Source organism: Cryptomeria japonica, chromosome 6 (genome assembly GCF_030272615.1).
Source record: "Cryptomeria japonica chromosome 6, Sugi_1.0, whole genome shotgun sequence".
NCBI classification, from domain to species: domain Eukaryota; kingdom Viridiplantae; phylum Streptophyta; class Pinopsida; order Cupressales; family Cupressaceae; genus Cryptomeria; species Cryptomeria japonica.
In genome coordinates this window covers 66731019-67307734 of record NC_081410.1, presented here as the reverse complement: position 1 = coordinate 67307734, position 576716 = coordinate 66731019, and positions in this window count along the sequence as shown.

The window sequence follows — 576716 nt, the reverse complement described above, 5'->3', positions numbered from 1 at the left end:
TTGATGCCATTCTCTTCACAATATTTGTTGAATTCATCGGAAGTGAATTCCCCTCCTTGATCAATTCTAAGGCATTTGATTCTTCTACCACTTTCCTTTTCTACCAATGCTTTGAAAGATTTGAACTTTCCAAAGGCTTCAGACTTGTCCTTCAAGAATGTGACCTACATCATTCTTGAGCAATCATCTGTAAGAATCATAAAAGACCTATCCCCCTGCACACTCCTAGTTTTCATAGGACCACACAAATCAGTATGCACAAGATCAAGTAGGTTGTCAACTGTGAAAGATTTACCTTTGAAGGTTGAGGAAGACATTTTCCTCCGTTGACATTCTTTGCACAAAGGATTTTCTGGTTTGCTCAACATCGGTAGTCCTCTAACTGCCTTGATCTTACTGGCCTTCACAATGTTATCAAAGTTTACATGGCAAAGTGTCCTATGCCATATCCAACTATCGTCAAACTTAGCCATAAGAGATGTACTTATATTTGCATTTAGTTGAAATAAGTTGTGTTTGGTTTGCATACCAGTGGCCATCAAATCACCATTCTTTCCTTTGATTTTGCACACTCCATTTTTGAATTCCAGAGTGAGTTCATTGTCATTCAGCTAGGAAACACTCAATAGATTGTGTCTAAGACCTTCCACCCAATACACATTGTTAGTACTTCTCTTTCCATTCAGAGAGATGGACCCTCTTCCTCTAACCATACATGGTGCATCATTACCAAAGCGAACCACGCCACCATCATATTCTTCCAAAGATAGAAACTTGGTCCGGTCACCAGTCATATGATGAGAACAACCACTATCAATAATCCACTCATTGGAATTATCAAAGTGGGAGACAAGAGCCTTCTTGTCTGACACATCTTCCTTTATTGCAACAAACAGAATATCTTCATTCTCTTCATCTTCCGATTCCTCATATGTGACACCTTCATCAACTGCAACAAAAAAGTTTCTCCAGTTTCCTCTTTTGAATTTCTTGAACCTCTCCGGTTTGTCCTTGTTGTCACCATTAGGACAGTTTATAGCAATATGTCCTATCTAGTTATAAGAAAAGCATTTAAAAGGGAGCTTACCTATGTATTTACAGGTTCCTTTAGGAAGTTTCCTGGCAAGAAGAGCTTCAAATTCCATCAGGATCTCCTCATCATCCATTTCTCTTCTTTGTCTTGGTTCACCACTAGTGCTTGCTTCTTTTCCTTTTCTGGATGATACAACAGAAGCTCTAAAAGTTGATTCAGTCTTTTGAACACTGCCATCAAAACTATTTAGCTCATAGGCTATAAACTTTGCAATGATTGAGTCTAGGGATACCTTAGTCTAGTCTATTGATCTCAACTCCTGAATAGTAGCAACCCTTATTGCATAGATTGGTAATAAGGATCTCAGAACTTTACCTACCATAGAGGAATATTACATTTTACCACCTGCACTCTTGTTACTCCAACAACAATTTTGATTCTTATTCCATACTGTTGAATGGTCTCACCTTCAACCATCCAAATATCTTCAAACTTCCCTCTAAGGCTTTCTTCCTTAGCTTGTTCTACATGCTCATCATCGCCATAGATATTCTCAAAAGTGTCCCATACTTCTTTGGGATTATCTTTATCCTAGACATCAATAAACTCAATGTCAGATAAGCTATTGATTAGGGCTTCCATGACTTGCCCATTCTCCTATATTTCTCTTTTTTGATCATCGGTGAGAGTACCGGTAGGAATAACAAAAGCATTCTCAACGTAGCTCCAGTGTTGAGCACCCATGCTTTTGATGTAAATCTTCATTCTATCCTTCCATATTTTGAAGTTATCTCTATTCAATTTTGGACCTTCCCTCTTCATCATTACAATAGGATCTTTCCCTCAAGCAGTTAAGCTTACAACATAGAGGACTTGGAGGATGCTCTTATAAAAATTGATAACTCAATGATGAATAATAAGTACCAAACCGGTACTAAGAAGGGGGGGTGAATCAGTACAGTCACAAAAATGTTTCCCAAATTGGTTTGACTACAAACACTACAAATGTTTGACAAACAGTAACACCAGTTTGAAACATAGTGCAACTGGTAAAGCTAAGAATGACTGTGACAAGCATTAACTGGTTAATCACTTAGCTTTCCACTCAGCTTAATACTACACTTCCATTTTACCCTTATGCATGAATAGGTAATCTATAATCAAAAATATAATAATAGCTAGCTCGGCATGATTTACCTTCAGACACAAATCACTTAAATCATCACATGAAAAATACTACACATGACACATAGGTTTTTCACGTGGAAACCCAACTGGGAAAAACCAAGGTGGGGATGAATACCCACAAGCTACTTTTGAACTCTTTAGAAGTCCGCTCTGTTAGGAGCCTAGTCTGGTTAAAGACTATTACAACAGGTTCTGCTAGGAACCGATCCTATACGAGATCACCCGGTTAAGGGATGGCTAAATACCTAGTTAAGGGTTAAACCCTATTTGAGGTTACCTTGTTAGAGGATTTCAATAACTCAATGACTTTGAGTCACCCTGTTAAAGGATTTACAGCAAGCTAGTTAAAGCTACCCGGTTAAGGGATTTTCCAACTATTGAAGTGGTTAAAGATCAACAGGTATTGCAATGATCTGGTAATAACACTCAATGCCTAATGCAGATCTGCTTAAGTTCCTTCCTTCTGTGCACACACTATGTAGGAATCATTCCTCTTATCTCATCTGGTCTGGAAAGAATCACATATCTCTACACTTAGATACACGCACACCATTTGCCAACAACCTCAACATGAAACACAACATTAACCTTATAGAACATAGATAGGTCGACAACATAAACCCTAAACCCTAAACACTTAGGTTGAGCAATTGATTGGTTCAATCCTGACAATTGAACACATTGCATTTGAATACAATGGTCTTGAACAGATCTCAAGATGTTCTCCATCATTCATTCTTCACCGCTTCATGGAGGTGATAATCCATCACGCATTTTCCACCATTTGCAAAGACTTCGCACATTCCCGAGGTAGATAGGATCAATCTCCTTCATGCAAGATCCTTCATGTGCACAAGGCTGACATGGCAACCTAATCTGATCTTGATTACAATGGTAGCTCATCACACAATGTTACCGGTTGAGTCACATAGGCTTGGAACACTTCAACCGGAAACCCTTAAGCTAAGAATACCAATCGGTAGTCATACCATATTAAGCCTTACTAGAAAAAATTCCATATGCGGGTTCACATTCCATCATACCGATTCACTTGGACAAACATACTGCTTCACCTATTTCTCATATACCAGTTATACCGCTATACCGGTTCTCTTTGCTAGCTGCTTAGCTTCAATATACCTATTCACTTCTTTGCAGATATACAAGTTCACCACATTATACCCATTCATTTTTCAGCATATTGCCGGTTCACTCTCCTGTATATTGACATCAATGACAACATAATATCATCATGTTAACATGCTCTGCATAAATGCCAACATCATCTGATTGTGGGTAAGGTTCCCACCGTGGTTTTTCCCCTTACTGGGTTTCCATGTCAAAATCTTTGTGTCACGTGTTGTGGATGTTGTTTCTCTTTCTGTTTCATACATTAAGTTATATCAGTACTTCTATAACTGTTAATCTATTTTACCGATGCTAAGTTTTAAGTTGGAATAATTGGTTTTGGGTTGTAATTTATTGACAACTGATTCACTCCCCCTCTTAGTTTTCCTTCTGGTTCCTAACATTCATATGTCACCTAGTAACTATCAAGTTTAGCAATCTTCACAGTAGGGTCACCTTCATTAAGAGTCTCCAACTTGTCCCATATCACCTTTTTAGATGATTTGTTAGTTAATACCATTATTTGTTGATCAGAGAGTACACACAAGACTACTTCTCTTTCTATACAATCATTCTCAAGCTCCTTATCCAAGTTTTCCAGAGGAGGATTTCCAAATGGTGGATTATGATGTGTAACACCATTCTCTATGATCTCCCAAATCTCCTAACCAAGACATCTCCGATGAGTCTCCATCCAAATCTTCCATACTCTATAATTTGTTCCATCAAGCCTAGGAATATCTCTCCAAAAGATAGCTACAGATGAACCAGATGAACTTGAACTATTAGTCGCCATAGGATCTTCCTCAAGCAATCAAGCTTCTGTAGAGAGGTCCACATCTCTGATACCATTTGTTAGACAATTCAAATAACTAGAAGACAATTGAGAGCGGTGGGGGGGGGGTGAATCAGTTGTCACCAGATTATCAGAACCTTAAGTAATTAAAAATTTAATACCAGAACCCAAAAGATCAATACCATAATGCATAAATGATAGAGAGGATAGTGTTGGGTGGTTGTTAAGTGGCTAGTATGTTTGCTAGGAAAAAGTTCCTTACTGTTTTCAAGGTGTAAACACCAAGGTCAGAGTGAAAATAGTTCAAAGGAAGTCTAACAACTCACCTTGCTCCACCTTCCTATGTCAAACTCTTCTTGGCTACTCGAAAGCTCCAACTCCCTAGTTTGATGACATCCTTTCAAGTGCTCAAAAACCATCTTATGAAGCCAAACTCACCAAATAGGTTGAATTAATGTTAGGTTAACCTGTTTCAACTTGTTTTATTGGATTTCATGCTTTTCTACCTTCACTTGCATACCCAATTTGACAAAAACTTGGTTTTAGGCCTAAAACGGGCTACTAGGCAATTAGCCCTCCATTAGGGGTTTTGTGCTCACCTTGTTCAAACGATGGACTTCTAGAACAAAAGCTTCACATTTTTGGATACCCTTTTGGGAATACTTGAAGATTCACAAAGTCTTAGGGTCTCTCAAGCCTTCTCCATGACTATCGCAAAAATAGGTGAGAAAGGAGGGTTTTGAAGGGTTTTGGAGGCAAGAATCAATTGGCAAAGTGTAAATCTTCAAATGGAACCATGAAACCTCATTACTACCATGTCTCAAACTATTTAGACCAAAATTAAGTAGTTATTCACCCTCAAAGGGTTGGAGAACAAGAATTTACAAAAATGCTCATAGGGAGTGAGCAACGTTGACAACTTTTAAAACTTGCCTTTTACAAGCACAACATTTGCGAACAAGAACCAATCACATCCAACATGTAAACATGCCTATCATTTAGAAAAAAGATAATCTTGTTAGCCTTGCATACAAGCATTACGCAATTACAAAAATCGATTATTTCACTGTTGCCCTTTTGTCTTTCACTGTTTTTTTTTAGTTCACTATGACCTGCAATTTCACTATTAGAACACTTCACAAAAGTCTGTTTTTGGTGCTCCTTAATAAGGCTTAGTCTTCAATGGCTTTTTGTCCTTCATACCTGTCATTTTGAAGGAGAAGAATACATATATAACCTCAAAGAAAATGTAAAACTCAGTCCTAGTTGACTGTGACAGCAAATTGGCATTCCAAATCTTGCCTCAAAGATCATTGATTGATCTTGGCAACTTCAAACTCTTAGATGACATCAAAATCTCTCCTTGTGCTTGTTTACAAGCAATTAGAAGGAGGTACAACAACCTTACAAGATCCAATGCATGATGGAGGGTAGGCTAATGAAAGGAAATTGACTCTAAAATAGTGACTCACTGTCTTTTACATTATTTTCACAAACTAAACTTGAAAACATTCTCCTCATGGCTTAGAAAGCCTCTTTTCCTTGGCATACAAACTTAATCATCAAGGCAAGTCTGTTCAACTTTTAAATGCACTTGCTATAGAAGAGGAAAGCATTAAATTTCTTCAAGACCCTAGCCAAATGGCACACTTGCCTAGGGCTCAATGGCCACAAAACTCCTTACACCTACATTCTTGGAAACAAAACATGTATTTACATAGACTACATGTTGACCAATTGGTTCTTGGGAAGCCATGAGCATTTTAGGACTCCAAGAAGCCAAGTGAAACTGTCAAATCCAATTAATTTTGCTACAAACTCAAAAATTGATAAAATCAGATGCCACCAAAGGGAAAAGTCTAGGAAAGCATATTAGAATTTGAAAATGCAAGAACAATATGGCCAAGTACAGCTGGTGTACGGACTACTATTCACATGGAGCCAAAAACTAGAGAAAAACCAAGTAAAAACTAATGCAAGTTTGCAAAATAGTTCTTAACTTTGAATGATCAACCCTTACAATAGTTAAAATAGGAGATTAAATACCTCTCCAAGTTGGTTAACCTCTTGTATAGATAGGTACATGTCCAAGGGAACTTAATTTTGACATTTTGCTGCCTTAATGACAACTTTTGGTGCCTAGAAAATGCAAGATTGACCTCTGAAACTAACCATCACCTAAAATACTTCTCATACCTAAAACCCAAGGATAAAACATGTCTAAAACGTTTTCAAAACAAAAACCACAATAAAAAACTCATTTTTCCATCGTTTTGCCAGGCAACACCAAACTAGCAACTTTGAGCAAAAAGATGAAAATAAAAACCAAAACCACACAATGAGTTCAAAACTCATCCAAACAACCTAGAAAAACTTCAAAAACATCCTAAAAAACTTTCCAACTTAAAACAAACAAAAATCAAACTTGTGATGAAAATGAAGTTGAGAATGAAGCTAGGTGCTCCTGCACCATACTCCCCCGGTGACAAAGAAGTCGTGTGACTCCTTTGGGCAGAAAAGAGAGAGGAATACCAGCCTTGGTGAAGTCACTTTTAGGTATCCAAGTGGCTTCAGAAGCTGGTTGATCTTTCCACTTGATCAAATGCTCAAGGTAGTCATGCTTTCTAGTCTTTTTGATGATTCTCGAATCAAGTACCTGTTCAGGAATGGGAGAAGAAGAAGAGGGGATAGATAGATCAGAAAGGGAATGTGCAATGTATGAAGTTCTCTGAGTCTCTTCTGGAGACTGCCCCTTGAAAGGTACCAAATCTGCAACATTAAAGATAGGAGACAAAGAAACATCAGCAGGTAAATCAATTTTCTAAGCATTTGGACCATACTTAGCCAAAATCATGCAAGGTCCAATTCTTCTCATTTGTAACTTGGTAGGAACTCCCTTTTGCAATATAGACTTGTTGAGATGTACCATCACAAAATCTCCAACTGAGAATTGGACATCCCTCTTTGAAGCATCCACCCTTGCCTTGACTCTTGTTGTGGTGTCCTGCAAAGACTGCTTAATCTGTTCATGTATCTCTTTTAGATATTGTACCATATCTTCTATTGTCCCACTAACATGTTGCAAGTTAGTCACATCATGTAACTCATAAACACATCTTGGATGCATACCATAAACAACCTGAAATGGACTCTTACCAGTGGATCTGTTTACACTGTCATTGTAGGAAAACTTTGCCTGTGGGATGAGTTGATCCCAGCTTTGTCCATACTCCTTGGTGAGACATCTAAGTAGATTACCCAATGTTCTATTCACCACCTTTGTTTGGCCATTTATCTATGGATGGTAAGATGAGCCAAAAGACAAGTTAGTACCCAATTTCTTCCACAAAGTCTTCCAAAAATGACCCAAAAACTTGACATCTCTATCTGATACAATGCTAGATGGCAAACCATGTATTTTGACAACTTCTTTAAAGAAAAGAAAAGCAATGTGACTAGCATCATTAGTAGTTTTGTAAGGTATAAAGTGAGCCATTTTACTAAGTCTATCAACAACCACAAAGATACTGTCATGCCCTATTTTTGTCCTTGGTAAACCTACAACAAAATCCATACTGATGCACTCCCATGGCCTAGAAGGAATGGGAAGTGGCTGATATAAACCAGCATTAGTGCTATGACCTTTGGCCTTTTGACATACCATGCACTGTTCAACATACCTCCAGACATCTCTCTACATCTTAGGCTAGTAATAAAAGCATTGAACCAACTCTAAGGTCTTATTGAGACCAAAATGGCCACTCAAACACCCATTGTGTTTCTCTTGAATGAGATTTTCTCTCATGGAACCTTTAGGAACACATAGCTATCCTCCCCTGAATAACAAACCATTCTGCAATGTATAGTCAGCATACTCACTATGAAAATGATTCTCAAAAGCAAGACAAACTTTATAAGTAGCAGCAAAATCATCATCATTGGGATATAAATCTTGAAAGCAATCAATCCCAATACTCTTTACTTGGACCTCCTGGATTGTCAACAATCTCCTACTTAAAGCATTAGCTACTTTGTTACATTGGCCTTTCTTGTGCTTAAGAGTAAATGTATATGCTTGTAGGTACTCTACCCATTTCACATGTCTATGGTTGAGTTTATCCTGAGAATTCAAGAAACTGACTACTTGGTTGTCTGTATACACAAAAAATTCCTTAGGAAGCAAATAATGCCTCCACTTCCTGAGTGCCTCCACCAATGCATATAATTATAAATCATAAGATGAATACTTTTTCTTTGCATCATTCAATTTTTCACTAAAGAAAGCAACTGGTCTATTATCCTGACTCAAGACTGCACCTACTGCAAGATGACTAGCATCACATTCTATGGTAAAGAGTTTATCAGAACTAGGAAGGATTAGCACTGGCTGTGTAGCAACTCTAGTTTTGAGTAAGTCGAACCCTTTATTGGCTACTTTGGTCCATTGAAACTTGACTTTATGACCACCTTTTATTGTATCTAACATGGGTGCACAAATCTCACTGAAACCTCTGATAAACTCCCTGTAAAACTGGGGTAGACCATGAAAACTGCTCATCAGATAATCTTTGCAAAAAAATAGCTAAGTGTTTCAAATGCTCCTCTTTAGTCTTACTAAAAATGAGTATATCATCTAAGTAGACTACCACAAACTTACTGAGGAAATCCTGCAATACTTCATTCATTAACCTCATAAAGGTACTGGGAGCATTAGAGAGTCCAAAAGGCATAACCAACCATTCATAAAGACCCTCATTTGTTTTGAAAGTAGCTTTCCACTCATCACCCTCTTTTATTCTTATCTGATGGTAACCACTTTTTAAGTCTATTTTGGAGAAATACCTCACACCCCCTAAACAATCCATCAAATCTTCTATCCTAGGAATAGGGAATCTGTATCTTATTGTGATCTTGTTGATAGCTCTGGAGTCTGTGCATAGTCTCCATGTGCCCCCTTTCTTAGGTGCTAACACAGTGGGTACTGCACAAGAACTTATACTCTTTCTTATTAATCCTTGATCCAATAACTCTTGAATTTGTCTAGCTACCTCTTTGTTTTGCTTAGGAGTCATCTTGTATGCTGCTTTGTTTGGTAAAGAATCTCCTGGTATAAAGTCAATTTGATGACTAATGGCTCTAGGAGGAGGTAATGTTGCTGGTTGTCCATCACTGATGATGCCCCTAAAGTTATCAAGAAGTTGCTGCACTTCTTGTGGGATCTCAACTTGTTTTTCTTTCTTATCCTCCTTAGGTTTCACTACAGGTGCATAACCAATCCCATCTCCCTCTTTCATTGTTTGGATGAACTCTTTTTCATTGACTAATAGCACTTTAAGTGCCTGTGGTTTGTTGTTCTTTGTCTCTTCACTAATGGACTGAATTTTGTAGACAATGCCATTCTTTTGAAAGAAATATGTGTTTTTTTCACCATCATGGTGTGCCCTTCTATCAAATTGCCAAGGTCTACCCAATAGTAGATGGCAAACATCCATGGGAAGGATGTCACAAAGTATCCTATCCTTGTATTCACCTATATTGAAGTCTACCCATGCTTGTTCATTCACTAGGACATGTTGACCCTTGTTTAACCAAGTTACCTTATAGGGTTCACTGTGCTTCATTCTATATAGGTTCAATTTGCTAACTGCCTCCTCTGAGATAATGTTATCTATGGAGCCTGAATCAATAACCACCTTACATACCTTGCCCAAGATTTTGCACTTTATCTTGAACAATGCTCTTCTTTGAGACACTTCACACTTATGAGGTTCTTGCATCAATACTCTCCTCATCATTAGAATTTCACCATCTTCGGGTGCTAGGTGCATTGCTGGTGTTCTTGTACTACTCCCTTCCTCTTGAACATAGTTCACTTTTTTTCACCTCCATGGGAAGAATTAGGCTTTTTAGGACACCTATAAGCAGGATGACCCAATTTTTGATAGTTGTAGCATTTCATTGTGGAGAAGTAAGACCCTCTACTTGGGCCACTATACCTACCCCTTCCTGGGTTGCTTGATCCCCTTCCCCTATAATTAGGTTTTCTCTGAGAATCCCTGCTTTGCTCTATAAGCTTAGATTCCCCTTGGGACCTTTGGTCTATGTGTCTTCCCCCAAAACTGCCTCGATGGCCTCAACCATCTCTACCTCTATTATGCTACTCTTGCTTCTTCCTACTCCTTTCCTCTACCTTGAGTGCAAGTTGATAGCACTTCTAGACTGTTGTAGGGCACAACAAACTTAACTCTTCCTGTATGTTCCATCTCAAGCCATTGAGATACCTAGCAACTTTGACATTCTCATCCTCTTGGATCTTTGACCTAAGGCATAGCTTCTAAAACTCCTTAGTGTAGGTGCTGACATCTAATTCTATTTGCCTAAGGTTTTGCCTTCTCCTATGGAGCTGTATTTCATAGTCCTCTGGAATGTAAGCCTCTCTGATCTTGGACATCATTCCCTTCCAAGTTGCTATGGGCCTTTTGCCCTCTTTCTCATGTTCATGTTGAATGAACTTCCACCATGTTAAGGCAACATCTCTCAACCTGGATTTAACCACCTTCACTTTTTGGGCCTCTGTCACACCATCACACTCAAAATGGTTCTCAAGCCCCTCAATCCACTCCATGACCACTTTTCGGTCCATTTTACCACTGAATATTGGGACTCCTTCTAGTGTTATCCCACTCATAGCCTTCAAGGCTTTCAAAAAGGGTTCATTCTCTATCACAGGGTTTGGTATAGGGGTCTCATCCTCTATAGCTAATAGCTTACCCTTACCTTATGTTCCCTCTATCTTATTGTTGGCTTCATCTGCCTTCACTTCTACTTCACCCAACTTCTGTTCTAAGAGGTCTAGCTTCACTCTGAGTAACCTATTTTCTTCTTCTTGGTCTTCCACTTTCTTTGCTAGTTCTGCATTTGTCACCATGGTTGCCAAATTGCTACTTCTTCCCAAGTGTAGCTTTACTCTGATACCACTATGATAGAGAGGATAGTGCTGGGTGGTTGTTAAGTGGCTAGTATGTTTGCTAGGAAAAAGTTCCTTACTATTTTCAAGGTGTAAACACCAAGGTCAGAGTGCAAATAGTTCAAAGGCAGTCTAACAACTCACCTTGCTCCACCTCCCTATGTCAAACTCTTCATGGCTACTCGAAAGCTCCAACTCCCTAGTTTGATGACATCCTTTCAAGTGCTCAAAAACCATCTTATGAAACCAAACTCACCAAATAGGTTGAATTAATGTTAGGTTGACCTATTTCAACTTGTTTTATTGGATTTCATGCTTTTCTACCTTCACTTGCATACCCGATTTGACAAAAACTTGGTTTTAGGCTTAAAACGGGCTACTAGGCAATTAACCCTCCATTAGGTGTTTTGTGCTCACCCTGTTCAAACGATGGACTTCCAGAACAAAAGCTTCACATTTTTGGATACCCTTTTGGGAATACTTGAAGATTCACAAAGTCTTAGGGTCTCTTAGGCCTTCTCCATGACTGTCCCAGAAAAGGGTGAAAAAGGAGGGTTTTGAAGTGTTTTGGAGGCAAGAATCAATTGGCAAATTGTAAATCTTCAAATGGAACCATGAAACCTCATTACTACCATGTCTCAAACTATTTAGACCAAAATTAAGTAGTTATGCACCCTCAAAGGGTTGGAGAACAAGAATTTACAAAAATGCTCATAAGGAGTGAGCAACATTGACAACTTTTAAAACTTGAAAACATTCTCCTCATGGCTTAGAAGGCCTCTTTGCCTTGGTATACAAACTTAATCATTAAGGCAAGTCTGTTCAACTTTTAAATACACTTGCTATAGAAGAGAAAAGCATTAAATTTCTTCAAGACCCTAGCCAAATGGCACACTTGCCTAGGGCTCAATGGCCACAAAACTCCTTACACCTACATTCTTGAAAACAAAACATGTATTTACATAGACTACAAGTTGAACAACTAGTTCTTAGGAAGCCATGAGCATTTTAGGACTCCAAGAAGCCAAGTTGGTCAAGCATCCTTGCCAATTCCTAAATAAGGTAGTGAAACTATCAAATCCAATTAATTTTGCTACAAACTCAAAACTTGATAAAATCAGATGCCACCAAAGGGAAAAGTTTAGGAAAGCATATTGGAATCTGAAAATGCAAGAACAGTAAGGCCAAGTATAGCTGGTGAATAGACTATTGTTCACATAGAAAAACTCATCCAAACAACCTAGAAAAACTTCAAAAACATCCTAAACAACTTTCCAACTTAAAACAAACAAAAATAAAACCTGTGATGAAAATGAAGCTGAGAATGAAGCTAGGTGCTCCTGCACCAATAAAACAAAAACCGAAATAGTAGATAAACCAATTAAGCATAAACAATAATCAGAGAATAAATATCATCCACATGACACCAAGATTTATACTTGGAAAACCCAGTAAAGGAAAAAACCATGGTGGGCCTACACTTGCAAGAAGGCCAACAACCTAGAGCACACTATTCATCACAAAAGGAATCTCAATCACTACATAGAAATCTAGACTACAATCCAGAGAAATGAATGAGCTGCAAAAATAACATCTCCTATCTCAATACTCGAGGACTAAATCCTCTTACATAAACCCAACTCGATCACCAATGATTGACCAAATCCTCTACTTGAATGAGTATTACATTATTCGCTCCTTAGATCCCATTTCCATGTTACTACTTATCAAATTGCCATTAGTTTCATATCCAAAGTCATACTATATATTCTAGTCGGTTAGTATTACCAAATCATGCAATTGGTACACACAGAGAAGTCAGTATGAACAGTCAAGTCGGTTACAGAAGAAAGCAGTCACAGAACGTAGTATTCACCGAGTTGTTTACCAAGTAATGTTTCATGGCTACTAAGTGGTAAAGTTATTTCACCAAGTTGATATTCACCGAGTGAAACATTTTACCATATACATTGAACTTGGACATGCACATGAAAATGTGTTACAAGATCGAGGCACATCTAAATGTTTTTGCATTGGAAATTGCATTAGGAGATTGTGTATGATTACAAGGTCAATCTAACCAATGAGATATTTTGTTTAGTCATTCATTCGAAGAATCTTTTTATAAGATCGAAGCAATGAATTAGATCACCGCTGTAAGAGATCTATTTATACAGCATGATTTTAGGGTTAGATAGAAGAGATGTGATAAGGTGTGTGTGTGCATGCATGAAGGAAGATTGTTACAGAGACACAAAGAGGTCACCGAGAAGGTTATCACTGAACAGTCAAAGAACAGAGTAAACAAAAGGGTTTACCGAGTTTCATTATGGGTTACCGAGGTATGCTTCAAGCCAGGTAATCTTATTCAGAGCACATAGAATCTACTTTAGCATTTCAGATGTAAAGTTGTAGATATTTGTAATGATTTTATTGTAATATTTTGAAGTTGTAAGAGAAACCTTTAACAGTGTAAAAGACTCTAACCAAGTCTATAAATTGTAAGTCCTTTAACCAGGTGCTACACTTGTATAGTGTTGTAAAATCCTTTAGTAAGGTAGATCTAACTGATCTTGATACTCCTAATAGGGTAAGCTATCAGAAATAGCTAAATGTAGCTCTAACCGAGCATTCTTTATTATTGCAGTAGTGAAGTTGTGGGTGCCATCCCCACCGCAGTTTTTCTCTCTAACCAAGAGTTTCTGCATGACCAAAATATATGTGTTATGGAGTGAATCATGTATGATTGTTATCTGTTGATTTTAGTTTTATTTTATGTTACTGCACTATTTTGTTTATGCATAACATTAAGGTTATTATCAAAGAAAAGTTTTGGAGTACTGATGCACCCCTCCCCTCTCAGTACATTAGCTTTCCATATTGGGCCTAACAATTGGTATCAGAGCTTGAATCTTAGAAAAGGGTTTAACTACCTAAAGAGAAAGATCTTAGCAATGGAAGGCTACAAACAATATCAGAGGATTATGCATCTTCAAGAAGAGCTGGAAAATGCAAATCAAGTGATTGCAGACATGCAGAGGTAAATGCAAAAATCTTTGAAAGTAAGGAGAAGATTATTTGATGACTTGCAGGACTCTCAAGAGCTAGTGGAACAAATCGAGATGTCATCTTAGAACAGTATATCTGAAGAGACTGAAGAAATGATTGGAATGTTGAAAGAAAAGAACAAAGCATTGGCTGATCAACTAAAAGCAATGAAAAGAGAACATGAACATTTCAGTACACAAATGACTGAAAATCTAGATGCATTAAGGATAGCTGAGGATAAAGCAAGAGATCTATAAAGAGAGAAACAACAACTTGAAGCTCTAGTATCTGATAAGGATGATGAAATCATAAGGTTAATTGGTATTCAACAAAATATGTCAGATCAACTAGGTTATGCACATCATGAAGCAATTTTGAAGAATGAAGAAAATCAATCATTGAAACTTGAAGTATTAAGGTTGACTGGTGAACTTGAAACAGAGAAGAAATCGAAAGAATCGTTGGAGAAAAGTTATGAAGCATCAAAGATGTTGGATGAGCAACTGAATACAAGAAGACTCTACAAAGATGGAGGACTCAGTTACAAAGGAAAAGAATCTACTGAGAAAGGAATTCATACTACTGAGAGAGGAGAATAATCAAAACAAGCTGGAAAAAGGAATAACATCAAAAGGAAGAAGCCTATTTGCTACTATTGTTGAAATCAAGGTCATACTACCAACATATGCTAGATCAGAAAAGGTAAGCAATCGAATATCTCTAAGTCCAATGGATATTGTTACAATTGCAATAAATATGGTCACATACCTAATCAATGTAGGACAAAGTCTATTAACAACTATCAAAAGGCAAAATTCAAAGGGTTTTGTAGAAACTGCAATAGATATGGACATAGTACCAAGAATTGCTTGTTTAAGCAAAAGAACTACATGAAGTATCCACATCGAGCAAACACTGGAGGTTACCAAACTCACACAGATCCTTACCGACAATATGCAGCAGTACCATGGGATTACAATACAAGGATATGGTGCGAATGTTGTGGAAGATATGGACATATAAGTGCCAACTATTTTATAAGATTTGGAATGAACAACCGGAGATCATGGAGAAATCTTGGTATTGCATGTTTTCATTGTCACAAAGCTGGACATTTAGCTGGAGATTGCAAAGATCAACTGAGAAGAGACACTAAAGAGATAAAAGAAAAATTCAAGATGATTTGGAAAAAGAAATAAATTATGTCTGATGAAGAAAGCACCTTACCTACCGAGTTAGGTGCACCTATTTCAAATTAGTCAAGGAAAGGTATGAAGGGACTACATTCTTTAAAAGTTAAATCATAACAGTTCCTATTCTATTATGTATAGAATTCAAAATCTACATAGTTAAGATGCAATTAGTTAGTTTATATACTATACAGGAAACCTGTCAAGTTGGTGTATATAGGAAACCTGTCAAGTCGGTTAATAAAGCAAAGTTGGGTACTCAGTGAAAAAAAAAAAAAGAGTAAAATTGGTAAAAGGTGAACCAAGTGCATTTAATATCTTGACCTAACTTGCACGGAGCTCGATAAGGTATTTTTGAGTACTTAAAAGTGTTTTTGCGGTCATTTTCATTCACCAAAGTTTTCGAGAAGTAGAGCAGAGTGAATCAAAGTGATCAAACTTCATTCAAAGAAAATTTCAAGGTATTTACATCAATATATTCACATTGTTAAGCTGGTTTTTGATGTAGTCAAATTGCTATTGTCTACCGAGTGTGAAGAATTAGTCATTTGGAAACCCTAAGGATAACTTGTAGAATATTACCTGAAATCTACCATGGTGCCCAAGATCCAAGACCGTGTAGTTGTCCAAAATGTGGAGAAGCCCTCACTGAAATATTCTCTAACTCCTAAAGTTGCCTTAGAACCGGATGTTAAAACTGCATTTTCACTCATCCCAGATTGAGTCTTGTTAGTGGAAGATGTTAGATTCTTTACCAAATGCCGTGTTGAGGAAATCAGTCATGTAGAGATTAGTGACACATATGATGAACTGTGCATTGATGGAAAACTAGATAGAAAATTTGAGCATATCAAAATCAAGGGACTAACTGAAGTCCTAGTCTATCCCCATGTATTCAAACCCCAGTGGGTTAAGTTTGTATTGAGCAGAGTACATGATGATTTCATGTGGCTACAAGAGCAACCGTTCAAGATCATGAAGGAAGTCATTCAATTGATCACTGGATATCCCATCTATGATCATGCTCGTGCACAGAAAATGATATCACAAAAGGAGATAATCAGTCTAACTAGAGTAGAATCTGATTACCAAGGACTGAAATTGAATAATGTCACTGATGCTAAACTAAAATTTGCAATCAAAGTTATTGGTTACTATTTCTTCCAATCTGCAAGGGAAAATAGTGTACCATGTGTTGCAATGGACTTGGTCTACAAAATAGTGAAGAAGGGAATGAAAGTAGACTTATGTGAAGTGCTACTAAAGAACTTGTTTGAGAACCTGAACACAATAAGGAAGCCAAAGAAGAACAACTCAGCAAACACACTAAAGTTCAGTTCACTACTTGTATGTATGTTTTTCTATTTTGAGAAGTTCTTTCCCTTAGTCGGTAAAGTAGTATGGGAGCTACACCGACCTATCACCCATCAAATCAATGACTACATCAAGAAGTTAGGAGATAACTTTAATGATATCATGGATGATTACTTCAGTAAATTCCAAGAGAAAATGCACAACAGGTACAGGATCCCACCACAGCTGGTTGAAAAATATAGGGACAATATATGTTTTGAAGTCGACACTGATTATAGCTATGTAAATGTTGTTGAACCGAGGACTCAATCGTTGCAACCAATGGGTTATGAGATTGATATGATATTACACAACAACAAATTGATGCCTATCTATCACTGCCAAGGCATGCAACTGAACTAAGGTATGGAACCTATGAAGAGGTGAAGGAGAAAGTAAAAATGAGCATTGTAGTACCTAAGGCTACAAGAAAAGCTACAAAGATGATAAAGGCTTTATCTAAGAAATTTGAAGAAGAATCCTCCTCTACACCTGTCAAAGGCAAGCTTGCCATTACCGAAGAGGAATTAGAAGCACAGGAGGCTACAATAACATTGAGCATAGAGTTGCCAAAGGGTAAAGTTCTGAAAAGAAAGAAACAGGACATCACAAAGGCCTTGCCGACTCCACCAACAAAGAGACCCAACACCAGAGCATCAGCTGCATCACTGAGTAAGAAACAAAAGACTGTTGATGCTCCTAAGGTAACCAAAACTTATAATAAATCTACTCGGAGACTCATTTTGGCAAAAGAGTCGGCTGTTACAGAGTCTGATGATGCAAAAAAATTCCAGATTGTGAAAAGCAAAAAGGTAAACATTCATAGTGTTGAAAATTTTTGTGCCAATCTTAAAGAATATGGTGGATTTGCAGGATTCAGATATGTTAAGTATTAGACTAGGAATAATGATGAGAAATGACAGATTGAAGAAGCTATCATATGTACAGTTCTGAAGTTTCGGTTAGCACCATTAGAACTAGCAAAGTCACTTCTGAGTGAACTCTACTCACACATTGATAACAGATGGAAATATGCAATGGATTCAGAGAGACAAATAAGAACAAGAAGTCTAGTCCATCTATTTCTTGACATGTCCATAGCTGAAATCAAGGAGCATCTGACCACATACAATTCTAAATTTCTTGTGAAACAAAGAGCCTTGAAATTGATGAATGGGCTATATATTTATGTGGAGAATGAGACTAAAGACAAGTGATAGGAGATATTCAAACAAAAGGATGTCGGTGAACAATATCAAATTGAAATTGTTGATGTCACCAAGCAAGATCCAGATCTCACCGAGCAAGGTCTAGACCCAGTTGACACTATACAAATTGATGAAGATGTAATGGATGAAGCAACACTAGAGTAGGAAATGATTGAAGGCACCACTTATGCAAAACTTGTCTCTAGTGAATCTATCTTAGAACAAGTTCAACCTTATCCACCGATGAAGCCACCAGTCTCAACCAAAGATCCCAAGGACACCAAGCAAGCTACCGAAGGCAACAAATCTGAAGCTGCAGGAGATACAGGTAACAAATCTGAAGTTGCAAGTGATACAACCAAAGATCAGACGTCTCAAGCACAGACAAGCACTGCAACTATTAAAACTGAGACCCCTAGCACCGAGCCAACCAAAGATACTACAATGACTAAAGGAACAAACCAAAGTGTTGCATCTACCACGCAACCTACCGAGGGTCAGCAAGCCTCACAAGCACTTGTCTTAGTGCCTCAGACCAAAGGAAAAGAAAAGAAGGTGAGAAAGCATGGTTTCAAATTTGACTTATCTAAACCAATCGTGTTGCCCAATGTAGACATTTCCAAATTGAAAGGGAAAACACTCACTAAATTCGGTGAACTATGCAAAGCAAAGGCCAAACAGGAGAAGCAATTGGCCATATAGAAAAAGAATAAAGTACTTCAGAAGGTTAGGACACTACTAACAGACATGCTACCATTAGCAACAGTGTTAGCTGATGCAGCCATCCATATTTAGTTGGATGAACTCCTTAATCAGATTGAAACATCTGGAGTTGATGCATCTGAGTACTTAAGCAAGCTCAAGGATAAAGAGCTTACAGCAAAAATGATAGAGGAAGTACAAAAATCAATTGTTGTTGGCAAGGTAAAACTTGTCAAATTCATTTTTGAGTTGTCCCCTCAACTCAAGCACATTCTTTATTTATTCTACAAATTGTGTACATTTTCTTTATTTATTAAAGATATCAAAAATAAAATTGATGCAATTGAGAAAGAGATCACTGATCTCTCATCTAAGTTGACCACTGAGCCTAATTCAGTTCAGAATTTTTACAAAAAGCTCCAACAACTCATGGCTCAATAGTTAGAACTAAGGAATGAAGAGCATAAAATTAGGATGGATATAATGAGCCTTCAAACATTATTCCTTCCTCATCTCTCATCAGTACAGGAACAACTCAACTGAGCTACACACTTATCAACTACACAAGAGCGAAGCACTCTTGATGGCTTGATATCACTATTATCTGATATTCAAGCACAAAACTCATTAATGGAAAGTGTCAAGGACTCACTCTCAGTCACCCTCACCAATGCCTGGACCAAGTATAAGATTATTTTTTATCAGTTACCGCCTCCGGATGGAAATTAAGTTTTTAATGTTTGTCAAAAAGGGGGAGTAATATTATGATACTACAAAGAGGAAAGGCCAACAAAGGGGGATTAATTCTACATTTGGAGAGTAATATAGTTTTGTTAACACAGTTTTGAGTACTGTATACAAGGGGAGTATACCGAGCAGAATATACAGAGCATTCAGAGCACACAAGTACAGAATAGAACTGAACATGCAAAATTCAGAGTTATGTACAGAGTAATGATAAGGAGAGTATATCTGCATATACTATTTTATTGACTATTGTATATATTGTCAAGTATAGTCATTTTGCAAGTATATAGTTTTTGAGTTATGACTTTGTAAGTAGTTTTTGTCAAACATCTCAACTAATGTCAAAAGGGGAGATTGTTACTACTTATCAAATTGCCATTAGTTTCATATCCAAAGTCATACTTTATATTCTAGTCGGTTAGTATTACCAAATCATGCAGTCGGTACACACAGAGAAGTCGGTATGAACAGTCTAGTCGGTTACAGAAGAAAGCAGTCACATAATGTAGTATTCACCGAGTTGTTTACCGAGTAATGTTTCATGGCTACCAAGTGGTAAAGTTAACTCACTGAGTTGATATTCACCGAGTGAAATTTTTTACCAGATACATTAAACTTGGACATGCACATGAAAATGTGTTACAAGATCGAGGCACATCTAACCATTTTTGCATTGGAAATTGCATTAGGAGATTGTGTATGATTACAAGGTCAATCTAACCAATGAGATATTTTGTTTAGTCATTCATTCAAAGAATCTTTTTATAAGATCGAAACAATGAATTAGATCACCGCTGTAAGAGATCTATTTATACAACATGATTTTAGGGTTAGATACAAGAGATGTGATAAGGTGTGTGTGTATGCATCAAGGAAGACTGTTATAGAGACATGGAGAGGTCACTGAGAAGGTTATCAGTGAACAGTCGAAGAACAGAGTAAACAAAAGGGTTTACTGAGTTTCATTATGGGTTACCGAGGTATGCTACAAGCTAGGTAATCTTATTCAAAGCACATAGAATCTGCTTTAGCATTTCAGATGTAAAGTTGCAGATATTTGTAATGATTTTATTGTAATATTTTGAAGTTGTAAGAGAAACCTTTAACGGGGTAAAAGACTCTAACCAAGTCTATAAATTGTAAATCCTTTAACTAGTTGCTCCACATGTATAGTGTTGTAAAATCCTTTAGTAAGGTAGATCTAACTGATCTTGATACTCCTAATAGGGTAAGCTATCCGAAATAGCTAAATGTAGCTCTAACCGAGCATTCTTTATTATTGCAGTAGTGAAGTTGTGGGTGCCATCCCCACCACAGTTTTTCTCTCTAACAAAGAGTTTCTACGTGACCAAAATATATGTGTTATGGAGTGAATCATGTATGATTGTTATCTGTTGATTTTAGATTTATTTTATGTTACTGCACTATTCTGTTTATGCATAACAATAAGGTTATTATCAAAGAAATTTTTTGGAGTACTAATTCACCCCTCCCCTCTCAGTACATTAGCTTTCGATATTGGGCCTAACATTCCATTCCTATATGTATGCCATGATCTACAATGAGATCTTATATCATATATATACAAACCCTCGACCACAAACAATAAGGTCGGCCACTAGACAATAAAACAATTACATAATTACAAAAAATGTCAACCAGAGACTAAAAAAATAATATCCAACCCATAAGACATCTTGGAAACATATCAAGAGGTCCAATCCACACATTACATTAAGTCAACTCATAACCTAGATAATACCGGGACCCAGTATAGGTCCATACACGCTAAAGAAACAATCCCAATCAACTAAGTCTCAAACATGATCACCATCAACATCCTAAATCTCCACTAGAGGTTGCACCAACACCACTTATGCATATCATCAAAGATATTCATCAAATATCTTCTGATGAAAACCTCATCGGAACAACAAACCAAGCTTACTAGCAAACAAGATAGCATCTGATCACTAGATCAAAACCAACTGACTGAATATGAACATGAATAAGACAATTCCATAACCCAAACATACTGAAGCATACCGAATCATGATGATCTAATCCAACTAGAAACCAAACAACCTATCGGGACCAAAAGGATACCGGTAAACAACCAAAACAACTAGTTTTGACATCAATGATAAAACATCAATGCAACACATGATCAATTCCTCCAAATGTCCAACAATAACCATGAGGGAATCATTATTAGGTCAACGTTCCTTATCTTGTGAGACCATTCAAACATTCCAACCTTCATTCTTCAATTCAATCACTCCTACTTCGGTTCAACCAACATTAGAGTCAGATCAACCTTATTTTTCTCTCAACTAAACATATTGAACATATCAATCACATGAACCCAACATTCAAACCCCTTTCTACCAAAAATCAAATCCCATTCGACCAAAATACAAATCAATCATATCTACCCACCATTTCATCATCCCCTGAATTCACACAAGAGCACTCCACACCATCTCTATCCAATAACAAAATATCCCAAGGTCTATCCATCATAGAAATCCAATCTAATCCAACTCATGATTTAGAGAGTCTCATTCAAAATCATTTCTCATCGGGCCAAAGTGTTGAAACCTTCCAAAAATATCCCATGCATATACAAACTTCTTCCCCATGTCAAGAGGATAATCCAAAATTAGAGGAAATGAGTCATAAAACAAATCAAGATCAAGAATAAGCCCTTCCATCCTATCCAGTTTTTTATCAAGACCCCACCTATCAAGAATCTTATGATGATCCCTTCATTATTTTCTAGTCCATTCATAATGATACCCTTTTATATCAAGAGAAAGATGTTCTTTCAAGTCCCATCCAACATCCACCTCCTAAGAAATATTAGGACATCCCTTCCATCCTTCCAAACAATCCTTTTCCAGGTCAACATCAAAGTATTCCTCCACCTTCATGTCTTAAGAAAGATCCCATTATTTCTCTAGATCCTGATCAAGATCCTTCCATCCCTTCATCTCCATGTCATAATCCTCCATGTTCCTCACAATATTTCCTCTTAAATAAACTTACCATTTCTCCTAGTTCCCCTCATGATCCCAGTCCCTGTACACAAGTTGTTCTTGAACCCCTTATCAATAAAATCACCAATCTAGATCATACTACAGAGAACAATTTATCAATGATTGTATGTGCACCATTTTCACATGCTAATGTGGTGGTAGAAACAATCATGGCACCAACTAATGAAATCAATACCCAAATTGTTCCATCATCTTCTTCAAGATCAAGCATAACACTCGCTAATGAGATCAATGCCTGGTTGGCTTCATCATCCTCTTCAAGTGTGTCAGTAGAAACAAGCATATAACCCATTCATGTTACAACTTTGATACTAGAATCTATTTGCCTCATACACCCACACTTTATAAATTAGGGGCAAGAAGTTTTACCACAACTAGATTGATTTGAAAATGATGAGGCTGTAGCTGAATTCATCATTGCTAGAGATGGATTTCCCTCTAATGGTCCACAAAATCCAAAAATTGAGGAAATCAACATTGGAGATGTCAAACATGTACATGTACACCCACTTGAGTCCTTATATCCTATTGAAAAACACAATTTTATCTGACTCTTCAAATAAAGACCAATGAACTATTTAAACAAAATTCATGCCAACCCAATAGCAACATCTGCCTTACAAGAAATTGCATCTAAGGGTTGGGTTAGTTTAAATTTAACTGCATTGCATATCTGCATTTCAAATTGCATAACATATAGCTACATATCATTGTTGCTTTCTCATATAGTTGCATCAATAAAACAAGATGATTGTTTGAGTCATTTAATTGTCTACACTGAAAGGATAGAAGGTGGTCTCATTTCCTAGATATTGGTACATGAAGTTCTAGGAAGTCTTAGGTCATTCATCTTCAATGTCACCTTGTGATTGAGATTTATCCATGGTTGTGTAGAGGTTTTACTATCGAGTCTTGTTACCAAAAATCTATCAATTACTATATCTCACATATTAATCAATAGCTCTAAGTCATTACAGATACCTAGTTGGTCATGTGGCTAGTGAAAAAACCAAAGTTCTACTTCAGTGCCACTGTAATTGTCATATCCAAGTGGGTTTCATTACTTACAAGTCAAGGCAAGAAAATAAAAGAAAAAAGTTCTAGCCAAAATCAATGTCAAAATATCAAGGCAAAAGAGAAAAGATATATAACTGAAATATCATGCAAAAATGTGCAGGAAAATCTTGACTATGGGAACATGAAAGTAACTCCATCAGGGCTATCAATGCCTACTGGCAATGGAGAAATATTTGAGAGATTATGGTGTATAACATTGTTGGATCCCTAAAAGCTTGCTGACAGCGAGGCTCTATCCACAATGCTTTTGAAGTCAGAATAACACACGTAGCTAGCCACATAGGATTCCAATGGTCTTTGATGGTTATAAGAGTCAAAGTAAATTCAAGTGCACACATAGGGGCAAAAGGAGATCAAAGTTTTAAGAATTGATGGAGAATTTTTTTGCCCCTCCATTCATAAATCTTGGTTACATAGTGTGTTAGGCTGGATGGGTTAAGGTTTTCTGAGAATGGATTGAACTCCTATCTCTGGAACGTTTCATACCTTTAATCTAGTTAGTGTATTTTAGAAAGAAAGACACACACAACCATCCTCGTTCGAATAAGAATTGCATCTTCATCTTGCATACTGCATTACCATAGGTCATGTCTAAATTTTGTTGGCATTACAATAGAAAGGAGATTGTTGGCATTTCAATAAGGATATTGAGAAGGTTGTTGGAGATTATTGATATAACTGAAGAAGGATGATTACTGTCTTAATAATATTATTTTGTCATTGATGTCAAGAAATTGATTTTCTGATTCAGTATGATGTTGCCATATCTTGAGAAGTATGTTTTGATGAGTATTAAGAGGTCAGTAAGTGACACAGAAATAATGTGATAATGAAGGGGAATAATAAGTTATTCAATGGGCAACTATTATTGAGTTAGAAAATGATGAGATCATGTTGTTTTGATTATTTTAATATCCTACATATGTTTTTGATTATAAGTTTAATACTATACTATGTCACTGAGAAAAGAATCTAGTCGGTAAACCCTAAGGTACCTAGTCGGTAAACCCTAAGGTTATTGATATCGGTTAAAGAAGGCAGAATGTCTACCGAGTGAAGTTCAGTATTAACCGAGTAACAACCGAGGCATAATAGATCACATTGGATGAATAAAAGCATTATTTAATGATGGATGCTAATGAACTGGAGATGCATAAATGATTGGTATGTCATGAAAGAAGTTTATTCAGGATCTACGACAATGGAAAATCAAGCAAAAGATCTACAACATAGATTGAACCGCAATAACCTAGCACAAGTTCCAAGGAAGGAATGCAAGTTCCAAGGCAAGGTAAAATGTTTTTCAGATCGAAGGATACATTGAACCTAGTCAAGTTTGATGATCTGATGGCTAAGATTGATCATGGGAAATGTGATCAAGGAGATGAAGCGGTTAGAAATTGTTTATAAATAAGAAATTGTTGATGAACAATGCATGTGGGCAAATGTATGCACAATGATGCTACAGTAATGTTTCCCGAGCACAAAAGCTTGAAGATCTGATTGAAGAACAGATTGAGAAGCCCAACAAGCCCAACAAGGGACAAGATAAGTCTTATGATAAGATTGTTTTGAGCACATAGAATCTGCTTTAGCATTTCAGATGTGAAGTTGAAGATATATTTTATTACTGTTATTTATTTTGTAAGTGATAGGAAATCTCTTAACCAAGTGGACCTAACAGTCTTATTTGTAAATCCTCTAGCAAGGTAACATTCTAAATGAGTGTTTGAAATATTTTCACAAGATCATTTCTAACAAAGTGCAAGACTCTAACAAGTCTGAGGGAAATCCCTTAGCTGGGTCACATCTAGAAATGTGTTTGTAATCTTTAACATGATTAGCTTTTAACCGAGCATACTCTAGAAGGGTATATTTCTTAGTGGGTCTGAAATCCCATAATGGTTTTTCCCTATTTGGGTTTCCACGTTAAATCTAGTGTTAAATGTGTTATGATGTTTTAAGTGTATCTGTTTATGAGTATTTAATGATTTACAGTAATAGTTGCATATCAGTAAAGGCTGCCAAGGTTGAATTTGTTGAATACATTGTATTGTGAAGTTTTTACGATTCACCCCCCCCTCTCATCTTAACTAACAATTAGTATCAGAGCTTTGGACTCTAGAAGAAAAGTTTAAAGGTACTTGAGGCAAAGATCCAAAGATTTATAAAAGGGATGCACCAAAGCTAAACAAGTCAAGTTTCTCCACATGGCGGAAAAGGATGAAGCTGCATTTATCAAGAATTGGAGAATATGCAACATATTATCTGGAGAATGATTACATAGCACCTAGCACCAACTTGATGACAATGGAAGAGATAAAGGCAAAGCAAGAACATATTCAAGCTATGATTGAAATAACATCTGCATTGACCGACTTAGAGTTTAATGATCTAGAAGGCTATAATGATAAAAAAGCAATGTGGACCAAGCTCATATATGTGTATGGTGGTGATGAACATGTTCAGAGAGCAAAAGTACATAGTCTAAGTGATAATACTGATACTTAATATAAGTATAGATCTAATAGCCAACAAGATGAGAGGGGGGGGTGAATCATACAAACTTAATCTTCCATAAAAACATCAGATTCAACCTCGGTAACATATACTTCAGTAATATAACCAAACTACTAAACATACAAACTCAAAAGCATATAAACATCATAAACCCAAATAGGGAAAAACCACAATGGGATTTTGGACCCACTAAGAAATATACTCTTCTAGAGTATGCTCAGTTAAAAGAAAATCCTGTTAAAGATTACAAACACATTGCTAGATGTGACCCGATTAAGGGATTTCCCTCAGATCTGTTAGGATCTTCACCTTGTTACAAGTGACCTTGTTAAAGGATTTCAAACAATCAATTAGAATGTCACCTTACTAGAGGGTTTTACAAATAAAACTATTAAGTCCACTCGGTTAAGAGATTTTCTGTCACTTTCACAAAATAACAGTAATAAAAATCTATCTGCAACTTCACATCTAAAATGCTAAAGCAGATTCTTATTTGCTCAATACAATCTAGACATAGAACTAATCTTGTCCATCTGTTGGGCTTCTATACTCTATTATTCACACAAGTCTTCAAGCTTCTATGCTCGGTAATCACTATGTAGCATCCCTGTGCATATACTTGTCTGCATACATTGTTTATCAACAGTTCCCTATTTATAAACAATTAGCTAATCACTTGATCTCCTTGATCACATTTCCCATGATCAATCATAGCCATCAGATCTTCATGCTTGACCAGGTTCAACACATCTTTCGATCTAAAAAATGTTTTACCTCACCTTGGAACTTGCATATACTTCTTGGAACTTGTGCTAGGGTATTGCAGTTCAATCTGAACTGTAGATCTTCCTGTCGATCTTCCATTGCCAGAGATTCTTAACAAACTTTATTTACAGCATACCAATCATTTAATTAGTTCCAGCTCATCAGCTTCCTTCATTAAATAATGCATATAAACATTTAATGCATTCTATTACATCTCGGTTACAACTCGGTAAATACTAAACTTCACTCGGTAGACATTTTGCCTTCATTAACCGATAGTGATAACCTTAGGGTTTACCGACTAGGTTCCTTAGGGTTTACCGACTAGGTTCTTTGCTCGGTAACATAGTATAGTATTAACCTTACAATTTACAACATATGTATGATGTCAAAATAATCTAAACATCATGATCTCATCATTGTCTGACGCGCTAATAGTTGCCCATTGAATACCTTATTCATCCCCTTATTAATCATATTCTTTCCTGTGTCTTTTACCGACATCTTTATACTCTTCAAATCATACTTCTCAAGATATGGCAACATCATACTAAATTAGAAAATCAATTTCTTGACATCAATGACAAAATAATAATATTAAGACAATAAACATCCTTAATTAGTTGTATCCATAATCATCAACAACCTTCTCAATATCCTTATTGAAATGCCAACAATCTTCCATTGTCTGTTATAATGCTAAATGCTAACAATCTCCCCCTTTGGCATTGATGGCAAAACCAATTGATTTGACCTTAAAAGATTTGGATTGTTGTGATTCTGAAATGCTGAAATTCTCTCTTGCTGTCATCAGACTTCTCCCCCATACATTAGACTTCTCTTCTTCTTTTTTGGTCTTCTTTCTAATCTTTAGTCTTCTCCCCTTTCTCAGTTTTCTCCCCCTTTGACAACAATGCCAAAAAGTAAAGAACTAAAATATAATTTCTTCCTGTATGAAGTGAATTCCTACTGTAATGTGTTAATTTAGTCTCAGTCAGAGCATTTTGTCTTCAATTCCTATTCCCTGTATTATTTCCTACATTATTTACTGTACACCTTTAGATAACATCCTAAAGTGTGTAAGTCAACATCAACTCCTAAAAGATATTTGATAGAGTCATCGGATTGAGTCAACCCCTAACTTACTTTTGAGATATTCAAAAGTGTCCCTAGGTAGTGGTTTGGTGAAGATATCTGCTATTTGTTCCTTTGTGCTAACATACTCCAACACCACTTTCTTCTCTTGAGATTCTTCTCTAAGATAATGATATTTGATAGAGATGTGCTTTGTCTTAGAGTGCATAACAGGATTTTTTGAAATGTGAATGGCACTAGTATTGTCACAGAGTATAGTTATTGGCTTGGTAACTTTCTCATTTATACCTTCCAACAGTTGTTTGATCCATGCAATGTAGGTACAATTCAATGCTGAAGCAATGTATTCAGCTTCTGCTATTGACTGTGAAACACATCCTTGTTTCTTGCTAAGCCAACTCACTAGTCTTTCTCCTAAAAAGAAAGCTCCTCCACTTGTGCTTTTTTTGTCATCAATGTTGCCTGCCCAATCAGCATCAGTATAAACTTTTAAATCAAAATCATTTCCTTTCTGATATACTAAGCCATAATCTTCAGTGGCTTTCAAGTATCTAAAAATTGTTTTGATTGCTGTCATGTGTGTTTCCTTAGGATCTGCAGAGAATCTTGCAACTATACCTACTACATGTGCTATGTCTAGTCTGCTGTGAACAACATATTGTAGCTTTCCAATCATGGATCGATAAAGTGTCTAATTAACAGATACAGATTCATCATTCTTTGATAATTTATAGTTGGTAGTCATAGGAGTACTTACTGGTTTTGAATCCTCCATTCCAAATTTCTTCAAGATTTCCTTTATGTACTTGGATTGAGTAATGAAAATCTCATTTTTCCTTTACAGTATCTATAAACCTATAAAATACTTTATCTCACTGATTAATGACGTCTCAAATTCTTTTCTCATTTCATTTCCAAAGTTCTTACATAGAGAGTCATTTCCACAAAATATAATATCATCACCAAATATGGCTGGGATCAGTATTCCATTTTCATCATTCTTCATGTACATATTGTTGTTCTCACTTGTCCTTATAAAACCAATCTTAATCAAATAAGAGTGGAATCTTTCATACCATGCTCTAGGTGCTTGTTTCAAACCATATAAAGCTTTGTTCAATTTACATACCTGATCTTTATTATTGTCTTCAACAAATCCTTCAGGTTGTTCAATAAAAACTTCTTCTTCTAATATTCCATTCAGAAATGCAGATTTGACATCCATTTGATATACCTTGAAGTTTTTGAAAGCAGCATATGCCAACAATGTTCTTACTCCTTCAAATCTAGCAACAGGTGCAAAAGTTTCACCATAATCAATTCCTTCCTCTTGAGCATAACCTTTGTAAACTAGTTTGGCTTTGTTTCGAATGACCTCTCCTTTTTCATTTAGCTTGTTTCTGAAAATCCACTTTGTACCAATTACATTTTTGTCCTTCAATCTTGGGATTAGTGTCCAAGTGTCATTCTTCTTGATTTGATCAATCTCTTATGTCATAGCATTTATCCAATCTTCACTGTTAAATGCCTCTTTCACTATTCTCAGTTCAAATTTAGATATCAGACATGTGTTATGTCTCAGTTTGTTCCTTGTCATCACTGGATCATCCTTACCTCCTATAATCTGACTTGGTGCAAGATGTCTTCTGACATACTTGGCTAATATAGGTTCGGTAGGCTCTGTATGATCTTCTTCATCACTCAGTAACTAGATATTCTCTTCATTTCTTCAACAATCTTCTTGGTAAGACTTGTCAGTTGAACATAGACAAATTCATCATAGTCTTTTGGTTCCTTGAAATTTCCTTCATCATTTCTTTCTACAAATTCATCAATTTTCACATTTGCACTTTCTACTATTTTGTTAGATGATTTGATTAGACATTTAAATGCTTTGCTTCTAGAAGAACAACCTAGAAATGTTCCTTCTTCACTCTTCTGATCAAACTTGCCATTTCTATCATCTTTGTGAGCATAGCATCTACTTCCAAAGATTTTAAAATAACTTACATTGGGTTTCTTACCATACCAGATTTCATATGGTGTCTTCAAAGTACCTTTCTTCAATTGTACTCAATTCAGGGTGTAAACTATTATGTTTATTGCTTCTCTCCAAAATGTTTGTGGCACTTTCTTTTCAATCATTAGTGTTCTAGCACAATCCACAATAGATCTATTTCTTCTCTCAGCTATTCCATTCTGCTGTGGAGTTATTGGTGCAAATACTTGTCTTTTAATACCATGATCATTGCAGAATAAGGTAAATTCATCAGATGTGAACTCTCCTCCTCTATCTGATCTAAGACATTTTAGTTGTCTTCCTGTTTCATTTTCTACTCTTGCCTTGTACCATTTAAACATTTGAAAAGCTTCTGATTTTTCTTTTAAAAACATTACCAATGTCATCCTTGAATAGTCATCCACACATAATATGAAATATTTATCACCATAATAACTTTGAACTTTCATAGGACCACAAAGATCAGTGTGCACAAGATCTAAAATTCCCTTAGAAGTGTAAGACTTACTTGTAAAGCTTGATCTTGTCATCTTACCCATCTGGCATCCTCGGCACATAGCATTCTCAGGTTTTTCAAGACTCGGTAGACCTCTAACTCAGTGCTTCTTACTTATTTTGATCAGATTATCAAAATTTACATGACAAAACCTTTTATGCCATAACCAGGTATCATCTATCTTTTCATACAAACACTTGTTCCGAGTTGAGTCAAGGTGAAATGTGTTACCTCTTGTTTGTGTCCCAGTAGCAACTAACTTTCCATTCTTGTCATGAACTTTGACAATTCCATTCTGAAATTCTATTCGGTAACCTGTGTTGTTTAGTTGTGCTACACTCAACAAATTATATTTCGAACCTTCAACCCAATTAACATCATTGCATCTTGCATTGTTAAGAGGTGTTATAGATCCTTTACCTTTTACCGGACATGGTGCATCATTACCAAATCTTACATAGCCTCCATCATAATATTCCAATATAACAAACTTGTGTTTATCTCCTGTCATATGATGTGAGCATCCACTATCTATGATCCAAGAATCATTAGTGTTTATGTGAGATATTAGGGATTTTTCTTCATACCTTTCTCCATCTGATCCATCTTTGATAGCCACATAAAATACTTCCTCTATATCAATTTCATCTAATTTATCATCCTTGCATGCCTCACCAGCTATTAAGCATGTCTTTCTATCTCTTCTTCTGAAGTCTTAGTGTCCTCTGTAATGATTATCTTTCTTTCTTTCATCTCGGTAATCTCTCTTTTCAGTAGAATCTTTGTCAGGATAGTTAGAAGCTATATGTCCTATTTTATCACAATTGAAACATTTCAAAGGAAGTTTTCCTTTATACTTACCTTTGCCTCTCGGTAACCTTCTGGCTAATAGTGCTTCAAACTCTTCTTGCTTTCTAATTTCCTCATACAATTTGTGTACTTCTTCCATGTTCTTATGAAATCTTTCACTTGCTCCACTGTGATCTCCTTTAGAGTACTTATACTTTCTTTCATTGTAATCATTAGATTCATCAAGATGAAAAGAACTAAATGCAGATTCAACTTTATTTACCAAAGCTCCACTATTATCAAAGTTACTTAACTCAAATGCATGTAGCTTACCAATAGTATCATCTAAAGAAACTAGCATATTAGGTATAGACCTCAATTCATTGATTGCAAAGACTCGAATTGCATAAGCTGGTAGAAGGGCTCTTAACAACTTACTTGTTATATCCTTTTCTTCAATAGTTCCACTTGCTCCATTGATTTGATTGACAAACTCCTTTAGTCTTGTACTGTACTGAGTTATGTTCTCACCTTCACTCATCCTCATGGACTCAAGTTGTCCTCTTAGACTATCTACTTTTTCTCTTTGAACATGTTCATCTCCTCCATGAACAGATATGAGCTTATCCCACATTGCCTTTGCATCATTGCAGCCTTCTAGGTCATTAAACTTTGAGTCGGTCAGTGCAAATGTTATTTCAATCATTGCTTGGATATGTTCTTGCTTTTCGTTTATCTCTTCCATTGTTAATGGATAGGTGCTCAGTGTAACATAATCATTCTCCAAATAGTATACAACATATTCTCCAACTCCTGATAGTTACAACTTCATCCTCTGTTGCCATGTAGAGAAACTTGACTTGTTCAGCTTCAGTGCATCCCTCTTATACATCTTTGGATCTTTAACTCAAGTGCCTTTAAACTTTTCTTTCGGAGTCCAAAGTTCTGATACCAATTGATAATATTGATACTTAATATAAGTATAGATCTAATAGCCAACAAGATGAGAGGGGAGGGGTGAATCATACAAACTTAACCTTCCATAAAAATATCAGATTTAACCTCGGTAACATATACTTCAATAATATAACCAAACTGTTAAACATACAAACTCAAAATCATGTAAACATCATAAACCTCATAACACCAAATTTAACGTGGAAACCCAAATAGGGAAAAACCACTGTGGGATTTCAGACCTACTAAGAAATATACTCTTCTAGAGTATGCTCAGTTAAAAGCAAATATCGTTAAAGATTACAAACACATTGCTAGATGTGACCCGGTTAAGGGATTTCCCTCAGATCTGCTAGGATCTTCACCTTGTTACAAGTGACCTTGTTAAAGGATTTCAAACACTCAATGAGAATGTCACCTTGCTAGAAGGTTTTACAAATAAGACTGTTAAGTCCACTCGGTTAAGAGATTTTCTGTCACTTTCATAAAATAACAGTAATAAAAATCTATCTGCAACATCACATCTAAAATGCTAAAGTAGATTCTTATTTGCTCAATACAATCTAGACATAGAACTAATCTTGTGCATCTGTTGGGCTTCATACTCTTTTATTCAAACAAGTCTTCAAGCTTTTGTGCTCGATAATCACTATGTAGCATCCCCGTGCATACACTTGCCTGCATACATTGTTTATCAACAGTTCCCTATTTATAAACAATTAGCTAACCGCTTAATCTCCTTGATCACATTTCCCATGATCAATCATAGCCATCAGATATTCATGCTTGACCAGGTTCAATGCATCTTTTGATCTGAAAAATGTTTTACCTCGCCTTGGAACTTGCATATATTTCTTGGAACTTGTGCTAGGGTATTGTAGTTCAATTTGAACTATAGATCTTCCTGCCAATCTTCCATTGCCATAGATTATTAACAAACTTTATTTATGGCATACCAATCATTTAATCAGTTCCAGCTCATCAACTTCCTTCATTAAATAATGCATGTAAACATTTAATGCATTCTATTACATCTTGGTTACAACTCGGTTACAACTTGGTAAATACTAAACTTCACTCAAGAGACATTCCGCCTTCATTAACTGATAGCGATAACCTTAGGGTTAACAGACTAGGTTCTTTGCTCGGTAACATAGTATAGTAATAACCTTACAATTTACAACATATGTATGATGTCAAAACAATCTAAACATCATGATCTCATCATTGTCTGATTCGGTAATAGTTGCCCATTGAATACCTTATTCATCCCCTTATTCATCATATTCTTTCCTGTGTCTTTTACCGACATCTTTATACTCTTCAAATCATACTTCTCAAGATATGGCAACATCATACTGAATTAGGAAATTAATTTTTTGACATCAATGATAAAATAATAATATTAAGACAGTAAACATCCTTAATCAGTTATATCCATAATCATCAACAACGTTCTCAATATCCTTATTGAAATGCCAACAATCTTCCATTGTCTGTTATAATGCACAATGCTAACACTAAGAGGTCAACTTGAATCCATGAGAATGAATGAAGGTGAGAACATAACCCAATACAGTACAAGGTTAAATGAAACTATCAATCAAATCAAAGGAGCAGGAGGAACTATTGAAGAAAAGGATGTAACAAGTAAGTTGCTTAGAACAATTCTACCTGCTTATGCCATTTGAGTCTCTGCAATCAATGAATTAAGGTCGATACCAAACATGCCAATCTCTTTGGATGCTACTATCGGTAAGCTACATGCATTTGAGTTAAGTAATTTTGATAATAGTGGGTCCTTGGTAAATAAAATTGAATCTGCATTCAATTCTTTTCATATTGGTGAATCTAATTATTACAATGATAGAATGTATAAGTATATTGAAGGAAATCACAGTGGAGCAAGTCAAAGATTTTGCAAAAACATGGAAGAGGTACACAAACTATATGAAGAAATCAAAAAGAAAGAAGAGTTTGAAGCATTATTAGCTAGAAGGTTACCGAGAAGCAAAGGTAAGTATAAAGGAACGTTACCTTTAAAATGTTTTAACTATGATAGAATAGGACATATGGCTTCTAACTATCTTGACAAAGAATCTAGTGAAAAGAGAGAATACCAAGATGACAAATAGAAAGACAACCAATATAGAGGACACCGAGACTTCAGAAGGAAAGATAGAAAGACATGTCTAGTAGCTGATGAGGAATCCAACAATGATAAATCTGATGGGACTGATACAGAGGAAGTTGTTTATGTGGCTATCAAAAATGGATCAGATGAAGAAAGATATGAAGAAAAAGCCCTAATATCTCACATAAATAAAAATGATTCTTGGATCATAGATAGTGGATGCTCACATCACATGACAGGTGATAAACACAAGTTTCTTAAATTAGAAGACTATGATGGAGGATATGTAAGATTTGGTAATGATGTACCATGTCCAGTGAAAGGTAAAGGATTTATAACACTTCTTGACAATGCTAAATGTGATGTATATTAGGTTGAAGGTTTGAAATACAATTTGTTGAGTGTAGCATAACTAAACAATACAGAATACCAAATAGAATTTCAGAAGGGAATTGTCAAAGTTCATGACAAGCATGGAAAGTTAGCTGCTACCGAGACACAAACAAGAGGTAACATATTTCACATTGACTCAACTCAGAATAAATGTTTTTATATGAAAAGATAGATGATACCTGGTTATGGCATAAAAGGTTTTGTCATGTAAATTTTGATAACTTGATCAAAATAAGTAAGAAGCACCAAGTAGGAGGTCTATTGAGCTTGGAAAAACCTGAGAATGCTATGTCCCAAGGATGCCAGATGGGTAAGATGACAAGATCAAGCTTTACAAGTAAGTCTTACACTTCTAAAGGAATTTTAGATCTAGTGCATACTGATCTCTATGGTCCTATGAAAGTTCAAAGTTATTATGTTGATAAATATTTCATATTATTTGTGGATGATTACTCAAGGATGATGTCAGTTATATTTTTAAAAGAAAAATCAGAAGCTTTTCAAATGGTTAAATGGTACAAGGCAAGAGTTGAAAATGAAACATGAAGACAACTGAAATGTCTTAGATTTGATAGAGGAGGAGAGTTCACTTCTGATGAATTTAACTTATTCTGCAATGATCATGGTATAAAAAGGCAAGTATCTGCACTGAGAACTCCACAACAAAATGGGATAGCTGAAAGAAGAAACATATCAATTGTAGATTGTGCCAGAACCCTGATGATAGAAAAGAGGGTACCTCAAACATTTTGGAGAGAAGCAATCAGCACTGCAGTTTACAACCTAAACCGAGTACAACTGAAGAAAGGTGTAATGCCCATACCCTAGTCGGACTTTTAAAACCCGTTTAACCTTGATTGAATTCCTAGGTGGCATTCTCGAATGGTAGATTAACCGATATGCAATGTGTAGTTTAGATAATATAAATAAACTGAGCATACTTATTATTGTGTTTTTGCATCGATTCTCGTGTAAATGCAATTGTTCCTAACCCTTGTGATAAATCTTGAGCTAACATCCTCATTGAATATGTATTTGTATATGCATGCTTGTATGAATTCATGGGTGCAGGAGATTGCAGGTACAACACCGCTTAGGGCAAGGTTCATCTCCATTGGAATTTGCAAGGTTGAGTAATGCTCTTTCATCTTTGAATTCGGATTTATTAGTCATATAACTCTCGTCTTGCCTTAGCCATGGTTAGGTGGGCATCGTGTGTGGATTCGTGGGGCTTGCATTTCATTGGGATGCGTGTCGAGAGACTTGGAGGACTTCCTCGATTTGCGTGCCTTGCGCGAGGTAAGTGAGGTTTGTTACCCTAAGTATTAAATTTAAAATTATGAGTAGGCGTACGCAATAGTGATATAGGAATTTAAATAGGTAGTTTCTTTTATATGATTAATCACTAATTTAAGAGATTGCTTTAAATTGTTATTGTAGCAAGCTTAAGGTATTTAACTGAGGTTAGTGTGCTCATTTACGCATTTGTAACTTTTATGCATTTGTAATTGAGAAATTTGAATAAACAAGACTCTTGCATTAGATTAGTCATTTATTTAAAAATGTCGCTTTATTAAGTTATAGCGAGTTAATTTAATAGTTAATTTTAATAACTACGATTTTAATAAATTATGCATTTTAGAAAGGAAAAATTTTAAAGTCGTTTGGGAGATAGTAATAAATTACTCATTTTCGCATTTTGGAAGGAAAGAGATAAATTATTATTATTTAAACGAAATTATTTCCTTTTTACTTGTATAGTTGACATAGTATAAAAAGATTGATTTTTAGAAAATTAAAATTTAATCAAAACGCCTTACCCGGTAAGTAGTCCCAAAATATAAATGTAGGCCTAAATCGATATTAAGAAATTAAAATTTAAAACTCAATAAGAAAAAGAAGCATTTTAATTTTAATAGGGGAAAACATATAAGATTAATAAATAATGGTAATGAATGACTTCCATTTGGGATTTTCAATCATTTTATTTTTAAAAATAAATACCTAATTTCGAAATTGAAATTAGGGCAAAAATTAGGGTTTTCTTTTTAATCTGGTTTGGTAAGCATTTTGGGGGCTTCTTGGCCTTTGGTCTTTTTTTGGAAAAAGATGGTTCTTGCAAGGGAGATTGGGGATTTTTGGAGAGGGATGAGGAATGAGAGCAGCTGATTTGGGAGCTCATCTTCATCAAAATCTCTTCCTGGAAAGCGTTTGGAGGTAAGAAATTTTAATCTCCCCTTTTGTTTATTGTTATGCCCTCCATGAAATGCTGGAAAAACAGAGAGGATTGCTACCCATGAATGTTTTTTTTAGATTTAATTTCCAGCTGGTTGGTTGCTAAGAGAAATCTGAAAATCTATTTTAGGACTGTAAAAAAAATGGGGTTTTATTTGTTTTTTCATTTTCATTTGGGGTGTTTTGTTCATGACATTCAAAAAAAATGCATATAAAAACTGCTGGAGAATGCTTCTTTCTTTCTGTCTCAGGCTGTGTGAGTGCACTGAGAATCTTGTTATCTCTTTTATTTTTTTTTTTAGACTGTATTTAAATGGCTGTAACAAATATATTTTAAAAAAAATTTAAACAAAAAAAAAGGGTTTAGTGCCCCCCACGGCAGTTGCTACCAGATGGTAGCGATCTGCTACCAAATGGTAGCAGCGCTACCTTTGCTAGCGCTCTGCTACCATTTGGTAGCAGCGCTACCAAAAGGTAGCTAGGCTGCCAAAGGTGGGGGAGGGCCCACGTGGATGTCCACGTGGGTACCCTCTCCCCTCTCTTTTTTTTGAAATTTAAAAAAAAAACAGTTATTTTATTTGTTATATTTAATTATTATTATTTTATTTTATATAATTTGTTTAAAAAAAAAAATTCAGTTTAATGGATTTTTAATTATTAAATGTTTATTATTTTATATAATATGTTTAGAAGAAAGAAAAAAGGGAGACATATGCATGTCACATAAAAAGAAGAATTCAGATTTATTTAGTGAACTAAAAAAAATTAGTATAAGGGATTTACTTCAAATTCTTTGATATTATTCAATTTTAAATTCAGTTCTTATACTATTAACCTTGGATTATAAATTAATATATTTGGACTTTAGGGAAGCAACATTAGTAAACCCATACTTGAATACAAGTTTTCCTTTAAATTTCATATTGGTTTCAGCATACTCAAGTTAACTCTTATTTTTTTTTACATGGTCTAAATAGTCATGGTGGACTAATACGAATTTTTGAATAAAAGTTAAATTATCAAATCCGTAAACTTGTTCGACATTAATGGTTAGACAGATATGGTAAACGAACACCTCTTCCGGATTATGCTTATGTAGGTTTAAATTTTCTATAATAGAATTTGGTTATGGAATGGCAAGACTTGTCATGATAGTGGATGGTTATAAGTCGGTTAAACCCCCTTAGTTAGGCTACCGTCCAGCAATGGAATCTAGTTTTGTTGTTTTCCTTTGGTTATAATTCAATTTGACCCGCTTTAAAAGGGATAACTGTGTAAAAATCAATCGAAATAGATGTTGAATAGTGTATGTGTTCGCCTAAAAGGCAAGATTGTAAAGACATGTAAATATGTAACCTTAACTATATTAAATACCAAAAAGGGTCTTGCAGTTGAGCAGACCCGGAGATGTAGCCCATCTTGGGTGAACTCCGAGATCATATTCTGTGTCATGCGATGTTTATAGCGTACTTTGTTTTGTGTTTTAAATTATCTTGAATGGTTGTATTCTTGCGAAATGTATGGTGTAAATTAAATGAATTCAAATTTAAATGGATAACATTTTTCATATGGATAAACATAGTTATTTAAATTCATAAAACATTGAGAATTATGAATATGGCATGGTATTTAAATATTGAAATTAAAGTGTAAAAAAAAAAAGTAAATTGGTTATGTAATTTAAATTGTAATAGTGACAGAAATCTCATTAGAATTACTTTATTGGATTAACTTGATATTAAGTATATAAATGAAATGAATGTAAAAAGGAAACAAAGATAAAATTATGTCACAATTCTTAAATTGAAATCTAAAAGATGAACATAATAGAAATATCTATCCTTTACCTTAGTAAACGAATCTCGCCATGTCAATTATGTTTCATTACATTGGTTAAATTTGTTAAGTTATTTCACGTTTTAATCTTAACAATAGTCCTCACCGGATTAATTTGTTAATCGTGTGGGCTCATTCAAATATTCATGTTGTATATTGAACGAAGATACTTAGTAATTTATGTTGTAATTTTGAATCAATAACCCTCCCCAGATTACTTCTATAACCGGGTGAACCCAACTAGAAAACCCATATGTTAATCTTTATAAAAGGAATCCCTCATGTTGCTAAGATTGAACTAGAATGGGAAATGACACGATAATTATGTTTCATTATATTGGGTATAGTGGATTGGTCAATTACGTTTAATCTTAACAAATCAACCTTACCGAAATTTAACTTGATAATTGGTGAAACTCAACTAGTCCACCCTAATTTTAACCCCAACAAATGGATTTCTTTATGATTGTTAAAGATGAACTGAAAAAGAAGGGATTCAATTAGTTGTTGATACATTAAATCTAATAAAAGAATCTCTCTCACATTATATTCATTTAACGATAAAAAAAAAAGTGATTTGCAACGAGATAATTGTAATTCAATCCTAATGGAAGAGCATCCCTTGGAATTTATACTTTAATCTTGAAATGTTAGATAATATCTTGCTATCTATATCTTGAAGTTAGAGAATGAACTCTTGTGGCCCAATTGCATTTTCAACGTAATGGTCCTAGCCATCTAGTAGTAATATTTTAAAACTTCAAATGACTCCTATGGCTACTCACATTTTATCTTTCTTTTAAGAGCTGCAACTCATTAGTTGGCTACGCATGAATTCAAATAAAGGGACCTCACTCTATTAATAGTAGACAATCCCTTAGGAACGAATTCTTCCAATTAACCATACCTTTTAATATTTAAAAAAAAAAAAAAACTATATATCAAATGTGAGTGAATACTTTAAAATCAAATGATGGGACCTTCGCTTTACAAATCGTAGTTTAATCCTAAACGATCGTATCTCATTAAGCACATTTATAGCATTAAAGGGATGATGTCAAGTGTGGATGGTTATTTTAAAACTCTAATGAATGAACTTTGTTATATTTAAAACGCTTGAACCTATTTGGAGACCTCCTAATGAAACTATGAATTAAAGTGCATTGAGTAATTAACCTCTTGATGGCCTCCTCACCAACCAAAGTAATTGAACGTTCCCTAAGGTCATAAGTTGTCAAAACATTGAATACATATTAATTCAAGATCTATGCATTCTCTCATAACTAAGATATCCAGATTAATGGATCTGATGACGCAAGTTGAGTTAGGTGTAAGGTTATGTAATCGCGTTAGGAAACTCCTTAGGATTGGCTGAGCCTTCCGCTGGGATATCTAAGTTGACAGATAATCTCCATTGCATTTTAATGTCGTGTCTAATAATGAATTGAGTTAACTTCAATTTATCTTAATATTGTAACCTTTTCATTAACACTCTTAATTATTATAAAAAAAAAAAAATTTTACTCTATTTGAGTGTTTTTAATTTAAACCCTTAGGGGTTTCCTGGCGGGGCATTACAAAAGGAACTTTGAAGACACCATATGAAATCTGGTATGATAAGAAACCCAATGCAAGTTATTTTAAAATATTTGGAAGTAGATGTTATGTTCACAAAGATGACAGAAATAGAAAGTTTGATCAAAAAAGCAAGGAAGGAACATTTCTTGGTTATTCTTCTAGAAGTAAACCATTTAAATGTCTGATCAAATCATCTAACAAAATAGTGGAAAGTGCAAATGTGAAAATTGATGAATTTGCAGAAAGAAATGATGAAGGAAATTCCAAAGAACTAGCAAATTATGAAGAATTTGTTTATGTTCAATCGAGAAGTCCTACCGAGAAAGTTTCTAAAAAAAATGAAGATAATATCTAGTTACCGAGTGATGAAGAAGATCATACAAAGCCTACCAAGCCCATATTAACCAAATATGTCAGAAGAAATCATGCATCAAGTCAGATTATAGGAGATAAGGATGATCCAGTGATGACAAGTGTCATGCCCAAACTTTTGGGCAAAAACACACACAACAAATTTTTTTTTGATACACTTAATTATATGCAAACGATGTTTAATTAGATGTGACAACTTAACAGGTTGTTCCAAGCAGAATCTTAAATTATAATAAAATGTTTTTCTAACATGAGCGATGAATAGAACAAAATTATCTAGAAGCCTTAGGTTTCTATAAAACTCCTATACGACAAAGTCAAGATATTCCTAACATATCAGTTTACGATAACTCCTATAATCAAACGGAACAAAAAGATTTTTAAAGGACAATAATAAATTCACATCGCATGTCCCATTTATTATAGTTGCAAGTTATAATTCTTAATTAGATCGACTTCTACTAAATAGGCATTGATATAATTACTTGATTCAATAATAATTACTTATCTCCTAAAAAGTTTCCTCCATCCATGTTAATACATCCTTCCTTTATAACTTGATTAAATCTTGTGACTATAAATTAATTATTAATATGATTTTTAACGTAACAATATTAATTAATCGAGCCATTGAAAAATTGAAGTGTCAAATGTTTAAAATGTTAATTGCTTTATTTAGTATAAGATTCCATCTAGGCTAAAAGAGTTTGTAAGATCAAGGTCTTGGACTTATTTTCGAATATATATAATTCCACCATGATATCCTCTTCCAAAGAAATTATTATAATCTCACCATTTAATAAATAAATAAATTGATTTGTGTAAAAATCTCTAAGTCAATTGACAAAGATAATATTAATCTCCAATAACCAATTAATTGCTTTTAGGAACTAAATAAATTAGTCCTAGCACTTAGATTATTAATGCCTATATTTTAATTTATCAATGATTAAAATGTGGTTAACTAGCTCAACTAAAGGGTCAATTAAATTTCACAATGTAAATTCCCTATAAAATTTAGGCTGGAATGGCTTAAATTTAGGCAAAACAAAGTAATAATCTCCTATGGCCAAAATAACTTACAAAGCCATTAAAATTCCCTAAAAGATTAAACTCCAAAATAATTAGAGTTTAAAACATCTTTTTAATTTTTTAAAATACACCCATATGTTTATTAAAAACATATATATAATATAAACACCTAATAAAATAATTAATCTACCATTTGGCCTATTCATTCAAATTTTTAACTCTCTCTCTATATATATAGATATTCACTTTATTATAAAATAACCATGAAAACCCTAACTAAAATATATTATAAAATGCCCCTTACATTTTATAATCTCTTCTTATTTCTTTCATGGTAACCTAACCCTAACCGGGTTAGGGTTTTTTTTTTTTTCTTACTATGCAGGGCTCAGGGGGAGCGACGGCCATGGAGGAGAACTGACACAGTGTTTGGGGAAGAGCTGTTAGGGTGCCGACGGTGGGCACCCCGGAACACTACTGTGGTTACCCACAGTGGTGGTCGACCGCTGCCCATTGTGGGTAAACACAGTGGCAGGCCGGTTGCCCTTCCACTGTGATTACCCACAATGGGAGGCCCCCCAAGCCGACCACTGTGGTTGCCCACAGTGACGGCCCCTGCACCGCCCACTGTGGGTAGCCACAGTGGCGGCTTGAGCTGTGCCATCCACTATGTATAAACACAGTGGGTTCAGCCCCGTAAACCCCACCCCCCTCTTGTTTAAATTTTTTTTTGTTTAAATATATATATATATATATATATTTATATATGTACATATATATATATATATTTATATATGTACATATATATATATATATTTATATGTGTGTGTATATATATATATGTTTATATATATATATATATATATATATATATACATACATATATATATATATATATATATATATATATATATATACATATATATATATATATATATATATATATATATATATATATATATTAGGTGCATAAGCTATCTAGGGCTGACTTTACTATGCAAATATACATTGTATATATTTTTTTTGAACTTTTAAACAGATTAATAAAAATTTTCAGATTTAGATCAATGTATTTTTTTTTTCTTTATTTTAAATTCCATGTTGCTAAAATTTGAGATAAACTATTTAACTATAGATTTATTTTCTGCAAATAAATAATTGACAGAATTCAATAAATTTAAACAACAACTATATAAATATGATATTATTTAAATTAGATAGACTATTTAACTTTAGATTTTAATTTCTGCAAATAAGTAAATGATAGAATTCAATAAATTTAAACAGCAACTATATAAATAGGATATTATTTAAATTTAACCTTAGAGATATGCACGTTTAATCTATTAAACCATGATTTGTACTTGGAAATAAATGATTAGGACTAAATGCTAAATTTTCCCTTACTAACATGCAAGATTACTACTTTTCCCACTTCCGTTATTCCAATATGCATAAGGAAAATAACTGAACTATTTTTCTTAGACATGACATGCATACAACAAATATATTTATTTTAGAATTATAGGAACTAAATCCAAAAATACAGTTTTTTTTTTTTGCAATAATAATCTAAGAGAATAATGCATTTCTTTATACATATTTAGCATACAATATAGTCAATATTACAAAATGTGTGAGATACCCATCTAGTCTCTCATTTCTATTAAATGACAACTTTAAGAAAAATAAATACATTTCTTTTTCCAATGAATACAACATATAGTTTTCTTATCTCATTACTGCAACTAAAATATAGCATCCCTTTTTCCTTATTCTTTTTTTGCAAATCAAGTAAAAACCAGCAACTCCTAGCTTGACCCATTTTTTTTTTCATTCCAAGCAACCTACAAATAAAACATAAGGCTTGACCATGGAGTACTCACCTCCCAGCCTAGGCTTACTAGAAGCAACCCTCAAGCTTGGAGAACCAAGGCCTAGACAGGTTACAGACATGCAAACATAACAAGCAAGGGAAAAACATATAGCAGACACTTTCCCAACCAAGGCTACACTCCATCACTAAATGTGATGATTTTACATGGGTGGTAGTGGACCAAGTACCCTGAGGAGACTGCAAAAATGGTAGATTACAATGCCACCTCATGGCAAACAAAGATATTTCACAAGTTCATTAACCCCACATTCCTTATGCCCCCCAAGGCATTCATGCCATACTTTTTCCCCTTATGACCCCCAAATGCACAAACCAGGTCATGCAACAAGGGTCACATATACACCCCTTGAGTTTTCTCTCATAATGAGAGTCTCTCACTTGAGGACTGTCAAACTTCTACCACCACAAGACCATCCTACTCTCCCAAGAGTAGGCGGCCTTGGTTACTCCCAAATCATAGGAAATGCATAAAAGAAAATAAAAGACAGATCACATAATAATAATTTTCACAAAAGAAAATACAAGAGAATTACTTTCTCATACAACCAAACTTTCCAACATAGACATGCAACGTAAAAAGCAAAGAGATGAACCAACCATCAATCTTCCCAAAGGTATGCTAGAACTAGTTTGAGGATGAACAACCCGAATCCACAATCCTCTCTTCTACACTTAGCCAAATTTTGAATCCAAAAACTAACTTTTCAAAATGCAAGATCTCCAAAAATGGAGAGTGGGTGATTACCCACAAAAACTCTCATTCTTGCCTAAGAAGACCTCAGTGAGAGTTCTCACAGGTTTCTAAAACTGAAAAAGGAAAAAGTATGAAAAAGTAAGAAAAAAATCAAAAAGGATCTCTCATCAAAAGGGAAGGTTATCTAACCTAAATGGCACCTTCTAATTTTGAATTTTCGCACATCTTAGAAAACCCACTTTTTGGGATGACTAAACAGTCACATGGGAGTAGACACATGCCTAAAAACACTCCTAACTCATAGGTATACCTTATGGGCTTTAGGAAGAACCTTTAAACTACCCCTAGGAGTCCATTTGACCCCTTATAAACCCCTCTAAAGTTAAATTTCGGGTCCAACCTGAGTTGACCACTCCAATGACTCTCTACCCAAGGAAATTTTAGAACCACATTCAAATGTTTGAAAAAGCTATAGTTGAACAACTCCCTTCAAGAGACAAGTCAAAATTCAAGACATAAATCAACACATGCGTCAAGTGACACAATAAAATATATTACAAAATTACACATAAAAATTGTCTCTTGTTGGATTTAAATAAATCAATAATAAAATTTAACACACATGCATCATTTATTATTACAAATAAAATATGATACATATGAGGTGTTGTCTCTCCAAATAGACAACCCTGGGCTTTACAAACGTACATAGGTCTAGGTTTGGTTCTCCATAAGATTTCCATTGTCACAAGGATAATTTTCCTGCGCATCTCAATTACACATTAGTAATTCCAAATAACCTCATATAATATTAAACACATGAATAAGAATACACATCAAACACTTTGCATAAAATTTACATTTAAACAAATCGATATATCTTATATCCAAATAAATCCACATAAGCAATTATCATAATCCCCATAATTTTGATCCATACATAAGACATGCATCCTATTACTATCATCATAGTAAAGTCCTGGAAAACCAATAATGACATACATCATCTCAAAGTTATCCTATTCTAGAATCACATAAAGTTATGTATCTATTAGTAAACGGATTTTGCCTTTCTTAAATATGATCAATTTCAAACTTTGTCACCTTCTTTTAAAGATAAGTGTTCAACTAAACAGTTGGGTAAGTGTTATATAGACCACTTCCCTCTGAATTTTTCATAGGTACAGCTCCCTATCTTAGTTATTTGGGGAATAATCTAATTAAGTTTTGATTGGTATGCTTTTCACCTGAAAGCATGTAAGGCTGCCTACTTCATTCTTGGATGAGAGGCCAATATTTCACACATATTTCAAAGAAAAAGAATTACCTTTCCAATTGATTCAACAAAAGGGATGGAAGTAACTGAAACAAAGTTCAGAAAACCATTTGAACAATTCAGATAAGAAAAGAATAGATAAGAGAAACCAAATCTATCTTCAAGTACAAATCTTTTTTTAACAAAACAAAACTCATAGGAAGGAGTACCAGAAAAATAATGATTTTCCGCACTAGAAAAGGTGATTACTGTTGTTTCATTAGATCAACATATGCAAAGATATGCAATCACATAGATTCAAAACCCGTAGATTTTCCTTCTCCCAAAAACAGTATGATCTCATATATATATATTTCATGTGACAAAGGCACAACAATAAATCTATAAATCCTTTTCTATTCCAGATTAGAAAGTCTAATCCCTCCTTCTACAAAATAGGACTTTTACAAAAAGGAGGAAAATGAAACCAAAAACACACTAAAATTCTTCACAAAATCTAACCCTTATTCTATCTATCTTCCTTTAATTTAGAACAGGGGAGGTCTCCCTAAAAACTCGACCTCCCCCAAAATAGTTATGAAACTAAGAAGTTATATTGGAATAGATGTTCCGAAGTCTTTGCATAAATATGAAAACTACAAAAACAAAAACGGAGCCTAGATCAATGCATTATGCCACTTTCCCATCACCATCTTCTTCTCTGCTTTCTTGGGCATCATGGGCGGTCGTGAGTTCCTGGATTATAGATTGGTTCAGAACCTTAATCGCATTGAGCTTTACCTTCGCCACTTCCTTCTTCCACCAGTTTTTTACCATCTTTTCAGCATGTTTTGGTAACTGATCATTACCAATAAAGGTCATGGACTCAATTCGAGCAACCTGTATTATATCCTCAGGAGTGAAATTACCCTTGGCTTTGATTTTCTCCATGTCTATTCGGAAAATTTTTATCGCATCCTACGTGTTCAGGCCACAAATTCCCAACTACCAATCATGGTCAGAGTTAACCACCTTGTTGTCATTAACAATACTGTATTGGAGATCTTGGAGTTCATACACAGAAGTCTTAGCATTAGAGATCACATATTTGAAGGTAAGAACCCGCCACATTATGGTCTTCTTCAGCATGAAGAGATGGCATTCATCTATGACCAATTTGATTGAATGCTTTGTCAGAAATTGGGTAACTCTATACTCTTCTATTTTCATGAACATTGACAAGAGGTTCTCCCATTTGTGTTTCGCTTTCACCCATGGCGAGATCTGATTTTGAACTTCTGTGATGAGGCTCTATATTTCATCACATAACTTCCATGAGTCAGTGATATACTTCTCTCCATCCTTGACTATTCCTTCAATCCATCTCTCCACGGCCTTTGCAACACTTTTGGCCTATTGAACCTGGCTCATTAACTTTTTATTTTCTAGTGAAGTCAGGTCAAAGTTCTCCGTAGCATGAGATATAGGGAGTGCCCCAAAACAACCAATGTTGTCAATGAATTGGGCAAGAATATTTATGTGTGCTTTAGCTCTCTCTTTTCCCGCCTGTCTTTCTCCAATCTGGTGAGCATTTTCTTTGCTGATACCTGGAAGAAATGATTGTCTGAGTCCCTACTCATGCTTCCCAACTCTACCTTAGTGATTTCAAAATCATCTGCACTAGCCGAATTGTTTTCATCCTTGGGCTTTTATGAGGCAATTTCAGCGCCCCATTTTCCGGTTCTTTCATCATTATCCAGACGAGCAACTATTTTGAACTTTTTCAGCTTGGGCCCCTTCTCAGTATATTTCATGACCACCTCCTGAATTAGAATAGTCACAAGAAGGAAATTCCTCTTTTTGTTTACCAAAGTGGTTAACCACTTGGGAGTTGCACTGGAACTTGTTGTTTCTTCGATGGCTTTGGAAGGTGGTGTCATAGCTATGATTACCATATGGGAGTCTAGGGCATTTGCAACATCGCTATCCAGGTCTTCAACTTCAAATATTTGAGTATCAAGAATCGTATCCTTCACCTTTGCATCCTTAGCATGATCCATCCTTCTCTAAGCAGCACTTCATGACTGGGTATGTCGAGGAGTACAGAAATCCAAAGCTGAATTAGACTTGTGTCTAACCTGAGGTGACTTTTTATCTTTACCTCCATGAATAGGCATAGAAGCATTATTAGAAAAATGCTTTGGTGAGCACAGAGGACCCTCATTACTTCTCGCAGAATTAGACTTGACACCTAATTTCACTGCTTTCCTCCTAGCAACCCACGCCGTGGTTCTCTCCAAAACTCCTTTGGTTCTTAGTTGTATATCATCTTCCTCTTCCTCATCCCAGTTAATTAAAGGCATCTCAATTTCTACATAGGCTAGTTATGAGGGTTCAAATAGTTCTAGATAGTCCTCTTGGAGCCCTTTAATGTCCAGCTTTACCTTAAGTGAAATAACTTGTTCTAATACCATCCTCATGTTTCCCCTTTTGAACACCTCGAGTTCATCAGTACAATCTTCCCTTAAGTCCTCTAACTGTGGCATTAGACCAAGACTTTGAGAAAAACCCCTATTATCGAAACCTTTTCTTCTGGGATACAGGGGAAAGTTGAAGTTCTTGAGATCTGCTCCAATGCTCAAGGTGTCCGACATTGAACTACAGGACAACACACCTAATTGGACAAGAAAATGACCCTCCCATTTATCCCTGGGTTGTGCCCTTTTAACCACAGAGGTCAGCTGCCTACATATCTCCGCTAAAACAAAGCAATCTGAACAATAATGAGGGAGTTTGAAGGGTTCTTCTTCAAAGCCGCCATTCTTATATAGCAGAAATGAGCAAACTGGATAAAGAAACTGCCAAACCTCCTTATCAATGCCTGCGCATCCTCAGAGATTCTTTTGGTTTTCATACTTTTCAATTCATAACACAAGTCACCCAGAAAAGCATTGTCTATGCTTCCAAAATCATGCAAGGCATTATTCTTTTGCAGCATGGGGTAGAAATCATACACGGGAACATCCTCCTCAGTGAGCTGTCTTGGTATTCCAACTAAATCCTTAACACACGCCAAATAGTATATAAGATACCGTGACATGAAGAACTTCTACTTAAATTGTTTAGAGATATGCAGTTGCTCCCTCATTGAATCGGCAATCAGTTCTGCCCAATCAAGGTATTTCTTCCCCTCTAGCACTAGCTACACATAGCAATAAATCTAGTTGTCAAAACTGTAGGCTTTTGTAGAGCCTCTGACTTGGTGCAACAAAAGCATGATATCGTGAATGTGTGGCAGCATGTGATTCTTATTGGGATTCTTGGGCAACCTAGAACCACTGCTTTGAGGAACCTTCAGCCAGTATTTTGCTACATTATTTTGGTGTTTAGTTCTGTCCGTGTTGAACTCAGTGATTGACTGAGCATGGGAAAAATTGGAGAACTAGTAATCATGTATCTTGAAGACAGAGGAAATTACTTCACGGTTTATATCAAGAAGGGTTTCACCATCATCTCTTCTAATGGTCTGAGAGACTGGATCATACCTAGCAATACATTCCCTAACCAATTTTGGGCACAAGATAGCTGTGGGAAAAGATGTTACCTCTATGAGACCGCTGTAATGCCCCGCCAGGAAACCCCTAAGGGTTTAAGTTAAAAACACTCAATTAGAGTGTAAATATTTTTTTTTTTAATAATAATAGTTAAGAGTATTACTGATTAGATTCAACGTTACGTTAATTTGGAGTTAACTAAGAACTTATATAACACAACGGAAGGCTAAATGATCCTAAGGAGTTTCCCAACGCGATTACATAACCTAACACCTAACTCAACTTGCGTCGATTGATCCAATAAGCTGGATAACTTAATTACAAGATAATGCATAAGACTTGAATATATATATGTTCAATGATATGACATCTTAGAATTTTAGGAAGCGTTCATTTACTTTGGGTGGTTAGGAGGCCATCGTGAGGTTATTTACTCATTGCACATTAACACCTAATTAATTTAAGAGGCCTTCCTTAAGGTTCAATGTGATAAATATAACGAAGTTCATACATTGGTTTAAGATAACCACCCACATTTGATATCTTTCTTAAATATTAAAAGTAGGGCTAATAAGATGAGATACATTCATTAAGGATTAAACTACAATTAATAGAGTGAGGTCCCTTCATTTGATTTCATGCATAGCCAACTAATGAGTTGTAGTTCTTTTATGAAAGATAAAATGTGAGCAGCCATAGAATTCAGTGAAGTTTTAATAATGCTAATAGATGGCTAAATTCATTAAGGTGAAAATGTATTAGGACACATGAGTGCATCCCTTAAGTTAAAATATAGTTAGCAAGATGATATTCATCATTTCAAAATTAGAATATAAGTTCATAGTGACGTTCTTCCATTAGGATTAAATTACAATTATCTTGTTGCATATCACTCTTTTTTTGGTTAAATTAAGTTAATTTGAAAAGGTACATTTACTAAGATTTAGATATAAACAACTATACAATTACTTCCCATTTTAGTTCATTTTTAGTGACCATAAGAGATTCTTTTATTAGGGTTATAATGATGGATCAATAGTTGAGTTCACCCAATTATCAAGTTAATTTGGTAGGGATTATTTGTTAAAGTTAAAACGTGAAATAACTAAACAAATTCATCCAATGTAGTGAAACATAATTAACATGGCGTTACTCATTTAAGAAGATAAAGGTACATACCTATATGATGTTCATCCTTTAGATTTCAACTTAGGAGTTTTAACATCAATTCTAACTTTGTTTCCCATAATCACTTGTTCAATTCACATGCTTAATAACAAGTTAATCCAATGATGTAACCTAGCAAGATTCTTCCCACTATTACTACTTTTAATTCACATTATCAAAATACTTTTCCATAATCTTAATTACAATCTTCCATGAACCTGATTACTACATTTGTCAAGATGAATAATTTTATGCTCTTTGATTTAAATTCATTAAATTCACACCATACACTTATACAAGATATCCACCATACATGATAACTTAAAGCATGAAACAAAGGAAGCTAAAACATCGCATAACACAGATATGATCTCGGAGTTCACCCCTAAAGGCCTACATCTCCGGGTCTGCTCAACTGCAAGACCCCTTTGGCATTTTAATATAGTTAGGAACTTACATAATCACATGACTTTTACATCTTTTCCACTAGGCGAATACAATAAATATACAAGAGACACCTTGGTCGAAATTTACATAATTGATCCCTTCTAAAGCGGATCCAACTGAACACTTCAAAGCAAATACAAGTTCTAATGACTGACGATACTCTGACTAGGGGCGTAATCCGGCTATGACCAACACAAATAACTAGATAACAGGGTCTGAAACAAATACATCAAGGTATGCCGCCACTCTAAACAAGGCAAATATGGAACTTAAACTTACACCCCTTTTTTTTTAAATTGATACGATATCAAATTTTACATGCATCCTACTAGCATATCATTGAAGTAATAACAAAATATACGAAGACAAATTTAGATTCATATTCCATAAAAAATTCTCATTAACATGTATTACCAAATGTTAACTAGAGTATAATTATTTCAAAGATCTCCAAATAAGACCATATTTAATCTCTTTTCCAAAGATTACTCCCCGATTATAATTGGTTCCCAAAATTAAATATTAACTAATATAAATCTAAAAATCCATGATTAACGAATACCCCCTTTCCTTTTATCCACAGATTTAAACATACGCAAACTTTGTATTTAACGTGTATATATATATATTGACATTTAAAATCTAATTTCAAAAAAAATTGGTCTTCCTACAATTATGTTACAACTTCTTTTAAACTTTCCCATGACATTTTTTTTTCTTTCATTTTGTAAATGTCAATATTATATATTATTTTTTTGTTTTAAACAACAACAAAAAACAATATATAAAAAAAAAGTTTTAAAACAAACTTTATTATTATTATTATTTTTTTTTAGGCAAACCCTAACCTTATCACGGAGGTCCCTGCGTCCCACAGTGTGGATGCAGGTTCTGCGAGCCACACTGTGGACGCAGGTCTTGCGGCCCACACTATGGACGCAGCCTGCGGCCCACAATGTGGTCGCAGGTCTGCGGGCTATAGCGGCACCGCGGGGAAGGGATGCGAGCTATGGCATGGGGGAAAAATGGGGGAGAGGGTGGTGGCGCGAGCCGAGCTTCGGCTCCTTCGCCCGCCAAACCCTAACCCCAAACACATATATATATATTTTTTTATTTTTATTTTTGTATACATTCTTGATCCGATTCACAGTCCAGTTCCAACCATAAAAATTTTTGAATAAAGATTTGACAAGGAACGAAATCCCCCATTATTGTATTATTATTTTTTTTTATTTTTTATTTTTTATTTCTTATTCACAGCCCCATTGATTTACCAGATTTTACTAAAAACTTCATTATGGGAAATATATTTCCTCATCAAGTTTAAAACCACAAAATCTATTAAGAACAAAAATTTTATTCAAGAATAACCAAGCTTAAAAGAAAACTAAACTAAACCTCAAAAACATTCATGAGAAATACCATTTTTTTTTTATTCAACAAATAAATAAAGGGTAGATTTGAATCCTACCTCATAACGCATTCCGGGCAAGGATTCTGATGAAGAGCTCCACCTGTAACTCCAAACAAATCCCCCATTTTTCCAACATTTCCCCCATCTCCTTTTTTTTCCAAAAACAAGCTCTCCAGAAAAGAACCCCCCAAAACATTTCAAAACTAGGTTAAATGAGAAACCCTATTTTTGCCCTAATTTTCAATTTCGAATTTAGGCATTTATTTATTTATTTTTTAAATAAAAGAAAATCCAAAATGGAAATCATTCTTTCCACTATTCAATACATCTTATTTGCTTTTCTAATTAAAATTAAAATGTTTGTATTTCTTGTTTAATTTTAATTCTAATTTCTCGATTCTCATTTAGGCCTACATTATATTTCGAAACTATTGACCAGGGTAAAGCATTTTTTTTTTTTGATTAATTTAAATTTCCAACAAAAATCAATCTTTTATACTAAATCAACTTTACAAGTAAAAAGAATAATTTTCTTTAAATAATAAAATTTTCCCTTCTCCCTTCCAAAATGCGAATGTGAATTAATTTATTTCTATTTCTCAAATGACCTTAAATTTTTCATTTCTAAAACGCATAACTCATTAAATTCATTATTATCAAATTTAACTGTTAAATTGACTCGCTATAACATAGTAAAGTGACCTTTTTAAATAAATGACTAATCAAATGAAAGAATCCTATTTATTCTAATTTCTCAAATTTTTAATGCGTAAACGAACACATTATTTCAATTTAAATGCTTTAAGCTTGCTACAATTGTAATTAAAGCGATCTCTTTTTAAATTAACGATTAATCATATAAAAGAAACTACCTATTTAAATTTCTATATCACTAATGTGTACGTCTACTCATTAAATTGAATTTAATACTTAGGATAACAAACTCCACTTACCCTGCGTAAGGCATGCAAATCGAGGAAGTCCACCAAATCACACGACATGCAATCCAATGAAAAGAAAGCCCCACGAACCACACACGATGCTCACCTAGCCATGGCTAAGGCAAGACGAGAGTTTTATGACCCCCAAATCCGAATTCTGAGGATGAAGGAGGTATACTCAACCCTGCAATTCCCAAAGAAGATGAACCTCGCCCTAGGCGGTGTTGTACCTACAATCTCCTACACCCATAAATTCATGCAAGCATACATATACATATACATATTCAATGAAGGCATTAGCTCGAGATTTATTACAAGAGTTAGGAAACAATTACATTTACACAAGAATCGATGCAAAAGCACAATAGCAGGTATGCACAATTATTTATATCATCTAAACTACACATTGCATCACGGTTAACCTACCTTTCAAGAATGCCACATAGGAAGTCAACCAAGGTCAAACGGGTTTTACAAGTCCGACTAGGGTATGGACATTACAACCGCTACTCAAAATCTGCACACCAAAAGAACCATCAATTCCCTTGAATACCCTTTCTTTTAGAACTTCAAGATATTCCCCTTTAAGGTCGGTATTGCTAACTATGGGCTCTGTACATGCTAGGCTACAAACATTCCCGAATAAGTTCAACGTGGACTTCATAATGCAAAGTGATAAGCCTTATTTTTTTGCAGCAACCCTTCTACAAGAGAAGAAATACAGGCAAAAATTACTGGAGAGAACAAGAAAGGGACTCACCTTCACAGTTGAGCAACTAGACAACTACCGGCGATTAATACTTCTATCCAGGAAAAATAACACCATGGCAGCAAGGAACAAATTTTTAGAGAATTAATCCTTCATACCTTATAGCGAGGGCTATGATACGGAACTATTAAGTGCAATAATTTCAATTGTTAGTTTGAGTGTGTTATATTTGTGGATTGGACATCGCACACATGCATTAAATGCATGGCGGTATTTTTGAAGTAACCGCCAGTTCCTGAAATGATTACTTACTTCAAAAAGCCAACAATTGACATCACTTAAGATATAGTTCACCTTCCTCATATTTGGCAATCAATGCACCATGAAATCATTTAACACACGACACCCATCAACATTGAACACATATGAACATCCTGAATAGACTTCATTGGGGTTCAAGTAGCTCAAGGTGTACGCTGCGCTCAAGGAAAATATTTGTGGAGAATATTAATTATACCAAGTTGCTAACCATTTGTGCTATGTTGAACATGTTGAACACATTTGAACCTTTTGAACTCAGTTCAATGAGTTCAACACCTGGAGAGAGATGATGTAACACGTTATTGAACAAGAAACCTTTAAAGAGCCGCTGGAAAACACTTAAAGAAAATGTTAGTATGAAAAATTCCCTGAACACCTAGGAACCCATGGAACCTAAATGAACCTATTGAACACGGTTCAAGATGGTTCAAAGTGTTCATACAGTTCAACCAATTACTAAAACTTGACATTTTTGATTGAAAGATGATTTACAAACGGACTAAGGGCTTGAACCAATATATTACAAGAAATACTAGGACTCCGAAAGGATTTCTAAAAAGGAATCTGTCCCTATTACAAAGGAAAAATGACACAGTAACATTGGCTCTGATTGTGGATTGTAGTTTACGAAGAAAAATGCAAAGAACTCTGAATCTCTGGTTTCACATGACCAAAGGCAAATAGGGGAATAAAGGAGACTCACACCTAAACAAACACTTGAAACAAAACACCTAATCTACTATATATAGAAATTCTTGACCACAGGACTCACAGTTTGTAAAGCTTGAGATCTTGCCCATTATAGGTATAGGGCATAAGCGTTCGATCAGAATAGCTTAGTCTAAAAGCATTTTGTTCCACCACTCCATAGATCCTGAATGGGCCTTTCCACAATGAGTCAAATTTACCATGCACACCCTTTTGTTCCTTTCATTTATCCCATAACAGTACCTCATCTCCTTTAAGGAAACCTCTTAGGTGAGCTCTCATGTCAAAAATCTTCTTCACCCTACTCTTATGTTTTGTAATTCTGTCCACTAACATCTCTCTTTCTTCTTCCAACTTAATTAGATACATAACCCTCTTTTCTAAAGCATTTTGAAAGAAAGAATCCTCCACTACTATCTGCAACTTGGCTACTGACAATTCCAATGGTAAAGAAAGTTTTGCGCCGATCCCATACACAAGCTCAAAAGGTGCCATTCCAATGGCTCTTTTAGGCATGATTCTATCTGCCCACAAAGCTTCATAAACCTCCTTATGCCAATTTCGAGCATTTTTGTCAACCAACTTTTTCATAATCGCTATTAGGTTCTTGTTGCTTGATTCTGCCAGTCCATTACCCTATGGAAAGTAATTAGAGGAATGTGAGAGAGTAATCTGATGTTTATAACAAAACATGGTTAATTCCTCAGAAGAGAAATACGATGCGTTATCTACAACAATCTTTTGAGGAACCCTGAAATGGACTAGGATGCAATCTTTGAGAAAGTTACACACAACCTCTGTGTTTGCCTTTTTAGTGGGAATGGCCTCCACCCACTTGGTAAAATAGTCAGTTGTTGTTAAAATATACATATGACCAACATTGGAATGAGGATTTATCAGCCCAATGAAATCAATTCCCCACTGTCTGAAAGGTTCATCAATTACCATAGGGCTTAAAGGTAGAGGAGCTAAATGTGGCTTCCCGGAAAAGAGTTGGCATTTCTCACATTGTTTAACATAAATATACGTATCTCAAAACATGCCAGGCCAATAAAAGGAATTCCTTAAAATTTTGAAAGCAGTGACCGAGGATGAGAAGTGTCCGCCATAGGCTTCACCATGATAGACTTCTAGAAGTTTTTCTTGTTGAGGCTTATCCACACACCTTAAGTATGTTCCATCCAAACCTTTTTTGTTACAAAACATCCTGCCAAATAACATACTTAGCGGCCTTTAACTTAAGATTCCTTTGTTCCTTTGCTGACAAATGACTTGGACAACTGCCATAAGTCAAATAATAGGCCACATCAGAGAACCAGGTATCTTGCAATCCAACAAAAAGAGTTAATGGTAATTCTGCTTCTGTTTCCATCTCATTTTCTGCTATTAACCTGCATAAGCCTTGTCCTTTGACTGTCTTTGTAGGGCGAATGTCTAGATCATATTCTTGGATTTTTGTTACCCAAGTTGCTCTTTTATTGAGTCCGACCTCTTGCTGAGTTAAAATGCTTTTCACTGCAGAGTCTAGAACAAAAACCAAGGAGTGAGCATGCAGAATGTAATATCAAAATTGTTTCACAGCCTTGACTACAGCAAAGGCGTGTTTCTCCAAGAGTGAATACTTAAGTTCATGCTTCTTGAGTGGAACACTCATGAACGCTATAGGTGCTTTGGCCCCAAATTCATCCATTTGCAACAATATTCGAGACATCGTATGGTCTGAGGCGTAGCAATATATAATGAAATTCTTTTTGAAATCCGGGTTGATGAGAGTTGGTGCATTAGCAACTGAACCCTTGATTCTTTAAAAATCTTCTTTGGCCTCTTAAGTCCATTTGAAAGGATGTTGTTCACTCAACAAGCTGATGATGTGTTTGGTAGTTTCTGCAAACTCTGGAATGAACCTCCTTAAGAAATTCACTTGACCAAAGAAAGACCTTACTCCAGTCCTATTTGAAGGTAAACTGAGACGTTGAATTGCATTAACTCTCTAGGATCAATCTTGACTCCTTCCTTTGAACCAATGTGTCCTAGTAATTTACCCTCCATGACATAGAAAACTAACTTCTTTGGGTTCAGGGAGATTCCATGCTCTCAACAATGCTACAGAACTGCCCTTAGATCCTTGAGATAGTTCTTCCTCTCTTTAGAAAACACAGTTAGGTCATCCAGGTAAACAACAATAATTTTGTCTCGAAAATCCTTAAAAGAGGAATCCATAGCCCTTTGAAAGGTCACTCCAGCATTTATTAAACCGAAAGGCATACGGTTATATGCAAATGTTCCCCATGGAGTGATGAATGTCATCTTGTGTTGTTCATGGTCTACAACACTAATTTCATTGTAACCAGAAAAACCATCTAACATCGACATCATCTCTGACCCTAATACTGTTTGCAGAATATGATCCATATTGGGTAAAGCGTAGTTGTCCTTAAGACTTGCCTGATTCAAATTGCGGAAATCCACACAAATATGAATCTCCCCATTCTTCTTCCTTACAAGCACAATGTTGGCTACCCAAGTAGAATGATGAATTGGATATATGATTCTGGCCTTAAGAATTTTATCAACCTCTTTAAAAATTGTATTTGCCATTATAGGATTGAAATTTCTCAATTTTTGTCTGAAGGGAGAGACGCCTGGCTTCAATAGAATCTGATGCTGAAAATGCCCATCTCTAAACTCCTTCAGATCATCGTAGGACCAAGCGAATACATCAATGTATTATTTCAGTATTGCGCCAAGTATTCATTTTTCCTCTGGAGAACAACACTTGCCAATTGTTACCTCTTTAGGGTTAGACTCATCGCCCAGATTTATTTTCTCACAACTTCCTTTCCCGTCATCCTTGGGGACTTTCTTTCCTATGAACGCATCATCCCAGGTGAAAAACCTCTCTAGAGTCACTAGCCCTTTCAGAATTTTCTTGCCTTTAAGCTGAATAAAACTATTTGTGGGATCAACATCCGGGTCTGGACTAAACTCCTTATAGTTATTTTCAGAACCTTCAAAATATGATTGGGAGAATGACTGAACACATTCCAGAAAGTCTTTGATCTAAGCATCTACATCAAATACTTTCCAATGATTTACATTATCAAGGACACTAGGCCAATAAATCATTTCAATCCTATATGAATTATCATTAAAGTCTGGATGCGATAACAAAAGAGAAGCTGAAACGGCCAATGAATCTACCCTACTATTTTGATCCCTTGGTATGGCTTCAATCGAGAAAGCATCAAAGAATTCTATCTCATCCCAAACCCTATTTCTATAATGTTTCAATCTGTCATTCTTAACTGTATAGACATTTCTCACTTGTCTGACAATCAACTCTGCATCACCTTTAACTTTGAGCAATTTGATACCTTTACATCTAGCCTCATTCAATCCTAATAATAATGCCTCATACTTCGCAATATTATTAGTATTCTTAAAATCCAACTAGAAAGAAAAAGGAAAAATGTTACCATTAGGTGACAGTAAAACTACCCCTGCTCCAGAGCCAAAGTTGGCGCAACTTCCATCGAATTCCATCTACCACAACCCGCCAAGTTCGTCAACTGCTTCTTCAGGTTCTCTTTTGCCAGGTGCAAGGATGAGATTGTTTTCGAACTCGCATTCTTGAAACAAAATCTGGGTTGTTGTTCTCAAATTCTGATTCCCTCTAACATCCCTGGTAATAAAATAATGAACTTTGTCTGTAGAAAGAGAAATCAAAGAGAAGGAAAACTTTAGAGCAACATATGACAAGGTTTTATGACCTTCTACACTTCAAACTTATAAAAGTTCAGGTGGGTATACCCTAGGTGAATTCTTTCACACTTTTAAACAAAACCCACAGTAACCATTGTCCCAAAAACTAGTGGATTTGATCACCTTAGAACTGACTGAAACAGAGAAATAAAACTTAAATTCATATTCAATATTGACTTACAAGATATGCAGAAGAAAATTACAACAGATATTAGTGCCTTATCCAGGCCACAGAGTCATCTAAGTTTCTACAATACTTCCACAATCAAATATCTTCACACATCCCGTCACCTTGGCTTCTATAAAACCCCACATATGCCTAACATACATAAGAATTAACCCTTAGAAAAACTAGATTGCATTCATCAAATTCAAAGTCTTCAACAAAGAATTTACTGATAGAAGTGTTTCATGCATATTTAATTTCCCTCCTAAAGAGAAAAGCTAAGAAACTCCCCTATTTAAGATTGCCTTGCAACCCATATTCAAATGAATAACCCTAGATTATTCAAATTGAAAATAGTAAATATTTGCAAACACATTTGAAGACAACACAAATTCTAGGATAAAAGTTGACAGTCTGTATATTGATATTATCTTAGAAAATATTACAAAAACATTTGGATGTTCTTCATGATTCTTGGAAAATAGCTCAGATTAATTTTTGCAACATTTCTTTACAATTCCTTGCGATCCCCTTACATTGGTCTTGGTATCCATTTATATAATCATGGATGCAAACAAGATTTAGACCATCTTTTTTAAAAAAGTTTGTTACAAAATACTATTTCACTCAAGAAGCAGTTACATGTCCTTTTCTGCTTCAACTACTTCTTCAGTTGGCAACTCCTTTGCAATATCCTCTAACAATTCAGGAGTGCCCTCTAATTGTTCTAGAATATGTTCTAACTATTCCAGAGCATCTTCTTCTTGAACCTCCACATCAGCCACCGCATACTTTTGGGACCATCCTTGGAAAACATCATCATTAGGCCGTGAGTGGCCAATAATATTTTTATTCAACTTTAACAACTTTTTCCAGGTGTTCCTCACTTTCCTTACCTTTGAATCCAAAAGCCCATAATGAGATTTGATCTTCTCTATTTCCTCAATTGTTTTAACAAACAAAGAGGTGTCATCTTTATTGATTATCTCATTTACCCTTAAGGATAAATTAGATCCTAACTCATCTAGCCATGCTTGTTTATCCTTTAACTGATTCTGGTTGACAAAACCTCTAGGGAACAATATTCTTTCTGATACAAATTAGCTTTCCTTTCCACATTAGCTCTTCCTTCAACCAACTTTGTCAATTCTTTTGCCAACTTACATGTAGACTTGATGGTGACATCAACCTCTGCCTCATCATATGGTGCACACATCAGTTCTAAGTCCACTTCCCTGAGCAACCATTTATTCAAAATAGGCTCTAAAATAGCCTTATCCTCATCCAACTCATTAAGAGTATCCAAAATTCTTTTCATATTGAGATATATTGTAGGAGCATCAACAGTGTCAGCAAAGCTTGAAATTGTTGCATTTATCTTCTCCTCATACTTGCTTGCAAATAAGGCCTGGGCCTATTTGAACTTTTCCATTTCATGTTGATAACTCTTAGCCGGTTGGAAAATAGAAGGCATAGGAGAAGGAGGGAATTCTATAATTGGGCTAGTAGGTGGGGGTCTTGTAGGAGAGGAAGTGATCATCAATGTTGAAGGCTCACCTTGATGATGTTGACTTGCCAATTGGCTCTGGAGTTTAGTGATGTTGTTGTCCCTATTGGCTATTCCTTCCTTAGCTTCATTATAAGCTTTTAAAATAGTCTCCAACTTCAATTGGAGAGTAACCTTTTCTTGGGATTCTTTCTCTACTACTACCACATTAAACTTTGTAGTTTCTAGAATAGTACTAGCTGCCTCCACCACTCCTGTGTCCTGAACCCTCTTGACAATCATTCCTCCAAGGAGGATAGAATATGAGGTATTTTTCTTCCTCCTGTTCTCATCTTTCTTTAATGACCATAGGACAAGAGCAACATTATCCTTGTTGAAGGTTACACCTTCCATTGGCTTTGTTTCTTTTCTTACTGCATCAAGGATCAATGCATCAGCTATGTCCCATTCAGGGAGAATTAACACACTAGCTTTATCCAACATATCCCTCCCTTTCTCAGGGGTGATTGCTTTGAACTCCTCCATCATTTCTTGTTTAACTTCTTCTTCTACTTGGGCTGCATCTTTGAGAGGCTTCTCATTTACCCTTTTCTCACATATGATCTTGAATTGATGAATGTTTGGTTTCCAAAGAAATTGTAGAAAAGCTCTTGATGTGACGAAGTTACTATTAGCTAGGAATTATTCACTAGCTTTCTTAATAGTAAGGTCCAATTCTTGGCCCTTTAACTCACCATCAGTTAAATCCATTTCAGCATTTGGTGGCTCTTTGGGCATCCCTTCTTGGGTCTCCTCATAAGCATAGGCAATCTCACCAAGACTTCCTAACTGCAATAATTGTTCAGCCACAACTTGGTCATCTCCAATGTGGATAGGAGACTTGGATGGGGAATATTGGGGCTCATTAGTTTCAATTTCTTTTTCCACTTTTTTCCTCTTAGGGGAATCCTGAATGTCTACAATATCTTCAATTTTCCTTTTCCCTTTAGAAGAGGAATTCTTGCCTATCACTAACATCATTACAGTGTACTTTGGTCTATTGAGCATGGAATAGTCACCTGGTGGGATTGCTTTAGCAAAAGTAGGCTTGGCCATGACCATCTTAACCTTATTAGGATCATTTTGAATTATGGCCTCCCTTTTTTCCTTTAGGGTCTGCATTACATCTTCAAAATAAAGAATCAGAAACTTTATTTTCTCCTCAAATGGTGTGAAGCTAGACAGAGGGTCATAGCTAGTGTCAAATTGATGAATAAAATCAAGGGCTTTCTTATATGCCACCCATTTCTCCTTCCTCAGTTCCTGCTCATCTAAGCTGAACTCATTTCTAATCAAATCCTCAAGAAACTAAAATTGATGAGGCCTACCTCTGCAAACTGCTCTTTTCCTGAACATGCCATTGAAGAAGTCCTCTGAGTCTACACATCTTGACACTACAATTGATAACCTATATGGTTTAAAGAAATTTTCAAAGAATCTCCATCCACCCTTAGTGATTACAAAATGGTGGGCCATGGTAATTGTTGGGAAAATAGTCCCTTTACCTCTGTTAGTCAACTCAGCTTCCTACACCCCTCCAATCTATCTTAGCACTTCTGCAATCCCTATTTTCAATGGGACCTGATAGGGTAGTAAATAAGGGGTGCCTCTAAATCCAAACACTTTGAAAACAATAGACATAGGGCACAAATAGATGTCTCCCCAATTGTGAGCAATCTTGATATCCTCTACAAACTCCTTAGGTCTAATAAATTCGAAAAGAGCTTTAGGGATTCAAGGGTTTTCCCTACATAAGAGGATCCTAATCATAGATACAAAGCATCTATTAAACCTCAGATAACTTGCATCCTCTCTATCCCATGATAAAATAGTACTCCACAATTGTACTGGCATTTTCTCATTATCCTTGACCTTAACTAGGTCCATCTCCTTTGCAAAGTAATTAGCACCATTGAACAGGAACATGTGCATTAACATAGAATACCATCCAAATGGCTTGTCAACTTTACCATTCTTGATTCCTACTAACCCTTTATGAATGACATCAGCAAGGTATGAAGCATAATCAAATGTAATGGCCAAAGAAGGATTCAAAATTTGGGCAATCATCAGCATATAATGGGTTGGCATATTCTTTTCAGCATCTTCCTCAAAGATCTGGCATAAGGCCCAATACATACCCTTAGCTCTTAGGGTGAATAAGTTAAGGGAGAAAGGTTCCATTGTGCTCGGGCCTACAACTCTCAACCCCCCTATCTTCACAAAGAACTCTCTTAATGGGCCATTCCTAAGATGCTCCCTCTATACATTGTAAATCTGGGCTAATGATTCAAAATCAATAGGCTCTAACAAATTAGAGGATTCATTGAGTTTGAAATATTTTTTGAACTCATCTTCATTGATTTCAATCAGGACTAACCTCTTTATGTTTCAGATGCACCTTGCCATAGAGTCATAATTCTATGCAATCAAAGTTAATAGGTCTGTATCCATAAAAACACCAAGGACCACAAGCTTTCCTACATCCTGTTCCCATATGCCATTCACAAGAGATGGGGAATTTCTTTTCCCAAAACCAACTTTGAAAAGTCCTAAGCCTGACATTCCTATTTTAGGGTTTCTCAACCAATTACCCTTATCATATAAGCCATCTCCAATTTTTAGACGAGGGTGTTTGGGTACTAGTTCTTTGATCTTAGCCCCAACATTAGTGGACATAGTTAATTGTTCTAAAAAATCATCACATATATTTCGTTCTTGGTAATCCACCTTCCCGGTGAATTCTCTTCTAGGTGCCATTTTGGACGAGCAACTACACCACCAACAACTAGCACAGACCTCTAACAAAGTAATCCACAAGGCACATATTTGAGAACAAACTAGAGTTATCAAGAAAAGCACAAAAACCCTGAGTATTCGCCTGAAGAAAATTGCTCTGCAACAATTCGCTCTGCAACAAACTTTGATGAAATGATATTAGCAATCAAGTTGATGCGGACTATAGAAGACAAGTTGGCATTTAAGTTTTTAAGGAATTAACTCCACATGCTTTGACTTTCTTTTCATAATTGAATTCACCAAATCGAATTCAAAACTGGCTCCAATGGGTCATGATTCCTCTAAGTCTTTCCTCTGTTTCACTCTTTCACTATTTTGCAGAGCATAAAACCCATGCTCTTTTCTTTCATGAAGCAACACTAGCTGTTGGATCACGGGAACTTGCATTGTCTTTACCTCTACTTAATCTCTTTGCTTAAGTTCTAGGCCCTACCATCTTTTCACCACTTTGCAATACTTAACAATCGAGCACTTCCCTTCTGCGAAGCTACGCCAAGCGTTAGATCTAACTCAAGTCACCTAGCCTTTAATTCTAACCGGGACCGTCAATATTTCTAACTTACCTCGCCTCCCCTTGAGGGTTAGCAATTTTTGCCATTTTGTAGAGGTTAATCTATGGGCATCTTCGGGCCACGAATCAATGAGAATCATTGGATCAATCTTGAAATGAATGCCTTTTAAGTGGGCCCTACACCCGGGAATCACTTACCCCACCTTTGCATTAGTAAATACATGCCACATGGCAATTGGCCATTAGCCATGGCAACCCACTTGGGTTCCATTCTAGATTTGCCATGTGCCATCATTTATTACTCCCACATAACCACCGGTTACACCTTGGCGGGCCCTTAACAATCCTTTAGAACTATATGTCACTTGACATGTCCCTATCAAGCTCCACAAAAGTAACAGCTATTTTTCCATGTCACACCTACGTGTGACTTCCACCTATCTTTCACGACTTTGCGAACACTAATCATCATTCAACTTACGACTACAAAATTAGGAGAACCATTGAATCAAAACAAAGATGAATGCCTTTTAAGTTCGTGCTTAACCCGCCCTTCGGGCCCACCAACCCTTTTCGAGATTTTGCGATGAGTAAACCACAAGCATCTCTTGGCCGCAAAACAATGTGGGCTGTCAATCTTGGCCTAACCTGATCATCTTTTAACTGAGGGGAAAGCCTTCATTGCTGAGTCCCACCAAACCTTTTCACAACTTCATGAAGAGTAAACCACCTTTACCTTGATCTCACAAAATCACGCTATCCATCCGATCAGATGGGACTTGACCGGTATTTAACTTTGGCTCAAACCTATGTGTTGGGTCCACCTTTCTGCCTTTTGCTACTTCACGATGAGTAAATTGTGAGCACTTTTAGGTCATGAATCAACGTGGACTGTCGGATCAATAGAAAGTTGTTTGATGCTTACAAGGCCCGACAGACATTTAGAAAAAGGCATTTTTAAAAGCGGAAATTAAAACATTTGAGGGGACCGCCTAGGCAAGTTGCAAGGGGGGGAACATTTTCACAACAAAGGGACTCATTACTTAAGTGAATAAAGTAATGCAGAAATAGAAACCAAAGGGTTTTTATCAGTCATTAAAGTGATTTAAAACCTAAACCCTAAACCCATTTGGACTTGAAACAGTCTTGAAGCAACAAGAACATACCAGACTCAAGAAACATTACAGACTTAGCCAATAATGGAAAAATCATACCCATTTTCAAATAGTGATAACATGGGCTTTAGGATTATCTAAAGGAAAGATAGTGTACTTATTTTTTGGCTCAAGTTCAAGCTTGATTTTCTATTTTCTAAGGGGAATAATAGCTTTAGACTAGTCCATCTTGATTTCACCTCCAAGGTCCTTACAAAAAGTTCTACTCAAGAGCATCCCATAACTTGTAGGAATATCAGCAACCAAGATAGTCAATTTTACTCTTTTATCAAGGCACGCTGCTAGCACTACCTGAATGTCCTTTACCTATCCAATAAGAGGAACCTATTTCCCATCCATTGAATAGCACCTCCCAAATGTTTTTGTGAGAATTAAACCGAAAGACATAGCAACGGATGAAGGAATTATGTTGTCTAATGCTCCTGAATCTATTATGCAATTGCTAAGTTTTTGACCATTCAGGAGGAGGGATATGTAGAAAGGTTCAGGTTTCAGAACCTCAATCTCAAGCCCATTTTCAGCATTATGAAAAGCACAGGGATCAGCCAAGTTAGCTGATGGGCATGAAACATATGAAGATTTTTTAGCAGCAATCAAATCACTATTCTCCACACATCTGTGCACCGAGGACTCCGAAGAAGAGTCTCATCTAATATACTTGACTAGCTTATCTAGTTCTTTCAGGTTCAATTTCAAATGCTCAGTAGTGGAAAGTTGAATAGTAGAAGCTTTACAAATTTCAATGATGTCAAAGGAGGAGGAAGAAAAAGAGCTATTTTTATCTTCATGATTCCTTTGCAAAATCCTAACTTCAGGAGTCTTTGAATGAGAGGGAAAGCTACTATTTGGGAGATCTTTACCTTTGAAATTACCTCTAGAAGGGTTCAGAAAAGGGGAAGACTGGGAAGTTCATTGATTCCTTGTAAGGATCGCACACACAGAATCTTCAAGGGTTGCCAAAATATTATTACCTCTTTCCGAATCCGACTCATATTCGAGGTAGAGTGATCCAGAGTCACCAGGTACCTCTTGAATTTTCTCTGCTTCAGTGAACTCACCTAATTCATCCTTTGTGTTTTGCATTTGAACATGTCTTATCATATCAAGAGAAGAACCACCATCATGGTCCGTGGTAAGATGAAATGAACACATAGCACCCTTGTCAAGGGAGCCTCTATTTGTAATCTTTATGGAGCAGCAGGTAATTGCAACGATCTCCCATAGTATTGATTTGGAGTTTTTATGCTTATATCTTGATAAGGTTGCAGATAGGAACTTCTGGGCTTTGGTATTTGCCTCTTCAAAGCAATCATATCATTGACGAGCTGTTGAACAACTAGGTCAGTGGAAGAGGTGGATGTCTGGGGTTGACCTTGAGGAGTTTGTACATCTTTTCTCAATTTCCCAGCTATTATTAGGTCATCTTCAAGTTGTATAGCTTCATTTTGCGCAGTCTCAAGATTAGCCGGCCTATTTCTTTTAAAGTGAAAACCTACATCAGGAGGCATGGAGTTTATGAAGAAACATTGTTGATTATCAGCGGTTGGTCTTTTGGCTAGAGGGATTTTATGGATTATCTTATTATACCTGGCTACATAATCCCTCATTGGCTCATGAATTTATTTTTTCATTTGTGTGAGTTGAGCTAGTATAGAGTGTTCATCATCAGCGCTCTTGAACCTTTTCTCAAAAGCGGTTTTCATTGTTTGCCATTTGGTTATGGATCCTGCTCGCAGATGGCTGAACCAATCTGCTATCCCTTCAGTAAGAGTTTGGGCAAAAAGCCTAATGGCCACATCTTCATATTGTATTGCCAGTATCCCAATGGCTACATTGAAGGAATTCAAGTGCTCTTCAACTGAGACTTTTCTGTCTCCATTATACTTAGGTAGGACATCCCTTGCCCCTTTTGGAAGTGGATTATGAGCTCCGAGAGAAAGAGGTCCAACAGCAGCTCCCCATGGCTGGGCCATAATGAACATAGGATAAATGGTTACTAGAGGAGGGGCTTGAACTCTAGTAAGCGTTAATGCTTGCCAAGGGTTTGAAGAGGAAGGTATAGGAGTAGTCCTGATAGGAGAGGCAGGTCTACTTTTAGCATTTCTTTTGGGAGTGAAATTTGTGGCAAATGACAACCCTTACAATTCTTCAAAACAATTATTAGTTATTCCGTCTCTCCTCTGTGATCTGGTATAAGGACGAGAATCCAATGTTGTTACCCCTAGGGTTCTCAGATCTTCAACAATTCTTTCAAGCCCAACAATATTCCTGTACCTTGGGAATCTATTTTAGACAAAGCAAGCCTGTGGTCATTGTTAATTTCAAGTACAACTCTTACACGCTCAAAGCATGCTGGTCTATTGAATGTTCTACTTGTTTTGTTCGATTCCCAGCAGAGTCGTCAAAAATCTGTTAGTGAACAGATTTTGCCTTCCTTAAATGTGATCAATTTCAAACTCTATCGCCTTCTTTTAAAGACAAGTGTTACACTAAATAGTTGGGTAAGTGTTATATAAACCACTTCCCTCTGAATTTTCCATAGGTACAGCTCCCTATCTTAGTTATTCGGGGAATAATCTAATTAAGTTTTGATTGGTATGCTTTTCACCTGAAAGCATGTAAGGCTGCCTACTTCAGTCTTGGATAAGAGGCCAATATTTCACACATATTTCAAAGAAAAAGAATTAACTTTCCAATTGATTCAACACAAGGGATGGAAGTAACTGAAACAAAGTTCAGAAAACCATTCGAACAATTGAGATAAGAAAAGAATAGATAAGAGAAACCAAATCTATCTTCAAGTACAAATATTTTTTTAACAAAACAAAACTCATAGGAAGGAGTATCAGAAAAATAATGATTTTCCGCACTAGAAAAGGTGATTACTATTGTTTCATTAGATCAACATATGCAAAGATATGAAATCACATAGATTCAAAACCAACAGATTTTCCTTCTCCCAAAAATAGTATGATCTCATATATATATATATATTTCATGTGACAAAGGCACAAAAATACATCTATAAATCCTTTTCTATTCCAGATTTTAAAGTCTGATCCCTCCTTCCACAAAATAGGACTTTTACAAAATAGAGGAAAATAAAACCAAAAACACACTAAAATTCTTCACAAAATCTCACCCTTATTCTATCTATCTTCCTTTAATTTATAGTCTTTAGAATAGGGGAGGTCTCCCTGAAAACTTGACCTCCCCCAAAATAGTTATGAAAGTAACAAGATATATTTGGAACAGATGTTCTGAAGTCTTTGCATAAACATGAAAACTATATAAACAAAAATGGAGCCTGGATCAATGCATTATGCTGCTTTCCCATCATCATCTTCTTCTCTTCTTTCATGGGCGTTGTGGGTGGTCATGAGTTCCTGGATTATAGATTGGTTTGGAAACTTAATTACATTGAGCTTTGCCTTCACCACTTCCTTGTTCCACTGGTGTTTTACCGTCTTTTTGGCATGTTTTGGTAACTAATCATTACCAATAAAGGTCATTGACTCAATCCGAGCAACCCACGTTATATCCTCAGGAGTGAAATTACCCTTGGCTTTGATTTTCTCCATGTATATTCAAAAAACTTTTATCACATCCTACGTGTTCAGCCCGCAAATTAACAATACTGCAATGGAGATCTTGGAGTTCATACATAGAAGTCTTAGCATCAGAGATCACATATTTGAAGGTAAGAACCCACCACATTATGGTCTTCTTTAGCATGAAGAGCTGGCATTCATCTATCACCAATTTGATTGAATGCTCTATCAGAAATTGGGTAACTCCATACTCTTCTATTTTTATGAACACTGACAAGACCTTCTCCCATTTGAGTGCCTCTTTCACCCATGGCGAGATCTAATTTTGAACTTCTACGATGAGGCTCTATATTTCATCGCATAACTTCTAGGAGTCAGTGATATACTTCTCTTCATCATTGACTATTCCTTCAATCCATCTCTCCACGGCCTCTACAATACTTTTGGCCTATTGAACCTGGCTCATTAACTTTTTCTTTTCTGGTGAATTCAGGTCAAAGTTCTCCATAGCATGAGATATAGAGAGTGCCCCAAAACAACCAATGTTGTCAATGAACTGGGCAAGAATATTTATGTGTCACTTTAGCTCTCTCTTTTCCTGCCTGTCTTTCTCCAATCTGGTGAGCATTTTCTTTGCCGATACCTGGAAGAAATGATTGTCTGAGTCCCTACTCATGTTTCCCAGCTCTACCTTAGTGATCTCAAAATCATCTGCATTGGCCTCCTTGTTTTCATCCTTGGGCTTCTATGAGGCAATTTCAATGACCCATTTTCTGGTTCTTTCATCATTATCCAGACAAGCAGTTGTTTTGAACTTTTTCGGCTTGGGCCCCTTCTCAGTATATTTCATGACCATCTCCTAAATTAGAATAGTCACAGGAAGGAAATTCTTCTTTTTGTTTACCGAAGTGGTTAACCACTTAGGAGTTGCACTGGAACTGGTTGTTCCTTCGATGTCTTTGGAAGGTGGTGTCATAGCTACGGTTACCGTATGGGAGTCCAGGGCATTTGCAACATCGCTATCTAGGTCTTCAACTTCAAATATTTGAGTATCAAGAATCGTATCCTTCACCTCTACATCCTTAGTGTGATCCATCCTTCTCTAAGAAGCACTTCGTGACCGGGTATGTCAATGAGTACAAAAATCCAAAGCTGAATTAGGCTTGTGTCTAACCTAAGGTGGCTTTTTATCTTTACCTACATGAATAGGCATAGAAGCATTATTAGAGAAATGCTTTGGTGAATGCAAAGGACCCTCATTACTTCTCATAGAATTAGACTTGACACCTAATTGCACTGCTTTCTTCCTAGCAACCCACACCGTGGTTCTCTCCAAAACTCCTTTGGTTCTTAGTTGTATATCATCTTCCTCTTCCTCGTCCCAATTAATTGAAGGAATCTCAGTTTTTGCGTAGGCTAAGTATCTGGGTTCAAACAGTTCTAGATAGTCCTCTTGGAGCCCTTTACTATCCAGCTTTACCTGAAGTGAAATAACTTGTTCTAATACCATCCTCATGTTTCCCCTTTTCAACACCTTGAGTTCATCAGTACAATCTTCCTAGAAGTCCTCTAACTATGGCATTGGGAGATATGGCATTAGACCAAGACTTCAAGAAAAACCCTCATTATCGAAACCTTTTCTTCGGGATATAGGGGAAAGTTGAAGTTCTTGAGATCTGCTCCAATGCTCAAGGTGTCCAACATTGAACTGCAGGACAACACACCTAATTGGATGGGAAAATGACCCTCCCATTTATCCCTAAGTTACACCTTTTTAACCATAGAGGTCAGCTGCCTACATATCTCCGCTAAAACAAAGCAATCTGAACAATAATGAGGGAGTTTGAAGGGTTCCTCTTCAAAGCCGCCAATTCTTATATAGCAAAAATAAGGAAACTGGATAAAGAAATTGCCAAACCTCCTTATCAATGTCTGTGCATCCTCAAAGATTCTTTTGGTTTTCATACTTTTCAATTCATAACACAAGTCACCCAGAAAAGCATTGTGTACCCTTTCGAAATCTTGCAAGGCATTATCCTTTTGCAGTATGGGGTAGAAATCATACACAGGAACATCCTCCTTAGTGAGTTGTCTTGGTATTCCAACTAAATCCTTAACACACGCCAAATAGTATACAAGATACGATGACATGAAGAAATTTTTCTTAAATTGTTTAGCCATACTCAGTTGCTCCCTTATTGAATCAGCAATCAGTTTTGCCCAATCAAGGTATTGCTTCCCCTCTAGCACTAGCTGCACATAGCAATAAATCCAGTTGCCGAAACTATAGTCTTCTATAGAGCCTCTGACTCGGTGCAACAAAAGCATGATATCGTGAATGTGAGGTAGCGTGTGGTTCTTATTGGGATTCTTGGGCAACCTGGAACCACCCATTTGAGGAACCTTCAGCCAATATTTTGCTACATTATTTTGGTGTCTGGTTCTATCCGCATTGAACTTGGTGATTGACTAAGCAGGGGAAAAATTGGAGAACTGGTAATCAGGTATCTTGAAGATAGAGGAAATTACTTCATGATTTATAGAAAGAAGGGTTTAACCATCATCTTTTCTAATGGTCTCAGAGACTAGATCATACCGAGCAATACATTCCCTAACCAATTCTGGGCACGGGATATCTGGCGGAAAAGCTACTGCCTCTATGAGACCACTACTCAAACTCTCCACACCAAAAGAACCATCAATTCCCTTGAATACCCTTTCTTTTAGAACTTCAAGATTTTCCACTTTAAGGTTGGTATCGCTAACTATGGGCTCTGTACATGCTAGGCTAAAAACATTCCCGAACAAGTGCAGTGCGGACTTCATAATGCAGAGTGATAAGCCTAATTTTTTTGCAGCAACGCTACTACGAGAGAAGAAATACAGGCAAAAATTACTGGAGAGAATGAGAAAGGGACTCACCTTCACAGTTGAGCAACCAAACGACTACCAACGATTAATACTTCTATCCAGGAAAAATAACACCGCAACAGCAAGGAACAAATTTTTAGAGAATTAATCCTTCATACCTTATAGTGAGGGAAATGATACAAAACTATTAAGTGCAATAATTCCAATTGTCAGTTTAAGTGTGTTAAATTTGTGGATTGGACATCACACTCATGCATTAAATGCATGGCAGCATTTTTGAAGTAACCGCCAGTTCTCAAAATGATTACTTACTTTGAAAAGCCAACAATTGACATCACTTAAGCTATGGTTCACCTTCCTCATATTTGGCAATCAATGCACCATCAAAACATTTAACCCGTGGGGCCCACCAACGTTGAACACATATGAACATCCTGAACAGACTTCATTGGGGTTCAAGTAGTTCAAGGTGTACGCTGCGCTCAGGGAAAATATTTGTGGACAATATTAATTATGCCAAGCTAATGACCACTTGTGCTATGTTGAACATGTTGAACACATTTGAACCTTTTGAACTCGTTTCAATGAGTTCAATGCTCAGAGAGAGATGATGTAACACGTTACCAAACAAGAAACCTTTAAAGAGCCGCTACAAAACACTTAAAGAAAATGTTAGTATGAAAAATTCCCTGAACACCTAGGAACTTGTGGAACCTTGTTCAAGATGGTTCAAAGTGTTCACAGAGTTCAACCAATTACTAAAACTCAACATTTTTGATTGAAAGACGATTTACAAATGGACTAAGGGCTTGAATCGAGGTATTACAAGAAAGACTAGGACTTTGAAAGGAATTTTATAAAGGAATCTGTCCCTATTACAAAGGAAAAATGATGTGGTAACAGTATCTATTACACATCAAAATGTACACGTCAAAGTGAAATGATTCCAGAACCTGGTTCAGTTACTTTTCTCACCAATCTATCCGTCTAACTTAGCCCATCCTATTGAATTTTCACATTTATTAGTAAGGTCAACCATGGTCAATTGAGTTAACTGTAGCTTGATTGGGGAGGGGCTCTACAACAAGGAACAAACTGAGACAAAACACATGTCTGATATCTGAATTTGAACTATGAATAGTAAAAGAGGCATTTAGTAATGAAGATTGGATAAATGCTATGACAGAAGAAATTGAACAAATCAATAAGAATGAAATATGGAAACTGGTCCCAAGACCGAAGGACAAAAATGTAATTGGTACAAAGTGGATTTTTAGAAACAAGCTAAATGAAAAAGGAGAGGTCATTCAGAATAAAGCAAGACTGGTTTGCAAAGGATGTGCTCAAGAAGAAGGAATTGATTATGGTGAGACTTTTGCACATGTGGCAAAACTTGAAGGAGTGAGAACATTGTTGGCATATGCTTCTTTCAAAAATTTCAAGGTATATCAAATGGATGTTAAATCTGCATTTTTGAATGGTATACTAGAAGAAGAAGTTTATATTGAACAACCTGAAGGATTTGTTGAAGACAAGAATAAAGATCAGGTATGTAAATTGAACAAAGCTTTATATGGTCTGAAATAAGCACCTAGAGCATGGTATGAGAGACTGCACTCTTATTTGATCAAGATTGGATTTATAAGGACAAGTGAAAACAACGACATTTACATGAAGAATGATGAAAACAATGGTATACTACTTTCAGCCATATTTGTTGATGATATTATTTTTTGTTGTAATGACTCCTTATGCAAGAACTTTGGAAATGAAATGTGCAAAGAATTTGAGATGTCATTATTCGGTGAGATAATGTATTTTATAGGTTTGCAGATACTTCAAATGAAAAATGAGATTTTCAATACTCAATCCAAGTATATAAAGGACATCTTGAAGAAATTTGGAATGGAGGATTCTAAACCTGTAAGCACTCCTATGACTACCAATTGTAAACTATCAAAGAGTGATGAAACTACATCTATTGATGAGACACTTTACCAATCTATGATTGGAAAGCTGCAATATGTGGTTCATAGCAGGCTAGATATAGCACATGCAGTAGGAATAGTTGCAAGATTTTATGCAGATCCCAAAGAAACTCATTTGATAACAATCAAGACAATTTTTCAGATACTTGAGAAGCATTGAAGATTATGGCTTAGTATATGAATAGAGGAATGATTTTGATTTAAAAGTTTATACTGATGCTGATTGGGCAGGAAACATTCATGACAGGAAAAGAACAAGTGGTGGAGCTTTCTTTTTGGGAGAAAGACTAGTAAGTTGTCTTAGCAAGAAACAAGGATGCATTTCACAATCAACAGCTGAAGCTAAATATGTCATTGCAACATTAAACTGTACCAATATAGCATGGATCAAAAAATTATTGGAAGGTATGAATGAGAAAGTTACCGAGCTAGTAACTATATTCTGTGATAATACTAGTGCCATTAACATTTCAAAGAATCTAGTAATGCACTCTAAGACAAAGCATATTTCTATAAAGTATCATTATCTCAGAGAAGAAGTTCAAGAGAAGAAAGTTGTGCTAGAATATATCAGTTCAAAGGAACAAATAGCAGATATTTTCACAAAGCCATTGCCAAGGGACACTTTTGAGTATCTCAAAAGTCAGTTAGGGGTCCTACCCCTATCTAGTACTCACTGACAGAGTTCAGTGAAAGAATCAATTCTATGAATCTAAAGGACAACTGTTTATGAGTTGATGCTTCTTTACACACTTTAGGAGGTTGCCCAAAGTTGTACAAAGAAAAAGTGATTGAAGACAAAGATTCTTTGACCGTGAATGAGACTACAAGGAAATTACTTCACAAAGGAAGAAATCATGAATCAGTTTTTTCTTTTTCTCATTGTTGTCAAAGGGGGAGAAGACTAATTTGTAAGGAACTAATAGAAGAAGCTGGGAGAAGACTAATGACAGAGGGAGAAAAGTTTAGGAGAAGGCTTAAACAACTCAAGGATAACAGGAGAAGTCTAAACAACAATCTGAATCCGAATCAGTTGGTATTGCCATTTAAAGTTGGTATTGCCATCAATGGCAAAGGGGGAGATTGTTGGCATTACAATAGAAAGGAGATTATTGGCATTTCAATAAGGATATTGAGAAGGTTGTTGGAGATTATTGATACAGTTGAAGAAGGATAATTACTGTCTTAATAATATTATTTTGTCATTGATGTCAAGAAATTAATTTTCTGATTTAGTATGATGTTGTGATATCTTAAGAAGTATGTTTTGATGAGTATTAAGAGGTTAGTAAGTGACACAAAAAGAATGTGATAATGAAGGGGAATAATAAGTTATTCAATGGGCAACTATTACCGAGTTAGATAATGATGAGATCATATTGTTTTGATTATTTTGATATCCTACATATGTTGTTGATTATAAGTTTAATATTGTACTATGTCACTGAGCAAAGAATCTAGTCGGTAAACCCTAAGGTACCTAGTTGGTAAACCCTAAGGTTATCGATATCAGTTAAAGAAGGCAGAATGTGTACCGAGTGAAGTTTAGTATTAAATTTGTAACAACTGAGGTATAATAGATCACATTGGATGAATAAAAGCATTATTTAATGAATGATGCTGATGAACTGGAGATGAATAAATAATTGGTATGTCACACAAGAAGTTTGTTGAGGATCTACAACAATGGAAAATCAAGAGGAAGATCTATAGCACAGAATGAACCACAATAACCTAGCACAAGTTCCAAGGAAGGAATGCAAGTTCCAAGGTAAGGTAAAACATTTTTCAGATCAAAGGATACATTGAACCTAGTCAAGTTTGATGATCTGATGGCTAAGATTGATCATGGGAAATGTGATCAAGGAGATTAAGTGGTTAGAAATTGTTGATGAACAATGTATGCGGGCAAATGTATGCCCAATGATGCTACAGTAATGTTTACCAAGCACAGAAGCTTGAAGATCTGATTGAAGCACAGATTGAGAAGCCCAGTAAGCCCAACATGGGACTAGATAAGTCTTATGACAAGAATATTTTGAGCACATAGAATCTGCTTTAGCATTTCAGATGTGAAGTTGCAGATATATTTTATTACTGTTATTTATTTTGTTAGTGACAAGAAATCTCTTAACTGAGTGGACCTAACAGTCTTATTTGTAAATCCTCTAGCAAGGTAAAATTCTAAATGAGTATTTGAAATCCTTTGATAAGGTCACTTCTAACAAAGTGCAAGAAAATACAAAGTGAAACTTTCTGAAACCAGACTAAAGAAGTTAAAAAAATACAACTTCACAGATCCCTATAACACTTGTTAGCAAAATATCTGTCACAAGAGAAGATTGTAGGAAAAAACACAATAATGGCTCTGAAGAAGAAGATTATCACTCAGAGAGGGAATCAATTAATGAAAAAGTACAATACAATCCTTATAAAAGGTTATTAGCAACCCTAAAGGTGTGCAACCCTAACTTTGTGCAACCCTAAAGGGATAATGTGTTTTTAATAATTAGAATAATTATTAAATACCTACAAAATTATTAAATGCTTAAGTTTAGCTCAAATGTAGAGGATAATAGACTAATAATTAAATAAAAAATAATTAGATAATACATGATAACTCTAACACCCCCCCTTAAGATGAACTTAGGGAGTAGCTAAAAAACTAAATGCATGAAGCAAAAAAAAATGTAACTACATGAGAAGGCAAAAACAAATTTGGGTCCCGGGAATAAGGCTTGATGAGGAACCCAAGCACAACCAAATCTCTATGAACCAGAGAAATAGAGAAAACCATGTGGGAAAAAAATCTACTCCAAAAAGAGATGGAAAAAGGAAGAGAAGGACTAAAAAAGCCTCCTAACAAGAATATTCCAAAAAGATAGGAACAAGAGAAGAGAAGAAGAATCACTGAAGCATGAAGAACTTGCTAACATTGTCAAAGAATAACTGTTGATATGAAGAACCTCTACTAAAATAGAAGATGATCAAGTAGAGAAGATTGTAATTTGCATGAGTGCCCTCAAATAACACTACTCGAATTAGATGACAAACAAAGGAAAATAACTGAACTTGAAGATACAGATGGCATAGAACACCAAAGCCTGAAGAGATGATGCAATGAACCAAGGAAGCATTAGAACAATAGGATAAACCCCCTCATAATGTAGACATGGGTGAGAGTTATGTACATTGAAAAGGATGACCAACAAGAATTGCATGATGAAGAATCAGGAACATCGAACGTGCAAAGAATGTACATAGTGTCATGGAAGGAACACTCACTTGACACACATCATGAGGCTAATGTCATGGAAGGAACACTCACATGAAAAAGGTAGATGTCAAACAAGGAAAACATCAACCCCCCCATGGCACTTTAGAATGTAGTGCATGTATAAAAAGTCACAAGATGTGCAATCCCATGTATACAATGCATAGTGGCACTTTATCTCAGTGCATTTGCATAAAGAAAATGCTTACAAAAAATAGTCTACAATGATCATAAGAGACATAAGGCTAGAAATATAGAAAGAACATCCAAATATGAGACATCCTACTCAAAGAAAGAGATCCCAGGACCTATAACATCCAAGATATTCACTAGAGTGCTGAAAAGAAAAAAACTGAATAAAATGTACTTAGAAGAATTTGGAAAGAAAACGCATATGGCTGGAAAGAACATAGAACAAGCTTTTCAATGATATAAAGTTTTAAAAAAATGGAGTTTGGATGCTCAAGTAATGTCTCCTAGAGTGCAAAAAGAAACTTCTAGCTTTGACAGAAAGAACCACCGTCAAAACAAAAAAATTAGAAGATGAAACCTCTAGATTTGAAGAGAGCTTGAAAATATCTTTTCGACGATATAAAGTATTTGAAAAAGTCCCTCCGTATGACCAAGTTACGGCCAAATGTAAAAAACCCCTCTTTTAGGGCATAAAGAGGGTATAAATAAAATAAAAATAATAAGCAATTAAATGAAGACACAAATCAACTAAGGCCACTGGATTTTGTCCTAGTCAGTCTTTATCTTTTTAGCAGTTGGCAATTAATCATGTTATTATGCTACTCAAGGATGTCCACAAGTGACTAGAGGAGCCATGATGGGCATGATCTTTTCATTTTGTTTGTTGTTTATGGTGTGAACCATTGAAGTTTTGGGGCAATAGTTTCAGTGGGTGTTTGTGATTGGTACGTTCATTCTGCAAGTATCCCATGAAGGATAATTATGCTTGTGACTACCACACATACCTCAACCCTTGGTGCTACATGTTTGTTTCTTGCAATGAGATATATATACATCTTGGTTCCTTATACCCTGATGTACTAAGCTTCATTGTTACATAATAAGGCTCAATGATGATAATGTGTTGCACTAAAAATAAAGGCAAAGAAGAGTATTCATCATGATCATTCACTATCATCATCAATCATATCAGTTTATTTCATCAGGATTGACTCGTGTATCATCATCAATCATATAATTTCATCATGTTGATTCTATTTCAAAGATCATTTTCTCATCTAACATATTTTACTCTCAATGAGTTCATTTCAATTTGTACTCACATCTTTCTAATCCCATCTCAAATCATTTCCTCAATCAATTATTCCTCACCTTCATCATATTTCATTATTCATCTAATTTTGATCTATCGTTTGTCTTATACAAGATATGATACAGGAGCACCAGAGTAGTTCAAACCAACATTTGGGTTTGATCCCAATGAGACATCAAGTTTGGTATTGGCCCAGTATTGGTATGTTCTTACCGGTTGGTTTTGTAGTGTATAGAGTGAAGATGAATTAGGTTCCAGGTGGTTTTTGTAACTTGCGGATCATTGAGCGATGTTGTTTTGGGTGTTGTTTGATGTTTCCGGAGGACCGCATGAATTTTTATGCATTTGAAGATGTTCTTTGTGATTTAGATTGACATGTTATCATTTACATGTTTCATCATGAACTGGTTGGTCTTTGCCCAACTTAATCAAGTTGTTAATACTTGCAGATGGTATAAAGGGAAATCTTAGAGATTCATTTTGGAGGACAAAGAGTAGAGAAGAAGAGATCGACTGAAGATGTAGTTTGTGGAGAGATTCTAGTCCGGGGGGGACTGAAGTATGGAGAGACTGAAGTATAGATCAGTGTAGAACATTGTAGACTATTAATAGAGGCTTATTTGTCAAGAAGAAGATTTGCAGACCTTAGATTTGTGTTGTATGGATTGTTTTGTAATCTTGGGCTGCAGTCCAACATGAGTAGCCACTGAAGGCACATGTAATTCATTAAATGGATATAGTAATTGATTTATCTTGTTACCAGTTATATCTTGTGTTTCTTATACTAGGTAAGTTTCTCTTTATTTATTTACTAGTTAGATCTTGTGTACTATTACGTGTTGTCGGTATCTTGCATGGTGTTTTGTGTTATTGGTTGCAAGGCAAGGATGTCCTTCACTGGATCTCCCTACCTTGACTACATCAATTGGTATCAGAGCTAGTTTGTGAACCTGTTGATCAAAGAAAACTTGGTTATGTACGAGTTTATTGAAAAGGAAGTTAAGTAAGCTTGTGGACTTGTTCATATTATTGAACGTGAGGTACTGCAAGGGTTGCAAGCAAACCGCTAAACCTAGAGCTTGAGCTTGAGGTAGTTAGTGGGTGGAAACTTGAATACATCCCCAAACTAAGGCAAGCTTCAAGGTGGACTGGTAGATCATCGATGAGAGGTAATCGAACCTATAGTCAAACCGCTGAACCACTGAGGCAGTTGAAAGTACCTACTGACAGATCATAGAACCAGATCAAGTGATGGGACCCACTTTTCAATTAACCTCAAGAGTCTGATGTAGGAGCACCTAAGTAGTTCAAACCAGCATTTGGATTTGATCCCGGTGACACATCGATTCCGATATTGGCTTGGTATTGGTATGTTCTTACCATTTGGTTTTGCAGTGTATGGGGTGAGATGAATCGGGTTGCCAGTGGCTTCTGTAACTTGTGGATCATTGAGCGATGTTGTTTTGGGTCTTGTCTGATGTTTTCAGAGGCCCACGTGAAGTTTAATGCATTTGAAGATGTTCTTGGTGATTTGAGTTGACATGTTATCATTTACACATTTCATTATGAACCGGTTGGTCTTTGGCCGATGTGAGGCCCTACCCCGACCCATCCTATCACTTCAGTTATTTTTATTTTGGAACTATTTTGGATGCTAGTTTTGACACACTATGGATATAAAACTTTTCATGGTCCCACGATTTTTGGTAACATTGATATATATGGATGCTTCATTTCTATGCCTTGTGGATTATAGAATATTATGTGATTCTAGATTTGGGTAATATTGAGATGATGCAGGTTATTATTTGAATTTCAGGATTTGATATAATGTTTGGAAAATGTTTGCATATATTGTAGATGGATCAAATTTTGAGGATTATGAGGAAATTGCTTTGAATTGTGACAAATTATATTTCATAATGTCAAGTCTTTGTAGAATGAATGTATTGTATTCTGATTTTGTGATTTTATATATTATATGAGGCTATTTGGGAAGTACTAATGTTTAAATTGAGATGTGCAGGAAAATATCCATGTGACCATGGAAATATTAGGGAGAATCAAGCCTAGGCCAATGTGCGTTAGTAAAACTAGGGGTTGTCTATTTGGAGAGACAACACCCCATATGTACTGTATTTTATTCGTAAATGTAAAATGTTGCATGAGTGTAATTTGTATTTATTTGATTGATTAAATTGTTTAAGGGACAATTGCCATGTGGTTATTGTGATGTGGAATTATTTTGTAGTGTCACTTGACACCTATGTAGTATGTTGTGTTGGCAATTGTCATGTCACCTTTTTGAAAGTTTTATTTTTGTTAATGGTTATATCCCCTAATTATCCTTGAAGGAACCAAGAAATCTAGGTTAGAGAGCCACAAGGAAGGTCAACTCAGAGTTGACCCGTAGGTTAACTTCAGGTGGACTTTCTGAAGGTCAAATCAACTCCTAGAGTCAATTTTAGAGCTTTTCTATTAGGCCTCATGGGGTACCTATGGGTGAAGGCCAAAATTGGCCATGTGTCTTTCCCTTAGGACTTGTTTAACCACCCAAAAAAGTGGTTTTCCCAAGATGGACGAATTCCATCTATAGGAGTGCCATCCTTGGAAGGAGAACCTTCTTGGAGATAGTAATCCCTCTTCCCCATTCCATTTCCCTTCTCTAGGCACCTAGGTTAGGGAGTGTGTAAGACCTAGGGAAGACCAACCCAATGGGAGATCTCTCACACTATCCAAGAGGTTGGAAGGAGTGAGAGAGGCCTTCTTAGGCTAAGAATGGAAGCTTAGTGAGCTAATCACCCACTCTCCACTTTTGGAGATTTTTGGAAAAATTTGGAAAAGAAAAACCAGTTTTAGAAATTTAGAGGAATTTTGGTGGCCAAGGATTTGCAGAAAGTTGTGTGGATTGGGCAGCTCATCTCCAACTAAGTTTAGCATACCTATTAGCAGAATAAGGTTGGTTGTTATCTCCTCTTGGTTTTGTTGTCTATGTTAGTTATGTTGTTTTGTTGAAGGAAAGAAATGCTTGTAAAGAAAGTGTGTATGTGAATTGTTGTTGAAGAAAATAATGTGTAGTTTCATTTCTATGTTTTTTTGTTTTGTGTTCTTGTTTTGGGAGTGTCCAAGATCTTCTACTCTTGGGAGAGTAGGATGATCTTGGGGTGGAAGAAGCATGACAGCCTTGGGTGAGAGGCTCTCCTTAAGGAGAGTGATCTCAAGGGTGTCCTTTGTGACCCTTGCTGCATAGCCTTGTGTATGCATTTGGGGGTCATAAGGGGAGAGAAATGGCTTTGAGCCTTTGGGGGGCATAAGGGGGTTGGGATGAATTCTGTTGAGTATTTTGAGTTGCCATGAGGTGGCTTATGTTATATTTTTTTTTGGCTGCAGTCTCCCCAATGGTACTTGGTCCACTTCCACCCGTAGATTGATCACCCCAAGTGTGGTGAAAGTGTAGCTTGGGATGGGAAAGTGTATGTGTTGTGTGCTTGCCCTATTGTTGTGTTGTATTGCCTGATTGTAACCCGTCTAGGTCTTGATTCTCCTAGCTTGGGGGTGGCTTCTGGTAAGCCTAGGCTGGGAGGTGAGCATCCCATGGTCACAGTCCTAAAACTTTACTTGCAGGTGGCTTGGGGGAAAAGACTAGGAGTTGCAGATTTTGTGTTGCAGACTTCTATTTCAGATTTCTGATTTTTATTTAAATGCAGAAAAGAAGAAAGAAATGTAACCTTATGATTTGTAGCAAAAAGAAAAAGGAAGAGAAAGTGCATATGTAAATATAGGGCTTAAAATGATTCTGTTTCTATTTAAATAAATGTAATTTTTATTTTCTGTGTAAAAATTAGAGAAAGATGACTGTTTAGATTTCCTACCCATTTTCTTATTTGGGTTATTGTAACTATCATTCTGGAAAAACAATGTAAATTTCATTTTATGTTTTGATGTCTATAGTGTTTGCTATAGTCTACATTTTAAATCTAGTCTATTCTCTTGTTATTTACTGCAATATTAAAGGAAAGAAAACAGAAAAAGAAAAATGCACTAGAATTCCTTATTTACTATTCACTAGTTTATTTACTGCATTAGTAAGGAAAAGAAAAAGAAATGCAGTAGGGTTATTATTTACTTGCAGAGTGTAAATTCTGTAATTTTATGACTGTTTTAAAAAAAAAAAAAAGAGTGAACTAGTATTGTTTTTTTTTATTTCTCACTATTTACTTGCATAGTTTAGATTTTGTTATTTTATGATTGTTAAAAGAAAACCAGAACTATTTTATTTCTGTAGCAAGTTTAAATAAAAGAAAGAAATAAATAGATCTATTCTAAATGCTGTTAGAAGACTTAAAATGGAATGTAGATGGTTAAAAACCTCAGATCAATATAAGGGTTTTTAACCCTATTACTTCAACATTTAGTCATATATATCTCTATATGTATATAAGTATATATATTGAAAATATATACCTATATAGATATAAAGTATATATACATATAAGCTTCCTGTAATGTGCATACCCCTGTAACAACAAAATAAAGGATGCATTTTGAACTTGTGCATCTCTGTTTCAAACATATAAAATATAATGTAGAATAAACCCTTTAATCATATATATATATATATATATATATATATATATATATATATATATATATATATATATATATATATATTCTGCAATCTAAAGTCATGCTCTGTGGATGCCTGTAGAAGAAAATATCTACATATTCATAAACGATACTATGCATATTATATATATATATATAATATACATAATATACATTGGAAATTCAAAAAAAAACTACATCTTATACCATTTTTATCAACCCACGAAACTTATTAAAAATGTTGCAAAAAAAAAGGGGAAGCAAAGTCACGCGGGCCACTGTGTGCAACACAGTGGACGGCCACGGCCGAACCACTGTGCTACACACAGTGGGCGGCGCCGAAGGGCACCGCACTGTGTGTAACACAGTGGGCGGTCGCGGCCGCCACTGTGCTACGCACAGTGAACGGCGCCCGCCACTGTGTGTATACACAGTGGGCGGCGGCTATGCCGTCCGCCACTGTGTGTACACACAGTGGGCGGTGCTGCCGCCACTGTGCGTATGCACAGCGGCGCCCGAAACCTTGCGAAAACCTCCGCCTCTCCCCGCATGAAACCCTCCGCCTCCGTACCTGCAGTTACATTTCAAAACAAAAAAAAAAGAAAGAAAGCAAAACAAAGAAAAAGGGGTAATATAAAACCCTAACCCATTCGGGTTAGGGTATAAAATGGTAAAGAGGAAATAAGGTAAGAGGTAAAATATAAAAAAAAGCAACCCTAACCCAATTTCGGGTTAGGGTTAGCATTTTAGGTAATTAGATATATATATATATAGGAGATTTAGATTTGAAACATTAAAATTGATTTTTAATCTATAATGAGGGTTAGAATTTAAGAATTTATAATGTGATTTTATATATATATATATATATATATATATATATATAAAAGGGAATTTAAATTGGAAATTTAAAGTTAGATTTTAGTATATAATTTGGGGTTAAGTTTATAATTGAAATATTATGGAATTTTGAACCCTGATTTTAATGTATATATTTGGGGACAAATTTAATAATTGGATTATTATGGGATTTTAGACTTTTGATAATAGGGGTTAATTTAATATTTGAATTATTATATGTCCTCATTCTTTAGAAATTTAATTTTAATTAATTCAAGGGGGTTAATAATAAAGGATTACTATAGTTGGATAAACTATACGTTTAACCCAGCAATATATTTAATTAATCAATGGACTTACCCCCCCCCATATCAATGGACGTTAGGAAAATTTATTTTAGGAACCTTAAGCCCTTGAGATCGATTTTTGGTCGGATTGAAAATTAATTGACAAAATCAAGGGGTTTAGGGAAAATCAGAATTGGCCTTAGCTTATTGTCGGTTTTAGTGAGCAAATGACATTGTAGTAAATTGAAACCCTCATCGGGTGGATGCGTATAATAAATTTTATATAAGCATCAAATAATCATTAGCAATATCATTATATGACCTGGAATGATTTAATACGTTAAGATAGCCAATTATCCCTTGGTTTAATTAGCGACAACTGGTCTTAGGTAATTGAGCTAGCTAACTAATCGGCAATGCAAATTAATCTTCACCAATCAAGTCACTCGCTCGAGTTGGTTATTTAACTTAACCTTAGTAAGTAAGTTAATTACATCCTAGATAAGACAAAACTTTAAATACAGTTGTTATGTATTAGGATTTATAGCGAGTTCATGACGTCAAAAAATAAAAATAAAAAAAATTCGTTGTTCCGTTTTTGTGCCCTAAAGTTTGGGCACGACAGCCGACTTGATCGAGTTGTTATTGCTTGCTGATAGTATTAAGGGAAATCTTAGAGATTTATTTTGGAGGATAGAGATCAAAGAAGAAGAGATCAAGCAAAGACATAGTTTCCAGAGCAATTCTAGTTTGGGGGACTGAAGTCCAAATCAGTGCAGAATAGTGCAGACTGTTACCAGAGGCTTATTTATCAAGCAGAAGATCTACAGATCTTAGATTTGTGTTGTATGGATTATTTTATAATCTTGGGATTGGGTCCAACATGAGTAGCCACTAAAGGCATATGTAATTCATTAAATGGATATATTGTTAGGATTCCCAAAGATACTAAGAGGGGGGGTGAATCAGTATCTAACCAGTAATAATAATTTCTTAACTTATAACATGAAAAGCATATTAAAATTGTGTATCGGTAAACCATAAATAATGCAGCAAATAAGAATAAAAACCACAACATGAAAAAAACACCGTAACACAATGTTTTAATGAGGAAACCCAGTGTGGGAAAAACCTTGGTGGGATTTGTGACCCACAATATTTACTTACCGGCCAATAAGGGAGTATTACTGATACAACAAGGGCCTGCACATGCAAGAAGGCCAAGTGCCTAGAGCTCACTGCTTAATTATAAAAGAATTCACACTGACTTAAAAAAATGGATTATACTAATCCAATGTCTTGTACTGCTTCAGATTAGCATTTGTTATGCCAGATTCAGTACCAATTTAAGCTCTTCTACATACGTAAACGCTTATCCAATAATTCACATATTAAGCCTACTACCTTTACATCATATTTTGCATCCCACCTCTTACAAAATAATCTACAATGATCTCATACATATATGAGTCATATTACAATCGACCATGGAGGCTTACAAAAGATTTTACAATTAATCACAAAATAAATTAATACAAAATTGTTGTTCGCCAGGGTGTCGGTGTTCTTCCTTTTTCGTGTCGGTGTTCTATATGTCGGTGTAGAGTCTGTCAGTGCCAGTGCCGGTGTCTGCATGTCAGTATCACATGATTGCAAGGTTTACATCAATGACAATACCTTCAATCACATACAATATCTCATTGGAGTGTGCATTTGCCAACAATCTCCCCCTTTGGCATTGATGGAAACACTCATGAGAAAAATTCAAGAATGTATCCAAAAATTGAAGTCCAAAAAAAATCTTGGAAAAAATTGTATGTCCAAAAATGTGTGCTCCCCCTGAGTAGATAATCTCTACTTCCTTCTGACCATTTTTCTCATCACACTACTTCCCCTTTGACATCAATGACAAAGGTTGTCATTCGCTGTCAATGGAGTCCTACATGGATTCTTGTAACCAGTGGGATACAATTTGAAAAATATCTGTCAAAATCAAGTTTAAACCATTTCTGAATGATTTGTTGTCTTTTAGTGCCTCTTGAGTTCTTTGCACTATACCAGTGAGTATGTGCATTTTCTCTTCCGCTGTCTTCAATCTGGGAACTAGAGCCTCAGATATTTCTTTTCTCAACGAAATGAGGTAATCTAGTTTGGGACCAAGTCTACATTTCAAGTCATTTTCTTTATCCTTTATTCTCTCTTTGTTCTTCTCAAATTGCTTGGTTTTCTCTTCTTGCTCTGCAATCTTCTTCTCTATCTCCAAAAATGAAACGGATGTACCTATCACATTGTCAGCAATATTGTTAATCTTGTCTTGTGCTTTGCTGATTTCCTTGTCTAGATCCTCTATTAGAATGTTTGTTTTACAAGTGTCTGTGTACAGTTTCTTGAAGTCAAGAATTACCTCTCCAAGTTCCGGTAATAATGTTTCCATTTTTTCTTTGTTCTTCTTTACAATTTCCTCAAATAATTTCTCCTTTTCTTTAATCATTCTCTCTTTAAATGTATCCTCATTTATTTTGTCAATAGTCAATATGTTGCCAGTGATGAACTTAGACAATGTGTCTAGTTGACCTAAAGAATCTTTGTTATCTACAATACACTTTGGTGCTATCAGTTTAAGAATGGGAATTGTATCATCAATAGCCTTATAGGCTTGTCATTGCACTCTGTGATCTTCTTTATTGAATCCAATAAGACCTCTATTACATTTGTACGTCTGAATTCTACCATAGAAGTAACAGATGTCTATCCAACTACCTTTACAATAGCCATGCTACCGGTTGTGGTAATCACTTTAATTGATTCAACCTCTGGTAGGTCAGTCTATGTTTGCATTTCTACAAACAAAGGTTTAGCCTTTTTAGTTTTGGCCGATGGCACTATTTTTGTCTGAACCTATGTCTCAACTTGTACCTGTTCCAGTTTCTCTATCTGTATCTTAGAAGGTTTCTCTGAGCTTTCAACTACTAGTTTCTTAGATGTATTCTCAGTTTGTACCTCTGTACTTTCCTTAGCCGGTTCTTTTGATGGTTTTTCAGTTGTATCTACCAGTTTCTTAGTGGTATCCTCTACTGGTTTCTCTGTAGGTTTTTCTATGCTTATCTCAACTTCTATAGCCAGTGACTCAATAGTCACATCAATCTTTTTGTCCTCAGTGGTTTCTCTGTCAACCACAACATTTACTTCTTGAGTATCAATATTTATAGTATACAAAACTTCAGACTCAGGATTAGTATCCTCTAGTGGAGTCTCCATAATCTTTGTGGCCAGTTGACTATCAGTAGTATCTATCAATGGAGTATCCAAAGGAGGTGGGGGTACATTATCAATTATTTTCAGGCTTGGAGGACCACCTACCTTACCTTTCCCCTTATCCCTGTCCTTTTGATATACTTTAATAGTCTTTGGTCTGAGTAATTCTTCTTGTTTTTCTTTTTCCACAAAGAATATATCCCATGCATCTATTGTTTCCTCAGAGACTTCATTTACTCTACCTGCCATCAGTGCTACATGCTGGTGAGTAGTGGAGAATACTATCCAGTTTGCTTCACTGATTAGTTTATCTATTTCATCAGGTGAGTTGACTAGATGTACTGTAAGTAATTTTCCAATCTTGATTTTCTTGTCCAGCTCAATGATAGCTAGCCTTCTAGCTTCTAATCTCCTATATAGATCATCTGGTATTTCATCAACAATTTGCATCACAAATTTCTTATAAATATCTAAGTGTAAGATGACACTATTTTCTATGCTTTCCTTGTCATCTGTTGATAGTGTGTTGTATATTTTGTTGATGTTCTTTAGTTTACCATCTTTAGTTATTTCACTCAAGAGTTTATCCAGTGGAGCAATATTTTATTTCACCTTCTTTTTCTTTGGAGTCATTTTCTTTACCGGAGGCCTAACTGCCTGTTGTTTTTGTCTGGTTCTCTTGGGTGTAGGTGAGGGTATCGGTGAAGGTTTTCTTTTCCTTTCTACCCTTTTAAATACTCTTGGCATATCACTCTCAAAAGAAGTTCCAACTGGTGAAAGATGAGTTTTAGGTTGAAGTGTTTCCAACCATCTTCTTTAATTGCTTTAGCCTGCCAGGTTCCTTTCCTTATTGTTGCTTCAAATTTCTTAACCCTTTTCCTAGACTGAATTCCACTTTCTATTATTTCACTATTTCCAAAAACTTTCTCAATAGGTTCCTTGGGTGCTTCAATGAGGGCTTTTGCATAATTTTCAATAATATTGTCATCTGTCTCATATCCCATTTTAGTTACCCAAATAGTTCTAGGGACAACAACCTCCATCTAGATTTCATCCTTCTTTATTACAAAATAGATTTCTTGCTGATATTTGTTCACAATAGCTTGTGATAGTCTTACTCTAGTTTTCAATTGAGCATTTAGTTCTTGAAAGTGTTCATTTAATTTTTTCTCCCGGTTTTCTCCCATATTGCTCAATAGATCCAATAGTTGTTTTCCTACCAGAATGTCAAAAGCAAAATCTCTTGCACCAATACTGGGTACTTGTTTAGTTATGTATAGCATCAGACAAATAAGTAGATTTCCAAATCTGAATGTTGCTTTCTTATCTCCTTTAATTTTCCCCAAATTATCTATCAATTCATCTTTGAGCCATTCACATACATCTATTCTTGCATTGTTGTTGACCATGTCATAAGCACTCTTAATACATAGGCTAGAAACTGAGTTCAACCTATTTGCATGTGTAGCTTTATAACCTAAGATAATACTAATAAATCTCACATTTATGTCCTTTACATCATTTACCCTTAGAGACCTTTTGTCGAATGTTGCACCGATTAAATCCATTACTGTGTTTGAGACTCTCTTTGTTTTGTCAGGTCTGCTACCGGTGGAAGGTAACCTTGTTACTACCTTAACAACTTCCTTTGTGATTTTATGAATTATATCCAACCAGAAGAATTCACCATGAACTCTTCTTAGCATAATCCTTATAATATCCTTGGGAAAATCCAAGACACTAAGGATTTCAATAAAACCTAGGGTTTCCACTATCTTATGTTCTAGCTTGATATTTCTAGATTCATCACAAATCACAGTGCTATACTTGTTTTTTATCTCATCATCACCTAATTCCTCTATATGATAATTTATATACATCCTAGGGTCTTCAGCATATACTACTCCCTTAGGAATTTGAGAAAATGCACCTATGCTATCATCTTTCTTCGCTATTTCAGGATCAAGTTTGAAAATGGGTCTAGGGCACTTAATTACTTCAACAATAGTAGGGTTTGCAATAAATTCAGGAGTGGATGAAGATGCCATGATTATAAATACCTCAATCTTCCTTTAGGATGAATGCTTTGATGAACTGCTTCACTTTTTTGCTAAGGATGCCTTCGCTCGGGAATTTTTGCGCTCTTGAAGGTTTGAATGCTCGGTGAATGAAAAATGAGCCAAAACACTTTCTTTATAATGTTATTTTCTCCAACTACCATATTTAATGCTCACCGGTTAAGTCACAACTTAACTCATCTGTCGGTATATAAGTAATTTCAACTTCTTACCATCAACTGAGGGAATAATAGCATGTTGTTCATTTTGTTGCTAAACCCCCAAGGATTTTCCTTCAGTTAGATGAAGAGTCTCCTGTCGGTGGAGTGATACTTTGTTCTACCGGTGGAGGGTTATTCCCTTGAACATTTTGATTTGACTTTCTGATCCATTGTTTTGAGAATTCTTGCTTTACCTCTTCAACCTTTTCTTTACCTTTCAAACTAGGATCTTTGTTATTTGCCAGTGGGGACTTGCTTCTACAAATTTTGCAACATGTCCAATTTTGTTACAAGCATAAAAAGTCACATTGTTTTTCTGAGTAGCTTTCCCATATCCTATGTCGGAATGTGTTCTGCATTGATTAGATAAGTGTCCAAATCTTCCACAAACATAACATCTTACATTCATTCTGCAATTTTCAAAGTTATGACCAACTTTGTTGCATTTAGAACATTGACCGGTGGGTGTATTAGTGTTCTGGTAATTTCTAGATCTACACTGATTTCCTCTATGACCATACTTGTTATAGTTAAAGCATTTCCCATTGAATTTGTAAGCATTTAGTTCTCTTACTGGTTTGCTATGATCATGATTATTTGCAGTACTGGAGCTTTCAATAGTTTCAAAGCCAAGGCCATTTGTATCACCATTAGATTTCTGATTCTTCAACATGTCACCAAGTTCTTTTGAACTTTTCTTGAATTTCTCCTTGTGTTGATTTGCAGTAGTCAGTTCATTCTCCAAGATTCCTTTCTATCTCATGAGTTTAGTTATGTCATTTTGTGTGTGCATTAGATCTGTCTTTAACATATCATTTTCATGATTGAGTCTTGTGTTTTCATTTCCAGCATCATTTAGTCTTCTAACAAAGTCTTCTTCATTCTTCTTTATGTCTTCAATTTCTTTACAAAATCTCATAGTCATATCTTGCATCTCATTCTTTGTTGTACTGATTTCTTGTCTTAGCTTGTTTACCAGATCATTAAGAGTTCTCTTTTCATCTTCCTCTTTCTGCATCTTCTCACAAAGTTCTCTTCTTTTATTCCTTGCTATAGTGTAATTTTCTTGAAGTGCTTGAATGGTATCCTGAGCAACCTTCAGATCATCCTCAAGTTTGATATTCTTCACCTTTTCTACATCATATTCTAAAAGAGTTGTTTCCAATTGCTTTCTCAAGTTTTCCATCTCTACCAGTGTCAAGATCTTCCTCAAGTTGTTAGGCTTCTCAAAATAGAGGACTAGGCTCTGATACCAATTGTTAGGATTCCCAAAGATACTGAGAGGTGGGGGGGGGGGTGAATCAGTATCTGACCGGTAATAATAATCTCTTAACTTATAACATAAAAAGCATATTAAAACTATGTACCAGTAAACCAGAAATAATGCAGCAAATAAGAATAACAACCACAACATGAAAAACAAACCATAACAAAATTTTTTAATGAGGAAACCTGGTGTGGTAAAAACCTCGATTGGATTTGTGAGCCACAATATTCACTTACTGGCCAATAAGGGAATATTACTGCTACAACAGGGGCCTACACATGCAGGAAGGCCAAGTGTCTAGAGCTCACTTCTCAATTACAAAAGAAGTCACACTGACTTACAAAAATGGATTATACTAATCCAATATCTTCTACTGCTTTAGATTAGCATCTGTTATGCCAGATTCAGTACCGGTTTAAGCTCTGATACATACATAAACCCTTATCCAATAATTCGCATATTAGGTTTGCTACCTTTACATCATATTTTGCATCCTACCTCTTACACAAAATCTACAATGATCTCATACATATATGAGTCATATTACAATCCGCCATGTTGGCTTACAAAATATTTTACAATTAATTACAAAATACATTAATACAAAACTGTTGTCGGCCAAGGTGTCGGTGTTCTTCCTTTTCGGTGTTGGCGTTCTGTATGTCGGTGTAGAGTTTGTCGATGCTGATGCCGGTGTCTGATTACTAGTATCACATGGTTGCAAGGTTGCCATCAATGACAATACCTTTAATCACATACAATATCTCATTGGAGTGTGCATTTGCCAACATATATTAATTGATTTATCTAGTTACCGGTTATATCTTGTGTTGCTTCAACCAATTAAGTTTCTCTTTATTTGTTTATGGGTTAGATCTTGTGTACTTTTACTAGTTGTTGGTATCTTGCATGGTGTTTTGTGTTATGGGTTGTAAGGTGGGGATGTCCTTCCTTGGATCTCCCTACCTTGACTACATCAATTAGTATCAGAGCTAGTTGTGAACTTGTTGATCAAAGAAGACCTGGTTATGTATGATTTGGTAGGAAAGGAAGTTGAGGTAGCTTGTGGAATTATTCTTCGTCGAACGTTGAGGCAGTGCAACACTTGCAAGCAGAATGCCAAACCTAGAGCTTGAGCTTAAGGAAGTTAGTCGATGGAGACTTGAACAAATCATTGAACCGAAGTAGGCTGTAGGGTGGACTAGTAGATCACTGAGGAGAAGCAGCCAGAACCTGTAGTTAGACCACCGAACCCCTGGGGTAGTTGCAAGTACCTACTGAAAAATCACCGAAATAGATCAAGTGATGGGACTCACTTTTCAATTAACCTCTAGAGTCTGATACAGGAGCACTAGAGTAGTTCAAACTAGCATTTGGATTTTATCCTAGTGAGACATAAATTCTGGTATTGGCGTGCTATTCATATGTTCTTACCAGTTGGTTTTGCAGTGTATGGAGCGAAGATGAATCAGGTGGTTTTCATAACTTGTGGATCATTGAGCTATATTGTTTTGGGCCTTGTCTGATGTTTCTAGAGGACCATGTGAATTTTTATGCATTTGAAGATGTTCTTGGTGATTTGGGCTCACATGTTATCATTTACACGTTTCATCATGAATTGGATGGTCTTTGGCCGACTTGATCAAGTTTTTATTGCTTGCAGATGGCATAAAGGGAAATCTTAGAGATTCATTTTGGAGGAAGAGATCGAAGAAGAAGAGATCAAGTGAAGCTATAGTTTTCAGAGAGATCCTAGTTCAGGGGGACTAAAGTGTAGAGGGATTGAAGTCCGTATCAGTGTAGAACAGTGCGGACTATTACCGAAGGCTTATTTGTCAAGCATAAGATCTGCAAATCTTAGATTTGTGTTGTATGGATTGGTTTGTAATCCTAGGCTATGGTCTAGCATGAGTAGCCACTGAAGGCATATGTAATTCATTAAATGAATATAGTAATTAATTTATTTGGTTACTCGATATATCTTGTGTTTCTTCTATCGGTTAAGTTTCTCTTTATCTATTTATCGGTTATATCTTGTGTACTATTATCGGTTGCCGATATCTTGCATGGTGTTTTGTGTTATGGGCTGCAAGGTGGGGATGTCCTTCATTGGATCTCCCTACCTTGACTGCATCAATTGGTTTCAAAGCTGGTTTGTGAACCTGTTGATTGAAGAAGACCTGGTTATGTACCGATTGGTTGGAAAGGAAGTTGACCCAACTTGTGGACTTGTTCAGATCACTGAACGTGAGGTAGTATAAGTCTTGCAAGCCGCCAAACCTAGAGCTTGAGCTTGAGGTAGTTAGTGGGTGGAGACTTGAACAGATCACCAAACCGAGGTAGCCTGTAGAGTGGACAAGTAGATCACCAAGGAGAGCCAACCGGAACCTATAGTCAGACCACTGAACCCCTGAGGCAATTGCAAGTACCTAATGACAATTCGCCGAACCAAATCAAGTGTGTTGGCATTTGCATTAATATTGCATTAATGATTTGTTATATTGTCATTGATGTCAATTAACCAGTAATGATTTTATTGTAATGTTGTTTTGTAACCGGTAGGAAGAGCTAGTGAAAAGAAACTGTAACCGGTAGGTAAGTTTGTGGAGTGAACTGGTATTTCTAAGTATTGGAGAGTTGAACCGGTAAACCCTACCTGTTGTTTTGATAAATCCTAACCGATTAAGTTGGGTGAACTGGTTATATTGGTTTATGATCTGATGATGAGCGGTAATAATTATGATATGTATTAATATTGTATAAAGAGAGTTTCAAAGTGGTTTTGGTGCGTTGAGGTAATGGTTTTTTGTCTTAGGAATGAGCAAGTATAATGCATGTATTGCAAAGCACCTGAAGTTACTAAGTTCAATGAATCGGTGATCAAGGAGCAGTTGAGGCTTTCTTGAATGATGTGTAGAGATTGTTATGTAATCCAATGGTCATATTTGAACCGACTTGTTTGCAATCTCGATGTGAATTAGGTTTTTGTTGTGTTATCGACCTAGTTGATTTGTTTATAAGGTCGATGAGTTGTTTAGTTTTAGTGTTGGCATAGTTGAATTGAGTGTGTGGTTTCCGAACCAGATGATGTATCTTCAGTTTGAGTAAAAGGTAGATAGGAGCATGCAAAGGATCTGAACAAGCAAGTGTAGTGTTATTCTAACAGATCAACAAACTCCTGTTGTTTTCTAACAATTACAACAAATTGAAATCCCCTAACCGGGTAAGCTCTAACAAGCTTGGTGTTATTCAAATCATCTAACAAGGTGATCCATTAGCTTGGATTCTAAATCCTTTACAAAGGCTACTCCTTAGAGGGTATTGCTTCTAAAAAGGCATTATAGTCAATCCCTTAACTGGGTGGTCCCTAATAGGATCTGTTCTTAACAAGACTTTTTGTAAAGCTTTAATAGGCTTGGCTCGTAATAGGGCAAACTTCACAAGAGTTCAAAATTCTTGTGAGTCTCATCTCACCATGGTTTTTCCCATTTGGGTTTCAACGTCAATAATATTGTATCAAGAGGTGAATGTTTTTGTGGTTATGTTTTATTATGGTTGATTTGCTTAACTACTTAATCCACTTTGATAAGTCATGATAACAAGAAGCAATATGAAATGAAGTTTTACTTATATCAGTAAAAGTATTTGGATGTTTGTATGTTACAAGTTGATTACAATTATCTGTTGTAACAGTCAACCGATTTAGCTGGACAATTTTATCTTGGTAGTGATATTGAATTGATAGTTCCAAGTTTACTTTGAGAGATTGATTTTGAGATTGGTGAAGTTTAATCAGTTTTTTATCTACTGATTCCCCCCCCTCTTGGTAGTTGACTGAATCCTTCCTCTTTAATCATACCATCAATTGGTATCTGAGCATCTTAGGTCCTCTAAGGTCTAAGCCTAACAACTTGAGGTAAAGATCTTTTAGATCATGATAAAGAAGGAAGGTCCTAAGTTTAATAGAGAGAACTATAGGATATGGAGTGATAGAATGAAAATTTATATAAAGTCTTGGAAATCAATACTGGGAACAGGTTAATGCTCAGTATGTTGCACCTACTAGGATTATGAATGATGATAAAAGAAAGAGAAACAAGAAAACAATCAAGCACTAGAGGCTATTATCAGTTCTTTATCTGATGTTGAATATGTTGATGTTCATGGTCTAGACACTACACCTGAGGTATGGAAGAAACTTGAAGAGATTTATAGCGGTGATGAACATGTGAAGATTTCCAAGGAAGAGAGTCTAAGAGGGAAGTTTGATGACATGCAAATTGATGAAGGTGAGATTATCCAATAGTATGGTCAGAGGATAAATGAGATAGTTGGTGAGATCAAGAGCATTGGTAGTGAAATGGATGCTGCCATAGTGGTTAGTAAGGTATTGAGAACCTTGCTACTGGTCTACGCTATCCAAGTTGTAGCCGTTCAGGAGCTGAAATCTATTGACAAAACCAAGGTAACCCTTGACTCCATGATTGGTAAGATTACTATTTTTTAATTAAATGGTTATGATGGTAGTATTCAAAAATTTGAATTAGCATTTGGAGCTTTTGTTTCAAACCCATCTATGAGAAAAGTAGAGATGTCAGTCACAGTTATGAATCTAGATCCAACAGAGAAGTTGATGATGAAGACAGTTTGGTTGAGCTTGAAGCATTGCTGGTCAAGGGGTTGCCCAAAGGTACCAACAAATATAGAGGTAAATTACCTTTGAAATTCTTTGCATGCAACAAGCTTGGACACATAGTTGCTAACTATCCTAATGGTGATAATGAGCACAAGTGAGACAAATTGAATAAGTACAAGGGAAAAGGCAAAAGAGATTGTCTTATTGTAGTTGATGGTGGTATCACTGATGAGGAATCTGATGGTGATGATAATGAAGACATTGTGGTTATAGCCATTAAATAAGAAACATCTGATCAGAAAGCTTTAGTTTCACGAATGGATAATTTTGATGATTGGATCATTGATAGTGGTTGTTCACATCACATGACCGGTGACTGGAGCAAATTTATTTCTTTGAAGGAATTTGATGGCGGAGTTGTAAGATTTGGTAATGACTCACCCTGCATGGTTAAAGGTAAGGGAACTATTTCTCTTAATGGAAAGAGCAATGCAAATGATGTCTACTGGGTTGAAGGTCTAAAGCACAATCTATTGAGTGTTGCCCAAATCAATGACAAAGGATATCCATTGGAGTTTAAAAATGGCATGTGCAAAATCTATGGCTACAAAGGTGAGCTAATTGAAACCAGAAAGTAGACTAAAGGTAACCTATTTCACCTGAATCCTAAAGTCAGCAACTATTTAATTGCTATAGTAGATGAAAGTTGGATTTGGCATAAGAGATTTTGTCATTTAAATTTTGATAAAATTGTTAAAGTGAGTAAGTCAAAGATAGTGAGAGGTTTTCCTCAATTGGACAAACTAGTTAATGCTCTATGTAAGGAATTTTAGTTGGGAAATATGACATCCTCAACTTTCAAGAGCAAGTCTTTTTCAGTAGTGCATCTATTAGATTTAGTTCATACAAACCTATGTGGACTAATAAGGACTAAAAGCATTCAAGGTGATAGATATTTCATGATCTTCTCTAATGATTACTCAAGGATGATGTGGGTCACATTCTTGAAGGATAAAACAAAGACATTTGGTAAGTTCAAGGCATTCAAGGCCTTAGCTAAAATGGAGAGTGGAAAGAAGATAAAATGCCTGAGGACAGATCAAGGTTAATAATTCACTTCTGAGGAATTCACTAGACATTGTGAAAAGAATGGTATCAAATGACATCTTTCTACACCAAGGACACCACAATAGAATGGTATTGTAGAGAGAAACAATCGATCATTTGTTGAAGTAGCTAGGACAATGTTGATACAAGGAGGTGTAGCGAAAACCTTTTCGAGAGAAGCTATCAGCATAACTGTCTACACAATGAACAATATTTTGGTAAAAAGAGGTAAGGACAAGACTCCTTATGAATACTGGTATGCTATATCACCTAATTTTGGTATTTTCAAGATATTTGGTAGTAAATGTTTTATTAAGAGAGGTGACTATGTTAGCAAGTTTGAAGCTAAAAGTGATGAAGGAATATTTCTTGGTTATTCCACCAAGAGTAAGGCCTACAAGTGTTTTAACAACTGGACATAGGGAATCATAGAGAGTGTTGATGTTTGAGTGGATGATTATCTTGAAGTCTCAAGTGAAACCAGTGTAGAGAAACAAGATGAAGACCCTTGCATTTTGTTTTTGGAACCAAAACCTATGAAACCTGAAACCGGTAAAGAAAATATTGATGTACTAGATCAACTGGAACAAGTAGATTCAGAAGAAGATGATGATAATGAATATGAATCTGAAGATAATGATCATGTTATTTCAGGGTATGTGAGACTCAATCACAATCCTGAGTAGATTATTGGAGATAAGGATGTTGGAGTGTTGACCAGAAGAAGAATTAAAGAGAATTCTTACATGATCTCCACTATTGAGCCTAGAACTACTAAGAAAGCATTTGGTGATAATCAATGGGTTAAAGCTATGGAGGAGGAGCTTGAACAAATTGAGAGGAACAAAACATGGACTCTATTACCTTGGCTAGTAAATAAAAATGTGATATGTACTAAGTGGGTTTTCAAGAACAAGTTGAATGAAGATGGTGTTGTAGTTCTCAACAAAGCTAAATTGGTTTGCAAAGGTTATGCACAAGAAGAAGGAGAAGATTATGGTGAGACTTTTACACCAGTGGCTAGAATGGAAGGTGTCATAACTTTACTGGATTTTGCAGCTCATAAAGGATTCAAATTATATCAGATGAATGTGAAATATACATTTTTGAATGGAATATTGGATGAGGAAGTATACATTGAGCAGCCAGATGGTTATGCTCTGATTGATGAGAAAGACATGGTATGTAAGTTGCATAAGGCATTGTATGGATTAAAGAAAGCACTGAGAGCATGGCATGAAAGGCTTCATTCAAACCTAATGAAGATAGGATTTCAAAGAACCAGTGATGATAGAAACATATATCTCAAATCTGAAGGAGATAAGATACTAGTTTGTGAAGTATTTGTAGATGATATAACATTTGGAGGGAATGATGACATGAGCAATGAATTTACAAATGAAATGAAAAGTGAGTTTAAAATGTCTCTAGTAGGAGAGATAAAAAAATTCATATGTTTGCAAATACAACAAATGAAGAGTGGTATGTTCATCACACACTCTAAGTATGTGAAAGAGATGTTAAAGACATTTGGCATGAGTGACTGTAAACTAGCTGGGACACCAATGGTTATAGGTTGTAACTTGTCTAAGGAAGATGAGGGAGCACCTGTTGATGAGAAAGAGTACAATTCAATGATTGGAAAATTGCACTATGTTATTCAAAACAAACTGGATATAACTCATGCAGTTGGTCTAGTTGCAAGATTTTAGAATAATCCAAAGGAAACACATTTTATAGAAACCAAGAGGATTTTTAGATATTTAAAAGTTAGTGTTAACGATGGATTATGGTATACATATGACGGAAACTTGGATTTGAAGGTGTACACAGATGAAGATTGGGCAGGTAATGTTGATGACTGGAAAAGCACAACCAATGGAGCATTCTTTCTTAAAGGAAGACTTGTTTCATGGAGTAGCAAAAAGTAGAGTTGTATTTCACAGTCTAAAGCTAACGCTGAGTATGTTGCAGCTTATATGAATTGTACCTATGCTAACGAGACGAGGCACATTTTAGAAGGTTTTAAGATGAAGTTTATAGAACCTGTAAAGATCTTATGTGACAATACTAGTGCCATAAATATTTCAAACAACTTTGTCTTGCATGCATGAACCAAGCACATTAAATTGAAGTATCATTTCTTGAGGGAAATAGTGCAAAGTAAAGATGTGATCTTAGAGCATGTTTCTACCAAGGAGCAACTTGCAAATATCTTTACTAAACTTCTGCCTATGACTAATTTTGAGTATCTTAGAAGTCAGGTAGGGGTTGTACCCCTTCATGAGGTAAATTAATCATGATGTAGATTACATTAGTCCCAGAGCTACTTACATGAATTTTACACTAGGATTGGTGTAGAAGTGGAGTTATTCCACAGGGGGAGCATCAAGTTGCAGGTTGTTGATGTTGCATAGTGAAGTTTTGCATTGCATGTTTTACTTTCACTTTGGCATTGTTGTCAAAGGTGGAGAAGAACTATGTGATTATTGTGAGTAGAATTGTATGATTGACAAAGGCAAGATGTACAACCAGCTAGTAACTAAAGACAAACTAAAGACAAGTTGAAGACAAGGAAAGTACATAGTAAAATGTAAACCAAGATTCCTATTCACAATCATAGCAATCAATAGAATTGACATTTGTATTGCCATCAATGCCAAAGGGGGATATTGTTGGCATTTGTATGAAGATTGCATTAATGATTTTGTAATGATGTTGTTGTAATGTTGTTTTGTAACTGGTAGGAAGAGCTAGTGGAAGGAAACTGTAACCGATAGGTAAGTTTGTGGAGTGAACCGGTATTCCTAAGTATTGGAGAGTTGAACTTGTAAACCCTACCTATTGTTTTGATAAACCCTAATCGATTAGGTTTGGTGAATTAGTTATATTGGTTTATGATTTGATGATGAATGGTAATGATTATGACATGAATGCATATTGTATGAAGAGATTTTCAAAGTGATTTTGGCACGTTGAGGTAACAATTTTTTTATCTTGGGAATGAACAAGTATACTGCATGTAATGCAAAACGCCTGATGAGTTACTAAGTTTGATGAAGCGGTGATTAAGGAGCAATTGAGGCTTTCTTGAATGATGTGTAGAGATTGCTATATAATCCAATGGTCATACTTGAACTGACTTGTTTGTAATCTCTATGTGAATTAGGTTTTTGTTCTGTTATTGACCTAGTTGATTTGTTTATAAGGTTGATGAGTTGTTTAGTTTTAGTGTTGGAAAAGTTGATTTAAGTGTGGTTGCTGAACTAGATGATGTATCTGTAGTTTGAGTAAAAGGTAGATATGAGCATGAAAAGGATCTAAACAAGCAAGTGTAGTTTGTATTCTAATAGATCAACAAACTCATGTTGCTTTCTAACAATTATAGAAGATTGAAATCCCCTAACCGAGTATGCTCTAACAAGCTTGTTGTTATTCAAATCCTCTAACAAGGTGATCCATTATCTTAGATTCTAAATCCTTTACAAAGGTTACTCCTCATAGGGTATTGCTTATAACAAGTCATTATAGTAAATCCCTTAACCAGGTGGTTCCTAACAAGATCTGTTCTTAACAAGACTTTTTGTAAAGCTTTAATAGGCTTGGATCCTAACAGGGTGAACTTTAGAAGAGTTCATAATTCTTGTGAGTCTCATCTCACTGTGGTTTTTCCCATTTTGGTTTCCATGTCAGAAATATTGTGTGAAGTGGTGAATATTTTTGTGGTTATGTTTTGTTATGATTGATTTGCTTAACTAATTAATCCACTTTGATAAGTCATGATAATCGACAACAATATGAAATGGAGTTTTACTTATATCAGTAAAAGTATTTGGATGTTTGTATGTTACAAGCTAATTATTATTATCTGTTGTAATAGTCAATCAGTTTAGCTTGATAGATTTATCTTGACAGTGATATTACATTGATAGTTCTAAGTTTACTTTGAGAGATTTATTTTGAGATTGGTGAAGTTTTATCAGTTTTTCTATCTATTGATTCACCCGCCCTCTCGGTAGTTGACCAGATCCTTGTTATTTCATCATACCATCAAAGTGATGGGACTCAATTTTCAATTAAACTCGAGGGTTTGATGCAAGAGCACTAGAGTAGTTCAAATTGACATTTAGATTTGATCCTAGTGAGACATTGATTATGGTATTGGTATGTTCTTACCAGTTGGTTTTACAGTGTATGGAGCGAAGATGAATCGGGTTGCGGGTGGTTTTGGTAAGTTGCATATCATTGAGCAATGTTGTTTTTGGCCTTGTCCAATATTTCTAGAGGACTGCATGAATTTTTATGCATTTGAAGATGTGATGTTATAAAGGGAAATCTTAGAGATTAATTTTGGAGGATAGAGATTGGAGAAGAAGAGATCAAGTGAAGATGTATTTTCTGGAGAGATTTTGGTTCGGGGGACCTGAAGTCCAAATCAGTGTAGAATAGTGGAGACTGTTACCGAAGGCTTATTTGTCGAGCAAAAGATTTGCGGATTTTAGATTTGTGTTGTATGGATTGTTTTGTAATCTTGGGCTGTGGTCTAGCTTGAGTAGTCACTGAAGGCATATGTGTAGACACCTAAAAATGTCTCATTAATTCTACACTAATTATTCATCTAATTAAATAATTCTTTAATTATTTGATTAAACTAACTATCTCTTCTAATCATCACCCTTCAACACTTCTAATTATTCTATTTCTATTCTCAAATCATTTTAATCATTTAAACCTATTTCAAATATTAATTAAATATTAAATAATTAATTAATTGTGATTTATTCCTTAGTTAAATACTCTTTATTATTTAATTAAGCTCATTTCTAATGTTTAAATAATTTTATTTAAGTTAATTAAATTATTCTTCCAAATCCCCAAATTCAAATTTAATATAATTCTATCTAATTTCAAATTCATGTTTCCCCAAATTCAAATTTCACTTCATTTCAATTAATTTCATTTCCTCCAAATTCACATTTCACCAAATCTGAATTTCAGTTAATTTCATGTGCATTTCAGCATTCAAATGACCAAATTCAAATTCAAATTGAAAATGAAAATCAAATTCAATTTCAAATTCCTACAACACATGCTAAATCAGAACTGATCGATCAACTCAGTTGTCTAAATAGTTAACTCGATTAACTCATCAATCATCCTTTTTAACTCATCAATTTAGTCTTCTAATCAATCAATTCAATCATCTCCCTAGTCTATTCAGTTCACTAATCCATCTATTCAGTTTTCTAATCCATCTATTCAGTTCACTCTCCAATCAATCTAGTTGACTACTCAATCAAATGAGTTAACAAATCAATCAACTCTATTAACCAATCAATCTAAATCAGTTGTCTCCCAATCAACACTTGAGTTTGAATCCTCACCTCCTTTGTGTTGAAAATCTATAAATTCAACCTCTTTGCTCAATTCATTCTAGAATCATAGTCTTCAAACAATTGTCTAATCTATGTAGGAATCCCAGTGCAATACCTGAGAGCCACCTACAAGCACAATTCAGAGAAGCACAATGGAAGCCACAATGCAGGATGAGGGAGTTTCATTTATTTGAATTGATTCTTATCTTGTGTTAATTTCTATTGTTTTATGTATGAAATTGCTTTGATAGTTAAGGATTTGGTTATTCATCCATATTTTGTATTTTTTCATTAATGATTTTTAAGCATGAAACATTTGGTGAACACGACACTCAAAGTACCTCTTTCAACCAAAATCTAATCTTTTTTGACCAAAATCAAGCCTCTTTCAACCAAAATCAAACTCCTTTCAACCAAAATCAAACCTCTTTCAACTAAAATCAAACCCCATTCAACTAAAGTCCAAATCAAATTTCACACCAACCCAACATTCAAACTCCTTTCAACCAAAATCAAATCTCTTTCAAACAAAGTCCAAGTCAAAACTCATTCAACTAAAATCAAACCTCTTTAAACCAAAATCATACTCCTTTCAACCAAAATCAAATCCTTTTCAACCAAAGTCCAAATTAACCACATCTATCCACCATTTCATCATCCCCTAAGGTTACACAAGACCAATGCACACTATCTTCATCCAATAGAACAATATCCCAAGGGCTATCCATAGCACAAATCCAATCTAATCCAGGTCATGATTCAAAGAGTCTCATCAAAGATCCTTTCTCATCAAGTCAAAAGGTTGAAACCTTCCAAGAATCTCCCATGAATATCCAAACTCCTTCCCCATGTCAGTAGGACAATCTAAAATTAGAAGAAATCAGTCATGAAATAAATCAAGATCAAGAACATACCTTTTCATGCTACCCAATTTTTGATAAAGACCCCACCTATCAAGAATCTTATGATGATCCCCTCATTATTTTCTATTCCACTCATAATAACACCCTTTTTTTGAAAGAGAAAGATGTTCTTTCAAGTACCATCAAGCATCCACCTCCTAAAAAAGATCCCATTATCATTTCTCCTATTCTCTCACATGATTCCAATATACAAGTTGTTCATAAACCCCTTATCAATGAAATCACCAGTCCAGATCATACTACACAGGACAACTTGTCAACAATTGTATGTGGGCCATCATCAAATGACAATGTGGTGACAAAAACAAGCATAGCACTAACTATTGAAATCAACACCCATATTGTTACATCATCTTCTTCAAGCACAAGCATAACACCAGCTAATGAAATCAACACCCAAATTGTTTCATCATGCTCTTCAAGTGCATCAATAAAAATAGGCATAGCACCCACTCATGTCACAACTTTGAAACCAAAATCTATTTTCCTCATACAACCACAATTTAAATACTAGGGGCAAGAAGATTTATCATAGCTGAATTGGTTTGAAAATAAGGAGGCTATAGCAAAAACTGTACATGAAAGACTCCTAGCTAAATATATTATTGAAATAGATAGGTTCATCCAACTCTTCAATCAAAGACCAATGAATTATCTACACAAAGTTCATACCAACTCAATAACAACATGCACCTAAAAAGATATTACATCTAAGGGTGGGTTCATTTCAATTTTCAATACTACATTTGCATATTTCTTTACTGCATTGCATATCTCCATTTTAGAGTGCATCATAGTTGCTTGCATATCATTATTGCTTTCTCATATAGTTGCATTTTTAAGTCAAGATGATTGTCTGAGTTATTCACTTGTCTGCATTGAAAGGAATGAAGGTTGTCTCATTTCCTAGATACTTGTTCATGAAGTCTTTAGGAGGCCTTTAGTCATTCATCTTCAACGTCACATTGTGATTAAGATTTATCCTTGGTTGGGTATAATTTTCACTATCAAGTCTTTTTACCCAAAATCTATCAATTGCTATATCTCACACATTAATCAAAAGCTCTAAGTCATTACAAGATACCTAGTTGATCATGTGGCTAGTGAAAAATCCAATATTTTTCTTTAGTGCCATTGTAATTGTCATACCCAAGTAGGTTTCATTACTTAAAAGTCAAGGCAAGAAAAAAAATGTGCTATGTCAATCTCAAGGAAAAACAAAAAAAATAATATATTACTGAAATATCATGCATACAAGTGCGACAAAAAAAAACGCTTGACTATGGGAACATGCAATTAACTCCATCAGGGCTATGGACACCTACTAGCAATGGAGCAATGTTTGAGAGACTACAGTGCATAACCTCGTTGGAGCCCTAAAAGCTTGCTGGTAGCAAGGCTCTATCCAGGTTGCGTTTGAAGTCAAAATAACTCATGTAGCTAGCCACATAGGATTCCAAGGGTCTTTGATGGTTATAAGAGTCAAAATGAACTCAATTGCACACACATGGGCAAAAGAAGATCAAAATTTCAAGAATTGATGGAGAATTTTTTCGTACCTCCATTCATAAATCTTGGTTGCATAGTGTGTTAGGTTGGATGGTCTAAGTCTTTTGAGAATGGATTAAACTCCTATCTCTGAAATGTTTCACATCTTTAATCGAATTAGTGCATTTTAGAATCAAAGATGCACACACTCATCCTTGTTCGGATAGGAACTGCATTTTTGTCATGCATCCTGCATTAGCATAACTCATATCAAAATTTCATTGTCTCCACCACAATATGCATCATCATGTTATCATCATAGGTCCGCATAATTGGGGGCATAAGTGAAAAAATTCTAAAAATCAGATAAAGTCCTGAAAAATTCAATCAAAAACATTTAGATAAAGTCTTGAAAAAATAAATCAAAAACATTCACAAAATGTCATTAAAAATAAAAAAATCATTGAATGTCATAAAAGAAATTAAAAAATCAAAGCAAGAAAGCATGGGCCATCCATCAAATCAAATCAACAACAAGCAAACTCTCAAAGTTTACAATCAAACTAATCACATGTCTTGTTAATCAATCAAACTCTATCAAACATCAACATGTCTTATAAAAGGAAGGGTACACTCGAAACTAGACAGATCGGTCTTATACGAGGTACTCACTCTTTGAAACTAGACATTCCTATCAATGATCACACAAATCAAAACAATGACATATATTAGTATGACTGCTGGATTTTGTCCAAGTTGGTCTTATCTTTATCAATTAATGGAAGGTCATGTTTCATCAATAATAAAAACATTTGAAAACCATAAAAATACTTTAAATATAAAAAAAATCAATCAAAAACAAACTAAAAATCCAAAACCATAAAAAACTTGCAATAAACATGTCTCACAAGAATCAAATATCCTAGCAGCTATCCAACAAATACTTTGCATGAAGTTAAACAAATGATAAAACTATCTTGTCAAAACAACTGCAATCAAGCTGATTGATTGTCTAATCTATCAAATCACTATCAAATTATCAACGTGATCAACATCTTGGCTTAAATAGAAGAGGATACACTCGAAACCAGATAGGTCATTCTTAAACAGGGTTCACAACTTTCTGAAACTAGACATTATCAAAATCACATCAAGCAATCACACAAAGACACAAATCAGTATGGCTACTGCATTTTGTTCTAGTTGGTTTTATCTTTATCAAATTGGTGAAGATCATGTTTCTAGCTACTCAAGGATGTCTAAAAAAGTGACTAGAGGAGTCATGATGGGCATGATTCTTTTCTTTGTTTGTTTTTTATGGTTTGAACCAATGAAGTTCTGGGGCAGTTGCTCTAGTGGGTGGCTGTGATAGGAGCATTCAGCTTGTGAATGCCACACATACCTTGACCACTAGCACAATTCCTAGAATGGAGGGTTCATTCCTTGTCTGCTACATGTTTGTTCTTTGCAATGAGATATCTATTCATCTTGGTTCCTCATACCCTGGTGTACAAAGCTTCATCATTACATAATAAGTCTCGATGATGAAAATGTATTGCATTATGAATAAAGACAAGAAGACTATTCTTCATCATCATATCATTTCATTTTTTTGATATCATCATGCTAATTGTATCAATCAAGATCATTCTCTCATCAAGCATCTTTTCTTGAATCAACCTTTTTCAATTCTTTCCAATCATTTTTTCATCTAACATGATCTCTCTCATCACTTAATTCCAATCTTCTCATCTATGATTCTATCATTTTATCATTTCAACTATTCTATCTATCAATCAATTATTCTGCATTATTCGTCATATTTTGATCTATCATTTGTCTTATACAGGATTAGTCCTTCCTAAAACTAGACGTGATCATCTATCTTTGTCTTATACAGGATGTATCCTTCTTGAAACCAAATGTTTTGATCATTTTGTCTTATACAGGATGTGTCGTTCCTCAAAACCAGACTTTATCTTTATCAGATCAATCCCATCAATCTTATCTACAAATAATTCTAGCCATTTCTTTTCTCCAATCAAATGCATTCATGTCATAAATTAATCAATCTTCATCGTTCATCTAACATTCTTCTTCTTTTGAGAGATCATGCATGTCTTCAATGCACAAACAATCTCTCGAGGGGGCATTATACCCTAGTGTCACTGGGGTATACTGGGGCAAAATTTTTCATTTTCTTTGAAACAACATCGTTCCAACATTGTCTCAAAGAGGGGCAAATGTAGACATCTAAAAATGTCACGTTAATTCTACACTAGTTATTTGTCTAATTAAGTAATTCTTTAATTATTTGATTAAACTAACTGTTTCTTCTAATCATCACCCTTCAACACTTCTAATTATTCTATTTCTATTCTCAAATCATTTTAATCAGTTAACCCTATTTCAAATATGAATTAAATATTAATTATTTAATTAATTGTGATTTATTCCCTAGTTAAATAATCTTTATTATTTAATTAAGCTCATTTCTAATGTTTAAATAATTTTATTTAAATTAATTAAATTATTCTTCCAAATCCCCAAATTCAAATTTAAAATAATTCCATCTAATTTCAAATTCATATTTCCTCAAATTCGAATTTCACTTTATTTCAATTAATTTCATTTCTTCCAAATTCACATTTCACCAAATCTGAATTTCAGTTAATTTCAAGTGCATTTCAGCATTCAAATGATGAAATTCAAATTCAAATTGAAAATGAAAATCAAATTCAATTTCAAATTCCTACAACACATGCTAAATCAAAATTGATTGATCAAATCAGTTGTCTAAACAATTAACTCAGTTAACTCATCAATCATCCTATTTAACTCAAAATCAGCTTTTTATGACTAATCTATCAATTTAGTCTTCTAATCCATCAATTTAGTCATCTCCCTAGTCTATTTAGTTCACCAATCCATCAATTCAGTCTTCTAATCCATCTATTCAGTTCACTCTCCAATCAATCTAGTTGACTACTCAATCAAATGAGTTAACAAATCAATCAACTTTGTTAACTGATCAATCTAAATTAGTTGTCTCCCAATCAACACTTGAGTTTGAATCCTCGCCTCCTTTGTGTTGAAAATTTATAAATTCAACCTCTTTGCTCAATTCATTCTAGAATCACAGTCTTCAAACAATTGTCTAATCTATGCAGGAATCCCAGTGCAATACTTGAGAGCCACCTACAAGCATAATTCAGAGAAGCACAATGTAAGCCACGATGCAGGATGAGGGAGTTTCATTTATTTGAATTTATTCTTATCTTGTGTTAATTTCTATTGGTTTATGCTTGAAATTGCTTTGATAGTTATGGATTTGGTGATTTGTCCTTATTTCCTATATCTACATGAATGGTTTTTAAGCATGAAATAATATGTAATTCATTAAATGGATATAGTAATTGATTTATCTAGTTATCTGTTATATCTTGTGTTGCTTCTACCAGTTAAGTTGATCTTTATCTATTTACCAGTTATATCTTCTGTACTATTATCGGTTGCTGGTATCTTGCATGGTGTTTTGTGTTATAGGCTACAAGGCAAGGATGTCCTTCATTGGATGTCCCTACCTTGACTGCATTAGGATATGTCCTTCCTGAAACCAGACATGATCATCTAGCATTTGTCTTATACAGGATGTATCCTTATTGAAACCAGATGTTTTAATCATCTTCATCTTATTTAGGATGTGTCCTTTCTGAAACTAGACTTTATCTTTATCAGATCAATCTTATCAATCAAATAAATCTGATCAATCATATCAATCTCATCAATTCCGATCAATCTAATCGATCATTCAATCAATCTACAAATCATTGTAACCATTTATTCTATGAAATCACACTCATTCATGTCATCAACTAACCATTCTTCCATGTCTCATATAACATTCTTCTTATTTCAAGACATCATTCATGCCTTTAATGCACAAAAAATCTCTCGAGGGGCATCCTACCTCCATTATTGAGGCATACTAGGGCATAATTTTTTTGTTTTTTTTGAAACAATGTCATCTCAACATTGTGTCAAATAGGGGCAAATGTAGATACCTAAAAATGTCTCATCAATCTTGCACTAATTATACATCTTATTAATTAAATAATTCTTTGATTATTTAATTAATCTAATTAATCTTATTCTTCTAAATTGATTCAATCATCACCCTTCAACACTATTAATCATTCAATTTTTATTCTTTAATAAATTAATTAACTAACCCTATCTCAAATATTAATTAAATATCATTTATTTAATTAATAACGATTAATTCCTTAGTTAAATAATCTTTATTATTTAAATAATTCTATTTCTAATATTTAAATAATTTCATTTAAATTATTAAAATTAATTAAGTTATTCCTCCAATTCCCCAAATTCGAATTTCAAATAATTCCATCTAATTTCATTTCTCTCAAATTCACAATTCCCCAAATGTGGATTTTAATTAATTTCATCTAATTCCAAATTATCAAATTAACTTTTCACTAAATCTGCTTTTCAATAAATTTTTGTTAATTTCATGTGCATTTCAACATTCAAAAAAATCCAAATTCAAATCCAAATTGAAAATGAAAATCAAATTCAACTTCAAAATCCTACAACACATGTTGAAATCATAACTGGTGCATCAAATCAGATAACTCAATAAACTTTCCAATCTCCTCTTTTCACTCCAAATCACCTTTTCTGAATAATCAATCAAATCAGTCATCTCCCCAATCAATCCAGTTAAGTGAGCAATCTATTCAGTCCACTATTCAACCTATCTAGTTTACTATTCAATTTTCGAGTTAACAAATCAATCAACTCTATTAACTGATCAATCTAAGTCAGTCATCTCTCAGTTAGGACTTGAGTTCAAAATCCCTCCCCATTGCTCATGAAAATCTATATAAGCAACATCAATTTCTCAAATCAAGCTAGATCACACTCTTCAAAACAAATGCCATCTTATGTAGGAAATTCTAGTGCAATACCTGAGAGCCACACTAGCGATGTGGAGAAGAACAATGGAAGCAATAATATGGAATAAGGAGTTTAATTATCTTAGATCTTCTATTTCTTGCATTTATTTCATTGACAGGTTTAAAATCAGCTTGATTATTTAAGGATCTGTGATCATCCTTATTTCCTACTTAGCTTAAATTTATGATTTCAAGCATAAAAACAACATTTAATGAGTCTTGCTCCCCATGTTGATGTTGAAGGTGCCAAATGTTGGATTCCCATTGGCTAATGGCTCCAAGGCATATTTTAATAAACCTTTACGATCCATGTGGATCATTCTTAACCATTGATCACAACAATGAAGCTCTAACAACTCCTTGACCATAGATCTCACATAGTATTCTAATAATTTTACTATAATAATCACATTAGTGTAATTTAAACTCTAAAAATTCTATAGTGATTTATTTTTAACCCAAATACTAGTATAATGGTATTGGCAATATGCTGAAAATTGTTAATGTGTTGTCATTGATGGCAACACTGAATGTGAAAAACATCCAAGTGCCAAGGAAGTTTGGGGAGATTATTGGCATTCCTTGGCACTTGAATTTTTTTCACATTTAGTGTTGCCATCAATGCCAAAGGGGGAGGTTGTTGGCAATATGCTAAAATTGTTTATGTGTTGTCATTGATGTCAACATTGTGCTCTGGTTGGATATGGTTATGTCCATATTGGCTATTGCTATAACGGTCGGTTCCTGTACCGGTTGGGCTTGGTTATCAGTGATTCTGATCCGGTATGATCAGATTGGTTGTTTTGGTTTTGGATTGTTATTAAAGATGGCTATATGCTTGTCACATTTATCCGGCTCATGATTTGGTGCTCTGGAAGCTATCGCTTATGTTCTGGATTATCGGTTGGCTTTATCGATTGGCAATATTCGATGTTTTGATTAAGTGATTTGGTTTGGCTTATTGAAATGGTTGTTAACATGCTGAAGGCATTCTTGATTGTGTCCTAATTGTTTGGTGGCTTCGTATTGGCTGGCGTGATTATTTGGTGATCCTAATTGGATCCTATTGGTTATTCTATGTTATTTACACTGAGGGATTATATCTACTCGTGAAACGTGTTGATATAGGTCTTAGCAGAATTTCTGGTGGATATAATTATTTGTGAATTTGAATTAGGTCCATGCTATGGAATGTGAATCATAATATTTGTCTGATGGTATCATGTGATGAAATTTTTGTAATTATGGTTTATTGGTTTAGGGTTTAGCCGCCCTTGTTATCAAGGTTGTTGGTCTATATTTATAGACGATATATTCATGTAATTCACAGAGGATGATATCAGTATGGTTATGTCTGCACTATCAGAGAGAGGTAATTGTGGGAACATAGATATATCATTTAGTGAAGGGTTGCAAAGATTTTGGTATTGCAGGTAGACATCTGTGCTTAATCAAAACTATATCAAGCATTAGGAGATGCTATTTTCATAGTTCAATTTCTCTAGATTGTAGTCCGATGTTTATGTAAGTCAGTGAGACTTCACTTTTGTGTTGAGCAGTGTGCTCTAGGCAGCTGGCTTGATTGTAAGTGCAATCCCCATTATAATTATTTCACATACTACTACAGAAGTATTATCTGACTATGGGTAGTGTTTCCCACCGTGGTTTTTCCCTTTATCGGGTTTTTCACATCAAAATATTGGTGTTGTGTAATATGTGCTTTCATGCTTTATCTTTCATTGTGTTGTTTATATTGTGCTCCAATAAATGGTTTATAATCTGCATTAATTATTTATATTTGTGGAAAACTGATTCACCCCCCTCTCAATTTTCCTCTGGTATCAAAGATTCTAACAATTTGTATCAAAGTGAGGTCCTCTCCGCAGAAGCTTAACCACTTGAGGAGATCTGATGGAATCAACTTCTACATTTAATCCCAACTGAAAGGAGAGTCCCAAATTTGATGGTACACATTACAAAATATGGAGGGAGCGAATGAATATTCATCTGAGATGTCTTGGAGATGAAGTTTGGGAGATAACAGAGAAAGGGTATGCACCATGATCCTAATTCTGGAACTCTGACACCTTATGGAAAATATAATAATGCTAATAATGATGTTAGAGAGAAAGAAGCTTTGTTAAGTGCCCTATCAGATGAGAAGCTGCTGAATGTCATAGAGTTGGAAAATGCAAAGCAGATCTGGTTGAAGCTTGAAACTCTGTAAGAAGGTGACCAAGTAGTAAAGATTGCAAAACTTGAAGGTTACTGGGTGAGATATGAAACTTTGAAGATGAAAGAAGATGAGAAGATAAGTTCTTTTATGGATAGATTGAATGAGATTGTCATGAGAATCAAATGTTGTGATGGAAATGTTAATGAGGATGAGGTTGTGTCAAAGATTCTGCGAGTTCTACCTTCGAATTACAAAATGAAGACTATTGCAATAAATGAACTTTGGACAATGTCAAATACCCCTGTTACCAGAGACACATTAGTTGGGAATTTGACTTCTTTTGAGATTGAAGAACTTGGAGACCAGAGTGCTACTAAAACTAAAACTACATTTAGAGCATCTATCTCTGGTAAGCAGAAGAAAGACTAGAAGGAGTTATATACTAAAGAATTGGAAGACATTGATAGATAATGTAGAGAGCTTGAAGAGTTGGAAGACTTTCCAGAAGAATCCCTAAAGGACTGGTTAGAAGTAAGTATGAAGGAAAAGTTCCTTTTAAATGTTTTTCATGCAATAAGATTGGTCATTTTGCTTCTAGATGTCCTGAAAGAGCTGCTCGGAATCAAGAAATTTTTATGAGGAATTATAAACCTAATCCAGGATATTAGAGTAGACCTAGATATAGAAGGAATAAGGATAAATAATGTTACTATGCTGGTGATAATGATTTTTCTATTACTAATGATGACGATGATGAACCTGTGAGTGGATCTGGTAATTGAAGCTCTGACAAAGATTGGGTCTTTATTTCTTTCAAGGATGATTCTCCAGAACCTGTCATTGATGCAAATCATACTGAGGAGAAGGCTCTAGTTGCTAAAATTGAAGAGAAGGATGAATGGGTTATAGATAGTTGTTGCTCACATCATATGATTGGCGATAAGAGGAAGTTCCTAACTCTGCAAGAATTTGATGGTGGACTAGTTAGATTTGGAGACAACAAGGCATGTAGGATCAAAGGCAAAGGATAAATAACCTTGAATGGAAAGACTAATACTGACAATGTTTATTATGTTGAAGGTTTGAAGCCTAATCTTTTGAGTGTAGGTTAGATGGTGGATAGAGGATTTCATTTATGATTCAAAGATGGAAAATGCAAGATTATCAATTGATCTAGTTTGGAAATTGCATCCGAAACTTAGACCAATGGAAATATCTTTCATTTGAACTCCAGTGAGAAAAATTGCTTGATTGCTCAGATTGATGAAAGTTGGATATGGCATAAGAGGAAGTGTCACGTGAATTTTGATTGCACAGTGAAGATCAGCTCAACACAGACTGTTAGAGATTTTCCCAAGATTATCAAGCCTCAAAATCTGATATGTAGAGAATGTCAAATGGGTAAGAAAGTTATAACTTCTTTTAGAAGCATACATGATAAATCTAATAAAATTCTAGATATTATTCAAACTAATTTGTGTGGACTGACAAGGAATAAAAGGTTTCAAGGTGATAGATACTTTATGTAGCTTATTGATAATTATTCTAGAATGATGTGGGTTGCATTTTTGAAAGAAAAATCAGAAGCTCTTGAGAAATTCAAAATTTTCAAAGCTATGGTTGAGACAGAAATAGGATTGAAGATAAAATGTTTAAGATCCAATCAAGGCGGTGAATTTACATCCTGTGAGTTCAACAACTTTTGTGAGAAGCATGGAATTAGAAGACAATTTTCTGCACCTAGAACTCCACAACAGAATGGAATAGTGGAAAGGAAGAATATAACTATCTTAGATGTTACAAGGTCAATGATGATGGAAGCCAAATTTCCTGATATCTATTGGAGAGAAGCTGCCAATATTGCGGTATACACTTTCAATAGAGTACACATAAAAGCTGATACCGGTAAGGCTCCTTATGAATTTGTTGGTAATTGAAACTCATTCGATTCATATGTTGTCATTGATGGAAACAAGATTCTATTGAAGGCATATACTGGTAGATACCGACACTTTGAGGCATACACCGACAGATACCAACATTGGAGTAATCAGGGTCATCACTGACACGGACATCCAACACTTCAGTGAAGCTGACATTATTCTAGGATTCGAAAGGTTTTATTTGTAAAATCATTTTGAAATTATTGTATAAGGCCGACATTGAATATCTTTTGTATTGTAAGCTGACATAAGGCATATTGTCTATAAAGGGTATATAAGTCAATCTGTTAGGTCATTTTGAGATATGAAAAAGGTAGAAGAACTATGTAATGCAAAGGATATGTATGTAGGTCGTTTGTATGCAAATGTTATATTATGCAATGATCAATAGATGGTTTGTACAACATTCTTGGTGGAAAGGAGATACTGGTAGAAGGGTTTAGGGTTTATGAACCAGTATAGAACAAAGCTATAACCGGAACTCTTTTTGGCATTGCGGATGCATTTTGTGAGTTCACCAGTACCATTTTATCTTAGCAGAAGCTTGCAGTCAGTGAAACTCTTTTGTGTTGAGCAGTGTGCTCTAGGTAGTGTGCCTTCTTGCATGTGCAGGCCCCAATGCTTACATCTTTCATATGACCAGTGAATTGATATTGTGGGTCACAAATCCCACCATGGTTTTTCCTCTTTGAGGTTTTCCATGTATAAATTTAGTGTGTTATGGTGTTCATTAATGTGGTTGGTTTATTTACTTCATGTTATATGTTTCTTCATTTACCAGTTTGTATGTGTATGTTATAAAAAGTTAAAATCTTGCATTATCAGCATAACAATGATTCACCCCCCTCTCAGTGTTATTGGATTCCAACATAATTATGGTTTGGTCACACTCCTACTCTCAGATATTTCATAATTTTTGGAAGTAAATGCTATATTAGAAGAGATGATGCATTAGAGAAATCTGATCCTAGATGTGATGAAGGAATATTTTTTGGTTATTCTACTAAGTGTTGCCATTGAATTTTCATTCATGTCAACTGATATTGCAGGCTATCAGTAGGATATGTCAACCTGGTATGAAGAAGATTGAACCAACATAAGGAACATTAACATGAAGGCTTGTCAACCAATATGGTGGAAGACAAAACCGGTATAAAGGCGTGGAAGACAAGTAGGTATTGAGACTATTAGAAACATCACTGGTAAGAGGTGATATGAAGTTATGTATTGGCATGCAAAATTGTAACTCGTATGAAGACTGGCTATTTGTTTGTTATAATGTATGTGATACAGAGGCAGAGTGACAAAGAGATCGCAAACTACTGGAGGTGAAGTTGAGCTACTAGTGTAGTGTATGTTGTTGGATAGCAGTAGGAGAAGGTTTTACCGGTAAGGGCTTGTGCCAGTATGAGTTTGTTAAATATTCAAGTTTAAAATGATCCCGTGTCAGTGAGCTGAGTATATGATGATGTAATGCCACATGAAGCTGAGGTGGCGAGCATGCAAAGGTCGGTGAATTTTGCATCAGCATGGTTGTTGGAGTAGTTGTCGATATTAAATGAAACAGACACAAATCAAAGATTGATAATAGATTGATGCGGCTCAAGAAAGAATAAATGATAGAGAAAGATCAGGGAGTTGTTGGTGCCTAGATTGAAGCAAGGAAATCAAATTGCAAGAGGACCTCGAGAAGGAAAAAACTGGATCATAAATGAGTCAACTGATTTCAAGGCCGAAAATCATGGTCGTGTTTTCTATTTTTGGCAAAACATACTTTGGATAGATGGAAAACACATGATGGATTATTCCTCCAATGTAGGTGCATGATCTAAGGCAGATCAGATCAGATTGGATTTAGATTTGGTTAGTAGAAGGAAACCCTAGCCACCCTTTGTTTGAATTATTTTTTGGTGAGAAAGCTTAAGTTTAAATATGGAGACCTAATACAGATAGTAGTGTTGCTAAAGGGTGAAGAAAAGCATGAAATTGTTGTCTGAGAGATGAAGAGATAAACACTTGAAGTGTTTATGAGTGAAGATTGTACCGGTCAGGAGAAGTAGGTTAAACTGGTGTAAGGAAAAAACCAATAGAGTGAGCATAGAATGCAAAGGTCACAAACTGAAAGAAGCGATACCTGATACAGAGTGACCAAGTATTATTTGAATTCAGCAGAACTGAGGGAGAGAAGATTAAGGAGAGTTAGAACTAGCAGAAAGGTTAAAGTTGTAGTGTGTGTTGAGTTGATACAAACCGATAAGATAGAAACTGATAGTGCAAAGCTTTGAAGGGTTGCAAAAATTCATTTGCAGCAAGGATCTCATTTGTATATCTGTTTTTCATATTGTTTACACTAAGTAGGTGCTTAGTGTAGGGGTTGTAGCTCCTTTAGGTTGTAGCCTATAAATTGTGTAGGGGTTCGTGCCCTAAAATTTGTAATCAGATCTTTTCATTGTGAGGTTGGTTTGGAGCAGAAGATCTCCAACATCTATTCTCATTAAGGTTTTTCCTACATTGGGTTTTCCTCATACATCTGGTGTTGTGTGTTGCATCTTCATGTGTGTTGTGTATTAATCTCTTAGATATTTCTCCTTCACACCTTGTTTGTATTTCTTTGGTAACCGATCTGCATTTTATTTATTTCATATTGAGTTGGTATAGCTCTGATTAGGTTAAAATTGTCTAAATCACTAATTCACCCCCCTCTCAGTGATCCATTGTGTCTAACAATTGGTATCAGAGCCTAGGTACCTTATTTTTTCAAAGTGTTCTCTAGCTTGGGTAGATCCTATTAAGTGTTCACAATGGCAAGAAATGAATCAGCCTCATCAAAATCCCCTATGTTTGATGGTGTCAGCTATGCCTTTTGGAGTAGAAGAATGCAAACCTATTTGTCCTCTCTAGGTTGTGATGTATGGATGTTGGTTGTGAATAGGTATACTATCCCTAATAATCCTCCTACTGATCGAGATGCTAAGAAGGAATATGAGAACAATGCTAAGGAAAATAATGCTATTCTTAGTGGGCTATCTGATAATGAGTTTCTTAAGGTCATGGACTGCTCATCTTCCAAAGAAAATTGGGATAAGTTGTAGAAAAATATTTGAAGGCAATGCTAAAGTCAAGGAAGCCAAGTTACAAACATTGAGAGCACAACTTGAGGGTTTGAGGATGAGAGATGAAGAGAAGATTTCTGACTATCTCCAAAGGATTGATGAAGTGACAAACACCATTAGAGGGCTTGGAGAAGAAATAAAAGATGAGGTGGTATAGAAGAAAGTACTTAGATCCCTTACACCTAAGTATGATACAAAGGTTTCTGCAATAGAAGATGAAAAAGATCTAAAAGTCTTTACAATGCATGAGTTGTATGGTTCGCTAAATGCTTATGAATTGATGACTACCAGTATTGAGGCTGTGAAGAAAGAAGCTACCTTCAAAACATCAAGAAAAGGAAAACAAGAGTCTGCTCATGATGGAACCGATGAAGACTCTGACGATATCATGGAAAACTTTGTCAAAATACTCAAGACGGGTTTAGGAAAATACAAAGGCAAACTGTCCCTTAAATGTTTTAACTATGGAAAGACTGGACATTTTTCTGCCAAATGTCCCTATAGTGATAAGAATGAAAATGATCAATCAAGTGGTAGCAGATCATATGGAAAGGACACGAAGAATGTCTATCGGTATGGTAGAAGAGGCAACCGAAAACATAACAGTCTTTACACATATGAAAATGATACCACATATGAGGAGAGTGTCTTAGATGACTATTATAGTCAAGATGATGTCAATGCAACCCTTTTCATGGCCCAAAAGGTTCCGGTACCTGAAGAAGGAGAAGAGGAAGAGAAAGAAGGAGAAGTAGATCTTGAAGTAGAGCTCATCAGTGCCTTGGAAGAGCTAAAGAAAACAAGAGATCTGAAGAAGTTGAAGAAGGTTGCAGTTGAAGAACAAGAGATGTTAGAGAAATCTCTTGAAGAGTCCAAGAAAACAATTACATATCTAAAAATTCAATTGGAAGAAGCCAAGAGGATTTGTGATGCTACTAGCATTGGTTTGAGTAAAATCAAGAAGGACCATCAGAACCTAGAAGAAGAAATTGTCAACCTCTGGAAGGAATTAGAGAAATGAAAGGAAGAAATGAAAGTGAGAAGCAAATATGAAGGCAACACCAAAGCTTTAGACAAGATGTTGAGAAAACTGAAGCAACCTAAGGATACTAGTGGCTTAGGATTTGAAGAGGGTCAAAGTTCAAATAGAAAAGACACATCCAGTAAGGAGATACTATTTACTTCTTCAAATGAAGGTGAAGAGAAGAAGACATTCATGGTAAGAAAAGATATTGGTAAGAAGACATATGTAGATGCTATTAAGAATCATCACACAAACTGGTATACATAATCAATGAATCGGAGACCATACTCAATGCACCAACATGTAGATCCAAGGAGAAATGCAAGAGATGATCATGAAGGATACACCAGAGATAGCAGCATGAAAGGAAGACTCTCGATGAGGCAGTCATTTGCAAGACCAAGACAATCTAACCGGTATGTTCCAAACTTTCATGGTTATTGTAATCAGTGTAATAAGTTTGATCATAGAATGAAGAGTGTAGTAAAATAAATGTAAATCCCAGTTTTGAGAGTAGAAACTCATTTTTTGCATTACAAGGTACAAATGTCACTTGCTACAATTGCAATGAGTTTGGTCATAAGAGTTATGAGTGTAGAAGAAGTGTGCATATGTCCTACAATAATGCTTTGGATACATCTTCCAATGCTAATGTAAAATGTTACAAGTGTCAAAATTTTGGTCACATAGCAAGAAATTGTAAGTAGAGAATTGGTGAACAAAAGAAAACAATACTAGATCAGAAGATAGAGACTAAACTGGAACACAAGATGACAGAGGAAGAGAAGAAAGAAGAGAAACATGTTTGGATAGAGAAGGAGATGAACAAGACATTGTCAAGCTTGATTGTGTAGACTGCTCTACATGTTAAAAGGAAGAATTTATGGGTTGTTGATAGTGGGTGATCAAATCACATCACTAGAGATAAGGAAAAGTTTATAAAGTGTTGGCATTTTTGATGTTTATGTTGTGATTGTCATTGATGGACACACACTTGTATTGAGATCCCCTTTATATGTATGAGCTTGTGCTCAACTGGTATTTGTTCCAACCGGTATGTTGTATACTAGTCTTTAGACTAGTGGTGATTTTGCAATATGTGTTTCCCGGTCTGAAGTGGCATGTTGACCCCAAGTGGTTCGTAGATCACAAGTGGTACAAGGGAGCAAAGCAGCACAACACATTCTTACCAGTCTTCATTTTTGTCAAACCGGCAATCGGTATTTTGTATGAATTGGTAATACTCTGTGATGAGTTACCAACTGGCATTTTGTGATGAGTTACCAATCCACTGATTGTTTGACGGTGCCGACACATTGGCGGTTCTTTTTGTGTCATGTTACTGAGTATGTCTAGATTCATTGAACCTAGGAAATTGTAATGTAATCCTATTAGACCAACATGAAATTAGATTCCTTTAAAAGGACATCATGTCTAGGGTTTTAAGTTGTTGCTGAAAGGGTTAATGTTGAGCTAGGGTTGAAGGTGGGAGTCCAGAATGATCTTATCTGAGAAGATCTAGTTGTAACTGTGTGAGAGAGAGAAGATTGAAGTAATGCTAGAATGCATTAGCTATGAGCAATACTAGATCTAACCAAGCAGTTTGTGCTATTAGATAGATCAAACACTTGTTGATTACTCACATCTTTGACAAGTCTGTAGCCCTTAACCGGGTAGGCCTCAAAGCCTTTGTAAATCCTCTAACAAGGTTGTTCACACATGTGAATCTAAAATCATCTAACAAGGTAGTCTTTAATCGGACTTATCTCCTAATAGAGATTGATATTTCTAACAGGATCTGTTCTGGTGAAGAACATTGTAAGACCTTAACCGGTCTGGTTTGTATTCTGCAGATAGTGACTTGTGAGTTCCATCTCACCGTGGTTTTTCCCAGTTGGGTTTCCACGTCAAATATCTTGTGTTATGGTTGTATTGCTTTTGTGGGTGAATGCTTTATTCACATTTTGGTTTGCATGTGTGGTAACTAGTTTGATTGTTAGACTGCTTTACTGGTTTATCTTTAGACTGTGTAAGTGTTTTAGTGCAAAAGTTTTTGGCATACTAATTCATCACCCCTCTTAGTATTCATCATAAAGCTTGATGATTGGAATGGTTGTTCTGTCTATTTTGGTGACAACTCCTCCATCATGATTAAAGGTTGTGGTACATTGAATATTGATGGAAATCTTAAGGCTCATGATGTGTACTATGTGGAAGGACTAAAGCATAATCTGCTAAGTGTAAGTCAGATGTGTAACAAAGGGTACAAGTTCACATTTGACTCTACCGGTTGTCAGATAAGAAAGCAGAGTATTGGTCAGGTTGTGGAAGAAGGATAGAGAACAAATTGTAATGTCTACAATCTGGTTGATGAAAGCTGGTTGTGGCACCAGAGGTTAGGTCATGTGAACTTTGACAACCTAGTGAAGATAATCAAGAACCGATATGTAAGAAACATTCCACAAATAACAAAACCAACAAGTACTTTGTGTGATAAATGTATCACAGGAAAGAAAATCAAAGTAAGTTGCAAAACAAAAGAGTACAATACCTCAAGACCTCTAAAATTAGTGCACACAGATTTGTGTGGGCCATCGAGGACAAGGGCTCTGACCGGTGAGAGATAATTCATGCTATTCATTGATTACTACTCAGGGATGACTTAGGTGATATTTTTATATGAAAAATCATAGGCATTTTAAAAATTCAATATTTTTAAAAGGATGGTTGAAAATGATAGTGGACACTGATTACAGTGTTTAAGATCAGACTGGGGTGTAGAATATTCTTCAAATGAGTTTATTGACTACTATGAGAAACATTGAATATAGAGACAATATTCAATAGCAAGAACACCACAATAGAATGGTGTGGCAGAAAGGAAGAATAGGACAGTAAAGGAAATGGCTAGAACAATGTTGAATAAAGCTAGCATACCGGATACCCACTTGAAGGAAGAAGTTCATACTACTATCTATACATTAAACCAGGTATAGCTAAGAGTGAACAATAGAATGAGTCCCTATGAGTTATGGTACAACAAGAAACCATCACCCAAGCATGTTAGAGTGTTTGGAAGTAAGTGCTTCATCAAGAGAGATGCTGATTGATTAGGAAGTTTTGATTCTAGAAGTGATGAAGGAATCTTCTTGGGTTACTCAACCAAGAGAAAAGCTTGCAAATGGTACAAAAATAATTTGAGAAAAATGGTTGATAGTATAAATGTGAGAATAGATGAAGACCTACATAAGAAAGAATTCGCATTGACACCCTATATTGATGTTCTAGATGATGAGCATGAATATCAATCTAACAGTGGACTAGTAGAGGAAGCACTAAGCAAGAACTCCAACTGGTATGTGCAGAAGAACCATCTAGATTAACAGATCATAGGAGATAAAAATGAAGGTGTGCAAACCAGAAGAAGACTAGCCCAAAATGATGAGCAGGTAAATTTTTGCCTCATGACAGAACTTGAACCCAAAACTTTTGATGAAGCTAACAAAAGTGAGAAATGGGTAGATGCCATGGATGAAGAGTTGAAACAAATTGAAAAGAATCAAACATGGGAACTTGTTCCTAGACTAGCAAACATGAATGCCATAGGTACCAAGTGGGTCTACCGAAATAAGATGAATGAGGAAGGCAAGATAATCCGACATAAAGAAAGGTTAGTCTGCGAAGGGTATGCTCAAGTGGAAGGTATTGACTTTGAAGAAACATTTGCATTGGTTGCTAGGTTAAAGGCAATGTTTTTATCTTTCTTTGCCTATAAAGGTCACAACATGTACCAAATGGATGTCAAATATGCTTTTTTGAATGGTAACCTTGAAGAACAACCAGAGGGTTATCTTTTACATGATGATGAAAGTTTTGTATGCCAGTTGAAGAAAGCCTTGTATGGCTTGAAGCAGGCTCCCAGAGCATGGTATTCCTAGTTGGATATATACTTGAAGGAGAAAGGATTCCACAAAGGGAATGCAAACATTAACCTATATGTCAAGGTAAATGGAGATCAAATGATTATAGTGGTTGAATATGTGGATGATATTACCTTTGGTGGAGACAAGGACATCATGTTCACAGAATTTGTAGATCAAATGAAGACAAATTTGAGATGTCCATGCTAGGCGAGTTGTCCTATTTTCTTGGTTTGCAGATCTCATAGTTGGAGAAAGGAATTTTCATCTCTCAAGCCAAGTATGCTAAAGATATGTTAAAGAAGTTTCAAATGGAGGACAAAAAACTTGTAAGTACTCCTATGGTTATCGGTTATAAGTTGAGAAAACTAGACGAGTCACCAAAAGTTGAGAAAATAGTGTATAGGTCTATAATTGGTAGTCTTTTATATCTAACAACATCTAGACCAAATATTGTACAAGTTGTTTGCATGGTAGCCAGATTCCAAGCTGCTCCTAATAAGTCTCACTTAAATGCAATCAGGAGAATCTTTAGGTATTTGCAAGGAAATATCAGTTATGGCCTATGGTATCCAAAGAAAGGAGACTTCTCTTTGTAGGCTTATACTGATGCAGATTGGGCAAGATGTATTGATGACCCAAAGAGAACAAGTGGTGGTGATTTCTACTTAGGAGACTAGTTAGTATCATGGCACAACAAGAAGAAAGACTCAGTGTCATTATCAACTGCTGAGGCCGAATATATAGTTGTTGCTACATGTTTCTCACAATTTTTATGGATGAAGCAGACATTGAAGGACATACAGGTGGTGATACCGGGTCCTATTCCAATCCGGTGTGATAACTCAAATGAAATCAACATCTCCAAGAATCAAGTAATGCACTCAAGAAAAAAAAAACATTACAATTAAGTATCACTTCTTGAGGGAGAAGGTAGCAGACAAGGAGGTCATTGTTGAATATGTTCCAACTGGTGAGTATATTTTTGACATATTTACCAAGCCACTTCCTTTGGGCCCATTTGATTACTTGAGACAAAAGATGGGAGTTGTCCCACCATCCAACATCACTTAAATGTGTAGGAGGATGTATGATTTAGGGGGATTCAATAATTGTTACTATCATATGACTCTTGAATCATGAAGCATGAACACAGGGGGAGAATGTGTCCTAACTAGATGTAGCTAAGGGAGAGATTATTGGTGTCAGAATAAAGTTCCCTTTTCCATTGTTGTCAAAGGGGAGAGAAACTGGAACAGATAATGTTGACATCAATGCCAAAGGGGGAGATTATTGGCATTGAGATGTCATTCATGTCAACTGGTATTGCAGGCTACCGATAGGGTATGTCAACCTGTTATGAAGAAGATTGAACTGACATAAGGAATATTAACATGAAGGCTTGTCAGCTGGTATGGTGGAAGACAAAACCAGCATAAAGGCATGGAAGACAAGTAGGTATTGAGACTATAAGTGACATCACCAGTAAGAGGTGATATGAAGTTGTGTGTTGGCATGTCAAATTATAACTTGTATGAAGGTTGGTTGTTTGTTTGTGATAATGTTTGTGATAGAGAGGCAGACTGACAAAGAGATCACAAACCACTAGAGGTGAAGTGACCTATTGTTGTATTGTATGCTACCAAATAGTAGCATGAGAAGGTTTTATCAGTAAGGGCTTGTGCCAGTATGAGTTTGTTAAATATTCAAGTTTAAACCGACCCTGTATTGGTGAGATGAGTGTATGCCGACATAATGCCACATGGAGCTGAGGTGGCGAGCATGCAGAGGTTAGTGAAGTTTACATCAACATGGTTGTTGCAGCAGTTGTCAATATTAAATGAAATAACTACAAATAATAGATCGATAATAGATTGATGGGGCTCGAGAAAGAATGAATGATAGAGAAAGATCAGGGAGTTTTGGGCACTTGGATCAAAGCAAGCAAATCAAATTGCAAGAGGACCTCAAGAAGGAAATAGCTGGATCATAAATGAGTTAACTGATTTCGAGGTCGGAAATCATGTTTGAGTTTTCTAGTTTTGGCAAAATATACTTGGGACAGATGGAAAACATGTGATGGATTATTCCTCCAATATAGGTGTATGATCCAAGTCGGATCAGATCAGATTGGATGCAGATTTGGTTGGTAGAAGGAAATCCTAGCCACCCTTTGTTTGAATTAATTTTTGGCAAGAAAGCTTAAGTGTAAATATGGCAACCTAAGACAGATAGTAGTGCTGCTGAAGGGTGAAGATAAGAGTGAAATTATTATCTGAGAGCCAAAGAGATAAACACTTGAAGTGTTTGTGAGTGAAGATTGTACTAGTAAGGAGAAGCAGGGTAAACCAGTGTAAGGAACAAACTGACAGAGTGAGCATAGAATGCAGAGGTGACAAACTGAAAGAAGTAGTACCTGTTACAAAGTGACCAAGTGTGATTTTAATTCAGCAAAACAGAGGGAGAGAAGATTAAGGAGAGTTAGAACTAGCAAAAAGACTAAAGTTGTAGTTTGTGTTGAGTTGATACAAACCGGTAAGATTGAAATCAGTAGTGCAAAGCTTTGAAGGGTTGCAAAACTTCATTTGCAGCAAGGATCTCAATTGTATATTTGAGTTTTTCATGCTGTTTACACTGAGTAGGTGCTTAGTGGAGGGGTTGTAGCTCCTTTATGTTATAGCCTATAAATTGTGTAGGGGTTGGTACTCCTTTGAGTTGGTGCTCATAAATCAGGGGTTGGTGCCCTAAAATTTGTAATCAAATCTTTTCAGTGTGAGGTTGGTTTGAAGTAGAAAATCTCCAACAACTATTCTCATTGAGGTTTTTCCCACATTGGGTTTTCCTTGTACATCTGGTGTTGTGTGTTTCTTCTTAATGTGTGAATTGTATTAATATTTAGATATTTCTCCTACACACCTTGTTTGCATTGCTTTGGTAACTGCTCTACATTTTGTTTATTTCAAATTGCACTTGTATATCTCTGATAAGTAAAAATTGTTTAAATCACTTATTCACCCCCCTCTCAGTGATCCATTGTGTCCAACACTAAGAGAAAAGAATATATATGTTATAACAAAAGACTGAATAGGATAATGGAAAACATAAATGTCAAAGTGGATGAGAAAGGTAATAATCAGATCAGATCATATGACTATGGGTCAGAAGATGATATTGTCATATTAGAACCGGTTGTACAAGAATCAGTTCAGAGCATTGATCCAGTTGCTCTGGTAACACCATAAAATTCCATAGTGATTGTTGATGAGAAGAAAGAGTCAGAAAGTCAAGATAACCCTAAGACTCCCAGGTATGTAAAGTTGAATCATTCTAAAGATCAAATCATTGCAGATAAAAGGAAAGGTGTGATGACAAGAAGAAGGTTAGCTACTGAAGAGGTATGTTTAATTTCTCAAATTGAACTGGAATATTTTATTGAAGCAAGTAAAGATGAGAATTGGATGAGAGATATGGTAGAAGAATTGAATCAGATAGAAAAGAATAAAACATGGGAATTGGCTCCTAAGCCTAAAGATAAAAATGTTATTGGAACCAAATGGGTTTTCAAGAATAAATTAAATGAGGAAGGTCAGGTTGTAAGAAACAAGGCTAGATTGGTTTGCAAAGGATATTTATAGGAAGGAGTTGACTATGATGAAACTTCTTCTCCGGTTGCTAGGATTGAAGCAGTAAGACTATTTATTGCCTACGCTGCACACAAGAACTACAAGGTATATCAGATGGATGTTAAATGTACATTTATGAATGGAGATCTTGAACAAGAAGTCTACATTGAGCAACCTGATGGATTTTCATTATCAGAGGAAAAGGACATGGTTTGTAGATTGAAGAAAGCTTTATATGGATTGAAACAAGCCCCTAGAGCATGGTATGCTAGATTAGATAAATATCTTTCAAAGCTTTGTTTTAGCAAAGGTAATGCTGATAGTAACCTATATTATAAGATTAAGCATGATGACATACTGATTATTGAAGTCTTTGTTGATGATAGCATTTTTGGAGGAGAAGAAAGTTTATGCATTAAATTTGTTGATGACATGAAGAATGAAATTGAAATGTCTATGATTGGAGAGATGAAATTTTTCTTAGGTTTGTAGATTACTTAAAATAATAATGGTATTTTCATTTCTCATACTAAGTATGTGAAGGAATTTCTTAAGAAATTTGGTCCTCAAAAATTCCAAACCTATTGGTACTCCTATGATAACCAGTTGCATTTTGTCTAAGGAAGATGAATTTGCTAGAGTGAACCCATCTAGATACAAATCAATGATTGGTGGATTGTTGTACTTAACTCAGACCACACTAGATATAATGAATGTTGTCTTCATTTCTTCTAGATTTCAGTATGATCCGAGATGAATTCATGATATTGTTAAAGAATATTCGTATATTTGGTAGGAACAACAAATTATGGGTTATGGTATCTAAAGGATGATGATTTTAGATTATGTGCCTATACAAACTAAGATTGGATAGGAGATGTTGATGACCAAGAGAGCACTATAGGTGGTGCATTCTTTCTTAGGAAGAAATTGGTTTCATGGCTTAGCAAGGAACAATCATGTACTTCATAATCTACTTGCTAAAGCTAAATATGTAGCTATTGCAACTAACTACACTCAGATCTTATGGATTAAGAAAATATTGAAGGATATAAGGGTAAGCTATGATAAGATTGTTGTTATTCATTATGATTGTAGAACACAAGATATCACTAAGAGGGGGAATAAATTAATCATTATAAACAATTTCAAACAATGTGTGCAACTGATAGGATAATGGAAACACTAGCAAGCAACTACACACAAGAGCACATCACATAACTCCAGATATATGAGGAAACTCCAATATGGGAAAATCCTTGGCAAGAAATGTTGTTGGAGATCTACTTCTCCAATCAAGCCTCATAATGAACTAATAGTTTTACAATGTTTAGGGCACCAACCCAAGGAGCACCAACCCCTGTTCTAATCTGAGCACCAACTCAAGGAGCACCAACCCCTAAACTAAGAACCCACTTAGTGAAATACAATGAGATATAAAACAATACAATGATAAGCACTTGTTACAAATGAGTTTTGTAACCCATGCAAATGATTCTCCCTATCGGTTAAACTCTTTTCTATCACACTGCTTCTCTTCTCTACCGGTCCTCTGTTGTTGATGTCTGAATCCTCTACAACTCAGTTTCTGCCTTGCCGGATCTTCTCTAAAACTCACTCTTCTCTTCTTTACTCTCTATTGCTATCTTACTATTTTCCATTTGGAGGAATTCATTATGTGTTGCATTGATATTTTATCATTGATGTCAACATTAGCTATTTTGGATTCTTTATCGACACCCTTTTGGTCTAGGTAGGTTGAGTAGTTTCTAGTTGGCTTGGATCCGACATGATCCAGTATGATTTGGTAATGGAATTTTTGTATCCATGATAATCATGCTCATATTCAGTAAGTAAGTTTCGGTTTGGTGATCGGATGCTATCCTGCTTCCTTGGAAGCTTGGCTTGTAGTTCCGACGAGGGTTTCACCAGCAGAGCTTTTGATGAAGACCTTTGATGATATGCATAAGTAGTATTGGTGCAGCTTCTAGTATGGATTCTGGATGTTGATGGTGATCATGTTCAAGACTTGGTGGATGGAGATCATTTCTTTACTATGTGGACCTATATTGGGTCTCGTTATTATCTAGATTATGGACTAGGTTAATGTAACGTGTGGATTGGACCTCTCGATGTGTTTCCGGGATGTCTTATGTGTTGAATATTATTTGTTTGGTCTAAGGATGACATGTTTTATAATTATGTAATTGGTTTATTGTCTTGTGGTCGACTTAATTATCTATGGTCGAGGGATTGTATATATACGATTTAAGATCTCATTGTAGATCATCATAGGTATATGGTCAAGGAATGGGATATGTGTATGTAATGTCCTAATAATGTAATATCATTCAGGCAGAGGATTTGGTCAATCATTGGAGATAAAATTGTGTTTATGTAAGAGGATTTAGTCCCATGGTATTGAGCTTAACCGGAATTGTACTTAGGCATAGGAGATGCTATCTGTGCAGTTTATTCCTTCTTCTGGATTGTAGTCTGGATTTCTATGTAGTTAGTGAGACTCCTTTTGTGATGAACAGTGTGATATAGGATGTTGGCCTTCCTACAAGTGTAGGCCCCTCAGTTCTAATTCACATACTTACTGCATAAGTATTATCTAACTGTGGGTAGGCTTCCCACCATGGTTTTTCCCTTTACTGTGTTTTCCATGTATAACTCTTGGTGTCATGTGGATGGTATTTATTCTCTGATTATTGTTTATGCTAAATTGGTTTAACTGCTATTCTGGTATTTGGTCTAAGCATTCTGGTATTAATGTTTTGGGTTTCAGTATTAAATTTTTAATTGCTAAATGTTCTGGTAATCTATGATAACTGATTCACCACCCCTATTAGTTGTCATTCAGTTAATTGAACTTTCTAACAATTGGTATCAGAGATTTGGTCCTCTCTGCAGAAAGATTAACTACTTGAGGAAGATCCTATGGTGACTAATATTTCAAGTTCATCCAGTTCATCTAGAGCTATCTTTCAAAGAGATATTCCTAGGATTGATGGAACAAATTACATAGTATGGAATATTCAGATGGAGACTCATCTAAGATGTCTCAGTAAGGAGATTTGGGAGATCACAAAGAATGGTGTTACACCTCATAATCCGACATCTATCAATCCTCCTCTGATGAACTTGGATAAGGAGTTTGAGAATGATTATAGAGCAAGAGAAGCCCTCTTGTGTGCACTTTCTGATCACAAATAATGGGATTAACTGACAAATCATCAAGAAAGGCTATATGGGATATGTTGGAGACTCTTAATGAAGGTGAACCTATAGTGAAGATTGCTAAAATTGATGGTTACTGAGTGAGATACGAAAACTTGAAGATTGAAGAAGATGAAAGGAGTACTACATTCATGGAGAGAGTAAATGAGATTGTTGTGATAATTCAACTTTGTGGTGGAACTCTGAGTGAAGATGAAATTGTTTCTAAAGTTCTGAGAGCCCTACCATTGGCTTACAAGATGAAGGCTACTTCTATTAGTGAATTGAGAACAATGGCTAATACATTTATCAATAGAGATACCTTGGTTGGTGTTGTTCTCAAAATCTGATTCACTTTAAAATCCTTATAGTGATATGATAACTCTGAATGTAGAAGAGAGATTAAAGAGAAGGAAACTTTCAGGACAACATATGACAAGGTTTGATTAACCTTCTACACTTTGAACTTATCCAAATTTCAGGTAGGTATACCTTTGTGAACTGAATTCACACTTTTAAAAGATAAATCCACAGCAAACCAGTCCAAAAACTAGTGGATCTTATCACCTTAAAATCAACTAAAACAAAGAAATGAAACTTGTATTCATGTTCAGTATTGACCTACAAGATATGTAATAGACAACCTTGAACTACACCAGAGCCTTATCCAAGGTCATAGAGTCATCTAAGTTCAAACAATACTTCCACAATCAAATATCTCTACATATCCCATCAGATTGGCTTCTGTAGCCCTATACATGCCTGATACATAAGAATTTATTCATACCAAACTAAACTGTGTTCATCAAAATTCAAAATATCCCACAAAGAATTTACTGGTAGAAATGATTCCTGCATATTTAATTCCCCTCCTGAAGAGAAAAGGTAAGAAGCATATCTACTAAAAGTTGCCTTACAACCCATATTCAAAAGGAATAACCTTGGATTACTCAGAATGAAACACTAAACATTTGTAAACATAATTAAAGACAACACAAAGTTTAAACTCAAAACCAATGGTCTGTGTATTGATATTTTTTTGAAAGTATTACAAAAACATTTGAATATTCTCCATCAAAACTTGAAAAAAGGCTTAGATAAATTTCTGCAGTGTTTTCTTACAATTCCTTGCGATCCCTTTTTTTTACTAGTCCTGGTATCCATTTATAACAATATGGATGCACACATAGCTTCGGACTTTCCTAGGAGAGTTTGTTACAATCATTACTTCTTAAGAAGAAGTTACAAAACCTTTTACAAATATGGTTACAAGTCTCTTTCAACATCCGCGACTTCTTCCTCTTGTTTTGTTGCAACATTTTCTAACTGCTCCACATCAAGCACTGCATATTTTCTTGTCCATTCCTGATACACCTCATCGGCAGGCCATGAGAAGTTAATTACTTTTGATTTTGTGTTGGCTAATCTTTTCCAAGAATTCCTCATTTTATTGACCTCTGAATTCAGAAAACCATAATGAGATTTGATTTTCTCAATCTCCTCAATTGTTTTGACAAATATGGAGGCATCCTCTGATTTAACAATTCCTTTTATTCTTAGTGACAATTTGGCTTCTAATTCCTTAAGCCATATTTGTTTGTCCTTTAATTGGGTTGGGCTAACAAAACCTCCTGCCAGTAATTCAAAAACTTGATCACTGTACTCTTTCTTGTACAAGTTGATATTTCTATCTGCATTATCCACTCCTTCTACCAACTTTACTAAATCCTTTTTCATCTCATTAGTGGATTTAATAATGGGGTCAACCCCTGCCTCATCATAGGATACACAAAACAATTCTATATCCTGCTCTCTCGGTCTCTATTTATCAAAAATAGGCATTAAAATAGCCTTGTCCCCATTTAACTCATTCCACATTTCCAAAATCTTACTCATGTTGTTATACATTAATGAAGACCCTATAGTGTCAACAAAACTTAAAATTGTAGCCTTTACTCTCTCTTCATATTTCTTTACATATAGGGCCTGAGCCTATTTTAAATTCTCCAACTCATGGGGAGTGATCTCAATCAACTGAAAACTAGAAGGTGCTGGAGATGGTGGGAATTCAATAATGGGGCTGGTAGGTGGAGGTCTTGTAGGAGAAGAGGACATCATCAATATTGAGGACTCACCTTGATGGTATTGTCCTCCCAACTAGCTATGTAGCTTGGTGATGATGCTATCTTTACCCTTTACTTCTTCCTTGGCACTGTTGTAAGCTTTTAAAATTGTCTCCAACTTAACTTGGAGATCTATCTTTTCCTTAGCCTCTCTTTTTGCTACTGCAACACTAAACTTTGCAATCTCTAGCACAGTGCTAGTAGCTTCCAATACCCCAGTGCTCTGCACTCTTTTCACTATCATTCCTCCAAGGTAACTTGACCCTAGGGTGTCCTTATTCCTCTTATTTTCATCTCTTTTAAGAGACCACATGACCAGTGCAACATTATCTTTGTTGAAAGTGACTCCCTCCATAGGTTTGGTCTCTTTTCTTACTACCTCTAAAACCAAGCATCTGCTATGTCCCATTCGGGGAGAATGAGTACCCCAGCTTGTGCTACCATGTCTCTTCCTTGCTTGGGAGTGATGGTCTTAAACTCATCAACCATTTCTTGCTTTATCTCTTCCTCCACCATAGCTGGATCCTTGTGGGGCTGCTCACCTTTCCTTTTTTCACACCTAGCATTAAATTTATCAATGTTTTGCTTCCACACAAATTGCATGGAAGCTCCTAATGTGACAAAGTTATTATCAGCCAATAAATCCTCACTGGCTTGCTTGATCTCAGGATCCCACTCTTGGCCTTTGAACTCATTAGTAGTGATGTTCATGTCAGCAGTAAGGGGTTCTTTTGGCATTCCCTCTTCCACTTCATCATATATGTATGCTATCTCTCCAAGACTGCCTAACTGTAACAGTTGCTTAGCTGCTACCTGTTCAACTCCTATATGAATGGGGGATTGAGATGGGGAATACAAGGGTTAATCAGAGTGTACTTCCTTTCCCACTCTTTGTTTCTTTGGGCTATCTTGAATGTCAATGACATCCTATATCTTCCTCTTCCCTTTTGAGGTAGAAGGCTCCCCTATTGTTGGCATCAACACACTGTAGTTGGACTTCTTATGTAACATGTAATCACCAGGAGGGATTGCTCTAGCAGATGTAGACCTATTTAGAACTAATCTTTCTTTCTCAGGGTTGTTCTTAATTACAACCTCCCTCTTTTCTTTCAATGTTTGCATCACATCCTCAAAACAAAGAATTAAGAATTTTATCTTCTCTTCAAAGGGGTGAAAGCTAGACAAAGGGTCATAGCTAGTGTCAAATTGGTGCACAAAGTCTAAAGCCTTGTTGTAGGCCACCCAATTTTCTTTTCTCAGCTCTTGCTCATCTAAATCAAACTCATTCCTAATGAGGTCTTCAGGAAACTGGAATTGGTGGGGTCTACCTCTACATACTGCCCTCTTTTTGAACATGTCATTGAAGAAATCTTCAGGGTCAACACATCGGGATACTGCAGTTGATAAGTGGTACGATTGAAGGAAATCTTCAAAATACTTCCAACCTCCTTTAATTATTACAAATTGATGTGCTACGGTAACTGTAGGGAAAATGGTCCCTTTACCTCTGCCTGTTAACTCTGCCTCTTGCACACTACCAATTTGCCCGAGGATCTCTGCAATTCCCACTTTAAGAGGGATCGAATAGGGAAACAAAAATGGAGTGCCTTTGAAGCCATATACTCTGAAAACTGTGGAGATAGGGTATAAGTAGATATCACCCCAATTGTGGATAATTTTAATATTCTTAGGAAACTCTTTTGGCCTAATGAATTCCAAAAGAACCTTAGGGACCCTTGGATTCTTTGAACAGATAAGAGTCCTAATCTTAGATGCAAAACACTTATCAAACTTTAAGAAGCTAGCATCTTCTCTATCCCATGATAGCACTGTACTCCATAACTGCACTGGCATCTTCTCTCCATCTTTCTCTTTCACAATATCTATTCCACTTGCAAAATAGTCACCACCCTTGAATAAAAATAAATGCATGAGGAGGGAGTACCATCCAAAAGGCCTATCCACTTTCTCATTCTTTATTCCTATCAAGCCTTCATGGATGGCATCAGTGATATAGGAAGCATAATCAAAGGTCACTACCAAAGAGGGATTCAAAATTTGAGCAATCATTAACATGTAATGAGTTGGCATATTTGCCTCAGCATATTCTCCTAAAATTTGGCAGAGTGACCAATATAATCCTTTGGCCCTAAGGGTGAACAAATTTAAAGAGAAAAGCTCCTCGATGTTGGGTCCTACAAATGTTAATCTGCCTATCTTCACAAAGAATTCTTTAAGAGGCCCATTTCTAAGGTGGTTCCTCTACACACTGTAAACCTGAGCTACTGATTTAAAATTAATAGGCTCTAAAAAAATGGTAAATTCACTAAGCCCAAAAGCATTTCTGAACTCCTCATTATTTTTTTCAATGAGGGTTTTCCCACTTATATCCTTAACACTTCTTGTGATTGGGTCATAGTTGTGTGCAATTTGAGTTAGGAGATCCACATCCATGAATACTCTAGGGACCACCAATTTGCCTACATCCAACTCCCAGATAATGTTCATTGGGGCTGGGGAATTTCTCATACCAAATCCAACCTTAAATAATCCCAACCTAGACAACCCAATTTGAGGGTCTCTTAGCCAGTTGCCCTTATCATACAATCCCTCTCCTATCTTTAAGTGAGGAGATCTTGGTAGTAATTCCTTTACCTTTGTTGCCACATTAGTTGACATTGTCAACTATTCTAGGAAATCATCACAGATAGCCCTCTCCTGGTAATTAACCTTTCCTGAGAATTCTCTTTTAGGTGCCATCATAAAAAATTATGCAAGAAATTTAATTACTAACCCCAACTATTCTGTAACAAATCAAAACCCCAATTAAAACACATTCTCAAGTAATTGCCAAGCAAGAGTACAAGAGAACCTATTTTTGGCTTGAAGAAATCCACTCTGCAATTGAAGAAATTTGCTCTGCAACTGAAGAAATTTTCTCTGCAACCACTTCTCTGTAACAATTTTTCAAAATGATGCCTTCATTCAATTGATGCAATATCATATATGGTAGTCAGGCTCTTAACTGCGACATTGATACTAAATGCTTCGGCCATCCTTTCATAATTGAATTCATAGAAGAATTCAAAAATTTCACTCCAATGGGTCATAACATGCTTGCATATTTTCTTTTCGCTCTTTCACCATTTCACAGACCTTAAAACACTAACACCTTACCTTCACGAATTCATGCAAATAGTTAGATCATATCAAACTTTTCTAATGCTTAATAACCTACTTGAATCCAATAGACGTGGGTCATCTGAGTCAGCTTTATCCACCTGGTGTCTAGTCATTTTTGAACTGACATGTCAACTTTTTATTCGCTGAAAGAAATCAACGAGATCCACCTCATCCTTGCCACATATATCTGCCAAGTCATTTCTTATCTTGCAGCATGACTCATCTTCTTGGACCCACCCTTTAGTCCTTAAATCCAATTCGCTGACCACTTGCTTGGAACGCCATGTCATTTCGCTATTTTGCAAATGCTATCTTTCGAGCATCTTTCTCCTGCGAAACTGCGCTAGTAGTTAGATCTTGAGGACCTGCGCATTTGTTATGCTTCTTATGAACCTCTTTTGCCCAGGCCAAAAAACCTTTCGCAGTTTCACAGAGCATAACATGTGAGCATCTATTAGCCGCAAAACAATGCGAGCCATCGATTTCTTTTAAACTTGATCGCCTTTTAGCCATGGAAAAGTCTTCACTGCTAGGTCCCGCCAAACCTTTTTGCCATTTCATGAAAGGTAATTTACTTTCTCATTTCAGCTACGAATCAACGCCAGCCATTAGATTCAAAGTGAGATGGAGTCTCGTTAAACTTGATCTAATGCACACAGTTGAACATGCTTTTTCCTTTCGCTATTTTGCATAGCTTAACACACCCGCAACTTTGCCTAACGAAATAGCAAAAGTCGTAGATTCATCTGAAAGTTGCATGACACTTACTAGACCCAACAACATTAGAAGGAAAAAGGCATAAGGCGTAAAATTTTTACAATTATTTAACGACTGCCTAGGTAAATAACAAGGGGGGACACTTCACATGACCCCAAGACCCATTACTTAAGTGAATAAAGTAACATAGGAATAGAAGCCAGAGGGTTTTAATCAGACATTTGAGCGATTAAAACTAAAAACCCTTAACCCTTAAAGACTTAACACAGATTTGAAGCAATTAATAGCACACCTGACTCAAAATTTCAAAAACCTAGCCAATCATGGGAAAAGAAAACCCATTTCTTAAATAGTGATAACAGTTGGGAAACTACTTTCTTTTGAGCACGAAAAATTTGGACCTTCTAGAGTTGTGAAGACTGAACCTGCTTTGCATGCATCTGCATTAGCAACCGGTAAGCAAGATTGGAAATATTTATATGTAAAGGAATTGGATGATATGAATAGAGAAGATGATGAGTTTGAGCAACTTGAAGCACTATTTTCTAGAAGAGTAACTAAAGGATTGATGAGAAGTAAGTATGAAGGAAAAGAACCTTTTAAATGTTTTGCATGTAATAAGATTGGTCATTTTGCATCTAGATGTCTTGAAAGGAATTCAAGATTTGAAGAGAGAGTTAGAAGATTATTTAAGCCTAACCCTGGATATTAGAACCAAGTATAAATATAGGAAAAACAAAGACAAATCATGCTACATAGCTTATGAGGAAGGCATTACTGATTCTGATGATGAATAGACAAAAGACTCTACTAGTGGTTTCGACAATGGGAAAGAATGAGTGTTCCTAGCTATCAAGGAAGATGTTATGATACTAGAAGAAAATGTTCCTAAAGAGAAGACACTTTCTGCTAAAATTGAAGACAAGGATGAATGGGTAATTGACAGTGGTTGTTCACATCATATGACTGGAGACAAAGGGAATTTTCTATCTTTGTAAGAATTTGATGGCGGTCTGGTTAGATTTGGAGATGACAAAGCATGTATGATGAAAGGGAAAGGAACTATATCATTGGATGGTAGGAACAATACTGATATTGTTTATAATGTTGAAGGTTTAAGGCATAACCTTTTGATTGTAGGAAAATTGGTGGATAAGGGATTTCAATTACAGTTCAAGGATGGAAAATTCAAAATCATTAACATATCTGGTTTGGAGATTGTATCAGAGCAAGGTTTCCAACACTAGGAACCTTTCTCCATTACGTTTCGCTTTAATTATCTAAATTAATTAAATATTTTCTTAAACGGAAAAAAAAAAAACAAAAAAAAACATAAATATATGAAAATTAAATTATTTAATTAATTGTTTATTTATTTTATTTCTTGTTTCCTCATAGGATGCCTCCGACTACGCGACAAGCTCGCAAGCGCGGAAGGGGTCCTAGGCGTACACGTATGGCACGCAAGGATGTTGCTAGGGAGGAACCGGTTCCAGAAGGGAACCCGGAAGCACCTCCCGAACCACCGGTTGACCCTAACCGAGACATCTTGCTAGCTCTTCAGAACTTGATCGGGATCGTGCAGGATAGGCTTCCAGCAGTGGACCGTCATGCAGACAATCAAAACTCAGGGAGTCATAGATCAGTGGATAGGGAACGGAGTAGGAGTCCACCTCCTAATTCCGTAGAGGGTGAGGCAGAGCATGAACCGGAGTCTGTTCACCTGCCCGAACCCCCTCCAATAGCAGCACCTATGTACTTTGAGAGAGCACGTCAGGAACCAGGAGACCTGATTTGAGAGGTTTTACGCCTCCAGCCGCCATCTTTTGGAGGCACTACTGACGGAGTAGAGGCTGAGGCATGGCTTTTAAGCCTAGATCGGTGCTTCGCATTGCGATCTTATGAAAGCAATCTGAAGGCACGCGTTGCAGTCCACCTTCTGAGATTGACAGCCTCCACATGGTGGAAGCAAGAGGAATTCAAGTGCGGACTCACTGCAGATACCATCACATGGGAAATCTTCACAGAGAGGTTCAGAGAGAGGTACTTGTCAGAGCATTTCCGGCAGCGTAGGATCGATGAGTTCCATGACCTCCAGCAGAAGGGTCTCACAGTGACCCAGTATGAGAGTAAGTTTATTGAGCTCCTACCTTATGTAGATTACCTGAAGGACGAGAAGCTACTCGTCAACCATTTTGTTAGGGGGCTTAATGCTGGGATAGCAGGACCAGTGAGGATGGCCGCTCCAGGGAGCCTTCGGGTTGCCGTAGAGAAGGCCCTTATAGCCGAGGAGATTCAGATCAGGCCACAGGAGACGAGGGATCGGTTCCAGAACCGAAACCCAGCTCCCCAGCCTTTCGGGTTTCAGAAACCCCATTGGAAAGGCAACCACAGAAATGTTTCGGGGTCCCATAAACCCCCTCCTCCACAGTAGTCATAGCAGAGTCAGAGACATAGACCACCTCAGGGACAGCAGGGCTCCAGGCCCAAACAGTGGCAGTCACAGGGTCCTAGGCGTGACCAGAGAGTACAGGGTACATACACACCCCCGGCACGGGCTCAGCAGTCCTCCAGGGGTGGGTACAGTGGTTCTAGCCGGACAGGTGGGCATCCTTTTACTAGGCCTCAGGGTGCACAGTTTCAGGCACGCGGTGCTTGCTTCACGTGTGGAGCCATGGGGCACATGGCGAGAGAGTGTCCACAGGGACAGATGACAGGGAATCAGAGGATGGCAACATCAGAGCCTACAGTTGGGGACATGGGCAAGGCCCATAGAGTCTTTGCAGCGGTTGACAACCGCCAGGCAGAGCACCAGGCCACAGTCATCGAGGCTGCAGGTAAGGTCAGAGGTAGTAGTATTTCTATATTATTTGACTCAGGAGCGACTGACTCCTTTATATCTCCATTGGTTGTGGAGCATTGTGGGCTAGTGGCAGTAAGGCAAAGTGTCAGCTGGGAAGTGGAGTTAGCTTCAGGGGCTAGAGTGTCAGTGGATTCAGAGGTTAGGGGATGTCCGCTCCAGATTGGTAATACCACCACCTTAGTAGACCTTAGAGTTACACCACTCGGATCTTATGGCGTCGTACTTGGCATGGATTGGCTTTACGCCCACAGAGACAAGATGGATTGTCGCTTGAAAAAGGTCGAGTGTGAGGATGATCATGGTGCTCCCATAGTAATCACTGGGATTCAGAGACCCGTGTCTCTTTGTATGATATCCGCTATGCAGCTTAAGCGGAGCATGCGAAAGGGATGCCAGTTGTTTGCTATCACAATCAGTGACTGAGAGGAAGAAAATGAGAAGGAGCCGTCCATAGATGATCACCCCATCCTCGAGGCATTTGCAGATGTGTTTCCTGATGAGCTACCTGGTATGCCGCCCAGCAGGGAGATTGACTTCCACATAGATTTGGTACCAGGAGCCGAGCCAGTTTCGAGAGCACCTTATAGGATGACCACTCATGAGCTTAATGAGCTCAAGATGCAGCTAGAGGAACCCTTAGAGAAGGGTCACATCCATCCTAGCATCTCTCCTTGGGGCGCACCAGTCATCTTCGTGAAGAAGAAAGATGGATCCCTTCGGTTATGCATGGATTATAGGCAACTGAATAAAGTAACCATCAAGAACCGCTATCCCTTACCGAGGATCGATGATTTGTTTGATTAGCTTCAGGGTGCCAAAGTGTTTTCCAAAATAGACCTGAAGTTAGGATATCACCAGTTGAGAATTGTGGAAAGTGATATCCACAAGACTGCGTTTCGCACCAGATATGGCCACTATGAGTTCATTGTGGTCCCATTCGGTCTTACGAATGCTCCAGCTGTATTCATGAGTCTCATGAATGGGGTATTCCGCACCTTCCTTGATCGATTTGTGATAGTGTTCCTCGATGACATATTGATCTATTCCCGAAATGAGCAGGAGCATGAGGAGCATTTGAGACAGGTTTTACAGTGTTTGAGGGACAACCAGTTGTTCGGCAGTTTGTCGAAGTGTGCTTTCTTTAGATCAGAGGTCAAGTACCTAGGGCATGTTATATCCGGTGATGGGATCTCAGTCGACCCATCAAAGATTAGAGCCATCATGGATTGGCCGGCACCTACCAATGTGACAGAAGTCAGAAGCTTCATGGGTTTAGCAGGATACTATAGACGTTTTGTGGAGGGATTTTCCAGAGTTGCACACCCCATCACATCCCTCCAGCGAAAAGGGAAGAAATTCGAGTGGACAGAGAAGTGTGAGAGGGCTTTTCAAGATCTAAAAAGGGCCCTCACTAGTGCACCTATCCTTATTGTGCCAGACCCCACGGTCGACTTCATGGTATGCACGGATGCTTCCTTAGATGGATTGGGAGCAGTTCTTATGCAGGAGGGTAGGGTTATAGCATACGAGTCTAGGAAACTTAAGACTCACGAGCTTAACTACCCTACGCACGACCTAGAGCTTGCGGCAGTTGTACATGCACTTGTGAGGTGGAGACACTTCCTTTTAGGTCATCACTTCGAGCTTCATTCGGACCATCAAAGTCTGCAGTATATCTTCACCCAGCCTAACCTTAATGCACGTCAGAGGAGATGGATGGAGTTCCTTTGTGAGTATGATTTTGATGTTCATTACATCAAAGGAAAGGAGAATGTGGTCGCTGATGCCCTAAGTAGGAGACGACATGAGGTTTACACCATATCCATGAGCACTGATTTGAGAGACCGTATTTTGCAGCGATTGCCAGAGGATGATTGGTATCTAGAGGTTTGTCAGAGGATCCGTAATCAGGAGACCCTGGAGGGGAAGTTTGTGGACTACTCTTTGGAGTCCGATGGTTTATTACGCCATAGAGGGCGCATTTATGTACCCTCTCCTGGGGGTTTGCGAGATTTCATTATAATGGAGGCTCATAGAGCTCCTTATGCAGCACATCCTGGGGTTAAGAAGATGCATGCTGACTTGAGGCAGTTATATCATTGGCCAGGAATGCGGTAGCTTATCGCTGAGTTAGTAGCCCGATGCCTTGAGTGTCAGAGAGTCAAGGCAGAGCACCGCCATCCAGGTGGGTTACTCCAGTCCCATGCTATACCAGAGTGGAAGTGGGATACTATATCCATGGACTTCATTATTGGTCTTCCTATGTCATCTCGTCGCCATGGTGCTATCTTGGTGACAGTTGACAAATTGACCAAAGTAGCCCACTTCTCACCAGTCCGGACTACCTTCACAGCTCTAGCAGTGGCACAGGTGTTCTTACGAGACATTGTTAGGCTTCATGGTGTCCCACGCAAGATTATCTCTGATAGGGATTCTCTCTTTACATCTTCCTTTTGGAAGGCATTACAGACAGCGTTGGGCACCAAGCTCAACTTTAGCACAGCCTATCATCCAGAGACAGATGGACAGACAGAGCGGGTTAACCAGGTGTTAGAGGATATGCTCCGCATGTACGTCATGGATCATCAGACCCGATGGGAGGAGTACCTGCATTTAGTAGAATTTGCCTATAATAATGGGCATCACACTTCTTGGGGGATGCCACCCTTTCAGGCTTTGTACGGCAGACCATGCAGGACACCTTTGAGTTGGGATCGTATTGAGGACAGAGTGGCCATAGGCCCTGAGTTGGTCTGGGATATGGAGCAGCAGGTAATTTTGATTAGACAGCGCCTTAGAGAGGCACAGGATAGGTAGAAGAAATATGCAGATGCAAAGAGGATAGACCGGAGTTACATGGTTGGGGACAGAGTTTTCCTGAGAGTGCGACCGCATAAGAGTCCAATCCGCTATGGAAAGGGTTCTAAGATCGCACCTCGCTTTGTCAGACCCTTTGAGATCCTTGAGAGGATAGGACTAGTTGCTTATCGCCTAGCTTTGCCACCTAGCCTGTCACGCATCCACGATGTGTTTCATGTGTCAGTTTTGAGAAAATATATCTATGATGAGTCTCATATTTTAGATTGGGATGCCTTGCAGGTGGAGTCAGACGGGCAGTTAGCCTTGGAGCCCATTGGCATTTTGGCTCGCTGGACGTTGGCCCTTCGAGGTCGAGAGCTGGACCAGGTTAGGGTCCAGTGGGATTGCTATGATGAGGTTACAGCTTCATGGGAGGATGCAGCACGTATGAGATCACAGTACCCTCATCTTTTTGATGAACTCCAGGAGGATGTTCATGCCTAGAGGGGGAGGGTGTGAGGCCCTACCCCGACCCATCCTATCTCTTCAGTTATTTTCATTTTGGAACTATTTTGGATGCTAGTTTTGACACACTATGGATATAGAACTTTTCATGATTCCATGATTTTTGGTAACATTGATATATATGGATGCTTCATTTCTATGCCTTGTGGATTATAGAATATTATATGATTCTAGATTAGGGTAATATTGTGATGATGCAGGTTATTATCTGAATTTCAGGATTTGATATAATGTTTGGAAAATGTTTGCATATATTGTAGATGGATCAAATTTTGAGGATTATGAGGAAATTGCTTTGAATTGTGACAAATTATATTTCATAATGTCAAGTCTTTGTAGAATGAATGTATTGTATTCTGATTTTGTGATTTTATATATTATATGAGGCTATTTGGGAAGTACTAATGTTTAAATTGAGATGTGCAGGAAAATATCCATGTGACCATGGAAATATTAGGGAGAATCAAGCCTAGGCCAATGTGCGTTAGTAAAACCAGGGGTTGTCTATTTGGAGAGACAACACCCCGTATGTACTGTATTTTATTCGTAAATATAAAATGTTGCATGAGTGTAACTTGTATTTAGTGGATTGATTAAATTGTTTAAGGGACAATTGCCATGTGGTTGTTGTGATGTGGAATTATTTTGTAGTGTCACTTGACACCTATGTAGTATGTTGTGTTGGCAATTGTCATGTCACCTTTTTTGAAAGTTTTATTTTTGTTAATGGATATATCCCCTAATTATCCTTGAAGGAACCAAGAAACCTAGGTTAGAGAGCCACAAGGAAGGTCAACTCAGAGTTGACCCGTAGGTTAACTTCAGGTGGACTTTCTGAAGGTTAAATCAACTCCTAGAGTCAATTTTAGAGCTTTTCTATTAGTCCTCATGGGGTACCTATGGGTGAAGGCCAAAATTGGCCATGTGTCTTTCCCTTAGGACTTGTTTAACCACCCAAAAAAGTGGTTTTCCCAAGATGGACGAATTCCATCTATAGGAGTGCCATCCTTGGAAGGAGAACCTTCTTGGAGATAGTAATCCCTCTTCCCCATTCCATTTCCCTTCTCTAGGCACCTAGGTTAGGGAGTGTGTAAGACCTAGGGAAGACCAACCCAATGGGAGATCTCTCACACTATCCAAGAGGTTGGAAGGAGTGAGAGAGGCCTTCTTAGGCTAAGAATGGAAGCTTAGTGAGCTAATCACCCACTCTCCACTTTTGGAGATTTTTGGAAAAATTTGGAAAGAAAAACCAGTTTTAGAAATTTAGAGGAATTTTGGTGGCCAAGGATTGCAGAAAGTTGTGTGGATTGGGCAGCTCATCTCCAACTAAGTTTAGCATACCTATTGGCAGAATAAGGTTGGTTGTTATCTCCTCTTGGTTTTGTTGTCTATGTTAGTTATGTTGTTTTGTTGAAGGAAAGAAATGCTTGTAAAGAAAGTGTGTATGTAAATTGTTGTTGAAGAAAATAATGTGTAGTTTCATTTCTATGTTTTTCTGTTTTGTGTTCTTGTTTTGGGAGTGTCCAAGATCTTCTACTCTTGGGAGAGTAGGATGATCTTGGGGTGGAAGAAGCATGACAGCCTTGGGTGAGAGGCTCTCCTTAAGGAGAGTGATCTCAAGGGTGTCCTTTGTGACCCTTGCTGCATAGCCTTATGTATGCATTTGGGGGTCATAAGGGGAGAGAAATGGCTTTGAGCCTTTGGGGGGCATAAGGTGGTTGGGATGAATTCTGTTGAGTATTTTGAGTTGCCATGAGGTGGCTTGTGTTATATTTTTTTGGCTGCAGTCTCCCCAATGGTACTTGGTCCACTTCCACCCGTAGATTGATCACCCCAAGTGTGGTGAAAGTGTAGCTTGGGATGGGAAAGTGTATGTGTTGTGTGCTTGCCCTATTGTTGTGTTGTATTGCCTGATTGTAACCCATCTAGGTCTTGATTCTCCTAGCTCGGGGGTGGCTTCTGGTAAGCCTAGGCTGGGAGGTGAGCATCCCATGGTCACAGTCCTAAAACTTTACTTGCAGGTGGCTTGGGGAAAAAGACTAGGAGTTGCAGATTTTGTGTTGCAGACTTCTATTTCAGATTCCTGATTTTTATTTAAATGCAGAAAAGAAGAAAGAAATGTAACCTTATGATTTGTAGCAAAAGAAAAAGGAAGAGAAAGTGCATATGTAAATATAGGGCTTAAAATGATTCTGTTTCTATTTAAATAAATGTAATTTTTATTTTCTGTGTAAAAATTAGAGAAAGATGACTGTTTAGATCCCCTACCCATTTTCTTATTTGGGCTATTGTAACTATCATTCTGGAAAAACAATGTAAATGTAATTCTTTTTATTATATTTTTATGTCTATTGTGTTTGCTGTAGTCTACATTTAAATCTGGTCTGTAACATGTTTATTTACTGCATTAGTAAGGAAAAGAAAAAGAAATGTAGTAGGGTTATTAATTACTTGCATAGCTTAAATTCTGTTAGTTTTATGACTGTTTTAAAAAAAAAAAGTGAACTAGTATTGTTTTTTTTTATTTCTCACTATTTACTTGCATAGTTTAGATTTTGTTATTTTATGACTGTAAAAAAAAAAGAAAACCAGAACTATTTTATTTCTGTAGCAAGTTTAAATAAAAGAAAGAAATAAATAGATCTATTCTAAGTGCTGTTAGAAGACTAAAAATGGAATGTAGATGGTTATAAACCTCAGATCAATATAAGGGTTTTTAACCCTATTACTTCAACATTTAGTCATATATATCTCTATATGTATATAAGTATATATATTGAAAATATATACCTATATAGATATAAAGTATATATACATATAAGCTTCCTGTAATGTGCATACCCCTGTAACAACAAAATAAAGGATGCATTTTGAACTTGTGCATCTCTGTTTCAAACATATAAAATATAATGCAGAATAAACCCTTTAATCATATATATATATATATATATATATATATATATATATATATATATATATATATATATATATATATATATATATATATATATATATGTATATATATATATATATATTCTCTGCAATCTAAAGTCATGCTCTGTGGATGCCTGTAGAAGAAAATATCTTCATATTTATAAATGATACTATGCATATTATATATATATATATATATATATATATATATAATATACATAATATACATTTGAAATTCAAAAAAAACTACATCTTATACCATTTTTATCAACCCACGAAATTTATTGAAAATATTGCAAAAAAAAAAAAAACAAAGTCACGCGGGCCACTGTGTGTAACACAGTGGACGGCCACGGCCGAACCACTATGCTACACACAGTGGGCGGCGCCGAAGGGCACCGCACTGTGTGTAACATAGTGGGCGGTCGCGGCCGCCACTGTGCTACGCACAGTGAACGACGCCCGCCACTGTGTGTATACACAGTGGGCGGCGGCTATGCCGTCCGCCACTGTGTGTACACACAGTGGGCGGCGCTGCCGCCACTATGCGTATGCACAGCGGCGCCCGAAACCCTGCGAAAAAAAAACCTCCGCCTCTCCCCGCATGAAACCCTCCGCCTCCGTACCTGCAGTTACATTTCAAAACAAAAAAAAAGAAAGAAAGCAAAACAAAGAAAAAGGGGTAATATAAAACCCTAACCCATTTGGGTTAGGGTATAAAATGGTAAAGAGGAAATAAGGTAAGAGGTAAAATATAAAAAAAAGCAACCCTAACCCAATTTCGGGTTAGGGTTAGCATTTTAGGTAATTAGATATATATATATATATATATATATATAGGAGATTTAGATTTGAAACATTAAAATTGATTTTTAATTTATAATGAGGGTTAGAATTTAAGAATTTATAATGTGATTTTATATATATATATATATATATATATATATATATATATAAAAGGGAATTTAAATTGGAAATTTAAAGTTAGATTTTAGTATATAATTTGGGGTTAAGTTTATAATTGAAATATTATGGAATTTTGAACCCTGATTTTAATGTATATATTTGGGGACAAATTTAATAATTGGATTATTATGGGATTTTAGACTTTTGATAATAGGGGTTAATTTAATATTTGAATTATTATATGTCCTCATTCTTTAGAAATTTAATTTTAATTAATTCAAGGGGGTTAATAATAAAGGATTACTATAGTTGGATAAACTATACGTTTAACCCAGCAATATATTTAATTAATCAATGGACTTACCCCCCCCATATCAATGGACGTTAGGAAAATTTATTTTAGGAACCTTAAGCCCTTGAGATCGATTTTTGGTCGGATTGAAAATTAATTGACAAAATCAAGGGGTTTAGGGAAAATCAGAATTGGCCTTAGCTTATTGTCGGTTTTAGTGGGCAAATGACATTGTAGTAAACTGAAACCCTCATCGGGTGGATGCGTATAATAAATTTTATATAAGCATCAAATAATCATTAGCAATATCATTATATGACCTGGAATGATTTAATACGTTAAGATAGCCAATTATCCCTTGGTTTAATTAGCGACAACTTGTCTTAGGTAATTGAGCTAGCTAACTAATCGGCAATGCAAATTAATCTTCACCAATCAAGTCACTCGCTCGAGTTGGTTATTTAACTTAACCTTAGTAAGTAAGTTAATTACATCCTAGATAAGACAAAACTTTAAATACAGTCGTTATGTATTAGGATTTATAGCGAGTTCATGACGTCAAAAAATTTTTCGTTGTTCCGTTTTTGTGCCCTAAAGTTTGGGCACGACAGATTGCGACTGGTACACAGAGAAAAAGTAATATATTTCATTTGAATTCTGGTAAGAAGACATGTTCGATTTCACAAATTGTTGAGATTTGGCTATGGCATCAGAGGGCATGTCATGTGATTTTTGATTACATTGTAAAGATCAGTTCAACTAAGGCTGTTAGAGATATACCTAAGCTTGTGAAGCCCTATAATCTGGTATGTACATAATGTCAAATGGGTAAATAGGTCAAAACCTCTTTTAGGAGTATACAAGATAAATATAATGATGTTGTTGATCTTATTCATACTAATTTGTGTGGCCCTGCTAGAGTTAAAAGTTTTCAAGGTGATAGATATTTCATGCTAATCATTGATGATTATTTTAGAATGTTGTGTGTTACTTTTCTAAGGGAGAAATCTAAGGCTTTTGAAAAGTTTAAAATATTTAAGGCTAAAGTGGAAAATGAGATAGGATTGAAGATTAAATGTTTGAGGTCAGATCATGGTGGATAATTCACATCTGGTGAGTTTAATAACTTTTTATAGAAGCATGGTATAAGGAGACAATTTTCTTCTCCACAGAGACCTCAGCAGAATGGAGTTGTGGAAAGGAAGAACATAACTATCTTGGATGCTACTAGAACAATGATGATGGAAGCTATTCTACCTGATACCTACTAGAGAGAATCTGTGAGCACAACGGTTTATAATTTCAATAAAGTACATATCAAAGGAAAAATCAGTAAGACACCTTATGAATTTTGGTTTGGGAATAGACCTATAGTTAAGTATTTTAGAATCTTTGGTAGTAAATTCTATATTGAGAGAGATGATATCATTAGAAAATTTGATCCGAGATGTGATGAAGGCATATTTTTTGGTTATTCTAATGAAAGAAAGGCATATAGATGTTATAACATTGATTACAGAGAATTGTGGAGAGTGGTAATGTCAAGGTGGATGAGTTGAATATAGGTCAAATCAAAGTTCATCAAAAGGAATTGATGATGGAAATGATTATATCTAAACCGATAGCATTTTTACTAGAATAGAGAGTTGAACAAGTTACTCCGGCAGTATCAGAAAATTCTACAGTAACTGAAGAACCGAGAAGAGGAATAGAGAGTGAGAAGACTCCTAGGCATGTGAGATTAAATCATTTAGAATATGAGATCATTGGGGATAAGAACAATAGAGTAATGACAAGAAGAAGACTAAAAACTAATGAGGTATGTTTAATTTCTCAAGTTGAACATGGAATTTGGTTGCCCATCCTAAAAATAAGAATGTTATTGGAACTAAATGGGTTTTTAGGAATAAGCTAAATGAGGATGGTCAGGTTGTAAGGAATAAGATGAGATTGGCTTGTAAAGGATATTCTCAGAAGGAAGGAATTGATTATGATGAGACATTTGCACCTGTAGCTATGATTGAAGCTGTAAGATTATTTCTTCCCTATGTTGCCCATAAAAACTACAAGGTTTATCAGATGGATGTTAAGTGTGCATTTTTGAATGGATATCTTGATGAGGAAGTTTATCTTGAGAAATCTAATGGTTTTTCACTATAAGATGATACAAACATGATTTGTAGGTTAAGAAAAGCTTTATATGGACTGAAATAGGCACCTAGAGCTTGATATGTAAGGTTGGGCACATATCTTTTGAAGCTTGCTTTTACTAAGGGTAATGCTGACATTAATTTATATTATAAGATCACTAATGATGATATATTGATTATTGAAGTATTTGTTGCTGACATTATTTTTGAAGGTGAAGATAAGTTGTGCATGAATTTCTCTAAAAATATGGAGAAGGAATTTGAAATGTCTATAATTGGTGAAATGAATTTTTTCTTAGGTTTTCAGATTACTCAGACTGACAAAGGTATTTTTATCTGTCAAACTAAGTATGCTATAGAATTGTTGTAGAAATTTTTTATGGGAGACTCTAAACTGGTAAGTACTCCTATGATTACAAGTGAGAAATTGATAAGGAAAGATGTTTCTACACTGGTAAATTCTACAAGATAAAAATTTATGATTGGAGGTCTTCTTTATTTGACTCAGACTAGGCCTGACATAATAAATGTTGTTTGCATTGAATCTAGGTTTCAAAGTGATCCTAGAGAAAATCATGAGAGTGCGGTGAAAAGGATTTTTAGATACTTGCAAGGCACATTGGAATATGGTTTGTGGTACCCTAAGGATGATGACTTTACTTTATGTGCATATACAGATGTTGAATGGGCTGGAGATGTTGATGACTAGAAAATTACTTGCATTGGAGCTTTCTGTTGGAAATATGCCTCTAATTCACTTGACCTTTGTTCATACTAATCGGGTTAACTCTGGCCGATGAACAGTGTGAAGAAAATCTGCAAGCTCTATCGACACTACCTTTATCGATGAACTTGACATAACAGAGCTTAGAGTAGCAGGTTTGGAGTCATCTCGAGGACCCAATGAAGTCATCTTTGGTCATCGGGGTAGCATCAGTTATTGGATGGATGAAAGGATAAAATGCGTGCAAGTTAGATCCAAATCCAACAGCTATCACTATACCATGATGAGAAGATGATCGTCAGTTAATCCTTGTGCCTTGGCGACCAAGTGGTGAGTCTTGGCAAGAGAGAACTCAAGCAAAGCTAACTGGTGAGCAAGTCCGGCATGATCGGATGACTGTCACTATACCGCATGATGGAGTTGCATGAAGTTTATCCTCCATGACTTGGTGACCAGCATGGGGCCCAACAAAGAAGAGCTTCATTCCAGGTGGTTAGTGAGGTCATGCTAAGGTGGTAGGGTAGGGACCCTAGAGAAAATCAAGGGGTGCCATGTGGTGGTGTGCAAAAAGATAGATCGAGTAGGTAAGGAAGATCGAACGATCAGGATAGCTGTTTGGTTGTCTTGACAATGACCTAATGGAATTGCCTTCTATGATTAGAGTATCATTAGAGATCGGGAGAACTAGTTGTTTACTACACCGATACCTGATAAGGTCACCTTCATCGATTGGGTTGATATCAGTGATCAGGTTGACAAGATGGAAGCTATGTTGATGGCTCGATCAAGTCGTTGTGGTGTCATCGGGAGATCAAAGAAATACATTTGTGGTCTTTCTGATGACCAATGGAGTAGGCTCAAATCAGAGTCCAAAAGCTAAACACTTGGACATTGAAGATGGTCTTGTCAGTGTATATGAATATGAACCAACCTGACTTCATGGTGCATGTGGTATATTATTTTTCTCATGAATGCAGACTGACGCAGATGGTTAGACTTCAAACCGCTGGTATAGTTACTTAGATGAACTATCAACAATCTGATATATGTAGCCATTGGATAAATATGGTGTGATTGATATCTAAGAGTTGATTGTAGTGTCTAGTTAGTGTGAATTTGAGAATGAATGCCTATAGTTGTAGATTGAAACTTTCTTGTAAATTCATTTACTAGAATAAAGTGTTTCAATTGTTGGTGGGTTTCTTTTTCCCGAAAGGGTTTTCCCATGTCATTCTTGGTGTTTTGTCTCTGTGTTGATTCTATATGTTATGTCTATGCTATTCTTAACGTTCTGTAAAAGTTTTAAACTACATTCTTGTATGATTTCCCTTGTTAAATGACATTAGGAAGGCGTTTCCACACTGTGCTTTCCTTACACGTCGTATCAGAGATTGGCCCATTTTGTTATCCTTGTTGGGTAGGGTTAGTTTTTTGTGTCAGTTCTATTTCAGTGTGAGTCTTGTAGAGTGTCTACTTGTTTGTTTTACAGGCTAAGATGGTGAGAACCTCAAGGTGCATAGACATGGAGAAATTTAATGGCTCTAGTTTTGAACTATGGAAACTCAAGATGGAAGACTTGTTGGTTGACCGTGTGAGGCCCTACCCTAAGCCGTCATAGAATTTCAGTTATTTTCATGTTGGACCTACTATTGATACTAAATTTTGATGCATTATGGACATAGATTTTATATGATCCATTGTTTGGATAACATTGATATGATTATGTCATTACTTTGATTTGTAGTACTTTGTTTTGATGCTAGAAAATAATGGATGCATGCTCTATAAACGATTTAATTCTATGATGATTATGATCATGCCATTTAGTAGATTATTTTATGTGGATGTTATTAGATAATTGGAAACTTGATTATTATAAATGAAATTGTATGCAATGTCTGAATTATATTCTTTCCATATGATAATATTATATGTGATTTTTGGAATTACTAATGTTCAAAGTGAGATGTGTAGGAAAATTATTCCATGTGACCATGGAAACCATTAGGAGAATCAAGCATAGACATATGTGTGTTTGTGAAGACAAGGGTTGTCTATTTGGAGAGATAACAACTCATTTGTAAATGTTCTTTAATTTGTAAATGTTATACTTAGATGTGTGTTTAATCTGTAAATTCTTTAATTTATAAATTCCAAAAATGGGACATTTGCCATGTGTATTTTAGTGATGTGTAATTCTTTTTGTGGTGTCACTTGACACATGTGTTGTAAGATGAGTTGGAAATGACATGTCCCTTTGGAGGAAATTTGTTTTACCAATGCATTTTTTTCAATTATCCTAGTATGGTCCCAAGAAAGTCTTGGATAGGGAGCCATTAGAAAGGTCAACTCAGGGTTGACCCATAGGTAAACTTTGCATGAGTTCTAGAGGGTTAAACTAACTCCTAGGGTTAAGTTGGGGGCATATTTAGTAGGCCATATGATGTACCTATGGATGAAGGCCAAATTCAGCCATGTGTCCACTCCCTAGCGACTGTTTAGTCACCCAAAAGTTGAGTTTTCCAAGTTGGCCGACTTTCAACTTTTGAGGAGCCTACCTAGGTTAGACAATCCTCCTCATGAGTGACATTTCTCTTTCCCAATCCTTTTACCATTTTGAGGTGCCTTGGCTAGAGAGTTTGTAAGGTGTTGGGAAGACGAACCAATTAACATCCCTCACCCTTCCCAAGAGGATTGGAAAGAGTGAGGAGTATCTTCTTAGGGAATAGGTTGGGAGGGAGAAGTTTGATGACCCACTCTCCATTTTGGAGACTTAGATTCTTGAGTAGTTTTTGTAAGTTTTTGGAAGGTTTTTGGCTAAGTCTTGAGGGGGAAATATAGTGGATTTGGGAAGCTCTTCTACAATATTCATCATCCTTTTGAAAAAATTGCTTGTTATAGTTGTTTTCATTGTTGATATCTTAATGTGTTAGGAAGATTGTTGAGTTCTTCCCTGTGTGATTCTTTTCTTTTGTTATTGTGATTCTTTTTTAGTTTTGTTTTGGGAGTTTTCAAGGCCAAACTCACCCTTGGGAGGGTAGAGTGGCCTTGGGGTGAAGGGTTGTTTCACAACCTATGAGTGTAGAGGCTCTCTTTGGAAGAGAGTGATTTACAAGGGGTTATGGGACCCTTGCTGCATAGTGTTTTGTTTATGCAATGGGGTCATAAGGGGAGTTTGTTGGCTTATATGCCTTGGGAGACATAAGGAATTGTTGGGACAAGTTTGGAACTTGTGGATGTGTTTATTTTGTAGCCTTGCAATGGCATTAGGGTCTCCCACTTGCAAAATTCTCCTCTAGGTATACAGTCCACCTTCACCCCACTTGAAAAGTCACATAAGTGACATTGTTTATCCTTGGGTTGGGAGTGATAATGTTGTTGTGAGTTTCCTTTCTTGTATGTGTATTAAATGTGGTATACCATCTAGCCTTGGTTCTCCTAGCTAGGGGGGTGGCTTCTTGTAAGCCTAGGTTGGGAGGTGAGCCTCCATGGTCACTACCTACAATTTTTTATTGTAGGTTTGCTTAGGAATATATTGGAAGGAAAATCTTTGAGTAGATCCTATTTTTATTTTGTATTAAGAAAGTAGATGCATTGGTAAGCCCTCATTTGGTAGAAATGAGAGGCTTGACTTTGTAACCTCCCTATTTTAGTGAATAAAATCAAGATGTAATAAACATATTTGTTTGATTAGTTTATTACAAGAAATAAATAGTAAAGAAGAATTTGAGTTATTTCATTAATTCTATTTACTACTTGTGAAAGATGAAAATAAACTTGCTTTCTGCTTTTATTTAATAGTAAAATGAAAACATGTTAAAAAGGAAAACTAGATGTAGCTTTGAGTTGTTTCATTTTGCTTTTATGTTATTCCCTAATAAAAAAAGAAATGAAATCATCTAAATGTTAGTAGTGCAGTTTTTAATAAAAGACGAGAAATGTTTATTTTTTTCTATAGTTAAACACCAAAACTTATTAGGCAACTTAGAAATGGTATTCAATCTTACAATGCATCTTGTTGTTATTAAACATATAGATTTTAGAAAGGTTTATATTGTAGTTGTAAATAAAATCATTTCTGCTAATTTTTCTATTTTGTAAATACATTTATTGCTATTACATTTTTTCTCAAATTTGGAAAATACATGTAGAAATGGAAAGTATTTTTGTAAATCTAGTTATAGTTAACTTAAAGCAAAAGGAGAAACTATATGTTGTTTAAAGGAAAACAAAAGCTATTCTATTATGTTATTTATGAAGATATGAAAAGAAACATATTTAAAACAAGAAATATATATATATATATAGTAATGACTATGCCTAATGTTAAAAAAAAAACTACATCTAACTGTTGTATTTATTCTACAATAAAATTAATAATACATATTCTGCATCAAAGTTGAAATATATAGATTTAATAAACTATAAGAAATCTGGAAATCAAGATAATGTTAATATATTCTAAGTATTCTGCTTTTTCCATATTAAAATCTTGAGAACAGTTTGCAAAAAAAAAAATACTCATGTATATATATGTACCCTTAAATATAGATTATAATGCTTGTTGTTAAAATCCAGGGATGAATATACTGATATATATATATTTTAATGTTTTATAAAAAAAAATAAAAAACAAAAACAAAAAATAATTAAAAAAAGAAAAACAAAAAAAATTAATAACCTAGCGAGCCATCGTGCGCAACCACAATGGGCGGCTGTTGCCACTATGGGTAACCACAGTGGGTGGCATGGGGCTGCCACTGTGGGTATCCATAGTGAGCGGCTCACGACCACCACTGTGGCTATCCATAGTGAGTGGCACATGGCTGCCACTATGAGTAATCGCAGTGGTGCCCCTCCACCCTTCTCCATGCTAATTCCCCCTCCCGTCCTTCACCATGGCCACCTCCTTTGGCCTCCCTTCGCCCATGCCGCCACCTTGTTCAACACACACCAAAAAAAAAGAAAGAGAAGAATGTAGAACAAGCAGCCCTAACCCAATTTCGAGTTAGGGTTAGCTTGATAAGAATAAAAGATAAAAAGAGAGGAAAGCGTTAGTATAAGAGAATAAATCAACCCTAGTTAGGGTTTGGATTAAAATATTAATATAAATGAAATAAGGGGGAAATTCCTTTTGAAATTTGAAAAGAATTACCCCCCATTTATCTATAGTCAACATGTAGGATTAATCAACCCTTAATATTGACTAGGGTAAGATTGGTTCTTAATATAGACTTTAGTAAGGAAATGTGTGTAAGTATATATATATATATATATATATGTTGGTTCATATATTTATTAATTATGTTATTTGGGATAAAAATATTTTGGAAAATTTTATTAATGGAATTTATTAAAAGTATTAATGTAAACTTTTAACCTATGAGGTCATTGTTGGTCAATTATATAATAGATGGAGTTTAAATATCTGAGGGGATTTAAATTCGACTTTAATATTAAATGATTTTTTCTTGGCAAATATTATAATTGATTGGGTTAACTTTATTAGTTAAATTTAAAAGCGTATTCGAGTATGTTCAATTAATTATTTTTAATATGAGATAACATTATTTCATTTAGTCTTGAGTATTTTAAATACGATTGAGATAGTTAATATCTCTTGATCCTTTTGGGAGAATTTTAATTAGGAAAAATTAATTAATTAAGTAAAATTAATTAATTAAGTTGGGACAACCCTTTTTAAGGAATAATTAGTCTAATCTAATTATTGATGCATTAATCACAGAGTTGAATTAAATCAAGTTAGGAAACCAATCTATTTAATCGCGAGTTAACCCTTAGTTAAGACAAAACTTATTTATTCATTTTTAAATGTAGATTATTTAATGTATTTATGTTGTTTTTAAAAATAAATTTGTTGTTCCATTTTTGCCCAAAAGTTTGGGCATGACATTTTGGTATCAGAGCAAGGTTTGCAAAACTAGGAACCTTTCTCCATTACGTTTCACTTTTAATGTTATTTTCTCTAAGAATTGTTATTATTTATTTACTTTACTTTACTTTATTTTATTGATTTAAGGATGCCACCAGTTATGCGACAAGCTTGTAAGTGCGTTAGAGGTCCTAGACATGGTCGCATGGCATGCGAGGATGTTGTATGGGATGAGGCAGATCTACAAGGGGATCAAGAAGCTCCTCCCGAATAATTGATTGACCCCAATAGAGACATTTTGGTTGCACTTCAGAACCTGATAGGAATAGTTCAGGATAGACTCCCAATAGTAGATTGCTCGGCAGAACACCGGAATTCTGGGAGTCATAGATCCACAACTAGGGAGTGGAGTAGGAGTCCACCTCCTAACCATATAGAGGCCCAGGTTGAGCATGAGCCCAAGTCAGTCCATCTACCTGAGCCACCTTAAGTACTGGCACCAGTTATTTTTGGGAGAGCACCCCGTGATCCTGGTGATCAGATCAGAGAGATTCTATGTCTTTAGCCACCATCTTTTGCAGGATCTACTGATGGGGTAGAGGTTGAGGCTTGGCTTATGAGTATAGAGAGGTGCTTTAGATTGTGTCCCTATGAGAGCAATTTGAAGGCATGGATTTCTATTCACCTTCTAAGAGGGATGACTTCCACATGGTGGAGGCAAGAGGAGTACAAGAATGATTTTGTTGGGGACACTATCACTTGGGACATCTTTACAGAGAGATTTAGAGATAGGTACCTATCAGAGCACTATAGGTAGCATAGGATTCATGAGTTCTATGACCTTTAGCAAAAGGGTCTCTTCGTGTCCTAGTATGAGAGCAAGTTCTTCGAGCTCTTACCTTACATTGACTACCTAAAGGACAAGAAGTTACTCATCAACCAGTTTATTAGAGGATTGAATTTTGGGATAAAAGGACATGCAGGATCGACATCAAAACTGAAATCCTATACTACAGTCTTTTGGGTTTCAGAAACCCCATTGGAAGGGTAACCACAGGAATTCATCAGGGTCCTTTAAACCCCCTCCATCGCAGAAGCCACAATAGAATCAGAGGTAAAGGCCTCCACAGGGTCAGCAGGGCTTTAATCCCAAGCAGTGGCATTCATAGGGTCCCTACACACCTCTGACATGGACTCAGTAGTCCTCCACAGGTGGTTTCATTGGTTCAAGTAAGACAAGAGGACAGGGATACTCTAGGCCACAAGGTGTTCAGTTCTAGACACGTGGTGCTTGTTTCACTTGTGGGGCCATGGGGCACATGTCGAGAGAGTGTCCACAGGGTCAGATGGTAGGTTTAGAGCCTACAATTGGGGACATGGGTAAGTCCCATAGAGTCTTCACAATGTTTGACAACCCCCACACAGAGCATCAGGCCACAGTCATAGAGGCCACAGGTATGATCAGAGGTAGCAATGTTTCTATCTTGTTTGATTCAGGAGCTACATATTCTTTTATATCTCCATTGGTAGTGGAGTGTTGTGAGCTAGTGGCATCTAGGCAAGGTGTTAGTTGGGAAGTGGAGTTGGCTTCAAGAGCTAGAGTGTATGTTGAGTCAGTGGTTAGGGGTTGTCAGCTTCAGATTGGGAGTACAACCACCTTAGTAGACCTTCGCGTCACACCTTTAGGATCTTATGGCATTGTTATTGGCATGGATTGGCTATACGCTCATAGAGCCAAGATGGATTGTCACCAGTAAAAGATCAAGTGTGTAGACGATCATGGTACTTCCATAGTTATTTTAGGGATTCAAAGGCCCATATCACTTCGTATGATTTCCACTATGCAACTTAAGCAAAGCATGCGAAAGGGATGTCAGTTGTTTGCCATGACCATCAGTGATAGAGAGGAAGAGAATGAGAAGGAGCCTTCCATATATGATCATCCCATCCTTGATGAATTTGCTGATGTGTTTCCTATTATGCCTTGCATATATATTTCCCCATTAGTCTCCTTGCGTCAAAATTTGGGTTCCTTTTGTCTTTTTTTTTGCTTTTCTTTCCTTTTTGGTTTTTGACCTCAAAACTCTAGAGTCCCGGAGTCCCAAGGTCCCTTTGTTCTTCTTTGTTTTTTGACCTTGGAACCCCAGAGTCTCGGAGTCCCGAGGTCCCCTTTGTTCTTCTTTGGTTTTTGACCTCAGAACTTCAGAGTCCCAGAGTCTCAAGGTTTTGAGTCTTCTGTTGCGGAACTCCGAAGTCTCGAGGTTTTGAGTCTTCTACCTCAGAACTCTAGAGTCCTAGAGTCTAGAGGTGGAGCCTCCTTCTACTTGCTTTGAAACCCCAGACCCTCGAAGTTCCATGGTGGGGTGTTTTCCTTTCTTGTGTCGAGCTCAAAGCCTTTGGATCCTGGAGTCCCAAGGTCATGTTTAAAGCCTTCATACAGGCGAGCTTGCGAAGAAGTATAAATAGGGATGATGAAATTTTAAAGTTCATTTGTGCATTCAGAACTCCTCCCTAACTCCAAGTCGTGAACCTCTAGACTTTCGAGCTTTCCTTGGCATTTTTGGGCATTTCAATTTGCCAGGTTGGTGATTTGTTTTGCCCATTTTGGTGGTTTGTAGATTAGATTTTCTTTCCTCATCATTCTTTTTGTTGGTTTTTAGTTTTTGTTTCTTTCTTGTTTTCTTTTGCATGCCCTTGTTTTTTAACCCAAAAGCCTAGAGTTCTAAGTAGTTGGTTTTCATGCACTCGAAACCTCGAAACCTCAGAACCCCAGAGTTCTAGGTAGTTGGTTTTCATGTGCCCACAACCCAGGAACCTCGGAGTTCCGGGTAGTTGGTTTCTCCTAGCCCGGAACCCCAGAGTTCCGGGTCACTCCTATTTAATAATCCTCAAACCCCTAAGTTTCGGGCAACTCCCATTCAATGAACCTGGAACCTTGGACCCCTGGAGTTATAGGTGGATCCCATTCAATGAACCCAAAACCCCGGACCCCCAGAGTTCTGGGATTCCTTTTTGCATACAACCCGACCCTAGAACCCTAGAGTTTTAGACCTTCTTCACTTGTGCCTAGCCCGAGACCCCAGGACCCCTAAGTCCTAAAGTAAATCAACTTTTATGATTATTATCAAAGATAGGATTTGTTTTCTGCTTGATAGTTCAAGTGGTTAGATGGACTCGTCCTCTAGCAAAAGAGGCAAAGAAATTGATAGACTCTCAGCCACCATGAAAAATCATTATCAAGGACAGGTCTATGTTTCAAAGTTAGATTATCAAGTCAGATGGGTCACGGATACTAAAATCGACCATATAGAAATTGAGATTTTCAAGGCTCAATTAGACAAACCTAGTCTGGAGGCCCTCCAAAGGAGAATCAAGAGATCAGGCCTAGTTGAAGCTACTACCTTTCCACAATCATTGGAGGCACCAAAGTTCATAATGACCATTGTCCCATTTTATAACCCGTAGACTAGAAAGTGCACCGATGCACAAGGAAAAATAGTCATAGACTTGTCTCTTGACATGCTTGGGTTGGTTTTTGGCATCCCAACCAGGGAGGAGATATTTATGTTAACCAAAGAAGAGGCCTTAAGGGCATGAAATGACAAAATATAAAACAGTTCAAGGCACGTGAATACAAAATGGTTGGAAGAAGAAAGAAAGAAAGATAGGTCTCAAGGCAATGAAGATCCTTAGGGTGGATTTCAAAGAGCCCTAAAGAGAATCATTATGCTTAGCAGGGCCTTTGGCAAGCCGGATTGCAAGCATTTTCATCCCTTGATGTTCCAATTCATGAGCACTATTTTAATAGGGAAACAATACTTTGATTGGCCGCAAATCCTCTCTGACAATATCTGCAAACAGATGAAAGAAGTTCAGCATACCCAAAAGTTCTTTTTCACATCATATGTCATCTGGGTAGATGCTAGAGCTGGAAAGTTTCTAGGGCTACAGGTAGAAGGTCAATTGGGAGAGGAGGAAGGACAAAAGAAGGTATGAGAGTATTATTCCCAACTCACTCTAGCCAATGCAAAGGCTCATTTCAAGAGAGTTAATGATGCCCTCATTTTCCCAATAATAGTCAAATTAACAGGAGATGCAGGATATCGGATTAGCCCAGAGGTCATGGCTATCATCTGAGAGTGGGCATGTTGGTTCATCCAAAACCCACGCTCCACTTACATCAAGGCTAGCAAATTCACAGGGAACCCAATATTGCTGCCCCAATACTGCAATGATAGGATAATTTTGCTAGGAGTATGTAAGGTAGCTTGTGGGCCTCCAGTCACTTTTGTCATCAAAACACAAAGCAAGTATTAATTTATCAGTATCTATTGGGTACTTTGCATGTTCTAAGATACAAGTAGAAAAATTAGCAGAACAAGAGCTTCAAGATTTAAACTTGAACAAGTATGATCATGCTAGGGAGTTTTATGATCCCTATAGGAAACTTAAACAAGCTATGCCTAAGGCATATGAGGGGCACAAGCCCAGCTTGGAGGACTTTTGGGCCAACCTGCAAGATAGTTTTGAGATTTTGAAATTGAGACTAACCTCCCTCAAGACCTTAGGTATGATGGGGACTTACTTGATCCAATTTATAGGGAATGTGGGATAGATAAAAGGTCCCTCTCCCCAATAAAGTGGTTTGCAAGTGAAGACACAAATATGAAAAAATCTTCTCAAGTGGTCACCAATAGGACCAAGCAATGGTTAGGCCAAAGGGTAAGGCCTAGTATCTCTAGGGAGAAATAGAAGGAGTTCACTTTAGGAGCACCTCAATCAAGGGGCCATAAGGAGTACACTTAGAAGACAAGGTCAACCTCAAGGCAAAATACGTCCACCAATCTAGATGAGGAGGGAAAACCTCAAGAAAGTACTAAGGACTTAAACAAGAAACTCCAAGAAAAGATGAGGGAGTCCGAATTGTAAAAGAAGGCAGTGGACTTGGGAGTGACCAATGGATTGGGAGCGGTACCACTTGCCAAAGTTCTCCCACCAAGGATGGCTATAGGGCAGACTGCAGGAGAGGGTACCCAAGGGAAAGAGGAAGATATAGAATTATTGAGGATATACCTACTTAGCCACCTTCAACAGATGTCGCACATGCTCCAAGCACCAATGCCCCTGCACCACCACTAGCTAATATTCCCGTAGGGCATCCTAGAGTGAAAGGCTTCAGGTCTACCACCGAAGGAATAAAAGTTAGAAACATCAAGTCAGATTCATATCAAGAGGAAGAAGATCTTGAGCAACAATGATTGCTAGAAGGCGAGCAAGAAGGGGATGAGGCAAAAGACCTATTGAATGAAAGACTAGTGCTAACCCCTCAAGATCAAGAGGACCTCCTCAAGGATATAGCAGTCGGGAAAGGTGAACTAGAGGAAGGTGGGAAAGAGATAGAATTTAATGAGGAGGTTAGTGGAAAACTAGGAGAGCTACATAAGCAACAGGCTCTCCAAACCAATCTAGCCCATCAAATTATCACACCTTAAGACCCTGGGCAAATAGAAACAAAAGTGAGAGACGAAACAAAGGAGCACATAGAGGTCCATGTTATGACTGCAGATATAGTGTCACATCAAGGTGACAAGGATGAAGATATACATCAATGGATGGAGTTTACCTTTGGGAAGAAAAAGAGGAAGGTACAGCTCTCCAAGGTCACTTTACAACAAGTAATCACCGAGGAGCCACCAAAGGTCAAGAAAATGAAAATTGTTCATCATCTATCAAAAACTAGTTTCGATGAAGTGATTGCAGATGTGGTAGTTCCATCCCAAGCCAAGGGACAAGCTTCCCCCAAATATCAAATATTCCAGATAAATTTGGGCAAACAAACCAAGTGGGGGGAGCTAGATACTTTGGAGTTAGCCACGAGTGTCATTAGAGGGCGTGTAGAGAAGGAGCATATTTCCAACATGGAGCTCAAAGAACAACTAGGGCAATATAAGCAACTGCTAATTGAAATGAGTAAACCCCTAGACTCATGTAGAGCTGATGACATGCCTTCTACCTCATCGCTACCAGAGGAAGAAGTAAAAGCATTAAGGGAGGTGAGACAAGTGGCCGCTATAGCCAAGTCATCGGCCCAAGTAAATACAACCAAGATAAGATTATTTTTGCAAAATACTATGGAAATATATCACAAGGTGGTATAGGAAGGTGGAGATTTGGCTTCCTATTCCACGCAATGGGAATGAAAGTTGAACATTTTCAATGAACAATTCCAAATTTTGAAAAAGATATTACAGCTAGGGGAAGAGACAGTAATGGAGGAGGACCTTTTAGGGGGTGACAGTTACAAAAACTTGTAGTCATATGTGTACATATTGGAGTTGAAGATTGAAATACTTCAGCAGTATATCAAGGATATGATGGAGATTCGGGACCCTCTCCTCAGGGAAATTTTGTCATATGAGAGTTTTGTAAAGGATATGCTAGGACCTTTTGACCTCAGATTAGGTGATATAGGAATAATGGAGCAGCAACAAGTTTTGGATCAGTGGGATGCATATGACACACATCACATAGGAACCTTGACCCAGTTTGATGTCAGCTTCATGGACAAGTATACATATCTAATTACTTAGTGTCAGGAGGTGGCAAGCACGGTGAAGGAGTTAAAGGAGGGGAGAACACATATAGATGAAGTTTTGAAGAAATATAAATTTAGAGTTAAGCATGTAGTTCATCCTCCAGTTCAAGAAGTTGCATGTATAGTTGATAATTATAGAGCTTTTACGAAGAAATAAGGAATAAATGCATAATTGCTAAAGATGGCAAAACTTTTTCATAAATCCTTAATCTTGTATTTTTAGTTGCATCTCCTACTCAAGTTCCAATTTTGAGAGAAATTTTGTATGACTACAAAAATGTGTCTCACCCAGCATGGCCTTCGTAGTGCTCATGCAGTCCTCATTTTGTACTTGTTAAGTGGAGTGTCAATGCATAAACTTGCAAGTTAACCGTGACTCTTAGTTTTAGTTCTTAATTTAGGGTAGGGTTATTTCCTAGATAATAGGGCAGAGAACTTCTATAGATTGAGAAGTTGGATTTATTTGTAAGGTTGCCAAATTGATTATTTGTGGCTCTTAGAGATTTTTAAAATATTTTGCAGATTGTTAAGAAGTTTGAGTTATTTTTGTTATACATTCACTGAGATTAATATGAGAAGCAACTTGTAGATTGCTTGTTCTACATTTATATTCTACCAAACTATTCTATGTAATCTGGTAACGTCTATTATTTGGAGTTAGCAATGTGGTTTAATTTTTTTTTTTGTTTATCACTTTATGACTCATATTGAGCATGTTAGTGGTGTATGAGAATTATTGTGATAGGCCATATTGTTGATGATTTTATTTCCATAAATTTGTGAGATTGATGATTTTGCAAGTTTTCTGGAGGTCTGTTGTTGAATGCTAACTTGGATAATATTTCATAATTTTTTGGATTGCAGGGAACTAATTGAGTAGTTCATTAAGTTGTTATTATATTGGTTTTATTGTTATTTTCTTGTTCCCCTTTATGATTCACATTTTATTTCCAAGAGAATCTTAAACCATAAAAACACAAAAAGAAAGGAAGTGCAGTTATCCATAACCAGTGAGATTTAGTTCGAACCAGTAGGCCCATTTACAGGTACAACCACATCAACCATTGGACTTCCCATCACTATCGTGACCCGACTATAGAGACCTTGGGGTAGTGATTTTTTCCAAAATTCATTGCTTTTTAGAAGAGGCAGTGAGTGTTCACATTGGCTACCTGACTGTTGCTAGGTGTGTCAAAATAGTTGTCAACAGAAACTAGTGCTAGAAGGAGGGCCTAGACTAATCCCCTCACTGGTTAACCATATATGGTACTTCCAAGAGATGGATTGATGCCCTTTACCCAACCTAACCTCAACAACGAACAAGATGACATTCTTACCCAACTATACAACTTTTCTTGGGACAATACAAGAGATTATAATGATTGGTTATGAGCACAACAAGCCTTGGACAATGAGAGACAAAAGGCTATATGTATATAAGTAGAGGCACAAAGAAAACTTTATCCTCAGGTGAACCCACAAGAATTTCCACAACCACCTCCTCAACCAGAGAATTGATGTACTAAGTTGGATCGTATATCATCTTTCTCTCGAGAGAGATTCCACCGAGTCCTTAGGAGTGGTTCTTCACCATCGAACTTAGTAGAGTTAGGAATTTCCACTAGGAGAAAGAGGAACAAAGCTAAGAAACAACCCTCAACAACCTCACCAGTACAGTCATCCATACTCAATGTAGAAGATCAACTAATTCCTAGTCCTTAGCCTATCGCTGCACCGTTTGTGACTCAACATCCACCATCACCACCTTCGATGGCCTATTTTAACCAAGACACCACACCACTAGGAACCATACCAGGGGGTATACATGACCTACCTAGAAACCCAGATAAATTTGCAGCAAATCTTGCTATTTAGGGGGACGAATGGCTGATGAACATATTGAAGCATTCAAAGATGTAATTGTTCGTAATCATATTGAACACCAAGATGTAGTATGTAGACTCTTCCCATATTCACTTGGGGAAAATGAATAGAATTGGTACTTAACCTTACTTGCAAACTCTATTATAGGCTGGAACTCCTTGGAGAAGGCCTTCATTGATCAATTCCAAGTGTACGTAGACCCCGGAACACAATACCACCAGTTCGCTTCTCTTAAGAAAGCACCAAATGATCCATTAACGACTCTTAATACTAGCTTCCAAAGGGTATTCAAGAGGCTAAAAGATCCTTACTAGGTAGCGCCTAATGCAGCCATCGACTCATATATAAGAGCTACCGACCCTTGGATTGCTATATTTATTAAGAAGAGTGTTCATCAAGATCAAAGGGACACCTTGGTAAAAGTCTTCACATTAGCAATTAGTGTGAACCATGAGTTGAATCAAACCCTGAGAGGGATCGGATATAATCTACCTATAGGGGTGAATCAAGGAAACTAAAATCAACTCCCAGGTGTACCCTCATCTCTACCTATAGGTTCCCCAATGATGAACCCTGTGCCAATCTATACACCCTAACCTCAGGCAAATCAATAGTTTTCTGCCCAAGCTTTGACTTGGCAAAATGGTGCCAATACCGCCCCCACTCAAATGCAATATGTTGGTCAAGCACAAATCAGAAATCAACAATTTGACAATACTAATTCAGCAAACCAACCTCCAACCATGGTGCCTGAGAATCAAGGATCTCATATATCTGCTAAAGTAGAAGCCTTAAAGAAAATGATCTCACAGCTTAATTAAAACTTGAGCCAACTAAAAGTGAATCCTCCAGGAGGGTATAATCAATCCCAACTATATAATAATCAGTGGAACGACAATAACTAGAACCAAAATCAAAGGTATAACAACAAACCTTATAATAGGCAGTGGAATACAGGTCCGAATAACGGTGGTGTGAACCATGATCACCCCGATGCATGAGATAACCCAAACCACACACAAAGTGTTAACCTTGCGGACATGAATTTGCTAACAAATTGGTGTAGGTTGGATGACACAGTTGCACATTTTGAGGTTGATTGTACTTAGTTTGAGAAAATCATAAGAACTACTCAAGCTAACTCTCAGCCAAAAGATTGTTCCAATGATGAACCCAATAAGGTTAATACTGCCATGTTGGTCAATACCTTCATGTGCAAAGAATTTTAGGCAGAGGCTGAAGGTGAACCATGTGTATATGATGCTCAAGCCTTTCAGACCAGAAACAACTACAATCTTAGGAGTCAAGACAAAGCTCTGTTAATGGAGCCACCTCCCCTAACAGGTGGGTTTGTACCTCCTGATGCAAATGTAAGAAAGAATCCTCACCCTCCTTAGACTTTCCAAGGAGCATGCCCTAGACAAGCTCAAGGGAAAGATTATGTTCTAAAAGGATAATTTGATGTTACTAAGGAAATGGAAAGGATTGGCACTACTATATCCTTGATGGAAGTATTGAGGTATTGCCCTAAACAGAAAAGGGCTCTCCTTAGAAAGTTGGAATTGTTAGAGTCATAGAGCAATGAGGTTAAGATGAGAGACCTTAATGAAGTCAACACTAACATCTGGAGTGATGCAATAAAAAATCCACCATTTTAACAAAGTTTGAGGATATGTGGAGAGAATTTACACAACTATTTGGTAGATTCAGGGGCTTCAAGAAACATAATGCCTACTATATATGTCGGAAGCTTAGACTTCAACCAGTACGTGCAAATAGTAAGGTGGTACAACTAGACAAAACTGAGGTTAATGTAACTGGAGAATTGAAAGATGTATACATCCAATTAGGTGATGATCCCCGTATATCTCATTATATTGACATTCAAGTAGTGGATATTCCAGAAGTATATGGGATGCTTCTTAGTAGGGATTGGTCAAAGACTTTGGGAGGATATTTCTTGACTTGTTTTACATACCTGTGGCTTTCATGGAAGGGGATAAGAAACCAGATCCGAAATGATAGTGAATGTAAGTTGAAGAAGTTGGTAATGGATTATGGTGCTCCCAATGAGGTGATGTTTGCTGAAGTGAGTCTAGGAGTTTATAGGGTCAATGAGATTCTCACTTTCTCTGCACCAGCTCCTCTCTAGTTATTTTGAGCAGATATGACCTCATATAAAAGGAGAGTCAAAGGTTTTGCTATAGCAGTACAACAAGGAATGTGTTTATTGGGGGACACTATGAAGATACAAGATTTGTTGCTTTCAAAATGGTGTTAGATGAGGAGCACTCAGAGATTTCAAAATTTATGAGTCTGGTTCCATATGAAGAAGATGATCATTCCATAAATATGGAAGAAGTTCAAGGTCTAAGTTGTGAAGGATTAGAGCCCCAAGCAATAGATTCTATAAGTAAGACTACCCAACCTAAATAATACAACCAGGAGATTCTTGCAGTTGAGATTGTTAAAAATGAGAAGGAAGGTATCCCTCTTGACAAAGAGAACAATGAAACACAATCTCAACTTCAACCTCAATCAGAACAAATTGTTCTTAACACTACTAAAGCATTCATACAACCAAAAGTTGAACAATCTCAATTGTCACAAGACTTTGAGTCAGAGAAGCAACAATCATCTCCAGAAGCTAATATGATTATTGACCCTAAGGTGAAAAATGTAAAGAGACCAAAAGATGAAATATGGTTTTTAAAGTTTGATGGGTCAAGATCTAAGAAAGGCAATGGAGCAAGCATAGAGTTAACCAACCCAAAAGGGAAAACCCTTTTAGTTTCTTATCGACTCCAATTTCCTTGTACTAATAACATGACGGAGTACGAGGCCTTAGTTAGAGGATTACTTTTTGCTCATAACAAGGGGGAAAAGTGTTTGAAGGTACAAGGAGATTTTGAGCTAGTGGTTAATGAATGTGAAGCCAATATGCGTGTCATGATAAAAGGTTAGCAGTGTATCGTAATAGAGTGTGGGATCTCATTGAGGATTTTGATGTTTCCAAATTCAGTTGGTATCTAGGAAAGTAAATGGAATACCCGATGCACTGGCTGTAGCTGCCAGTACATTAGAACCAGTAATCCAATCCCCTTTGAAGAAGTTCTCCATGGAATTAATCTTTATACCTGCTATACCTGATAATATTAAACACTTCCAAGTCTTTCGGGATGATGCCCACATTCTAGCCTTTCTTGCCAACTCAGGGGCTTTTGAAGATAAAATTATTGATGATGAAGATAAATCAGATGATCTTAATGTCGAAAGTAATGATGATATTTTGAATTTACCAACTAACGTTATTCCTTAAGGGATGGCTACCTTAGAGAGACTTTTTGATTTAGGCCCTAGAGTAAAGGAGAGACTAACAACGGATTCAGATGCCAAAAAGTATGAGCCCCATAATACTAGTCTAGAAGGACAAGAGAGGATTGTCTATATTGGGAAGATTTGCGCTCAAAATGAGAGAGAAAAACTAATACAGATCTTGAAACAGTTCATTGATGTAATAGCATGGGGGTATGAAGATTTAAAGACATTTGATACAATGATTATCACCCATGTGATCCCCCTAAAACCTAACATAAAGTCATTCTAACAAAAGCAATGCCCGGTAAATTCACTAATAGAAGCCTTGATTTTCAAGGAAGTACAAAAGTTACTCTCTGGCAAGATTATTTTTCTAGTACAACATTCTACTTGGGTTGCTAGTTTGGTACTAGTACAAAAAAATAATGGAGAAATATGGCTTTGTGTGGACTTTCACAATCTCAACAAAGCCTCCAAGAAAGATAATTACATGCTTCCTTCTTTGGATGAAGTACTACAAATAGTAAATGATTCGCAAATGATGTCATTCTAAGATGGTTATTCAAGATATAACCAAGTATTGGTGAACTATGAGGATCGTATGAAGACATCGTTTACGACAAAGTGGGGAACATATGCATACAAAAGAATGCCATTCGGGTTGATTAATGCTAGGGTGACCTTTCAATGAGTGATGGATACGTCTTTTAAAGAAATGATTGGAAAATGTATTATTATCTATATGGACAACTTGACGATATTTTCCAAGGTTAGAGAAGACCACCCAGACCACCTCCAAAAGGTAATGGAAAGATGTCAGAGATGTGGGATTTCCCTTAACCCCAAGAAATGTGTGTTTTTAGTGGCTAAAGGAAAGCTACTTGGCCATTTAATCTTTGAGAGGGGGATATCTATAGACCCAGATTGGGTAGAAGTGTTATTGAAGTTAAAAATGCCCGACAGTAAAAAGGAGATGAGATGTTCCTTTGGGAAGATCAATTTTGTTAGAAAGTTTATTACTGGGTTTATGGAGATAGTCAAGCCATTGAATGAAATGATGAAGAAGGATGCTAAGGTTGAATGGACAACTAAAGAAAAAGAGGCTTTTGCCTAGATTCAGAAAGCCATCATCGAAGCTCCTGTGCTAACTAGCCCTGATTACACTCTATCGTTTTACATATATTATTTTTCTTTGCTACACTCAAGAGTGGTTGTTTTGATGAAGAGGCAAGAAGGAGACAAGAAACCTATTGCATTTATGAGCTCTCATTTCAAAAGTGCCAAGGTTAGATATTTTGCTCTTAAAAAATAGGCGTTTGTGTTGCTTAGAGCAATCAAGAAATTTAGGCATTACATCCTGAGGAGTAAAATTTATGCGATTGTCCCTGATCAAGCAGTAAAGTGACTACTCATGCAATCTGAGTTGGGAGAACATCAAGGGAAATGGATGGCAATATTGCAAGAATTTGTTTTAGAGATGCATCCAATGAAGTTCTTCCGAGGCCAAGGATTGTCTCAGGCCATGGCGACTGACATCCCTCAAATCTAGTGCCAACAGTATATGTTGGAGTCATTCACTCAGGACCCCTGGTACATGGATTTGGTATTTATATTTCTGAATAATTGGTTTCTTGGGGGGTTGAGAACCACACAAAGACGAGCATTAAGGCCCAAAAGTGCCAATTATATGATCAAGGATTCGACACTTTATAGAAAGAATTATGAAGGTATTTACCTTTGGTGTCTTGATCATCAAGAAGCCCATAATATGATTGAGGAATTTCATGGGAAATATGGTACAGGTCATGGGTCAGCAAATGCCACTGCACATCAAATCTTGAAGGTTGGATATTATTGACCTAGCATATTTAAGGATACTCATGAGCATGTTCATCACTATCATACATGCCAAACTGTAGCCTCCAGAGAAAGAAATCCCGCCATGCCTCTCCAACCAGTGTTCAAGGTAAGACCTTTCACTCAATGGGCACTCAATTTCATAGGTGTTATTAATCCTAACTCATCTGCATGACATAAGTTTATTCTTACTACGACAGATTATTGCACCCGATGGATAGAAGCCATTGCATGTCGAAATGCTACTGCTGAGGTAGTCTTGAAATTTATTGAAGAGCACATCATCACTAGGTCCTATATTCTATTCGCTCTGGTATGTGACAACGGTCATGCTTTTACTTTTGCATAGTTGATGCAATGGTCATACAAATATAAAGTGATATTAAAATTTTCATCCAAATATTACCCGCAAGGTAATGGAGTAGTTGAATCTATGAACAAGAACATCCTAGATGTCATTATGAAGCTACTTGAGAAAAACTCCAGGGATTGGCATAATCAATTGAGATGCCTTATGGGTTGATCGAACTAGAGTAAAAACTGCCTTGGGAACTTCTCCATATTACCTTGTCTACGGCTAGACCCCTCTCTTCCCAATAAACTTACAAATACGAGTCCTCCAATTAATGAAATAACTTGACATTGAGGATCAGGTCGAGGTTCACCTCTTAAATTTATTAAGACTTGATGAAAAAAGGATTAATACTCTACAACACTTTGCCAAGCACCAAGCTATTGTTAAGCGATTGTTTGATAAGAGGGCCAAGGTGAAATATTTTTGGATCTATGACCTAGTCCTATTATGGGACAAGGCCAAGGAGAAGAAAGGTGATCACCACAAGTTTGAAATATTATGGTTAGGTCCTTACCAAATAGCTGAAATTTTAGGCAAACCCACTTTTAGGTTAATCTCTTTGACTGGAGAACTTGTACCATTGCCCATCAATGTTCAATTCCTCAAGGATTACTTTGATTAATCCTTAGTGAAGCTTGAATTGTGTATATAGAAGATTAGTTGTTTCTTTTGTTTTACTTCGTTGTTTCCATGGGTTTTTGTTTGTTTGTTGTGTTTTTTTTTCTACGTGCTTGTTTCCCTTTTGTTTTATTTGTTTGTTGAGTCAGGATATACATATTTTTTTCTCAAAGATTCTAAAAGGAAGGTATCCTTTGCATAACATATTGCCAAATCCTGAGAGACTTCGACTCTCTGCTATTTACAACTTCATTGTTATTTGGTTAATTTTGAAACTTTTGTCTATACTCGTTCAAAGTGGTTGTCATGCCCAAAATTTAGGGCAAAAACGGAACAAATTTTTTTTTTTAAAAGATACTAATTTAATTAACAAGCACACTCTTGCGACATGCGTTAAGAAAATTTCGTTAATAAATTCGAGCTCATTCTGAAACGAACGAAGCATTGACAATCAGTTATATTCTAATCGCGGAATAACCTACTGGTTTAAATTTTATCTCCAAAAGATATTTAATTAATAGTTTTATTAAATTAATCATACTAAGAGTATTAGGAGAGATATTTTAATTTATCCTCCATTATGACTATATAGCCTTTTTAATTCTTTTATATTTCTCTTTATAATTTAACCAAAATTAAAATCAGGATTAAATAAATATATACATATATACATAATTGATTATGCATATATTTATATATTTAAAATTTAATTACTTATACAAAAATGCTCAAATTCATACATTTATATACATATATATAATTTCCATATGTATTTATGGAAACATATATATATGTATATTTAACTAAACTGGTAAATATTTTAATTATTATTTTAATTAACATTAACCTGCCCTAACCTCCACTCGGTTAGGGTTTTAAACCCTATATATTATTATTATTTTTTTACTGTTAAACTTCATGGCCGGGCCGAAGCCCTTGACGACCATGATTTCCATCTATATTTTAATGCAGGTCACGGAGGAGCAAAATAGGTCCGGCCGCGTGCGCGCCACTGTGTGAGCGCACAGTGGGCGCCGCGGCTCCACTGTGTGCCCACACAGTGGGCGCCGCTGGCGGCACCACTGTGTGGCCACACAGTGGCGGCCGCGGCCGTCCACTGTGTGCCCACACAGTGGGAGCCGCAAGCGGCTCCACTGTGCGTGCACACAGTGGGCGCCGCGCGGTCGTCCACTGTGCGTACGCACAGAGGAGCCCACGGGGACCCCTAAACTTTGTTTTAATTTTTTTTTTAAATTTTTTTTTTTTTTTAAATAAAACATATAAATATATAAATATATATATATATTGGCAATTACAAATTAAAATAACAAAGATAAGAAGATAAACCTAAATTCAATATAACATTTATATATATATATTTTTTTTTAAAAAGAATTTTACTTGCTACAATTAAACTAATATAGTAAAGGGAAAGAATATGAAGTTAATTCAGAATTAAAAGTATATATATTTGTTTATATAAAATCATTGAGCTTTTAAAACAATGCTAATCCCAAAATACAATATTGAATACTTTTAAAGGATTACAAAATATTTTCCTAAATTAAAAGGAAATCTTTCATTGATTTTTCTCCACAAATCTAATATTTCATAAATCTATTTCTTGTTAAAATTACATAGAAATCTTTCAACAACAAAAATCTTTTATTTGCCAAAAGTGAAATATAATTAAAGTCTAATCGGAGAACAAATCTTTTATTTCTTTCCATAATACAAGAAGCTTTTTACATGCAACACAATTTAACCTTCTTTTTAAAAAAAAAACCATAAGTAGAAATAACCAGCTTTTCTTTCTTTAAAACATCTCTAAGATCTACTACCAAATTTACAGAATGTTTTCTCTGAACAGTCACAACAATAAGTCTTCAAGTCTATTATTACAAAATTACAACTTGCTTCTCCTTTCTCTTGAATAAGGCATTTATTTACAACAACTTTAAATCAACATCTGCAACTGAATTTCAAATATCTTCAAAAACAATCTTCTGAATATCTTCCATGAATCCTATCCTCTTTCCTCTGAATTTCCTGCATAATAAAAAAAAAAAACACAAAACTGACCACGGAGTGCTCACCTCCCAGCCTAGGCTAACTGGTAGCCACCCCCGAGCTCGGAGAACCAATTCCTAGACGGGTAACAATCAGGCAAACACATAGAAGCAATGCACACAGATATTCCAGACACATTCCCAACCTAGCTTTCATAGCACCACACTCTGGTGGTGAATATTTTCAAAGGGTGGTAGTGGACCAAATACCCTGAGGAGAATCTGCAAGTATAATATAACAAGAAGCCACCTTATGGCACAAATAAAATATCAAGAATCTCAACCCCATAATCCTTATGCCCCCCAAAGGCATTCTAGCCTTATAACCCTCCTTATGACCCCCATTGCACAAACAGGCCATGCAGCAAGGGTCACACAAAGATCCCTTGTGATCGCTCTCAAAAGAGAGTCTCTCACTCGAGGGCTGTCACTGCTACCACCCTCAAGATCCTCTTCTCTCCCAAGAGAAAGAGATCTTGAGAAAAACTCCCAAAACACATTTATTCACAAAAAACAAAACCAAAAGATTTTCAAACATTCATTTTCAAGGATACAGATTTTCTTATTCAACAACTTTCAAAAATAAACAAAACTAGACATTAGAAGTAAAAATGAAACCAACCTTATTCTGCCCAAAGGTTATAATGATATCTGAAGAAGAGCTGCCCAATCCACAATTCTTTATTTTTTTCTTAATCAATTTCTTTATATCCCATAACATTATTTTTCTTCCAAATTTTCTTTTGTCTCCAAAAATGGAGAGTGGGTGATTAACCAGCTATTCCCAAAAATCTTCCTTAAGAAGCTCACTCTCTGAGTTCTCACAGGATTCTAAAAAAAAAAAATCAACAAAAAGAAGGAAGAAAGCAAAAATGCCAAAAAGACTTTCCTTCCAAGAGGGAAAATCTTGATTTGATTTCACTTCAATTTTCCATTTTCGCTCAACCCAAAAAAACCAATTTTTAAAGCGTTAAAAAGATCATTATAAAGTAGAAACTTGCCTAAAATTACCCCTAACCCCTAGGTATACCTTATGGGCTTCAGGAAACCCTAATAAACTACCCCTAGGTGTTCATTTAACCCATTTTAAACCCCTCTGAAGTTTATTTTCGGGTCAAACATAAGTTGACCAATCCAAATATTATATTCTCAAAATATTTTTTTGACAACACATTATTTTATTTAAAATTAATAATAATTAACACTTTCCCATCAAGAGACAAGATAAAATATTTAAATTTAAATCCACACATGTGTCAAGTGACACTAATAAAATACTTTTACGAAAATAAACATGAAATTGTCTCTTGAGGTTTTTACACAATAAATTTAAATAACACCTAACACTCATGCCACATATACTGATACAAATTAAAATACAACACAAACGGGGTGTTGTCTCTCCAAATAGACAAACCCTGGCTTTACGAACATACATAAGTCTAGGTTTGATTCTCCGTAATTTTCCATGGTCACATGGTAAATTTCCTGCGCATCTCAATTTACACATTAGTACTCCCAAATATTCATATAAAATATAATTCAATAATACAACAATGCACATCATTACTTGCATACAATTTTCATCTGCACAGATTGAATACATCTTTTGTCAAGCAAATTCACATAAACAATTTTTCATCCCAATTCACATAAACTAAACATACATCATAGTTCTATATTCAAAGTAAAGTCCTGCAAATTCATTAACGACATCTATCATTGCAATATCATTCTATCTAATAATCATGTAGTGTTCTATCTCATAAAGCATGTAACTAAAACATCAATTCATAGCAATGTTACCCAATATCCTGAAATCCTATAAGTTCTAAGTCTCAAAATGCATCAAAACAAAGTATCCATAGTAGTCTAAAATATAAAATCCACTGAATGCCAAACTGAGTCGAGGTGAGGCCTCACAGTGGTATATAATCATTTAAATATGATTTGAAGTTTTGACATTTAATTGGAAAAGACTAGCCATGATAAACTCAGCACAAACATCACATTAAGATACATCAGAAAGTTTTGTAAGATATCAAATAAATTGGTTTTCAAGTGAAAAATCCAAAGTCAAGGCGTTTCATGTTATCCATCGTGGGTCCCAACCCAGTTATTGAACTTCAATGTTTGAATGTTGCTTAAAAGGTTATTGAAGAAATAATTCATTTTATATCCTATAATGTTTTAAAAAAAAAATAAAGAGAGAGAGAAGAAATAATACCCTTAAGCAACTCAAATGGGTGTTTCAAGTAACCCCCACTATGGCTATGGATGCCTGGCTGGCAGTGGAGCACTGTTTGACAAGAACTAGAGGTATCCCTCTCAAGGCTATAGACGCCTGACTGGCAGCAGAGCTATGCCCAGGATGACCTTGCAAGAAACACGATTGATGACTTCATCTACGTAGCTTACGCCCAGTTTCCTCTGATTATCGACATTATTGAAATGATGGAGTAATGAATCATACGCACACACTTAAGAGTTAAGCATATCTATTTCTCTTCTTGGTTGTTTGTTCATTGGTTCACTCATCTTTTTCTCTTATATATCCTTTTGAATGATAATTGTATACACCTAAAATTGGCTATGAGCAATTAAATAAATATTCTATATTTATTTAATATTTATCTAATATTTACTCTTCTATTAAATAGTTAATTTGAAAAGATTAATTTATTTGATTCATTTTCATGTCTTTGTATTAATTAATATTTTATTAATTAATTCATCTATATATTCCTCTAATTAATTAAATATCTAATATTTAATTATCTCCTCTGAGCAATTAAATATCTAATATTTAATTATTCTCCTATCCTATAGTCTCAAATATTACATAATTTCTAAATTATTTAATCCCTTATCCAACTCATCCTTCCATCTCCACTTCATCTTCCCTTTGCCAACTCATCAAACATGTTGCTAAAGAAATTAATATTTCTTAATATCAATTCATCATTTATCTCCAGCTTCCAAACTTAATGAAAATTATGTACATACATATATTTCATAACCATTTCCTATATTCTCTCCAACACCTTCTACATCTTAGGAAGGACTTGAGTCCACTTGTCCTCTCATACCTAAATTTCCTCCAACCATCCCTAGATTCCCTCAGTCAGCAACCCAGTCAAGGTGAGATGAGTGACACTTGTCTTCTCCTTCCCCCTTTCTCTCAACCTTCACCTTTGTTCACAGCCATCCAAATCTGTAGATCTAATCATGACCATTGATCTAAGCCACATCATCTTATCCTCTCAAAGCCTATAAAATCAAGAGCTTTAGTTGAGAGAGTTAATCTTCAAGAATCTTCAAGTTAGACTTCAAGAGACTGCAAGTGCATTTTGCAAGCAAATCTTATGCATCCGTGAGCTTTTGAAGAAAATAACAATATAGAAAATATCATATAGCATCATAGTATAATCATTTTAGCATAATCATGTAGTATTTGCATATCATAGTGTCAGTTAACTATAAGTTATCAGTCTATTCTTCATATGCCATCTTGGAAGCCAACAATGCATTGTCTGAGAGCACACCATCTACAACCAGGAATAGTGGAGTTAGGATACAATGAGACATAAGACATGAAGGTAAAATAATGTTTTATTTTAGTATGTATTTCATGTAGTTTCATTGGTGGATTTTGGATTTTCCTGTATACATTTCCATTGTATTTTGTGAAACTAACTTTATGAAAGGTAACATTCTAAGGATGAAATTCAAGCTCACAGATTTTGGTGCCCACCGTGGGGCTGGACATCGCATATGCCTTTAAAAATCTTGAAAAAAGTTAAATCAACGCATTTGTAATGAAGATTCACGGATGTGTCAATTCTGATAGCACTTTTGTTCGATAGGTTAGCACATTTGCATCAAAGGTTAACACATATGTCATGCAGGTTAGCACTTTTGTCTGAAAAACTATGCATTTGCATCATAGGTTAGCACATATGTCATATAGGTTAGCGCTTTTGTCTTAAATTCTGCGCATTCGCATCACAAGTTCGCGCATTTGGATCATAGGTTAACGCATATGTCAAAGAAATCACTCTTTTGTATCCACAGAGTAGCACTTTTGTAGTCTAAGTTAGCACTTTTGGTCTGTAGTTTAGCACTTTTGAATAGAAAGATAGCGCATATGTTAGGTTAGCGCTTCTGTTTATAAAACTGACAAAATTTTCTTGCAGGTCCGAATGTCCAAGAAATCAGATTTTTCAGATTACTAACATGAGTGTGCAAGATGGCATTTAAGGCAAATTTTATGCATCTTATCATGTAGCTAATTAAAAGTCTTCATTTGGGAAGTAATATATCATATCTTGTTCATCTAGTTTAACTAAGAGGATGAATTGATAGCATGCAACTTGCATTTTTGGTATTTTCTCTAAAATAGTTGCACATAGACTTTTAAAAGGGCTAAAATGAATGCCATGCTTGTTGGAGGAACATCTCCAAATAGGACTTAGCCAATAATTGCTTTGAAAAGGTTAAAAAGAACACTTGTATTCCATGTCTCAAAAGTGGTAGGTATATTCTCTCCCCTTAATTGGGTGACCAAAAAGCCAAACCCACTCTTTTATGCTTTCTTTACTTTCAAGCAATTAAAATCCTTTTAGAGGGCTTGCCTTCCCGAGCTGCCTTGAGGGGGCTAGTGAGAGGGGAACAACCTAAAGTGGAAATGGGATAATACCGAGTCCTTCCAATCCACTATAAATAAATCGTATTTGTGACGAAAGTCCCAAACAACATGTGCTGATAAGTTCATACCGACACTATGTTTCCCCATAAACCCTATGGAGCGTAACCTCTATAGGCTAGGAACCTTCTGTATTTACAGAGCTGAAAGTGTCGCATGTATGGCCACATGACCGGAAGCCTTTACTAAAAACCACTTGTACTAGTTACCAAAATCCTTCTAGTTGTTGGCACAGGAGGTTGGACCTCTGAAGCGGCTCAAATACATACAGTTCCTAGTAGAGATATAAAGTTTGCGATGGGGAGATTTCATGGAAATTGGTGCTTGGCTTCCCTGAAGAAGTGAATGCCGAGGGTGGAGCCAGTGGGGTCAAGCATCTAAATATCCGATTTGAATAGCGTAGCCTCGGGGGAAACTCCACGTGAGATTCAACAACTATTGTCTCAGCTTGCCATAGGGATTGTAATTGCTTGTGCATTTTGTTTATTAAACATTGTGTCTTCTATGTCTATAACATGTTCCAAATGGTCAAAAATTGAAGAAATTTATCATATACAAGGGAGGAAAAATCCAACAAATTTCCTCAAAAGTTTGATCAAAAAGGGTAATACAAAAGCTTTCCAACACTTGAAACAACAGACCAAAATCAAAGTATCAAAACATCAACAACAAAATAATTCTTGAAGTAGGCTTTGTCTCTAAACCATCACATACTTTTCAAACTAGCTCCAAAAAGTAGGTTACTAATCCAACAAGTTAGACTCAAAAGGTTCTATAAACATCAAGATTTAACAAGCTATCGATTCAACTATCTTAAGTGCAAAAATCAACATCTTTGTCAATTTTCTCATCAGGATAATCAAATCCTCTATCACGAAGCTTGATCAAATCTATACTAGGTTCTTAATCTTGGATATATTTTTTCCTATTTTGAACCTAGGCTATATCAAAACCAAAACTGCACCAACTTTGGAATCGAAGAAACTTGTGAATTGTCAAATGCTTATATGACTTTTAAGTATCACCTTAAGAAAAGAAAACCCAGTTATAAAGTTACTCAGAAAAGGATAAGATTCTTGTATATCAATCGCAAGATCTTATTGAAACATAGGACATTCTTACACCATTTTCGTCACTACTTACATGGTTGTGGTACAAAATTTGATAGTGAAACTCTACAAAGACATTCCTTTCAACAAAGAGATGCTTTATCCCAATGAACAAACAATAGTGGTAATATTAACAAAGCATATCTAACTAAACCAATAATCACCTATTGACTTTGTCCTTTGGGAATTTCAACAACTTTGAAATAAACACATGCTAGTTTGGACTAGAGCCCAACATGAACAACTTAGAAAACAACAACAAATGGAGGAAGAAGATACTCCTGTATTCCACACTTTTGGATTTACTGTTGTTGACAAAGAAGTAGTCAATAGCACCATTAGAGACCTTGAACAAGATTTGAAATTTGATAGGCTAATGGAAAAATTGTTGGCAAACAAAAAGAAAAATATCTCTTGATGTTGGCAAAATCTGGTGCTAAACTACCACAAGACTTTAACATGGAAAGCTTGAAACAAGATGTAGAGACAAGTAACACTTAAAACACAGATGATCCCAATAATGAGGACATAAACAAAGAAAGTAATGGAGGAACAAGGAAAGAAAGGGATGCTAAAAGAAAAGAGCGTAGTGACAAAAAGACTCATGAAGAAACAAGAAGAAACTATGTAGATAATCACCTATCAAACCTTACTCAACGAGTACAAACTCTTCAACAACAAATACAAGACATGCAAAATGGGACAAGCTCCAAGAAATATTCATTAGAAGATATATGCCCATATCCTTTTGATAAAAATCTGAATATGATACCATTTCCGCAACATTGCGAGATTCCTAAATATGACAAATACGATGGAAAATCTGATCCTCAAGATCACATTAGGGAGTTTTGTACTATGAGCATGGAATTTGCTCATGATGAAACTTACCTTATGCATCTCTTTCCTAGGAGTTTAAATGGACAATCAATGGAATGGTTTTCAAGATTACCATCCGGAATCAAATCCTTCAAAGAACTTGTGAATAGGTTTATTTCACAATATTCCTACAATATAAGGAATAAAATAATGATGCTAGTTCTTTGAAATGTTAAACAAAATAATGGTGAATCCTTTATGATTTTATTACAATGATGGAAATGCATGCTTAATAGGTATCCCCGAGAGGTACCTAATCAAGAAAAAATGGACATATTCATTGATAATCTTATTAGTGAAATGAGTTATCGACTAAGGATGCAATGTCCTCCCTCTTTTGCCAAAATGATCGAGAATGCAATGGTAAAGAAAGGAGAACTAAAACTTTACAATAATTCATACAACAACAACAACAACAATGACAAACCTAAGTTCTGGTCAAAGAATAGGAATGTCAACAATGAAGGGAATGATGATAATAGTAATACAAAACAACAACAACCAATTTTCAATCTATCAAGTTAAAACCCAAGCAATAACAATCCAGAAAACAACAAAGCTAAGTCCTTTTTCTCCAATCCTTGAAGAAAATTCACAAACATTGGAGAATCTTTAGAATCAGCTCTAAAAACTTTACTTGCTAATAAATTGATTGTTTTTCCAGAAACAAGAAATTATGGACCACCAATCAAGCCCAATTGGCGGAATGACAATCATTTTTGCAACTATCATTGGAATAAAGGACACCTAACAAATGATTGTTAGAGATTGAAACACCTTATCCAAGATCTAATTGATAATGGAACCATTACAATGGATAGCCATAAAACAAACGAATCACACTTGGCTTTCAAAACTCCACTCCCAAATTATGAAAAAGGTGAATCATCCCAATTAAAAGATGACAAAGGAAAAACCAAAGTGAATTACACTTATACATATGATGATGTCATAAATTTAATCATTGTTAACATAAATTCATCTTCAAAACCAATCAATGTTATCGCGAGAAGCAAAGAAAAAGTTACCTTTCCAAGTGTAGCAAAAGATCCAACACCCAATCCACAACAATACAATTTAGTAGAGAAATTACAATGAATACCCGCTCAAATATCAATTCTGGAACTTCTCAAGATTTCACCTATGCATAAGGATATAGATCAATTCCAAAATATGGTAGGACAACTCGTAGCTCCTCATTGCTTATCATTTTTTGAAAATGATGATGCATCCTTGCAACATCCTCAAAATGCTCCCTTAGATGTTGAAGTCTTCATAAATAAAATTCATGTCAAACGTGTGCTCATGGATGGAGGAGCTGGATTAAACAATTGTGCATTAAGTTTGATAAAAGCTTTGGGATATTAAGAGAATGCAGTAGACCCGAAAAAGAAAATAGCCATCAAGGCTTATGATGAAGCAGAACGTTCTTCTAAAGGGACTGTTGTGCTACCAATAAAGATAGGACCTCTGGAAAAGGATACATTGTGTCAAGTTTTAGATTTGAACCTCTCCTACAATATTCTTCTAGGAAGACCAAGCAGTTCCTTTTACATCTCATCAATTTGTAAAATTTCCTCATGAAGGAAAAGAAATCACTATAATTGTAGATTCTAGTCAATATTGCAATAATTTGAAGCCAACACAAGATACAAGAGTTCCACATAACAGAGAAATCCTACCAAAGAAATTCAAGCAAAGTTATGGGAAACTTTTGAAGAAAAGCTCAAGTTAAATGATGAAGGAATGGGAAAGTATTCTTTGCAAAATTTTCCACTTCCCCCCAAGTCATATGGGAAACCTATAGATATTCAATCAAAGGCATCAGGAAAACCAAAACATGTGTTTAAAGGAACCTTTGTTAGTGTTGGAACTCTTGAAGAGGAAAATGAAGACAAAGACATTCTTGGTTGGTTATAAAAAGATTAAGATAAAACTATAGCAATAGCAACAAAAGTCAATATTCCCATAAAACAATATGGCAAAGGATATGAAATCATGCCAAAGGTCGGATATGAAGGAAAAGGACCAATTGGTAAGCAACATCAAGGTATTTCAGAACCCATTTGTCCAAACTCACAATCCACAGAAGATAAATCCGGGCTAGGATATCTGAAGTCTAATCTAAAGCAACATAATCATCAACAACAAAAATGGAGAAAGAAATCAGTTTTTAAAGAATAAAATTGGCAAGAAAAGCTACATCAAGTAGCCAGAACAGTAACCAATAAACAAAAGAAGCAAGAAGAACATGAAAAGAAAAAAAAGGAGATCATCATCCAAGGTGAAGAAAAATCTTGTCAACAAATTCTGAAAATACAAACAAAGGCAAAATCTTCACAAGATATTCTAGAAGTAGTAAAAATAGAGATGGCAGAAATCAAAGAACTCTTTGCACCATACGACTTTCCAGTATGGTATAGTGCAGTAATCTTGGATCAAGATTTAGAAACAAACTCCAATGAATATGAATGGAGTCCAGATGTCTTATCCACTATGTAAGGTAAAGAACATAATGAGGATCAAGTAGCTATCATGAAAGAAGACTTGTCTATAGCAGAACAAAAGATGAAGTTAGAAAGAAGGCAAGAAAAACTCAGAATCTAGAGAAAAGAGGCATATGAAAAAAGGAAAGGAAATGACAAAGACAGAGAAGCAATGCCATAACAAGTGCAAACACATATCAGATATGGAAGAACCATGGAAGAGCTAAGGGATAGTCAAGTTGGACTAACTATTAGTCCAAAAGAAGTTGAGTTTGAAAGGAGACAAAATCTATTAAAAGAATCTACTTCATCATGTGCATAAATATGTCAACTCCAAAATGCAAATGAGGTCAATCAAGAAGGAATTTGTAGTATCAAAGATGTGTGCATGGATATAATCCATTCGTTCAAGGGAAAAATGTCAGTTGAAGGACCACTTGAGTATGAACTACAAAATGCTAATATTAATCTTGTTAAGACTAATTTGGAAATGCTTGAGAAAGACAATTCTCAATAACATTTAATCTATGACAATACCTATTCTATGCCAAGCTATGATCATTATGTCATGAACATTGAAACACCTAATGATGACAGTGATTATGATTTACCCCTTCTACATCCTGAACTAATTGATTGGGATAATTTAGACAACCCCGAACTAAATGTCTTTTCCAATGATCATGACTTAGCCGTGTACCTTAACATTGTTGAACCCATCCATCCTAAGATATCTTCCATTGCAAAATCAAGTGATGTTTCTCATAGTCAGGAGAATGCCAAACTTTCCAATCACAAAAGTGAAATAAAACAAGGAAAGAGACCTATTGTTGAAAACCATTTCATGGCAACATTAGATCAATCAAAAGAAAAAACAAAGGGTGTATCTGATGGTGAAAACCTCCTAGAGGCACCAGAAGATGGAAAGTTTGACATTTTTCCTGCATATTTTCAAGAAAGATCTGCTATCTTGATAGAACCAATAGAAGAAATAAACATTGATACATCAAAAGATCCTAAAATACTTCATTTTGATGCCTCATTATCAGAAAGAGAGAGGAAAGAGTACATGGAATTCTTTAAGGAAAGACAAATAAATTTTGCTTGGTCCTTTGTAGATATACCCGGACTTAACCCAAATCTTATCATGCATCATCTTAATGTGGATTTAAAAGAAAAACCTATTAAGCAGGAACTAAGAAAGATGCATCTGTATATTGCTCTCCTTGTCAAAACCGATCTCAAGAAACAATTAGAAGTGGGTTTCATAAGACCAGTTGCTTATCCAGAATGGGTCTCAAGTATCGTACCAGTATCAAAGCTAGACAAAAGCATAAGAGTCTATACAAATTTCAGAGATCTAAATAAAGCATGTCCAAAAGATGATTTCCCATTACTAAACATTGATATACTAGTGGACTTATCAACAAGCCATGAGATGTTCTCATTAATGGATGGCTTCCCAGGATATAATCAAATAAGAATCGCACCTGAAGATCAAGAGAAGACAACTTTGACCTGTGCATGGGGAATGTACTGTTGGAATGTTATGCCATTTGGGCTTAAGAATGCAGGAGCGACTTATCAAAGGGCTATGACAATAATTTTTCATGACATGATGCATACATTCATGGAAGACTATGTCGATGACATACTTGCAAAATCTCACACAAGAAAAGAACATTTGAACATTTTAAGTAAGATTTTTGACAAGCTGGAAAGATATCAATTGAGATTAAATCCAAAGAAATGTGCATTTGGAGTAACCTCTGGAAATCTCCTTGGATACATTATATCAGCTCGTGGCATAAAAGTAGATCCTAGAAAAGTTAAAGCTATCATGGAGATGGAGTCACCTAAGAACATAAGTCAATTGCGATCTTTACAAGGAAGGTTGCAATCAATTAGGAGATTTGTTTCTCAATTGGCTATTAGATGTCTTCCATTTACCCATCTACTACATAAAAATGTTCCATTCAAATGGGATATAAAATGTGAAGAAGCTTTCTTGTAAATAAAAGAATATCTTATGAGTCATCCAGTACTGATATCACCAACCAAGGGGAAACCATTGTTACTCTATGTCTTAGCAACATGTGTATCATTAGGCGCTCTCCTAGCTCAAGATGATGATGAAGGAAAGGAAAGAGCAGTTTATTATATTAGTAGAATGCTTGTTGGCTATGAGTTAAATTATTCCTCAATTGAAAAGATATGTCTAGCAGTTGAATTTGCAACCTAGAAGCTATGACATTATATGTTGATTCATTTTGTAAAACTAATAGCAAAGATAGATCCTCTCAAATATTTATTGAGCAAGTCAACATTGACAGGGAGACTAGCCAAATGGGTTATGATACTAAGTGAATTTGACATAGAATATATTGACCAGAAAGCTATCAAGGGACAAGTTATCGCTGATCAATTGGCTGATGCACCTCTACACAATAACATACCTTTGCACATCGAATTTCTTGATGCAGATATCTTGACAGTAAGTACAAACTTTTGGGAATTGTACTTTGATGGTTCTTATACCCAATATGGATTAGGCATAGGAATCTTTTTCATCACACCTCAAGGACACACAATTATGAAATCATATAGACTATGATTTCCATGCACCAATAATACTATAGAGTATGAAGCATTGGCTATAGGGCTTAAAATGGCCATTGAATGGAATATCAAAGAACTACATGTCTATGGTGGTTCACAACTTGTCATAAATCAATTAAATGATGAATATCAAACAAAGGATGATAAGATTATGCCATAGAAATAGCTGATAGAGGAATTTAAAGGACACTTTAAAGAAATCACATTCACCCAGATTCCTAGAAATGAGAATAAAGCAGCAGATGCGATGGCTACAATAGCATCTCTCTTGCAAAATAAAGAGAATCAACAGCATTATGAATTTCTCATGGAAGATATCTTAACCCCTACCATTCAATCCCAACATACCTATCGAATTTGACATATATCAGGAACTGGTGAATCCTTATACGGTCAAACCTACCAATATTTGAAAGATCATATCCTTCCTCTGGAATTATCTCGTAATCAATGAAGAAACTTTATCCATCAGTCCTCTCGCTTTACCATTATTACTAATATCCTATATTGGTGTGGTCTAGATGGTACATTGTTGAGATGTCTTGAAAAAGATGAATCTAAGAGAGTTCTTAATGACATTCATGTGGGTATTTGCAGTACACACTCAAGTGGTTTCACATTGGCTAAGAAAATTATCCGTATGGGTTACTTTTGGCCTACTATGGAAAGAGATTCATTCACCTATGCTAGAAAATGTAAACAGTGTCAGGTCCATGGAAATCTAATCCATGCACCAGCACAATAGTTATATCCTATTACGAGATCATGGCATTTTCAAAATGGGGCCTTGATTTGGTAGGAAAGATTAATCCCTCATCTTCTAATGGGCATAAGTTCATTCTGATAGCTATTGAATATTTTACTAAGTGGATTGAAGTAGTGCCTTTAACAACAGTGACAGGAAAAACAAATATTGTCATTCATCTTGAATTATATAATCTGTCGCTATGGCATTCCTATGACCATTATCACTGATAATGGAAGGCCATTCAAAAATCAAGATGTGAAAGAACTATGTGAATAGTTTCATATCCAACATAGGTTCTCTACTCCATATTATCCACAGGGAAATGGTCAAGCTAAGGCATCAAACAAAACTATCTTGAAAATATTGAAGAAAATAGTAAATGATACTAGAAAAGACTGGCACATTTAGCTAAATCCTTCTCTTTGGGCATACCACACTAGCGTCTGCACTCCAATAGGGGAACCTCCATATTGTTTGGTCTATGGATCAGAAGCTATATTACCTATAGAAGTAGAGATACCTTCCCAGCGTGTATCCTTACACAGTCTTATATTAGTAGAAGAACAATGAGTCTCTCGACTCCAAGAACTAAAACTGATCCAAGAACGTTGCCAAAATGCAACAGAACATTTGAAAGTATACCAAAAAAGAATGGGAAGAAGCTATAACCACAGAGTCAAGCCATGTATTTTCTAAATTAGAGATATAGTTCTAAGGGAGAATCCAAGAAATCAGCAAGACCGAGAAAAGATGGGAAAATTTGAACCAAATTGGCTAGGACCTTTTGTCATAGTAGCAACATATGGATCCTGAGCATACAAGTTATCTACTCCTGAAGGTGATTGGTTTGATGAACCTATCAATTCTCCATCTCAAGAAATTCTATGCTTGAGATATAAAGTCCAAAAAAAAAAACCAATAAAAAGCATATAAAGTCCTGAAAAAATCAATAAAAAGCATATAAAGTCCTGAAAAAATCAATAAAAGGCATATAAAGTCCTAAAAAAATCAATAAAAAGCATATAAAATCCAAAAAATGAAATAAATTTAGATGGTGAAAACCTAGTAAACACGCGCTATCTAAAAACATGAGTTCCTCCATCTATGAGATCTTTTTGTGCACCTATCCACTCCATCCTATCGCATCTATCATTACTATCTATCGCTAGCTTATCCATTCTGTCTTTCGCATCCATTGCTCTGAACCATTTAGCAAGAAATATGCAGCTTACCAACAGTTAACCAATCTTTGACATACTTGTCGTAGTCACTATCTTAGACCTTATCAAAATCAATCATATCTACATTTGTATCCCGTCATGGTTTGGATCTTGATCAATTGATACATGCATAATAAATTTTTGTTTCCACTGGGGGAAAAATCCTAATTCCTTTTCCTAAGGTGATCTTTTGAATCTTTTCAATCCAAAAACATCTAGGGTTTTGAAACAGATAAAAAGAAACAAAGCAATGAAAATCAAGGCATTTCATAACAATTGAATCATCAAACTTAGAAAATGATGAATCGAACAACAAGCTATAAAGGATTATCAAAGATCATTCATTAAGATGATTATATCAGTTAATGACCATTAGAACATGTGAATTACATACAAGGTTTAGTGTTTATATCTTGATTTTATTGCTAATCATGTACTGTATGCAGCTCAAGGATGTCCATGACTAGAGAAGCTATGATGGGGCATGATTATTTTCTTTGATTGTTGTCTATGGTTTATCTCTTACTATGGTATGAACTTGTCTCAGGATATGATTAGAAAAAGATCAAGGAGGACATTCCAAGTCATGCATGAAAGGAGATACTCCTTATGTTCTGCAAGCAATACTCAGGTCAACTTGATCCATTATATCAAGCTGCTTGTATTAACTTTCTATATCAAAATCCATGTAAGGAATACTCAGGTCATCTTGAATCATTATGTCAAGTTGCTTGTATTTCCTTACAACATTTTAAAATCTCAATGATGAAATCAAGCACTATTACAAGATCGCATATGAAGACTGGCAATATCATTTTTAGTTAGATCATATCATTAGCTCATTATTCATCTGTATTATAAGAATTTATTTGTCAGTTGCATTATAAGCATATCATTTCATTAAACAGATCAACAGTCATAAATAAAGATTGAGTATACTTGGACAAACAAAAACAATTTGTGTTTAATCATTATAGGTGCATTCATTTCTTAGAATCATTTTAATCATCATTCATTTCATTTAGTTGCATTTCAAAAATTGTATTAGTTTGCATTCAATTAAGTGCATTTTATTCATCATATAGTGTATCATCATTATAGTTTACATTATCATTTCATTTAAGATCATTTAGTTGCATCTTTGCACTTAGATTCATAATCATCATAAACATTACATAAAAACTCAAAAATGTTTCATATAGATCATTTGCATTTACATAATCATAAATAAAATAAAAATCAATCATTCATTTGCATTCCATATAGATCATTACATTCATATCATTTAAGTTAAAGTAATCATTTTCATTTGCATCCAAGATCATAAAATTCAAAAATCAAAACAAAAACATATAATCATTGCATCCACATCATCATCACATAGAATAACAAGCATATAGATCATCAACGCATAAAGCATCATCATCACATAGAGTAAAATGCATATAAATCATCATCATCATATAGAGTGCATATCTGCATATAGATCATCATAAAACACTAAAAGTCCAAGTATACAATCATATCAGATAAACAATACAAATGCCTCATCCAATGCTAATCAAGTCAAGGCTGTCCTATACCACTACCACCTGACTCTGTCCGTCTCTGTGGCTGTGGGTGAGAAGATCCTCCAGATGCCTGTCTCCCATGCTCCCCACTCCTCTAAGGAGGTCCCATGACCCCACCACTACTAGTATCCATCAGCATGGTGGTATGATAACTACCTGCTCTTTGTCTCTCTACATCTGCCTCCTTATATCTTTGTCGCCAGTGGGAAGTCTCCTTCCCAGCCTGAACTAATGCTCTAATAGTATCTTCCGAGAGAGTACCTGATCCAACCTACTGAATATGATCAAGAAGACCCTGATATCCTGCTGTCTCCTAATAGCTCTATCTCACTCAGTAATAAGAGTCTATACCTATGCTCAAAGCTAATCAATCTGTGCTCTCAGACTGTTAATAGTATCCTACCCTGGCACATCATGCTCTGGTATAACCACATCTGGCATATTATGCACTAGTGCAACCTACTCTGGTGCATCATGTTATGGTGCATGAATCCCAATCCCCTCACCACCAACTTGTCCAACTGCTAGAATCTCAGTCCGAGTAACTCTCCATACTCGTCGTCTAATCAGGGGAACATGATCCTTAGGATCCTCATCATCTCCACCATGCGTTGCAATAACTCAAGGATCTAGCTGACTCTATCCAAAATCAATGCCTCTCATGCAACCCCCATCTAGCCCAGTCACCCTACCTCCTGTCAATGGCAACCCTCTCAGTGATCTCATACCAGTCCTACCATGCTCTCTCCCAATCCGTCTTACATCTCTCCCAACCATAGGACATGGTCTCTCAATCCTACTAGCTGGTCCAAATGGTCCTCCATGGACTCTCAATTGACCTCCCCTCCATCCAAGTCTCCTACCACCACCACCACCTTCATCCCCACCATCATCTCCACCTCCCCTAGCCTCATGAGCAGCTCTAAGCTCCCGTCTCCATCTGCGTCTCCTAGAAACTGGATCATCTGAGTCATCCTCATCATCTCCTGAAGTAGGAGGAGGATCTATTGGATCAGTAATGTGAGGAAAAGGATAAGCTAATATGTACTAAGCATACTTTGTAGTAACCCTAGGATCAAGAATGTGCAATCTCATATCATAAGCCACTCTCGGAGTAGCAACAAACTTTGCATGAGAAATCTCAAATGACAACGATGGTCCCCAATCTCATCTATCTCTATACCACTGAGCATATATCATCACACCAGTAGGCATATACTGGATGATACCAAATTGTCTCAAAATATGACCAATCAACTGTCGTTCAACAATAAAAGGTATCCGACCAATGAGATATCTACTCTACATGATGAATGGTAATGTCTATGCATCATCCATCCATGGCTCACAATCAAGATATGGTCTCCAAGTGATGTTGTGGATAATATTTAATTATCCTATTCTTCTAATTAATTAAATATCTAATATTCAATTATCTCCTCTAGGCAATTAAATATCTAACATTTAATTATTCTCCTATCCTATAGTCTCAAATAATAAATAATTTCTAAATTATTTAATCCCTTATCCAACTCATCCTTCCATCTCCACTTCATCTTCCCTTTGCCAACTCATCAAACATGTGGCTAAAGAAATTAATATTTCTTAATATTAATTCATCATTTATCTCCAACTTCCAAACTTAATGAAAATTATGTACGTACACATATTTCATAACCATTTCCTATATTCTCTCCAACACCTTCTACATCTTAGGAAGGACTCGAGTCCACTTGTCCTCTCATGCCTAAATTTCCTCCAACCATCCCTAGATTCCCTCAGTTAGCAACCCAATCAAGGTGAGATGAGTGACACTTGTCTTCTCCTTCCCCCTTTCTCTCAACCTTCACCTTTGCTCATAGCCATCTAAATCTGTAGATCTGATCATGACCATTTATCTAAGCTACACCATCGTATCCTCTCAAAGTCTATAAAATCAAGAGCTTCAGTTGAGAGAGTTAATCTTCAAGAATCTTCAAGTTAGACTTCAAGAGACTGCAAGTGCATTTTGCAAGCAAATCTTATGCATCAGTGAGTTTTTGAAGCAAATAACAATATAGAAAATATCATATAGCATCATAGTATAATCATTTTAGCATAATCATGTAGTATTTGCATATCATAGTGTCAGTTAACTATAAGTTATCGGTCCATTCTTTATATGCCCTCTTGGAAGCCAACAACACATTTTCTGAGAGCACACCATCTACAACAAGGAAGAGTGGAGTTAGGATACAATGAGACATAAGCCATGAAGGTAAAATAATGTTTTATTTTAGTATGTATTTCATGTAGTTTCATTAGTGGATTTTGGATTTTCTTGTATGCATTTCTATTGTATTTTGTGAAACTAACTTTATTACAGGTAACATTCTGAGGATAAAATTCAAGCTCACACAATAATAGCCTTAGGCATCGGGTTAACTAGAGATTCTGAAGTTCTAAATTGCCTATAGTCATTTTTCCCAGATAGTCGCCATTTGTTATGCCTTGCATATCTATTTCCCCATTAGTCTCCTTGCGTCAAAATTTGGGTCCCTTTTGTCTTTTTTTTTCTTTTCTTTTTCCTTTTTTGGTTTTTGACTTCAAAACTCCGATGTCCAGGAGTCCTGAGGTCCCTTTGTTCTTCTTTGGTTTTTGACCTCAGAACCCTGAAGTCCCGGAGTCTTGAGGTCCCTTTTTTTATTCTTTGGTTTTTGACCTCAAAAATCTAGAGTCCCAGAGTTCTGAGGTTTTGAGTCTTTTGCCTTGGAACTCTGGAGTCCCAAGGTTTTGAGTCTTCTGCCTCAGAACTCCAGAGTCCTAGAGTCCCAAGATAAGGCCTCCTTCTGCTCGCTTCAGAACCTTGGACCCCTGGAGTTTCGAGGTGGGGTTTTTTCCTTTCTTGTGTTGAGCTCAGAACCTCGGGACCCCAGAGTCCCGAATTCATGTTTAAATCCTTCATATGGGCGGGCTTGGGAAGAAGTATAAATAGGGATGATGAACTTTTAAAGTTTATTTGTGCATTCAAAACTCCTCCTCCCTAGCTCCAAGCTACGAACCTCTAGACTTTCAATCTTTCCTTGGCATTATCGGGCATTTTGATTCACCAGGTTGGTGATTTTTCTTACCCATTTTGGTGGTTTGTAGATTAGATTTTCTTTCCTTGTCGTTCTTTTTGTTCATTTTTAGTTTTTGTGTTTTTGTTGTTTTCTTTTGTGTGCACTAGTTTTTTAGCTCGAAACCCCAAAACCCCAAAGTGGTGGGTAGTAAGTTTTCATGCACTCAGAACCCTAGAACCACAAATTTCTAGGTAGTTGGCTTTTCCTAGCCTGTAACCCTCCTGTTTAATAAGCCCGGAACCCCTGAGTTTCAGGTGGCTCCCATTCAATGAACCCAGAACCTCGGACTCTCAGAGTTCTGGGTGGTTCCCATTCAATGAACCTGGAACCCCGGACCCTCAGATTCTGGGATTCATTTTCACATACAACCTGACCCCAAAACCCTAAAGTTCTAGGCCTTCTTCACTTGTGCCTAGCCTGGGATCCTAGGACCCCAAAGTCCTGAAGTAAATTAACTTTTATGATTATTTTCAAAGATTGAGGATTTGTTTTCTGCTTGCAGGTTCGAGTGGTTAGATGGACTTGTCCTCCAGCAAAAGAGGCAAAGAAATTGGTAGAGTCCCAACCACCATGAATATCATTATCAAGGACACATCTATATTTCAAAGTTAGATGATCAAGTCAGATGGGTCACGAATACCAAAATCGTCCATATAGAAATTGAGGATATCAAGGCTGAATTAGACAAACCTAGTCTGGAGGCCCTCTCTAGGAGAATCAAGAGATCAGGCCTAGTTGATAAAGTGAATGAGGACACAATAAAGGATAGAGTTGAAAAGGAGAAGAAAATATTCTCTATTGACACCATAAAGAAGTGCACTAAACACATGCATACATTATTACTTGCACCGAACTCTACAATTTTGGAATACAAAGAGTTGTACAGAGAAACATGCAAAACACACGTTCTGACAGAGGATATAGACAAGGAAATCAGTAAAATTCAAAAAGAAATTGAAGACATAACTGATAACATAATTGGCTCATCCAGCCACATATCAGTTTTTGAGCAAGAAATGGCAAGCTTTGAAGAAAAACTAGAGAAACTTGAGAAAGAAAAGCCATGGATTAAGTATAATGCTAGAGAACTTAAATACAAACTTGGTCCTAAGTTGGACAATCTTATCTCTCAGAGAATGGAAATATCCAAGGCATTACTTCAAGGAGAACGATCACTGGAAGAGAACATGCATCATCTCACCGACATGATCCAACAGACTGAGGCAACGTTAAATGAGAGCAAAGGGTTTATGTAGAGTCTTAATTTGGTTTTAGCAAATATCTTTCAGATTGTAACCAACCGGTTACAGACCTTGAGGTAAAAATTTTGCACTCATTTGACAATTTTTGACCACCTTTGTCATTGATGTCAAAGGGGGAGTAGTGGAGAGAAAAATGATTATTTAGAGGAGATCATTGGCTCAAGGGGAGCAGATCATTTTGGAAACTTTTTGGACTTTAGTTTTTGGAATAGTTTTTGGATTTTTCTCATGAGTGTTGCCATCAATGCCAAAGGGGGATATTGTTGGCATTCTACAATCTTATGAGAATAGTTGATGTTGTCATTGATGGCAACCAACTGGCAACCAAATGGAAATCATCTGTCAACCCACCAGTAGTTATCGGCACCGTTAATAGACTTCTACATACACTGGAATGTACTTCACCACTAGTGGCAACAATGCATACCGACACCCCAGCCGACGGGGAATAAACTTTTGTTTATTGTATTTTAATGTAATTATCTTTTATAAAGCCGACATGGTACATTGTAAAAGACACATATATGTATGAGATCTTGTAAGTCAAATGTATGAGGAATGAATGTAAGGGATAGAGGAGAGAGAAAATTTTGTATAAGGATTTGGTAATAGAATGAGCTTAAACCGGTACTGAACCTAGCATAGTTGATGTTGATTTGAAGTGGTACATTGTATTGGATTTCAAAATCCACTTTTGTAGTCAGTGAGACTCTTATTGAGAAGTGAGCTCTAGGTAGTTAGCCTTCCTGCATGTGCAGGCCCCTCATTATAAGTAATATTTATTTATTGGCTAGTGAGTGAATATTGTGGGTCACAAATCCCACCGAGGTTTTTCCCACACCGGGTTTCCTCATTAAATATCTTGTGTTATGATGTATTTTCTATGTTGTCTCTATTGTTCCTATTTACTGTATTAATTCTTATTTATCGGTACATTGTTTTGAGATGCAATGTTCTTAATAAGGTTAAATCTTCTGCTAACCGATTAGACACTGATTCACTCCCCCCCCCTCTCAATGTCTTTGGGATTTTCATTGATTCTAACAGAGACTACAAAGTGCATCAATGACAATCCCAAAGATACTGAGAGGGGGAGGAGATATTTCTATTAACCAAAGAAGAGGCCTTAAGGGAATGGAATGACAAAATATCAGCCAGTAAGAGGCACATGAATACAAATTGGTTGGAAGAATAAAGAAAGATAGGTCTCAAGGCAACTAAGATCCTGAGGGCGGATTTCAAAGAGCCCCAAAGAGACTTCATCATTATGCTTAGTAGGGCCATTGGCAAGCCAGATTGCAATCCGTGGATGTTCCAATTCATGAGCACTATTTTAATAGGTAAACAATACTTTGATTGGCTGCAAATCCTCTCCAACAATATCTGCAAATAGATGAAAGAAGTTCAACATACCCAAAAGTTCTTTTTCACATCATACATCATCTGGGTAGATGCTAGAGCTAGAAATTTTCTAGGGCTATAGGTAGAAGGCCAATTGGGAGAGGAGAAAGGACAAAAGAAGGTATGGGAGTATTATTCCCAACTCACTCTAGCCAATACAAAGGCTCATTTCAAGAGAGTTAATGATGCCTTCATTTTCCCAATAATAATTAAATTAACAGGAGATGCAGGATATCGGATTAGCTCGGAGGCCATGGCTATCATCTGAGAGTGGGCATGTTGGTTCATCCAAAAGCCACACTCCACTTACATCAGGGTTAAAAGATTCACAGCAAACCCAATGTTGTTGCCTTGATACTACAATGATAGGATAATTTTGCTAGAGAATGTAAGGCAGCTTGTGGGCCTCCAGTCACTTTTGTCATCAAAACATAAAGAATGTATCAATTTCTCAGTATCTATTGGGTACTTTGCATGTTCTAAGATATAAGTAGCAAAATTAGTAGAACAAGAGCTTCAAGATTTGAACTTGAAGGAGTACGATCATACTAGGGAGTTTTTATGATCCCTGAGGGAAACTTAAACAAGCTATGGCTAAGGCATATGACGGGCACAAGCCCAACTTGGTGGACTTTTGGCCACCCTGCAAGACATTTTTGAGGTTAGGGAGAAGAGCTATAATAGGTTATCTATGCCACAGACAAGAGATTTTAGAATTGAGACTAACCTCCCTAAATACCTTAGGCATGATGGGGACTTACTTGATCCAGTTTATAGGGAATCAAGGATAGGTAAAAGGCCCCTCTCCCCAATAAAGTGGTTTGTAAGTGAAGACACAAATATGGGAAAAGTTTCTCAAGAGGTCATAAATAGGACCAAGCAATACTTAGGCCAGAGGGTAAGGCCTAGTGTCTCAAAGGCCAAATAGAAGGAGTCAACTTCAGGCGTACCTCAATCAAGGGGCCATAAGGAGTATGCTTGGAAGACAAGGTCAGCCTCAAGGCAAAATACGTCCACTGATCCAGATGAGGAGGACAAACCTCAAGAAAGTATTAAGGACTTAATTGAGAAACTCCAAGAAAAGATGAGGGAGTCTGAATTGTTAAAGAAGGCAGTGGACCTGGGAGTGACCGATGGATTAGGAGCGGTACCACTTGCCAAAGTTCTCCCACCAAGGACGGCTATAGGGAAGACTGTAGGAGAGGGTACCCAAGAGCAAGAGGAAGATATAGAAATTATTGAGGATATACCTACTTAGCCACCCTCAACAAATGCCACACATGATCCAAGCGCCAATGCCCCTGTACTACCACCAGCTAATATTCCCACAGGGCAGCCTGGAGTGCAAGGCTTTAGGTCTACCACTGAAGGAATAAAAGTTAGAAATATTGAGTCGGATTTAGATCAGGAGGAAGAAGATCTTGAGCAACAACGACCGCTAGAAGGCAAACAAGAAGGGGATGAGGTAGAAGAGCTATTGAATGAAAGACTAGTGTTAACCGCTCAAGATCCAAAGGACCTCCTCAAGGATATAGCAACCGGGAAATGTGAAATAGAGGTAGGCTGGAAAGAGATAGCATTTAATGAGGAGGTTAGTAGCAAAAAAGGAGAGCTACATAAGAAACAGGCTCTCCAAACCAATCTAGCCCATCAAATTATCCCACCTCAAGACCCCAGGCAAATAGAAACATAAGTGAGAGATGAAGCAGAGGAGTAGGTAGAGGTCCATGTTATGAGTGTAGATATACTATCACATCAAGGTGACAAGGATGAATATATACCACAATGGCTGGAGTTTACCTTTGGGAAGAAAAGGAGAAAGTAGAGCTCCCTAAGGTCACTCTACAACAAGTAATCATCTAGGAGCCACCAAAGGTTAAGAAGCTGAAAACTATTCATCATCTATCAAAAATTGGTTCCAGTGAAGTGATTGTAGATGTGGCAATTCCATCCCAAGCCGAGGGACAAGCTTCCCCAAAATATCAAATGACCTAGATAAATTTGGGTAAACAAACCAAGTTGGGGGAGCTAGATACTTTGGAGTTAGCCATGAGCATGGTCAGAGGGCGTGTAGAGAAGGAGCATACTTCCAACAAGGAGCTCAAAGTGTAACTAGGGTAATATAAGCAACTGCTAATTGAAATAACCAAACCCCTAGACTCATGCAGAGTTGATGACCTGCCTTATACCTCATCGCTTCCAGAGGAAGAAGTAAAAGCATCAAGGGAGGTGAGACAGGTGGCTATTGCAGCCAAGTCATGGGTGCAAGTTGTAGACACCTAAAATTGTCATATCTAATTAAATAAATATTTTATTTATTTAATTATCTAAGCTTATTTCATCTATTAATTAAATAAATTTTTATTTATTTAATTAATTCATTTATCCTCTTCTAGCCTTATTTCTCATTTAAATAAATATATTTATTTATTTAAATTATCCTTTTCCTAAATTAAATAAATATTTTATTTATTTAATTGATCCCACTTCTTCTATTAATTAATTTATTTAATTAATTCATTAGCCTTTTCTACCCATGACACATGTCATTCATCTCTTAATTCATACACTACCTACCCCTTTCATTATTTTATTATTTCTTTTACCTACCCTCTAATCATAGTTGACCTCCTTTTACACCTCTCAATCTTATCCCTCCATTTCATATAGTGTCTTCTATATAAGGAGATGTTTCCTTCATTATCAAACCCTAATGAGACATTCAAATGAATCTTATACACTTGACTACACTACAATCCTACTTGCAACCACATTCCGCTCTTTGTTGAGCTCTTGTGCACATAAATCTGAGAGCAAAAATATCAAGCAAGATCAATGGAGATAGGAATAATGGAGATCAAAACCCTATTGGACATGTGATGGTATAATCTTTGTGATTTTGTTTGATTAGCATTGTCTTAGGTAATCTTCATATGTTATGGTAGATCTTTGTTGTTGTTAGGCTAGGGTTTTGTGGTTGAATTCATTTAGCCTTTCAATATTGTTATTATTGTTATCCATTTTCACCATATACATTTTGGCACGCCCGGTGGGACTCTTGTCCCTTTTGCATTTAACTTCCTTGTTGCAGATTTTGTATTGTGAAATTGCAGATCCGACGTTTTCAGCAGCTTTTTGATATTTTCACGTCTGCGTACTTTCGGATCACGTTTTTTATTTTCTGGCGCATCTGCGACATTTGGAGTCACGTCTGTGTTATTGGCAATATTTTATTTTGCAGGTTCTAGGAAAATGTGTCTATGTTATAAAGTCGTGTCTGCATTGATTTTATCTGCATCTATGTCCATAAGACGCGTCTGTGTTCTGTAGTCGTGTCTGTGTCTCACAGAACTGTGTCTATGTCATGACGTCACGTCTATGTTGAGGGTAATCGCGTCTGTGTTCACCAGTTTCAAAATTTTGGGTTTTTATTGATTCAGTTTTTGGATTTTGCATTTAGGGTTTCAGATCTGGTTTATTTTGAGCTAACATTTTCAGATCTAGCTAACGAAATTGGTGTAGCTTGTCTTGGAAGCTAAATCATTTGGTTGAAGGCCCCTATTTTCACAAAGTCTTTTGGGTTTAAAATTTACCTAACTTGTGTGCTTGCAGGAAGGGGTGATCATTTGGAACAATCCAAACTACTAATGAATCTTTGTTGCAAGTCCTTGGCAAGGGTTTTTAGATTTTTATTGTGTGCCTTGTTTTCATAGACTAGCAAAACACTTCAATTGGTGCACTAAAATTGAATCATTGTTTTTTGTGTCTTGAGCAATAGGCTCTTTTTGTTTAATCTTTAGATGGCCTGTCTTCCTGTGTGGTCATTAGGACTACTAGTGAGAAGAGAACGACCGAAGTGGTAGCGAGGAAAACCCACCTCTTCTGAACCACTATAAACAAATGTATTCATGGTGAAAACTATGAATAACGTGTGCTGATTAGTTCATACCGACACTATGTCTTCCCATAAACCTGTTTGATCAAATTTATTTGATCAGTTGTAGGGCGTAACCCCTACTGGCTGGGAGCCTTCTGTATTTACAAAGCTGAAAGTGCCACATGTATGGCCACACGAGCAGATGCCCTTACTAGCACCTTTTTGTTTTAGAAGCCCAAATCCTTCTAGTTGTTGAGGCAGGAGGTCGGACCTCTGGTAGCGGCCCACACACATATGGTTCTTAGTAGAGATACAAAGTTCACCACGGGGAGTTTTCATGGGGACTGATGCTTGGCTGACCCAAGAAGTTAGTGTCGAAGGTGGAGCCAGTGAGGTCAAGCATCTAAGTATCCGCTTTGAATAGCATAGCCTCAGGGGTAAAACCTCATGTGGTATCAACAACTATTGTCTTGGCTAGCCATAAGAATTGTGCTTGACTTATTTTAAACATTCAAAACATTCAAGACCAAATAGCAAAACATTTTTACATCAAACAACACACTTTTCTGAGTCATTTTGAGTCTAGACAATTGCAAACATTGAGTCCTCATCAACATTGTGTCCTCTTATCACGAAAATCAGTCAAACAGTCACATTTGGTCACAACAAAATGACTTCATAGATTGGAAAAAATTGCACAAATTTTACAGAAACGCGTCTGTGTCGGACATAATAGCGTCTGTGTGGTATAACTGCGTCTGTGAAGGGTAGAAATGTGTCTGTGTTCCAACAGTCAACATTACACTTTGCAAAAAAAATCTCAGAAACACGTCTGTGTTAAATAGAGTCGCGTTTGTGTTAGGAAACCGCATCTATGAAGTATATAGGCGCGTCTATATTCAGAATTGAAAAACTATTACAGTCCAGCAAACAAACACAGTCAGTTTCAGAATTCTTGAGCTTCCTAGGTCATTTCTCCAGGGTTTCATTTAGCATTCAACCTATCTTTGGATCTCACAAAAATCCATCATTTCTTTACACCTTACATTACATTCACATTTGTCTAAACTTGAGTCAAAAAGTCACTTGCTTGTCCTCATCATACTTTGTCAACACACTACATACAAAAACACTTTGCTAAGTGGTCCCTCATCAAGGTTTCCTACCTTTGGGTCTCATTTGGTCTTACTTAGAGTCAAGGTCAACTTACCTCATCAAGAGAAACTATCCTCTCTTTGGAAGTCACACCTACTCTACTACATACATACTTGGTCTTACACTTTGGACATTGCAACTACACTTCAGATTCATTTACATTTCATCCAACTCTTGGTCTTCCATACTCTTTCCATTTTTCATCTAGTCTCACACATCTTGCTCAATACCTAGTTCATGGTTGAAACCCGCCTTCAAAAATCTAGGAGAGAAACTAAAGAGGCTCAAGAGTCCGCAAACATGAGTTTTTATGAGTATGATAATGATATCTTTTTCAATTCTGATCATACTACATTACCTGACATGGATGCCTATAGAAACATTCAAAATGTTGAGAACATGGACACTACAAACAACAATGCTATACATAATGACAATATGGACAACTTTTCAGTACATTCAGCAGATGTGGAAGAATCCATTATGAATCCCCATTTCAATCGATTGGTTGAGGAAATAATGAGGAGGGATAGACAATACTTTTTACAAATGATGGCACAAAGTGGAGCCAAGATACCTTAGGATTTTGACATGTCTCAAATAATGGAAAATCAACCTTTGCAACAACCTCACTCCAACATGGATCAAAGGAGACCTAATAGTGGAGGAAATAGAGGACCATATATGGTACCTAAATCACCATCAGCTTTGCTTCAAAAACCAAAGGTCCCACATACACATGGTCAAACATATGATACTCACCTTTACAAACCATTATGGAAGTCTTATGGAGAAAAATATGCTCAATCACATATCAATGCTAAGGATCAACCACCAAAGCAATGGGATATTCAAAGGCATGCTCAAAATTTGGACACAAGGAAACCTCATGTCAAATTTGGGGGCAATACAATAGAACATGACATGTCTGTAGAGTATGATATACGTGCACAAAATAGATATGGTGTTCCTCAACATGAATCTATACCAAGTGGTCCATATATGCAACATCATTACAGACCTCCTCCATATGAACATGTGTATGATCAATATCATCCATATATGCAACATGCTCCTCCTCCAATGGGTACCTCAAACATAGGATATGGTCCAAGAAGTCGATCTCCACCTAAGAACAATTTGGAGCAAAAAATTAGGGACTTACAAAAGAAAATGGAGGACATAAATACACCAAAGCTAACATACATAATGAGAGACATATGTCCTTATCCATTTGACAAGAGCATTCCAATGCCTCCTTTTCCTACACACTTTGCGACGCCTAAATTTGATAAGTATAGAGGAAAAGGGGATCCTAAGGCACACATAAGACAGTTTTTCACAACTTGCATTGAGATAGCAACAAAAGAGACATATTTGATGAGATTATTCCCACAAAGCTTAGGTGATCAAGCTATGGAATGGTTCTCCCAACTACCACCCAGAATTAAGTCATGGGGTGACTTAGCAGAGGCATTTATTCAACATTTCTCCTACAACATAGAGACAGACATATCAGTCACTACTTTGTGCAACACCAAGCAAAAAGAGGGAGAGTCTTTTGCATCATTCTTTCAAAGATGGAGAAATCTAGCCAGCAGATGCTCTTGTGAAATTCCACAAAAACAAATGGTAGAAATGTTCACCCAAAATGTTAACAAAGACATTGGAAATGATCTAAGAAAACCTTGTTTGTCCACCTTCAAGGACGTTATTGAAAAAGGCTTAGCGACAAAAAAGGTCCTAATTGAACAAGCAGTCATCAAGATATTCAAGGAAAACAAAGATGACTTTAAAGGAAAAGACAAGTCAAGATTTTGGAATAAAAACAAGAACACGGTCAATGATGGTGTTGTTGATGCCAACACAGTGTGACCCAAAGTCATCTTTTCAGGATCAAGTTCTACAAACAATCAAGTGAATACTCAAATGATTTCCAAATCATGAAGGAAGTACACTCCATTGGGAGAACCACTTGAGTCAGTTTTTAAGAAACTAGTGGCAAACAAGGTAATCACAGTTCCAGATTTTCCTCCATATGAACCAAAGGTTAAACAAAATTTGTGGAATGATGATGAGTATTGTGAATTTCATAAGAGAAAAGGTCATAAGATAGGAAATTTTCATCGACTGAAGAACTTCTTACAAGATCTCATTGATAGAGGTGACATTGAGATTGAGGGACATTCGTCTAATCAAGAACATGAGATGTTTAAGGAACCATTCCCAAAACATGACAAGGGAAAAGCTAATGCCATAGAGGATCAAACCAACTATATTAGAGCATCTTAAAACTATGATTCAACCATCAATCACATCTCGATGGACAATTATGTCTCTACCATTATCATCAAGGACAAAGTGTCTGAGAATTCTACTCGAAGCCCCAAGATTGTCCTAAAAGGTGTTGGATCTTCTTCTGAACCTACCTCTAAATGTCATGTTACAACCCATCGAGGTAAAATCACTTTGCAAGGTGCTCCAACTAAAAACACCACTTCTTCAACAACCAAACCTGAGTATGACCTTGTAGAATAGTTAGGGAAGACACCCGCACTCATTTCAGTCCTTGAGCTATTACGCATATCTTCTGCACATAAAGCCATTCTTGACAAAATCTTGAGAGATACTACTATTCCTACTGATCTGAACATGGACCAGTTTCAAGCCATGGTGGGATACCTTTCCATTCCACATTCACTTACTTTCACAGAAGCCGATGATGCCTTTGTAAGTCAGCCACATAATGCACCACTACACATCGAAGCCTTCATACACAAACATCAAATAAAAAGAGTCCTAATAGATGGAGGAGTAGGTATAAACATTTGCACATTAAGCACTATTACACAATTGGGATATTCTGATAAAGCTGTGAATTCTACAAACAAAATCACCATTAAAGCATATGATGATGAAGAGCGTTCATCCAAGGGTACAACCATCTTACCTCTCAGAGTTGGGCCAGTTACAAAGGATGTGGTTTGTCAAGTCCTGGATTTAAATCTCACTTACAACATAGTGCTAGGATGCCCTTGGATTCATGAAATGAGGGTAGTCCCATCCACATATCACCATTGCATTAAGTTTCCTCATAATGGAGTGGAAGTAACAGTTAACGGTGATCCTAATCCATTCATATACTGCAATAACCTCAAATCAAAAATTGAGACCATCATTCCCAGTAATCGTGAAGCTGTTCCTTCATCGGCATACATTGATCCTGAGTCATTAAAGCCTTCGACATCAAAACAAGGTGAACTTAAAGGCAAGTTTCAGGACAAAGGCATGGGGGAATATACTTTAAATCAAACCATGTACTTACGACAAGTCATGAGTTCCCCAAAAGAATATGGAAGACCACACCCTAACAAACAAATCTCCATCATGATGCTTAAATGGGACCCTACTACCTTTCAAAGATGGGGTGAACTAGAAGAGAAAGATTTATACAAAATGCTTTTCAGAGACAATGAAGAGGAAACACAAGATCACATCAATCTACCATGTGAGAAATATGGCAAAGGCTTCAAAATTCTACAAAAATTCGGGTATGATGGAAAAAGCCCTCTGGGATTATGAAAGGAAGGCATCATTGAACCTTTACAACCTGAATTGACTCTCAAGAAGGAACACTCAAAAGGACTTGGTTTCTTAACTTCCAAGGTCCACACCTAAAGGATAGAAGAAGCCTTACAAATCAAAGTTGCCAAAGTTCAACAAGAGGATCACTATTCCACAAATTCCAACGAATGGGAATGGGGTTCTGACAAGTCTTCCAGTGACTATGAGCTCACCAAGATATTCAAAGAGCCAGATGAACCAACAGAAGAAGAGGAATTTTATAACAAGTTCAGAGTTGGTCAAGAAACAACCCATGAGGAGTCCACACAGTCCTTGTCTCAATGTTCTAGGTTGAAATCACATAGGATGAGAACACCTGTCCCAGAATGCGCTACTAGTGATGATACTTTGGATTCGCTTGCAATCGAGACTGATGAGGAGAGTGCCATTGATGACCTTGATAATTACCTTGACATACCCAAATATAACAACATCTTTATTCTTAGCTCTACCAACTTCGAAGACATTAACACCCTTCCTCTTGTTCACCACCAACTCATTGACTAGGATCATGAAGGACCTGCATAGTTTGACACATTCCAAAACGATGAAGCTTTTATTGACTATCTGGGCATATGAGATGATCTTCCCCCTGGAGACCATAAAGTGGGATACACTATAGAACTCAATAGCGTGGCATATTTTGGTGAGGGTGTCGGACCTTCCAGTCGCAAAAATGTGAAAATAAGAACAAATCAAGGGTCTTATGGCGAAAACCACACTGTGGCGCTGTTTGAACCCAAAAAAGTAAAAAGAAAGGACGTATCTGAGGGTGAAAACCTCTCTGAGGCACCAAAAGATGGAAGGCTCGACATTCTCCTAGCATCATATGAGGAAAAGTCATCCATGTTGGTAGAGGAGACTATCAAAACAAACATTGGTACAGAAGAGGTTCCACAGAACATATTCCTAGCTCAATCACTGACAGAGTCCGAAAGGTCAAAATTCATAAGTTTCTTCAAAGAATGACAAATCAATTTTGCCTGGTCATACGCTGATATGCCTAGATTAGATACAGATTTGGTAATGCATCATTTGATAGTCAAACCGAGGGCAAAACTAGTAAAACAGAAATTAAGAAAAATGCATCCACAAGTGGCATTACTAGTCAAAGCAGAACTTGAGAGGTTATTGGATGTCCGATTCATACGCCCAATTGATTATCCCGAATGGATCTCCAACTTAGTGCCTATCAGTAAACCAGATCGCAGCATCAGAATTTGCACAGATTTCAGAGACATCAACAAAGCTTGTCCAAAGGATGACTTCCCATTGCCAAATATTGACTTGATTGTTGATCTCACCGCAAGTCATGAAATGTTATCATTGATGGATGGATTCTCTGGTTATAATCAAATAAGAATCGCACCCAAGGATCAACATAAAACATCATTTACTTGTCCGTGGGGAACTTTCTGCTGGAATGTCATGCCTTTCGGGCTAAAGAATGCAGGTGCTACATATCAAAGAGCCATGACTACTATCTTTCATGATCTCATGCACGTAACCATGGAAGATTATGTTGACAACCTCTTGGGAAAATCCATAGACAAAAATACACATTTGGACATACTTTCAGTCGTCTTTGATCGGTTGGAAAAATACAAAGTAAGATTAAACCCCAAGAAATGTGTCTTTGGAGTAACCTCCGGGAAGCTCCTAGGATTCATTGTATCCAAAAGAGGAATTGAAGCTGATCCAACAAAAGTCAAGGCCACCTTGGAAATGCAACCATAAAGAAATATCAGTCAACTTCGATCCCTACAAGGCAGACTCCAGTCCATCCAAAGATTCATAGCACAACTGGCAGATAAGTGTAATCCTTTTCAGCACCTGCTACATAAAAACATCAAATTCAAATGGGATGATAACTATCAATAGGCTTTCCAGACGCTCAAAGATTATCTTCTAAATCTGCCAGTTCTGATGCCACCAGTTCCAGATCAACCACTATTATTATACATTTCAGCTACTCCAACAGCACTGGGGGCACTCTTAGCACAACAAATTGCTGAGGGCAAAGAAAAAGCAGTATATTATATCAGTCGCACATTGGTGGGATATGAGATAAACTACACACCAATTGAGAGTGCATGTCTCGCTGTGGTCTTTGCTTCATAGAAATTACAACATTACATGCTTACTCATAAGACTAAGTTAGTTGCAAGGATAGACCCGTTGAAATACCTTCTCAATAAAGCAACACTTATTGGGCGACTGGCCAAATGGGTAAAGATCCTGAGTGAATTCGACATCGAGTATGTGGATAGAAAAGAAATAAAAGGACAAGCCATCGCAGATCAATTAGCAGATGCTCCCACGATAGATGATGTTCCTCTAAGTTTAGAATTTCCAGACAAATCCATTTTGACAATGTCACATGCAAAGCCATGGCAACTGTACTTCGACGGCTCATACACACAGCATGGGGTAGGAGCTGGCATCCTCTTTATAACTCCTCAAGGGGATTGTATACCAAAATCATACCGCTTATCATTTCCTTGCACTAACAATATAGCGGAATATGAGGCATTAACAACAGGATTACGAATTGCAGTTCAATGGAAGATCCAAGAACTTCATGTTTTTGGGGACTCCCAACTTGTCATCCATCAAGCAACTGATGATTACCAAACAAAAGATGAGGAATTAATGCCTTATAAACAAATGGTGGATGACCTAAAACAACACTTCACAAAGATAGACTTTGAGCAGATACCAAGAGAGCAGAATCACACCGCAGATGCCATGGCTACAATTGCTTCCTTGATTGATTTACCTCCAAACAAGACCCACTATGAGTTCTTGGTGGATAACCTTTTGGTTCCTTCATATGAGATCATGCCTATTGAGATGATATGCGTTGTCGGTCCCGAATCCTAGTTATATGGTTCCATTTTCACATGCCTACGTGACAATACTTTACCTCCTGCTTTATCAAATAACCAACGTCGCACTTTTATTCACCAATCCTCTCAATATGTCATTTTAGCTGATATCCTATACCGACGAGGTCTAGATGGCATTCTTCTTAGATGTTTAGAAAGTGACGAAGCTCAGATTGCGTTACGGGAAGTGCATGAAGGGATATTTGGTCCACATGCTAGTGGTCCTACCTTGGCCAAGAAACTCATCAAGACTAGATATTACTGGCCCAATATGGAGAAAGACTCATATCAGTTTGTCAAGAATTGTAAGAAATGTCAAATTCATGGAGACCTCATACATGCGCCAATGCAAGAACTTCAACCACTTGCATCTCCTTGGCCCTTTTGTCAGTGGGGACTCGATCTCATAGGCAAGATTCACCCTCCTTCTAATGGTCACAAATTCATTATCACTGCCACAGAGTATTTTACAAATTGGATTGAAGCCATGCCTCTCACACAAGTTATTGGAAAAAAGATTGCTACATTCATCCTCAACTATATCATTTGCCGATATGGTATTCCTGTTTCCATTATCACTGATAATGGGTGTCCCTTCAAAAATCAGGATGTTCATGATTTCTGTGACCACTTCCATATTTCCCATCATTTCTTCACACCATATTACCCCCAAGGTAATGGCCAAGCTGAGGCATCTAATAAAACAATCCTTAAAATCCTAAAGAAGACAGTTGATGATGCTAGTCGTAATTGGCATATCCAACTTAATCCTTCACTTTGGGCCTACTGCACAAGTGTCCGCACACCTACAAGAGCTACACCTTATTCACTTGTCTATGGCGCTGAAGCTATCTTGCCTATTGAGGTTGAGTTACCCTCTTTACGGGTCTCTTTTCAAAACATCATCAGTGATGAAGACTATAGGGTCTCTCGCTTACAAGAGCTAGAACTACTGGATGAACGAAGACAAACTACTTTTAATCATCTCAAGGCTTATAAACAATGAATGAGTCGTAGCTACAATCACAAGGTCAAGCCTCGCACATTTGAGGTAGGTGACTTGGTTCTCAGAGAAAACCCCAATAATCAACAAGATAGAGAGAAGAAGGGCAAGTTCGAACCAAACTGGCTTGGTCCTTACATCATCACAATAGCATATGGATCTGGGGCATATCAGCTCTCAACTATAGAAGGTGAACCTTTGGAGGTTTTACACATAGCTCTTCAGAGTATCCTAATTCAAAAATACAAAAAAATTCAAAAAAATTCAAAAAATACAAAAAAATTCAAAAAATTCAAAAAAAATACAAAAAAAAATTAAAACAAAAAAAATCATTAATTGGTGAAAACCTGGCAAACAGGCTCCTTGTGACACAAAAAACATTGAAAAATCAAAAAAGTAAAGAGAAATAATTTCATCCAACGATGAAAACCACTTCGGTGGCGCCCTGGGCAAGTACCATGGTGAAAACTGGGTCACCAGCGCCATGCGTAGAGACATTGCTCCTCCCTCCTTCAGGATTCTCTTTCATCTTTTCACTTTGCACACACTCATGACCTATTCATCCATAATAAACTTACCCATTCCCATCATGGCTTGTTATTGATCTACCTAAGATTGGTTAGCCATTCATAATAAATCGCCATTTTCACCTCCCTTTCCATCCATAATAAATCAGCTCCTATTTGTGGCTACGGTAAATCCTACGTCTAGTGATGGGTGTGGAACTAAGAACATCACATGTTTCAAGGAGTACAGTTTCTTCCAGCTTCCTTCAGTCTATCCGCTTCACAAATCCATAATAAAGCAACATTTGCATCACAAATCCGCAATAAAGTTTTGTCTTCTCCGCAATAAAGTATCAGTTTCATGGATTCAGTCAGTTTCAGATGAGACGCAACAACAACAATGGGTTTCAACAAATCAAATCTTTCAACAGACTCAGACAACATATGGTTTAGTGCTATCTATCCTTTCTATGAAATTAAACATTGTGACTACAATCAAATAAGACTTATACAAGTGACAAGAGACACTAAACTTGGGGACTACAGTGGATGTTGGTGTCGAGTCTTGGTTTTCTTTTGATTTCATCTTTTGTTTTGGTGACATGTCTTTTAGCTTTTTCAGGATGTCTTTGACTAGAGATTCTATCTCTAGGATGTCTTTGACTAGAAAGGCGAGGATGGGGTATTGTCACCTATTTGTATTTGCTGTCTATGGATTGTCTCTTAGTAATGCTATGACTTGTCCAAGGATATGAGGACACTGTGAGTCTAGTATGAACTGGGGCATTCCTTGTTTGTGACTATCTTATCTCCATGCAAATAGGTACAATGACTTTCTGGGTCAAACATATGCCTCGATTGTCATAACCTACTTGCCATAATAAAGCTCAATGATGATAACGCACAAGAATCTCTTTCACTTTCATATCTTCTGTCTTCCATCCCCCTTTCATGATTGACTTCCATCATCCTTCTCGAGTCTGCGTAGCCTACTATCACATGACTGAGTACAATGACATACCAAAAACATTTGCATTTCATGTAGTTGCACCTGCATTACCACATATAAGCATTTCATACATACATATAGATATCACAACTGCATCACATCCTGCACACAACACCTGTTAGCACAATTTACATTTGCATTATCATATTCATCTGCATTACATACATTCACATTTGCATCATGCATACACATATAAAACATAAAAGAACAAAAATATTGCATTGCATCATATACATATTTGCATCCATATCATAAGCATGCATCATGAAACATCTCATCACATAGGTATGCATGCATATAGTTGCCACAAAGATGAATCATCTCATATATATATAAAGTGTCATGATACAATGATGTCAAAAATCATATGGCTACAATCACCTGAAGGTGTCTACATCATCATACAAAAATGGTACAATACTGATACATAGGGAGCCCTCTATGGCTATGATGAACTCCCTCCCTCGAAGCCGCTTGGCCTCAATGGAATCTGAGCCCCTGAAGGACCCACCCCAGGATCATCCCTCCTGTCCCCTCTATCTGGTTGTGGTGGAGGACCCATAACCCCACCACTAGATTCCTGTCTCCTTCGGCTCCCTCCCATAGCTATCGCTATCCATGATGGTCTATGGAAGCTCCTCGCCCACTGATCCACTGACACTGCACCATAATAGAGATCCCGCCAGTAGGCAATCTCCTCCCTGGCCCACAGAACATAGGCATATCTGGCCCCTGTATCCTCTGCAGCCACCCCTCGTGTCGCCCTATCCGGACAGGGGAACCCACTGATCACTCCTGCCAATACTACTGGTAGTGCTAATCCTGTCCATGTCATGGTATCCCATGCCACATGTCCCACCCTCATCTCCAGTCCCAAATCCTAGAATGCTCATCTAAGGGCATCCCTATCTCCATCTCGATCGTACAGAATCAGCTCCCCATCGATCGGTATTCGCAAAATCCTATATACATCCTCAAGGGTGACTGTCATCTCACCCATTGGTAAATGAAATGTACATGTCTAGGAGTGCCATCTCTTCGCCAGCGCAGTCAACAGTCCCATGTTCGCCCGAAACTTAGGCACATACAACACATGTCTCAATCCCATAGCCTCGATCGCAGCTCGCTCCTTGACTGTCAACTCAAGTCACAATCTCTAAGTCAATGGATATCTCTCCCATGACTCCAGCATAGGCAAATACTCTTGCAGTCACACAAATCAATCATCTCAATCCTAGTGACACTCACTATTCATCACAAAGTGTTGCTCATATTTGCACTCACTATTCATCACAAAGTGCTGCTCATATTTTAGTACTCCCTGTTCATCACAAAGTACTATATCTTGGTACTCATTGTTCATCACAAAGTGCCTTGATTTATCCTAGTCTTCCCTAGAGGACTTGCTTGAGTGTATCCTCTCAACAGCTTATCCAATCAACAGCGTATGTTCATCACAGAACTACCGATTTGACCTAGAAGACACAAATTCACATTTTTGGACACAAACGCGTTTCCTGACATAAACGCGCATTTATTACCCTATCTAGCATGCATTAATGACAACAATAAATGCAACAAAGTACGAGGAGGTTTTGTGGTACTTATTGGCTCTCCTGCCTCTGCTAGCCTTTGAAATCGGTGAACACGATTGAATCTGTGAGCCATTGCCATCGCTGCTGACTGCTACTACTCTTTTCTCTCTCTGCACTTTAATCTCTTGGAGGTGTAGATGACAATGAGGATGTATTTCCCTCATGGTCTATCTTATAGACTACCCTAGCCCTCGTTTCCCGAGTTAGTCTTCATTATCTCGTGACTCTGTCACTTTATTCGGTCAGTCCATTCTATCCCATCTTTCTTATCGAGAGATTGTCTGCAATCTTTTCAGACTTTTTTTCATCCAATCTCTCGAGGGGGCATATCATTCCCATCTTGGGGCAACTTTGTATCAGTTTATCTTATCTTCTTTGAAACAACGTGACAAGCCGCATTGTCTCAAAGAGGGGCAAAATGTAGACACCAAAAATTGTCATATCTAATTAAATAAATATTTTATTTATTTAATTATCTAAGCCTATTTCCTCTATTAATTAAATAAATCTTTATTTATTTAATTAATTCATTTATCCTCTTCTAGCCTTATTTCTCATTTAAATAAATATATTTATTTATTAAAATTATCCTTTTCTTAAATTAAATAAATATTTTATTTATTTAATTGATCCCACTTCTTCTATTAATTAATTAATTTAATTAATTCATTAGCCTTTTCTACCCATGACACATGTCATTCATCTCTTAATTCATACACTACCTACCCCTTTCATTATTTTATTATTTCTTTTACCTACCCTCTAATCATAGCCGACCTCCTTTTACACCTCTCAATCTTATCCCTCCATTTCATATAGTGTCTTCTATATAAGGAGATGCTTCCTTCATTATCAGACCCTAATGAGACATTCGAATGAATCTTATACACTTGACTACACTACGATCCTACTTGCAACCACATTCTATTCTTTGTTGAGCTCTTGTGCACATAAATCTGAGAGCAAATATATCAAGCAAAATCAATGGAGATAGGAGGAATGGAGATCAAAATCCTATTGGACATGTGATGGTATAATCTTTGTGATTTCATTTGATTTGCATTGTCTTAGGTAATCTTCATATGTTATGGTGGATCTTTGTTATTGATAGGCTAGGGTTTTGTGGTTGAATTCATTTAGCCTTTCAATATTGTTATTATTGTTATCCATTTTCACCATATACATTTTGGCACGCTCGGTGGGACTCTTGTCCCTTTTGCATTTAACTTCGTTGTTGTAGATTTTGTATTGTGAAGTTGCAGATCTGACGTTTTTGGCAGCTTTTTGATATTTTTGCGTCTGCGTACTTTCGGACCGCGTTTTTTATTTTTTGGCGCCTCTGCGACATCTAGAGTCACGTCTGTGTTATTGGCAATATTTTATTTTGCATGTTCCAGGAAAATGCGTCTATGTTATAAAGTCGCGTCTGTGCTGATTTTATCCACGTCTGTGTCCATAAGACGTGTCTGTGTTTTGTAGTCATGTCTGTGTCTCACAAAACCGCATCTATGTCATGAAGTTGCATCTATGTTGAGGGTAATCATGTCTGTGTTCACTAGTTTCAAAATTTTGGGTTTTTATTGATTCAGTTTTTGGATTTTGCATTTAGGGTTTCAGATCTGGTTTATTTTGAGCTAACATTTTCAGATCTAGCTAACAAAATTGGTGCAGCTTGTCTTGGAAGCTAAATCATTTGGTTGAAGGCCCCTATTTTCACAAAGTCTTTTGGGTTTAAAATTTACCTAACTTGTGTGCTTGCAGGAAGGGGTGATCATTTGAAACAATCCAAACTACTAATGAATCTTTGTTGTAGGTCCTTGGCAAGGGTTTTTAAATTTTTATTGTGTGCCTTGTTTTCATAGACTAGCAAAACACTTCAATTGGTGCTCTAAAATTGAATCATTATTTTTTGTGTCTTGAGCAATAGGCTCTTTTTGTTTAATCTTTAGAGGGCCTGTCTTCTTGTGTGGTCACTAGGACTACTAGTGAGAAGAGAATGACCCAAGTGGTAGCGAGGAAAGCCCACCTCTTCCAAACCACTATAAACAAATGTATTCATGGTGAAAACTATGAATAACGTGTGCTGATTAGTTCATATCGACACTATGTCTCCCCATAAACCCGTTTCATCAAATTTATTTGATTAGTTGTAGGGCGTAACCCCTACCAGCTGGGAGCCTTCTGTATTTACAAAGCTAAAAGTGTTGCATGAATGGCCACATGAGCGGATGCCCTTACTAGCACCTTTTTGTTTTAGAAGCCCAAATCCTTCTAGTTGTTGAGGCAGGAGGTCGGACCTCTGGTAGCGGCCCACACACATACGGTTCTTAGTAGAGATACAAAGTTCACCACGGGGAGTTTTCATGGGGACTAATGCTTGGCTGACCCAAGAAGTGAGTGCCGAGGGTGGAGCCAGTAAGGTAAAGCATCTAAGTATCTGCATATGAGGCACAACACCTAGGACCCTCGGCCTAGTTTGATGTCACCCTCATGGACAGGTATACATATTTGATTACTCAGTATCAGGAGGTGGTAGGCATGGTGAAGGAGTTAGGGGAGGGGAGACCACATGTGGGTGAAGTTTTGAAGAAATATAAATTCAGAGTTAAGCATGTAGTTGATCCTCTAGTTCAAGTAGTTGCATGTACAGTTGATAATTATAGAGCTTTTACCAAGAAATAAGGAATAAACACATAATTGCTAAAGATGGCATAGCTTTTTCATAAATCCTTAATCTTGTATTTTTAGGTGCAGCTCCTATTCAAGTTCCAATTATGAGAGAAATTCTACATGACTATGAAAACGTGGTTCACCCAGCATGGTCTTTGTAGTGCTCATGCAGTCCCCATTTTGTAGTTGTTAAGTGGAGTGTCAAGGCAGAAACTTGCAAGTTAACTGCGACTCTTAGTTTTAGTTCTTAATTTAGGGTAGGGTTATTTCCTAGATAATATGGCAGAGAACTTCTATAAATTGAGAAGCTGGATTTATTTGTAAGGGTCTCGAATTGATGATTTGTGGCCCTTAGATATTTTTAGAATATTTTGCAGATTGTTAAGAAGTTTGAGTTATTTTTGTTATACATTCATTGAGATTAATATGAGAAGCAGCTTGTAGATTGTCTGATCTACGTTTATATTCTATCGAACAATTCAGTGTAATCTAGTAACGTCTATTATTTGGAGTTAGCAACGTGGTTTAATCTTTTTTTTTGTTTATCACTTTATGAATCATATTGCGCATGTAAGTGGCATATGAGAATTATTGTGATAGTCCATATTGCTGAAGATTTTGCAGGTTTTCTGGAGGTCTGTTTTTGAATGCTAACTTGGATAATATTTGATAATTTCTTGGATTGCAGGGAACTAATTGAGTAGTTCATTAAGTTATTATTATATTGGTTTTATTGTTATTTTCTTGTTCCCCTTTACGCTTTGCATTTTATTTCCTAGAGAATCTTAAACCATAAAAACACAAAAAGAAAAGAAGTGTAGTTATCCATAACCAACGAGATATAGTTCCAAACAGTAGGCCCCTTTACAGGTACAACCACATCAACCATTGGGCGGCCAATCACCATCGTGAACCGACTATAGAGACCTTGGGATAGTGAGTTTCCAAAATTCATTGCTTTTTAGGAGAGGTGGTGAGTGTTCACATTGGCTACCTGATTGTTGGTAGGTGTGTCAAAACTGTCATCAACATTTCCTTCCGAGCTACCTAGTATGCCACCTAGCAGAGAGATTGATTTCTATATAGATCTTATACCTGGAGTTGAGCCAGTTTCGAGAGAGCCATATAGGATGACCACACATGAGCTTAATGAGCTCAAGATGCAGCTTGAGGAACTCTCAGAGAAGGGTCACATTCATCCTAGCGTCTCCCCTTGGGGCACACTAGTCATCTTCATTAAGAAGAAGAATGGATCCCTTCGGTTATTTATGGATTACAGACAGTTGAACAAAGTGACCATCAAGAACCGATATACCTTGCCCAGGAACGATAACTTATTTGATCAACTTCAGGGTGCCAAAGTGTTTTCCAAGATAGACCTGAAGTTAGGGTACCATCAATTGAGGATTGTAGAGTTCGATATCCACAAGACCACTTTTCATACTAGGTATGGCCACTATGAGCTCACCATGGTCCCATTCGGTCTTACAAATTCTCCAGCTATATTCATGAGCCTCATGAATGGGGTATTCCGCACTTTCCTTGATCGATTTATGATTGTGTTCCTCAATGACATATTGATATATTCTCAGAATGAGAAGGAGCATGAGGAGCACTTGAGATAGGTATTGCAGTGTTTGAGAGACAATCAGTTGTATGGCAACTTGCCGAAGTGTGCATTCTTTAGATTAGAGGTCAGATATCTAGGACATGTTATATCTAGTAATGGGATCTCAATTGACCCATTGAAGGTCAGAGCTGTTATGGATTGGCCAGCACCAGCTAGTGTGACAGAAGTCAGGAGTTTCATGGGTCTAGCAGGGTACTATAGACGCTTTGTTGAGGGGTTCTCTAGTGTTGCACATCCTATTACATCCCTTCAGCAAAAGGGAAAGAAATTCAAGTGGACAAAAAGGTGTGAGAGGTCCTTTCAGGATATAAAAAGGGCACTCACTAGTGCACCTATTCTTGTTGTGCCAAACCCCTTGACTGATTTCATGGTATGCACAGATGCTTCCTTGGATGGGTTAGGAGCAGTCCTTATGCAGGAGGGTCAGGTTATAGCATATGAGTCTAAGAAACTTAAGAATCATGAGCTTAACTACCCTACTCATGACCTTGAGCTTGCAACAGTAGTACATACACTTATGAGGTGGAGACACTTCCTTTTGGGTCATCATTTTGAGCTTCATTCAGATCATCAGAGTTTGCAGTACATATTCACTCAACCCAACCTTAATGCTGGTCAGAGAAGATGGATGGACTTTTTATGTGAGTATGATTTTGATGTTCACTACATCAAGGGGAAATACAATATAGTTGTAGATGCCTTGAGTAGAAGACATCATGAGATATGCTCCATGTCTATGGACATAGATTTGAGAGGTCGTAAATTGTAGCAGATGCTAGAAGATGAGTGGTATTTAGATGTATGTCAGGTAGTGCGTTCTTAGGAGACCATGGAAGGGAAATATGAAAACTATTCATTAGAGTCTAATGGACTACTATGCCATAGAGGGTGCATCTATGTACCTTCTTCCAGAGGATTGCATGATTTCATTGTGTTGGAGGCTCATAGAGCTCCTTATTCAGTGCATCCCAGAGTTAAGAAGATGCATGCAGATTTGAGACAGTTATATCATTGGCCAGGTATGTAGAAATTAATTGTTGTACTAGTATCCTGATGACTTGAGTGCCAAAGAGTCAAGGTGGAGCACCGCCATCTAGGCAGGTTGCTCCAATCTCATGCTATACTAGAGTGGAAGTGGGACACTATATCAATGGACTTTGTCATTGGTCTTCCTATGTCATCACGTCGTCATGATGCCATCATGGTGATAGTTGACAAGTTGACCAAAGTGGCCCACTTCTCACAAGTCTGGACTACCTTCACAACACCAGTAGTGGCACAGGTATTCTTACGAGATATTGTCAGACTCCATGGTGTTCCATGCAAGATTATCTCATACAGAGACTCCCTCTTCACTTCTTCCTTTTGGAAGGCATTATAGGCAGCAATGGGTACCAGACTCAACTTCACTACAGCCTATCATTTAGAAATAGATGGATAGATAGAGAGGGTAAGCCAGGTGTTAGAAGACATGCTCTATATGTATGTCATGGATCATTAGACTAGATGGGAAGAGTACCTTCCTTTGGTAGAGTTTTCCTATAATAATGGGCATCACACTTCCTTGGGGATGCCACCTTTTCAAGCTTTGTACGGAAGACCTTGTAGGACACCTTTGAGTTGGGACCACATTGAGGATAGAGTAGCCATAGGTCCTAATATGGTTCATGATTTGGAGTAGTAGGTTATTTTGATTAGACAACACCTTAGAGAGGCATAGGATAGGCAGAAGAAGTATGCAGATGCGAAGAGGATAGACCATAGCTTCATGGTTGGGGACAAAGTTTTCTTGAGAGTGCGACCACATAAGAGTCCAATCTATTATGGAAAGGGTTCTAAGCTTGCACCTCTCTTTGTCAGACCATTTGAGATCCTTGAGAGGATAGGACTAGTTGCATATCATCTAGCTTTTTCACCTAGCCTGTCACGCATCCACGGTGTGTTTCATGTATCAATTCTGAGGAAGTAAATTTATGATGAGTCTCATATTCTAGATTAGGATGCCTTGTAGGTGGAGTCAGACGAGCAATTAGCTTTGGAGCCCATCCGCATTTTGGCTCACCAGATGCTATCTCTTTGAGGTCGAAACCTGAACCAAGTTAGGGTCCTGTGGGATTGTTATGAAGAGGTTATGACATCATGGGAGGACCCAGCGCAGATGTGATCTCAGTACCTCCATCTTTTTAATGAACTCTAGGAGGAAGTTCATGCCTAGAGGGGGAGGGTGTGAGGCCCTACCCTGAGCCGTCGTAGCATTTCAATTATTTTCATGTTGGACCTACTATTGATACTACATTTTGATGCATTATGGACATAGATTTTATATTATCCAGTGTTTGGATAACATTGATATGATTTTGTCATTTCTTTGATTTGCAGTACATTTTTTTGATGCTAGAAAATTATGGATGCATGCTCTATAAACAATTTAATTCCATGATGGTTATGATGATGCCATTTACTAGATTATTTTATGTGGATGTTATTAGATAATTGGAAACTTGATTATTATAAATGAAATTGTATGTGATGTTTGGATTGTATTCTTTCCATATGATAATATTATATGTGATTTTTGGAATTACTAATGTGCAATGTGAGATGTGTGGGAAAATTATTTCATGTGACCATGAAAACTATTCAAAGAATCAAGCCTAGACCTATGTGTGTTTGTGAAGCCAAGGGTTGTCTATTTGGAGACACAACACCTCGTTTGTAAATGTGTTTTAATTTGTAAATATTATGCTTGGATGTGTGTTTAATTTGGAAATTATTTAATTTATAAATTCCAAAAAAGGGACATTTGCCATGTGTATTTTAGTGTTGTGTAATTCTTTTTGTGGTATCACTTGACACATGTTTTGTAAGATGATTTGGCAATGATATGTCCCTTTGGAGGAAATTGGTTTTACCAATGCATTTTTTTCAATTATCCTAGTATGGTCCCAAGAAAGTTTTGGATAGGGAGCCATTAGAAAGGTCAACTCAGAGTTGACCCATAGGTAAACTTTGGGTGAGTTTCTAATGGGTAAACTAACTCCTAGGGTCAAGTTAGGGGCATTTTTAGTGGGCCATATGATATACCTATGGATGAAGGCCAAATTTAGCCATGTGTCCACTCCCTAGGGACTGTTTAGTCACCCCAAAAGTTGAGTTTTCCAAGTTGGCCGAATTTCAACTTTTGAGGAGACTACCTACATTAGAAAACCCTCCTCATGAGTGACATTGCTCTTCCCCATTCCTTTTACCTTTTTGAGGTTCCTTGGCTAGAGAGTTTGTAAGGTGTTGGGAAGACCAACCAATGAGCATCCCTCACCCTTCCCAAGAGGATTTGAAAGAGTGAGGAGTGTCTTTTTAGGGAATAGTTTGGGAGGGAGAAGTTTGATGACCCACTCTCCATTTTGGAGACTTAGATTCTTGAGTAGTTTTTGTAAGTTTTTGGAAGGTTTTTGGCTAAGTCTTGAGGGGAAAAGATAGTGTATTTGGGCAGCTCTTCTACAAGATTCATCATTCTTTTGGCAGATTTAAGGTTGGTTGTTTTTTTAGCTCATGTATGTTGTTGTATTTTTTAAAAGATTGATTGTTATAGTTGTTTTCATTGTTGATATATTAGTGTATTAGGAAGATTGTTGAGTTATTCCCTATGTGATTCTTCTCTTTTGTTGTTGTGATTCTTTTTGAGTTTTGTTTTGGGAGTTTTCAAGGCCAAACTCACCCTTGGGAGGGTAGAGTGGCCTTGGGGTGAAGGGTTGTTTGATAGCCTACGAGTGTAGAGGCTCTCTTTAGAAGAGAGTGATTTACAAGGGGCTATGGGACCCTTGTTCAATAGTTTTTTGTTTATGCAAAGGGGGTCATAAGGGGATTTTTTTGGCTTGTATACCTTGGGGGACATAAGAAATTATTTGGACAAGTTTGGAACTTGTGGATGTGTTTATTTTGTAGCTTTGCAATGACATTATGGTCTCTTACTTGTAGAATTCTCTTCTAGGTATATGGTCCACCTTCACCCCACTTGAAAAGTCACATAAGTGACATTGTTTAGCCTTGGGTTGGGATTGTTAATTTTGTTGTGATTTTCCTTGCTTGTATGTGTATTGAATGTGTGTATCTCATCTAGCCTTGGTTCTCCTAGCTCAAGGGTGGCTTCTTGTAAGCCTAGGTTGGGAGGTGAGCCTCCATGGTCACTACCTACAAGTTTTTATTGCAGGTTTGCTTGGGAAAAGATTGGAAGGAAAAGGTTTGAGTGGATCCTATTTTTATTTTGTATTAAGAAAGAAGATGTATTGGTAAGCCCTCATTTGGTAGAAATGAGAGGCTTGACTTTGTAATGTCCCTATTTTAGTGAAGGAAATCAAGATGTAATAAACATATTTGTTTGATTAGTTCATTAAAAGAAATAAATTGTAAATAAGAATTTGAGTTATTTCATTAATTTTGTTTACTTCTTGTGAAAGATGAAAATAGACTTGCTTTCTGTTTTTATTTAATAGTAAAATGAAAACATGTTAAAAAGAAAAAATAGAAGTAGCTTTAAGTTGTTTCATTTTTCTTTTATGTTATTCCGTAAGAAAAAAAGAAATTGAATCATCTAAATGTTAGTAGTGCAGTTTTTAATAAAAGAGGAGAAATATTTATTTTTATTTATAGTTAAACATAAAAAATTATTAGGCAACTTAGAAATGGTATTTAATCTTACAATGCATCTTGTTGTTATTAAACCAATGGATTTTAGAAAGGTTTATATTGTAGCTGTAAATAAAATCATTTCTACTAATTTTTCTATTCTGTAAATATATTTATTGCTATTATATTTTTTTCTCAAATCTAGAATATACATGTAGAAATGGAAAGTATTTTTGTAAATCTAGTTATAGTTAACTTAAAACAAAAGGAGAAACTATATGTTACTTAAATGAAAACAAAAGCTATTCTATTCTGTTATTTATGAAGATATGAAAAGAAACAGATTTAAAACAAGAAACTGCCTAATGTTGTTAAAAAAAACTACATCTAACTGTTGTATTTATTCTAAAATAAAATGAATAATACATATTCTACATCAAAGTTGAAATATATAGATTTAATAAACTATGAGAAATTTGGAAATCAAGGAAATGTTAATTTATTCTAACTATTCTGATTTTTCCATATTTAAATCTTGAGAACAGTTTGCAAAAAAAATAAAAAATACTCATGCATATATATGTACCCTAAAATATAGATTATAATGCTTGCTGTTAAAACCCAGGGATATATATATATATATATATATATATATATATATATATATATATATATATTAATGTTTTATATATATATATATATATATAATAATTAAAAAGATAAAAACAAAAAAAATAAAATAACCTAGCCAGCCACCATGGGCAACCACAGTGGGCATCTACCGCCACTATGGTTAACCACAGTGGGCGGCACAGGGCCGCCACTATGAGTATCCACATGAGCGGCTCATGGCCGCCATTGTGGGTATCCATAGTGAACGGAACACGACTGCCACCATGGGTAACTGCAGTGGTGCTCAGGTGCCCCTCCTCTCTTTGCGATGCTAATTACCCCTCTCGTCCTCTACCATGGATGCCTCCTTTAGCCTCCCTTCATCCATGTTGCCATCCTGTTCAACACACACCAAAAAAAAATAAAGAGAGCAATGTAGAACAAGCAACCCTAACCCAATTTCGGGTTAGGGTTATCTTGATAAGAATAAAAGATAAAAATAGAGGAAAGAGTTAGTATAAAAGAATAAATCAACACTAGTTAGGGTTCAGATTAAAATATTAATATAAATGAAATGAGGGGGAAATTATTTTTGAAATTTGAAAAGAATTAACCCCCATTTATCTATAGTGAATATGTAGGATTAATGAACCCCTAATATTGACTAGGGTAAGATTGGCTCTTAATATAGACTTTAGTAGGGAAATCTGTGTAAGTATACACCTATGTGTGTGTGTGTGTGTGTGCTGGGTCATATATTTATTAGTTATGTTATTTGGGATATAAATCTTTTGGAAAATTTTATTAATGGAATTTATTAAAAGTATTGTAGACACCTAAAAATGGTCAATGCTTGCAGAGTCATACTTTAACATTTGTGCATTGCCTCATTCTAGGTTTTTTGCATCGCATTAACATTTTCTCCTATGTCACACACTTGGTCTTTATCATTTGTGAACATTGAGTCCTTCTTCTACATTCTTCATTTATCTCACTCTCGAATTTGGTCTTGTCGACAACAATCTCTAGTCATGATTTTAATCGATCTTATCTTATTGCATCAATGTGCATGCTCATTTGTCATTATTTTGGACATCGTCAATCCTAATTAGGGTTTTGTCCTCTTGTCAATCTTGCGATCGATTTGTCATCGATCGTTGTCCCCTTATCAATCTTGTCATCTGGCAATCGATTTATCATCAATCCTTATCAGTTTCAATCTTGTCATTTAACGATCGATTTGTCATTGGTCGTTGTCATGTTCGATCTTGTCATTTTGCGATCGATTTGTCATCGATCGTGGTCATTTTCAATATTGTCATTTTGCAATCTATTTTGTTATCAATTCTTGTCCTCTTGTCAATCTTGTCATTTTGCGATCAATTTGTCATTGATCGTTGTTTGTCTCAATTATGTCAATTTGGATCAATTTATCATTATTCCTCGTCAATTGGCGCATTTTCTCAATCAAATCATTTATCACATTGGTCCTTTGTTAATCAGAATCATGATGGAGTTAATTATCTTTCATCAAGGCCTAATTCATCTCCTAAGGTTTCGTGATTTAATCATTTAACCTTGTTTGTCATTTCTCCCTTTAGGATTAGTAAATTATTTATTTATTTTAAGTCTTCTTGTCACAATTAAATGTTCATTTAATTGGCTAATTATTCCTCTTTGTGAATTAATTAATAAATGACAAATTATTAATTAATTTACCTAATTTCTAATTTTCATCAATTTCTTAATTCCTAAATTCTTAATTCTCTAATTTTTTAATTTTCTAATTCCTAATTTCAATTTCCTCCTATTTCTCTCCTAAATTCATGGAAATGACATAAAAATTTGTCATAATTTGTCATAATTGACAATCAATCAATTTTTGACATAGAAGTTGTCATAATTTGTCATAAATTATCAATCAACAAATTTTGCATAGAAAGTGCATAATTTGTCATAATTGACATAATTGATTTGCAATTTCCATTTGAATTGAATCATGCTAATTTGATCCATCTCTCCAATTTGTCTATAAATTGGATGAATTTCTTCAATCAAATCCCTTGATTCTTGAATCCCCTAGTCAGATTATCGAATTTCTAATCAATCACGCTTCGAGTACTTTTGAGCAATTTTCTTACCTACTTGCTTTCAATCATGTGTGTGTACTTGTAGGTGAGATCCACAACCAAACTATTTGAAGAGGAAAGAAGAACAATGGAGCCGCATGAAGGAAGCATTCAGATCTGCATATGGTTTCAATAGTATTTAGTTTTGAATGTTTTGTCTTTATGTCTTTATTGAGTGTGTTAGGATAGATCATTGCAATGAGCTTTCATGATTGAGCTAATGATTAGTATGTTTCTAATGTTTGTGATGATTTTCGATTTCCTATGCTACATTAATTGGTGAACACGATGTGAACACTAACCATCTAACCCCTTTACTGTGTTTTTGAGTGCTTTTGAGTTGATTTGCAGGTCAAAAACCCAAAAATAGGGTAGTGCAGGGCTTTCTGGAGTCTTCGACGCCTGTGTAAGACAACCTACGCCTATGTCAAGCAACTTGCACCTGTGTTGAAGACATTCTATGCCTATGTCATGACTTTTGCACCTGTGTCATGACTTCTGTGCCTATGTAAAGTCCTCAACAGAGGTAAAAATGCAGTGTTTTACTTGAAAATTATTTGTTTTTGCATTCTGTTTTCTACTTTTTGGTTTTTGGTACTAATTATCTATGCAGCATCTTGGCATATGCATGGCAAAGACAAAAAATGAAACTACTAACATGTTTTATGCAGAATTGATAGTCAAAGAATAAACACCTCAAACTTCTAACTTGGGTTTTGCGGGTTGCCTTGGAGAAACAACTAAACTTGGTGTTTGTTATTAATGTTTTAGGCACCTAGTGATTTCTAAAATAGGTTGGAATGAATATGTTTTTGCTTTGATTGTTGAGTGTGACATTGGAGTAGGAGAGTATGCTCTCATCCTTCTTAGGGTGATCAGAAATCCAGATCTTCGATACCATGCTCGTGTCTTTGATTGTTTGTCACCTTTAGAGGGTCTGCCTTCCCAACCACTTTGCTTTTGCAAGCAAGTGATAATCATGGGAAGGGAATGACCCAAAGTGAGTATGGCTAGAATACCTTGGCATTCTAACTCACTATAAACAAATACTTGATGGGCGAAAGCTTTGAAGGAAGGGTTACGTGGGAATTGTAGTTACTTGGGAAGTGATGACCCTTGAACTCTTTCTCATATCAACATCTAAGTAGGACCTCATGGTCTAAATCGTGCTTGTGCAACTACATTTGTTTGGTATCTTGATGGGCTTAATGTCTCAATCACGCTTGTGTGACATCAAGGAGTAACACTTAACAGAAATCTTGACTAAACACCTTGTTTTTAGAGGCCAAAAACCCTTCTAGTTTCTTGAGAAGGACAAGTTCGGATACTTGGAAGAGATACTAAGTTCGCCACGGGGAGATTTCCATGGGGATTGATGCTTGGTTGCCCTGAGAAGTGAGTGTCGTGGAGGGGAGCCCGTGGGGTCAAGCATCTATGTATTCTCCTTGAATCCCATAACAAGTCTACCTCTCAAGTACCTAATGTCCTTGCCTACCATAAGAAATGTGTGAATGAGCATGATTGTCTTGAGTCTATGTTAAAAATATCTTGTCTTCTTTACTTGTCAAAAGTTGAATTGCATCTCATTTCAAAAAAAAGACAAATTGATTCAAAACAAGGTTAAACACAAGAGCATTTCATCCAACAAACTTCAAAACACTTTCAAACATGGTTGTCAAACATTATTCAAAATGTTGTCTCAACATTCATGTCACTTACATTTAGGTTCATCCTAGGTTTGCATTTTGCAAAGTCATTTGTCAAGTACCAAGGTTAGGTTCCAACTAGGTCATACTCCTTTGCATATCAATAAGGGTCATCCATTTGCATGTGTCCTCTTGCATTAGAGTAATACCATTGTCAAACATTCATATTTGCATACCCTAAGTCTCTTCATTAAGTTTAGGTCATTATCATATCATATTAGGGTCATTTGCATAGTAATTGTCCCTTTGCATATAGTCTCAAAAACTAGGTTTTTTCATACTTGAGTAATCCAAATCTTTGATAAACCCTAAGTCATTGTTAAGAAGTCTAGACCTTGTCAAACCTTTTCTTTTTATGTCATTATTGTCATTTGGTCAAACCTAGCTTAGTATCCAAGCATAATAGGGGAGACATTGTCATTTTGTCCTTTCATCACTTGGTCCTTTTGTCCTTTGAGGTCTAGACATCATTTCAATTTCATAAGGGTCTCTTTTAGATTTTCATTCCAAAAAGTTTGTCAAAATCTTGAAAAACAACAAAAACATAGGTTGCATTCTTGCCATAGGTTGCATTCTTGCCATAGATTGCATTCTCATTCTATTTAGTTTGCATTTAGTTGCATATCATACATTATCCTTGAAAAATTTGAAAAATATTGCATTTGCATAGTGACATGTCTATTGAAACAAGGTTCCAAGCACCAATGATGCAACAAAGTTTGACATATCAACCGACAATGCAATCAAATTTTAATCCAAGGCAATCACAATTATATCCAACCCAACAACAAGGCAATATTGGTCAAACTTTTCATGATGATGTAAATGTCCAAATACAAAAACTAGAGGAGAAACTAGCTCAAGAAAATGAGATTTTGGAACAAAGAGTGAAAAACATTGTGAAGAATAGATCACAAATTTCCAAAGTATTTTGAAAATTTCCAGGTCAAAATCCAAAGATTGAGCCAATTGATGTAAGATCTCTTCTTGAACGATCAAACATGCTAGCTCTCCTCTCCCAAATAGAGATGATGAAACAATTTCAATAAAAGAGACAACATCAATTTCAACATTATGTGCCTCCACAACAAGAACAAGAAGGTGTTTACTATCAATCAGATTTTCAACCAACACAACCAATGGTCCAATTTCAACAATATGTTCAACCAACTATACAATGTCCACAACTAGTTCAACCAATGGTGGAATATCAACAAGTTCAATCAACATATCAATGTCAACAACAACAACCAAACATTCAAAAACAAAGGTTGCAGCACACACCAACCCAAGTTTCAAACATGTTGGAACAATTGAACCAAGTCTAATATCAAAACATGACATCAAACCAAAAACAAGTTCAAATTCCAGATCCAATCATGTCAAAACCTCGAAAGAAAGGTGGCTTTATTGCAAGGATCTTAAGGAACCTACCAGTGAGTTCTTTGAGGAAGATCAAAATAATACACTTATGTCTAGCAATGCCTCATCCCCCCACAAACAAATTGACTCTCCAGTGGCATCTATCCCTACACCTTTAGAAGTTTCGCAGGAACCTTCCATATTGTCCTCATCAAACAATACCCCCAAGGATGCAATTACCCAAGAGCTATCCATAATTGATTGCCACGATAATCCAATTCATGATGCACATCCTTGTCATGTTTCAGAAATACAAGACCCAATGCCACCATGCACTTTATTGCCATTACCTATTTTAGAGGACCCCATTCAAAGTCCCTCTTCCTCATTTTCAAGCATCGATTCCTTGCCAAAATCCATCACAAATGTTCAAAGTGCATTTCCTTCATGCCAAAACATTGATTCATTGTCAGAATCCTCCATGCATATCCAAAGTCCAACCCCATGTCAAGAGGATAATTTAGAGCATGAAGAAATGTGTCTTGAAACAGATCAAGATCAAGATTTTGAAACCTTATCATCCCATCTAATTGTTGACCAGGACCCCATGTTCCTAGACACTCATGATGATTCCCCTATTCTTGTCCATCCTATCCAAAGTCCTATTGACACTCCATTCCCTGAGAAAGATCAGGATATCCCAGTCCATCCAATCCCAAATGATCGCCTTCCATTCCAAGAACACAATATATTTTCAAATCCCATTGACATTCTAGATATCCCAGTCCATCCAATCCCAAACAATCCCCTTCCATTTCATGAAAAAAATGTCCTTTCAAATCCCATTGGCATTCCACTTCCTAAGAAAGATCAAGATATTCCTCCCATCCTTTCCGATGATCCCATTGAAAGTCAAGAGCAAAGCACCTTTAAAGAGGATTCCAATGATCTTCCTCCTTGTCAAGATCAAATTCTTCCTTTAGATCCTCCACAAGATCCACTTGTTCCTCCATCTCCTTGTCTTAATGCTCCATATACACTCCAAGATCACATTTCTTGTGATGATCCCATTATTTCTCCCATTCCATCTCTTGAAGAGCCTATCATTGAACCATGTCCACTACACAATCCTAGTCCCCCTCATGATCCTAATCCCCTTCATGATTCTAACGTGCCAGTGCAAGATGTTCATGAACCCTCGACATGCATAATGGGTTCTTCCACTTTGGTGCAATCCGATCCACTTCAAGATCTCATTATTTCTCTCATATCATATCCACCTCATAATGGACTCACATCTTCTTCTCAAAGAAAAGAGTATCCTACAAGTCAAGATATTCATAAAGGCAAAGGAGTAGATCTCCATAACCAAGAATCCCTTCATGTCAAAGAAGATCTTAAGGGTCATGTCTACACAACTCACTCTCAAGACGTTGGTATCATCCCATCAAAATCAAAACATACACCTTCGCCATCATACCTTCCATCCATCTTAGGTCCTTATATCCCTTCATTCTCTATGTAAGGTTAGCAAAGGCACACATCCTTGAGTAAATTTCATCAATCCAAAAGAAGTCCATTTCATTCATATCCATCCATGCATTCCTTTCCCCCTCCAAGCAATTTGAATGCCAAGTACAAAAGTCATAAGTCTAGAAATCCACATCTATTCAAGGATCAACATGTCCAATATTATCGACATGTCAAAACAAATAACAATATGATCTATAAAGAAAAGGAAAAATCCAAAAGGCCACAAAGGCCCATTGCTCAAAAACAAAATTTAAAATCTATATGGGTTCCTAAATCCCTTGTGCAAGAAATGCAGTCCAAGGAACCACAAAAGCATGAAAAATCAAAAACCATGTGGATTCCTAATCAGCTCCTTGAAGCGCAAAAGCCTAAAGAAACATCCAACTTGGCATCCAAAATTGCTATTCCTCCATCCAAACATTCCAAGTCTGTTCCTCCATCACCTTCTTCATCCATTTTGGGCCCTTATGTCCCAGAATCACTATCCTTTCCTCCATCCAAATCTCAATATCCAAAATACATTTTTCCTCCATCAGTCCATCACCCCTCAAGGTGTGTGCCAATGTCGATCTTGCCTTCATTTCCATCCACTCAAGCCTAGTTCTTCCAATACCCTATCCATTATCCAACGCATATTTTCCATCCTTCCATCACTTTGATCCCATCCTTTACATAAATCCTCACCTTAGTTTCATCTCTTTTTCCATGTCCTTATCCTACCAACATCTTTGAGCATGCTTTAAAAGGTCATGGTCCATTTATTTCAAGGCTACTATCCAAACAAAAAAAATGTTTGAGTCCTTCTTCCATCCCCTATCATGTGTCCATCTTCTATTGAAAAAGTCAAAATACAAAAAAAAAAAGTGAAAAAAAAAAGACAAGAAAAAAAGTAAAGCAAAAAATAATTCATCCACTGGTGAAAACCTGGTAAATAGGCACCTTGGGCAAGTACCATGATGAAAACCTGGCAAACAGGCGTCATGTGTAATTTATGAACTTCTTGCATACCACACTTGGGGGCAGGTTTCCTCCTTCATATCCTATTGCCCTTCATTATCCTATCGAACCCCTGTCATTACCCTCCATTTTCCTATAGTCCATCATATCCATTTCCCCTTTCCACCTTTGATCTTGACAAGGCTGAGGATCATCAGGAGCATCATGCATCTTGTTTGCAGCTTTTAGTCTATCATAGCTTTTGGTCATTTATCCACTTTCTTATTACAACCTTTCATCCATATTCCTTGTCTTATTGCAACTTTCTACCACTATCCCTTATCCTACCTTGACCTTCAATCCATGTCCCTTATCCATTCTTGCTCTTGCTTATCCTATCCATATCTTATCACTATCCATACACTCTTTTTCATTCCTTGATCTTGATTTGACATAAGGACACAAAATTTAAACATATTTTTCAAAAACCTCTTGACATGTCCCTCATGCCATGTCACTGCTTTACATTGTCATATCCAGTCTCTTGTCCCATCATGCAATAGCCCTTGAAAATTGCATCCGCATTGTCTCCATGATAAAAGGTCTTTATCTTCCCTCTATCCACCATCATTTCAGAAAGCCTATTTATTCACCTGTCATATTCCTTTCCTTGCTAGACATTGGGGGCAAAAATCTCTTAAAAATCATAAAATGTCCTGCAAAAATTTAAAAAAATCATAAAATGTCCTGAAAAAATAAAAAAAATCTCTTAAAAATTGAAAAATGTCCTTAAAAAAATCTTTTAAAAACTGAAAAATGTCCTAAAAAATCTCAAAAACATTTAAAAATGTCCTGAAAAAATCTCATAAACATTTAAAAATGTCCTAAAAAAATCTCAAAAACATTTAAAATGTCCTGAAAAAATCTCAAAAACATTTAAAAATATCCTGAAATAAAAAATCATTAAAATTGAAAAATGTCCTGAAAAAATTAAAAAAATCAAATAACGTCCTGAAAAAAATCCCTAAAAAGTCAAATAATGTCCTGAAAAAATGAACACAAAAATATTTCAAAATGTTAAAATCCAAAAACAATTCCTTTGGCATTTTGCATTTTTGTCAATAAAGGATCTCTTTTTGTGCATAAGACAAATCACTGAGCATACATCCAACGAGACATAATCAAACACTGTGCTTTAATGAAATCACGCTTAAACAAATGAACTTTTTACTCAAACCAGACAGTCAAACTGATCAAAATTGTCTTATCAATTGAATGTTACCATCAATATCATTTGTCCTTGTCTCTACTATCATGTGTCTTATACAGGGTGTGGTATACTCGAAACTAGACTGTGTTCTGTCTTAGACGAGGTACCACATGTCCTGAAACAAGACAGCATGATCATCCTATCAACACTTTCAACTTTTGACAATGAAGATCAAGATGTTTGTTTGATTTGTTGGAATTTGTGCATCTTATCTTTTTATTGATTTATCTTTGGCTTCGATCATGTTCCTATGTTGCTCGATGATGTCACTGAGTGATTTAGAGTGACCGGGATGGTTCATGGTCCCTTTCTTTTTTGTTGTGATTGTTGTTTGTCTATGATGTGTCTATCTTTTGCAAAAAGGGTTGCATTTCAGCTCTGGCCTTCAATGCCATGATGCTATGCATCCATTTTGCTACATTAAATAAAGGTTCTCACCTACAAAGTGCATTACTGAAAGCAAGTTTTTCTTCGTCTCTAACTATTTTCTATCTCATTTCTTCTTACTAACATTTCTTCCGTCAGTCTTGGCAGTCCGTTCGATCCTATCATTTTTATTGATCAATTGGCCTATTTTCTGCATGTTTCCGGCCAATTCCTCGAGGGGGCATGCATATGTCATTGTCATTGTCTGGGGCATTTTTTATTATTGTTCTTTGAAACAATGCTTAAAATTGCATTGTCTCAAAGAGGGGCAAAATGTAGACACCTAAAAATGGTCAACGCTTGCGGAGTCATACTTTAACATTTGCGCATTGCCTCATTTTAGGTTTTTTGCATCGCATTAACATTTTCTCCTATGTCACACACTTGGTCTTTATCATTTGTGAACATTGAGTCCTTCTTTTGCATTCTTCATTTATCTCGCTCTCGAATTTGGTCTTGTCGACAACAATCTCCAGTCATGATTTTAATCGATCTTATCTTATTGCATCAATGTGCATGCTCATTTGTCATTATTTTGGACATTGTCAAACCTAATTAGGGTTTTGTCCTCCTGTCAATCTTGCGATCGATTTGTCATTGATCATTGTCCTCTTATCAATCTTGTCATCTGGTGATCGATTTATCATCAATCCTTATCATTTTCAATCTTGTCGTTTAACGATCGATTTGTCATCGGTCGTTGTCATGTTCGATCTTGTCATTTTGCGATCGATTTGTCATCGATCGTGGTCATTTTCAATATTGTCGTTTTGCAATCTATTTTGTCATCGATTCTTGTCCTCTTCTCAATCTTGTCATTTTGCGATCGATTTGTCATTGTTCCTCGTCAATTGGTGCATTTTCTCAATCAAATCATTTATCACATTGGTCCTTTGTTAATCAGAATCATGATCGAGTCAATTATCTTTCATCAAGGCCTAATTCATCTTCTAAGGTTTCGTGATTTAATCATTTAACCTTGTTTGTCATTTCTCCCTTTAGGATTAATAAATTATTTATTTATTCTAAGCCTTCTTTTCACAATTAAATGTTCATTTAGTTGGCTAATTATTCCTCTTTGTGAATTAGTTAATAAATGACAAATTATTAATTAATTTACCTAATTTCTAATTTTCATCAATTTCTTAATTCCTAAATTCTTAATTCTCTAATTTCTTAATTTTCTAATTCCTAATTTCAATTTCCTCCTATTTCTCTCCTAAATTCATGGAAATGACATAAAAATTTGTCATAATTTGTCATAATTGACAATCAATCAATTTTTGACATAGAAGTTGTCATAATTTGTCATAAATTATCAATCAACAAATTTTGCATAGAAAGTGCATAATTTGTCATAATTTGTCATAATTGACATAATTGATTTGCGATTTCCATTTGAATTGAATCATGCTAATTTGATCCATCTCTCCAATTTGTCTATAAATTGGATGAATTTCTTTAATCAAATCCCTTGATTCTTGAATCCCCTAATTAGATTATTGAATTTCGAATCAATCACGCTTCAAGTACTTTTGAGCAATTTTCTTACCTACTTGCTTTCAATCATGTGTGTGCACTTGTAGGTGAGATCCACAACCAAACTATTTGAAGAGGAAAGAAGAACAATGGAGCCGCATGAAGGAAGCATTCAGATCTGCATATGGTTTGCATAGTATTTAGTTTTGAATGTTTTGTCTTTATGTCTTTATTGAGTGTGTTAGGATAGATCATTGCAATGAGCTTTCATGATTGAGCTAATGATTAGTATGTTTATAATGTTTGTGATGATTTCCGATTTCCTATGCTACAAGTATAAATGTAAACTTTTAACCTATGAGGTCATTGTTGGTCAATTATATAATAGATGGAATTTAAATATCTAAGCGGATTTAAATTCAACTTTAATATAAAATGATTTTTTCTTGTCAAATATTATAATTGATTAGGTTAACTTTATTAGTTAAATTTAAAAGCGTATTCGAGTATGTTCAATTAATTATTTTTAATATGAGATGACATTATTTAATTTAGTCTTGAGTATTTTAAATACGATCGAGATAGTTAATATCTCTTGATCCTTTTAGGAGAATTTTAATTAGGAAATATTAATTAATTAAGTAAAATTAATTAAAATTAATTAATTAAGTTGCAACCTCTCTTTTTAAGGAATAGTTAGTCTACTCTAATTATTGATGCATTAATGATAGAGTTGAATTAAATCAACATAGGAAACCAATCTATTTAACCCTTAGTTAACCCTTAGTTAAGACAAAACTTATTTATTCCTTTTTAAATGTAGATTATTTAATGTATTTATGTTGTTTCGTTTTTGCCCAAAATTTTGGGCATGACAGACCGAGACCTTTGGATTGCTATGTCTGGGCAGAAACCTATAGGCATGAAGCAAGAGAATTAGGAATTAGCTGACTGGAAGGCAAGGGGTCTAATCAGGCTATGTCTTGCTAGTTATGTTCTATTAAACAAGCATGAGGAGAAGACTGCACATCTTTGGAATAAGTTGGGAGATATTTATGAAGGAAAATCCTTGGTGAATAATCTTTTCTTGAGGAAGAAGTTGTACTATCTGAAGATGGATGCATGAACACCATTCATAGGCCACTTGAATGCATTCAACATGGTTCTTGCATAGTTAACTTCTATTGGTCTGTCCATTCCAGATGAAGAACGTTGCATGTTGTTGTGTTCATTGCCTGACTCTTGGGATCACTTAGTGATGGCTATCGATAGTACTGCGATCCAATTCAAGATGGATATTGTGGTTAATACTCTTTTGTCAGAAGAAATGAGAAAGAAGTCTTTTGAGGGGACAAAAGATGCACTCTCTGTTATAGGAAGATCAAAAGACAAAGACAAGAAGAAAGGAAAGAAGTCCAAGTCCAAGTCTCAAGAGAGATCAGAATCTCCAGGCAAGAAGTCAAAGGTGAAGTGCTAGAACTATGGGTAAAAAGGGCATATCTGAAAGGATTACAAGGAGGAGAAGAAGAAGAAGAAGTATTCTGACACTGAATCTTCTCAGAGTGATGCAGATGCCTTTGTCGCAGCCCTGGCAGTGCCTACCTCAGATGACACCTAGTTAGTAGATTCTAGCGCATCTTTTCACATGACCCCCACAAGGAGTGGTTCTCAAAGTATGAACCGTATGCTGGTGGAAAGGTATACTTGGCTAGTGATTCTATGTTGGATATTGTAGGGAGAGGCAAAATTAAAATTCAATTCCTAGATGGTAGAGTGAAGGGATCAATGGAGTTCTTCATATACCAGGTCTGGGAAGAAACCTTCTCTCTGTAAGTAAACTTAATGATGCTGGAGTACAAGTTTCATTTGTATCCAGTGGTGGCAAGATGACTTGGGGTTCCATTATTTTGGCAAAGGGTGATTGCATTGGTACACTGTATAAGTTAAATGCTGAACCTATATGTTGTAATGTAACCTCGGAAAAGTTTGTTAAGACAACTGTAATGATGCATAATGCTAATTCATTGGAAGCTAAACTTCCTGCTGAGAAAAAAATGCTTTGGCATAATAGGTTAGGCCACATAGGTGCAAAAGGTTTAAAAGCCTTGAAGAATAAGAATCTGGTTGAAGGTCTGGATGATTGTAGTTTTGAGTTCGATTTCTATGAACACTGAATATATGGAAAACATAATCGTGTTCAATTTTATTCCAGTTCTCATAAATCTTCTGACATTCTGGATTATGTTCACTCTGATGTGTTTGGTCTAGTGGATGTTCCTTCTTTGTTTAAGTCTAAGTATTATGTATCTTTTGTAGATGATTATTCAAGAAGGGAATTTGTTTACTTTCTTAAAAGTAAATCATAAGTGTTCAGTCGATTTATGGAGTTTAAGAACGTTGTTGAAAATCAGACTAGGAGAAGGATTAAATGTTTAACAATAGACAACGATGGTAAATACTGTAGTACATATTTTGACAAGTACCGTGTTGATCATGGAATTAAGAGACATGAGACTGTACCTTACACTCCACAACAAAATGGAGTTGCTAAAAGGTTGAATCGGTCTCTAATGGAGAAAGCAAGAAGCATGTTGAGCGGAGCTGGGCTGGAACAAAAATTCTGGGTTGAAGCAGTTTCTACAACATGTTACCTATTGAATCACTCTCCTACTTCAGCATTGGTTGACAAAACACCTATGGAAGCATGGTCTACTAAGAAACCTTCTCTAAGGCACTTTCATGTTTTTGGTGTAGAGGAATATGCTCATGTGCCTAATATTAATAGATCTAAATTGGATAACAAAGCTATGAAATGTATCTTCATTGGCTATGGAGTTGGTATGAAAGGATACAAACTTTGGAATCCAGTGACTGGTAAGGTTATGTATAGAAGAAGTGTGATTTTTCATGAGCTGAAACCTATGTCACTAGATCACAACATAAGAAAGAAAGGAGAAGCTGAGGTTGAAATTCCTCCATCTAAGGAAGAATCTCCAGAGATACCTGAAGATGAGGTGAGTTCAAGCAGTTCTAGTAGTTCTGAAGAAGAACATGATGATGAGCCTCTTGTTGAACCTCAAGAAGCCTCAACACTAGAGTTGAGAAGATCTACTAGAGAGAGGCGACAACCTAATAAGTATAGTCACTCTATGTTGAATATTAATTGTGCTTATGCTTTACTTGCAGATACTGATGAGCCTAGGACTACCAAAGAAGCTATTAAGATGCCTGATTCAGAATCCTAGTTGGAAGCCATGAATGATGAAATGTCATCTTTGGACAAAAATGAAACTTAGGATTCGGTGCCATTGCCTAAAGGCAGAAAGCCTATGGGCTGCATGTGGGTCTTCAAAAGGAAGTATGGTCTAGATGGTAGCATTGACAAGTACAAAGCAATATTGGTTTCAAATGGGTATTCTCAAATGGAAGGTATTGACTATGGAGAGATATTTTCTCCTATGGCTAAATTGACAACTATCAAATTTGTTTTGTTACTTGCAATAGCATATGATTGGGAGATTGAGAAGATGGATGTGAAGACAACATTTCTTCATGGTGACCTTGAAGAAGAGATTTATATGTCTCAACCTAAGCACTTTGTGAAAAAGGGTAAAGATCACTTGGTTTGCAGACTCAAGAAGTATCTATATGGTTTGAAATAGTCTCCCAGAATGTGGTATCAAAAGTATGATACATTTGTTTTGTCCTTGGGATTTGTGAGATCAAAGGCTGATCATTGTGTCTACTACAAAACTGAAGGTGATAGGATTCTTATCATAGCTTTGTATGTAGACAATATGTTGTTCATAGGAAATACAAAAGGTATGATCTCTGATTTAAAATCTCAGCTAACTATGAAATTTGAAATGAAGGACTTAGGAGCAGAAAATTACATTCTGGGAATGGAGATCAAAAGGGATAGATCTAAGAGAAAAATTTGGCTCAGCCAGAGAAAGTATATAACCAATGTTCTTGACAGGTTTTATATGTCTAACTATAAATCACAAGTTGTTCCCATCTTGCAGGGAACTAAGTTAACTGTGCATGATAGTCTAAAATCTCCAAAGGAGATTGCTGACATAAAAAACATCCCTTATGCAAGTTCTATTGGCATCTTGATGTATGCTATGGTTTGTACAACTGACATTTCCCAACCAGTGGGAGTTCTTAGCAGGTTTATGTTGAATCTAGGAAGGCAACATTGGGATACTGTAAAGAGGGTGTTTAGATATCTGAAGGGAACTTGAGATTTTGCTTTGTGCTATCATTGTCATTCTGATGACTCAAAGAAAACTCTAAGTGTACGTAGTTTTGTGGATTTTGATTGGGCAGGAGACATAGATAGCAGAAGATCCACTAGTGGATATGTTTTTGTCATGAATGGTGGAGCAATTAGTTGGATGAGCAAACAGAAACCTGTAGTCGCTTTGTCCACTACAAAGGAAAAATACATGATGGCTACACATGCTTGTAAAGAAGTTGTCTGGATTAGGTGTTTGAGTTCAAATATTGGTTTTGATGCAGGGTAGGTTGAAATTTGGAGTGACAGTTAGAGTGTCATATGTTTGGCAAAGAATCATACTTTCCATGCCAGATCGAAGCATATTGATGTTCAATATCACTTTGTTCATGACATGGTGGAAGATGGAAAAGTTTATCTTAACAAGGTAGACACTTTGGAAAATGTTGCAGATGAAACCTTTGAGCACTCACAAGTTTAGGTGGTGTTCTAATTCTATGGGTCTTGATACCCATTTTTATCTGTAATGTGTGGAATGGTAATCAGTCTAGTGAATTCCTCGTCAAGTGGGAGTTTGTTGGAAATGTGCCTCTAATTCACTTGACCTTTGTTCATACTGATCTGGTTAACTATGGCTGATGAAATAGTGTGAAGAAAATCTACGAGCTCTTTCGGCACTACCTTTGCTGATGAACTCAACATAACGGAGCTTGGATTTTGGAGTCATCCCGATGACCCAACAAAGTCATCTTCGGTCATCAACGTAGCATCGGTTATCGGATGGAAGAAAGGATAAAAGGCGTGCATGTTAGATCCAGATCCAATGGTTGTCGCTATACCGCAACAGGAAGATGATTGTTAGTTAATCCTTGCACCTTGGTGACCAAGTGGTGGGTCCTGGCAAGAGAGAACTCAAGCAAAGTTAACTGGTGAGCAAGTCTGGGATGATCGGATGACTGTTGCTATACCGCATGATGGCATTGCACAAAGTTTATCCTCCATGACTTGGTGACCAAGGTGGGGCCCGACAAAGAAGAGCTTCATTCCAGGCAGTTAGTGAGGCCATGCTAAGGTGGTAGGATAGGGACCCCAGAGAAAATTAGGGGGTGCCATGTGGTGGTGCGAAAAAAGAGAGATCAAGTAGATCAAGGAAGATTGGATGATCAAGATAGCTGTTTGGTTGTCTTGCCGATGACCCAATGGAATTGCCTTCTATGATCAGACTATCATCAAAGATTGGGAGAACTGTTTGTTTACTACACTAATACTTGATGAGATCACCTTCGGTGATCGGGTTGATATCGGTGATCAGGTTGACAATATGGAAGCTATGCCGATGGCCTAATCAAGTCATTATGGTGTCATCGAGAGATCAAAGCAATACATTTGTGGTCTTTCTGATGGCTAATGGAGTAGGCTCGAAGTGGAGTCCAAAAGATAAACACTTGGGCACTGAAGATGGTCATGTCAGTGTATATGAATATGAGCCGACTTGACTTCATGGTGCATGTGGGATATTGTGTTTCTCATGAATGCATACCGATGCAAACGGTTAGACTTCAAACCATTGGTATAGTTACTTAGATGAACTGTCGACAATCTAATATATGTAGCCATTTGATAACTATGGTGTGATTGATATCTGAGAGTCGATTATAGTCTCCAGTTCATGAGAATCTAAGAATGAATGTCTGTAGTTGCAGACTGAAACTTTATTGTAAATTCATTTACTGGAATAAAGTGTTTCAACTATTGGTGGTGGGTTTTTTTCTTGAAAGGGTTTTCCCACATAATTCTTGGTGTTCTATCTCTGTGTTGATTCTATATGTTATGTCTATGCTATTCTTAACATTCTATAAAAGTTGTAAACTGCATTCTTGTATGATTTCCCTTTTTAACTAACATTAGGAAGGCGTTTCCGCACATTGCTTTCCTTACACTTTCTTTCTTGGAAAGAAGTTGGTTTCATGGATCAACAGTAAACAGTATGTACTTCTTTATCTACTGCTAAAGCTGAATATGTTGCTGCTGGTACTGTAGCTAGGAATTCTAGAAATCATCAAAGCAAATAGTATTAGTAATCTAGCTCAATCACAAAAGCTCAAACACAATGATCAATCCTAAACACACTCAATAAAGACATGAAAACAAGACATCAATTCAAATGCAAACCATTGCAAACTTGAATGTCTCCTTCATGTGGCTCCATTGTCCTTCTTTCTCCATCAAATAGCTTTGTTTGTGGATCTCACCTACTAGTGCATAAGCATGATATGAAAGCAAGTAGACAAGATTGTAGCGCAAGAATACTTGAAGCGTGATTGATTCGACAAAGTGATTCAAAAAAGTGATTAGATTAGGATTGAAGAAATTCATCCAATTTATAGACAAATTGTAGAAAAGATCAAATTAGCATGAAGAGATTCAAATGGAAATTGCAAATCAAGAATGTCAATTATGACAAATTATGACAAATTTGCACTTTCTATGCAAAATTGATTGATTGATAATTCATGACAAGATTATGACAAATTTCTATGTCAAAATTGATTGATTGTCAATTATGACAAATTATGACAAATTGAAATGTCATTCCCATGAAATTAGGAGAAAAATAGGAGGAAATTGAATTAGAAATTAGGAAAATTAGAAAACTGGAAAATAGGAATTAGAAAATTAGAAAATGAGGAAAATAGGAATTAGGAAATTAGAAAATGAGGAAATTAGGAATTTAGTGAATTAATTAATAATTTTTCATTTATTAATTAATTCACAAAGAGGGAGGAATTAGTTAGCCAATTAAATAAACATTTAATTGTGACACGAAGACCTAGGATAAATAAATAAATTATTTAACCTAGAGGGAGAAATGACAAACAGGGTTAAATGAATAAAATCATGAAACCCTAAAAGATGAATTAGAAATGCAAGGATGACAATTAGGTCTTGACAAAGGATAATTGATATCGATTCGATTTGATCATGATTCTAACTTGATAAAAGACCAATGCTGACAAATGATTTGATTAATAAATGCGCCAATTGACAAGGAACAATGACTAATTGATCCAAATTGACACAATTGAGAAATACAACGATTGATGACAAATTGATCGTAAAAATGACAAAATTAACGAGAAGACAAGGATCGATGACAAAATAGATCACAAGATGACAAGGTTGATGACAAATTGATCAAAAGACAAGAATCGATGACAAATCGATCGCATGATGACAAGATTGATAAGAGGACAAAACCCTAATTAGGATTGACGATGTCCAAAATGATGACAAATGAATACGCACATTGATGCGACAGGATAAGATTGACCAAAATCATGACAAATATTGTTATTGACAAGACCAAATTTGAAAGCAAGACAACTGAAGAATGTAGAAGAAGGACTTGATGCTTGCAAATGATAAAGACCAAGTGTGTGACATAGGAGAAATGTTAATGCGACGCAAAAACCCTAAAATAAGCCAATGCGCAAATGTTAAAGTATGACTCCGCAAGCGTTGACCATTTTTAGGTGTCTATATTTTGCCCCTCTTTGAGACAATGCGATTTTAAGCGTTGTTTCAAAGAATAATAATGAAAATGCCCCAGATGCTGACAATGACATATGCATGCCCCCTCGAGGAATTGGCCGGAAACATCGAGGAAAGAGGCCAATTGATCAATAAAAATGATAGGATTGAACAGACTGACAATCGGAGACCGGATGCATGAAGGACAAGCAATTGATGATGCAAAAGACCATGACCAACATAAGATGGAGAGGGTGCATGTCCATCTATGCACTGACAAAGATCTATAAAGGAGACAAAGAGAGTGAAAATTGCTCATTTGCACTAGCCAAAGAGGAGGATTTGTTGCTCTGGAAAAGGACACTTGCAGAGAGATGGCAAACATTCCAATCGCAGATCACCTCAGAGAACATGTATGCACATACAGATGATTGGACAACATGGGAGCAGCGATATGTATCTCAAAAACCCATATTTTCAATTTTATGAATTTGACTTGCTCGCGGGACATTGCGAGGCCCATAGGGAATGTAGAAACTATCTTTTGCACTTGTGTAGGGCGAATTCTACACTCGTGTATGGTCTTCTATGCTTGTGTAGGGGACACAAGCATAGGTTATGTGACACAGGTGTAGGACTCATCACACAAGTGCAATTGTGCAGTGTAAACCCTAATTTGGTCAAAAATGGCATGCGAATGATCCGAAAAGGGGGGATAAGAATAGGATAGGTAAAACTAGATGTAAAACACCCTGATTTGGACATGAAACAAGGAAATGCAACCTGTAGGAGCAAACCCTAAAACTAACAAAATATGCCCCAATTGTGATGTAGAGTCGATAGTATCCATTAATCACACGGGAGAACCGACCAGACTGCTTCATGTTATGACATAGACTCAGGAGCATGGACAGAGATACATTAGTAGGACTTGGGATATACTATATCACATTCATGCCTGAGATTAGGGCAAACATAGGACTACTTACCGCATTGGTAGAGTGATGGCATTCAGAGATCTCATCATTCCATCGGGCGACCGGAGAGGTGACTGTGACACTAGAGGATGTATGGCGTATCCTCCGCATTCCAATTCATTGGGAGATGGTAGAGTATGACCTAGTGACAGGGAGAGATGCATTGTGTAGATTATTTGAGTGTGATGCAGATGATCTGGATATCATAGATAGGGAGATTGGCTGGGAGACAATGGCATCAGAGTATGATCGATGATATGTAGTGATAGCAGTGGTGATAGCATGTCTACTAGCAGGAGATAGATGAGGACATGGATTCCCTATTGGATGGGGAAGAGTGCTAGAGCAGATGGCGATAGAGGGGATGGTGTATGCATGGGGACCATGTGTACTGGCTATGCTATATTTTTCAGTTGCATCAGATAGCATATCAAGGAGTTCAGACTTTGAGCGGTGGAGTCACACTGTTACAGGTATGGGCATTTGAGCACATAGCCATATGTCGACCGATTGCAGAGAGATAGGTGTTACCACATTGACCATATGTGTATTGCTATGGAGGAGCACTGAGATAGGGTTCATTTGGATACATATTGTATTGGCGACATGAGTTAGACAAACTAAGAGAGTTCACATGGAGGCCATATCATGATAGCCCTGGATGGTCAGATGATAGTGATGAGCTACCGTATTGTAGACAAGAGAGGTACTTGATTGGGCGACCAGTGAATCACCAGAGAGTGATTGAGATGTACCTACCGAAGAGAGTCAGATGACAGTTTGGAGAGAGGTAGGATGTACCTAGGAGGACTGCACACTTTGCCCGATCTCACAGAGAGACGAGTCAGTGGGGGAGTATGATTCAGCCACACATAGCATATGCTAACTTCACATAGCTATAGTAGAGATAGTGGAATTGGAGATCAGACGTGGTAGACGCTAGGATGATAGAGGAGTATGAGCGATGGTTTGCATGACGATGGCCAGTGCCATTGACAAATCTGGACATTCCAATACCTAAGAGACAAGAGGACTTCCCACTCGCTGGAGAGGAGGAGGGAGATGATGAGGATGAGGAGGATGAGGGCAGGGATGAGGATGAGGGGGACAATGAGGATGGAGATGATGAGGGGGATGATGATTATGGGCCAGGCTCAGCCGATCAGGAGGCATTGCAGGATATACCCATAGAGCTGGAGACAACTAGGATAGAGGAGATGGAGATGTGCAAGGCTACCATAGCGAGTTAGCATGATCACATTGCAACATTAGAGAGACAGAATGCCATCTTGAGGATAGAGCAGGATCAGTTCAGAGCGGAGATAGCTAGACTTACAGCGGCTCGAGATACAATGATAGCCCAGGCACATCGAGAAGAACAGAGAGTCACTGAGTATATTGGGTCGATTAGGGATGCTAGTGCATAGGAGATGGCACAGATGTTGGTAGAGACCGGAGAGGAGATACACCATTGGAGGACACTATATGAGAGTGCAGTTCCACCAGAGTAGAGAGCAGCTTCATATCGGGCATGATCGAGGACAGAGAGCAGGGCATGCTCTCAGAGGTCAGTGAGCAGCATGGGGGTGAGTGGACCTATGAGACCACCACAACCAGGACCAAGAGGGACATCATCTGTGAGACATGGCAGGGATGAGGAGGACAGAGGGAGCACCTAGTGACAGAGGCACATGCTCCTTATGACAGAGGCATATGCAGTGTGATAATTTGTAGTCAGCCTGCGGGCCATACTTAGGACAGACAGTCCAATTTTGTACTCTGATATGATGTGGATATATGATATGATATGCATTGATATGATGGGATGCAATGTGTTATGACTTATGCTTATTTTCCATGTATGGATATCTTGTGCACTGTTTATTGTCGAACATGTATGGATATATTTTTTTTATGTGTTTTTGATGCATTTATAATGCAAAATGGATAAAATGCTTGATGTAATGCGTGATGTAATGCAAATGTACTAACCAAATGGATGCAGGATGTAGCATATGTGTTTTTGTGTGGAGATTGGAGGACTAGACTGAACTGACTACCCAAACTGACGGAAGAAAGGTTAGTAAGAAGAAAATGAGATAGAGGACAGTTAGAGACGAAGAAAAACTTGCTTTCAGTAATGCACTTTGTAGGTGAGAACCTTTATTTTAATGTAGAAAAATGAATGCGTAGCATCATAGCATTAAAGGCCAGAGCTGAAATACAACCCTTTTTGCAAAAGATAGACACATCGCACACAAGGAATGAGTGAAGAATCCTAGGGTGCATACATCGAGGGTCGAGGTATGTGCGGCATTCACAAAGCAAACATACTTATCACAGACACCCAAGGATATAGTTGCCCTAGTTTGTAACAATCATTCCACAAACAACAATCACAACAAAAAGAAAGGGACCATGAACCATCCCGGTCACTCTAAATCACTCAGTGACATCATCGAGCAACATAGGAACATGATCGAAGATAAATCAATAAATGATAAGACTCACTAATTCCAACAAGTCAAACAAACATCTTGATCTTCATTGTCAAAAGTTGAAAGTGTTGATAGGACGATCATGTTGTCTGGTTTCAGGACATGCAGTACCCCATCTAAGATAGGACACATTCTGGTTTCGAGCATACCACACCCTATATAAGACCCATGATATTAGTGACAAGGACAAATAAATTTGTGGTTGATTGATATGACAAGTGCGATCAGTTTGAATGTCTAGTTTGATTGAAAAGTTCATCTGTTTAAGCGTGATTTCATTAAAGCACAGTGTATGATTGCGTGTCGTTGGATGTATACTCAGTGATCTGTCTTATTCACAAAGGGGTTATTTATTGCAAAATGCTTTTCGAGTTTTTACAATTTTTTTGTGTTCTTTTTTTTTAAGACTTTATTTGACTTTTTAGGGATTTTTTCAGGATAGTATTTGATTTTTAGAGATTTTTTCAAGACATTATTTGATTTTTAGGGATTTTTTCAGGACATTTTTCAATTTTTTAAAATTATTTTAGGACATTTTTCAATTTTTTTGAATTATTTCAGGATAGTTTTCAATTTTTTTGGATTTATTTCAGAACATTTTTCAATTTTTTTTTTTGAATTATTTCAAAACATTTTTCAATATTTTTTTTTTTTGAATTATTTTAGAACATTTTTCAATTTTTTTTTATTTTGCCCCCAGTGTCTAGCAAGGCAAGGAATATGACAGGTGGATAAATAGGCTTGCTGAAATGATGGTGGATAGAGGGAAGACAAAGGCCTTTTATCATGGAGACAATACAGATGCAATTTTCAAGGGCTATTACGTGATGGGACAAGAGACTAGATATGACAATGTAAAGCAGTGACATGGCATGAGGGACATGTCAAGAGATTTTTGAAACCATGTTTAAATTTTGCGTCCTTATGTCAGATCAAAATCAAGGAATGAAAAAAAAAAAAGTGTATGGATAGTGATAAGATATGGATAGGATAAGCAAGACCAAGAATGCATAAGGGACATGGGCTGAAGGTCAAGATTGGCAAAGGGATAGTGGCAAAAAGTTGCAATAAGATAGGGAATATGGATGAAAGGTTGTAATAAACAGATGGATAAATGACCAAAAGCTATGATGGACTAAAAGCTGCAAACAAGATGCATGATGCTCATGAAGATCGTCAGCCTTGTCAAGATCAAAGGTGGAAAGAGGAAATTGGACATGAGGGACAATAGGATATGAAGGAGTATGACATGGGTTTGATAGGATAATGGAACAATGAAGGACAAAAGGATATGATAGGATAAAACCTGCCCCCAAAGTGTGGTGTGCAAGAAGTTCATAAATTATGCATGATGCTTGTTTGCCAGGTTTTCATCATGGTACTTGCCCAAGGTGCCTGTTTGCCAGGTTTTCACTAGTGGATGAATTATTTTTTGCGTTACGTTTTTTTTCTTTTTTGTTTTTTTTTTCACTTTTTTTTTTTGTTTGGCTTTTTCAATAGAAGATGGACACATGATAGGGGATGGAAGAAGGACTCAAGTGTCTTTTTGTTTGGATAGTAGCCTTGAAAAAAAAAATGGACCATGACCTTTAAAAGTATGCTCAAAGACATTGGTAGGATAAGGACATGGAAAATGAGATGAAACTAAGGCAAGGATTTATGCAAAGGATTGGATCAAAGGGATCGAAGGATGGAAAATATGCATTGGAAAATGGATAGGGTATTGGAAGAATTGGGGTTCAGTGGATTGAAATGTTGGCAAGATCGACATTGGCACCCACCTTGAGGGGTGATGGACTGATGGAGGAAGAGTGGGTTTTGGATATGGAGATTTTGATGAAGGAATAGCTAGGGACTTGTGGACATAAGGACCCAAAATGGAAGAAGGAGGTGATGGAGGAACAAATTTGAGAGCTTTGGATGGGGGAATAGCAATTTTAGATGCCAATTTTGATGTTTCTTGAGGCTTTTGTGCTTCAAGGAGCCACTTAGGGATCCACATGGTTTTTGATTTTTCATGCTTTTGTGGTTCCTTGGAGTGCATTGCTAACACAAGGGATTTAGGAACCCATATATATTTTGAATTTTGTTTTTGAGCAATGGGCCTTTGTGACCTTTTGGATATTTATTTTTCTTTATAGATCATATTGTTCTTTGTTTTGATGTGTCGATTATATTGGACATGTTGATCCTTGAATGCATGTGGATTTCTAGACTTATGACTTTTATGCTTGGCATCCAAATTGCTTGGAGGGGGAAAGGAATGCATGGATGGATATGAATGAAATGGAGTTCTTTTGGATGGATGAAATTTACTCAAGGATGTGTACCTTTGTTGACCTTGCATAGAGGAGGAAGGGATATAAGGACCTAAGATGGATGGAAGTGATGATGGGGAAGGTGTTTGTTTTGATTTTGATGGAGGGATACCAATGTCTTGAGAGTGAGTTGTGTAGACATGAGCCTTAAGATCTTCTTTGATATGGAGGGGTTCTTTCTCATGAAGGTCTACTCCTTTGCCTTTATGAATATCTTGACTTGTAGGATACTCTTTTCTTTGGGAAGAAGATGCGAGTCCGTTATGAGGTGGATATGATATGAGAGAAATAATGAGATCTTGAAGTGGATCGGATTGCACCAAAGTGGAAGAATCCATTATGCATGTCAAGGGTTCATGAACATCTTGCACTGACACATTAGAATCATGAGGGGTATCAGGATCACTAGGGGGATCGGAATTGTGTAGTGGACATGGTTCATAGATAGGCTCTTCAAGAGATGGAATGGGAGAAATAATGGGATCATCAAAAGAAATGCGATCTTGGAGTTTATATGGAGCATTAAGACAAGGCGATGGAGGAACAAAAGGATCTTGTGGAGGATTTAAAGGAGTAATTTGATCTTGACAAGGAGGAAGATCATTGGAATCCTCTTTAAAGTTGCTTTGCTCTGGACTTTTAATGGGATCATCGGAAAGGATGGAAGGGATATCTTGATCTTGCTTAGGGAATGGAGTGTCAATAGGACTTTGGATAGGATGGACAAGAATAGGGGAATCATTGTGAGTGTCTGGGAACATGGGGTCCTGGTCAACAATTGGATGGGATGATAAGGTTTCGGGATCTTGATCTTGATCTATTTTAAGACATGTTTCTTCGTGCTCTAAATTATCCTCTTGACATGAGGTTGGACTTTGGATATGCATGGGGTATTCTAACAAGGTATCAATGCTTTGGCATGAAGGGGATGCACTTTGAACATTTGTGATGGATTCTGACAAGGAATCAATGCTTGAACATGAGGAAGAAGGACTTTGAATGGGGTCCTCTAAAACATGTAACGGCAATAAAGTGCATGGTGGCATTGGGTCTTGTATTTCTGAAAGATGACAAGGATGTGCATCATGAATTGGATTATCGTGGCAAGCAATTATGGATAGCTCTTGGATAATTGCATCCTTGGGTGTATTGTTTGATGAGGACAATATAGAAGGTTCTTGTGAAACTTCTAAAGGTGGAGGGATAGATGCCACTGGAGAGTCAATTTGTTTGCGAGGGGATGAGGCATTGCTAGACATAAGTGTATTATCTTGATCTTCTTCAAAGAACTCACTTGGTAGGTTCCTTAAGAACCTTGCAATAAAGCCACCTTTCTTTCAAGGTTTTGACATGGTTGTATCTGGAATTTGAACTTGTTTGGCAAGAATTTGGTTCTGGTCTGATGTCATGTTTTTATTTTGAACTAGATGTTGATCAAATTGGTTTGACATGTTCAAAACTTGGCTTGGTGTGTGCTGCAACCTTTGTTTTTGAATGTTTGTTTGTGGTTGTTGACATTGATATGCTGATTGAACTTGTTGATATTCCCCCATTGGTTGAACTATTTGTTGACATTGTATAGTTGGTTGGACATATTGTTGAAATTGGACCATTGATTGTGTTGATTGTATATGCTGGACCATTGGTTGTGTCTGTTGGAAATGTTGGAGTTGTTGAACAATTGGTTGTGATGGTTGAAAATCTGATTAATAGTTAACACATTCTTGTTCTTTTTGTGGAGGCACATAATGTTGAAATTGATGTTGTCTCTTATCTTGAAATTGTTTCATCATCTCTATTTGTGAGAGGAGAGCTGGTATGTCTGATCATTCAAGAAGAGATCTTACATCAATTGGCTCAATCTTTGGATTTAGACCTGGAAATTTTCAAAACATTTTGGACATTTGTGATCTATTCTTCTCAATGTTTTTCACTCTTTGTTCCAAAATCTCATTTTCTTGAGCTAGCTTCTCCTCTAGTTTTTGTATTTGGAGACTTGTTTCATCATAAAAAGTTTGATCGATATTGCCTTGTTGTTGGGTTGGATATAATTGTGATTGCCTTGGATTAAAATTTGATTGCATTATCGGTTGATATGTTAAACTTTGTTGCATCATTGGTGCTTGAAACCTTGTTTCAATAGACATGTCACTATGCAATGTTATATTTTTAGAATTTTTCAAGGATAATGTATGATATGCAACTAAATGCAAACTAAATAGATGAAAATGCAATCTATGGCAAGAGTGCAATCTATGTTTTTGGTTGTTTTTCAAGATTTTGAAAAACTTTTTGGATTGCAAATCTAAAAAGAGACCATTAGGAAATTGAAATGATGTCTATACCTCAAAGGACAAAAGGACCAAGTGACAAAAGGACAAATGACAATGTCTCCCCTATATGCTTGGATACTAAGCTAGGTTTGACCAAATGACAATAATGACATAAAGAGAAAAGGTTTGACAAGGTCTAGACTTCTTAACAATGACCTAGGGTTTATCAAAGATTTGGATTACTCAAGAATGACAAAACCTAGTTTTGACACTATATGCAAAGGGACAATTACTATGCAAATAACCCTAATATGATATGATAATGACCTAAGCTTAATGAAGAGACCTAGGGTATGCAAATATGAATGTATTGCAATGGTATTACTCTAATGCAAGAGGACACATGCAAATGGATGACCCTTATTGATATGCAAAGGAGTATGACCTAGATGAAACCTAACCTTGGTACTTGACAATGACTTTGCAAAATGCAAACCTAGGATGAACCTAAATCTAAGTGACATGAATGTTAAGACAAGATTTTGAAAAATATTTGACAACCATGTTTGAAGATGTTTTGAACTTTGTTGAATGAAATGTTCTTGGGTTTAACCTTGTTTTGAATCAATTTGTCTTGTTTTTGAAATGAGATGCAATTCAACTTTTGACAAACAAAGAAGAAAAGATATTTTAACTTAGACTCAAGACAATCATGCTCATTAACACATTTCTTATGGTAGGCAAGGTCATTAGGTACTTGAGAGGTAGACTCATTATGAGATTCAAGGAGAATACATAGATGCTTGACCCCACAGGCTCCCCTCCATGGCACCCACTTCTCAGGGCAGCCAAGAATCAATCCCCATGGAAATCTCCCCATGGAAAACTTAGTATCTCTTCCAAGTATCCAAACTTATCCTTCTCAAGCAACTAGAAGGATTTTTGGCCTCTAAATACAAGGTGTTTAGTCAAGATTTCTATTAAGCATTACTCCTTGGTGTCATGGAAGCATGATTGAGACATTAAGCCCACCAAGATACCAAACAAATGTAGTTGCATAAGCATGATTTAGACCATGAGGTCCTACTTAGATGTTGATATGAGAAAGAGTTCAAGGGTCATCACTTCCCAAGTAACTGCAATTCCCACGTAACCCTTCCTTCAAAGCTTTCGCCCATCAGGTATTTGTTTATAGTGAGTTAGAATGCCAAGGTATTCTAGCCATACTCACTTTGGGTCATTCCCTTCTCACGATTGTCACTTGCTTGCAAAAGCAAATGGTTGGGAAGGCAGGCCCTCTAAAGGTGACACACAATCGAAAACATGAGCATGGTATCGAAGATCTGGATTTCTAATCACCCTAAGAACGATGAGAGCATACTCTCCTACTCCAATGTCAAACTCATCAATCAAAGAAAACATATATTCATTCCATCCTATTTAGAAATCATACTAGGTGCCTAAATATTATTTACAAACACAAAGTTTAGTTGTAGTCCAAGGCAACCTGCAAAACCCAAGTTAGAAGTTTGATATGTTTAGTCTTTGACTATCAAAACTACACAAAAACATGTTAGTAGTTTCATTTGTTGTCTTTTCCATGCATATGCCAAGGTGCTGCATACAGAATCAGTACCAAAAACCAAAAAAGCAGAAACAACATGCAAAACAGAACAATTTTCAAGTAAAAAACACTGCCTTTTATCTCTGTTTTTGGCCCTACACAGGTGCAGAATGTCTCACACAGGCATAGAATGCTTGACATAGGTGCAGATTGTCCTTGACATAGGTGCAGAATGCTTGACACAGGCATAGATTGTCTCACACAGGCACAGAAGTTCCCAGAAAACCCTGCATTACCCTATTTCTTGGGTTTTTAACCTACACATCAACTCAAAAGCACTCAAAAGCATGATTAGGGGGTTAGTTCACGTCAGCTTCACCAATTAATGTAGCTAGGAATTATGGAAATCATCAAAGCAAATAGTATTAGTAATCTAGCTCAATCACAAAAGCTCAAACGCAATGATCAATCCTAAACACACTCAATAAAGACATGAAAACAAGACATCAATTCAAACGCAAACCATTGCAAACTTGAATGTCTCCTTCATGTGGCTCCATTGTCCTTCTTTCTCCTTCAAATAGCTTTGTTTGTGGATCTCACCTACTAGTGCATAAGCATGATATGAAAGCAAGTAGACAAGATTGTAGCGCAAGAATACTCGAAGCGTGATTGATTCGACAAAGTGATTCGAAAAAGTGATTAGATTAGGATTGAAGAAATTCATCCCATTTATAGAAAAATTGGAGAAAAGATCAAATTAGCATGAAGAGATTCGAATGGAAATTGCAAATCAAGAATTTCAATTATGACAAATTATGACAAATTTGCACTTTCTATGCAAAATTGATTGATTGATAATTCATGACAAGATTATGACAAATTTCTATGTCAAAATTGATTGATTGTCAATTATGACAAATTATGACAAATTGAAATGTCATTCCCATGAAATTAGGAGAAAAATAGGAGGAAATTGAATTAGAAATTAGGAAAATTAGAAAATTGGAAAATAGGAATTAGAAAATTAGAAAATGAGGAAAATAGGAATTAGGAAATTAAAAAATGAGGAAATTAGGAATTTAGTGAATTAATTAATAATTTTTCATTTATTAATTAATTCACAAAGAGGGAGGAATTAGTTAGCCAATTAAATAAACATTTAATTGTGACATGAAGACCTAGGATAAATAAATAAATTATTTAACCTAGAGGGAGAAATGACAAACAGGGTTAAATGAATAAAATCATGAAACCCTAAAAGATGAATTAGAAATGCAAGGATGACAATTAGGTCTTGACAAAGGATAATTGATATCGATTTGATTTGATCATGATTCTAACTTGATAAAAGACCAATGCTGACAAACAATTTGATTAATAAGTGTGCCAATTGATGAGGAACAATGACTAATTGATCCAAATTGACACAATTGAGAAAGACAACGATTGATGACAAATTGATCGCAAAAATGACAAAATTGACAAGAAGACAAGGATCGATGACAAAATAGATCACAAGATGACAAGATTGATGACAAATTGATCAAAAGACAAGAATCAATGACAAATCAATCGCATGATGACAAGATTGATAAGAGGACAAAACCCTAATTAGGATTGACGATGTCCAAAATGATGACAAATGAATACGCACATTGATGCAACAAGATAAGGTTGACCAAAATCATGACAAATATTTTTATCAACAAGACCAAATTCGAAAGCGAGACAACTGAAGAATGCAAAAGAAGGACTCGATGCTCGCAAATGATAAAGACCAAGTGCGTGACATAGGAGAAATGTTAATGTGACGCAAAAACCCTAAAATAAGGCAATGCGCAAATGTTAAAGTATGACTCCGCAAGTGTTGACCATTTTTAGGTGTCTACAGGTACTAACTGTAAATAGGTTTTATGGATGAAGCAAATGTTGAAGGATATCAAAGTGCATTGCACTGGACCGATAGTTATTCACTATGATAACTCTGCTGCTATTGACATATCAAAGAATCTGGTATTTCACTCTAAGACAAAGCACATATCTATCGACTATAACTTTTTGAAGGAGAAGGTGGAAGAAAATGAAGTCAAATTGGTTTATGTGAACACTAAAGAGAAGATTGCAGATATTTTCACTAAAGAATCATTTGAGTACCTAAGAGACACGATAGGGGTTTTTGCCTCTCTGGTAAAGAACTGATTGATGCTTTTTGACATTAGTCTAGTATGCATGATTAGAGATATTTTTTATTCTGACACTAATGTGGGGATGCTATTGCTCAGGGCAAGTAGTTAGCTTTGTGATTCAATGATTTATATTTTTACCTTGATATTTCTGTTAGATTTCTAGCATTGATGTCAAAGTGGGAGGGATATTGATGTGAAAAATAAAAACTTAAGGAGTTGCACACATTAGGGGGAGAGATATATGTATAATTCAGAGCCTTACATAGATATCATTCACAAGGGGAGTTTGGTCTTTGTTTCAGAACTTCATTGCTAGATCTTTGAGTGGGAGATTGTTGGATGTCTTCCATTGGGGGAGACTTGTTTGGCATTTCTTGGTACTTAGATATATTTCACATCTAGTGTTGCCATCAATGCCAAAGGGGGAGATTTTTGGCCATTTGGAGGAATTGATTATGTGGTGCATTGATGCTTTATCATTGATATCGACACCCTTTTGGTCTTGGTAGGTTGAATAGTTTCTGGTTGGTTTGGAATGGCATGATCCAATATGCTTCAGTATGATTTAGTTGTGGAATTGGCTTATCAATTATACTCATGATCATATTCAGTAAGTTGGTTTTGATTTGGTCATCGAATGCTATCCTGCTTGCTTGGAAGCTTGGCTTGTAGTTCCGATGAGGGTTTCATCGACAGATCTTTTGATGAAGATCTTTGATGATATGCATAAGTGGTGTTGGTGCAGCTTCTCGTATGGATTATGGATACTAATGGTGATCATGTTTGAGACTTGAAGGATGGAGATCATTGCTTTAGCATGTGGACCTATATTGGGTCCCGGTATTGTCTAGGTTATGGATCAACTTAATGTAATGTGTGGATTGGACCTCTCGATGTGTTTCTAGGATGTCTTATGTGTTGGATATTATTTGTTTGGTCTAAGGCCAACATGTTTTGTAATTATGTAATTGGTTTATTGTCTGGTGGTTGACTTGATTGTTTATGGTCGAGGGTTTGTCTATATATGATGTAAGATCTCACTGTAGATCATCATAGGTATATGCAAGGATGTAAATTACTCTATATGAAGTAATCTACTCTTTATTCATAAATAAACTCATAAATCAATTAAGAAGTCTATTTCATACATAATATAAAAAAAGTTTAATAAATTGATATAACAATCATAGATATCAAGGAGTTAAATAAAATTTTCATATACAATGGAAGGTACAAATTTCTTAGTACATATCATTATATCATACTTAGGCTTTCTAATTCCTTAAGTTTTAAACAAACATTAAGAAAGTGAGATAAATCCATCGATCTCCAATCTGAGTCACTTCCTTTCAGTCCATCGAATGAAGACGAGAACAAGATTCAGGCACTTTTTCTGCCCAACCTTGAAGCTTACGCTTCCCTAGAATTCTTGGTCAATCAAGAATACCCGACCCTGCACAAATTGCTTTAACAAAAGAATTCAAAAGACAAGATGGAATCTAGTGCATGCCTAGATGATATAAGCATTTTCATTTTTCGAATTCTTTTAAGAAACAAGCAAAATCAATCAAGGATATGGTAGAGAGCATAAATAAAAGAATTCCATCTATTTCAATGGATAATTCAATTCATTACTCGACCGAGTATAATGCCATGCATAGCAAAAATAGATAGTTTGGTAAAAGCAACTATTCTCTCTAGAATTCCATATTCGACACCTGTCCGAGAAAGTAACTTTCCATACACAAGCCTATCTAGCTTAGTTCTCATAAAACAAGAATAAATTTCCATAAAGAGTACAATATTTTGACTAAAAGGATTAACATCTTTCCTAATACTTTCATAAATAAAGCACTATTTCATTACTTTCACCTATTTGCAAACAATCTTTCAGAGAATAAAAATTTCACAATTTTGATAAGCAAACATATTTCATCAAATAAATCAACTAAGTTTAAAAATAAGAAGAAGGTGTAACGCAAGTATGATTCTTTTCATATAAATGAGCTAAATTTGAGTACACATTCTTTAAATGAATATCTATCCTAACCCATTAGCATTATTTACCAAAGCAATATAAATGCATTTCTTAGCTATTTCATTCCATGTACCACCTAATATTTTCCCTCTATGTCTATTCAAAGAATAATAAAACAAATTAAATATAAACATGGAATATCATAAATAAAATCTTATGTTACAACCATAGCTCTATTTCACTATCATTTCTTAGTGCAAAATAACCAAAATGAAATGAAGATCCTACCTCCTTACACTTTGATACTAGCTTGGAGTGAACTCTTTCGTGCCTCCTCTAGATCGACCTACTTCTTCCTTGATGGTTCAACAGTTCTCTATCAGATCTTCCTCCAAACACCTTTCTATTCTCCTTCTATCTCTACTCTAAAGTGCTCACTCTCTAATCTCTTTTCTAACTTTACTATCTTTCTCTCTACTCCAACTTTCTATTTTCTATCTTTCTCTATATCTTTTTCCTCTCCTCTAACTATCGAGTCTATGCCTCTATATATACTATTTTTCTCCTATGAAATCTTCTATGTCAAAGGCTCCATTATTGTTATGTATTTGTCATCTTGGCTACATTATACACAGGTCTGATACTTAACTACTCCACATCTTCTCCTTCCCAAAGTATTTCCAGCTCTCTTTGTCACTCTTGTTGACACTTTTTGGAGTGGTGGGAGGCCAAGTGATGTTTTCTAAAGTGATCGACCTTGGATCGTGGAAGGGGTGGTTGGTTTTCTCCACCATCACCATGGAGACTGTAGTCTTCCAACTCCCTCCATGGTTAATGGAGAGATCTGTGGTTGCTATAATGCCATGGCACTATGTGTTACTCCCTCCCCCATTGGTCACAAGCCAAAGCGATGGTCATTCTGTAGTTCGGTGGAGTGATCTATAGCTCATGGGGAGTAATTGTCATTTGGTCGGGAAGTCGACTTTGTCGACTTCTACTAGTCGACCTATAAACCGCCACCGCCACCTTTGGTGAAACAAACATTAATGTTAACTTAATGTAAACTATAACATCTTAACACTTGCATTTTAATCATTAATAGTTAAATTCTAATTTGATTTTTTATTATATTAATAAACTAATAATGTATATGGATATATATACGTATATATATTTTTATATACATATACATATTTTGATCGATTTCATTAAATTAAATATGAAATTTATACTCATAAACTATTACTTAAATCAACAAGACCATTATTTTCATTTTCAAACAAAAAATAACTTAGAAAACAATAATCAACTACATACGATTGCAATCATGTCAACATAAAATTTGTATTCTAAATCATATTTAATAGGAATGTTAAGTCGCTAATTTATTAACTCTAATTTTTCAACTAATAGTCATTTTTATATATGAAATCAATGTAATGACTACTTTTACTCAAATCATTTCAATTTTAAATAGCGCATCGGCGAAGTCACAATACAAACAATTTTTCTATTGTGGTGTGTGAGATTCCTCTATTCTACCAAAGTCATAAGCTAAAAACAACTCTACCTGAGTCTTGTTCTTGCCTTCATCTTTGTTCACCTATCCCTGCATCACTTGCACTCAATAGTTTATTAGTAATGACGATCCCCAATTAAGATAATACTAGCTATCTAATTACATATTGCATGAGTAAAATGCATACATCATTTCTTATTATTTGCATACAAACTGCATTATCATCAAAATGAATGTTCATATTTGTTTCAATTTCAATTCATAAATAAAAACCTACAGTAAATCTCCTAATAACTCAATATTGAAAATACAGTTCGTGACAATATATGGTCAGGCAATGGGATATGTGTATGTAATGTGTGAATAATGTTATATCATTGAGGTAGAGGATTTGGTCGATCATTGGAGATCAAATTGGGTTTATGTAAGAGAATTTATTCCTCTGATATTGAGCTTAGCTAGACATGTACTTGGGCATAAGAGATGCTATCTTTGTAGTTCATTCATTCTTCCGGATTGTAGTCTGGATTTCTGAGTAGTCAGTGAGACTCCTTTTGTGATGAGCAGTGCACTCTAGGCTAGTGGCCTTCCTGCAAGTGTAGGCCCCTCAATTATAATTCACATACTTACTACATAAGTATTATCTGACTGTGGGTAGGCTTCCCACTGTGGTTTTTCCCTTTACCAGGTTTTCCATGTATAAATCTTGGTGTCATGTGGATGGTATTTATTCTCTGATTATTGTTTATGGTTAATTGGTTTAACTGCTATTCCGGTATTTGGTTTAAGCATTCATGTATTAATGTTTTGGGTTCTATTATTAAAGTATTAATTGCTAAATGTTTTGGTAATCCGTGACAACTAATTCACCCCCACTCTTAGTTGTCTTCTGATTACATGAACTGTTTAACACTTACCGGTTCAGACACACCCGATTTAATAAATTGTTAACCTTTGCAACTATTTACTGGTAACCTCAACCCTTGCCAGCTACACCTATCTTACCAATTCTTCTCGAACACTCAGTCGCTTCAATATTTTTCTATTACACTTGGACTGATAAACTCTCACCTCGCATAGATTCACTTTATCATAAATCTCTCATCTAGCATCAAATCTCTTAGCTCTATGACCTGCACATTTATACTCTTTCTTTCTTGCCAAAATAAAAACTCAAACTTCACACACTTAGGGTTTTCTTCACCAACCTCGATCTATATCAAATCGGATCTCAGCTTCTTGAATCAACAACCTACAACAATTCAACAAAAGCTCTGTCCTCTTTTTATTCTTCCTATACTAAATTTATCAAATTGGACTCAGTTCATTGATCTTGATTTTGTCGATCACAATAAATGATCTAGCAGTTTCCTTCTCCAGACCAACAAGATGATCAGATATTCTGCTTTGATCATAATGTCAAAGACTAAAATCTCTGCCCTTTGATCTACTTTGAGCCGCAATCCTCTACAATCATTCTATGTTTTTTGCAATCGACATTTAATACTGACCTAGTCAACAACTACCTCGCCAATGCACCATTGCATTTTCACCACCGAGTCCACATGAAATCTTTGTCAACATCCAACTCACTTGATTATGTTAGTTCAAACTTATTCACCAAATGAACATGCTACCAGTATGCACTAACCGGTTAACCTTTATATCGCGCACTTCTCTGTTCTACCAATTAGAATATGCTATCTCAGACTACACTTACCAGGTTTGCTTTCTTACCAGTTGACATCCCATATCAGTTGATATCAATATGACAACAATCTCCCATGTCGGTAACAACATCTTGCATATCGGTTGACATACTTATCAGTTGACATCAATGACAATACAATGCCAACAATCTCCCCCTTTGGCATTGATGTCAACACATATATTATCAGGTTAACCTCCACAACCTGGACTCACAATATGCATTATCACCAAATACTTTCCTTCTCCCCCTTTGACAACAATGAAAAAGAGCTCAAACAACAATTTCTGCTAGGCCAGACCACTCTACTCTGTCTCTCGACAAACCAACTGCGACTTTGTATATAGACAGATTGAATAGACAACTTCACAAAGCTTCAAACCGGCTGGTATTTCCATACAGACATCTCATATCCCCCTATGTCCAGCATATGGTCCAAGAGTAAAATATTTATGTCCACGAACTCCCCCTAAACCACAAATCTCCATACACATTTTAGTTGATAAAGCTGGTGAGAAAACTCCTAACTTGTGTCTTAGATATTCAAATGTATTTACCGGTAGAGGTTTTGTGAAGATATTAGCAACTTGTTCACTTGTAGGATCATATTCTACCTTCACTTCTTTCTCTGCAACCTTCTCTCTGAGAAAATGGTATTTGATAGCAATGTGTTTTGTCCTCAAGTGCATAACTAGATTCTTTGAAATGTTGATTGCACTTGACTTATCACATCGGATTGAAATAGGGTTAGATATTTCTATCTGAATTTCCTTAAGTGTCTGCTTCATCCATAACACATAAGAACAACATCTAGCGGTAGTAGTACATAAGGAGACTGAATCTTATTTCTTGTTGTGCCATGAAACTAACCAATCACCTAAAAAGAATGTGCCACCACTTGTAGTTTTCTTATCATAAATGTAGCCTACCCAATCAACATCAATGTAGGCCTGTAAAGTGAAATCTCCTTGCTTTGGATACCATAAGCCATAATTAAGTATTCCTTGTAGGTACCTGAAGATTCTTCTAACTGCATTCTCATGTGACTGTTTAGGTGCAGCTTGAAATCTTGCCACCATACATACTTCTTGCACTATATTCAGTCTTGAGGTAGTAAGGTATAATAGACTACCAATTATGGATCTATATAGAGTTTGATCCACATCCGGTGACACATCAACCTTTCTCAACTTGCATCTAGTCACCATGGGGGTACTTACTAGTTTGTTGTCTTCCATATTAAACTTCCTCAACATATCTTTAGAATACTTCATTTGAGAGATAAATATTCCTTTATCTTGCTATGAAATTTGCAAACCAAGAAAATATGATAGCTCTCTATGCGTTGACATCTCAAATGTTGATTGCATCTGATCAACAAACTCTTTACACAAGATATCCTTGTTGCCTCCAAATATTTATCATCCACATATACAATAACAATAATCAAGTGATTTCTATCTGCTTTGATGTACATATTACTATTTGCACTTCCCTTTCTCAAACCTTTCTCCTTAAGAAACTTATCCAACTTTAAATACCATGCTCTTGGAGCCTTCTTTAAACCATACAATGCTTTCCTAAATCAGCATACAAAAGTTTCATCATCATGCAGCAGAAAACCTTTTGATTGTTCTATGTAGACTTCTTCTTCCAAATTTCCATTCAAGAAAGATCACTTGATGCACATTTTATATACCATGTATCCTTTGAAGGAAGAGAATTCTAAGAACATTCTAATAGCCTCAAGTCTTATAGCCAGTGCAAATGTTTATTCAAAATCAATTCCTTCTACTTGAGAAAACCCTTTGTACACTAACCTTGCTTTATGCCTGACAATCTTACCTTATTCATTCATCTTGTTTCAGTAGACCCATTTAGTACCAATGAAAATTTTTATATGCTGGTCTAGGAACTAATTCCCAAGTCTTATTCTTTTCAATATCTTGTAGCTCTTCTTCCATAGCATCCATCCATTTGTCACTTTTTCTGGCCTCATTGAATGTCTTGGGTTCCATTTCAGTCATGAGGTAAAAATTCACTTGTTCATTGTTCCGGGCAAGTCTTCTTCTTGTCTGTACACCGTCACTTTTATTTCCTATAATCTTCTCTTCCAGGTGATTCTTCTGCACATATCTATTAGGGTTCTCATTGGGTACTTCTCCCAATTCACTTTCTGACTGAACTTCATATTCATCACATGAATCATCATGCCAGTTTATTTGTGCTTGTTTTCCTTTACACAAATCTTCATCAACTCTTACATGCACACTTTCAATGACTCTTCTTAGTCTTTTGTTGTGAGTAGAGTAACCTAAGAAGATACCTCCATCACTCCTAGAATCAAAACCACCTAAATTATCTTCATCTCTCTTGTTGAAGCATTTACTTCCAAAAACCTTGAAATATTTAACTTATGGTTTCCAATCATACCACAGTTCATAAGGTGCAATTATGCTATTTTTTCTTAGCTGAACCCAATTTAGTGTATATACAACAGTATGAACTGCTTCCTTCTAGTACATATCCATAATGTTTTCTTCATTCAACATAGTTCTCGCCATCTCCTTGGTAGTCCAGTTTTTCCTTTCTACAACACCATTTTGTTGTGGTGTTCTTGGGGTTGAATACTATCTTCTAATTCTATGTCTCTCACAGTAGTCTATGAACTCATTTGATGTTAACTCACCACTCCGGTTTGATCTTAGACACTTCATCTTGCATCTCCTTTCCCTCTCAATGATCTTTCGAAATATTTTGAACCTCATATGCTTGTGATTTTTAATGTAGAAAAGTGACCCATGTCATTCTTGAGAAATCATCAATGAACAACATGAAGTATCTATCACCGGCTAAAGCTCTTGTTCTGGTTGGACCACATAGATCTATATACACAAGGTCTAAGGGCCTTGAGGTATTATGTTCTTTGGTATTGAAGGTTACCTTAGTCTTCTTACCTATTAGTCATTCATGACAAAAGGAGCTTGCTAGTTTGATGATCAGTGGTATATGTCTCCAATAGCCTTTCTTTCTCACTTTAACAAGAGCATAAAATTTTATATGGCCTAATTTTTTGTGCCATAGATAAATCTCATCTACTTTTCCCATCAAGAATTGGCTCAAAGCATTCCTTCAGATTGTACACATTTCCATCTATCCTTTTACCTTTTTCAATAATCTGTCTGGTACTATCCTTCCTTATCTGACAATCGGTAGAGTTAAATGTGAATTTGTATCCTTTATCACACATCTGACTCACACTTAGAAAATTATGCTTTATTCCTTCCACATAGTATACATCATGTGCTTTTAATTTTTCATTTATGTTCAGAGTACCTTTGGCTTTTATCTTGATGGAAGAGTTATCTCCAAACCACATCGAACCTCCATTCCAATCATCAAAATTGATGAACTTCTTTTTGTCTCTAGTCATGTGATTGGAACAACCACTATCAAATACCCATCAATTTCATCTTTCTGCATACAGGGTAGTCTAGACAATTAGACTTGATTCTGCTTTATTCTTATCCTTCTCAACCTAAAATGGGTTGATTTCCTTCATCTTGTCTGTTGCAATTTTCTACACCTGTTTTGCTTCCGTTCTCTCATCCGGTACTGACTTGTTTTTCTTAGAAGTCCTAAGTTTGCAATGCTTTGCAATGTGGCCAACATTTTGACAATGATAGCATTTCACATTGACATTGAAAGATGAACTTGAAAAACTATTGTAGGATACCGACTGACTTCTCTTACAATCATAACTCTTATGACCAAACTCATTACGTTGATAACAAATAACATTCATCCTCTGGAGTGTAGCATACAAATTTCTACTTTCAAAATTAGTAGGGGACTTGCGTATCAAACTACAATCAGCAATTCTATGACCAAACTTATTACACCAGTAATAGTAACCATGGAATTCGGGTACATACCAATCTTGTTGCTTTGGACCAGCTATCTCACCAGATGTTTTCCTCTCATGCTATTGATTTTAGTGAACCCCTGATCATCAATCTTGAAATTTCCTTTATGGTTTTTGTATACACCTAAAAGTGGTCTAAAGATAATTAATTAAATAAGCAACTATTTAATTAATCTCTCATTCCCAATTTAATTGAATTCACTAAGCAATTTGATTAAATTTCCCTTTTCATCTACTTATTAATAAATCTAAGGATTTATTAAATAGGTTCATTTCATTTCACCCCTTTAATTAATTAATTCAAATTAATTAATTCCATCCACCAAAATCATTTCTTCTAAATCTCCTAATTAATTAAAACAAATCATTCATGAATTGTTGAGATTAATTATCCTTTTCCTATTATTTGAATTTCTAAATTCAAATTCTCCTAACTTCTACCACTCCTAAACCTAACCCATTATACCTACCCCCATGCCCCCTTTCATCCAACATCTTCTAGAACCTTTGTGACACTTGTCACTAAGTGTTCCCTTTAATCCAACTCCCTTTGCCAACCTCCTCCAATTTAACCATTGATAGCTTCAAATCAATCTCAACTGTTGATTCATGCCAACTCACCCCTAGCCTTGGAAAATCCTATAAATAGACCCTATTTTGGAGAACAAATGGATAATTCACAAATTCAGCCACTTTACTAATTCATGCTCAATTTTAGCTCATTTACATTTTTACTATAGGCATCTAGCTTATAGTTTATCAGTTTTAGCAATGTTATCATGCTCATTTCAGCTTAACTCTTAGCTGAATCATGCTAGGATAATCACGAATTCATATAGCTTAATCATACTATCATGCTAGATCATGCATCTTAATCATTCAAATCCTCTATCTAAGTGTATTCAAGTCACTGGAATTTGCATACTAAGATTTGAGAGCAAAATCCACACTCGCATTTACTAGGAGGCAATGAGTCGATTAGCTATGGTTTTACGTTTCATTGATTTAATCTACTAACCATGCTTGCAATGATTTATTGAGTGTTTTGTGTTGTAGAAATAGGTATAACAGGTACACCACACAAATACATGACATTTTGGCGCCCACCATGGGGCTGAAATCATCATTTTCAGTCTCCCAAGCTTCCTCAAACTTCATCTCTACTAGATCAGAATTAGAATGTTGTATGAGTTGCCTTTCTGGCTTGTACAAACTTCCTTTTAGTCTTGTACGATACCTCATCTTGACTCGTACTAGGTATAATCCTGACTTGTACGAGATTTTAAACTACAAATTCTTGTCTCGTACTATGCTGATCCTCTGTTGTACGAGTTTATTTTCACTGTCGTACGATAGCTAAATCCTTTTCATACTAGTTTCTACTTTGAAAATTGTTTACTCGTACTAGGCTGATTCTGTATCGTACGAGTCTGTTTTGCTCTTTGTGTAAAGTTTAATCCTCTGTCGTGCTAATTGCAAATTTGTGTCGTACAAGTCTCTGGTTCTGTGATTTTTTTGAAAAAACTGCAAATTAGAAATTTCAAATTTTTCTATACGTTGGTAATCTGCATTTTTGAAGTCTTTCTAGTCATTTTTAGCCCCTAAGAGTGCTGAGAGCCATTCTCTTTGAAAATTGCATCTAGAACTCTTGGAGACCTTTCCAACGAGGTAAATGACTTGTAATTTTGAGTCCCGAGTGGAAAGTTATGCCTATCTGAAGTTAGGATAAAATTTCATATAATTTTTTTTGAAAATTACATAATTCGGATCACTAATGCTAACTTTGATTTGTTTATGAGATTTCGGTAGCCTAACTCTTTCTTGCAGATACGCTTGTCAAAGACAAATTCAAAACACAATCATGACTACTAATGGATCTATTTTGTAGGTTGCCTAAGGATTCAACAAAAACTTTGTGTATTCTTTAAGATTTTTAGGCACACTTCAATTTGGGCTTAAAGAAATGAACTATCATGTCTTATGTGCTTGTGATGATAGGCGTGTATGCTCTTACCTTTCTTAGGTGATCAAAAAGATAGACTCATCTTTTTGCTTTTATTAGTGCATCTCTTTAGCAGGCCTACCCTCCCGAGGAGTTATTAACTCTTAGCCCTTAAGGCCGATGAGAAGGGAATGACCTAAGTGGGAATGGCAAATGCCAAGTAATCCAACCCACTATAAAATAAATGTGTTTTTGATGAAAATCAAATCAATAACAGTGCTCAGGAATAGCTCTCCTTCATACCTTCAGGTATATCAAACCTTGGTTTTCAAGGCTGGGACACCTCTTAATTGAGTTTATACCTTGATGTGTCAAACAGATCCCTTACTAGTGCTAGTTAAAATAGAAGCTACCTGATTCACCTCCAAAAGGGTGATAATCTTTGTGCAAGAGAGATAGTAACTCTCCCAAGACACTTGCCATATCGTGCCCCCATTAGCGTTTGGAGTCAAATAATATGTCGTTGAGAATCCATTGCATGAGGCTCAGCGGTCGTATTCTGATTAGCTATTGGGTGTGTACCTAAGTCAGAAAGGAAAGGTTTTCATTCTCAGCCAACTTCCTTAGGGTTTAGCTTGATTGAGAGTCATGTATCACATCATATGTTTGTTGTGTATTCATCCCTAAATTGAAAAATCTAACACTTAAAACTGGAAAACCAAAGTAAAACATCAAAATTCAGTGATCAAAACTCAAACAAACAAACAATTTTTATCACTATTCAAATACGTACAAGTCATAATCTCTGTCAGATAAGTTAACTTACATAAAATCATTTTTCGTACTGTCTGCTATCATGTGTCGTATGAGTCAGCTGTTTTGTCATATGGTTCATAAAAGTGTGTCATACAAGCCTCTTTTTTTTACATGAAAAACTCTGTTCTGTCGTATGACTCTGTATCTTGTGTCATCCTAAGCTGAATCTTATGTCATACAAAACTCTGCATCTGTCAGTTTTGGATTTATCATTTCTACCTGATCAATTTGCAGTAAACATAAATACCTGTTATCTATCAATCCATGCTTAGATTGTTTGCTTAGTTTGCTTGGTCAAGTATCATCCATCAAAATTAGACTTTAGAAAATAAACACCTCAATATTTTCAAGTGCTTACCCCCAACAAGTTCAAGATCTAAACATCTCAAAGTGCATTATCACCCTCTTTGATAAACTGATCACTCAAATATAGTTTCTCATTAGGATCAATCATCCTTTATCACGAAACTGAAATGTTTGGTCAGGATAACCTTGTCCCACATCGTAGGATATATCATTCCTACTGGACCTGGTTCTTATCAAATCATCACCATTGCATTCCCAAACTAAAGATCGAAAAACTTGCAAACCTTTAAACACTTGAATTCTCTTTTAATCTCATATCACTCTATGGCCTTGAAATTGACCATTGATCACTTACCCAAAACAATCTTTTGGACAATCAAATCCTAAGCAAGATAACACACGTATATGCCCATTTTAATAAGAGTGCAGAGACATAAGATCACAGAAACATTTGAAATAGTTGAAGATCATATCAACATGCCATACCAAAGCAAAACACAAGAAGACATAACAAGTCAACATATAAGAGCAATTAAACAGGTTCAAAATCAAAATCCAACTATGTTAAAACCTCACAAGGATTAAAATACATCTCCAAAGAAAAGTGGTTCTTTTATGCACCTCTTAAAGAGTTCCCTAAAGGATTTGGCTAAAGAAGATCAAAATTGTGCACCTATATCTAACAATGATCCATCCATCCATAAGCAAATTGATTCTCCAAAGGCATCTATTCCTACACCTCCTAAAAGCTTGCAAGAACCTTCCATAGCATCCTTGCCAAATAATGCATCCAAAGCTGAAGTTTCCAAAGGGATATCCATAACTGCCATCAAACCTATTTCAGAGGATCCTATTCAAAGCTCATCTCCTTAATATCCAAGCATTAATTCATTGCAGAATCCCCATAACACTTCCTTGCAAATTGAATTCTTCATTCATAGAACACTTGTTAAACGTGTCCTAATAGATGGAGGAGCTAGCTTGAACATTTGCTCTATGAATCTTGTCCATGCTCTAGGCTATTCAAAAGATGTAGTTGATCCCTAGAAAAAGATAAAAATCAAAGCACATAATGAAGAAGAGCATTCATCTAAAGGAATGGTGATATTACCCATCACAGTGGGACCTTTACAGAAGGACATAGCATGCCAAGTTCTAGACTTGGACCTACCATACAATATACTCTTGGGGAGACCATGGATATAGGACATACAAGCTATACCATCAACAGGTCATCAATGCTTAAAATTTACATACAATGGACATGAAACCACTATCTTAGCAGACTCAAATCCATTGCAGTGTTGTAATAATCTAAAATCAGCTCAAGAGGTCATAATTTCACATAATAGAGAGGCAGCACCTTCAAGCACACAATCCAAGGAACAATCATTTGCATCAATTTGTCAAACATGAAAGAACAAATGCAGCTAAAAGATCGAGGGACCAGAGAATATTTGCTATCATGGAAAGACAAACAAGAGCAACTTCAAATTGAGAGGGATGAAGAAGAAGATGTAGAAGTCGATGTAGTTCACACATATGCAAGATAATGTTAGGAACTAGCCTACTTGAATCAAAATCACATTCGATTGATATGGACTTAATCAAGGACAATCAAGATTTTCTTAAATGAGGTCATTCTGATGAGAGTATCATTCTAGACATCGACATACATATTGAAAGCTCTGACATCTCTATCATGATCCCTAATATCTTTGAAACTATTTAACTTGAAGATCCTTTATCCTTAAGCTATCCTGAACCTATGGACTGGGAAAATGAAGGACATACTACTATTGATACCTTTCCAAATGACCATGCCATATCCTTATATCTCACTAGGGATTCCACTAACGTATCTTTGAGTCAAGTGGATGTCAAATCTCCTAGTCACAAAATTGAAAATCAAGAAAACAATATCAGGTCTAATGCTGAAAACCATTTATTGGCAACATTAGACCGCGAAAAAGTAAAAATAAAGGATGTATCTAATGGTGAAAACCTCCTTGAGGTGCTGGAAGATGGGAGATTTGACACCTTACCTAAATTTTATCAAGAGAAGTTATCTATCCTAATAGAACCAGCAGAGGCAACTATCATTGGCACAACTGATCTACATCCAGCAACAATCTCTTTATCAGAACCAACAAGGCAGAAATATTTTGAATCCTTCAAAAGATGGAAAATCAACTTTACCTGTGCATATATAGACATTGCAGGGTTTGATCCATATCTTACAATACATCACTCGAATATTAGTCTGTCCAGGAGCAAGCATCAATAAAAGAACACAACATGGATCAAGAGCAAGAATCAATAAAGGAACACAACATAAATCAGAAGCAGGCAATATAACACAACTTCAAGTCTTTGGCGACTCTCAGCTTGTCATTAATCAAATCAATGATGACTATCAAACAAAAGATGACAAACTAATGCCTTACAAAAAGATGGTGGATGATTTCAAGAAGTACTTTGTAGAAATAACTTTTGAACAAATTCCAAGAAATGATAATAAAGCAACAGACGCCATGGCTACACTTGCTTCTCTATTGTAGACACAGGAAAATCAAGAGCGTTATGAATTCTTGGTTGAAGAGTTGTTTCATCCTACCTATAATTGTCCTGATTCCCAAACCATCTGTCAACTTATTGGACCAATTCCTCCCGCTATGGCCAAACTTACACATACTTGAAAGATAATATCTTTCCTCCTAACTTATCGAAGAACCAAAAGAGAAATTTTATTTGCCAATCCTCACATTTTACTCTCATCATAGATACCCTGTATAAATGAGGTCTAGACAGTACTCTCTTAAGATGTCTTGAACAAGAAGAATCTGAGAAGGCCTTACATGAAGTCCATAATGGCATTTGTGGCACTCATTCAACTGGTCTTACCCTTTCAAAAAAACTCATACGCTTGGGCTACTATTGGCCAACTATGGAACGAGATTCTTTTAAGATAGCAAGAACATGCAAACAATGTCAAATCCATGGGAATTTGATCCACGCACCAGAACAAGAACTACATGCTTTAACAACATCTTGGCCTTTTTGTCAATGGGGACTTGATCTAGTAGGAAAGATAAATCCTTCCTCATCTAACAGACACAAATTCATCCTGGTAGCTACTAAATATTTCACAAAATGGATTGAAGTCTTACCTCTCATAAACATCACAGGAAAACAAATTGCTGCATTTATCTTGAACTATATCATCTATCGCTATGGAATACTAATGATCATTATCATTGATAATGGGCAACCATTCAAGAATCAAGATGTACAAGAGCTATGCGAGAAGTTCAAAATCCAGCATGAATTCTTCACAGCATATTATCCACACGGAAATAGGTGGGTAGAAGCATCTAACAAAACTATCTTGAAAATTCTTGAAAAGATAGTGAACGATGTCGGGAAAGGTTGGCATATCCAACTAAACCCTTCTCTATGGGCCTACTACACTAGTATCTGCACACCGAGAGGTGCCACACCTTTCTCTCTTGTATATGGATCAGAAGCCATATTGCCAATTGAAGTAGAGATACCTTCTCTACGTGTATCACTAAAAGGTCTCATCCCAGATGAAGAACAAAGAGTATCTAGACTACAAGAGTTAGAACTAATCCATGAATGCATACATAATTCCTTTGATCATCTAAAGGTATATCAGCAAACCCCAAATCTTTCAAGTGGGAGAACTAGTGCTAAAAGAAAATCCACGCAACCAGGCAGATCGAGAAAAGAAAGGAAAATTTGAACCAAACTGGTTAGGTCTGTTTGTGGTCACAATAGTATTTGGGTTAGGAGCATATCAGCTATCAACACAAGATGAAGATTAGCTAGAGAAACCTATCAATAGCATGCACCTGAAGAAGTTCTATGTTTGAAAAATCAGAAAAATAAAAAATAGTGAAAAATTAAAAAAATAAAAAACAGTGAAAAATCAGAAAAATAAAAAACAGTGAAAAAGCAGAAAATCCGAAAAAATAAAATATTAGAAAAAGTGCAATAAAAGCAGATGGTGAAAACCTAGTAAATAGGTGCTATTTGTCAGCTAGCTCTTCCATCAATGCTATACATGACCATCATAAAGCCTTTATACATACGCAGACATCCGAGGTGGCTTCTTACCATGGTTTGGATCATTGGATATATCATAACGAATTTGTTTCTAGGCTTGGGGCAAAACCCTTGATCATTTTGAGCTTAATCAAACAAGTAGACCAAACAATTAGACAACTCTTATTAAGTGAAAACTGAGACACATCCAACATTGAACACAAGATCAAACTATCAACTATCAAGCTATCACAAAGTCAATCTAAGAACATCACACACTTTTCAATGGAATAATATCTTTTGAATAATGATTGTAACATGAGTGTTCAACTTTTCTATATTGCTTTTCACTATCATGATTTCTGGGTGACTCCAAGATGTCATTGACTAGAGGAACAAGGAAGAAACATGATATTTTTCTTGTCTACTATCTGAAAATTAATCATTAATATGTGCAAATTTGTCTCAAGACATGATCATCAGAATATCATTGAGGACATTTCCAATTTGCGTATTGAAATGATTAATACTACCTTTTTTACACAAACAACACTCAAGTCATCTCGGTTTGATTATACCTCGATGCTCGTGTTAACTTGCTATATCAAAATCCAGGAAAGAAGTGCTCAGGTCATCATGCTTTAATTATACCATTGATGTTTGCACTCACTTCCCACATTTCAAAAGCTCAATGATGACAAAAATGCAAAATAATCCAGTGACTGGTCTGATCATAGCTTTGCATTTCATTTTCATTTTAGCTTGCATTTCATTCTTGCATGGGATCTTACAAGCTCCTTTTATCCAAAGTTAAATCTATCACAGGAATCATCAAAGTATCATCACAAGTGTATACGCAATAAGAATGATGACTCATCTCTTTCATGATATTATCAACCTAGCTCAAATCTTATGCTATCTCTCTCAACAGAATCAACAATCAGCATATCCAAATATTTCAGCAACTTGATATCAACAAACTGTCAGTTCTTTATCTAATCAACCTTATCAAATCAGATCAATCAATCAAACCTAATCAATCTATCATGTCTTATACAAGATGAATCCTTCCTGAAACCAAACATTATGATCATCCATGTCTTATATAGGATGGATCCTTCCTGACAGCAGACAAATTGATTATGACTCATGTCCTATATAGGATGTATCCTTCCTGAAACCAGATGTGATCATCAATGTCTTATACAGGATGAATCCTTCCTAAAACCAAACGTTATGATCATCCATGTCTTATACAGGATGAATCCTTCCTAAAACCAGACTAAATCAAATCAATCAAGATTTTTCAATCTTACTGATCTAGGCAATCAAGCTAATCAAAGAACTCACACTTTCATCAAACAACAGTTGCAGAAATCAAATCAAATGTATCGGGATATCAATCTCGCGAAAACTCCAAAGATCAGTTATCTCAATTGATCTCCCAAGGGGGCATCATTATACCAGAATTTAGCAATCAAGAGCTGGGGCATCCTATCAAATTAGTACCATCATCAAAATGAGATTATTCTTTGAATCAACACGTCATCACACCTCGCTTCAAAGAGGGGCAAAATGTATACACCTAAAAATGGTCTAAAGATAATTAATTAAATAAGCAACTATTTAATTAATCTCTCCTTCCCAATTTAATTGAATTCACTAAGCAATTTGATTAAATTTCCCTTTTCATCTACTTATTAATAAATCTAAGGATTTATTAAATAGGTTCATTTCATTTCACCCCTTTAATTAATTAATTCCCTCCTCCAAAATAATTTCTTCTAAATCTCCTAATTAATTAAAACAAATCATTCATGAATTGTTGAGATTAATTATCCTTTTCCTATTATTTGAATTTCTAAATTCAAATTCTCCTAACTTCTACCACTCCTAAACCTGACCTTTCCTAAATCTAACCCATTCTACCTACCCCCATGTCCCCTTTCATCCAACATATTCTAGAACCTTTGTGACACTTGTCACTAAGTGTTCCCTTTAATCCAACCCCCTTTGCCAACCTCCTCCAATTTAACCATTGATATCTTCAGATCAATCTCAACTGTTGATTCATGCCAACTCACCCCTAGCCTTGGAAAATCCTATAAATAACCCTATTTTGGAGAACAAATGGCCAATTCACGAATTCAACCACTTTACTAGTTCATGCTCAATTTTAGTTCATTTGCATTGTTACTATAGGCATCTATCTTATAGTTTATCATTTTTAGCAATGTTATCATGCTCATTTTAGCTTAAGTCTTAGCTTAATCATGCTAGGATAATCATAAATTCATATAGCTTAATCATGCTATCATGCTAGATCATGCATCTTAATCATTCAAATCCTCCATCTAAGTGTAGTCAAGTCACTAGAATTTGCATACTAAGATCTAAGAGCAAAATCCACAATCACATTTACTAGGAGGCAATAAGTCGATTAGCTATGGTTTTACGTTTCATTGATTTAATCTACTAACCATGCTTGCAATGATTTATTGAGTGTTTTGTGTTACAAGAATAGGTATAACAAGTACACCACACAAATACATGACAATTTTTATTCCGATATGATGTGTGAGCCTTTCAATTCTAAGAATTCCAGTTCACAAGCAAATTTCTTGTAGCTTCAACATAGGTCTTCTTCTCAGTAGCCTTGCTGACAGTAAAGGTTTGTTTTTACTTACTTTCACTTGAAGAGGTAAATTGGATTTCCTTGCCGGATGTGTCTTTTCTATTTGAACTTTGTCCCTCTTCAAATCCTAAACCTCTGGTATCTTTTGAGTGCTTCTAATTATTCAACATCTTGTCCAAGGCTTCAGTGTTGCCCTCATACTTGCTTCTCATCTTCAATTCATCTTTGCTCTTTTCAATCTCCTTTCTGAGCCTTAATATTTTTTCTTCTAGATTTGGATGCTTCTTCTCCCTTTTTATCAAATCAGAGGATGTAACTTCACATATCCTCCTAGCTTCTTCCAATTGGAGTTTTAGATCAGAAATTGTTTTCTTGGTCTCCTCAAGTGATTGCTTCAAATGATCTTTTTCTTCTGCAATAAAACACTTAACCTTTTTTAGTTTCATTCTTGTTTTACTCAACTCCTCAAGAGAACTTATGAGCTCACCTTCCAAGTCCACTTAAGCTTAAATATCTTTATCTTCTTTATCAATCAGTTCTTCAAGTACCATAAAGAGATTGGTTTCTCTTTCATCCTTACAACAGTCATTTTTTCAGGCACTTTCTTCATCCGTGGAATCATCTTCAAAAGTATATAGGATATTCTTCTTTTGGTAGCTTTTATCTTGTCGGAAGGATTTCTTCTTTTTATCATTACTTGAAGGTCTATTGGTGCTTTGTTGCTCTCCTCTAGCATTCTCACCATAGAGACATTTTGAAGCAAAGTGTCCTATTTTACCACAGATAAAACATTTGAGAGGTGATTTTCTTTTGTACTCACCGGATCCTCTTTTAGGCTTCCCACTGTGTCCGAGTCTTCACTATATTCTCCATGAATAATTTCTTCCTTACCCTTTTTGATGGAGTTGAAAGCAACCTCTTTCTTTTAAGTTCCTTCACCGTTTGTTCTCATCTCATAAGCAGTTAGGGATCCAAATAACTTATCCATTGAAAAGATTTTAGATCGTTGGCTTCTTCTATTGTAGAGACCTTTGTATCATACTATAATGTGAGAGATCTAAGTACCTTTTTGACAATGAATTCATCAGCTATATCCTCTCCAAGTCCTCTAATAGTGTTCACCATTTCATCAATTCTTTGAAGATAACTAGCAATCTTTTCAAGTCATCTTTCATCTTCAGGCCTTCAAGATGACCTCTTAATGTATGAATTTTTAGCCTCCTTTACCTTGACATCTCTTTCAAACAATCTTTTCAACTTATCCCAAATTTCCTTTGCAGATGAGCAGTGCATAACCTTAACAAACTCATTATTAGACAAACCATTTAGTATATAATGCTTGGCCTTGGAATTGTTTTCATACTCCTTCTTAGCATCCAGATATGTAGGAGGAGCATTAGGGATAATATACCCATTGTTCATAGACATTCAAACATGAAAACCTAGGGAGGACAGATAGGTTTCCATTCTTCTACTCCAGAAGGCATAGTTGGTACCATCAAACATGGGAGATTTGGAGGAGGAGGATTCATTCCTTGCCATAATAATCTTAAACTAGAATCTACCCAAACTAGAGAAAGCTTTGACCAACTAGGAACCTATGGATCTGATACCAATTATAGATCACAAGATATCACTAAGAGGGGGGGTGAATCAGTGATTATAAACAATTTCAAACAATGTTTGCAACCGATAGGATAATGGAAACACTAAAAAGCAACTACACACAAGAGAACATCACATAACACTAGATATATGAGGAAAACACAATATGGGAAAAACCTTGGTGAGAAATGCTACTGGATATCTACTGCTCCAATCCAGCCTCACAATGAAATAACACTTTTATAATGTTTAGGGTACCAATCCCTAGCAATTTATGGGCACCTACACAAAGAAGCACCAACCCCTACACCGAGCACCCACTTAGTGAAATAAAATGAGATATAAAATAATACAATGATAAATACTTGTTACAAATGCGTTTTATAACCCCTGCAAATAATTCTCTTTGTTAGTTAAACTCTTTTCTATCACACTACTTCTCTTCTCTACCGGTCCTCTGGTCTTATTGTCTAAATCCTCTACAACTTAGTTTTTGCCTTGCCAGATCTTCTCTAAAACTCACTCTTCTCTCCTTCACTCTTTGTTTCTATCTTACTGGTTCAGACAGTGCCAGTTTAATAAACTGTTAGCCTTTGCAACTATTTAGCAGTAACCTCAACCCTTGTCGGTTACACCTATCTTATCGGTTCTTCTCCAACACTCAGATGCTTTAATATTTTTCTATCACACTCAGACTGATGAACTCTCACCTCACAGAGGTTCACTTTATCATAAATCTCTCATCTTGCCTCAAATATCTTAGATCTATGACCTGATAATTTATACTCTTATTTTCCTTCCAAAACAAAAACTCAAACTTCATGTGCTTTGGGTTTTCTTCACAAGCCTTGATCCGTATCAAATCAGATCTCATCTTCTTGAGTCAAAAACCTACAACAGTTCGAACAAATCTTTGTCCCCTTTTTATTGTTCCTATAAACATTTACTAAATTTAGCAAACTAGACTCAGTTCATCGATCTTGATTTTGTTGATCACAATAAATGATCTAGCAGTTTCCTTCTCCAAATCAACAAGATGATCAAATATCCTACTTCGATAATAATGTTAAAGAATAAAATCTCTACACTTTGATCTACTTTGAGCCGCAATCCTCTGCAACCAATCCGTATTTTTCACAGTCGACATTTAATATTGACCTAGTCGACAACTACCTCATTGGCGCACCATTCACCTACTATTGCATGTTCGCCACTTGGAGTCAATGTGACATCTCTGTCAGCATCCATCTCACTTGATTGTGTTAGTTCAAACTCAGTCACCAAACAAGCATGCTACTAGTATACACTAACTAGTTAACCTCCATATCATGCACTTCTTTGTTTTGTCATTTAGAACATGCTATCTTACACCACACTTACCAGGTTTTCTTTCTTACTGGTTGAAATCACATACTGGTTGACATCAACATGCCAACAATCTCCAATGTTGATAACAACATCTTGCATATCGATTGACATACTTACCAGTTGACATCAATGACAATACAATGCCAATAGTGATAATACAACTGCTATTGATATGTCAAAGAATCTTGTATTCATTACAAATCAAAACACATTTCTATAAAGTATAATTTTTTGAAGGAAAAGGTTGAAGAAAAGGAAGTCAGGTTGGTATATGTGCCTACTAAGGAATAGATTGCATATATTCTAACCAAACCATTGCCTAAAGATACTTTTGAATATCTTAGAGATCAGTTGGGGGTCACCACCCCTCCAATAAAGACTTAGAGATGCAGTGATGCATCAATCCGATGAGTTTATCAGAAACATCTTTTGATTTGGGTTGATGGGATGATACTACTGCTCAGGGGGAGTAGTCTTCTATTTGGTTTGGCATCAACCCTTTTCCATTAATGTCAAAGGGCGAGATAGTGTTCATGTGAAAAACATAAAATCTTAGGGGGAGATATTTTGTTGTTTTATTTGGGGAGATTGTTGGCATTCCTTGGCACTTGGATGTTTTTCACATTTAGTGTTTCCATCAATTCCAAAGGGGGAGATTGTTGGAAATATGCTAAAATTGTTTATGTGTTTCCATTGATGTCAACACTATGCTCCGGTTGGATATGGTTCTATCTGGTTGGCTACTGCTAACCCAGTTGGGTCCTCTTTGGTTTGGCATCAACCCTTTTCCATTAATGTCAAAGGGCGAGATAGTGTTCATGTGAAAAACATAAAATCTTAGGGGGAGATATTTTGTTGTTTTATTTTGGGAGATTGTTGGCATTCCTTGGCACTTGGATGTTTTTCACATTTAGTGTTTCCATCAATTCCAAAGGGGAAGATTGTTGGAAATATGCTAAAATTGTTTATGTGTTGCCATTGATGTCAACACTATGCTCCGGTTGGATATGGTTCTGTCTGGTTGGCTGTTGCTATCCCAGTTGGGTCCTGTACCAGTTGGACTTGGTTATCAGTGATTCCAATCCAGTATGATCAGATTGGTTGTTTCAGTTTTTGATGGTTATTTGAGATGGTTATATTCTTGTAACATTCAGTTGGTTCATGATCTGGTGCTTCGGAAGCTATCACTTATGTTCTAGAATACCGGTTGATATTCTCAGTACCGGTTGGTGATATTTGATAATTTGGCTAAGTGATTTTGGTCCGGCTTATAGAAATGGTTCCTAATATGTTGAAGGAATTATTGATCATGTCCTAATTGTTTGGTGGCTTCCCATTGGCTAGCATGAAGATTTTATGATCCTATTTGGATCCGGTTGGTTATTCTGTGTTATTTGCATTGAGGGTTTCTACCAGTTGGTGAAACATGTTGATATAGGTCTTAGTAGAATTTCCAGTGGATATAATTGTTTGGGAATTTGAATTAGCTCCATTCTATGTAATGTGTATCATAATATTTGTCTGGTGGTATCATGTGATGAAATTTTTATAATTATGGTTAATGGGTTTAGGTTTTAGCCGACCTTATTATCAAGGTTGATGATCTATATTTAAAGGTGATATATTCATGTAATTCATAGAGGATGATATCGATATGGTTATGTCTACATTATCAGAGAGAGGTAATTGTGTGAACAAAGATATATCAGTCAGTGAAGGGTTGCAAAGGTTTTGGTATTGCAGGGCAGAAATCTGTGCTTAACCAGAATTGTATCAAGCATTAGGAGATGTTATTTTCACAATTCATTTTCTCTAGATTGTAGTCCAATGTTTATGTAAGTGAGTGAGACTTCCCTTTTGTGTTGAGCACTATGCTCTAGGTTTTTGGCCTGATTGCAAGTGCAATCCCCATTGTGATTATTTCACATATTGCTGTAGAATCATTATCTGACTGTGGTTAGGGTTTCCCACTGGTGCAGGAGCACCCAGGAAGACAAGGTGGAGCAGGGTCACTGATAGGCCCTATGGAGGATTTGATGAAAAATGAAGACAAAAAAGACCTATAAGGTCTTTAAATGATGTAACATGGTCATGTGAGCCATAAAATGTAGTGAAATGCAATGTAATGGTCAAAAAGTGTAAAATTGCCATTTTGAGCAATTAGGCCTAGAAAAGGCTAAAATTGGGTTTTTGGGATAGAAGTGTGTTTAGATGGATAAAATATGTTTATAAGGTCATCTAATGACCATTTTAATGTTTTAGAAGTTTTATATATAGTTTTGGAAAGTTGACATACATAGTTGTCAAACTTGACAACTTTGGAGCAACTTTTTGTTGTCAAAAAGTTGTCAAGAATGCAAAAAAGTTGTCATAAGTTAGTTATAAGTTGGTTTTAGGTTGGATTTCAACCTAGAAGGCCTTGAGGGTTATAAATGGATGAAATCTAATCATTTTTGGTGGTTGGTAAAGGTTTTTTGATCGGGTTTGGAGTTTTGAAGCAATAAAAATATGATTTTCATGTGTATTTTCCAGGTTTCCACATAGAACAGTCTGATTTTCCATTGTTTTGATTTCTTTTATGAATTAGTTTTCATTCCTTCATGGTTGGAGATGTTTCTATAATTAACTAAGTTTATTTTGGCTTTGGTTTGAAGTGATTTGGTTTTGTTTTGGTGAAGATGTCTAATTTCTTGTGAAAACAGTCATATCCCTGCCATAGGGTTAATAGTGAGCATGAAAATGTTGTATATTTTATTTCCAGATTGATCTAACCCCAAAAATGGGTATGATGGTGTATTATATTGTATATTTTCATAAGATGTTTTTTTAGGAGGCCATGCACAAGATGGCATGTGCATTGTGGGAGTAAAGGTCTGAAATTTTAGGGGCAGACTGTTGCAGAAAATACAGTCCTAATACGGGAGCCATATCTCACATTTCCACCGTTGGAATTTTCTGAATTTTGAATATGTTTTGTATAACCAAGTTACAAAGACTTTCACTGGAGCGATCGAATAAATTTGTTCATTTGCAAAAGTTATGAGTGACTGTGTAAGGGTCTATCAATATAGCAGCAAGGTGGTAGTTTTGCAATGATTTTTCTTTGTCAATACATTGAGGTAGTTTGTAAAGTCTCAAAGGGTCTTGTATTGTTAAGTTTGAGTTTGGTCCATTTGTCTCCCTATCACCCACCATGGTTTTTCCCTTTACCAGGTTTTCCACATTGAATTATTGGTGTTGTGTGATCTGTGCTTTCATGCTTTATCTATCACTATGATGTTTATATTATGCTTTGGTAAATGGTTTATAATCTGCATTAATTGTTTATATTTGTGGAAAATTGATTCACCCCCCCCCTCTCAATTTTCCTCCGGTATCAGAGATTCTAACAAATGGGATCAAAAGTATAGGTGGGTGTTTATTGCAATTTTATGCTAGTTGTTAGAGATTGTGTTTTGTCATAAGTGGCTACATGTCTTTCCAAGGTTTTATACTTGTAGATACCTAAAACTTGCACAATAGATTAAATGAACTAATTTGCCTATTTATTAAATCTACATTTAATTATTATCCTCTTTTATTTTATTTTGACCATTAATCAAATTAAAGATTGGATTAATATTCCCCTTCTTCTATCTAAGCCATTTAATTAAATTCACATTTAATTAAAAATCTCCATTTATCCACTTACCCATTTTAATTAAATTTATATTTAATTAAATTCCCTTTTGTATTTAAATAAATCAAATTTATTTGTAAAATCCCCCCACTTGCAAATTCTGACAAATGCAAGTTGCATCCCTTTTGGCTAAATTAAATCATTTAATTTAACTAAAAATCCTATTTTTCCTCACCCACTTGCATTCTCCTATGTCTTCCACTTGCATCCTAATATTCTTCTATAACCTCTCTAACCCCTCATTAATTAGCCTAAGTCTTCTAATCATGTCACATCCCTAAATTTGGGGGAGTCACTTCTCTAACTTTGGAAGAAAGTCTTTTGAATATGTTGAAGACTCTACCTTCTTCGACAAGCTAACTTGTTGAGTCTTCCAAACATGTAAGGCTCTTACAAAATCACTAGAGGTTTTCCTCTTTGGGAAAGTTAACCTTCCAAAGCATTATAGCATAGATTTCATCATGTTCTAGTATATCATGCTAGTTTCTTTTCCATGCTAGATCAATCTCATCTTCATAGAATTCTCATGCTAGCTTAATCTCATACTAATCTTCTCATTTTGGTAACATATCTAGTTTCATATCCATTTATGATGTAGGAGCACCAGTGTAGTTCTTACCGGTTCAGCAGTTAATAGTGGAATTGCTTGGAGATCATGGCATTTCTTCTTGTTTGAGAGTTTAGAATTGTGGATTTTGATTTATTCCCCTGAGTTCGTTGTGTTTGTCATGTTCGAGATTCATGGCATTTGGATTTAATTCCAGTGAGATATCGATTCTGGCATTGGCCCGGTTGATATGTTCTTACTGGTTAGTCTTGTAGTGTGTTGAGCAAATTTTGATCAGGTTGCAGCTGATAACCGTGACTTGCGGATCATTGATTTATGTTTTTTGTTCCTTTTATGATGTTCCCAGAGAACTGCATGATGTTTTATGCATTTTGGAGACATTCTTAGTAATTTGAGCTGACTTGCGATTGTTTAGATGTTTCATGAACTAGTTGGTCTTTGGGTCGACTTGATCAAGTTATTATTATTTCCGGATGGTATAAATATAAGTTTGTGAATCATTTGAGGGGACATAAGATAGAAGATAGACAAAAAAGTTTAGAGATCGATTGAAGATGTAGAACCGGCGAGATTCTAGTTCGGTGGACTAAAGTTAGAAGGGATGAGGTCTGGATTAGGGTTGAACCAACAGACTATTTCCAGAGATTGATTCGATGTGTAGATGATCTGCAGATCTAAAATCTATGTTGTAAGCATTGTTTGTATCCTAGACTATGATCCAACATGTGGCATATGTAATTCTCCAAGTTGTTATAATATTCATTCATGCTATTTACCGGTTATGTATTTTGTGATGTTACCGGTTGTTCTTTCTTCTTTATATGGTGTTGTTTTATCGGTTACCGATATATTTTACATGGTGTTTGTATTAGGTTGCAAGGATGGGTTGTCCTTCATTAGATCTCCCTACCTTGACTGCATTAAATTATATTAGAGCTAGTTTGTGAACCTATTGTTGGAGGAAGACCCGGTTATGCACCGGTTGGTTGAAGAGGAAGTTGAGGCAACTTGTGGACTTGTTCAGATCGTCGAATGTGAGGCAAAGAAAGGTTCACAGGTAGACCCCCAATCCTAGAGAGGCAAATCAGTTTTCTGCTAGTATGAAGAAATTTAACCTTATTTACACAACAACTTAGCAACCGGTAAACATAAAAGCATATAACAATAAGCAAAAATGCAACCACAAAGATGAACACCATAACACCATAGATTTATACATGGAAAACCTCAAAGAGGAAAATCGCGGTGGGATCGAAGACCCATAATATCTATCTAATGATCAAATGAATAAATATTACAATAAGGGGCCTGCACATGCAGGAAGGCTAATAGCCTAGAGTGCACTACTCATCACAAAAGGAGCCTCATTGACTACATAAAATATCAAACTCCAATCCGTAATGAAGATTGAACTGCTAGAATAACATCTCATATGCCTGAGTATAGTTCCGATTAATCTCAATACCGAAGGTCTTAGACCTCTTTCACAAACCCAATTTGATCACCTATGATTGACCAAAACCTTTGCATATGATTACAACATTATTCACACATAGATAATCCAGTAACCCATATATAACGATCTACAAAGAGATCTTACATCATATTTATACCAACTTGAGACCTAAACAATTAGGTCAGCCAGCTAAAAGATATTACAATAGACCGGTTACATAATCCTACAAACCAATGATAAACCAAGTTAGCCTGAGACTAAAACAACATAAACCAAACAATAAGTCCAACCGGTGATGCATTGGGAGCATCAACCAACATGTTACATAAACCGGTCCATAACCTAGTAGAATAAGATAGCATTAGGTCCGGTCCTAAATGAAACACCACCAATCAAGAGGAACATGAGCACGATAACCAACAACATCCCAAAAACCATCTAGAAGTTGCACCAATAGGACTTATCACGTGCATCAAAATATCTTCAACAAATCTCTGTCGATAAAACCCTTACCGGCAACCAAAAGGCTTACTAGAATAAATGATAGCTCCTAAATCAACAAATCCCAAACCAACTGATCATGATATGCATATGAATAGCATGAATGAATTATCCAAACTAATTCCATAAACCAAAGCATACCAGAGCATACCGAATCAATATCATAATCCAACCGCTCTACTCGAACCTACCAGAAACTGATAAACAACCAAAACTATCGATGTTGCCATCAATGATAAAACATCAATGCAACACATAATCAATTCCTCCAACTTGCCAATAATCTCCTCCTTTGGCATTGATGGCAACACTAGATGTGAAAAACATCCAAGTGCCAAGAAATACCAAACAAGTCTCCCCCAAAGGAAGATAACCAAAAATCTCCCATAAGATGATATTACAGTAAAGTTAACAAACTCCTCTATGAATGATATACGTATTAAGATTTGATCTCTCCCCTTTGACTGATATTCTTTTAAGCTCTATTTTTCAATGATATCTCTCTCCCTTTGACATCAATGCAAAAAATCGGACATAAACATCAAAGAAAAATCATAAATCTACTAAACCGCACAATTGACTACTCCCCCTGAGTAGTAGCACCAAATCATCAATCGAGAATGAATAGTAGCTTTGTAAATGCATAATGGACTGATGCCAATCAACATCACTCAAGTCTCTACCAAAGGGGCAAAAACCCCCAATCTATCTCTGAAGTACTCAAATGATTCCTTAGGCAAAGGTTTAGTGAAGATATCTACAATCTACTCTTTAGTGTTCACATAAACAATTCTAACTTCATTTGCCTCCACCTTCTCCTTCAAAAAGTTATATTTGATAGATATATGCTTTGTCTTATAATGAAATCCTGGATTCTTTGATATGTCATAGTAGTAGAATTATCATAGTGAATAACTACCGGTTCATTACAATCCACACTTATATACTTCAATATTTTCTTCATCCATTGAAGTTTTGTACAGTTAGTAGCAGTAGCCACATACTTATCTTCAGCAGTAGATAAAGAGGTACATTACTATTTCTTGCTAATCCATGAAACAAGTTTCTTTCCAAGAAATAAAGCTCCACCGAATGTGCTCTTCCCTTCATCAACATCTCTAGCCCAATTTGCATCTATATATACACATAGTGTAAAACTATCATCTTTAGGATACCACAAACCATACCTGAAAAATCCTTAAAAATATCTAAATCCTAGCTACCAGAGCAAGGATTCAACATAATCAATTCCTTCCTTCTAAGAATATCCTTTATAAACCAATCAATCCTAGTCCCAATAATATCCAAGTCCATGTGTTGTTGTCTTCTATCTGATCAAATTACTCTTCAACATTCCTCCTTACAAGCTTCAATAATTGATGCTCATACAATTAAAGAAATTAAGAATACCTCATTAGCTGCCAACCTTCTTCTTGTCCAATTATCTAATCTTCTAAATGATTTAACCTTACATACATAGGAGTCTTCTGACTTTTTGTTCCTCTATTATTATCTTCAGTTATTGTTGAATTTTCTGATACTTCCAGGGTAACTGGTTCAACATTTTTCTCTGGTACAGGTACTACCAGTTCTGTTATGACCGTTTCCTCTTCCAGTTCTCTCTCATAAGTTTGGATTTGACATTTGTTTTGCTCGTCCACTTTGACATTAGTGCTCTCCATAATTCTCTGCAATCTTTTGTTATAACATCTATATGCTTTGCTTTCATTTGAATAACCAAGAAATATTCCTTCATCACAATTGGATCAAACTTTCCAATTCACTACCAAAGATTCTAAAGTACTTAACTGTAGGTGTATGATCAAACCATAACTCATAAAGTGACTTACCGGTAAACCAAACCAGATCCAAGATCCAACAAATCTTCACCAGTGAATCTTAAAACTGACTTCTATATAGTCTGAAATAATCTTTCAGACCACTACCAGGGGCAATCCAAGATCTGTCATCAATTTGCCTTCCCCTAAGGCTAATGCCTTAGTTATCGAATGTGTTTCCTATTGGTGCAAGAACATTCTGATCTATCGGTTGAGTAACCAGGGTATATGCTTTAGCTGAATGAACATCTGGGGCATTTTATTCTATTAGTTGACCCCTTAGACTTCATAACTCACTTCTCCTTACACTCCTTCCGAATATCATCAACCTTCTGCTTTCCCTTCTCATTAGATTTATCACTGCTTGCCAATATGTTCTTGCTTCTATTAAATTTAGCAATATGTCCTATTTTGTTGCATGCATAACAAGTGACATTATTTTTCTGAATTTTTTTACTATATCCTTGATCATTCCTTGAACTGCATTAATTATCCATATGTTCAAACTTTCCACATGTATGACATTTCACATTCATTCTACAATATTCTATCCTATGACCATATTTCTTACAATTTGAAGACTGACCAAAAACTGCATTATTATTCTAATTTTCTCTATTCCTGCATTGACTTGCTCTATGACCAAACATATTTCAAACAAAGCATCTACCATTAAATTTATATGCATTGGGTTGCCTTACCAGTGATTTTGGGTTCTGGTTGATAGGTGGATTCTCCATCTGATCGGTTGCTTCAATTTCATTTGTAGTACCAAATCTTTCCCCATGCTCAAATCCAAGAACTCTATTGTCTCCCTTGTGCCTTTGATCCTTCAATAATTCATCAAGCTTAGCAAAACTAATCTTGAACTTATCTTTGTATTCAATTACAACATCCAGATCACCTCTTAGGATTATCATCATTCTTTCCAACTCTTGCTCATTGTTCTGTGATTGCACCAATTCAGTTCTCAACACATCATTCTCATGAACTAACCTAATGCATTCCTGAGATCTATCTTTCAGAGATATAGCAAGATTTTCTTCATTCTTCTTCTGGTCTTCAATCTCCTCAAACATCCTTATAGTTATAGCTTGCATCTCATCCTTCATGGCACCATTTTCCCGACTCAGATTTTGACATAAATCCTTCAAAGAATTATTCTCTCCATTGTCCTGATTTTGTAATTGATCACAAAGTTCCTTCCTTTTAGCTTGGGTATATGACAACCTATCATGCAGAGTAAAAATGAATTCCTTCACAGATCTCAACTCATCTTGCAACTTCATGTTCCTCAATTTCTTTTTCAAACTTGTCTCCATGGATTCCAGATACATGATCTTCCTCAAGCTGTTAGACTTACTTCAAGGCACTAGGCTCTAATACCAATTATTAGAATCCAAGAACACTGAGAGGGGGGGGGGTTGAATCAGTGTTCTACCGGTATGAATAAATTTAACCTTATTAACACAATAACTCATTAACCAGTAAATATAAAAGTATATAACAATAAGCAAAAATGCAACCATAAAGATGAACACCATAACACCATAGATTTATATGTGGAAAAACTCAAAGAGGAAAAACCACGGTGGGATTGGAGACCCATAATATCTATCCAATGATTAGATGAATAAATATTACAATAAGGGGCCTACACATGTAGGAAGGCTAACAGCCTAGAGCACACTACTCATCACAAAAGGAGCCTCACTGACTACAAAAAACATTAGACTACAATCCGAAATGAACATTGAACTACAAGAATAACATCTGATATGCCTGAGTACAGTTTTGGTTAAGCTCAATACCAGAGGTCTTAAACCTCTTTCACAAACCCACTTTGATAACCTATGAACAACCAAAACCTCTACATATAATTACAACATTATTCACACATAGATAATACCATAACCCATATATCATGATCAACAAAGAGATCTTACATCATACTTATACCAACCTAGAACCTAAACAATTAGGTCGGCCACCTAAAAGATAATACAATAAATTTGTTACATAATCCCACAACCAATGATAAACCAAGTCAGCCTAAGACTGAAACAACATAAACCAAACAATAAATCCAACTGATGATGCGTTGGGAGCATCAACCAACACATTACATAAAATGGTCCATAACCTAGCAGAATAAGATAGCATTAGGTCTAGTCCTAAATGAAATACCACCGATCAATAGGAACACAAACAAGATACCCAACAACATCCTAAAAGCCATCTATAAGACACACTAACACCTCTTATCACATGCATCAAAAGATCTTCAACAAATCTCTACCAGTAAAACCCTTACCGGTGACCAAAAGGCTTACTAGAACAAATGATAGCTCCTGAGTCATCAAATCCCAAGCCAACTAATCGTGATATGCATCTAAATAGCATGAATGACAAATCCAAACCAATTCCACAAACCAAAGCATACCGGATCAATATCATAATCCAACTGCACTAATGGAACCTACAGGAAACCAGTAAAGAACCAAAATAGTCGGTGTTGCCATCAATGAAAAGACATCAATGCAACACATAATCGATTCCTCAAATTCGCCAATAGGTAGATCACCAAGGAGAGGCAACCGAAAGTTGTATGCAGATCATCAAACCCTTGAGGCATTTGCAAGTATCTATTGATAGATCACTGAACCAAATCAAGTGATGGGGCTAACTTTTCAATTAACCCCAAGAGTCTGATGTAGGAGTATGAGTGTAGTTCTTACCACTTGAGCAGTTAGTAGTGGAATTGCTTGAAAATTGTGGCATTTCTTCTTGTTTGAGAGTTTAGCATTGTGGATTTGGATTTATTCCCTTGAGTTCATTATCTTTTTCATGTTCAAGATTCATGGCATTTGGATTTAATCCCAGTGAGATATTGATTCCAGTATTGGCTCGATTGATATGTTCTTACCGGTTAGTCTTGCAGTGTGTTGAGAAAAGTTGGATTGGGTTGTAGTTGAATCTTGTCACTTTCAGATCATTGATTTATGTTTCTTGTGCCTTGTCCTATGTTCTCATAGAACCGCATGATGATTTATGCATTTTGGATATTTTCTTAGTGATTTGAGCCAACTTGTTATTGTTTACACGTTTCATGAAATGGTTGGTCTTTGGGTCAACTTGATCAAGTTATTATTATTTGTAGATGGTATAAATAGAATTTTGCAAATCTTTGGAGGGGACAAAAGATAGAAGATAGAAGATAGAGTCTAGAGATCGAGCGAAGATATAGAACCGGTGAGATTCTGGTCCGGTGGACTAAACCAGATAGGGCTCAGGTCCAGATTAGGGATGAACCGATAGACTGTTTCCAGAGACCAGTTTGATGTGTAGATGATCTATGGATTTCAAATCTATGTTGTAAGTATTGTTTTCATCCTAGACTATGATCCATCATGTGGATTATGTAATTCTTCAAGTTATTATTAGATTTATTCATACTGATTACCGGTTATGTATTCTTTGATGTTACTGGTTGTTCTTTCTGCATTATCTGGTGTTGTTTTGCTGGTTACTAGTATATTTTGCATGGTGTTTGTGTTAGGCTGCAAGGATGGGTTGTCCTTCATTGGATCTCCCTACCTTGACTGCATTAAGTTATCATATCACTAAGATCTTAGTTGCATTCCATTTAGATCTTAGAATCATACATATCTCTCATTCTTTAGGTAGTCATCCTAGAGATCATATGCTCTTCCATGCTGAGAGCCATCTTGATTTGAAGGGCCCTTGGAGATAGAGAACAATGAGGCAATTTTAGAGTTTTTAATCTATTCATGTGTTTTGATTTCTAATATTTAATGCAATGCTTCATATGGTGTGCTTGAAGTATTTTCCCTCTTGCAGGTGGAAAACCACATTTTCAAAATACAATACTAATGTGTCTACACTCTTCATTCTAGCTAAAGTACATTCGATGTACCTTTCTCTCACGCGATTTGGTTCATATCTCTCTATTGTAAGGCCCATTTACCTTAGTTTATCTAATTTGAGCCTTGTACTATTATGGTTGTTGATTGGTGCTCAATTATTGCCCTTGTCTTTTTGAGTTGTGTGAATCAAAAGAAAATTCTAATCTATACAAGTGGTCTCACTTAAGTGGCTTCTATATCTATTTACTAAAGAGAGTTCAACATGGGTTGAGGTGGTATTTTCATGAAGTAAAAATATGTTACATATTGTTACACACCTTAAATTGAATGTGACTTTATATGCTAGAAAACAAATTCACCTTATACCCAAGTATTGAATCATGATTTAAGGATTTTATTTGATGTGCAAGTATCTTCATTATATCTATAGAAAAATGTTGGTTGTGATAATGCTTTCATATTTTGATATATGTTTGTGTGTGTATACATGCATACATATATGTATATGTATATGTATGTGTTTATGTATGTATGCATATAATTATGTATATGTATTAATATGTGTGTGTGTGTGTATGTGTATGTGTATGTGTATGTGTATGTGTATGTATATGTGCACATACACATACACATACACATACACATATACACATACACATACATACATACATACATACATCTAGATCCCAAAACAAAGGCTACAAAGGAAATAAATAAAAAAGCACAATAGCTACCACACACCAAATACCAATTGCCAATCAAGAATACAACATTACAAGAATGATTGACCAAAAAAACTATATAAAACAATAAAGACAACCTCAGAAAACATAGATTGAGAGTATATTAGACACCCTCAACCAACCAAAAGGGTTTTTCCAGGCTTCAAAAACCTATAACTACTTCTCCAAACCACAACAAACCAAGCCTGGGTCTAACCAAAAACAAGAACTAGCCAAACTGGGCCCTTGAAAACTTTCACCATCCAGTCAGTCCCAAGCAAGAACAAGAAACGTAGGGTTTTTACAGGCTCCCTCAACCTTGAAGGTGGGTTTTATGAGGCTCTATCAACCAAACGTATGGTTTTTCCAAGCTCCCTCAACCATTAAAACCAATTGAAACAGATCCTTAAAGATAAGCACTAAGTATAAAAGTAGATCTAAAGAAACAAAAGGGATAAACCAGACACCCTCAGCAATACAAGTGGGCTTTACTTAGCTCCCACAACTAGAAAAAAATCCAGATCACAAGAAAACATCTCGAAAGAACCATCTGGGCTACAAGGTTTTGAAAAGGCACCCAAAACCTTTCACAAATAAAAGCAAGAGGGTTTTTACAGGCTCCCTCAACCCAAAAAACAAACTGGGATTTGACAGGGAACCAAAACCCTTCTATAAAGAGCCTCACGAGAGAAGTAACATGCAAACCCAATAAACAAATCAGATAATAGAATTCAAAAAGATCCTTCCCTCCTGATCTCCACCTCAATAGAAGAGAGATCCACCTAATAGGATATGAAAGAAAGTAGACCGAAAGCCCAAAAATTCCACTCGCAGTTGGCAAAGCCCAAACCACTCCCCCACAGCTAATCACCACCTCAATAGGAAAAAGGGCCACCTCAATAAGGCAAGGAGGAAAGAAGACTAAAAGCCTAGAGACACCTCTCATAGTCCAATGTAGAAGAAGCCTCTCCACCTGTAAAGGAGAGAAAATGTGAGATTTTGCCAAGATCAAGAGCTCAATGAAAAGTACAAAATAGAGAGACAAAATATAGGTCAAGAATAAATTGTATTCTCATCAATAGATAAATGATCAAATCTTCAATTGTTGTTACATACAATGTAGATGAGCTGGCTTATATAGGCAAGGCTATATGGATATTTGAGCACACAAACATGACATGTGGCTCAATAAGAAACAAGGGTAGGTAGGGATAAGTAAGGGTAGGTAGGAGAAACAATATAATATTCCACATGAGGTGGATCACCCATTGAATATGGAATGTAACCACAAGATAAGACCACAAAAGGTGGGAATTCTCCTACACACACTATCCCAATGTGGCACAAATACCCAAGTGTCTAAAATCCAAACTACTATGAAATGCATTATCCTAAGTAAACTTAAGTAAGGTGTAATAATATCTAACATGAATAAATAGTTACACCAAGACCCCACCTTAAGTGCAACTTAGGGTAATGAACTTAAGTCTACAATGCATCTAAGCAATACAAGATGGGTCCCAGCTACAAGGCCATGTTAGTATCCATGTACAAATGCAAATGCAAAGCAAACAAATGCAATGAAATCCCTCATAAACTAAGGAAAGAGAGAAAAACCCAATGGGAAAAAGCCCTCCCCCCAAAGAGAGATGAAAAATATACAAGAGAACTCTCATAGAAGTATGTGAGGAACAAAACCCCATGTGAGTAAAAAGACCCACCCCCCCATATGAGAGAAGAAGAGAATCTAGGTAGCCTCCCCTTAATTTAGAATCTACACCAATGATAGAAGCTTGAGAATGAATGAATAAATTGCTCCTTGAATGTTGAATAACATTCCTCCCCTTAGGAAGAAACAAAACTAAAGGTGTATCCATGAAGTCTCCCCAACCATGAAGGGAAGATGTAGGAAAAAAACTCATGATGAATGAAGTCTCTGAAAAAATGCTCAAGTGTCCCCATGTCGATGATGAAAGATACCCCCTCCAAAGGTGGTGAAATGCTCTGAACTGCTGAAAAAGGAACTCTAAGATCTAGTGGATATGAATGTAGAACAACATCCAAAGACTCGCATGTCTCCTCTAAGCATAAAGAGACCTCCTCTAGTTGTTGTACATAAGAATCCACAATCATGCCATTCTTGAAAGAATGATCATGTAAAGTATGAACAAGAGGGTCAGAGTGTTCCCTCATAGCAATCGAAGAAGAATCATCTTTATCAAAGAGAAGATGAATATCATCAATGATGTCTCCCAAATCTACAATGTAGAATTCCACAAACAAACCTTTAATATCTTCTAAGTACTCATCCCAATCAACTAAAGCTGGAAGACATGAAATATCCCACTGCACTGAATCACAATAAGGCAAAACTGTCACACTATCCATATCAATAGGTGCAAGAGGTGATGTGATATCAATAGGAGTAGATGAAAAACAAAGCTCAAGAATAGGGTCACATGTGAGAATCCCAAAGCTCAAGTACCCAAAGTTCTCATCAAAATTTGAATCATCACAAAAAGTGTGACCATCATATGTGAAATCATCCTCATCAACAAAATTTAAAAAGGAGTATAACCAAGATGCATGATCAACCACCCTAGTCGCAATGATAGCTCTAGTCTCCAAGTCTCTAATGAAAACTGACTCAGGTGTGAACTCCACAATTCTCTTAGTTTCCCCATGTGTGAATTGATAGATGGAAAGGAAATTGTTTGTCAAATGGGGTACACACAACACATTATTGAAGGACTTATATGTTAGGTCCCGAAGACAACTAAGAGGGGGGATGAATCAGTTGTCCAATAAATTCAAACCAAAATTTACTTAACCAAAACTTAATGCTTAATGTGCCGGTAGATAGTTTTATCAGTTAATTCCAGTACCAGTAAATATTAATGCATGAAATAGAAAGACAATAACATCCAAAACACATAACATAGAATATTTGTACGTGGAAACCCTGTAAGGGGAAAAACCATGGCGGGAAGCCTTACCCACAATCAAATGATACTACTACAGATAGTATGTGTGTACAATATGGATTCTACACATGTAGAAAGGCCAGCTACATAGAGCTCACTTCTCAATCACGAAAAGGGAGTCACACTGACTATAATTGGATGGTTAAATCCAATGATAATGTATTGCTCAAAATAGCATCTCCATAATGTGTCGTGTTGATCTAGAATAGATATGCTTGCCAGTGCATAACCTGGACCTATTTGTCAGTAACAACAAATATGTAAACCCGAATAGACCAATAACCAAATCGCCAAACCAAGTCATCAAATAATGTCTTCGACATAACCAAGTAGTCCCCAAGTCATTCCAAGTGTCGGTGAACAATATAACCTGCCAGTAAACCAGATAACTGTGATTGTGCATAAATTACTGAACATGCCGGTGAACATAATCAAGAATATCCAAGTGCTGATAAGTGTGTTGGTATTTTGGTATGGTTTTGTCATTGATATCAACACCTACTAAACACTTATCAACTTTGGCACTTTGGAGAATCAGCAACATTCATCAGTAAGCAAAGTGACTCATGCACAGTCACTGGTATCTGGTACATCGACAAGATATAATGATCACCGACACTGGGAATAGCGTGGAAAACACTTGGTAATGTCGAAGACATCGTTTGGACATCTTATCTTGGAAAATTTGTTATTGGTATATTCATATTTGCATATTTGTTGTTATCGGCAAATAGGTCTAGGTTATACACCGACAGGTTTATCTTTTCCAGATCAGCACGACAAGCTTTGGAGATGATTAATTATTGTTGTAAATGCATTAAGCTGGCATGTTGAATCAGTTATTGCATCAGATATTGTATTGTTTGTAAAATGTTTTTATTGTAATATCTTGTAGAGCTGACCTACTAAAATTGGTCTTAGGTTATGGTATAAATGTAAGATCTTATTTGTAAGATCAAATGTGGAATGTGAAAAAGGATTGTGTGAAGGTATAAGCGAGAATAAGTAGAGCTATACACGCAGACATTATTTGAAGATTGAAAGAGGTTTTTTGTGAAGACAATCAGAACTACACCGGTACTAAATCCAGCATATGAAGATGCTATTTTGAGCAATACATTCTTATTGGATTTAACCATTCAATTGTAGTTAGTGTGACTCCCATTTTGTGATTGAGTAGTGAGCTCTAGGTGCTTGGCCTTTCTGCATGTGCAGACCGCATTTATGTACACTTACTATTTGCAATAGTATCATCTGATTGTGGGTAGGGTTTCCCACAGTGGTTTTTTCCCTTATAGGGTTTCCACGTACAATTATTGGTGTTATGTGTTGTGGATGACTTTGTCTTTATGTTTCATGCACTAATCCTTACCAATATAGCAATTAACTGTTAAAACTGTCTACCGACATATTGAACTGGTTTACAAGTATTAAGTATTAAGTTGGTCAAGTTGTTTTTGGTTTGAATTTATTTGACAACTAATTCACCCCCCCTCTCAGTTGTCTCTAGGACCTAACAATTGGTATCAAAGCCTAGTCCTCTTTTGCAGAAGTTTAATAGCTTGAGGAGATCCAATGTCTACTAACTATTTCAAGAAGGACAATCCTAAACTTGATGGAACCAACTATGGCATATGGAAGATCAGAATGGAGACACATCTAAATTGCATTGGAAAGGATATCTAGGATGTTACAAATAATGGTTATACTGCTCCTACTCTAGGTTAGTTTAATCCACCTACCTTGGGAAAACATGAAGAAAATGATTGCAAACCAAGAGAAGCACTTTTGAGAGCATTATCAGATCAACAAATCATGGGACTATTAGATAGGTCTACTGCTAAAGCTATTTGGGATCATTTGGAAACACTGAATGAAGGAGATTCCACAGTCAAAATTGCAAAACTTGAAAGCTTTTGGGTTAGGTATGAACATCTGAAAATGGAAGAAGATGAAAGGATTTCTGCTTTTATGGAAAGAGTAAATGAGATTGTTTTGGGTATTAAATGTTGTGGAAAAACCTTAAGTGAGAATGAAATTGTTTCAAAAGTTTTAAGAGGATTTCCACCGACAAATAAAATGAAAGTCACTACTATAAATGAGTTAAGAATAATGCCTAATACATTAGTAACTAGGGATATATTGATTGGGAAACTTTCAGCTTTTGAAATTGTAGAATTTGGTCTCGTTGCCACTATGAAGACAGATTTGGCCTTTAAAGCATCAACATCATCTACTCCATCATTTGACAAATCTGATTGGAAAGCCTTTTATGCAAGAGAACTTGAAGAAAGAACGAAAGAAAATGATAAACTTGAAGAACTTGAAGCACTATTTGCAAGGAAAATGGCTAAAGGTCCAGTTGGAAGTAAGTATGAAGGTAAAGCACCCTTTAAATGTTTCAACTACAATAAGATTGGTCATATGGCTTCAAGATGCCCTGTTAGACATGGTAGACTAAGAGAAGAAGCAAGAAGAAAATACAAGCCTAACCCTGAATATTAGAGATACAGATTTAAGAAGAATAAAGACAAATCTTGTTACATTGCTGATGAAGGTGCGACTGATGATTCTGATGAGGATCCAACATACAATGGATGGGTTTTTGTTGCTATAATAGAATATCAACCAACACCTACTGCTCAACCGGTAGTATAGGCCTTGGCAGCTAAAGTTTAAGTAAAGGATGAATAGATCATTGATTTAGGATGCTCACATCATATGACAGGAGAGAAAGGTAAATTCTTGAACTTTCAAGAATACAATGGAGGCTTAGTGAGATTTAGAGATGACAAAGCTTGTTTGATCAAAGTTAAGGGTACAATATCTCTTGATGGTAAGCATAACAATGACAATGTTTACTATGTTGAAGGATTAAAGCATAGTCTTTTGAGTATTGGTCAATTAGCTGAGAAAAGATTTTAGTTTCAATTCAAAAATGGAAAATGCAAAATCATGAATAGAACTGGTTTGGAAATTGCAACCGGTAATCAAACTAGAGGTAATATCTTTCATTTAAATAACAGTGAAAAGACATGCTTAATTGCACATATTGATGAAAGTTGGTTATGGCATAAGAGACTCTGTCATGTAAACTTTCATTGCATGGTGAAAATCAGTACTACTAAGGCAGTTAGAGATTTACCTACAATTGTCAAACCTCACAATACAATATGTAAGGAATGTCAATTTGGAAAACAAGTTAAAGCTAGTTTCAAAAGTATTCTAGAAAAATACAATAATGCTCTTGATTTAATTCACACTGATTTATGTGGTCCAGCTAGAACTAAAAGCTTACAAGGTGATAGATATTTCATGCTAATCATTGATGACTATTATAGAATGTGTTGGGTTACTTTTCTCAGAGAAAAATCAGAAGCACTGGGAAAGTTCAAACTTTTCAAAGCAATGGTAGAAAATGAAACTGGAAAGAAAATCAAATGTCTAAGATTAGATCAAGGAGGAGAATTTACATCTAAGGAATTTAATACATTCTATGAAGTAAATGGAATCAGAAGACAACTATCAGCACATCGGACACCATAGCAGAATGGAGTTGTTGAAAGGAAAAATAGAACTATCTTGGATGCAACAAGAAGTATGTTATCAGAAGCAAACCTACCACATGTATATTGGAGAGAGGCAATCAATACAATGGTCTATATATTCAACAAAGTTCACATCAAAGGTGAAACCGGTAAGACCCCTCATGAACTATGGTTTGGTATTACTCCTTCTCTTAAATATTTTAGAATTTTTGGAAGTAAATGTTATATCAGAAGAGATGAGTAAACTAGAAAATTTGATCCTAGAAGTGATGAATGAATATTTCTTGGTTATTCATCTAAAAGCAAGGCATATAGATGTTTTAACAAAAGATTGCAGAAAGTTGTTGAAAGTACAAATGTAAAGATTGATGAAAAATTCAGAGGAACTTCAAGGTATGTAGACTCTGAACCGGCAACATAAATTTTGACAAATGAACCTACACTAAATCCACCAGTACAAAATGAAGATCTAGTTACCTCGGTATCATCTGAGTATTCCACAGTAACTGAGGAACAACAACAAACAAAGACACCCCTGTATGTAAGACTGAATCATACTGAAGATCAGATAATTGGAAACAAGTTTAAAGGAGTTATGACAAGAGGAAGATTGAAAAATGAAGAGGTATGTCTTATTTCTCAAATTGAACCATCATCAGTTAATGAGGCATGTGAAGATAAATTTTGGATTAAAGCTATGGAAGAAGAATTAGAACAAATTGAGAAAAATAACACTTGGACATTAGTTCCCCGGCCTAAAGATAAAAATGTAACTGGAACCAAATGCATATTCAGAAACAAACTTAATGAAGATGGTAAGGTTATAATAAATAAAACAAGACTAGTGTGTAAGGGATATTCTCATAAAGAAGGAATTGATTATAATGAAACCTTTGCACCGGTAGCTAGAATTGAGGCAGTCAAATTATTTTTGGTGTTTGCAGCACATAAGAACTACAAAGTATATCAAATAGATATTAAATGTGCATTTTTTAATGGAGATCTTGAAGAAGAATTTTACAATGAACAACCTGATGGATTTTCTTTGACAGATAACAAAGATATGGTTTGCAAGTTAAGAAAAGCTTTGTATGGATTGAAGCAAGCTCTGAGAGCTTGGTATGCAATATTGGATAAGTATCTTCTGAAGATTGGTTTTTCTAAAGGAAATACAGATAGCAATCTATATTATAAAGTGACAAATGATGACATCCTAGTTATAGAAGTATTTGTTGATGATATAATCTTTGGAGGAGAAGCTGGATTATGTAAAGAATTTTCTATTAAAATGCAACAAGAATTTGAAATGTCTATGATTGGAGAAATAAAATTCTTTTTAGGATTGTAGATTTCACAGACTGATAAAGGTATATTCTTGAGTCAATCCAAGTACTTAAAAGAGTTACTAAAGAAATTTGGGATGGAGAACTCTAAACTGGTAGGCACACCTATGACCACAAATGACAAATTATCACTAAGGGATGAATCTACACCTATTAATCCAACTAGATACAAATCTATGATAGGAGGTTTATTGTATTTGACACAAACCAGACTTGATATTATGAATGCAGTATGTATTGTTTCGAGATTTCAAAGTAATCCTAGAGAAAATCATGAATCGACAATAAAAAGGATTTTCTGGTACTTACAAGGCACTATAAATCTTGGATTATGGTATCCTAGAGATGAAAAATTTGAACTATGTGCATACACAGATGCAAATTGGGTAGGAGATGTGGATGATAGAAAAAGTAGCACCGGTGGAGCATTCTTTCTTGGAAACAGACTAGTTTCTTGGTTGAGTAAGAAACAAAGTTGTACATCTTTATCAATAGCTGAATCAAAATATGTTGCAGCAACAACTAACTATACACAGGTACTATGGCTCAAGCAAATGTTGAAAGACATAAAGGTGAAATGCAAGGAACCTATTATTATCTATTATGATAATACTGCAGCAATTGATATATCTAAGAATCCAATATTACATTCCAAAACCAAACATGTATCTATCAAACTGAATTTTTTAAGGGAAAATGTTGAAGCAAAGGAAATAAAACTAGTTTATGTGAATACTAAAGAGCAGATTGTAGATATCTTTACTAAACCTCTGCCTAAGGAGAGTTTTGAATATCTCAGAGATCAGCTTGGGGTCATATCCCCACCGGTAGAGGCTTAGGAAGTTGATAATTGTCATCAACCGGTAGAATTAACAGAGAAATCTTTTATTCTGGCTTTGATGGGAAGCTACTTCTCAGGGGGATTAGTTGGTATACTAAATTAATTGGTATTTTGTATATGAACTTGGCTTGGTAAGAACTTTGGCATTTGATGTCAAAGGGGTAGAGATTAGTATGGAAAAACACAAGGAAAACACATGTTACTCCCAGGGGGAGAAATTGTTGTTTGGGAGAGATTATTACTCTCTATATCTATATTTTGATTTTTGGTTATGATCTCTATTTGGAGATTGTTGGTTTTTGGTATTTGGCATTTCTGTTTTGGCACTTTGATGGTTTTTCCATCTTGTGTTACCATCAATGCCAAAGGGGGAGATTGCTGGTATTTTGGTATGGTTTTTTCATTGATGTCAACACCTACTAAACACTTATCAACTCTGGCACTTTGGAGAATCAACAACATTCACTGGCAAGCAAAGTGACTCATGCACAGTCACCGGTATCTGGTACACCAGCGAGATATAATGATCACTGGCACTTGGAATAGCATGGAAAACACTTGGTAATGTCGAAGACATCATTTGGACATCTTATCTTGGAAAATTGGTTATTTGTATATTCATATTTGCATATTTGTTGTTACCGGCAAATAGGTCCAGGTTATGCACCGACAGGTTTATCTTTTCCAGATTAGCACGACACACTTTGGAGATGATTAATTATTGTTGTAAATGCATTAAGATGACATGTTGAATCGGTTATTGCATCAAATATTGTATTGTTTGTAAAATGTTTTTATTGTAATATCTTGTAGAGCCGACCTACTAAAATTGGTCTTAGGTTATGGTATAAATGTAAGATCTTATTTGTAAGATCAAATGTGGAATGCGAAAAAGGATTGTGTGAAGGTATATGCAAGAATAAGTAGAGCTATACATGCAGACATCATTTGAAGATTGAAGGAGGGTTTTTGTGAAGACAATCAGAACTACACCGGTATTGAATCCAGCATATGAAGATGCTATTTTGAGCAATACATTCTTATTGGATTTAACAATTCAATTGTAGTCAGTGTGACTCCCATTTTGTGATTGAGTAGTGAGCTCTAGGTGCTTGGCCTTTTTGCATGTGTAGACCCCATTTATGTACACTTACTATTTGCAGTAGTATCATCTGATTGTGGGTAAGGTTTCCCACCATGGTTTTTCCCCTTACAGAGTTTCCATGTACAAATGTTGGTGTTATGTATTATGGATGACTTTGTCTTTATGTTTCATGCACTAATCCTTACCGGTATAGTAATTAACTATTAAAACTGTCTACCAGCATATTGAACTAGTTTACCAATCTTAAGTATTAAGTTGGTCAAGTTGTTTTTGGTTTGAATTTATTTGACAACTGATTCAGCCCCGCCCCCCCCTCTTAGTTGTCTCTAGGACCTAACAAAGTGATGACAAGTGTTAACAAGTGTTGACATCAATGAAAAAACCAATGCAACACATCCAAAATACCAACAATCTCCCCTTTAGCATTGATGGCAACACAAGATGGAAAAACCATCAAAGTGCCAAAATAGAAATGCCAAAAACCAAAACACCAACAATCTCCCAAAGAGATCATTAACCAGAAATAAAAAATACATAATATCTCCCCTAGGAATAATCTCTCCCAAAAGATAATGTGTTTTTCCATAATATCTCTTCCCCTTTGACATCAAATGCCAAAGCAATTTAGATACCAACTCATTACAAAATACCAATTAACCAATTTATCCAACTACTCTCCCTGAGAAGTAGCTCTCCTCATCAAAGCTGGAATAAAAGATTTCTCTGTTAATTCTGCTGGTTGATGACAAACATCAACTGTCTAAGTCTCTACTGGTGGGGGTGTAACTCCAAGCTACTCTCTAAGATATTCAAAAGTTTCCTTAGGCAAAGGCTTAGTAAAAATATCCATAATCTTCTCTTTAGTATTCACATAAACCAATTTTACTTCTTTTGCTTCAACATTCTCTTTTAGAAAAATTGAATTTGATAGAAACATGTTTAGTCTTAGAGTGAAATACCAAATTCTTAGATATATCAATTGCTGCCATATTATCACAATAAATAGTTATAGGTTCCTTTCATTTTACCTTTATGTCCTTCAACATTTGCTTGATCCATAATACTTGTGTAAAATTAGTTACTGCTGCAACATATTCTGATTTTGTTGTTGATAGTGATGTACAACTCTGTTTCTTGCTCAACAATGAAATTCATCTGCTACCAAGAAAAAATGCTCCACCGGTGGTGCTTTTTCTGTCATCTACATCTCTTGCCCAATTAGCATCTGTGTATGCACATAAATCAAATTTTTCATCTCTAGGATACCATAAACCAAGATTTGTAGTGCCTTGTAGGTACCAGAAAATCCTTTTTACTATTGATTCATGATTTTCTTTAGGATTACTTTGAAATCTTGAAACAATACATACTGCATTCATAATATCAGGTCTTGTTTGTATCAAATACAATAATCTTCCTATCATAGAGTTGAATCTAGTCAGATTAACAGGTGTTGATTCATCTTTCAATGATAATTTATCAGTTGTAGTCATAGGTGTGCTTACCGGTTTAGAGTTCTCCATGCAAATTTTTTTTAGTAATTCCTTCAAGTACTTAGATTGGCATAAGAATATACCTTTATCAGTTTGTGAAATTTGCAATCCTAAAAAGAATTTTATCTCTCCAATCATAGACATTTCAAATTCTTGCTCCATTTTATTAGAAAAGTCTTTACACAATCCATCTTCTCCTCCAAAGATTATATCATCAACAAAAACATCAATAACCAAGATGTCATCATTAGTCACTTTGTAATATAGCTTATTGTCAGTGTTACCTTTAGTGTAACCAAGCTTCAAAAGATATTTGTCCAATCAAGCATACCAAGCTCTAGGAGCTTGTTTTAATCCATATGAAGCTTTCCTTAGCCTGCAAACCATATTTTTGTCATCTGTCAAAGAAATTCCATTAGGTTGTTCAATGTAAACTTCATCTTCAAGATCTCCATTCAGAAATGCACATTTAACATCCATTTGATATACTTTATAGTTCTTGTGAGCTGCCAAAGCCAATAATAGTCCAACTACCTCAATTTTAGCTACCGGTGCAAAGGTTTCATTGTAATCAATTCCTTCTTTCTATGAACATCCCCTACTCACTAATCTTGCTTCGTTTATGATTACCTTGCCATCTTCATTAAGTTTATTTCTAAAAACCCATTTAGTTCCAATTACATTTTTGTCTTTAGGCCAGGGAACTAATGACCAAGTGTTATTCCTTTCAATTTGTTCCAATTCATCTTCCATAGCTTTAATCCAATATTTATCTTCACATACCTCATTAATATTTGTAGGTTCAATTTGAGAAATAAAACATACCTCTTCATTTGCCAATCTTCCTCTAGTCATAACTTGTTGATATTTATTTCCAATTATCTGATATTCAGAGTGATTCAATCTTACATACCTGAGTGCTTTTACTTGTTGTTGTTCTTCAGTGACTATTGAATCCTCAGATGATGTCGGTGTGACAGGATCAACATTCTATACCGGTGTACTCATAGTAGGTTCATTTATGATTATCTCTATTGCCGGTTTAGAGTCCATTGACCTTGAATTTCCTTTAAATTGTTTATCAATCTTCACATTTGCACTCTCAACAATTTTCTGCAATCTTTTGTTAAAACATCTATATGCCTTGCTCTTAGATGAATAACCAATAAATATTCCTTCATCACTTCTAGGATCAAATTTGCCAATATACTCATCTCTTCTAATATAGCATTTACTTCCAAATATTCTGAAATATTTAAGAGTAGGAGTATTACCAAACCATAGTTCATGAGGGGTCTTACCGGTTTCACCTTTGATGTGAACTCTGTTGAATGTATAAATTGTTGTACTGAATGCTTCTCTCCAATACATATGAGGTAGATTTTCTTCTAATATCATACTTCTAGTTGCATCCAAGATAGTTCTATTTTTCCTTTCCACAACCCCATTCTACTGGGGTGTCTGGGGTGCTGACAACTATCCTCTTATCCCATTCACTTCACATAATATATTAAATTCCTTAGATGTGAATTCACCTCCTTGATCTGATCTCAAACATTTGATTTTCTTACCGGTTTCATTCTCTACCATTACCTTGAATAGTTTGAATTTCCCAAATGCTTCAGATTTCTCCCTAAGGAAAGTAACCCAACACATTCTAGAATAGTCATCAATGTTAGCATAAAATATCTATCTCCTTGTATACTTCTATTTCTTGTTGGACCACATAAATAAGTATGAATTAAATCAAGAACATTGTTAGATTTTTTTGGAATACTTTTGAAATTTTCTCTAACTTGCTTTCCAAATTGACATTCCTTACATACCGGATTGTGAGGTTTAACAATCTTAGGTAAATCTCTTACTTCCTTAGTTCTACTGATTATCACAATGCAATGAAATTTACATGACAAAGTCTCTTATGCCATAACCAACTTTCATCAATATGAGCAATCAAACATGCTTTCTCATTGTTATTCAAATGAAAGATATTACCTCTAGTTTGATTACCAGTTGCAATTTCCAAACCAGTTTTATTTAAGATTTTGCATTTACCATTCTTGAATTGTAACTGAAATCCTTTTTCAACTAATTGACCAACACTCAAAAGATTATGCTTCAAACCTTCAACATAGTAAAAATTATCAGTATTGTGCTTACCATCAAAAGATATAGTGCCTTTTCCTTTGATCGAACAAGCTTTATCATCTCCAAATCTCACTAGACCTCCATTGTATTCCTGAAAGGTTAAGAATTTATTCTTATCACCAGTCATGTGATGTGAACATCCTAAATCAATGATCCATTCATCCTTATCTTCAATTTTAGCTACCAGGGCCTACTCTACCAGTTGAACAATAGGTGTCGGTTGATCTTCTATTATAGCAACAAAAGCCCATCCATTATCTATCGGTTCCTCATCAGAATCATCAATGACTCCTTCATCAACATAATAAGAAGATTTGTCTCCATTCTTCCTAAATTTGTATCTTTGATAATCAAGGTTGGGCTTATATGTTCTTTTAGCTTCTTCTTTCAATCTTGCATGTCTATCAAGACACCTAGAAGCCATATGACCAATTTTATTATAGTTAAAACATTTAAAGGGTGCTTTAACTTCATACTTACTTCCAACTAGACCTTTAGGAATTTTCCTTGCAAATAGTGCTTCAAGTTCTTCCAATTCTTCATTCTCCTTCCTCATTTCTTCAAGTTCTCTTGCATAAAAGGCTTTCCAATCAGATTTCTCAGATGATGATGATGTTGCAGATGATGATGATGCTTTGAAAGCTAAATCTATCTTAATAGTAGCAATAGGACCAAATTCCTCAAGTTCAAAAGATGAAAGTTTTCCAACCAAAGTGTCTTTAGATTTTGATGCATTAGGCATTGTTCTCAATTCATTTATAGCAATAACTTTCATTTTATATGTCGGTGGAAAAGCTCTTAAAACTTTAGAAACAATCTCATCTTCACTTAAGGTTCCTCCACAACATTGTATACCCAAAACAATTTCATTTACTCTTTCCAAAAAAGCATAAATCCTTTCATCTTCTTCCATTTTTAGATTTCCATACCTGACCCAAAAGCATTCAAGTTTTGCAATTTTGACTGTGGAATCTCCTTCATTCAATGTTTCCAATTTGTCCCAAATATCTTTAGCAGTAGATCTATTTGATAATCCCATGATTTGCTAATCTGATAATGCACTCAAATGTGCTTCTCTTGCTTTGCAATCATTTTCCTCATCTTTAGCCAAGTTTGGTGGATTAGGTTGACCTTGAGTAGGAGTAGTATAACCATTCTTTGTAACATCCCATATGTCCTTTCCAATGCAATTCAAATGTGTCTCCATCCTAATCTTCCATATGCCCTAGTTGGTTCCATCAAGTTTCGGACTGTCCTTCCTAAAATAGTTAGAAGGCATTGGATCTCCTCAAGATGTTAAACTTCTGAAAAAAAGAGGACTAAGCTTTGATACTGATTTTTAGGTCCCGGAGACAATTGAGAGGGGGGGGGTGAATCAATTGTCCAATAAATTCAAACCAAAATTAACTTAACCAAAATTTAATGCTTAATACCAGTAAACCAAACTTTATGCCAGTAGACAGTTTTATTAGTTAATTGTAGTACCGGTAAAGATTAATGCATGAAACAAAAAGACAATAACATCCATAACACAACACCGAATATTTGTAAGTGGAAACCCTGTAAGGGGAAAAACCATGATGGGAACCCTTACCCACAATCAAATGATACTACTATAGATAGTATGTGTGTACAATATGGAGTCTGCACACGCAGAAAGGCCACCTGCCTAGAGCTCACTGCTCAATCACAAAAAGGGAGTCACACTGAGTACAATTGGATGGTTAAATCCAATGATAATGTACTTTCTCAAAATAACATCTTCATATTCTGGATTCAATATTAGTTTAGCTCTAATATGCCTTCTTCAAATACCTTCCTTCAATCTTCAAATGATGTATGTGTGTATAGCTCTGCTTATTTTCGCATATACCTTATTACAATCCTTTTTTCAATCACACATTAAGCTCACAAATGAGATCTTACACTTATACCATAACCTAGGACCAATTGAATATGTTGGCTCACTAAAAGATATTACAATAAAATCATTTACAAATAAATCATTATGAGATACATCATGTCAGCTCAATGCATTGACAATAATAATAAATCATCTCCATAACGTGTCGTGCTGATCTAGAATAGATATGCTTGTGGGTGCATAACCTAGACCTATTTGTCGGTAACAACAAATATGCAAACTTGAATAGACCAATAACCAAATTGTCAAAACCAAGTGATCAAATAATGTCTTTGACATAACCAAGTAGTCTCAAAGTCATTCCAAGTGCCGATGAACAATATAACTTGCCGGTGAACCAGATACTGGTGATTGTGCATAAATTACTGAACATGCCAGTGAACATAATCAAGAATCTCCAAGTGCTGATAAGTGATGATAAGTGTTAACAAGTGTTGACATCAATGACAAAACTAATGCAACACATCCAAAATACCAACATTTTCCCCAATGGCAATAGTTCCTTTCCCAATTGCATCCATGTATGTATGATTTCCCATCAAAATCTACAGCATGGAGCAAGGCTCAAATGAAGAGAACATAGACTATGAAAATGCCATATGATAAGAAGCTCTAGAATCTAGAAGCCACCTCCCTGAATCATGACTTGTAGTAGCACAAAGATATTTTCCTTTTCTTGTACCAAAAGAGTGAGTCTTCCCACTTGTAGAAGCCATGAATTCTTGCCCTTTCCCATTTGAGTGTGACAAAGTGAAAGTTAATGAATCCTCCTTCTTGTAGGAGTTAGGAAAATCTGTTGAAATGTGGCAACTGATCAACAAAGTACTATACACTCAGCACGTATCCTTGTGGAATTGTTTTTGGGTTTTTTTTTATGAAAACCGACATTGTAATAAAACCCTAAAAAGGTCGACTTTGTTTTTGCCCTAAAAATGCATGTTATAAGCAGCTGGGATGCTTAAGGCATTGTAAGGTTGATGTACTATTTTTGCTAGATAATAAGAAAGATTGGACAGCTATGTATGGTGGATGTAACCCATTATGGGTGAACCACATTAAATCTCTGTGTTATCTGTGTCCTATTTTATTTCTTTATCTTTTGCATTTAAATCTGCATATAATTGTTAGTTCATATTTGCTTCGGATTTGCTTGAAACCCTAACAATTGGTATCAGAGCGAGGTATTCTGTAAATTGGCAGGACTCTCAGATTTGAGTGGGAGCATTGGAGGATTCCAAATTCAAGGTTGAAAAGTTTAATGGCCAAAATTATCAGTTATGGAAAATGCAGATGGAGGATTACCTGTATCAAAAGGATTTGTGGCAGCCATTGGAAGGAAAGGCAAAGAAAGCGACCACAATGTTAGATGAAGAGTGGGACATTTTAGATAGAAAGGTACTAGGATCCATTCAATTGTGCCTTGCACCATATGTAGCATTCAATATAACAGAAGCAAAAACGGTTGTAGATTTGATGGCAACATTGGCTAAGTTGTATAAGAAACCCTCGACTTCGTATAAGGTATTTCTTATGAAGTGTTTGTTTAATTTGAAAATGAGTGAGGGAGGATCTATAGTGGAGCACTTAAATAAATTTAATACAATTACCAATCAATTGTCTTCAGTAAAAATTACCTTTGCAGAAGAGGTTAGGGCTCTCTTGATTTTATGTTCTTTGCCAAAAAGATAGAATAGCTTGCTTATGGCTGTAAGTAACTCTGTCTCTGGTAAAAATAGTTTGGTATTTGATAATATTGTTGGTGTTATCCTAAGTGAGGAAATGTGAAGGAAAAGCATAGGTGAGACTCCAACATCATCGGGTAGTGTTTTGAATGTGGAGAATAGAGGAAGATCAAAGGAAAGAGGAAAAGGCCCTGGGAATGAGAAGTCATGAGGGAAGTCAAAGAAAGGACGCTCTCAATCTAGAGGAAAGAAAGATTGCTAGTACTGTGGAAAGCCTGGTCATCTAAAGAAAGACTGTTGGTCTCAAAAAAATAAAGAAGGAGACAAAAATGAAAATGACAGTAAGGAAGCTAATATTGCAAGCATTACTTTACAAGATGCTTTAATCTTATGTTTGGATAATGTTAATGATTCCTAGGTAATAGATTCTAGGGCTTCATTTCATGCTACACCCCATAGAAAATATTTTCTAGAATATGTTCAAGGTGATTTTGGATAGGTATATTTGGGTGATGATGAGCCCTATCAAATTGTTGGAAAAGGAAAGATAAAGATCAAGTTGCAGAATGGTAATGACCGGTTTCTGTAGGAGGTAAGACATGTTCCTAATTTAAGAAGAAATTTAATTTTTATAGGGCAACTAGGTAGTGAAGGTTGCATAGTTACCTTCTCAGACAGTATGTGGAAGGTCACTAAAGGATCATTAGTAGTAGCTAAAGGTGCAAAGGTAGGCACATTATATTTGTGTACTAGTAACACTTACTCTACCTTAGCTTCTACAGATAAAGTTACTGTAGGGACAACAACAATAGATGTTGCAAGAATAGATTCGATAATGTGGCACCATAGGCTTGGGCACATGAGTTAGAAAGGGATGAAAATCCTTCACTCTAAAAATCTATTGCCAGGACTAAAGAAGATTGATTTAGAGTTCTGTGAAAACTGTGTTTATGGAAAACATAAAAGAGTCATATTTCTCAAGGTTGGGAAAAAGAAGAAGAGTGAGAAGTTAGAGCTTGTGCATTCAGATGTATGGGGAGTGGCTCAGGTATCATCTCTTGGTGGCTCTTGTTATTATGTTATTTTTATTGATGACTCAACCAGAAAAACATGGGTATATCTCCTAAAACAAAAATTAGATGTTTTTGAAACTTTTAAGAAATGGAAAGCTTTGGTTGAGAATGAGACAGGAAAAAAGTTGAGGTGTCTTAGATCGGATAATGGAGGTGAGTATTGCAGTAAAGCATTTGAAGATTACTGCTCCTTAAATGGGATTAGAAAGAAGAAGATAGTTCTAGGAACTCCACAGGAAAATGGTGTGTAAGAGAGAATGAATAGGACTATCATGGAATGCACGAGGAGCATGAGATTGCATGCTAGACTACCCTTACATTTTTGGGCAGATGGTGTACATACTGTTGTCTATTTGATAAATAGAGGACCTTCAACCCCTTTGGATGGTGGTATTCCAGAGGAGGCATGGACTGGTAAAAAGATAAATTATTCTTTTCTAAAAACCTTTGGTTGTGAAGCTTTTGTCCATGTTGATAAAGAAAACAGAACCAAGCTTGATGCTAAATCTCAGAAATGTACCTTCATTGGATATGGGATAGATGAATATGGCTATCGGTTATGAGATTTTGAAAATAAGAAAATAACTAGAAGTAGAGATGTTATATTAAATGAGAAGGTTATGTATAAAGAATAGATGTAGGAAAAGAAGCATGAATAGGACAAGCAAGAATATGTGGTGTTGGATGAGATTCCTAAAAATAAAATGCCACAGGTACCTGATGCTCAGCAACAACAGAATGTCCCACAAACTCCTACAAGTGTTAGACATTCTACGAGGTCAAGTAGACCCCCTGAAAGATTTTCTCCTTCTTTATATTCTATATTATTAACTGATTCTAGTGAACCAGAAGAATATGAAGAAGCAATGCAAGTGGATGCCAAACAATAGTGGGAGCTAGGCATGAAAGAGGAGATGGACTCCTTGATGAAAAATAAGACTTTGGACTTAGTCTCTTTACCTGCAGAAAAAAGAGCCTTGCCTAACAAATGGGTTTATCGGTTGAAGGAGGAGGAAGGAGGTCAGAAAAGATATAAGGCTAGACTTGTGGTAAAAGGTTTTGCATAGAAAAAGGGTATAGATTATGATGAAATATTTTGTCCAATTGTAAAAATGACTTCAATTAGAACTGTACTTAGTCTTATGGCTGCAGATGATTTACATCTTGAACAATTAGATGTGAAAACAATTTTTCTCCATTGAGATTTGGAGGAGGAAATTTACATGTTGCAACCACAGGGATATGAGGTCAAAGGTAGGGAGAACTTGGTGTGCAGGTTGAAGAAAAGTTTGTATGGCCTAAAGCAAGCACCTTGACAATGGTATTTAAAATTTGATACTTTCATGGCTAAACACGGTTATCATAGATGTCATTCTGATCATTGCATATATTTTAAGAGATTGGATAATGGCAGTTACATTATCCTGTTTCTTTATGTTGATGACATGCTTGTTTCTGGTTCTAACATGGAACACATAAATGATCTTAAACAGAAATTAGCCAGGTCATTTTCTATGAAGGATTTGGGTGCAGCTAAGCAAATTCTGGATATGAGGATTACACGGGATAGAAAAAATAGAACCTTGAATTTGTCCCAAAGTGAATATATAAAGAAGGTGTTGAAAAGATTTAACATGTAGGATGCAAAAGCATTTAGTACACCTTTGGCTAGTCATTTCAAATTGACTAAGGAGATGTGCCCAAAGGCACATGAAGAAGTAAAGAAAATGTCTAACATCCTGTATTCATCAGCTGTTGGTAGTCTAATGTATGCAATGGTATACACAAGGCCAAATATTGCACATGCAGTGGGAGTTGTGAGCAGGTTTATGAGTAATCTGGGTATGGAACATTGGAATGTTGTGAAATGGATCCTTCGGTATTTAAAAGGATCTAATGCTGCTCTGAGTGGATTTTTTGACTCTGATCTAGCAGTTGATATTGATTCATGGAGGAGCACTATAGGGTATGTTTTTACTATAGGGGGGACTGTAGTCAGTTGGATTTTTAGGTTGCAAAAGGTTGTACTTTCAACCACTAAAGCTGAGTATGTTGCTACTACAGAAGCCAGTAAGGAGATGATTTGGTTACAATGTTTTTTGGAGGAATTGGGTCAGACATAGGAGGATCGCCCATTGTATACTGATAGCCAGAGTGCCATTCATCTTGCGAAGAAATTTTCTTTTCATTCAAGGACAAAGTACATTCAGCTCAAGTACCACTTATTCTTGACTATTTTGGTGGAGGGTCAGTTATGGCCTGAGAAGATTCACACAAGTGAGAATGTTGCCAATATGTTCACGAAGGCAATTCCACAGGAGAAGCTGATTTCTTCATCGGTTTCTATTGGTCTTCTTGATTGATAATTATGGAATTTATACTAGTTGAGTCCTAGTGTTTTATCCAATAGATGTTGCATGTATAGTGGTGTCATGTAGTATCAGTCTCCAAGTGGGAGATTGTTTGGCGTGGAGCCTGATCAGTCTCCAAGTGGGAGATTGTTGAAATGTGGTGACTAATCAGCAAAGTACTGTACACTCAGCATGTATTCTTGCCGAAATTTTTTTGGGGGTTTTTTTGGGATGAAAACTAACATTGTAATAAAACCCCAAAAAGGTTGACTTTGTTTTTGCCCTAAAAACACATGTTATAAGTGGCTGGGATGCTTAAGGCATTGTAAGGTTGATGTATTGTTTTTGCTGGATAATAAGAAAGATTGGACGACTGTGTATGGTGGATGTAACCCATTCTGGGTGAACCATGTTAAATCTCTGTGTTATCTGTGTCCTGTTTTATTTCTTTATCTTTTGTATTTAAATTTGCATATAATTGTTAGTTCATATTTGCTTCAGATCTACTTGAAACCCTAACAAAATCAATTTTGTGGTTTTTGAGGATGTGTGTAAGTTCATCAATCTTCTTAGAATGGCAAGGACGCTCCTCATGACCAACCTTTTTACAATAGGCACAAGTAGATCTCTCCCTCTTTGGTGAATCGTCCCTCTTGGAAGAGGATGAATCTCCTTGTTGTGGAGAAGGTAGTTCTTTGTCCTTAGGCTTTGATTTCCATTTCTTCTTGTTTGAGTTGTCCTTTCCTTTATTTCCTTTGTTCCCTTGATTTTCCACTAATGCTTGAGACTTGGAAGTCTTAAGAGTGCCCATGCTTATCAACTTTGTTTGTTCCATCATCAATATTTCAGCAAACACATCAAATGTAGACATTGTGTAGCTTAAACCCATTGTCATCCTATGGGTTTGAAAACTAGAAACAAATGCTACATATTCTTGAGGAAGTTTGCCCATCAAATTGAAGATCAATTGAGTATCCTTCTTATAAATGCCACAATCCTTGAGTTTTACCCTCAACTCTTTGGCCTTAGTGACATAATATTGCATAGTATCAAATTTCTTGGGATCTAACATGGTGAGATCATTATCAATTTGATATCCCCTAATCTCATCAACTTGACAATACAAGTCTTGAAACTTTTGCCAAGCATCTTTAATTAGGGTACATTTTTCACTATGAAAGATGAGATCCTTTGATACATGCTTTCTTAAGGTACCAATTGCCATGATATTATTAGTGAACCAATCCAAGTGAGCAACAAGATCAGCCTTAGGATCAACGGGAGCAACAATAGTTCAATTAATGTAATGAGTTAGTCCTTTTTTTCATTAGTTTACTTCATGCGTCAATTTTACAAGTAGCATAATTATGAGGAGTTAAGAGAGGAAACTTAGGAGCACCCATAGAATAAAAAGGAAAGAACACAAGAGACACCCCCCCAAAAAAAAAAATTAAAAAAAAATGATGATTTTGGCACTTTATATGTAGTGTGTGTACAATAGGCCACTTGCAAACAATGGCAAGGTGGACTTCTGATTTTATTTTACAACTGACCCAATAGGCAAAGAACAAAAATGCAAAAGAACAAAAAGATAGATCTATGCAATACAAGTGCCAAATTGGCCAAAAAAGACAATATGTTGAAAGGAAAATTTCTACTAAAAATCACTTCAAACTGATAGCAGATTATAAAAGAAGACAAAAAACTATACACTTTAAAAAAAATGACATCAAAAAAGGAGTTCGTATGAGCCCAAACGGAGTCCCAAAAGTTGTAGAAATGGGGATTGGACAGGTACAGTCACCAAAAACTGTGATTTATGAAATGTATGTCCATCAAAATCAGAAAATAATTCTACCATGAGAAAGTACACAAAAAATTAGCCCTTTTCAAAAAATAATGCACCAAAAAAGGAGCAAAAATGAGCAAGATATGGCCATTTGAAGTTGAACTGCAAAATCAAAAAGCTCAACAGGAGGGGGCTGATTAATTTTCAAAAATGATGATGTCAGAAAACTACATGATTAAATTTGACAGCCATATGGCCATCATATTAAACTTCACTCCCCTGCTGATGTGGTGTCTGTATTGTATGAACGAATGACATGTCAAAATGTGATTGGCTGATTTTGATGGCGTGTCAAATCCATCCACTATCATGGCAGGATGACTTGGCCTGTATGCCCTACTTACATGGATATCGAGGTGGGAGAGGGAGCTCAACGGATGATGTGGTGCTGACTATTTTCCACATGGACTATGCATTGTGGGTACACCTATGTGGTAGCCGCATGGCGGAGAACCTGGATGTCAGCTATCGGTAGGTGCAGGGTCGCTAGAAAGTGGCGGTCACTAACGGTCTCGTGATTGTCATCAGTTGGTTGTCGGTACTAAAAGAATGAGAATGAGAGGCATTCAACCGGTGGTTGGTAGTTGTCGGTATGGCTGCTGGTGGATGAAGCCAGTGTGAAGGACGAGATCGATGACAGATATGCAGAGATCGGTGAGTGGATACAGCGAACGGTAGTATGGCGCCCAAAGTGGGAGGTTTTGAGAATATTCATCTGCAATTGGATGAAAAAAGTTCAGGTTATTGGAGATGGGGTGCCAGGAGTTCGAGTGTAGCGACCACAGAGGTACGACAACAAAGATGGGGCCTAGGTTGCGGTACGGTGGTGGAAAATGCCACACAAAAAAAATTCTCTAGAAAAAAATTTAATACAAAGTACAATGGCTAGAGGGGTGGGGGGTCAACCCCCCCTCGTAAAATAAATGATTTTTTTTAATTTTTAATAAAAGCTTTTACAAGCAATTTTTTTTTTTAAAACTGCAAAATATAAAAAATGAAATTTTAATAAATTTTTTGCAGAAATTTTTTTTTTTTTTTTTTATAAAAAAAATCATACTGAACTGCCCAAATTGGGCAAATTTTTTCCTCCAAGCCCCAAATTGGACTTTCACCCAGTATAGGAAAAATTATAGGCAAAATTCATGGAAACGGTCACCCATACTCAATGGCGAGGTCAGATATGGTTTAAGAAGCCTCAAAAAGATGCTGCTCCTCAGATCTGCTTATTGGTGCCCTTCAACAATGCCTCTCAAAGATGAATCAATGACACTCTAATGGCTCTGATACCATGTGAGATTTTTCCAAGATCTAGAGCTCAATGAAAAATACAAAATAGAGAGACAAAATATAGGACAAGAATAAACTATATTCTCGTCAATAGATAAATGATCAAATGTTCAATTGTTGTTACATACAATGTAGATGAGCCTAGTTATATAGGCAAGGCTGTATGGATATATGAGCACACAAACATGACATGTGGCTCAATGAGAAACAAGGGTAGATAGAGATAAGTAGGTGTGGGTAGGAGAAACAATATAATATTCCACATGAGTTGGATCACCCACTGAATGTGGAATGTAACAATAAGATAAGACCACAAAAGATGGAAATTCTCCTACACAAACTATCCCAATGTGGCACAAACACCCAAGTGTTTCATACCCAAACTACTATGAAATGCATTATCCTAAGTAACCTTAAGTAAGATGTAATAATATCCAACATGAATAAATAATTACACCAACAACAACCCATCATAGAGAAAGCACACAAAAATAAGAGGCCCAAATAGACCTTGATCCAAGCATCCAACGAGAGAAGAGAACCCCCAATACCAACCAAAGACAACATAGGAGGGCAAAGAAGGTGGTAAGGAGGGGGAAAAAATGCCAAATCTCCTCGTAACACCACTGTCACACATAGACACATCCAACCATTCTGCACCCACATCAACTACAACACAAGACACCAAAGGAGAAAGGGCAATGCCAAGAAAAGCACATGACACTTCAGAACAACAAACCCCAGCATCTGTCAAAAAGACCAAGCAGAAAAAGGGTCCACCAGCGAAACAAAATTCCACTAATCAAAACCCAACCGAACACAAGCGATAACCAACCAAACACCCAGGTTGTCCGATGTTGCACTGAGCTAAAACCCATCATCTCCATCATCATCTTCAGAAGTAGCATCCTCCTCCAATGAACAAACCCTTGACCCAACACTCCCACCTCTCCCACTCCTGCTTTCCATCATCTCTTATTTTTGTAGGTGGCTGGTTTGTTGTTGTTGTATAATTTTTTATTTTAGTTTTTGATAAAGAACTTAACAAACAATGGTAATTGTAAAGTTTTTTAATTGTGGTTGTCTACAATTTAGTTTGCAAAAGATGATAATTAAAGTGAGATGCTACATTAACAAAGTACAATTATAAACACAAATTTTATTGATAAATAAAAAGAATTAGAACATAATTATATGAACTACAAAAGTATATACCTTATGTTTCAGAAAAGATTGAAGCTATAGTAAAGATGTTGTTTCCTGAAAAGAAATTAAAATCCCTCTCCTTCCATTATTCATATCACATATGATATCTTATATAAATAAGAAGAATGTAAATATATAGAAAATAATGATAAACTCATAATATATGCAAAAAAATAAATTTACTATTTAAGTTTCTAAAATTCATACCCAAAAAACTTGTTTATAAATAAAACAGAAACTATTTTAAAAATTCATATTAAAATATTATAAAATTAGAAACAGGTATATCCTACCAATTCAAAATATTCTAAATAAGTTTGTATATTTTATAATAAACATTCTAAAATAATATATATCAATCTTATAAATTATAATACTGTATAATATATATTACCTACCATAATTTTTAATGGTTTATTAATAATTTTAAGTGTCATATATACGATCTAAAAGGGGGAAAATGATCATATAGACTGTCAAATTCCAATCTTGATGTGTGTGCATGCATGTGTGACATACACATACACATACACATACACATACACATACACGTACACATACACGTACACATACACATACACATACACACACATACACATACACGTACACATACACGTACACATACACATACACATACACATACACATACACATACACATACACATACACATACACATACACATACACACACACATACACATACACACACACATACACACACACATACACACACACATACAGACATACATACATACATACATACATATGTGTGCGTGTGTACACACACATATATAGTTTAGGGAATCAAGCGATGCAACTATTGGTTCTAACTTTCCATATTTGTTAGCTTGATGTAATGAGGGGGTGATTACTGTGACAAAATTTATAGCATATTATAAATATATTTGTAGTTTTCTCCTTTGATTGTTGTAGAGTGGGAAAAATGAACTAATATGAAGCATAATCCATCCTTCGAGAGATTAGATTTGTACTCTCCACTTAGATAAATTTGGAGGCAAATACAACCTTCAAATCTATCTAATTAACAAAATGTTAGTTTTCAATGTGCATAAAGATGAAGTCAATTTTAAAGACCTTAAGAATAGATAGAGTAAACCAGAAAGATCCCCTAGACAGTTTGATTAACTCTTTATCTAAGATGTTTGCATGGAGTGAGACAACACACAACTCACTAGTGTCCCATACGAACAAAGAATAGAGACTATGCATAGAAGCTACAAAATAGTCTAGACAATGTCTTAAATCTAGGAAATACTAAGGTGCGACTGAATAAAAAAATTAACAAAGTATAATGAGTTAAAGGAGTACTTTAAATAAATTAAAATAATGAAATAACATAGAGAGAAGAGATCATCAGGAATCTTAGATAAATTTGAGAACCCTCACTAGATAGCTTCTTCTCCAACACCTATGACCAAAGAAATGTGTTGGGGTGGCTGTATAGGGGCTTGTCATAGTCAAAGCCCTATTTTTGTGTTTCCACATTCATGGATAGCCAAGACAAAAAGATAGGTAGTAGACATGAGATAAAAATAAACAATATGCTATCAAATATAAATTTAAGATAATAGTCTCAATAAACCTTAGATATTACCACTCCTTAAGCAAGAGAATCAGGGAAACTTGTAAATACAACAAGGAAGAAACAATGGTCTCCAAAGCCACAATGATGATATTCATGTAATAATAGTAGAGATTTGAGATACCAATGTGCAAAATAATGAATAAGAAAGAAAGTGGTATGTAGATCAGAGAACCAAATTAGTATGGTTTGGGAATGTTATTGTGACTATGAAAATGAAAGAATGAAGTTAAAAGTAAGAATTAAAGGTAAAAAGGAAAGGTTTTGAGTCCAAAATAGCAAGGTCAGATGATTCCTAATGATGTTGTGGGTTGGTAGAGGCATTACATAACTGAAATGTGGCAAATGTACCATCTCAATGGTTAGTATGATAATGGATTTTTACAAGACGCTAACACATCATGTAGATGTTTGTGTGCATTGCATTCATCCAAACAAAATATAGGACTAACAATCAAGAAATCATAATGTAGATGTTTGTGTGTGGCAAATTAAGAATGTTTTGAATTAGGATTAAAGTGAATGATCGTAATTGTCTTAAATTTAACTAAAGAGAAGTCATATGTGATGTAAAATTTACACAAGATATAATTTGTGACATTATATTTTGTGAATATATTTGTTCTACAAAATATGCAAGGTAAAGTTGAGAGAAAAGGGTTGAGATTATTGTTGTTCTCAAATTTTGATTCCCCCCCCTATCCTCTCTGTAAGAAAATTTGGTAACTTTGTTTACATATGAGGAGGACAACAAGAAAATAGAATTCCAGAATAACATATAACAAGGTTTTAGCAAAACCTTCTACACTTCGAACTTATCCAAAGTTCAGGTGGGTATACCGTTTTGTGAATACTTTCACACTCTTAAATTGAGATCCATAGTAAACCAATGCTAACAACCTATGAACCTCATCACCTCAATAATACTTGAAATATTAAAAGAAAACATGTTAATTTTCAGTTTTGATCCCAAGAAAGATAGAAAGAATTCCATAGCTGATATCAGTGCCTTATCCAGGCTACAGAGTCACCCAAATTAAACAAGAATTCCAAATCTGAACATTCCCATACATTTCATCACTACGACTTTCATTAACCTTATACATGCCTAACATATATATAAGTTCTTTCACTTTTAACTAAAACCATTTATCAAATTCAAAGCAGCAAACAATTGATTTACTGACAGAAATATCTCACGCATATTTAATTCCTCTCTTGAAGAGAAAAGCCAGAAATATATCTAGAAGATTTCCTTACAATCCATGTTCAATCTAATAACCCTAAATTATTCAAATGAAACCAGCAAACTAATGAAATGCACACTAGAAGACAATGGAGATTTAGGCCTGAAAAGCTTTGATCTATATATTAACATTCATTTTTGAAAAATCTTACAGAACTCAAGGTAATTTTGAAATAACTAGAAAATCCTAGATATATTTCAGCAGAGTTTCTTTACAAATTCTTGTGATGATCTATCCTTAAGTCCTGGTATCCATTTATAATAATATGGATGCAAAACAAGCTTCATACTTTCCTAAGAATAGTTTGTTACAACTGCAATTTTGTTCAAAAAGAAGTTACAAGTCACTTTCAATCCTAGTGGCTTCTAAGTTTGTTATTCCACTGTAACATCTTCTAACTATTCTTGGACTTCCTCTTCTTGCACTGCATACTTGCTTTTTCATTCTTGGAACATGTCATCACCAGGCCAGGGGAAGTTAACAATTTTCTTCTTCAATTTGTTTAACCTTTTCCATGTGATTCTTAATTGCCTAACCTCTGTTTCCAAAAAACCATAATGTGACTTCACTTTCTCAATTTACTTAATTGTCTTAATAAACAAAGATGTGTCATTTGTATTAATGACCTCATTTACCCATTGAGATGAGTTATATCCCAGCTCATCAAGCCATTCCTTTTCATCGTTCAGCTGACTTGGACCAACAAAACCCCTAGGAAACAATTCTTACTTATGCTCAGCATATTCCTTCTTGTAAAAGTTGGCTTTTCTCTTTACATTGGCCCTTTCTTCTGCTAACCTGGTCATGCCTTTTACTAAGTCACAAGTGGATTTGATTTTGGCACCAGCCTCTGCCTTTTCATGAGATGAACACATAAGTTCCAACTCCACTTCCCTAGGAATCCACTTATTCAAAATTGGCTCTAGAGTAGCCTTATCTTCTTTCAAATTAGTCAAAATATCCAAAATTCTTTTCATATAAATGTATACAATTAAGGCTCCTACTGTGTCAGCAAATTTCAAGTTTTTGCCTCTGACCTTTTCTTTATATTTACTTGCAAATAAGGCTTGAGCCTGTTTTAACTTTTCCAATTCATCCTGTATGGTCTCAGCTATTTGAAAACCATAAGTCATAGGAGAAGGGGGAAATTCAATAATGGGACTGGTGGGTGGAGGTCTTGTGTGAGGCCCTACCCTGATCCATCCTAGAATTTTAGTGATTTTCATGTTGGAACTATTATGGATGTTTTATTTTTATGCATTATGGATATAGAACTTTATATGATCCCAAGAATTGGATAACATTGATATATTGATGCTTAAATATTTCTATGCATTATGGATATAGAATTTTATATGGTTCTAGAATAGGATAGCATTGAGATGGTGTATGTCATTATTTGATTTGCAGGACTTTATTATGATGCTAGAAATATGATGCATATCTTATGAATGGATTAAATTTATGAGGATTATGATAATTGCTTATGTGGATTTGCCTTGTTATATGGTAAATTGATTTGTATGATGTCAATTGTATGCAGAGTGATTGATTTGTATTCTTATTTATGTGTTTAATATATATGAGGCTATTGGGAAGTACTAATGTGTAATTGAGATGCACAAGAAAATTATCCATGTGACCATGGAAACATTATGGAGAATCAAGCCTAGGCCTATGTACGTTCGTAAAACCAGGGGTTGTCTATTTGGAGAGACAAGACCATGTATGTATCGTATTTTATTCGTAAACATAAATATTTGCATGTGTGTAAATTGTATTTATTAAATTGTTTAAATCATTCAAGAGACAATTGCTATGTGTGTATTTGTGATGTGGAATTATTTTTGTAGTGTCACTTGACACATATGTTGTATGTTGTGTTGGCAATTGTCATATCACCTTTTTGAGAGATTTATTTTTTGTTTAATTGATATATTACCAAATTATCCTTGAAGGTTCCAAGAAATCTAGGATAGTGAGCCATAAGGAGGGTCAACTCAGAGTTGACCCGTAGGTTAACTTTAGGTGGACTTTCTAAGGGTTAAACCAACTCCTAGAGTCAGTTTTGGAGCATTTTTAGAGGGCCATAGGGGGTACCTATGGGTGAAGGCCAAATTTGGCCATGTGTCCTTCCCCTAGGACTTGTTTTGCCTCCCAAAAAAGTGGGTTTTCCTAGATGGCCAAATTTCATCTTTAGGAGTGTCATCCTTGGGTAGATAGCCTTCTTGGTATGTGTCATTACTCTTCCCCATTACATTCCTCTTCTTGAGGTGCCTTGGTTAGGGAGTGTGTAAGACCTAGGGAAGACCAACCAATGGGAGCCTCTCACTCTATCCAAGAGGTTGGAAATAGTGGGAGAAGACTTCTTAAGCAAGAGATTGAGATTTAGTGAGTTAATCACCCACTCTCCATCTTTGGAGATCTTGCAATTTTGAAAAAAACTAGTTTTAGAATAGAATTTTGGCTAAGTGTTGTTGAAAAGATTTGTGGAATTGGGTTTCTTTTCTCCAAGCTATCCCTAGAATACCCTTGGCAGATTCAAGGTTGATGCATTTTCTTACTTGTATGTTGGAAATCTGGTTGTAGGATTGCTTGAATGTAAATGTTGCTTTCTTTGTATTTCCTTTGTGAAAGTATTATGTGATCTTTCTCTTATTTCTTTTTATGCATTTTCTTGTGTTTTGGGAGTATCCAAGGCCTTCTTACCCTTGGGAGGGTAGAATGGTCTTGGGGTGGAAGGAGTTTGACAGCCTTAGAGTGAGAGGCTCTCATTATGAGAGTGATCTCTGTTGGAATTATGTGAACCGGTATGTGGTCATAATGACATTGTATGTTGTCATTGATGTCAATATGTTGAAGAGGTATGAACCGACATATGTGAGAAACAGTATAACACTATGAAACGGCATTTGTGCCAAAGTGAAGCGGTGTGCTTGTTCAAGGTGAACCGACATATGGTTATGGGAACCGGCACATGGAAGCATTGTATGACTACCGATTGGTAGTCTCAACTTCAGTTTTTCTGGTTGAAGTGCTTCAAGCCTATATGGCTCAACTAGTTACATTGTGTGATGAGTTAGCATTGTAATGAAGAATAGATCATGTTGCCACATTAGCCTTGTGCACATTAAGGATCTTGCATAAAGGAGATTGTTCCTATCTACCTTGGGAATGTGCAAAGTCTGTAAATGGTGATAACGTGTGATGGGTTATCAGCCACAATGAAATCAGTGGAAAACGATTGATGGAGAATGTCTTCAGATTGGATCAAGACTATTGCATTCAATACAATGTGATCAACGGTCAGGATTGAACCATTTGAATTCCTTAACCTAATAGGTCTAGGGTTTAGGGTTTATGCTACTGACCTGTCTATTGTCCTATAAGGTCGATGTTGTGATTCTTTCAGAGGTCGTTTGCAAAAGTTGTGTGTGTGTGTATCTAATAGAAGAGATACATGATTCTTGCTAGACTAGAGGAGAGAAGTTATATCTCTCAAGTGTAAGTGCACAAGGTGAAGAGCTTAAGTGGATCTGCATTGGCATTGAGTGCTATTATTAGGTGATTGATATACCTGTTGATCTTTAACCACTTCAACAGTTGTGAAATCCCCTAAAAGGGTAGCCTTAACTGGCTTGTTGAAAATCCTCTAATAGGGTAACTCGAAGCTACTGAGTCACTGATATCCTTTAGCTATTGAGTTCTTGAAATCCTCTAACAAGGTACCCTTAACAGGGTTTAACCCTTAACCGAGTGATCCCTAATAGGATCGGTTGCTAACAAAACCTATTGTATATGTCTTTAACTAGACAAGGCTCCTAATAGAGCAAACATCCAAAGAGTTCAAAAATAAGCTTGTGGGTATTCATCCCCACCATGGTTTTTCCCAGTTGGGTTTCCACGTGAAAAATATGTGTGTCATGTCTGATGCTTTCTTCATGTGATGTTATGATTGTTTTCTGATTAAGTGGTGATGCATGTTGATCTTGCTGTAATATGTACATCTTTGATGGTAGATTGCCTGTTCATGCATTAGGGTGAAATGGGAATGAAGAGTTAGATTATATGAGAAGATAAGTGTCAACTAGTCTTTGCTTGTGTTAGTTACACTGGGTTTTGCCGGTTGAACTCTGTTGAAGGACCGATGTTGCTGTTTGTCTATCAGTGCATAAGTGTTAGTTGACAAACCGGTTTAAGGTTGTGTTTTTTCCTGTACTGATTCACCCCCCCCTCTAAGTACCGATTTGGTACTATTTTCTCATCATTGAGTTATCAATTGGTATCAGAGCATCCTCCAGGTCCTTTGTGTTGTAAGCTTAACCGCTTCAGGGAAAGATCCTGTTGTATTGATGAAGAGGGAAGGTCCAAAGTTTAACAAGGAAAATTTCAGTATATGGAAAGACAAAATGAAGATATTCATCAGAAGCATGGGTGCTCAACACTGGAGCTATGTTGAGAATCCCTATGTTGCCCCTACCGGTACTCTCATTGATGATCAAAAGAGAGAGATACAGGAGAATGGGCAAGTCATGGAAGCCCTAATCAGTAGTTTATCTAATATTGAGTTCATTGATGTCCAGGATAAGGTAAATCCCAAAGAGGTATGGGATGCTCTTGAAAATATGTATGGAGGTGATGAGCATGTAAAACAAGCTAAGGAAGAAAGCCTTAGAGGAAAGTTTGAAGACATGTGAATGGTTGAAGGTGAAACCATTCAACAGTATGGTATTATAATCAAAATTGTTATCGGAGATATCAAGAGTGCAGGTGGTAAAATGGAAGATTCCACTATGGTAAGAAAAGTCCTGAGATCCCTATTGTCAGTCTATGCAATAAGAGTTGCTGCTATTTAGGAGTTGAGATCAATAGACAACACTAAGGTATCCCTGGATTCCATCATTGCAAAGTTGACAACATTAGAGATAAATAGTTTTAATGGTAGTGTTCAAAAGACTGAATTAGCTTTTAGAGCTTCTGCTATACCATCCAAAAAAGGAAAAGAAGCAAGCACTAGTGGTGAATCAAGATAGAGCAGAGTAATGGATGATGAGAAGTTTCTGATGGAATTTGAAGCTCTTCTTGCCAGGAAATTTCCAAAAGGAACCAGTAAATATAGAGGTAAGCTCCCTTTGAAATGTTTTTCTTGTAACTAGATAGGACATATTGCTATGAACTGTCCTAATAGTGAGAACAAGGATAAACTAGAAAGAGTCAAGAAATTCAAAGGAGGAAACCAGAGAAACTGTTTTGTGGTAGTTGATGAAGGTGTCACAGATGAACAATCAGAGGATGAAGAAAATGAAGATATTATGTTTGTTGCTGTCAAAGAAGATGTGTCAGACAAGAAGGCTCTTGTCTGCTGGTTTGATAATTTCAATGAGTGGATCATTGATAGTGGTTATTCTCACCATATGACTGGTGACCAGAGCAAGTTTCTATCTTTGGAGGAGTATGATGGTGGTGTGGTTCGCTTTGGCAATGATGCACCATGCATGGTCAAAGGTAGAGGGTCCATCTCTCTGAATGGAAAGAGTAGTGCTGACAATGTGTACTGGGTTGATGGTCTCAAACACAACCTTCTAAGTGTTGCCCAGCTGAATGATAGTGGCCTCACTCTGGAATTCAAGAATGGAGTTTGCAGAATCAAAGGAAAAGACGGTGAATTGGTGGCCACCGGCATGTAGACCAAAGGTAACCTATTTCATCTGAATGCAAATATAAGTACATTTCTTATGGCTAAATTTGATGATAACTAGATATGGCATAGGAGACTCTGCCATGTAAACTTTGATAACATTGTAAAGGCCAGTAAGATTAAGGTAGTAAGAGGGTTGTCGGTGCTAAGAAGACCATATAATACCTTGTGCAGAGAATGTCAATTGGGGAAAATGTCTTCCTCAACCTTTAAAGGTAAATCTTTCACTGCTGACAACTTGCTTGATCTTGTGCATACTGATTTGTGTGGTCCTATGAAAACTAGGAGTGTGCAGGGTGATAGGTACTTCATGATTCTCACTAATGACTGCTCAAGAATGATGTGGGTCACATTCTTAAAAGACAAGTCTGAAGCCTTTGTAAAGTTTAAATCTTTCAGAGCATTAGTTGAGAAGGAAAGTAGTAAAAGGATCAAGTGCCTGAGAACTGATCAAGGAGGGAAATTCACTTCCGGTGAATTTATCAAGTACTGTGAAGAACATGGCATCAAGAGGCAATTATCTATCCCCCGGACTCCATAACAGAATGGCCTAGCAGAGAGGAATAACTAGACTATGGTTGAAGCAACCAGAACCATGTTGATTCAAGGAAAGGTAGCTCACACCTTTTGGAGAGAAGTGGTGAGCACTACAGTCTATACAATGAACCAGGTACTCATCAAGAAAGGTAAGGATAAAACTCCTTATGAGTATTGGACCGGTAAGACACCTGTGGTTAGCTACTTTAGAATGTTTGGTAGCAAATGTTACATCAAGAGAAGTGAATACCAGAGAAAATTTGATGTGAAATGTGATGAGGGAATATTCCTAGGATATTCCACCAAGAGAATAGCTCTCAAGTGTTTCAACAACAAGACTCAGAGAATTGTGAAAATCTTCAATGTAAGAGTTGATGAGACCTCTGAGAAAACTAAGGAAAGCAACAGTGTGCAAGTGGTAAGTGAACCGGTTGCAACCTTCTGGGAACCGGTTGTCAGTCAACTGAGTCCCAGCAATAGTGTTCCTACACTAACAGCTGTAGATGCTGATATTGATGGAGATGAGGATGAAGAAGAAAAGCAAGAGGAATCTATCAAGACCATTCCTTGGTATGTCAAGCTGAATCATGATCCTAAGTAGATCATAGGATATAAGGATGCAAGAATCCTTATGAGAAGAAATATCAGATAAAACTCATGTATGATCTCTGAATTTGAACCTAAATCATTCAAAGAGGCTCATAAAGATGAAGACTAGATCAAGGTAATGGAAGAGGAACTTGACTAGATAGAGAAAAATGGTACATGGTCCTTGGTACCCAGACCGGAGCATAAAAATGTCATTGGCACCAAATGGGTGTTCAGAAACAAGCTGAATGAGGATGGCACAGTGATTAGGAACAAAGCCAGATTGGTGTGCAAAGGATATGCTCAAGAAGAAGGAGAAGACTATGGAGAAACCTTTGCTCCTATAGCCAGTTTGGAAGGAGTTTGTATGCTTCTTGCATATGCAGCTTTTAAAGGGTTCAAGGTATATCAAATGGATGTAAAATTTGCATTCCTAAATGGTGTACTTGAAGAGGAGGTGTATATAGAGAAACCAAATGGGTTTTTCCTATCTGAAGACAGTGATATGGTGTGCAGGCTACATAAAGCCTTATATGGTCTAAAGAAGGCACCTAGAGAATGGTATGAACATCTACATTCCCATCTTGTGAAGATTGGATTTGAGAGAACAAGTGAAGATAGCAATATCTACTTGAAATTTGAAGGAGATCAAATCCTGATCTATGAAGTTTTTGTTGATGACATTATCTTTGGTGGAGAGGACAAGATGAGTCATGAGTTTGCTGATGAGATGAAGGAAGAGTTTGAGATGTCACTCATAGGGGAGATTAAGTTCTTCATTGGACTATAGATCCAACATATGAAAGATGGAATCTTTATCACTCAGTCCAAATATGCCAAAGAGGTGTTGAAGACCTTTGGCATGGAAGATATCAAACTGGTTGGTACATTGATGGTGACCGGTTGCAAATTATCAAAAGAGGATGATTCTGCATTGGTTGATGAGAAGGAATACTGATCAATGTTGTTGGAATAATGATATATTTGTCATTAGTGAATACACTTAGTGAAAACACTTATTCGATTTTGAATGTTACCAAGCTCATCACTCAGTCCACAACCTATACCGAGCATTCAGCAAAGCTTACCAATTAAACAGTTCAAACCGAGCAGTAAGATTGTCACCGAGCATATGAGACAAATAGCAGTTACCGAGAAGTCAGTTCAAACCGAGTCACCAATGGTTACCGAGTGACACTATATCTACCAAGTCACCATAGCTACCGAGTTCCAAGCTACACTTCGGGACTAGTATGGACCGAGCTTCTACTCTTACCGAGAGCATGACGATGCCGAGTACTGTAGTGGACGCCGTGTATCAGAAGATCACCGAGCCAGCTTGAGGAACCGAGTATCTACCGACTCAGTAATATTTTGTTCACCTATGTAAGGCCGACTTAAGAATGAGTTTATGTTATTAATTTGTATGAGGCCGACTTTATGAAATGTAAATGTAATTATGGATGGTATATATATGTAATGTATTATACCATCTGTAATATATATGTAAGATGTATGTATATGTGAAATTAGAAAGAGCAGAGCAGAAACTGCATTAAGGCAGCAGACCAGAACATTTTGGCAGAGTCAGTAAAGGAGCAGAATCAACATATCTATCTCAAAAGGAGATCAATACTCAAAGGATCTTATCAGCAATAAAGTTGTAAGTCAAGATCTACTGTTTCATCCTAACAGTTGAATCAGTTTGTAAATCCTTTTACCGGGTAGACTTAACAGTCTTTTGTAAATCTCTTAACCGAGTGCATACTTCATTGTATGTTTGTAAATCCTCTAACAAGGTGGACCTAGCAGTCCAAATTTGCTTCTAACAGGGCAAATCATCAGAAGTGATCATTGTAAGCCTTAACTGGCCAACTTTTACTGCAGTACCAAAGTTTTGTGGGTACCATCCCCACCCCAGTTTTACTTTCTATTTGGAAGGTTTCAGGGTCACCAAATCTTTGTGTTATGTGTTGTGAATGATTATATTTTCATGCATGCAGTAGATTAAATGAATGAATCGTTTAATATATGCAAGTGCAGAAATGAATTAAAAGTTTTAAGCGTTACTGATTCACCCCTCCCCTCTCAGTAACTTGGTTAGTCCTGAATATTTTCAACAATTGGTATCAGAGCTTTGTGGTTCTCAGAGTAAAAGTTTGATAGCTTGAGAAAAGATCAAGACAATGGAGATATTCAGACTTGACAAAGCTATTGAGAATGAAAAGCTAGATCTGGAAATGGCCATAGCACAACTCAAAGAAGCAAGAGAACATCTTTCCCAATCCCTAAAAAGAAGAAAGGAACTAGCAAAAGAAATAAATGATCATGAGTATGTTGAAACAAAAATTGAAGATCTCTTTCCTACAAGCAGTTCAAATGAAGTAGATGAAGCAAACAGTGCAATCAAAGAACTCCTAGAAAAAAATGGATTACTGCAAAAAGAAGTAAGGATGCTAAGAAGAGAACAGGAAATTCAGTTTGTAAGATTTTGTGAAATCTTGGAACAAAGGAATAAAATGAAAAATGAAATAGAAGGAAGAAACAATGAAATTGTACAGCATGAAGATCTCACCGAGCAACTCTCCAATGCAAATGAAGAGATCAGAATTCTCAAAGAACAGAATGAAAGTTTGAAAAATGAGCTAGATATTCAAAAGCAAGCAAATGAAAGGATGATGAAATCTCAAACAGACTTGGATCAATTAAATAAGCAAAATCTTCACAAACAAAAAGGTAAAGCTGGTCTTGGTTACAATGAAGAAGGTGAATCTTCCGAGCAAGGTAGCCAAAGAAATCAAAGGCCTACATGCAATTACTGTGGTAAGACAGGTCACACATCAAACAAATGTTGGAGCAATGGAAAGACAAGATTCAAAGGCAAATGTTACAGCTGTAATCAGCATGGTCACAAGGCTAGTGAATGCAAGGAGAAACCAAAATTTGAAGGCAAATGTCACAAATGCAAGAAACAAGGTCACAAGGCATCAGAATGTAGAACAAAGACATTCACTCCAGCAGAACAAATTGTCAAAGCAATATTTGGTTGGGATTACAATACCTGGTGCAGATGTCATTATTGTGGAGAATATGGACACATTGGGATGAATTGTACAAGGCATCATCTAAGGAAGAAAGATACAACTATAAGATGTTATACATGCACTGAACTCGGACATATAGCCAAGAACTGCATGAACACAAAGAAGGTTGAAGATGAAAAGAAAGCTAGAGCTGACAACATTCGGAAACAGATGAGACAGCAGTGGGTTCCTAAATCTACCGAGCAGGATAATTCAAGCAATGGTCCTGTCACTCAAGAATTGGGTGACCCCACCATTACAAATTAGATCCATTAAAGAAGATAAGGAACTGCATTTTCAAAGCCTTACCATAAGCAGTTCCAAAATACAAAAGCATAATCGATGAAATCAGTATTTCTAATACATATAGAAAAGTCACTTACCGAGTTGAATGTTACCGAGCATGGTAAAACTGCAGACCTTACCGAGTTAGGTCAGTCTTACCGAGCAATCGCTAAAGTCATTAAGTCATCTCACCTACCCACTTATCAAGCATTAATGACAGAATTTTAATAAAAAGGGCAAAATCGACTTCATTCTTCACCGCGTTATTCAGCATTCGAAGAGCTTAGGTTTTCAAAGTGCTTAAGGAGATTTAAGATGAATTTGCAGCGAAGGATCTAAAAAGAACCTGTTCCATTCAGCAATGACTTCCACTAGCACCACCAGCAGGAGCAAGGCGAAGAAGACTTCCAATATGTTAGTGAAAGGAGTTAAATGGACAGCGCCAAACTTCAAACTCGTTCCAGCAATCGCAGAATCACTCGACCCAAGTGGAGCACAGTCCAGAATTCCTTCCAAGGTACTTCTTATCAATGACATTCGTACTCATTTCAAATGCACTATTCAGGAGTTAGGGACTTTAGAAATGGACAATGCCCTAAGTCAGCTATGTGTTGACAAAACCCTAAAACCCGAGCATAGACATTTGGAAATCAAAGGTTTGACCCATATCCCACACCTACCAAGAAATTTTCAAGTGAAATGGATTAGGTATGTATTGAGCCGTGTACATGATGGGCAACTATGGTTAGATCAACCTATCTTAATAACAAAGAAGATGATTCATAGGATCACAGGTTTACCGATGTCAGACAAAGCAAAATCCACCAAAACCCTAGGTCGGGACGAACTGCAGGAGTTAACTCTTGCCGAGTGGGATGGCAGAGGATTGAAAATTAACAATGTATCTGATGTTGAACTTAAATTTGGTATTATTATCATTGCATATAAGCTGTATAGTTCCAGTAGGCTAAATAGTGTGGCATGTGAGGCAGTAGACCTTGCCTACAAGGTAGTAAAGAAGAACATGGATTTTGACCTAGCAGAGGTTTTACTAACACAATTCAACAAGAACATGGACAGTATAAGGACATCAAAGAATAATCCATGCAAATTCGGTTCTTTGTTGATTTGTATATTTTTCTATGTACAAAACTTTTTCCCTTCTAAAGGCACAGTAGTATGGAGGAAGGATACTCCAATTTTGTATCAGATAAATGAGTTTATAGCAGAAATAGGTCAGAATTTTGAGACAGTAATGGATAATTATTTTGAAGAATTTAAGGACAAAATGAACAACAGGTTCAGGATTCCTCCTAAGTTGGTAAAAGATTACAAGGATGATATATGTTTCATGGTAGACTGTGATAAAGTTTACATCCAGGCAGCCATACCCCGAGTGGCATGGGTAAAACCATTGCTCTATGAAATTAACATAGATGAAGCAAGGGATATAATAGAAGCCCTGATAAATGAACCAACCATTCCCAACACCCCTGCATTTGGCACTTATGATGAGGCCAAAGCCAGAATTGAGCTTGAAATCAAGCTTCCAAAGGCCATCACCAGTACCAAGAGAAAGGCAGCTAAAGAAACAGAAGAAACAAAAGAGGAATCAGAAGAGGAAGCAGAAACACCAAAGAAGAAAGGCAAAGTAGTAATCACCAAGCCCAAACTTAAAACTGCAGTGTTCACAAGGAGAACCAGGAAAGGGCAGAAAGAAAGTGAAGTTGTATTCAGGAAACCCCCTCCTACCTTCGAAGAAAAATTGAAACAGTTGGAACAAGGATTTGGCATGTCTAACTTCAAGGCACTGAAGTATGAAAGTAGATCAGATGCAGAAAAGATGCAAATCGAGGAAATTTTACTGAACAAAATGGGTAAATGGAAATATACCCTAGATGATATCAGTTCTCAAATTCCAAATGAGCTTCTAGTCAGGATTAGACCAAGATGGACTTCAGCAGTGCAAACTGTCAAAGACATTTATGCACAAACCTTAAAACAGTTGTTACCGAACCTGGCATATAAAGAAGTAAAAGAGGCATTAAAGGAGAATGAACACCAAATGACACTTAGGTTTCATACCTTCTTAGTTCTCTCCAAGCAGATAGAAGCAATAGTAAATAATGCCACAATTGTGTGGAAAAGGATATATAATCTGCCAATGCCATCTGACCCCACGGTAACAATTGAGGGTGATAAAGATGATGAAGAGGATGAAGAGGAGAAGGAAGAAGAAGAAGCAGCTGAGGAAGAAGGTGACACGGTAATAATAGGTGATGAAGAAGACACGGTGATAATAGGTGATGAAGAAGATGATCCTGAACAGGTAGCAGCAGAAGTCATTGCATCTCTTCCTCACTCACCGCAGAAAGGCGTTGCATCATCAGCTTCAGCCAGCAGGATTGTGAGCACAGTAGCTACATCTATTGCTCAATCCTTGCCAATCACCTCTCAGCTCCAGACCCCAACAGTTACCTCATCCACCAAGCTGCAGAGCATGTCATTATCTACCAGGATGCAGAGTGTTGCCTCTACCGAGCAACAAGTGACTTCTTCAGTCACCGAGATCACAACTTCTCCTGCAGCATGTATAGTAAGTTTTGCAACCTCTCCAGTTTTGACACATTCTTTAGCACAAATGATCACACCAATCAGCACTCCTGCATGTACATCAATTTTGGGAACAGTCGGTACATCCATGAGTCTTCCTCTAGTAAATCCCATTCCAGTTATAACAGCTACTCCAACCTTATCAACCATTGTAACTACATCAAAGGATAAGGAAGTAAGCACAGAAGTAATACAAAAGACACCTTTAAAACTTCTGCTTACCGGCAAGGCTATAGAGGATGATATAGATCTGGATAAAGAGATTGTCATTCCACAAATAGACCTCAATACTGCATCAATTGATGAAATGAGATTGATCAGCCAGTTGTTAGAACAGAAAGCAAAACAAAAACAACTAAGAAGTGAGAGAGACAGGGAATTCAACATCATAAACGGTGCAAAGACCATTCTCACAGATGCCTTAGGTATAAAAGTTGATCCCTCTCAACACATTTTGCTACAACTCGAAGAGGCTGTGAACAAATTCAATGAGGACTCATCAGGAGAAGAGAAACTGATAGAAAGAACTGAGAATAAATTTGATAACAAGGTGCTTGAGCACATTGCTCAGCAGATAGCAATAAAACAAGTTGAATTGACCACTATTTTGGCCAAGTTAGAAAATTCTTTTAATAATATAACTTCATTTTGTGCAAAGTTATGTGATGTTACTGAGTTCACAAAAGGAATCAGAGATCAACTGAAGAAAATTGATGATGATCTGAAAGTAAGTGCACAACAGTTGCAGCTTGACCCCAGCTCAAGCTCAACTCACCATTCAAACATCAGATTCCTATTAGATAAGCAATCAGAATTGCTCAGGGAAGATGCAAGGATCCAGTCTACATTGTTAGATATTCAGAATATGATCCTTCCTAACATGGATACAATGCAGAAACACATTACACATTCCAAAACATTGATCCATGATAACAGTTTTTCAGTTGCAGAGCATGTAATTGAACTATCAGTCAAAGTTCAAGTTGCATTGTCTATTTGCACAATTTTGCAAGAAAATTGGGATAAGACCTTGGCTCATATCAAACAAGTACACTCAGAGTTTATCTCACACTTTAATATTTCTATTTGAGTTATCTATTCTTTGGCATTATTGTCAAAAAGGGGGAGAATATGGAACATATTAGAGACAAAGGGAGAATGATCAAGGGAGAATGTAAATAACAATTGTTATAGAGATAAGTGTATAGAATCATATGTATATTCTATGGGGGAGTTATGTACAGTGAGATATACAGGTATATATAGCAATCTACAATTGGTATCAATTTTGAAGAATCAAGTCAGCATGACAGATTCATTTTTGTCTCATAAGTGTTTTTGTCACTAATGCCAAAGGGGGAGATTGTTGGAATAATGATATATTTGTCATTAGTGAATACACTTAGTGAAAACACTTATTCGATTTTGAATGTTACCAAGCTCATCACTCAGTCCACAGCCTATATCGAGCATTCAGCAAAGCTCACCGATTAAACAGTTCAAACCGAGCAGTAAGACTGTCACCGAGCATATGAGACAAACAGCAGTTACCGAGAAGTCAGTTCAAACCGAGTCACCAGTGGTTACCGAGTGACACTATATCTACCGAGTCACCACAGCTACCGAGTTCCAAGCTACACTTCGGGACTAGTATGGACCGAGCTTCTACTCTTACCGAGAGCATGACGATGCTGAGTACTGTAGTGGATGCCGTGTATCAGAAGATCACCGAGCCAGCTTGAGGAACCGAGTATCTACCGACTCAGTAATATTTTGTTCACCTATGTAAGGCTGACTTAAGAATGAGTTTATGTTATTAATTTGTATGAGGCCGACTTTATGAAATGTAAATGTAATTATGGACGGTATATATATGTAATGTATTATACCATCTGTAATATATATGTAAGATGTATGTATATGCGAAATTAGAAAGAGCAGAGCAGAAACTGCATTAAGGCAGCAGACCAGAACATTTTCGCAGAGTCAGTAAAGGAGCAGAATCGACATATCTATCTCAGAAGGAGATCAATACTCAAAGGATCTTATCAACAATAAAGTTGTAAGTCAAGATCTACTATTTCATCCTAACAGTTGAATCAGTTTGTAAATCCTTTTACCGGGTAGACTTAACAGTCTTTTGTAAATCTCTTAACCGAGTGCATACTTCATTGTATGTTTGTAAATCCTCTAACAAGGTGGACCTAGCAGTCCAAATTTGCTTCTAACAGGGCAGATCATCAGAAGTGATCATTGTAAGCCTTAACCGGCCAACTTTTACTGCAGTACCAAAGTTTTGTGGGTACCATCCCCACCCCAGTTTTACTTTCTATTTGGAAGGTTTCTGGGTCACCAAATCTTTGTGTTATGTGTTGTGAATGATTATATTTTCATGCATGCAGTAGATTAAATGAATGAATGGTTTAATATATGCAAGTGCAGAAATGAATTAAAAGTTTTAAGCGTTACTAATTCACCCCTCCCCTCTCAGTAACTTGGTTAGTCCTGAATATTTTCAACAAATGTTTGGTAAGTTGCATTATGTAGTCCATAGTGGACTAGATATTGCACATGTAGTTGGCATTACTGCAAGGTTCCAGAAAAGTCTAAGAGAATCCCACTTGGTTGCAGTCAAGCATTTCTTAGGTATCTTAAGGGACCAATTGACTATGGATTGTGGTACCCATACAACAATGATTTCAACCTAAAAGTATTCATAGATGCTAATTGGGTATGTAATGTGGATGATTGGAAAAGCACAATCGGTGGTGTATTCTTTCTCAGTGGTAGACTAATCTCATGGATGAGTAAGAAGAAGAGCTGTATCTCTCAATCTATAGCAAAATCGAAGTATGTTGTATTGTAACTTTCATGAACTGTACTCAGACAATCTGGATGAAGCATGTATTGGATGGCTTCAAAATCTCTGTATCTAAACCGGTAAGTATATTTTGTGATAACACAAGTGCTATCAATATTTTAAAGAATCTAGTTTTACATTCTAGAACCAAGCACTTTGAGCTTAAGTATCATTTCTTGAGGGAAAAGGTTCAGAACAAAGAGATTGCACTGGAGCATGTGTCTAGTAAGGAGTAGTTAGTAGACATATTCTCCAAGCCTCTCCCAAAGACTACATTTACACACTTAAGAGGTTAGTTATGGGTAATGCCCCTTCAAGAGGTGAACTAAAGGTATATGCTCCACATCAGTCATGTATTGCATAGTCAAATCTTTCTTCAGGATTGATGTGTTGAAGGATGCTACTCCTTAGGGGGAGTAGCATAATGGAACATGGAAGCTTGTGCCTCCACTTTGGCATTGTTGTCACAGGGGGAGAAGATGTAAAGAAGAGAAGATATCTATAGAAATTCGGGGAGAAGATGTGAAGCGGAGAGATATCTTTGTATATTGCCATCGATGCCAAAGGGGGAGATTGTTGGCATTATGTGAACCGGTATGTGGACATAATGACATTGTATGTTGTCATTGATGTCAATATGGTGAAGAGGTATGAACCAGCATATGTGAGAACTAGTATAACACTATGAACCGACATTTGTGCCAAAGTGAAGCAGTGTGCTTGTTCAAGGTGAACCAACATATGGTTATGGGAACCAGCACATGGAAGTGGTGTATGACTACCAGTTGGTAGTCTCAAATTCAGGGTTTCCAGTTGAAGTGCTTCATGCCTGTATGGCTCAACCGGTGACATTGTGTGATGAGTTAGCATTGTAATGAAGAACATATCATGTTGCCATGTCAACCTTGTGCATGTGAAGGATCTTGCATAAAGGAGATTGTTCCTATCTACCTTGGGAATGTGCAAAGTCTATAAATGGTGATAACGTGTGATGTGTTATTAGCCACCATGAAATCGGTGGAAAATGAATGATGGAGAATGTCTTGAGATTGGATCAAGACTGTTGCATTCAATATAGTATGATCAATGGTCAGTATTGAACCATTTGAATTCCTTAACCTAACAGGTCTAGAGTTTAGGGTTTATGCTAGCGACTTTTCTATTGTCCTATAAGGTCGATATTGTGATTCTTTCAGAGGTCATTGACAAAAGTTGTGTGTGTGTATCTAAGAGAAGAGATACGCGATTCTTGCCAGACCAGAGGAGAGAAGTTATATCTGTAGAGTGTAAGTACAGAAGGTGAAGAGGAGATTAAGCAAATCTGCATTGGCATTGAGTTCTATTATCAGGTCATTGATATACCTATTGATCTTTAACCACTTCAATAGTTGTGAAATCCCCTAATAGGGTAGCCTTAACCAGCTTGTTGAAAATCCTCTATCAGGGTAACTCGAAGCTACTAAGTCATTGATATCCTTTAGCTATTGAGTTCTTGAAATCCTCTAACAAGGTACCCTTAATAGGGTTTAACCCTTAACTGGGTGATCCCTAATAGGATCGGTTCCTAACAGAACCTGTTGTATCTATCTTTATCTGGACAAGGCTCCTAATAAAGCAGACTTCCAAAGAATTCAAAAACAAGCTTGTGGGTATTCATCCCCATCGTGGTTTTTGCCTATTGGGTTTCCACGTGAAAAATATGTGTGTCATGTGTGATGCTTTCTTCATGTGATGTTATGATTGTTTTCTGATTAAGTGGTGATGCATGTTGATCTTGTTGTAATATGTACATCTTAGATGGTAGATTGCCTGTTCATGCATTAGGGTGAAATGGGAATGAAGAGTTAGATTATATGAGAAGATAAGTGTCAACCGATATTTGCTTGTGTCAGTTACACTGGGTTTTGCCGGTTGAACTCTATTGAAGGACTAGTGCTGCTGTTTGTTTGTCAGTGCATAAGTGTACTGATTCACCCCCCCCGCCCCTCTTAGTACCGGTTTGGTACTATTTTCTCATCACTGAGTTATCAATCTCAAGGGTTTGTTTATGTGACCCTTGCTACATAGTTTTGTTTATGCATTCAGGGGTCATAAGGCGAGAAAGTATGACATGTATGCCTTGGGGGTCATAAAGATGTTGGGTTAAGATGGATTTTTGTTGTGTTTCTTAGTTGCCATGAGTTGGCTATGATCTACTATCTTGCATTTCTCCTCAAGGTACTTGCTCCACTTCCACCCTTGTAAACATCACATTATGTGATGAAGTTTCAGCCTTGGGATGAGAATGTGTTTGTTGAGTTTTTCCCATGCTTGTTTGTGTTTTGCTTGAGTGTAACCCATCTAGGACTTGGTTCTCCAAGCTTGGGGGTGGCTTCTAGTAAGCCTAGGCTAGGAGGTGAGCACTCCATGGTCACAACCTTAAGATTTTGTATGCAGGTTGCTTGGAAAAGAAGGAAAAAGGAAAGCTAGGAGTTGCTGATTTTATTTTAATTCCAGAAAGATAAAACAAAGAAAAAAAAGAAAAGAATGTAATTTTTGTATTTGTCATAAAGAAAGGATGGGAAAGGAAAGAGTATTTCTATTGTAAATATATTGTAAAATGATTTAGAAATCTGTATTATTGACTGAGCCTTAAGATGTATTTTATTGATGTATGGATCATTTAAAATGAATAAAAAAGAGTGCATTTGGTTAACTCTGTTTGTATAAATTGCAAAGGAAAAGAAATGTATTATGTTGTTGTCTTTTAACTGAAATCTGTCATTTATCTAAAATCTGTCTTTTATTTAAATCTGTCTCCTATTGAAATTTGTCATCTATTTATCTCTGTAATTTATATTAAAAAAAAAAGGGAAATGCAGAAAGTGAAATGATAATGTTTTAAGTGTTTTTTTGTACTATTTAAATGTTGTTGTAATTGTAATTATTACTGTCATTTTCCTTATTTAAAAAAAAGCAAAAAGCTAAAGTAGACAAATTCAAATTTACCTCTTTCCTATAGTTATCTATTAGAAGTTAAAATGAAGGGTAGTGTTGTTAAATAAATCTATTAGTTTAGAAAGTCTATTGTTATGTGTTTCTTTTTAAAAGAGATAATATATGCATACACAAACTTAGAAAACCAGAAATTGCAAATAGATATATGTCTATTTTAAAAGAGGAAATGAACTAGTTGATATATTTATCAAACTGTTAAAACTGACAGTCATGATATTGTTAATGTTGCATAATTAAAATCTATTTAATCTAACTAAAATAATATTTGTATGCATGTTAACTAGATCACATTTAATGTGGAATAGATATCAGAACCAATGCAAGGAAAGATTTTGAACCAAGGTGGAGGATTATTGGAAAGATGGATAGTGGAAAGACTTATCTCAAGTGGATCAGTCTTTGGGTAGTTTGAACAAAGTCATGAACTCAATGGTGAGGATTGAAGAGGAAGACTAGTTAATTTTGAAACTCACAGCTAGTGGTACTTTTACTATGGCATCCTTTATCATCAACAATACAATAACATGGAAATTCATTGCTGGGCTAAAGCATGGGTGAAAGGTCTTACCCCCAAGATCAACATTTTCTTTTGGATAGCCCTCCAAGACAAAATTCTTACTACAAAGAATATCAGAAAAAAGAGGTATCAGTATGCCAAGTTTCTGTACACTCTATAAGAAGAATGAGGAGACAATAAATCATATGCTCTTTCATTGCCCCTTCTCAGCTGATGTTTGGGGAAGTTGTCTGGATCAATTCAATATCAATTGGAGCTTCCCCAACTCGATTCAGGAGATTTTCAAGTCATGGCATCATCCTTCAAAAAATAGAACCACTACCTTACTATGGAGAATTGCTTTACCACATATGTGCTGGGGTATATGGAAAGAGAGAACTGATAGAATTTTTAGAGAAAAGAATACTAAGGCTAACATTGTGTTTGAAAAAATAAGAAGTATAGTGGAAAATATGAATATTATAGGTGGTATTGATAATCCTAACACTAAGGAGGATCAATTTGTCTATAAAAAATGGATATTAAAAGCTCAAGAGAGCATCCAGAGTAATCCTAGATAGGGAGTGATATGGACCAGCCTACCTAGGGGATGGATGAAAATCAATTTTGATGGGGCCTCTAAGGGAAACTCAAAGGTTGAAATATGTGGAGTGGTCCTAAGGGATGAATGGGGAATATGTAAAATCATTAAATGTATTCCTATAGGAAATCAGACCAACGATGTTGCCGAAGCCATGGCAGCTTATCATGGGATTATCCTTGCCAAAGAAGCCAATTGCACTAAAGTTTGGTGTGAAGGAGACTCCTTAAACATTATCAATTGTTTAAATATGAAATTCCTGCTGTCATGGTCAATTAGTAATTCTATTAAAGCAACTAGGAAAATCAGCAAAGAGTTTGAAATGTGTGTTTTTACACATGTTTACAGGGAGGCCAACTCTTGCACTGATTGGGTAGCCAACCTGGCTTGCCAATTGGGAGACATCATTACTAGTTATGGTGAAATGGAGATTGCAAGTGAAATGAAATCCTTGCTCAATCAGAACCGAAGCTATACAAGGCAACGTGGTACTTTTAATCATTATTTCTAATGACCTTTCTGCCTTTTTCGATGTAGGGCTTGCTTGAAGATAATGAGCTTTTAAATAGGTGTCATATCATCATTATTTGGCATGGATTATGGGAGCTCTTACAAAATAACCACATAAACTAGAGGAAAAGTTATCAAAACAAGAGAAGGCATTGCAAGGAAGGTACTGGAAAAATGGGAGGTAACAAGAAGAGATTTGAACCTGCTTCCTACTTTGAATGGACAAAGAATGAAGAAGTTTGGGGTATCCTTCAGCAGGGGGGTCTCAATGTTTTCATGGAATGGCTAAATGGGAAGGACCCCACAATCACCAGCTATTTCATCAAGAACTGGAAAAATGGAAAACTTTTGATTGGATCACATATGATGAATGTAGATAAAGAGGTTATCACTGAGACCATGGGGATGACTACCGAGGGTATGAAATTTTATAGGGACAGAGGGATATCAGATAAAGCGGCAGACAAGTTTCCTGTTATAGATGGTGAGAGAAGAAAGATGATCAAAATTAACAACTCCTACCACTCCTCGAAGAGAATTTGTAGGCCATGGAGGTTTGTCTTATTTGCTTCTATTGAATATATTACCTTAGATGGTAGGTTTACCAGGGCATATGGGCATCATTTCATCCTTCTTAACCATTTCCATCATGGTGAAAGGGTTAGCCTTCCCTATTACCTTGCCTATTCAATGGATCATACTATAAAGGAGATCCAGAAGGACCCTAAAGGTGATCATGCCCTCCACCAGGGGCTTATGGTCCTGGTTTATAAAATGCTAAAGGGGAAGTGCATTGAAAAGCCTATTAAAGGCAAAAATGCCAGAGATGAGACTATAGAAAGTAAGGATAGTGGTTTCAACTTTGATTCAGAGACCGAGGGAGAGTTAGAAGAAACTAGCAAAAAAGGGAGGATTAGGGCCAAGAAGAGGAGGATTATTGTGGAATCTAAAATGTCGGATTCTGAAACTAAATCCCTTGAGGAAAAGCCTATTAAAAAGAGGAAAGGGAAAGCCTCTAGAAAGAAGGCTTAGAAAAAGAACAAAAAAAAGGGTAGCAATTCTGATCTCAATTATGTTTTGGTTGAATCTAATGAGGAGGATGATGATAATAAGAGGATCGATAGTTAGGACAAAGAAGGGGAGGATAACCCGGTTAAGGATAATTTGGAGACCATGGAGATCGTGAATACCACTAGTCTACATAATGAGGAAAAAGGGGGTCAAAGTGATAGTGGTGACAAAGATACTATTAAGGATTTCTATAAGACCATTGCTACTATGGTGAAGGATATTAATAGTTTGAAAACTGATACACAGGCCATGGCAAGAATTATAGTTGGTGACAAGCCCTTGGCGGAGCATGTTAAAGAGTTAGTGGTCGTTCTGCATAATGCACAAGCTATTGAATGTATGGTTGGAAAAATATTAGCAACGGGAAAAAAGGTCAATGAGATGGGAGATAGAAAGAAATATTTTGGTAGCAGAATTGACAAGCTGGAGCACAATGTCAAGCAGCTTGCTGATCAAAATTTCCAAATCCTCAAATCTTCGGTGGACAACATGAACATCTTTATCAATAGGTTCAAGAATAATGTAGAGAAGGATGGTGAGAAAGAGTAGGTGAACAAGAAGGGTCATGAAAGGAGGACCAAAGCCAACACAAAGAATAAGGTTGACATCGATGGTCGTGAGCTGGAGCATATGAAGACCTCAGCGAACAACATGAAACAAATGGTTGTTCATGCTGAGGAGATTCTGAATAGTATTTAGTTCCAGTTGTTGTCCTTGGTTATGTCTCTTTGTTGTCTTTTTCTTTCCTTTTGCTATCTATTTTGAGTTTTTAATGTAATGATGTATTAAGTTGTGCCCTTCCGGTGGGTTCATTTTGACTTTTTGAAGTGATCAGGCACTTTTTTTAGCATTTCTGTTTTCCTGGCTTGTAAAAGGTTCAGGTACCTTTCAAATACTTGCTTTTACTTAATCAAAACTAGATCACATTTTACATTTAAAAAAAGACAAATGAATGTGTATCTATTTTATACTGTCACTATTTTGTTATTTCCTGCATGTAAAAAAAAAAGAGATCAAAAACCTAACTCTGAAAAATATATATATATATATACATTAAATATATTTTAAATAAAAAAAATATAACAAAAAAAAAATTCCTTTTTTGAGGCCGAACCACTGTGTTAACACACAGTTGATGACACATAGGTTGAACCACTGTGTTTACACACAGTGGACGGCACGGGCCGCCACTATGGGTAACCACAGTGGATGGCTCACAACTGCCATTGTGGGTGCTCACAGTGGGCGGTACCAACCACCGCTGTGGGTAATCACAGTGGCATTCGGGGAGCCCTCCCCCCACGTAGACCCTAAAACCTCTGTTGCCTGTGTGAGAACCTGCCTCCATGGCTACCACTGTAAAAAAAAAACCCTATGCACACACACTCTCGAAGCAAAAAGAAAAAAAAAGAAAGGGAGCAAGGCTCCCATAATAATAAAATATGCAACCCTAACCCATATTCGGGTTAGGGTTAGCATATAAAAATAAAAGAGAGATTTGAATTATAGTTTTAATTATAACTTTTAAATTTAGGGTTTTTGGTGTAAGATGTAGTATTATAATTAGTTGGTATAGCTAGATTATTTGATTTAACACCATATATATATATGTGTGTGTGTGTGTGTGTGTGTAAATACACACACACACACACACACACATATATATATATATGAAGGGGTAGGTATAAATTTAGATTTGTTTTTCCAATATATATATAAGAGGTTAAGTTGAAACCAATTTGATTTTATTTTATTAATAAATATTAATGAACGCTTAAGTAATAATTAGACCCCTTTCACTTTTAGCTGAAATTAAATTTGGGGGATTAATTTTATATAGTTCTAATATCGCAATTATTGACGTAATTTTATCAAGGATTATTAATAAGGATATTTCATAGATAATTTTTTTATTTAATTAAATGTGGATGTCAAGTTAAATTTAATTTAGGGGAAATTTGTAAACGAAAATTATTAATTATTTTATACGAATTTTTAGCCTATGAGGCCAATTTTGGCCAAATTATTTAATAATCAAAATTTGAAGGTTTAGGGGAAATTAAAATCAGCTATAGTATAAATTAGATTATTTGGCAAATAACATTATTGAATTTGTAACCTTATGGGTTAAGATGAATTTTTGTTATGTTTCTTGGTTGCCATGAGTTGCCTATGATCTACTATTTTGCAGTTCTCCTCAAGGTACTTGGTCCACTTCCACCCTTGTAAACATCACATTATGTGATGAAGTTTCAACCTTGGGATGGGAATGTGTTTGTTGAGTTTTTCCCATGCTTGTTTGTGTTTTTCTCGAGTGTAACCCATCTAGGACTTGGTTCTCCAAGCTCGGGGGTGGCTTCTAGTAAGCCTAGGCTGGGAGGTGAGCAATTCATGGTCACAACCTTAAGATTTTGTATGCAGGTTGCTTGGAAAATAAGGAAAAAGGAAAGCTAGGAGTTGCTGATTTTATTTTAATTCTAGAAAGAAAAGAAAAAAAAAGGAAAGTAATTTTTGTATCTGTTGTAAAGAAAGGATGGGAAAGCAAAGAGTATTTCTACTATAAATATATTGTAAAATGATCTAGAAATCTATATTATTATTATTTTTTTAATAAAAGTGGAATATCCACTAAACTTATATATTAATGAAAGAGTTTACATCGGGTTCAGACATGGCATATCGGTAGGAAAGAACCCGCAAGAAAACCTCCAGTTGTAGCCATTTTAAAACTTAACAGAAATATATAGTACCCTTACAACATATATGCTGATGAACCCCCCACCCTCCTATTTCTACTATTTTTACAAAAGTCTCATAGGACAAATTCAAACTAGAATAACCCAATCGAAGAAGAGATGGACATGAAGAACCACAAGGCAGATGAATGAGGGAAAATTCTCTATCAAAACCATAGCTAACCATTTCAAGAAAAATAGAAGCCATGTAGCCTTCATACTTGCAAAACCATACCACCAGCTACAAAAGAGAAAATATGTTAGTTTTCCAAGAAATAGGAACTAGAACACTCTTCCAGTGGCTCATGAGATGAGAACGGAGGTGGAATCACCCTTAGAGGGAATGCCACACAAGTAGGAGCAGAGCACAGAAAGCTCGAAGAGATTAATGAATGTAAAGCCTGAAAAACAACCCATGCTTTATCCACATATTGATCAGGAGCCAAATACAACAAAAAATCCATAGAGGCTCTAGTGTTTTCCAAGGAATCACATATCAATCCCATATGTAACTGATGAAGCAAATGACCAGACCAGCCATTAGCCAAAATCTCATGGTGAGGAAGAAACCATATCAAACCGATAACTAGCCAATGCAGGAGAGACCATCTCCCAATTGCACACTGTCCGAAAGACAAATGTGGATACTAAGAGGTGAACCAAATCCATATCAAGAAGAAAATCGAAACAAATAGTAAGAAAATGAGAGAGAAGCTCATCATAATAAAATTGACAACCAACCTATAACCACCGACACCCCAAAAGCCTACGAAACTCAAAGTCCACTGCGGGAGTAAACAGATTGAAAACCTTGCCAAGTTTAATAGAATTGTCCTCAATTGCATTTTCTTCCCCCAGTGATCGAGCTTCTAAAACCACTCTATAAACTCCAAATGGTAGAGAGGAAGGCATTTGCAGTATGAAGGGCATCGAAAACCAGAAAGAAATGAAAACTAACTTTGAAAATGACAAAAAAGAAATGTATTTGAAAGAGAAACTGTCCTGAATTTCCCATAAAGATACTGAAAAAATCCATTTCAAACATGCTTGAATCAATTTACACAAATTTAAAAGCCTTCCACTAAAACCATAAGTGACTCTTCCCCAAGTAAGGATACAAACAACAAAAAATAAATAATTTGTAAGCAAAATTTGTTAGACCCGGACAAGCATAAGGCGGCTAGCATAATGATATTTACATCGAAGAATAAAACATTAGGAACGTACTGATGGCTTAAGGAGATGAAAGCATGCAAAAAAATAATGAAGGACTGAAGATAAGGACTACACAGAACACACATGCCACAACCTAAACTCATTACAAATGACGATAATACTGACAAGACACAAAGTCAAATCAATATCAGAAAACAAATCTTAAGGAAATCTCTCCCCGACCTGAGATGGATAAGCATTTGAAACATTAGAGCAAGCTTCCATAATCTGCAAAATAAAACCATTTAACCCATAGCACCCGGGATATACACCCCATCCTTTTGCTCGAATCAATTTTACCAACACACCATATGTAAGCAAAAGAATGTAAACTAGCTAATTTACACATGTGATGTAAATATAATCTGAACCAAGAGGAGGATGATATGTATATCTCAAGCAATAAAGGGAAATAGATGATGTAATTTAATTTCCTACCCATATAATTAAGTCGATCAGTAAGTGTGTAACCATATCAAGAAAAGGTGGTTAAAATGTACTGCCACCTACAAATTACCTCTCCAAACCTCAAGAAAATAAACACATTAACATCTAATCCAAATGCAGATAGAAATAAAAGCCTCCTATCAACACATGAAGAATAGATACAAACTGAATTGAGGAGAAGATAATATGTAAACTTCAAATAAGAAATGAAGATAATAACTCAAGATTTAAAACCTAAAAATTGCCTCTCCAATCCTCAAGAAATACACACATTAACATCTAACCCAAATGCAGAAGTGTAAAAATACTCCATATGCAGATAGAAATAAAAGCCTCCTATCAACGCATGAAGAATAGATACAAACTGAACTAAGGAGAGGATAATATATATACTTCAAATAATAAATGAAGATAATAACTCAAGATAAATAGCTTAATCTTTGGGATGAGGCATATACCCGAGGAGGACGTCTTTAGGAATGTCGCATACTGCTACATTCATATAAATAGCAGCTGAGTCAATAGCCAAATTAGCTAGGAAATTTGCCAGTTTATTTAACTCTCGAAAACAATGAGATAACACATAAGTATCAAAGAAGGATAATTTCTCCAAAATGTGATCAATTAAGTACTTCAAATGCCAACAATTACTTTTGCAGTTCAACACACTTTGAATAACTACCATTGAATCCCCCTAGATGGAAAGGTGTTTGATCCCAAGGGAAATAGCCAAATCAATCCCAAGTGACAAAGATTGACATTCAGCAAAATTGTTTGATTGAGACCCAAGGGCATGACATTGAGCAGCTATTAGGACTACATTATGATAAAAAATGGCCATACCAGCCCTAGCCAGACCCGGATTCCCCCTAGAAGTACACCATCAAAATGGAGTTTGAAATGACCCAGAGGAGGAGGAGCCTAGCTGGCCACAATTCTCTTATTTTTATTAGCCAGACCCTTTGCAACTGACCCATGAGAAGGGATGCTAGACAGAGATTTCCATGTCCTTCTGATCATGCCATCCCAATGGGAAAAAGATGTCAGATTTTCTAAATTCTTATGAATATAGGACAAGGCCACCTCCAAGTGAGAAGCCTCTATCTTGACTAAGATATCAGAGAGCGAAGCAGATGACTTTTTAAAGATCCTATTATTTCTCTCTAACCATATGTTCCAAACAATAATCGATGGAGCTAGGATCCAAAGGCGGGCAGAAAAGGGAGAGGAAAATAGAAAAGGCCAAGCTCTGAAGTGAGAGAGACAGTCCCCGCTAATAACAAAAGATAGACCTAGCTTCTCAAAAAGCCAATTCAAACATCCTAGAGAAAAATCACAATGAAGGAAAAGATGAGAGGACGATTCCAATTTCTGATTACACAAAACACAAGGGAAAATAACAGATAAATCCATCCTATCTAGTCTCATCCCGGTAAGAGCCCTGTCTTGGATAGCAAGCCAAGCAAATGCTCCAGCCTTCGGGAGACATGCTGGATGCTAGAATAATTTGTAAGGCCAAGAAGAGAGATCCTTAGCCGGCATAAGAGAATTGTACCCATCTTTCATTGAGTATTTTCAAGATGAATTCTTAGTCCAAATCAGCTCATCTTCCTTCCCAGACAAGATGATAATTCTATCTTTAAGAATAGAAGAAAAATCTGCTTTCAGGCTAGGACTAATAGGAAGATGAGCCATCACCATATGTCCATTATGAACTACATTAAAGTAGTCCGATAAATAGACCCCCCATTTATCCAGAAGTATTAATTTCAAGGGAGACCAATCCCTAATAGAATCCATAAGACAGTAACCATTCCAACCATCATCCCAAAATCTAATTTTCGTACCATTATGCACAACCCAAGAAAGATACGGCAGCAAGACACTTCTGCATTTTCCCATGAAATTCCAAATAGCCGACCCTTGAGGTAGAGTCAAGGCCCAAAAAATAGACTCCCTAGTTCCGTTAGAAATATACTTGGTGAACATGATTCTAGCCCAAAGGGAACTTGGATTATCATACAATTTCCACACTAACTTGGCCCCCAGGGCCAAATTTTAATTTTCCAAACTACAAATTCCAACCCCCCCAATTTCTTTAGGAAGACAAACCTTATCCCAAGCTAATAAGGGTATCCTAGATTTCCCATCCCTATTATTATTCCAAAGAAAAGACCTCAAAGTATCCTTTAAACTGACAATAACAACATTTGGAGCTTTTAGAATTGACATTAAGTAAATTGGCACTGCATTCAATACAAACTTAATCAACACAATTTTCCCAACCATGGTGAGCCATTTGTGGTTCCATGCCAAGATTTTCTTAGACACCCTTGAAACTAATTTATCCCAAAAACTTACCTTAACCTTATTAGAAAAAAAGGTAACTCCTAGGTAGGTGCAAGAGAGATCCCCAAGTTGGAAACCCCAAAAATTTTGAAGCTTATCCTGGAGCAGGGAATGATTGTTTAAGAAAAAGATCTTAGATTTTTCCTTGTTGACCTTCTGACCTGAAAAAGATACATAATTCCTGATCACTTGATCTATAACTCAAGCCTCCTTCAAGGTTGCACAACCAAATAAGAGGGTGTCATCAGCAAAAAGGCAATGGGAAATCCTCTGATCAAAATTCTGAATTTTGATACCCTTCCATAAACCGTTCTCATGAGCTGAGCAGATTGCCTGACTTAGAGCTTCAGCTAATAAGATAAATAAAAAAGGTGAAAGAGGGTCCCCTTGCCTTAATCCCCTAGAAGAGTGAAAGAAACTACAAGGGGACCCATTAATAAGAACCAAAAATCTTGCCGAGGAAATACAAGCCATAATCCATTTTATCCAAGCTAGGGAGAAACCCAACCTTAACAGGACAATTTTTAATGCATTCCATTCAACCCTGTCATAGGCTTTCATCATGTCTAACTTAAGGATCATGGCAGGGTATTTCTAGGCAGAGATTGAATGTAAGACCTCATGAGCAACTATAGCCCCTTCAGGAGTTTCCCTTTGTGGAACAAATCCTCCTTGCTCAAGGGAGATTATTCTTGGTAAAATATTGGCCAACCTCATAGCAATTACTTTGGAAAATATCTTATAAATGGTGTTACATAATGCTATAGGACGAAAATGTGTGAAGGTTTTAGGGTCCTCCTTCTCAGGTAAAATGACAATTAAGGTAGTGTTCATTTCTTTAAGGATGGACTTATTTCTCCTAGCTTCCTCTAAACCCAAAAGGACATCCTGACCCGCAAAATCCCAACATTTCTGGAGAAAAAAAGAAGTAAAACCATCAGGCTTAGGAGCCTTATTCAGATTCATAGCAAAAATAGCCTCTTCTATTGAGAAAGGAGACATTAACATTCTATTATCCTTGGGAGAGACAAGAGAGGGAATGAAAGATGAGATATTGTTAGAATCATCAATATTCTCAGATGAAAGAAGATTCTTAAAAAACTTAACCACTTCCTTAGAGATATCCCTATCCTCAAAGTGAATATTCCCCTGACAATCCTTAATACAAGAAATCCTACTCCTGACCCTTTTCATTTTAGTACTAGCATGGAAAAATTTTGTATTCTTATCAAGATCAGCTAGCCATAATTCCCAAGATTTTTGTCTCCAATAAACCTCCTCTCTAGCCAAGATTTCTTCTAATTCACTCCTAAGAGACCCAATTTCATCCAATACCTTAGATCCCAAACCATGCCACAAAACGTGCCTATTCAGGACCTCTAACATATTTAAAATCCTTTGTTTTTCTTCAAAAATATTCTTGAAATTAAGGGAGTTCCATCCCCTAATATTTATTTTTGAAAAACTAATCTTCTTGACCAACTAGAACATTCTAGAACCTCTAAAGAATGGAGCCTCTCCCCACCATTGTCGCAGGAGGGGAAGAAAAGAGGGATCCCTAAACCACATTGGTTCGAACTTAAAAGGAAGTTTGTGGGAAGGTCTATCCCTTACAATAGTCAGAGAGACCGGGAAATGATCCGACCCAGACAAGGGAAGCATGGAAGAGAAAAACTCAATGTTTGAATCGAATCATTTAGATGAGAGTAAAAATCTATCCAATCTTTCTGCAATCTTAGAGAAATTTTTCCTCATGTTTGTCCATGTGAATAGACCATTATTAGGCTTGCAATCAAAAAGAGACATGTCAAAAGTGAATGCATTAAAATCATCCATAGACTTCTTATTTGGACAAATCCCCCCAGACTTTTCACTAAAATCCAAAATAGCATTAAAATATCCCCCAAAAATGACAAAAGAATGATTCCTAAGGGGGGATGACACCCTAATGAGTTCTTGCCAAAGATTGTATTTAGCTAAGGCTCCTGAGGGGGCATAAATGTTAAACACCCATACTTTAAAACTAGAAACTCTATATGAAACTAATGACAAAATCCAATTTGGCTCAGATGCAACCAGCTTCACATCAAGTACAAAATCATTCAATAACACAGCAAGGCGTCTCGAAGCCCCAGCAACCAGACATGATAAAAACTTCCACTTTTTCCAAGAAGAAAATATGAATTCTGAGTTCTCCAATGAAAGTTTAGTCTCTTGAAGCAAACCTAGATCCCACTTAACCAAGTCTAACTAAGACCTGATCAAGCATCTCTTGCTAGGGGCATTTAAGCCCCTAACATTCCATGAGATAATCTTCATTGATCTCGAGGGGAGGTCGACACTTCCCTCTTTTCTCTAATGGGAGAAGAACAGTTCTCCCCAAAGCTTTTATGTAAGCTTCCCTTGACCGCCACAGATCTAGTTACCGGACGACTGATAATGCACTTTTTTTTCATTTTAAAGGATCCACTTGAATAGAAAAGAGTGCATTTAGTTAACTCTATTTTGTATAAATTGCAAAGGAAAAGAAATGTATTATGCTGCTGTCTTTTAACTGAAATCTGTCATTTATCTGAAATCTGTCTTTTATTGAAATCTGTCTCCTATTGAAAGTTGTCATCTATTTATCTATGTAATTTATATATATATAAAAAAAGGAAATGCAGAAAGTGAAATGATAATGTTTTAAGTGTTTTTCTATACTATTTAAATTCTATTGTAATTGTAATTATTACTTTCATTTTCCTATTTAAAAATTTTTTGCAGAAAGCTAAAGTAGACAAATTCAAATTTACCTCTTTCCTATAGTTATCTATTAGAAGTTAAATGAAGGGAAGTGTTGTTAAATAAATCTGTTAGTTTAGAAAGTTTGTTGTTATGTGTTTCTTTCTAAAAAAGAAAATATATGCATACACAGACTTAGAAAACCAAAAATTGCAAATAGATATATGTCTATTTTAAAAGAGGAAATGAACTAGTTGATATATTTATCAAACTGTTAAAATTGACAATCATGATATTGTTAATGCTGCATAATAAAAATCTATTTAACCTAACTAAAAGAATATTTGTATGCATGTTAACTAGATCACATTTTATATATATAAAAAAAGAGAAATGAATGTGTATTTGTTTTATGTTGTCACTATTTTTCTATTTCTTGCATGTAAAAAAAAAGAGATAAAAAATCTAACTCTAAAAATATATGTGTATATATATATATATATATATTTACATTAAATGTATTTTAAATAATTAAAAAAATATAACAAAAAATAAAGAAATTCCTTTCTTGGGGTCGAACCATGTGCCACTGTGTTAACACATAGTGGACGACATAGGGGCCGAACCACTGTGTTTACACACAGTGGACGGCATGGGCCGCCACTGTGCTTAACCATAGTGGTTAGCACGGGGCTGCCACTGTGGGTAACCACAATGGATGGCTCATGGTCGCCACTGTGGGTGCCCATAGTGGGTTACACAAGCCGCCGCTATGGGTAATCACAGTGGCATCTGGGGAGCCCCCCATGTAGACCCTAAAACCTTTGTCGCCTGCATGAGAACCCGCCTCCATGGTCCCCACCCTGCAAAAAAAAACCCCTATGCACACACACTCTCCAAGCAAAAAGAAAAAAAAAGAAAGGGAGCAAGGCTCCTGAAAAAATAAAATATGCAACCCTAACCCATATTTGGGTTAGGGTTAGCATATAAAAACAAAAGAGAGATTTGAATTATAGTTTTAATTATAACTTTTAAAGTTAGGGCTTTTGGTGTAAGATGTAGTATTATAATTAGTTGGTATAGCTGGATTATTTAGGTATAAATTTAGATTTTTTTTTCAATTGCATATATATATATATATATATATATATATGTTATATTTATACATATAGGTGTATATATATATATATATATAAGAGGTTAGGTTGAAACCAATTTTATTTTATTTTATTAATAAATATTAATGAACGCTTATGTAATAATTAGACCCCTTTCACAATTAGCTGAAATTAAATTGGGGAATTAATTTTATATAGTTCTAATATCGCAATTATTGACGTAATTTTATCAAGGATTATTAATAAGGATATTTCATAGATAATTTTTGTATTTAATTAAATGTGGACGTCAAGTTAAATTTAATTTGGGGGAAATTTGTAAATGAAAATTATTAATTATTTTATATGAATTTTTAGCCTATGAGGCCAATTTTGGCCAAATTATTTAATAATCAAAATTTGAAGGTTTAGGGGAAATTAAAATTGGCTATAGTATAAATTAGACTATTTGGCAAATAACATTATTGAATTTGTAACCTTATTGGTTAAATTTAAATAATGAATTTGCATGCACCCAATTAATTAATTTTAAATTTAAGATAACATTATCATTTTTTTTGGTCTGGAATGTTTTAAATGCAATTGAGATATTTAAATATCCCTCGACTTTAATTAGCGACAAAATAATTAGGTTTATTAAATTAACTAATTAAATTGCGATGACCCACTTAGGGAATAATTAGTCTTCATTAAATATTATCACTTCATTGATGGAGTTAATCATTCTAGCTTTAGTAAACACTTCTATTTACACCTTAGTTAAGACAAAACTTAATTGATTTCATTCTAAATGTAGATTATTTTATGAGTTTATGTTGTCAAAAAAAATTTGTTGTTCTGTTTTTGCCCAAAAGTTTGGGCACGACATCTTGTTGGAGAAGAGGCAATCATTAGAGTAGAGGGTTCATCTTTCTAGTATTTCCCTGCCAATTGATTCTTTAATTTGGCAATGATACCATCCCTATTGGCTATCTCCCCTTTTGCCTCACTATAAGCCTTTAGAATTGTCTCTAGTTTTACTTGGAGATCAATCTTCTCCTTGGCTTCCTTCTCAGCTACTGCCACACTGAATTTTGTTGTTTCCAAAACTATGCTGCCAGCTTCTACTACCCCTCTATCCTGCACTCTTTTAACAATCATACCTTCGAGGTAGCCAGACTCTGAAGTGTCCTTCCTTCTTCTGCTCCCATCCCTCCTTAGGGACCACATGACCAAAGTAGCATTGTCCTTGCTAAATGTCACTCCTTCCAAGGGCTTTGTTTCTTTCCTTATTGCTTCAAGCACTAAGGCATCTACTATGTCCCACTCAAGAAGAATTAGTACACCACTTTTGCTACCATTTCTCTCTCCTTTTCAGAGTAATGGTTTTGAACTTTGTCATCATTTCTTGTTTTATTTCTTCCTCTAATGCAGCTGCATCTTTGTGGGGCCATTCATTCTTCCTCTTCTCACATCTTGCTTTTAATTGTTCAATGTTTTTCCTCCACACAAATTTCATAAAGGATTCTGTTGTGACAAAATTATTATCAGCCAGGAACTTCTCACTGGCTTGTTTGATGACAGGGTCTAACTCCTTTTCTTTAAACTCATCTGTAGTCAAGTTCATCTCAGCACTCGGTGGCTCTTCAGGCATTCCCTCTTGTGTTTCTGCATACATGTAGGCAATCTCCCCTATACTCCCTAGCTGCAACAACTGCTCAGCTGCTTCCTATTCATCTCCCACATGGATTGGGGATTGGGATGGGGAATATAAAGGTTCACCTGTCTGCACCTTTTTTCCCACCCTTTTCCTTTTAGGGGAATCTTGGATATCAATGACATCTTCTATTGGTCTTTTCCCTTTTGAAGTAGAGGACTCACCTCTAACTGGCACTAGCACACTGTACTTTGGCCTTTTGTGCATCACATATTCACCTAGAGGGATGGCCTTGGAAAAGGTAGGTTTGGGTAAAACCAAATTATCCTTTTTAGGATCATTTCTCATTATAGCTTCCCTCTTCTCTTTCAAGGTTTGCATTAAATCTTCAAAATACAGTATCAAGAATTTAGCCTTCTCCTCAAAGGACGTGAAACTAGACAAAGGGTCATAACCAATATCAAATTGGTGGATAAATTAAAGAGCCCTTTTGTATGCTATCCATTTCTCTTTTCTCAATTCCTATTCATCTAGATTGAATTCATTTCTGATTAGATCCTTAGGGAAATGGAACTGATGTGGTCTACCCTTACATACGATTCTTTTTCTGAACATGCCATTAAAGAAATCTTTAGGGTCAACAAACCTTGACACTGTAGTAGACAACCTATAGGGTTGAAATAAATCATCAAAATGTTTCCAACCACCCTTGGTGATTACAAACTAATGTGCAATGGTTACAGTTGGGAAAATGGTCCCTTTCCCCCTATTTGTTAATTCTACCTCTTGCACACCCCCGATTTGACTCAGGATCTCTTCAATTCCTATCTTCAATGGGACTTGATAGGGGAGCAAGTATGGGGTTCCTCTAAAACCATAAACTCTAAACACAGTAGAAATAATGTACAAGTATATATCACCCCAGTTGTGAACAATCTTGATACCTTCAGTAAATTCTTTAGGCCTAAGGAACTCTAAGAGAGCCTTAGGGATCCTAGGGTTTTGTGGGCACAAGAGGATCCTAAGCCTAGATACAAAGCATCTATCAAAATTCAAGTAACTCACATCCTCTCTATCCCAAGACAAAATTGTGCTCCACAATTGTACATGCATCTCTTCACCATCCTTCTCCTTAACCATGTCCATTTCCTTTGCAAAATAATCAACACCTTTAAATAAAAGCATGTGCATAAGAAGAGAATACCACCCAAAAGGTCTATCTACCTTAGCATTTTTTATCCCTACCAGCCTTGCATGAATTGCATTAGTGAGATAAGGTGCAAAATCAAAAGTTACTGCCAGAGAGGGGTTCAAAATCTGTGCTATCATTAGCATATAATGGGTTGACATGGTTGTTTTAGCATCTTCCCCAAAAATATGACATAGGGACCAATACATCCCTTTAGACCTCAAAGTAAAAAGATTTAGAGAGAAGGGTTACATAGTGCTAGGGTCTACAACAGTCAATCCTCCTATCTTGACAAAAAATTCTTTCAAAGGGCCGCTCTTGAGGTGATCTCTCTACACATTATAGACCTGGGCAAGTGTATCAAAATTGATAGGCTCTAGATAATTTGATACCTCACTGAGTTTAAACACCTTCCTAAATTCATCATCATTAATCTCAATTAAAGCTCCCCCATTTACATTTCTAACACACCGGGCAACGGGGTCATAATTATTTGCAATCTGGGTTAACAAGTCCACATCCATGAAAACCCTAGGGACTATGAGCAATGGTTCCTCTGGAAAACTCTTTGAAATGATGCTAAAATTTAGTTGATGTGAATCTTAATACGACAATTGAGCATTGAATTGAAACATTAATCCACATGCTTCAACAATCAATTCACAATTGAATTTGAAAATTGGCTCCAATGGACCACAAAGAAAATTCTATGTGTCTTGGCTTTTCACTATTTCGTGAAGGTTAAAAACCTCACATCTTTACCCTGTGAAACAATACCATCCATCGGATCTTGAAGAACATGCATGTTCTTTACCTTACCTGGGTCATCCTACTTAGAAATGGGCCCCACCTTCCTTTCACTATTTCGCAAAGCATAAATCTCATGCATCTCTTCAATGCAAAACAACACTGGTCATTGGATCTTCTACCATCCGCTCGATCTTTACTCTCCACGGTGATCGCTATGTTTGCATATGGACACTCCAATGAGACATTGTGTGTGATTGAAGGTTTTGTCATTGATGGAAACCTTGCAATCTTATGGCACCAGCAAGACATTATACCGGCAAAGCATTACTCAAACAACAGTGCTTCGGCATCAACAAAATCAATCTACACCAGCACCGGCACAGAAGGAAATATGTATACCGGCATAGAGGCCGACAAGATTTTTGATATGTAATATTTTGTTTATCATTGTAAGTTGACTTGGCAAATTGTAAAATGACTCTTGTATATAAAAGAGATCATTGTAGGCATTTGTAAGACATGGATAAAAAAAAAAATTTATAAGGCTGACCTAATGTGCGAATTGTAGGTCAAGGGTATATGTAAAGAACAGAGCAAGAACCAGTACTGAATCTGGCATTGAAGATGCTATTGTAAAGCAGTACAGAATATTGGATTTATGTAAATCTTCATTGTAAGTCAGTGTGACTTCTTGTTGAGCAGTGAGCTCTATGCAGTTGGCCTTCCTACATGTGCAGGCCCCTATTGTAAGTAATAGTCTCTTATTGGCCAGTAAGTGAATATTGTGGGTCACAAATCCCACCAAGGTTTTTCCCACATCGGGTTTCCTTGTAAAACATCTTTTTTTATGGTTTTCTTTTCATGTGGATGCTTTTGATTCTGTTATTTGCATTAATTCTTGCATACCGGTATACTGTTACTTTATATTCTGCATATTCAGTTTTAAGAAAATTACATAACCGATCAGATACTGATTCACCCCCCCCCCCCCCCCCCATCTCAGTATCTATGGGAACCCTAACAATTGGTATCAGAGCCTGCTCCTCTATTTTCAAAAGCCTAACAGCTTGAGGAAGATCTTGACACTGGTAAAGATAGAAAATCTAATGAAGCAACTTGAAGGAGCTCTTACTGACTATGATGCAGAGAAGTTGAAAAATATCAAATTAGAAGATGATTTAAAAGCAGCTTAGGACATTATTCAGGCACTTCAAGAAAATCTTATTGTTACAAGAAACAAGAGAAGAGAACTTTGTGAAAAATTGCAAAATGAAAATGATTCATAGCAAATTGAAACAAGAGATCATGAAAACAAAAAATGAAATGCGGGATATGACTATGAGATTTTGCAAAGAGATTGAGGACGGAAAGATGAATGAAGAAGAATTGACTAGAAGACTAAGTGATGCAGCAAATGAGAACACAAGACTTAGCTATGAAAATGATATGTTGAAGACAAATCTGATGCATACTCAAAATGACTCAAATGAACTAATGAGACAAAACGAGATCTTGGAAAGGGAATTGGAAACTGCAAATCAACACAGAGAAAAATTCAAGAAAAGCTCAGAAGAACTTGGTACCTTATTGAAGAATCAAAAACCCAAAGGTGACACTTCTAGAGTTGGATTTGAAGTTGGAGAAAGCTTTGGTACTGCAAATACCTAGGATCAAAGCAAACCGGTAAGACCCTCTAATACTTACAAATTCAGTGGAAAATGCTTTAACTATAATAAATATGGTCATAGGGCAAATGAATGTAGATCTAGGAATTTTTAGAACATCAATCCTCCCACCGGTCAATGCGCCAAATGCAACAAAATTGGTCATAACTCTGAAAATTGCAGAATGAATGTAAGATGTTATGTTTGTGGAAGATTTGGTCATTTATCAAATAAATGCAGAACACAAACCGGCATAGGTTATGGGAAAGTTATTCAGAAAAATAATGTAACTTGTTATGCATGTAACAAGATTGGTCATATTGCTAAATTCTATAGAAGTAAAGGTACACCGGTAGATAACAAAAGTGCTAGCTTGAAAGGTAAAGAAAAGGTTGAAGAGGTTAAGCAATAATTTTCAAAGAAATGGATTAGAAAAGGTGATCTAAATATTGGGGTTACTCCTCCACTAGTAGAACCAACAAATGCTTCACCGGCAGGAAAATATGATGCTCCATCGGCAGGACAAAGCAATGCTCCACCGGTAGGATGTTCTTCATCAAATTGAAGAAAATTATCTTGAGGGTTTGGCAATTTAATGACACATGTGCTATTATTCCCTCAGTTAGAGAAAAGAAGTTGAAAATCCTTCATTACCGGCAAATAAAGTTGAGTTAATACATTGCTGGCAAATAATTAATGTGGTAGGTGGCAGAAAAGACTTTATAAAATAAGGTTTTTGGCTCCATTTCATTTCACCGTGAATTCAAACCTTCAGAGAACGCGAAGATTTCCGAGCTAAGGCATTCCGAGCAAAGAGGAAAAGCACTTCAGCAATCAATCCATTCAAAGGTAGAAAAATGTATTTATCATCATGGCATCCTCCTCTACACCTGAATTCATAGCAAACCCTACAGTAGTCGAGGTTATAAAACAACCTAGGCCCATGTTTTAGCTAGTTCCCGAGGTAGCTAAGAAAGATGACAACACAGGTGCTTTTTCCCAAATTCCAAAGGGCGTTGTTTATGTAGAAGACCCTAGAATGTATATTCATTGCAACATAGAAGAATTAGGTGATGAAGAAATCAAAAACATGTATAAATCTATTATATGTCACAATGCTGGAAATGTGAAACCTGAACATAAAATTGTTGAAACCCTAGGATTCACTGAAATCCTCTGCATTCCTAAATTTCCTAAGGAAGTAGTTAGGACAGTTCTTAGCAGAGTACATGGCTCATTCTTTTGGCTTGACTCAGTGCATAAAATTACAAAGGTAGCTATGAAAGTAGTAACAGGGTTACCTTCCACCGGTACCAGACCCGACAAAACCAAGAAGGTCTCCAATTACCTAGTAATGAAACTAACTGGTGCAACATTTGACAAAAGATCATTGAGGGTTAATGATGTGACCAATACAAATGTGAGATTCATTAGCATGATTCTAGGTTACAAAGCAACTCATGCAAATAGGCTTAACTCTGTTTCTAGTTTATGCATAAAGAGTGCTTATGACATGGTTAAGGACAATGTGAAAATTGATATTTGTGAATGGTTAAAAGATGAGTTAATTGACAATTTGGCAAAAATCAAAAAGGATAAGAAAGGAACCTTTAGATTTGGAAATTTACTTGTATGCTTAATGCTACATATAACCAAATAGGCTCCCGGTATAGGCAACAAGGATTTTGGATTTGACATACCGGTAAGAAAACAATTGTCTGACTTATTCAACAACATGGGTGAAAACAAAGAAAAGAATATCCATGAGTATTTTCAAGCACTAAAGGTCAAAATGAATAAGAGGATCAGACTATCACAGGAAATCATCAACAAATACAAGGATGATATATGCTTTGTATTAAAAAAGGATGAGATATGGATGGAAGCAGTCATCCCAAGAACAATCTGGGTTACAGAAATGGGGTATGAAATAGATGGCCACATAGTGGAAACTTATGCCAAAGCACTTCTGGAAGCCCCCAATGAACCAAAGGAAGAAGTATTTGGTAGTGCTGAGCACATTGAAAGTCAAATTCAATCTAAAAAGAGAGTAAAGAAATTTGAGGCATCTATGAGGAAAGGAAGCAGGCAAGCAAAAGCCTTAAAAGATGATGTATTAAAGAAAACTGGCATAACAGAAGAAGAGTTGGCAGCCCAACAGCCTAAAAATCATATATCACTAGTAGATACCTCCTCAGAAGGAGATATGCCAGCAACTTTCAAAAGAGTTGTTAGGGAAAGAGACCCCTCATCAGTATCCACTCCTTCACCTAGAAGGACAAGACAAAAGCAACAAGTTGTAAGGTCTCCAGTCAAGAAAGCCACACCTAAGAAAAAGCTGACCCCCAAAAAGAAGAAGAAGACAGACACTGACTTGGACCCTTTTGACATATTACTAAGTGAAATCATAAAGGAAGGTAAACTAAAAAACATAGGGAAAATCTATGACACCCTATCAGAAGATGAGAAAGGACAAGTTGAGGAAAGTGTTATACTACACATGGACATGTATAAAAAGTTTTTGATGCAAGTCCTAAATGAAATTCCTGATGAATTATATAAAAGACTTGAGGCTAGAAGGCAAGGAATAATTGAGTTGGATAAGAAAATTAAAATAGAAAAATTACTTGCAGTATACCCGATCAACTCACCTAAGGAAATTGATGATTTGATAGCTCAGGCCAACCGGACAGTCTTTTCCACTGCACACCAGCAAATGTCATTAATGGCAGGTAGAGTTATTGAAGTTTCAACTGAAATAGAAGATGGTTGGGATAGATTCTTGGTTGAAAAAGAAAAACAAGAAGAATATATGAATCCCAAGCCCATTCTGGTATATCAAAAGGACAAAGGGAAATGTAAAGTTGGTGGACCGCCAAGTATCAAGATTAGAAACAACTTACCTCCACCTCCTTTAAATACTCCACTGGTAAAAAAAACTATAGAAGATCAACTGACAGCTAAGAGAATGGACACAGAGGATAACAATCCTAATCCTAAAGTCCTATATACTGTGAATGTTGATACTCAAAAAATCAACATAGTGGTAGATAAGGATACCACAGATAAATCTGATAATAAAGAGCAGCCGGCAATAGGAAACCAAGAGCAACCGACAGCAGATTCAGAGAAAAAGATGGAATCTAGAACACAAATAGAGCAACCAACAGAGCTAAAGGCTCCAGAACAGATGCCACCGGTAAGAAATGATGCAGGAAAAACTATGCTTAAAGAGATGGAGACACAAACAGACCTACCAGAGGTCAATACCAGCATGGTCCCTTCCACTGGCACTCAGTTTACTAGGTCACCATCAAATGTAACAAAGGTATTGCTCAAATCTATCAAGAAAATAACTGATTATAGCTCACAAGCCTATAAAGCAATAGATGATTCAATTCCAATTTTGAAATTAATAGCTCCAAATTGTAATATAGCCAACAAAGATTCTTTACGCCAGTTGGATACACTTTGTAAATATATTTCTGGAAATTTTAAGCAAACAAAGGTAGAAACTATAAAGGAAAGTGTAGAAAAAGAGAAACAAAAATTCTTTGAGGAAGGAATAAAGAAGTGTAACAGGGAATTTGACACACTTCTATCGGAACTGTGCAATTTATTGAAAGAGTACAAAACTCTGTATAAAGACACCTGTAATATAAAATTTTTGACCACGGATGTAGACAAAAAGATGAGCAAGGTACAGGAAGAGATCAATAAACTTACTGATAATTTTGTTAACTCACCCAATATATTATCAATTTTTGAGGAAAAGATAACAAATTTTGAGGAAGAATTGCTCAAATTAGAAAGAGAAAAAGAGAAAATAATAAACAAGGCAAAATTTTTGAGATCTAAACTAAGTCCAAGATTAGACTATTTAGCATCTCTACATAAGGAAATCTCAGAGGCACTAACACAGGGTAGCAAAACATTGGTAGAGCACTTGCAGCATCTCACTAGTAGAGTACATAGAACTGAGATAGCAATAAAGGAGAGCAAGAAGTTTATGGATGGTATAAACTTAATTTTGGGAGATATTCTTTAGATAATAACTACCCAGCTATAAGGTTGAGGTAATGAATTGGTACAACTACAAATCTACTAACCTTTGTCATTGATGCCAAAGGGGGAGTAGTAGATGAGAAAATTCAAAACACAGGGATCACATGCTCAGGGGGAGCCCCCATATTTTTGGTAACATTTTTTTGGTATACACATTTTTTGGATATCTTTTTGAAATTTCTCATGAGTGTTGCCATCAATGCCAAAGGGGGAGATTGTTGGCATATGGACACTCCAATGAGACATTGTGTATGATTGAAGGTTTTGTCATTGATGGCAACCTTGCAATCCTATGGCACCAGCAAGACATTATACCGGCAAAGCATTACTCAAACAACAGTGCTCCGACATCAACAAAATCAATCTACACCGGCACCGACACAGAAGGAAATATGTATACTGGCATAGAGGCCGACAAGAATTTTGACATGTAATATTTTGTTTATCATTGTAAGCCAACTTGGGAAATTGTAAAATGACTCTAATATATAAAAGAGATCATTGTAGGCATTTGTAAGACATGGATAAAAAAAAAAAATTATAAGGCTGACCTAATGTGCGAATTGTAGGTCAAGGGTATATGTAATGAATAGAGCAAGAACCGGTACTGAATCTGGCATTGAAGATGCTATTGTAAAGCAGTACAAAATATTGGATTTATGTAAATCCTCATTGTAAGTCAGTGTGACTTCTTGTTCAGCAGTGAGCTCTAGGTAGTTGGCCTTCCTACATGTGCAGGCCCCTATTGTAAGTAATATTCTCTTATTGGCCAGTAAGTGAATATTGTGGGTCACAAATCCCACCGAGGTTTTTCCCACACCGGGTTTCCTCGTAAAACATCTTGTGTTATGGTGTTCTTTTCATGTGGATGCTTTTGATTCTGTTATTTGCATTAATTCTTGCATATCAGTATACTGTTACTTTATATTCTGCATATTCAGTTTTAAGAAAATTTCATAACCGGTCAGATACTGATTCACCCCCCCCCCCTCTCAGTATCTATGGGAACCCTAACACGCTAGTCCTTTTAACTAACTGCATGAAACCATCACTGCTAATGGTTTTTGTTGTTTCGCAAAGGTTAATCACCTTGCATCTTTGGGTTGTGAAACAACACTCATTGTTGGATCACTTTCGAGATGTGTGGCCTTTAACATCCTTTATCCTTCAAAGTGGGCCCTCTATGTGGAATCCACTTGCCCTATTGATTTCTAGAAAATAGCTCCTACATGTCAACCATTCATTAGTTCAAGAACTTCTTCGAACTCCACATCTGAACTGCCACATGTTTAATTTAGCCATGAATTTCATCACCATCGCCGCTCAATCAAAGTGGGCCCTTCATGATCCTTTGGAGCCACATGTCCTACCGAAAGATCACCCTTTTGTCCTAGCTACACATCCAGCTATATTGCCACATCATCCACCATGTAACTACCAGCTCCTTTTCGCCACTTCATGAAGAGTAAACTTTGTGTTGTTTCTGGCTGCAAAACAACGCAAGCCATTGGATCAAATCCAAGATGCACTTTCTTTACTTTACAAACCACCGCTTCGCTGGGCCCACTCCCCTTTCACTACTTTGTGAAAGGTAAACCTTGCACATCCTCACCAAGCGAAAAAATGTGGACCACTAGATCTCCTCGAAGATGACTAGTCTTTAACCATAGGATCTGCTTACCTTTGGAGCCTGTGAACCTTTCACTACTTTGTGAAAGATAAATCTCTAGCAGCTTTGCTTCACGAATCAACGTGAACCATTAGATCTTGAGAAAGATACTCATCTGTTAGCCATCCTTGTGACCACTTTACCTGAGCCTGCCACCTTTTCACCACTTTGTGAAGGGTAAGTCTCGTGCATCTTCCCTTCATGAGATTGTACGCATCGTTAGATCAACTAGAACTTGCATGATCTTTAAGAAGCTTGACAAAGAAATAAAACTTAGGGGAAGGCGTAAAAAATAAAACATATTTAAGGACCTGCCTAAGGTAAATGTAAAAGGGGGTACCTCTTTTCACGATGGAGAGACCCTTCCACTTAAGTGGAAAAAGTAACATGGAAATAGAATGATGGACTTCAAGATAGAAAAGGGGAAATTGTAGAACCTTAAACCCTTAGACCAAAAACCCTCTAAGGCAAGCAATGAAGTACAAAGCATAATTTTGCAAATTACAATGGATTAGAGAACAAAATCACCCAATAATCAAAACAATGATAATAAGTATCTTACCCAAGATACGAAGGGGATGAAGAGTCTTCTATCCATGTGAAGTTTCCCCAAGGGAAGAGACCTAAGTAAATCTTGCATAAAATTGTTAAGTTATAGCATTTCCATAAACATGTCAGCTACAAACAAACACCTTAGGTGAAAAAGAAAAAAAATTAAACATAAAAAATTGTTTAAACATATGACATACATTATAAATATGACTACCAAGTTGTGTTATGTTGGAGACCATACAACAATCAATCATCTCATGACTATTGTGAATTGAATTGTAGGAAAATCAAAAGAAAAAGACAAAGACACGTATATAGATAAAGTCTAGTAGGCTTCCTCCATGCTAGACAATGATAAGATTGCTAAATTTAGACATGTTTTTAAATTTTAAAAATACAATAATGTGATATGATGATCCCCATTAGAATGATATGTGCTAAACAAAGGAGCATAATTTATTATTATAAGGAGAAGAGATGTTGCATCATTAAACACATAACAAGATGTATTTTTGGAATCTTATCTTGCAAAAGATAACAAAAAATCCACAACATCGTAGAAATGAACATAAAAGAGGATAAGGGGATCCTTGTATTTAGGGTCAGTAGGGTATACAATGAGGGAATGCCTATACATAATTGTGTATTAATCATCATCATATCCCCAAGGGTTAAGAACAATCAAGAAGGAAGACTAAGAGGGGGGGGGGGCGTGAATCAATCTTCACCGGATGCAGAAAATTAAACTCCAAATCATAAATTGATAAACCACAACAATAAATAGATAAGAAAATTAACAGCACAACATGCAACACCAAGATTTTTGACGTGGAAAACCTGGTTAAGGGAAAAACCACAGTGGGAACCTACCCACAGTAAGATGATACTCTATAGAAGTATGTGAAAATATTACAATGGGGAATGCACATGCATTCAGGCACACTGCCTAGAGCTCACTACTCATAAGATATATGCCCGGAAGGCCACAACCCTTAGGGAAGTCTCATTGACTTACAATATGAATCAGACTACAATCTGGAAGAAATGAACTGAAAGAATAGCATCTACAAATGCTTGATTACAATTCCAGTTAAGTGTAAATGTTGGCTTTGTAACATTAATCTCACCACAAACTCAACACAGAAGGAAAAATATCTTATTCACACATTCACCTCTCTCTGATAATATAAACACAATACCAACACCAAAACTAAGTCAATAGTTCACCTATATATACAATTCATCAACCTTGATAACAAGATTGGCTAAACCCTCAACCCTCAACTCATAATTACAAAAATTACATTACATGATACAAAGATCAACCACCAGACCAATATAATGATTTACATTACATAGCATGGACTGAATCCAAATTGCCAAATAATCACATCCATCGGAATCCATGCCAAGATCAACTGCAAGATGCTACACCACCAGAAATACCACATAACATGAAAATAAACACTAATTGACAAAAACCACCAAAAAATCATACAATGATCAATGCGGATTGCCAAAAAAAATAGGACATGACTAGGGAACACCAACAAGTGTGTTAGAATCATCACCAGCAACTGCACCAACACCACTTATCAAATCTTCATCGATCAACATCAAAAAGCTCAAGAACACAGCCAATTAGCAACTGTCATGAAGGAAGAAAACTTGTAGGCCACCAAATCATGAACCATGTGAAATGAAGATACACAAGACCATCACAAAAATTATCAAAAAGAATCAACACAAAATCTGATCACATCAGAATATACCAAAGGAAATACTAACAGAGTCCGGTAAAACAAAGAACTGCAAATCGAATTAGAAAATCTTCCTAAACTCACCAAATAAATCATAGGAATATGTTGACATCAATAACAACAACATATCCTAGAAGCATAAATGACAACAACCATAACCAATAATCTACCCAACAATCTCCCCCTTTGGCATTGATGGCAACATATGAATGTGAAAAACCGTCAATGCAAAGAAAGAAGATATCACCAACAAACTCTCTCTAAGATCAAGATGGATAATGAAGTTTTTCATATTATCTCTCTCCCCCTTTGACAACAATGCCAAAGATCAAAAAACAAAACTCTCCCTCAAAATTGAAACATGAATCTCTCTCCCCTGGAACATGCAACTATTAGCATTGTGTTGTCATTGATGTCAACTGGTATAGGATGGCAACCAGTATGGGAGGTGTATGTGTAGTGTTTTCATTGATGTCATCTGGTATTACTATCATGGATGAAAACTGATGGTGTGTGTAGTTGAGGCCAACTGGTATGCAAGCTAGACTCCTTGGTATACAAGTTGTTGTTGAGAATGAAGAAATAGGTACCCGGTGAACAAGTGGAAGAACATGCTAGTATACATGTTGGTTCTAATCGGTAAGATTTGAAAAGTGTATAGGTCACTGGTATGCTAGTGTGATGCCATCTAGTAAGAATGTCACTAGTAAATGATGTTGTTCCTAGAGAAGAGAATACTAAAGAAGGATTGTTGCTTGAGGATTGTAGGGAAATTGTATCTTCCCAATAATAGGGAAGTCACACCATTGGCCAGTAGATGACATAGTTCCTCTCCCACTAGTGATTGGTAGATTGTGAACCATGGTGTATCTACCTCCCCTGACTGGATGATATGTGTGAGCCTCCACCATGTAAGATCAGTGATTTGCACCTAATTAGCAGAGTAAGCAGATGAGCCACCAGAACAGACAAGGAGTGATAATTTTATCACCTTGACAAACTAACAGAGAGGAAAACTTGCCAGATGAAGGAGAAGGAAAGGTTCAGCTATAGACAGAGAGTAGAACCAAAATGTAGATGCAGTTTGATGCAAGGACAGTTGAAGATTGCTTGCATGATGTTATCATGTATGCTACCAACATGAAGGCATATGTAGTGTCCACCGATAAAAATGGCTATCGGTATGCTAGAAAGTACACAAGTGAAAGGCTCTCTTTAGATGAAGATGAATATGGTGATTTGTAAGGACAATGACCGATCAATATGATACACTAGTAGCACAAAGATGAGGACTAGTATGTGTTATGATCAGGCTGACATGATCCACTGACACAAGGAAGGTGAAGGTATGAAGGTTAACCAGCAAGGCAAGATATACTAGTAGGGTTAGAGAACTGGTAGGAAAAGAGGGACTAGTAGTATGAAGCATACAACAGTTGTGTGTAATTGGTTGGTGACCATGTTGGATCAACAAAGTGAGCTAAGGTAGATGTTGATAAAAGAGCCACGCGGAGTTGAGTTAGTGGACATGCATGAAGTAGTATATGGTGTATGCACTGACGAGGTTGTTGCAGAGTTGGTCAACATTAAATACAGACCCCATAAATCATGGGATATGTTGGAGAGGTTTGTGGCTCGAGGAATGTCGAACAAAGGTGATCAAAGGGAGGCATCAATCGATGCAAAATGTCTATGTGTAGAATGAGGTTGGTGATGCAATCTACTAAACCATTCATGGTGATTGACCAAGTGCCTTTCCAATAGACTGTCTATGCTTGCTAAACTTAGCAAACATGTATTAGAAGCCATGAGATTCATGGAGCTTGATTGATTTGTTACAGGTGGTTGATCTATAGAAGAAGATCTGATTGGATTTGGTTTTCCTCAAGGTCAATGAAGAAACCCTAACCACATGAAGTTTGAATTGGTTTTTGGTGGGAAGACTGGCTTATAAATATGCAAGTCAAAATCAATGAAAGTGTGTTGTTGGAACATGCTGCCAGAAGGTGTGATGCTAGTTGAAAGAAATGTGTTGATCTAACTGTGATAGTTAAGTAACTGAGAATTTTGAGGTGCAACTGGTAGTGTTAGAACCAAGAGGAAAGAGGTAGAAGTAGGAATGAAACAGCAATAGGCAAGGATTGAGCAAGGTTTAACCCATACTAAGGAAGTAACTGGTAACTAGGTGGAAAGGATGACAACTAGTAGAGCTTGAACAAGAAAGGGAGTTGTAGTGAAAAAAATGTGAGTAGAGGAAGAGAGTGAGAAGGGAGAAGACAAGGAAAAGGTCAAGTAGAGGAAGAGTTAGAAAATGTGAGAAGAGAACCGACAAAAAGTAGAGAAGAGGTGGACCAATGAAGAGACATATCTGTCAGGTTATATAATTCATTTGTAACTAGATTATAACTAATGTTTTGATATAATGTTTCCTAGTCATTGAGTTGGAGCTTTGTGTAGGGGTTGGTGCTCCTTGGGTTGGTACTCCTTTTTCCTTAGGATTGGAGGAGTAGACTCCAACAACTTCTCTCACCAAGGTTTTTCCCATCTTGGTTTTTCTCATATATACCAGTGTCATGTGATGTGCCTTTGTGTGATTGCATTGTGATGTCTTGCTTTATCTCACCGGTAGGTTTACTTAGTGTTTTCATTTCTAATTGGTACTCACTCCTAGGATTGAAAGGTTAAGAGTTTTGGATACCACTGATTCACCCCCCTCTCAGTGGTACATTGTATTCAACAATTGGTATCAGAGCCTAGGTTCTGGTTTGATAAGCTTTCTCCAACTTGGGTAGATTCTGGTATTTGAGCACATTGGTCTATTTAGTGCACCCCCTACTCTAGTGTTTGATGGTTCAAACTTTTCTATTTGGAGTTGTAGAATGTAAGTCTATTTGTCCTCCCTTGCGTTTGATGTATGGATGTTAGTGGTAAATGGATGCCCTAGTAAAGTTATCCCTCCCACCGGTCCTGAAGAAGAAAGGAGAAACAAATGTAATGATGAATCTATAGAGGCCATACTTAGTGGGCTATCTGGTGATGTCTCCTCACATGTGGAAAGATGTAGATCTGCTAAAAGTCTATGGGATAGACTAAAAAAATTTATGGGAATGAACCTTTCACTGCAAAACCAGTTTGTGGAAACTAGAAAAGAAATGAAGCACATATGTCTGGAAATGATGAAGGTAGATCTATTAGCAAGAACAAAAATAATGAAGAGGAAAATCACCTCTTTATGGCTCAAGAATTAGAAGATGAGAGGCACACATCGAAGACTAATCATGTAGATCATTGTTACCTATAAGATGTGTTTGGGAGTGATGAAGAAGATGGAGCTGAAGTTGATCTTGAATGTGAACCGGTAAGTGCACTAGAAGAGCTGTACAATGTTAGAAAGGAATTTAAGAGGTTCAAAGATTCAGTTCATGAAGAATGCAGTCGGTTGAGAATATGCCTTGAAGAATCAAATAATAATATCTGCATATTGACATCTCAACTAGAAAAGGAAAAAGGATTGACTGGTGAATTGAAATTGTGTTGACTTGAATTTCATCCTCAGAATGTTACCTGTAATAAGTTAGTTTCAAAAAATACTAATGGAAATGCTACAAGAAATCCAAACTCAACCAATGAAACTACATTAAATACATATGAAATAAAATATTAATATTACCTTCATGGCTTATGTCTCACTATGTCCTAGCTCCACTATTCCTTGTTGTAGATGGTGTGCTCTCAAGCAATGCACTAATGGCTTCCAAGATAGCATATGAAGAATGGACTGATAACTTGTAGTTAACTGATACTATGATATGAAATACTACATAATTATGCTATTTTCTATTTGCTTCAAACTAAAACTCATGGATGCATATGATTAGCTTGCAAAATTCACTTGAAGTCTAACACTCTCTCAATTGAAGCTCTTGATTTTATAGACTTTGAGAGGATGAGATGATGTGGCTTAGATCAATGGTCATGATGAGATCTATATATTTGGATGGTTGTGAGCAAAGGTGAAGGTTGAGAGAAAGGGGGAAGGAGAAGACAAGTGTCACTCATCTCACCTTGACTAGGTTGCTGACTGAGAGAATCTACGAATGGTTAGAGGAAATTTAGGCATGATAGGACAAGTGGACTCAAGTCTTTCCTAAGATGTAGAGGGTGTTGGAGAGAATATAGGAAATGGTTATGAAATATGTGTATGTACACAATTTTCATTAAATTTGGAAGTTGAAGATAAATGATGAATTAATATTTAAGAAATATTAATTTCTTTAGCCACATGTTTGATGAGTCAGCAAAGGGAAGATGAAGTGGAGATGGAAGGTGAGTTGGAAAAAGGATTAAATAATTTTGAGAATTATTTAATATTTGAGATTATAGGATAGGAGAATAACCATTAAATATTGGATATTTAATTGATTGGAGAGGATAACTAAATATTAGATATTTAATTAACTTGGTTAAAATAATATTTAAATATTAGATATTTAATTAATTAGAAGAATATGATAAATGAATTAATTAATAAAATATTAATTAATAGAAAGACATGAAATTGAATTAAATACATTAATCTTTTCAAATTAACTATTTAATAGAAGAATAATTATTAAATAAATATAAAATATTTATTTAATTGCTCATAGCCAATTTTTATGTGTATACATTTTGCCCCTCTTTGAAATAATGTCAAGACAAAATTGTTTCAAAGATTAAATCAAGTCTCGATAGTGTGCCTGGGGAAGATAAAAAATCCTGATTGTGTGCCCCCTTAGGAGATTGATCGTGAAATTGTAAAAAATTATTGTTTGAACTATTGATCTCATGATAATTGATAAAAATGAAGTCAATTAAATTCATTTGGAAAAAACAAATTAAATTGACCCATTGAAATTAATTACTCATCAAATAGTAAATGTAAAATTAACCAAGGTTAATTTTAATTTCATTGTTATCATTGTCAGCTTGTGGAGAAAATATTCTTGCTGAGGTGGTGAAATGGTGATTCCCATGGAGAACCATCATTTTGAGCGTGTTTGACGATATCAATGTTGGTATTTTGGTATGGTTTTGTCACTGATGTCAACACCTACTAAATACACCTACTTTGGAGATCCAGCAACATTCATCGGCAATCAGTAATCTGTTCAAACAATCACCGGTATATGATTAACCGGCAGGATATAATGTTCATCGGTACCTGCAATGACATGGAAGACACTTGGTAATGTCGAAGACATCATGTGGACACTTTTCCTTGAAGTAATATCATTGGTATATTCTTATTTGCATATTTGCTTTTACCGGCAAATAGGTCCAGATTTTCTAGGGTTACACCGGTAGGTTTATCTTTTCTAGATCAACATGGCACGCTATGGAGATGATTTATTATTGTTATAAAAGCATTAAGCCGACATGTTCAATCGGTTATTGCATTGGATATTGTATTATTTGTAAAATGTTTTATTGTAATATCTTGTAGAGTCGACCTACTAAAATTGGTCTTAGGGTATGGTATAAATGTAAGATCTTATTTGTAAGATCAAAGTGTGGAATGTGAAAAAGAATTGTAAGAAGGTATATGCGAGATTAAGCAGAGGTATACACGAAGACATCATTTGAAGGTGAAGCTAGGTTTTTGTAGAAGCATATCAACATTACACCGGTACTGAATCCAACATATGAAGATGCTATTTTGTGCAGTACATTCTCATTGGATTTTACCATCCAACTATAGTCAGTGTGACTCCCATTTGTGTTTGAGTAGTGAGCTCTAGGTTGTTGGCCTTTCTGCATGTGCAGACCCCTCTTGTACACTTACTATCTTCAGTAGTATCATCTGATTGTGGGTAAGGTTTCCCACCATGGTTTTTCCCCTTACAGGGTTTCCACGTACAAATATTTGTGTCATGTGTTATGGTTGACTTTGTGCTTATGTTTCATGCATTAATTCTTACCGGTACACCATTTCCTGTTAACACTGTTTACCGACACATTTAATTGTCTTACTGGTATTAAACATTAAGTTGGTTAATAAGATTTTGGTTTGAATTTATTAGACAATTGATTCACCCCCCCCCCCCTTTTAGTTGTCCCCGAGACCTACAATCAAAGACCTGTTGAGTATGGGTATCTGGTATGTATCTTATCTTGAGCTTTCTTTTCAAGTTTTTGTTTGACTTTTCATGTGTTTCGCATGTTTTTTGAATTTTTAGATTTTTTGCAATTTTTTGGGCATTAGGTTAGCGCTTTTGCAATTTGTTTTAGCACAAATGCATTTAGGATTAGCACAAATGCATGCATTAGTGCATATGCTCTTTTTGTTTGTGCATATGTTAAGAATGTCAGTGCTTTTGCATAGGATAATGCAAATGATTCGTTTGTTAGTGCTTTTTCTCAATAAGGTAGTGCTTTTGCACGAGTTTGCACAAATGTCTTTAGATTTAGCACATTTGCTCAAAAGAATAGTGCATATGCTCAAGTTTAGTGCAAATGATTTTAGATTTAGTACATTTGCTGTAGTTTAGCACAAATGTCCAATAGGATAGCACTTTTGCTCAAATTTGATGGTTTTTATAAGTGCAAAGGTTTGAAAATCACATTGATGATTAGATTTAATGTGTTTAATACACATTGATGATGAAATAGGGTCTTGATTGAGTGATTACATGATTGATAGATTGATTGATAGTTTTAATTGTTGGATTGATTAATAGGATTGCTTTTATTAGCTTGATTGATAGATTGGATTGCTTTGATTAGCGTGATTGATAGATTGGATTGCTTTGATTAGCATGATTGATAGATTGGATTTCTTTGATTAGCATGATTGATAGATTGATAGAGTAGCTTTAAGAAACTGATTTAGTTTTTGATGTAAGATCTTAACAGATTTTTGAGTGAACTTAGTGATTGATAGAAAACCATGATTGATAGGTTTTAAAATGTTTTGATAGTGTAAGTTGCTTCAATTTGATTTGATAGATAGATAGATGATAATTGCTTGATTTCTCTTGAAAAATAGGAGAAACTTGATGTTCTCCAGTGTCGGGAGAAATTACCGATAGTGTGTCATTTAGTTCCAGAGTTGACACAGTGTGAGATTAGACATATAGATGCCTGTGGTTTATGCCATCTTTTGTATATGCCTAAGGTTACACATAATAGAGGATTGTTGATGGTGTTAGTTGAGAGATGGCACAATGAGCATAACACTTTCCACCTGCCTATGGGTGAGATTATTTGGTGTATGATGAGAGTGCGAATTTGTCTGCAGGATGCACTTTGTTGCAGATTTGGTGCTGGGAGCACATTGCTATTACTCGGCCTATCCATCAAAGAGTTTGTGGAGAGAGGTAGCCATATGTATATTTTTATGCAGGTATTCTTACTCAGCATAAGTTGGGTAAGATGGAGTATTGGTGTTGGGTGCTTGATTCAATGGATAGTATTACTTGGAGACCATATCTTGATTGTGAGCTATGGATGGATGATGCATAGATATTACCATTTATTATGCAGAGTAGATATCTCATTGGTCAAACTCCTTACACTGTTGAGAGATAGTTGATTGGCCACATTTTGAGACAGTTTGGGATCATCCAGTCTATGCCTACTGCTATGATGATATATGCTCAGTGGTATAGAGATAGACAAGATTGGGGACCTTCGTTGTCATTTGAGATTGATCATGCAGAGTTTGTTGCTACTCTGAGAGTCACTTATGATATGAGATTACACATTCTTGATCCTAGGGTTACTGTAGATTATGCTCAGTACATATTAGCTCATCCATTTCCTCGGATTATTGATCTAGCAGATCCTTCTCCCAGCTTAGGAGATGATGATGATGACTCAGATGATCCAGTTGTTAGGAGACAGAGACATAGACGAGAGCTTAGATCTGCTCATGAGGCTGGGGTAGGTGATGATGAGGGTGGGGATGGAGGTGGTGATGGTGGTAGGAGACCTAGATGGAGGGGAGGTTGATTGAGAGTCTGTGGAGGACCGTTTGGACCGGCTAGTAGGATTGAGAGAGCACGTCCTATGGGTGGGAGGGATGTTGGATGAATTGGGAGGGAGAAAGGTAGGGAAGTCATGAGATCACCGAGAGGGTTTCCATTAACAATAGGTAGGGTGACTAGACTGGATGGGGGTTGCGAGAGAGGCATTGATTTTGGTTAGATTCAGCCAGATCCTAGGGTTATTGCAGTGCATGGTGTAGATGATGAGGATCCTGAGGATCATGTTCCCCTGATTAGATGATGGTTTTGGAGAGTTACATAGACTGATATTCTAGTAGTTGGATAGGGTGGTGGTGAGGGGATTGGGGTTCATGCACCTCAGTAGGATTTACTAAAGCAGGATACACCAGTACATGATATGCCAGAGCAGGATACACTAGAGAATGATGTGCTAGGGTAGGATACCATAGACAGTCTAAGAGCATAGATTGATTAGCTTCGATCATAGGTGCAGACGGAGAGGGATAGAGCTATTAGGAGACAACAGGATACTTAGGGCCTTCTTGACCACATTCAGCAGGTTGGATCAGGTACTCTCTTGGCTGACATTGTTAGAGCATTAGTTTGGGCTGGGAAAGAGACTTCCCACTGGAGAGGACAATATGAGGAGGAAATTACAGAGAGCCAGAGAGCAGGTAGTTATCATACTACCGTGTTGATGGATACTAGCAATGGTGGGGTCATGGGACCTCCTCAGAGGCGTGGTGAGCATGGGAGACAGGTATTTGGAGGATCTTCATACCCACAGCCATAAAGATGAACAAAGTTAGGTGGTAGTGGTACAAGAGAGTCGTGACTTGATTTGAGGCACTTGTATTGTTTATTTGATATCATTGTATACTCAGACTTTTATTGTTTTATGATGATCTATATGGAGACATAGACTCTATATTTTGATGATGATTTATATGCATGTTACTCTATTTGATGATCTATATGCTTTGATTATATGAATGCAGTGATTATATGGATGATGTTTCTTTATGCATGTTATTCTATGTGATGATGATATGGATGCAATGATTATATGTTTTTGTTTTGATTTTTGATTTTGATGATCTTGGATGTAAATGAAAATGATTACTATCTTAAATGATGCACATTTAATGATCTATATGGAATACAAATGAATGCTTGATTTGCTTTTGATGATGATAGAAATGGTGTATATGAAATGTTTTTGTATTTTTATATGCAATGTTTATAATGATTATGAATCTAAGTGAAAAGATGCAACTAAATGATCATTAATGAAGTGATAATGCAAATGATGATGATATACTACATGATGAATGAAATGCACTTAATTAAATGCAAACTAATGTAATTGATGAAATGCAACTAACTGAAATGAGTGATGATTAAAATGATTCTAAAAAATGAATGCACCTGTAATGATTAAATGCAAATTGTTTTTGTTTGTCCAAGTATACTCAATATTTATTTATGACCATTGATCTATTAATGAAATGATATTCTTATAATTCAAATGAATAATGAGCTAATTTAAAATCATCTAACTAAAAATTGCACTGTCGTTCTTCATATGCTATCTTGTAATAGTGCTTTGATTTCATCATTGAGCCTTAAAATGTTGTAAGAAAATACAAGCAACTTTACATAATGATTCAAGATGACCTGAGTATTCCTTACATGGATTTTGATATAGCAAGTTAATACAAGAAACTTGATAGAATGAGTCAAGTTGACCCGAGTATTGCTTGTAGAACAAACAAGGAGTATCTCCTTTCATGCATGACTTGGAAAGCCCTCCTTGATCTTTTGCCGATCATATCCTAAGACAAGTTCATACCGTAGTAAGAGATAAACCACAGACAACAATCAAATAAAATAATCATGTCTCATCATAGCTTCTCTAGTCATGGACATCCTTGAGTTGCATATAGTACATGATTATCAATAAAATCAAGATATAAACACTGAATCTTGTATGTCATTTCACATGTTCTTATGGTCATTAACTAATATAATCATCTTTGATGAATGATCTTTAATAATCCCGTATTACTTGTTGATCGATTCTTCATTTTTTGAGTTGCATGATTCAGTTGTTGATGAAATGCCTTAATTTTTGTTGCTTTGTTTTCTCGTTATCTATTTCAAAACCCTAGGTGTTTTTGGTTTTTTTCTAAGTTTTTTGAATGTTTTGGATTTTCAAAGATTCAAAAGATCACCTTAGCAAAAGGAAATAGGATTTTGCCCCCTATGGAAACAAAATTTATTATGAATGTATGAATTGATTAAGATCCAAACCATGGAGGGATACAAATGCAGATTGATTGATTCTGATAAGGTCCAAGACAATTACTACGACAAGTATGTCAAAGATTGATAAATGTTGGTAGGCTACATATTTCTTGCTAAATGGTTCAGAGCAATGGATGCGAAAGATGGAATGGATAAGATAAAATATATGGAAGTGATATATGCAATAGGATGGAGTAGATAGGTGCACAAAGCGATCTCATAGATGGAGGAACCTACTTCTTAGATAGCGCCTGTTTACCAGGTTTTCACCATCTAAATTTATTGCAGTTTTTGGATTTTATATGCTTTTTGTTGATTTTTTTAGGACTTTATATGCTTTATATTGATTTTTCTAGGACATATGCTTTTTATTGATTTGTTTCAGGACTTTATATCTCAAGCATATAATTTCTTGAGATGAATAGAATTGATAGGTTCACCAAACCAATCACCTTCAGGGGTAGATAACATGTATGCTCCTGATCCATATTTTGCTACTATGACAAAAGGTCCTAGCCAATTCAGTTCAATTTTTCCCTTCTTTTCCCAGTCTTGCTGATTTCATAGATTCTCCCTTAGAACTATATCTCCAATTTGGAAAATATGTGGCTTGACTCTATGGTTATAGCTTCTTTCCATTCTTTGTTGGTGGGCGAGTTCACAATAATGGTTCCCACTTTTACCCATGAAGGAAAAATGCAATGGTGAGAAAAAAAATTGGAGGGTGTTCATTCGAATTGGGGGTGTTTGTATGAACTACCCTTTGGGGTTCGAGCGAACCCCCCACTTTGCTCGAACCTACCTTTTCGAGTGAAACCCCTTCAATGGTTATTTTTGTCAATTTTTAATGATATTGGGGGGGTTCGCTTGAACCCCCTTTATTCGAACCCCTATTCGTACAAACTACCTTATTTGAGATCTCTCCCCAAATTCTTCAAAATTTTGAGAAATTTTGGCCTTCAATCCTCTGGTTCAAGGCTCAAATGAAAGAATCTTGATAACCCAAAAATATAAGATGGTAGTGCTCAGAGAAATCTTTCCAATGAGTATAATATTATTACATTGTGAATTTATTATGTTCTTTTTTTTTAATTTTATGAAATATTGGTTTTTCACCGAACATGAACTTCTTTGTTCAACGCATTGAGAAAAATAGGAAACTAATTCAAAAAAAATCTGAAAAATATCTATGCCCTAGGCATTGATGTCTTTTTTCTAACAAAAAAAATAAATTTTGATATATATAGAACAAGTTATGTGTTCAAACCTAAACCTATGTCTAAATTATAACTAGTCGGACTTCAAAACTTAATAAAATGAAAAATATTCAACATATCACTATCAAACCAACAAAAAGCCCTAGATATTGATGTTAAAGACCAAAATTCAAAAGAATTGAGTTTTTATCATTTATAGAAAAAAAGTTATGCATTTCGGGAGGCACATCACTCTTAAAAAATGTAGTTTGCTGTAAAATACTACTTTTCGAGGGAGATGGAAAAATTTGAAAAAAAATCTTCAAAAAAATTTGAAAAAAATATATTTAGAATCTGTAGACAAAATGCTAAAAACCACTAATTTATATCATCTTCAAATTCTTAATAGTTTAAAAGTTATAGTTGTCAGAAGTTGAGGATGATTTAAAAAAAATTTCATCTTAGTGTCAAAAGTGGCAAAAAAGTGGGAACCATTATTGTGAGCTCACCCTGGTATACTTTCAAAAGTTCTATTGCATTTTGGTGATGTTCTTGAATCAGTTCTAGTTCCTGGAGTCGAGAGACTCGTTGTTCTTCTTCTGGTATAAGATCATGTAGGGATACTCGTAGAGAAGGTATCTCTACTTCTATAGGTAATATAGCTTCTGATCCATAGACCAAACAATATGGAGTTTCCCCTATTCTAGTGCGGATGCTAGTTCGGTATGCCTAAAGAGCAGGGTTTAACTGAGTGTGCCAATCTTTTCCAACTTCATTAACTATTTTCTTAAAGATTTTCAAGATAGTTTTGTTTGATGCCTCAACTTGACCATTACCTTGTGGATAATATGGAGTAGCGAACCTATGTTGGATATGAAACTATTCACATAGCTCTTTCACATCTTGATTTTTGAATGGTCTTCCATTATCAGTGATAATGGTCATAGGAACTCCATAGCGACAAATTATGTAATTCAAAATGAATGATGGTATTTGTTTTCCTATCACTGTTGTTAAAGGCACTTCTTCAATCCACTTAGTAAAATATTCAGTAGCAATCATAATGAACTTATGTCCATTAGAAGATGAAGGATTAATCTTTCCTACCAAATCAAGGCCCCATTGTGAAAATGACCATGATCCTGTCATAGGATATAACTCTTGTGCTAGCGCATGAATGAGATTTCCATGGATCTAACATTATTTACATTTTCTAGCATAGGTGAATGAATCTCTTTCCATAGTAGGCCAAAAGTAACCCATATGAAGAATTTTCTTAGCCAATGTTAAAACACTTGAGTGTGTACCGCAAATACCTGCATGAATGTCAATAAGAACTCTCTTAGATTCATCTTTTTCAAGACATCTCAACAAAGTACCATCTAGACCATGCCTATATAGGATATCAGAAATTAGAGTATAGTGAGAGGACTGATGAATAAAATTTCATTTCTGATTATGAGATAATTCAAGAGGAAGGATATGATCTTTCAAATATTGGTAGGTTTGACTATATAAGGATTGACCGGTTCCTGATATATGGCAAATTCAATAGGTATGCTCGGATTGGATGGTAGGGGTTAAGATATCTTCCATGAGAAATTCGTAACATTGTTGATTCTCCTTATTTTGCAAGAGAGATGCTATTGTAGCCAGTGTATCTGTTGCTTTATTCTCATTTCTAGGAATCTGGGTAAATGTGATATCTTTGAAGTGTTCTTTAAATCCTCCACCAGCTGGTTGTATGGCATAAGCTTATCATCCTTTGTTTGATATTCATTATTTACTTAATTAATGATAAGTTGTGAATCACCATAGACATGTAGTTCTTTGACATTCCATTAAATGGCCATTTTAGGCCCTATAGCCAATGCTTCATACTCTGCAGTATTATTAGTGCATGTAAACCGTAGTCTATATGATTTTGAAATTGTGTGTCCTTGAGGTGTGATGAAAAATATTCTTGCACCTGATCCATATTGAGTATAAGAACCATCAAGGTACAATTCCCAAAAGTTTGTACTTACTGTCAAGATATCGGCATCAAGAAATTCGATGTGCAAAGACATGTTATTTTGCAAAGGTGCATCAGCCAATTGATCAGCAATGACTTGTCCCTTGATAGCTTTCCGGTCAACATATTTTATGTCAAATTCACTCAGTATCATAACCCATTTGGCTAGTCTCCCTATCAACGTTGACTTGCTCAACAAATATTTGAGAGGATCTATCTTTGCTATTAGTTTCATAGAATGATTCAATATATAATGTCGTAGCTTCTGAGTGGCAAATACAACTGCTAGACATATCTTTTCAATTGAGGAATAATTTAATTTGTAGCCAACAAGCATTCTACTGATATAGTAAACTGCTCTTTCTTTTCCTTCATCATCATGTTGGACTAGGAGGGCTCCTAATGATATATTTGTTGCTAAGATATAGAGAAATAATGGTTTCCCTTTGGTTGGTGATATCAGTACTAGAGAACTCATAAGATATTCTTTTATTTGCAAGAAAGCTTCTTTACATTTTATATCCCATTTAAATGGAACATTTTTATTTAGAAGATGGGTAAATGGAAGACACCTATTGGCCAATTGAGAAACAAATCTCCTGATTGATTGCAACCTTCCTTGTAAAGATCACAATTGACTTATGTTCTTGGGTGACTCCATCTCCATGATAGCTTTGACTTTTTCAAGATCTACTTCAATGCCATGAGCTGATATAATGTACCCAAGGAGCTTTCCAGAGGTTACCCCTAATGCACATTTCTTTGGTTTTAATCTCAATTGATATCTTTCCAGCTTGTCAAAAATCTTGTTTAAAATGTTCAAATGTTCTTTTCTTGTGTGAGATTTTGCAAGTATGTCATCAACATAATCTTCCATAAATGTCTGCATCATATCATGAAAAATTGTCGTCATAGCCCTTTGATAAGTTTCTCCTGCATTCTTAAGCCCAAATGGCATAACATTCCAGCAATATGTTCCCCACACACATGTGAAAGCTATCTTTTCTTGATCTTCAGGTGCGATTCTTATTTGATTATATCCTGAGAAGCCATCCATTAATGAAAACATCTCATGTCCTGCTGATAAGTCCACTATGATATCAATGTTTGGTAGCAGGAAATCATCTTCTGGACATGCTTTATTCAGATCTCTGAAATCTATACAAACTCTTATGCTCTTATCTGGATTTGATACTGGGACAATACTTGAAACCCATTCTGGATAAGCAACTGGTCTTATGAAACCTACTAATAATTTCTTCAGCTCAGTTTTTACAAGAAGAGCAATGTGTGGATGCATCTTTCTTATCTTCTACTTAATAGGTTTTTCTTTTAAATCCACATTAAGATGATGCATGATAAGATCAGGATTAAGTCCTGGCATATCGGCATAAGACCAAGCAAAATTTATTTGTCTTTACTTAAAGAACTCCATGTATTCTTTCCTCTCTTTTTTCTGATAATGAGGCAGCAAAATGAAGTATTTTAGGACCCTTTGATGTATCAATGTTTACTGCTTCTATTGGTTCTATCAGGATAGCAGGTCTCTCTTGAAAATATGCAGGAAGAATGTCAAACTTTCCATCTTTTGGTGCCTCAAGGAGGTTTTTACCATCAGATACGTCCTTTGTTTTCTCTTTTGATTGAGCTAATGTTGCCATGAAATGGTTTTCAACAATAGGTCTCTTTCTTTGTTTTATTTCTCTTTTGTGACTGGAAAATTTGGTATTCTCCTGACTATGAGAAACATCACTTGATTCTGTAATGGAAGATATCTTAGTTGGGATGGGTTCAACAACATTAAGGTACACGACTAAGTCATGATCATTAGAAAAGACATTTAGTTTGGGGTTGTCTAAATTATCCAAATCAATTCATTCGGGATGAAGAAGGGGTAAATTGTAATCGCTGTCATCATTAGGTGTCTCAACGTTCATGGCATAATGATCATAATTTAGCATATAATGGGTACTGTCATAGATTAAATGTTTTTGAGAACTGTCTTTCCCAAGTGTTTCCAAATTAGTCTTAACAAAATTAATATTAGCTTTATGTAGTTAACACTCAAGTGGTTCTCTGACTGACGTTTGTCCCTTAAATGAATGGATAATATCCACATGCACATCTTTAACACTACAAATTCCTTCTTGATTGACCTCATCTGTATTTTGGATTTGACATACTTGTGTATGTGATAAAGAGGATTCTTTTGCTAGATTTTGTCTTCTTTCAAATTCAACTTCTTCTAGACTAATAGTCAATCCAACCAGACTATCTCTTAATTCTTCTATGGTTCTTGCAAATGTGAACTTTGTTTGCACTTCTCGTGGCATTGCTTCTATGTCTTTGTGATTCCCTTTTCTTTTTGCATACTCCTCTTTTCTCTAAGTTTTGACTCTCTCATCTTCTTTATAACTTCATCTTTTCTTCTGCAATAGACAAGTCTTATTTCATGATAGCTACTTGATCTTCATTGTTTTCCTTACTTGATGTAGTAGATAAGACATTTGGACCCCATTCATACTCATTAGAATCTGTCTCTGAATCTTGATCTAAGATTACTCCACTATACCATACTGGAATGTCGTATGGTGCAAAAAGTTCTCTGATTTCTACCATCTCTTTTTTTACTGCTTTTGGAATATCTTGTTCATATTTTGCCTTTTTTTGTATTTTCAAAACTTGTTGACAAGATTTTTCGTCACCTTTGATGATAATTTTCTCTTCTTTCTTTTCATGTTCTTCTTGCTCTTTTTGTTTATTGGTTATTGTTTCGGTCGCTTGATGTAGCTTTTCTTGCCAATTTTCTTCTCTAGAAATTGGTTTCTTTCTCCATTTTTGTTGTTGATGATTATGTTTCTTTTGATTAGACTTTGGATATCCCAGCTTGGATTTATCTTCCGTGGACTGTGAGTGCGGACAAATAGGTTATGAAATACCTTGATGTTGCTTACCAATTGGTCCTTTTCCTTCATATCCCATCTTTTGCATGATTTCATATCCTTTTCCATATTGTTTTATGGGAATATTGACTTCTGCTACCATTGCTTTAGTTTTGTCTTCATCCTTCTACAACCAACCAAGAATGTCTTTGTCTTCATTTTCTTCTTCAAGAGTTCCAGCACTAACAAATGTTCCTTTAAACATATGTTTTGATCTTTTTGATGGCTTTGATTGAATATTTGTAGGCTTACCATATGACATAGGGGAAAGTGGAAAATTATGCAAAGAGTATTTTCCCATTCCTTCATCATTTAACTTGAGTTTTTATTCAAAAGTTTCCCATAACTTTTCTTGAATTTCTTTGGTAGGATATACTGATTCTCTATTATGTGGAACTCTTGTATCTTGTGTTGGCTTCAAATTATTGCAATATTGACTACAATTTGCAATTATAGTGATCTCTTTTCCTTCATGAGGAAATTTTACACATTGATGATATGTAGAAGGAACTGCTTGCATCTTGTGAATCCATGGTCTTCCTAGAAGAATGTTGTAAGATAGATTCAAATCTAAAACTTGACACAATGTATCCCTTTCCACAAGTCCTATCCTTATTGGTAGCACAACAGTTCCTTTAGAAGAACGTTCTGCTTGATCATAAGCCTTGATGGTTATTTTCTTTTTCGGGTCTACTGCATTCTCTAAATATCCCAAAGCTTTTATCAAACTTAATGCACAAATGTTTAAGCCAACTCCTCCATCTATTAGCACACGTTTGAAATGAGTTTTATTTATGGAGACTTCAACATGTAAGGGAGCATTGTGAGGGTGTTATAAGGATGCATCATCATTTTTAGAAAATTATAAGAAATGAGGAGCTATAAGGTGTCCTACCATGTTTTGGAACTGATCTAAATCCAAATCTTTTGAAACTATTGTTTCCACTAAAGCTTTCTCCAATATTTCCTTATGCATAGGTGAAACCTTGAGAAGTTCCAGAATTGATATTTGAGCGGGTATTCATTGTAATTTCTCTACTAAATTGTATTGTTGTGATGTGGATGTTGGGTCTTTTGCTATACTTGGAAAGGTAACCTTTGGTTTGCTTCTTGTGATAACATTGATTAGTTCTAAAGATGGATTTTTGTTAACAATGATCACATTTACTACATCGTATGTATAAGTGTAATTTACTTTGGCTTTTCCTTTTCCATCTTTTAATTGGGATGATTCACCTTTGTCATAATTTGGAAGTGGAGTTTTGAAAGCCAAGTGTGATTTGTTTGTCTTATGGCTATCCACTGTAATGGTTCCATTATCAATTAAATCTTGGATAAGGTGTTTTAATCGCTGACAATCATTTGTTAAGTGTCCTTTATTCCGATGATAATTGCAAAAATGATTGTCATTCTACCAATTGGGCTTGATTGGTGGTTCATAACTTCTTGCTTCTGGTAGAACAATCAATTTGTTAGCAAGCAGAGTTTTAGAGCTAATTCCAAAGATTCTCCAATGTTTGTGAATTTCCTCCGAGGATTGGAGAAAAAGGACTTGGCTTTATTATTTTCTGGATTGTTATTGCTTGGGATTTGACTTGATAGATTAAAAATTGGTTGTTGTTGTTGTTGTTGTAGTACTATTATCATCATTCCCTTCATTTCTGACATTCCTATTCTTTTACCAGAACTTGGGTTTGTCATTGCTATTGTTGTTGTTATTGTTGTTGTATGAATTATTGTAAAGTTTTAGTTCTCCTTTCTTTACCATTGCATTCTCTATTTTCAGACCATTCTCGATCATTTTGGCAAAAGAGGGAGGACATTGCATCCTTATTCGATAAATCATTTCATTGATAAGATTATCAATGAATATGTCCATTTTTTCTTGATCAGGTACATCTCGGGGATACCTATTAAACATGCATTTCCATCATTGTAAGAAAATCATAAAGGATTCACCATTATTTTGTTTAACATTGTAGAGATCCAGCATTGTTATTTGATTCCTTATATTGTAGGAGTATTGTTAAATAAACCTATTCACAAGTTCTTCAAAAGATTTTATTCTGGATGGTAATCTTGAAAACCACTCCATTGATTGTCCATTTAAAATCCTAAGAAAAAGATGCATAAGGTAAGTTTCATCATGAGAAAATTCCATACTCATAGTACAAAACTCCCTGATGTGATCTTGAGGATCGGATTTTCCATCGTATTTATCATATTTAGGAATCTTGCAATGTTGTAGAAATGGCAACATATTTAGATTTTTATCAAACAGATATGGGCATATATCTTCTAGTGAATACTTCTTGGAGCTTGTCCCATTTTGCATGTATTGCATCTATTATTGTAGAGTTTGTATTTGTTGAGTAAGATTTGACAATGGATTATCTACATAGTTTATCCTTGTTTCTTCGTGAGTTCTCTTATCACTACACTCTTTTCTTGTGTCATCCTTTTCTTTCCTTGTTTCTTCATGAATTTCTTTGTTTACGTCCTTGTTATTTGGATCATCTATGTTTTGGGTGTTACTTGCCTCCGCATCTTGTTTCAAACTTTCTATTTTAAAGTCTTGTGGTAGTTTAGCTCCATATTTTGCCAACATCAAGAGATATTTTTCTTTTTGTTTTGCTACCAAATTTTCCATTAGCCTATCAAATTTGAAATCTTGCTCAAGGTCTCTAATGGTGCTATTGATTGCTTCTTCGTCAACAACGGTAAACCCCAAAAGTGTGTGATTATTTCAAAAGTTGTTGAAAGTTCCAAAGAACAAAGTCAATAGGTGATTATTGGTTTAGGAAGATATGCCTTGTTGATTTTACCACTATTGTTTGTTCGTTGGGATAAAGCGTGTCTTTTTTGAAAAGCATGTCTTTGCAAAATTTCATCGTCAAATTATGTACTGCAGCCACGTAGGTAGTGACAAAAATAGTGTAGGAATGTCCTATGTTTCAATAAGATCTTGTGATTCATATACAAGAATCTTATCCTTTTCTGAGTAGCTTTATAACTGGGTTTACTTTTCTTAAGGTGATACTAGTCATATAAGCATTTGGCAATTCACAAATTTGTTTGATTCCAATGTTGGTGTGATTCCGGTTTTGATATAACCTAGGTTCAAAATAAGAAAGATATATCCAAGATTAGGAACCTAGTATAGATTGATCAAGCTTCTTGATAGAGGATTTGATTATCCTGATGAGAAACTTGACAAGGATGTTGATTTTTGCACTTAAGATGTTTGAATCAATAGCTTGTTGAATGTTGATGTTTATAGAACCTTTTGGGTATAACCTGTTGGATTAGTGACCTAGTTATTTGAGCTATTTTGAAAATATGTGATTCTTTAGAGACAAATCTACTTCAAGAATTATTTTGATATTGATGTTTTGATATTTTGTTTTTGATCTAGTGTTTCAAGTGTTGGGAAGCTTTTGTATTACACTTTTGATCACACTTTTTCAATAATTTGTTGTATTTTTGCTTTCTTGTAGATGATAATTTTCTTCAATCTTTGACCATTTAAAACATGTTACAGACATAGAAGACACAATGTTTAATAAACAAATTGCACAAGCAAGTACAATCCCTATGGCAGGCTAAGACAATAGTTGTTGAATCTCACGTGGGGTTTCCCCTGAGGCTACACTATTCAAAGCGGATATTTAGATGCTTGACCCCACTAGCTCAACCCTCGAAACTCACTTCTTTGGGGCAGCCAAGAACTAGTTTCCATGAAAACTCCCCATGGCAAACTTTATATCTCTACTAGGAATTGTATATATGTGAGCCGCTTCAGAGGTCCGACCTCCTGCGCCAAGAACTAGAAGGATTTTGGTAACTAGTACAAGTGGTTTGTAATAAAGGCTTCTGGTCTTGTGGCCATACATGTAGCACTTTCAGCTCTGTAAATACAAAAGGTTCCCAGCCTATAGAGGTTACACTCCATAGGGTTTATGGGGAAACATAGTGTCGGTATGAACTTATCAAAACATGTTGGTTGGGACTTTCGTCATAAAAATGATTTATTTATAGTGGATTAGAAGGACTCGGTATTATCCCATTTCCACTTTAGGTTGTTCCCTTCTCATTGGCCCCCTGAAGGCAACTCAAGAAGGCAGGCCCTCTAAAGGATTTAATTGCTTGAAAGTAAATAAAGCTTAAAAGAGTGGGTTTGGATTTTTGATCACCCAATTAAGGGGAGAGCATATACCTACCACTTTCAAGACACAGAATACAAGTGTTCTTTTTAACCTTTTCAAAACAATTGTTGGCTAAGTCCTATTTGGAGATGTTGCTCCAACAAGCATGGTGTTCATTTTAGCCCTTTTAAAAGTCTATGTGCAACTTATTCTAGAGAAAATACTAAAAATGCAAGTTGCATGTTGTTAATTCATCCTCTTAGTAAAAATAGATGAACAAGATATGATATATTACTCCCCAAATGAAGACTTTTAATTAACTAGATGAGGAAATGTATGAAATTTACCTTAAACACCATCCTACACATGCACTATCGTTTTGCTCAAAAGTGCTAACCTATAGGTCAAAAGCGCTAACCTAGACTGCAAAAGCGTTGCTTTGTGGATACAAAAGTGTGATTTCTTTGACAAATGTGCTAACTTAGAACACAAATGTGCAAACCCATAATGTAAATGCACAAACATTAAAACAAAAGCGCTAACCTAAAATGCTCATATGCTAACCTATGGTGCAAATGCAATAAACTAGAAGGAAAATGCGCTAACCTGCGGAACAAAAGTGCTGTCAGAATTCACACATGTGTGAATCTGCATTACAAATGTGTCAATTTTATTTTTGTGAGATTTTTAAAGGTATATGCGAGGTCAGCCCCATGGTGGGCACCAAAATGTGTCAGCTTCAATTTCATCCTCAGAATGTTACCTGCAATAAGTTAGTTTCACAAAATACTAATGGAAATGCTACAGGAAATCCAAACTCAACCAATGAAATTGCATGAAATACAATATTAATATTACCTTCATGGCTTATGTCTCATTATGTCCTAACTCCACTGTTCCTGGTTGTAGATGGTGTTCTCTTAGACAATGCACTAATGGCTTCCAAGATGGCATATGAAGAATGGATTGATAACTTGTAGTTAACTGATACTATGATAGGAAATACTACATGATTATGCTAAAAGGATCATGCTAAAATGATTATTCTATTTTCTATTTTCTATTTGCTATTTTCTGTTTGCTATTTTCTTCAAAACTAAAACTCATAGATGCATATGATTAGCTTGCAAAATGCACTTGAAGTCTCTTGAATTCTAGCTCTCTCTCAAATGAAGCTCTTGATTTTATAGACTTTGAGAGGATGAGATGATGTGGCTTAGATCAATGGTCATGATCAGATCTATAGATTTGGATGGCTGTGAGCAAAGGTGAAGGTTGAGAAAAAGGGGGAAGGAGAAGACAAGTGTCACTCATCTCACCTTGACTGGGTTGCTAACTGAGAGAATCTAGGAATGGTTAGAGGAAATTTAGGCATGATAGGACAAGTGGACTCAAGTCTTTCCTAAGATGTAGAGGGTGTTGGAGAGAATATAGGAAATGGTTATGAAATATGTGTACGTACACAATTTTCATTAAATTTGGAAGTTGAAGATAAATGATGAATTAATATTTAAGAAATATTAATTTCTTTAGCCACATGTTTGATGAGTTGGCAAAGGGAAGATGAAGTGGAGATGAAAGGTGAGTTGGAAAAGGGATTAAATAATTTTGGGAATTATTTAATATTTGAGACTATAGGATAGGAGAATAACCATTAAATATTGGATATTTAATTGATTGGAGAGGATAACTAAATATTAGATATTTAATTAACTTGGTTAAAAGAATAATTAAATATTAGATATTTAATTAATTAGAAGAATGTGATAAATGAATTAATTAATATAATATTAATTAATAGAAAGACATGAAATTGAATTAAATACATTAATCTTTTCAAATTAACTATTTAATTGAAGAATAATTATTAAATAAATATAAAATATTTATTTAATTGCTCATAGCCAATTTTTATGTGTATACAGAAATCAATCTTTGATACTAAGGAAAGAAGATGTGAGGAACTCTAGCTAGAAGTGGAGAGAAAGGACAAAGAATGTTAGGTCCTAAAAGGATAAATGGAGAACATTAGGAAAGACCTTGAGAAGTCTCAAAATGAGCTTAGGGTAAGGATCCAATATGATGGCAACATTGAGGCCTTGGACAAAATGTTGAGTAAACATAAAAACACCAAGGATACCGGAGGATTAGGATATGCCACTAGTGAATGCTCCACAAGTGAGGATGCCTCTCACAAGGACATTTTGTTTGTCTCCTCTAATGGAGATAACAAGGGTCAGAACTTCATAGTCTAAAGAGCACTGAGAATGAAGGTTGACCTAGCTACAACCGGTGAGGACTTGTGGCTAAAAATGAAGACCGGTGCAACAAGAATAAATAATGTAGATCCTAAAGGAAAAAGAGAGCTAAGAGAAGATAGGTTCACCGGAAACAAGAATGCAAGAAGGCAGCCTAGGAGACTCCCCACCTATGGAAGACAAAGATATGTAGCACCCCAGGGAAGTAGGAGTGGAGAAGCCAAACTTGTCATATCACCTCATGCTTGGCAGAATGAATTTGTAAGTAATAAGTCTCCATTCTTCGGTTACTATTTTACTTGTAAAGGATATGGCCATAGGGTAGAGGAATGCAAAATGATGTCTAGGAATAGAAAAAGTTATTTTCTTAGGAATAGAAAATCAATTTGTAAAAGATGTAATGCATTTGGGCATAGAACATCAGAATGTAGAAACATGCATAATCCTACTCCCAGTTATTCTAACCAGAGTCCATTTTTTGCCTCAAGAAATGTAAATAATATATGTTATAACTACAATGGATCTAGCCATAGAAGTAATGAGTGCAAGAAGAAGATGATTCATGCACATGGAAGCTGACATAACAACCATGCCCAAAGGAGAACCACTCCTACAAGATCAAGAAGTTAGTTGAAACTGGTAGTGGGCTACAATGGCATGACCTTGAGAAGAAGATTAAACTAGTCTGATGAAATGTATTCCAATCATCTAGTTGGGATGAATGCAGTATGCTTCTATGGCAATGTATCCAATCATACTCCAGAACTTGGTAAAGCAAAGACCTATCCATAGAAGAAGATGAGACCCACTCCAAAGACTACAAATGATAAGAGGAGGGAGTCCAAACATGTATGGAGGAAGAAGGAAGAGAACATGACCATGGACCGACACTGTGAATTCAATGCACATGTGATATCTCCTAAAGTTTAAAGGAGATGCAGATCCTTAGACGGAGCTACATGTTGATCAGATCATTCACCCCCAAATATTGAGATGGACAAAGATTAAGGATGGGTATTTACCAACATGAGGGAGAAGTTGAGATGAAAAAGTGTGTGCAATTAGTATCATTGGCTACACATTCACACGGGCAAGATGGATCACTGTTGCAAGTGTCAAAGTGGGATGTGACATCAGAAGGAGGGCCAGTGGACAAAGTATACTGGCAAAAATATTGGATTGGTACAGTAAATTGACATGTCCAATATGTTGCCAATGGGGACAATTATTGGTAATGAAGAACATGTGTTGCAATGAATTCTGGTAACACTGTTGTGGCTCTAGTGGCTTGGAAAGAAGAAATTTGCCTTGGGCAATATTGGCGAAGCATTTTTTATGGCAATGTGTTGAATGGGTAATTGATCTCATGTGTACACATCCAAATGAGTCAATCAACTAGATATGTGGCATGTTTCTAATGTAGGTTGGTATTGTGGACATGGAAGGGGATGTCACAAAATTGTGATGGACATCATGGAATTGGTAGATCATCTGTAGTTCACAGATGCTCACCTTTACCGGTACAAGGTGCAGATTGAAGCACCGGATCTGGACCTGACATGCTTAGAAGATCGGAGATATGTGACTTAGGGGGAGTTCATAGTCATACCCTCTGATTGATATTAGACATACTGAACAGAGTGGTAGATCAGGCAGTTTTTTGTCCATACCGATATGTTAGTGACTTTGAGAAGGTTCCTATTCAATTTGTCTATATATCAAAGTCACAATCTAGTTACTTGGGAGTATAATAGAATAGGAAAAGAATGCGCTCATATGTCATTAAGCCATTGGGTGATAGGAAGTGCAGTCTAGGTTACAGGTAGAACAACCTGTAAAGTAGGAGAAAAGGGATCACTTAATCGGTTGTGAGAACAAAGAGGGAGAGTTACCTGCTGAGGGGGAGAATATATCAAATTGGTACCTGATTGCTACCAACACTTTGGTGTCAGTGCAACCTCCACAAATTAAGAGTGTACCATTGGTATCTGACTGGTATATAGGATTGGATTCAGTTGGTGTTTGAACCCTCCATCTCAAGTGCTACTATTTGAGATGATTCGATGCATAGCGGTAAAAAAATGGAGAAGAAACTAGTAGGAAGAGGGAAAAATAATGCATGTTGTATACCAGATGTCACTATCCTTTGCCATTATTGTCAAAGGGGGAGAGAGAGAGTCTGTAGTATGTCGTATACTATATGTGTTGACATCAATGCCAAAGGGGGAGACTGTTGGCATTGTGTTGTCATTGATGCCAACTGGTATAGGATGGCAACCAATATGGGAGGTGTATGTGTAGTGTTGTCATTGATGTCATATGGTATTATTGTCATGGATGACAACCAACAATGTGTACAGTTGAGGCCAACTGGTATGCAAGCTAGACTACCTGATATACAAGTTGTTGTTGAGAATGAAGAAAATGGTACGCAGTGAACAAGTGGAAGAACATGTTAGTATACATGTTGGTTCTAATCGGTAAGATGATGACTGGTAAGACTAGAAAGTGCACAGGTCACCGGTATGCTAGTGTGATACCATCTAGTAGAGCTCTCATCGAAAAATGATGTTGTTCCTAGAAGAAGAGAAGACTGAAGAACAAATGTTGCCCGAGGATTGTAGGGAAATTGCATCTGCCCAATAAGAGGGAAGTCACACCATTGTCCAGTAGATAACATAGTTCCTCTGCCACTGGTGATTGGAAGATTGTGAACCACGATGTATCTACCTCCACTAACCAGATGATATGTGTTACCCTCTAGCATGTGAGATCAGTGATGTACAATTGATCAACAATGTAAGTAGATGAGCCACCAGAACAAATAAGGAGTGATGAGTTTGTCACCTTGACAGATCGACAGAGAGGAAAACCTGCCAGATGAAGGAGAAGGAAAGGTTTAGCTACAAACAAAGAGTACAACTGGAATGTAGATGCAGTTTGATGCTAGGATAGTTGAAGACTACTTGCATGATGTTACCAACATGAAGGGAGATGTAGTCTCCATCGGTAAACATGGCTACCGGTATGATAGAAAGTACACAACTGAAAGGCTTTCTTTAGATGAAGATGAACATATTGATTTGTAAGGACAATGACCAATCAATATGATACACCGACAACATAGAGATGAGAACCAGTATGTGTGATGATCAGGCTGACATGATCCACCAACAAAAGGAAGGTAAAGGTATTAAGGTTAACCAGCAAGGCAAGATATACCAGTAGGGTTAGAGAACCAATAGGCAAAGAGGGACTGGTAGTATGAAGCATACACTGGTTGTGTATAACTGGTCGGTGACCATGTTGGATCGACATAGTGAGATAAGGTGGATGTCGACAAAGGAGCCATGTAGAATCGAGGTAGAGGACATGCATATAGTAGTAGATGGTGTGTGGACCAACAAGGTTGTTGCAGAGGTAGTTGATCTCTAGAAGGAGATCTGATTGGGTTTGGTTTTCCTCGAGGTCGATGAAGAAACCCTAACGACTTGAAGTTTGATCAATGAAAGTGTGATGTTGGAGGAAGTTGCTAGAAGGTGTGATGCCAGTTGAAAGAAAAGAGTTGATCTAGCTATGAGAGTTAAGGGACTAAGAATTTGGAGGTACAACCGATAGTGTTAGAATTGGGAGGAAATAGGTAGGAGAAAGAAAGAAGCAGTAGCAGCCAAGGATTGAGAAGGGTTTAACTGACAGTGTGGAAGTAATCGGTAACTAGGTGGAAATACTGACAACTAGTAGAGCTTGAACTGACAAGAGAGCTACAGTGAGTAGAGGAAGAGAGTGAGAAAAGAGAAGACAAGGTAGAGGCTGAGTAGAGGAAGAGTTAGAGAAGGTGAGAAGAGAACTGATAAAAAGTAGAGAAGAGGTGGACCATTGAAGGGACATATCTGTGAGGTTACAGAATTCATTTTTTACTAGATTATAACTATTGTTTTGATATAATGTTTTGTAATCTCTGAGTTGGAGCTCGGTGTAGGGGTTGGTTCTCTTTGGGTTCGTGCCATAAACATTGTAATTTGATCTTTAGTGTGAGGCTGGATTGGAGGAGTAGACTCCAACAAATTTTCTCACTGAGATTTTTCCCATCTTGGGTTTTCCTTGTATATATCAGTGTCATGTGATGTTCCTTTGTATGATTGCTTTGTGATGTCTTGCTTTATCTCATGGGTAGGTTTACTTAGTGTATGCATTAATAGCTAGTACTCACTTTTAGGATTAAAAGGTTAACAGTTTTGAATACCACTGATTCACCCCCCTCTCAGTGGTACATTGTGTTCAACAACAACCATCTCAATAGACTACTCCAACAAAGGAGAAACACCAACATACTAAACCAGATAAAAAAATAATGCTCTAAAATCCACTGGATCGATGCAACTCATTGCATCTAGTTCTCATCAGGAAGGGTGGATACCCCTAACTTGCCCCTCAAGTAGACAAATTTATCTGTAGGCAAAGGCTTAGTGAAAATGTCAGCAATTTGTTCCTTTGTAGATACATACTTTAGCTTTACCTTCACTTCAATGACTTTCTTTCTCAATTAATTATATTTTATTGATATATGCTTAGTCTTTAAATGTTGCACCAGATTCTTTGAAATGTTTATAGCACTAGAATTATCAAAGTATATAACAATAGGCTCATCATGAATATCTTTGATATCTTTCAACATTTTCTTCATCCAAGCTATCTGAGTTTAGTTACTAGCAGCATCAATGTACTCAACTTCATCAGTAGATAAAGATACTGAATCTTGTTTTTTGCTAGCCCATGAAACCAACTTATTACATAAAAAGAATGTTCCATTGGTAGTACTCTTCTGATCATCAACATCAATGACCCAATCTACATCAGTGTAGGCACATAACATCTAATCATCATTCTTCATATACCATAAACCATAACCCATTGTTTCCTTTAGATAATTGAATATCCTCTTAACAATAGTGACATGACTCTCCTTCGAAACAACTTGATATCTAGCATGCATAGTGTCAGGCCTAGTTTGAGTAAGATAGAGCAATCCACCAACCATATATCAGTACAAACTTTGATTAGCTTTCAGGGATTCATCATTTTTGGACAATTTGCAGCTGGTCACCATAGGAGTTCCAACCGATTTTGAATCATCTAGTCCAAACTTCTTCAAGAGCTCCTTCACATACTTAGTTTGAGATATTAAGATACATTTTCTTGTCTATGCAACCTGCAAACCTAAGAAAAATTTCATCTCACCAATCATAGACATCTCAAATTCTTTTTGTATATCACTGAAAAACTTCATACTCATATCATCATCACCACCAAAAATAGTGTCATCAACAAAGACTTCAATAATCAGAATATTATCATTTTCAAACTTAAAGTACAAATTACTATCAGTAGCACATTTGGTAAATCCCAATTTCAACAAGTATTTTTATAATCTAGCATACCAGGCTCTCGAAGATTGTTTCAATCCATAAATTGCTTTCTTCAACTTACATACCATGTCTCCACCATCTGATAGTGAAAATCCTTCAGGTTGTTCAATGTAAACTTCTTCCTCTAGATCACCATTCAAAAATGTAGATTTGACATCCATCTGATATACCTTGAAATCTTTATAAGTAGCATAAGCAAGTAGCAGTCTAACAACTTCAATTCTAGGAACTAGAGAAAAAGTGTCTTCATAATCAATCCCTTCTTGATGTGAATACCCTTTGCAGTCCAGTCTAGCTTTATTTCTGACTACTTCACCGACCTCATTTAGTTTGTTCTTGAAAACCCATTTAGTATCAATAACATTTTTATCCTTAGGTCTAGGCATAAGTTCCCAAGTTTTGTTCTTTTCAATCTAATCTAACTCTTCTTCCATGGCTCTTATCTAGTTTTCATATTTACAAGCTTGAGAAACATCTTTAGGTTCAAATTTAGAAATCAAACATACTTCTTCTGTAGCTAACCTTCTTCTAGTCATCACACCTTTATTCTTATCACCAATAATCTGATTCTTAGAATTATTCAATTTAACATACCCTGGAGTCTTTTGTTTGTTCTGATCCTTAGGTTCCTACATATCATCACTAACACCAGCAACATCTAGATTAACAATCTCTATCGAATCATATTTCTTAGTCTCTTCAGGCTGAATAGGAACTAAGACAATATGTTGACCATCATCATAAGCTCTGATCTCCTTCCCAAAGTTCTCATCCACTTTCATATTTGCACTCTCAACTATCTTTCTCAGTCTCTTCTTATAGCACTAGTAGGCTTTTCTCTTTATAGAATATCCCAAGAAGACACCTTAATCACTTCTAATATCAAACTTTCTAATATCCTCATCTCTTTTGATATAATGTTTGATACCAAAGACTTTGAAATATTTCATAGTAGGAACATGACCAAACCAAAGCTCATAAGGGGTCTTATCGGTATCACCTTTGATATTAACTCTATTAAATGTATAGACTACAGTCCTAATAGATTCTCTCTAGTAGACCTTCAGAACATTTCCTTCGATCAACATAGTTCTTGCAACATCCAAAACAATATGATTCCTCCTCTCAATAATTTCATTCCGTTGTGGGGTTTTAGGAGCAGAAAGTTGTCTTTTGATTCCATGCATCTCATAGAAAGAATTGAACTCACCAGAACAAAATTCTCCAGCTCTATAAGATCTTAGACACTTCAGCTTCAATCTGGACTCAGTTTCAACTTTAGCTTTAAATATCTTGAATTTTTCAAATGCTTTTGATTTTTCCTTCAAAAAGACAACCCACATCATCTTGGAATAATCATCAATTAGCAACATAAATTATATATCACCCTGCACACTTCTAACATTTGTAGGTCCACACAAGTCAATATGAACAAGACCTGACAATCCATCAGATTTATACCATTTACTCTTGAAAGAAATTCTTGTTTTCTTACCCAACTAACAATCTTTACATACAATATTAATAGGTTTAACAATCTTAGGTAGATCTCTAACAGGTTGTGTGGAACTGATCTTGATCAATGAATCAAAGTTTACATGACACATTCTTCTATGCCACAACTAACTCTCATATATATTAGCAATCAAACAAATTTTCTCACCAGCATTCTACTGAAAAATGTTACCTTCAGTATTAGTTCCAAATGCAATTACTATACCAGAGGCATTCAAGATCTTGCCTTTACCATCCTTGAATTGTAGATTACAACCTTTGTCAACCATCTATCCAAAACTCAAAAGATTATGCTTTAAACCTTCAAAGTACAAGACATCATCAGTGTTATGCTTACCATCAAAAGAAATAGAACCTCTCCTATAGATTACGTAGGCTTTATCATCTCCAAATCTAACTATTCCACCATCATTTCTTTCCATCCTTACAAATTTTCTTTTATCATCAGTAATATTATGTGAACAACCGATGTCAATCACCCATTCACCCTTTTCTTCTACCTTAGTAGCCAAATATTTCTCCTCAATAGAATACTTAGTGGAATCAATAGGTACAGGTCCAACTTCTTTAATGACAATAAACACAACTTCATCTCCTTCTAATTCATGTCATCTGTAACACCTGGATTTGTAGCATAATAACAATTCTTCTAGTTCCTAAACTTCTAGTTAGATTTATAAGGCTTATCATACTTCTCATGCTTCTCATATCTATCATTCCTATCATACTTATAAAACTTATTATGTTTGTCATAATTATCCATTGTAATGCCCCTACCCTAGTCGGCCTTGTAAAACCCGTTTGACCTTGGTTGACTTCCTATGTGGCATTCTTGAATGGTTGGTTAACTGTGATGCAAGGTCGTATATTAGATAATATAAATAATTGTGCATACCTATTATTGTGCTTTTGCATCTATTCTTATTTAAATGTAGTTGTTTCCTAATTCTTGTTATAAATCTCAAGCTAACGCCTTCATTGAATAAGTATATGTATATGTATGCTTACGTGATTTATGGGTGCAGGAGATTTTAGGTACAACACCGCCTAGGGCGAGGTTCATCTCCTTCAGGATTCGCAGGGTTGAGTATACCTCCTTCATCCTTAGAATTCAGATTTGGGGGTCATAAAACTCTCGTCTTGCCTTAGCCATGGTCAGGTGAGTGTCATGTGTGGTCAGTAGGGTTTTCTTTTCATTTAGGTTGCGTGTCGTGTGATTGGTGGACTTTCTTGGTTTGCATGCATTGCGTGTGGTAAATGGAGTATGTTATCCTAAGTATTTAATTCAATTTAATGTGTGGATGTACGCATTAGTAGTTAAGGAATTAAAATAAATAGGTTTCCATCATGAGATTAGTCATTTATTAAAAAGATCGCTTTATTATGTGTAGCGAGTTTAATTTAATAGTTAATTTTAAATAATGAATTTAATTAGGTTATGTGTTTTTTAAAAGGGAGGATTTAAAGTCATTTGGAAATAGAAATAAATTAATCATTTTTGCATTTTGGAAAAGAAAGGGTAAATTTTATTATTTAAAGGAAATTATTTTTTTAAAACTTGTAAAGTTGATATAGTATAAAAGATTGATTTTTGGAAATTTAAATTAATCTAAATGCTTTTCCCTGGTCAATAGTTTCGAAATATAATGTACGCCTAAATTAATATTGAGAAATTAAGATTTAAAACTAAATAAGAGATAGAAGCATTTTTATTTTAATTAGAAAAACGAGTTAGAGAACGACTTCCATTTTTCATTTTCTTTTATTTAAAAAAAAAAATGCTTAAATTCGAAATTAGAAATTAGGTCAAAGAAAACGGGGATTCTTTTAACCTAGGTTGGAAAATTTTTTTGGGGGATCATTATGTAATTTTCGACCGAGGTGGCTGTTGTATATTGGTTGTGTTCGCCTAAGTGGAAAAGATGTAAAAGACATGTAAATTATGTATTCCTAATGATATTAAAAGCCAGAGGGGTCTTGCAGTTGAGGAGACCCAGAGATGTAGCCCTTTTAGAAGTGAACTCCGAGATCATATCCGTGTTATGTGATGCCTTGTCTCTTTTATTTCATACTTCAAGTTATCATGTATGTTTGCTTTTCATAAGTGTATAATGGGAATTTAATGAAGCTAAATCAAAGTGCATAAAATTAGTCATCTTAATAAATGTAGTAATTAGGTTCATAAAATATTGTAATTATGATTATGGAAAAGTATTTTGTTAATGTTAATTAATGAAAGTAATAGTGGAAAGAATCTTGCTAGGTTACCATTATTGGATTAACTTGTTATAAAGCTTATAAATTGAATGAATGTGAATGGGTAACAAAGATAGGATTAATGTCATAATTCCTAAATTGAAAACTAATGGATGAACCTCATATGGGAATTTACTTTTTTTATCTTAGTAAATGAATATCGTCATTTTAGTCATACGTCACTATATTCGATGAATTTATTTAGTTAATTTCATTTTAATCTTAACAAATAATCCTTACCAGATTAATTTTATAATTGGATGAACTCAAATTGGTTACCACACTTTACCTCTATAAATGGTCTTCCTCATAATAACTATAATGGAGAAACTCATTTAGTTGCTTAAATCTTGACCATAGCAAGTATACTTCTTCACATTAACTTTATTTTAACTAAAAAGAGTGACACACACTAAGTTAGTTATATTTTAATCCTAATGGAATGTATAACATCTTGCTAACTATACTTTAATTAAAGGGATGAACGCATGTGGTCCTAATACATTTTCACCTTAATGAATTGAGCTCCATCTATTAGCATTATTTTAACTTCAATGAAAGAACTTTAAGGCTACTTACATTTTATCCTCCATAAACAAACTATGACTCAATAGTTGGTGTTGCTTAAACTCAAATGAAGGAACCTCACTCTATTAATTGTAGTTTAATCCTTAATGAATGAATCTCATCTTATTAGCCATACTTTTAATTATAAAGGATGATATCAATTGTGGGTGGTTACCTTAAACCCAAATGAATGAACTTCGTTATATTAGTCGCATTGTACCTTAATGGGTGGACTCTTAAGATAATTATGTTTTAAAAAGCATTTAGTAAATAACCTCATGTTAGCCTCCTCTCCAGTCAAAATAAGTGAACACGTCCTAAAATTCTATGATGTCAATTTATCGAACATAATATATATCCATGTCTTAAGTATTAACATGTAATTAAGATATCCAGCTTAATTGGATTGATTGTCGCGAGTTGAGCTAGGTGTAAGGATACGTAATCGCGTTGGGAAACTCCTTAGGTTTGTTTAGTCTTCCACTATGTTATCTAAGTTTCAGATAACTCCAAATTATCTTAATGTTGTAACTTATTATTAACACTTGTAATTATTATTATTATATAAAAAAAATATTTACACTCTATTTGATTGTTTTTAACTTAAACCCTTTGGGGTTTCCTAGTGGGGAATTACACTTTGTATCAGAGCCCATGTTGTAGCACTAGGAGCTCTGGTTACGCTTGAGCCCATAGTTGGTGTGTGTGTGTCTACCTTTTGTTGTATGCTTGTCCTCCTTGATGTGAGGGTGTGATTGAACAAACCCTACTTGTGTGTAACACGTGTGTTCACACCTTGTTTACACCTTCTTGATGTGGGTGTTTTGGGAATAATTATAGGTGTTTTGTCTGCTTATTGAGGTCTTGGTCTACGTTTTCTCTTACTTTGAAAGGGAGTCGTATGTACCTTTATTCTTGATTTGTTTTACTCTTTTGACTAATCCATCTGGGTTGGTTGTTAATATCTTGAATCTAAAAGTACGGTAAGTACTTGTCATGGTTATGATATATCTTAATGATTGTCCACTTGAAAGACTAGTATGGAAAATATTAATGCTTATTATGTAGTAAATTGAATGATTATGACTCTTCCTCTTCTCTCTCTCTAGTAAATTAAAAGGTTTTGATATGGGAAATTATCTCTTATTTAAGTTTTCTTGTTGCAAGAGAAAGGATGATATTTCTTAAAGCCCTTGTGTGAGCCTTATAACGTTTATGTGTTTTAGGTGGTGAAAGGGATTTGGTTGGGAATTAATTTTTGGTTAATGATAGAAAATCGTATGTTTGCATTAAGGTTTCTCCATGTGCCTTGTAAGAGTAATATAATTAAATTCCATCTTAAGTAAGGTGCATTAATATGCGCATAGTTGATTTTGAGCAAATTGCTTGTTGTGAAAGGAGTACCAAAAGAGAACATGTTACAATAGCTTCGATGGTGTGTTAGTGTGTTCCTCGAAAGGTTGTTTTATGTGCTTTTTCAACTAGTGTGAGTTAGGACCTATTAAGAGACACACCATTTAACTTGCTTTGGATATAGATAATTGTCTTATTGTGTTTTAGAAAGAGTAAATGAAAGACTTGTTAAATTGTATGCATTAAAATGTGTAAAATCTAGTAGATAGCTCTTCATTTACCTTCTTGTCGTATTATAAATTTTCAATGTTAGATTTGATGTATTATTGTATTGTATTACGAAAAGTGATTGTTCTCAAGAAGACTTGTATTACAAAAAAATTTGGTTGTCTTGAATTCTTGTTCGGAAAACTAGAACATTATATTGCAACAATAATAATTAGAAATGTCATGTTAGGTTTCTTTGGCACCTTCCTAAAAGATAGCAAAATGAAAACCATGCAACTAAAATGATAGACTTATATCTAAGCATATAGTGTGATCTTGTAGGTCTTGTGTATTCGTAGGAAATAGATGATTTTCCAACTCTTTTCCTCCTCTTGCCTAAATTATAGGATTTGTTGTTTTGAAATATTATTAAGAATGCAGTGATTAAGAAGAATTTTTTTTATAATGCATATGAAATTGAATGTTTGCTTTTGGCTTCTAATTGAAAAAAAAAAAAAAGGGAAAGTTCCTCGCCTTGGAGAAGAAAATTGCATAGTTAGTAATGTGAATGAAAATGCTTAGTAGAATTTGAGAAAGATATCAGAATGTTTAGGTGTAAAGCATAATTAAAACTTCCCTTAAGTATATGTTAGCATAGTGTAAAGTACTCCCCGTAAATGTGACTAAACCAGTAATGGTGCTATTCCTTGTGTATTGTAAGAGACCCATACTTGCTTTGCGTGCCCATGGGATGGTGAAGTAATCAACCATAGAGAATATGTTTTCTTATGAGTGTGGGAAACCATACCTATTTATGTGATGTTGCATATTTGTTCCCTTACTGAGTGCCAACCCATGGGTTCTTGATAAGTCAATATGTGAAGGGGTAGTATTAGGAGTCACCATTCCTTGAATAGCATGAACAACATATGAGTAATGTCGATGCGAAGCGACTTTAGCTTCCCTATCTTGAGGAAAAATATAGTTATATAATGAAACTATATCATAGGTGTACTCAATACTTCCCCTTGTGATGAACCGATTTACGAGGTTCATGTGTGCCAGCCTAATTCCTATCCTTTATTTTGAGCATATAGATGATAGTTCTTGAGCATATTGATGTATTTTATTGGAGCATCTTTTGCCCTGTCTTCATGAGAGGCATGTTATTCTCTTACATGAGTTGCCAATTGACTAGTGTTGGTAGACTTGTGGGTAGACCTTAGCCATGTATACCTCTGGCTTACGGCGAGTGTCCTGAGAGGAACATCACTATGCAGGGTGTGACTGACATGTGCCTTATCCACGAGGTACATTGTCATGCGGGATACATCCATTGCATGTCGTGTCTGCTTGGAGTATTGCCATGCCGTGCTGAGACACGATGCGGGATGTAGTAGACATTTCCTTGTAGCCTACCGATAGGTATAGGGTAGAGCCATGCCACATGACGACATGATGTGGGGTGATGTCGAGGTGCACACTGCCATGCCATGCGAATGTGTGACTTGGCCACACCACATGATGAGCTACTAGGATAGCTAGACGATTGTCCCTTCCTTCCTCGTTGGTGGCTAGCTGCTAGTCACGTAGTGATGTAATGTGCACTTATGATCTTCTTTTATTATTTATTTATTTCCTTGTGGGCTAGCAAATTTATTTTATTTTGACCTTGAAGGTTTAGCCATGATCTTGCAATCTTGTTCTTACTTGATTTGATGTTGCAATTCTTGAAATTATTTTCTTGTCTTATTGTTGGAATTGACAATTATTCTCTTTATTCTTTCGTACTTTGGTGGCTAAACTAGTTTATCCTTGTTGTTTTCGTATGCTAGTCTTGTGTTGCAATGTGAATTCCTCTCCAAGAACATAGGAGTCGGTCTTGGATGAGTGTATATGAGGAAGTAGATGTAGGAAACCTTGAGGATGGAGGTATGTGAGGCTATGAGATAGCTAGGATCCACTACCTACCTATGAGTGGTGAATATCTCTTGGAGGCTAAACACCTTACGCAACAAGGGATATTCACGAGGGACTTGTATGGAAGGTAGCACCGCTATGGTGTACCCTAGCACCATCAAGCCCTTGAGTGAGATGTTGGATATTGATGATCATGTATTTGTTCTAAGAGCAGGCATAGAGATGTTGATCATGCATGTTATCTTTGACCGAGCATTAGACATGCTCACATGTGGCCTTTTGTGTTGTGCAAACCCATTATGTGGATGGTTATTATGTGTAATCATGGATTAAATGGTATTAACTTGTCACTATGTTATGGGGCATAGTCATTGGAAAGGTTCTTGTATGTCTGGAAAGTGTAAACAATTGAGTTCTTACGTTGCTCTTATTTGTCGAAAGTTAACTTGGTTGTAGAAATTGATATTTGAGGCTAGTTCTATGTGATAAAGTTTTGTGAAAGAGATGAATTGGTGAAAGAAATTGATCTTGAGGGCATATTTTCTCATCATGTTTGATAGGTGAGTATGATAACTATGTCTATATATTTTAATTTCTTTAATTTGGTGTAATGAAAGGAAGGAAAAATTCTCGTTCTCTACTATGACTGTGTGTAAATTCTAGAATATTTTAAGAAGTGTATGATTTTAGATGCATTTTGTTAATGGATAATGACATTCGTAGAGGATTTATAAATAATGTTTTAAAATGTTGAACCAGTTGTTTGTGCAAATTGATTTTTGTTAATTGAGTTTAAGGGCTAATACGTGTTGTATGACTTTCGCTTAGCCTTGCGACTTCCAGGAGTAAGTCGGAGCCTAGGGGGGAGAATGTAATGCCCCTACCCTAGTCGGCCTTGTAAAACCCGTTTGACCTTGGTTGACTTCCTATGTGGCATTCTTGAATGGTTGGTTAACTATGATGCAAGGTTGTAGATTAGATAATATAAATAATTGTGCATACCTATTATTGTTCTTTTGCATCGATTCTTGTGTAAATTTAGTTGTTTCCTAATTCTTGTTATAAATCTCGAGCTAACACCTTCATTGAATATGTATATGTATATGTATGCTTGCGTGATTCATGGGTGCAAGAGATTTCAGGTACAACACCACCTAGGGCTAGGTTCATCTCCTTCAGGATTCGCAGGGTTGAGTATACCTCCTTCATCCTTAGAATTCGGATTTGGGGGTCATAAAACTCTCGTCTTGCCTTAGACATAGTCAGGTGAGCGTCATGTGTGGTCCGTAGGGTTTTCTTTTCATTTGGGTTGCGTGTCATGTGATTGGTGGACTTTCTCAGTTTGCGTGCCTTGCGTGTGGTAAATGGAGTATGTTATCCTAAGTATTTAATTCAATTTAATGTGTGGATGTACGCACTAGTAATTTAGAAATTTAAAATAGGTAGTTTTCTTTTATATGATTAATCATTAATTTAAGAGATCGCTTTATTTATATTTGTAGCAAGCTTAAGTATTTAAATTGAATTAATGTGTTCATTTACGCATTAGTAGTTAAGGAATTAAAATAAATAGGTTTCCATCATGAGATTAGTCATTTATTAAAAAGATCACTTTATTATGTGTAGCGAGTTTAATTTAATAGTTAATTTTAAATAACGAATTTAATTAGGTTATGTGTTTTTTAAAAGGGAGGATTTAAAGTCATTTGGAAATAGAAATAAATTAATCATTTTTGCATTTTGGAAAAGAAAGGGTAAATTTTATTATTTAAAGGAAATAATTCTTTTTAAACATGTAAAGTTGATATAGTATAAAAGATTGATTTTTGGAAATTTAAATTAATCTAAATGCTTTACCTTGGTCAATAGTTTCGAAATATAATGTAGGCCTAAATTAATATTGAGAAATTAAAATTTAAAACTAAATAGGAGATAGAAGCATTTTTATTTTAATTAGAAAAACGAGTTAGATTTATTGAGTAGTGGAAAAGAATGACTTCCATTGAGTAGTGGAAAAGAATGACTTCCATTTTTCATTTTCTTTTATTTAAAAAAAAAAATGCTTAAATTCGAAATTAGAAATTAGGTCAAAGAAAAAGGGGATTATTTTAACCTAGGTTGGAAAATTTTTTTTGGGGATCATTATTATTTTTTGGAAAAAAAAAATGGACTTTTGCAGCAACAGATTTGGGCTCTTCATCAAAATTCTTCCCGGAATGCGTTTGGAGGTAGGAATCTGTTCATCAGTTTGATTAAAATGCTTTGTATTTTTCTTTCTTGCAATATTGGTTTTCATATTTTCCATTGTTGTCTATGAGCAAGTTTCATTCTGGAAAATTGGTAAAGCTTAGCTTTTGTTGGATCTTTGTGTGGAAAATGGCCTTCAAATACTATATGGATTTGCAGGTTATTCATCAATCTCTTCTATTTGTTTTGAAAACCATAACATTCTAGAAAAAGAGAAAAAAAATAAAATGATTGTGACTGTAACAAATGGAAAAATGGGGGCTTTTACATTTTTGGGTATATTCGTTTAAGGGTATCTAAAAAAAAATGAAGAATTTTTTTGTTAAGTCCAACTAGTTCATATGAAAAAAAAATATAAACAAAAAAAAAAGGAAAAATAAATTGGGGTTTTCGGGGGGGGGGGAGCTGAAGCTCAACCTACCCCTCCCTGCGGCGCTGCCGTAGCTCCTCCCGGTTACCACACACAGTGGGGGCCAGAGGGGACTGCGTCTCCCTTGGAGGCCTCAGCTCCTCCCGGCTCCATTGTGTGGGGGGCCAAAGGGCCTACGACCGCCACGACGGGCACAGTACCCCCGACTCCACTGTAGTGGAGCCCGAGGGGCCTGCATCCTCCATGGAGGTCGCAGCCTCTTCGGCTAGGGCACGACCACCCTAGGGTCTCGCTGCCTAGGGTTTGGCCGCCCTCAAAATTAAAATGTTTTTATTTATTTTATTGTTTGATTTGCATTTAAAACATGAACATGGGTTTTCAGTGCAAAAAATAAAATAGATAAGGATTACTTATTAATTTAAATTTAATTATAAGTAATATTTAGTATTTTATGTAAAGTTAAAACTTGAATATGGGTTATTTCATTTTATACAAAAAAAGGAATGCTTATTAATATAAATTTATATTATAAGCAATCTTTTATAATATAATTGTGAGTTGAGATGTATATTTCTAGTAAGTAATGTTATTAAAAAAAATGATAAATAGATATATTAAAATATATGCTAATATAGATAATATCTAATTAGCATATATTATTAATTATATATATTGATTATTGGACTAAATATAGCAATGATTTCCATTATAATTACAATTGTTGAAATGTTGTATTTAATTTTTATTTCATTTCTGTGGGAAAATATTGGGACTCATGTTCAAATGAGAATGAGTAAATCAAATGGTGGTATTAGTCTTTAATTTTTAAATGTGTGCAATAGAAGCTTAATTTAGCTCGGAAATGATTTTCCCAATTCCTTTATTCACTCTTAATGTATTTTGTTCCTTATAGTAAAAGGGTAATTTTTGTGTAGTTAGAGAAGGGGCTAAATTATTGTTGTAAAACCAACTTGTCATTGGTGTTTATCTAAGGATTAAATAATCTATTTAGATGCTTAAGTCAACTTGAGAAAATGTTGTATTTACCCATTAACGCTTGAGCATGGCTTAATATTTTGGTAATCGTTATGTCTATTATAATAGCATATCCATGATATGTAGTACCCCTGCCCTAATCTATTTCTAACCTTGGTTTAATCTTGATTAGTTTATCGTAATATTATGTTATAGTCGGATGATTGATTTTAACGCATAGCTATTGATGTGGTTTCACACTAGTATATGCTAGTTGTTTAGTGTACCGATTTCGTGGTATTAATATCGGGCTAACGCTTTCATTAAATTTTATATATGTATGCATGTATGATCTTTGGTTGCAGGAGATTTCAGGTGCAATGCCGCATGAGTGCGAGGTTCGGCTTCACCTGGATGTGCAGGTTTGAGTGTACCTTTTTAATCCTTAGAGTTGGATTAGGTGGTCGTAAGACCCTAGTTGACCTTAGTCATGCTCTAGTGAGCATCGTCAGTCGTCGTCGGTGATCCCTTTTTGTTTGGGCTTGTGAGTCGTCTGTTTGGTTGACCTTCTCGGTTTGCGTGCTTGGTGTGCATGGTTAAATTGATTAATTAGTCCTTAATAATCATCTTGTTTAAATATGTATTTGTGCATTAGAGGTTAATGGATTAAATTTAATCGAGAATTCGTTATGCGATTTTCGTTGTTTATGAATTGCCTATTTTAAATTGGGAGTAAATTCGATTAAATGACTGATTTGGAATATTAAATGCATTTTATATATGTTGTAAAAAAAAAAAAAAAAAAAAAGTTTGGTATTTAATCGCAATAGACGTAATTGCATTCTGTTGGATTCTGAAAATTGAAAGGTTAAATTTAATTAAATGAGAAAATCATTTTTTTTGAATTAAAAAGCAAGTTAATTGTTGCTATAGTTGAAAAGAATTAATTTTTGAGAATTATTTGTAAATAAAGATTTTTAATTCCAAAAATAGAGTTTTTGGTCAACTCTTCCATATAACCCAAAATTTGGGTAAAATTGGGGATGGACATTTTTGGAGGAATTTTTGGTTGAAAGAAAATTTTGGAGATGAATTTGGGGAATTTGGATGGAGAAGGAGGGTTTTGGCAGCTGGAGATTGGGACACTTCAACCGATCTTGCCAGGAACACGAGATCAGGTAAGATCCAACTCTCAATTTTAGTTATTGTTTAAAATGGAAATGGGGGTTTTATCTTGGTTTTGGATTCTCCATCGAATGCCATGCTTATGAACTGATTTAGTAAATTTTTAGCTTGGCTGGAAGTGTATTTGTGGTGTGGTTAATTCCTCCATTCTCTTGGGCGTTTGAAACCCTTGGGTGTTTGTAAAGAATGAGAAAACCATCAAAAAAAATTTGACACCAACCTCAGTTTGATTAAACCGAATTTATAGTAAATCAAAATTTTATTGTAAATCTTTGTGGTGGGCGTTTTGTGGTTATTGAAAACCGAACTATGTTTTTTAAAAATAAAGAAAATTTATATTATTTTCGAACTGTGTTTATATTATTTAGCGCTGTGTTTATCGCGTAAAAACCGAGCTGGGCACGTGTTTTTCACTGTGGGTTGGGGTTTGGAGGGTGGGGAGCGGAGCTCCACCGGCTCCTCCTCCCCTCCCCCGCTCGTCCCTTACCTTTGCTGCAATCCGCAGCGGCTGCAGCTCACGGCGGTGGCCGCAGGGCGCCGCGGCACCTGCGGGCACCACCGTGAGCGCCGCCCGCGAGTGGTTTCCCCTGCCAGCGGCTAGGGTTAGGGCACGGCCCGCCCTAGCCCTTGTTAATATATTTTTTTTTAATTAGTTTTTTAAGATGTTTTTTTTTAATGCATTTTTTTTTTGTGTTAAAAAAAAAATGCTTATTATATGTTAAATGTTATTTTTATTGTTACGTGGAAATTAGTCCTTAATTAGGATTAGGGTGGCAATATCACGTTAAATGTCAGTTGGATATTGATTAATTCTATAATGGAGTTTATAGGTTAATCGTTATTCAACTTCATTTCGTGACTTTTGCCCTCTTTCTAATTAAGTTCTACAACTGTAATATTGTAATTTAATATTGTCGATTATTCTCTGATTGATCTTGGCTAATAAATTGATATCTTACCTTCTAGCTGATTAGGGAAGTTGGCTAATTGAGATAGTCTTGTTTAAAAACAATAGAGAATAATATGTTACTGAAAATCGTTGAAATACGATGTAATTACTGATTGATGTTGTTAAATATTATCTTAGAACATATCATTTGAGTAATTGAGAAGTGAAATATTTGTCGTTGGGTATTTGAATTTTAAACGATATGCATTGGAAATGATTATCTCCATTTAGATTCTCCTTCTACATTTTTATTCCCGTAATCTGTATAATGCATCTGGGTTTGAAAAATGCGAAACTGTAGAGGTCGGTTTTAGACCAGTATGTTAATGACGTTTTGATTGGAGATTAAATATCCTATTTTAGTTGATTAATGGTTGTCTGAATTTTATCAATATGAATTGGTTTAAAAACTCTTTATGGCTTTTCATGTCCGTTCGATGCTTTGAACCTTAGAGAGTTAGAAAACCAAGAGCAACCTATCCCTAGATGAGGAAGATGCTGTAAGCTGATTTAGATCTTGTAGAAAACTTGATCGACTTGTAATGATTAAATCAATTTGAGGAATTATTGTCTTTTCTGATTATTACCTTGCGAGTTTAATTTTTGTATTCGCCTTTAATTATGAAATGGCATGTTTTGCTTTGTTTGATAGGACCCTGTCGTATGGATTGACTTGGGGTACCTGTTTCAGTCCTCGAATTCTGAGTTGACTGTTGTATTGTGGTAGTGTCGTTTGGATCATATCCTCTTTGTGTGAGTTGAATGTTGATTTGTGGTTGACCGTTGTTGGTCGGGTCTCTAGTTAGAGTACCATCAGTAAGTGTTCATCTTTGAGTCGTATTTGACCTGATGGTTGTCTCTCCCTTCTTGAACTCTGTTCGTCTGACCATGTGTGTTCCTTGGTTTTGAGTTCGTCAGAGTTTAGTCTAGTGTCGTATGGGAAAGTGGCTTTCGATTGGGGGCCGCGCCCAAAGTGGCTACTGGGTAACCCGTCGAAAGTGAGTCTAATAAGTGATAACCTAAGTAGATTAGAATGTAATCTCTAAGTAAGATAATTGTGCCTCACACATGGGACGAGTGCTATCATAGATTCGACATGTTGTGAGAAGGCCTGAAATGGCAAACCATCTTCCTTGTCTTCACGAGAGGATGTGTGGGTCCACATGAGGCTTGGATGGGCCGGAAGCTCGGATTAGGTTGCCAGGGTAACCAGTGTATGGGACCAGGACCTATGAAGACTTGCCATGGTAACCATACCAGGTTGTGTGATGACACTTGTCCCTACGTTCGCTAGTGTGTTGTCATTTTGTCCTGTTAGGAGTACCTTTGTGAGTCGTCCTTTTTGTCTCTGCCCTTGTGAGTGTCGGTTTAATGTTAGACCTTGGGTGGTGATGGCTCAGTTTTATGGATGCTCTTCTAGACTTATGTTTTTAGCTTTGATTATGTTCAGCTGGATCCTGTTCTTTTTAAGGATCGTTTATGTATTTATTGACCGATGCGGTCGTTTGTATATTGTTTATGTATCGCCTTGATGGCTGGATTGTAATGGTGTAACCTCTTGTATTCTTAACTTTATTATTATCAGAGGGGTCTTGCAGTTGAGCAGACCCGGAGATGTAGCCCTTTAGGGGTGAACTCTGAGATCATTATGGTGTTATGTGATGTATTCTCTTATGTTTCCTTTATTCAGCTTTATCATGTATGATTAGCTTATGTTAGAATGGTTAAGTGGATAAATGGAATTAACTTTTAAATGCTTATATTCAGTTCTTTCTTGAATGCCATGTTGATCGAATGGATAAGTAGTTTAGATGAGAATCATCATAGATGCTTTTATGTAATCATCTCTTTAATGCAATGAATTGGAATATGGAAGAATGTAACTTAGAGTAATGGATATATTCAGTTGTTGTAAGGAAATTAAATATGCTTGGAAAGATCTCTTATGTTATGATGATATCCTAGTGTATTAGAATGTTAGATGTATGGTTTGTAATTTTAAATGAAAAGCTTGAATGAAGATTATGAATGGATCTTAATGATGAATCTTTGCTTGTGATTTATATTTCCCTCTTTTGAAAGGAATTATCCTGATTATGAATTATCTCGTTATTAAGATATTCAGCTTTTGGATTAATTGTGTGAGTTAAGTGAATTGTGAAATTTAAGTAATCTCGTTGGGAAATTCTTTAGGTGTTAGCTGAAGTCTTCCGCTATGTAATCTGAATCTTTGATATCTTGTTGCATCTTATGTGTTGTAACTTAAAAATAAAAATAAAAATTTTTGCACTCTATTCTTGTAATTTTGGCTTATCCCTTCGGGGTTTCCTGGCGGGGCATTACATTTGGTATCAGAGCCCATGTTGCAAACATTGGGATCTCTGGTGTCGCGTGTGCCCTCTATTGGTGTGAGGTGTATCGACCTTATGTGTATGCTTGTCTTGAATCTGAATGTGCGAATTGTGTGTGTTTAAAGATTATGATTTAGCTTAGTGTTGTCCACTTGAAGGACTAATATGGCAATTATTGTATGCTTATTTTGTAGAAAATTATATGATTATAACCATTCCTCTCTTCTTTCTGGAAATTAAAATGATTAAGATATGTGTAATTATCTTTGATTTGAGTTTCTTGTTGCAAGAGAGAAAAGGGTGTGACTTCTTGGACCCTTGTGTGAGCCTTATGATGCTTCTGTTTTTAGATTATGAAAAGGGCTATGGGTTTAAAAATTTATTTTAGTGATTGGGAGAAAACTGTATGTGTACATTTAAAGAATTCTCCTTTTGTATGCTGTAGGAGTAGCATGATTAAATTCTACCTTAGTAAGGTGCATTTATATGTGAATAGTTGAATTATGTGAAACTGCTTGGTTTGTAGAAGAAGTATTAAAAAGAGCATGTTATTGTAGCTTCGAGAGAATATTAATGTGTTTTCTGAAAGATTGTCTTATGTGGTTCATTAAACCAGTTTGATTGAAGATTTATTTTAGCAAATGCTCCATTGAACTCGCTTTTGGGTATATGTAATTACCTTAATGTGATTAGAAAGTGCGAATGAAAAGCTTGTTTGATGTGTGTGCATTAATATGTGTTATTTGGGGTAATAACTCTTTGCTTATCTTTAATCGTAATGTGATCTTCTCTAATAGGTTGCAAATTATGACGTGTCTGAATTGTATTATTATAAGTGAGTGTTCTTATGAGGTCTTGCATTATCTATAAGATTGCCTCTCTTGATCTCTGTTTTGTTTGGAAAACTAGAACCTCTTGTTGCAACTGTAACTATTGGAAGTGTTTTGTTATGCTAATTTTCATCCTTCTTAACGGTAGCGAAATGAAAACCGTGTAATTGAAATGATAGGCTTGTAGTGAGAAATTTAATATTGCAGCGTGATCTTGTTTGATCTTGCGTTTTTTGTAGGAAATAGTTTGGTTATCAAACTCTCTTTCCCTTCTCTTTGCCTAATCATAAGATTTTTAGAAATGGTATTAAGAATGCATTGATTTAAATAGAATTTTTATAAAACATGTGAAAATGTACTATTGCTTTTTGGCTTCATAGTGATAGATGAAAGTCTTAAGCTTTAGAAATGAATTTGCTTAGCTAGTAATTTAGTTATGAATGCTTAGTGAGATTCGAGAAAGCTATAGGAATGATGTTAATTCCTTATATAATTGTGAATTGTTAATAATGTCAGTACTTGAATCTAGAGTAAACTTGATTCAATTATTTATGTAGAAAGCATAATTGGAATCTTCCTTGTATAGATGTTAGCGTACTGAAAAGTACTCCCCGTAAATGTGACTAAACCAGTGCTGGTGTATTTGTGTGTGTTGTAAGAAACTAGTGCTTATTATGTGTGCCCATGGGTTGGTGAAGTAATCAACCATGGAGGGTATGTTGCTTATGAGTATGGGAAACCATACTGTTTATGTGATGTTGCTTATTTGTTTCCCTAGTGAGTACCAAACCTCGGGTTATGGGTAACTCAGTATGTTAAGGGGTAGTATTCGAAGTAACCGTTCCTTGAATAGTATGGATTGGCGTACGAGTAATGTCAGCGAAGCGACTTTAGCTTCTCTACTTCGAGGAATGATATAGTTGTACTACTAAACTGTATCAAGGTGTACTCAATACTTTCCCTTGTGATGAACCTATTTACGAGGTTCATGAGTGCCAGCCCTATTCCTCTCCTTTATTTGAGCATATAGATGGCAGTTTTTGAGCATATTGTTGGATTCTATTGGAGCATCTGTTGCCTTGTCTTCATGAGAGGCGTGTTATTGTTCTTACATAAGTTGCCAACTGACTAGTGTTGGTAGACTTGTGGGTAGACCTTAGCCATGTATACCTCTGGCTTACGGCGAGTATCCTGAGAGGAACATCGCTATGCGGAGTGTGACCAGCGCGTGCCTTATCCGCGGGGTACACTGCCATGCGGGATACGTCCATTGCGTGCTTTGTCCGCTTGGAGTATTGCCATGTTGTGCTGAGACACGATGCGGGATGTGGTAGACATTTCCATGCGACCTACCGCTAGGTATTGGGTAGAGCCATGCCACGTGATGACGTGATGTGGGGTGATGTTGAGGTGCACACTGCCATGCCATGTGGTTGTGTGACTTGGCCACACCACATGATGAGCTACTAGGATAGCTAGACGATTGTTCCTTCCTTCCTCGTTGGTGGCTAGCTATTAGTCACGTAGTGATGTAATGTGCAATTATGATTTTCTTTTATTTAATTATTTATTTATTTCTTCGTGGGCCAGCAATTTATTCTACTTTGACTGTGAAGGTTTAGCCACGATCTTGTGATCTTTTGCACTTTTGATTTGGTGTTGAGATTCCAGATTATTTTCTTACCTTACTGTTGGAATTGAGGATTTATTATCTTTATTCTTCTATACTTTGGTGGCTAAACCGGTTTATCCTTGTTGTTTCATATGCTGGTCTTGTGTTGCAATGTGAATTCCTCTCCAAGAACGTAGGAGACGGGCTTGGATGAGTGTATACGAGGAAGTAGACGCAGGGAACCTTGAGGATGGGGGTATGTGAGGCTGTGATGCAGCTAGTATCCACTACCTACCTATGTGTGGTGACTATCTCTTGGAGGCTAACCACCTTGCTCAACAAGGGATATTCACAAAGGTCTTGTATGGAAGGTAGCACCGTTATGGTGTGCCTAGCACCATCAAGCCTTTGAGTGAGATATTGGATATTTATGATCTTATTGTTGTTCTGGGATCAGGCATAGAGATGCTGATCGTGCATGTTATCTGTGATCGAGCATTAGACATGCTCACATGTGGCCTTTTCTGTTATGCATTCCAGTTATGTGGAGGGTTATTATTTGTATCATGGAGTAGATTGTGTTAGCTTGTCACTATGTTATGGGACATAGTCTTTGGAAAGGTTTTCTTATGCCTGGAAAGTGTAATCAATTGAGTTATTTATGTTGCTCTTATTTCATGAAAGTTAATTTGGTTGTAGAAATTGATATCTTAAGCTAGTTCTATTCAATAAAATTTTATGAAAAAGATGGATTGGTAAAGGAAATTGATCATGATGGCATGTCTTCTTGTCATTTTTGGTAGATGATTATGGTAACTGTTGTTTACCTCCTTGTAATGCTTTAATTTGGTGTAATGAAAGGAAGAAAATTCTTGTTTCTCTCCTATGATTGTGGATAATTCCTAGAATATTTTAAGGAATGTATGGTTTTAGATGTATCTTGGCAATGGATAATGGTGTTTGTTAAGGATTTTGCAATACCATTTCATTTATTTATGGAAAGATTTCTATGTGCAATTTGACCTTTGTTGAATGAGTTTCAGGGCTGATGCGTACGACATGTTCTCCATCTAGCCTTACGACTTCCAGGAGTAAGTCGGAACCTAGGGGGGGAGAATGTAGTACCCCTGCCCTAATCTATTTCTAACCTTGGTTTAATCTTGATTAGTTTATCGTAATATTATGTTATAGTCGGATGATTGATTTTAACGCATAGCTATTGATGTGGTTTCACACTAGTATATGCTAGTTGTTTAGTGTACCGATTTCGTGGTATTAATATCGGGCTAACGCTTTCATTAAATTTTATATATGTATGCATGTATGATCTTTGGTTGCAGGAGATTTCAGGTGCAACGCCGCATGAGTGCGAGGTTCGGCTTCACCTGGATGTGCAGGTTTGAGTGTACCTTTTTAATCCTTAGAGTTGGATTAGGTGGTCGTAAGACCCTAGTTGACCTTAGTCGTGCTCTAGTGAGCATCGTCAGTCGTCGTCGGTGATCCCTTTTTGTTTGGGCTTGCGAGTCATCTGTTTGGTTGACCTTCTCGGTTTGCGTGCTTGGTGTGCATGGTTAAATTGATTAATTAGTCCTTAATAATCATCTTGTTTAAATATGTATTTGTGTATTAGAGGTTAATGGATTAAATTTAATCAGGAATTCATTATGCGATTTTCGTTGTTTATGAATTGCCTATTTTAAATTGGGAGTAAATTCGATTAAATGACTGATTTGGAATATTAAATGCATTTTATATATGGTGTTAAAAAAAAAAAAAAAAGTTTGGTATTTAATTGCAATAGATGTAATTGCATTCTGTTGGATTCTGAAAATTGAAAGGTTAAATTTAATTAAATGAGAAAATCGTTTTTTTTGAATTAAAAAGCAAGTTAATTGTTGCTATAGTTGAAAAGAATTAATTTTTGAGAATTATTTGTAAATAAAGATTTTTAATTCCAAAAATAGAGTTTTTGGTCAACTCTTCCATATAACCCAAAATTTGGGTAAAATTGGGGATGGACATTTTTGGAGGAATTTTTAGTTGAAAGAAAATTTTGGAGATGAATTTGGGGAATTTGGATGGAGAAGGAGGGTTTTGGCAGCTGGAGATTGGGACTCTTCAGCCGATCTTGCCAAGAACGCGAGATCAGGTAGGATCCAACTCTCAATTTTAGTTATTGTTTAAAATGGAAATGGGGGTTTTATCTTGGTTTTTTATTCTCCATCGAATGCCATGCTTATGAACTGATTTAGTAAATTCTTAGCTTGGCTGGAAGTGTATTTGTGGTGTGGTTAATTCCTCCATTCTCTTGGGCGTTTGAAACCCTTGGGTATTTGTAAAGAATGAGAAAACCATCAAAAAAAATTTGACACCAAACTCAGTTTGTTTAAACCAAATTTATAGTAAATCGAAATTTTATTGTAAATCTTTGTGGTGGGCATTTTGTGGTTATTGAAAACCGAACTGTGTTTTTTAAAAATAAAGAAAATTTATATTATTTTCGAACTGTGTTTATATTATTTAGCGCTGTGTTTATCGCGTAAAAACCGAGCTGTGCGCGTGTTTTTCACTGTGGGTTGGGGTTTGGAGGGCGGGGAGCGGAGCTCCACCCGCTCCTCCTCCCCTCCCCCGCTCGCCCCTTACCTTTGCTGCAATCCGCAGCGGCTGCGGCACACGGTGGTGGCCGCAGGGCGCCGCGGCACCTGCGGGCACCACCGTGAGCGCCGCCCGCGAGTGGTTTCCCCTGCCAGCGGCTAGGGTTAGGGCACGGCCCGCCCTAGCCCTTGTTAATATATATTTTTTTAATTAGTTTTTTAAGATGTTTTTTTTTAATGCATTTTTTTTTTTGTGTTAAAAAAAAAATGCTTATTATATGTTAAATGTTATTTTTATTGTTAAGTGGAAATTAGTCCTTAATTAGGATTAGGGTGGCAATATCACATTAAATGTCAGTTGGATATTGATTAATTCTATAATGGAGTTTATAGGTTAATCGTTATTCAACTTCATTTTGTGACTTTTGCCCTCTTTCTAATTAAGTTCTACAACTGTAATATTGTAATTTAATATTGTCGATTATTCTCTAATTGATCTTGGCTAATAAATTGATATCTTACCTTCTAGCTGATTAGGGAAGTTGGCTAACTGAGATAGTCTTGTTTAAAAACAATAGAGAATAATATGTTACTGGAAAATCGTTGAAATACGATGTAATTACTGATTGATGTTGTTAAATATTATCTTAGAACATATCATTTGAGTAATTGAGAAGTGAAATATTTGTCGTTGGGTATTTGAATTTTAAACGATATGCATTGGAAATGATTATCTCCATTTAGATTCTCCTTCTACATTTTTATTCCCGTAATCCGTATAATGCATCTGGGTTTGAAAAATGCGAAACTGTAGAGGTCGGTTTTAGACCAGTATGTTAATGACGTTTTGATTGGAGATTAAATATCCTATTTTAGTTGATTAATGGTTGTCTGAATATTATCAATATGAATTGGTTTAAAAACTCTTTATGGCTTTTCATGTCCGTTCGATGCTTTGAACCTTAGAGAGTTAGAAAACCAAGAGCAACCTATCCCTAGATGAGGAAGATGTTGTAAGCTGATTTAGATCTTGTAGAAAACTTGATCGACTTGTAATGATTAAATCAATTTCAGGAATTATTGTCTTTTCTGATTATTGCCTTGCGAGTTTAATTTCTATATTCGCCTTTAATTATGAAATGGCATGTTTTGCTTTGTTTGATAGGACCCTGTCGTATAGATTGACTTGGGGTACCTATTTCAGTCCTCGAATTTTGAGTTGACTGTTGTATTGTGGTACTGTCGTTTGGATCATATCCTCTTTGTGTGAGTCGAATGTTGATTTGTGGTTGACCATTGTTGGTCGGGTCTCTAGTTAGAGTACCGTCAGTAAGTGTTCATCTTTGAGTCGTATTTGACCTGATGGTTGTCTCTCCCTTCTTGAACTCCGTTCGTCTGACCATGTGTGTTCCTTGGTTTTGAGTTCGTCAGAGTTTAGTCTAGTGTCGTATGGGAAAGTGGCTTTCGATTGGGGGTCGCGCCCAAAGTGGCTGTTTGGTAACCCGTCGAAAGTGAGTCTAATAAGTGATAACCTAAGTAGATTAGAATGTAATCTCTAAGTAAGATAATTGTGCCTCACACATGGGACGAGTGCTATCATAGATTCGACATGCTGTGAGAAGGCCTGAAATGGCAAACCATCTTCCTTGTCTTCGCGAGAGGATGTGTGGGTCCACATGAGGCTTGGATGGGCCGGAAGCTCGGATTACGTTGCCAAGGTAACTAGTGTATGGGACCGGGACCTATGAAGACTTGCCATGGTAACCATACCAGGTTGTATGATGACACTTGTCCCTGTGTTGTCGTTTTGTCCTATTAGGAGTACCTTTGTGAGTCGTCCTTTTTGTCTCTGCCCTTGTGAATGTCGGTTTCATGTTAGACCTTGCGTGGTGATGGCTCAGTTTTATGGATTCTCTTCTGGACTTATGTTTTTAGCTTTGATTATGTTCAGCTGGATCCTGTTCTTTTTAAGGATCGTTTATGTATTTATTGACCGATGCGGTCATTTGTATATTGTTTATGTATCGCCTTGATGGCTGGATTGTAATGGTGTAACCTCTTGTATTCTTAACTTTATTATTATCAGAGGGGTCTTGCAGTTGAGCAGACCCGGAGATGTAGCCCTTTAGGGGTGAAATCCGAGATCATTATGGTGTTATGTGATGTATTCTCTTATGTTTCCTTTATTCAGCTTTATCGTGTATGATTAGCTTATGTTAGAATGGTTAAGTGGATAAATGGAATTAACTTTTAAATGCTTATATTTAGTTCTTTCTTGAATGCCATGTTGATCGAATGCATAAGTAGTTTAGATGAGAATCATCGTAGATGCTTTTATGTAATCATCTCTTTAATGCAATGAATTGGAATATGGAAGAATGTAACTTAGAGTAATGGATATATTCAGTTGTTGTAAGGAAATTAAATATGCTTGGAAAGATCTCTTATGTTATGATGATATCCTAGTGTATTAGAATGTTAGATGTATGGTTTGTAATTTTAAATGAAAAGCCTGAATGAAGATTATGAATGGATCTTAATGATGAATCTTCGCTTGTGATTTATATTTCCCTCTTTTGAAAGGAATTATCCTGATTATGAATTATCTCGTTATTAAGATATTCAGCTTTTGGATTAATTGTGTGAGTTAAGTGAATTGTGAAATTTAAGTAATCTCATTGGGAAACTCTTTAGGTGTTAGCTGAAGTCTTCCACTATGTAATCTGAATCTTTGATATCTTGTTGCATCTTATGTGTTGTAAGTTTTAAAAAAAAATAAAAATTTTGCACTCTATTCTTGTAATTTTGGCTTATCCCTTCGGGGTTTCCTGGTGGGGCATTACATGATAGGTATGTTGGGTCCCTGTCGTCTGATTGCTTTTGTCTGGTCATCGTCGATCAAGTCTCCATTTAGGGTACCAACAGTTAAGATATCCTTGTTTTTTCTTTGATGTATTTAGTAAGATCCGCTTCAAAAGGGATCATTATGTAATTTTTGACCGAGGTGACTATTGTATATTGGTTGTGTTCGCCTAAGTGGCAAAGATGTAAAAGACATGTAAATTATGTATTCCTAACGATATTAAATGCCAGAGGGGTCTTGTAGTTGAGTAGACCCAGAGATGTAGCCCTTTTAGGGGTGAACTCCGAGATCATATCCATGTTATGTGATGCCTTGTCTCTTTTATTTCATACTTTAAGTTATCATGTATGGTTGCTTTTCAAAAGTGTATAATGGGAATTTATTGAAGCTAAATCAAAGTGCATAAAATTAGTCATCTTGATAAATGTAGTAATCAGGTTCATAAAATATTGTAATTATGATTATGGAAAAGTATTTTGTTAATGTTAATTAAAGAAAGTAACAGTGGAAAGAATCTCGCTAGGTTACCATTATTGGATTAACTTGTTATAAAGCTTATAAATTGAATGAATGTGAATGGGTAACAAAAATAGGATTAATGTCGTAATTCCTAAATCGAAAACTAATGGATGAACCTCATATGGGAATTTACTATTTTTATCTTAGTAAATGAATATCGTCATGTTAGTCATACGTCACTATATTGGATGAATTTATTTAGTTAATTTCATTTTAGTCTTAACAAATAATCCTTACCAGATTAATTTTATAATTGGATGAACTCAAATTGGTTACCACACTTTACCTCTATAAATGGTCTTCCTCATAATAACTATAATGGAACAAAAAGGGGAGAAACTCATTTAGTTGTTTAAATCTTGACCATAGCAAATATACTTCTTCACGTTAACTTTATTTTAACTAAAAAGAGTGACACACACTAAGTTAGTTATATTTTAATCCTAATGGAATGTATAACATCTTGCTAACTATACTTTAATTAAAGGGATGAACTCATGTGGTCCTAATACATTTTCACCTTAATGAATTGAGCTCCATCTATTAGCATTATTTTAACTTCAATGAAAGAACTCTAAGGCTACTTACATTTTATCCTCCATAAACAAACTACGACTCAATAGTTGGTGTTGCTTAAACTCAAATGAAGGAACCTCACTCTATTAATTGTAGTTTAATCCTTACTGAATGAATCTTATCTTATTAGCCATACTTTTTATTATAAAGGATGATATCAATTGTGGGTGGTTACCTTAAACCCAAATGAATGAACTTCATTATATTAGTCGCATTGTACCTTAATGGGTGGACTCTTAAGATAATTATGTTTTAAAGAGCATTGAGTAAATAACCTCATGTTAGCCTCCTCTCCATTCAAAATAAGTGAACGCATCCTAAAATTGTATGATGTCAATTTATCGAACATAATATATATCCATGTCTTAAGTATTAACATGTAATTAAGATATCCAACTTAATTGGATCGATTGTCGCGAGTTGAGTTAGGTGTAAGGATATGTAATCACGTTGGGAAACTCCTTAGGTTTGTTTAGTCTTCCGCTGTGTTATCTAAGTTTCAAATAACTCCAAATTATCTTAATGTTGTAACTTATTATTAACACTCGTAATTATTATTATTATATATAAAAAAATATTTACACTCTATTTGAGTGCTTTTAACTTAAACCCTTTGGGGTTTCCTGGCGGGGCATTACATCCATTCTCTTTGGACATCTAGAAGCAAAATGTCCTATCTTATTACAAGTAAATCATTTCAAGGGAAACTTTCCATCATACTTACCAACACCTTTAGGCAATCTCCAAGTAATTAGTGCTTCAAGATCATCAAGATTTCTTTCTTTCTCTTTCTTTCTCTCCTTCTCTTTCATATTTGGATATCCTGCACTCATCAAGATCATATTTCTGCTTACCAGATACAAATTTTGATTCTCTTAATGCAATCTTAGACTTTACATGTGATTCTCCAAATTCACTCAGCTCAAATGCAGGAATTTTTCCAACCAGCATATCTCTTTTTATTGTAGTCACACTCTAAATATCATCAATAGCAACGACCGAATGTTTATAAGAAGGAGGTAAATATCTCAACACATTAGCAACAATCTCATCTTCTTCAATCTTTCCACTGGCACCCCTGATACCAAGGACAAGTTCATTCACCTTAGCCATGTATGAATGTTGTTGGAATGCACTGATATCGACAGTAAACTAAGAGGGGGGGTGAATCAGTTTACTAAAAATAATAACAAATTAATTCAATTATAAACCTTATACTGAAGCACAACATAATGAAATATATATCATGAAGGCACAACACACATAATGCCAATATTTTGATGTGGAAAACTTGGAAAGGGAAAAACCACAGTGGGAAACCCTACCCACAATCAGATGAATACTTTGTACTACTATTGTGAATAATTACAATGTGGTCTGTACATGCAGAAAGGCCAACAACCTAGAGCACATTTCTCATCACAAAGGGAAGTCTCACTGACTTACATAAACATCAAACTACAATCCAGAAAGCAATGAACTATGAAAGTAGCATCTACTAATGCCTGATACAGTTCTGATTAAGCACTAATACCTTCTTTGCAATACAAATCCTTTCCAACCTTCTCCTAAATAATATGAAATTATTTGCACATAATCATTTCTCTGATAATATAGACTTAACCAGCCATAACCATCACATATACAAATTACATGAATAAGCCACCTATAAATATAGACCATCAACCTTATTGACAAGGTCAGCTAAACCATAAACCCATAAACCCATAATTACAAAAATTACATTACATGGTACCACCGAACCAATATTATAATTTACATTACATAGTATGGACCTAAATCAAGTAACCAAACAATTATATTTATTGGGGATTCTGCTAAGACCAAGATCCAACATGCTTCACTTGCCAGTACAAGCCCTCAGTGAAAGTTTAACTGGATCCAAATAGGACCACCATAGCAATATGCCATCCAATGCAAAGTCACCAAATACTTGAGAAATGGTCAAGAAGTATCAATAGTATGATACAAACTGATTCCATTAGCAGGACCCAAAATCCATTGACCAAGACACCAAAACAACATATCGGTAAAGCTAACCGAGAATGCCAGAAGTCAATAAAGCCAAAAGCTAGCCAGGAAAGGTACAAACCCACCGGTAACCAGAAATACCAAAAGCGATAACCAAATCATGAAACCACCAGAATATAACAAAAATATAACCATCATAATAAGCATCCAAAATCGATTCTAGAGATTTGATCATACCGGATTAGAACCACAACCAAAACCAAAATGATAACCAAGTTTAATAGGGATAGATCCAATCGGGATAGTCTCCAACCAGGATATAGTGTTGAAATCAATGCCAATACTTAACCAAATACAACATATTGCTAAGAATCTCCCCCTTTGGCATTGATGGCAACACTGAATGTGAAAAACATCCAAGTGCCAAGGAATGCCAACAAACTCCAAAACACCATGAAAAGATCTAATAGTTTTCACATGAATACCTTCTCCCCCTTTGACATCAATGAAAAAGGATGGATACTAAATTAAGAGTACTGAACCAAACAACTGACTACTCCCCTTGAGTAGCAGCACTATCTTTATCTACTTGGATCAGAATAGTATGTTTGATAAGCTCACCAAATTGATGCATCCCTACATCTCTAAGTCTCTTCCAGAGGGTTGGTAACCCCCAACTAATCTCTGAGATATTCAAAAGTGTCTTTAGGCAATGGTTTCATTAGAATATTTTTAATCTATTCCTTATTAGGCACATAAACCAATTTGACTTCCTTTGCTTCAACCTTTTCCTTCAAGAAATTATACCTTATAGAAATGTATTTTGATTTGAAATGAAATACCAGATTCTTTGACATATCAATAGCGGTAGTATTATCATAGTGAATAACAATAGGCTCATCATAACTTACCCTTATATCTTTTAACATATGTTTCATTCTTAAAATCTGAGTACATTTAATAGCAGCTGAAACATATTCTACTTCAGCAATAGACAATGAAGTGCATGATTGTTTCTTACTAGGCCATGAAACCAACTTCTTCCTAAGAAAGATTGCATACCATGCCACAAAACCAAGAAATGTTGTGCACAACACAAGGAAACCAAGGATGCACACCCCATAGATCTGATCGAATTCTTCTTCCATTTCTTTTATCAAATTTTCATCCTTACTTTCTTCAATAAAAGATTCTAGTTCAATTTGAGAAATTAAACAATACCTCTTCAACAGCTAACCTTCTCCTATTCATCACACCTTTCCTTTTATCTTCAATAATTTGATCTTTAGAATGCTTTAGCTTTACATACCTAGGAGTTTTTGAATTTTCTTGATTTGCTGACTCATTCTGATGTTCCTTTGTCACTTTTGAATTTTTTGATGTTACCAGTGTCACTGGTTCACTATTCTAAACTGATTCTTGCATTACAGGTTAAGGTTTGATAAATTCATCTTCCAACCCATAATCATATGCTTTGATCTAATTACAACCATTCTCATCCACCTTGACATTTATGATTTCCAATATCCTATTTAATATTTTGTTATAATATCTATTATCTTTAATCTTAGTAGAATAACCCAAAAATATTCCTTCATCACTTCTAAGGTCAAAATTTCCTAAAGCATCATCTCTTCTAATGTAACATTTTCTCCCAAAAATTCCAAAATATCTAATAGTAGGAGTATGAACAAACCATAATTTATAAGAAGTCTTATCGGTATCACCTTTTATGTGTACTTTATTGAAATTATATACAACAGTATTGACAACCTCTCTCCAATAGATATCAGGTAATTTAGCTTCAGTCATCATAGTCCTTGCTGCATCCAAAATTATTCTATTCGTCCTTTCCACTAATCCATTCTTTTGTGGAGTCTTAAGTGAAGAAAGTTGTCTCCTAATACCATTCCTTTAACAAAAGTTGTTAAAATCACCGAATGTAAACTCACCACCATGATTTGATCTTAAGCACTTTATCTTCAATCATGTCTCAGTCTCAACCATAGTCTTAAAGATTTTGAATTTTTCAAAAGCTTCAGATTTCTCTTTCAAAAATGCCACCCACATCATTCTAGAATAGTCATCAATAAGTAACATAAAATATCTATCACCTTGAAAACTTTTAGTCCTTGCCAGTCCACACAAATCAGTTTGAATAAGATCAAGAATTTCATTACATTTATCATGTGCACTTCTGAAAGAATTTCTAACTTGCTTACCCATTTGAAATTCTCTACATACCAGATTATGATGTTTAACAATCTTGTATAAATCTCTAAACATGTTATTGAACTGATCTTTACTATGCAATCAAAATTAACATGACACATCCTCTTATGCCATAACCAAAATTCATCAATTTGAGCAAGCAAGAAAGCCTTCTCACCCAAGCTCAAATGAAAGATATTACCATTAGTCTGAGTTCTAGAGGCAATCTCCAATCTAGATTTATTAATGATATTACATTTTCCATCCTTAAATTGCAAATGAAATCCTCTATCAACCATCTGGCCTACACTTAAAAGATTATGCTTTAAGCCTTCAACATAATAAACATTATCAATATTAGTCTTACCATCCAATGATATTGTTCCTTTTCCTTTGATCCTACATGCCTTGTTGTCTCCAAATATAGCCAATCCACCATCAAATTATTGCAATGATAAGAACTTTCTTTTTTCACTAGTCATGTGATGTGAGCATCCACTATCTATAATCCATTCATTCTTATCTTCAATTTTAGCAGCCAAGGCCTTTTCCTCAGTATGTGTTGCTTCAATGACATATTCTGGAGAATCATCCTTGATAGCAATAAAGACCCAATCATTGTTGGATGAGGCACCATTACCAGATCCACTCATAGGTTCATTATCATCATCAGAAATACCATCATCATCACCAGCATAATAACATGATTTATCCTTATTTCTTCTAAATCTAGGTCTTCTTTGATATTTAGGATTGAGCTTATAATTCCTCACAAATCTTTCATGATTCCTAGCAGCTCTTTCAGGACTTCTAGATGCAAAATGACCAATCTTATTGCATGAAAAATATTTAAAAGGGACTTTTCCTTCATACTTACTTCCAGCTGGTCCTTTAGGAATTCTTCTAGCAATCAGGGATTCCAACTCTTCAAGATCTCTTTCTTCTTTCTCAATTTCCTCCATATCCTTAGGATACATTTCTTTCCAATCTATCTTCTATTTACCAGAGGAAGATGCTCTAAATGTAGTCTCAATTTTAGTAGCACTCTAATCTCCAAGTTCAAAAGTTCAAAAGTAGTCAATTTCCCAAGTAGTGTATCTCTAGTCATAGGGGTACTTGACATTGTCTAGAGTTCATTGGTAGTAGTAGCCTTCTTCTTGTAAGCTAGACGTATAACTCTTACAACTTTTGACACTATCTCATCTTCACTGATAGATCCACCGTAACATTTGATATGCATGACAATCTCATTGAATCTATCCATGAAAGAACTTATCTTCTCATCTTCTTCCATCTTTAAATTTTCATATCTTACTCGAAAACCTTCAAGTTTTGCAGTCTTCACATCTTGGTCACCTTCATAAAGAGTTTCAAGATTTGTGTAGATCAGCTTAACATTCTCCAACTCTATCACATTCAATAGCTTTTCATCAGATAGGGAACTTAACAATGCTTATTTTGCTCTCACATCATTTTCAGCTCTCTCTTGTTCATCAACAGGTGTTGGTGTTCCAGAATGAGGATCGTGAGGTATATACTCTTTCTCCAATATGTCCCAAACCTCAGATCTAAGACATCTGAGATAAATATTCATCTTCTCCTTCCATATCTTGTAATTTGTACCATCAAATCTGGGACTCTCCTTCTGGTAAGGATTGAATGTAGAACTTGAAGCAGTTGCCATTGGATCTCCTCAAGAGGTTAAGCTTCTATAGAGAAGACCTTTCTTTGATACCAATTGCTGGAATGCACTGATATCGATAGTGAACTGAGAGGGGGGTTGAATCAATTTTCTAACAATAACAACAGTTAATTCAATTATAAATATTATACTAGAGCACAACACAATGAGAGATATATCATGAAGGCACAACACACATAACACCAATATTTTAACATGGAAAACCTGGAAAGCAAAAAACCACAGTGGGAAACCCTACCCGCAATCAGATGAATACTCGGCAATAGTATTGTGAATAATTACAATGGGATCTGCACATGCAGAAAGGCCAACAGTCTAGAGCACATTGCTCATCACAAAGGGAAGTCTCACTGACTTACATAAACATTAGACCACAATCCGAAAAGCAATGAACTATGAAAGTAGCATCTACTAATGCCTGATACAGTTCTGGTTAAGCATTGATGTCTTCTCTACAATAACAAACCTTTCCAACCTTCTCCTAAATGATATAACTTAATTCACACACAATTCTTTCTCTGATAATGCAGACTTAACCAACCATAACTATCGCATACCCAAATGACATGAATAAGTCACCTATAAATACAAATCATCAACCTTTTTGACAAGGTCATCTAAACCCTAAACCCATTAACCCATAACTATAAAAATTACATCACATGATATCACTAGACCAGTACTATGATTTACATTACATAGCATGGACCTAAATCAATTAACCAAACAATTATATCAATCAGGGATTCTGCTAAGACCAAGATACAACATGCTTCACTTTCTGGTACAAACCCTCATTGAAAGTTTAATCCAAATAGGACCATCATAATAGAACACCATCCAATACAAAGTCACCAAATACTTGAGATATAATCAAGAAGTACCAACAACATGATAGAAACTAATTCCATAAGCTAGACCCAAAATCCACTGACCAAGTGACCAAAACAACATATCGGTAAAGCTAACTAGGAATGCGAGTGATAGTTCTCATACTTAAAGATAAGTACAGATGCCAAGCTAAAAAGATGAGAGGGGGGGTGAATCATACAAACTTAATCTTCCATAAAAACATCAAATTCAACCTTGGTAACATATACTTCAGTAATATAACCAAAACTGCTAAACATGCAAACTCAAAAGCATATAAACATCATAACACTCATAACACCAGATTTAACATGGAAAACCAAATAGGGAAAAACCACTGTGGGATTTTGGATGCACTAAGAAATATACTCTTCTAGAGTATGCTCAGTTAAAAGAAAATCCTGTTAAAGATTACAAACACATTGCTAGATGTGACCCAGTTAAGGGATTTCCCTCAAATCCGTTAGGATCTTCACCTTGTTAGAAGTGACCTTGTTAAAGGATTTCAAACACTCAATCAGAATGTCACTTTGTCCAGGTTCAATGTATTCACCGATCTGAAAATGTGCTACCCCACCTTGGAACTTGCATACATTTCTTGGAACTTGTGCTAGGGTAATGCAATTGAATCTAAGTTGTAGATCTTCCTGCCGATTTTCCTTTGCCATAGATTCTTTAAAAAAATTCATTCATGGCATACTAATCATTTAATCATAGCTAGCTCATCATCTTCCTTTATTAAATAATGCTTTTATTCATTCAATGCATTCTATTATTACTTGGTTGCAACTCGGTAGACATTTCGCCTTCATTAACCGATAGCGATAACCTTAGGGTTTACCGACTAGGTTCTTTGCTCGGTAACATAGTATAGTATTAACCTTACAATAAATAACATATGTAGGATATCAAAACAATCTAATCATCATGATCTCATCATTTTCTAACTCGGTAATAATTGCCCATTGAAGAACTTATTTCTCCCCTTATTCATCATATTCTTTCTGTGTCTTTTACCGATATCTTTATACTCATCAAATCATACTTCTCAAGATATGGCAACATCATACTGAATTAGAAAATCAATTTCTTGACATTAATGACAAAATAATAATATTAGGATAGTAAAACATCCTTAATCAGTTCTATCCATAATCATCAACAACCTTCTCAATATCCTTATTGAAATGCCAACAATCTCTCCTTGTCTGTTATAATGCCAACAATCTCCCCCTTTGGCATTGATGGCAAAACCAATTGATTTGACCTAATTGATTTGGATTGCTGTGAGATTCTGAAATGTTGAAATGCTCTCCCCCTATCATCAGAATTCTCCCCCATACATTAGTCTTCTCCTCTTCTCTTCTATCTTCTTTCCCTTTGACAACAATGCCAAAAAGTAAAAACTAAAACATAATTTCTTCCTGTATGAAGTGATTTCCTGTTGTTGTGTGTCAATTTAGTCTCGGTCAGAGCATTTATGCATTCAATTCTTGTTCCCTATATTGTTTCCTGTATTGTTTCCTACAAACCTTTAGAAAACATCCTAAAGTGTGTAAATCAGCATCAACTCCTTAGAAGATATTCTGTAGAGTCATCAAATTGATGCTTTCATCGAACTCAGTTAGCGAGTAGAAGATAGGGGTAGGACCACTAACTTACTTCTGAGATACTCAAAAGTGTCCCTTGACAGTGGCTTGGTGAAGATATCTGCTATTTGTTCCTTTGTGCTAACATACTCCAACACCACTTTCTTCTCTTGAGCTTCTTCTCTAAGAAAATGATATTTGATAGAGATGTGCTTTGTCTTAGAGTGCATAATAGGATTTTTTGAAATGTTAATGGGTAACTTTCTCATTTACACCTTCCAATAGTTGTTTGATCCTTGCTATGTTGGTACAATTCAATGCTGCAGCAACATATTCAGCTTCTGTTGTTGACTGTGAAACACATCCTTGTTTCTTGCTAAGCCAACTCACTAGTCTTTCTCCTAAAAAGAAAGCTCCTCCACTTGTTCTTTTCTTGTCATCAATGTTGCCAGCCCAATCAGCATTAGTATAAAATTTTAAATCAAAATCATTTCTTTTCTGATATACTAAGCCATAATCCTCAGTGCCTTTCAATTATCTAAAAATTCTCTTGATTGTTGTCATGTGTGTTTCCCTAGGATCTGCAAAGAATCTTGCAACTATACCTACTGCATGTGCTATGTCTGGCTTGCTGTGAACAATATATTGCAACTTTCCAATCATGGATCGATAAAGTGTCTCATCAACAGATGCAGATTCATCATTCTTTGATAGTTTACAGTTGGTAGTCATAGGAGTACTTACTGGTTTTGAATCCTCCATTCCAAATTTCTTCAAGATTTCCTTTATGTACTTGGATTGAGTAATGAAAATCTCATTTTTTGTTTGCAGTATCTATAAAACTATAAAATACTTTATCTCACTGATTAATGACATCTCAAATTCTTTTCTCATTTCATTTTCAAAGTTCCTACATAGAGAGTCATTCCCACAAAATATAATATCATCAACAAATATGGCTGAGATCAGTATTCCATCATTCTTCATGTAAATATTGTTGTTTTCACTTATTCTTATAAAACCAATCTTGATTAAATAAGAGTGCAATCTTTCATACCATGCTCTAGGTGCTTGTTTCAAACCATATAAAGCTTTGTTCAATTTACATACCTGATCTTTATTATTGTCTTCACCAAATCCTTCAAGTTGTTCAATAAAAACTTCTTCTTCTAATATACCATTCAGAAATGCAGATTTCACATCCATTTGATATACCTTGAAATTATTGTAAGTAGCATATGCCAACAATGTTCTTACTCCTTCAATTATTGCCATAGGTGCAAAAGTTTCACCATAATTAATTCCTTCTTCTTGGGCATAACCTTTGCAAACTAGTCTTGCTTTATTTTGAATGACCTCACCTTTTTCATTCAGCTTGTTTCTGAAAATCCATTTTGTACTGATTACATTTTTGTCCTTCGGTCTTGGGACCAGTGTACATTTGTCATTCTTCTTGATTTGATCAATCTCTTCTGTCATAGTATTTATCCAATCTTCACTGTTAAATGCCTCTTTCACTATCCTTAGTTCAAATTTAGATATCAGACATGTGTTCTATCTCAGTTTGTTCCTCGTCATCACTGGATCATCCTTATCTCCAATAATATGACTTGGTGCATTATGTCTTCTAACATACTTGGCTAATATAGGCTCGATAGGCTCTGTATGATCTTCTTCATCACTCGGTAACTAGATATTTTCTTCTTTTCCTTCTCCAGTTTTCTCACTAGGACTTGTCGATTGAACATAGACAAATTCATCATAATCTTCTGGTTCCTTGGAATTTCCTTCGTCATTTCTTTCTGCAAATTCATCAATTTTCACATTTGCACTTTCTACTATTTTGTTAGATGATTTGATCAGACATTTAAATGCTTTACTTCTAGAAGAATAACCAAGAAATGTTCCTTCTTCATTTTTCTGATCAAACTTGCCATTTCTATCATCTTTGTGTACATAGCATCTACTTCCAAAGATTTTAAAATAACTCACATTAGGTTTCTTGAAATACCAGATTTCATATGGTGTCTTCAAAGTACCTTTCTTCAGTTGTACTCGGTTTAGGGTGTAAACTGTTGTGCTTATTGCTTCTCTCCAAAACGTTTGTGGCACTTTCTTTTCAATCATCAGGGTTTTGGCACAATCCACAATAGATCTATTTCTTCTCTCAGCAATTCCATTTTGTTGTGGAGTTATTGGTGCAGAGACTTGTCTTTTTATACCATGATCATTGCAGAATAAGTTGAACTCATAAGATGTGAACTCTCCTCCTCTATCTGATCTAAGACATTTTAGTTGTCTTCTCGTTTCATTTTCAACTCTTGCCTTGTACCATTTAAACATTTGAAAATCTTCTGATTTTTCTTTTAAAAATATTACTGACATCATCCTTGAGTAATCATCCACAAATAATATGAAATAATTATCACCATAATAACTTTGAACTTTCATAGGACCACAAAGATCAGTGTGCACAAGATCTAAAATTCCCTTAGAGGTGTAGGACTTACTTATAAAGCTTGATCTTGCCATTTTACCCATCTAGCATCCTTGACACATAGCATTTTCAGGTTTTTCAAGACTCGGTAGACCTCTTACTTAGAGCTTCTTGCGTATTTTGATCAGATTATCAAAATTTACATGACAAAACCTTTTATGCCATAACCAGGTATCATCTATCTTTTCATATAAAAACATTTATTCTGAGTTGAGTCAATGTGAAATATGTTACCTCTTGTTTGTGTCCCAGTAGCAGCTAACTTTCCATGCTTGTCATGAACTTTGACAATTCCTTTCTGAAATTCTATTCGATATCTTATATTGTTTAGCTATGCTACACTCAACAAATTGTATTTCAAACCTTCAACCCAATAAACATCATTGCATCTTGCATTGTCAAGAAGTGTTATTGATCCTTTGCCTTTTACTGGACAAGGTGCATCATTGCCAAATCTTACATAGCCTCCATCATGGTCTTCTAACATAAAAAACTTGTGTTTATCACCTGTCATGTGATGTGAGCATCCACTATCTATGATCCAAGAATTATTAGTATTTATGTGAGATATTAGGGCTTTTTCTTCATACCTTTCTTCATCCGGTCCATCTTTGATAGCCACATAAACTACTTCCTCTATATCAGTTTCATCTAATTTATCATCATTGGATTCCTCATCGGCTATTAAGCATGACTTTCTATCTCTTCTTCTGAAGTCTCGATGTCCTCTGTAATGATTATCTTTTTGTCTATCATCTCATTAATCTCTCTTTTTAGTAGAATCTTTGTCAGGACAGTTAGAAGCCATATGTCCTATCTTATCACAATTGAAACATTTCAAAGGTATTTTTCCTTTATACTTACCTTTGCCTCTCAGTAACCTTCTGGCTAATAGTGCTTCAAACTCTTCTTGCTTTCTAATTTCCTCATACAGTTTGTGTACTTCCTCCATGTTCTTGCAAAATCTTTCACTTGCTCCACTATGATCCCCTTTAGCGTACTTACTCATTCTATCATTGTAATCATCAGATTCACCAATATGAAAAGAACTAAATGCAGATTCAACTTTATTTACCGATGACCCACTGTTATCAAAATTACTTAACTCAAATGCATGTAGCTTACCAATAGTAGCATCTAAAGAAACTAGCATATTGGGTATAGACCTCAATTCATTGATTGCAGAGACTCGAATTGCATAAGCTGGTAGAAGGGTTCTTAACAACTTACTTGTTATATCCTTTTCTTCAATAGTTCCACCTGCTCCTTTGATTTGATTGACAATCTCCTTTAGTATTGTACTGTACTGGGTTATGTTCTCACCTTCATTCATCCTCATAGATTCAAGTTGTCCTCTTAGACTATCCACTTTTTCTCTTTAAACATGTTCATCTCCTCCATACACAGATATGAGCTTGTCCCACATTGCCTTTGCATCATTGTAGCCTTCTAGATCATTAAACTCTGAATCGGTCAATGCAGATGTTATTTCAATCATTGCTTGAATATGTTCCTGCTTTGCCTTTATCTCTTCCATTGTCAATGGATAGGTTCTTGGTGTGATGAAATCATTCTCCAGATAATATACAACATATTCTCCAACTCCTGATAGGTGCAGCTTCATCCTTTTCTACCATGTAGAGAAACTTGACTTGTTTAGCTTCTATGCATCCCTCTTATACATCTTTGGATCTTTGCCTCAAGTACCTTTTAACTTTTTCTTACGAAGTCCAAAGCTCTAATACCAATTGATAGTTCTGATACTTAAAGATAAGTACAAATGCTAAGCTAATAAAATGAGAGGGGGGGTGAATCATACAAACTTAATCTTCCATAAAAACATCAGATTCAACCTCGGTAACATATACTTCAGTAATATAACCAAAACTGCTAAACATGCAAACTCAAAAGCATATAAACATCATAACACTCATAACACTAGATTTAATGTGGAAACCCAAATAGGGAAAAACCACTATGGGATTTCGGACCCACTAAGAAATATACTCTTCTAGAGTATGCTCGGTTAAAAGCAAATCTTGTTAAAGATTACAAACACATTGCTAGATGTGACCCAGTTAAGGGATTTCCCTCAGATCTGTTAGGATCTTCACCTTGTTAGAAGTGACCTTGTTAAAGAATTTCAAACACTCAATCAGAATGTCACCTTGCTAGAGGGTTTTACAAATAAGATTGTTAAGTCCACTCAGTTAAGAGATTTTCTGTCACTTCACAAAATGATAGTAATAAAAATCTATTTGCAACTTCACATATAAAATGCTACAGAAGATTCTTATTTGATTAATACAATATAGACATAGAACTAATCTTGTCCATCTGCTGGGCTCTATACTCTGTTATTCAAAACAGATCTTCAAGCTTTTGTGCTTGGTAATCACTATGTGGCATCCCTATGCATACACTTTCTTGCATACATTGTTTATCAATAGTTCCCTATTTATAAACAATTCGCCAACTGATTAATCTCCTTGATCACATTTCCCATGATCAATCATAGCCATCAGATCTTCAAACTTTGTCCACATTCAATGTATTTGCCAATCTGAAAATGTGTTACCCCGCCTTGGAACTTGCATACATTTCTTGGAACTTGTGCTAGGGTAATGCGGTTCAATCTAAGCTATAGATCTTCCTGCCAATTTTCCTTTGCCATAGATTCTTTAACAAACTTCATTCATAGCATACTAATCATTTAATCATAGCCAGCTCATCAGCTTCCTTTATTAAATAATGCTTTTATTCATTCAATGCATTATGTTATTACTCGGTTGCAACTCGGTAAATACTAAACTTCACTCGATAGACATTTCGCCTTCATTAACCGATAGCGATAACCTCAAAGTTTACTGACTAGGTTCCTTAGGGTCTATCGACTAGGTTCTTTGCTCGATAACATAGTATAGTATTAACCTTACAATCAATAACATATGTAGGATATCAAAATAATCTAATAATCATGATCTCATTATTGTCTAACTTGGTAATAGTTGCCCATTGAATAACTTATTTCTCCTCTTATTCATCATATTCTTTCTGTGTCTTTTACCAACATCTTTATACTCATCAAATCATACTTCTCAAGATATGGCAACATCATACTGAATTAGAAAATCAATTTCTTGACATCAATGAAAAAATAATAATATCAAGACAGTAAAACATCCTTAATGAGTTATATCCATAATCATCAACAACCTTCTCAATATCCTTATTGAAATGCCAACAATCTCTCCTTGTCTATTATAATGCCAATAGCTAGAAGCTGGTAAAACCAAAATATAGTTGAGAAAGGCACAAACCAACTAAAAACCAAAAATACCAAAAGTGATAACCAAATCATGAAACCACCATAACATAACAAGCATATAACCATAATAATAAGAATCCAAAAATGATTCTAGAGATCTGATCATATTGGATTAGAATCACAGTCAAAACAAAAATGATCACCAAGACTAACCGGGATAGATCCAACCGGGATAGTCTCCAACTGAGATACAGTGTTGACATGAATGACAACACTTAACCCAATCTAGCATATTGTCAACAAATGTATGTTCTCATCATCTCCCATCTTCAATGTCTCATACTTTCCTTTCAAGCTTTGCAACTTAGCAACTTTCACTTGACTATCACCATCATATAGGATCTCAAGCTTCTCCCAGATCTCATGTGTGATCTAAAGTCCCATAACATTTGTCATTTTAGAATTAGTTAGGGCATTAAGCAATGCTTCCTTCTCTCATATTTTATATTATGCTTCCTTAATTCCATTAGGAGTGGATGGTCCATTCTGAGGAACAACACAAACATTCTTAGTAATCTTCCAGTAATCCTCTCCAAGACACTTCAAGTGCACCTCCTTCTAACTCTTCCATACAATATAGTTATTTCCATCAAATCTTGGACTATCCTTCTTGAGAATAATACCTTGAGCTTCCATCCCAGATCTCCTCAAGCAATTAAGCTTCTACTGAAGGATATAGCTCTGATACCAATTGTTAGAAGCAATCAAGAAAGAAGACTGAGAGGGGGGGGGTGAATCAGTCTTCACCAAATGCACAAAATTAAACTCCAAATCATAAACTGATAAACCAAAGTAATAAACAGATAAGAAAGTTAACAACACAACACACAACACCAAGATTTTTGATGTGGAAAACTTGGTTAAGGTGATAGCCACGGTGGGAATGTGTTAGGTCTTGGAGACAATTGAGAGGGGGGGAATGAATTAGTTGTCAAATAAATTCAAACCAAAAACTACTTAATCAACCTTAATGCTTAATACCGGTAAACCAAAGTTTATGTTGGTAAAGAGTTTATCAATTAATTGCAGTACTAGTAAAGATTAATGCATGAAATAGAAAGCTAATAACATCCACAACACATAACACCAATATTTGTATGTGGAAACTCTGTAAGGGGAAAAACCATGGTGGGAAACCTTACCCACAATAAGATAATACTACTGCAGATAGTATGTGTATACAAATGGGGTCTACACATGCAGAAAGGCCAAGTGCCTAGAGCTCACTGCTCAAACACAAATAGGAGTCACACTGACTACAATTGGATGGTTAAATCCAAAATTGATGTACTGCTCAAAATAGCATCTTCATATACTGGATTTAGTACCGATTCAATTTTGATATGTCTTCACAAAAACCTTCCTTCAACCTTTAAATTATGTCTATGTAACTAGATCTGCTTATTCTCACATATACCTTGTTACAATCCTTCTCCTAGTCGCATTTTGATCTTACTAATAAGATCTTACATATATACCATAACCAAAGACCAATTTTAGTAGGTTGGCTATAAAAGATATTACAATAAAATCAATTTACAAATAAAACAATATCCGACACATGATGTCAGCTCAATGCATTTACAATAACAAAAGAATCATCTCCATAGCATGCCATGTTGATCTGGAATAGATAAGCCTACCGATGCTTATCTTGGACCTATTTGCCGGTAACAACAAATATGCAAACTCAAATATACCAATGAATAAATCTCTAAGACAAAGTGTCCAAATGGTGTCTTCAACATAACCAAGTGTTTTCCATGTCATTCCAAGTGTCGGTGCATAATATATCCTTTCAGTGTACCAGATACCAATGACTATGCATAAGTCACTTGCTTGTCGGTGAACATTGCCAATTCTCCAAGTGCCAGAGTTGATAAGTGTTAATAGGTGTTGACATCAATGACAAAACCATATCAACATATCCAAAATGCTAACAATCTCCCCCTTTGGCCTTGATGGAAACACAAGATGGAAAAACCATCAAAGTGCCAAAAGAAAAATGCCAAATACCAAAAACCAACAATCTCCCAAAAACAGATCAAAACCAGAAATCAAAATTCAAGTACAGAGAGTAATCAAACTCTCCCAAAATAACAATCTCTCCCCTTAGGAGTAACATGTGTTTTTCCATATCAATCTCTCCCCCTTTGACATCAAATACCAAAGCAATACAAAAATCAAGTTCAAATACAAAATACCAACTTATTTAGTATACCAACTACTCCCCCTGAGAAGTAGCTCACCTCATTAAAAGCCCGAGTAAAAAATTTCTTTGTTAGTTCTGCCAGTTGATGAAAAACATCAATTGTTTAAGTCTCTACCAGTGGGGGTATGACCCCAAGTTGATCTCTGAGATATTCAAGTCTCCTTAGGAAAAGGCTTAGTGAAAATATCTACAATCTGCTCTTTAGTATTTACATAAACCAGTTTTACTTCTTTTGCTTCAACAATCTCCTTTAGAAAATTCAAATTGATAGAAACATGTTTAGTTTTAGAATGTAGTACCAGATTCTTAGATATATCAATTGTTGTAGTGTTATCACAATAGATAGTTATAGGTTCCTTGCATTTTACCTTTATGTCCTTCAACATTTGCTTAGGCCATAATACCTATGTACAGTTAGTTACTGCTGCAATGTATTCTGATTCTACTATTGATAAAGATGTGCAACTTTGTTTCTTACTCAACCAAGAAATCAATTTGCTTCCAAGAAAAAATTCTCCATCGGTGGTGCTTTTTCTGTCATCTACATCTCTTGCCCAATTTGCATCTGTGTATGCACATAATTCAATGTTTTCATCTTTAGGATACCATAAGCAAAGATTTGTAGTGCCTTGTAAGTATCGGAAAATCCTTTTTATTGCCGATTCATGATTTTCTCTAGGATTACTCTGAAATCTTGAAACAATACATACTGCATTCATAATATCAGGTCTTTTTTGTGTCAAATACAGTAAAACTCTTATCATATATTTGTACCTAGTTGGATCAACAGGTGTAGATTCATCCCTTAGAGATAATTTGTCATTTGTAGTCATAGGTGTGCTTACCAGTTTAGAGTTTTCCATCCCAAATTTCTTTAGTAACTCCTTCAAGTACTTAGATTGACTCAAGAATATACCTTTATCAGTTTGTGAAATCTACAATCCTAAAAAGAATTTTATCTCTCCAATCATAGACATTTCAAATTCTTGCTGCATTTCAATAGAAAAGTCTTTACATAATCCATCTTCTCCTCCAACGATTATATCATCAACAAAAAATTCTATAACCATGATGTCATCATTAGTCACTTTATAGTATAAATTGCTGTCAACATTACCTTTAAAAAACCAATCTTCAAAAGATATTTATCCAATCTAGCATACTAAGCTCTTGGAGCTTGCTTCAACCCATATAAAGCTTTCCTTAAACTGCAAACCATATCTTTGTTATCTGTCAAAGAAAATCCATCAGGTTTCTCAATGTAAGCTTCTTCTTTAAGATCTCCATTCAGAAATGTACATTTAATATCCATTTGATATACTTTGTAGTTCTTGTGTGCTGTAAAAGCTAAGAATAGTCTAACTACCTCAATTCTAGCTACCAGTGCAAAGGTTTCATTATAATCAATTCCTTCTTTATGATAATATCCCTTACACACTAGTCTTGCTTTATTTCTGATTACCTTACCATCTTCATTAAGTTTTTTTCTGAATACCCATTTTGTTCCAATTACATTTTTGTCTTTAGGCCGAGGAACTAATGTCCATGTGTTATTCTTTTCAATTTGTTCTAATTCTTCTTCCATAGCTTTAATCCAGTGTTTATCTTCACATGCCTCATTAATTGATGTTGGTTCAATTCTAGAAATAAGACATACCTCTTCATTTTCTAGTCTTCCTCTTATCATAACTTGATATTTGTTCCCAATTATCTGATTTTCAGAGTGGTTCAATCTTTCATACTGGGTGTCTTTGTTTGCTACAGTTCTTCAGCTATAGTGGAATTTTCAGATGATATCGGTGTAACTAGATCTTCATTCTATACTGGTGGGTTCAATATAGTTTCATTTTTCAGTATCTCTATTGCCAGTTCAGAATCTATATACCTTGAAGTTCCTCTAAAATGTTCATCAATTTTCACATTTTTACTCTCAACAATTTTCTGCAATCTCTTGTTAAAACATCTATATGCCTTGCTTTTAGATGAATAACCAAGAAATATTCCTTCATCACTTCTAAGATCAAATTTTCCACTATACTCATCTCTTCTAATATAGCATTTACTTCCAAATATTCTGAAATATTTAAGAGTAGGAGTAATACCAAACCATAGTTCATGAGGGGTCTTACTAGTTTCACCTTTGATGTGAACTTTGTTGAATGTGTAGACTGTTGTGCTTGCTGCCTCTCTCCAATATACATGTGGTAGATTTTCTTCTGATAACATACTTCTAGTTGCATCCAAGTTAGTTCTATTTTTCCTTTCTACAACTCCATTCTGTTGTGGTGTCTAAGGTGCTGATAACTGTCTTCTAATTCCATTCACTTCACAAAATGTATTAAATTCCTTAGATGTGAATTCAACTCCTTGATCTGATCTCAGACATTTAATTTTCTTACCGGTTTCATTCTCTACCATCACCTTAATTAGCTTGAATTTTCCAAGTGCTTCTAATTTTTCTCTGAGAAAAGTAACCCCACACATTCTAGAATAGTCATCAATGATTAGCATAAAATATCCATCACCTTGTAAGCTTTTAGTTCTAGCTGGACCATATAAATTAGTATGAATTAGGTCAAGAGCATTATTGGATTTTTCTGGAATACTTTTAAAATATGGTTTAACTTGTTTTCCAAATTGACATTCCTTACATACGGGATTGTGAGGTTTAACAATCTTAGGTAAATCTCTAACTGCTTTAGTTGTACTCATTTTCACAATGCAATCAAAATTTACATGACAGAGTCTCTTATGTGATAGCCAACTTTCATCAATATGTGCAATCAAGCATGTCTTTTCATTGTTATTAAAATGAAAGATATTACCTCTAGTTTGATTACCGGTTGCAATTTCCTGTGAGGCCCTACCCCGACTCAGTTTGACATTTTCAGTTATTTGCATATTGAGACTATTATGGATGCTTTATTTTATGATTATGGATTTAGAACCTATATGACTTCATGATTTGGATCACATTGACATATATTGATGCTTTATTTTATACATGATGATTATGAAACTTTATATGTTGCTAGATTAGAATTACATTGAAATGGTGAATGTCATTATTGGAATTGCAGGACTTCATTTTGATGATAGAAAAATGATGCTTATTTTATGAATGGTTCAATTTTGAGAATTATGTTAATTGCTTATGTGGAATCAAATTTGAATGAATGCGATATTGAATTATTGTTGCCAAATGTATGAGTATTTGATGTGCAATGAAATCCATGAATTTAATTATGTATAAATTGTGATTATTTGGAATTACTGATGTGTTAATTGAGATGCCCAGGAAAATTATCCATGTGACCATGGAATTTATATGGAGAACCAAACCTAGACCAATGTACGTTTGTTAAGCTAGGGGTTGTCTATTTGGAGAGACAACACCCCATTTGTAATGTATTTTATTTGTGAAGTGTATGATGCTTGAGTGTTAAAATTAATTTTTATGTATATGTGAAATCCTACAAGAGACAAATTCCATGTGTGATTTTTATATTGTATTTTTATTGTGTCACTTGACACATGTGCTGATTAGTGTCATTGATTTTGATTTGTCTCTTGGAGGGAGTTTTGTTTCTACCAAAGCCATTCCAAAACATGAGTGTGGTCCCAAATTTGCCTTGGGTAGGGAGTCTTGGGAGTGGTCAACTCAGGTTGACCCATAGGTAAACTTCAGTTGGGTTTCTAAGGGGTTAAATGGACTCTTAGGGTCAGGTTTAAGGCTTTTCCAAAGGTCCAAAGGGTATACCTATGGGGTAGGGGTTATTTTGAAACATGTGACTACTCCCATGTGACTGTTTAGTCACCTCAAAAAATGGTGTTTCCAAGGTGAACGAAAATTCAACTTAGAAAGTTCCTCCTAGGATAGACAACCTTCCCTTTTGATGTCAAACTCTCTTCCCCACCTCCTCTCACCTTTTCCCTTTCTAGTTTTAGTAATGTGTAAGAGTTTGGGAAGAGCAACCAATGGGAACTCTCACCTCACCCAAGGGGTTGGGGAGTGTGTGAGAGGCCTTCTTAGGCAAGAATTGGAGACTTAGTGAGTAATCACCCACTCTCCATTGTTGGAGATTATGCACTTGCTTTGAAAATTTAGTGGTAGGATAGAATTTTTGGGAAAGATTGGTGGAAAAAGTTAGTGTGGATTTGGGTAGCTCATCCCCAACTATATCTAACATACCTATTGGCAGATTAAGGTTGGTTATAATTCTCTTTTGCTTATGTTGTTTAAGTTGTTTTTTTTTGAAAGAAAGAAATGCTTGTTGAAGAGTTGTGTGCATGTAAATTGTTGTAGGAGGAAAATGTAAGTTTTCATTCTATGTTTCTTTTTGTTTTGTGCTCTTGTTTTGGGAGTGTCCAAGACCTCCTACTCTTGGGAGAGTAGGATGGTCTTGGGGTGGAAGGAGTATGACAGCCTTGGGTGAGAGGCTCTCCTTATGGAGAGTGATCTCAAGGGTGTCCTTTGTGACCCTTGCTGCATAGCCTTGTGTTTGCATTTGGGGGTCATAAGGGGAGAAAATATGGCCTTTGAGCCTTTGGGGGGCATAAGGTAGGGAGGTGTATTTTTGTTGCATTTGTATTGCCATGAGGTGGCTTGAGTTGTGTTTTGGCTTGCAATCTCCCCAATGGTACTTGGTCCACTTCCACCCGTGGAATGAACATCACAAAGTGTGGTGAAGTGTAGCTTGGGATGGGAAGATGTTGTTGAGTGTATGCCTATATGTTGTGTTGTTTGCTTGTTGTAACCCATCTAGTGCTTGGTTCTCCAAGCTCGGGGGTGGCTTCTAGTAAGCCTAGGCTGGGAGGTGAGCTCTCCATGGTCAAAGTTGTGTTTTATTGCAGGTTGCTTTGGATGGGAAAAGAAAGAATAAAGAGCCTAGTTGCTATTTTTGTGTTGCAGAAAAGTTTGAACAAAAATATGTATTCAATATTAGCTTGAAAAAAAAAGAAGTGTTTTGTTGTATTTATTTAAAAAAAAAAGAGAAGTGCATATAATGTATTCATATTACCATGGAAGGAAGATATGGTTGTTTTATTTTCAAACCCATTTGTATTTCAAATATACTTTGTATTTACACTTGCTAAAGAAATATAAATATTTCTCCTACTTAGCTAGTTTTGCAAAAAGGAAGAGGAAATGAATTAGTTTGTATTTAAATTTTCAAAAAAAAATGTTGTTGCATTTATGTTTATTTGGCAAATGAAAATTTTATTTCTGTTTCTAGATGATTATTCTGTTATTAATGCTGCTGCAAATAAATAAAAAAATAGTCATTTATCTTCCCATTTAATGCAGAAAATGAAACTTATTATAGTAGTCTATTTCTTTTCAAAAAGATTAGCATTTAGTTCTTAGATTTAAATTGATTACAAAAAGAATGGTTATATTTTAAGTTTGCTGTTTAGGAAGCATTGTAAATGCTAGAAGTAGAATGTTGTTTTTAGACAAAAGAAAAAATAGAATATTCAACATATATATTTCTTCAAATTTGTTCAAAAAAAAAAAGATAAATATACTCTTTTCCATTAATCAAACTACAAATAACATTAGATATATCCCTGCATGCATTCTAAGGTTATACAAAACAATAATGAACTCAAGAATGCCTAAGTGAGTTATAATTTAAAAATGTATATATACAATGCGCATTAATATATATATATTTATATATATATATATAAATATATATATAAATATATATCATTCTTCATTTGTGAAATCGATATTTTTCAAAATAAAACTGTATATATTGCCATACCCTTATATATATATATATAAATAATTAACTATAATAATAAAATATGTAAAAAAAAAGGGAGAAGTTCGCATTTTAATCTAACCCGCAGACTGTGGGCTGCGAAACCCACAGACTGTGGGCGGCGCAGTCCGCAGCCTGCGGGAGTCACAGACTACAGGCGGCACAGTCCGTAGCCTATGAGAGCCGCAGACTATGGGCGGCACAGTCCGCAGCCTGTGGGAGCCGTAGACCGCGGGCGGCGCAGTCCGCAGCCTACGGGAGCCGCAGACTGCGGGCAGTGCAGTCCGCAGCCCGCGGTACCCCACACTGCCAGCACCTCGCTCCGCCTTCTCCCTTCCTCCACTCCCTTCCACCCTCCACCATGCCAAGGAAAATATGTAATGTCCGCCTCGGGTTTGGCCCTGCACGCTGCTCCTCCTTGGCCGCCGACCTGCATTCACACACACACACACTCACAAGCCCTAACCCATTTTTTTTCGGGTTAGGGCAAAATGCAATTAGTTTCCTTTTAAAAAAAAAGGGGATTTATTACTCTTGGGAGGGAAAACTTTAGGGGGATTAAATTGACCATGTTGGCCGCCTCTATTCTAAAAATTAATGGGTTTTCTTTTATTAATGAATAATTGACTTAATAAATTTATTTAATCAAAGAGTTAGGGTGAGTTAAATTTTAGACCCTAAGTAGTTAAGGAACTATAGGAAATTATTATTTTCCTCTATCAATTAATTTTAGAAGTTATATATTTAGTTTGAGATTACTAGCTAGAGAGTTTAATTATTTATTGATGGAGATTAGAGATAACTTTTTGGGAAAATATTTAGCTCGCTTATAACTTGTATTGATTATTGGTTAATCTATTTAATTGTTTGATACACTCAAAACTTAGTTAAGACCAAACTAGTTTGCATTAATTTAATTAAGTAAGTTGTACTAGGTTAAGTATAAAAAAAAAAAAAAAAATTATTCCGTTTGTGCCCAAAAGTTTGGGCATGACATTTCCAAACCAGTTCTGTTCATAATTTTGTATTTTCCATTCTTGAATTGTAACTGAAGTCCTTTTTCAACTAATTGCCCAACACTCAATAGATTATGCTTTAAACCTTCAACATAGTAAACATTGTCGGTATTATGCTTACCATCAAGAGATATAGTACCTTTTCCTTTGATCAAACAAGATTTATCATCTCTAAATCTTACTAGACCTCTATTATATTCCTAAAAAGTCAAGAATTTATCTTTATCACCAGTCATATGATGTGAACATCCTGAATCAATGATCCATTCATCCTTAACTTCAACTTTAGCTATCAGGTCCTTCTCTACTAGTTGAACAATAGGTGTTAGTTGATCTTCTGTTATAGGAACAAAAACCCATTCATTTTCTATCAAATCCTCATCAGAATCATCAGTGACTCCTTCATCAGCAAGATAACAAGATTTGTCTTTATTCTTCTTAAATCTATATCTCTGATATTCAGGGTTAGGCTTGTATGCTTTTCTAGCTTCTTCTCTCAATCTAGCATGTCTATCAGGGCATCTTGAATCCATATGACCAATCTTATTACAGTTAAAACATTTAAAGGGTGCTTTACCTTCATACTTACTTCCAACTAGACCTTTAGGCATTTTCCTTGCAAATAGTGCTTCAAGTTCTTCAAGTTCTTCATTTCTCTCCTGATTTCTTCAAGTTCTCTTGCATAAAAGGATTTCCAATTAGATTTGTCAAATGATGGTGCGGATGATGTTGATTCCTTAAAAACTAAATTTGTCTTTATAGTAGCAACAGGACCAAATTCCTCAATCTCAAAAGCTGAAAGTTTTCCAATCAATGTATCCCTAGTTACTGATGTGTTAGGCATTGTTCTTTACTCATTTATAGCAGTAACTTTCATTTTGTATGCTGGTGGTAATTCTCTTAAAACTTTTGAAACAATTTCATCTTCACTTAAGGTTCCTCCACAACATTTAATACCCAAAACAAATTCATTAACTCTTTCCATAAAAGCATAAATCCTTTCATCTTCTTCCATTTTCAGATTTTCATACCTGACTTGGAAGCTTTCAAGTTTTGCAATTTTGACAGTGGAATCTCCTTCATTCAATGTTTCCAAATAGTCCCAAATAGCTTTAGCATTAGATCTATTAGATAATCCCATGATTTTCTGATTTGATAATGCGCTCAAAAGTGCTTACCTTGCTTTGCAATCATTTTCCTCATCTTTTCCTAAGTTAGGTGGATTAGGCTGACTTTGAGTAGGAGCAGTATAGCCATTCTTTGTAACATCCCAGATGTCCTTTCCAATGAAATTTAGATGTGTCTCCATCCTGATCTTCCATATGCCATAGTTGGTTCCATCAAGTTTAGGACTTTCCTTCCTGAAATAGTTAGTAGACATTGGATCTCCTCAAGCTGTTAAACTTCTACAAAAAGAGGACTAGGCTCTAATACCAATTGTTGGGTCCTGGAGACAACTAAGAGGGGGGGGTGAATCAGTTGTCAAATAAATTCAAACCAAAAACTATTTAACCAACCTTAATGCTTAATACTAGTAAACCAAACTTTATGCCAATAAACAGTTTATCGGTTAATTGCAATACTGGTAAAGATAGATGCATGAAACAGAAAGACAATAACATCCACAACACATAACACCAATATTTGTACGTTTTGTAAGGGGAAAAACCACAGTGAGAAACCTTACCCACAATCAGATGATACTACTGCAGATAGTATGTGTATACAAATGGGGTCTGCACATGCAGGAAGGCCAAGCGCCTAGAGCTCACTACTCAAACACAAATAGGAGTCACACTAACTACAATTGGATGGTTAAATCCAATAATGATGTACTGCTCAAAATAGCATCTTCATATGCTGGATTCAGTACCAGTTCAGTTCTGATATGCCTTCACAAAAGCCTTCCTTCAAACTTCAAATGATGTTTGTGTGTATAGCTCTGCTTATTCTCGCATATACCTTGTTACAATCCTTCTCCCATTGGCATTTTGATCTTACTAATAAGATCTTACATATATACCATAATCTAAGACCAATTTTAGTAGGTCGACTCTAAAAATATTACAATAAAATCAATTTACAAATAAAACAATATCCGATGAATGATGTCGGTTTAATGCATTTACAATAACAACAAAATTATCTCCATAGCATGTCGTGCCGGTAATAACAAATATGCAAACTCGAATATACCAATGAATAAATTTCCAAGACAAAGTTTCCAAATGATGTCTTCAACATAACCAAGTGTTTTCCATGTCATTCCAAGTATTGATGCACAATATATCCTTCCGGTGTACCAGATACTGATGACTGTGCATAAGTCACTTTCTTGCCGATGAACATTACCAATTCTCCAAGTGCCAGAGTTGATAAGTGTTAATAGGTGTTGACATCAATGACAAAACCATATCAACATATCCAAAATACCAACAAAACCTACCCATAGTAAGATGATACTCTGTAGTAGTAGTATGTGAAAATATTACAATGGGGAATGCACATGCATTTAGGCACACTACCTAGAGATCACTGCTCAAAAGATATATGCTCGAAAGGCTACAACCCTCAGGGAAGTCTGACTGACTTACAATATAAATTGGACAACAATCTGGAAGAAATGAACTGAAAGAATAACATTTCCAAATGCTTGATTACAGTTTCAGTTAAGCACAGATGTCTTCTTTGCAACACCAATCTCACCACAAACTCAACACCGAATGATAAATCTCATGTTTTCACATTCACCTTTTTCTGATAATGCAGACACAATACCAACACCAAAACTAAGTGAATAATTTACCTATATACAATTCATCAACCTTGATAACAAGGTCGGCTAAACCCTCAACCCTCAACTCATAATTACAAAAATTACATTACAGGATACAAAGATCAACCACCGGACCAATATAATAATTTAAATTACATAGCATGGACCTTATACAAATTCCCAAAAGATCACATCTACCATAAATCATGCCAAGATCAATTGCAACATGCTACACCACCAAGAATACCACATAATACGAAAATCAAAATCGGTTATAAAAACCACCAAAAAATCGCATAATGATCAATGTGGATCATCAAAACAAATAGGTCATGACTAGAGAATACCAACAAGCACATTAGAATCATCACCAATAGCTGTACCAACACCACTTATCAAATCTTCATTGATCAACATCAGAAAGCTCAAGAACACAACCAATCAACAAATATCATGAAGAAAGATAACTCCCAGGCCACTAAATCATGAACCATCTGAAATGAAGATACACAACATAATCCCAAAAAATATTTGAAAGCCTCAGCATAAGATCTGATCACATCAGAATACCAAAGGAAATACTGACAGAGTCCAGTAAAACAAAGAACTGCAAACCGGATCAAAAAATCTTCCCAAACTCATCAGAATAAATCACACAAATATGTTGACATCAATGAAAACAACCATATCCAACAATCTCCCCAACAATATTTAACACCAAATAAATTAAAACATCTATTCCAGACCTGATAACCATTGATCCCACACCTCTTACATATTACATGATTAAGTCACCTCTAAATACAGATCATCAACCTTATGATAAGGTCGGCTAAACCCTAAACCCCAAAACCCATAATAAAAAAATTACATTACACAGTATCACCAAAACAATATTATGATTTATATTACATAGCATGGACCTAATTCAAATATCCAAACTATATCCATTGGAAATTCCATTAAGACCAAAATCAAGCACATTTCACCAACCGATAGAAACCCTTAGTGAAATAACACAAAAAATCTAACCGGATCCAAATAGGACCACCATAATAGTATGCTAGCCAATTCAAAGTTACCAAACACTTAGAATATGATCATGAAGCACGTTCAGCATGATAGAAACTGATTCCATAAGCCAGACCAAAATCCTTTGATCAAAACATCAAATATCACTTACTGGTTAAGCCAATCGGTACCAGGAAATAACAACCGGGAACATAAGCGATAGTTACCGGAGCACAAAAACATGAACCAATAGAATATGACAAGCATATAATGTTGAACACTAGATGTCACTGAGAAGGGGTGGATCAGTGATTTTGAAACTTAACCCTTTTCTATCCTATCTGTACATACCGGTTAACACATGTAACATAAACCAAACATACCGGTTAGATGGGAGGATGACACAAATATAACCACACATAAAAGGGACACCACATAACACCATATATACAAGGAAAACCCAAGATGGGAAAAAGCTCCATGAGAAATGTTGTTGGAGACTACTGCTCCAATCTAGCCTCACAATGAAACATTTGGTTAACACATTTAGGGCACCAACCCAAGGAGTACCACTCTTACTTTAGGGCACCAATCCAAGGAGCACCAACCCCTGATTTTAGGATACCAACCAAAGGAGATACAAAAGTAATATCTTTGTTACAAAAGAACTTTGTAACTCATGCAAATCTCTCCACCAGTTCTCCTCTCTTCCATCCTCTATCGATTCTCTTTTCTCCTTCTCACAACAACAACATTGTCTCCTATTGGATGTTAGGATTAATGATAGTCCCAAATATACTAAGAGGGGGGGGAGTGAATCAGTATCTAACCAGTTTGTAGAATATTTAACCTTATTAAGTATTTTGCATTCCAAAACAGTGTACCGGTAAATAAGAATTAATGCAATAAATAGGAACAATAAAGATAGCATAGAATACACACCATAACACAAGATGTTTAATGAGGAAACCCGGTGTGGGAAAAACCTCAGTGGGATTTGTGACCCACAATATTCACTCACTAGCCAATGAATAAATATTACTTACAATGAGGGGCCTGGACATGCAGGAAGGCCAACTACCTAGAGCTCACTGCTCAATTTACAAGATATAAGTCTCACTGGCTTACAAAATGGATTATGAAAATCCAATACAATGTACTACTTCAAATTAGCATCAACTATGCCAGGTTTAGTACTGGTTTAAGCTCATACTATAACTAAAAACCTTCGCTATCAACTTATATCTCCTTATACATAATTCACAACTACTCTCTTACTACACACAATGACCTATAAGATCTCATACATATAGATGAGTCTTTTACAATATACCTTGTTGTCTTTACAAAAGAATTATATTAAATACAATAAACAAAAGTTTATTCCCTATCGGCTGGAGTGTCGGTATGCATTATAGCCGTTGTTTGTGAAGTGTCTGTCGGTGTATGTAGATGTGTAGCCGATGATGGTGCCTACTGGTGACTTTACCAGATGAATGCCAAGTAGTTGCCAGAAGGTTGCCATCAATGACAACACCATCATTTCTCATTAGAGTGTAGAATGCCAACAATATCCCCCTTTGGCATTGATGGCAACACTCATGAGAAAAATCCAAAAACTGTTCCAAAAAGTGAAGTCCAAAAATTTACCAAAAAGATGTGCTCCCCCTGAGCAGATGATCTCCTCTGAATGATCATTTTTCTCTGTCTACTACTCCCCCTTTGACATCAATGAAAAAGTTTCTCAAAAATTGTCAAATGAGTACAAAATTTCACCTTAAGATTTGTAACTGGTTGGTTACAATCTGAAATATGTCAGCCAAAACCAAGTTTAAACTCTGCATGAATCTGTTGTTGTCATTCATGGTTGCTTCAATTCATTGGATCGTGTTGGTGAGATGATGCATATGCTCCTCTGGTGATCTTTCTCTTTGAATTAATGCCTTAGATATCTCATTTCTCAGAGAGATAAGATTATCAAATTTAGGACTAAGTTTATACTTAAGCTCTCTGGCATTTGCCTTGATCCTCGCTTTTCCTTCTCAAATTTCTCCAACTTTTCCTTAAATCCTACTATTTCTTTCTCAATAACTGATATAGGTTGGGATGAACCAATAATGTAATCAGCTATATCATCTATCTCCTTCTCTACTCTTCTTATTTCCTTTTCAATGTCCTGTGTCAATAGATGTGGCTTTCATGTTTCTCTGTACAGTTCCTTATATTCCAAAATTGTTGTATTCAGTGTCGGTAAAAGTGTGTTAATATGTTCAGTGCACTTCTTTATTGTATCCTCAAAGAATTTTTCCTTTTCTTTTTCCATTTTCTCTTTGAATGTATCTTCATTCAACTTATCAACTGTTACTACATTTCTAGCAATAAATTTAGACAATGTGTCCAACTGGCCTAAAGATCCTTTACATGATCTATATTACATTTTGGTGCAATCATTTTAAGAATAGGTATGGTATCATCAATTTCTTTATAAGCCAATGCATTACAGTCAGTTGTCTTCTTAATAGAGTCCAGGAGTACCTCTATCACATTGGTAGGCCCGAATTCACTTAAAGAAGTACCGAATGTCTCACCAACTGCCTTAATCACTTTAGTGCTTCCAACATTAGTTACCAATTTTCTTGTATCAACCTTTGATGGATCAGTTTGAGTTTGTGTTTCAACCTATAATGGTTTGGGTTTCTTAGTGATTACCGGTTTCTCTGCCTCAATATGTATATGTGCCTCTGTTGGTTTCTCTATTGGTTTGTCTATGTTTTTAGCTGTCGGTAACTTTGTCTCAGTAGGTTTTTCAGTGCCAACATCTATAGTACCAATATTCATTCCACTATCCAAAGGTTGATCTATTTTCTCTATTTGTATTTCAACCTCAACATTCTCTATTGGTTACTGAACAATGTTTCCATTGTCAACAATATCATTCTTTACCTTTGTGTTATCCTTATCCACAACAATGTTCACTTCCTGAGTATCAACATTCATGGTGAATAGAATTTCTGATTCAGGGTTAGTGTCATCATGTGGTACCTATACTTGTCAGTAGCCAATGGATCAACATAATGTACCAGTGCAGTATCCAAGGGTGGTGGTAAGTTGTCTTATTTTGATGTTTGGTATTCCACCAACTTTACCTTTCCCTTTGTCCTTGTCCTTCTGATATACCTTAAATGTTTTCTTTGACTAGTTCAATTCCTCTTGTTTTTCTTTTTCTACAAAATAGATATCCCATTTATCAGTCATTTCCTCTCCAATTTCATTAACTCTACTAGCCATTAAGCTCACTTGCCGGTGACCACTAGCAAAAACTGATCTGTTAGCTTCACATATTAGGTCATTAATTTCCTCTTTCGAGTTAACTAGATGTATAGATAGAAGTTTTTCAACTTCAAGTTTCTTGTCTAGCTCCATTACTGCAATCCTCTTTGCATCTAACCTTCTATACAGATCATTTGGTAAATCATCTACAACTTCAATTAACACTTTCTTCTATATGTCCAGATGTAGAATTATACTATTTTCAATACTTTCCTTTTCTGAATTTGTGAATGTGTTATACATTTTTCTCACATTTTCCAAGTTGCCATCATCAGTGATTTCATTTAGTAAATTATCCAGTGGTGGTATAACCTATTTCTATTTCTTCTTGGGTGTAAGTTTCTTTGTCGGTTGCCTTACTACTTGTTGTTTCTTTCTCAAAGTTCTTGTTTTCTTGGGTGGAGGAGAGGGTACCAGTGAGGGATTTCTCTTCCTATCAACTCTCTTGAATTTCGTAGGTATCTCACTGTCAGATGATGTGCCAACCAGTGAAATGTGCACCTCTGGTTGCAATCCTTCCAGTTCACTTTCCTTTATACTAGTAAGGTTCATAACATTGTCTTTTATTTACTTTACCTATTTAGAAGAATCTCTTATGTACTTTTCTCCTCTCTTCCTTTGTTTCATTGTTTGTAAACCACTCTCAATTGTTTGAGCACTACCAAAAACTTCTTCCGATGGTTCTCTAGGTGCAACCAATAAATCTTTTGCATAAGTTTCAACAATGTTGATATCTACCTCATAACCCATTTTTGTGACCCATACAGTTCTAGGTAATACAACTTACATCCATGTTTCATCTTTCTTAATTACAAAATAGATTTCCTTATCATATTTATCTACTACACTTTGTGGTAGTCTCTCTCTGGTTTTCATTTTTCTTTGGAAAGCTTTGAAATATTTAGTTATGTTGTTTTCTTTAGCAGTACCCATGCTGGTGAATGCTTCTTGCAACTTTTTGCCTACCGATATGTCATATCCAAAGTCTTTCTATCTAATACTAGGGATTTCCTTTGAGAAATACAACATAAGACATACCAAAAGATTACCAAAATGAAATAACCCTTTCTTATCACCTTTTATCTTCTTCAGGTTATCAACTAGTTCATCCTTCAGCCATTCACACACATTTATTTTGCATTAGTGTTTACCATTTCATAAACACTATTAATACAAAGACTAGAAACTGAATTAAGTCTATTTGCATGTGTAGTCTTATAGCCTAAAATCATACTTATGAATCTCACATTAATGTTCTTGATGTCATCCACTCTCAGAGATCTACTATCAGATGTTGCTTAGGTTAAGGTCATGACTTTGTTATTAGGAACCTTCTTAGTATTGTCAGGTCTGTTGTCGGTTGAGGGTAGACCTATCACTACCCTAATTGCTTGCCGGGTGAATTTTTAGACTAAGTCTAACCAAAGAAACTATCCATGTGCCCTACTTAGGACAATTCTCACAACTTCCTCTGGAAATTTAGGGATGTTCAAGATTTCCACAAAACCTAAAGTCTCAATAACCTTGTGCTTGGGTTTGACATTGCCAATTTCATCACAAATTATGGTTTTAAACATCTTTAACACTTCCTTAGAACCCAATTCTTCAATATTGCAGTGAATATATATCCTAGGGTCTTCAGCATAAGCTACACCTTTAGGAATCTTTGAAAATGCACCTATGGAATCATCTTTCTTAGCTATCTCAGGAAATATTTTAGATATGGGCCTAGGGCATTTTATATTTTCCACAACAGTAGGGTTTGCAATAAATTTGAGAGTAGAAGATGAAGCCATTTGAAAAATAACTTAAACTACCTGATAAAGTCTGAATTCATGAAAGGAATCACTTCACTTCTTTGCCTTGAGTGCCTTCGCTCGGATTTCACGCTCTCTGCTAATTTGAATGCTCAGTGAATCAGAAATGAAGGAAAACTGATGATTTATATTGAAATTTATTTCAACAACCACATTAAATGCTCATCGATTAAGTGAAAACTTAACACATCTACCGGTAAATAAGAAATCTATCTTCTCACCATCAACCGAGGGTAATCTGCATAATGTTCAACTTGCTGCAATACCCCCAAAGGGTTACTTCTCAATTGGATGAAGAATTTCTTTCTCGTGGAGTAATACTCTATTCTACCGGTGAAGGAATAATCTCATCAACATTTTGATCTGTCTTTCTAATCCATTGTTTTGAAAATTTTCTTTACCTCATCAACCTTTTCTTTGTCTTTCAAACTGGGTCCTTTATTATTTGCCGATGAAGTCTTGCTTCTACAAAATTTTGCAGTATGTCCAATTTTGTTACAAGCATAATAAGTCACATTGTTCTTCTGAATGGCCTTTCCATATCCTATGTTAGTTTGTGTTCTGCATTGATTAGATAAGTGCCCAAATCTTCCACAAACATAACATCTTACAATCATTCTGCATTTTCTAAATTATGACCAACTTTGTTGCATTTGGAAAATTGACCGGTGGGTGCATTAATGTTCTAATTATTTCTAGATCTACACTGATTTTCTCTATGACCATACTTGTTACAGTTAAAGCATTTCCCATTAAATTTGTAAGCATTAGGTTGTCTTACCGATTTACTGTGATCATGATTGTTTGTAGTACTGGAACTTTCACCAACTTCAAATTCAAGTCCATTAGTATCTCCATTAGGTTTATGACTTTTTAGAATATCATCAAGTTCTTCTGAACTTTTCTTGAATTTCTCTTTGTGTTGATTTGTAGTAGCCAACTAATTTTTCAGAATTCCCATTTCTCTCATAAGTTCAGCTTTACCATGTTGCATGTGAATCAAATCTATCTTTAACATATCATTTTCATGACTGAGTCTTATATTTTCATTTCCAGCATGATTGAGTCTCCTAGTCAAGTTATCTTCATTCTTCTTCCTGTCTTCAATATCTTTACAAAATCTCATAGTCATATCTTGAATTTCATTCCTCGTATTAAGGTTTTCTTGTCTCATCTTGTTCACAAGTTCATTAAGAGTTTCCTTTTCATCATTATCATTCTACATCTTCTCGTGAAGTTATTTTCTTTTATTTCTAGAAATAGTAAGATTCTCTTGAAGTCCTTGAATGAATTCCTGTGCAGTCATTAGATCATCTTTAAGTTTGATATTCTTCAACTTCTCTGAATCATAGTCTACAAGAGCTCCTTCCAATTTCTTTCTTAAGTTCTCGATCTGTACTGGTGTTAGAAGCTTCCTCATGCTATTAGGGTTTTGAAAATAGGGGACCAAGTGTGTGTGTGAAAAAGTGGTCTGTAGCTGCAAGCACAACACTTCAATTAGGTCATTATATGTATGGTTAGTAATCAATAATCAATAAGTAATAAACCATAACAAAGGGACTAATTGCCTTCTAAAGGATGCAAGTATAAGATTGCTCTCATATTTTTATAAGCAATACCAGTGACTAGACTACACCAAGATGAAGGATTTAATCTATATGATATTAACTATATGGATGCAAAATGGATGAATAATTCAAGCAAATAATCAATTTAAGCAATAATGGATGTAAAATGGATGCAAATAATATAAAAAGCACAATAATCTTCAATGACTCCAGAGCAAAATTAGTGTGATAATAATCTCCAAGCATGTTCTCAAAAATCTCTAGGGTAAATTGGAATGAGAGCTGAAGACTGAATTTATAGAGAATTACCAAGAGAAAAGCTCAATTTAGGATTAATTGAAAATAATTGAGAAATCAGGTTTAGTTAACCTTTGAGATAGATTCCAATTATAGTTTAATTGAAATGCATTCAAATTAGAAGTCCAAGTTGCATTGGAAATAATAATAAATTAATTCTATGCATTTGTGATAAAAAGAGATAATTCTTTTATTTATTCAAGAAAAGAGTCTTTTCAATGCAACTGAACTTCTTTCTCTAGAAAGCTTTGAGTTCCAATTTTAGAGAATAATCAATAATTCAATTAAATTGCTTTTATGATTTCAAGTTCTAAATTTAGAAAAAGAAATAATATCTCAAGTTTAATTTCTCTCTGAATTCAACTCTTTTTGTTTAATTTCAATTCAACTCTTGTTTTGTAATTAATTCATCTTTTGTAATAAATTAATTCCTTTTGCATGATTAAATGACAATTTTATTTATTAATTAAATATGCAAGGAAATTTAATAAATTAGAATAGAACAATTGATCAAAATGATATTCTTCGAAATGATTCAATTAATTAAATGAATATTTAATTAGTATTGAGTAATTGATTTTCCATGTGATATTTGATGATTAAAGAATTAATAATGTGCTCAAGATAGAGTTAGTTGCCTTTGGTTAGGACCTTGGTGATGTTGTCGAGATTAGGGGGCCATGTTTTAGATGACCATTTTTAGGTTATTACATTTTCTCCTCTTTGATTAATGTGCAAGCAACACGTTGGTTCAAAGAATGTGTGATGTCTAGAAGATGCCAGTTCTGAACTTGAATGATCATGAACTAGATGAAGAACAAGGTGTTTAGCTTGATTTGAAGCGACAAAGCTGAATGAAGTCTAATTAAAGTGATACCGTTCCCAAACTTGATTGAACTGAGGAACGATAGAAACAAAAGATATTGAACTTGAACTTGATTGATCTAGACATAGTGAGTGATGATAAAAATTGATCTTGAACTTGATTGATCAAGATACGATGAAGATAAATTGTTCAGCTTGATCAAGAAATGAATACTGAACACTTGCTTAGAATGAGTGTGATCAAAGATACTCTTTAAAATTTTGATTGAGTTTGAACGAATAATCAGCTTGATTTGAAGCGATGAAATTGATTAACATTAAGAGATTAATTCAGATGAAAGACAAATATCAGCTTGATTTGAAGCAATGAAACTGATATGCCCCTAGTGATTGAATCGATTAAGATAATCAAGAGATCTCAACTTCATGTGAAGCGATGAAGCTGAGATGCCCCTTAGTAATAAGAATTGATTTTCTTTAGTTAAAAAGATTTTGCTCGACTTTTGATGAAGATTTAAAAAAAATGTTCTCAACATTGAAGATGTGAGGTCATGAGTATGCCCCCTCGGGAACAAAATCAAAAGATAGCGATAAATTGATGATTATGGGCAATTGTGTGGTGAAAATAAGTTATTTGAGCACAAATTGATTCTGAGGAATATTTGAAAAATTGACATTGATTGATGAGTTAATTGAGTGCAGAGTTGATCGTAAAGTTGATGTGTAGAATTGAAATGGATATTGAGCGTTTAAATTCAGCGCAATTTGAAGAAAAAAAGAGCATTTGATGAAAAGAGCGCTAAGTGGTCCAAATTGTGAAATTGACTAGCAAAATGATCTCAAATTTCCATTTCGATCCCAAAAATGGAATCAAAATGGTCAAATTAGCTAAGGGTATAATTTTCATGTCCATCAGAGCAAGTTGAAAAATTAGGTTTTTGGCTATATATGGGACGAAAGTGTCATTTTCAAATCATTTTAACCCTCCAAGTTTGAAAATTTAAAAATCCTTCTGCGAAGAAAATGGTGGTCCCTAATTGTTAGCATCGATTCTGTTAGGCCCAATATGGAAAGCTAATGTACTAAGAGGGGAGGGGTGAATCAGTACTCCAAAAATTTTCTTGAATAATGACTTTACTGTTATGCATAAACCAAATAGTGCAATAATATAGAATAAAGTTAAAACAAATAGATAACAATCATACATGATTCACTCCATAACACATACATTTTGGTTACGCAGAAACTCTTGGTTAGAGAGAAAAATTGCAGTGGGGATGGCACCCACAACTTCACTACTGCAATAATAAAGAGTGCTCGGTTAGAGCTACATATTTAGCTATTTTTGATAGCTTACCTTGTTAGGAGTAACAAGATCTGTTAGATCTACCTTGCTAAAGGATTTTACAACACTTAATCTAAATGTTGCACCTAGTTAGAGGCTTTACAATTTATAGAGTTGATTAGAGTCTTTTACCCTGTTAAAGGTTTCTCTTTCAACTTCACAATATTAAAATAAAATCATTATAAATATCTGCAACTTTACATATGAAATGTTATAGCAGATTCTATGTGCTTAGAATAGATTACCTTGCTTATAGCATACCTCGATAACTCATATAGTAACTCGGTAAACCCTTCTATTTACTCTGTTCTTCGACTGTTCTCTGAAAACCTTCTCGGTGACCTTTGTGTCTTTGTAACAGTCTTCTTACACTCATACATACACCCTTAACTCATGCTGTATAAATAGATCTCTTAAGACGGTGATCCAATTTATTTCTTTGATCTTACAAACATGATTTATAACCATGTAAAATATTTTATTGGTTAGATGACCTCGAAATCATACACAATCTTCTAGTGCAATTTCCAATGTGATAACGGTTAGATGTGCCTCGATCTTGTAACATGTTTTCATATGCATGTCCAGGTTCAATGAATCTGGTAACACATTTAACTTGGTGTATATCAACTCGGTGTGTCATCTTTTCTACTCAGTAGACATGAAAAGATACTAAGTAGACAGCTTGGTGTATACTGCGTTCTGTGACTGCTTTCTTCTATAATCGACTAGACTGGGCATACTGACTTCTCTATGTATACTGATTGCATGATTCACTAGTGTTAACCGACTAGAGTATATATTATGACTTTGGATATAAAAACTAATGGCAACTTGATAAGTAGTAACAATCTCCCCTTTTGACATTAGTTGAGATGTTTGACAAAACTAATTTCAAAGTCATAACACAAAAATCTATAAACTTTACAAAATTTTGACTAAACTGACAGTATATACATTAGTCAATGAAATAGTATATTCAGATATACTCCCCTTATCATTATACTGTACAAAACTCTGAAAACTTTGATTTTGAATGCTCGATTCTTTTCATTGCTCTGTTCACTGCACTTGTATTCTCTGCATACTCTGCTTGGTATACTCCACTGTATATAATACTCCTATTGTTTGATACTTTGAAATACTATACACTCCCCCTTTTTGACAAACAACAAAATTTAGTTACCATTTGGAGGTGGCAACTAATCAAAAATGGATTTATACTTTGTCTTGGCTTTGGTGAGTGCGACAGAGAGTGCATCCTTGACATTGTCCATTAAAAAATTTTGTGCTTGAATATCAGCCAATAATGAGATTAAGCCATCTAAAGTGCTTCCCTCTTGTGTAGTAGATAGGCGTGCGACTCGGTTAATCTGTTCTTGGACAGATGAAATATGAGGAAGGAATAATGTCTGGAGTGTCATTATATCCATCCCGATCTTGTGCTCTTCATTTCTTAGTTCTAATTGTTGAGCCATGAGTTGTTGAAGCTTGGTATAAAATTTTTGAACTGAATTAGGCTCTGGGGTCAACTTATTTGAGAGATCGGTGATCTCTTTCTCAATTGCATCAGTTTTATTCTTAATGTCCTTAGTGAATATAGAAAATGTATAGAGTTTTTGAAATAAATAAAGAATGTGCTTGAGTTGAGGGGACAACTCAGCAATGAATTTGACAAGTTTGACTTTGCCAATAGCTAGAGCTTTCTATACCTCTTCTATCATTTTTGCCATGAGCTGCTTGTCTTTTAGCTTGCTCAAATACTCAGATGCATCAACTCTAGATGTTTCTATTTGATTAAGGAGTTCATCCAGTTGAATGTGGATGGCTGCATCGGTTGACACTGTAGCTGTAGGTAGCATATCTGATAGCAGTGTCTTCACCTTCTGAAGTACTTTATTCTTCTTTTGTATGGCCATCTATTTTTCTTGTTCGGCCTTTGCTTTGCATAGTTCACTGAAATCAATGAGCGCTTGGCCCTTTAATTTTGATATATCCACATTGGGTAACACTATCGGTTTAGCTAAATCAACTTTGAAACTATGCTTTTTCACCTTCTTCTCTTTACCTTTGGCCAGTTGGACCAAGATAATAGCTAGGGAGGCTTACTGACCCTCGGTAGGTTTCTCGGTAGAGGCAACACTTTGGTCAGTTCCTGTAGCCTCTGTGGTGTCTTTTGGTGTCTCAGTACTGGGTGTCTTAGCTGCAACATTTTCAGTGCTCGAAGGTACTTGTGAGGTTTGTTCTAGAGTAGTATCTTCTCCTGTTGTAGACTTGTGACCTTCGGTGCCTTATGTTGTATCCTAAGGAGTTTCAGTAGAGATAGGTTAATTGACCAGGGGATAAGGCTAAACTTATTCTAAAATGGATTCACTAGATACAAGTTTTGCATATGTAGTGCCTTCTATCATTTCCTACTCTGGTTCTTCTGTATCCATGACATCTTCATCTATTTAAATAGTGTCAGTAGGGTCTTGTTCGGTAGCATCAGGACCTTTCTTGGTGACATTAGGATCGTGCTTGGTGACATCAATGATTTCAACTTCAGCTTTCTCACCAGCATCCCTTCTCTGAAAGATTTCCTGTCATTTCTCTTTTGTTTCCTTCTCCACTTCAATATATAGGCTATTCATCAATTTCAAGGCCTTTTGTTTAACTTTAAATTGTGTCTGGTAGTTTTTCAGATGATCCTTGATCTCATCTACTGACATGTCAGGAAAGAGATGTACAAGACTTCTTTCTTTGATCTATTTTTCCAAGTCCAGGGCATATTACCACCAGTTATCAATATGTGCATATAATTCTTTAGGAATTGAATTAGCAATTTCTAATGGGACCATTTAGAATTTTAGAAGTGTGCAAATGACAGGTTCTTTTATTTGTCTCTTTTCATCAGCAGATCTGGATTCATATTTGACATATCTGAATCCACCAAATCCACCATATTCCTTTATATTAGTACAAAAAATTTCAACACTATGTACATCTACCTTCTTGCTTTTGACAACCTAAAATTTGTTTGCATCTTCAGATTCTGTATCACTAGACTCTTTTGCCAAAATGAGTCTCTGAGTAGATTTCTTGTTTGTCTTGGTTACCTTTGGAATAGTAACATTCTTTTGTTTCTTACTCGGTGATGCTGCAGATGCTCTTGTGTTAGGTCTCTTTGTTGGAGGAGTCGGTAGGGCCTTTGAAGTGTCTTGTTTCTTTCTTTTTAACACTTTACCCTGAGGCAATTTGGTGCTCAGTGTTATAGCTGCCTCCTGAGCTTCTTATTCCTCTTCAGTGATGGCAAGAGTGCCTTTGACGGGTGTGGAGGAAGACTCTTCTCCAAATTTCTCTATTAAAACCTTTATCATCTTTGTTGCCTTTCTTGTAGCTTTGAGTACTACAATGCTCATTTTTACCTTTCCCTTCACTTCTTCATAGGTTCCATACCTCAGCTCAGTAGCATGCCTTGGTAATGTAAGAAATGCATCAATTTGCTATTGTGTGATGTCAAAGTCAATCTCGTAACCCATAGGTGGCAAAGATTGAGTTCTTGGTTCCATAGCATTCACATAATAGTAATTAGTGTCTACCTCAAAGCATATGTCATCTTTATATTTCTCCACTAGCTGGGGTGGAATTCGGTACCTGTTGTGCATCTTATCCTGAAACTTGCTGAAATAGTCATCCATTATATTATTGAAATCATCACCTAGCTTCTTGATTAGGTCATTGATCTGATGGGTGATTGGTCGGTGTAGCTCCCAAACAACTTTACTGACTAATGGAAATAATTTTTCAAAGTAGAAAAACATGCATACAAGAAGTGAACCAAACTTTAGTGTATTTGGTGAATTGTTCTTCTTCGGATTCCTTATTGTGTTCAGATTCTCAAACAGGTTCTTCAGTAACACCTCACATAAGTCAACTTTCATTCCCTTTTTCACAATTTTATAAGCTAAGTCAACTGCTACATAGGGTACACTATTTTCCTTTGCCGATTGGAAGAAACAGTAACCAATTACTCTAATAGCAAACTTAAGTTCTGCATCAGTGACATTGTTCAGTTTCAGTCCTCTATAATCAGATTCTACTCTAGTTAAACTGATCAATTCCTTTTGTGATATCATCTTTTGAGCTCGGGCATGATCATAAATAGGGTAACCAGTAATCAGATGAATGATTTCCTTGGTTATCTTGAATGGTTGCTCTTCTAGCCACATGAAATCATCATGAACTCTGCTCTAAACAAACTTGATGTCATGCCCAAAATTTAGGGCAAAAATGGAACAAATTTTTTTTTAAAACATACTAATTTAATTAACAAGTTCACTCTCGCGACAAGCGTTAATGAAATTTCCATTATTAAATTCAAGCTAATTCTGAAACGAACTAAGCATCGATAAAATTGTTTAATTTTAATTGCGGAAAAACTAACTGGTATAATTCAATCTCCAAGAGATACCTAGTCATTAGGTTTATTAAATTAATCAAGCTAAAGGAAAATAGGTGGGGAAATTTAATTTAACCTCCAATATGTCTATGTAGCCTAATCAACCATCTATAAATTTCTCTTTATTATTTATTCCAAATAAAAATAAGGGTTATATATATATATATATATATATAATTTAAATACTTACCCAAAATTATGATCAAAATTCATATATATACATATATATATATATATACCCATATATATATATATGGATACATATATATATATATTTTACATATATGTTAAATATTTTAATTCTAATTCAAAAACCATTTTAACCTCCTAAATTTAATCCATTTTTCCCCCCAACCCTAATTAGGGTTCTAATTTCTCACATATATATTATCTAAACTAATTAACATATTTATTTTTAAAACCAAATTGCCCTAGCCCCATCCGGGCTAGGGTTTAATCCATATATTTTTTTTTTACAGGGAATTAACTTGCTGGGCCGAAACCCTTGGCGGCCATGAAATCCTTTTTTTGTGCAGGTCACGGGAGATTGAAGGCGGGAGAGAGCCGTGTGCCACTATGTGAGCACACAGTGGGCGCCGCGGCACCACTGTGTGCCCACACAATGGGCGCCACTAGCGGCTCCCCACTGTGTGGCCACACAGTGGCGGTCGTGGCTGTCCACTGTGTGCCCACACAGTGGGAGCCGAAAGCGGCTCCACTGTGTGTGCACACAATGGGTGTCGCGCGGCCCTCCACTGTGCGTACACACAGTGGAGTCCGCGAGGACCCTAACACATTCTCCCCCCCTTTTTTTTTAATTTATTTTTTATTTTTAAAATATATAATATATATAAAATATATATATATATATAAATATAAATTTATATATATATATATATATATTTATATTTATATAAATTTATATCCACAGTTAAAAATGGTGAAAAATTTTCAATATGAATATATATATTTTTTTTTCTAAAAAAGAGATTTACATGTGAATTTTTTTTTTTTAAACTATTATAATAAAGGGAAAAACATTAAGTTTAATCAGAAATATAAATAAATAAATAAATAAATATATATATATATATATATATATATATATATATATATATATATATATATATATATATATATATATATATATATAAAATAAGCCTTTTAAATCAATGATAACTAAAAAACAATTTAGAATACTTTTAAAAAAGATACAATATACTTTTCTGGAATAAAAAGAATTTCATTGATTTTTTTTTTCTAATAAAATATTTACATAAAACATCTTTTTCCATTAAATTACTTAAAATCTTTTAGCATAAATAAACTTCTATTTTGCCACAAGTAAAAATACAGATAAAATTTAATTGAAATCTATTCCTTTATTTCTTTCCAAAACACAAGAAGCTTTTGCATGCAACACAAAATAACTTTAAATTTTACCATCAACCGGAAGTAGAAATAAACAAGCTTTTCTTTTTAAAAAAAAAAACAACTCTAAGATATTCTACCAATTTACAGGATGTTTCTCTGAATAGTCACAACAATAAAACTTCAAGTCTACTTTCACAAATTACAACTTGCTTCTCTTTACTATGAATGAGGCATATTTCTATAACAACTTTAAACAAACATCTGCAACTGAATTTAAGTATCTTCCATAATAATCTTCAGTGTCTTTTCATGGTTCCTATTCTCTTTCGTTTGATTTTCCTACATAATAGAAAACACAAATATGACCACGGAGTGCTCACCTCCCAGCCTAGGCTAACTGGTAGCCACCCCCGAGCTCGGAGAACCAATTCCTAGATGGGTAACAAACAGGCAAACACATAGAAAGCATTGCATACAGATTCTTTTCAGACACATTCCCAACTTGGACTTTCACAACACCACACTCTAGTGATGAACATTTTCAAAGGGTGGTAGTGGACCAATACCCTGAGGAGAACTGCAAGTATGAAATAAACAAGAAGCCACCTCATGGCACAATAAAAATATCAAGAATCTCAACCCCTTATTCCTTATGCCCCCCAAAGGCACTCTAGCCTTATATCCCTCCTTATGACCCCCATTGCACAAACATGCCATGCAGCAAGGGTCACACAAAGATCCCTTGTGATCGCTCTCAAAAGAGAGTCTCTCACTCAAGGGCTATCACTGCTACCACCCTCAAGATCCTCTTCTCTCCCAAGAGTAAGAGATCTTGAGAAAACTCCCAAAACACAACATTTTCATAAAGCAAAAATACCAAGAGTTTTTCGAACATAAACTTTCAAGAACACCGATTTCTTATACAAACAACTTCCATACATAAACAAGAAGAAGACATTATAAATAATAATTGAAACCAACCTTAATCTACCCAAAGGTTATTATGATATCTGATGAAGAGCTGCCCAATCCACAAATCTTTTTCCTTCTACCCTTATTCAATTTCTCTATTCCATAACATTATTTTCTTTCCAAATTTTCTTCTGTCTCCAAAAATGGAGAGTGGGTGATTACCCTGCTATTCCCAAAAATCTTCCTTAAGAAGCTCACTCTCTGAGTTCTCACAGGATTCTAAAAAAAACAAAAAGAAGAAAGAAAGCAAAATGCAAAAAGACTCTCCTTCCAAAAGGAAAAATCTTGATTTGATTTAACTTCAATTTTCAATTTTCGCTCAACTCAAAAAAACCAATTTTTAAAGCGTTAAAAAGATCATTATAAAGTAGAAACTTGCCTAAAATTACCCCTAACCCCTAGGTATACCTTATGGGCTTTAGGAAACCCTATTAAACTACCCCTAGGTGTTCATTTAACCCATTTTAAACCCCTCTGAAGTTTATTTTCGGGTCAAACATAAGTTGACCACTCCAAATATTATATTCCCAAAGTATTTATGACAACACATTAATTTATTAAGAAAACTATAATTAAACACTTTCCCACCAAGAGACAAAATAAAACATTTAAATTTAAATACACACGTGTCAAGTGACACAAATAAAACACTTTTACAAAAATAAAACATGAAATTGTCTCTTGAGGCTTTTACACAATAAAATTAAATAACACTTAACACTCATGCAGCATATACTGTTATGAATAAAATACAACACAAACGGGGTGTTGTCTCTCCAAATAGACAAACCCTGGCTTTACGAACGTACATAAGTCTAGGTTTGATTCTCCGTAATTTTCCATGGTCACATGGTAAATTTCCTGCGCATCTCAATTCACACATTAGTACTTCCAAATATCCATATATAATGTAATTCAATAATATAACTATACACATCATTACTTGCATACAATTTTCATCTGCACAGATTGAGTACATCTTTTATCAAACAATTTCACATAAGCAATTTTCATCCCAATTCACATAAACTAAACATACATCATAGTTCTATATTCAGAGTAAAGTCCTGCAAATTCAATAACGACATCTATCATTGCAATATCATTCTATCTAATAATCATGTAGTGTTCTATCTCATAAAGCATGTAAGTAAATCATCAAATCATAGAAATGTTATCCAAATCCTGAAATCATATAAGTTCTAAGTCTCAAAATGCATCAAAATAAAGTATCCATAATAATCTAAAATATAAAATCCACTGAATGTCAGACTGAGTCGAGGTGAGGCCTCACACTTGATCCACTAGGGTTTGAACACACGGGGATAGGTTAGGGCTTCAATTAATCCTTTGATCTTAATATGCTCATACTTGCTATCCATTTTACCATTGGTGCACAATTCATCATATGTGTCTTTGATTTCAACATGACCGAGTTCTTCAACACAACATTTGGTGAAGAATCTCACATCCTTGACTAACAAGACTCGATCCAGGATGAGTGAAAAGGCGGTTTTGTCATCCGGTTCTGAAGCAACTTTGGGAGTCAAAGAGTATTTCAGTGAGGGCTTCTCTAAGTTCTTAACAACAATGGGATCTTGGATCTTGGGCACCATTGAAGATTTCAGGTAAAAAACTAGTAAAGAGTCCTTAGGGTTTCAGGATTTCAAACAACTGACGCTTCACACTCAGCAGATAATAACAATTTGATAAGATCGGTAAACTAGCTTAACAGTGTGATGAGATTGATGTAAGTACCTTGAATTTTACTTTGTAGGAGGTTTGATCACCTTGATTTGCTCCGCTCTTCTCTCTCAAAAACTTGGTGAATGAAAATGACCGCGAAAATGCTTGTAAGTACACAACATACCTTATCGGGCTCCGTGTAGGTAAGGTCAAAACAATAAATGCACTTGGTTCCTCTTAAACTTTCTTTCCTTTTTGTATTTTAACCGAGTAACCAGATTTCCTTCATTTACCGACTTGACAGGTTTCCTGTATTCACCGACTTGACAGGTTTCCTGTAAAGTGCTTCAAAAACTTTGATAGAATTTCAAACTTACTAATACATCTTAACTATGCAGATTTTGTCCTACATTGGTTAAATGTGTGACCATATTTATTGCAATTGTAACAATAACCATTGGACTTAGTGACATTCAGTTGCTTACCTTTTCTGATTTGGCACATGTTGGCAGTATGACCTTGATTTCCATAGTAGTTGCAAATAAGCTTCTTTCTTTTGATGTTCTTCTTGATTCCAGCTTTCTTTGATGATTCACCTCTCTCGGTAGTATGAATTCCTTTCTTAGTAGAGTCTTTTCCTTTGTAACTGAGTCCTACATCTCTGTTGGGTCTTCTTGTATTCAGTTGCTCACCCAACATCTTTGATGCTTCATAACTCTTCTTCAATGTTTCTTTGGATTTCTTCTCTGTTTCAAGTTCATCGGTCAACCTTGATACTTCAAGTTTCAATGCTTGATTTTCATCATTCTTCAAAATTACTTCATGATGTGCATAGCCTAGTTGATCTGATAGGTTTTGTTGAATTCCAGTCAACTTTTTTATTTCATTATTCTTATCAGATACTAAGACTTCAAGTTGTTGTTTCTGTCTTTCTAGATCTCTTGCTTTATCTTCAGCTGTTCTCAATGCATATAGATTTTCAATCATCTGTGTGCTGAAATGTTCATGTTCTCTTTTCATTGCTTTTAGTTGATCAGCCAATGCTTTGTTCTTTTCTTTCAATACTTCAATCATTTCTTCAGTCTCTTCAGATATACTATTCTCAGATGATGTCTTAATTAGTTCCACTAACTCTTGAGAATCCTGCAAATCATTAGACAGTCTTCATCTCACTTTTAGAGATTTTTGCATCTTTTTATGCATGTCTACAATCACTTGATTAGCATGATCCAACGCTTCTTGAAGATACACAATCCTCTGAGATTGTTTGTAGCCTTCCATTGATAAGAGCTTTCTCTTTAAGTAGTTAAACCCTTTTCCAAGATTCGAGCTCTGATACTAATTGTTAGGCCCAATATGGAAAGCTAATGTACTAAGAGGGGAGGGGTGAATCAGTACTCCAAAATTTTTCTTGAATAATGAATTTACTATTATTCATAAACCAAATAGTGCAATAACATAGACTAAAGTTAAAACAGATAGATAACAATCATACATGATTCACTCCATAACACATATATTTTGGTTACGTAGAAACTCTTGGTTAGAGAGAAAAACTGTAGTGGGAATGGCACCCTCAACTTCACTATTGCAATAATAAAGAGTGCTTGGTTAGAGCTACATATTTAGCTATTTATGATAGCTTACCCTATTAGGAGTGACAAGATCTGTTAGATCTACCTTGCTAAAGGATTTTACAACACTTAATCTAAATGTTGCACCTGGTTAGAGGCTTTACAATTTATAGACCTGATTAGAGTCTTTTACCCTATTAAAGGTTTCTCTTTCAACTTCACAATATTAAAATAAAATCATTACAAATATCTGCAACTTTACATCTAAAATATTATAGCAGATTCTATGTGCTCAAAATAGATTACCTTGCTTATAGCATACCTCGGTAACCCATATAGTAACTCGGTAAACCCTTCTATTTACTCTGTTCTTCGACTGTTCTCTGAAAAACTTTCTTGGTGACCTCTGTGTCTCTGTAACAATCTTCTTACACTCATACATACACCCTTGACTCATGCTGTATAAATAGATCTCTTAAGACGGTAATCCAATTCATTGCTTCGATCTTACAAACATGATTTATAACCATGTAAAATATTTCATTGGTTAGATGACCTCGAAATCATACACAATCTTCTAGTGCAATTTCCAATGTGATAATGGTTAGATGTGCCTCGATCTTGTAACACGTTTTCATATGCATGTCCAGGTTCAATGAATCTAGTAACACGTTTAACTCGGTGTGTCATCTTTGCTACTTGGTAGACATGAAAAGATACTCGGTAGACAGCTCGGTGTATACTACGTTCTATGACTGCTTTCTTCTATAACCGACTAGACTGTGCATACCGGCTTCTCTGTGTATACCGACTACATGATTCGGTAGTGTTAACCAACTATAGTATATAGTATGACTTTGGATATAAAAACTAATGGAAACTTGATAAGTAGTAACAGATTCGAGTGCCAAAGATGTCATAATCAATCCCGAAACTATGAGCCAGTGGTAAGTGATCGATCTTAAGCCTCTTTATGTTTTTAATTTTGAATTTTTTTACTCATTTTTCAAGTTTTTCGCTTGTGTGGGGTCGGGTTTCATGTTTTATTGTGTGAGATAGGATTCTATCTCGTACAAGTAACTGGTAAATTATATTTTGTTGTTTGAAGTCATTAGAATTGTCATTTGGGATGCACCCTTGTATTGTACGACAGGTCTATAAAAAGACCATTTTGTCATGCGAAGTCTAAAAAATTGTTGTTTTAGGTTATTTTGTCATACAAAAGCTATTCTTGACTCGTACAAGATTCTGTCCCTCTGTGTTTTTTCATTCAGGAGATAGTGAGCATTTTTGAAGGTCTAAATGTGAAATTTTGATTTTTTTGACTTAGTTGGATTTGCTTGATGTTTTACTTCTCGTGTAGGCTCATTTGGAATGTTTTCTAATGCTTTGTTGTTGGGTTTTTGCAGGTTCAATTACCTCTTGTGCTCTTTAGATGCATTTATCCTTCCACTATGGCATTAGTTCGACATTTATCTGAGGTTGAGTAGGCTCATATTAATGTATGTGGTTTGACTCATCTTCTTAGTCTGCTAGATATTCGTGTGAATCACAAAATGCTCACGGCATTGGTAGAGCATTTCCATTTAGAGCATAACACTTTTCATTTGTTGGTGGGGGAGTTGACTATCACTCATAAGGATGTATATAAGATCCTCTATATCCCTTTTGCTGGGGATAAGGTGGATTACGATTCAGGGCACCTTCCAGGATTGCAGGCAGTGAGGCATGTCTTCAGAGATCCTGACATCTTGACTCATTCCATTAGTTGGGACACATTGATGAGACAGTGAGGATTTTCCTCTAGCATGTGTTCTAGTAGGATTCATAGGCTGTTTTCTGATGCCAGCTAGAGGGAAATAGGGTTTCCAGTGTGGTTGGGGCAGGATGTTGATGAGATTGATGGAGACCCCTCAGAGGCTTGGATGGGGTTCTTTCTTGTTGGCTCAAATGTATCATGAGATTCATGAGATCATGTATAGAGATGGTTGGAGCATGGCCGCAGGTGTATATATTTTACAGGTTTGGGCTTGGGAATATCTTCCCGTTTATCGACCGGTGGTAGATGACAGTAGAGAGCTCGGGCAACCGATTATATACAGGTATGTCGGTTATATTATGCAGCCCCATCTAGGCAAGACAGATTTTTGGTAGTGACAGTTATCTTGGCACTCATTAAATTTGAGTCAAGTTTAGAGGCTCATTTCAAAATTTTGCTCTGCATTTCCAAATGAGTCAATTTGAAAGGCCTAGTTAGAGAGAGGGTAAAATGGAGCCAGCTAGTTTTCAAAGGGAAAGGCTTGGGAAATGTGTTCTATGCCTTTCATTTGGCCTATGTAGTGTGTTGCAACTTTTAGAATTCAGTTTGGATCAGTTTATCAGGTACCCATTTCAAATGGTGAGCTGAAAGTGCATTTAGGCACAAATGCAGATTTTACTAAGAAGCCTACTTTGAGTGCTTATATCTTTTGCCCTATTGATTTTCATGATGAAATTAAAAATGGATTGAATTCTATGCATAAAAGTGTGGCTCTGTGTAAAATTTCAAGTCTTCATGAATCCATTTGCTTAGTTTACCAAGCTCGATCTATTCACAGTTTGTATGGTTTGACAAGTCCCTATTTCAGGACCTAGTCGGAGCTCTGTTTTGCATAAGTGTAAAACTTGCCTTGGTAAATGTCATGTCAAAATGTTTATTGTAGGATATTGTTGGTATAAATGACAAGTTATGTTTCCAATTTCAAGCTCCTGCCAATCCGTTTGATTGGTTTTCAAAAGGGTTTATTGAGCCATCTATTTCAGTGATTTGTACTTTCATTGTTGTATCAGTTAAAGTAGCAATTTTCATGAGCGCACCATTTGCACTCAGTCAGACTTTTGGTCGATATGAGTACTCAAATATTTGATATATAATTCAAGGTACCTATGCCTCAAATTTGAGGGTCTATGGAGATTATTTGATATTTTTAAGACAGGCATCATGGGTTGCCTTAACATTGACTTCATCAGGTCCGTAGTGCCGACAAAGCCAATTGGTCATTTTTGAGAATTAATATCTCTTCACTCAAGATTCGTCTTGAAAAACCATTTGGTAGAGGTCATTCTTGTATATCGGAGTACATGCCTGTCAGATGGCGAGGTCTAGAAAGGTGTTTTGACTAGTTTGAAAATTATGTCTTTGCGATTAAATGCGAAAATGTGGCGCAAGCACCTGAAAGTTGCAAAATTCAATTTGATGATCCAAAAATGGTGCCGATCGATTGTAGAGGTATGTTTAAGGTTTGTGAGGCATTTCAGAGGTCAGTTGCATGAAAATGATTTTTTTTTTAGCTAGACCCACTTTGGGGCCTGACCTGGCTTGACGCTTCATGCATCTTTTAAGGAGTTCATGAGGAATGAAGAAGATTATATGTTCCAGGATGTTTATTATCCCACAGATAAAATGTTGAAACAGATGGATGCCTTCCCAATTCAACGAATGCATTGAATATGTTTTTTAAGAGAATAAGGGTTACGGTTGATGAATACTAAGAGGGTGGGGGGGTTAATTAGTATGCCAGAAATATTTGTACTTAAACACTTTGCTAGACTAACAGTAAATTGGTAAAATAGTTTAGCACACAAACTGGTTAACACACATGCAAACCAAATAGCAAATAATGCATTCACCCATAGAAACACAAACACCATAACACGAGATTTTGACGTGGAAACCCAAATGGGAAAAACCACGGTGAGATGGAACTCACAAGTAACTATTTGTAGAATAGAAACAAGACCGGTTAAGGTCATACAATGTTCTTTCCCAAAACAGATCCTGTTAGGAATCTCAATCTCTGTTAGGAGATAAGTCTGATTAAAGACTACCTTGCTAGAGGATTTTAGATCCACAGATATGAACCACCTTGTTAGAGGATTTACAAAAGGCTTTTGGGCATACTCGGTTAAGGGCTACAGACTTGTTGAAGATGTGAGTAATCAACAAGTGAGTGATCTAGCTAATAGCACAGATTGCTTGGTTAGATCCTTGATAGCTCATTCCTAATGCATTCTAGCATTAATTCAGTCTTCTAAACATTTATACTCTCTCTAACTCATCAACCATCTTAAACCCTCACAACAATATCAATAATAATGACAAACTAAAACCCTAGACATGATGTCCTTATAAAAGAATCTAATTTCATGTCGGTCCAATAGGATTACAATACAATCTCCTAGGTTCAATGCATCTAGACATATTCTGTAACATGAGACAAAAAGCACAATTAAAGTGTTGGCACCGTCAAACAATCGGTGGATGGTAACTCATCACAGAGTATTACCAGTTCATACAAAATACTGGTTCAAGCAAAATACCGGTTGCTAGTCTGACAAAATGAAGACTAGGAAATATGTGTTCTACCGCTTTGATCCTTTGTACCGCTTGAGATCCTTGAACTGCTTGGGGTCAACATACCACTTCAGATCGGTAGTCACTTTTTGCAAAACACCAATTGTCTAAGGACTATAATGCATCATACCAGTTGGAACATGTACCGGCTGAGCTTTAACTTATACATACAAAAGTGATCTCAATGCAAGTATGTGTCCATCAATGATAATCACAACATAATCATCAAAAATGCCAACAATCTCCCCCTTTGGCATTGATGGCAACACTTAGGAAATTTTGACATCTAAGTGTTTTACAACAAAAAAAAAATGCCAGAATCAAAATTACTCCCCCTAAGCATATACACTATCCCTTTTGTAGAAAATACAATGTATACTACTTCTTAACAGAAATAACATGAAAGTATACATCAAAACATTCAAAATTTATACTTCTCCCCCTTTGCCAACAATGACAACAAAATATTACAGACTAACACCTGTGTCATTAGTATTAAACGAATAAGAGTTTATGACAATAAGGAATAAAACTTGTCAAAAACTGATTTGAAGTCCTACAAAAATTGTTTCATAGATAAGGACCATGACTCAAGTAGGGAAGTAGCCACTTCCTTCTCTATCAGCATCTGGGAGACCTGTTCTTCCATGGCGTTTAGTGTGCTCATCTCCTGAGTCATTGTTAAAGCATCCAGATTGAGATAACATTTTTGAAGAATCTATAGGCGTGGGAGTAAAACCAGTTAGAGTTTCTGCAAATCTCAAGTCCGGTTGCTCATTTCCAACTCTATTTTGGTAGATTGGATATGAAACTGGTGAACGGTTTGCCCATAAGCTGTAAAAGAGTCATATGGTAGCTTGAAGGTACTCATATATAACTGTAAGTCAGTTTGAAGCTTTTGCTTCTGTACAAGCACATAATCATAGAAGAGATGGGGTTGGCAAATCTTACTCAATAGTAGATTTTCCTCATCCAGAGCATTGCTTATATCCTTCTGTACTTTTTTCAGTTCAGACCGAAGTGCATTAAGCTTATTCACTAGGGCAATGTTGAGAGCCTTTTGATGCTCATTCTTGGCATTTGCCTCTGCTACCTCTTCTAGGCTCTGCACCTGATCATCCACTACTGTGCATAGGAGCTTCAGTTGTGCCAATGGTGAGTCAATACTAGGGAGGTTTGTGCTAGGTAAAAAACCGGTTAGAGTATCCATCGCAGCTTGGATCACATCTTCCTCCTTCTTCCTCCTCAACACCTCAAGGTGTTCTTGAGCAGCCTTAATGCTTTGTAGCAGCTCCATTTCTCTTGCAGACTGGAGGTCAATAGGACTGGTGAGGTCAGTCGGTTTGGCTTGACTACTAGTTGCCTTTGGAGTCTCCATCTGCGTGCTCTTTGTCACTTCTGCTTCCTTGTCCTTCTCTACCTTCTTCTTCTCCACTTCTTTTCTCTTTTCCTCTTACTTATCCTCCTCTGCCTTCTTCTTCTCTGCTTCCTTCCTCTTCTCCTCTTCCTTTTCTTCCTCTTCCTTCTTCTTTTATGCTTCCTTTCTCTTCTCCTCTTCCTTTCTCTTCTCCTCTTCCTTTCTTTTCTTCTATTCTTCTTTTCTCTTTTCTTCCTATTTCTGTTTCTCCTCATCTTCTTCCTTCTTCTTCTTGTCCTCTTCCTTTTTCTTCTTGTCCTCTTCATCCTTCTTCTTCTTCTCATCTTCATCCTTCTTCTTCTTCTTCTCCTCTTCCTTCTTTTTCTTCTCCTCTTCTTTCTTCTTCTTCTCCTCTTCATCCTTCTTCTTTTCCTCTTCTGCTTTCTTCTTCTCCACTTGCTTCTTTGCTTCCTCCTTTTTGTCCTCAGTTTCCTTTTTCTTATCTACCTATTGTGCCTACTTCTCCCGTCCTATTTCTTTCGATGGTGTACCCTGAGCAACATCCTCTCCATCCAGAGCATTGACATCAATGGTGTCTATCGGTTCAGTAACCGGGTTTCCTTCACTATCAAACACTTCATCTGGTTTGGTTATTGTCGGTTCTTACTCAGCCTTCCTGTTGGCTTTAGCCACCTGATGCATCTTAAGAGATTCTAGAGCAAGAGTGTGTGTATTCTTGAGCACTTCTTGACCCTTTTCTTCCAGTAACAAGAGTCTTCTTCTTCTCATAAAGAAGAGGCCTTTGTATTTATTCATAACTTCAAATAGTTCTGAATTTGATACGTCAGGAAAATGTTCAGCAAAAACTTTCTCTCTCATTTCCTATTCCTTCTCTATGGCAATGTGCCATTTATTGTCTAAGGAATTATACAAAGAATCTAGTGTCTCAGATCTAATTTTTGAAGGTGACCAGTCATTAACACATAGATACTTAATGATTTCTTTTTCAACTACTTTTTCATCATCATTGAAATCATCAAAACAATCAATCAAATCATTCAACACTTTTCTCCTAATATTTTTGATAGATCTTTGACAATGTGTCAAAGGTTTGTAGGAGGAGATGTCAATATTTACTGGTGCCGATGATGCCAGTTCATTCTTTGTCTCTTTCTTTTCTTGTCTTGTCTTCTTAGGTTTTTCCTCAGACACAGTTTCTTCTAAGTCCGCTGAGTTCTTCCTTGTCTTCCTCTTTCTCTCAAAGACTTTGGCAGGTGTTGCTACCAGTTTCTTCTTTGCAGGTGACCGCTTGGTCAATTTGGGATTGGCTGCAGTAATCAGTGTCGATGCCGATAGCACTGCCTTTCCTTTCTTTTTAGGAGGTTCTTCAAGCGGTGCAACCCTTTCCAGATAGGTGTCAGTTCTCTTTTTGTTAGGATCAAGAGGTGAGGCAATTACGGTAGAAGCATACCCATCCAACATATCATACATCACCTCATAGCCCATAGGCTCCACTTCTTCCTATTTGGGCTCAATAGCCTCCATTATGCATTCATCAACTTTGATGATAAAGCATATATCCTCTTCATATTTCTTGACAATGTCATTGGATATCCTCATCCTTAGGCTCATCTTACTTCTAAACTCATCAAAGTACTTGTTCAGAACATCAGGGTAACTAGTTCCAACTGCTTGTAGGCTTTCTTTGATCTTCTTGGTAACCAGTTGGTCCATAGACCACTGAATATCTCCCACTCCAGGAAGTAACCTTGGAAGTAGAAAAATAGTCCTACTAGAAATTGTCCAAACTTTAATTTTAATGCATTATCCTATTTGATTGATTTAAGATTCAATAGGAGTTGCCTTTGCATACCGGTGCAGAGGTCAAATGATGCATCTTCCTTGATCATCTGATAAGCGGCATTTACTGCTGCAGTAGATACAGAGTTAATTCTACTAGCAGAGAACGTCCAATATCCAATCACCATGCATGCATATTTCACAAGGTCATCCTTGATGGAATTAACAGTCATTCCTCATGAGTCACTCACTGAACTGATGAGTTTGGACATTTCCATCTTGCTGACCTTCCTAAGGGCTGGCACTTCCCCTGTATTGTAGAAACCGATGATGACATGAATAGCTTGTAGTGTGATATCATGCATCCACTCTAGGTACATCTTGTCACCATGAACTCTGCTTAGAATGATCCTAATGTGGTCATCTATGAAATCCTCTAGGAAGTAAATCGCATTGTGAAGTTTCTTCTTCTCCAAAATGCTATACTCTGGTTTGATCTTTTTATCCTTCCCATAGAATAGACCTAGCTGCAAATGGATCACAAGAGGCCCTAGGTCTTTGATTTTATAGTCTATATAATCTGAAATCCCTTCTTCTACTATAACCCCAGCCGGTACTTGTGACAAAGCATTATATTTCAATTTTCTTTGAATGAAATCCATAGAATCGATAGTTGCACTAGAACTATCATGAGATGCGGAAACCATGATTAAAACTGAAAACTTGAGAAATACCTTTCGGAAATCGTGAATTTAGGGCTTTCAGATTCTACTTCACCTCTCACTCTGTCAGTTGCAGAATCATCGCTTTGTTTTCTTCTCTTGACCATTTGCAATTTGCTTTTGAATCTCCTTCAGGTTTTCCAACTTTCTCTGAATCGCAACACAAATCACTTTATTGTCACTCTACACTTGAAAACCTTCTTCACTTCAAAAAATGATAGTGAGAAATGATTTGAAAAATTCCTTTTAAGCATATTCCTCCCCAACTGTAATTAATGCTCCACCATTAGGGCATAAACCCTAATTTTCCTTTTACCATTTTCGGTCTTCCACCAAATGACAGGTATCGCATACCGATTAAGGTCTTTTACCGATATAAACTGGGGGTTCGAAACATTTTGTCATTTTCTCCCCCTAAGCTTTTCTGAAGCTTAGTTTGTTGGTTCCGTTATTTCCACACTAGGTGCAGAAACTAGTTCTTCTTGTAAGACCGCTGGTTTCTTCTTCCAGGTTTTGTTCATATCTACTTAAACAATGTCAATATCAATCTTTCCTTCCAGAGTGACCGGTATATCATTTGATATGTTCTTTCTTGATCTGCATAATCTAGCAATGTGACCCGGTTTGTTGCAGTGATAACAAACCAATCCAGGTGCTCTCCAAGGTCCATTATTCATGTTGTTGTTCTTCATCCTGCATGTTGCAGCAGTGTGACCATGATTATGATAGATCAAATAGTTTTCTCTCCATTCGGTTGTTGTTTGATAGCCACCATTTCTTGACTGATGATTGAAGGCATTAAACCAGTTGTGATTCCAGTTCACATAAGGTTCAGGACCAACTCCTTGGGTCCTCCGAGGATATCTTCTAGTGTTGTTCATAACAGACTTGCATTCAGATGCTCTATGCCCAAACTTGTTGCATGCATAATAGTTACCATTGAATTTATAGGATCTAGGCTTATCATTTAGAAAATAAGGAAAATTATTGTAAGCCTTACTCCTACACACATTGGCAGTATGTCCTTCTTGAAGATAGTTAAAGCAAACAGGTTTAAACCTTTGCTTACCTTTATTCTTTGATGTCAGTTGTTTCTTTGATGCACCAAGCATTTGTACCAGAGGTCTCACCTTCCTCATGATCAGAATAACCAAGTCCATTAGTATTCTTGACAGGTTTTGTAGATTCAAGCTTTTGCTCTATCTTGATAGTACTCTTGTTGAACTTAGCAAGTATTTCCTTTGACTCAAAGAGTTCTTTGGAAATAGCAGCATTTGTTTCCATCAGGTTTTCATTTTTAGAGATGGAAATGTTTAGTTCTCCTTGCATGTCTTCCTTTTCACTTTGCTCGCATGGAGTTGAGCAGTTAGGGCACTGATCTCTTGCTTCAGCTTGGAGTTTTCATGGTCTTTGTCTTTGACCAGATCTTCAGCTTTTCTCCGGTTCTCAATCTCTTGACACATTCGAATAGTTAGTCCTTCCAATTCTTTTCTCAGGATGGAATTGGATTCATTCAGCTTTTCTACTTCTTGAATCAGGGCTTCCATGTCTGCTTCATCAGAGGAACTATTTTCAGATAGCTCCATCAACTTTTCAGCATGTTCTCTCCTCTTTGCTTGAGATGCCTTATATTTGACCATAAGATCATCATAGGCTTTCTCAGACTGAGTGAGCCGATGAGCAATTTACCTCAATGTGTATTCCCCCATATCTCTTTCCAAGTGGTTAAACTTATAGAAAGGTAGGCTTTGATACCAATTGATGAATACTAAGAAGGGGGGGTGAATTAGTATGCCAAAAATCTTTGTACTTAAACACTTTGCTAGATTAACAGTAAACCAGTAAAATAGTTTAGTAGACAAACCAGTTAACAAAAATGCAAACCAAATAGCAAATAATGCATTCACCCATAGAAGCATAAACACCATAACACAAGAGATTTTGACGTGGAAACCCAAATGGGAAAAATCACAGTGAGATGGAACTCACAAGTAACTATCTGCAGAATAGAAACTAGACCGGTTAAGGTCATACCAGAATAGATCCTATTAGGAATCTCAATCTCTGTTAAGAGATAAGTCCGATTAAAGACTACCTTGCTAGAGGATTTTAGATCCACAGATGTGAACCACCTTGTTAGAGGATTTACAAAAGGCTTTTGGGCCTACCTGGTTAAGGGCTACAAAGTTGTCAAAGATGTGAGTAATCAACAAGTGAGTGATCTAGCTAATAGCACAGATTGCTTGGTTAGATCCTTGATAGCTCATTCCTAATGCATTCCAGCATTACTTCAGTCTTCTACACATTCACACTCTCTCTAACTCATCAACCACCTTAAACCCTCGCAACAATATCAACAATAACAACAAACTAAAACCCTAGACATGATGTCCTTATAAAAGAATCTGATTTCATTTCAGTCCAATAGGATTACAATACAATTTCCTAGGTTCAATGCATCTAGACATATTCTATAACATGACACAAAAAGCATCGTTAAAGTGTCGGCACCATCAAACAATCAGTGGATGGTAACTCATCACAAAATGTCGGTTGGTAACTCATCATAGAGTATTACCGGTTCATACAAAATACCAGTCGCTAGTTTGACAAAATGAAGACTGGGAAATATGTGTTTTGCCGCTTTGATCCTTCATACCACTTGAGATCCTCGAATAGCTTGGGGTCAACATACCGCTTTAGATCAGTAATCACTTTCTGCAAAACACCAATAGTCTAAGGACTATAATGCATCATACTGGATGGAACAAGTAGCGGTTGAGCTTTAACTTATACATACAAAAGTGATCTCAATGCAAGTGTGTGTCCATAAATGACAATCACACCATAATCATCAAAAATTCCAACAACAGTGGCATTTGGATTGGATGTTTTGAAATGGAAGGAAAAGATTTTAAAGAGCCCTCCAAATAAATTGAAAATTGGCCAATGTAATACCAGTAGACAAACATCCCAATTTGACATTGAAAAGGATTTAGAATCTTTTCAACAAATGCCAGTGGCAGATGTATTGCCAAAGCCAGAATCTCCCACATACATGGTGAATAAACAACATTTAAAATTCAACAATTGTTGATTGTTAGATGTTTAACCAATCTCCATGTGTGAGGAAAAGGCCATTAAAATTTCAACAAGTTTTGTTTGCTGGTAAAGTCCTCCTTGTGTGTGGAATTGAAAGGGGGTTTTAAAATCTTCAAGCAAATGCAATTAGCAGGTGTGTTGTCAACATCCTCTTTGTTGTGCAAAAATTTAACAAATGCAAATTTGGTGTGCTGGCTGGAGGAGAAGCATAAGCTATCAACCAAATGCAATTGGTAGAATGGACAATGTTCAGTAGTGGAAATACTTAAAAAGCAAATTGCAATTGGCATAAAAGCCAATCTTCCCTATTGTGGTGTGAGTGGTGGAGAATTTTAATAAAGATTTCAATACAAATGTAGAATAACAGTAGTTGAGTCTCTTGTGTGGAGAGTTGGAGAGTGAAGAGGTTTCAAAGCAATAGCATGGCATTACAACAGGTGTTTCCCTCCTTTAGTATGGTGTTCTCCACGCCTTATGCCTCCTCCCTGTTGTGCGTAACATAGACCAAGTTGCAGAAACTTTAAAGTAAATGTTATTGGTATAACGGATTCCATGCTTCATGGTGTATGGAGTATGGTGTAGAGCATGTTGAAAAGGTAATAAAACCTCCAAGAAAAATGCAAGTAGTAGGCTTAAAGCCCAGCCCTCCCATGTTATGGTAAATGGCAGCAATATCCCTCTGTGTAACTAGTGTAAGCAGCCAGTTCTCTTATGTGCTATGGAGAGAGGCCATTCAATTTTCAAATTGGCAAGTGAAGATACGAGCAGCTCCCCTCTGTGCATAGCATGGCATGTGGATTAATTTCATTAAAAATCTTTAGACAAATGCGATGGGGAGGTTTAGCATTAGCATTCTCCTCTCATGTGTGGTGTTAAAGAAGACATTAGAAAGTTTTCTGCAAATGCAATGTGTGGCCATGAAAAGTCTCAGGTAAAACCTTCAGAAAGTGCATTTTTGGGCGAAACCATTTATCCCACATTCGCTGGGTGAAGGGATATTTTTGTATTTAAAAGTAAGACTCCACTCATCCATAGTGTGAAAGCCTCAAAGGATTTTGATGAATGGTGTCGGTTGGACACCCAAGTGGACCCCACACACATGGGCATGCTTCCCGAGGTGACTACAGAGGCTGACAAGTGGTGACCAAGTGGACTCCATGCATGCACGGATCCTAAGGCAGATGAATTTTGCAGAGAGCGGATGGCTTAACCAGTGAGAAAGTTGTTGGGGATCTATGGTGTGCATGGATTCATGAAGGGAAGATGCTTAAAGAATACCCTTCGTGAAATAGTGAAAAGCACATGCAAAAAACCAAGGTTAAAGACCCTGTAGGTTTAGCAAGATCCGACGGCCAGTGTGACTTCATGACCCGAAGTTGTAAGCTCGTTAGCCATCGCGAAATGCTAAAAGACACATGGCACACAGGTGGTAGGTCCAGGTGGAGGTCCAACTCACGAGTCATGTCCAGTTGCACATATTTGGTGATGATGTTGCGATGATGTGGCGTACAGATGATAGTCCAATGGCACATAGGTGGTGGTGACAAGGTAGTCCAGGTGGTGAATTAGTGAGGTTTCATCCCAGTGGATCCCATCAACTAATCAAAGGTTGCCACATGACAAGACGTTAGGGCAAAAATGAATTGAAATATCAAAGTTAAAATCAAATTTAATATATAGTGCAGACTATAGGAGAAATTCAAAAATTTAAATAATGGTGCACATAAAGTGGATTAATTTGCCCAGAGGTGCATTTTTTATCAAATAGGCAAGTATTATATATCGCCAGAAATCTCTCAGAATAAGGAATGCAGTTATGAAGTTAGTTTTAACAAATATGGGATATTTAGAGAGAAGTTTCCATGGGAAGGGGGAAGGAATTTAAATTCAGTTGGAAAAGAGACACTTGGCAATTTTGCTTGTAGACCTAATCTTTTCCCTCCCCTTATTCTCATTTCTTCTCAATTGTAAGGGTTCTAGAATTTTGGAGGAAGTGCTCCAGTTTTCATGGCTTCCACTTTTGAACTTCTTGACTCAAATTTGTAAAATTCTTTGGTTTGTTTCAGTGTACAAAGATTACATTGCAGGATGACAGATTATTTTTCTAGTTGCAGATCTTACTTGTGTCAGGCATGAGTAAATTTCTCATAGTATTGTCTCTGTGTATGTATTTCAATTATTATGAATTGAATCCTTAAGGAGGATGAAATTTGTCAATTTCAAGGAGATTATGTGATTGTCTATAGGTATCCTTCAATGAAGGTTTTAAACTCTATAATCAGTCATGAATAATGGAATGTGTCCTAGATCAAATAATTTTGTGAATGGAATTGAGTAATACATTAGTATAAGGTGTTAATCCAAGAATATTGTTTAAGGAAAACCAATTTGTGACTAGGATATACTTTTGCAATTCTTTGTGTAGCTCTATTGCCCAATGAACAAGGTACTGGTCTTGCAGATTTGGGGAAAGTTTTAGATTTATACAAATCAAAGAAAAATCTATTTCCCTTCATGTTTAGGGGTTTGTGTTCTATCCTTCCCAAGATCTATTTCACCCATTATTTGTACAAGATCTAGCCAATCTGTATGTGTTATCTAATTTGTTGAGTTTGTGGAATGGTTTATCTGCTTCATTGATGCTATCATGGTGAGTAAACAAGTTTGATTTAGTGCTTCAAAATGGTGTCCCCCCTAGGTCTAATAGAACCTGAAGTGTAGGAGGATCATTTAGGATCCTATGTTATGTTGTCCAAGCCCTAAAGTGTTTCATTGATTGAGATTGGCTTTCTCATAGATTGATTTGCAGGTGATCTTGGGTTAATCACTTTTGGTGAACAACAAAAATGGCGACTCTACTAGGGAGGTGTTGTAATAACTCATGTTGAATCAAATCCTGGAGTTGTGCCTATCCAATTTGAGGAAAGAGTCATAAAAGTGTTATAAATCTGAAACCATTTTTAGATCTGTAGTTATTTGCCTGTTAGTGTTGTGTGCCAAGTGTTGAAAATTTCTTATCCTTTTATCTTTGTGTAAGTCCAGATTTGTTCATGTTCTGAAATGATTTTATAAATTCTCACAAGAGTAAGTGGCGACTCTGAAAGATCTCTGCACTAGTGTGCATTATTGTAAAAAAATTAAAAGATTTGGTGAACTTGCATCAAAGATTTAGTAGCTGCTTGGGGTTTTATGATTGTAGATCCCAAAGAATTTATTGAAGATATTTTCCTCCGTGAAGGAGGTGGTGACTCTGTATGAAGATCAGTGTATAATGTTAGGAGATCTCAGAAAGATCTTACCAAATATCAGAGTAGCAGTAGCAGCAAATTTACTCCAGCTATTCCCCATTGTTGAGGTAATTATTTGTTAGTTATTAGGTGAAAAAGTCACCACAAAAAGGAAAAGAAATTCATACTTCACATATTTCCTATTTTGAAAATTTTCAGTTAAAGCATGGGTGAAGTATTTTGAGTAATAGAGATTGGAGCTAGTAATGGATTGTTGTAGAATTTTCTCTATTAAAGGTTATGTGCCATTTTGTTTTGATGGCATACCTGGTTACCCAAATCAGATTCCAAGTGACATTAGGAAGCATTTACCATTGTTCAATGGGGACCAATTACAAACAGCAAGAATGCATGTGCAAAAATTTGTTGATTTAATGAATGACTATGAAATCTGTCATGAGGATGTTTGCATGAAGTTGTTTGTGCAGAGCTTGAAAGAGGATGCCAGGATTTGGTTCTCTTTTTTGTAGGAAGCTTCTAATCCCTCATGGAAAGAATTAGTTGCATCTTTTCTTGAGCAATTTGCTGAGAGAATAAACTTTAATGATGCACTGAGGAAATTGATGGAGATGAGAATTGAGGAAGGTGAGTTAGTGCCTGCCTTCAATGTCAGATTTTCCAAAGCATTGGCTGGGATCCCACAAGGGTATAAACTAAATGAAAAAGTGTCTTTAGTGATTTATTTGGATGCCTTTGGAAGTAAGATGAGTTACAGGTTGAGGGATAAAGAGCCAAAGACATTACATCAAGCATTTGTGACAACCATGGACATAGAGAAAAATTTAAAATATGGCATTCCTAAAAGACTTGTATCTACTGGTGTCTGCTGTCATAGTGGTTGTAATGCTGCAACTAATTGTGAAGTGAGGAATAATGTTCATAGTTTTGGTGTTCATACTTGTGTTGGCAACCATGATAATTTAATTCCCTTTGTAAATCAAAGTTTTTTGGTGCAAACAATGGTTGATCCTCATTTAGATATTAATAATGTCAATTGTGTTGAAGATGAAGTAAGAGTATTTTCAGATTTCACTTCTTATAATCATGTTGATGATCTTTCTAATATGTAAGTTATGCACAAAGTTAATTTAGAAAATCTCAATGGTGCACATGATTGCAATGAAAATATAGCACACATTGATGAACAATTTTTTAAAGAATGTCACATGGAACAACAAAGTGCAATGCAATTCTAGAAGATTGCAGAACTTAGGAAAGCTCTTGAAGTTATGGACAAGAAGGTTCAAATGTTGGAGAGCCTTAGAGTTATTGATAAAGACCTTCTGCAATATGGTGAAGATGATTCTCTAGAAAAGGACTGTGAACTGAATGCTTATACATCTGATGAACAACATGCTGATCTAATAGATGGTTTTATGACAGAAAATTTAAGTGAACATGCTGAAAATTCATCAGATGAAGTAAATGGCAGTGATATTCATTTTCATTCTTTGGTTGATGATGAGTGTTCTATTGGTAAAAAGGATCAGTTGTGGCAAGATAAGTATGACTATTTTGATTCTCAGAATGATGGTCATAGGATGAAATTTTGTGGTTATGAAGCATGGAATAATGAAGATAGTTCCAGCCAAGTTTCATTTTCTTCTTTGTCTGATGAAGATGATTATGATGATCGAATGGATGGTATCTTTAGCAATTTTTCTAATGTTTTATTCAATGTTGATATAGATATGGACCAATTACTTCATTGTCATAATTTTCATAAGGGGATTCTTCATTTGGTTTGTAACCCTTTGTATGAAGAAATAATTGATGAGCCAGATGTTGTAAATGATGAACCAGACCATGATGCTGATACCATTCCATGCAACAGCGAGATGTTTCAGGATGGAGATGTTTGTAATGGGTTTCTTGCTAGTGTGTTTGAACCCCATCTTTAAGTTTTTTAGGCGAAGATGAGTGAATGTTCAAATCTCATTTTAGATTATATGCTTGAGCTAGAGGTATGTTCATTTTTTCAAGAGTGGGATATTGTAGATGCTGATTTATTGCACTTAGTAGATGATGAAAAGAATGGATATGTTTTAGTAGTTGATCATGAAAGTTAGGTTCAAAATTATGTTCATAATGAGTATGCATATAATGCTGATTGGAAAAGCATGTTGAAAGATGTGTGTTGTAACAGAAACATTTCTCTGATGATCAATGTTTGCTTCAGATTGTTTACATTATTAAGTGATGAGAATCGGATTTTTGATAAGAGAAAGAGTTGGCTTAGACTTTAGTGACTGGGAGCCATTTTATAAGTATGTTTGTATATCTCGTACATTCGCTTTTCTTTTGGTTGTGTGGTTTTCAATAAAGTGCCATGTTGTTTGGGTTTAATAAGGAGTCCTTTGTTTTTGAGAAGAGAAGAGATGTATTCCATTTTTGGGTGGTCTACTTAACCATAGATCTTGAATTCTTGTGTTGATCTTGCAATAAACCATCCCCAGTTAGAGCCACTATTAGGACTCATTAAATTTGAGTCAATTTTAGAGGCCCATTTCAAAATTTTGCTCTGCATTTCCAAATGAGTCAGTTTGAATGGCCTAGTTAGAGAGAGGATAACATGGAGCCAGCTGATTTTCAAAGGGTAAGGCTTGGGAAATGTGTTATACACCTTTCATTTGGCCTATGCAATGTGTTGCAACTTTCAAAATTCAGTTTGGATCAGTTTATCAGGTACCCATTTCAAGGGGTGAGCTAAAAGTGCATTTTAGGCACAAATGCAGATTTTACTAAGCAACCTACTTTGAGTGCTTATATCTTTTTCCCTCTTGATTTTCATGATGAAATTAAAAATTGATTGAATTCTATGCATAAAAGTGTGCCTCAGTGCAAAATTTCAAGTCTTCATGAATCCATTTTCTCAATTTACCAAGCTCGATATGTTCGCAGTTTGACAAGTCCTTGTTTCAGGACCTAGTCGGAGCTCTGTTTTGCATAAGTGTAAAAATTGGCTCGGTAAATGTCATGTCAAAATGTTTATTCTAGGCTATTTTTGGTATAAATGACAAGCTATGTTTCTAGTTTCAAGCTCCTTCCAATCCGTTTGATCAAGTTTTAAAAGGGTTTATTGAGCCATCTATTTCAAGGATCCGTACTTTCATTGCCGTATCAGTTAAAGTAGCAATTTTCATGAGCGCATCATTTGCACTCAATCAGAATTTTGGTCGATATGAGTATTCAAAGATTTTATATGTACTTCAAGGTACCTATGCCTCAAATTTGAGGGTCTACGGAGATCGTTTGATATTTTTAAGACAGGCATCATGGGTTACCTGAACATTGACTTCATCAGGTCCGCAGTGCCGACAAAGCCAGTTGGTCATTTTTGACAGTTAATATCTCTTCACTCGGTATTCATCTTGAAAAACTGTTTGGTAGAGTTCATTCTTGTATATAAAAGTACATGCTTGTCAGATGGCGATGTCCAGAAAGGTGTTTTGACTAGTTTGAAAATTACGTCTTCGTGATTAAATGCAAAAAAGTGGCGCAAGCTCCAGGAAGTTATAAAATTCAATTTCATGATCTGAAAATGGTGTCGATCGATTCTAGAGGTATGTTTAAGGTTTGTGAGGCATTTCAGAGGTCTATTGCATGAAAACAAAATTTCTTTTAGCCGGACCCACTTTGGGGCTTGACCTCGCTTGCCGCTTCATGCATCTTTTCAGGCAAGGTTTAAATTGTTTTCTTTTTAAATAATATGTTATATGATTTAAGTATTAAGGAGATCATGAGGAATGAAGAAGATTATATGTTCTGGGATGCCTATTATCCCACAGATGGATGCTTTCCCAATTCAAGCGAATGCACTGAATATGTTTTTTAAGAGAACAAGGGTTACGGTGGCATTTGGATTGGATGTTTTGAAATGGAAGGAAAGGATTTTAAAGAGCCCTCCAAATAAATTGCAGATTGGCCAATGCAATACCAGCAAACAAACATCCCAATTTGGCATTGAAAAGGCTTTAGAAGGTTTTCAGCAAATGCCAGTGGTAGATGTATTGCCAAAGCCAGAATCTCCCACGTACATGGTGAATAGACAACATTTAAAATTTAACAATTGCAGATTGTTAGATGTTTAACCAATCTCCATGTGTGAGGAAATGGCCATTAAACTTTCAACAAGTTTTGTTTGCTGGTAAAGTCCTCCCTATGTGTGGAGTTGAAAGGGGGTTTTAAAATCTTCAAGCAAATGCAATTAGCAGGTGTGTTGTCAACATCCTCTCTACTGTGCATAAATTTAACAAATGCAAATGTGGTGTGCTGGCTGGAGGAGAAGCATAAGCTATCAACCAAATGCAATTGGCAGAATGGGCAATGTTCAGCAGTGGAAATACTTAAAAATCAATTTGCAATTGGCATAAAAGCCAATCTTCCCTGTTGTGGCATGAGTGGTGGAGAAGTTTAATAAAGATTTCAATACAAGTGCAAAATAACAGCAGTTGAGTCTCTTGCATGTAGAGTTGGAGAGTGAAGAGGTTTCAAAGCAACAATGTGGCATTACAGCATGTGTTTCCCTCCTTTAGCATGGTGTTCTCCACGCCTTATGCCTCCTCCCTGTTGTGCGTAACATAGACCAAGTTGCAGAAACTTTGAAGTAAATTTTATTGGTATAAAGCATTCCCTATTGTGTGGTGTATGGAGTATGGTGCAGAGCATGTTGAAAAGGTAATAAAACCTCCAAGAAAAATTCAAGCAGTAGGCTTAAAGCCCAGCCCTCCCATGTTATGGTAGATGGCAGCAATATCCCTCTGTGTAACTAGTGTAAGCAGCTAGTTCTCTTATGTGCTATGGAGAGAGGCCATTCAATTTTCAAATTGGCAAGTGAAGATACCAACAGCTCCCCTCTGCGCATAGCATGGCATGTGGATTAATTTCATTAAAAATCTTTAGACAAATGCGATGGGGAGGTTTAGAATAAGCATTCTCCTCTCATGTGTGGTGTTAAAGAAGACATTAGAAAGTTTTCTGCAAATGCAATGTGTGGCCATGAAAAGTCTTAAGTAAAACCTTCAGAAAGTGCATTTCTGGGCAAAACCATTTATCCCACATTCGTTGGGCAAAGGGATATTTTTATATTTAAAAGTAAGACTCCACTCATCCATAGTGTGAAAGCCTCAAAGGCTTTTGACGAAATGTGCTAGTTGGGCACCCAAGTGGACCCCATGCATGTGCGTGCTTCTCAAGGTCACTACGGAGGTTGACAAGTGGTGACCAAGTGGAGCCCATGCAGGCACAAATCCTGAGGGAGGTGAGTTTTGTAGAGTGCAGATGGCTTAACCAGTGAGAAAGTTGCCAGAGATCTATGGTGCGTGTGGATTTGGGAAGGGAAGATGCTCGAAGGATACCCTTCATGGAATAGCGAAAAGCACATGTGAAAAACCAAGGTTAAAGACCTTGCAAGTTCAGCAAGATCCGACAACCGACATGACTTGAAGATGCAAGCTCATTAGCCATCACGAAATGGCAAAAGACACATGATGCATAGGTGGCAGGTCCAGGTGGAGGTCCAGCTCACGGATCCCCTCTAGTGGCGCATAGGTGGTGATGATGTGGCATACAAATGACAATCCAATGGCACATAGGTGGCTGTGACGAGGCAGTCCAGGTGGTGAATCAGTGAGGTGTCATCCCAGTGGATCCCACAACCAATTACAGGTTACCATGTGGTAGGATGTTAGGGCAAAAATGGATTGAAAAATCAAAGTTAAAAGAAAATTTAATATATAGTATAGACTATAGGAGAAATTCAAAAATTTAAATAATGGTGCACATAAAGTGGATTAATTCGTCTAGAGGTCCATTTTTGTTCAAATAGGCAAGTATTATATATCACCGGAAATCTCTTGGAATGAGGAATGTAGTTATGAAGTTATTTTTAACAAATATGGGATATTTCGAGAGAAGTTTCCATGGGAAGGAGGAAGTAATTGAAATTCAGCTGGAAAAGAGACACTTGGCAATTTCGGTTGCAGACCTAATCTTTTCCCTCTCCTTCTTATTCTCATTTCTTCTCAATTGTAAGGGTTCCAGAATTTTGGAGGAAGTGCTCCAGTTTTCATGGCTTCCAGTTTTGAACTTCTTCACCAAATTTGTAAAATTCTTTGGTTTGTTTCAAGGTATAGAGATTACATTGCAGGATGACAGATTGTTTTTCTAGTTGCAGATCTTACTTGTGTCAGGCATGAGTAAATTTCCAATAGTATTGTCTCTATGTATGTATTTCCATTATTATGAATTGAATCCTTAAGGAGGATGAAATTTGTCAATTTCAAGGAGATTGTGTGATTGTCTATAGGTATCTTTCAATGAAGGTTTTAAACTCTGTAATCAGTCATGAATAATGGAATGTGTCCCAGATCTTATAATTCTATGAATGGAATTGAGTAATGCATTAGTATAAGGTGTTAATGTAGTTATATTGTTTAAGGAAAACCAATTTGTGACTAGGATACACTTTTGCAATTCTTTGTGTGACTCTGTTGCCCAATGAACAACGCACGGGTCTTGCAGATTTGGGGATAGTTTCAGATTTATACAAATCAAAGACAAGTCTATTTTCCTTCATGCTTAGGGGTTTGTGTTCTATCCTTCCCAAGATCTGTTTCACCCATTATTTGTACAAGATCTAGCCAATCTATATGTGTTATCTAATTTGTTGAGTTTGTGGAATGGTTTATCTGCTTCATTGATGCTATCATGGTGAGTAAACAAGTTTGATTTAGTGCATCAAAAGGGTGTCCTCCCTAGGTCTAGCTAAATGTGAAGTGCGGGAGGATCATTTAGGATCCTATGTTATGTTGTCCAAGCCCTAAAGTGTTTCATTGATTGAGATTGGCTTTCTCATAGATTGATTTGCAAGTGATCTTGGGTTAATCATTTTTGGTGAACAACAAGTTAGATGATTTGATAGCCATAGTGTGGAGACCTTATAGAGTTTTGGAGCCATGGGATGACTGCTAGCTAGTCTGCAGTGACCTTTTTGTCACTCACCCACTTATTGGGAGATCACAAACTATTGTGGAGCAGTTCATCATTTCTTGAGTGATGAGGCAGTATGGCCGGCCTCAAGGGATCTCGTAGGAGTTTATAATGTATGCGCGTTACATAAATGAGGAGAGACAGGGATGGTCTCCATGATTATCTTATGCCCTAGCCATGCAGGAGTTGACTGGTCTACAATGCCTCAGATGGGATTATATGGACAATGTTACAAATGCAGGGGTATTATCCTAGTACAGAGAGTGGTTCCAATAGCATCCTTTTCCTAGGTTTACTGATCCAGGTGAGCAGGTGCCGCGCATTGAGGATATTGAGGATGATGCTCTTGCACAGGTACAAGGACAAGGTCCGAGATAGGGCCAAAGACAAGGACAAGGACAGAGAGCTGAGGCTCCGAGGCGGACAGGTGGGGATCCTACTGCTAGTCGAATTTGTTAGGATTCCCAAAGATACTGAGAGGGGATTGAATTAGTATCTAACCGGTTAATAAATTTACTTGACTTAAAACATGAAAAGAATATTTTAACTATGTACTGGTAAACAATAAATAATGCAGTAAACAAGAATAACAACAACCACATGAGAAGCACACCATAACATAGTCTTTTAATGAGGAAACCCGGTGTGGGAAAAAACTCGGTGGGATTTGTGACCGACAATATTCGCTTACTGGCCAATAAGGGAATATTACTCTTACAATAGGGGCCTGCACATGTAGGAAGGCCAAGTGCCTAGAGCTCACTACTCAATTACAAAAGAAGTAACACTAACCTACAAAAATGGATTATATTAATCCAATGTTTTGTACTGCTTCAGATTAGCATCTTTTATGCCAGATCCAATACCGGTTTAAGCTCTGCTACATACATAAACCCTTAACCTATAATTCGCATATTAGGTTTTCTTATCTCGCATCCTATCACACACCTTTTATATTACAAAATGATATCATACATATATGATTCATATTACAACTCACCATGTCGGCTTACAATGATTTTACAATTAATTACAAAATACATTTCAAACAAAATTCTCATCGTCTAGGGTGCCGGTATCCTTCCTTTCACTGTCAGTGTTTTGTGTGTCGGTGTAGAGTTTGTTGTTGCTGGTATCATATGATTGCAAGGTTGCCATCAATGACAAAACCTTCAATCACCTACAATTTCTCATTGGAGTGTGCATTTGCCAACAGTAGTAGGGTTCCAGTTGAGGGTGGACAACAGAGGGGTGAGGGAGGATCCCTTGGGAGAGTAGGAGTCAGATTGGGTGGAGCTGAGGAGGAGTGAGCAGCTCTAAGACAAGTTTGACAGCGGTGAGAGGAGTAGGGTGGTACTGGAGGTGGAGATGGGGATGGAGAGCCGACAAGAGAGTAGGGGACAGACACAGGATAGTCGATGAGAGCACATCTTACAAAGCTACAGTCATAGTTGATAGTGGCTCAGACTCAGTTGGCTGAGCGAGATCATCAGCTTATGGAGCTAAGAGCAAAGCGTGATCATCAAGTCACGATGATGAGAGTGGAGTGAGACACTCTCCAGCAAGAGGTTTTACATCAGAACAACAGGGCATCCTACTATGTCACAGCATATAGCGTGGTAGTTCTAGTAGCGCAATAGGTGATTCCTTATTCTCAGTATATGGCACATTATAAGGGAGCTTGGGCACCTTGATAGGATCCTAGTCATCAGGCTCCTCCTCCTCCACTAGGCGATGAGGGAGAGGCCCAGAGCTAGATATTAATTTTATAGCTCAGATATATTTTTTGTGCACACCCATTTTTTGTAGCCTATATGATTCTTACTCCGATGAGAGTTTGTATATGTCATTTGACATCATTTTGTACCTTTAGACTTGACATGATATATATATAAATGAGAGATCCGATTTGACTTCATCATACTTGTGTTGATTCGTTTATGAGATGTCTTTTATATGCTTTGTTCTATATGTATGCATTTCTTTTCAATATGAATGTATGTAATACAAATGATTATGGCTGTCTATTTTTGTTTCTTTTCATATGCAAATGAATGAATGAGCAACAAAGTAATGAATAATGGAAAAAAAATTCATTTTTCTATGCAATAAGATGAATGCAGATGAGTGAATAATGAAATGTATGAAGCTATATTAAATGTTATGTATGCAGCTAAAACATCTCAAAACACAAGTACTCGATCAAAGAAATGATGATAAATAGACCACTTAGCATAAGAAATGATGATGCTTTCAGTTCTCATTCAGAAGATAAAGAGATTATTACCATACCGAAATCACTCTAAATTCACAAAAATGTAGAATGATATGCAAAATGATATGCGAAATGAAATGGAAAATGCATCCTAAACCTAGTCACTGGATTTAAAATACTTAAGATTCATCACTGAGCATAACCAACACAATAGGCAGGTTAGAGTTCCTTTCTTTTTCAATGTGCAATATTAATTATCTTGTCCACAATGACCCTTTTTTCATTCATATCCTTGGATAGATTTCGCAAGGACCCGAATTGCATCATAAAGAAATTCCCTCAAAACAGACAAAGAAATGATATGGACCTCCCTATAGCATACAAATAAGTAGAGTCGAGGTATGTGAGGCGATTTCACCTTGGTGTGAAGGCTCTTATCATAGACACCCAACTAACTTCTATGTTTCCAGATCATTGGGATCATTCTTACAAGTAGAAAACAAAGAAAATATTATGCCCCCAATCCTTTCTCCTCTTAGTGACAATAGACTTCCTCGAGTTACTCAGAGGGATAATAATCGAAAAGCAATATAAAAGACAACACACAAAGAAAATTGTTCATTCATAGCTCAAACTGTTTAGTGATTGTTTTTTGTTATGTTGTTTTGTTTGTTTACTCAATGATAAAAACTCTTTGGTAGTTAGGAGATAGGTGACTGACTTGGAGGGGACGACCACAATTCACTGACGGAAAGATGACTTGGTTGACACTACTTAGGATATGTAATGTGCTCTATCGAGTAACCTAAGACTAGGATGCTGATCAGTTTCAAGTCATGAAGGTTAAAATGAACCAGGATGTCACAAAAGTGACTGAAAAATATGTACAAGAAAAAACAAGGATGCATGAAAGCGGGAAATGCCAATGTTGGATTGATAGATGGAGTGCTTGAGTACAAGAGGTGCCTGTTTTCCAGGTTTTCACCTACTTGCCAAAGATTCATTTCTTTTTTTTTTTTACCAAGGTGCCTATTTACCAGGTTTTCACTATGGCATTTTCTCTCTTTATACTTTTTTTCTTTTTTCTTTCTTTTTTTTTAATTTTTTCTATTTTATGATTTTTCTGATTTTATTTTTATTTTTTTTGGGACTTTTTTAGTTGTTCAAGTTGGTGGCACTGAGAATGCTAAGCGAATAATTTCTTCAAGTGGATGGTGTTAATGAGTTGTACAAGTTGGTGGCACATATATTTTGGTTACGTAGAAACTCTTGGTTAGAGAGAAAAACTACGATTGGGATGGCACCCACAACTTCACTACTGCAATAATAAAGGTTGCTCGGTTAGAGCTACATGTTTAGCTATTTCTGATAGCTTACCCTATTAGGATTATCAAGATCTGTTAGATCTACCTTGCTAAAGGATTTTACAACACTTATTCTAAAATACTCCACCTGGTTAAAGGCTTTACAATTTATAGACTTAGTTAGAGTCTTTTACCCTATTAAAGGTTTCTCTTACAACTTCAAAATATTACAATAAATCATTACAAATATCTGCAACTTTACATCTAGAATGTTATAACAGATTCTATATGCTCATAATAAGATTACCTTGCTAATAGCATACCTTGGTAACCCATATAGTAACTCGGTAAACTCTTCTGTTTACTCTGTTCTTTGATTGTTCTCTGAAATCCTTCTCGATGACCTCTGTGTCTCTGTAATAGTCATAACACTTATTGCTTTCACATGTCTTGCTTCATATATTTCTATATCTTCCTTTCTGTCATGCTACATGTATATATCTGATCTTAATCCATGTTGTATAAATAGATCTCTTATGTCGGTGATCCATTCATTGCTTCGATCTTACAAACATGTTTTTATCAAATGAATAACCATGCAAAATATTTCATTGGTTAGATGACCTCGAAATCATACACAATCTTTAAGTGTAATTTCTAGTGTGGTAACAGTTCTATGTTCCTTGATCTTGTAACACATTTTCATATGTATGTCCAGGTTCAATGAATGTGGTAACATGTTTCACTCGGTGTATATCAACTCCGTGTGTCATCTTTGCTGCTCGGTAGACATGGAATGATACTCGGTAGATAGCTCGGTGCATACTGGGCTCTTGACTGCTTTCTTCTATAACCGAATGGACTGTGCATACCGACTGAATATTTTGGTAGAGATAACTGACTAGAGTATATAGAATAATTTTGAGCATAAAACTAATGGCAACTTGATAAGTAGTAACAATCTCCCCTTTTGACATTAGTTGAGATGTTTGACAAAAACTACTTTCAAAGATATAACTCAATAATCTATATACTTGCAAAATTTGACTATATTGAAAGTATATACAATAGTCAATAAAATAGTAAATCTAGATATACTCCCCTTATCAATATACTGTACAAAATTGTGATTTTGTATGCTCGGTGATTTGCTTTTGTTCTTTGCTTACTATTATGTTCATTAATTAGTTCACTTCTCTTGGATACTCTTCTCACTCTACTTGGTATACTCCCCCTATATACTACACTCCTTTTGTTTGATACTATACTTTGATGCTTTGAATACTATATCACTCCCTCTTTTTGACAAACATCAAAATTTAGTTACCATTCGGTGGTGGCAACTGGTCAAAAATGGATTTGTACTTTGTCTATACTTCAGTGAGAATGATAGAGAGGGCATCCTTTACATTGTCCATTAAAGAATGATGTGCTTGAATATCAGCCAATAATGATATTAAGCCAACTAGAGTGCTTCCCTCTTGTGTAGTAGATAAGTATGTGGCTCAGTTCATCTGTTCTTGGACAGATGAAAGATGAGGAAGGAATAATGTCTGAAGTGTCATTATGTCCATCCTAATGTTTTGTTCTTCATTTCTTAGGTCCAATTGTTGAGCCATGAGTTGTTGTAACTTTGTATAGAAATTCTGAACTGAATTGGGCTTTATGGTCAACTTATTTGAGAGATCGGTGATCTCTTTCTCAATTGCTTCTATTTTATTTTTGATGTCTTTAATGAATAAAGAAAATGTATAGAGTTTTTGTAATAACTAAAGAATGTGCTTGAGTTGAGGGGTCAACTCAGCAATAAATTTGACAAGTTTGACTTTGCAAATAGCTATAGCTTGTTGTACCTCTTCTATCATTTTTGCAGTGAGCTCCTTGTCTTTTAGCTTGCTTAAATATTCGGATGTATCAACTCTAGATGTCTCTATCTTGGTTAGGAGTTCATCCAGTTGAATGTGGATGGTTGCATCTTTGGTTATTGTAGCTTCAGGTAGCATATCTGTTAAGAGTGCTTTCACCTTCTGAAGTAATTTATTTTTCTTTTGAATAGCCATTTGCTTCTCTTGTTTGGCCTTTTCTTTTCATAGTTCACTAAAATGAATGAGTGCTTGCCCCTTTAATTTGGATATATCAACATTGGCCAACACTATTGGTTTTAAAAAATCTACTTTGAAACTATGCTTTTTCATCTTCTTTTCTTTACCTTTCAATGATTGAACTAAGACAATGCCATGGGAGGCTTGTGGATCCTTGGTAGGTTAGTTGGTAGAGGCAACACTTTAGTCAGTTTATTTAGTCTCTGTAGTGTCCTTTGGTGTCTCGGTACTCGGTGTCTCAGTTGCAACATTTTTAGTGCTAGAAGGATCTTGAGACATCTGTTCTTGAGTAGTACCTTCTCCTACTGTAGACTTGTGACCTTCAGTGCCTTTATCTATATCCTAAGAGGTTTCATTTGAGATAGGTTGATTGACCAGTGGATAAGGCTGAACTTGTTCCAATACTGATTCACTGGATACAAGTTTTGCATATGCATTGCGTTCTATCATTTCCTATTCTGGTGCCTTTGTATCCATGATATCTTCATCTATTTGAATGGTGTCAGTAGGGTCTTGCTCAGTAACATCAGGATCTTGCTCGATGACATCAACTATTTCAACTTTTGCTTGCTCACTGACATTCTTCTTTCTAAATATTTCCTGCCACTTTTCTTTTGTCTCATTTTCCATTTCAATATACAGACCATTCATCAGTTTCAAGGCTTTTTGTTTGACGAGGAACTTTGTGTGGTAGGTTGTCAGATGTTCTTTTATTTCATCTACCAACATGTCAGGAAAGAGATGTACCAGACTTCTTTCTCTGATCTGTTTCTCTGAGTCCAGGGCATATTGCCACCTGTTATCATTATGTGCATATAATTCTTTTGGAGAGAATTAGAGACTTCTAATGGGACCAATCAAAATTTCAGAAGTGTGTAGATGACAGCTTCTTCAATTCATCTCTTTTCATCTTCATTTCTCGATTCATACTTAACATATCTGAATCCTCCAAATCCACCATATTCCTTTAGATTAGTACAAAAAATTTCAACACTATGTACATTTACCTTCTTGCTCTTGACAATCTGAAATTTGCTTGCATCCTTAGATTTAGTGTCACTAGACTCTTTTGCCAAAATGAGTCTTCGAGTAGATTTCTTGTAAGTTTTTGTTACCTTGGGAACAGTAACACTCTTTGTTTTCTTACTCGATGAAGTTGTAGATGCTCTAGTATTAGGTCGCTTTGCTGGAGGAGTTAGTGAGACCTTTGATGTATCCTGTTTCTTTCTTTTCAACACTTTTCCCTTAGGCAATTCGGTACTCAGTGTTATAGCTACCTCTTGGGCTTCAAATTCCTCTTCGGTAATGGCTATATTACCTTTGATAGGTGTGGAGGAAGAATCTTCTCTGAATTTCTCCAACAATGCCTTTATCATCTTTGTTGCCTTTCTTGTAGCTTTGGGTACTACAATGCTCATTTTTACTTTTTCTTTCACTTCTTCATAGGTTCCATAGCTCAGCTTGGTAGCATGTCTTGGCAATGTAAGAAATGCATCAATTTGTTGTTGTGTGATGTCAAAATCAATCTCATAACCCATAGGTGACAAAGATTGAGTTCTTGGTTCGACAACATTCACATAATAGTAATCAGTGTCTACTTCAAAACATATGTCTGCTTTGTATTTCTCCACTAGCTTGGGTGGAATCTGGAACCTATTATGCATTTTCTCTTTAAACTTACTAAAGTAATCATCCATAATATCATTAAAATTATCACCTAGCTTGTTAATGAAGTCATTGATCTAATGTGTGATTGGTTGATGTAGTTCCCAAACAACTTTACCGATTGATGTAAAGAATTTTTCAAAATAGAAAAACATGCATACAAGTAGTGATCCAAACTTTATTGTATTAGTTGAGTTCTCCTTCTTCGGCTTCCTGATGGTGTTCAGGTTCTTAAAGAGGTTTTTCAGCAACACCTCACATAGATCAATTTTCATGCCTGTCTTCATAGTTTTGTATGCTAAGTCTACTGCTGCACAGGGTACATTGTTTTCCCTTGTAGATTGGAATAAACAGTAACCAATTACTCTAATGGCAAATTTTATTTTTGCATTAGTGACATTGTTCAATTTCAATCCTCTACAATATGATTCCACTCTGGTTAAACTGATCAATTCCTTTTGTGATATCATCTTTTGAGCTCGAGCATGATCATAAATAGGGTAATCGGTGATCAGATGAATGATTTCCTTGGTAATCTTAAACAGTTTCTCTGCTAGCCACATGAAGTCATCATGAACTCTGCTCAAAACAAACTTGACCCATTGGGGTTTGAACACACGGGGATAGGTTAGGGCTTAAGTTAATCCCTTGATCTTAATGTGCTCATACTTGCTATCCAATTTACCATCAGTGCACAATTCATCATAGCTGTCTTTGATTTCAACGTGACTGAGTTCTTCAACATGACATTTGGTGAAGAATCTCACATCCTCGACTAATAACACTCTATCTAGGATGAGTGAAAATGTGGTTTTGTCATCCGGTTCAGATGCAACTTTGGGAGTTAAAGAGTATTTTAGTAAGGGCTTTTCAACATTCTTACTAACAAAAGATCCTTAGGGTTTGAGGATTTTCAAACGGCAGACGCTTCACACTTAGCAGATAATAATAACTTGATAAGACCAGTAAACCAACTTAACAATGAGTTGAGATTAATGTAAATACCTTGAATTTTTCTTTGTAGGAGGTTTGATTGCCTTAGATTCTCTTTGCTCTACTCTCTCAAAAACTTGGTAAGTGAAAATGACTGAGTAAATGCTTTAAGTACACAATATACCTTATCGAGCTCCGTGCAGGTTAGGTCAAAAATATTAAATGCACTTAGTTCCACTAAACTTTCTTCCCTTTTTTTTGTGCTTTAACCAAGTAACCAAACTTCCTTCATTTACCAACTTGACAGGTTTCCTGTATAGTGCTCACAAAGACTTTGATAGAATTTCAAACTTACTACTACATCATAATTATGCAGATTTTGAATTAAGTACATAATAAAATAGGAACTGTTAAGATTTAACCTTGAGAGAATGCAGTCCCTTCATACCTTTACCGATTAATTTGGAATAGGAGCACCTAACTTAGTAGGTAAGGTGATTTCTTCATTTGACACAATTTCCTTCTTTTTCCAAATCATCTTTAATTTTTCTTTTATTTCCTCAGTGTCTTTTCTAGGTTGATATCTGCAATCTCTAGCCAAGTGTCCAACTTTGTGATAATGAAAACATGCCATACCAGGATTTCTCCATGATCTTCGGTTGTTCATCCCAAACCTTATAAAGTAGTTGGCACTTATATGTCCATATCTTCCACAACATTGACACCATATCCTTGTATTGTAATCCCATGGTATTATAGAATACTATCGGTAAGGATTTATGTGAGCTTGTTAACCTCTACCCTTTTCTCAGTGTGTAGACCACATATAGTTATTTTGCTTAAGCCAACACTTCTCGCTACTGTGTCCATATCTATTGTAGTTTTTACAAAACCCTTTTGAATTTTGCCTTTTGATAATTGTTAACAGAATTTGTCATACATTGATTAGATGTGTGACCATATTTATTGCAATTGTAACAATAACCATTGGACTTAGTGACATTCGGTTGCTTACCTTTTCTGAATTGGCCATGTTGGCAGTGTGACCTTGAATTCCACAGTAGTTGCAAATAAGATTCTTTCTTTTGATGTTCTTCTTGATTCCAGCTTGCTATGATGATTCTCCTCTCTCGATAGTATGAATTCCCTTCTTGGTAGAGTATTTTCCTTTGTAACCGAGTCCTGCATCTTTGTTGGGTCTTCTTGTATTCAGTTGTTCATCTAACATTTTTGATGCTTCATAACTGTTCTTTAGTGTTTCTTTGGATTTCTTCTCTATTTCAAGTTCATCAGTCAACCTTGATACTTCAAGTTTCAATGCTTGAATCTCATCATCTTTCAGATTTGCTTCATGATGTGCATAACCTAGCTGATCTGATAGATTTTGTTGAATTCCAGTCAACCTTGCGATTTCATCATTCTTATCAAATACTAAGACTTCAAGTTGTTGTTTCTCTCTTTCTAGATCTCTTACTCTATCCTCGGCTATCCTGAATGCATCAAGATTTTTAGTCATCTGTGTGCTAAAATGTTCATGTTCTCTTTTCATTGCTTTTAGTTGATCAACGAGTACTTTGTTCTTTTCTTTCAATACTCCAATCATTTCTTCAGTCTCTTTAGATATACTGTTCTCAGATGATGTCTCAATTTGTTCCACTAACTCTTGAGAGTCCTACAAATCATCAGATAATCTTCTTCTCATTTTCAGAGATTTTTGCATTTGCCTTTGCATGTCTGCAATCACTTGATTAGCATGATCCAACTCTTCTTGCAGATACACAATCCTCTGAGATTTTTTATAGCCTTCCATTGATAAGATCATTCTCTTTAGGCAGTTAAACCCTTTTCCAAGATTGAAGGTTTGATACCATTTGTTAGGCCCAATATGGAAATCTAATGTACTGAGAGGGGAGGGGTGAATCAATACTTAAAATCCTTATCTTAACAATATCTTTACTGTTATGCATAAAGTGAATAGTGCAGTAACATAATATAATGCTAAAACAAATAAATAACAATCATACATGATTCACTCCATAATACATATATTTTGGTTACGCAGAAACTCTTGCTTAGAGAGAAAAACTGTGGTGGGGATGGCAACCACAACTTCACTACTGCAATAATAAAGGTTGCTCGGTTAGAGCTACATGTTTAGCTATTTCTGATAGCTTACCCTATTAGGAGTATCAAGATCTATTAGATCTACCTTGCTAAAGGATTTTACAACACTTATTCTAAAATGTTGCACCTAGTTAAAGGCTTTACAATTTATAGACTTATTTAGAGTCTTTTACCCTATTAAAGGTTTCTCTTACAACTTCAAAATATTATAATAAATCATTAAAAATATCTGCAACTTTACATTTGGAATGTTATAGCATATTCTATGTGCTCAAAATAAGATTACCTTGCTTATAGCATACCTTGGTAACCCATATAGTAACTTGGTAGACCCTTCTGTTTACTCTGTTCTTTGACTGTTCTCTGAAATCCTTCTCGGTGATCTATGTGTCTCTGTAACAATCATAACACTTAATGCTTTCACATGTCTTGCTTCATATATTTCTATATCTTCCTTTCTATCATGCTACATGTATATAACTGATCTTAATCCATGTTGTATGAATAGATCTCTTATGTTGGTGATCCATTCATTGCTTCGATCTTACAAACATGTTTTTATCGAATGAATAACCATGCAAAATATTTCATTGGTTTGATGACCTCAAAATCATACACAATCTTAAGTGCAATTTCCAATGTGATAACGGTTCTATGTTCTTTGAGCTTGTAACATGTTTTCGTATGTATGTCCAGGTTCAATGAATCTAGTAACATGTTTCACTCAGTGTATATAAACTTGGTGTGTCATATTTGCTACTCGGTAGACATGGAATGATACTCGGTAGACAACTCAGTGCATACTGGGCTCTTGACTACTTTCTTGTATAACCGACTGGACTGTGCATATCGACTAAATATTTCGATAGAGATAACCGAATAGAGTATATAGAATAACTTTGAGCATAAAACTAATGGCAACTTGATAAGTAGTAACAATCTCCCCTTTTGACATTAGTTGAGATGTTTGACAAAAACTACTTTCAAAATTATAATTTAATAATCTATATGCTTGCAAAATTTGACTATACTGACAGTATATACAATAGTCAATAAAATAGTAAATCCAGATATACTCCCCTTATCAATATATTGTACAAAATTGTGATTTCGTATGCTCGGTGATCTGCTCTTGTTCTTTGCTTACTATTTTGTTCACTGCTCAGTTCACTGCTCTTGGATACTCTGCTCACTTTGCTCGGTATACTCCCCCTATATACTACACTCCTTTTGTTTGATACTATACTTTGATACTTTGAATACTATATCACTCCCCCTTTTTGACAAACATCAAAATTTAGTTACCATTCAGTGGTGGCAATTGGTCAAAAATGGATTTGTACTTTGTTCATGCTTCGGTGAGAGCGACAGAGGGGGCATCCTTTACACTATCGATTAAAGAATTTTGCACTTGAATATTAGCCAATAATGATAATTATCCATCTAGAGTGTTTCCCTCTTGTGTAGTAGATAAGTATGTGGCTCGATTGATCTATTCTTGGACAGATGAAAGATGAGGAAGGAATAATGTCTGAAGTGTCATTATGTCCATCCTGATCTTGTGTTCTTCATTTCTTAGGTCCAATTGTTGAGCCATGAGTTGTTGTAACTTTGTATAGAAATTTTGAACTGAATTGTGCTCTATGATCAACTTATTTGAGAGATCGGTGATCTCTTTCTCAATTGCTTCTATTTTATTTTTGATGTCTTTAATGAATAAAGAAAATGTATAGAGTTTCTAAAATAAATAAAGAATGTGCTTGGGTTGAGGGGTCAACTCAGCAATAAATTTGACAAGTTTGACTTTGCCAATAGCTATAGCTTTCTATACCTCTTCTATTATTTTTGCAGTGAGCTCCTTGTCTTTTAGCTTGCTCAAATATTCGGATACATCTACTCCAGATGTCTCTATCTTGGTTAGGAGTTCATCTAGTTGAATGTGCATGACTGCATCTTTGGTTATTGTAGCTTCAAGTACCATATTTGTTAAGAGTGCTTTCACCTTCTGAAGTACTTTATTTTTCTTTTGAATAGCCATTTTATTCTCTTTTTTGGCCTTTGCTTTGCATAGTTCACTGAAATCAATGAGTGCTTGCCCCTTTAATTTGGATATATCAACATTGGGCAACACTATTGGTTTTGACAAATCTATTTTGAAAATATTCTTTTTCATCTTCTTTTCTTTACCTTTCACCGATTGAACAAAGACAATGGCTTGGGAGGCTTGTGGATCCTTGGAAGGTTGCTCGGTAGAGGCAATAGTTTGGTTGGTTTCTTTAGTCTATGTATTGTCAATTCGGTGTCTCAGTACTTGGTTTCTCAGTTGCAACATTTTCAGTGCTGCAAGGATCCTGAGATGTTTGTTCTTGAGTAGTACCTTCTCCTATTGTAGACTTGTGACCTTCGGTGCCTTTATCTGTATCCTAAGGGGTTTTAGTTAAGATAGGTTGATTGACTGGTGGATAAGGCTGAACTTGTTCCAAGACTTATTCACTCGATACAAGTTTTGCATATGCATTGCCTTCTATCATTTCCTGTTCCAGTGGCTCTATATCCATGATATCTTCATCTATTTGAATGGTGTTAGCAGGGTCTTGCTTGGTAACATCACGATCTTGCTCAGAGACATCAACTATTTCAACTTCAGCTTGCTCACCGGCATCCTTGTTTCTAAAGATTTCCTACCATTTTTCTTTTGTCTCATTTTCCACTTTAATATATAGACCATTCATCAGTTTCAAGGCTTTTTGTTTGATGAGGAACTTTGTGTGGTAGGTTGTTAGATGTTCTTTTATTTCAGCTACCAACATGTCAGGAAAGAGATGTACCAGACTTCTTTCTTTGATCTATTTCTCTGAGTCCAGGGCATATTGCCACCTGTTATCAATATGTGCATATAATTCTTTTGGGAGAGAATTAGAGACTTCTAATGGGACCAATCAAAATTTTAGAAGTGTGTAGATGACAGCTTCTTCAATTCGTCTCTTTTCATCTTCATTTATGGATTCATACTTAACATATCTGAATCCTCCAAATTCACCATATTCCTTCATATTAGTATAAAAATTTTCAACACTATGTACATTTACCTTCTTGCTCTTAACAATCTGAAATTTGCTTGCATCCTCAGATTCGATGTCACTAGACTCTTTTGCGAAAATGAGTCTCCGAGTAGATTTCTTGTAAGTTTTTGTCACCTTGGGAATAGTAACACTCTTTGTTTTCTTACTCAGTGAAGTTGCAGATGCTCTAGTGTTAGATCACTTTGCTGGAGGAGTCAGTGAGGCCTTTGATGTATCCTATTTCTTTATTTTCAACACTTTTCCCTTAGGCAATTTGGTGCTCAGTGTTATAGCTGCCTCTTGGGCTTCAGATTCCTCTTTGGTAATGGCTATAGTGCCTTTGACAGGTGTGGAGGAAGAATCTTCTCTAAATTTCTCCGATAATGCATTTATCATCTTTGTTGCCTTTCTTGTAGCTTTGGGTACTACAATGCTCATTTTTACTTTTTCTTTCTCTTCTTCATAGGTTCCATACCTCAGCTCAGTAGCATGTATTCGCAATGTAAGAAATGCATCAATTTACTATTGTGTGATGTCAAAATCAATCTTGTAACCCATAGGTGACAAAGATTGAGTTCTTGGTTTCATAGCATTCACATAATAGTAATCAGTGTCTACTTCAAAACGTATGTCAACTTTGTATTTCTCCACTAGCTTGGGTGGAATCCGGTACCTGTTATGCATTTTCTCTTGAAACTTACTGAAGTAATCATCCATAATATCATTAAAATTCTCACCTTGCTTCTTAATGAAGTCATTGATCTGATGGGTGATTGGCCGGTGTAGTTCCCAAAAAACTTTACTGACTGATGGAAAGAATTTTTCATAATAGAAAAACATGCATACAAGTAGTGATCCAAACTTTAGTGTATTAGCCAAGTTGTTCTTCTTCGGCTTCCTAGTAGTGTTCAAAATATCAAATAGGTTTTTCAGCAACACCTCACATAGATCAATTTTCATGCCTGTCTTCAAAATTTGTATGCTAAGTCTACTACTGCACAGGGTACATTGTTTTCCCTTGCCAATTGGAAGAAACAGTAGCCTATTACTCTAATGACAAATTTTAGTTCTGCATCAGTGACATTGTTCAATTTTAGTCCTCTGCAATTTGATTCCACTCCTGTTAAACTAATTAATTCATTCCGTGATATCATCTTTTGAGCTCGGGCATGATCATAAATAGGGTAATCGGTGATCAGATGAATTATTTCCTTGGTAATCTTAAACGGTTGCTCTTCTAGCCACATGAAGTCATCCATAACTCTGCTCAGAACAAACTTGACCCACTGGGGTTTGAACACACCGGGATAGGTTAGGGCTTCAGTTAATCCCTTGATCTTAATGTGCTCATACTTGCTATCCAATTTACCATCGGTGCACAATTCATCATAGCTATCTTTGATTTCAACATGATCATGTTCTTCAACATGACATTTGGTGAAGAATCTCACATCCTCAACTAATAACACTCTATCTGGGATGAGTGAAAATGTGGTTTTGTCATTCGGTTCATATGCAACTTTGGGAGTTAAAAAGTATCTTAGTGAGGGCTTTTCAACAATATTAACAATGATGGGATCTTGGATCTTAGGTGCCATTTAAGTGCCATTTATAGATTTCAGATAAAAACTAACAAAAGATCCTTAGAGTTTGAGGATTTTCAAATGATAGATGCTTCACACTTAGCACATAATAATAACTTGATAAGATTGATAAACCAGCTTAACAATGTGTTGAGATTAATGTAAATACCTTGAATTTTTCTTTGTAGGAGGTTTGATCGCCTTAGATTCTCTTTGCTCTGCTCTCTCAAAAACTTGGTAAGTGAAAAAGACCGCGTAAATGCTTTAAGTACATAATATACCTTATCGGGCTCTATGCAGGTTAGGTCAAAAACATTAAATGCACTCGATTCCACTAAACTTTCTTCCCTTTTTTTTGAGCTTTAACCGAGTAGTCAAACTTCCTTCATTTACCGACTTGACAAGTTTCTTGTATAGTGCTCCAAAAGACTTTGATAGAATTTTAAACTTACTACTACATCTTAATTATGTAGATTTTGAATTAAGTACAAAATAAAATAGGAACTGTTAAGATTTAACCTTGGAAGAATGCAGTCCCTTCATACCTTTACCGATTAATTTGGAATAGGAGCACCTAACTCGGTAGGTAAGGTGATTTCTTTATTTGACACAATTTCCTTCTTTTTCCAAATCATCTTTAATTTTTCTTTTATTTCTTTAGTGTCTTTTCTTGGTTGATCTCTGCAATCTCCAGCCAAGTGTCCAACTTTGTGACAATGAAAATATGCCATACCAGGATTTCTCCATGATCTTTGGTTGTTCATCCCAAACCTTATAAAGCAGTTGGCACTTATATGTACATATCTTCCACAACATTCACACCATATCCATGTATTGTAATCCCATGGTACTGCAGAATACCATCGCTAAGGATCTGTGTGAGCTCGTTAACCTCTAGCATTTGCTCGGTGTGCAGACCACATATAGTTCTTTTGCTTAAGCCAACACTTCTCGCTACTATGTCCATATCTATTGCATTTTTTACAAAACCCTTTGAATTTTGCCTTCTGATAATTGTTGTAGTCACACAAATCTGTCCAGCTTAATTAAATAAATATTCGCTATTTATTTGATTAAAAATCCACTAGCCATCAGTTAATTAAATTAATATTTAATTAATTTATTCCCAAACATTCTTCTATTAATTAAATAAATTATTCAATTTATTTTAATTAATTCATTAAATCAAATTCCAATCAATTAAATAAATAAAATCTATTTATTTAATTAAATCCCCCTATTCCTCTTTTAAATAAAATAAAAATATTTATTTAAATCATTATCCCCCCCCCACTTGCATTTTCCTACAAATGCAACTTGCACACATTTATTGGAATAAATGAATTTTTATTTTAATAAAATCCTATTTTCCCTCACCCACCAAATCCAATTGCATTCCTAAATCCCCTTCTAGATTCTTCTAACCCCTTCCTAATTAGCCTAATCCATCCCCTAATTATTGTCACATTCCTAAGCAAAATGGAGTCACTTCTCAAAGACTTCAAAAGTCTTTGAAAAGCATTTAATGCTTTGTGTGTTCAACAAATTAACCCCCAAAGTCTTCCAAGACCACTAATGGCTCTTACATGACCATTTATGGCTCTTACATAACCATTTATGGTTATTTCAAACTTGTCCCCCCAAGCATTTATTGCTTTGACCATATTTATCCTTCTTGCATTTGCACAAGAGTTTATCCATTGGATAAAAGCTTTATTCTTTGAATAAAGAGTTTATTCATTCAATTAACCTTGACTTTAACTCCCAAAGTCATGTCAAGCATTTAATGCTTATTCCCTCTCCTCTCAACCTATCTCACATTGACACTTGTCATCCTGGGATTGGGTTGAAAGCCCTCACATGGATTTGAAATCATTCAATCCTGACCCTTGTTGAGATTGCTCAATCTCAACCATCCATTGCTCCATTTTTCCTATAAATAGAGCCCATTTCTTCATAATCCAGATCCTGAAAACTTGTATGCATTTAACCTATAGGCATTTTAGAGAGCATTTAGCATAGCAAACTAATATCTTTGTTATTTTAGTTAAAATCAATCATTTTAATAACTTCTAGTATTTTAGTTTTTCATTTCCCATTTGAAGCAAAATACTCAAATCTCAATCCTCCATAAGCATCCATAGTGCAAAAAGCTGTTAAGAGCTACACTATTTTGGAACTTGGAGAGGAGAGGAACAAGGGAGAAGGAGCTAAGAGCATGCTAAGAGGCATTTGGAGATGCCTTATTATCTTTGTTTCATTTGTTAGATATATTAGAATGATTTTAGTATCTCTTTTGATATGCCTGTTTAGATTAGTTTTTGATTGACTAACACTAACGATTTTCTTGTGTCTTGTGTTGTTTGTCATTTGCTAACCTTGTCCATTTAGCAGAGCATCAATTGTTCATAGAATTTTTCCTACATTGATTAGATGTGTGACCATATTTATTGCAATTGTAACAATAACCATTGGACTTAGTGACATTCGGTTGCTTACCTTTTCTGACTTGGTACATGTTGGCAGTGTGACCTTGATTTCCATAGTAGTTGCAAATAAGCTTCTTTCTTTCGATGTTCTTCTTGATTCCAGCTTGCCATGATGATTCTCCTCTCTCGGTAGTATGAATTCCCTTCTCGGTAGAGTCTTTTCCTTTGTAACCGAGTCCTGCATTTTTGTTGGGTCTTCTTGTATTCAATTGCTCATCTAACATTTTTGATGCTTCATAACTATTCTTCAATATTTCTTTGGATTTCTTCTCTATTTCAAGTTCATCGGTCAACCTTGAGACTTCAAGTTTCAATGCTTGAATCTCATCATCTTTTAGATATGCTTCATGATGTGCATAACCTAGCTGATCTGATAGATTTTGTTGAATTTCAGTCAACCTTGTGATTTCATCATTCTTATCAGATACTAAGACTTCAAGTTGTTGTTTCTCTCTTTCTAGAACTCTTACTTTATCCTCAACTGTCCTCAATGCATCAAGATTTTTATTCATCTGTGTGTTGAAATGTTCATGTTCTCTTTTCATTGCTTTTAGTTGATCAACCAGTGCTTTGTTCTTTTCTTTCAATAATCCAATCATTTCTTCAGTCACTTCAGATATACTGTTCTCAGATGATGTCTCAATTTGTTCTGCTAACTCTTGAGAGTCCTGCAAGTCATCAGATAATATTCTTCTCACTTTCAGAGATTTTTGTGTTTGTCTTTGCATGTCTACAATCACTTGATTAGCATGATCCAACTCTTCTTCAAGATACACAATCCTCTGAGATTGTTTATAGCCTTCCATTGATAAGATCTTTCTCCTTAGGCAGTTAAACCCTTTTCCAAGATTGAAGCTTTGATACCAATTGTTAGGCCCAATATGGAAAGCTAATGTACTGAGAGGGGAGGGGTGAATCAGTACTTCAATCCTTTTCTTAACAATATCTTTACTATTATGCATAAATTGAATAGTGCAGTAACATAATATAATGCTAAAAAAAAAAAATAACAATCATACATGATTCACTCCCTAACACATATTTTTGTTATGCAGAAACTCTTGGTTAGAGAAAAAAATTGTGGTGGGGATGACACCCACAACTTCATTACTGCAATAATAAAGGTTGCTCAGTTAGAGCTACATGTTTAGCTATTTCTGATAGCTTAACCTGTTAGGAGTATCAAGATCTATTAGATCTACCTTGCTAAAGGATTTTACAACACTTATTCTAAAATGTTGCACCTGGTTAAAAGATTTACAATTTATAGACTTAGTTAGAGTCTTTTACCCTATTAAAGGTTTTTCTTACAACTTTAAAATATTACAATAAATCATTACAAATATCTACAAATTTACATCTGGAATGTTATAACAGATTCTATGTGCTCAAAATAAGATTACCTTGCTTATAGCATACCTCGGTAACCCATATAGTAACTTGGTAAACCCTTCTGTTTATTTTGTTCTTTGATTGTTCTCTGAAATCCTTCTCGATGACCTCTGTGTCTCTGTAATAGTCATAACACTTATTTCTTTCACATGTCTTGCTTCATATATTTTTATATCTTCCTTTCTATCATGCTACATGTATATATCTGATCTTAATCCATGTTGTATAAATAGATCTCTTATGTCGGTGATCCATTCATTGCTTCGATCTTACAAACATGTTTTTATCAAATGAATAACCATGTAAAATATTTCATTGGTTAGATGACCTCGAAATCATACACAATCTTTAAGTGCAATTTCCAATGTGATAACAGTTCTATGTTCCTTGATCTTGTAACACGTTTTCATATGTATTTCCAGGTTCAATGAATTTGGTAACACATTTCACTCGGTGTATATCAACTTGGTGTGTCATCTTTGCTGCTTGGTAGACATGGAATGATACTCGGTAGACAGCTCGGTGCATACTAGGCTCTTGACTACTTTCTTCTATAACTGACTGGACTCTACATATGGAGTGAATATTTCGGTAGAGATAATCAACTAGAGTATATAGAATAACTTTGAGCATAAAACTAATGACAACTTGATAAGTAATAACATTGGAATGATACAAAAGCAGGATACTTCTTAAGATCATCAACCATCCTCTTATAAGGCATCAATTTCTCATCTTGAGTCTGATATGTGTTTGGATTCCCACAGATATTGAGAGGGGGGGGGTGAATCAGTATCTAACCGGTTGTAAGATTTTCTTAACTTAAAACATGTAGAGTATATTAGTACTGTGTACCAGTAAATAGAAAGTAATGCAATAAATAGAGACAAAAGAAACCACATAAAAAACACACCATAACACAGTATTTTAATGAGGAAACCAGTGTGGGAAAAACCTTAGTGGGATTTGTGACCCACAATATTTGCTTATTGGCCAATAAGAGAATATTACTGCTGCAAGAGGGGCTTGCACATGCAAGAAGGCCAAGTTCCTAGAGATCATTGCTCAAATACAAAATAGGAAGTCTCACTGACTTACAAAATGGATTATATAAATCCAGTGTCTTGTACTACTTCAAAATAGCATCTATAATGCCAGATCCAGTACCGATTTATGCTCCGCTTCTTACATAAACCCTTAACCTATAATTCACATAATAGGTCTGCCTTATTTTGCCTAATTACATTGCTCTATCCTTCTCAAAATGTTCTACAATAATCTCTCTTATATAAGAGTCATTTTACAACTTGCCAAGTTGGCTTACAATGATTTTATAATAATAAACAAAATATATTAATAACAAAATTCTTGTCGGCTTCTATGCTGGTATGCTTCCTTTCACTACCGGGGCCGGTGGTCTGAGTGTCAGTGTAGAGTCTGATCTTGCTAGTGCTGATGGAATACCTTGCCAGTGTCATAGGATTGTAAGGTTGCCATCAATGAAAAAACCTTCAATCACCTACAATGTCTCATTGGAGTGTGCATATGCCAACAATCTCCCCCTTTGGCATTGATGGAAACACTCATGAGAAAATTCCAAAACTTGTAATCTAAAAATTGTGTACAAAAAATATGTGAGCTCCCCTTGAGCAGATAAGTCTTTTGCTGATTATTTTCTCATACTACTACTCCCCCTTTGGTATAAATGACAAAGGTTGTCAAAGTGTCAATAGAGTTGTAGTTTTTTGTCTCAACCTTGTAACTAGGTGGTTACAATTTGAAAAAGATCCGCCAAAACCAAATTTATGCTTTCCAAAAACTTCTTATTGTCTTTTATTACTGCCTCTATTCTTTGAACTGTACCAGTGAGGTGCTACATATGCTCTGTCGGTGTTTTCTGTCCTTGTACTAGTGCCTCAGATATTTCCTTCCTCAGGGATGCTAGATAGTCCAGTATTGGACTTAGTCTTAATCTCATATTCTTAGCCTTGTTTATTATTCTCTCCTTTTCTCTCTCTAGCTTCAGTAATTCTTCCTCAAAACTAGTTATCTTTTGCTCCAAAACTGATAATGAATCAGATGAATTAATAAAATTGTCAGCAAGTTTATTTATTTCTTCTTGTATCTTGCTCATTTTCTTATCTATGTCAACTGTTATAGATTTTGTCTTACAAGTGTCTTTGTAAAAAGTTTTGAACTCCTTGAGTGTGTTGTACAATTCCGGTAGAAGTGTGTCAAACTACCTTGTACACTTCTTATTTGTACCTCAAAGAATTTCTGTTTTTCCTTTTCTAACCTCTCTTTAAATGCTTCGTCCTTTATTTGTTCAACTATCACTGTGTTGTCAGTAATATACTTAGACAAAGTGTCAAGTTGACTCAAAGAATCCTTATTATCTACATTACATTTTGGAGCTATCATCTTCAAAACTAGAATTGTGTCATCTATAGCTTTATATGCCTGTGAACTGCACTCTGTAATTTTCTTTATAAAATCTAAAAGAACTTCAATTACATTTCTTGATTTAAATCCTTCAGTTGAAGAGCTAACATTCTGAATTCTGCCGATGGGAGCAATATCCTTGCTTGTAGTGACCTCTGGTAGGTCAGTCTATGTTTCCATTTCCTTAAGCAAAGGTTTTTGTTGTTCTCCTATTGCTGGTGGCACTGTTTCCACATGAACCTGTTGCTGTTCCGGAGCCTGTTGCTCTTCTTGTCTCTCTATTTGTTGATCTGTTGGAGTCTCTATTTTCCCATCTGCTGGTTTACCTTTAGTGTTATCAATGTTTTCAGCTACCGGTGGCTCACTAGCCATATCTGTGTTACCGGTTGTGTCCTTGTCTATCATAATGTTGACCTTTGAGTATCAACATCAACTGTGTATAAGACCTCAGGATTAGGATTTGTATCCTCTATATCCATACTCTCATCTACTGGTGGATCTTCAGTTGTTGTTACCTATGGAGTAACTAGAGGTGGTGGGTATAAATTATCTTTTATTTTGATGCCCGGAGGTCCACCAACCTTTCCTTTACCTTTATCCTTGTCTTTCTGATATACCTTGATTGGTTGAGGGTTCCTATACTCTTCCTGTTTTTCCTTCTCAACAAGGAATATATCCCATGCATTTTTAGTTTCTTCTACAACCTCATTTACTCTTCCAACCGTTAGTGCAATATGCTAGTGTGCAGTAGCGAATACTGACTGGTTAGCCTCTGCAATTAGATCATCTATTTCTTTTGGAGGGTTAACTGGGTAGACAACAAGTAATTTTTCAATTTTTATTTTCTTGTCAAGCTCTATAACAGATTGTCTTCTTTCTTCCAATCTCTTGAATAGTTCATCTGGTACTTCATTCTTAATTTGCATCAAAAACTTCTTGTAGATATCCAAGTGTAAGATAACACTGTTTTCAACCTTTTCTTTATCATCAACTGATAGTGAGTCATATAGTTTGTTGATGTTTTTAAACTATCCTTCTTTTGATATTTCATCTAGCAGTTTGTCAATCGGAGAAATATTTTGTTGAGTCATTTTCTTTGGTGTCAACTTTTTCTTCTTGACCGGGGGCCTCACTACTTGTTGTTTTTGCCTAGTTCTTCTAGATGAAGGTGTGGATACTGGTGAAGGTTTTCTTTTCCTTACAACTCTTTTGAATTCAACTAGCATGTCACTCTCTAAAGAAGTTGCTGCTGGTGAAAGGTGAGTTTCTGGTTGTTGTGCCTGTAACTCATCTTTAGTGATACCGGTTTGTTTTAGTACATCTTCTTTGATAGCCTTAGTCTGCCTTGAACCTCTTCTCACAGTTTCTTCAACTTTCTTTACTCTCTTCTTAGATTGAATTTGGCTTTCAATGGTCTCAGCACTACCAAATACCTCTTCCTTAGGTTCCTTGGGTGCTTCCAGAAGGGATTTTGCATATGTTTCAATGATGTGATCATCGGTCTCATAACCCATCTTAGTAACCCAAATTGTTCTTGGGATAACTGCTTCCATCCAGATCTCATCATTTTTCATCACAAAACATATATCATCTTTGTATTTGTTAACAATTTCCTATGACAATCTGACTCTTTTGTTCATTTTGGCCTTTAGTGGTTGAAAATACTCATCAATATTCTTTTTTTTTCTTTCACCCATGTTGTTGAACAAGTTTGATAACTATTTCCCTACCGGTATGTCAAGTCCAAGGTTCTTGATACCTATATTGAGCACTTGTTTGGTTATGTGTAGCATTAAGCATACAAGTAAGTTGCCAAATCTAAATGTTCCTTTCTTATCCTTCTTGATCTTCCCTAAATTGTCAATCAATTCATCCTTTAACCATTCACATACATCAATTTTCACATTCTCATTTACCATATCATGTGCACTTTTTATGCATAAACTGGAGATTGATTTATGTCTATTTGCATGTGTTGTTTTGTATCTTAGAATTGTGCTAATGAATCTCACATTTATGTCAAGTACATCATTTACCCTTAAGGACCTTTTGTCGGATGTTGCACCTGTTAGGTTCATTACCAGGTCATTTGAGACCTTCTTTGTTTTGTCTGGTCTGTTACCAGTGGAAGGTAACCCTGTTACAGCTTTCACAACTTCCTTGGTAATTTTATGAATTGAATCTAGCCAGAAAAATTCTCCATGTACCCTACTCAATACTATCCTTATCACTTCCTTAGGAAAGTATGGAATGTAGAGGATCTCAATGAATCTTAGGGTTTCAACAATTTTGCGTTCAGGTTTCACATTATCGGAATCATCACATATGGTGGTCTTGTACATGTTCTTCACTTCCTCATCACCTAATTCTTCTATATGGCAATGGATATACATTCTAGGGTCTTCTGTAAAAACAACTCCTTTGGGGATTTGGGAAAATGAACGAATATTATCATCATTTTTATCTATCTCAGGAACTAATTGAAATATGGGCCTAGGGTGTTTGATTACCTTGACTATAGTAGGGTTTTCTATAAATTCAGGTACGGAAAAGGATACCATGATTATAAATACCTTTTTCTGCATTTGGAAAGATTGATTGCTGAAATGTTTTGCCTCTTTGCTCAAAATGCCTTAGCTCTAGAAATTTCATGCTATTCGAATGTTTGAATGCTTGATGAAGTGGAATGGAGTGAAAAACATTAATTTATAATGTCAATCTACCAACTACCACATTTAATGCTTGTCAGTTAAGTAATCACTTAACATAACTGCCGGTATAGAAGTAATTTCAACTTCTTACCATCAACCGAGGGAATAATAGCATATGTCTCATTGATTGCCAAACCCTCAAAGAAATTTCTTCAATTTGATGAAGAGACTCCTGCCAGTGGTGTGCTACTTTGTTTCACTGATGGAGTGTTGCTTGGTTCTATCGATGGAGGAGTATTCCCAAAACCATTTAGATCTGATTTCGTGATCCATTGTTTTGAGAATTCTTGCTTTACTTCTTCAACTTTTTCTTTTCCTTTCAAACTAGGACCTTTGTTGTCTATCAGTGAGGACTTGCATCTACAAAATTTAGCAATATGCCCAATTTTGTTACATGCATAACAAGTCACATTGTTTCTCTGAATAGCCTTTCCGTAACCTATGTCAGTTTGTGTTTTGAATTGGTATTCTGATAATTTCTAGCTCTACATTGATTTGCTCTATGACCATACTTGTTACAGTTAAAGCATTTGCCATTAAATTTATAAGCAGTAGGTTTTCTTACTAGTTTTCCATGATCCTATGTGTTTGCAGTACCAGAGCTTTCACCAACTTCAAAGCCAATTCCACAAGTGTCACCTTTAGGTGTTTGATTCTTTAGCAAGTTACCAAGTTCTTCCAAGCTTTTCTTGAATTTCTCTTTATGTTGATTTGTAGTATCTAGTTCTCTTTCTAAGACTTCTTTCTGCCTCATCAGTTCATTTGAGTCATTCTTTATATGCATCAGATCTGTCTTCAACAAATAATTTTCATAGCTAAGTCTTGTGTTCTCATTTGCAACATCACTTAGTCTTCTAGTCAAATCTTCTTCATTCTTCTTTCTATCTTCAATTTCTTTACAAAATCTCATAGTCATATCCTGCATCTCATTCTTTGTTGTCATGTTCTCTTCCTTCAACTTGTTTATCATATCATTAAGAGTTTATTTTTCATCATTCTCATTTTGCATCTTTTCACAAAGTTCTCTTCTCTTGTTTCTTGAAATAGTAAGATTTTCTTGAAGTGCTTGAATGATATCCTGAGCAGCCTTTAGATCATCTTCAAGTTTGATATTTTTCAATTTTTCTGCATCATAGTCTGAGAGAGCTCCTTCAAGTTGCTTCATCAATTTTTCCATCTCTATCCATGTCAATATCTTCCTCAAGTTGTTAGGCTTTTGAAAATAAAGGACCAAGCTTTGATACCAATTGTTAGGATTCCCACAGATACTGAGAGGGGGGGTGAGTCAGTATCTAACCAGTTCTAAGATTTTCTTAACTTAAAACATGTAGAGCATATTAATACTGTGTACTGGTAAATAGAAAGTAATCGAATAAACAGAGACAAAAGAAACCACATGAAAAACACACCATAACACAATATTTTAACGAGGAAACCCAGTGTGGGAAAAACCTCAGTGGGATTTGTGACCCACAATATTCGCTTACTGGCCAATAAGAGAGTATTACTGCTATGAGAGGGGCCTACACAAGCAATAAGACCAAGTGCCTAGAGCTCACTACTCAAATACAAAATAGGAAGTCTCGCTGACTTACAAAATGGACTATATAAATCCAATGTCTTGTACTTCTTTAAAATAGCATCTATAATGCCAGATCCAGTACCAGTTTCTGCTTTGCTTCTTACATAAATGCTTAACCTATAATTCGCATAATAGGTCTGCCTTATTTCACCTAATTACATTTCTCTATCCTTCTCAAAATGTTCTACAATGATCTCTCTTATATAAGAGTCCTTTTACAACTTGCCAAGTCAGTTTACAATGATTTTACAATAATAAATAAAATATATTAATAACAAAATTCCTGTCAGCTTCTGTACCGGTATGCTTCCTTTCACTGCCGGTGTCAGTGGTCTGAGTGTTGATGTAGAGTTTGATCTTGCTAGTACTGGTGGAATGCCTTGCTGATGTCATAGGATTGTAAGGTTGCCATCAATGACAAAACCTTCAATCACCTACAATGTCTCATTGGAGTGTGCATATGCCAACAATATGTATCGTTGATTTGATTAACCACTAGCTGAGAATCTCCATAGATATACAATTCTACAACCTTCCATTCAATAGCTAGTTTTATTGCATTAACCAAAGCTTCATATTCTGCAATGTTGTTCATGTAAGGAAATATAATCTTATGACACTTTGGGATTGAATACTTCTGAGGAGTAATAAATAAAATGCCAACACCTGAACCATTTTGAGTAAAGGACCCATCAAAGAACATTTTCCAAGGTTGTTGAGTAAGGCGCATTATAGATTCATCTAGAAACTCTATGTGTAATGGTTGAGTGTCCTCAAGTGGAGCTTCAACAAGTTGATCAACAATTACCTGTCCTTTTATGGCTTTGCATTTCACATATTCAATGTCAAACTTTGTAAGGATCATGACCCATTTTGCCAATCTTTCTATAAGTGTTGCCTTATTGAGAAGATACTTGAGTGGATCGATTTTGGCCACCAACTTGATTGAATGTGCTAGCATGTAGTGTCTCAGTTTTTGTGATGCAAAGACTAATGCCAAGCATGCTTTTTCTATTATAGTATAGTTCATTTCATAAGACACCAATGTCCTACTAATGTAATAAATAGCTCATTCCTTTTTGTTGTCATCCTGTTGCACCAGAAGTGACACTAGGGATGAATCAGTTGCTAATATATATAAGATTAGTGTTTTACCCTGAATCAGTGGCATCAATATTAGTAGATTCGATAGGTACTCTTTTATTTTCTGAAGATGTTGTTCACAATGCTAATCCCAATTGTAAATTACTCCTTTTCTCAATACCTTTGTGAAAGGTTGAGCTTTGTCTGCTAGCTGAGAAATGAATCGTCTGATGGATTGTAGATGTCCCTGTAGACTTCTCATTTGACTGATGTTCTTCAGAGGCGACATTTCCATTATAGATTGGACCTTCTCAAGATCAACCTCGATTCCCTTCTTTGAAATGATGTAGCCAAGTACTTTACCAGATGTCACTCTGAATGCACACTTCTTTGGATTTAACCAGAGTTTGAACTTTTCCATTCTGTCTAGTATAAGACCTAACTCTTGAATATGCGTTGATCTTTTCATAGTCTTATTTAAGGTGTCATCAACATAATCTTCCATATTCTTATGCATCATATCATTAAAACTAGTTGTAACTGCTCTCTGATAGGTCACTCCTGTGTTCTTTAGCTCAAATGGCATGACGTTCCAGCAAAAGGTTCCCCATGCACAGGCGAAAGCTGTCTTTTTCTTGATCTCCATGAGCTATTTTGATATGATTATATCCAAAGAATCTATCCATTAGTGAGTACATTTCATACCCAGCAGTCATGTTGACTATCATATCAATGTTTGGTAATGGAAAGTCATCCTTCAGACAAGCTTTGCTAAGATCTCTGAAGTTAGTGCAAACTCTGATAGACTTGTCTACCTTTGACACAAGTACTATGTTGGAAATCCATTTGGCATAATCTATAGCTCTGATGAATCAAACTTTGAGAAGTTTTTCTAGTTCAGCCTTGACTAATAGTGCTACATGTGGGTGCATCTTACAGATTTTTTTCTTAACTAGTTTTACTCCTGGTGTAATTGAAAGATGGTGCATAATGAGATCAGGATCCAAGCCTGGCATATCAGAGTACGTCCATGCAAAGTTTATTTTCTTTTCTAAGAATAGCTGAGTGAACTCCTTCAATTCTTTTCTTGATAGTGATTGAGCTACATGAATGATGTGTGGTGTCTCTTGACTCCCAATGTTTCACTGGCTGAGTTGGCTTGATCAATATGGAGGACCTTTCTTGGAAATGACTTGGCAGTATATCAAGTATCTCACCTTTAGGCACCTCAGAGAGGTTTTCACCTTTATGTACATCCTTTATTTTATCTTTTTTAGATTCTGGTACCACCACAATGTGGTTTTCCCCATCAGATATTTTATTTATGTTTTTCTTGTTTTTGCGACTAAGATACTTGATATCTGCTTCAGTCATATTTTCACTCTGTTCACTGGTGGAAGAGTCTATAGGTTCGACTACATTGAGATAATAGGCTAACGTATAGTCATTGGAAAAAATATGTATATTCATGGGCTGGTTTTGTAAAGTATAGTCAATCAATTCAGGGTGTACTAAGGATAAATTTTGGATAGGTTCAAGAGCATTCATGGTATTGTTATCACAGCAGTGGATTGAAAAGTCGAGTTCCAGAAGAATACCTTGTGTAAGTGTCTCGAGACTAGGACGAGTCAGATCATGATTATAAAAGTTCACGTTAATATTTAGTCGATCTAATCTGATAGACATACTTGTAACATCGTTCACTACGCTAGACTGGATGTCATATCATGGTTTAACAGTGATAAGATCAGCAGACATATTTCTATTATTTGTATCAGCTGATTCAGAATTTGAGGCTGAGTAGATATTGTCCTAAATAGGACTGTCATCAAAGTCATTCGGTGAAGTTTCTGAGTCTTCTTCAAGTGATTTAATAAGTGTATGTATGGTATCAACACCAACATCTTTAATACTACAAGTTCCTTCATGTTGTGGTTCATTTGTCACTTGTATCTGACACACATGTTGACATGATCTTGATGTTTCTATGATTTGTTGTCGTCTACTCCATTCAACTTCCTCTAGGATGATAACTAGTTCTTGTTCTGTAGCTTCCAACTCTTCTTGTGTAGTGCTATACCTGATTTGTTATGTTTTAGGATAGGGGTACATAGATGAGAAGCTTTTTGGTATTCTTTCTTCTTTCAGTCCTTGTTCATAATTTGCTTATCTCTTTTGTCTAATTTCCTGTATTTCTTTCTCTAGTTTTATGTGCATCAACTCTTGAGCATCATCTATGACATCGCTAGACTCTTCTGAAGTTTTTGTAGTGGATGTGTCTGAGAGGTGGTCAGGACCCCATTCATACTCATTTGAATTAGTCTTTGAATTGTCTACTTGCTATCTGCTAGTATATGTGACTGGAACTTTTAGTGGTGTAAACAATTCTCTGATTCTTACTACTTTATCTCTTATATCCTCAGGGACCTCAACTTCCTGTATTATTGTAGCTGATACCATCAAAGCTTGAGCACTGACTGTTTCTTCTTTCTTGACCACTGATTCCTCTTTCTCTTTTCTACATTCTTTTTTTGTTCATTGAGTGTCTACTTCCTGTAATGTTAAAGGCGATATTCTTTTCTGCCACTTAGACTTAGAAACATGGTTTTGTGCTGATGTCTTTTTCGGATTGTATCTCAGTCCAGCCTTATCATTTGTGGATTTGGTTTGTAGCTGAATTGGTTCAGTAATACCTTGCTTTTGTTTTCCTAGAGGACCAGTACCTGAATATCCCATGCATTGAATCATTTTGTAGGCAGGACCATATTTGTTTGAGGAAATCTCACAATGTTGTACCTCCTCATTTTGACTATCTTCCTTAAAGAGCCAGTTAAGAACAACATCCTCTTCTATTTCATCTACCAAGGAGGTAGAAGACTATACAAAGAGACCATCATATATGGTATTCGGAGCTGAAGTTTGTGTTCTCATAGCCTTTGATGGCTTGCCCAACTATTTTGGTGATGGAGGGGGAGAAACTAATGAAAGTACCAAATCTATCTTGTAGCCATCCATGTCGGTATTTGTAATCTTCAATCTCTTTTCTAAGTCTTTCATTAGTGCTTCTGGATCTACATTTGGAGAGGCTTCCCTATTATGAGGCACAAAAGTATCTACACCTTTTGTCAATGCATTATAGACGACATTTGTATCAGTAGGAATACTGACTTTAGCTCTGTTATAAGGAAACTTTAAGCATTGATGTTATGTTGATGGAACTGCCTTCATTTCATGAATCCATGGCCTGCCCAATAATATATTGTATGACAAAGATATCAAGTACTTGGAAAAGGACATCTCTTTCTATAGGTCCCACTCTAATAGGTAATGACACCAGACCTTTAGAAGTCCTTTCTTCCTCATCATAGGCTTTTATTGTTATTTTCTTGCCAGGATCAATGACATTTTCAGAGAATCCTAGTTGTGTAAGAAGATTATAAGTACAAATATTTAACCTTGTGCCTCCATCTATCAAAACATGTTTGACTCTATGTTTATGGATCATGGCTTCAATATGCAATGGCTGGTTATGTGGATGATTTAGTGAGTTTTCATCTTCTTTAGAGAAGGTCAGATAGAGAGGTGAAGTCAAATGACCTGCCATAGACTGAAACTTATCAATGTCTAAATCTTTTGGAATGTTGGTGGTGAGCAATGCTTTGTTTAGGATCTCTTTGTGAGCAGATGAGAGCATTAGCAATTGAAAGATTAAGATTTGAGCATTTGTCCTTTTTAACTATTCAACGACACTGTATCCAGAAGATGATGATGAAGGTAACCTTTTAAATTTGTCCAAGGTTCATTCTTTTTGTTTGTTTGGCAAGGCTAGTGGGTCTGATGTTGCTTGAGCCGGGTCGGAAGAACTAGCTCCTTGGAGGGTGACTTTCTTTTGAGAATGGGTGAGAGTTCTTTCATATCGTGATTCATTTGGTTTATCTTGGACTATAATCACATTGCAATATTCTGAGTGGGAAGGCTCAATCATGTTGATAACATTGTCCTGACTAGCATAATTTTAATTTACCTTTGCACCTCCTTTGGTCTTTAAGGAATCACCTTGTTCATAAATAGGAAAAGGGTCTTTAAATGCTTTATGATTACCATTAGTCAGATGATTCCCAATAACAATTTTACTAGCATCTATGAGATCTTGAATCTCATGTTTTAGCTTCATGCAATTGTTTATGTTATGACCTTTATTCCGATGGAAGTCATAGTATTCATTTTCTCTCCTCCATCTTGGTTTAACATCTGGATCATATGGTCTGGAGTTATTTGGTAGTGTTATCAAGCTATTTCCCAATAGAGTTTTGAAAGCAGATTCATACGATTCTTTGAGAGGAGTAAAATCATGCTTAGGTTTGGAAAGCCAAGGCTTTTCTTTGAACCATTCCTTTGTCTTCTTTGGTGGATTTTCTGCTACAGCCTCAACAGCTTTAAGTGATTGTGTACCACTAGCCAAGTTGAATATTGTGGATTTTGAGTTGGTTTTGACAGTGTCTACTACTCCATCATTAACAACATTCTTGTTGTTGTCTTTGTCAAACTTCCAATACTTGTTATTCTCTTTAGAGCTAGATCTTGGTTGTGTTTCTTTCCAAGGCATGATATCCCCTTGTTTATGAGCACATCTTCCATTTGAATGGAATTATCTACCATTTTGTTAAATGATGGGTGTACTTGCATTTGTACACTATATGTCAGTTCAGGGACCAAGTTATTGACAAATATATCTAGTTTCTCGGAGTCTGGGATAGGTCAAGAATACCTAGAAAACATCTTTCTCCAGCATTGGAGGAAAGTAAGAAGAGGCTCCCCTGTTTTTTGTTTAGTATTGCAAAGCTTGATCATAGTCATAGGATGTTGAATGTTGTATGAGTACTACTATAAAAATAGCTGGATTAGTTCTTTGAACATTTTTATTCCCTTGGGTAGACTTGAGAACCATTCCATTGCTTGACCCCCTAAACTCCTTGGGAAGAGGCACATGAGGTATGTTTGAACATGCATGAACTCCATACAAGCATCACAAAACTCTCTGACATGATCTTGAGGATCTGAGGTATCATCATACTTATCAAATTTTGGGATCTCTACTCGTCAGGGAAATGGAGGCATGTATAGATTCTTGTCAAATGGAAAGGGACACATTGTTTCTAGAGAATATTGTTTTGGGGACTTGTCCTTATTCTTCAGTTCTGTGACCTCCATTTGTAAGGCTAGTAATTGTTTGTGTACCATGAGTATTGGTGATTCTTTCTTTTTAGTAATGAGCGTCTGAACATCATATCCAGTAGGAAGTTTAGCACCTCATTTTGCTAGTTCTAAGAAATAGTCTTCCTTCTCTCAGGTCATGATAGCTTTCATCATTTTTCTAAAGTATTTGTCCTTTTGATAGTCACGAATTTCTTTTTCTAGAGGTTTAGTGTCTTCGTCAGCCTCACTTGATGATGAAGAATCATTATCATTTTCAGGAATGTTATTATCATCCTTGTTTCCATCATTGTGTTCCATCTCATATATAGTGGGAGATTTAGGCTCATCAAAAATTGGTTTGCCTGATGATGATGGTATGTCAATGAGTGGATCCCCTTTGTAAAATTGATTGTCGGTGTATGAAAAGGGTATTCCTTTGCCTTTGGCTTCTTTCTTATGAGAACTCCTGGTTTGTGTAGGCATTTTTATGGATTAGTGCGACCTAAAGTTGTTTGTGATGCAAAGGTCAAGATCAAATTCAAAGCTAGTTGTTCTATTTAGAGTATTGTTTGGGAGAAACAACAGATATTCAGTCTCATTTTAGGAACGATCTATCTTGTACAAGACATTTATCTAAGTTGATTCTAAGAGTAGTGTAAGATTCAGTCTGGTTTCAGGAACGATCTATCCTGTATAAGACGTTATCTAAGTGAATAAAAATTTGATAGGTAGTTGATTGAACTAGCTGAAAGATGATCGACCAAATCATACAATGCAAATGGCAGAGGTACACTATCTTGATCTATTTATGCTCAGGAAAATTGATAACCAGTATTATGTTCATTGTAAGCTATTTTTAGGCAAGTTTGACTATTCTATTCTGACAAAACCAGAGACTCGTACAACAAATTTTTTTGAACCGGACGACAATTTAGTAGCTACAGGATGACAAAAGTTTTGTTTTGTATGAGTTGCTACCCCATTCTGTATGATAGATGGGTATGTGCAAGATGACAAAATAATGAGAGTAGTTCTATTTCGTATGACACAGGATATAGAGCAAGATGATAGATGAAAATGACTCGTATGACATAGGATCAGGTCTAGGATGACAAACTAGAAGACTCGTATGACACAGGATTAGGTGCAACATGATAACTTATCAAACTCGTATGACTCTTCACATGATAGAGCCTAGAAATTCTAAGTTTTTTGAATTGCTGAGTATGATAACTGAGTATGACCAATTCTGAGATGGAGTGATTTTTGACCAGGATATAGAATTTCAACTTTAAGATCTACAAGTTCCTGACACAGACAGATTTTTGACTTAGGATGGACTAGTTTCTGACACAGACAGAGTTTCAACTTAGGATGGACTAGTTTCTGACACAGACAGAGTTTCAACTTAGGATGGACTAGTTTCTAACACAGACAAAGTTTCAACTCGGGATGGACTAGTTTCTGACACAGACAGTTTCCACTTAGGATGGACTAGTTTCTGACACGGATAGAGTTTCAACTTAGGATGGACTATTTTGTAACACGAACAAAGTTTTGACTTAGCATGGACTAGCTTATGACAGGAACAGAGTTTCTAATCACTGAGTTGGTTTCTTGTCTTCTCCAATTTGGTATTTCAGTTTTTGTTTTAGGGATGAAAACACAAAAAACAAGTAGTATATATAGTGATTCCAATCATAGCATGCAAACCTTAAGGAATTTGGCGAGGAAAGAAAACCTTTTCTTGTAGACTTGGGTACACACCCAATAGCTAATTAGAATACGACCGCTAAGTCTCACATAATGGATTCTCAATGCCATATTATCTGACTCCAAACGCTAATGGGGGCACGAAATGACAAGTATCTTTGGAGAGTTACTATCTCTCTTGCCCAAAGATTATCCCCCTTTCGGAGATGAACCGGGTAGCTTCTAATTTTAATTGGAACTAGTCAAGGATCCATTCTGTGCATTGTGTTATAAACTCAATTAAGAGGTCTCCTAGCCTTGAAAACCAAGGTTTAATATACCCGAAGGTACGAAGGAGAGCTATTCCTGAGAACTATCGTTGACTTGATTTTCATTAAATCATGTTTATTTTATAGTGGGTTGGAGTACTTGGCGTTTATCCATTTCCACTTAGGTTGTTCCTCTCACACCAGTCGTAACGACTTTAAGAGTTTTTCAACCCCTCGGGAGGGCAGGCCTGCTAAAGATGTACAGATCTCAAACAAAGAAAAAGCCTCAAGGGTTTGGATTTTTGATTGTCTAGAAAAAGATGAGCACACTCTCCTACCTCTCAAAATCTTCTAAAAACATGAAAGACAAATTTTTTCTTTAACCAGATAGCAAGTTAGGTTCCTAAAAATAAATTTAAAGAATACACGATGTTTAGTCGATTCTCCTTAGGCAATGAATCAGTAGTCATATTGTATTTGTGCAGCAAGCATATTCTTTCACAAGCGTTCTACAAAAACTAATTAGGCTATGAAAAATTCTAAGATAGACAGATAAATAGTCAGGGTCAATCATTAGAATAATCAATAAAAATCATGAAAATTTGCCTCTTTTTTTAATTTTTTACCAGAAAATATAGAGTCGCATGATAGTATGAAAACTCATACGATATAGGATCCCAATTCGTATGAGATAGGATTATAGTTCGTACGACACCTGTAGTTTGTCATTTTAGTCTATGGCAATTGTCGTATGAGATGTACGAACAAAAAATAAAAAAATCTGAAATCTGGAAAATTACAAAAAAATAAAGCAGTGAGTCTTGGAGGCCAAAAAATGTAGTCTTCAGCCCCACGGTGGGTGCCAAAGATGTGTGTGTGAAAAAGTGGTTTGTAGCTGCAAGCACAACACTTCAATTAAGTCATTATATGTATGGTTAGTAATCAATAATCAATAAGTAATAAATCATAACAAAGAGACTAATTGCCTTCTAAAAGTTGCGAGTATAAGATTGCTCTAAGATTTTTATAAGCAATACCAGTGACTAGACTACACCAAGATGAAGGATTTAATCTATATGATATTAGCTATATGGATGCAAAATGGATGAATAATTCAAGCAAATAATCAATTCAAGCAATAATGGATGTAAAATGGATGTAAATAATCTAAAAAGCACAATAATCTTCAATGACTCCAGAGCGAAATTAGTGTGATAATAATCTCCAAGCGTGTTCTCAAAAATCTCTGGGGTAAATTGGAATGAGAGCTGAAGACTGAATTTATAGAGAATTACCAAGAGAAAAGCTCAATTTAGGATTAATTGAAAATAATTGAGAAATTAGGTTTAGTTAAGCTTGAGATAGATTCCAATTATAGTTTAATTGAAATGCATTCAAATTAGAAGTCCAAGTTGCATTTGAAATAATAATAAATTAATTCCATGCATTTGTGATAAAAATAGATAATTCTTTTATCTATTCAAGAAAAGAGTCTTTTCAATGCAACTGAACTTCTTTTTCTGGAAAGCTTTGAGTTCCAATTTTAGAGAATAATCAATAATTCAATTAAATTGCTTTTATGATTTCAAGTTCTAAATTTAGAAAAGGAAATAATATCTCAAGTTTGATTTCTCTCTCAATTCAATTCTTTTTGTTTAATTTCAATTCAACTCTTGTTTTGTAATTAATTCCTCTTTTGTAATAAATTAATTCCTTTTGCATGATTAAATGGCAATTTTATTAATTAATTAAATATGCAAGGATATTTAATAAATTAAAATAGAATAAATGATCAAAATGATATTCTTGGAAATGATTCAACTAATTAAATGAATATTTAATCAATATTGAGTAATTGATTTTCCATGTGACATTTGATGATTAAAGAATTAATAATGTGCTCAGGATTGATTTAATTGCCTTTAGTTAGGACCTTGGTGATGTTGTCGAGATTAGGGGGCCATGGTTTAGATGACCATTTTTAGGGTATTACACCAAGCTCTGATACCAATTGTTAGGATTAATGATAGTCCCAAACATACTAAGAGGGGGGGCTGAATCAGTATCGAACCGGTTTGTAGAATATTTAACCTTATTAAGTATTTTGCATTCCAAACTAGTGTACCCATAAATAAGAATTAATGCAGTAAATATGAACAATAAAGACCATAGAAAACACACCATAACATAAGATGTTTAATGAGTAAACCTAGTGTGGGAAAAACCTCGGTGGGATTTGTGACCCACAATATTCACTCACTGGCCAATGAATAAATATTACTTACAATGAGGGGCCTGCACATGCAGGAAGGCCAACTGCCTAGAGCTCACTACTCAATTTACAAGATAGAAGTCTCACTGACTTACAAAATGGATTATGAAAATCCAATACAATGTACCACTTCAAATCAGCATCAACTATACCAAGTTCAATATCAGTTTAAGCTCATACTATAACCAAAAACCTTCGTTGTAAACTTATATCTCCTTATACATAATTTGCAACTACTCTCTTACTACACACAATGACCTATAAGATCTCATACATATATGTGAGTCTTTTACAATATGCCTTATCGGCTTTACAAAATATAATTACATTAAATATAATAAACAGAAGTTTATTCCCTATCGGCTGGAGTGTTAGTATGCATTGTAGCCACTATTGGTGAAGTGTCTGCCAGTGTATGTAGATGTCCAGCTAGTAGCTTTACCAGATGAATACCAGGTGGTTTCTAGAAGGTTGCCATCAATGACAACACCATAATTTCTCATTAGAGTGTAGAATGCCAACATTGGAACCCACTCTCTTCTACAACTTTCTTTCTATTGCACCCTTGCTGGTTCAACCTCATCTTCTTTTTTGTCGATTTTGGTCTTTGTCGGTTCTCCAACCTCTCTGTCACACTGCTACTATCCACCACTGGTTTTGATAACTTAGTCAGATATCTACCATTTGATTCCTGATGGTTCTTAGTTTGCCTTCTCTGGAATCATTTATGACTCTTCTCTACCAGCCCAATCACCACCGGTATACTCCTCTCTCAGACTCAATGACAGGCTACTGGTTACCTCACTCTTGCTAGTTAAACTCTTCAATTTGATTCTCACTGACACACTCAGGCTCTTCTCTAATTGTTGTTGAGCACTTGACTGATTTTCTCAAACATGCAACAACACAACCAATATCTTTGTCTCACATAAACATGAGTTTGAACATTGGAACACTAGCATTTTGGCCATGCACTGAATCTGCATCTAATCTGATCTCTGATCATCATGACATATCATATCCAATTTGGTATCATTTCCTTGATTGATTTTTATCACTCAATCAATGAGAATCACACATCTGTTTACCTTGCGAACTATGTCTTTTCTCTTTTGTTGTCTATAGCATGATTTTTGGTCTTTTGTCTGATCGATCACATGCATGATGTGGTTTCCTTCATCCTATTTGATCTGCAAGATCAATCTTTTCTAGATCTTGAGCCGCAATCCTCTACCTTCATTCCTCACGCTTTGTACTCATCATAAATGTTGGACTAGTTGCCAACAACTTCACCAACTCACCACACCGACCGGTGCATGCATGCCAGTTCACCTCCACATGGCGCCTTTGTCGACATCCATCTTTGCTAGGTCGACTATGTTAATTTGGATAGGATCACCGACCAACCAAATAACTAGGTTCATCTACCAGTTCACAGACCTTGCCGATTATACCCTAACGGGTATGTCTTCACTCTTGCACTCTGCTTCTCTTTCTTTGGAGCACCTAAACTAGTCAGCACACATGCCAACCTACCTTATGCACATCTTCATCATATGGGAGCCTTTTGCATCTGCACTTTTTCAGCAATATCAGTTGACATACTTACCCATAAAATACCTTGATTATATTATGATGTAGTCAAGGCAGGGAGATCCAATGAAGGAAATCCTAACCTTGCAGCTAAACACATAAATCATGCACAACATACCAGTAACCGGTAACAAGATGCTAGAAATAGTAAAAAGAACAACCGGTAACAAGATGTAACACATATCCAATAAACAATCTGAATGAATCTTATTACAAGTTGAAGAATGATACATGCCACATGTTCAATCGTAGTCCAAGATACAAACAATGCTTACAATGCAATTAAAAGATCCGTAAATCATCCTCATATCAAATCGGCTTCTGGTAACAATCTACCTGTTCTATCCTAATCTGGACCTCAACCTTCCGACCTCAGTCCTACCGGATCAGAATCTCGCTAGTTCTACATCTTCTCTCAGTCTCCAAGCTCCGTCTTCAATCTTTTGACTTCTCTGATCTGACTTCTTTGATGTGACTTCCATCTCCAAATGATTCACAAACTGCCATATATAGACCACCCATAAATAATTACAACTTAATCAAGTTGGCCCAAAAGACCAACCGGTTCATGAAACATGCGATAGTAACATGTTAGCTCAATCATTAAGAACAATCTCCAAATGACACACAGACCTCCAAGAATACTAGCCAAGGCCCAAAGAAACACCTCAAATAATCCACAAGTCACAGAGATCAACCACAACCAGAAAACATCTTCACTTAACGCACTGCAAGCTAACCGGTAAGAACACACCAATCCGGACAATACCAGAATTTGCATACTACTAGAAACAAAGCCAAAAGCTATGAAACTCAAACATGATAACGGCCATGAACACAAGGGAATAAAACCAAAACCTCAATGCTAAACACTCAAACATGAAGAAATGCCATTCTCTCAAGCAATTCCATTGAAAACTGCCCAACCGGTAAGAACTAGACTGGTGCTCCTGCCTTGCATTATGTCATCAATCTTCAACACACTCAATTTGTTTGCAACTGCTCAGCCTTGCCTCCATCATTCAATAGAGAAGTTCTCCTATCAATTGATTTGTCAAAGAGACAAACATATCCTCCAATCTCTATACCGACAACTCAACATGTCTATCCAGCTGATCCAATGCATATCTATGATCTCATTCACCTAAGGCAACTTATTATTTCACTAATTGATCTGGTCTACACCTTTAAATACTTGCATTTAACTATTTTATCTTATCTCTGAGAACTATGATGCATTCCATGCATAATAGGAGATAAGATCCACTTACCAATGGGAGTGGATCCTTGTCATCTGCATCCTACATTGCACCAATTTGGCTTCCCTTTTTTAGTATGCATATCTTCAAATAGGCACATGTGATCAAGTTGGCCACATTCATTGTCAGTCATCTCTTCAAATGGTGACTACATCTTTATCCTTTGGGATTCCTATTGTTTCACATCCACATAGCATACCGGTGGCCTGCACATACTTCACCTCTAGTGTTGATGTGATTTTCCTAACATCCCCCTTCTTCATCAAAATCAACAACCCAACATCTTGATCTCTTATTGGTGACAACTATGCACTGCCAACATGTCACTTACTAGTCTGTAGTCCTTATGACTTCAACACAAGTCAACACTAACATGTGTACCGGTGACTCCAATGACCATTGTGCTAAATGGAATTCTCTCCCTTACTAGTGACCTACTAAGCTAGGTGAAATCAAAGACATAACATTCGGTATGCATCAATGATAGTGTTGCACATAAATCTCTTATACCAGTTGCTATCCTATACTGTTTGACATCAATGACAACACAATGCCAACAATCTCCCCCTTTGGCATTGATGTCAACACATATAGTATCTAACACACTACATATTCTCTGTCCCCCTTTGTGTGATTCATGGATTCCCACACATGTAGTATGTGGCATACTATAAAATATCTCTCCCCTTTTGACAACAATGGCAAAGGGAATTGACAAGGTTTCTCTCCTCCTTGTGTCTATCAAGTACTAACAAAATTTTCTCTCCCCTTTTTCTCTCCCCAATGCTTCTCCTCCTTTGACCATCATATATTGCATCCTCTCAATTCATATCACTTGAGATGGAGGGCTCAACCACCAACTTACACCAATTGCTCAACAACCAAGTGTCTATGAAAATCGGAAACACATGCATATACAAGTTTGAAACCAATTGAAGGTACATGTGTCAGTGAATACAACAAATCTTTTGGTTAGACTACATCATCTACCTTTGATATACAAAAGCCATTCTGACTTTAAAATGTTGATATCAAGTGTTGAGGCTAACACTAATACCAATTGTATCTCTTCTAATACTAAATGCATGTTCTCTTGTATAGGCATTGAAATATCTCACAACCCTAGACACTTCCAAAAACACAATCATATCGACACAGCCATAGACATTTTCATTTCCTTTGTGTCCATCAAATCTAATACAAATCAGAAAACATGGTTGTCAACTCCCCCTGAGTCATACATCTCAGGTTCTCATTGTCTCTCAGGTTCAAAACCAAAGCTCCAGTCTACACCATATACCAGTTGAGCTATGCATATTTGATCAACTGGTGATCTTTTAGCTCCATTATTACCAAAATAGCATATGACATAATTCTAGATGTACACAATGCCATACAATATCACTATCATGCCATAAATCAAATCGGGTAGCCCACAAAGGATGCATGCATACATACTCAACAACCAGGCCAACAAATGTCATTCGAGTCTTTTCCAATAACACATGAGATATAAACACCTCTATCCATGCTATTGGAGCTAATGCAATGATCCTAGACCTCATTGTCTTACATAACCTACAAATATTGGTTAGTATACATATTGGTAACCTACTGCACATACTAGTTTCCTACACCAATCCATTAACTCTACCGGAGTACTTTTCTCTAATTCTTGTCTTCTTGTGTCAATTTTCTTATGATCCCAATTGCAAATTTTCAATCCATTGACACTGTTAGGATTCCCAAAGATACTGAGAGAGGGGGGTGAATCAGTATCTAACTGATAATTGAATTTACTTGATTTAAAACATGTAAAGCATATCAATATTGTATACCGGTAAACCAAGAATAATGCAGTAAACAAGAGTAACAATAACAACATGAAAAGAACACCATAACACAGTAGTTTAACAAGGAAACCTGGTGTGGGAAAAACCTTGGTGGGATTTGTGACCCACAATATTCGCTTACTGGCCAATAAGTGAATATTACTCTTACAATATGGGCCTGAACATGTAGGAAGGCCAAGTGCCTAGAGCTCACTACTCAATTACAAAATAAGAAGTCACGCTGACTTACAAAATGGATTATACAAATCCAATGTCTTGTACTGCTTCAAATTAGAATCTTCTATGCCAGATCCAGTACCAGTTTTAGCTCAGCTTCGTACATAAACCCTTAACCTATAATTCACATATTAGGTCTACCTTATTTCACCTATCACTTTATTACAAAATGTTCTACAATGATCTCATACATATATGAGTCATATTACAACTCACCATATCAGCTTACACTGATTTTACAATTAATTATAAAATACATTATAAAAAAAATTCTTGTCGGCCAGGGTGTCGGTATCGTTCCTTTGTCAGTGTTCGGTGTAGAGTTTGTCGTTGTCGGTGCCGGTATATTGTATTGTTGGTATCATATGATTGCAAGGTTGCCATCAATGACAAAACCTTCAATCACCTACAATTTCTCATTGGAGTGTGCATTTGCCAATAGACACATGCATAAGTGATCTATCTCTCTTCTGTAGGTGTGTAGCCAGCACAACCACTACACACACTTATCTTACCTTTTCTTCTTTCTTATCAGCAACATCTTGTTCTTCCATTTGTCCTCTTTCACTCAGGGGTTGAATGATATGGTTAGTGTACTACTCCCCCTAATGTCCTACATCTCCTTTGAGCCTTAGGAGATAATACTTGTGCATTGAATGCACAATGTTGGTCCATGATCCTACTCTCTTCCTTCTTCCTCCAGACCTGCTTGGACTCATTCTTCTTCCCATTTTTCAGTCTTGAGCATAGGTCTTACATTCTTTTTCTCAAATGGTCCCTACTTTACTAAATTCAACATCATGACGGAAAGCATTGTTGTAGAATCAAACAGTGTTCATGCCAAATGCATGCTTGGAGGACCTTCTATCAAACTGGTTAGACCATCTTCTTCTGGTCATGCCATTGTAACTTACTACTAGAACTGATGGACCAATTGATCTTGTAGGAATAAAACCTCTTCTACTTTTTCTCCATGCAACATTTTGTCTCATATGAACTATATCCATTTCTATGTTGAGCATAGTTACTACACCGATTGTCATGTGACTACAAGTTCATCCTTCTAAAGTTATGACTTTTATGGCCAAGGCATTTACATCTCCAACAGATGACATTATTGTTTCTAGGAAGAACATACTATCTATTCCTAGACTTCATTCTGCATTCATCTACCCTATGGCCATATTTTTTGTATGCAAAATAGTATCTAGAGAAAGAAGGCACTTTACTTACAAATTTGTTTTGCCATGCATGAGGAGATCTTACCAGTTTAGTATCTCCATTTTTTATTATTCAGGGATGGATCTTAGATTTTCCAATCTCTACAACTTTTTCATCCGATCTCTTCTTTTCCCACACTTGCTTTGTCTTGTGGGCAGTAGCATTTCCTTGTCTTTTACCGGTAGGAGGTCTTCTTTGTTGTCTTCTTTTGTTCTTGCTTCTGGAAAAGTTTCCTTCCCCCATCTATCCTTTTCACTTGGGATCTACATTATTTCTTCTTCTTGCAGCACTGATCTTCATCCTTGTCTGCATGTCTTCATCGATTGTGGTTAGATCAACCTTCTTCTGGGGAGAGTTCTGGACAGTGAAGGTTTGTCCCTTGTTATCTCCATTTGAGGAGACAAACAAAATGTCATTGTGGGGGATATTCTTATTGGTGGAGAATTCACCTGCACCACTTCCTAATCCTCTGGTATCCCTGGCATGCTTTTTCTTCTTCAACATTTCATACAAGGCATCACTACTTCCATCAAACCAGATTCTTACCTTGAGCTCATCCTAACATTTCTCAAGGTCATTTTGGAGACTCTCCATATATCCTACTAAATTCTTATATTCTTTATCCTTTGCCTCTAGCTCGGATGCTAGATCATTACATAGGCACTTCTTGGTATCTTCTTGTTGAGTCTTTAACTCTAAGATACATTTCTTAGATTCTTCAAGGCATTTGATCAACCGATTTTGCTCCACAATTGCAAAATTCTTGAATAACTTGTATCCATTCCTCACTCTACTAAGTTCTTCGAGTGCACTTACAAGTTAGCCTTTAAGATCAACTTCTACTTCTTGTTATTCTTCACTTTCACTATCACTGCCAGACACCTCGACGGTAGGAGTGATCTACATGATCATTCTCAGATGTGTGCCTCTCATCTTCTGAATCTTGAGCCATGAAGAGGTGGGTTCCTTCTTCATCATTGTTGTAGCTACTAACAAATATTCCTTCATCATCTGTAGATACATGAGTTGCATTTCTCATCCTATCTTCACAAACCGGCTCCATAGTAGTAGGCTCATTTCTATAGAGCTTCTTCAATCTATCCCATAAGCTTTTTGCTGATCTGCATCTATCCACCTATGAGGAGACATCATCTGATAACCCATAGAGTATAGCCTTCATTGCTATATCATTACACCAGTTTCTTCTTTTTGCATCTAAATCAATGGCAAGATTGACTTTACTATGGCAGCCATTAACAACCGACATCCACACATAAAACCCTAAAGAGGATAGGTAGACTTCCATCCTACAACTCCAAATAGGAAAATTTGAACCATCAAAGACAGGAGTACGAATTAACACAAAACAAACCATTATGTTCATATACCAAAATCTACCTAGGATAGAAAAATCTTATCAACTGGGAACCCAGGCTCTGATACCACTTTTTGAACACTAGATGTCATTGAGAGGGGGGCCGAATCAGTGATTCTTAAACTTAACCCTTTTCTATCCAATGTGTGTATACTAGTTGACACATCTAACATAAACCAGACATATCGGCTAGATGGGAGGGTGACAAAAATGAAACCACACATAAAAGGGACACCACATAGCATTATATGTATGAGAAAAACCCAATATAGGAAAAACCTCGATGAAAAATGTTGCTAGAGACTACTACTCCATTCCAGCCTCACAATGAAACATTGGGTTATAACATTTAGGGCACCAACCCAAGGAGTACCACTTCTTCTTTAGGGTACCAACCCAAGGAGTACCAACTCCTTATCTTAGGGCACCAGCCAAAGGAGTACAAACCCCTGCACTGAGCTTCAACTCAGTGATCTACAATAAACATATATCAGATACAAAAGTAATATCTTTTTTACAAAAGAAATTTGTAACTCTTATGCAAATCTCTCCACCGGATCTCCTCTCTTCAATCATGTGTTGGATCTCTACTCACCTTCTCACTACAGAAACCTTATCTCCTACTGTAACCCACTCTCTCCTGCATGTCAATTTTTGTTGCACCCTTGCTAGTAAAATCTCATCTTCTACTATGTCAGTTCTGGTCTCTATCGGTTCTCCAACCTCTTTGTCATAATGTTTCTATCCACCATCACTCTTGATACTTTAGTGAGATGTCTACCACCTAATTCCTACCAGTTCTCAACTTTCCTTCTCTACAATTGTCTATTACCCTTCTCTGTCGATTCAGTCACCACCGATACACTCCTCTTAGACTCAATGGTAGGCTACCGGTTGCCTCACTCTCATCAGTTGAACTATGCAACCCAATTCTAACTCACACACACAGTCTCTTCTTTGATTGTCATTGAGCACTTGACTGATTTTATGGTATGATGAAAGAATAAGTATCTAGTCAAGTACTAAGAGGGGGGGTGAATCAATAGATCAAAAAACTAATACAATACTTCACCAATCTCAAAAAACAATCTCTCAAAGTAAACTTATAACTATCAATGTAATATCATTGTCAAGATAAAAACTCATAAGATAAACTGGTTGACTATTACAACAAATTACTAGTAAACAACTTCAAACTCATAAACATCCAAATCCTTTTTCATATGTCAACAAACTTCATTTCTCAATGCTTCCGGTTATCATAACTTATCAGAGTAGTTAAGTAGTTAAGTAAATAAACCATAAGAACATAACTACAAAAACATTCACCACTTGACACAAATATTTTCGACATGGAAACCCAAATGGGAAAAACCATGGTGAGATGAGACTCACAAGATAACTATCTGAACTCTTCTGAAGTTCACCCTGTTAGGAGGCTAGCCTATTAAAGATTTACAAAAGTCTTGTTAAGAACTGATCCTGTTAGGAACCACCCGGTTAAGAGATTGACTACAATGCCTTGTTAGAAGAAATACCCTGTAAGGAGTAACCTCGATAGAGGATTTGAAAATCCAAGCTAATGGATCACCTTGTTAGAGTATTTGAATAGTACCAAGCTTGTTAGAGCTTACCCGGTTAGGGGATTTCAATTCTGCTATAATTGTTAGAAAACAATAGGAGTTTGTCGATCTGTTTGAATAACACTACACTTGCTTGGTTAGATCCATTTCATGCTCCTATCTGCCTTTACTCAAATTGCAGATACATCACCTGGTTAAGCAACCACACACTCAACTGATCTTTTCCAACTCATAAACTAAACAACTTCATCGACCTTATAAACAAATCAATTAGGTCGGTAACACAATAAAAACCTATTTCTCATAGAGATTACAAACAAGTCAGTTCAACTATGACCGTTATATTACATAGCAATTTTTGCACATCAATCATGAAAACCTTGATTTCTCCTTGATCACTACTTCATCGAACTTCATAACTCATCATGCACTTTGCATTATATGCAATACATTTTCTCATTCCCTAGACAAAAATTGTTACAACAGTTCACCAAAATCACTTGAAATTGTCTTCATACAATAATCATATGTGTCATAATCATAGTCGCTCATCATAAGATCATAAACCAATATAGCCAATTCACCAAACTTAATTGGTTAGGGTTTATCAAAAACAATGGGTAGGGTTTATCGGTTATCAGTTCAACTCTCCAATATATAGCAATAATGTCTAATTTAGTCCTCTTTATGGATGTAAATTTGTTTCTTAATATCGTTTTCCTATTTGTGCTTTGAATTTGGAAAATATTGACAAGAGCATCAAACATCTTGGCTATTTTCTTTTTTGACAAATGAGGAATTAAATTGTCCTTCACTGCATCTATGATTATCCACTAGTCTTTATCCTATTTCTCTTTTGCCAAGTGTTGAGTATTTATGGTTGGAGTCATCACATCCTTAATGATTTCTGAAAGATCATTTTCTTTCAATAACAAAGTCACCTTGACTTTCCAAAGTAGGAAATTTAATATCGCTTTTGGGGATATTACTATATTTTTCCCTAAAACCACAATTTCAATTAGAATAAGAAATAAAGAACATTTAAGAATACAAATTTACTAATTGAAATGCCTTCTATAATAGAAACCTTGTCTAGGTCTTGTACACAATATTAGTCACTGGGAATTGGCATTAAATCATAAGCCATAATATAATCTATCCTACTAATTATTAGCAAGCACCAGGTTATCCATAAACACCATTCATATTGAAATCCTAACATGGAAACTTAGAAATGGCAGAAAAGTTAGATTCTGGGAGGATCCCTGGCTTTTTGATAAACCCCTTATGGATTTCTATGAGTGACCTTCCCATGCCCCCTCCTGTATTGGCTCTTTTGGTACCTTAGTGGCAGATTACTGGGATGGGAACAACTGGTAGAACATTGATAGTATTCATCCCAGTCTCTCTAAGCTCAAAACCCAATTGTCTGCTATTTGGCTGAATAAGGAAGAGGATTCCCTGATCTAGAAATATAACCCCAAAGGTATTTTTACTGTGTCTTCGATGTATTGTATCCTTTCCCCCTCCCCTCCTATGAATCCCTTCTGGTCTAAAGCTTGGTTAAAAGGTCTCACTCCCAAAATCAATTTGTTCTTCTGGACTATTCTCCAAACTAAGATCCTTACTGTTAACAACCTTAAATGCAAAGGTTTTTCCCTTCCAAATAGGTGTGTTTTGTGTTTTCAAGAGGAAGAGTCAGTGGACCATCTTGCCCTCCACTATTCTTTCTCAACCTCTGTTTGGGAAAGCTTCCTCAAGAGCTTTAGTATAGCTTGGGTGTTTCCTAGTAACATCAGAGATTTGTTCTCTTCTTAGCAAATTCATTGGACCAACTCTTTTCTAAGATGTATGTGGTAGCTCTCTCTTCCACACATTTTGTGGGGTCTTTGGAAGGAAATAAACAACCAAATATTCAGGGATGCATCCTTAAATCAAGATATTGTTTTTCAGAAAATTCAAAGGGATATTTAGGAAAATATGGGAACCATGGAGGTCTCTTGTTACTCTAACAACTCCTTGGAGTCAAACATCTTAAGAGCTTGGAATATGAAGATCATTGATGGTCATAATCTCAGCTGCAATAAAAGGCTTGAAGTTAAATGGCAAACCCCTCCCCAAGGTTGGCTCAAAATCAATTTTGATGGAGAAGCCAAAGGAAACCCAGGTCCCTCAGGCTGTGGAGCTATTCTCAAAGACTACAGAGGCATTTGCAAAGGTATGATTGCTGTCCCTATTGGCACTCAAGCCAATCATAAAGCGGAAGCTATTGCAGCCCTTCAAGGCATTATTCTAGCCAAAAAATGGAACTGTCCCTATCTCTGGATAGAAGGGGACTCCAATAATATAATTAAGTGTCTCAATGGGACCTCAAATCCCTCTTGGTCGATTCACAATATAATTTTTTTGCTATTGAAATCATTAGAACCTTCAAAAAATGCCACATATCCCATATCTATCGGGAGGCCAACTGTTCTGCTGATTGGGCTGCAAACGTGGTGGTTAAGAATGAGACTATTACCACGTGGGTAGGTGAGAGCGGTCTCCTCGAAGATGTTAGACAAATCATAATTAATGAAAGATATCAAAGTACCCCAAAGACTCTTGATTGATAGGGCAATTATGATAAGTACTAAAGTAAGCACTTCGAGTTACTTCTATAATGAGGTAATTACTCATTATAATATCAAAGCCAGCAAAACGTGTTTTATAACCCATCAGATCATTAATGCTACACACGCTTTCTGGGTTTTTGTTTTAACTCCGAAAAGATCTCTGTTTCACCAGTTCTGTAATCTAAAGTTGGCTGTGAGAAACGACACCATGGGCGGAAATAGGAGAAGATATGAGCCAAGCAATTGCAAGGAGTGGAAATAGAAAGAAGAGGTGTGGGAAATTTTGTAGAAGGGTGGTCTTTCAAGCTTCATTGAGAGACTCCATGGCCATGAAGGAAAGATAACTAGCTTCTTCTACAAAAATTGGAAGAAGGGCATGTTAAAATGGGTGAACAACTGGTGGAAATTGATGAAGATTTAATAGCTAAAGCTACGGGTCTCAAAAGGGAGGGCTACAACTTCTACAGAGATAGGAAGGTTAGCAGGGAAGCCATTTAAAGGTACCCAGTCACTGAGAAAGAGAAGAAAAGATTGGTAAAGTTGAGTAAAACCTATTAGCCACCTAGGGCTTTGGCAAAACCCTGGCGGGAAATTCTCTTTGTTTTAATGAGGTATATAACTCAAGATGGTAGGTTTACGAAAGTATATGGGTATCATTTTGTTCTATTAAATCATTTTAGGCATAATGATAAGGTGAATTTCCCTTACTTCTTGCTCTATTCTATGAATTCCTCCCTAAAAGCCTACAAAGAAAATCCTCGGGGTGATACTGCAATGCACCAGGGACTTATGGTCCTCATTTATGACCATTTAAAGGCCACTAAAATCAACCGGATGCAGCTCTCTATGGATTTAGAAGAAGAAATGTCTGATTCTAATTTCTCAGAGGAGGAGGAATTAGATAATGATTCCTTGACTGATAATGAGGAAAGCTCTGATTACTCAGAGTATGAGAGTAGTAAGAAGAGGAAATCAAGACCCTCTTCTTCTAAGAGCAAAAAACCTCAAAGCAAACCCTTGATTATTATTTCTTCGGAAGAAGAGTACTCTGATTTCCCTGAGGAGAAGAAGAACCCTAAGGGGGTGCTGAAGGAAAAAAGTAAGAACCAAGCCCAGACCAAGAAGAAGCAACAAAAAATAGAGGAGACTGGCAAAGATTCAGAGGAGACCGACAAGGAACCGGAAGATGGCAAGCAAACAAGGACCCTGGAAGCTGAACACAACCTAGAAATGGAGACTATGGAGGAGACTCTCAGGGCCACCGACACTATTTCTGCCCTCCATATCTCTAAAGATGAACAGATAACCCCTGGAAAAGTGACTCCCTCTCCTGGCCCTCCTCCCGAGGCCTTCAATGGTTTTATGAAAACCATAGAATGGCTTATTGATGGGAATAAGAAAATTGCGGATGAGTACAAAAAACTCTGCAATAGAGTCTTGATCCTAGAGACCATTAACATTGGAGAGGGGAACACTATGGCCAATTATATCTAGGATCTGAAGAACATAATTGCTAAAGTGGAAGACATCAGAGATGCCTTTAATCCCTGGTTTGAGAAAATTGAAAAGGAGATACAGGATAGAAAAACCCTAGAGCAAACTAGTGAAAAAACGCTCTCGGACATAGTCTCCAAAGTGGACAAGATAGAGGAGTGCCTCAAAAACATTGCGGAGTAGAGCCCCAGCATTCTAAAAATCTCATCCAACAACACCCATACCCTCATCAGCAAGCTTGATGATGAAAAGGAAACCTAGGAAATTGACCTAGATGCAGAAGGAACAGGAAAAGCCCAAAGTCCCAGAACCCGCACCCATGGGAAGAGGAAGGAAAAGAAAGTGAATAAGGACCTAGAGGAGCTAAAAGTAGTGGGGGCGACCTATGATGAGCTGGTGACTAAGCTAGAGGATCTGCTAAAGAAAATTACTATGTAGTGTCTCCTTGGGTTCTTTGCTATTTTTTGTTGTTTAGCTGTCTTTTCTGTTCACTGGTCTTTTGACCAGTCCCTCTGTATGTGGACTCTATTTTCTCAGCTTTCTTTCTAACTATGTTGTAATGATTTCAAGTCCTTAAAACCTATTTTTCAATTAATCAGAACTAAGTCATTGATTTTTCAAAGTAGCTTCCTATAATAGTCTCATTAGGAATTCGTTGAAACGTTTGTAAACCACAGTCTCAAGGTTGGTTGCCCTTGTACTATGAGAGCATGGAAGGTGGGCCAAACTTTAAAAATTAAGATCAAGCCTTGAGTATTCATAAGAATGTACTAGCATTGGTTCATTATTAACTTATAATTTTATTGAATTGTATGATAGTTTGCTTTTCTAAAATTAACTATCATGATCTTGACAATTATTGACATTTATCATCAAATTGTACTCATTGTAGAACATCTAGATTCCTAATTGCATAATGTTTAAATTGTTCATTGTTTTTCAAAATTTGCAAGAGTTTTAGTTAGTGGGCAAATATCATTGGCTTAATATATTGGTTTGTATTTTTAATGGTCCAGTTAGAAAGATCAATCCCTGCACACTCTTTCTCTTCTGGGCATCTTTCAAGAATGTCTTTGTATAGTATATTTTGAAAAGGTAAGGGATGGAAAAGATCCCTTTTTAACACCTATATTTGTGTGATTTCCAAAGTAATTAGTATGTTTTAATTATAGCAGCAACTTTTTTAATATTAAAGATTAGGGAGATTTCCTATTGAACTTCTAATTTACATTGATTTCAGGAGCTATCCTATTAAGATTTAATTTACATTTGCACTAAATACATTCTAATTTGGTGTAGTGATTCAAGTTTCATTTTTGTTGTTTTTATTGAAATTCAATATTTTTGACATTATGATATAGAGAGTCATCTTACTTTACTGCCAAATGGTTTTTAGTTTGTAAGAGTTGGGTTATATGAAGTTCAAATTTAGAATAGCTTCCAACATGAATTCACTAAATTTTTAAAAGAATGAAGGCCCTGAATTTGAAGTGAAGATGTATATGCAGATGCTTATATAGAGAAATAAGTCATTCTATGTAGTGTGGCATATATGTCTTTGCAGTACATATAGGTGTATTATATATGCAACCACATTGATTAGGAAAGTCAAATAAGATCTCTCCAATGTTTAGGATACACAAGGGCAGAATTACTAATGTAAGTATGCATGAGCATGGGAATGGATAGTTACTTTCCTTTTAGACTAACTTGGGTTGATGACTCTCAATGGTGTTTATACCAAAAGTATATGTAATATCATTCACTTTCACCTAAGGTTTGACTGAGAATTTTGTCTTACTTGTCACTAATTTGGAAAATATTGAGAGGATCCTATAAGGATGACTATCACCATACTCTCAATGACTTCACAACATTGATAATGAATTCACATTAGAAACTCATGGATTACACTATGCTGAAGGGAGTTCCATGTTGTCTTTGTAAGGTTGTTGTCCTAAGAGTACAAGGTTGTTCAAGAGTTGTGAGGTCGGTTTGTGACTTCAAGTGAATTGAGTAGGCAAAGTTATTATTCTTGGAAGGTTGGTTGAGTTAGCAAGTCGATGTGTATTGAGGCCTAATGCTTGAGGCATGACCATTGAGGGTATTGACAAAGATTGGGAATAGTGTTTTTTGGTGAAGAAACGTGATGTGAGAATTTTTATATGCAGAGGCAAGGGTAAAAATCAATATTTCATATTAGGACAGAAACCACATTGATTAGGAAAGTCAAATAAGGTCTCTCTAATGTTTTGGATACACAAGGGCAACATTAGTCATGTAAGTATGCATGAGCATGGGAATGGATAGTTACTTTCCTTTTAGATTGATTTGGACAGTATTAAGAGGATCCTATAAGGATGACTATCACCATACTCTCGATGACTTCACAACATTGATAATGGATTCACATTAGATACTCATGGATTACCCCAATTAGACATTAGTCAAATTAAGATATGATACAAGGATTGCATACCACAAAGCCATTAGCATATCACTTGCTCTAAATTAACACAAAGCCATTAGATATGTTTTGAGATGAAAAAGAAGATTTAAATGGTTTTGGTTCAATTTGCATTATTTCTATGTTCAAGTAATTTAATTTGGTATATTATACTGAAACGTGATTTCATAATTAACATTTTGACTTCTATATAACTAGTTCTATAGCCCAATTTTTTTGCCTGTGAAGAAAGACAATGTTAGACAATATCAATGAGCAACAAAATAAGGAGACAATTTCTAGATTGTGGTCTAAATTGAAAAGAAAAGGTGATGGAAAATGTTATTGTCCCTGAAAAATTTGTAAGGGGTTAAAGACTAGAAGACTTCTAATCAAAACAACTAAGAAACATTGTAGGCTACATGGTCACATTGAAGGGGGACATGATTATCATCCATTGGTAAGTTTTTCATTATATCAATTTAACAATTTATATACAAAAGAAATCACTTGATGATGAGATCATGATCATGGTTTATTTATGTTTATCAATTTTATATAGGTCGAGCACCCTGGAGCACATGATATGGATCAACACAACCCAAAGAATATGGTTTTTGAAGTGGAGGAACATGGAGGTGTGAATATCAAAGCTGAAGATAATGATCCCATGGAAGATGATGATCATGAGCCATAAAACACAATTGAAGATGATAGTACAAATACATTGATCCATGATACATTTAGTACTGACTCAACTGATCATGATGATGAAGTTGACCTTGATGTTGTTCATGATTTAGCTCTACTTGAGAAGGCATCTAAGGCCCTTTATGAAGGCTCCCAAATAACTCTTCTCTCCATTGTATTGTTGTTGGTGAGCTTGAAGATTATGAATGGTTTATCCAACATAACAATCTCACGTATGTTAAGGTATGCCATGTATATCATTATAGTTAATAAATGGTGAATCATGTACCATTAATATTCTTTATATTAACAAATTATATATTTTTGTTGTAGATTGATAGGTGAGTTTTTGTTACCACCATCAAATATTCTACCTCGCTCATACCGAGAATTATCTGCCTTTATGAAAGATATTGGAATGGAGTATCAAGAAATAAATGCTTGTCCCAATGATCATATTATATATCACAAACAACATAAATTTTGAACTGAATGCCCTGAATGTCATATCAGTAGATATTGAACAGATCAAATAACTAAAAAGGTGCCTCACAAGGTTCTTTATTATATTCTCATTATTCCACGTATGCAACGATTATTCAAGTGCACTAGCTTGGCACAATTTATGGACTACCATGCACGCAATAGAAGTAGAGATGACATTATTCTAATGCCTACAGATGGTTCAATATTTATGGACATAGAGGAAATGTGGCTAGACTTTAAAGAAGAACCTTGTAATCTCAGGCTTTCATTGGTAGTAGATGATGTCAATCGATTTGGAGAAATGAGATTTGTTTACTTAGTGTGGCTTGTTTTTGTTATCAACAATAACATTCCTCCATGGAGGTCAATAAAGAGGGAGTAGATAATGTTGGCAATGATTGTTCCAGGCAATTATCATTTAATAGTCGTCTACATTTAACTATAAATATTGCAGTAAAATGGTCATAATAATTATGTAACATTTTTGTTCATTCGATTAGGTAAGTACCAAGTTAAAGATATGAATGTATATATTGAGCCTCTTATCAACGAGTTGTTGGAGTTATGGAATGGTGTCACTATGTATGACGTCTCTAGACCAATAGGACAAAGACAATTTCAATTCCATGCAATGCTTGTATGGACAATACCTGATGCCCCAGGGCTAACACATTTTTGTGGTATGCTATAGTATTCAAGTTGCACATGATAATTATAATTAAAATAATTAACATATTTAATCCAATTATACATTATCTTGTAGGTCTTCAAACAAAGGGAAAATTTGCATGTCCAGTTTGTGGTCTAAAGATGAAATCTCGTCATTCAAAAAGTTTAGGAAAGTAGGTGTTTGATGAGTATAGGAACTTTCTCCACAAAAATCATAAGTATCAAAATACTTGAAAACATCTTTTCAATGGGAAAGAAGAGAATACATCAAAGCCATGAAGAATGACAACTCACCTATGGAAGTTGGAATATACTAGAATTAATCATCGAGGTAATGCCATTCCATCTAATGGTTTATGTCATAAAAGATCTTTTCTATTGTGTTTTGTTTACTGATGATGTGATTGATAATCATGAAGGTCATCAAGGCATTAATGACCACCTTCCTAAGGGACTAAAAAGTTATCCCCAACAATTTAGTAGGTTGCCCTACTACGAGTAGCCACAAATTGTGCATTTTTTTGATACTATGCATATTGGAAAGAATATAACAGAGACATTATGGAAAATATTGGATGGAAAGCATGACAAAGAAAAAAATTTCAAAATTTGTAGTGACATTCAGGAATCTAATCATTCAATGAAAAATGCCATTCAAACAAATAGCCATGGAGACCAGATTAATATAAGTGACCTTCCTTGGTTATTAACAGACCAATAAAGCAATGCTATAAAATAATTCATACGAAAGATTCAATTTCCCATAGGATTTGCTGCCAACATAAACAATCTCATATAAAAAAAGTGAATTTGGGCTAGGGATGAAAATGCATGATTGACATACCTTCATTAAGGTAATTCATGTTCTTGTTTATTTACTATATATTTTTATACTATGCATGTACTTTTCATTGTATTATGTTGGAAAAAAATGAAAAGATAATTTTATAATTGTTGCAGTACATTCTACCTCTATCTCTCCTAGACCACTTCGACAATAATGTCAAGCAAGTCATATATGATCTTGGAAAGTACATGAGGCAAGTAGTGATATTTGTTCAGTTTGTTGTATAGATATTATATTTGTGATTTGTTTTACTTGTTATGTAATATATATTTTTGCATCTTGAATATCTTGTAGGTGGTTGTCATGTAAATAAATCCATAAAGACGATATAAAATATTGGAAGAGAAAAATTCCTCATCTAATGTGTGAAATGAAAAAAGCATCTTCCTTCAACATTTTTCAATGCATCAGAACACTACCTCATATACCAAGTTGAGGAGATTGAATTGTGTGGTCCTATACACACTAGGTCAATATGGATGGTTGAGAGGCACTTGAAATTTTTGAAGGCTTTGGTTCGACAAAGAGCACATCCTAAGGGTTCTATGGTGGAGGGATATATGGTATACCAGACTATGGTGTACATTTCTAAATATCTTCCTAAGTTTGTAGCAAAGATCCACATGGATCGCATTTGGGATTCCAACCCCATTAACAAATTTGAAGGGGAGTACTTGATGGGGAAAGGTATATTGAGGAAAGTGAGAGGTGATTATAAGATGTTATTGTAGTTAATTAACTCTTAATCTTCAAAATAAATTGATTGTAAGACGTCTATTTATTTTTTGTATAGCTGGTTGAGAGTGGGATGCACTATATTTGTATATCGTAAACAATCTTGATTGGATGATGGTATGGATTGAACATTGTCAACATTCTGGTCGCACATTAACATGGGAAGGTGTGGGTTCATTGACTAAAGAAGCTCATCATAATGGAGATTCCAATGTTACACAAAGGGAAATTGATTTAGCGTATGGTTTAAGAGATAAACAGGTATGTATAAATTTATTAATCACCCATATGTTTATCAACTCATGATGCAATAATTTTTACATGTTTGACATATTGTAGGTCAAACACAACAACGCTATGTGCTACAATGGTCATAAATTTCGCATCAAAAACTTGGATGACACGAAGAAAACTTGTGATTCTAGGATAACTATAGTCTTTGAGGTGACAAATTTTTCATCGAGAAATGACATATATCCTCAAGAGTCTCAAAATCAATACTATGGAATTTTGGATGATATACTTAAGTGTGAATTTAAATTCTTTCAAATTAGTTTTGTTCGTCTCCAAATGGTGCATGCTACGATTGAATAAAAATGATCTTGATAGAACTGTTATTGAACATGATAATGGTTTTACAATAGTTAATACAAGGTCATTTGAACCAGTTGGGGATGAGTCCTATGTTCTTCCAAGCCAATGTGAGTAGGTATTTTACTCAGAGGTTCAACATAAACCGGGTTGGTCATTTGTTGTTAGACATGATCCAAGAGGAAGGCCAATAAAGTATAATGTGATGGAAGAAGAAGATACCAAAGAAGTAGAAGATGATGTAGATGATGATCACGATCGATAGTCACTTGATGATGATGAAGAAGAAGTTGATGATGAAGATAATGGTGATGGTGATAGTGATGGTGATGGTGATGGTGATGATGGTGATGGTGATGGTGATGGTGATGGTGATGGTGATGGTGATGGTGATGGTGATGATGATGATGATGATGATGATGATGATGATGATGATGATGATGATGATGATGACATGAATGAAATGTATGAGGTATGTTATTAGTATATTATCTATTTAATATTGATTTCTTGATAGAAATTTATTTGACTTATATGGTTACATAATTAATTCATTATGTTTTTAATTATAATGCCATTAAACAATTAATTCATGATGCACCTTTTAATTTTTTTTAATTCGTGTTCCACCTCTAGCAAGTCCTAATAGTAGAACTATGCCACCCCGAGGAGATGGAGATAGGGAGAGTGAATATTTATGTGACATTTTTTAAACTTTACGTTTATTTATGTAATTTGGATTGTTTATTAGCTATTTGATGTATGTTGATTTAAAATACATATGTGATGGATTACATGTTTATGATGATACATGCGAAATTTTTTGAACTTTGTGTTTATTTATAGAATGTGGATTGTTTATTACCTATGTGATGGATGGTGATTTATGATACATATTTGATGGATTACATGTTTATGATTGCACATATGTGTGATGGTATGATGAAAGAATAAGTATCCGGTCAACTACTAAGAGCGGGGGTGAATAAGTAGATAGAAAAACTAATACTAACTTCACCAATCTCAAAAACAATCTCTCAAAGTAAACTTTAGAACTATCAATGTAATACCACCGTCAAGATAAAAACTCATAAGATAAACCAGTTGACTGTTACAAAAAATTAATAGTAAACAACTTCAAACTCATAAACATCCAAAGGCTTTTTAAAATGTCAACAAAATTCATTTTTCAATGCTTTCGGTTATCATGATTTATCAAAGTAGTTAAGTAAATCAACCATAAGAACAAAAACATTCACCACTTGACACATATTTTTGACATGGAAACCCAAATGGAAAAACCACGGTGAGATGAGACACAAGATAACTATCTAAACTCTTCTAAAGTTCGCCCTGTTAGGGGCCTAGCCTGTTAAAGCTTTACAAAAATCCTATTAAGAACATATCCTATTAGGGACCACCCGATTAAGGGATTGACTAAAATGCCTTGTTAGAAGTAATACCCTATAAGGAGTAACCTCGATGGAGGATCTAAAAATCCAAGATAATGGATCACCTTGTTAGAGGATTTGAATAACACCAAGCTTGTTAGAGCTTACTCAGTTAGGGGATTTCAATTCTACTATAATTGTTAGAAAACAACATGAGTTTTCTAATCTGTCTGAATAGCACTACACTTGCTTGATCAAATCCTTTTCATGCTCATATCTACCTTTAATCAAACTGTAGATATATCATCCATTTTGGCAACCACACACTCAACTGATCTTTTCTAACATTGATACTAAACAACTCATCAACCTTATAAAAAAATCAATTAGGTTGGTAACACAAAAAAAACCTAATTCTCATAGAGATTACAAACAAATCAATTCAAGTATGACCATTTGATTACATAGCAATCTCTACACATCAATCAAGAAAACCTCAATCGCTCCTTGATCAATGCTACATCGATCTTAGTAACTCATCACGCACTTTACATTATATGTAGTATACTTTCTCATTCCCTAGACAAAAAATGTTACATCAACTCACCAAAATTACTTGAAATTGTCTTCATACAATAATCATATGTATCATAATGATTGTCGCTCATCATCAGATTGTAAAGCAATATAACCAATTCACCAAACTTAATTGATTAGGGTTTATCAAAAACAACAGGTAGGGTTTACCAGTCACTGGTTCAACTCTCCAATATATAGCAATACTGGTTCACTACACAAATTCTTCCTACCAGTTATAGTTTCCTTCACTATCTCTTCCTACTAGTTACAAAACAATATTACAACAATATCAACAATATCATTACAGTTAATTGACATCAATGACAACATAACATATCATTAATTCAATCTTCATACAAATTCAAACAAACTCCCCCTTTGGCATTAATGGCATTACAAATATCAATACCATTGATTACTGTTGTGATTGTGAATAGGAATCCTAGTTTACATTACCAAGTATTCACCATTCTCTCTATGTCTTCAGCTTGTCACATAATTCTTCTCCCCCTTTGACAACAATGCCAAATTGAAATTAAAACATGTAATTTCAAATTTCACTGTGCAACATCAACAACCTACAACTTGATGCTCCCCCTGTGGAATAACTACACTTCTATACCAATCCTTCTATAAAATTATGCAAGTAGCTCCAGGATTGATGTAATCTACATCATGCTTGACTGACCTCATGAAGGGGTACAACCCCTATTTGACTTCTAAGATACTCAAGAGTAGTCTTAGGAAGAGGTTTAGTAAAGATATCTGCAAGCTACTCCTTGGTAGAAACATGCTCCAAGATCACATCTTTACTCTGCACTTTTTCCCTTAAGAAATGATATTTCAATTCAATATGCTTGGTTTGTGCATGGAAAATAGGGTTCTTGGAAATATTTATGGCACTTGTATTATCACATAAATTCTTTATAGGTTTTTAAATCTTCATCTTAAAACCTTCCAAAATGTGCCTCATCCAGATAGCCTAAGTACAATTCATGTAAGTTGCAACATACTCAACTTTAGTAGTAGATTGTGAAGAACAACTCTGCTTCTTACTACTCCATGAAACAAGTCTTCCTCCAAGAAAAAATGCTCCACTGGTTGTTCTTTTCTGGTCATAAACATTTCTTGCCCAAGCTGCTTCTATGTACACCTTCAAGTCAAAATTTCCTCCATATGGATACAATAATCCATAGTCAACAATACCTTTCAAGTATCTAAAAATCTTGTTGGTTGCTATCAGATGTGTTTCCTTAGGATTGTTCTAGAATCTAGTAACTATTCCAACTACATGAGCTATATCGAGTCTATTATGAAAAACATAGTGAAATTTTCCAATCATTGACTTGTATTCCTTCTCATCAATAGATGTGGATTAATCTTCCTTAGACAACTTACAATGTGTAACCATTGGTGTCCCAACTAGTTTACAGCCACTCATGCCAAATATCTTCAAGACCTCTTTCACATACTTAGACTGGGTGATGAAAATACCATTCTTGATTTGTTGTATTTGCAAGCCTATGAAATTTTTTATTTCTCCCACTAAAGATATTTTAGACTCATTTTTCAATTCATCTACAAAACTATTGCTCATGTCATCATTACCTCCAAATATGATATCACCTACAAATACTTCTTTATGATAGGAAATCAGAAATCATCAAAGCAAATCAATATTAGTCTAGCTCAATCACAAAAGCTCAAATGCAATGATAAATCCTAAACACACTCAATAAAGATATGAAAACAAGACATCAATTCAAGATTGAAAACTAAGCAAACCAAATGCAGACTTGAATGTCTCCTTCATGTGGCTCCATTGTCCTTCTTTCTCCTTCAAATAGCTTTGTTTGTGGATCTCACCTACTAGTGCATAAGCATGACATCAAAGCAAGTAGACAAGATTGTAGTGCAAGAATACTTGAAGCATGATTGATTTGACTAGGTAGGGATCTTGATTGAAGAAATTCATCCAATTTATAGACAAATTGGAGAAAAGATCAACTTAGCATGAAGAGATTTGAATGGAAATTGTAAATCAAGAATGACAAATACGACAAATTATGATAAATTTGCACTTTCTATGCAAGATTAATTGATTGATAATTCATGACAAAATTATGACAAATTTCTATGTCAAAATTGATTGATTGTTAATTATGACAAATTATGACAAATTGAAATGTCATTCCCATGAAATTAGGAGGAAAATAGTAGAGAATTGAAAGATAGATGAAATAGAAATTAGGAAATTAGGAATTAAGTGAATTAATTAACAATTTTTCATTTATTAATTAATTCACAAAGAGGGAGGAATTAATTAGCCAATTAAAAAAACATTTAATTGTGATAAGAAGACTTAGGATAAATAAATAATTTATTAATCCTAGAGGGGGAAATGACAAATAGGGTTAAATGAATAAAATTATGAAACCCTAAAAGATGAATTAGAAAAGCAAGGATGACAATTAGGTCCTGACAAAAGATAATTGACATCGATTTGATTTGATCATGATTCTGACTTGATAAATGACCAATGTTGATAAATGATTAAAATTGGTTGACAAATTGACCAAGATTGACAAAGAGACAAAATTGATAAGAACCAATTGACATGATTGATGATGAATCGATCGCAAAATGACAAAATTGGCAAGGACAAGGATCGACCAAAATCATGACTGAAGATTGTTATTGACAAGACCTAATTTGAAAGTGAGAAAAATGAAGAATGCAGAAGAAGGACTCAATGCTCGCAAATGATAAAGACCAAGTACAAATCATAGGAGAAATGTTAATGCGACACAAAAACCCTAAAATAAGGCAATGCGTCAATGTTAAAGTATGACTCCGCAAGCATTGACCATTTTTAGACATCTACATTTTGCCCCTCTTTGAGACAATGCGATTTCAAGCATTGTTTCAAAGAATAATAATGAAAATGCCCCAGACAATAGAAATGACATATGCATGCCCCCTCGAGGAATTGGCCGGAAACATCCAGAAAAGAGGCCAATTGATCGAAAATAATGATAGAACATGATAGGAACAAACAGACTGACAAGACTGATGGAAGAAATGTTAGTACGAAGAAATTAGACAAAGGACAGTTAGAGATGAGGAAAAAACTTGCTTTCACAAATGCACAGAAGTAGGTGAGAACCTTTATTTAATGTAGCAAAATGGATGTAGAGCATCATGGCATTGAAGGCCAGAGCGATAATTTAATCCCTTTTTGCAAAAGATAGACACATCGCAAACAAACAACAATCACAACAAAAATAGAAAGGGACCATGAACCATCCCGGTCACTCTAAATCACTCAGTGACATCATCGAGCAACATAGGAACATGATCAAAGATAAATCAATAAATGATAAGACTTGCTAATTCCAACAAGTCAAACAAACATCTTGATCTTCATTGTCAAAAGTTGAAAGTGTTGATAGGACGATCATGCTGTCCGGTTTCAGGGAATGCGGTACCCCGTCTAAGATAGGACACAGTCTGGTTTCGAGTATACCACACCCTGTATAAGACCCATGATAGTAGAGACAAGGACAAATGATTTTGAGGTTGATTGATATGAAAATTTTGATCAGTTTGAATGTCTGGTTTGATTGAAAAAGTTCATCTGTTAATGCTTGATTTGCAGTAAAGTGCAGTGTTTGATTGTGTGTCATTGGAGGGATGCTCAGTGATCTGTCTTATGCACAAAAGGGATATTTTTTGTTTTTCTTTTCGAGATTTTACAATTTTTTTGTGTTCATTTTTTTAGGACTTTATTTGACTTTTTAGGGTTTTATTTCAGGACAGTTTTTGATTTTTTTGGATTTTTTCAGGACATTATTCAGTTTTTAATGATTTTTTCAGGACATTTTTCAATTTTTTTGGATTATTTCCCCAGTGTCTAGCAAGGCAATGAATATGCAGGTGAATAAATAGGCTCTCTGAAATGATGGTTGATAGAGGGAAGACAAAGGCATTTTATCATGGAGACAATACGGATGCAATTTCCAAGGGCTATTGCGTGATGGGAAAAGAGACTGGATATGACAATGTAAAGCAGTGACATGGCATGAGGGACATGTCAAGAGGTGTTTGAAACCATGTTTAAATTTTGCATCCTTATGTCAGATCAAGATCAAGGAATGAAAAAGAGTATATGGATAGTGATAAGATATGGATAGGATAAGCAAGACCAAGAATGGACAAGGGACATGGATTGAAGATCGGGAATGGCTAAGGGATAGTGGCAGAAAGTTGCAATAAGCTAGGGAATATGGATGAAAAGTTATAATAAGCAAATGGATAAATGACCAAAAGCTATGATAGAATAAAAGCTACAAACAAGATGCATGATTCTCATGATGATCGTTAGCCTTGTCAAAATCAAAGGTGGAAAGGGAAACTAGACATGAGGGACAATAGGATATGAAGGGGTATGACATGGTATGATAGGATAATGAAGGGCAATAGGATATGAAGGAGGAAACTTGCCCCCAAGTGTGGTGTGCAAGAAGTTCATAGATTACACATGATGCCTATTTGCCAAGTTTTCATCACAGTACTTGCCCAAAGCACCTGTTTGCCAGGTTTTCACCAGTGGACGAATTAGTTTTTTGCTTTACTTTTTTTTTTTCTTTTGTCTTTTTTTTTTGTCTTTTTTTTTTTTTCGTATATTAACTTTTTCAATAGAAGATGGACACATGATAGAGGATGGAAGAAGGACTCAAGCATCCTTTTTTTTTGGATAGTAGCCTTGAAAAAAAATGGACCATGACCTTTAAAAGTGTGCTCAAAGATGTTTGTAGGATAAGGACATGGAAAATAAGATGAAACTAAGGCGAGGATTTATGCAAAGGATTGGACCAGAGGGATTGAAGGATGCAAAAATATGCATTGGATAATAGATAGGGTATTGGAAGAATTGTACTTTAGTGGACAGAAATGTTGGCAAGGTCAACATTGGCACACACCTTGAGGGGTGATGGACTGATGGAGGACAAATGTATTTTGGATATTGAGATTTTGATGAAGGAACGACTATGGATATTGGGACATAAGGGCCCAAAACGGATGAAGAAGGTGGTGGAGAAATAGACTTGGAAGGTTTGGATGGAGGAACAACAATTTTAGATGCCAATCTGGGTTGTTCTTTTTGTGCTTCAAGGAGCTTCTTGGGGATCCACATGGTTTTTGATTTTTCATGCTTTTGTGGTTCCTTGGAGTGCATTGCTTGCACAAGGGATTTAGGAACCCATATATATTTTGACTTTGCTTTATTTTTCTCAGTGGGCATTTGTGGCCTTTTGGATATATTTTTTTCTTTATAGATCATATTGTTCTTTGTTTTGACATGTCGATTATATTGGACATGTTGATCCTTGAATACATGTGGATTTTTAGACTTATGACTTTTATACTTGGCATCCAAATTGCTAGGAGGAGGAAAGGAATGCATGGATGGATATGAATGAAATGGAGTTCTTTTGAATGGATGAAATTTACTCAAGGATGTGTGCCTTTGCTGACCTTGCATAGAGGATGAAGGGATATAAGGACCTAAGATGGATGGAAGGTAGGATGGGGAAGGTGTATGTTTTGATTTTGATGGAGGGATACCAACATCTTGAGAGTGAGTTGTGTAGACATGACCCTTAAGATCTTCTTTGATATGGAGGGGTTCTTTCTTATGGAGATCTACTCCTTTGCCTTTATGAATATCTTGACTTGTAGGATACTCTTTTCTTTGGGAAGAAGACACGAGTCCATTATGAGGTGGATATGATATGAGAGAAATAATGAGATCTTGAAGTGGATCGGATTGCACCAAAGTGGAAGAACCCATGTTAATGTCAGGGGTTCATGAACATCTTGCACTGACATGTTAGAATCATGAGAGGGATTAGGATCATGAGAGGAACTAGGATTGTGTGGTGGACATGGTTCAATGATAGGCTCTTCAAGAGATGGAATGGGAGGAATAATGGGATCATCAAAAGAAATGCGATCTTGGAGTGTATATGGATGATTAAGACAAGGAGATGGAGGAACAAGAGGATCTTGTGGAGGATTTAAAGGAATAATTTGATCTTGACAAGGAGGAAGATCATTGGAATCCTCTTTAAAGGTGCTTTGCTCTTGACTTTTAATGGGATCATCAGAAAGGATGGAAGGGATATTCGGAATGTCAATGGGATTTGAAAGGACATTTTGTTCATGAAATGGAAGGGGGTCATTTGGGATTGGATGGACTGGGATATCTTGATCTTTCTCAGGGAATGGAGTGCCAATAGGACTTTGGATAGGATGGACAGGAATAAGGGAACCATTGTGAGTGTCTGGGAACATGGGGTCCTGGTCAACAATTGGATGGGATGATAAGGTTTTAGGATCTTGATCTTGATTTTTTTGAGGACTCATTTCTTCGTGCTCTAAATTATCCTCTTGACATGGGGTTGGGCTTTGGATATGCATGGGGGATTCTAACAAGGAATCAATGTTTTGGCATGAAGGAAATGCACTTTGAATATTTGTGATCGATTCTGGCAAGGAATCAATGCTTTAACATGAGGAAGAAGGACTTTGAATGGGGTCCTCTAAAATAGGTAATGGCAATAAAGTGCATGGTGGCATTGGGTCTTGTATTTCTGAAACATGACAAGGAGGTACATCATGAATTGGATTATCTTGACAATCAATTACGGATAGCTCTTGGATAATTTCATCCTTGGGTGTATTGTTTGATGAGGACAATATAGAAGGTTCTTGTGAAACTTCTAAAGGTGTAGGGATAGATGCCACTGGAGAGTCAATTTGTTTGCGGGGGGATGAGGCATTGCTAGACATAAGTGTATTATCTTTATCTTCTTCAAAGAACTCACTTGGTAGGTTCCTTAAGAGCCTTGCAATAAAGCCACCTTTCTTTCGAGTTTTTGACATGGTTGTATCTAGAATTTGAACTTGTTTGGAAACAATTTGGTCTTGGTTTGATGTCATGTTTTGATTTTGAACTAGATGTTGATCAAATTGGTTTGATATGTTCAAAATTTGGCTTGGTGCATGTTGCAACCTTTGTTTTTGAATGTTTGGTTGTGGTTGTTGACATTGATATTACACCATTGGTTGAACCATTTGTGGACATTGTATAGTTGGTTGGACATATTGTTGAAATTGGACCATTGGTTGTATTGGTTGTATATGTTGAACAATTGGTTGAACCATTGGTTGTACTAGTTGAAAATCTGATTGATAGTAAACACGTTCTTGTTCTTGTTGTGAAGGCACATAATGTTGAAATTGATGTTGTCTCTTTTCTTGAAATTGTTTCATCATCTCTATTTGGGAGAGGAGAGCTAGTATGTCTGATCGTTCAAGAAGAGATCTTACATCAATTGGCTCAATTTTTGGATTTTGACCTGGAAATTTTTGAAACATTTTGGACATTTGTGATCTATTCTTCTCAATATTTTTCACTCTTTGTTCCAATATCTCCTCTTCTTGAGCTAGTTTCTCCTCTATTTTTTGTATTTGGAGACTTGTTTCATCATAGAAAGTTTGATCCAAGTTCTGAGACATGTAGAGATTGGATTGACATGATTGATTTCTCAATTGTGATGACATGGCTTCATAAGAAGGTTGAGAACTCATTTCAACAAACATGTCACTATGCAAATGCAATATTTTTGGAAATTTTTTTTTTTTTCAAGCATGATGTATGATATGCAACTAAATGCAAACTAAACAAATGGAAATGCAGTCTATGGCAAGAATGCAACCTATGTTTTTGTTCTTTTTTCAAGACTTTGACAAACTTTTTGGAATGCAAATCTAAAAAGAAACCCTTAGAAAATTGAGATGATGTCTAGACCTCAAAGGACAAAAGGACCAAGTGACAAAAGGACAAAATGACAATGTCTCCCCTATATGCTTGGATACTAAGCTAGGTTTGACCAAATGACAATAATGACAAAAAGAGAAAAGGTTGATAAGGTCTAGACTTCCTAACAATAACTTAGGGTTTATCAAAGATTTGGATTACTCAAGTATGACAAAACCTAGTTTTGACACTATATGCAAAGGGACAATTACTATGCAAATGACCCTAATATGATATGATAATGACCTAATCTTAATGAAGAGACCTAGGGTATGAAAATATGAATGTATGACAATGGTATTACTCTAATACAAGAGGACACATGCAAATGGATGACCCTTATTGATATGCAAAGGAGTATGACCTAGGTGAGACCTAACCTTGGTAGTTGACAATGACTTTGCAAAATGCAAACCTAAGATGAACCTAAATCTAAGTGACATGAATGTTGAGACAAGATTTTGAAAAATGTTTGACAACCATGTTTGAAGGTGTTTTGAACTTTGTTGGATGAAATGTTCTTGTGTTTAACCTTGTTTTGCATCAATTTGTCTTGTTTTTGAAATGAGATACAATTCAACTTTTGACAAACAAAGAAGACAAGATATTTTAACTTAGACTCAAGAAAATCATGCTCATTCACACATTTCTTATGGTAGGAAAGGACATTAGGTACTTGAGAGGTAGACTCGTTATGGGATTCAAGGAGAATACATAGATGCTTGACCCCACGAGCTCCCCTCCACGACACTCACTTCTTAGGGCAGCCAAGCATCAGTCCCCATGGAAATCTCCCCATGGAAAACTTAGTATCTCTTCCAAGTATCTGAACTTATCCTTCTCAAGCAACTAGAAGGATTTTTGGCCTCTAAATACAAGGTGTTTAGTAAGGATTTTTGTTAAGTGTTACTCCTTGATGTCACACAAGCGTGATTGAGACATTAAGCCCACCAAGATACCAAACAAATGTAGTCACACAAGCACGATTTAGACCATGAGGCCCTACTTAGATGTTGATATGAGAAAGAGTTCAAGGGTCATCACTTCCCAAGTAACTACAATTCCCATGTAACCCTTCCTTCAAAGCTTTTGCTCATCAGGTATTTATTTATAGTGAGTTAGAATGCCAAGGTATTCTAGCCATACTCACTTTGGGTCATTCCCTTCTCACGATTGTCACTTGCTTGCAAAAGCAAATGGTCGAGAAGGAAGGCCCTCTAAAGGTGACACACAATCAAAAACATGAGCATGGTATCGAAGATCTGGATTTCTGATCACCCTAAGAAGGATGAGAGCATACTCTCCTACTCCAATGTCAAACTCAATAATCAAAGCAAACATACATTCATTCCATCCTATTTAGAAATCATAGTAGGTGCCTAAATATTAATTACAAACACAAAGTTTAGTTGTAGTCCAAGGCAACCTGCAAAACCCAAGTCAGAAGTTTGATATGTTTAGTCTTTGACTGTCGAACCTGCATACAATGTGTTAGTAGTTTCATTTGTTGTCTTTTTCATGCGTATTCCAAGGTGTTGCACAAAGAATTAGTACCAAAAACCAAAAAAGCAAAAATAAAATGCAAAACAAAACAATTTTGCAAGTAAAAAACACTGCCTTTTACCTCTATTTCTGGCCCTACACAGGCGCAGAATGCTTGACACAGGCACATAATGCTTGACATAGGCATAGATTGTCCTTGACACAGGCACAAAATGGTTGACACAGGTGTAAAATTGTCTCACACAGGCGCAGAAGTTCTCAGAAAACCATGCATTACCCTGTTTCTTGGGTTTTTCAACTACAAATCAACTCAAAAGCACTCAAAAGCATGATTAGGGGGTTAGTTCATGTCAAGTTCACCAATTAATGTATGATAGGAAATCAGAAATAATCAAAGCAAATCAATATTAGTCTAGCTCAAATGCAATGATAAATCCTAAACACACTCAATAAAGACATGAAAACAAGACATCAATTCAAGATTGAAAACTAAGCAAACCAAATGCAGACTTGAATGTATCCTTCATGTGGCTCCATTGTCCTTCTTTCTCCTTCAAATAGCTTTGTTTGTGGATCTCACCTACTAGTGCATAAGCATGACATGAAAGCAAGTAGACAAGATTGTAGCGCAAGAATACTTGAAGCGTGATTGATTCGACTAGGTAGGGATCTTGATTGAAGAAATTCATCCAATTTATAGACAAATTGGAGAAAAAATCAAATTAGCATGAAGAAATTCGAATGGAAATTGCAAATCAAGAATGACAAATATGACAAATTATGACAAATTTGCACTTTCTATGGAAGATTAATTGATTGATAATTCATGACAAAATTATGACAAATTTCTATGTCAAAATTGATTGATTGTTAATTATGACAAATTATGACAAATTGAAATGTCATTCCCATGAAATTAGGAGGAAAATAGGAGAGAATTGAAAGATAGATGAAATAGAAATTAGGAATTAGAAATTGATGAAAAATTAGGACATTAGGAATTAAGTGAATTAATTAACAATTTTTCATTTATTAATTAATTCACAGAGAGGGAAGAATTAATTAGCCAATTAAATAAACATTTAATTGTGATAAGAAGACTTAGGATAAATAAATAATTTATTAATCCTAGAGGGGGAAATGACAAACAGGGTTAAATGAATAAAATCATGAAACCCTAAAAGATGAATTAGAAAAGCAAGGATGATAATTAGGTCCTGACAAAAGCGATTTGATCATGATTCTGACTTGATAAATGACCAATGTTGATAAATTATTAAAATTGGTTGACAAATTGACCAAGATTGACAAAGAGACAAAATTGATAAGCGCCAATTGACATGATTGAAGAGGACAAGGATTGATGACGAATCGATCGCAAAATGACAAAATTGGCAAGGACAAGGATCGACCAAAATCATGACTGAACATTGTTATCGACAAGACCTAATTTGAAAGTGAGAAAAATGAAGAATGCAGAAGAAGGACTCAATGCTCACAAATGATAAAGACCAAGTACGAATCATAGGAGAAATGTTAATGCGACACAAAAACCCTAAAATAAGGCAATGCGTCAATGTTAAAGTATGACTCCGCAAGCATTGACCATTTTTAGACATCTACAACTTCCCTAACCAGTATTTATTTGCTTCAAATTTGAGATATATGTTACTATCTTCACTGGTTCTTAGAAAACCTATCTTCATCAGATGTGTATGAAGCCTTTCATACCATGCTCTTGGTGCCTACTTTAATCCATATAAAGCTTTATTTAATTTGCATACCATGTCTTTCTCATCAATCAAAGCATAACCATCTAGCTGCTCAATGTATACTTCTTCTTCTAGTATCCCATTAAAAAATGCTGACTTAACATCCATCTGGTATACCTTGAATTTCTTATGTGTTGGTGATGGTGATGGTGATCGTTATGATGATGACGAAGATGATGATGGTGGTGTTGGTGGTGATGATGATGATGATGATGATGATGATGATGATGATGGCGATGGCGATGATGATCATGATGGTCATGATGATGAGTTGGATGAAGAGGAAGACCAATTACATGAATAAAATGTATGAGGTATGTGATTAGTATATGTATATGGTGAAAATGGATAACAATAATATTGAAAGACTAAATGGATTCAACCACAAAACCCTAGCCTAAGAACAACAAAGATCCACCATAACATATGAAGATTACCTAAGACAATGCAAATCAAATGAAATCACAAAGATTATAGCATCACATGTCCAAAAGGGTTTGGATCTCCATTCTTCCTATCTCCATTGATCTTGCTTGATATATTTGCTCTCAGATTTTATATGTGCACAAGAGCTCAACAAAGAACAGAAATGTGGTTGCAAGTAGGATCACATATGAAAGTTCAAAAGCGTAGTGTAGTCAATTGATCAGTCAGTTAGCATAGTTGGGGGTTTGATAATGAAGAAAGAATCTCCTTATATAGAAGACACAATAAGAAATGGAGGGATAAGATTGATAGGTGTAAAAGATAAATGGTTGGCTATGATTAGAGGGTAGGTAGAGGAAATAAGAAAATAATGAGAGGGTAAGTAGTGTAGGAATTAAGAGATGAATGACATGTGTCATAGGTATAAAAGGTTAATGAATTAATTAAATAAATAAAGATTTATTTAATTAATAGAAGAAGTGGGATCAATTAAATAAATAAGATATTTATTTAATTTAGGAAAAGGGATAATTTAAATAAATAAAAGTATTTATTTAAATGAGAAATAAGGCTAGAAGAGGATAAATGAATTAATTAAATAAATAAAGATTTATTTAATTAGTAGAGGAATTAGGCTTAAAATAATTAAATAAATAAAGATATTTATCTAATTAGACATGACAATTTTAGGTGTCTACATTTTGCCCCTCTTTGAGACAATGCAGCTTGTTGCATTGTTTCAAAGAAGATGATATGAACTGATACAAAGTTGCCCCAAGATGGGAATGATATGCCCCCTGGAGAGATTGGATGAAAATGTTTGAAAAGATCACAGACAATCTCTCGATAAGAAAGGAAGACTAGAATGGACTGACCGGATAAAGTGACAGAGTCACGGGATAATGAAGACTAACTCAGGAAATGAGGGCTAGGGCTAGAGCTAGGGTAGTCTATAAGATAGACCATAAGGGGAAAACATCCTCATTTTTATCCACACATCCAAGAGATCAAAGTGCAAAGAGAGAATAGAGCAGCAGCTATTAGTAGCAATGGCATTGGTTCACAGATTCGATCGCGTTCGTCGAGTTCAGAGGCCAGTAGATGCAGGAGAGCCGGTAAGTACCACAAAACCTCCTTGTACTTTATCAAAATAAATGTTGTCATTAATACATGCTAGGTAGCACAATAAATGTCCAATTAGGAATGTCAAAAAAGGTCAAAAAAACACCGAGGTGCATCTGTGTTGGTGCCAGGCGCGTTGCACGTTTATGTCATGAAGGTGCGTTTGTTTCAAAATTGTACATTTATGTCTTCTAAGGAAAATCAACAGTTCTGTGATGAACATATGCTATTGATTGGATAAGATGCTGAGAGGATACACTCAAGCAGTTCCTCTAGGGAAGACTAGAATAGCAGATAGGGCTAGGATTGACAATTTTGTGATAGAACATACTTTGCCAATTAGGAAACTACTCAAGAGGATACACTCAAGTAGAGGCCTAGGATAGGATAGATAGAGGAACTTTATGATGAATAGTGAGTACCAAGACATAGTACTTTGTGATGAACAAGGAGTACTAATATGAGCAGCACTTTGTGATGAATCAAATATGAGCAGCACTTTGTGATGAATAGGGAGTGCAAAACAAGTAGTACTTTGTGATGAATAGGGAGTACCACTAGGATTAAAAACAACACTTTGTGATGAATAGTGAGTGTCACTAGGATAGAGTGTCATAAGCACTTAAGATAATAAGTAGCATTTTGTGATGAACAGGGAATGCCACTTTAACTGACATAGTTGATTTGTTTGACTGCAGGAGTACCTACCTATGCTGGAGTCACAGGAGAGATTCCCCTTGACTCAAAGTTTACGGTCGGAGCTGACTTTTGAGGATAGAGAAGCTATTGAGGTTATGGGTTTGTGATTCATTCTGTATGTGCCTAAGTTTTGGGCGAACATGGGGTTGCTGACTATGCTAGCTGAGAGATAGTACTCAGAGACTTGCACTTTCCATTTGCCAATGGGTGAGATGATAGTCACCTTGGAGGATGTTTATAGGATACTGTGGATACCAATCGATGGGGAGTTAGTACCCTATGATCGATATGGAGAAAAGGATGCACTGAGACGAGTATTCTAGGATCTGGGATTGGAGATGAGGGTTGGACATGTGGCTTGGGATACCATGACACGGACTGGATTAACATTACCAGTAGTATTGGCAGAGGCTAAGACAACACTGAGGGTAGGAAGTAGAGGACATAGGTGCTGGATACGCCTATGTTCTACAAGACAAGGAGGAGATAGGCTACTGGAGAGACCTATACTATGGAGCAGTGCCACTAGAGTAGCGGGCTAGGATATTTTGAAGACCATCACAGACAACGACGACCACTGAAGGCAGAGATAGGCAACAGGTGTCTAAGGGCGGGGTCATGAGTCCTCCACCACCACCACTAGATAGAGGGGTAGGAGAGATGATCCTGGGGTGGTTCCTTCCAAGGCTCAGACTCTATCGAGGCCAGCTGGCTCCAAGGGAGGGAGTTCATCATAGCCTTAGAGGACTCCCTATGTATCAGTGTTTTGTACCTTTTTTGTATGATGATGTAGACACCTTCGGGTGATTATAGCCATATGATTTGGACATCATTGTATCATGACACTTATGATTTTGATATATATATGAGATGATCTATCTTTGCGGTGGCTATATGCATGTGTACCTATGTGATGATATGTTTCATGATGTATGCTTCTATGTTATGCTTATGATATGGATGCAAATATGTACATAATGGAATGCAATATTTTTGTTCTTTTATGTTTTATATGTTTATGCATATGCAAATGTGAATATATGAAATATGCAAATGAATATGATAATGCAAATGTAAAATGTGCTAATATGTGTTGTGTGCAGGATGTGATGCAATTGTGATATCTATATGCATGTATGAAATGCTTATATGTGGTAATGCAGGTGCAACTACATGAAATGCAAATATTTTTGGTGTGTCATTATACTCAGTCATGTGATAGTGGGCTACACGGACTCAGGAAGGATGATAGAAGTCAATCAAGAAAGGGGGATGAAAGATAGAAGATATGGAAGTGAAAGAGCTTCTTGTGTGTTATCATCATTGAGTTTTATTATGGCAAGTAGGTTATGACAATTGAGGCATATGTTCGACCTAAAAAGTCATTGTACCTGTTTGCATGGAGATAAGACAGTCACAAACAAGGAATGCCCTAGTTCATACTAGACTCATAGTGTCCTCATATCCTTGGACAAGTCATAGCATTACTAAGAGACAATCCACAGACAACAAAAGAAAAAGAGGTGACGATACCCCATCCTTGCCTTTCTAGTCAAAGACATCCTAGAGATAGAATCTCTAGTCAAAGACATCCTGGAAAAGCTAAAAGACATGTCATTAAAAGATAAAATCAAAATAAAACCAAGACTCGACACCAACATCCACTGTATTCCTCAAGTTTAGTGTCTCTTGTCACTTGTATGAGTCTATTTGATTGTGGTCACAATGTTTACTTTCACAAAAAGGATAGATAGCACTGAACCATAATGTTGTCTGAGTCTATTGAAATATTTGATTTGTTGAAGCCTATTGTTGCTGTTGTGTCTCATCTGAAACTGACTGAATCCATGAAACTGATACTTTATTGCAGAGAAGATGGAACTTTATTGCAGATTAGTGATGAAAGTGTTTCTTTATTGTAGATTGTGCATAGATAAACTGAAGAAAGTTAGAAGAAACTGTGCTCCTCGAAACATGTGATGCGCTCAGTTCCACACCCATCACTAGACGTAGGATTTGCCTTACCCATAGATAGGAGCTGATTTATTATGGATGAAAAGGGGTGAAAATGAATGTTTATTATGAATGGCTAACCAATCTTGGGTAGATCAATAACAAGCCATGATGGGAGTGGGTAAGGTTTATTATGGATGAATAGGTTGTGAGTGTGTGCAAAGTGAAAGATGAAATGGAATCCCAAAGGAGGGAGGAGCAATGTCTCTACGCATGGCATTGGTGACCCAAGTTTCATCATGGTACTTGCTTAGGGTGCCACCGAAGTTGTTTTCACCATTGGACAAAAATGTTTTTCTATTTTTTCAATTTTTTTTACTTTCTTTTTTTTGTGTGTGTGTCACAAGGCGCCTGTTTACTAGGTTTTCACCAAGTAACAATTTTTTTATTTTTATGATTTTTTTGTATTTTTGAATTAGGATACTCTGAAGAGCTATGTGTAAAACCTGCGAAGGTGCATGCTATTGATAAGATCCTCTAAAGGTTCGCCCTCTATGGTGGAGAGCTGATATGCACTAGATCCATATGTTGCTATGATGATGTAAGGACCAAGCTAATTTGGTTTGAATTTGCCCTTCTCTCTATCTTGCTCATTTTAGGATTTTCTCTAAGAACCAAGTCACCTACCTCAAATGTGCAAGGCTTGAATTTATGATTGTAGATGTGACTCATTCATTGTTGATAAGCCTTGAGGTGATTAAAAGAAGTTTATCTTCATTCCTCCAATAGTTCAAGTTCTTGTAAGTGAGAGACCCTGTAGTCTTCATCACTGGTAATGTTGCAAAGATACTCGTAAAGAGGGTAACTCAACCTCAATAGGAAAGATAGCTTCAGTGACATAAACAAGTGAATAGGGTGTAGCTCCTATAGGTGTGTGGATGCTTCTGTGGTAAGCCCAAAGTGCGGGATTAAGTTGGATATGCCAATTGCAGCCAGCGTCATCGACTGTCTTTTTCAGGATTTTAAGGATTGTTTTATTAGATGCTTTAGCTTGACTATTACCTCGGGGGTAATAAGGTGTGGAGAAATGATGGGTAATATGGAAGCGGTCATAGAGTTCATGAAAATCCTAATTTTTGAAGGGATGCTCATTATCGGTGATGATGGAAAAAGGAATACCGTATCGACCAATGATATAGTTGAGAATGAATGTAGCAATTTGTTTTCTAGTGACTTGTGTAAGAGGCACCACTTCGATCCATTTTGTGAAATACTTTGAAGCAATGATGATGAATTTATGACTATTGGAGGAAGGAGGGTGAATCTTGCCAATGAGATCAAGTCCCCATTGGCAAAAGGGCCAAGGAGTCACAATTGGTTGAAGTTATTATGTTGGTGCATGAATGAGGTCTCCATGAATTTGACACTGCTTACATTTCTCGACAAACTGATATGAGTCTTTTTCCATATTGGGCTAGTAATATCCAGTCCAAATGATTTTCTTGGCTAAGGTAGGACCACTAGAATGTGGACCACATATCCCTTCATGAACTTCACGTAACGCAATCTGAGATTCGTCCCCTTCTAAACATCTAAGAAGAGTGCCATATAGACCTCGATGGTATAGGATATAGACTAAAATGATGTATTGAGAGATTGGCAGATGAAAGTGTGACGTTGGTTATTGGATAGGTCAGGAGGAAGGGTATTGTCATGAAGGTATGTGAAAATGGGACCATATAACTAGGAATCGGGACCAACAACACATATCATCTCACTAGGAGTGATCTCATATGAGGGAACCAAAAGGTTATCCAACAAGAACTCATAGCGGGTCTCATTTTGTGGTAGATCGATTAGTGAAGCAATTGTAGCCATGGCATCCATGGCTTGATTCTGCTCTCTTGGTATCTACTCAAAGTATAACTTCATGAAATACTATTTTAGGTCATCCACCATTATTTTGTAAGGCATTAATTTCCCATCCTTTGTTTGGTAGGCATCAATCGCTTGACGAATTACAAGTTGAGAGTCCCCAAAAACATGAAGTTCCTAGATCTTCCATTGAACTGCAATTTGTAATCCAGTTGTTAATGCTTTGTATTATGCTATGTTATTAGTGTAGGGAAATCATAATCGATATGATTTTGGTATGGAATCCCCTTGAGGAGTTATGAAGAGGATACTAGCTCCTGCCCCATGCTGTGTGTATGAGCCGTCAAAGTATAGCTGTTAGGGCTTTGCATGTGACACTATCAAGATGGACTCATCTAGAAATTTTGAAGTTAGAGGAACATCATCTATCATGGGAGCATCTGCTAATTGATCTGCGATAGCTTGTCCTTTTCTTTCTTTTCTGTCCACATACTCAATGTCAAATTCACTCAAGAGCATCACCCATTTGGCTAGCCACCCAGTAAGTGTTGCCTTTTTGAGAAGGCATTTCAATGGATGGATCCTTGCGACCAACTTAGTTTTATGAGTTAGCATGTAATGTCATAATTCCTATGAAGCAAAGACCACAGCAAGACATGCACACTCGATTGGTGTGTAGTTTAGCTCATATCCCACCAATGTGTGACTGATGTAGTAGACTGCCTTTTCTTTGCCCTCAGCAACCTGTTGTGCTAAGAGTGCCCCCAATGTTGTTGAAGTAGCTAATATGTATAGTAATAGAGGTTGATCTAGAACTGGTGGCATCAAAACTGGTAGATTCAGAAGATAATCTTTGAGTGTCTGGAAAGTCTGTTGACAATTATCATCCCATTTGAATTTGATGTTTTTATGTATCAAGTGCTGAAAAGGATTACATTTATCTGCAAGTTGTGTTATGAATCTTCGTATGGACTAGAGTCTCCCTTGCAAAGATTGAATTTGACTGATGTTTCATGGTTGTTACATCTCTAAGATGGCCTTGACTTTTGCTGGATCATCTTCGATTCCTCTTTTTGATACAATGAATCCCAGGAGCTTCCTGGAGGTTACTCCAAAGACACATTTCTTGGGGTTTAATCTTACTTTGTATTTCTCCAACCGATCAAAGATGACTGAAAGTATGTCCAAATGTGTATCTCTGTCTATTGATTTTCCCAAGAGATCATCAACATAATCTTCCAGAGTAACGTGCATGAGATCATGAAAGATAGTAGTCATGGCTCTTTGATATGCAGTGCCTGCATTTTTTAGCCCAAAGGGCATGATATTCCAACAGAAAGTTCCACAAGGACAAGTGAATTCTATTTTGTGTTGATCCTTGGATGCGATTTTTATTTGATTATAACCAGAGAATCCATCCATCAGAGATAACATTGCATGACTTGCTGTGAAAAATCTACAATTAGGTCAATGTTTGGAAATGGAAAGTCATCCTTAGGACAAGCTTTGTTGATGTCTTTGAAGTCTATACATATTCTGATGCTACGATATGGTTTACTGATAGGCACTAAGTTGGAGATCCATTCAGGATAATCAATTGGGCGTATGAATCCGATGTCCAATAATTTTTCAAGCTTTGCTTTGACTAATAATGCCACTTGTGGATGCATCTTTCTTAATTTTTGTTTCACTAGTTTTGCCCTTGGTTTAACTGTCAAATGATGCATTACCAAATCTAGATCCAATCCAGGCATATCAGCCTATGACCATTCAAAATTGATTTGTCGCTCTGTGAAGAAATTTATGAATTTTGATCTTTCTGTCTCCATTAGAGATTGAGCTAGGAATATGTTATGTGGACTTTATTTTGTACCAATGTTTGTTTTGATGGTTTCCTCTACCAACATAGATGATTTTTCTTCATATGATGCTAGGAGAATGTCGAGCCTTCCATCCTCGGGTGCCTCAGAGAGGTTTTTGCCCTCAAATATGTCCTTTCTTTTTACTTTTTTGGGGTCAGACAATGCCACAATGTGGTTTTCACCATAAGACCCTTGATTTGTTTTTATTTTTATATTTTTGCGACTAGAAGGCCCGACACCCTCACCAAAATATGCCACACTGTTGAGTTCTATAGTGTATCCTGCTTTATGGTCCCCAAGGGGGAGATCATATTGTATGCCTAGATAATAAATAAAGGCTTCATCATTTTGGAATGTGTCGAACTGTGTAGGTCCTTCATGGTCCCAGTCAATAAGTTGGTGGTGATGAAGGGGAAGGCCTTTGATGTCTTCAAAGTTAGCAGGGCTAAGAGTGAAAATGCAGTTATACTCAGGTATGTCGAGGTAATCATCGAGTTCATCATTGTCACTCTCCTCATCTGTCTTGATCATGAACGAATCCAAGTTATCAACACTAGTAGCACATTCTGGGATAGGTGCTCTCATTCTATGTGATTTCAACCTAGAACCTAGAGGCAAGGACTGTATGGGGTCCTCAGGGATTGTTTCTTGACCAACTTTGAATTTTCTATAAAATTCTTCTTCTTCTATGGGTTCACCTAGTTCTCTAAATGTCTCGGTGAATTCATAGTCACTGGAGGATTTGTCTGAATCCCATTCCCATTCATTAGAGTCTGTGGAATAGCGATTCTCTTGTCGAATTATGGCAGCTTTGATTTGTAATGCTTCTCCTATCTTTTCAGTGTTTACCTTGGAAGTCATGAAACCAAGTCCTTTAGAGCATTTTTTTTTTAATGTTGATTTAGGTTGTAAAGGTTCAATGATGCCTTCCTTTCTTAAGCCAAGAGGACTTTTGCCATCATACCCAAATTTTTTTAGGATCTTGAATCCTTTGCCATATTTTTCACATGGTAGGCTGATGTGATCTTGTGTATCATACCTTCTTATTAGGATGTGGTCTTCCATATTCTTTTGGTGAACTCATAGCTTGTTGTAAGCACATGGTTTGATTCAAGGTGTATTCACGCATGCCCTTGTCCTGAAATTTCCTTTTAAGTTCACCTTGTTTTGATGTTGAAGGTTTTAATGATTCAGGATCAATGTATGCAGAAGAAGGGACAACTTCCCTATTACTTGGAATGATCGTCGCAGTTTTTAGTCTCAAGTTATTGTAGTATATGAATGGATTAGGATCACCATGAACTGTTATTTCAACTTCATTGTGAGGAAACTTAATGCATTGGTGATATGTAGATGGGACTGCCCTCATTTCATGAATCCAAGGATGTCCTAGTAATATATTGTATGTGAGATCCAGGTCTAGGACTTGACAAACCACATCCTTTGTAACTGGCCCAATTCTGAGAGGCAAGGTGACTATGCCTTTGGATGAACGCTCTTCATCATCATATGCCTTAATGGTAATTTTGTTTGTATAATTCACAACTTTATCAGAATATCCCAATTGTTTAATAGTACTCAATGTACAAATGTTCAGACCTGCTCCTCCATCTATCAGGACTCGTTTTATTTGATGTTTATGTATGAAGGCTTCAATGTGTAATGGTGCATTATGTGGCTGACTTATAGAGGCATCATCAACTTCTGTGAATATAAGGGAGTGTGGAATAGAAAGGTATCCCACCATGGCTTGAACTTTGGTCCACATTCAGATCAGTGGGGACATCAGTGTCTCTCAAGATTTTGTCAAGAATGGCTTTATGTGTGGGGGATATGCGTAAGAGCTCAAGGATTGAGATAAGCGCGGGGGTCTTCCCCAACTATTCTACAAGGTCATACTCAATTTTGGTTGGTGAGGAAGCAGTGTTTTTAGCTAGAGCACCTTGCAAAGTGAATTTACCCTGATGAGTTGTAACATTACATTCAGAGGTAGGTTTGGAAGAAGATCCAATTCCTTTCAGGACGTTCTTGGGTCTCTGGGTAGAGACATAATTGTCCATCAAAATATGATTGATAGTTGAATCATACTTATAAGATGCTCTGGTATAGTTGGTTTGGTCATCTGTGGCTTTAGCTTTTCCCTTGTCATGTTTTGGGAATGGTTCCTTAAACATCTCATGTTCTTGATTGGATGAGTGTCCTTCAATCTCAATGTCACCTCTATCAATAAGATCTTGTATGATGTTCTTCAGTCGATGAAAATTACCTATTTTATGACCTTTGCTCTTATGAAATTCACAATATTCATCATCATTCCACCAATTTGGTTTGACCTTTGGCTCATATGGAGGAAAATCTAGAATTGTGATTATCTTGTTGGCCACTAGCTTTTTGAAAACAAACTCAAGTGGTTCTCTTGATGGAGTGTACTTCCTTCATGATTTGGAATTTGTTTGAGTATTCACTTGATTGTTTGTAGAGCTTGATCCAGAAAAAACAATTTTAGGTCACACTATATTGGCATCCATAACACCATTATTGACTGTGTTCTTGTTTTTGTTCCAAAATCTTGGCTTATCTTTTCCTTTAAAGTCCTCTTTGTTCTCTTTGAATATCTTAATGACTCCTTGTTCAATTAGGACCTTCTCTATTGCTAAAACTTTTTCAATGATGTCCTTGAAGGTGGACAAACAAGCATTTCTTAGGTCATAACCAATGTCTTTGTTAACATTTTGAGTGAACATTTCTACCATTTGTTTCTATGGAATTTCACAAGAGCATCTGCTGGCTAGATTTCTCCATCCTTTTGCTTGGTGTTGCACAAGGTAGTGATTGATATGTCTATCTCTATGTTGTATGAGAAATGTTGTATAAATGCCTTAGCTAAGTCACCCCATGACTTAATTCCAGGTGGGAGTTGGGAGAACCATTCCATAGCTTGATCACCTAAGCTCTGTGGGAATAATCTCATCAAATATGTCTCTTTTGCTGCTACCTCAATGCAAGCTATGAAAAACTATCTTATATGTGCCTTAGGATCCCCTTTTCCTCTATACTTATCAAACTCAGGAATCACAAAGTGTGTAGGAAATGGAGGCATTGGAATGCTTTTGTCAAATGGATAGGGACATATGTATCTCATTGTGTAAGTTGGCTTCGGTGTATTTATGTCCTCCATTTTCTTTTGTAAGTCCCTGATTTGTTGTTCCAAATTATTCTTAGGTGGAGACTGACTTCTTGGACCATACCCCATGCCTGAACCATTGTGTGGAGGAGGAGCATGTTGCATATATGGATGGTATTGATCATACACATTTTCATATGGATGAGGTCTATAATGATGTTGTGTATAAGGACCTCTTGGTATAGATTCATGATGAGGAATAGAATATCTATTTTGTCCATGTATACCATACTCTACAGGCATGTCATGAGTTTGTTCTAGTGTGTTGTCCCCAAATTTGACATGGGGTTTCCTTGTGTCCAAAATTTGATCATGCCTTTGGATATCCAATTTCCTTGGTGGTTGATCCTTAGCACTAGTATGTGATTGAGTATATTTTTCTGCATAAGACCTTCGTAATGGTCTACGAAGGTGAATATCATATGCTTTACTTTGTGTATGTAGGACCTAAGGGTTTTGAAACAAAGATGATGGTGATTCAGGCATAAGATGTGGTCCTCTATTGCCTCCACCATTAGGCCTCCTTTGATCCATGTTGAGGTGAGGTTGTTGCAAAGGTCGATTTTCCATTATTTGAGACATGTCAAAATCATGAGGGATCTTGGCTCCACTTTGTGCCATCACTTGTAAGAAGTATTGTCTATCTCTCCTCATTATTTCCTCAACCAATCTATTGAAACGGGGATCCATAATGGTGTCTTCCACTTCTACTGAATGTACAAAAAAGTTGTCCATATTATCATTGTGTGTATCATTGTTGTTTGTAGTGTCCAAGTTCTCAACATTTGGAATGTTTCTATAAGCATCCATGTCAGGTAATGTAGTATGATCAGAATTGAAAAAGATATCATTGTCAAACTCATAGGAGTTCATGTTTGTGGATTCTTGAGCCTCTTTAGTTTCTCTCCTATATTTTTGGGACCGGTTTCAACCATGAACTAGGTATTGACCAAGATGCATGAGACTAGATGAATATGGAAAGAGTATGGAAGTCCAAGAGCTAGATGGAATGTAAATGAATTTGAGGTTTACTTGCAATGTCCAAAGTGTAAGACCAAGTAGTGTGGTTTCCAAAGAGATGATAGTTTCTCTTGATGAGCTAAGTTGACCTTGACTCTAAGTAAGACCAAATGAGACCCAAAGGTGATAGACCTTGATGAGGGACCACTTAGAAAAATGTTGTTGTATGTAGAGTGTTGACAATGTATGATGAGGACAAGAAAGTGACCTTTTGACTCAAGTTTAGGCAAATGTGAATGTAATGTAAGGTGTAAAGTAATGATGGACTTTGTGAGACCCAAAAACAAGTTGAATGCTAGATGAAAACCCAGAGAGATACCTAGGAAGCTCAATAAGTCTAAAACTAATTGCTTCTTGTTTGCTAGATTATGAAAGTTTTTTTAATTCTAAACACAAACGTGCCTGTATACTTCACAAACGCGCTTAAATGACATATACGCTATTCTATCTGACACAGACGCGCTTGTGAGATGTTGTAAGGGCAATGTTGCTCAAAAGACACATATGCATTTCTACCCTTCACAGACACGTTTAGATGACACCGATGCAGTTCTATCAGACACAAATGTGTTTCTGAAAACTGAGTGCAATTTTTTTCAATCTGTGAAGTGACTTGTTGTGACCAAATCTAAATGTTTGACTATTTTTTGTGACAAGAGGACACAGTGTTGATGAGGACTCAATGTTTGCAAATGTTTAGACTTAAAAATGACTCAAAGAAAAGTGTGTTGTTTGATGTAAAAATGTTTTGCATACACTTGAAGACACAAAAGACACAATATTTTGACATTTGATCTTGAATGTTTGATAGTTCAAAATAAGACAAGCACAATTCTTATGATTGGCCAAGACAATAGTTGTTGATCCCACATGAGGTTTCCCCTGAGGCTATGCTATTCAGAGCAGATACTTAGATGCTTGACCCCACTAGCTCCACCCTTGACACTCACTTCTCGGGGTAGCCAAACATCAGTCCCCACAAAAACTCCCCGTGGCAAACTTTGTATCTCTACTAAGAACCGTATGTGTGTGGGTCACTCCAGAGGTCTGACCTCCTGACCCAACAACTAGAAGGATTTTGGCTTCTAAAATAGAAAGGTGCTAGTAAGGGCATCCATTCATGTGGCCATACATGTGGTACTTTCAGCTCTGTAAATATAGAAGGCTCCCAGCCAGTAGGGGTTATGCCCTACAACTGATTAAATAAATTTGATCAAACGAGTTTATGGGGAGACATAGTGTCAGTATGAACTAATCAACACACATTATCCATAGTTTTCACCATGAATACATTTGTTTATAGTGGTTTGGAAGAGGTGGGTTTTCCTCGCTACTACTTGGGTCATTCTCTCCTGACTAGTAGTCCTAATGACCACACAGGGAGACAGGCCCTCTAAAGATGAAACAAAAAGAGACTATTGCTCAAGACACAAAAGACATTGGTTCAATTTTAGTGCACCAATTGAAGTGTTTTCTATTCTATGAAAATAAGGCACACAATAAAGATCAAAAACCCTTGCCAAGGTCCTACAACATAGATCTATTAGTAGTTTCAAATGATCACCCCTTCCTGCAAGCACACAAGTTAGGTAAATTTTAGATCCCAAAGACTTTGTGAAAATAGGGGCCTTCAACAAAATGCTTTCTTTTCTTCTTTTGCTTTAAAGACAAGCTGCACCAATTTTGATAGCTAGATCTAAAGATGTTAGCTCAATATACACCAGATTTGAAATCTGAATGACAAAAAACTAGATCAAAAAAATCAAAATGCAACAACTGCACACAGACACAGTTACCAGAAATATAAACGCCTTATAAATTCGCAGACGTGATTAGATCTGACATAGACGCGGTTCCTGAACATAGATGCGACTAGGGAACACAGATGCATTTCCTAGAATCTGCGAAAAAATAAAATATTGTCGAAGGTGCAGATGTGATTCCAGATGTCACAAACGTGGCCGAATGATCCAAAAGTACACAGACGCGAAAATATCAAAATGTTGTCGGAAATGTCAAATCTGCCACTTCAAAAACACAAAATCTGCAATAAAAGATGTTAAATGCAAAAGGGACAAGAGTCCCACCAGGCGTGCCAAAATGTATATGGTGAAAATGGATAACAACAATATTGAAAGACTAAATGGATTCAACCACAAAACCCTAGCCTAACAACAACAAAGATCCACCATAACATATGAAGATTACCTAAGACAATGCAAATCAAATGAAATCACAAAGATTATACCATCACATGTCCAATAGGGTTTGGATCTCCATTCTTCCTATCTCCATTGATCTTGCTTGATATATTTGCTCTCAGATTTTATATGTGCACAAGAGCTCAACAAAAAATGGAAATGTGGTTGCAAGTAGGATCGCATATGAAAGTTCAAAAGCGTAGTGTAGTCAATTGATCAGTCAGTTAGCATAGTTCGAGGTTTGATAATGAAGAAAACATCTCCTTATATAGAAGACACAATAAGAAATGGAGGGATAAGATTGAGAGGTGTAAGAGATAAATAGTCGGCTATGATTAGAGGGTAGGTAGAGGAAATAAGAAAATAATGAGAGGGTAGGTAGTGTAGGAATTAAGAGATGAATGACATGTGTCATAGGTAGAAAAGGTTAATGAATTAATTAAATAAATAAAGATTTATTTAATTAATAGAAGAAGTGGGATCGATTAAATAAATAAGATATTTATTTAATTTAGGAAAAGGGATAATTTAAATAAATAAAAGTATTTATTTAAATGAGAAATAAGGCTAGAAGAGGATAAATGAATTAATTAAATAAATAAGGATTTATTTAATTAATAGAATAATTAGGCTTAAAATAATTAAATAAATAAAGATATTTATTTAATTAGACATGACAATTTTAGGTGTCTACAGTATATTATCTATTTAATATTGACTTCTTGATAGAAATTTATTTGACTTATATGGTTACATAATTAATTCATCATGTATTTAATTCTAATGCCATTACGTAATTAATTCATGATGCACCTTTTAATTTTTTTAATTCTTGTTCCACCTCTAACAAGTCCTAATAGTAGAACTATGCCACCCCGAGGAGATGGAGATAGGGAGAGTGACTATTTATGTGACATTTTTTAAACTTTGTGTTTATTTATGCAATTTGGATTGTTTATTAGCTATGTGATGTATGTTGATTTAAAATACATATGTGATGGATTACATGTTTATGATGATACATGTGACATTTTTTGAACTTTGTGTTTATTTATAGAATGTGGATTGTTTATTACCTATGTTATGGATAGTGATTTATGATACATATTTGATGGATTACATATTTTTGATGACACATATATGTGCTAGTATGATGAAAGAATAAGTATCTAGTCAACTACTTGTGATGCTCTACCCCAACCCATCGTAGTATTTCAGTGATTTTCATGTTGGAACTATTATGGATGTTCTATTTTATTGCATTATGGATGTAGGACTTTATATGATCACATGAGTTTGATAACATTGATATATTGATGCTTCATTTCTATGCTTTGTGGATATAGAATTTTATATGATTCTAGAATAGGGTAACATTGAGATATTGTATGTCATTATTTGATTTGCAGGACTTTATTATGATGCTAGAAATATGGTTGCATATCTTATGAATGGATTAGATTATGAGGATTATGATGAATTTCTTATGTGAATTGCCTTGATATGTGGTAAATTGTATTGTATAATGTCAATTCTATGCAGAGTGATTGAATTGTATTCTTAATTGGAAATATTATGGAGAATCAAGCCTAGTCCTATGTACGTTCGTAAAACTAGGGGTTGTCTATTTGCAGAGACAACACCCCGTATGTATCGTATTTTATTCGTAAACGTAATTGTTTGCATGTGTGTAAATTGTATTCATTAAATTTGTTTAAATCATTCAAGGGACAATTGCCATGTGTATAATTGTGATGTAAAATTATTTTTGTAGTGTCATTTGACACATATGTTGTATGTTGTGTTGGCAATTGTCATGTCACTTTTTGGAGAGATTTATTTTTGTTTAATTGTTATAGCTCCTAATTATCCTTGAAGGTTCCAAGAAATCTAGGATAGTGAGCCATAAGGAGGGTCAACTCAGAGTTGACCCATAGGTTAACTTTAGGCTGACTTTCAAAGGGTTAAATCAACTCCTAGAGTCAGTTTTGGGGCATTTTTATTGGGCCTCATGGGGTACCCGTTGGGACTGATTAAAATTGAGTCAAAGTTTGTAGGCCTATTTCAATTTTTTGTTATGTATGTCAGAAAGGCACCCAAATAAGTCAGTTTGAATGGCCTATTTAGCAAGGGGGTAAAATGGAGCTGGTTGATTTTCAGAGGGTAAGGCTCGGGATTCATGTCCCACACCTTTCATTTGGCCTATTCAATGATGTGAAACTTTCAAAATTCAATTTGGATAAGTTTACGAGGCACCCATTTTGAGGGGTGAGCTGGAAGTGCAGTTTAGGCACAAATGCAGATTTTATGGAGTAGCCTTCTTTGAGCGATTACATCTTTTGCCCTGTTGATCGTCATGAAAAATTTCAAAATGGATTCAATTGTATTCATTAATGTGAGTCACCCTACAAAATTTTAGGTCTTGACGAATCCATTTGCCCAATTTTCAAAACCGAATCCGTTTGTAGTTTGTGTGTTTTGGCAAGTCCCTGTTTCGATAGCTAGTTGGAGCCCTGTTTTGCACAATTGTAAAACTTGCCTCAGTAAGAATCATGCCAAAGTGTTTCTTCCAGGTTTATGTCAGTATAAACAATGAGCTACGTTTCAAATTTCAAGTCCTTATGAATCCGTTTGCTCAGTTTTCAAAGCTCGATCTGTTTGTAGTTTGTGATGTTTGCACAAGTGTAAAAATGTCCTGGTGAGCGTCATGTCAGAATGTTTGTCCCGGGCTAATGTTGGTATAAATGGTGAGCTACATTTAAAATTTCAAGCTTTTATCAATCCGTTTGATCATTTTTCAAAAGGACTCATTTTGCCATCAAATTCAGTTATCCGCACTTCCAGTGTTGGATCAGTTAATGTAGCCGTTTTGGTGAGCGCGCCATTTGCATCCTGTCAGTTTGGTGATCGAACTGAGAATTCAAAGATTTAATATGTACTTAAAGGTACCTATGTTCCGAATTTGAGAGCCTACGGAGCTCGTTTGATATTTTTGAGAAAGGCATCATGTGTTGCCAGAACATTGACTTCATCAGGTCCGCAGTGTCGACAAAGCCAGTTGGCCGTTTTCGGAAATTAATATCTCTTCGCTCGGGACTCATCTTGAGAAACCGTTTGGTAGAAGTCATACTTGTATATCAAAGTACATGCCTGTCAGATGGCGAGCTCCAGAAAGGTGTTTTGACAGGATTGAAAATTACGTCTTCGCGATTAAATGCGAAAATTGTGGCGTAATTGCCTGAAAGTTGCAAAATACAATTTTATGATCCAAAAATGATGCCGATAATTCCCAAAGGTATATTTGAGGTCCATGAAGATATTCCAGAGGCCAGTTGTATGAAAACGAAATTTTTTTAAGTCGGACCCACTTTGGGGCCCGACCTAGCTTGATTGCAATTTGCCAGTGGAACGGTGAGAGGTGACTCCAGTTTATTGGTCATTAATGGATTGATGGTGTATGTCTTGCATATTAGTTTTAAGCCTCAAACATTTCAGAGAGATGTCTCCACCAATGTTTTATATATTAAAAAATGTGAAGGCTTCAGGTCAAATGAATGGCGAATGCATGTTGTCAAGTTGAATGCATGTCTCCAGGCCAGTGTTCCTTCCTCCATGAAGTGTAGCAGCAGCTACAAAAACTTTCAAACAAATGCATGTGCAACAGTCTTTCAATGAAAGGCCTTTGGTAGGTGTAAGGTTTTAAGTCCACTTTTTGCCCATTTTAGCTTCTGCGTGTGGGGCTTGGAATGCTCATGAAGATTGTAAATTGGCCCGATGCATCAAAATCCATGGTGAGCGTAGGTGGAGGGAGAAAGAGGAATAATAGAGGAGGCAACAGAATAGGAAGAAATGGCGGCAGTTCCTCAATTTAGACATCGCTCAAGGTGCTAGATCCAAAATCAGTTGAATATCCATAACCATTCCCAATGGCTCACGTGGTAAAGAAAGGGGGAGGGCAAATTAAAAGTTGAAGCTAAAGTAACAACAAGTCTTATGGAGTAAAGAAGAGTGTTGGTTGGGCATTCAGAGCAGCAAACAACACTAAACCAAATTCAATGGCAAGCTGCATCAAATTTCCTTCTCCTCACGTGCCCCCCATATTCCTCCAACAAGGCTGCGTGGTATGCTGCAAAGTATGCAGAGGATGTTAACGTGGATGGTGGGAGGGGGCATTTAAAAGGTTTTCAAACTCCAACATATATCAAATCTCACCCCTCCTCCCTCTGTGTGGCTTGGAATTAGAAGAACCTGCGTGGTAATGGAGCTGAACTTGGTGGCAGCATTAAAGTTTATTGCAACAAATGCAAATGCCATTGATTCCTCCAGATCCTTTAGCGTGGCATGGGAAGGAGGCAAACTCAAAAGCTTTAAACCAAATCGCATTGGAAAATGAAACTTCCAGGCAATCACTCAGAGAACTCTTCAAAATGAAGCTCCAGGCTTAAAATGAATTATCCCACATTGGCTGGGAAGTGTTCATTTTTAATGTTTATAAGTTAAAACGCACTATACTATAATGTCTAAGCCATAAAGGCTTTTGACAAATGGTGGCTATGGGCGCCTAAGGCGGGCCCATGTGTGAGCACGCTTCCCGAGGTGACAGAGGAGTTGACTGGACGAAGACCAAGTGGACCCCACGCAGGCACGCTTCTCGAGGCAAACAAGCAAAATTTTGCAGACGAAGGCCGGGTTAACGAGCGAGCAAGTCCGAGAGAGATCAACGATGCACGCTATTTCGCGAAGGGAAGATGCACGTCGTTTAAACCCCGCGAAATAGTGAAAGTGAACGAGAGCCGTCCACGTGTCGTGATAGGTGGCAGTCCAACAGGCGGGTCCCGGTGAGGTGGCACACAGTTGGCGCACAGGTGGCAGTCCAGTGGCGATGACGTGGCAGCCAAGTGGTAGTGACGAAGCAAATGATGTGGCGATGATGAGGTGTCATCCCAGGTGGCATCTGGTCAACCCCATCGACCAATCAGAGGCCGCCACGTGGCAAAGTGTCAGAGCACATATGGAGGCAAAAATTTTAAATTTAAAATTGTTTATTATATAGTTTAGACTATATCAATAAATGAAAAATTTAAATGTTTGAGCACATTGAGGAATTAATTCGCCCAGGACTCAATTTTTGGCCAAGGTATAAAGTGTTATATATTTTCGGAAAGCTCTCGGAGTGAGGAATTCAACTATGAGGTTAATTTTGCCAAATGTGGGATATTTTGGATGCAATTTTCACAGGAATGAAATTCAGTTAGAGAAGGGACACTTGGCAATTCAGTTGCAGATTTGTTTTTCTTCCCTCAGCTTTTTATTCCGATTTCTTCTCAGTTGTAAGGGTTCTAGAATTCTGTGAGAATGGCTCCAGTTTTAATGGCTTCCAATTTTGAGCATTCTTGAAGATTGTACAGGGCAGGGCTTTTCCTTCAGTAATGGAGTTCAATTCTTGCTATAGGTGTTTTTAGTTGCAGGGTCTTGTGTATGTAAGGCATACATAAATTCACACAGGATTGTCTCTAGATTTGTATTTCCATTTCATCAAATCAGATCCTCAAGGAGGATGAAATTTGTTATCTCAAGGAGATAGTTATGATTGTTTGCAGGGATTCTTCAAGGAAGGATTTAAATTCTACAATAAATCATAAAAAATGGAATATAGTTTCAAGATCTGATGATTTTGTGAATGATCTTAGTAATGCATTTATGCAAGGCATTAATGCATGAATATTTAATAATGAAGATGGATTTGCAATCGAAGCTTTCATTTATAGTTTGATGTATGACTCTGTTTCCCTTGGATAAGGCACTGATCTTGCAATTAAAGGGGTTCTCAAACCAATTTAAAATCCAATCAGAATACCTTTAGTTTGTGTTATGTTTTGAAATGTTTCATCTATCTCATGCTCAAGTATAGTTGAGTTTTATATGTAGATCTAACCCATCTACAATAAACTACTTGTTTTGGAGCCTTAGTGAGATCTATCTGTTTATGTTGGTGCTGTCATAGGTGTGTAATAGGTTTAATTCTAAGCATCAAAGGTATACCCGCCTAGGTTTTGCAGAGCCTGGAGAGTAGAAGGATTCATATCCTTGTCATGTTGTCCAAGCCCTGAAGTTCTTCATAGATTGAATTGCCTACTTCATAGATCAATTGCAGGTGTTCTTGGGTTATCACTTTTGGTGAACAACAAAAATGGCGACTCTGCTGGGGAATAAATGGATGTAAATGCTTGATTGATATGGCTAGAGGTTGAATGTGTTCCTAGTCCTGTCAATTTCATATCCAGCCAGTCTATCCATGGTGTATGCACACAGTGTAAATTGGTTTCATGGTGAAGAAAATGCTCCTTGTTTTGGATCTGCAGAAAGATATGTGTTTTATATCATACTTTATGAAGGAGTAACAGTGAATGCATGGTTGAAAATTGTGAGTGTAACGTCATAAATTGTATGCACTTGCTAAAGCAGTACAATTTAACAACTAGTTTAGCACCCGCCTTGGCGCAGTTGCATTTTGCATTACAGTTCCCCTTTAGCACTTAATTAATCAAATTAATTAGGTCTAAGGTCCTATTTCATCATCCTCCACATCATAAAGTCGGGCCCTTTCGTTAAAGTGTGCCCCTTTTCATGTGATTCCTCCAATGCATCATCTAATCAAAAACCCTAATTAAGTCCTATTTCGAACTTGGGGGCTTGATTTCGGGGGTCAAAACATCTCGAAATCACCTGTAACTTCAGGATTCTCTCTAAAATCATCATATCTGACGGCCCTGAAAATTTGGTGAAAAATTGCCGGGACCATGGCGCCCGGAGTGCACACGGTCCCGGACATTTTTCTTGAAATTTTAGGAGCACGATCCAATCATAAAATAAAGCTTAACCCCAAGAAATTGGCGAGATATTCAATCTCTAGGTTGGCCAAAAGACGAAATTGCGACCTAGGGTTTCATACATCAGAGCTCTCTTTCTTCATTTGAAGGGATCAGAATTTTGTTTTCAGGAACCTCATATGCAGCAAAAGAGCAGATCTTTGAAGACTTCAACAACTTACAACATCCCTCCATCAAGCATTTATCAATTCCATTCATCCATTTAGGGCTTGGAAGACATTGAAGAACAATAGGAGATTACCGACTGAAGATTGGCTTGTACCCCTCCCTTGAGGGTTGGGTATGATTTCATGTTGTTTTCATGTCTTTGCATAAGCTTCAATATCTCATTTATTCATGCTTTAGATCACTTTGCATCTTGATTTAGAGCATTTACATTATCATTTACAAGCAATTAGGGTTTACTTTCTAGGTTGCTCTAGTTTGCTTACTTGCATTTTAGATCTTGCACACACACAAGGTCTGCACACACATTACTTTTACAATACAACTTGCCTATTCGTGGAGGTGGAAATCACCGAAGCGGGGGTTTGACTAAGGCAAAACCCTATATAGCCGCCCAAACACCTTTTTCAGATATAAGTGCAGGTTTCAAGACTCGGACGACGCCGCAGGTTGCAGATCCGGAAAAAGCAGGTCGAGACAGCACCCCACACCAAATTGCAGAGCAGAATACCAGGACAGGGGCGTGGGGCGCCCTGGTCCTCTCAGGACAGGGGCGCTGGGCGCCCTAGTCCCTGGGATAAAGGCGCTGGGTTCCCTGGTCCTCCTGACAGACAGCATTTCAGACAGTTTTCCAGAGTGCAAAATAGCAGTTTCAGGTGCAGTTTCAGGTGCGGAATTAAGACAGTGGTGCCCGCGCCCCTGTCCCGAACATTTCCACTCAGATTTTGACTCCGGGTACGCATTTGCATTCTTGTTTTATCCTTGTGTTTACAGCTTTCCATTGTTTAAGTTCAATTCTGCAATCTTGTTGTTAGCTCCTACTTGCATTTTAGGGTTAGGAATTGAACTTGCATAATCTTACCTTTCAAATACAACGAAGGAATAGAAATCCTAATAGGTAGCCCATGGCTCTCTCTTTCACAAAAAGAAGTAGCCAATTGTGTGATACCTCTAGGCTCTTTCATATTCTGTAATGTGTGACAAGAGGTAGGATTAGGGCATGTTAACCTAGTCTCGCTTTTTCTCCCACACAGTGAGAAGTTCTTTCAGCTGTATGTGAATTTTTCCCAATTCCTTAGTTGGGTGGTGACTCTGTGGTTCATACCAGTATTGAACAACCTGGAAGAGTGTTTGTTGCAATGAGATCAAAGGAGTAAAGAGAATTAAATTTGTGATTGAATGGTTTTGCTGTTCAAAATATCCTCTGTGCAAGAGGTGGCGACTCTAATGTAAAAGACCGTGCTGAAAGTGGAAGTTAATCTCCGGATCTACAAGTTTTATACAATTGCAAAATCTCCAGGTATTTTCAGGGGTTTCAAATGCAAAACAATTTCTTCTGAAAGTTTGAATTACTAAAATAGTTTTCCCACTCAGTGAACAACACTAGTCTAGAGGGAAAAGGAGAATCTCAAAATCCATTTGCATATTTATTCTGCTGAAATGTCCAGAGTATATGTTCTTCAATTGTAGTATGCAAATGTGGAAGAACGTAATGTCAAGCAGTGTTATGAATAGATCAGTATAAGGATACTTGCTTGAAGTTTTCTATCCAAAATTTTATAATCATTTGTGGAAGTAAGAAAAATGAATAGTGAAGTTTTCAGTCTTGTGTATTTCCACATAAAGCCATGCCTAGTAAACCAGAACAACCATATAATAGGAGAAGTTTCATCATGAACCATTATGCTGCTCTAAATTTCAGAGATATTTCGGGTTACCCAAATCCCATACCCACAGAAATTAGAAAGTATTTGCCAATTTTCAGTGGGAAGAAATCAGAATCAGCATGTCAACATGTTAAAAGATTTTCAGATTTGATAGGAGAGTTTGAAATTTGCCAAGAAGATGTATGCATGAAATTGTTTATTCAGTCATTGAAAGAGGATGCAAGAGATTGGTTCTCTTTTTTACCAGGGAATTCTATTACCTCATGGGAAGAATTGATTTTAGATTTCATGGAGCAATTCGATGAGAAGGTGAGTGATTCCGACTCGTTGAAAGAATTCACTTATATACAAATCAGGAAAGATGAATTGGTACCAACATTTAACATCAGATTTTCACAAGCATTGGCTAAAATTTCCAGAAAGTATAAGTTTGATGATATGGTATGTCTGGATATTTATATGAGTGCTTTTGGTAAGAAGATGGGTTTCCTATTGAGGAACAAAGAACCTAAGACTTTGTATGAAGCTTTTAACACAGCTAGGGACATTGAAAATAATTTGAAATTCGGGATAGCCAAGAGATCTGTGTCTGCTGTAGTTTCTTATCAAAATGCCTTCAATGGTGAAATACCATGTGAAGCTCAACCAATCATTCCTTGTTTAGGTACATCCAGCTCCATAGTTCCGAATGGTCTTGTTGATACATGTGCTTCAAATTTGAATGAGAGTCAAGATCCTCCACTGTTAATGTCGGTCTCTTCTCACAGTGATGATGGAATGATTAGTGTGCAATGTTGTGATAATGCTGATGCAGAGATTGATATATACAAGGGATATGTACCATTTGATCTGTATGCCGGTTATGCTGACTATGTGACTGCAAATTATCAAGTTAATCATGCATCTCCTAAGGTTAACAATAATGAAAATTATGGTAATGATGACCATCTATCTTTAAATGTTGCTGATGTATTTGATGTTCAAATACCAAATACTGAAGGATTACCAAATGTTGCTGATTATGTAAGTGAAGTTGTGAAATATGATGAAAATCAGATTTTGGTTAAGTCTGATAAATCTGAAAATGAAATTGTGAATGATGTGGATAATGTGTTCAGTGCAAGTATACTCAGTGATGAATGTGTTTTAGAGTGGGGTGGTGTTGCTGATTATGAGGATAATGAGTTTTATTCCCAGCACCCTGAAGGTATGCAAGTGAACAATGAAGATCAATTTCAGGATGAGAATGATCTTGGCACAAGTGTTTCACTTTCTTTTGATCAGCAAATGAATGCCAGTTATTCAACTGAAAGTGGTTATAAGAATTCTTATTATTCATCTTGTGAAGATGATGTAATAGAAAACCAAATTATGTACCTTAGTTATGAATCTGAAAACGAAAGTGTTTTTGAAGATAAGAATGTATGTGACAGTGCTGGTAATGTTCTTTTTTCAGATTTAAATGAACCCACACTTGAATGCTTTCAGAATTTCAAGTACCATGATGAGGATGTGAATGTTGATAATATGCTTGAAACAAATTTGGAGTTCTTTGCTTTTGATACAAATATCCATGGTACTGATTTCATTGATGAGAATGATGAAGTTTCCCCTTGTGCGGAACAAATTTGTAATGCCGATGTAGTTCCGAACAGCAGTAGCATGGGTTGTAAGAATTTACTTCATGATGAAGACAAGAGGCATGGGTTATGTTATGACTTTTTCAGACCACAAATGGAAGTGTTTCAGGTAGACATAAGTCTAGATGAAGAAGATTTAGCTGAGGATTTGCTTCAGCCAGAGGTATGCATTCTTTTTCATGAATGGGATGTTGAGAATGCGGAGGTTTTCAATTGGATAAGCAAGGATAGTGTGAGGTGTGATCAGCATAGTGAAGTATCACATCCGGATTGTAATATTCGTGTTCCTTGTTTGCATCAGTTGGTTTGTAGTATCCCTCATTCTATTGATTTAAATGATAATAAGGTATGTGCTGATGAGTTTTACAATATTGAAAATGAATGTTTTACTTTTAGAGTTCAGCATGATCATGTCCTTGCAAATGGTAGAATTCATCGGGATAGTGAAGTGTATTGCAGCTTGAGGGAAAACCCTTATGGTGAATTGCCTCATGGTTTTACTTGTGTTGAAGTAGTGTGTGATTACAAAGTTTAGAATCAGATAAGGGGTAAGCACACTAGCTGTTCTAGTAATGAAACAAAAGAGGTGGATTTTAAAAGCTATGCTCAGTTGTTACTGGAAGGTGCCTTTGTTTGGATCATGGTATCAAGTGATGAAAATCAGATTTTTGACAGAGGTAAATGCTAAGATTGATGGAGCAGCTTGTATTCAGTTTTAAGCATGTTTGTATCTCTTGTAAAGTCACTTTGCTTCAGTTGTGTGGTTTTCAATAAGGTGCCCTGCTGTTTGGGTAGAATAAGGAAGCCCTGTTTTGAGAAGAGAAGAAAATGAAGAGAACAATGATCCATTTTTGGGTGGTCTGCTTAACCAAAGATATCTGGATTCTTGTGTTGATTTTGTAATCAACAATCCCCAGTCAGAGCCACTGTTGGGACTGATTAAAATTGAGTCAAAGTTTGTAGGCCTATTTCAAATTTTTGCTATGTATGTTAGAAAGGCACCCAAATAAGTCAGTTTGAATGGCCTATTTAACAAGGGGGTAAAATGGAGCTGGTTGATTTTCAGAGGGTAAGGCTCGGGATTCATGTCCCACACCTTTCATTTGGCCTATTCAGTGATGTGCAACTTTCAAAATTCAATTTGGATAAGTTTACGAGGCACCCATTTTGAGGGGTGAGCTGGAAGTGCATTTTAGGCACAAATGCAGATTTTAGGGAGTAGCCTTCTTTGAGCGATTACATCTTTTGCCCTATTGATCGTCATGAAAAAATTCAAAATGGATTCAATTGTATGCATTAATGTGAGTCACCCTACAAAATTTCAGGTCTTGACGAATCCATTTGCCCAGTTTTCAAAAACTGAATCCGTTTGCAGTTTGTGTGTTTTGGCAAGTCCCTGTTTCGACAGCTAGTCGGAGCCCTATTTTGCACAATTGTAAAACTTGCCTTAGTAAGAATCATGCCAAAGTGTTTCTTCTAGGTTGATGTCAGTATAAACGATGAGCTACGTTTCAAATTTCAAGTCCTTATGAATCTGTTTGCTTAGTTTTCAAAGCTCAATCTGTTTGTAGTTTGTGATGTTTGCACAAGTGTAAAAATGTTCTGGTGAGCGTCATGTCAGAATGTTTGTCCCAGGCTAATGTTGGTATAAATGGTGAGCTACATTTCAAATTTCAATATTTTATCAATCCGTTTGATCGGTTTTCAAAAGGACTCATTTTGCCATCAAATTCAATTATCCGCAGTTCCAGTGTTAGATCAGTTAATGTAGCCGTTTTGGTGAGCGCGCCATTTGCATCCTGTCAGTTTGGTGATCAAACTAAGAATTCAAAGATTTAATATGTACTTAAAGGTACCTATGTTTCGAATTTGAGAGCCTACGGAGGTCGTTTGATATTTTTGAGAAAGGCATCATGTGTTGCCAGAACATTGACTTCATCAGGTCCGCAGTGTCGACAAAGCCAGTTGGCCATTTTCAGAAATTAATATCTCTTCGCTCAGGACTTGTCTTGAGAAACCATTTGGTAGATGTCATCCTTGTATATCAAAGTACATGCTTGTCAGATGGCGAGCTCCAGAAAGGTGTTTTGATAGGTTTGAAAATTACGTCTTCGCGATTAAATGCGAAAATTGTGGCGTAATTGCCTGAAAGTTGCAAAATACAATTTTATGATCCAAAAATGATGCCGATAATTCCCAAAGGTATATTTGAGGTCTGTGAAGATATTCCAAAGGCCATTTGTATGAAAACGAAAATTTTTTTAGTCGGACCCACTTTGGGGCCCGACCTAGCTTGATTGCAATTTGCCAGTGGAACTGTGAGAGGTGACTCCAGTTTATTGGTCGTTAATGGATTGATGGTGTATGTCTTGCATATTAGTTTTAAGCCTCAAACATTTCAGAGAGATGTCTCCACCAATGTTTTATATATTAAAAAATGTGAAGGCTTCAGGTCAAATGAATGGCGAATGCATGTTGTCAAGTTGAATGCATGTCTCTAGGCCAATGTTCCTTCCTCCATGAAGTGTTGCAGCAGCTACAAAAACTTTCAAACAAATGCATATGCAACAGTCTTTCAATGAAAGGCCTTTGGTAGGTGTAAGGTTTTAAGTCCACTTTTTGCCCATTTTAGCTTCTGCGTGTGGGGCTTGGAATGCTCATGAAGATTGTAAATTGGCCCGATGCATCAAAATCCATGGTGAGCGTAGGTGGAGGGAGAAAGAGGAATAGTAGAGGAGGCAACAGAATAGGAAGAAATGGCGGCAGTTCCTCAATTTAGACATCGCTCAAGGTGCTAGATCCAAAATCAGTTGAATATCCATAACCATTCCCAATGGCTCACGTGGTAAAGAAAGGGGGAGGCCAGATTAAAAGTTGAAGCTAAAGTAACAGCAAGTCTTATGGAGTAAAGAAGAGTGTTGGTTGGGCATTCAGAGCAGCAAACAACACTAAACCAAATTCAATGGCAAGCTGCATCAAATTTCCTTCTCCTCACGTGCCCCCCATATTCCTCCAACAAGGCTGCGTGGTATGCTGCAAAGTATGCAGAGGATGTTAACGTGGATGGTGGGAGGGGGCATTTAAAAGGTTTTCAAACTCCAGCATATATCAAATCTCACTCCTCCTCCCTCTGTGTGGCTTGGAATTAGAAGAACCTGCGTGGTAATGGAGCTGAACTTGGTGGCAGCATTAAAGTTTATTGCAACAAATGCAAACGCCATTGATTCCTCCAGATCCTTCAGCGTGGCATGGGAAGGAGGCAAACTCAAAAGCTTTAAACCAAATCGCATTGGAAAATGAAACTTCCAGGCAATCACTCAGAGAACTCTTCAAAATGAAGCTCCAGGCTTAAAATGAATTATCCCACATTGGCTGGGAAGTGTTCATTTTTAATGTTTATAAGTTAAAACGCGCTATACTATAATGTCTAAGCCATAAAGGCTTTTGACAAATGGTGCCTATGGGTGCCTAAGGTGGGCCCATGTGAGAGCACGCTTCTCTAGGCGATAGAGGAGTTGACTGGATGAAGACCAAGTGGACCCCACGTAGGCACGCTTCTCGAGGCAAATAGGCAAAATTTTGCAGACGAAGGTCGGGTTAACGAGCGAGCAAGTCAGAGAGAGATCAACGATGCACGCTATTTCGCGAAGGGAAGATGCACGTCGTTTAAACCCCGCGAAATAGTGAAAGTGAACGAGAGCCGTCCACGTGTCGTGATAGGTGGCAGTCCAGCAGGCGGGTCCCGGTGAGGTGGCACACAGTTGGCGCAAAGGTGGCAGTCCAGTGGCGATGATGTGGCGGCCAAGTGGTAGTGACAAAGCAGATGATGTGGCGATGATGAGGTGTCATCCCAGGTGGCGTCCGATCAACCCCATCGACCAATCAGAGGCCGCCACGTGGCAAAGTGTCAGAGCACATATGGAGGCAACAATTTTAAATTTAAAATTGTTTATTATATAGTTTAGACTATATCAATAAATGAAAAATTTAAATGTTTGAGCACATTGAGGAATTAATTCGCCCAGGACTCAATTTTTGGCCAAGGTATAAAGTGTTATATATTTTCGAAAAGTTCTCGGAGTGAGGAATCCGACTATGAGGTTAATTTTGGCAAATGTGGGATATTTTGGATGTAGTTTTCATGGGAAGGAAATTCAGTTAGAGAAGGGACACTTGGCAATTCAGTTGCAGATTTGTTTTTCTTCCCTCAGCTTTTTATTCCGATTTCTTTTCAGTTGTAAGGGTTCCAGAATTCTATGAGAATGGCTCCAGTTTTCATGGCTTCCAATTTTGAGCATTCTTGAAGATTGTATAGGGCAGGGCTTTTCCTTCAGTAATGGAGTTCAATTCTTGCTATAGGTGTTTTTAGTTGCAGGGTCTTGTGTATGTAAGGCATACATAAATTCACACAAGATTGTCTCTAGATTTGTATTTCCATTTCATCAAATCAGATCCTCAAGGAGGATGAAATTTGTTATCTCAAGGAGATAGTTATGATTGTTTGTAGGGATTCTTCAAGGAAGGATTTAAATTCTACAATAAATCATAAAAAATGGAATATAGTTTCAAGATCTGATGATTTTGTGAATGATCTTAGTAATGCATTTATGCAAGGCATTAATGCATGAATATTTAATAATGAAGATGGATTTGCAATCGAAGCTTTCATTTATAGTTTGATGTATGACTCCGTTTCCCTTGGATAAGGCACTGATCTTGCAATTAAAGGGGTTCTCAAACCAATTTAAAATCCAATCAGAATACCTTTAGTTTGTGTTATGTTTTGAAATGTTTCATCTATCTCATGCTCAAGTATAGTTGAGTTTTATGTGTAGATCTAGCCCATCTACAATAAACTACTTGTTTTGGAGCCTTAGTGACGTCTATCTATTTATGTTGATGCTGTCATAGGTGTGTAATAGGTTTAATTCTAAGCATCAAAGGTATACCCGCCTAGGTTTTGCAGAGCCTGAAGAGTAGAAGGATTCATATCCTTGTCATGTTGTCCAAGCCCTGAAGTTCTTCATAGATTGAATTGGCTACTTCATAGATCAATTGCAGGTGTTCTTGGGTTATCACTTTTGGTGAACAACAGTACCTATGGGTGAAGGCCAAATTTGGCCATGTGTCTTTCCCTTAGGGCTTGTTTAACCACCCAAAAAAGTGGGTTTTCCCAGATGGTCGAATTTCATCTTTAGGAGTGTCATCCTTGGTTAGATAACCTTCTTGATAGGTGTAATTCCTTTTCCCCATTTCATCCCTCTTCTTGAGGTGCCTTGGTTAGGGAGTGTGTAAGTCCTAGGGAAGACCAACCAATGGGAGTCCCTCACTCTATCCAAGAGGTTGCAAGGAGTGAGAGAAGCCTTCTTAGGCTAGAGATTCAAACTTAGTGAGTTAATCACCCACTCTCCATCTTTGGAGATTTTGGACAATTTTTGAAGGAAAAAAAAAATAGTTTGAGAATAGGAAATTTGGGCTAAGTGTTGCAGAAAAGTTTTGTGGATTGGGTTGCTCTTCTCCAAGCTATCGCTAGTAAACCCCTTGGCAGATTCAAGTTAGGTGCATTATCTTGTATGTTAAAATCTATTTGTAGAGATGTTGAATGTAAATATTGTACCTTTCTTTGTAATGTATTTGTGAAGGTTTTTATGTGGTTCTTTCCTTTTCTTTTGTTATGCATTTATTGTGTTTTGGGAGTATCCAAGGCCATCTTACCCTTGGGAGGGCAAAATGGTCTTGGGGGTGGAAGGAGTTTGACATCCTTAGAGTGAGAAGCTCTCATCATGAGAGTGATCTCAAGGGGTTGTCCATGTGATCCTTGCTGCATAGTTTTGTTTATGCATTCGGGGGTCATAAGGGGAGAAAAATGGCATGTTTTCCTTTGGGGGTCATAAGGATATGGGGTTAAGAAGATTTTTGTTGTGTTATTGGATGCCATGAGTTGGCTGTGAGTTACTATCTAGCAAATCTCCTCAAAGGCACTTGGTTCACGTACACCCTAGTAAAACATCACATTATGTGATGAAGTTTCAACTTGGGATCGGAATGTGTTTGTTGTGTTTGTCCCCTTGCTTGTTTGTGTTTGCTTGAGTGTAACTTGTCTAGGACTTGGTTCTCCAAGCTCAGGGGTGGCTTCTAGTAAGCCTAGGCTGGGAGGTGAGCACCCCATGGTCACAACCTTATACTTTGTATGCAGGTTGCTTGGAAAGAGGAAAGAAAGCTAGGATGTTGCAGATTTGTTTTTAGTTGAAGGAAGAAATAAGAATGTATTTGTTGTAATTATTTTAAAGAAGGAAATGTGTTATTTAGTTAAGTCCTCATTCATTAGGAATGAGAGACTAATTGGGTATTTTACCCATTTGTAAAAGTTGACAACTTGTTTTCAAACCATTCATATAAGAAAAGAATTTTTATTTAAATTCTATAAAATATTATGCTACTATTATTCTTATTTAATTCTGTCTTAAACTGAAATCTATTGTTATTTATCTTTGCAATTTATATAAAAAAAAAGATGCAGAAAAAGAAATGAAAATGTTTTAAGTATTTTCCTGCAAATATTTAAATGTTGTTGTTTACTGTCATTTTATTTTACTTAGAACAAAGAAAAAAGCTAAAGTAGAACCATGTAAATTTACTTTTCCTATGGATATCTAATTGAAGTTAAAAGTGCTCCTACAGTCACATTTATTGCTGTCATTTTTATTCCTATTTATTCATTGCAGAAAATTAATCTATAAACAAAACATAAATAATAAATAAACCTATTTAAAGTTTTTTAAGCTTGTTGCTATCATTACTGTCATAAAATGTATTGTTGTTTTTGAAAAAAAAGAAAATATTGCAGATTTAGTCTTAGGCATGAGGATATAAGTTAATCTATTCATGTTCGATAAATCATTTCAAAAAAAAATAATATAACTATATCTATCTAAGGGCTGCCTGTATATTTCTAAACATTCCTACATGTTAATGTCTAAATTTATTCTTTGGAAAAAAAAAATCCTAACCCTAAGAGTTTGATATGCATATATGGATTTATATATATATATATATATATTTAAAAAAAGTGCACATAAATATAAACAAAGATATATGTTTGAATTTGTTTATGCATATATAAACACACACACACACACACACACACACACACACACACACACATTTTAAACACTGTTAAAAAAAAGGCAAAAAATAAATAAATAAGGGGCATAGGGCCAAACCACTGTGTTTACACACAGTGTATGACACCAACCACCATTGTGTGTATGCACAGTGGATAGCATCACCCGCCACTGTGTTTACACACAGTGGATGACACCGCCCGCCACTATGTGTACGCATAGTGGCATTTGGGGGAGTCCCTCACTGCGAACTCCGAACCTTCCCTCGGCCTTTACCCCTACCTTCGGCCGCCGCCTTACTTCAATTCGGTCACCGCGTCATGGCCATCAAACCTGCACACCACACACAGTACACACACACACTCCCAAAATTAAAATAAAATATAACAAACCCTAACCCATTTCGGGTTAGGGTAAAAACAATAAAAAAAAAAGAGAATAGAATACTTGATGCAAAGAAATGCAACCCTAACCCAATTTCGGGTTAGGGTTAGCTTTCAAATAACAAAGTAAAATAAAAAATGGAACCCTAGCCCATATTTGGGTTAGGGTTTGCATGTAAAAATAATGGGAGGGAATTTGAATTAAGTTTTTAAATTATAACTTAAAATTTAGGGTTAATTGTAAGTTGCATTATAAAATTTAATGGGCATAGTTGGTTCTTTTTATTAAAGAGATATACATGTATAAATAGGTATAAATATAAAATTGTTCACCCAAATTTTTTATATGTATATAATTTATATATATGTTATATTTTTACATATAGGTATATATATAATTAATTATACATATTTGAGGTTAATATGAAAACCTATTTAAATTTATTTTATTAAATTTTATATAGTTATCATATCGCATTATTGACGTAATTTTATCAAGGAATTTTAATAAGGATATTTCTTAGATAATTCTTGGTATTTAATAAAATATGGACGTCAAGTGGAATTTAATTTGGGAAAAAATTGTAAATGAGAAATACTAATTATTCTAAATGAAGTTTTAGCCTATAACGCCAATTTTGGCCAAATGATTTATTAGTCAAAAGTTGAAGGTTTAGGGGAGATTAAAATTGGCTATAGTATAATTTAGATTTATTTGGCAAATAACATTATTAAATTTGTAACCTTATTGGTTAAATTTAAATAACGAATTTGCATGCGCCCAATTAATCAAATTTTAAATTTAA